Raw genomic sequence first — 565,288 nt, 5'->3', positions numbered from 1 at the left:
CTCCTCCTGTCCTGTGTATATATATATATATACACTGCACAGTACCACTTCTCCTGTCCTGTGTATATACACTGCACAGTACCACTCCTCCTGTCCTGTATATATACACGGCACAGTACCCCTTCTCCTGTCTTGTATATATACACTGCACAGTACCACTCCTCCTGTCCTGTATATATACACTGCACAGTACCACTCCTCCTGTCCTGTATATATACACTGCACAGTACCACTCCTCCTGTCCTGTATATATACACTGCACAGTACCACTCCTCCTGTCCTGTATATATACACTGCACAGTACCACTCCTCCTGTCCTGTATATATACACTGCACAGTACCACTCCTCCTGTCCTGTGTATATACACTGCACAGTACCACTCCTCCTGTCCTGTGTATATACACTGCACAGTACCACTCCTCCTGTCCTATATATACACTGCACAGTACCACTCCTCCTGTCCTGTGTATATACACTGCACAGTACCACTCCTCCTGTCCTGTGTATATACACTGCACAGTACCACTCCTCCTGTCCTGTGTATATACACTGCACAGTACCACTCCTCCTGTCCTGTATAAATACACTGCACAGTACCACTCCTCCTGTCCTGTATATATATATATATATATATACACTGCACAGTACCACTCCTCCTGTCCTGTATATATACACTGCACAGTACCACTCCTCCTGTCCTGTGTATATACACTGCACAGTACCACTCCTCCTGTCCTGTGTATATACACTGCACAGTACCACTCCTCCTGTCCTGTGTATATACACTGCACAGTACCACTCCTCCTGTCCTGTGTATATACACTGCACAGTACCACTCCTCCTGTCCTGTGTATATACACTGCACAGTACCACTCCTCCTGTCCTGTATAAATACACTGCACAGTACCACACCTCCTGTCCTGTATAAATACACTGCACAGTACCACTCCTCCTGTCCTGTATATATACACTGCACAGTACCAGTCCTCCTGTCCTGTGTATATACACTGCACAGTACCACTCCTCCTGTCCTGTATATACACTGCACAGTACCACTCCTCCTGTCCTGTATATATACACTGCACAGTACCACTCCTCCTGTCCTGTATATACACTGCACAGCACCACTCCTCCTGTCCTGTATATATACACTGCACAGTACCACTCCTCCTGTCCTGTATATATACACTGCACAGTACCACTCCTCCTGTCCTGTGTATATACACTGCACAGTACCACTCCTCCTGTCCTGTGTATATACACTGCACAGTACCACTCCTCCTGTCCTGTGTATATACACTGCACAGTACCACTCCTCCTGTCCTGTATATATACACTGCACAGTACCACTCCTCCTGTCCTGTATATATATATATATATATATATATATATATATATATATATATATATATATATATATATACTGCACAGTACCACTCCTCCTGTCCTGTATATATACACTGCACAGTACCGCTCCTCCTGTCCTGTATATATACACTGCACAGTACCACTCCTCCTGTCCTGTATATATACACTGCACAGTACCACTCCTCCTGTCCTGTATATATGCACTGCACAGTACCGCTCCTCCTGTCCTGTATATATGCACTGCACAGTACCACTCCTCCTGTCCTGTATATATACACTGCACAGTACCACTCCTCCTGTCCTGTATATATACACTGCACAGTACCACTCCTCCTGTCCTGTATATATGCACTGCACAGTACCACTCCTCCTGTCCTGTATATATGCACTGCACAGTACCACTCCTCCTGTCCTGTATATATACGCTGCACAGTACCACTCCTCCTGTCCTGTGTATATACACTGCACAGTACCACTCCTCCTGTCCTGTGTATATACACTGCACAGTACCACTCCTCCTGTCCTGTATATATACACTGCACAGTACCGCTCCTCCTGTCCTGTATATATACACTGCACAGTACCACTCCTCCTGTCCTGTGTATATATATATATATATATACACTGCACAGTACCACTTCTCCTGTCCTGTATATATACACTGCACAGTACCACTCCTCCTGTCCTGTATATATACACTGCACAGTACCGCTCCTCCTGTCCTGTATATATACACTGCACAGTACCACTCCTCCTGTCCTGTGTATATATATATATATACACTGCACAGTACCACTTCTCCTGTCCTGTATATATACACTGCACAGTACCACTCCTCCTGTCCTGTATATATACACTGCACAGTACCGCTCCTCCTGTCCTGTATATATACACTGCACAGTACCACTCCTCCTGTCCTGTATATATACACTGCACAGTACCACTCCTCCTGTCCTGTATATACACACTGCACAGTACCACTCCTCCTGTCCTGTGTATATACACTGCACAGTACCACTCCTCCTGTCCTGTGTATATACACTGCACAGTACCACTCCTCCTGTCCTGTATATATACACTGCACAGTACCACTCCTCCTGTCCTGTATATATACACTGCACAGTACCACTCCTCCTGTCCTGTATATATACACTGCACAGTACCACTCCTCCTGTCCTGTATATATGCACTGCACAGTACCACTCCTCCTGTCCTGTATATATGCACTGCACAGTACCACTCCTCCTGTCCTGTATATATACGCTGCACAGTACCACTCCTCCTGTCCTGTGTATATACACTGCACAGTACCACTCCTCCTGTCCTGTGTATATACACTGCACAGTACCACTCCTCCTGTCCTGTATATATACACTGCACAGTACCGCTCCTCCTGTCCTGTATATATACACTGCACAGTACCACTCCTCCTGTCCTGTGTATATATATATATATATATATACACTGCACAGTACCACTTCTCCTGTCCTGTATATATACACTGCACAGTACCACTCCTCCTGTCCTGTATATATACACTGCACAGTACCGCTCCTCCTGTCCTGTATATATACACTGCACAGTACCACTCCTCCTGTCCTGTGTATATATATATATATACACTGCACAGTACCACTTCTCCTGTCCTGTATATATACACTGCACAGTACCACTCCTCCTGTCCTGTATATATACACTGCACAGTACCGCTCCTCCTGTCCTGTATATATACACTGCACAGTACCACTCCTCCTGTCCTGTATATATACACTGCACAGTACCACTCCTCCTGTCCTGTATATACACACTGCACAGTACCACTCCTCCTGTCCTGTGTATATACACTGCACAGTACCACTCCTCCTGTCCTGTGTATATACACTGCACAGTACCACTCCTCCTGTCCTGTATATATACACTGCACAGTACCGCTCCTCCTGTCCTGTATATATACACTGCACAGTACCACTCCTCCTGTCCTGTGTATATACACTGCACAGTACCGCTCCTCCTGTCCTGTATATATACACTGCACAGTACCACTCCTCCTGTCCTGTGTATATACACTGCACAGTACCACTCCTCCTGTCCTGTATATATACACTGCACAGTACCACTCCTCCTGTCCTGTGTATATACACTGCACAGTACCACTCCTCCTGTCCTGTGTATATACACTGCACAGTACCGCTCCTCCTGTCCTGTGTATATACACTGCACAGTACCGCTCCTCCTGTCCTGTATATATACACTGCACAGTACCACTCCTCCTGTCCTGTGTATATACACTGCACAGTACCACTTTCCTGTGGCTGATGCTTGTGTACAATACGTTGTGACTGTTGCGTTATATATCAGTCCGGTTCTGCCTGTTACTACGTTGTACTGTGCTCGGCCTCCTCCGCCGCTGATTGTCTACTTCGTTGTTCACATGGAGAAGCCGCTGATCTCACCACAATGACCTAAAATAACAGAAAGGCGACATGTGACTCCAGCGCAGAATCGGGGCCGTCGCCTGCTGGACGGGACAGGATTTGTGGAATAAGAGGTTGTGATGCTTTGTCTGCAAGCGTTGACCTTTGGGCTATTGTCTTCAGTTATCAGCCATCAATAAATCTTATTTCAGGTTCCACTGATTGTGAGGCTTGTAACTATAATGAAGTATAACGTATTTCTCCCTGTATCATCCATTACTGGGGTAGGTGACTGTAGGACAGACTACAATCTATTATTCCCTGTTATCAGCCATTTCAGGCTCAGCCGCCGTCCCCACAGAGATGACTATTGGCGTGTTGTTTCTTGTCTCGTGGCCTCGTCCGCTTTCGCCTCCGGGCAGATGAGACTCTTCGTCGGGGCAGATGTTCTTTTCAGCTGCCGCTCCTGGATGTTTACTGTCGTTATGGTGATGTTGGTTGCCATGGAAGCTCTGACAGCTTTACTCTGCGCTTTTCCGGGGGCGTCAGCGCAGTATTGGGGGGGACAGAGTTGGGAAAGCCGTAATATTTTCTTCATGTCCCTACGAGCTGCCATCTGTCTGGTTACAGAGCGGGGATTGGTTCTGCAGGAGCGGATCGTTGTAGTCGAGCGTGTTCACAGTGCCGCCCGGCAGCGGTTGGTCATATCGCCATCAGTCGTGGCCGCCGTTGTTCTGGGGGCAAGTGTGAAATCTAGACTAGTTTGCGGGGAGCCCTGAAAGATAACCGCATCCTCCCCTGTGCATGGGAGTATTGGGGCGCGGCTCAGGCCACATCCGCGGCATCGCATGGATTATCCTGCGGTTATTACGGAGCCTAAACATAATATAGATTATTGTGCCGCCATTGCAAAAATCATATGTAGTATTCTGCACCCTGCAATGTAGAGAATGGAGGGTTGTTACATTCTGGTTGCCATGGTGATGTCCTGGGTTTACCTGTTGCTATTTTGTGATGATACAGATGAAAGGACACCTTCCTCACATACAGGACCTAGGACCTAGCTAGAGCACCCTCCATTCTTTACACTGCAGGCTTAATATTCTCTGCTGCTGCATCTTCTCGATTCGTGAGCTCCCGGCAGTGTCCATCCTCTGCTGTCTTTCCTCTGCTCTCAAATCATGTGAATGTCCTGGTGGTGGTCCGCGCCCTGGTGGTGGGCGACTTGTGCCCTCATCCCTATCATAGAGTTTATAAGTTCCGTGTTTCTCCCCAATACTTAGTAACGATTCTATTGGTTGATTTTCACAGATCCCGACGTCGCTGCGGCCAGTGCCATGATGCTATTGAATTCTCCACACGATTTACACGCAGGTTGTGAGTAGACGGAGACGCTCCATCCGACTGACCCGATACTGACTGACCCACAGCATACAGACATTCCCCTAGATCAGCTTCTAGCAGGGAACTACAAATCCCAGGATAAACCTGTGTATCCTGGTCCATGTGCCGCCATATCATGTACCCTACCCTGTGCGGTTATAAACTCACTGAATGGGACCTATAGATTACCAGAGTCAAGGCGGCTCCTGCCGGAAATAAAAAGCGGCCATGAGACTATCGCTAATCACCAAGTTACTCTTAAAGCCCCTCATATTAAAGGGACAAGACCCCACACATAGGGGATTACAGGAAGCTGACAGTGACGGTGGAGCGAAGCTACTGATATCTCCGCAATATGATCGCTGATCTTTAGTGATGTATAGGAGGCATTCTCAGTGATGTCACTGCTGATCTCTAGTGATGGATAGGAGGCATTCTCAGTGATGTCACCGCTGATCTCTAGTGATGGATAGGAGGCATTCTCAGTGATGTCACCGCTGATCTCTAGTGATGGATAGGAGTCATTCTCAGTGATGTCACCTGTGATCTCTGGTGATGGATAGGAGGCATTCTCAGTGATGTCACTGCTGATCTCTAGTGATGGATAGGAGGCATTCTCAGTGATGTCACTGCTGATCTCTAGTGATGGATAGGAGGCATTCTCAGTGATGTCACCGCTGATCTCTAGTGATGGATAGGAGGCATTCTCAGTGATGTCACTGCTGATCTCTGGTGATGAATAGGAGACATTCTCAGTGATGTCACCTCTGATCTCTAGTGATGGATAGGAGGCATTCTCAGTGATGTCACTGCTGATCTCTGGTGATGAATAGGAGACATTCTCAGTGATGTCACCTCTGATCTCTAGTGATGGATAGGAGGCATTCTCAGTGATGTCACCGCTGATCTCTAGTGATGGATAGGAGGCATTCTCAGTGATGTCACCGCTGATCTCTAGTGGATAGGAGGCATTCTCAGTGATGTCACCTCTGATCTCTAGTGGTGGATAGGAGGCATTCTCAGTGTTGTTACCATTGATCTCTAGTGATTATCATCACTGTTACATTAGTCTTCTCTCCTGGACATTGATCCTGTATTTTTTAGTCCTCTGACTAAACGAGCATTTAATGATTGTGGCCACCATTATTTTGTGCGGTGGGGCTCCCGGACGTACGACAGACTGGATGGAAACCCTCCACTTGTAGTATTGCACTTTTAGGAGACTGTTACCAGCCACTGACAGCAAGCATAGGTCTAGACAGGAGTGGGGAATCTTTTTTTTTTTTTTTTTTTTTTTTTTTTCTGCCAAGGGCCATTTGGATATTTATACCATCCTTCAGGGGCCTTCCAAACTCCGCCCACAAAGTACATCGTGACTCTGGTACTGGTGTTAGGACGTAATCTTTCATTGCATGCCCTTCAATGTTCAGTAGTGAACTCTGTGTGTGTGTGCTAACAGAGCAAGAAGAAATTAGTGAGCCGGTTGTAAGCAAAATACAGCTCCCTGCCCAAGAATGCGGTTCCTGAGAATCTGCTCTGGGGCCTGATAAAAGATCATCAAGGGCCGTAAGTGGCCCTGGGGGCCTGAGGTTCTCCACCCCTGATCTAGAATATGATGGAAAAATAAAATGGCATCCTTATATTATTTCTAAACACTCTTTTTCGGTGATGACTTTGTTTCTCTGTTCATACTGCACCCACACACACAAATGATACACCTATTTGAAAGGAAAACTTGCCCCCTTCAGCAAGAAAATAGCCAAACAAACCACACATCCATGATGTGATCACAACATACAGTTTAAACATTAATTTTCATAAACCTGCAGTAAGGAAAAATGACCTGCAGGTGGCACCACACAACCCCAAAGCACACTACCACAAAGCTGCTTACAGACATCAGAAACAAATCCTAACATTTGCCTTGGGGGCTTTCCAGTTTGCCGAACTCCTTGCCCAGAAGATTTCAGGCACATTGGAAGATTGCACACTTCACTGCAGGTGGGTCACATATGCAAACACATTTGTAAACAAACATGCACTGCCTATTCAATTGCACACTTGCTCTGTTTATAATCCACCGACACACACAAATGATACCCCATTTCAAAGGCTTGCCCTGCCTATTTCAGGCAAATTCGAGGATTGCATACTTAACTGCAGGTGAGTCACATATGCAAAACAGGTGTAAACATGCACTGCTTTTTCGGTGATTACTTCGCCCCACACACACAAATAATACACCATTTGAAAGGTAAACTTGTTCCCTTCAGCAAGAAAAAACACAAACAAACCACACATTCACGATTTGATCAATAAATACAGTTTAAACATTCATTTTCAGAAACCTGCAGAAAAAAACAATAACCTGCAGGTGGCACCACAATTTCAAGACTTTTCTTTAGCCTCTACTTATCAAACCAATTTATTGTATTACCAGTCTACATATATAAATACATCTGTGTTCATCATCTCATTAAATACATTAACATTTGACCAGCTTTATTTTCCTGAAATTGCCTGCGCCCCCTACAACCAATGTGCGAAAATTTTACACGGGCCAACTAGTTTGCAATTTATTTTCGGTGTTCCAATTCTGCATTTCTGGTGTCGGCCGTCAGGATTGTGTAATGATAGGATTTTGGGAGTCGTCGTGTCCCATTAGCCAGTCCTTGTGCCCGGTGCCATCTCCTCCTATCTTTCTGTAGTGGTTGTGGGGCGCTCCCCTTCCTGGTTAAGCCCCCTGCTGCCATGGATCACAGATCGTTATAATATTATGACTTCACCCAACGCCGCAAGGAATTCAAATTTACTGCCGGTAAATTATTCACCAACAGATGTCACTTCAGTGAAAATCTTCAGAAATGACTTCAATATTATGATCAGCGGCACATGCTTATCCGAGAGAGTGCAGACGGAGCCGTGATTGTGCTGCGCTCGTGCCAGGAGCGATCGCAGGGCAGAGATTACCCTCTAGTGGGAGGTAACTGTGGAGACCGGGACAGGTGGGATGACCCTCATCAGCACTGGTACCGTCACTGTGTCATCATTGAGATTAAGCCTAAAAGGACCAGCAGGTTCTGAATTAAAGGGCCAGTAATCCCCAATGTTTTCTGTTTCCCCGGTGGTGGCAAGTTCTGCTCTTCCTGACTTTAGGTAGAATTTTGCCTCTAGCTTCTCCACAATCTGAAGTGGCTGATAACTGGGAGCAAGCAACTGCACAGTTAATGGGGAACACAATTAAAGTGCAGAAGTGCCAGAAATAATCCCTTCATCCCAGTGAAATATCAGGGAGCCGATTGTGGAGAAATCTTGAAATTCTGGTTCCGGTTTGGACAGCTGATTTTATCCTTGCCAGGAGGAGTTAATAAGGACATTTCATATATTGTGGAGCTTGTCAATGATGCATTGTAACCATGTGCGTTATGTATTGTCTGTGTCCTCCCACAATCCCATGCAGCACTGCTCTCTGGGGGAAACGTGATGGTGGCTTTCATCCAGGGCCCCCTGGTTCATTCAAGACTAGCGCTACAATAGTCGAGGATGGTTGTGCATATGCATAATGTGCAGGGCATGTAGAAAGCTGGGTGAGCAGCTAATTACTTCACCATTTTGGTCGCATACAATGACCGTTTCTCTGGTGCACCAGGAGGAACTGCATGAACAGACCTTTTCTCTGCTGCCCTGTACAGGCTGGAGGCTGTGCAGTTTGTCTGATCTGTGTGGTTTGGGGCTGAGCTGATTTCTGCCCCCGTCCCCCAATGTCCTGGTGTATAATGTTGGTTTGTGGATTACTCCATGTTTGTTGCTGACGATCCATCTTCTGTCTCCACAGTTTCCCCTGGAGTCATCCAAAACGGTGCCCGCGTCCTCAGCAGAGGGATCTTCCCCGGTGTCAGACCTTTACCAATCAACCCTATTGGAAGCATGGCCGCTGCTGTCAGGTACGTGCCGGGCGATGGGCAGTAACTCCGTCCTCACCTGTGATGTCGGGGGGAGGGGGCGCACTCTAGAGCCAGGGCACATATTGACCCTAAGGGGAGTGATATTCGGGCGACTCCGCGTCGCCTTGGCTCAACACTTCCCTTTGCCTCCATCAGCTGGAAACCTTTTAGGCTTATTTTCTACAAAGCAATGAAGGAACAGATTCTGTCGCTCAGTGTGGAAACATTTCCGCAATTGCTGCCCCAGAAATTGTTTCCAGAGATCTTTTGCCGAGACCCAAGTATGAATTTAAAGGGCCGGTGTCCAGTCTGATTAAACGTTGCATATTTCTAGTTTGCTGTCAGTGAATTGAAATATTCTTATTTCGACAGCAAGAGGTTAGCTGTGAAAAGGTTTAGGTCAAGCCTTTTATTTCTGAAGGTTTGCTACAATGTTTTCTTGAGGCAAATCCATGTCCTAGACTGGAGGCTGACTGCTGATATTTAGACTGATGCATTGTAACAGGTCCTCAGCTGTGCGATCATGACCAGATTAAGGAGGATTTATAAGACCTTGTAGATTCTCGGGTTTCCAAAAAAGAGGAACGTTGTTCAGCCTGAGCAACTGGTAATTCATGTAGCTGTGTAGGGGTTAATGGGATGGAGGGGTTCTCTGATTTTAATGAAATAAAATGTGAAGCTGAGAATTCTCCCAGTGGTTACAAAATAGATGTTGCAGCACTGAATATTTATGACGCCGGCGGCTGCGGGTATTGGAGCGCCGTTCTGTATCGGACACCGCAGCATCAAATACGTTCTGTGCTGGGAAGATTCAAAGAAACTTAAGGACTGGGACGGCGCTGGTGACATGCTCATCTCACCTTTGTCCCGAGCAGGACATGTAGCCTTTGTGTCTTCCTGGCACAGAACCGATATGTTTACAGGTCATATACAGACCCATGTGTCTCCATGGTAACAGACTACAAAGAATCCCTGTGTAGTCTGACCCTGCAGCCAGGTGCTGTATGTTGTGAGTGGTTGTCATTGTGTCCTCCATCCCCAGGATGCAGCGGCATCCATGATTCTCTGTAGCATTGGTGTTCTTCTCACCTTTGTCCCTTTGTTCTCTCCAGGAACGGGATTGGAAACTGCCGCATGAGGGCGGTGAGCGAGCCATCGTGTGATTCTCCAGTCGTCAGCAGTGACCCCAAAGAGGACCACAACTACAGCAGCGCCAAATCTGCCCTCAAAAGAAGCTCTTCCCCTGCCAGTGACTCCGTCTCGTCCTCCTCCGCAGACGACCATTATGAGTTTGCCGCCAAAGTCTGCCGGGACGGCTGCGACATCAGCTTCCAGGGCCACGAGAGCTTCAGCGAAACAGAGGAAGACGACAAGAAACCGATCAAGAAAGAGCCGAAAGAGTCCTGCTGCGACAGCGGCTACTCCTCACAACACAAGAGGAAGCAACACCTGCTGAAAGTGCGACGGATCCCCAGCGACGCGCTGCCGCTGAAAAAGAGACGAACGGAAAAACCGCCCGAGAGCGACGACGAGGAGATGAAGGAGGCGGCCGGCTCGCTCTTACACTTGGCGGGAATCCGCTCTTGTTTGAATAACATCACCAATCGGACGGCCAAAGGGCAGAAAGAGCAGAAAGACAAAGAGATGGCGAAAAACTAGAGAAAATTCCTTTTCTTTGGACTTTCCTCACGCACGTCAGGTGAATTTTATCAATTTTGTGGCAATATCAACCATTTTTTCTTTCCCTTTTTTTTTTTTTTTTTTTTAATTTTATTTTTGGGGGTGGGGGGCCCTTATAGTGTTTTATTTTTTAAAGGATATTGAAGCCATAGAACTCAGCCAACAAATGCTTAGAATTTACTGAAAAAGGAAAAAAAAAAAAACATTCAAAAGCCAAAATTGTATGGTCAGCCACCAACTGAGCAGGCAGTGACCTTAACATGACCCTAAGATGGGCATGAGGGGTTCAGGGCGCTCCGACCTGCTGGGGGGGTTCAGGGAGCTCCAACCCGCTGGGGGGGTTCAGGGCACTTTGTGCCACTGGGGAGGGGGGGGGGGGTCTAGGAGCGCTCCGACCCGTTGGGGGGTTTCAGGGAGCTCCGACCCGCTGGGAATTCAGACCCGTTGGGGGGGTTCAGGGGGTTCAGAGCGCTCCGACCCGCTGGGGGGATTCAGGGCGCTCCGACCCGCTGGGGGGGGTTCAGGGACCTCCGACCCGCTGGGGGGGTTCAGGGTGCTCCGTCCCGCGGGGGGGGGGTTCAGGGACCGCCGACCCGCTTGGGGGGTTCAGGGTGCTCCGTCCCGCGGGGGGTTCACGGTGCTGTTCCGGATCCTGCAGCCTTCCTTCATCTTCCTCTGGCAGCGCACACGGCCAATTCGGTGACGACCTCTCAGCTCCTTGCAGACGCCAAGCCTGTTGTGCCATAAATCTCCCCCAATGATGGAATTATACAGTGTTGCCATTTGGTATTGTATACGATTCTTGCAATGTATCTTCTCCGGATTAACTCGTTCACTCCCGCCATTCAATGACAAACAACTGCCAGAACGAAGCGGATCACCCCGAAAATGAGACTGACAGCGCTACGGAACCTGCCGCCAGTATTCAGCTGCCGCCTAGAACCGGGTCGACCGCCGGAAACCACAACCGGATCACACACAGGTGCATGGATCTCATGACCAGAAACAAGTTCGGGGCTTTATTTTACATTTTGTTTTTTTTCTTCTCCCACAGACGAGCGCCGTTCTTGTAAGGTAACTCTGTATTTAGCATGACGCATGGATTATTTTCATATAAATAGAAAAAAATAGAGAAAAAAGGCAACGCCTCTAATGTTAGGCCCAGGGCCTGGACTTCAGTCACCCCCGGTATTTTTTATCTGATTTTTGGAAGCAGGTTTCTAAGGTCTAACCTTCTTCAGGGACACATCTGACTGTTGGGGAACGTCTTCTCTCTGCAATATAATAATAATTACTCATCCTCTCGTCGGGCTCGGATCTGCCTTGTCTTTACATTCAGCCCCACATACAACCCTACTGTGCTTCTGTGATATCGAAAAATGAAACGTTTCTGTCTTTTCTGTATTCAGATAACATGAGGCAATAATATGTTGGTAAAACGGGCAGCGGCTGCCAGCTTTACTGGCTCAGAGAGTTCTGCTCCGGAGGTCGTCCTCGGGCGCACCCCACATTACATGTTGCTTGTGGCCGCAGGTTAGTTTTTTTTTTTGTTTTTTTTCTTCCCATATTTTGCAGGACGAGGATAAGTAACGAGGCGATTGGTCGGCTGCACAACGCGAAACACGTTCGGCCAATAGAACGACTTAAAGGGGAAATTCCAATTACTGTTAATCGTTTCCACCATTCATCCGCTCTTTTTTTTTTTTTTTTTTCCTTTTATCATGAATAGAGGACACGATGCTTATAAATCACTGCCGTTATATCCTACTGCCAACCCAAGTAATGCCTCACACCAACACTAGGGGCGGTGATCGACACTCCCAACAAAAGCTGTAACCAATCAGAAAGCTTGCTGCTGGGAGTCACCATCCTCATTGGCTGGATTGTAGCAGCATTCTATGAAATGCTTTCTTGGTGGAATGGGTACAAGAGCAGGCGGCAGGCACTGCCGCGTACCCCCCCACACCATAAATACAAACACCATACTGCCACCTCCTCCCCCCATATATACACCATACACCCCACTGTTGCCACCATATACACCATATGTCCCAATATAAATCATACACCCCACTGATGCCCCCATATATACACCTCACTGCTGCCCTCATACACCCAATTGCCGCCCTCATATACACCATACACCCCATTGCCGCCCTCCTACACGCCACTGCCACCCCCATATACACCATACACCTCACTGCCGCCCCCATATATGCACCAAACACCTCACTGCCGCCCTCATATACACCATACACCCCACTGCCACCCTCATATACACCATACACCCCACTGATTCCCCCAAATATACACCCCATTGCTCCCCCTATATACACCATACACCCCACTGCCGAATCATATACCCCACTGCTGCCCTCATATACACCATACACCTCACTGCCGCCCCCATATATGCACCAAACACCTCACTGCCGCCCTCATATACACCATACATCCCACTGCCACCCTCATATACACCATACACCCCACTGATTCCCCCAAATATACACCCCATTGCTCCCCCTATATACACCATACACCCCACTGCCGAATCATATACCCCACTGCTGCCCTCATATACACCATACACCTCACTGCCGCCCCCATATATGCACCAAACACCTCACTGCCGCCCTCATATACACCATACATCCCACTGCCACCCCCATATACATCATACACCCCATTGCCGAATCATATACACCCTACACCCCACTGCCACCCCCATATATACACCCTACACCCCACTGCCACCCCCATATATACACCATACACCCCACTGCCGCCCTCATATACACCATACACCCCACTGCCGCCCTCATATACACCATACACCCCACTACCACCCCCTTATACACTATACACCCTACACCCCACTGCCACCCCCATATATACACCATACACCCCACTGCCGCCCCCGTATATACACCATACACCAGAGGTGTCAAACTGCATTCCTCGAGGGCTGCATACAGGTCATGTTTTCAGGATTTCCTTAGCATTGGACAAGGTGCTGGAATCATTCTGTGCAGGTGATTAAATTATCACATGTGCAATACAAGGAAATCCTGAAAACATGACCTGTATGCAGCCCTCGAGGAATGCAGTTTGACACCTCTGCCATACACCCCACTGCCGCCCCGGTATATACACCATACACCCCACTGCCAAATCATATAGCCCACTGCTGCCCCCATATATACATCATACACCCCACTGCCATCCTCATATGCACCATACACCCCACTGATGCCCCAAATATACACCCACTGCAATCTCCATATATACACCATACACCCCACTGCCACCCCCATATACACCATACAGGTCACTGTCTTTTGGGATAAAGTTATGCGACGGGTGAAGTGTAAATCATCTGTGATTCTATAGAGTTCGACACTTCATGAGATTTTTCCCACCAGATGGCGCTGCTACCGCAAAGTGCGATGCTGGAGCAGAATCGTATTGGATAAATGTGGCCTACGAGCTCGTCTTCGTTCATCACAGCAGTCACATCCATGGTGTCGTCCTCGCTGCCTCTGGGGGGGACGAGGGTGAATTCTAATGTAACCTGCTACTCGTTCCTGTATCTTAAGGATACCTCAGCCTATTAGACTAATGTTGGCTTAGCCCATTGGTATCATCAGGACCGGCTGACGGTTTAATGTTCATGGGGCGCAGCACAATTTATGGTCAGGGCTGAAATGGATGCAGGACGTCTGAGATTGGACTGTGAGTGGTAGGTGAGCCGCCTCCGGAGATGTGGACCCTCCTGTGTGTGGATGTGCCGGGCGACTGCTGTCTGTGTATGGCGGCCCTAACACTCAGAAGTCGGCTTCTGCTGCACGCTCCGTGCCGGCGGCTCACAAAATGAGACGGACTGCCAGCTCCGGTGCGCACTGTACACGCACTGCACACGCCTGCGTGCCAGACCCGACCACTCGTCCCTCCCCGTCATCTACTGCTGACATCGCCACTTCTTACGTGGATTTTTCGGGCTGCGTTTTCAGATCTCTCTGACAGTAAAGCCATAGAATAGGACAGAGGAGGTTTGGGGCGCCCCGGCCTCGCCGCTGCCTCCGATGTTTGTGCGATATATCGTGTGTACGTCTGTATGGAAAGCATTTTAAACCTGTAGAGGTTTTGTTTGTTTGTTTGTTTTTATTTTATGACTTCTGTAACATTTCTAAGAAAATTTTTTTTTTTTAATTTTAAGTGATAAAGCAATCAAGAAAAAATAAAGAGGGGAGAAAAAAAAGGAAGTCTGGATCTGGTTAACCCCTTCACTGCCAGAGAACCCTGCACTGCATGCCGAGTCACTCCTGCAGAGAAATACCTTGTTTATCTTTTTCTTTTTTGTTACGCCTTTCTGCGGCTGCGCATGCAACATTTTGCACTGCGGATTGGTTCAGGATGCCCCCGGCAGTGAAAGGGTTGAGGTATAATGCGGGGGGATGTTCCTGCACCTGGATTGGCCGAGACGCCAAGAAAAGTTCTGGGGAAAAATAAAATAAAATGCAATATTTTTTTCTGTACTTGTGTGTAGCTGCCAACGTCCTAAACTGGAGAACTGTGATGGAACCGGGAGCTGCGGAGAGCGGCGGCCGTGGACCGAGAACTATGTTGATTTCAAGCGTATATATATATCTATATATTTTTTTTTCTGCATTTCACTTTTTCTTGATGTGTAATCATATTGCCAAAGAAACAATTTCATGAATTCTTGTAAATAACACGTCCCCAAAATCTACCATAACGTTTCTGTGATGTATCGTCTTCCAGTTGCAATAAAAATTTACTGAGTTGCATCAATTTGAGTCGCTATCTGGTGTAAAATAGGACTGCAGGAAACTTCTACATTATCTTTTGATGTTACATAGGACTGTACTGTAGGTCTCTGCTACATCTTGTTACATAGGACTGCACAGAGTTGAGGCGTTATGTCCTATCACTACCCCTTCCTGTTGTGAACTGTATCTGCTTGCAGGTATGACTGGTATATGGAGGCCGCTCGCTGCCCGTGAGAGGAGACTTCAGGCCGCACTTCTGATAATGAACACGGTAAAATTCAACGTGTTACTGCACAAATACAAAATATTTATTTATTGCAAGTCTGTGCAGTAACCTCTCCATCTGTGCAGCCGTTCACCGCACACAACGGCACCAAATTAGAGAACAAAAAAACCTGTTAATCATCTGTCCCGCAAACACATGTGCTGGTAGAAAAGGGATGTCACCGCTGATCTCTAGTGATGGATAGGAGGCATTCTCAGTGATGTCACCTCTGATCTCTAGTGATGGATAGGAGGCATTCTCAGTGATGTCACCGCTGATCTCTAGTGATGGATACGAGGCATTCTCAGTGATGTCACCGCTGATCTCTAGTGATGGATAGGAGGCATTCTCAGTGATGTCACCACTGATCTCTAGTGATGGATAGGAGGCGTTCTCAGTGATGTCACCTCTGATCTCTAGTGATGGATAGGAGGCATTCTCAGTGATGTCACCGCTGATCTCTAGTGATGGATAGGAGGCATTCTCAGTGATGTCACCACTGATCTCTAGTGATGGATAGGAGGCATTCTCAGTGATGTCACCGCTGATCTCTAGTGATGGATACGAGGCATTCTCAGTGATGTCACCGCTGATCTCTAGTGATGGATAGGAGGCATTCTCAGTGATGTCACCACTGATCTCTAGTGATGGATAGGAGGCATTCTCAGTGATGTCACTGCTGATCTCTAGTGATGGATAGGAGGCATTCTCAGTGATGTCACTGCTGATCTCTAGTGATGGATAGGAGGCATTCTCAGTGATGTCACCACTAATCTCTAGTGATGGATAGGAGGCATTCTCAGTGATGTCACCTCTGATCTCTAGTGATGGATAGGAGGCATTCTCAGTGATGTCACCGCTGATCTCTAGTGATGGATAGGAGGCATTCTCAGTGATGTCACCGCTGATCTCTAGTGATGGATAGGAGGCATTCTCAGTGATGTCACTGCTGATCTCTAGTGATGGATAGGAGGCATTCTCAGTGATGTCACCACTAATCTCTAGTGATGGATAGGAGGCATTCTCAGTGATGTCACCTCTGATCTCTAGTGATGGATAGGAGGCATTCTCAGTGATGTCACCGCTGATCTCTAGTGATGGATAGGAGGCATTCTCAGTGATGTCACCGCTGATCTCTAGTGATGGATAGGAGGCATTCTCAGTGATGTCACCGCTGATCTCTAGTGATGGATAGGAGGCACTCTCAGTGATGTCACCGCTGATCTCTAGTGATGGATAGGAGGCATTCTCAGTGATGTCACCGCTGATCTCTAGTGATGGATAGGAGGCATTCTCAGTGATGTCACCGCTGATCTCTAGTGATGGATAGGAGGCATTCTCAGTGATGTCACCGCTGATCTCTGGTGATGGATAGGAGGCATTCTCAGTGATGTCAGCTTTTACATTGCTCATGAGATTAGTTGTTTCACTACTGATGTTCAGCGTCAATGAATTATTTCTATTCTGTGGACGCTTCATATCAGTAAGGTTTGTACAACCACTCAGCATTTATCAGCAAAATTGAATAATCTCGCAGAAGGAAAGGTGAAGCTGCAGGAGATCTGTTTCTTGTGTTTGTGGAGGATATTGTTATAATTAAAGGTCTATTTTCTGAAATGAATGGTTGACTAAAGGTTATCGCATTTGCAGGTATCTCCATCTGATTAAAGGCAGCGCCTAGCCCGTCCTGAGTATGTAGGAATACGCTGGAGCAGTAGAGATTCCAGATTATAAGGATCGGACATTAATAATCTCTTACTGAGTAAATTATACACTGCTGCCAAGCTAATTAAAGCTGAGCTGCAGTGTAAAGTATGGTAGGCAGAGACTGATAGGAGCTCAGGATTTCACGGCGACCGAGGATAGTTGGTGGAGTCACATTGTGACCAAAGCAAAACTCGGTCATTACCAGTTATGGCTATCTGGATAAATCGCGGTTGGGGGTCGTCATCAGTGGGACTGGGGAGTGGGCGGTGGGTTGGTGCCTGCATGGGATCGATAAAGCATCGGCTGCTGTTTGAGCACACGCTGCGGAATGGTGTGCAGATTTTTCTGCACTGTTTTTGGTAAATCCGCAGCTAAACCGTACTGTGGATTTCAAGTGGTTTTTGTGCAGATTCCACCTGTGGTTTTACACCTGCGGATAACTATTGAGGAACAGGTGTAAAACGCTGCGGAATCCGCACAAAGAATTGACATGCTGCGGAAAATAAACCCCTGCGTTTCCATGCTTTTTTTTTTTCTGCAGCATGTGCACTGCGGATTTTTTTTCCATAGGATTACATGGTACTGAACAACGCATGGAAAACTGCTGCGGATCAGCCTCAAAATCCGTAGCGTGTGCACATAGCCTAATAGTTTGCTCCTGCGCCTAATTCATATCGATGTGTGGACTACAGCCAGTGCATGTGTTCTGCCATCAGGTCTCGTCTTACCCAGCTTTCCTAGGCTCCTGCATTCCCTGCGCTCCATGACTGGGCAGGTCTGGGGCTTGATTACTCTTGTGGATGAGATGACGGTTTCAATAGTTGTTACGCGGCTTTCCGAGGTTCAGGATTTTGTACAACTCTATTGCGTAGATTGGTGTCTGTGCTGCTTTCTGTGGATTTAGCCATTTCCAGGTTATACCTCACTGGTGACGTTATGAATATTCATGGAGGATCCTGCAGATTGAGATGCTTCACTCGCAGGCACAAGGCATAACCATAAATTTGCGCTGCAGTAAAGAGGCTCATTCAGCGAGCGGAGACAGCGCTGGGCCTGGAGTCGCTCTCAGCAGAGGAAGTGCCCACTTCTCCCCACTCTATAGAAATGCAGCCAATAAATCCAGATAATGGCCGGCGGATGAACCACTGTGCCCAGAGCCAAAGTCCGATGTCACCCCCGGCCGTTCCCAGGAGCAGCGCGGAATCCACAGACACATTACCCCCAACTGCGTCCCCGATAATGGAGAAAGCCGAGATTTATTACATCCGATCAATGTGATGGCAGCCAGAGAAGCAAAGAGATGGAGTTGTGCAGAGCATCGCACCACAGACCTGTAAAGATCCGCAGCACACCGCACCCAAGCTTGGACTGGCCTCTAGGGTAACAGGGGAATCTCCCGGTGGGCCCCTGTGCAGATCTGGGCCCCCAACTGTACTGGATGGGCAGTACTTGGCATAATTCACTTGATTCACTCTACAGAAAAAAGCAGCATCTAATCATTCATTAATCAAACTATCCAGTTTATTTTATAGAGATATGGGTAAATTTGGGAACCAAGGTTGTGTAATATTTGTATGCAGCTGAAAAGTGGGCCCTCAAAGTCAATGTTACTGGTGGGCCCTTTCCACCCGAGTCTGACACTGATCGCACCTATGTAGTACTAAGAATCAATTACCTGCTGCTGAATACGTGCCCATCCCCCACCATGATGTCCCCAATCCTGCATAGGAGGGGTGACCTCCAGACTAATGCGACTGACTGTGGATTAGTTGTCGGGTGTCGCAGTATATTGGGCTTCCCACACATGGTAGCAGTGTATTTACAGCATAACTCGCCAGCGCTCGCTGCTGTCATCCACCTCGGAGATTTATGGGGACAGAGAAATCGAAGCTAGTTTTAAAAATCATTTCCACTGAGAGTTTGTCACAAACTGAAAATCGTTGAGAAAAATCAGCGGTGATACTACAACTCCTACCATTACATCTCCCACCAGTGCAGAACAACTTTCCACCATTACAAGTGATAGTTTATCTGTGCAAAGATTGTTATATCAGACTGATGAACAAATCTGACTGCCATCACACTCCCTGTACACAGAGATACATAAGATCTCGTCTGCAGCCACCACTAGGGGGAGCTCCCTGTATACAGAGATACATGATAAGATCCTGTCTGCAGCCACCACTAGGGGGAGCTCCCTGTATACAGAGATACATGATAAGATCTCGTCTGCAGCCACCACTAGGGGGAGCTCCCTGTATACAGAGATACATGATAAGATCCTGTCTGCAGCCACCACTAGGGGGAGCTCCCTGTATACAGAGATACATGATAAGATCCTGTCTGCAGCCACCACTAGGGGGAGCTCCCTGTATACAGAGATACATGATAAGATCCTGTCTGAAGTCACCACTAGAGGGAGCTCCCTGTATACAGAGATACATGATAAGATCCTGTCTGCAGTCACCACTAGGGGAGCTCCCTGTATACAGAGATACATGATAAGATCCTGTCTGCAGCCACCACTAGGGGGAGCTCCCTGTATACAGAGATACATGATAAGATCCAGTCTGCAGTCACCACTAGGGGGAGCTCCCTGTATAGATACATAAGATCATGTCTGCAGCCACCACTAGGGGGAGCTCCCTGAATACAGAAATACATGATAAGATCCAGTGTGCAGTCACCACTAGGGGGAGCTCCCTGTATACAGAGATACATAAGATCCTGTCTGCAGCCACCACTAGGGGGAGCTTCCTGCATATTCGTCTGGAGTGACTGCAGAGTCAATCCCATCACTGGTTCTGCAGGGACTTTGCTAGGGTAATGTATGTAGTGATAAACCAGAAGCACAACAGACCTCAGCATGATACAACCAAATGTATATTCAGCTATCACTAGAACCAGATGAGTAGATCATAGGCTGAACCCGAAAAAGGGGGACACTATAAAGGGACTGGTCGCTAATAACCATAAGATGAAGCATGGTCCACGAGGACCTGAAAAAATGACCTCAAAGTCCATATAAAGAAGTACATATCAAAATTTTTTTATTAATCATTAAAACAATGTTTTTAGACAATACAGAACAGGTAAGGTGGAATACCACATGGTGTACACAAACGCCTCACCGACGTGTGATCCACCACAGGAGCACGGAGCCAGGGAAAGAAAGCACCTGCATATACAGTGGGGCAAAAAAGTATTTAGTCAGTCAGCAATAGTGCAAGTTCCACCACTTAAAAAGATGAGAGGTGTCTGTAATTTACATCATAGGTAGACCTCAACTATGGGAGACAAACTGAGAAAAAAAAATCCAGAAAATCACATTGTCTGTTTTTTTAACATTTTTTTTGCATATTATGGTGGAAAATAAGTATTTGGTCAGAAACAAACAATCAAGATTTCTGGCTCTCACAGACCTGTAACTTCTTCTTTAAGAGTCTCCTCTTTCCTCCACTCATTACCTGTAGTAATGGCACCTGTTTAAACTTGTTATCAGTATAAAAAGACACCTGTGCACACCCTCAAACAGTCTGACTCCAAACTCCACTGTGGTGAAGACCAAAGAGCTGTCAAAGGACACCAGAAACAAAATTGTAGCCCTGCACCAGGCTGGGAAGACTGAATCTGCAATAGCCAACCAGCTTGAAGTGAAGAAATCAACAGTGGGAGCAATAATTAGGAAATGGAAGACATACAAGACCACTGATAATCTCCCTCGATCTGGGGCTCCACGCAAAATCCCACCCCATGGGGTCAGAATGATCACAAGAGCGGTGAGCAAAAATCCCAGAACCACGCGGGGGGACCTAGTGAATGAACTGCAGAGAGCTGGGACCAATGTAACAAGGCCTACCATAAGTAACACACTACGCCACCATGGACTCAGATCCTGCAGTGCCAGACGTGTCCCACTGCTTAAGCCAGTACATGTCCGGGCCTTTCTGAAGTTTGCTAGAGAGCATTTGGATGATCCAGAGGAGTTTTGGAAGAATGTCCTATGGTCTGATGAAACCAAACTGGAACTGTTTGGTAGAAACACAACTTGTCGTGTTTGGAGGAAAAAGAATACTGAGTTGCATCCATCAAACACCATACCTACTGTAAAGCATGGTGGTGGAAACATCATGCTTTGGGGCTGTTTCTCTGCAAAGGGGCCAGGACGACTGATCCGGGTACATGAAAGAATGAATGGGGCCATGTATCGGGAGATTTTGAGTGCAAACCTCCTTCCATCAGCAAGGGCATTGAAGATGAAACGTGGCTGGGTCTTTCAACATGACAATGATCCAAAGCACACCACCAGGGCAATGAAGGAGTGGCTTCGTAAGAAGCATTTCAAGGTCCTGGAGTGGCCTAGCCAGTCTCCAGATCTCAACCCTATAGAAAACCTTTGGAGGGAGTTGAAAGTCCGTGTTGCCAAGCGAAAAGCCAAAAACATCACTGCTCTAGAGGAGATCTGCATGGAGGAATGGGCCAACATACCAACAACAGTGTGTGGCAACCTTGTGAAGACTTACAGAAAACGTTTGACCTCTGTCATTGCCAACAAAGGATATATTACAAAGTATTGAGATGAAATTTTGTTTCTGACCAAATACTTATTTTCCACCATAATATGCAAATAAATTGTTAAAAAAACAGACAATGTGATTTTCTGGATTTTTTTTTCTCAGTTTGTCTCCCATAGTTGAGGTCTACCTATGATGTAAATTACAGACGCCTCTCATCTTTTTAAGTGGTGGAACTTGCACTATTGCTGACTGACTAAATACTTTTTTGCCCCACTGTATATAAAAACAGCTTACGGACCCGGGGGAAGTTGGCACATAGCTCTCTACTAAGAGGTAAGGTCCATTCCAAATATTCATCTGTGTACAAGTTATGTAGCTTGATTGCCATATTACATGCAGGGCTACGGTTAATTATACTTAGGCACTATGCACCTCTGCCTCTGTTAAAGATTGGCATCGCTACCTATACAGATTATATGATACTTTGATATTTGGTTGTGGCAAGTTTCAGCATTGTTATAGTAAGCTGTTTTTATATATATATGCAGGTGTTTTCTTTCCCTGGCTCCGTGTGCCTGTGGTGGATTACCCGTCGGTGAGGCGTTTGTGTACACCATGTGGTATTCCACCTTACCTGTTCTGTATTGTCTAAAAACATTGTTTAAATGATTAATTAAGATTTTTTTGATATGTACTTCTTTATATGGCTTTTTTCGGGTCCTTGTGGACCATGCTTCGTCAAAATGTATGTAGTGGCAGAAAGAAAAGGTTAAAGCTTTGCAATTTTTTTATTAGGCTTTTTGCTTTTCATTTTCATGTAGGAGATCGCTGTTGCTCTGCTCTGATCACAATATACAAGGAAACGAGAAAAGTGGGAGCGTTTTATAAGAATTGTACAAAAATATTTTATTGAAAACATATTTAAATACACCAATTACAGACACCTTAAGGTAACCTCAGAACCTAGAACCGTACTGGCAGAAAATCCCCTAGTACACAATAATATGATAATCCAATAAAGGATCTATAGCCTCCAAAGGTCCCCCACGAAAAAGAAGGGGTTGTAAAGCCTACCCATGTAGCCCATATATCACAATATTGCCTAATCCGGCTGTATCCATGAGGATCTGGCTAGCAAGACAACCCAGGAGGGGGTTAATGTGGGGAGTGTCCACAGAGAGGCGCAGGTAAACAAGCCTGGTGGCGTTAAAAGGCACCCCACCAGAACACCACTCACAAGGGGGAGTGCGGCGAGCGGACTAGCGGCGAAACGCGCGTCGGGGGCATTGCCCGATTCAGGGGTTCCTCAGCACTCTGGTAAGAACCTTTTGTGAGTGGTGTTCTGGTGGGCGTGCCATACTTAATTCATCTCAAAACCCCTAAGACCAGGATCTGTGCATCCAGATCTGCTCTTCTGTGCAGGGCTGCTCACAAAATTCACCATTTACAGATGTGATCTTCATACCTGTTTGCTAGATCTGGAGCTCATGCACCAAGCTGGCAGACAGCCGCGAGCCACAATTCATAGGACCGCGAGCCACAAGTGGCTCCCGAGCTACAGGTTGGGGACCCCTGCTCTAGAGGATTATGGATGACATTCTTATCACCAGATGCCAAACTCTGCCACTGAGGCCATTCAGTTTTCACCCAATGCTCTGCTGTAGCTCTACTGTCCCAGTAGCACAGAAAACAAGGGTGTTATCATAACAAATAGGAATTATGCATGAAAACAAAGATATTTTCACATTTATTGGGAGACTAAATGAAAACTAAATTTACCTTAGTGAACCGTATAAACCGGCACTTTTCATACACTATAAATATATATAATGGAATTCATGAAAATGGGCTATATACCTATAGCGCAAAAACGTGATGTGATAGAGAAATTATAAGATCAGATTTGAATTCAGCACCCTCAAATTAGTCTAAAACTGTTCTTAAAGTCCATGCCAGAAATAATTTTTTTTGAAGACCAGTGTAATCTGATGGAGTAGTGACACCTGGTGGTGGAGGAGCAGCACAGCCGTTGGGGAAGTTTTAGGGTTTGTGCACATGTTGCGGAGCCGCAGTGGATTGGCCGCTGCTGATTCGCAGCAGTTTTCCATGCGCTGTAAAGTACCATGTAAACCTCTGGAAAACAAAATCCGCTGTGACCATGGTGCGGAAAATACCGCGCAGAAACGCTGCGGTTTATTTTCCGCAGCATGTCAATTCTTTGTGCGAATTCCGCAGCAGTTTACACCTGCTCCATAATAGGAATCTGCAGGTGTAAAAACACAGGTGGAATCCGCACAAAATCCGCAGTAAATCCGCAGGTAAAGCACAGTGCAAAAATGGTGGGGAAAAATCCGCACACGAATCCGCTCCAGGTCTGTTACTTTGTATTATTGCAATCTTAAACATTGCACAAAAAAAGATTTCAATAATGTTTATACTTCATGACCGCAAGCAGTGAACTTAAAAATGGTAAAGGATAAAAATAATTTTGAAAGCTGCAGAAATTCTCATCAAATGTTCCAGTTTGTTCTAACCAGCGGAGAACAATGAACAGCTCCAGAACAGTAGACCTCAACTAAAAAGACCTCTCCCACCAGTAATGAAGGCACAAAGCTTTCAGAGAAGCGAAGGAGAAAGCGGAACTGCTGCATCATTCTCCCGTACCCAGAAGATCTCACAGATATTCACCACTGGTCATGTAAAGAGAGAGAACAGGATTAGTAACAGTGTCTCCACCAACAGAATTGTGAGTGCAGCTCTGGAGTGTAATACAGGATCAGTAATGTAATGTATGTACACAGTGACTGCACCAGCAGAGTAGTGAGTGCAGCTCTGGGGTATAATACAGGAGGTAACTCCGGATCAGTAGTGTAATGTATGTACACAGTGACTGCTCCAGCAGAATAGTGAGTGCAGCTCGGGGGTATAATACAGGATGTAAATCAGAATCAGTAATGTAATGTATGTCCACAGTGACTGCAGCAGCAGAATAGAGAGTGCAGCTCTGGAGTATAATACAGGATGTAACTCAGGATCAGTAATGTAGTGTATGTACATAGTGACTGCACCAGCAGAATAGTGAGCGCAGCTCTGGGTTATAATACAGGATGTAACTCAGGATCAGTAATGTATGTACACAGTGACTGCACCAGCAGAATAGTGAGTGTAGCTCTGGGGTATAATACAGGAGGTAACTCAGGATCAGTACAGAATCAGTAATGTATGTACACAGTGACTTCACCAGCAGAATAGTGAGTGTAGCTCTGGGGTATAATACAGGAGGTAACTCAGGATCAGTAATGTAATGTATGTACACAGTGACTGCACCAGCAGAATAGTGAGTGCAGCTCTGGGGTATAATACAGGATGTAACTCAGGATCAGTAATGTAATGTATGTACACAGTGACTGCACCAGCAGAATAGTGAGTGCAGCTCTGGAGTTTAATACAGGATGTAACTCAGGATCAGTAGTGTAATGTATATACACAGTGACTGCTCCAGCAGAATAGTGAGTGCAACACTGGGGTGTAATACAGGATGTAACTCAGGATCAGTAATGTAATGTATGTACACAGTGACTGCTCCAGCAGAATAGTGAGTGCAGCTTTGGAGTATAATACAGGATGTAACTCAGGATCAGTAATGTCATGTATGTACACAGTGACTGCTCCAGCAGAGTAGTGAGTGCAGCTCTGGAGTATAATACAGGATATAACTTAGGATCAGTAATGTAATGTATGTACACGGTGACTGCACCAGCAGAATAGTGAGTGCAGCTCTGTTCAACTGTTGCTCACTCTGGTAATTGTGGGTGCAGTCACTACTGATTCTGCTGTTGCTCCTGAGAACCAAAACCTCTCCACTTTGGGACCTGTTCTCTCTCCTACCCAGGGGAGAACTGGATTTCCTGGGATGAGAGATGGAGCCAAGTCCCAGGCTTCTGTTCCGCGGACCAGGCTAGCGAGGGGCAGAAGAAACCAGCAACCGTCCTGCACATCAGAGGACTCGGGGTGAGAGACTGAGTGCTCACAGAGGTGAGGCCGACCTCACTGAGGAAGGTTGGGGGCTGCAGAGACCGCAGGAGTCTGTGTCCACCTATGGCTCCCGAGTCATGAGCCATCTCTGTGAGTATGAAGATGTGAGTAAGACCATCAGGAGGTTTCGGGAAGAGCTGCTCTGCACAAACGCCAAAGCTGCGGGAGCCTCCAAACCGAGGAAGACGCAACTCCAGGCACAGGTAAGGAGGCTCAAAAATGAACTTATTGAGCTGGCAGTAAGAAAAGCCTTCATAAGAGAGAACAGTGGTCCTTTCAAGGATAAACTAATGAATACAGACTGATTCAGAGATATGGCTGATACCAGAGAGCAAAGGCAGATGGGGCTGCAGCCTGAGAGCTAGGTGAATGATGGGAGTGATGAATACCAGGAGAAAGCCCCACTTGGCAGCCTGTAACGTCACCCACAGGCCACGTGCAACGAGCTCCCTGCAGGACAGGTGACATTAACATCTGGGCGCAGTTCTGCTGGCTCTAGCGAGGACAGTGACAACAACGGACAGAGAGGGGCGCTAATGGCAGAGATTAAGCTCCTGGAGACCCAGTGTGCCTTCAGGACTTCCATCTTGGTGATGATTTACCACAGGAGGCACCTGGGGGCCAGAAGAAAAAGGCAAAGACCACCAAGCCAAAGCTGTAGGAAGCGGTAAGCTATGTGTATGCCCCCCTCCCTGTGCCCCCTGAGTCGGCTGCAGGGTCAGCTCGCTGTATAAATCCCGTTGCCCAGCCCAACCTGAGTTCTGCTGTGGATCCGGTGCAAAAGTGCGGGGAGATTACAAAGCATGGTAGTGAGGCACAGAGCTCCGTCTCCGCTTGCAGTAGCGGGTGGCCTGGTGGCGGGCAAATGGTCAGGCCATGATACTGTGGTGCGCTCCTCAGTGGGAGGGGGGAGCTGCCCAGTGTCGGGGGCAGCTCCTGTTGTCTCGGCACCCCTGAATTCTGTTTCCACTGATCACTTAGTTGAGAAGCGGCAGCAGTGTGAGGGGGTTGCCGTGGCTGGGAGTTCCAGTGCTCCCAAAGTCCTATTCTGTGTTGGCGCCACTGGTCAACAAGAAACTGATATAAAGGATCAATGGTGCCTCACAATGGCTAAGGATCAACCTCGCCTGGTAGCAAATGCGAAGCAACAGATATTATCAACTGATGATGCGGAGGGCACACGTAAGACCAGGGGTGAGGTCACCTCCAGTTGGTGGAGACTGAACCCCTTGTGCCTGGTGATACGGAGGTCAAAATATCACCCCTTGTTGTCACTAGTCCAGCAGGAGTGAATGTGGTGGGTATGAATAAGGAGAACTCTTCTTGGTGCGGTTGCTGGTTTGGTGGAGGGTGAAAGGGGTTATGGAGGTGGGTAATAGTGATACTGTTGGAGTTGATGTGGTCACTGGTCTGGTTGCCCCCTCCGGTGGTGGCAGTACCCTTCAAGAGTTATGCCGCTGTCACCTCTAGGGAAAATAAGGCGTCCTCCTCATCTCCGGGGACGGTATATTGCAGTGGCGTTTCCTGTGGGTTCTAAAGAAGGGAGAGAGATCACTTATGGTCAAGGGTCCAGAGGTAGATCTATCCTAGATAGAGAGGCATGGCCTCAGGGCCTTCCGAGAGCAAAGAAGGGGGATACAGTGTGGTTCCTCCCAACAGTGGGGCCGGGAACTGTGCGTATGAATGTGGTCCATCTTCAGTGGAGGGGTAGTGATGCGTGTCCTCCAAGATCTAAGGTTGTGGAGCTCCTGCTGAGGATGGGCTTCAGGGCAATTGACATCTACGTCTTGAAACATTCCTGTTCCACACCTGAGTTTAATGTCAGCTTCGTTCAGCCAGAAGGGCTTCAGCTCTTCTGGTTGAATTATGAGTTGGCAAAAAATTAGCCCGGCTTGCGAGACTTTGCCATTCAGGCGGTGTTTTGCCAAAAGCAAGTCAAGAAAGTGACCGTGATGACTTGTAATGAGTCGCTTTCTGGTTATGACATCATGATGTGGCTTGGTCGGTATAGAGAGGTGGTGGAGATGCTAAAGAAAAACTGCGACAAGTTTGGTATCTGGTCAGGGGCATGGACTATTATGGTAAAACTTGAGCATTCAGGTGGTACGGTTGCCCACATTCCATCATCTGCCTTCCTGGGTAGGGATCATATCCTGGTCTATCAGGGGCAATCGAAGCTCTGTCATGGGTGTGGCGACCCCACGCACTTCAGTGCAAACTGCACTGTGCAGAAATGTGCATTGTGTGGGGATATCGGCCATCTTGCAGCATATTGTGTGGAGATTAGGTGCCATCTGTGTGGTGAGTTAGGTCACCCATTCAGCCGTTGTCCTCGCTCCTTCGCTAATGCAGTCATGACCCCGGTGGGAAAAAGCCGTGAGGCCGATTCTGCTGGTGAAGGGACTAGAAGGGGTGAGGGAGCTGAGGGACCAAGGAGGAAAAGCAATAAAAAGGCGCCTGCCCAGCTGAGGCATCCAGCAAGGCAAGATTGCCTTGTGCAGGCATGTACTACGGAGGACAGAGAATGAACTTCAATCCAATATTGCAGCCAGCATGCAGCCAGCGGGTAAGGAAAGGGTGAATCAAACACCCAAAAACCCCGCCCCTATGGCTGAAGATTGTTCCCTCCAAATTCAGGTGACAGAGTCACGTTAAGGTTGAAGGAAGACTTTAAGTCCATCTAGTTCAACCCATAGCCTAACCTAACATGCCCTAACATGTTGATCCAGAGGAAGGCAAAAAAAAACCATGTGACAAATAGTAAGCTCCACTTTAAGGAAAAAAATTCCTTCCCCACTCCACATACGGCAATCAGACTAGTTCCCTGGATCAACGCCCTATCAAGGAATCTAGTGTATATACCCTGTAACACTATACTTTTCAAGAAAGGTATCCAATCCCCTCTTAAATTTAAGTAATGAATCACTCATTACAACATCATACGGCAGAGAGTTCCACAGTCTCACTGCTCTTACAGTAAAGAACCCGCGTCTGTTATTATGCTTAAACCTTCTTTCCTCCAGACGTAGAGGATGCCCCCTTGTCCCTGTTTCAGGTCTATGATTAAAAAGATCATCAGAAAGGTATTTGTACTGTCCCCTCATATATTTCTACATTAATATAAGATCACCGCTTAACCTTTTTTCCAAACTAAATAGCCCCAAGTGTAATAACTTATCTTGGTATTGCAGACCCCCCAGTCCTCTAATAACCTTGGTCGCTCTTCTCTGCACCCGCTCTAGTTCAGCTATGTCTTTCTTATACACCGGAGACCAGAACTGTGCACAGTATTCTAAGTGTGGTTGAACTAGTGACTTGTATAGAAGTAAAATTATGTTCTCATGTGCATCTATGCCTCTTTTAATGCATCCCATTATTTTATTTGCCTTTGTAGCAGCTGCCTGACACTGGCTACTGAACATGAGTTTGTCATCCACCCATACACCCAGGTCTTTTTCATTGACGGTTTTGCCCAGAGTTTTAGAATTAAGCGCATAGTTATACATCTTATTACTTCTACCCAAGTGGATGACCTTACATTTATCCCCATTAAAGCTCATTTGCCATTTATCAGCCCAAGCTTCTAGTTTACATAAATCATCCTGTAATATAAGATTGTCCTCCTCTGTATTGATTACCCTGCAGAGTTTAGTGTCATCTGCAAATATTGAAATTCTGCTCTGAATGCCCCCTACAAGGTCAGTAATAAATATGTTAAAAAGAGGGCCCAATACTGACCCCTGTGGTACCCCACTGCTAACCGCGACCCAGTCCGAGTGTGCTCCATTAATAACCACCGTTTGTTTCCTATCCCTGAGCCAGCTCTTAACCCACTTACACATATTTTCCCCTATCCTCATTATTCTTATTTTATGTATCAACCTTTTGTGTGGCACCGGATTAAAAGCTTTTGAAAAGTCCATATATACTACGTCCACTGCGTTCCCTTGGTCCAGTCAGGAACTTACCTCTTCATAGAAACTGATCAGATTAGTCTGACAGGAACGGTCCCTAGTAAACCCGTGCTGATACTGGGTCATGAGTAGTGTTGAGCAATACCGTCCGATACTTGAAAGTATCGGTATCTGATAGTATCGGCCGATACCCGAAAAGTATCGGATATCGCCGATACCGATACCCGATACCAATACAAGTCAATGGGACACCAAGTATCGGAAGGTATCCTGATGGTTCCCAGGGTCTGAAGGAGAGGAAACTCTCCTTCAGGCCCTGGGATCCATATTAATGTGTAAAATAAAGAATTAAAATAAAAAATATTGATATAATTACCTCTCCGGAGGCCCCTGGACATCACCGCTGGTAACTGGCAGCCTTCTTTGTTTAAAATGAGCGCGTTTAGGACCTGAGAATGACGTCGAGGCTTCTGATTGGTCGCGTGCCGCTCATGTGACCGCCACGCGACCAATCAGAAGCCGCGACGTCATTCCTCAGGTCCTAAATTCCTAGAATGAGGAGTTTAGGACCTGAGGAATGACGTCGCGGCTTCTGATTGGTCGCGTGCCGCTCATGTGACTGCCACGCGACCAATCAGAAGCCGCGACGTCATTCCTCAGGTCCTAAATTCCTAGAATGAGGAGTTTAGGGCCTGAGAATGACGTCACGGCTTCTGATTGGTCGCGTGGCGGTCACATGAGTGGCAAGCGACCAATCAGAAGCCGTGACGTCATGGGAGTCCCTAAACGCGCTCATTTTAAACAAAGAAGGCTGCCGGTTACCAGCGGTGATGTCCAGGGGCCTCCGGAGAGGTAATTATATCAATATTTTTTATTTTAATTCTTTATTTTACACATTACTATGGATCCGATACCGATACCCGATACCACAAAAGTATCGGAACTCGGTATCAGAATTCCGATACCGCAAGTATCGGCCGATACCCGATACTTGCGGTATCGGATTGCTCAACACTAGTCATGAGGTTATTCCTCTTCAGATACTCCAGTATAGCATCCCTTAGAATGCCCTCCAGGATTTTACCCACAGTAGAGGTTAAGCTTACTGGCCTATAATTTCTGAGTTCAGTTTTTGTCCCCTTTTTGAATATTGGCACCACATTTGCTATACGCCAGTCCTGTGGTACAGACCCTGTTATTATGGAGTCTTTAAAGATTAAAAATAATGGTCTATCAATGACTGTACTTAATTCCTGCAGTACTCGGAGGTGTATCCCATCCGGGCCCGGAGATTTGTCAATTTTAGTGATTTTTAGACGCCGCCGCACTTCCTGCTGGGTTAAGCAGGTGACACTTAATGTGGAATTTTTGTTATCACTGATCATTTTTTCTGCCATGGGATTTTCTTGTGTAAATACTGATGAAAAAAAGTCATTTCGCATATTGGCTTTTTCCTCATCCTCATCCAGCATTTCACACAGACTATTTTTAAGGGGGCCAACACTATCATTTTTTAGTTTCTTACTATTTACGTAGTTAAAGAATATTTTGGGATTATTTTTACTCTCCCTGGCAATGAGTCTCTCTGTCTCAATCTTTGCTGCCTTGATTTGCTTTTCACAGAATTTATTTAATTTTCTGTATTTATTTAATGCCTCATCACTACCTACTTCCTTTAATTCTCGAAATGCTTTCTTTTTGTCACTTATTGCGCCCCTTACAGCTCTATTTAGCCATATTGGGCCATATTGGTTTCCTCCTATTTCTAGTATGTTTATTCCCATACGGTATATACTGTGCACAGGTCCTATCCAGGATGCTAATAAATGTCTCCCATTTTCTTTGTGTATTTTTATGTCTCAGGATATCGTCCCAGTTAATTGCACCAAGATCCTCTCTCATCTGTTGGAAATTTGCCCTCCTGAAGTTTAGTGTCCTTGTAACCCCTCTACTACACATCTTATTAAAGGATACGCCCTTGGTCTTCTTAAAAATGGCCGCCGCAGTGCGCACGCTCATCTTGATTCCTGCACCATCTTGCTTTGTTGGCGGCTATCATGTTGTACACTGTGCGCATGTCCATTGACGTCACTGGGTGAAATTTCACCCACATGCGCGCAGTGTACTGACGGCCATGAAGGAAGGAGATACTTGCGATGCACGATCTTTGGGACGCGTGCGCCGCATGTACCGATGTCCAGGGTCACATCTCCTGTATAAACTGGGATATAGCACAAGGTAATTCCCTTTTTTAAAAAGCTGCCATGCGAAACGCGCATCAAGTGGACCATTAGGGAGACGTGTGGACACCACTAGTCATAATGGGTAAGCAGGATTAACCGTGTTGGGCATGAGTCTGGTGTTGCATGTGCCTACAATTTCTGACTATTCACCAGCCTCTTTTCAAGTGCTTGTTACTGCTACTTGTTTGCACTTATTTTGGTATATGGTTTATGATCTTGCCTACCTATGGTTATTTTGTTGTCCACCTTTTTCCTGCTGTATCAGCATGTCTTCTTACCTTTTTTCCCTCTCTGTGCTATTATGTATGGCTTACATTTTATGTATGTAATATTTTTGTTTAATAAAATTACTTGGATTGTAATACTTTTTGGTGGTTTTCTTGTACTCCATCCATTCTGGAGTTCATAAAGTCAAATATTGCCAGATTTGTGGCCTTTGATTTTCTCAGCTAGGTTGAAGCTGACATTTTCTTTTTGCAAGAGACCAGGCTGCCAAACATGGCAGATGTGTTTAAAGCTAAGAGGGAGTGGAGATCCGGGCCCTCCTATTGGTCTCTTTCGGCCGAGCCGTATAGCGGAGTGGCGGTCCTTTTTACCGCACCGGTGGAATGCTGACGGGTTATTGAGTTAGAAATGGGGAGGTGCCTGATTTTAGATGTCCTCATGAAGGTACAAGAGCTCCAGCTCATTAGCATGCTTTCCAATCTAAGTGGGTCCGAAAGTGTAACTTTATAAGGATCAAGCCTTATCTTTTTACAAGTCGGCAGGTTGTCTTTGGAGGGGACTTCAACACTGTCACGAGGTCCCAAGATAGGGGAGGTTACAGAGACAAGCTCCCATATGATAGCGTCACCCTTAAGGCTATGTGCACACGTTCAGGAATTCATGCAGAAAATTCCTGAGAATTCCGGACATTTTCTGCATGAAATCCGCAAGAAAAGGTCTTCTCCTTGCTTCTGGATCCTAGGGATGCTCCTGGAAACTGTAAGTCCCCTTCTCAGTATCTTCGTGGCTTCACAAACTAGCACAGAACAGCCACCCTTTGCTGTAAACGGGAAAGTCTATTTAACAAACGCAGTTCGTCTCAAGCTGTGTAATCTTTCTTGCAGCCAGAACAGCACAAAGTTCTCTCAGTTCTCTCTGAAACTTTCCCTCCACACGCTGCTTCAGCTCCACCCCTCCACACAGCACCAACCAGTTCATAACAAACATAAAACCATCACACCAGACAAGGGGATGCAGCCTCTTAAAGTGACAGCGTGTTTCTTTTTGTCCATAACAGCACTACCCTCTTACAATAAGACAGTCCTTTGAGGATTTTCTTCAGAGCCAGGTACCCTTACTGGATCTTTGTAGTAGCAAATAAGAGTGGTGGGAGATGTTTATGGAAAGGGTGGCGAGATTCTTTTGCTAGCTCTTGAGCCTGAGGAGTCTTAGCAGGTACCACCTGTGTCAGGGTCTGAGGAGGAAACTCAAGCATCTTGTCTCAACTGGAGATAGCTGCGAGACCTCCATAGTGAAATCTTTGTTTATGAGGTGTCAGTACGATAGACACGCATCTTTGGTTTTTGAGAGGGATTACGGGAAGTACCGCTCACCCGACCCTTACAGAACCTGCAAGATGTCAGTGAATAATAAAGTAGTTACAGGACTGGTCAACACTACGGGGTCCCTGAGGCGATCCAGATCAGGGATCCTGGAGGTTGTCAGATCCTTCTACTCGCACCTCTTGGGGAAGAGGGATCTTGATTAGGATGAGATGTCGGCTTTCCTGGCTGAAGCTGTCCCCAAACCAGGGGTAGACCCCTCTTGACGTTTTCACAGAGATGATCAGGGAAGAGGAAGTTAAGTTGGCAGTTGAAGGGCTTGCCCCTTCCCCCAAAAAAAAAAAATCGCCCGATCTAGATGGCTTAACATCTGAATTCTGTAAGACCTTTAAGGACGCTTTGGATCCCCTCTTGACTGAGGTATTCAATGAGTGTCTTTCCTCGGGCACTCTGCCGAAGTCAATGAGTCGGTCTGCCCTGATCATTGTGTCAAAGGGTAAGGACCCATCTTGCATTGAGAATTGGCGTCCTATAACGCTTCTGAATGCAGACAGGAAGGTTCTGGCAAAGGTGCTGCTTAATCGGCTGATAAAATTTGCACCCCGACTCCTTTCGGAGGCCCAGCTTTGATCTGTTCCACGCCGCAGCACATTTAGTGCTGCGCTCTGTGTCCGAGAGGCAGTGGAACAGGGTAGGGCTGCTCACTGGAAGGGGTACGTGCTGTCACTGGACCAGGCAAAAGCGTTTGATCGGGTTAATCATTAATATCTCTGGTCAGTCCTTCTGAGATATGGCCGAACAAAATTGGGACAGCAGACTAGAGATCGCCACTCAGAAGGTGAACCAATGGAAGGTTTGGTCTTTGACCCCATGGGAAAGGGTAAACCTGATCAAAACTTACCTGCTCCCTTTACTGATTTATCTGGGCAGTGTCTGCATCTTGCCGGAATCTCTCTGGACTCAGGTCTACAGTTTGTTCTTCCAACTGTTATGGGGGAATAGGCTGAACCTGGTAAAGAGGGAGGTTACTTACCGTACTAGGAGACTAGGAGGGTTGGGTATGGTCAACCCTCCTACAGACCCTACAGTAATAATGTCCTACATAGAGTTGAGCGACCTTGACCTTTTTAGAGTCGAGCCGGGTTTCGCGAAACCCGACTATCTCAAAAGTCGGGTCGAGTGAAATCGGCCGATTATGACGTAAAGTCGGGATCGACCGAAACACGAAACCCAATGCAAGTCAATGGGGCAGCATAGTCGGCAGTGAGTGGGGGCCAGGAAAACACCTAGAGTGCCCATTTTAATGTCAAAACCATCCATTCTTCTTAATGAAGCTTGTCAAGCGTAATTTACCTTATAATAATTGGAAGGCATTTGAAATTGGGGGTCATTTGGCTAAAGTTGTGTGGGGTAGGGCTGGTTCAAGTAATTAGTGGGCCCAGGAAATCTGGACCACGTCACGGCAGTGGAGCAGGGAGAGGTAAGTATTTCAACGTTGCAAGTGCTGTGATCCTGAGCAAGCAGGGGGGGCCCACTTGTTGGCATTGGCACTGGCACAGGGCCCCTCAAAGTACAGCGGTGTGTTTGCATGGCGGGGGCGCCTCCCACCGGCAGCAACACTTTTGCGTACTATGAGAGGCCCTGTGCCAGTGACGTCGCCAACTAGTATTCCTCCCCCCACCTGATGAAGGAACCTGCACTTTCATCTGCACCTTCCTCTTTGTCCCCGTGTAAGGTGGTATGGTATGCGGGAAGAGCAACCTGACTTTCAGCAGGGTCACAATGTTGTTGTGTAGCATGCACGGGGAATGTTGCGTTATGGGTCAATGTACCAGCAGACTCATCTATCACTGGCTGGGCAATGGGCACGATGAAGTGGAAACACAGATATAGGCCCAAATAATAAAGTGGGCTAAATGCAGTTCAAAATTGGTAACACAGGAATAACCAGGGGGCATTGCAGTGGAGGACAACTGGAATGAGAGGCTGACACAGAGAGTAGGGCCAAATCAGTAAGTAGTCGAAATGCAGTTCAAAATTGGCAACCGTAGTAAACAGGCGGCACAGCTTTGTTCAGTGGAGGAGAACAGCAAGGAGTGCCAGACACCGATAGTAGGCCCCAACCCAACTAGTAGGCCAAATGCAGTCTAACATTAACAACTACTTAACGAGAGCCTGAAAATGGAATTTCAGGACAGGAAACCAGGAGAACAGCAAGGAGTGGCAGACACCGATAGTAGGCCCCAAACCAACTAGTACGCCAAATGCAGTTGTTCCATTTAACCACAATTTAATGAGAGCCTGAAGATAGAAGCTCAGGAAAGGCAACCTGGGGAACACCTTGGAGTGTAACACACCATCTCTCTCCACCCCATACCCATTTTGTAGGCCTAATGCAGTGTACTTTTCTACAACTACTAAACGAGAGTCGGAAGACCGAAGCAATGGCAAGGAAACCTGGGGAACACCTTGGAGTGGAACACACCATCTCTCTCCACCCCATACCCAATTTGTAGGCCTAATGCAGTGTAGTTTCCAAGAACTACTAAACGAGAGCCGGAAGATCGAAGCTCAGGAAAGGCAACCTGGGGAACACCTTGGAGTGTAACACACCCTCTCTCTACACCCCATACCCAATTTGAAGGCCTAATGCAGTGTAGTTTCCAAGAACTACTAAACGAGAGCTGGAAGATCGAAGCTCAGGAAAGGCAACCTGGGGAACACCTTGGAGTGTAACACACCCTCTCGCTACACCCCATACCCAATTTGAAGGCCTAATGCAGCGTAGTTTCCAACAACTACTAAACGAGAGCCGGAAGATCGAAGCTCAGGAAAGGCAACCTGGGGAACACCTTGGAGTGTAACAAACCCTCTCTCTACACCCCATACCCAATTTGTAGGCCTAATGCAGCGTAGTTTCCGACAACTACTAAACGAGAGCATGAAGATCGAAGCTCAGGAAAGGCAACCTGGGGAACACCTTGGAGTGTAACACACCCTCTCTCTACACCCCATACCCAATTTGAAGGCCTAATGCAGTGTAGTTTCCAAGAACTACTAAACGAGAGCCGGAAGATCGAAGCTCAGGAAAGGCAACCTGGGGAACACCTTGGAGTGGAACACACCATCTCTCTACACCCCATACCCAATTTGAAGGCCTAATGCAGCGTAGTTTCCAACAACTACTAAACGAGAGCCGGAAGATCGAAGCTCAGGAAAGGCAACCTGGGGAACACCTTGGAGTGTAACACAACGTCTCTCTACACCACGGAAGGGCTGATTCTTAGGAAGGAAGGCTGTTGGAAATAAGCATTGCGCGTCCGAGGGTGATTATATTCTTATTAGGTATATACTCACCCTCGGACGCGCCCTGCTTCTTTATTTGGAATGAATGTTTATTTGCAATGTGGTGTTGACTTTCTCTATTATTTTGGTAATTAATGATTTTATTATTTTCATTGTTTTGCATCTTCTCGGCAATAATATAAAGAAGACGCGACAGGACAACACTCGGTGGATGCCATATGTGTGTTTTCAATTTAAAAAACCTTTCAGTTAACTACTTGCAGGAGAAAGTAATTGTAGCTGGTGGCCATTTTTAGTACTGTACCAGATTTTAGTTGTGTGTTTGTTTTTAATGTTAAAATGTCTGCATTTGATATCTCACCAGTATTTTCTTTTTTATAAGCAAAATACTTTTTTTTTTATTTTATGATGTTGGTTCAAGGGGTACACGGGCAGCAGTAGACAGGTCAGTGGAGGCCTAGTGGAAGGAGGGACCGCAGACAGGCTTCGAAGCCCTAACATAATAAATTGGGCTGCCTGTAGGCAATTTAAAATTGGTTCCAGGGGAACACGGGCAGCAGTAGACAGGTCAGTGGAGGCCTAGAGGAAGGAGGGACCGCAGATGCGCCAATGTTTCCCCCATACCAAATTTGTAGGCCTAATGCAGTGTAGTTTCCAACAACTACTAAACGAGAGCCGGAAGATCGAAGCTCAGGAAAGGCAACCTGGGGAACACCTTGGAGTGTAACACACCCTCTCTCTACACCCCATACCCAATTTGAAGGCCTAATGCAGTGTAGTTTCCAAGAACTACTAAACGAGAGCCGGAAGATCGAAGCTCAGGAAAGGCAACCTGGGGAACACCTTGGAGTGTAACACACCCTCTCTCTACACCCCATACCCAATTTGAAGGCCTAATGCAGCGTAGTTTCCAACAACTACTAAACGAGAGCCGGAAGATCGAAGCTCAGGAAAGGCAACCTGGGGAACACCTTGGAGTGTAACAAACCCTCTCTCTACACCCCATACCCAATTTGTAGGCCTAATGCAGCGTAGTTTCCGACAACTACTAAACGAGAGCATGAAGATCGAAGCTCAGGAAAGGCAACCTGGGGAACACCTTGGAGTGTAACACACCCTCTCTCTACACCCCATACCCAATTTGAAGGCCTAATGCAGTGTAGTTTCCAAGAACTACTAAACGAGAGCCGGAAGATCGAAGCTCAGGAAAGGCAACCTGGGGAACACCTTGGAGTGGAACACACCATCTCTCTACACCCCATACCCAATTTGAAGGCCTAATGCAGCGTAGTTTCCAACAACTACTAAACGAGAGCCGGAAGATCGAAGCTCAGGAAAGGCAACCTGGGGAACACCTTGGAGTGCAACACAACGTCTCTCTACCACGGAAGGGCTGATTCTTAGGAAGGAAGGCTGTTGGAAATAAGCATTGCGCGTCCGAGGGTGATTATATTCTTATTAGGTATATACTCACCCTCGGACGCGCCCTGCTTCTTTATTTGGAATGAATGTTTATTTGCAATGTGGTGTTGACTTTCTCTATTATTTTGGTAATTAATGATTTTATTATTTTCATTGTTTTGCATCTTCTCGGCAATAATATAAAGAAGACGCGACAGGACAACACTCGGTGGATGCCATATGTGTGTTTTCAATTTAAAAAACCTTTCAGTTAACTACTTGCAGGAGAAAGTAATTGTAGCTGGTGGCCATTTTTAGTACTGTACCAGATTTTAGTTGTGTGTTTGTTTTTAATGTTAAAATGTCTGCATTTGATATCTCTCCAGTATTTTCTTTTTTGTAAGCAAAATACTTATTTTTATATTTTCTGATGTTGGTTCCAGGGGTACACGGGCAGCAGTGCCCTGGTCAGTGTAGTAGTAGTTGAAAGAATGGACCGCAGACAGGCATCGAAGGCCTAAAATAAAAAAATTGGGCTGGCTGTAGGCAATTTTAAATTGGTTCCAGGGGTACACGGGCAGCAGTGGTGTGGTCAGTGGAGGCCTAGTGGAAGGAGTGACCGCAGACAGGCATCGAAGGCCTAAAATAATAACACATGGCTGTAGGCAATTTTAAATTGGTTCCAGGGGTACACGGGCAGCAGTGGTGTGGTCAGTGGAGGCCTAGTGGAAGAAGTGACCGCAGACAGGCATCGAAGGCCTAAAATAATAACACATGGCTGTAGGCAATTTTAAATTGGTTCCAGGGGTACACGGGCAGCAGTGACCTGGTCAGTGTAGTAGTAGTTGAAAGAATGGACCGCAGACAGGCATCGAAGGCCTAAAATAAAAAAATTGGGCTGGCTGTAGGCAATTTTAAATTGGTTCCAGGGGTACACGGGCAGCAGTGGTGTGGTCAGTGGAGGCCTAGTGGAAGGAGTGACCGCAGACAGGCATCGAAGGCCTAAAATAATAACACATGGCTGTAGGCAATTTTAAATTGGTTCCAGGGGTACACGGGCAGCAGTGGTGTGGTCAGTGGAGGCCTAGTGGAAGGAGTGACCGCAGACAGGCATCGAAGGCCTAAAATAATAACACATGGCTGTAGGCAATTTTAAATTGGTTCCAGGGGTACACGGGCAGCAGTGACCTGGTCAGTGTAGTAGTAGTTGAAAGAATGGACCGCAGACAGGCATCGAAGGCCTAAAATAAAAAAATTGGGCTGGCTGTAGGCAAATTTAAATTGGTTCCAGGGGTACACGGGCAGCAGTGGTGTGGTCAGTGGAGGCCTAGTGGAAGGAGTGACCACAGACAGGCATCGAAGGCCTAACATAACAAAAATGTCAATACAATGGTATTGTCAGTGGCAGGCATTGAAGGATGTCAGCGCATAGACTAAACATTGGTGGAGCTGTGAGATAATTTTGCAAGTGGTAGAGCACTGTTTGAGCTGGGGTGGGGGGAAACTGTCTTGTGGCCGGCGGTACAGGCCCAGGGCCCCTCATATTACAACGGTGTGTCTGACGTTGGGTGCGCACCACCACCGCCAGAGACACTTTATTGTACTAGGAGGGACCCAGTGGCAGTGCCGTCGACCAAAAGCGGGCTCACCCACCTCTTCAGACAAACTGCACTCTCACGGGTGCTGTCGCCAAGTGTCGATACCACGGCCCCGTGTGGGGAGTTTGGCCATTTAGTGAGGTGTAAACATGTCGTATGCTGGACAATCAGGTGCTGAAAATTACGAGATTGGAAAAGGCATTCAGAATAGTCCACAGGCAAGACCTTTTCATAGGAAAGCTAGGTGTCAGCCGGGCAAGGTGGGGCAAAAGATTTCGAAATCCAGTTGTGGTTCATTTGAATGAAGGTTAGATCATCTTCATTTTGGGTAGCCAGACGAGTCCTTTTTTCTGTTAGTATTGAACCTGCAGCACTGAATACTCTTTCTGATAGGACACTAGCTGCCGGGCAAGCAAGCTCCTGCAATGCATATTCTGCCAATTCTGGCCAGGTGTCTAATTTTGATGCCCAGTAATCAAATGGGAATGACGGTTGAGGGAGAACATCGATAAGGGATGAAAAATAGTTTGTAACCATACTGGACAAATGTTGTCTCCTGTCACTTTGAATTGATGCTGCAGTACCTGTCCTGTCTGCGGTCATAGCAAAATCACTCCACAACCTGGTCAGAAAACCCCTCTGGCCAACGCCACTTCTGATTTCTGCCCCTCTAACTCCTCTGGTCTGCTGGCCCCTGCAGCTCGTGTGAGAACGATCACGGGCGCTGTGTGCAGGGAATGCCAGAAGCAAACGGTCAACAAGAGTTGATTGTTTGGTTGCTAATATTAGTTCCAAGTTCTCATGTGGCATTATATTTTGCAATTTGCCTTTATAGCGAGGATCAAGGAGGCAGGCCAACCAGTAATCGTCATCATTCATCATTTTAGTTATGCGTGTGTCCCTTTTGAGGATACGTAAGGCATAATCCGCCATGTGGGCCAAAGTTCCAGTTCTCAAATCTGCGGTTGTGCTTGGTTGAGGGGCAGTTTCAGACAAATCCACGTCACTTGTGTCCCTCAAAAAACCAGAACCCGGCCTTGCCGCGCCACCAATTTCCAGTGGCCCCGGAAAAGCTTCCTCATTAAAAATATAATCATTCCCATCATCCTCCTCGTCCTCCTCCTCCTCTTCGCCCGCTACCTCGTCCTGTACACTGCCCTGGCCAGACAATGGCTGACTGTCATCAAGGCTTTCCTCTTCCTCAGCTGCAGACGCCTGATCCTTTATGTGCGTCAAACTTTGCATCAGCAGACGCATTAGGGGGATGCTCATGCTTATTATGGCGTTGTCTGCACTAACCAGCCGTGTGCATTCCTCAAAACACTGAAGGACTTGACACATGTCTTGAATCTTCGACCACTGCACACCTGACAACTCCATGTCTGCCATCCTACTGCCTGCCCGTGTATGTGTATCCTCCCACAAAAACATAACAGCCCGCCTCTGTTCACACAGTCTCTGAAGCATGTGCAGTGTTGAGTTCCACCTTGTTGCAACGTCTATGATTAGGCGATGCTGGGGAAGGTTCAAAGAACGCTGATAGGTCTGCATACGGCTGGAGTGTACGGGCGAACGGCGGATATGTGAGCAAAGTCCACGCACTTTGAGGAGCAGGTCGGATAACCCCGGATAACTTTTCAGGAAGCACTGAACCACCAGGTTTAAGGTGTGAGCCAGGCAAGGAATGTGTTTCAGTTGGGAAAGGGAGATGGCAGCCATGAAATTCCTTCCGTTATCACTCACTACCTTGCCTGCCTCAAGATCTACAGTGCCCAGCCACGACTGCGTTTCTTTCTGCAAGAACTCGGACAGAACTTCCGCGGTGTGTCTGTTGTCGCCCAAACACTTCATAGCCAATACAGCCTGCTGACGTTTGCCAGTAGCTGCCCCATAATGGGAGACCTGGTGTGCAACAGTGGCAGCTGCGGATGGAGTGGTTGTGCGACTGCGGTCTGTGGACGAGCTCTCGCTTCTGCAGGAGGACGAAGAGGAGGAGGAGGGGGTGCGAACGGCTACAGCCAATTGTTTCCTAGACCGTGGGCTAGGCAGAACTGTCCCAAACTTGCTGTCCCCTGTGGACCCTGCATCCACCACATTTAACCAGTGTGCCGTGATGGACACGTAACGTCCCTGGCCATGCCTACTGGTCCATGCATCTGTTGTCAGGTGCACCTTTGTGCTCACAGATTGCCTGAGTGCATGGACGATGCGCTCTTTAACATGCTGGTGGAGGGCTGGGATGGCTTTTCTGGAAAAAAAGTGTCGACTGGGTAGCTCGTAGCGTGGTACAGCGTAGTCCATCAGGGCTTTGAAAGCTTCGCTTTCAACTAACCGGTAGGGCATCATCTCTAACGAGATTAGTCTAGCTATGTGTGCGTTCAAACCCTGTGTACGCGGATGCGAGGCTAAGTACTTCCTTTTTCTAACCATAGTCTCATGTAGGGTGAGCTGGACTGGAGAGCTGGAGATCGTGGAACTAGCGGGGGTGCCGGTGGACATGGCAGACTGAGAGACGGTGGGAGATGGTATTGTTGCCACCGGTGCCCTAGATGCAGTGTTTCCTACTACGAAACTGGTGATTCCCTGACCCTGACGGCTTTGGCCTGGCAAAGAAACCTGCACAGATACTGCAGGTGGTGCGGAAAATGGTGGCCCTACACTGCCGGAAGGGATGTTGCGTTGCTGACTAGCTTCATTGGCCGAGGGTGCTACAACCTTAAGGGACGTTTGGTAGTTAGTCCAGGCTTGCAAATGCATGGTGGTTAAATGTCTATGCATGCAACTTGTATTGAGACTTTTCAGATTCTGTCCTCTGCTTAAGGTAGTTGAACATTTTTGACAGATGACTTTGCGCTGATCAATTGGATGTTGTTTAAAAAAATGCCAGACTGCACTCTTTCTAGCATCGGATACCTTTTCAGGCATTGCAGACTGAGCTTTAACCGGATGGCCACGCTGTCCTCCAACAGGTTTTAGCTTTGCCACGCGTTTTGGGCAAGATACGGGCCCGGCAGATGGAACCTGTTGCGATGTTGATGCCTGCTGCGGCCCCTCCTCCTCCGCTTCAGAACTGCTGCCGCCTGCACCCTGTTCCCCCAATGGCTGCCAATCGGGGTCAAGAACTGGGTCATCTATTACCTCTTCTTGTAGCTCGTGTGCAACTTCGTCTGTGTCACCGTGGCGGTCGGTGGTATAGCGTTCGTGATGGGGCAACATAGTCTCATCAGGGTCTGATTCTTGATCAGCACCCTGCGATGGCAATGTTGTGGTCTGAGTCAAAGGACCAGGATAGTAGTCTGGCTGTGGCTGTGCATCAGTGCACTCCATGTCAGATTGAACTTGTAATGGGCATGGACTGTTAACTGCTTCACTTTCTAAGCCAGGGACGGTATGTGTAAAGAGCTCCATGGAGTAACCCGTTGTGTCGCCTGCTGCATTCTTCTCTGTTGTTGTTTTTGCTGAAGAGGACAAGGAAGCGACTTGTCCCTGACCGTGAACATCCACTAACGACGCGCTGCTTTGACATTTACCAGTTTCACGAGAGGAGGCAAAAGAGCTAGAGGCTGAGTCAGCAAGATAAGCCAAAACTTGCTCTTGCTGCTCCGGCTTTAAAAGCGGTTTTCCTACTCCCAGAAAAGGGAGCGTTCGAGGCCTTGTGTAGCCAGACGACGAACCTGGCTCCACAGCTCCAGACTTAGGTGCAATATTTTTTTTCCCACGACCAGCTGATGCTCCACCACTACCACTACCACTCATTACCAGCTGACAATGAACGCCCCCGGCCACGACCTCTTCCACCAGACTTCCTCATTGTTTTAAAAACGTTAACAAACGAACGGTATTTGTTGCTGTCACACAACTTACACGGTGAGCTATAACTTCAGTATGATTTAGCTACCCCTTTACAGGTGGGTGAGACCACAACGAAAATCAGCCACAATGTTACACACTCTGTTGTTGTTGGCAACAAATGAGACGGCACACACGCAGGACTGTCACTGAAGCGCAAATGTAAATATTTATCTCCCACTGATTTGTGTTTGTTTTTTTTAAAAGGGAGACTTCAGAAAAAAAAAAATTAAAAAAAAATTATTTTTTACAGAAGAATTTATAAAACAAATAAAATGAAATGATTGTTTCAGGGAGAATTTAGGAAAAAAAAAAAAGGCTTTGTAGGGCCCACTGAGTGAGAGAGGACACACACAGGAGTCAGGAGTGGCACACAAGCCCAGAGGCCAATATTAATCTCCCACCGATTGATTTAGTTATTTTTTTTGGTAGATTTTGGAACCCAAATCAAGCAAAAAAATTAATAGGCTTTCTATGGCCCACAATTGGGGAGAGAGAGAGAGATGGCACACCCAGGAGTCAAGACTGGCACACAAGCAGAAGGGGCAATATGAATCTCCCACAGATTTTTTTTTTTTTTTTTTCAGGGAGACTTGAGAGAAAAAAAAAATACCAAAAAAATGATTTTTTTCAGGAATAATTTAGAAACCAAAGAAAATAAAATGATTGTTTCAGGGAGAATTTAGAAAACAAATAAAACAAAAAATAGGCTTTCTAGGGCCCACTGAGTGACAGATGACGCACACAGGAGTCAGGAGTGGCACACAAGCCCAGAGGCCAATATTAATCTCCCACTGATTGATTTAGTGATTTTTTTTGGTAGATTTTGGAACCCAAATCAAGCAAAAAAATTAATAGGCTTTCTATGGCCCACAATTGGGGAGAGAGAGAGAGATGGCACACCCAGGAGTCAAGACTGGCACACAAGCAGAAGGGGCAATATGAATCTCCCACAGATTTTTTTTTTTTTTTTTCAGGGAGACTTGAGAGAAAAAAAAATACCAAAGAAATGATTTTTTTCAGGAATAATTTAGAAACCAAAGAAAATAAAATGATTGTTTCAGGGAGAATTTAGAAAACAAATAAAACAAAAAATAGGCTTTCTAGGGCCCACTGAGTGACAGATGACGCACACAGGAGTCAGGAGTGGCACACAAGCCCAGAGGCCAATATTAATCTCCCACTGATTGATTTAGTGATTTTTTTTGGTAGATTTTGGAACCCAAATCAAGCAAAAAAATTAATAGGCTTTCTATGGCCCACAATTGGGGAGAGAGAGAGAGATGGCACACCCAGGAGTCAAGACTGGCACACAAGCAGAAGGGGCAATATGAATCTCCCACAGATTTTTTTTTTTTTTTTTTTCAGGGAGACTTGAGAGAAAAAAAAATACAAAAAAAATGATTTTTTTCAGGAATAATTTAGAAACCAAAGAAAATAAAATGATTGTTTCAGGGAGAATTTAGAAAACAAATAAAACAAAAAATAGGCTTTCTAGGGCCCACTGAGTGACAGATGACGCACACAGGAGTCAGGAGTGGCACACAAGCCCAGAGGCCAATATTAATCTCCCACTGATTGATTTAGTGATTTTTTTCAGGTAGATTTTGGAACCCAAATCAAGCAAAAAAATTAATAGGCTTTCTATGGCCCACTATTTGTGAGAGAGATGGCACGCTCAGGACTGGCACACAAGCCCAGAGGCCAATATTAATCTCCCATTTTTTTTTTTTTCCAGGGAAAATTTATAAACCCAATAAAAAAATAATAATAAATAGGCTTTCTATGGCCCACTATCTGAGAGAGAGAGATGGCACGCTTAGGACTGGCACACAAGCCCAAAGCCCAATATTAATCTCCCACTGATTGATTTAATGATTTTTTCAGGTAGAATTTAGAACCCAAATCAAGCAAAAAAATTAATAGGCTTTCTATGGCCCACTGAGTGAGAGATGGCACACACAGGAGTAAGGAGTGGCACACAAGCCCTGAGGCCAATATTTTTCTCCCACTGATTGATTGATTGATTTTTTCAGGTAGAATTAGGAACCCAAATCAACCCAAAAAATAAATAGGCTTTCTATGGCCCACTATTTGTGAGAGAGATGGCACGCTCAGGACTGGCACACAAGCCCAGAGGCCAATATTAATCTCCCACTTTTTTTTTTTTTCCAGGGAAAATTTATAAACCCAATAAAAAAAATAATAATAAATAGGCTTTCTATGGCCCACTATCTGAGAGAGAGAGATGGCACGCTTAGGACTGGCACACAAGTCCAAAGGCCAATATTAATCTCCCACTGATTGATTGATTGATTTTTTCAGGTAGAATTATGAACCCAAATCAACCAAAAAAATAAATAGGCTTTCTATGGCCCACTATTTGTGAGAGAGATGGCACGCTCAGGACTGGCACACAAGCCCAGAGGCCAATATTAATCTCCCACTTTTTTTTTTTTTCCAGGGAAAATTTATAAACCCAATAAAATAATAAAAAAATAGGCTTTCTATGGCCCACTATCTGAGAGAGAGAGAGATGGCACGCTTAGGACTGGCACACAAGCCCAAAGGCCAATATTAATCTCCCACTGATTGATTTATTGATTTTTTCAGGTAGAATTTAGAACCCAAATCAAGCAAAAAAATTAATAGGCTTTCTATGGCCCACTGAGTGAGAGATGGCACACACAGGAGTAAGGAGTGGCACACAAGCCCTGAGGCCAATATTTTTCTCCCACTGATTTTGGAACCCAAATCAAGCAAAAAAATAAATAGGCTTTCTATGGCCCACTGAGTGAGAGATGACACAGACAGGGATGGCACTCTAGCAGAAATGTCAATCTTAATCTCCCACAAAAAAAAAAAAAAAAAAAAGGAACTGTCCTTCAATTACTATCTCCCTGCAGTAATCTCAGCCAGGTATGGCAGGCAGCAATAAGGAGTGGACTGATGCACAAATTAAATAAAAAGTGTGGACAAACAAACAAGATAGCTGTGCAGAAAGGAAGGAACAAGAGGATTTGTGCTTTGAAAAAAGCAGTTGGTTTGCACAGCGGCGTACACACAGCAATGCAGCTATCAGGGAGCCTTCTAGGGCAGCCCAATGAGCTACAGCGCTGAGGAAAAAAAAAAAGGAGCTTCCACTGTCCCTGCACACCGAAGGTGGTGTTGGGCAGTGGAAATCGCTACAGCACAAGCGGTTTGGTGGTTAATGGACCCTGCCTAACGCTATCCCTGCTTCTGACGAAGCGGCAGCAACCTCTCCCTAAGCTCAGATCAGCAGCAGTAACATGGCGGTAACATGGCGGTCGGCGGGAACTCCCCTTTATAGCCCCTGTGACGCCGCAGACAGCAAGCCAATCACTGCAATGCCCTTCTCTAAGATGGTGGGGACCAGGACCTATGTCATCACGCTGCCCACACTCTGCGTTTACCTTCATTGGCTGAGAAATGGCGCTTTTCGCGTCATTGAAACACGACTTTGGCGCGAAAGTCGCGTACCGCATGGCCGACCACGCACAGGGGTCGGATCGGGTTTCATGAAACTCGACTTCGCCAAAAGTCGGCGACTTTTGAAAATGTTCGACCCGTTTCGCTCAACCCTAGTCCTACATCCTGCTCCCATATGTACTCCATCCTGGTCGGATGTCTCTCTACAGTGTCCGAGGACGCACGTTCAGTCACTGAACACACAGAAACCTACCGCTGGGGCCTGGTGAGCAGAAGAGCTGTAATGCCATTAAGAGCTGTAATGCCCTGATGGAGGCCCTGGGGACCACTGCACCTTGTTTCTCGTTAGCACAGTGGTTAGGTATCACACATGGAATGCACGGTGCTTAGTATCGATGCAATGAAAAATCCTCCCAGTGGACGATGTGTTTAGGACCATACTCTGTGACCTGGTGAAGGTGCGCTCTCTGGAGTATGGGAGACTGCGCTGCTCTCCTCTGGAGGGGCTTTTCTTTTAGTGTGCCCTAGTCTGATCATCTCCTTTCCTGGTGGTGGGCTGCTGCTGACACAGTAGATTTTTGTTTTGTTTGATCATTATACAGTGATGTAAGGCTGCAGGCCCCGAACTTGGAGTTTGTGATTTGTGGGGGGCAACTTGTGGGACTATGGGACACTGGGGTGTTTGGGTGAAACCTGGCACTGCCTGATCTGGCCTATGAATGTTGGACATGGACTGAGGCATGAGACGCAGGACCAGCTCTCAGGTCGGTGCGGGGGTTGGGAATGGTGGGCGTGGGCGTGTGTGTGTTGGGTGGGGGGGTTAGTTTAGTCTTGCGTATATCTATATAGTTTGTTTATTTATGAAAAAAAATAAAAGTTTATGTATATAGTTTTTGCTATTGTTTATAGTTATTTTCTTTGGTGACCGAACCAGAAGGTGCATATGTATGTACGTATATTGTGTGTGAGAAGAGAATGAGCATCTGGACCAAAATTGTAATATATATACATTATATATATATATATATATATATATATATATATATATATATATATATATATATACAGTGACTGCACCAGCAGAATAGTGAATAGTGAGTGCAGCTCTGGAGTATAATACAGGATGTAACTCAGGATCAGCAATGTAATGTATGTACACAGTGACTCCACCAGCAGTATAGTGAGTGCAGCTCTGGAGTATAATACAGGATGTAACTCAGGATCAGTAATGTATGTACACAGTAACTGCACCAGCAGAATAGTGAGTGCAGCTCTGGAGTATAATACAGGATGTAACTCAGGATCATTAATGTAATGTATGTACACAGTGACTCCACCAGCAGAATAGTGAGTGCAGCTCTGGAGTATAATACAGGATGTAACTCAGAATCAGTAATGAAATTTATGTAGATGGTGACTGCACCAGCAGAATAGTGATTGCAGCTCTGGGGTATAATACAGGATGTAACTCAGGATCAGTAATGTAATGTATGTACACAGTAACTGCACCAGCAGAATAGTGAGTGCAGCTCTGGGGTATAATACAGGATGCAACTCAGGATCAGTACTACTATAATGTATGTACACAGTGACTCCACCAGCAGTATAGTGAGTGCAGCTCTGGAGTATAATACAGGATGTAACTCAGGACCAGTAATGTATGTACACAGTAACTGCACCAGCAGAATATTGAGTGCAGCTCTGGGGTATAATACAGGATGTAACTCAGGGTCAGTAATGTAATGTATGTACACAGTGACTCCATCAGCAGAATAGTGAGTGCAGCTCTGGAGTATAATACAGGATGTAACTCAGAATCAGTAATGAAATGTATGTAGACGGTGACTGCACCAGCTCTGGGGTAAAATACAGGATGCAACTCAGGATCAGTACTACTATAATGTATGTACACAGTGACTTCACCGGCAGAATGGTGAGTGCAGCTCTGGAGTATAATACAGGATATAACTCAGGATCAGTAATGTAAATTAATGTATGTACACAGTGACTGCACCAGCAGAATAGTGAGTGCAGCTCTGGAGTATAATACAGAATCTATTATATATAATTAAACATCGATTTGTAGTACCATTTAAGGTGCTTAAACGTTATGAACGTTGAATACTCCAGTGGGTGTCCCTACAATGCAGAGATATATTCCTACTCCATAAACTTATTTTCAGCGGTAGTTTTGTAGGAGGAATCTATTGCCTGATGTAAATTGATGTAACCTTTATACATTGTCCGTCCACCCCATGCAGTAGATGCGGAAGGAGACCTTGTAATCAGCTGCTGTAGAACAATTATGTTAGGATTTTCAGGTTGGGTATTAATGTATTTTACCTTTCAGAATGAAATCTATAAGAGCTATGACAATGCCCTGAGGCGACCACTAGATGGCAGCAGCTACTACTGAAGGCAATTTCTGTGTTCCTGCAGCTTTCTAATAGGAGCAGGTCACTACTTTTCTGGTGTTTTGGACACTTTGTGGTCATACCTATTTGTGCAAGAAACGGACGAGTGCAATCCGATAAAAAAAATCAGATTGCACTCGGACCAATGCTATTCAATGAGTTACATCTCATCTGCGATTTTTTTCTCAGCTGAAATCGGACTGAGAAAAAAATCGCAGCATACTGCATATTGCTGTGATTCTTGAACGAGACTCGCAAATGGGTCAATGGGTGCAAGAAAAAAAAAATCACACAGCACTCGCACAATGCGAGTGCTGTCCGATTTTTAAGCATCGCTGTCCTTTGAAAAGCTGGCAATTCATGTCCAGCGTACAGTAAAATCACACTGACATGTTATAATAGAAAATATAGGATATATACACATAGAATACATATATAGATGTCAGTGACAGGCATTTATATATATCTTAATATTTCATAGAGATAGCAGAATAGCCGATAATTCATTTGTGTCTATTACTGTAATGTGTGTGTAAAATCTGGGACCTGTATGTATTTAATAAAAAAAAAAATTTTTACGGAAAAAAAGGAGGGCTCCCGGGCAATTTTCTGGGACGTAGAGGGAGTGTGCTTGCACACTCGTGGTTGCATGAGACGGACTCTACAACCCACACAAGTGGCTCAGGTAGTGCAGCTCATCCAGGATAGCACATCAAAGCGAGCTGTGGCCAAAAGGTTTGCTGTGTCTGTCAGAGTAGTTCATTTAAAAAACCTGACCTGCACATCCAAACATAGACTAAGTGTGAACAGGTGCTGAACCTAGAGTCACCAACTCGTATATAGTTAAGTAAATAAGGCAGCACACTGCAGCGCTAGAACATACAAACTTGAAAACACGAAATTTGAACTGCATTACTGCACTAGAAATATGAAAAATGAGAGCTTTTAGCGCATAAAAATGGCCAATTTTATGTGTACCTGGTAGCCCCTTTACGGCATCTCTCTTATACCAGGTCCTACGCTTGCCTTACCTCGCTGAGAATAAACGTCTCCATCTGAATGGGTACATGTGAAAACCTCTTACTAGACTAAAATTCTCTCTCTCTGTGGAGGGGTATTGGACCTGCTGTAATTAAAACACCTGAAGCTAGGAGGCGGAGTGCACGATCAGAAGGCTAGAGAATACATTTCAAAAACCTGACCTGCACATCCAAACATAGACTAAGTGTGAACAGGTGCTGAACCTAGAGTCGCCAACTCGTATATAGTTAAGTAAATAAGGCAGCACACTGCAGCGCTAGAACATACAAACTTGAAAACACAAAATTTGAACTGCATTACTGCACTAGAAATATGAAAAATGAGAGCTTTTAGCGCATAAAAATGGCCAATTTTATGTGTACCTTGTAGCCCCTTTACGGCATCTCTCTTATACCAGGTCCTACGCTTGCCTTACCTCGCTGAGAATAAAAGTCTCCATCTGAATGGGTACATGTGAAAACCTCTTACTAGACTAAAATTCTCTCTCTCTGTGGAGGGGTATTGGACCTGCTGTAATTAAAACACCTGAAGCTAGGAGGCGGAGTGCACGATCAGAAGGCTAGAGAATACATTTCAAAAACCTGACCTGCACATCCAAACATAGACTAAGTGTGAACAGGTGCTGAACAGGTGCTGAACCTAGAGTCACCAACTCATATATAGTTAAGTAAATAAGGCAGCACACTGCAGCGCTAGAACATACAAACTTGAAAACGCGAAATTTGAACTGCATTACTGCACTAGAAATATGAAAAATGAGAGCTTTTAGCGCATAAAAACGGCCAATTTTATGTGTACCTGGTAGCCCCTTTACGGCATCTCTCTTATACCAGGTCCTACGCTTGCCTTACCTCGCTGAGAATAAACGTCTCCATCTGAATGGGTACATGTGAAAACCTCTTACTAGACTAAAATTATCTCTCTCTGTGGAGGGGTATTGGACCTGCTGTAATTAAAACACGAAGCTAGGAGGCGGAGTGCACGATCAGAAGGCTAGAGAATACATTTCAAAAACCTGACCTGCACATCCAAACATAGACTAAGTGTGAACAGGTGCTGAACCTAGAGTCACCAACTCGTATATAGTTAAGTAAATAAGGCAGCACACTGCAGCGCTAGAACATACAAACTTGAAAACACGAAATTTGAACTGCATTACTGCACTAGAAATATGAAAAATGAGAGCTTTTAGCGCATAAAAATGGCCAATTTTATGTGTACCTGGTAGACCCTTTACGGCATCTCTCTTATACCAGGTCCTACGCTTGCCTTACCTCGCTGAGAATAAACGTCTCCATCTGAATGGGTACATGTGAAAACCTCTTACTAGACTAAAATTCTCTCTCTCTGTGGATGAGTATTGGACCTGCTGTAATTAAAACACCTGAAGCTAGGAGGCGGAGTGCACGATCAGAAGGCTAGAGAATACATTTCAAAAACCTGACCTGCACATCCAAACATAGACTAAGTGTGAACAGGTGCTGAACATAGAGTCGCCAACTCGTATATAGTTAAGTAAATAAGGCAGCACACTGCAGCGCTAGAACATACAAACTTGAAAACACAAAATTTGAACTGCATTACTGCACTAGAAATATGAAAGATGAGAGCTTTTAGCGCATAAAAATGGCCAATTTTATGTGTACCTGGTAGCCCCTTTACGGCATCTCTCTTATACCAGGTCCTACGCTTGCCTTACCTCGCTGAGAATAAACGTCTCCATCTGAATGGGTACATGTGAAAACCAAAAAATGTCAGAGTAGTGTCCAGAGGCTGGAGGCGCTACCAGGAGACAGGCCAGTATACCAGGAGACACGGAGGAGTTGTAGGAGGGCAACAACCCAGCAGCAGGACTGCTACCTCAGCCTTTGTGCAAGGAGGAACAGGAGGAGCACTGACAGAGCCCTGCAAAATGACCTCCAGCAGGTCACAAATGTGCATGTGTCTGCTCAAACGGTAAAAAAAAATGACTCCAAGAGGATGGTATGAGGGCCCGACGTCCACAGATGGGGGTTGTGCTCACAGCCCAACACCGTGCAGGAGCTTGTCATTTGCCACAGAACCAGGATTTGCAAATTCGCCACTGGCGCCCTGTGCTCTTCACAGATAAAAGCTTAGCACATGTGACAGACGTGACAGAGTCTGGAGACGCAGTGGATGCATGGACTCAGAACCAACTTTAACCAGTGGATCCAAGGACTGTCAGTGACCACCTTTGAGCAGCTGGGAGACCTGATGATCAAAGACCAGTTCTTACATCTTTGCCCAGCTGAGGTGCGACAGTTCCGTGATGGACAGAGAACCCAAAGACGTGACGAAAGCAGAGCAGATTGCCGATGCATATGAGGCCAACCGTAGATCGGAAGTGCGGAAGCCAGTCACCACCAGCTGGAGAGGGGGTAAGCCTGAAACCAACGCCAGTACCCCTGCCAGCCAACACACCAGAGGTCCTGTCCCCGTGGCCAACAGCACCAGACCTACCACCGAACCTCGCCAGTGTTTCTTCTGCAAGCGGACTGGCCATATCAGTTCCTACTGCCCAGACAAGCAGAAGAACCCCCCAGCCAAGGCCCCAGGGCCTAATGCAGTAGTTCTTTTGGTGGGTGGGGTGACTGGGAGGGTGTGTGACAATGTACAGCACATCACTGTGGGAGGCCATGTTGCTACAGGCCTCAAGGACACCGGGGCTGAACGAACCCTCATCCGACCCGAACTGGCGGCCCCTGAAGAAATGATTCCGGAGAAAACCCTATCTGTCACTGGGATTGGGGGCATCAGCTGTCCTTTACCAATGTCCCGGGTTTATATTGATTGGGGTGCCAGGAGCGGGGTGAAGGAAGTGGGGCTGTCTGATAATTTGCCCACTGATGTTTTGTTGGGGACTGATTTGGGGAGGATAGTTGCATACTACGTTCCTGACACCCCTCCCCAATCTGCTAATGAGGGTAACGTTAACCCTGATGATGATGGGAAATCACATGTGTTACCTGACCATGCTTTATCTTGTAATGATGCATCTGATAACCATTTTTTCCCTAGGATTGTTGGTGAAAATGTTGTACCTGTGCCAACTGAACCTGATAACCATTTTTCTGCAAAGGTTAATGTGTCCATAGGTACAGGCGTGCTCAGCCACGTCGCTCTGCGGAGTGAGACAGCTGAGGAACCCCTAGAAGGGGCAAGTGTCTGTGCTACAGGAAATGGGGAGATGCATGGGAACCGTGAGAAAGGTGATGCCATGAGATTGACCAGTGCCACCGAGGAAGGTAACTGGCCCATAAGTAGCACTACCCCTGAAGTGTTGGGGGTGGATGGGGAGGTAGAGCTCATAGCAGCGCAGGCTGATGGGTCTGTAAAAATCCCCGGGGAGACAGCCTACGTAGCTGCTGTCACCCGCAGTCAGAGTGCCCAGAACGCAGATAACTGCCTTCCGAACCCTCCTCAGTCATCATTGTGACTGAACCAGAGGTGGACCCAGAGCAGGTCCCAGAGGGTTCCTGTGGGGAAGGGACCCTGACATTGCTACTGGCTTCCCCTAGCCAGGAGTTTCAGGCAGCTGTGCACGCAGATGCGAGCCTAGAGAGTTTGAGACAACTCGCCGAGACTCCCACCTCTGGGACTGAGAAGGAGAGGGTATTCTGGGAACGAGGAAGGTTGTACCGGTAGACAGTACCCGGAGAATCACAAAAGGAGTGGTTGAGGGAAAGACAGCTGGTCGTCCCGCAGCAATTCCGGGGTGAGTTGTTGCGGATTGCCCATGAGATCCCGCTAGCTGGACACTTGGGGATCAGCAAAACTAAGGCCCGGCTGTCTCAACACTTCTATTGGCCTAAGATGGGGACAGATGTGTCAAACTACTGCCGCTCCTGTATCACCTGTCAAAGGGCGGGGCCTGCTCTTAAGGCTCCCCTGATCCCCTTGCCAGTGATAGAGCCTTTCCAGAGGATCGCGGTGGACATTGTGGGTCCGCTGGCCATCCCCAGCAGCTCTGGAAAGCAATACATCCTTACTGTGGTAGACTACGCTACCCAGTACCCAGAGGCAGTAGCTCTGTCGTCAACTAGAAGACAGATAAGGTGGCGGATGCTCTGTTGGCTATCTTTTCACGTGTAGGATTTCCCAGGGAGATGCTTACTGATCAAGGAACCCAATTCACATCTCACCTAATGGAGGCTCTCTGTAAGAGAATGCAGGTGAAGCACCTGGTATCGAGTGCGTATCACCCACAGACCAATGGCTTCTGTGAACGCTTCAATGGTACCATCAAACAGATGCTATGCATGCTGGTTGAGACCCAAGGGTGCGACTGGGAGCGGTATCTCCCACACCTGCTATTCGCTTACTGAGAGGTTCCACAGGCCTCGACGGGGTTCTCCCCCTTCGAGCTCCTGTACGGCAGGCGAGTCAGGGGACCCCTTGGGTTGGTAAGAGAATCCTGGGAAGAGGAGCTGAACCCTTCTGAAGTGTCCATAGTGGATTGTCATGCGCTTCTGTGACAAGATGCAGACCTTGACGCAGTTGGTGCATGACAACATGACGCAGGCTCAGGCTGACCAGAAGCACTGGTACGACCAGAACGCCCGGGAGCGAACCTACCACATGGGTCAAAAGGTGTGGGTTCTGGTCCCTGTGCCGAAGGATAAGCTTCAGGCAGCCTGGGAGGGCCCGTACGTCGTCCACCAACAGCTCAACCTGGTCACTTACCTGGTCACGCTTGACCACGCTCGGGGTAGGCGAAAGGTTTTTCACGTCAACATGATGAAGGCTCATCACGAATGAGAACCTTTCGTCCTACCGGTCTGCAGCTTGCCCGAAGATGGGGAGGAAGACACCCTCCTGGACATGCTGGCCCAAGCAAAGGCCGGTGGGTCCATTGAGGACGTGGAGGTAAGTGCCTCACTAACCGAACCTCAGCGGTCGCAGTTGCGGACCAAGCTGGAACCCTTCCGGGCCGTTTTCTCCAACCAACCTGGAAGGACTGAGTTAGCAGTCCACAAGGTGGACACCGGGAATCATGCCCCACTACGGCGAACACCTTATCGAATCTCCGACCAGGTGCAGCAGGTTATGCACCAGGAGATTGATGAGATGTTACAGCTGGGGGTGATTCGACGGTCAAAGAGTGCGTGGGTCTCACCTGTAGTTCTCGTGTCAAAGAAGGATCGGACCACTCGGTTCTGCGTGGACTACAGGGGGCTCAACACCATCACAGCCTCTGATGCGCACCCAATGCTGCGCATCGAGGAGCTGCTGGAGAGGTTAGCTGGCGCAGATTACCTAACAATAATGGATCTGAGTCGAGGATACTGGCAAATTCCTCTGAGCCCCGAGGCGCAGAAGTCCGCCTTTATCACGCCCTTTGAACTGTATGCGTCCACAGTCATGCCCTTCGGCATGAAGAATGCCCCAGCCACTTTCAAGCGGATAGTCAACCTCCTGTTTCAGGGACTGGAGAAGTACGCAGTGGCGTACTTGGATGACATTGCCATTTTCAGTTCCTCCTGGAAGGAACACCTGCAGCATCTCGAGGAGGTGCTCAGGCAAATTCACCGAGCAGGACTAACTATCAAGCCGGGAAAGTGCCAGATGGGCATGAGTGAGGTCCACTACCTGGGGCACCGGGTAGGCGGGGGCACCCTAAAGCCAGGGCCTGAGAAAGTGGGAGCAATCGTAAACTGGCCCACCCCCAGGACCAAGAAGCAGGTGATATCCTTCCTGGGCACTGCAGGGTACTATAGGCGCTTCGTACAGCACTATAGTAGCCTAGCAAAACCCTTGACGGACCTCACCAGGAAGAAGCTACCCCACATCATCAACAGGACCGATGGCTGTGTGGGGACCTTCCAGGCATTGAAAACAGCACTGTGCAACGCCCCTGTTTTGAAAGCAGTCGACCGTTCATGGTACAGACGGACGCCAGTGAGTTTGGCCTTGGTGCTGTGCTCAGCCAGGTTGACTCGGAGGATCAAGAGCACCCCGTGTTGTACCTGAGCCAGAAACTTTTGCCGAGGGAAGTGGCCTACTCTACCATTGAGAAGGAGTGCCTGGCCATAGTCTGGGCCCTGCAGCGCTTGGAGCCCTACTTGTACGGTCGCACCTTCACAATGGTGATCAACCATAACCCTCTGCGTTGGCTAAACGCCATGTGTGGAACCAACGGCAGGTTGCTACACTGGAGCCTTGCCCTTCAGCAGTTTGACTTTACCATTGAACACAAAACGGGCAGGGAGCATGGCAATGCAGATGGACTGCCCGCCAGGGTGAACCTACTGAGGTGCGCATGGAGGCATACCGTGGGGTTCTGCCTCCCTAGCGCAGACCAAAAGGGGAAGGTGTGAGGAAAATGTATGTCACGATAATGTAAAAACCATAGCTGAGGGATTTTTGCACTTCTGACCATGGTCCCAAAAGCATGGCAGCTGTAAAACCCCCCTCTTCCCCCCCCTGAATACAACAAACCAGCCCTATGGCAGACACTGGGTAATTTGAAGCTAGTGTGTCAGCAGGGTGTGGCTTTAAACTGCAGGTGACCAATCCTGCAACGCCATCTGTGGTCCCCTCCCTTCTCAGTCAGGAATTTCTTTGTCTCTAGGGTCTGAAAACGTAAAGATCTCTGACCTCAGTGAATATCATTAACCAGCCCCTTAGTGATGTCCCGAGACTGGAGTATATAAGCCCCCACACTTAACCCAGCCAGCAGTCTGAGTTTTTTTGCCTGAGGAGCTGTACTATGCATTGGGATATTTGGGAGCTCTGCCTGCAGCATGGTTTTGCCTGACATGAACTGAGAACATGTGAGTTTTACCTTTCTTCTTTATTCCATGTTATTTTATAATTGCTTGTACATATTTTCAATTGTCTCATATTGTAACATCTTTCTATGCCTTTTTACAAACACTGCCTTCTTTCGGAGTAAAATATATAAATTACTAGTGTTCGTTCTTCCTGCTCTAAAATGTACCACAAGTTTTCTGAAGGGAATTACGCTACTGTTTTGGGTTAGCTTCGGACCCGTTTAATCGAAGCTGGTGGCAGCATACCGTGTGCTGTGCCTTTGGAAGTCATTGTAGCGACTGCGGCATTGATAATTATTGTTCCTGCCTGCGTGGGAGTAGTTCTATCACCTCGCTGCAGCGTGTCCAATAGCCAGTACATAGCAGGCAGCCTTTCTGGCGACTATTTACCCTAGGTGCAGTACCTAATCTGACCTGAGGGTAAGGGGGGGGGGCGCCAGAGAGCTGCAAGCTCAAGCAGAACTGTAAAGCGGGATATACATAAATCCCTGCAGTTCGTGGTATATTGAAGAGCAGTGGGATAACTAGAATAAACCCCTGCTGTAAACTAAGACGTCCATAAACTTGTGTTTTTTCATCACATTGTAGCAGTGGAGGGATAACTAAGATAAGCCCCCTGCACATGTGATAGCCGTCTGTAGGCCTAAAGTCAACCCCGATCCGTGACGTGGGGGTGATGGTCACGGTGTGAATCGTGACAATATATATCAAAGAAATGCCACCCCACCCCATTACTGAGCCACTGCCAAACAGGTCATGTTGAAGGATGCAGGCAACAGATCGCTTTCCACGGCGTCTCCAGACTCTGTCACATGTGCTCAGTGTGAACCTGCTTTCATCTGCGAAGAGCCAGTTGCAAATTTGCCAATCTTGGTGTTCTGTGGCAAATGCCAAGCGTCCTGCACGGTGTTGGGCTGTGAGCACAACCCTCATCTGTGGACGTTGGGCACTCAGACCATCCTCATGGAGTCGGTTATTAACCTTTTGTGCAGACACATGCACATTTGTGAACTGCTGGAGGTCATTTTGCAGGGCTCTGGCAGTGCTTCTCCTGTTCCTCCTTGCACAAAGGCTGAGGTAGTGGTCCTGCTGCTGGGTTGTTGCCCTCCAACGGCCCCCTCCACGTCTCCTGGTGTACTCGCCTGTCTCCTGGTAGTGCCTCCAGCCTCTGGACACTACGCTGACAGACACAGCAAACCTTCTTGTCACAGCTCGCATTGATGTGCCATCCTGGATGAGCTGCACTACCTGAGCCACTTGTGTGAGTCCGTCTCATGCTACCACGAGTGTGAAAGCACAACCCACATTCAAAAGTGACCAAAACATCAGCCATAAAGCATTAGTACTAAGATGTGGTTTCCACCTGCAGAACCACTCCTTTATTGAGTGTGTCTTGATAATTGCCAATAATTTCCATCTGTTGTCTATTCCATTTGCACAACAGCATGTGAAATTGATTGTCAAAGTGTTGCTTCCTAAATGCAGTTTGATTTCACAGAAGTTTGATTTATTTGGAGTTATATTCTGTTAAGTGTTCCCTTTATTTTTTTGAGCAGCGTATGTGTATATATCTATTCTACTCTAAACTATTCTATACTGTATGCGGCATCTGCCAGCTTATATATATATATATATATATATATACATACACACACATACATATACAGTACAGACCAAAAGTTTGGACACACCTTCTCATTTAAAGATTTTTCTGTATTTTCATGACTATGAAAAATGTACATTCACACTGAAGGCATCAAAACTATGAATTAACACATGTGGAATTATATATTTAACAAAGAAGTGTGAAACAACTGAAATGATGTCTTATATGCTAGGTTCGTCAAAGTAGCCACCTTTTGCTTTGATGACTGTTTTGCACACTCTTGGCATTCTCTTGATGAGCTTCAAGAGGTAGTCACTGGGAATGGTTTTCAATTCACAGGTGTGCCCTGTCAGGTTTAATAAGTGGGATTTCTGTTGTGAATTCTGTGGCAGAGCTCCCTCCTGTGGTCACAAGTGGTACTTCGGCTGATTCTCTCTGTGAGCTTCTGTTGGTGGAGGGAAATGGTACTGCTGCTGAGTTTCCTCCCTCAGGTGATCTGGTGAGGTCGTTAGGTGCTTCTCTACTTAACTCCACCTAATGCTTTGATCCTGGCTTCCTGTCAATGTTCCAGTGTTGGACTTGCTTTTCCCTGGATCATTCCTGTGGCCTGCTGCTCTGCATAGCTAAGTTCTTCTTTGCTATTTGTTTGCTATTTTTTCTGTCCAGCTTGTCTAATTTGTTGCTGGAAGCTCTGGGATGCAAAGGGTGTACCTCCGTGCCGTTAGTTCGGTACGGAGGGTCTTTTTGCCCCCTTTGCGTGGTTTTCTTTAGGGTTTTGTGTAGACCGCAAAGTTATCTTTTCTATCCTCGATCTGTTAAGAAAGTCGGGCCTCACTTTGCTGAATCTATTTAATCTCTACGTTTGTATTTTCATCTTAACTCACAGTCATTATATGTGGGGGGCTGCCTTCTCCTTTGGGGTATTTCTCTGAGGCAAGGTAGGCTTATTTTCTATCTTCAGGCTAGTTAGTTTCTCAGGCTGTGCCGAGTTGCATAGGCAGAGTTAGGCGCAATCCACGGCTGCCTCTAGTGTTGTTTGGAGAGGATTAGGGATTGCGGTCTGCAGAGTTCCCACGTCTCAGAGCTCGTTCTATGATTTTGGGTTATTGTCAGATCACTGTATGTGCTCTGACCGCTATGTCCATTGTAGTACTGAATTGCCTTTCATAACAGTACAGGAAGCCAAAGTACTAATGATTCTCAATAGACGGAAAAAAGAAGTTCTGAGACCATTTTTTTTTTCTTTGCACTGTGTTTTGCCTTTTTTTTCCCCTAGACATTTGGGTGGTTCAGTACACAGGTGTAGCGATGGACATTAGAAGTCTGTCTTCATTTGTGTATCAGCTCTCAGCAAGAGTACAAAAGATTCAAGACACTATTGATCAGAATGCTATGTTGGAACCAAGAATTCCTATTCCTGATTTGTTTTTTTGGAGATAGAACTAAGTTTCTGAGTTTCAAAAATAATTTTAAATTATTTCTGGCCTTGAAACCTCGCTCCTCTGGTGATCCAGTTCAACAGGTTTTGATTGTTATTTCTTTTTTTGCGCGGCGACCCTCAGGACTGGGCATTTTCTCTTGCGCCAGGAGATCCTGCATTGAGTAATATCGATGCGTTTTTCCTGGCGCTCGGATTGCTGTACGATGAACCTAATTCAGTGGATCAGGCAGAGAAAAATTTGCTGGCTCTTTGTCAGGGTCAGGATGAGATAGAGGTATATTGTCAGAAATTTAGAAAGTGGTCCGTGCTCACTCAATGGAATGAATCTGCGCTGCGCTGTTCAGAAAGGGTCCCTCTGAAGCCCTTAAGGATGTCATGGTGGGATTTCCTATGCCTGCTGGTTTGAATGAGTCTATGGCTTTGGCCATTCAGATCGGTCGACGCTTGCGTGAGCGTAAATCTGTGCACCATTTGGCGGTATTACCTGAGCTTAAACCTGAGCCTATGCAGTGCGATAGGACTTTGACCAGAGTTAAACGGCAAGAACACAGACGTTTGAATGGGCTGTGTTTCTACTGTGGTGATTCCACTCATGCTATCTCTGATTGTCCTAAGCGCACTAAGCGGTTCGCTAGGTCTGCCACCATTGGTACGGTACAGTCAAAATTTCTTCTGTCCGTTACCTTGATCTGCTCTTTGTCATCGTATTCTGTCATGGCATTTGTGGATTCAGGCGCTGCCCTGAATTTGATGGACTTGGAGTATGCTAAGCGTTGTGGGTTTCTCTTAGAGCCCTTGCAGTGTCCTATTCCATTGAGAGGAATTGATGCCACTCCTTTGGCCAAGAATAAGCCTCAATACTGGACCCAGCTGACCATGTGCATGGCTCCTGCACATCAGGAGGTTATTCGCTTTCTGGTGTTGCATAATCTGCATGATGTGGTCGTGTTGGGGTTGCCATGGCTACAAGCCCATAATCCAGTATTAGATTGGAAATCCATGTCGGTGTCCAGCTGGGGTTGTCAGGGGGTACATGGTGATGTTCCATTTCTGTCAATTTCGTCATCCACCCCTTCTGAGGTTCCAGAGTTCTTGTCTGATTACCGGGATGTATTTGATGAGCCCAAGTCCGATGCCCTACCTCCGCATAGGGATTGTGATTGTGCTATCAATTTGATTCCTGGTAGTAAATTCCCAAAAGGTCGACTGTTTAATTTATCCGTGCCTGAGCACGCCACTATGCGCAGTTATGTGAAGGAATCCCTGGAGAAGGGGCATATTCGCCCGTCATCGTCACCATTAGGAGCAGGGTTCTTTTTTGTAGCCAAGAAGGATGGTTCGCTGAGACCTTGTATAGATTACCGCCTTCTAAATAAGATCACGGTTAAATTTCAGTACCCCTTGCCATTGTTATCTGATTTGTTTGCTCGGATTAAGGGGGCTAGTTGGTTCACCAAGATAGATCTTCGTGGTGCGTATAATCTGGTGCGAATCAGGCGAGGAGATGAATGGAAAACTGCATTTAATACGCCCGAGGGTCATTTTGAGTATCTAGTGATGCCATTCGGACTTGCCAATGCTCCATCAGTGTTTCAGTCCTTTATGCATGACATCTTCCGAGAGTACCTGGATAAATTCTGATTGTGTACTTGGATGACATTTTGATCTTCTCGGATGATTGGGAGTCTCATGTGAAGCAGGTCAGAACAGTTTTTCAGGTCCTGCGTGCTAATTCTTTGTTTGTGAAGGGATCAAAGTGTCTCTTTGGTGTGCAGAAGGTTTCATTTTTGGGGTTCATCTTTTCCCCTTCTACTATCGAGATGGATCCTGTTAAGGTCCAAGCCATCCATGATTGGACTCAGCCGACATCTCTGAAAAGTCTGCAAAAGTTCCTGGGCTTTGCTAATTTTTATCGTCGCTTCATCTGCAATTTTTCTAGTATTGCCAAACCATTGACCGATTTGACCAAGAAGGGTGCTGATTTGGTCAATTTGTCTTCTGCTGCTGTGGAAGCTTTTCAAGACTTGAAGCGTTGTTTTTCTTCTGCCCCTGTGTTGTGTCAACCAGATGTTTCTCTTCCGTTCCAGCTCGAGGTTGATGCTTCTGAGATTGGAGCAGGGGCTGTTTTGTCGCAGAGAGGTTCTGATTGCTCAGTGATGAAACCATGCGCTTTTTTTTCCAGGAAGTTTTCGCCTGCTGAGCGAAATTATGATGTGGGCAACCGAGAGTTGCTGGCCATGAAGTGGGCATTCGAGGAGTGGCGTCATTGGCTTGAAGGAGCTAAGCATCGCGTGGTGGTATTGACTGATCATAAGAACTTGACTTATCTTGAGTCTGCTAAGCGGTTGAATCCTAGACAGGCTCGTTGGTCGCTGTTTTTTGCCCGTTTTGACTTTGTGATTTCGTACCTTCCGGGCTCTAAAAATGTGAAGGCGGATGCTCTGTCTAGGAGTTTTGTGCCCGACTCTCCGGGTTTGTCTGAGCCGGCGGGTATCCTCAAGGAAGGAGTAATTGTGTCTGCCATCTCCCCTGATTTGCGGCGGGTGCTGCAAAAATTTCAGGCTAATAAACCTGATCGTTGTCCAGCGGAGAGACTGTTTGTCCCTGATAGGTGGACCAATAAAGTTATCTCTGAAGTTCATTGTTCGGTGTTGGCTGGTCATCCTGGAATCTTTGGTACCAAAGAGTTGGTGGCTAGATCCTTTTGGTGGCCGTCTCTGTCGCGGGATGTGCGTGTTTTTGTGCAGTCCTCTGGGATTTGTGCTCGGGCTAAGCCCTGCTGTTCTCGTGCCAGTGGGTTGCTTTTGCCCTTGCCGGTCCCGAAGAGGCCTTGGACACATATCTCTATGGATTTTATTTCTGATCTTCCCGTTTCTCAAAAGATGTCAGTCATTTGGGTGGTCTGTGATCGCTTTTCTAAGATGAACTGTATCAAAAAACTTGGCACTCAATAATGCTTGTAGAAAATAAAGTCATTTATTTTGCATCAGGACAAACAGATCAGCTGTAGCTCGTATCTTGCTAAACGTTTTCGGTCCTTTGTGGACCTTCCTCAGAGCAAGTTTATCTAATGTAATACAGAGATTATACAAAATAGAAAAAAAGAAAAATAAGGATCAAAATAACAATCTGTCAATGTCAAAACACATTACATAACTCAACATAAGACAAAAAACATAAATAACTGCAATATATGTCAAAATGCTGAAATAACAGTGACTGCAGCTGTTAGACTAGTTTCCAGAGAGACAAGCTCAGAGCGTTTCCAGAGTGACAAAACACAAAACGTGACGTCCATTAAATAGAGAGTCATCAGTACCAACTTGAGATCCTAATGGAAAGGATATTGTGGAACGGAGAGGCGAACATATGTGCTCCTTATGGATCTAAGTGGGTGACGTAGATAAGCCGAGGTATCGTGATGCGTACTAGAGACGTGCCTAACAGAACAATGCCATAATCGTGCTCTGGTGTATCGTGCCAACATCTCATGATCTGGAGAAGAGAACGTAGTGTCAAAAGCAGAGTAATAAAACACAGAGGCAATCTCAACAGTTCAAGAGAAGTAAGATTACAAGGAAATACGGTGACAATGGGATAGCTGCCCATGTTGTGTGTCCTGTGATGCTAAATAGGCTGATACAAGAGAATAATCACCTGGAGCGTAGGATCTGGACATATACCCAGATGCATGAGTATGCTGACACTATATGTAGAGGCAAATTTCAGAGGCTGCAATGTTCAAATAGAGATTCAATAAGAATAACCCAGGATATAAGGGAAATCTACCACATGGTAAGTGTAGGATAATGATGGACAAGCTTACCACTAATGGAGACCGTAACTGAGCAGATAAAGCTGCTTGGGCATACGATGTGCCCACACTGTGCACTAAAATGGTGAAACAGTGATGGGTCAGTGTAACGCACTCACATAATGGAGGGGCGTTTAGAGGGGGGAACTCCATGTGTGTGTGTGTGTGCTTACCGTTCTATTGCCTGGAGCGCTGGTGGCGTGCTGAGACGCTGAGGGAGTCACGCTGCAAGTGTGGCCAGAACTTCCGGGTATTTAGCTAGGAGGGGGCGTATCACATGCAGCTGCACGTCAGGGCAGTCATGTGACCACAGTGGGTGTGTGCAGGCACAGGGTATTGTGAGCCTGTGTAAAGATACAGACGCTGCTGGCTCCATGTAGCAGAGGGAAATGAGTGTGTAGACACAGGAACTGATGTATGTGAGGGAATGGTAGCTCCTGGATTAAAAAGGAAGAGGGATGTAATCAGGGCCGGCGTCAGCACCCGGCGCACCTGGGCAAATGCCGGGGCCCTGGGGAGAGAGGGGGGCCCACTCACGCTGTCATAGATACAGCTGGGAGAGCAGAGCAGAAGATAACATGCTCTCTCCACCCACAAAGTCACTGCTGGGCCTGGCTGCGTTCTCTTAACCCCTATGTGCCAGCTCTGACACAAGCATGTTCTCACTCAGTCAGTGCAGCCAGGCAGGCACACATAGGGGTTAAGAGAAGGCAGCCAGTGTGACATTGTTTGTGGGCAGAGAGAGCACGTTCTCTGCTCTGATCTCCGCCCCTGGCTGGCTGCCGTGCTGCTGAAGTTATGAGGCAGATTCAGGAGGAGCTCCTAGTCCTACCAGTGCCTGAGTGAGTGGCGCTGCTATATACTACGTGGGCTGCGCTGCTATATACTACGTGTGCTGCGCTGCTATATACTATGTGGGCTGCGCTGCTATATACTACGTGGGCTGCTATATACTACGTGGGCTGCGCTGCTATATACTACGTGGGCTGTGCTATATACTACATGGGCTGCTATATGCTACGTGGGCTGCTATATACTACATGGGCAGTGTTATATACTACATGGCTGTGTTTATATGCGATCATGAATCGGGGTATGTGTTAAAGGGGGGGCCCACTGAGACTCTTTCGCCCGGGGCCCTCAAAAACCTGGAGCCGGCCCTGGATGTAATACTAATGGTAACAAGGTTCCCAGGATGGGTGTAGTGTCATGTGCGGAAATAAACGTGGGCTATTGTGGCATGCACAGAAGCGGCTAGGAGAGAACATACTGAAGAAATAAAGCAATAGGTAATCTGCTATAGTATGATATACTATACCGTGGATAGCACGGGGTGCCCAAAAAGAGTGACTAAGTGCAGGACTAGCGGTTCTATGAGGAAAAAGAGAACATAGATTAATGAAAGCACATGGATAATACTATAGACTGCAACAAAGCATGAATTACAGTGCGAGGGTTCAATTACAATGAATTGAATGCAACATGATGGAATCACATATAAAATGATGATATCATATAGTTGTCCATAGATCACAGAAAACTGGAGGTGTCGTAATCTCTATTTAGTCCCCTAGGTTCCAGAGTCTGAAGGGTAAAAATCCAATACGCCTCACGTTTCTTTAACAGTTTAACCCTGTTCTGTCCCCTTCTGTTAATGTCCACTTGTTCTAGAACTTGGAACCTCAGTTGGGCCAGATTATGCCCTGCATTGTGAAAATGATACGGAAGGGGGAGATGGTTCTTCTTACACCTTATGTTAGATTTATGTTGTGATATCCTATCACGTATGGCTTGCGTGGTCTCTCCCACATATGCAAGGCCGCAAGGGCACTTGAGCATGTAGACCACATACATGGAATCACAGGTGAAGAAGCCTTTCGCCGGGTAACCCTGGCCTGTGTGGGGGTGAAAAAAATGATTACCCTTCTGGATATTGTTGCATTGGAGGCATTTGAGACAGGGAAAAGTACCCTGTCTCTGTGACTGTAAAAACAACTGTTTTGGAATCCTGATATTGGACCCAATATCAGCCCTTACCAGTTTGTCCCTAATGTTGGTGGGTCGGCGGTAGCAGGGGAGAAACGGTTGTTGGAACTCAGGGATGTTAGGATAACTCTTACTGAGAATGTTCCAATGTTTATGTAGTGAAGCCTGGACCCGCTTGGAGTAAGGGTGGAAGGTATTAACAAAGGGTATGCGCGAAGTGGAGACCCTGTTTCTGGGGGTAGCATGTCTTGCAGAGGTCAGGAGTTGTGATGGATAGCCCCTGGTGGAAAATTTCTCTTCCATTTCATCAAGTCTTAGTGTCTTCCTGGGTTACAATCCTTTTGACTCTCTGGAACTGTGAAATAGGAATGGACTTCTTAATGGCTGGGGGGTGGAAACTAGTATATTCTAGTAAGCTGTTCCTATCTGTGGCTTTGGTGAACAGATCTATAGAAAGGGTACCTTCTGCGTTCTTTTGTAACATGGTATCAAGGAAACTAATCATTTCCGTACTGTACTGCAGGGTAAATTTGAGTTCGGGCCAAATACTATTGATGTGAGAGTCAAAAAGTAAAAGTGTTTCTATTGGCCCGTCCCAGATACAAAAGATATCATCTATGAATCTCCGCCACAATCTGGAGTGTTGCATGAATAATGGATGATTATAAACAAAATCCTCCTCAAATGACGCCATGTAGGCCACCGCATACGGGGGCGCTACATTAGACCCCATCGCGGTCCCCTGTCGCTGAATGTAAAACGTGTCCTGGAACATAAAATAGTTTTCCCTGAGGACAAGGTCCAGCAGGTCGGAACAAAATCGTCTAATCCTAGGGTCAGTGTTGGCATCCGCCAACAGTCGATCAGTGGCCCTCATCCCTTTGGTATGTGTAATGGATGTGTACAAACTGCTCACATCCCAGGTGGTGAGAATAGCCGTTGGGGGAAGTGGGCCCTGTCTTTTAATAAGATTGATGAAGTCACTAGTGTCCAGGAGAAACGATTTTGTTTGCTTAGTTAGGGGTGTTAAGATTTTCTCAAGTGTCATAGCTAAAGGGGACAGGATGGAGTCGGTAGATGATACTATCGGTCGGCCTGGTGGTTTGTGTAATCTTTTATGTATTTTGGGTAATATATAAAAGATAGGAATGATAGGATCGGTCTTGATGAGGTAATTCCTAAGTTTCTTATCTATGGTGCCTTCTTGTAGGTGGCGGTCAACTACAGATAGAATTTTGTTGGCTATGGTGTTTGTAGGATTATATGAGATGGCCTCATATACCCTGGTGTCCCCGAGATGTCTTTGAACCTCCGCCATGTAATCAGCTTTGTCCATAACGACAATTGCCCCACCCTTATCAGCTGGTTTAATGATAAGGGATTTGTCAGTGGATAATTGTTCTAGTGCTATCTTTTCATCACGGGTTAAATTTGTGTGGTGATGGAATTTACCCTGATTGACCTCACGGTTAAGGGTGTCCATGTCCCTATCAACCAGAGAGATAAATGTCTCAATCGGAGGGTTGTCCTTGGGTGGCATATAGGAGCTAGGCTTGCGTAGACCCAACTCATTGAGCTGTAAGAGGGCCGCAGTATCATGGGCTGCTGTAATCATCGGGTTTTTAGAGAAGTGAGCTTTTAACCTAAGGTTACGGTAGAATCTTTGTAGGTCTAGATTAAGTTCAAAAAAATTAAATTTATACGATGGACAAAAGGAAAAGCCCTTTTGTAATAAAGAGAGTTGGTGTGTATCTAGACTTTTGGAAGAAATATTGATGACTAGAGGTGGTTGCCTACCTGGGATCTGGTTGTCACTTGGGTTCTTGTGTCCCCGGCGGCATTGCCCCCCCCCGCCTCGTCTTCCTTTTTGCCGGCCTCGGCTGTTCCCTAAAAAAGGGGTTGTAGTAGAGTTGTTTGTAAAACCGGTTCGGCTGTCTGTTGAGCCAGAAGAGCTTTGGGAGGTGCGTCGTTTGTAAGAATGTTGTTTGTCCCTCCATTGGTATACTCGATTCTGTAAGTAGTCCTCGGTGTCTCTCAGGAATTTTGCCCTCTTTTTCTTCTCCAGCTCTTGTCGGTGACTTTGAAGTGTAGCTTGGTTTTTGGATTTGACTTCTTGGTACTGCTCCTGTGACATAGTGCTTGATAGTTGATTCTCTAACGCGGAGATCTGAGTATTTACAGTATCCAAACTTTTTTGTAGGTAGGATAGAGTTAAGGTCATTAAGTCGAAGGAACATTTGTTCAATATTTGTTCAAATTTAGTGCAGTATTCTTTGTCCTCTTTAAAGAAAGTAGGTTGGAGGGGGACTCGCAGGCCCCTCGGGATGCGCTGAACCCGTAAGTATTCAGCTATGGTGATGGTGTGTAATTCAAGATTAATCGCCCTCTTAGTCTCTCTCTCCAGGTCCCTGTGCTTGAGCTCCTGAGTGGGAGTGTGAAGGAAATCGCTCGATGCTGTAACTTTGGAAACGATTTCAACTGCTTCAGAAGCGTTATAAAAGAAAGTCTCACTTGACATAATGAATAGGTGCCCGTGTGAAGGAAAACGTAACAAGAACAAGATACACGGCACTCTATAGATTACCCGGCGAAAGGCTTCTTCACCTGTGATTCCATGTATGTGGTCTACATGATCAAGTGCCCTTGCAGCCTTGCATATGTGGGAGAGACCACGCAAGCCATACGTGATAGGATATCACAACATAAATCTAACATAAGGTGTAAGAAGAACCATCTCCCCCTTCCGTATCATTTTCACAATGCAGGGCATAATCTGGCCCAACTGAGGTTCCAAGTTCTAGAACAAGTGGACATTAACAGAAGGGGACAGAACAGGGTTAAACTGTTAAAGAAACGTGAGGCGTATTGGATTTTTACCCTTCAGACTCTGGAACCTAGGGGACTAAATAGAGATTACGACACCTCCAGTTTTCTGTGATCTATGGACAACTATATGATATCATCATTTTATATGTGATTCCATCATGTTGCATTCAATTCATTGTAATTGAACCCTCGCACTGTAATTCATGCTTTGTTGCAGTCTATAGTATTATCCATGTGCTTTCATTAATCTATGTTCTCTTTTTCCTCATAGAACCGCTAGTCCTGCACTTAGTCACTCTTTTTGGGCACCCCGTGCTATCCACGGTATAGTATATCATACTATAGCAGATTACCTATTGCTTTATTTCTTCAGTATGTTCTCTCCTAGCCGCTTCTGTGCATGCCACAATAGCCCACGTTTATTTCCGCACATGACACTACACCCATCCTGGGAACCTTGTTACCATTAGTATTACATCCCTCTTCCTTTTTAATCCAGGAGCTACCATTCCCTCACATACATCAGTTCCTGTGTCTACACACTCATTTCCCTCTGCTACATGGAGCCAGCAGCGTCTGTATCTTTACACAGGCTCACAATACCCTGTGCCTGCACACACCCACTGTGGTCACATGACTGCCCTGACGTGCAGCTGCATGTGATACGCCCCCTCCTAGCTAACTACCCGGAAGTTCTGGCCACACTTGCAGCGTGACTCCCTCAGCGTCTCAGCACGCCACCAGCGCTCCAGGCAATAGAACGGTAAGCACACACACACACACATGGAGTTCCCCCCTCTAAACGCCCCTCCATTATGTGAGTGCGTTACACTGACCCATCACTGTTTCCCCATTTTAGTGCACAGTGTGGGCACATCGTATGCCCAAGCAGCTTTATCTGCTCAGTTACGGTCTCCATTAGTGGTAAGCTTGTCCATCATTATCCTACACTTACCATGTGGTAGATTTCCCTTATATCCTGGGTTATTCTTATTGAATCTCTTTTTGAACATTGCAGCCTCTGAAATTTGCCTCTACATATAGTGTCAGCATACTCATGCATCTGGGTATATGTCCAGATCCTACGCTCCAGGTGATTATTCTCTTGTATCAGCCTATTTAGCATCACAGGACACACAACATGGGCAGCTATCCCATTGTCACCGTATTTCCTTGTAATCTTACTTCTCTTGAACTGTTGAGATTGCCTCTGTGTTTTATTACTCTGCTTTTGACACTACGTTCTCTTCTCCAGATCATGAGATGTTGGCACGATACACCAGAGCACGATTATGGCATTGTTCTGTTAGGCACGTCTCTAGTACGCATCACGATACCTCGGCTTATCTACGTCACCCACTTAGATCCATAAGGAGCACATATGTTCGCCTCTCCGTTCCACAATATCCTTTCCATTAGGATCTCAAGTTGGTACTGATGACTATTTAATGGACGTCACGTTTTGTGTTTTGTCACTCTGGAAACGCTCTGAGCTTGTCTCTCTGGAAACTAGTCTAACAGCTGCAGTCACTGTTATTTCAGCATTTTGACATATATTGCAGTAATTTATGTTTTTTGTCTTATATTGAGTTATGTAATGTGTTTTGACATTGACAGATTGTTATTTTGATCCTTATTTTTCTTTTTTTCTATTTTGTATAATCTCTGTATTACATTAGATAAACTTGCTCTGAGGAAGGTCCACAAAGGACCGAAAACGTTTAGCAAGATACGAGCTACAGCTGATCTGTTTGTCCTGATGCAAAATAAATGACTTTATTTTCTACAAGCATTATTGAGTGCCAAGTTTTTTGATACAGTTGATTTAAGGGGCTGGAAACCCTACTTGAGCACCTCTACTCACTAATCTATAGAGTGCCGTGTATCTTGTTCTTGTTACGCTTTTCTAAGATGGTCCATCTGGTACCCTTGTCTAAATTGCCTTCCTCCTCTGATTTGGTGCCATTGTTCTTCCAGCATGTGGTTCGTTTACATGGCATTCCAGAGAATATCGTTTCTGACAGAGGTTCCCAGTTTGTTTCAAGGTTTTGGCGAGCCTTTTGTGGTAGGATGGGCATTGACTTGTCTTTTTCCTCGGCTTTCCATCCTCAGACTAATGGCCAGACCGAACGAACCAATCAGACCTTGGAAACATATCTGAGATGCTTTGTTTCTGCCGATCAGGATGACTGGGTGTCCTTTTTGCCTTTGGCTGAGTTCGCCCTTAATAATCGGGCCAGCTCGGCTACCTTGGTTTCGCCATTTTTCTGCAATTCTGGGTTCCATCCTCGTTTCTCTTCAGGACAGGTTGAGTCTTCGGACTGTCCTGGTGTGGATACTGTGGTGGACAGGTTGCAGCAGATTTGGACTCATGTAGTGGACAATTTAACCTTGTCCCAGGAGAAGGCTCAACGTTTTGCTAATCGCAGACGCTGTGTGGGTCCCCGACTTCGTGTTGGGGATCTGGTTTGGTTATCTTCTCGTCATATTCCTATGAAGGTTTCCTCTCCTAAGTTTAAACCTCGTTTCATTGGTCCGTATAGGATTTCTGAGGTTCTTAATCCTGTGTCTTTTCGTCTGACCCTTCCAGATTCTTTTTCCATACATAACGTATTCCATAGGTCATTGTTGCGGAGATACGTGGCACCTATGGTTCCTTCTGTTGATCCTCCTGCCCCGGTTTTGGTGGAGGGGGAATTGGAGTATATTGTGGAGAAGATTTTGGATTCTCGTGTTTCTAGACGGAAACTCCAGTATCTGGTTAAGTGGAAGGGTTATGCTCAGGAAGATAATTCCTGGGTTTTTGCCTCTGATGTCCATGCTCCCGATCTTGTTCGTGCCTTTCATGTGGCTCATCCTGGTCGGCCTGGGGGCTCTGGTGAGGGTTCGGTGACCCCTCCTCAAGGGGGGGGGGTACTGTTGTGAATTCTGTGGCAGAGCTCCCTCCTGTGGTCACAAGTGGTACTTCGGCTGATTCTCTCTGTGAGCTTCTGTTGGTGGAGGGAAATGGTACTGCGGCTTCTGAGTTTCCTCCCTCAGGTGATCTGGTGAGGTCGTTAGGTGCTTCTCTACTTAACTCCACCTAATGCTTTGATCCTGGCTTCCTGTCAATGTTCCAGTGTTGGACTTGCTTTTCCCTGGATCATTCCTGTGGCCTGCTGCTCTGCATAGCTAAGTTCTTCTTTGCTATTTGTTTGCTATTTTTTCTGTCCAGCTTGTCTAATTTGTTGCTGGAAGCTCTGGGATGCAAAGGGTGTACCTCCGTGCTGTTAGTTCGGTACGGAGGGTCTTTTTGCACCCTTTGCGTGGGTTTTCTTTAGGGTTTTGTGTAGACCGCAAAGTTATCTTTTCTATCCTCGATCTGTTAAGAAAGTCGGGCCTCACTTTGCTGAATCTATTTAATCTCTACGTTTGTATTTTCATCTTAACTCACAGTCATTATATGTGGGGGGCTGCCTTTTCCTTTGGGGTATTTCTCTGAGGCAAGGTAGGCTTATTTTCTATCTTTAGGCTAGTTAGTTTCTCAGGCTGTACCGAGTTGCATAGGCAGAATTAGGCGCAATCCACGGCTGCCTCTAGTGTTGTTTGGAGAGGATTAGGGATTGCGGTCTGCAGAGTTCCCACGTCTCAGAGCTCGTTCTATGATTTTGGGTTATTGTCAGATCACTGTATGTGCTCTGACCGCTATGTCCATTGTAGTACTGAATTGCCTTTCATAACAGATTTCTTGCCTTATAAATGGGGTTGGGACCATCAGTTGTGTTGTGCCGAAGTCTGGTGGATACATAGCCGATAGTCCTACTGAATAGACTGTTAGAATTTGTATTATGGCAAGAGAAAAGCAGTTAAGTAAAGAAAAACAAGTGGCCATCATAACTTTAAGAAATGAAGGTCAGTCAGTCCGAAAAATTGGGAAAACTTTGAGAGTGTCCCCAAGTGCAGTGGCAAAAACCATCAAGCGCTACAAAGAAACTGGCTCACATGAGGGCCGCCCCAGGAAAGGAAGACCAAGAGTCACCCCTGCTTCTGAGGATAAGTTTATCCGCGTCACCAGCCTCAGAAATCGCAGGTTAACAGCAACTCAGATTAGAGACCAGGTCAATGCCACAGAGTTCTAGCAGCAGACATATCTCTACAACTGTTAAAAGGAGACTTTGTGCAGCAGGCCTTCATGGTAAAATAGCTGCTAGGAAACCACTACTAAGGACAGGCAACAAGCAGAAGAGACTTGTTTGGGCTAAACAACACAAAGAATGACATTAGACCAGTGGAAATCTGTGCTTTGGTCTGATGAGTCCAAATTTGAGATCTTTGGTTCCAACCACCGTGTCTTTGTGCAACGCAGAAAAGGTGAACGGATGGATTCTACATGCCTGGTTCCCACCATGAAGCATGGAGGAGGAGTTGTGATGGTGTGGGGGTGCTTTGCTGGTGACACTGTTGGGGATTTATTCAAAACTGAAGGCATACTGAACCAGCATGGCTACCACAGCATCTTGCAGCGGCATGCTATTCCATCCGGTTTGCGTTTAGTTGGACCATCATTTATTTTTCAACAGGACAATGACCCCAAACACACATCCAGGCTGTATGAGGGCTACTTGACCAAGGAGAGTGATGGGGTGCTACGCCAGACCTGAACCCAATCGAGATGGTTTGGGGTGAGCTGGACCGCAGAGTGAAGGCAAAAGGGCCAACAAGTGCTAAGCATCTCTGGGAACTCCTTCAAGATTGTTGGAAAACCATTCCCGGTGACTACCTCTTGAAGCTCATCAAGAGAATGCCAAGAGTGTGCAAAGCAGTCAAAGCAAAAGGTGGCTACTTTGAAGAACCTAGAATATAAGACATAATTTCAGTTGTTTCACACTTTTTTGTTAAGTATATAATGCCATGTGTTCACAGTTTTGTTGCCTTCAGTGTGAATGTACAATTTTCATAGTCATGAAAATACAGAAAAATCTTTAAATGAGAAGGTGTGTCCAAACGTTTGGTCTGTACTGTATATATATATATATTTTTTTTTAATTTTTTGGTTTTGAAACGATGTGTAATTGTATTTATTTTACAATGCTATTTTAACATGAGCTTTTACATACAGAGAAATACTGTATGTAAAAGCTCATGTTAAAATTGCATTGCATACTGATTGCATACCCATGTCATACGGATGTTTCAAAAAAATTGCATTACACTCGCATGACACTCGTCGCAAATAGGTATGAGCCCTTTTTCTTTCATTCGCAGCACAAATTCACAGCAGGCGTGAACTCGGCCTAACTTCTAGTAATCACCAGTGGGAGGCTACATGTGGCCGGAGCCTACACTCTTGGTGCTCTCTATGGGGCAGCTAACACAATCACATATATATAATTCATTATTTTGAGTTTCTTTTCATTTTTGTCTTGTGTTTCTTTTGCATCAAATTCTTCAAAACTGGAAATATCGTTTGTGCATTTCATGCAAAATAAATAAAGAAATATGGTGTCCTGAGGAATCTGCGTCCGATGCCCCAATTGATACAATGTGGTCTACAGGGATGGCACGGCTCAGAAAACATGGCGGCTCTCTTCCTAAAACAGCCCATGCCTGTCCCTGGGTTTTGAGTGGATTTGCAGCTCAGCAATATTGACCTCCTCAGATCTTTGCACCAGACAAATCACGCGGACGAGACTCTTTTGGGAAGGAAATAATGTTTTTCTAACCCTGGAAATCCCTTTAATTAAAGCAGGATGGCTGACCATGTGACACTAGGCTGGTTGCACAGAGCAGTGCTATATGGTCTGTGCTCAGATGATGATACACAGCCGGCCCCCGCTGGTGGCTCACAGTAGTACGAGCACCACGCGGCCTGGCGCGGACGTGTTGTGCAACGGCTCCGGTGACACTTTCCTGTTTCCTCATGAAGCCTCTTTCTGCCAATTCCAATATCCTACTATTATTCCCTCTAGGACAAATGTGGGACTAAGGGTATGTTTCCACGTTCAGGAAACGCTGCGTTTTTGACGCTGCGTTGAGCCGCAGTGTCAAACACGCAGCATCCAGATGTTACAGCATAGTGGAGGGGATTTCAGGAAATCCCGTCTCCACTATGCATTAAAAGACGCATGCGGCAGACCTGCGGAAACAGACATGCGGCGCGTCTTTTTAGAACGCAGCATGTCCTTACATTGCAGAAACAACGCAAGGACAGCGCAGGTGACCTGCCAGTGACCTCAGGTGCAGATTTGGTCAGGATTTTACCTGCGTAAAATCCTGACCAAATCCTGATGCAATCCTGAACGTGGACACATACCCTAAGACAGTGGTCCCCAACTCCTGGCCTCGAAGGCAGTCAACAGTGCAGGTTTTCAGGATTTCCTTAGTATTGCACAGGGGTTGGAATCATCACCTGTGCAGATGATCACATTACCACTGATGCAATACTAAGGAAATCCTGAAAACCTGCACTGTTGGTGGCCCTCGAGGCCTGGAGTTGGGGACCCCTGCCCTAAGAGGACAGATGGTGATTACACAGGAGCTGCTGGCAGGGATCCAGATTATTTGCCCAAGTGCATTAGGCAACAGAACCTTTACAGAGACAACCATTAAACTCAGTCTGTCAGCGACTGTTCAGACCCAGCACAGGCGCCAAACATCTTAGTGCACCTTTCCTCCTGCTTGTTTTCCCCCTATCTCCACCCTTCTCTTTTTTGACTGACAACTGTGACACCTCCATAATCAGTATCTGGTGACCGCCCGTCGCCTCAATCATCAGTGTCTGGTGGCTGCCTGGTGTCTGGAGATTTCCCCCCCATCACTTCTGCTCGGTCATTTGTGTCTGATCGGCTCCAAATTTATTCTGCAGCTGGACAATCACCCCCAACATCCAGCCACTGTCATTAAATGGAGGAGTGCTGGAGGGGATGATCCAGTCCCGAAGCCCTAATCTCACATCATCCCGTCTGTCTGGGAAGTAATGGAGGTGACGGGCTGTCACCAGATACTGAGGACAGAGGCGACAGGCGGTCACCAGACACTAGCAACAGATGGTTTCCAGACACTGATTGAGGCGATGGGCTGTCACCAGATGGTAATGACTGAGGCGACGGGCGGTCACCAGATACTGATGATGGAGGAGATGGACAGTCACCAGGCACTGATGATGGAGATGGACAGTCACCAGGCACTGATGATGGAGATGGGCGGTCACCAGATACTGATGATGGAGGAGATGGGCGGTCACCAGATACTGATGATGGAGGAGATGGACAGTCACCAGATACTGATGATGGAGATGGGCAGTCACTAGCCATTGATGGGATTTCCATTTCTTCAGTGACTGTATATTTTCTTGATTGATATTAGATTATTCTTTAGGCCGAGGTCACAGCGTGCGGCTGCATGTATTTCTATGTAGCTGAATGCTCCGCTCCCAAGTATTGGCGACAGTGCCGGGTATTGATGCGCGAGTTTATCGCATCACACTCGCAAGTGTGACCCCGGCCTTAGCATTGTATTCACACCTGCCTAGAACTTTGGCACAGCTCTGTGTATTGTCTGGGTGGGCACCATGTATTCTCACATACCGTCTTTTTACAGGGGTAGTTTCCATTACAACCCCACAAGCCTCTTCCTGAGTGGGGGGGCTATGACACATTGCCCTCTCCGGCTGGTTATAATTTGCCTTCGTACATTGTAAATGCAATTACTCCCTGGCGGCGGCCGCTGCCTCCCGCTCCCGTCGCCAAATTTATCTTTGTGTTGCATCAAATCTGAGAACATCCTTATACATAACACTTCCATTTCTAAGTTTTTAATGCCACCTTTTTCTCTACTGGAGTGAGAACTTTTGAAAAAGTTGAAATTCATAAGAAGGTTTTTCTTTTTGTTATCTGACAAATCATCACTCCCATCAGCAGCGAGCGCGAAACAAGAGTTCAAAAAGTCAGATCTCTGTCTGCGAGAGCGATTTCCACCAATACTCCCCATAGTGTTTTTCCTCCAACCATCACTTGGTGGTTGCACTTTATATTCATGCTTGCTGTCAATGAACGAGAACATGGTTGAAATAGGAAGGAAAAATATTTGTTCTGATGAGAAGCTTGCAGAGGAAGGGCAATGGCTGCGCTCAACCAGAAGTTATTTGCTCGGTCAGAAGTTTTGGGTTCACAGATCATGAAATACTAAATACATAAACCTGTGATGTTACCGTAGCACAATAGGAAAGTCACAAACCTGAAGTGCAGCTCAGTGTTTTTGCAGCAAAAAAATAAAGCGAAATTTTTTGTTGCCCACGTCATGTAAAGAAATTGTTAAAGCTGAACCCTGATTGGTTGTTACTGATGTTATTTGCACCCCTGGGGAGACACGGTCGTCACAGACAAGCTCAGATATTAAAATAATTCAGCGAGGCGGACAGGGCTGCCAGCGAGGCGGACAGGGCAGCCAGCGAGGCAGACCTTAGGCGGACAGAGCTGCCAGTGAGGCAGACAGGGCTGCCAGGGAGGCAGACAGAGCTGCCAGCGAGGCGGACAGAGCTGCCAGCGAGGCGGACAGAGCTGCCAGCGATGCGGACAGAGCTGCCAGCGAGGCGGACAGAGCTGCCAGCGAGGCGGACAGGGTTGCCAGCGAGGCAGACCTTAGGCGAAAAGAGCTGCCAACGAGGCGGGCAGGGCTGCCAGCGAAGCGGACAGGCCTGCCAGTGAGGTGGACACAAGGCAGACAGGGATGCCAGCGAGGCGGACGTGAAGTGGACACAGATGCCAACGAGGCGGACAGGGCTGCAAAGCGAGGCGGACAGGGCTGCCAACGTGGCAGAAAGGGCTGCCAGAGAAGCAAACATTAGGCGGCAGGGCTGCCAGAGAGGCAGACATTAGGCGGACGGGGCTGCCAGAAAGGCGGACGCGGCTGCAACCTGGACAGAGCTGCCAGCGAGGAGGACCTTAGGCGGACAGAGCTGCCAGCGAGGCGGACAGGGCTGCTAGCGACGCAGACCTTAGGCGGACAGAGCTGCCAGCGAGGCGGGCAGGGCTGCCAACGAGGCGGACAGAGCTGCCAGCGAGGCGGACAGAGCTGCCAGCGAGGCGGACAGAGCTGCCAGCGAGGCGGACAGAGCTGCCAGCGAGGCGGACAGGGCTGTCAGCGAGGCGGACAGGGCTGTCAGCGAGGTGGACGTGAGGTGGACAGGGATGCCAGCGAGGCGGACGTGAAGTGGACAGAGATGCCAGCGAGGCGGACAGGGCTGCAAAGCGAGGCGGACAGGGCTGCTAACGAGGCAGAAAGGGCAGCCAGAGAGGCAAACATTAGGCGGCAGGGCTGCCAGCGAGGTGGACAGGGCTGCCAGAGAGGCAGACATTAGGCGGACAGGGCTGCCAGCAAGGCAGACGCGGCTGCCAGCGAGGCAGACGCCAGCTGGACAGGGCTGCCAGCGAGGCGGACAGGGCTGCCAGCGAGGCGGACAGGGCTGCCAGCGTGGTGGACGGGAGGAGAGCAGCTCCATCGATAAAGCATGAATGCTTATGAAAGCCAAGCATACATGTTATGTTAGATTTGTACAGATGGGAAAAATAAATTCTGCCAAAGATCCCAACATCCGTAGTCATACTGTGCACAGAGGAACGATCCGATCACATGGGTCAAGATTTTTGGCTGATAGCATTGAATTGATATATGTACGACTGACAATCGGACCAGAGGGGGCTTGTCGGAAGTTTCTGTGTTGGACTCAGAAATACAGAATCATGGCCATGTTCATGGTTAATTGTGTCCTGTGCACATTAGTGTGATCAACAGAACTTTTTGGCGCAAGGTTCACCAATGATTAATGTAAAGTCTGTTACTACATGACCTTGAATCTAGAGACCAATGAGCTTATATCATTGCAAAATGCTGCCTCAACTTGTCAAGGAGTTGCTGAGTTTCCACGTGGTCAGGAAATGCGGCTTCCGACTTCTGAGCGGCAACGTAGCTGCTCTGGAGGTCCCCGATCTGCAAGACAAAAGTGGTAAAGAATCAGTAAATCGTGTCAATCCAGCTGCTGCAAAACTACAATCTCCACCACTTTCTGATTGCAGACTGAGTCAGGAAATGCAGGGAGTTGTAGTTTCTGATTCCATGTTTATCTAATTCTGGATATGATGTCAGGATGATTTCATCGATCTGTTCCTTACTGTAGTCTCTTCTAGACTGTAACCAGATGTTGCTCACCTTGTCAGAGAGGCAAGCGAAGTTGAAATGAGGCTCGTACATGTGAGGTGCGAGGGCAGCGGACGTCTGGAGCAGAGCACGAGCCTGCAGAAATATAGGGGGGATATTCCAAAATTAAGGAACCCACATTGAAAGAGTTTAAAAGCAAAAGAAGAGCGCACATGAAGTGTCTTGTCAGCTAAATGTACGTAAGACTGACCTGCTCAATGTGGCTTTTACGCATTTCCAATATGGCCAGATTATTGTATGCCTCAGCATGGTCGTTGTTATTGGCCAAGGTCAGCTTGAAGCACTGATAAGCCAGAGTCAGGTCTCCAATGCCCTATAATATAAGGGGAAAGTGTCAGCACCAGGAATAATGTAAAAATCAATCCCTCCTGAAGCTCTGGGCTTCGCACAGGTTCCACAGGCTTACAGGATGGAGCAGTGTAGGTGATGGTCATACAGTATATTGCTAGAATATATCATCATTACGTGACCGCGGACCCCTGCGCTCGCTGAAAGAAACCGTAGAGGCTGGAAATTAGTCTCCTCATGGCTCGCAATTGTGGCCTGCTATAGTTCGTCCATGCAGCTGTCCTGGGGACGCTGAGATGAAGGGACGTGGCACTTTCCGAGCATCACAGCCACTTCATTCTTGGAATCAGACCTTGGTGGCCAACGTTACTTTGGCAACTCGCGGTCCTCCCTTTAGCAGACGACTCGGACATGAGTGTAGTCTTGGTCACCTCTACGAGAAGGCTTTATGGAAGCCAGCGCTTCCATTTGGGGTGACTCTTGTTCCGTTGCATTGCTGTGACTGCTGCAGGGACATGTAACAGATGCATCCAGTGATTCCCAGTCACATAGAGGGTTATAATGGCAATTGTAGAACAGCTCCCGTTTTCTGATTTACTTGTCACGTAGAGAAAGTCCCTAGGCATTACAAATCGCATCGTTGTAATACAGATGGCTGGTGCCGGTATAATGTCTGCAAATTACGGGAGAATTGATGGAGCGGTGCAAAAAATCTTAGACAAACGCGGCTGCAGCGTGAGCGGGATCTGAATAATTGAAGAAACGATTTAATCTGGCATCAGCAGATCATCGCTCAGGCGTCCGCTCCTCTGCACAGATGATAAAGGGTCATCCTCACGGGTAAGGGGCTATCACTGTGCATCAGGTACGGAGCGCTGGGAGGACTACAATGACCAGTAAACTTCTGCCGAGAGTTTTAAATCTTTTTGTAAACTTAGCTTCTCCTTCAAACAAAGATACTAGCAGAACAAATGTGAGGGATATTACCGATCTCAGTGCGGTTCATTACCAAAATGAGGAACTGGAGGGGAGCTACACAGACGTCGCCCTATGCCGCTGCTCCATCACACCCTGATTTATGGAAAGCAAAAAAAGAATAAAATCAAAAGATGAAAAAGCAGGATGGGACCTGGGCACATTCACTAACAAGCTGGCAAACTGAGGAACTAAAACAAAAGGGGAAATTTCTAAATAGATTTCCGCCAGAAAAATGACACAAAAACCTTGATATTTTAGTAAAAAAAAAAAAACTTTACGCAGCTGGAAGAAGCGTCACCCAATGCCCAACAACATGTACTGTAATTTACAGCAGAATTTGGCATAAATCTGCTCCAGCCTCAGGTGGCACAGGTCCGATATTCGGTTGCACGGCCAGACATGCGCTAAGTTTATTAAAAGGCACGAGTGTATTAATAAAAAGCTCACTGGTGGAAGATGCATCGAGCCGATCAAACGCTTGCTTAATTTCCCCATATTAAATAGTAGCCCTTATCTTTATTTGTTGAGCAGCTGGATCTGCAGACTCCCCCCCTCTAATGTCATGGCCTGTTTCTACACCATTATCTTTCTGTGATCTATGTACGCACCACGGCGACGTGTCCCAGGTTGTACCAGACCTCAGCGACCTCCTCGTCGTTCTCTGCCAGGGACAGCGCTCTCTCGAAAGACGTCAGGATCATGTCATACTGCTGGGCGTAGAAGCAGCACAGCCCCAGGTTGTTAAACAGCTCGCAATTATAGACCCCCATCTGTAGGAGGCGCCTGCGGAGTAAACTCAGAATTAGAGAGTCACTCTATTCTCATCATTCACTTACAATAAAGAGTCTTAAAGGGGAGGATCACTTTACGAACAGTGTTATAGATCAATAGACTTGATATAAAAGAGGCTTTCCACCTTCTAGATAATCATGGCCCAACCTTGGGTCACCAAAGTCAGATTATTAGGGTCCCGACCCCCTCCCGGATCAGCTGTGTGGAGCTTCCGCAGTAATAGAATACACAAACCAGCACAGCGCCGCACTGTGTGTATGGCCGTTTTCTGTACTGCAGCTCAGATCACAATCACTCTAATATGAGATGAGCAGTATGTGAGAATGGCCACTCAAAGTATGGGGCGATACTGGTCCAGTCCTGTACACGGCATCCATCAGTCACCAGAGCTGCCAACAGCTGATCGATTGTGGTGATGGGAGAAGGACCCACATCGATATTGATGACCCATCCTCAGCACATACCATCAATATCTAAAGGTCCCATACTAATTAGATAAATGTCGGACAATGTCGGGGGATCAGCTGACCATCTAATGTGTATGGGGCCTCCTGACACCATCTGCTGGGGGCCAGAACCAGTAGTACAGAGGAGCGCTCGCCCCTGTGTATGCGGAGTCGGCTCAAGTGACTATTTACTGAATTTCCATATATAACAACAGGAGAGGCTAAATATTGAGCCTCATCACCTGCCCCTCCATTTGCAGCCATCTTATGGATGGCAGTGCAGATGCGAAGGAAGAGTGCAAACAAGTTATACCAGTAAGGTAAATCTATAAGAAGCCTATCGCAGTCCAGCTCTTGGGACAACTCGCCTGTAAAACCGCAGCGCGATCTCCGGCTGGTCCGTATAAAAGTGATTACTTCCTATGCAGGCGATGGCTTCCACGTGCGTGTTGTCCTGTTTCAAGAGGTCTTTGTAATATTCTGTGGCGGATGTCAGGTTATTCATTTCCTGAATGATGGGACAGATGAAGTAGAGTGATGCAAAATATCTGCATAACGGCAAAGGTTGGAAAACAAAAACGAATGCGACAGAAAATCACTGCAAACAATGTCTCCACTGGTTCCTACAAATGTAACGCCGCCATTCTCATGGACAGCAGCGGCATCAGGGCAGACGCAAAATAGCCGTTACACAGCTCTATGTATCGTATAACGTTCATCTGCAAAAGGACGAGTGCCAACCTCGTGAATTCGTGCCACGGCGCACAGGAGGGTCACTTCTTTAGGAAACCGGTCCAGGCCTTGTTTATACACGGAGAGTGCAGTGAGCGGCTGGTCCATGCGGGCGCACACCTGGAAAACACAGAAGAGCCACAGTCCATCATCCAAAAGAGACAGCGAATGTTGCCATTCCAATGCTACAAATAGCAACAGAAATATAGATTTGGGTTTTTTTGCAAATTTTTTTTTTTTCATTTTTGCGTTGACATAGACGTATGAGGGACTATATTTGGCAAGAAAAGTTGTAGTTCTGAACGACACCATTCTCTTTACCATATAATGCTGTGAAAAGCAGGAAAAGATAATTGAGTTAAACAATGATAAAGACTGCAATTCCTCCATTTTTTCCTTTGTTTTTACAATGATCAACGTGCGATAAAAATTACCTTCGTTCCTTGATTCTCTTTCCATTCGGTTACAATGATGCCAAACGTATAATGGTTTTATTAATAATATTTTGGTAATTTAAAAAAAAAAATTAAAATGTTAAAAAATATATAGCTTGTGGTGGCATTTAGCAGATGGAGTGGTGTGACAGGATGGAGCAAGATGGCATCTTTTAGTGACATCATTTTGGGATATATTTGACATTTTGATGACTTTTTAGTACATTTCTTGAAAGGTGCCGTAACAAAAAAAATTGCATTTCAATTTTTTTTTCTCTTTATAGCGTTTCCTGTACAGGCTTATTACTTTTACACTTCGATAAATTGAACCATTAGAGACGCTGAGAAACCAGATAGTTTTTATTTTTTATCTTTATTTTTAAAATGGGAGAAGGCGATTGACGTTTTTAGATGGTTAAAAATGAATAGATCCTATGTGGTTGGATAACCCTGTGACACTATTACAAGGTCATGATGGGTACTTCATGGCAGCCAAGGGGGCTAGTCAAGAAAAAAAAGAATAATCACATTTATAATGTAATGGTATAAACTCTGAGAACTTACTTTTCCCAAATACAAGTATGTATCCACCATCTCCTGATGCACAAGTGCAGATTTAAACTGGTTTTCTGCTTCACGGAAGAGGCCCAATCTATAGAAACAACAAGAACTGGAACGTGGCGATACCAGTCGCTGATCCCAGAGGTCACAGCACTCGTTTATACAGTAATAAATACAAGATCCTAGTTTCCTCCACAATTAGGCATTTCCTAATTATCACCTTTCAATCTGCCTTTATGAAAGACACCTAATAAAAAAATATGAATGCATGCAATGAATATATCTGACTCTAGGTGGTGCTGTGGAAGCTGTACCAGCATCTACCTGTGGTGTGTGGCTTTCTCTATTATCACATTTACACAGCACACCACCTTGTGGTCAGGGAGGGAACTGCAATTAAAGCCAATCAGTGGAGTGTAATTTGTGAAGTGAGAGCATGGTACAAATGTTACGTGGTGTGTGGGCTGGAAAGATGGGACATCATATGTGTACTACGTGTTATCACATAGCTTACCTGTAGTAACACTTCCCCAGCTGAACCTTCCACCACCAGTCCTTGAACTGAGCATTTTCAGTGGCTAAAGCTGCCAGCTCCAAAGCCTGGAGAACAAGTGTGTACACATAAGTATTCTCCTACATCTGTGCTTCTTATGCTGCAACAGGTTATGTTTTGCGGGTGTCCTATATAAGAAATAGATGTGGCACAGTGTGAGCCGAAGGCCGCGGGAGAAGAGGGAGGCCCAGCGCAGGCCGCGGGAGAAGAGGGAGGCCTGACGCAGGCCGCGGGAGAAGAGGGAGGCCCAGCGCAGGCCGCCGGAGAAGAGGGAGGCCCAGCGCAGGCTGCGGGAGAAGAGGGAGGCCCGGTGAAGCCTGCCGGAGAAAATGGAGGCCCGGCACAGCCTGTCGGAGAAGAAGGAGGCCCGGCGCAGCCTGCCGGAGAAGAGGGAGGCCCGGCGCAGCCTGCCGGAGAAGAGGGAGGCCCGGCGCAGCCTGCCGAAGAGGGAGGCCCGGCGCAGCCTGCCGGAGAGGAAGGAGGCCCGGCGCAGCCTGCCGGAGAAGAGGAAGGCCCGTCGCAGCCTTCTGGAGAAAAGGGAGGCCAGGCGCAGCCTGCCGGAGAAGAGGAAGGCCCGGCGCAGCCTGCCGGAGAAGAGGGAGGCCCGGCGAAGCCTGCCGGAGGAGAGGGAGGCCCAGCGCAGCCTGCCGGAGAAGAGGAAGGCCCGGCGCAGCCTGCCGGAGAAGAGGGAGACCCGGCACAGCCTGCCGGAGAAGAGGGAGGCCCGACGCAGCCTGCCGGAGAAGAGGGAGGCCCGGCGCAGCCTGCCGGAGAAGAGGGAGGCCCAGCGCAGCCTGTCGGAGAAGAGGGAGGCCCGGCGCAGCCTGACGGAGAAGAGGGAGGCCCGGTGCAGCCTAGCCTGCCAGAGAAGAGGAAGGAACAGCGCCCTGTAGCAGAAGGAAAGTAGGGATGGCGCAGACAGTAATTTGCTCCTTTTCGCTGTGATTGCTCAGCACAGTTGGTTGGTTCATATCTAGGGGAGGTTGGGGGCGCGACATCCCCTTTTCTATGTTACCAGGGTCCGCAGAGCTCACAGTGATTAGCACACTGACAATGAAGGAGAGTAACTTTCATCAGCTTTGGAAAGTGAAAATTAATGTGAGGAATTCTTACATTCTTCACGTCGTTTTCATGATGGAAGATGTACTCAAACAACGTCTGCAAAAAATCAAAAGGCAAAACTAGAAATATACAGAGGAGAATGCGGTAATATTTCACTGCATATTTTTAATCTATGTAAATTAGCCCTCACAATTTGAATACTTTTCTCCAATGGAGCTTTCCTGTAAAACTCCACACTCGGCTGGTCTCTATTCCCGCACATTTCTATACTGATGTAAGGAATCAGCTCTCTGGCATTGGCAGGACCCCCAGGCTGATATTGGCAGGACCCCCAGCTGATATCGGCAGGAGCCCCGGCTGATATTGGGAGCCGCTGATTGAGCAGTGGACAGAGCCTCTACGATGCGGATGAGGCACTGGCTCCATTATAGCGGCTCTGGTAACATTATACAGACTTATTTCTTCTCTTGCACAATTGTGTATTTTTAGTGAATTACTCACTGACCTTTGCCAAGTTGGGACTCTGTGCGTATTTGGACAGATTTAACCTGGACAAGTTAATGAAAGGGCCGTCCGGATGGGTCAACATAGAGGCCTAGGGGAAAAATAAAACCAGCATCAGTCAGATTTATCACTTTCGGAGATCTGAGACCCTACCCGTGTTTTGTCTTTTTGCGGTTAGTCATTTTTTCATGATGATTTGTACTTTATGGACAGCTTTGGCAACTACTCTGCATGAATATAGCCTGCATTCATTGTGGTAATACGGAGCACAGACATGTGTTAGAGTATGTTTCCACATACAGGAAACGCTGCATGTTTGAGTAGAGCCACAGCGTCAAACACGCAGCGTCCAGATGTTACAGCATAGTGGAGGGGATTTCATGAAATCCCGTCTCCACTATGCGATAAAACATGCATGCGGCAGACCCGCGTAAACGGACATGCTGCGCGTCTTTTCAGAACGCAGCATGTCTGTTTACAGTGTGGCGACGCTCCGTCGCCGCGCCGTAAATTTCCTATAATCATTAGATGCGGTAATGATTAGTGAAATGCATAGAAACTGCGTTAATGCAGCTTATTACGCATGTCACATGCCGGCTTACCTGTCCCGCCGCCGGAAGCCCCGCGTCCACTGCAGTTCTCGTGGTAAGATAAGTTCTTGCGATAACTTAGCTTACCGCGAGAATTGCCGTGCACGTGACCGGTGGTTATCTCCGGTCACTAGTCTGGTTCTCATGGCCAGCTGACCGTGAGTGCTATAATGTATAATGTTATCTCCAGCGATCATCTACAAGCACTGCTATGTCTGGATGTCAGGCATCCAGATGTAGCAGAGCTGGACTCGTCGTGGGACACTCAATATCCATGGCCCCTCTCTAGGCTATGAATATCAGCCCGCAGCTGTCTGCGTAGCTTCTGGCTATAAATTATAAGGGGACCCCACATCATTTATTTGGGGGGGTCCCTCTATTTTTGTAGCCAGTAAAGGCTACGCAGACAGCTGCGGGCTGATATTCATAGCCTGGGAAGCTCCATGGGTATTAACCCCTTCCCAGGCAACAAATATCAGTCCCCCATTCGCTGGCTTTCCCTCTCTGGCGCCGAAAATTGCACGGGAGACCACGCCATTTTTAATTTTTTTTTTTTTAAACATATTGCATTTAAGGCCGGGGTAAATACCCGACACTGCCGTGGGCACTCAGACCGAGAGTGTTAAGCTACATAGATATACATGCAGCCGCACACTCCGGTCCGAGTGCCCGCGGCAGTACCAGGTATTGAAGCAAGAGACTTGTTTGAGTTTCTCGCGAGTGTGACCCCGGCCTAACACAGATTTCATGGGTGTGTGTGTCTTTATTTAAGGCCGGGATCACACATGCGAGAAACTCAGACGAGTCTCACATCTTATTACACGGAACTGCCGCCGGCACTCGGGACTGGAGTGTGCGGCTACATAGAAATACATACAACAGCACGCTCCGCTCCCGAGTGCCGGCGGCAGTGCCGGGTATTAAGATGCGAGACTCGTCCGAGTTTCTCGCATGTGTGATCCATCTATCGTATCCATCTATCTATCGTATCTATTAATCTATTATCTATCAATATATCTATCTATCGATATATCTATACATAGATAGCTATATCAGTAGATAATAGAGATATATCGATAGATAGATACCATAGATAAATACGATAGATAGATAGATACGATAGATGGATATGACAGATATGATAGATATGATACGATAGATGGATATAATAGATAAATACGATAGATAGATATCTCGTATCTATCTATCTATCTAGCTGTATGTGTGTACATTATTCTTCAATGGAGTATGTAAGTGAAGAGGTTGGACAAGAAATGACATCACAATTTTTTTGTTGTAAATCTTTATTTAACTTACAAAAACACACACAAATCCGCATAAAAAACGCAGGTGACCTGCCAGTGACCTCAGGTGCAGAGATGGTGCAGATTTTACCTGCGTCAAATCCTGAGCAAATCCTGAACGTGGACACATACCCTTATAGTTAGTGCAGTCTCTACTGCTTCCTGGTAAAGGCAGTGATGTGACTAGATCTCCTATTGTTATTATTATTATTTATATAGCGCCATTAATTCCATGGTGCTGTACATGAGAATGGGGTTACGTACAGAGTTATAGATATCATTTATAGTAAACAAATTTACAATGACAGACCGGTACAGAGGGGAGAGGACACTGTCCTTGCGGACTTACATTCTATGGGATAATAGGGAGGAGACAGAAGGTCGGGGGAACGGCAGCTCTGGCGGCTGATGATGTGGCAGCTCTGGCGGTTGGTGAGACAGCAGTTCGGGTGGTTGGTGAGGCGGAAGAATGGTTATTGTAGGCTTTCCTGAAGAGATGGGTTTTCAGGTTCCGTCTGAAGGAACTGAGGGTGGTGGATAATCGGACAAGTTGAGGCGTGGAGTTCCAGAGGATGGGGGATATTCGTGAGAAATCTTGGAGGAGGTTGTGTGAGGAATGAATAAGTGTGGAGGAGAGTAGGAGGTAGGTCTTGGGAGGATCAAAGATTACGTGAGGGAAGATAGTGGGAGATTAGTTCAGAGATATAGGAAGGGGACAGGTTGTGGATGGCTTTGTAGATCAGTGTTAGTAGTTTGAACTGGATTTGTTGGGGAATTGGGAGCCAGTGGAGGGATTTGCAGAGGGGAGAAGCAGTGGAGTAGTGAGGAGAGAGGTAGATTAGTCAGGCAGCAGAGTTGAGGACAGATTGGAGCGGTGCAAGAGAGTTAGCGGGGAGGCCACATAGGAGGGTGTTGCAGTAATCGAGGCGGGAGATGATGAGGGCATGCACAAGAGTTTTAGTAGATTATGGGGTGAGGAGGAGACGGATTCTGGCAATATTTTTGAGTTCGAGGCAACAGGAGGTGGCAAGAGTTTGGACGTGCGGCTTGAAGGACAGGGCAGAGTCGAGAGCTACCCCGAGGCAGCGGATTTCAGGTGCAGGAGAGAGCGTGATGCCGTTTACCGTAATAGATAGATCAGGTAGGGGGGATACGCGAGATGGAGGAAAGATGAGGAGTTCGGTTTTGTCTACATTGAGTTTTAGGAAGCGAGAGTTGAAGAAGGAGGATATGGCTGATAGACACTCTGGGATTCTGGACAGCAGAGAGGTGACATCTGGGCCAGAAAGGTACAGTACAGACCAAAAGTTTGGACACACCTTCTCATTTAAAGATTTTTCTGTATTTTCATGACTATGAAAATTGTACATTCACACTGAAGGCATCAAAACTGTGAATTAACACATGTGGAATTATATACTTAAGAAAAAAGTGCGAAACAACTGAAAATATGTCTCATATTCTAGGTTCTTCAAAGTAGCCACCTTTTGCTTTGATGACTGCTTTGCACACTCTTGGCATTCTCTTGATGAGCTTCAAGGGGTAGTCACCGGAAATGGTCTTCCAACAATCTTGAAGGAGTTCCCAGAGATGCATAACATTTGTTGGCCCTTTTGCCTTCACTCTGCGGTCCAGCTCACCCCAAACCATCTCGATTGGGTTCAGGTCTGGCGTAGCACCCCATCACTCTCCTTCTTGGTCAAATAGCCCTTACACAGCCTGGAGATGTGTTTGGGGTCATTGTCCTGTTGAAAAATAAATGATGGTCCAACTAAACGCAAACCGGATGGAATAGAATGCCGCTGCAAGATGCTGTGGTAGCCATGCTGGTTCAGTATGCCTTCAATTTTGAATAAATCCCCAACAGTGTCACCAGCACGCACCACCACACCATCACACCTCCTTCCCCATGCTTCATGGTGGGAACCAGGCATGTAGAGTCCATCCGTTTCCCTTTTTTGTGTCGCACAAAGACACGGTGGTTGGAACCAAAGATCTCAAATTTGGACTCATCAGACCAAATCACAGATTTCCACTGGTCTAATGTCCATTCCTTGTGTTGTTTAGCCCAAACAAGTCTCTTCTGCTTGTTCCCTGTCCTTAGCAGTGGTTTCCTAGCAGCTATTTTACGATGAAGGCCAGCTGCACAAAGTCTCCTCTTAACAGTTGTTGTAGAGATGTGTCTGCTGCTAGAACTCTGTGTGGCATTGACCTGGTCTCTAATCTGAGCTGCTGTTAACCTGCGATTTCTGAGCCTGGTGACTCTGATAAACTTATCCTCAGAAGCAGAGGTGACTCTTGTTCTTTCTTTCCTGGGGCGGTCCTCATGTGAGCCAGTTTCTTTGTAGCGCTTGATGGTTTTTGCTACTGCACTTGGGGACACTCTCAAAGTTTTACCAATTTTTCGGACTGACTGACCTTCATTTCTTAAAGTAATGAGGCCACTCGGTTTTCTTTACATAGTTGCTTTTTTCTTGCCATAATACAAATTGTAACAGTCTATTCAGTAGGACTATCAGCTGTGTATCCACCAGACTTCTGCACAACACAACTGATGGTCCCAACCCCATTTATAAGGCAAAAAATCCTACTTATTAAACCTGACAGGGCACACCTGTGAAGTGAAAACCATTTCCAGTGACGACCTCTTGAAGTTCATCAAGAGAATGCTAAGAGTGTGCAAAGCAGTCATCAAAGCAAAAGGTGGCTACTTTGAAGAACCTAGAATAAAAGACATATTTTCAGTTGTTTCACACCTTTTTGTTAAGTATATAATTCCACATGTGTTAATTCATAGTTTTGATGCCTTCAGTGTGAATGTACAATTTTCATAGTCATGAAAATACAGAAAAATCTTTAAATGAGAAGGTGTGTCCAAACCTTTGGTCTGTACTGTAAATCTGAGTGTTGTCCGCATACAGGTGGTACTGGAAGCCATGGGACTTTATGAGTTGTCCTAGGCCAAGGGTTATAGATGGAAAAAAGTAGGGGCCCTAGGACAGAGCCTTGAGGGACTCCAACAGAGAGAGGTTGGGATGAGGAGGTAGTGTGTGAGTGGGAAATGCTAAATGTGCGATTGGAAAGGTATGAAGCAATCCAGGACAGGGCAAGGCCTTTGATGCCAAGGGAAGAAAATCTGTAGCAGTAGGCAGTGGTCGACTGTGTCTCCTATGATTGGCGCCTTAGTGCTCACATGCTCCCTAGAATCTCAGCATGGCGATCTCCCAAAATTCGTCATTCATCTGGTTGCAAACATCTGGCCATTTTGTATTATTGCGAGTGATTGATAGAAGTGTGGGTAAATGGCAGACAAGGATACATGCATCACAGACCCTTAAAGGGCTAAATAGGATAGGGAAAGACAGGGCTTTCTTCAGCCAATACCACAACTTGCTCACCGTTCCAAGTCGTATGTATCGCCCCGAGGCGCTGGTAATCGGCCGGGCTGTGTGCGCGGTCCTTGGAGTGCGGATTGCCTGTTCCATAGTGCCCGGTCGCCCGGACTGTGTACTGGGCCTGACGAAGCCAGTGAGTGGCCGCCCGGACTGAGTGACGGGTCTGCAGAAAGCCATGTGTCAGGCTTATACATCTGATGCTTACATCACGTGCTGGCCCTATGAACTCACTCACCGCACCGCTGGGCTCGGGCCCTCGGGTCTCTTTGCGGTGGCTTGTCTGATAGAAGTCCCCGGACCTGTAAATAATTTACACATCTTATAAGTGTCGGTGAAAAGCACGGAATGAGAAAACGCTGGACTTCACGAGCAGTGAGTTACAGATCTACGGTGCACACTGCGTGCATATTTAATAAGGCGAGTGGAGTGGAACATCTGGCCCCCAATCACTTGTTGGCCGGCTCTAATCTGTAAAGCCGGGGGAGGATTAGTATCTCAGGTAGAATTTCGTTTAATGCCAAGTATGACAACTACAGGATGTGTCCAGTAGTAGGATGTGTCCTCGTAGAAAGCCGTGTCTGTGTGTAAGTCGCCATGTTCTTAGAATGTGGGTTTTGAGGATCAGAAGATGTTTATTTTTCTACAGTTTTTCATTTAATCTAACAATAGGCTTCTTCAAATGGCTTGGAAAAATCGAGGGCAAATGGATTTTACAATATAAAAGTAAATAAAATCCGCAATCAAAAGAAAAGAATTACTATGAAAAAAAACAAAAAAAAACACAGGACTCTCTACACGAGTATTGAACACACAGTGGGCGAGTTAGGCTCAAAGGGTAGAATTCTCTAGTAGCCACATTGTTAGCCTGTGACCACTGGACCCAGAGCCTGCAAAATCCTACTACCTAATGCACCCTTGGCGCCATTCCATCTCGGTGCGACGCAGGTAAGACGTTGTGTGAGATTACGAATCAGAAGAGGTGCTGGAGATTCCTCAGGTGGCCTCAGACTACAGATGTGGCCACTGAACAAGAACCTGCAGATGTTTTAGTGCTGAACTCTACAAAAAGATTTCCCATGATCCTATCACAGAACGCGAATGGGGAACAGAAACCCCCTTTTCTTCATAGACTTCATCAATGAAAAGTCCTGACACTACATAAAAGTCTACTGTGAAAAAACCCTTAAAGGGATGGTCCATAGCATGGATGAAATATGAAAACCCACGCACTCACTTAGCATGTACACCCAGCTACTCTCCAAGCATTGCCCAGGTTTCCTATCACCAGTGATGGGCTACAGCAATTAAATGTCAGTCCAGTCATAATAGGATTCTTTTCTGATAATTTTCCTGTGACCACTGCAGCCAATCACAGGCGAAAGTGGCAGGGACGCAGACAAAGCTAGGTTGTATGGATATGTGACCACTGCAGCAAATCACGGGCCACAGTGGTGAGGACGCAAGCACCGTTAGGTTGTGCAAACGTGATCATTGCAGCCAATCACAGACCACAGTGGCGGGAAACCAGGCAACACTAGGTTGTGCAAACATGAGGGCAACTGCAAGGGGGTCTCAGTTACTATTGGGTTTTATGGACATGTGACGTCTGCAGCCAATCAGAGATGACAATGAACTTAATCTTTCCCTCTCCACATCTGACTTACGTGCCACCTGGGCAATGGAGTTTTCATCCAATGTCACCTCAGCGATCCCCTCTTGATCGACGTCGATCTCATCCACATAAACCATCTCAGTCAGAGCTCGGGTCTTCAGGCTCCACGCTGTCTGCAGGAACACAAGAACACACAATGTCTGCACTGAGGGACCCTATCTAGATGCAGATCAGAATTCATTACTGTACAGCACAGCATTGTGGTCCTGAAAACAATGGTGCCTGGACAGGTCCTGAGAAGAAAAAAAAAAGTTTTACACTCTGAAATGCAGCACCAAATATCTGTGGAAAGAGGTGAATGTCAGAGCAGATGCCGGTCTGTGCGGACCTCCGATTGAGCCAACTCTCTCCACCAATCACAGTACAGCACCATGCTTTATGTACACCACAGCTACTGCGTGAGCCACTAGATCCACTTTAAACCTCCATTAGGAGGTCCTCACCCGGCCAGAGATGGAAATATAAAGTCAGAGATGCCCAGCGGAGGCCACGGCTGCCGTCTGGTAACGATGCACGGTGCTAATTATAATAATAATAATAATAATAATAATAATTTTTATTTATATAGCGCCAACATATTCCGCAGCGCTTTACAAATTATAGAGGGGACTTGTACATACAATAGACATTACAGCATAACAGAAATACAGTTCAAAACAGATACCAAGAGGAGTGAGGGCCCTGCTCGTAAGCTTACAAACTATGAGGAAAAGGGGAGACACGAGAGGTGGATGGTAACAATTGCTATAGTTATTCGGACCAGCCATAGTGTAAGGCTTGGGTGTTCATGTAAAGCTGCATGAACCAGTTAATTAATTTTTTTTTTTTTTTTAATATAGGCCACACAGGGATCGTTAGGTTAATGCATTGAGGCGGTAGGCCAGTCTGAACAAATGAGTTTTTAGGGCACGCTTAAAACTGTGGGGATTGGGGATTAATCGTATTATCCTAGGTAGTGCATTCCAAAGAATCGGCGCAGCACGTGTAAAGTCTTGGAGACGGGAGTGGGAGGTTCTGATTATTGAGGATGCTAACCTGAGGTCATCAGCGGAGCGGAGGGCACGGGTAGGGTGGTAGACTGAGACCAGAGAGGAGATGTAGGGTGGTGCTGAGCCATGGAGTGCTTTGTGGATGAGGGTAGTAGTTTTGTACTGGATTCTTGAGTGGATGGGTAACCAGTGTAATGACTGGCACAAGGTAGAGGCATCGGTGTAACGGTTGGTGAGGAATATGATCCTGGCAGCAGCATTCAGGACAGATTGGAGCGGGGAGAGTTTGGTAAGAGGGAGGCCGATTAGTAGAGAGTTACAATAGTCCAGACGAGAATGAATAAGTGAAACAGTAAGAGTTTTTGCAGAGTCGAAAGTAAGAAAAGGGCGAATTCTAGAAATGTTTTTGAGATGCAGGTAAGAAGAGCGAGCCAGTGATCGGATGTGGGGGGTGAATGAAAGGTCAGAATCAAGGATGACCCCAAGGCAGCGGGCATGTTGCTTTGGAGTAATGGTGGAACCGCAAACGGAGATGGCAATGTCAGGCAAAGGTAGGTTAGTAGAGGGAGAAAACACGAGGAGTTCAGTTTTTGACAGGTTTAGTTTCAGATAGAGGGAGGACATGATGCTAGAGACAGCGGTAAGACAATCACTGGTGTTTTCTAATAAGGCAGGCGTGAGATCAGGAGAAGAAGTGTATAGTTGGGTGTCGTCAGCATAGAGATGGTACTGGAAGCCAAATCTACTGATTGTTTGTCCAATAGGGGCAGTATACAAAGAGAAGAGGAGGGGGCCTAGGACTGATCCTTGAGGAACCCCAACAGTAAGGGGAAGGTGAGAGGAGGAGGAACCAGCGAAACATACAGTGAAGGATCGGTCAGAGAGATAGGAGGAGAACCAGGAGAGAACGGTGTCCTTGAGGCCGATGGAGCGGAGCATAGTGAGGAGGAGCTGATGATCCACAGTATCAAATGCTGCAGAGAGATCCAAGAGAATTAGCATGGAGTAGTGACCATTAGATTTAGCTGTTAGTAGGTCATTAGAGACTTTAGTGAGGGCAGTTTCAGTAGAGTGTAAAGAGCGGAAACCAGATTGAAGAGGGTCGAGAAGAGAGTTATCTGAGAGATAGCGGGTAAGACGGGAGTGGACCAGGCGTTCGAGGAGTTTAGAGATGAAGGGAAGATTAGAGACAGGTCTATAATTAGCGGCACAGTTTTGGTCGAGGGATGGTTTTTTAAGTAATGGATGTATGATGGCATGCTTAAATGAGGAGGGAAAAATACCGGAAGTGAGGGAAAGGTTGAATATTTTTGTTAGGTGAGAGGTGACAGCCGGGGAAAGGGACTGGAGGAAATGTGACGGAATGGGGTCACTGGTGCAAGTGGTCGGGCGAGAAGATGCAAGGAGCCTGCTTACTTCTTCTTCTGTAACTGGTTCAAAGTCAGAGAGTGAACTAGATGCAGTGGGGGAGGGAGGACAGTGCGTGGTATGAAGAGATTGGGAGATGATTTCCTGTCGAATATGGTCAATTTTTTCTTTGAAGTAATTGGCCAGATTGTCAGCACGGAGATCCGTGGTTGGGGCCTGCGCTCTTGGGTTGAGTAGGGACTGGAACGTGTCAAAGAGACGTTTAGGGTTATTGGACAGGGAGGTGATGAGGGTGTTGAAGTAGGTTTGTTTGGAGAGGTGAAGGGCAGAATTGTATGTCTTTAGCATGAACTTATAATGGATGAAATCTTCGGGTAGATTAGATTTTCTCCACAGACGTTCTGCGCACCTGGAGCACCGCTGCAGGAAACGTGTTTGCAGCATGTGCCACGGTTGTTGCCGTCTGTGCCGAGTTGTTTTATGTATAGGAGGAGCAGCTTCATCCAGGGCACTTTGCAGGGTTTCATTGTAATGCTTCAGAGCAGAATCAGGACATGAGATGGAGGAGATTGGGGCCAATGAAGACTGCAAGTTCTTCATAAGTTCCTGGGTGTTAATGGCCTGTATGTTTCTATAAGTGTGGAAAGTGGGGGTGACCTGAGCGGGATGGCAGTTCTTGATAGAGAATGAAAGAAGGTGGTGGTCAGAGAGTGGGAGAGGGGAGTTTGTGAAATCATCCACTGAGCAAAGCCGGGAGAAGACCAAGTCAAGGGAGTTTCCATCTTCATGTGTTGGCGAGTTAGTATGCTGCGAGAGGCCGAAAGAGGAGGTTAGAGCCAAAAGGTGAGAAGCAGATGGGGAGAGGGGAGAGGCAATAGGGATGTTGAAATCACCCATGATAAGGGTGGGGGTGTCACAGGAAAGAAAGTGTGGAAGCCAGGTGGCAAAGTGATCCAGGAACTGATGAGAGGGGCCGGGAGGACGATACACCACCACCACTCGCATGGAGAAGGGGACGTAGAGTCTGACCACATGGACCTCAAAGGAAGATTACAATATGCTAAGAAAATAATGAATTTCCTGAGGATTCACCTCTGAGACAAAAGCGAACAAATCCATGAACCACAGAAATGTGGAGAGAGGAAATAGGAGGAAGCATCACAGCAGCATTACAGAATCACTCCTAATGGACAGGAGCTGAGAGCACACTAGTGTACACAGCATATACCACACACAGCTCCAGAGTAATGTATGTAACCCAGGATCAGTAATATAATGTATGTACAGTGACTGCACCAGTAGAATAGTGAGCGCAGCTCTGGAGTATAATACAGGATGTAACTCAGGATCAGTAATGTAATGTATGTACACAGTGACTGCACCAGCAAAATAGTGAGTGCAGCTCTGGGGTATAATACAGGATGTAACTCAGGATCAGTAATGTAATGTATGTACACAGTGACTCCACCAGCAAAATAGTGAGTGCAGCTCTGGAGTATATTACAGGATGTAACCCAGGATCAGTAATGTAATGTATGTACACAGTAACTGCACCAGCAGAATAGAGAGTGCAGCTCTGGGGTATAATACAGGATGTAACTCAGGATTAGTAATGTAATGTATGTACACAGTGACTGCACCAGCAGAATAGTGAGTGCAGCTCTGGAGTATAATACAGGATGTAACTCGGGATCAGTAATGTAATGTATGTACACAGTGACTGCACCAGCAGAATAGTGAGTGCAGCTCTGGGGTATACTACAGGATGTAACTCGGGATCAGTAATGTAATGTATGTACACAGTGACTGCACCAGCAGAATAGTGAATGCAGCGCTGGAGTATAATGCAGGATGTAACTCGGGATCAGTAATGTAATGTATGTACACAGTGACTGCACCAGCAAAATAGTGAGTGCAGCTCTGGAGTATAATACAGGATGTAACCCAGGATCAGTAATGTAATGTATGTACACAGTAACTGCACCAGCAGAATAGAGAGTGCAGCTCTGGGGTATAATACAGGATGTAACTCAGGATTAGTAATGTAATGTATGTACACAGTGACTGCACCCGCAGAATAGTGACTGCAGCTCTGGAGTATAATACAGGATGTAACTCGGGATCAGTAATGTAATGTATGTACACAGTGACTGCACCAGCAGAATAGTGAGTGCAGCTCTGGGGTATACTACAGGATGTAACTCGGGATCAGTAATGTAATGTATGTACACAGTGACTGCACCAGCAGAATAGTGAATGCAGCTCTGGAGTATAATGCAGGATGTAACTCGGGATCAGTAATGTAATGTATGTACACAGTGACTGCACCAGCAAAATAGTGAGTGCAGCTCTGGAGTATAATACAGGATGTAACCCAGGATCAGTAATGTAATGTATGTACACAGTAACTGCACCAGCAGAATAGAGAGTGCAGCTCTGGGGTATAATACAGGATGTAACTCAGGATTAGTAATGTAATGTATGTACACAGTGACTGCACCCGCAGAATAGTGACTGCAGCTCTGGAGTATAATACAGGATGTAACTCGGGATCAGTAATGTAATGTATGTACACAGTGACTGCACCAGCAGAATAGTGAGTGCAGCTCTGGGGTATACTACAGGATGTAACTCGGGATCAGTAATGTAATGTATGTACACAGTGACTGCACCAGCAGAATAGTGACTGCAGCTCTGGAGTATAATACAGGATGTAACTCGGGATCAGTAATGTAATGTATGTACACAGTGACTGCACCAGCAGAATAGTGAGTGCAGCTCTGGAGTATAATACAGGATGTAACTCGGGATCAGTAATGTAATGTATGTACACAGTGACTGCACCAGCAGAATAGTGAATGCAGCTCTGGAGTATAATACAGGATGTAACTCGGGATCAGTAATGTAATGTATGTACACAGTGACTGCACCAGCAGAATAGCGAGTGCAGCTCTGGAGTATAATACAGGATGTAACTCAGGATCAGTACAGAATCAGTAATGTATGTACAAGTGACTGCACCAGCAGAATAGTGAGTGCAGCTCTGGAGTGTCATACAGGAAGAGGCGGAGCCTGCTTGCCGTGTGCTCTGTGTGTGCTACCTAGAGAGAGCTCCTGGGAAGGGAGGTAAAGTTTTTCATCCAGGACTTTTTGTCTGCCCCCTTCCCAGGAAAGAAGGCTCATTTTGGGACTGGCCTCCGGGGCTGGGCCCCCAGCTCCCGCTTCCCGGTCTAGGCCGGCGGGGGGTGGGAGGACTCCCAATTCGGCTAGGGTCACATGATCTGGCCAGAGATCAGGCAAGGGATCCAGCATGAAGACCCGTAGGACCCCTGAGGCCGTGGCGGCTCCTTCCCCCGGAGGTAGGCCTAGTACGAGCAGGGGTGCTGCAGTGGTGCCCATTGGTTGGGGCACCAAGGTGGCTAGAGAATCCGCCGTGGGCTATGGTTCCCGCATCCACGCGCACCTCTGCGAGTATGAGGACGCCTCAAGGAAGCTAAAATCCCTCTGGGGGGAGTTGAGGGTAGCTAAGGAGAGGTCTGACAGGGCCTCCGGCAATAAGAAGGCCGAGCTATCCGGTGCTGTCAAGAAGATCAAAAAATCCATACAAGACCTGGAAAGCCGGAGATGTGAGATCCTGGACGGCAGCGGGCCCTTCCGTTAAAAGCTGGAGAACAATGACCGGTTCAGAGCCATGACCGGTGGGGCTCTGGAGGGGTCACGAAGCTCCGGCCAGGTGGTGGAGGAGGATGATGAGGAAGAGGAATGCGAGGAGGAGGTCGTGCCCTACCCACCGCCTGGTGGCCTGGTAAGAGATCTCCAGGTGTCGCATAGCGGGATAGCCACCGAGCAGGTGGCTCTCCCGTCAGATTCCGGCCATTCAGGGGACAGCGGGAGCGAGGGAGAGGATGAGGATGGTGGTAGTAGCAGTGAGGGGGGCTGCCTCGTCATGCAGCAGATCTAGCAGATCGAGTCCCCGGTCCGTTTTAACTAGCTGAGGTTCAGGGATGAGATCTGCGAGGACGAGGCAACCAGGAAGGGGATGAAGAGAAAGGCTAAGAAAAGGAATAAGAAGATAATATCTACTGTGCAAAGATGTCCTTCTCCCTGAAGTCCATCTTCAAAATCTAATGCGCCCCCCCCCCCCACCCACCCCGGCCGCTAGGGTGCCTACAGAAGGGCTCAGGGGAAGCAGTAGGTCTAGGATAGATAGGGTTTTTTTAAAAGGAGGAAGCCGTCTCTTCTGCAGTGTCCACTGTTGAGGTGGAGTTCTCTGATCACTGTTTTATTTTCTTTACTTTGAATGTTACAGAGGCTCCCCGGATGGGGAGAGGTCAATGGAAGCTGAATTCGTCCCTTCTGGAAGAAGCAGAAATAAGACAGTCCTTTGAGGAATTTCTTCAGAGCCAGGTACCTCTTTTGGGTCTTTGTAGCAGTAAGTCTGAGTGGTGGGAGATCTTCAAAAGAAGGGTTGCGAGGTTCTTCCGTCAGCTTTCGAGCTTCAGGGGCCTGAACAGGTACCGCCTGTATCGGGAGCTGGGGAGGAAACTCGAGCAGCTCGTCTCGACTGGAGGGGACCGAGAGGAAATTTCCAGGGTGAAAACCTTGCCCCAGAGGAGTGTGGCGGCATGCTTGAAAGCATGGAGCACTTCCTGCTTTGGTGTCCCTTTAATACAGAGGTCTATAGCAGGGTGGGTGCTTCCATTGGCTGGCCCAGGCTGGCAGGCCTTTCCTATGCAGAGTGGGCCTATGGGCATTCAGGTCCCTTGGTTGCCGAGATCGGGGCACTGTTTTCTTAGTTAAGGTACCTCCACACTCAGCGACGCTGCAGCGATACCGACAACGATGTCGATCGCTGCAGCGTCGCTGTTTGGTCGCTGGAGAGCTGTCACACAGACAGCTCTCCAGCGACCAACGATGCCAGTAACCAGGGTAAACATCGGGTTACTAAGCGCAGGGCCGCGCTTAGTAACCCAATGTTTACCCTGGTTACGAGCGTAAAAGTTAAAAAAACAAACACTACATACTTACCTTCCGCTGTCTGTCCCCGGCGCTGTGCTTTCCTGCACTGACTGTGAGCACAGCGGCCGGAAAGCAGAGCGGTGACGTCACCGCTGTGCTTTCCGGCTGGCCGACACTCACAGCCAGTGCAGAGAAGCACAGCGCCGGGGAAAGACAGCGGAAGGTAAGTATGTAGTGTTTGTTTTTTTAACTTTTACGCTGGTAACCAGGGTAAACTTCGGGTTACTAAGCGCAGGGCCGCGCTTAGTAACCCGAAGTTTACCCTGGTTACCAGTGAAGACATCGCTGAATCGGCGTCACACACGCCGATTCAGCGATGTCTGCGGGAGTCCAGCGACGAAATAAAGTGCTGGACTTTCTGCAGCGACCAACGACATCACAGCAGGATCCTGATCGCTGCTGCGTGTCAAACTGAACGATATTGCTAGCCAGGACGCTGCAACGTCACGGATCGCTAGCGATATCGTTCAGTGTGACGGTACCTTTAGTTTAGTAACTAGGTTCCACACGTGGAATGCACGGTGTCTAGTGTCTACTCAGCGGAAAGTCCTCCCCAGGGAAGAGGTGATTAGGAACATCCTGGGTGACCTGGCAAAAGTGCGCTTGCTGGAGTTTGAGAGGCTGGGTGCAGGGAGGGCCTCTTTTCTATGGAGGGGTTTCTCCTTTAATGTGCCCTAGGGAGAGTTAGGTTCTGTGTGCCTGTTGAGTTAGTCTGTTTTATCCTTTTATCTTTATTTTCTAGGGTCAGATAGATGTGTAGGGACAGATAGGGACAAGTTGGTAGTGAGGGTCAGTGAGGGACAGGTATGGACAGGTAGGGAGAGATTGGTAGGGCTATAGGGACAGGATTTTCTCTTTTGTGTTGTTAGGGAGGGTGATGTGCGGTAGATTAGGGTGAGAGCCTCTATGGTCTCCAGTTCCTGGTGGTGGGCTGTAACCCTCACTTTACAGATTTTTGTTTTGTAATTGGTAACCCTGGTATAGGGCTTGCAAGCATTGAACTTGGGCCTGTTCTTTGGTCATGGTTAAGGTGTATAGTGGTTATTATTGATATGTTATTATTGATATATGTTATTATAAGGTTGTATATATATGTTGCATGAGTATTATGATGCGTGTAGGGGGGATTTAGTTTAGGTGGGGTGGGGGGTTTATTGGGGGGTAGGGATATGGGTTTTGGAGAATGGATGTCCGGCGGGATGCCAAGAAGAGGAAAAAATAGGCCATAAACCTTTTATGGACCTTGCTGTGTAGGAAAGGCCACAAACTCTCGTGGGACCTGGTGTTTTAGGCCACAAACTTTCGTGGGACCTTTGGGGGAATGGTGGTGGTTTAGTTTAGGAGGAAAAAATAATAAAAAAATAAAAAAAATAAATTAAAAAATATATATATAAAAATATATAATTAAGTTTCGACGAGGTGGCCTATTTACTTTCTTTAGAGCAGTTGGCCGAGTTTTGTTTTTTTTCTAGGGGTGAATGCGTGGGTATAAATGTATGAGGGGTAAAAGGGGAAAAAAGGGTACATAGGAAGGGAAAAAAGGATATAGGTTGAGGTCTCTTCCCTTGCTGGGGGGTATTAATGACATGGAGGAACATTTTGTTTGTATAAGGCTATGTGCACACGTTCAGGATTTCTTGCAGAAAATTCCTGAGAATTCCGGACATTTTCTGCAAGAAATCCGCAAGAAAACCGCATGCGTTTTTGCCGCGTTTTTGCCGCGGTTTTTTCCGGACACTTCCCAATGCATTTTGGAGTGGGAAATCCGCAAAAAAAAACCAGAAAATTAATGAACATGCTGCGTTTTTTGCCGCAACTCGTTTTTTTTCGCGGAAAAAAACGCATCATGTGCACAAAACATGCGGAATTCATTCTAAATGATGGGATGCTTATTTTATGCGTTTTTTTTGCGGTTTTATAGGGAAAAACCGCGAAAAAACCGCAACGTGTGAACACAGCCTAAATCTGCTGGACATTGGACTTCTGGGGATTGTGAACAATGGGTTTTGTTATTAAGTTTGTCTGTAAATTTTGCCTGTAAGTTTTGTTTTGTACTTTTATAATAATCGATGTGAATACTTTTTCTGGCTAACACGGTACTACAATACAATGTTATTGTACATCATCATACTTTTATAATAAGAGACACAGGATGTAACTCAGGATCAGTAATGTAATGTATGTACAAAGTGACTGTACCAGCAGAATAGTGAGATGCAGCTCTGGAGTATAATACAGGATGTAACTCAGGATCAGTAATGTAATGTATGTACACAGTGACTCCACCAGCAGAATAGTGAGTGCAGCTCTGGGGTATAATACAGGATGTAACTCAGGATCAGTAATGTAATGTATGTACACAGTGACTGCACCAGCAGAATAGTGAGTGCAGCTCTGGAGTATAATACAGGATGTAACTCAGGATCAGTAATGTAATGTATGTACACAGTGACTCCACCAGCAGAATAGTGAGTGCAGCTCTGGGGTATAATACAGGATGTAACTCAGGATCAGTAATGTAATGTATGTACACAGTGACTGCACCAGCAGAATAGTGAGTGCAGCTCTGGGGTATAATACAGGATGTAACTCAGGATCAGTAATGTATGTACACAGTGACTGCACCAGCAGAATAGTGAGTGCAGCTCTGGGGTATAATACAGGATGTAACTCAGGATCAGTAATGTAATGTATGTACACAGTGACTGCACCAGCAGAATAGTGAGTGCAGCTCTGGAGTATAATACAGGATGTAACTCAGGATCAGTAATGTAATGTATGTATACAGTGACTGCACCAGCAGAATAGTGAGTGCAGCTCTGGAGTATAATACAGGATGTAACTCAGGATCAGTAATGTAATGTATGTACACAGTGACTGCACCAGCAGAATAGTGAGTGCAGCTCTGGAGTATAATACAGGATGTAACTCAGGATCAGTAATGTAATGTATGTACACAGTGACTCCACCAGCAGAATAGTGAGTGCAGCTCTGGGGTATAATACAGGATGTAACTCAGGATCAGTAATGTATGTACACAGTGACTGCACCAGCAGAATAGTGAGTGCAGCTCTGGGGTATAATACAGGATGTAACTCAGGATCAGTAATGTAATGTATGTACACAGTGACTGCACCAGCAGAATAGTGAGTGCAGCTCTGGGGTATAATACAGGATGTAACTCAGGATCAGTAATGTAATGTATGTATACAGTGACTGCACCAGCAGAATAGTGAGTGCAGCTCTGGAGTATAATACAGGATGTAACTCAGGATCAGTAATGTAATGTATGTACACAGTGACTGCACCAGCAGAATAGTGAGTGCAGCTCTGGAATATAATACAGGATGTAACTCAGGATCAGTAATGTAATGTATGGACACAGGGACTGCACCAGCAGAATAGTGAGTGCAGCTCTGGGGTATAATACAGGATGTAACTCAGGATCAGTAATGTAATGCATGTACACAGTGACTGCACCAGCAGAATAGTGAGTGCAGCTCCGAGGATATAACTCAGAATCAGTAATATACACAGGGATTCTTATATGTTTATGTATTAAAAAAAACTTTATTTTTGCTCTTAAATTTTAAAATCGTATAGTTTGGGGAATAATAGCATGAACAGAACTACGACTCCAGCAATCTATAATAACACTGGACTACACTACAGTAACTTGTATGACATTGTGGTCATCGTTACCTGTGTTACTTGTTCAGAACTTTTCTCCTTAGGAAGCAATGAAAGAAAGATGAATGTATCAAAGTAACTGCAGAGAAGTTTAGCACGACCCATGAATCCCCGACTCCACATACTCTGAGTCTACAGGTTATTTCTGCTGTACACAAAAATAAAGAAGATTGGGGGCGGCAGAATGTGGGGTTCAGCAATGTTATTCACTGTCATTTTCTTAGGATCCGAACCTCCAATGATGTCAGAAAATCCCGATTCCTTGGTTGCTGACAACAGACATCGGCTCTGAGTTTTGCTGTGTGACATCAGTGCTGCAGATAATGAGTAGCACTGGCAGCAGCGGACCTGGGGAAGGTGAGGAAAGCGCTCTGATTGCTTTTGTTTTTTCTTAAACAAACTGCAACCGGGTCCGGTCTCAGCATGATCCCATCTCATGTGTTCATCAGACTATGTAATTCAAGTAACAATGGACGTAGCACATAAAGCAGCTCCCATACCGCTGTACCGACTGAATATACATATCAGAACAAATGGGCGCAGGGGGAGCGGTCTGGGGGGTCACTCCTTCCTGCGAACCACATGTGATCAGTCTTGCTCTATGTAGCACGGCAACAATCTACCGCGGTCTCTTCCCAAGGTCAGCCGCAGGATATTAACAATACGGAGGATGGAAACCAGCGCAGACCGCCAATCATTACCTGACACTGCACAGCATACACACACGTGCTGAATATTCTATATACATGCACATACAGAACAGACACAGATATATCCTTCCTTATCTACAGGACATGCGCTTCAGGCTCATCTCATTAGTACGTAATCTGATTATGGATCTTTTCCTGCCCCCATATTCCTCATTTATAACAATTCAGTGACAAAACACAGCGTTTGTTAACATTGTGGCCCCAATTCATCACAATCTTGTGAGTGATATCTGTAGGAAAAACGCAGCAATTCCTGCAGTGCAGTCTACACATGATGGTCTGGATTTTGATGATGTATTTGTTCCTTTCGGGTTAAATTGCATGAACATTAAGTGACCGTCCGTCATCGCAATGACATCTGCAGCTCGAGAACTCACCTTCTAATGGGATTGTCTTGTTCGGAAATGGTAAAGAAATTGCAAAATGTTTACAAAGACAATCAACTTTCCAATTGACCTTTTATTAAAAATCCTCTGTGTTCTCAACAATAGTTTACTGATCGCTGCAAGAAGACTGCGCATATATGTTGTCTGCTATAAAGCTGCAAGCGCTGCGCCTGGAGCGAGGGCGGGAGGGCTGCGCCTGGAGCGGGGGCGGGAGGGCTGCGCCTGGAGCGGGGGCGCTGCGCCTCGAGCGAGGGCTGCGCCTGGAGCGGGGGCGCTGCGCCTGGAGCGGGGGCGCTGCGCCTGGAGCGGGGGCGCTGCGCCTGGAGCGGGGGCGCTGCGCCTGGAGCGGGGGCGCTGCGCCTGGAGCGGGGGCGCTGCGCCTGGAGCGGGGGCGCTGCGCCTGGAGCGGGGGCGCTGCGTCTGGAGCGGGGGCGCTGCGTCTGGAGCGGGGGCGGGAGCTCTGCACCTGGAGCGGGGGCGCTGCGTCTGGAGCGGGGGCGCTGCGTCTGGAGCGGGGGCGCTGCGTCTGGAGCGGGGGCGCTGCGTCTGGAGCGGGGGCGCTGCGTCTGGAGCGGGGGCGGGAGCTCTGCACCTGGATGGCTTCAGTACATCCAATGCAGCAGAGGAAAAGCCGTCGCTGCGAGTAGCAGACAGTATGCAGTGCAGGACGGTATGATCAGTCAAACATCAGGAGCACACCGCTCCTCAGAAAGCAGACGATGGGTGCGCTCCCGAAGAAAGAAAATGATTACAACCCTTTAAACAAACACACTTGTTTTGCAATGACAAAAGTCAAACATCTCTCGTGGGGCCACGTGTGAGAAGAAAACAAAAAAAAACCCCGCAGTGTTGGGGCAGAAGTCTTCACTGGTGATGAATGCATAATAATAATGAGCGAACGTGCTCGGTGTCATCCGAGTATATTCGGCGTGCTCCAAGACAAGCTCGCCAAAGACTCTCGGTTAGCACCCGAGCATGCTCAGATAGCACCGTACCCGAGCGCGTTCACTCATCACTTGTCTTCATAGAAGTCAGTCGGTGAAATGCAAGAACCACAGAAAATAAATCGGCACCGCGATATACACAACTGCAAAGTCTGAACTTCCCGAGAGAATCTCAGCCATGCAGAATAGGATTAGATACATGAGTCAGCAGAAAATATCACACAAGATTAGATACACTGCTCAGCAGACAGTATCACACAGGATAGGATTAGATGCACAGCTCAGTAGACAGTATCATACAGGATAGGATTAGATACACAGCTCAGCAGGCAGTATCACACAGGATAGGATTAGATACACAGCTCAGCAGACAGTATCACACAGGATAGGATTAGATACACGGCTCAGCAGGCAGTATCACACAGGATAGGATTAGATACACGGCTCAGCAGACAGTATCACACAGGATAGGATTAGATACACGGCTCAGCAGACAGTATCACACAGGATAGGATTAGATACACAGCTCAGCAGACAGTATCACACAGGATAGGATTAGATACACAGCTCAGCAGACAGTATCACACAGGATAGGATTAGATGCACAGCTCAGTAGACAGTATCACACAGGATAGGATTAGATACACGGCTCAGCAGACAGTATCACACAGGATAGGATTAGATACACAGCTCAGCAGACAGAATCACACAGGATAGGATTAGATACACAGCTCAGCAGACAGTATCACACAGGATAGGATTAGATACACAGCTCAGCAGACAGTATCACACAGGATAGGATTAGATACACAGCTCAGCAGACAGTATCACACAGGATAGGATTAGATACAGGGCTCAGCAGACAGTATCATACAGGATAGGATTAGATACACAGCTCAGCAGGCAGTATCACACAGGATAGGATTAGATACACAGCTCAGCAGGCAGTATCACACAGGATAGGATTAGATACACGGCTCAGCAGGCAGTATCACACAGGATAGGATTAGATACACGGCTCAGCAGACAGTATCACACAGGATAGGATTAGATACACGGCTCAGCAGACAGTATCACACAGGATAGGATTAGATACACAGCTCAGCAGACAGTATCACACAGGATAGGATTAGATACAGGGCTCAGCAGACAGTATCATACAGGATAGGATTAGATACACAGCTCAGCAGGCAGTATCACACAGGATAGGATTAGATACACAGCTCAGCAGACAGTATCACACAGGATAGGATTAGATACACGGCTCAGCAGGCAGTATCACACAGGATAGGATTAGATACACAGCTCAGCAGACAGTATCACACAGGATAGGATTAGATACACGGCTCAGCAGACAGTATCACACAGGATAGGATTAGATACACAGCTCAGCAGACAGTATCACACAGGATAGGATTAGATACACGGCTCAGCAGGCAGTATCACACAGGATAGGATTAGATACACGGCTCAGCAGACAGTATCACACAGGATAGGATTAGATACACGGCTCAGCAGACAGTATCACACAGGATAGGATTAGATACACAGCTCAGCAGACAGAATCACACAGGATAGGATTAGATACACAGCTCAGCAGACAGAATCACACAGGATAGGATTAGATACACAGCTCAGCAGACAGTATCACACAGGATAGGATTAGATACACAGCTCAGCAGACAGAATCACACAGGATAGGATTAGATACACAGCTCAGCAGACAGTATCACACAGGATAGGATTAGATACACAGCTCAGCAGACAGTATCACACAGGATAGGATTAGATACACAGCTCAGCAGACAGTATCACACAGGATAGGATTAGATACAGGGCTCAGCAGACAGTATCATACAGGATAGGATTAGATACACAGCTCAGCAGACAGTATCACACAGGATAGGATTAGATACACAGCTCAGCAGACAGTATCACACAGGATAGGATTAGATACAGGGCTCAGCAGACAGTATCATACAGGATAGGATTAGATACACAGCTCAGCAGGCAGTATCACACAGGATAGGATTAGATACACAGCTCAGCAGGCAGTATCACACAGGATAGGATTAGATACACAGCTCAGCAGGCAGTATCACACAGGATAGGATTAGATACACGGCTCAGCAGGCAGTATCACACAGGATAGGATTAGATACACGGCTCAGCAGACAGTATCACACAGGATAGGATTAGATACACGGCTCAGCAGACAGTATCACACAGGATAGGATTAGATACACAGCTCAGCAGACAGTATCACACAGGATAGGATTAGATACAGGGCTCAGCAGACAGTATCATACAGGATAGGATTAGATACACAGCTCAGCAGGCAGTATCACACAGGATAGGATTAGATACACAGCTCAGCAGACAGTATCACACAGGATAGGATTAGATACACGGCTCAGCAGGCAGTATCACACAGGATAGGATTAGATACACAGCTCAGCCTATAATAACCCTCCCTCCGCAGTTCCTCCTGTCACTCACACTCCGCCTCCCCCATTCTCACCTGGTCGCACGGCTCCTTCTCCAGGATCCGGCCGCACACCTGGGAGCATTGCTCGAATTTCCGTCGGCGAAAATAGCTCCAAGCCTGGAGAAGCGGATCCATCTGTGGCCCCATCCTCCTGCTCCGACACCGGGTGAGGCTGGGAACAGTGCGGAGGAGCCGACCTCGTCACCCTGACAACGGACCCGGCGCACCGTCCGCGCGTAGTAACCGCAAGGCCCTGAGAGACGGATCCAGGGCTGTCCATGAGCCGCCTGTGCCGCTGTTAGGTCCTTGTGGAGCTGTTCTGTGACCGCCTGACGGTGATTCTCTGCTGCAGATATGATTCATTGTTTTTGTTTGTTTTGTTTGTTTTTTTTACAGTTTTTACAGTCAGTAATATAGAGACAAGATGTGTGCCATATCAGAGCCTCGGACATATGCACAGTCAGAGGGGAGACCAGTGTGTTACCCCTAGCAACCGGTCACATGACCTCTTCGCTTTCTATCCTAACAGAGCCCACCACAGTCCCCCCTGCAACAAAGCCCACCACAACCTCTCCTCCTCTTCTAATAAAGGTCGTCCTCTGTGATTGGTTTATGGTGTCACAGGTGCTGAGTGACGATCTCCGCACCCGCCACTGACAAACAGGACACGTGCCGCACCCGCCACTGACACACGGGACACGTGCCACACCCGCCACTGACAAACAGGACACGTGCCGCACCCGCCACTGACACACGGGACATGTGCCACACCCGCCACTGACAAACAGGACACGTGCCGCACCCACCACTGACACATGCTGCACCCCCCACTGACACACGGGACACGTGCCGCACCCACCACTGACACGTGCCGCACCCGCCACTGACACATGGGACATGTGCCGCACCCGCCACTGACACACAGGACACGTGCCGCACCACCACTGACTCGTGCCGCACCCGCCACTGACACGGGACACGTGCCGCACCCGCCACTGACACACGGGACACGTGTCGCACCCACCACTGACTTGTGCCGCACCCGCCACTGACGTGATGCACCCGCCACTGACACACGGGACACGTGCCGCCACCCCACTGACACATGGGACACGTGCCGCACCCGCCACTGACAGGTGACACACCCGCAACTGACACACGGGACACGTGCTGCACCCCCCACTGACACACGGGACATGTGCCGCACCCACCACTGACACGTGCCGCACCCCCCACTGACACACGGGACATGTGCCGCACCCACCACTGACACGTGCCGCACCCCCCACTGACACACGGGACACGTGCCGCACCCACCACTGACTCGTGCCGCACCCACCACTGACACGGGACACGTGCCGCACCCGCCACTGACACACGGTACACGTGTCGCACCCACCACTGACTTGTGCCGCACCCGCCACTGACATGTGATGCACCTACCACTGACACACAGGACACGTGCCGCCACCCCACTGACACACGGGACACGTGCCGCACCCACCACTGACAGGTGACGCACCCGCAACTGACACACGGGACACGTGCCGCACCCCCCACTGACACACGGGACACGTGCCACATCCCCCACTGACACACAGGACACGTGCCGCACCCCCCACTGACACACGGGACACGTGCCACACCCGCCACTGACACACGGGACACGTGCCGCACCCGTCACACGTGATGCACCTGCCACTGACACAAGGGACACGTGCCGCCACCCCACTGACACACGGGACACGTGCCGCACCCACCACTGACACGTGACGCACCCGCAACTGACACACGGGACACGTGCTGAACCCGCCACTGACACGCGTTAAATGTGCCACACTCGCCAATGACATATGGTAAGCGTGCCGAACTCGCCTCTGACACACGGGACACGTGCCACACCCGCCACTGACACGTGCTCATGACACTGGCACATGTGCCGCCACTGACACACGGGACAATAGCCACTAACGACACTGGCACATGTACAGCCACTGACATGTGGGACATGTGCTGCACATACCACTGACATGCGGGACACCTGCTCATGCCACTAACACGTGGGACACATGCCACACTCTCCACTAACACACTGGATTCGTGCCACACACACCGTTAACACATAGAGCGCACTTGTGGCCAATCCATCAGTACTTGTCAACTATGGGAATCATGAATGGAATCTCTGGGATGCGGAAATACTGTTTTATTTCCAAGGTATCATCGAAGCTCCTTTGGTACAGGGCCAGCGTGCTATTATACTGGGTGGACAGATGAATATTAATACTTGATTAGCATTAGTGAAGACACAGATCTGACACTTTAACCTGTGCGTTATCTGTCATTCACGTAACCTGATAAATAATCGCTCATATATTCCGGACCTATAGTAGCACATGGGCACCACAGGCATTGGCCCATATTGACCGGAAGCAGTAATCAGTATTTCTGCCCCGTGTCCTTCACTAGTCCTTTACTATTCCATTTGTTGTGCCAGCGGTCCCCGGTGCATCTAGCGTTATCATTCCTGCCTCGTTCCTGCACTTCCTACTGATCAGAGGATTTGTGCAACATGAGAACTGAAAACCCTGCTCCCTGCAGGCACAGAGTCGCCTCTATCAATCACACATGTGGTGAGATACCATGACGAAGATTGGCGCGATTATATCCAGTGCGTGCACACATCAGCATGTGCCCTAACCTCTGCTCCATCCAATCCTGAGAGCAGGTCTAGGCATGAAAAGAAACAAGTGTGTCCTCATATACTAACAGGATGTGGAGATCTTGTAAATGGCGAGGAACTTATAAGGAACCCATCATCTTCTTCCTGAACCACGGGCAGCATGAATAAGAGGCTGCCTGAGTTATTGCAGCCGTGCATGGTTTACCTTGAGGCGCTGCAGCACTTCACAAAAAAACAATTTGGAAAGTTGGCCATTGACTATTTGTCTTGGTTGACTAATTCGAGGCAGAACCCCACGGCTTGATCCCACCCTGATCCTTTTGTCACAGACCACTCCTGCCAGCGATTCTGCTGCTTCACATCAACAGAGCAGCTCTTCCTCTTCCGGGCTTCTCTATTGATGGTGCATGACTGCTGACGTCATACTGATTGACAGCCAGCTGCTCTGTTTATGTGACGTCACCAGAAGGTGGAGGAGCAGTCCATGACCACTCTGAGCTGGCAGAGATCGGCACATAAGAAAAAGCAAAGGCCCATAAGAAAAAGCAAAATAGTCCCAGTTAACCCTGTTAATGCTGCCCATAGTTCAAGCAGCAGGAATCAGATGAATGAAAGTTGAAGAAGTTAATAATATGGCTAAAGGGTTGTCCTCGTTATTCTGGATTGACAGTTGTGACCAGCAAAATGGCGGCTTGTCTGAACAGTGCGCTCTCAGGTGCTGCTAGCAAAGGCAACATTGCCTCTTCAGCATTGTAGGAGAGTAGGAATACTAAAGCTGCCCAGATCTATCCACCCAGCCACCTTCAGAGCAGGGCTTCCAAAGTACATGGCAAAAAGCTTGAAAGTGCACGCTTCCTTCCTGTGAGATCAGGACATTTCAAAGTTGCTCGTTTCTACATGCACTTAGCAGTTTTACACATTTCAGAAATTCAGACAACTCCATTAAAAGGGTTGCTCTAAATGAGCAACTTATCACTTAGCTAAGAGGCAACAAAATATAGTGTTTGAACTGAGCAATGACCTGGAGCATTGTTAGTATATGGGGGTCCCTATATACCAGGGGCTGACTGGCAAATTTTGGCCTGGGGGGCAAGCACACAGCAGTGGCCCATGAGTAGTGGCTCATCCTTAAAGGGGTTGTCGAATCTTATGCTACATGTCTACAGACACTATGTGTGAATCCTCATATCATGCAATATGAAGATTCTCTGGTGCCGGCAACAGGTGGTCTTGTGACTGCAAGCATGCGATATATATATTCCCAGCCACATTTCGACTAGACTGTTTTGGGCCTTGTTCAATACAGTTGCATTAGGCCATGCAAGTCTAGTCGGCATGTGACCGCATGTATGCAAATCACAAACTTACAGCCACACACCCGCCAAATGACCACAGCACTGCCAGCAATGTGAGAAGCACAAGTCTGCAGTCCAAAGAATGACAGAGTGAATGCACCAATGACACACACACACACACGCACAGCCCCACTGTATAATGACAGACACACGCACAGCCACACTGTATAATGACACACACACAGCCCCACTGTATGACACACACGCACGCACAGCCCCACTGTATGACACACACACGCACAGCTCCACTGTGTAATGACACACACAGCCCCACTGTATAATGACACCCACACAGCCCCACTGTATGACACACACTCAGCCCCACTGTATAATGACACACACACGCACAGCCACACTGTATAATGACACACACACAGCCCCACTGTATAATGACAGGCACATGCACAGCCCCACTGTATAATAACAGGCACACACAGCCACACTGTATAATGACAGGCACACGCACAGCCCCACTGTATAATGACACACACACACGCACAGCCCCACTGTATAATGACCCACACACACAGCCCCACTGTATGACACACACACATAGCCCCACTGTATAATGACACACACACGCACAGCCACACTGTATAATTACACACACACAGCCCCACTGTATGACACACACGCACGCACAGCCCCACTGTATGACACACACACGCACAGCTCCACTGTGTAATGACACACACAGCTCCACTGTATAATGACACACACAGCCCCACTGTATAATGACACCCACACAGCCCCACTGTATGACACACACTCAGCCCCACTGTATAATGACACACACACGCACAGCCACACTGTATAATGACACACACACAGCCCCACTGTATAATGACAGGCACATGCACAGCCCCACTGTATAATAACAGGCACACACAGCCCCACTGTATAATGACACACACACGCACAGCCCCACTGTATAATGACACACACACACACGCACAGCCCCACTGTATAATGACCCACACACACAGCCCCACTGTATGACACACACACATAGCCCCACTGTATAATGACACACACATGCACAGCCCCACTGTATAATGACACACACATGCACAGCCCCACTGTATAATGACACACACACAGCCCCACTGTATAATGACACACACGAACAGCCCCACTGTATAATGACACACACGCACAGCCCCACTGTATAATGACACACACGTACAGCCCCACTGTATAATGACACACACGCACAACCCCACTGTGTAATGACACACACGTACAGCCCCACTGTATAATGACACACACACGCACAGCCCCACTGTATAATGACAGGCACACGCACAGCCCCACTGTATAATGTCAGGCACACGCATGGCCCCACTGTATGACAGGCACACACACGGCCCCACTGTATAATGACACACGCACGCAGCTCACACACGCATGCAGCTCACACACGCATGCAGCTCACACACACACGCAGCTCACACACACACGCAGCTCACACACACACGCACAGCCCCACTGTATAATGACATACCCACACAGCCCCACTGTATGACGCACATGTACAGCCCCACTGTATAATGACACACACACGCACAGCCCCACTGTATAATGACACACATACACAGCCCCACTGTATAATGACACACACACGCACAGCCCCACTGTATAATGACACACACGCACAGCCCCACTGTATAATGACACACACACACAGCCCCACTGTATAATGACACACATAGCCCCACTGTATAATGACACCCACACAGCCCCACTGTATAATGACACGCACAGCCCTACTGTATAATGACAGGCACACGCACGGCCCCACTGTATAATGACAGGCACACGCACGGCCCCACTGTATAATGACACACGCACGCAGCTCACACACGCACGCAGCTCACACACGCACGCAGCTCACACACACACGCAGCTCACACACACACGCAGCTCACACACACACGCAGCTCACACACACACGCAGCTCACACACACACGCAGCTCACACACACGCACAGCCCCACTGTATGACATACCTATAAAGCCCCACTGTATGACGCACATGTACAGCCCCACTATATAATGACACACACACGCACAGCCCCACTGTATAATGACACACACAGCCCCACTGTATAATGACACCGACACAGCCCCACTGTATGACACACACACACAGCCCCACTGTATAATGACACGCACACACACAGCCCCACTGTATAATGACAGGCACACGCAAAGCCCCACTGTATAATGACAGGCAGACGCACGGCCCCACTGTATAATGACACACACACGCATGGCCCCACTGTATAATGACAGGCACACGCACGGCCCCACTGTATAATGACTCACAAACGCACGCAGCTCACACACGCACGCAGCTCACACACGCACGCAGCTCACACACGCACGCAGCTCACACACACACGCAGCTCACACACACACGCAGCTCACACACACACGCAGCTCACACACACACGCAGCTCACACACACAGCTCACACACACGCACAGCCCCACTGTATAATGACATACCAATAAAGCCCCACTGTATGACACACATGTACAGCCCCACTGTATAATGACACACACACGCACAGCCCCACGGTATAATGACACGCACACAGCCCCACTGTATAATGACACGCACACAGCCCCACTGTATAATGACAGGCACACGCACAGCCCCACTGTATAATGACAGGCACACGCACAACCCCACTGTATAATGACACGCACACGCACAACCCCACTGTATAATGACAGGCACACGCACAGCCCCACTGTATAATGACAGGCACACGCACAACCCCACTGTATAATGACACGCACACGCACAACCCCACTGTATAATGACACGCACACGCACGGCCCCACTGTATAATGATGGGCACATGCAGCTCACACGCACATGCAGCTCACACGCACACGCAGCTCACGCACACGCAGCTCACACGCACACACAGCTCACACACAGACGCAGCTCACACACAGACAGCTCACACACACGCAGCTCACACACACACAGCTCACACACACACGCAGCTCACACACACACGCACAGCCCCACTGTATAATGACACACCCACACAGCCCCACTGTATAATGACACGCACAGCCCCACTGTATAATGACACGCACACACACACAGCCCCACTGTATAATGACACGCACAACCCCACTGTATAATGACACGCACACGCACGGCCCCACTGTATAATGACAGGCACACGCAGCTCACGCGCACGCAGCTCACGCGCACGCAGCTCACACGCACGCAGTTCGCACGCACACAGCTCACACACATGCAGCTCACACACACACACGCACGCAGCTCACAAACACACGCATGCAGCTCACACACACACGCACGCAGCTCACACACACACTCTCCTCACACACACACACACTCTCCTCATACACACACACTCTCCTCATACACACACTCTCCTCATACACACATACACACTCTCCTCATACACACACACACACTCTCCTCATACACACATACACACTCTCCTCATACACACATACACACTCTCCTCATACACACACACACGCACTCTCCTCATACACACACTCTCTTCATACACACACACACACACACTCTCCTCATACACACATCACACACTCTCCTCTGTGGTGCAGGGGCGGCTGATGTCCATGTGCAGCTCTTCAGTTTCTCCTGCTCAGAGCTCTGCACTGTCCCGGCACTTCCCCCGTCTCTCCTTCTCTGCCGGGATGGCAGATGAGAGCAGGAGAAGCTGAAGCTCCGTGCACACACAGGCCGGTATGCTGACCTTTCATCTTGGCTGCTGGCTCTCTCCCTCAGAGACAGTGGCAGTGACGCTTAGGAGCTTGCTCATCGCATACCCCTGCAGCCTGCATGTCAGGGCTGCTAGCGGGATGACACCACCGCGCACTACAGGTGCGCTATGTATTAGTCACTGCCAGTCCTCCAGCAGCCCTGTGCAGCTGCTTAGACATCGGCCCGGGGGGCATATGCATTTCTGCCACCCGGCCCAGCCCGCGCCTGCTATATACAGTGGTTACGGAAAGTATTCATATCCCTTTAAATTTTTCACTCTTTGTTTCATTGTAGCCATTTGGTAAATTAAAAAAGGTAATTTTTTTCTCATTAGTCTGCACTCTGCACCCCATCTTGACTGAAAAAAAACATATGTAGTAATGCTTGCAATTTTGTTAAAAGAAAAACCTGAAATATCACATGGTCATAAGTATTCAGACCCTTTGCTCGGTATTGAGTAGAAGCACCTTTTGAGCTAGTACAGCCATGAGTCTTCTTGGGAATGATGCAACAAGTTTTTCACACCTGGATTTGGGGATCCTCTGCCATTCTTCCTTGCAGATCCTCTCCAGTTCCGTCAGGTTGGATGGTGAATGTTGGTGGACAGCCATTTTCAGGTCTCTCCAGAGATGGAGTTATTTTTGCTGTGTGCTTAGTTGTCTTGTTGGAAGGTGAATCTTCGGCCAAGTCTGAGGTTCAGAGCACTCTGGAAGAGGTTATAATCCAGGATATCTCTGTACTTGGCCGCATTCTTGTTTCCTTCAATGACAATGACAATCCTGTCCCTGCAGCTGAAAAACACCCCCATAGCATGATGCTGCCACCACCATGTTTCACTGTTGGGATTGTATTGGGCAGGTGATGAGCAATGCCTGGTTTTCTCCACACAAACCGCTTAGACTTTTTGGTGATAATTCTTATCTTCGTCTCATCAGACCAGAGAATCTTACTTCTCATAGTCTGGGAGTCCTTCATGTGTTTTTTAGTAAACTCTATACAGGCTCTCATATGTCTTGCACTGAGGAGAGGCTTCCGTCGGGCCACTCTGCCATAAGGGCCCGATTGGTGGAGGGCTGCAGTGATAGTTGAGTTTGTGGAACTTTCTCCCATCTCCCTACTGCATCTCTGGAGCTCAGCCACAGTGATCTTTGGGTTCTTCTTTACCTTTCCCACAAGGCTCTTCTCCCATGATTGCTCAGTTTGGCTGGATGGCCAGGTCTAGGAAGACTTCAGGTGGTCCCAAACTTCTTCCATTTATGGATTATGGAGGCCACTGTGCTCTTAGAAACCTTGAGTACTGCAGAAATTCTGTTGTAACCTTGGTCAGATCTGTGCCTTGCCACAATTCTGTCTCTGAGCTCCTTGGCTAGTTTCTTTGACCTCATGGTTCTCATTTGGTCTGACATGCACTGTGAGCTGTGAGGTCTTATATAGACAGGTGTGTGCCTTTTCAAATCAAGTCCTATCAGTTTAAACAAAGCTGGACCCCAATGAAGGAGTAGAACCATCTGAAGGAGGATCACAAGGAAATGACAAGTGTGTGACTTACATATGAGTGTCTGAGCAAAAGGTCTGAATACTTATGACCATGTTATATTTCAGTTTTTCTTTTTTAATACATTTGCAAAAATTACTACATTTCTGGGGGGTTTTCAGTCAAGATGGGGTGTAGAGTGAACATTAATGAGAAAAAAAATGAACCTTTTGAATTTACCAAATGGCTGCAATGAAACAAAGAGTGAAAAATTTAAAGGGGTCCGAATACTTTCTGTACCCACTGTATATGCATCGTGTGCAGAGTCCAGCTCTCTCAGGTTCTCCTTTCTCACGAATATATGATTTGGTGCCAATCCTGCCATCACTCCAGAATATACCAGCCATTTGTATTAAATCAGCAGCCGCCTGTCGCATGGATGTGCTCTCTGTCTGCTCCGCTGATCATTCACTGTAAAATGTCAATAGATCCTCCGCATGAATAGAGCTTTCCTGTACCACCATTGATTTCCAATCGGTCTCCTTCTCATTTACTTACATCTGTAGTCCCAGGAGCTGCAGGCAATTGGGCTAAGTGAATCAAGGGGGTGAGTGGTGAGATCTTTACATGACCTCCTTGTCTTCATCTGCTCTGCATGAGGAGCTCTGCTTACCATACAGGCAAATTAGGCAGCTGCAAGGGGCAGGAGACATAATTTCCCCAAAACTCTAATCATAGGGATTGTCCAGTCTCCTGTAATAAAGCTTAACTGTTTTAGAAAGTTTCAGAACTTTTCAATATATCATGTTTTATGTCTCGGTTTTGCATCATTTTTTAAATCTCTGCTTGTTTGCAGTGAATGAGAACCTTCCTTACTCTCAGAAGGTGGCCTGATCAGGTCACTGAAGGTTTGCACCAATGTATAAGTGCAGACAATCCATACATACCAGGGCCTGAGTGTGAGTGTGACCTCCCAATATAAAGGCCGCTGCCCTGCAGATATCTGTATGGATAAGTCGGTGATAATAGACAAATGGATCTCCCAGTGTAGGAATCTGGGGCAGCTCGGCTCTCAGCTCCTGCGCCTCTGAGCTGCTGATAGATTATACAAAGCTGGATGCCACCTCCTGTCACCCCGTCCATTCTGCAGGGAGCGGCATCGCCACTTCCACAAATTTCACAATTGTAGTCATCGGCGTGAAATGGCTGGCATGAGAAAAGGTGGCATCTTCCTTAATACCAGAGCCCAGGGACGCCCTGACGGCAGCACTTGTCACTGCGATGTCCTTGTGGACAACTCTAAGGGACGGGCTCGTATATAATGATTGCACGCACCTTCCTGTCTGCACCTCTTTAATAAAATGAGTTCTATCCAGCTGAGCAATGAAGGGTAGAAGGCTTGGGCTACAATGGGACCTTCTGGAATTCCACTGATTGAACTCAGCCTATGACTGCACAATAGCACCACTCCTGTCCTCAGGTTGTGTCCAGTATTGCAGATTATCCACATTTACTTCAATATAGCTGAGTTGCAATACCAGACACGATCCTTGGACAGGCTGCCATGTTTATATTCCCATAGTCCTTATCGAAATACAGGCTGAATGTCACTTCAAAAAATCAAATAAACCATATATTCCATTGTGTGCTACCACAACAGAAACAGAAGTGAAGACAGAGGGAGATAATAAAACGATAATAATTTTATTGAAACAACAATGTTTTTTTTAAAATACAGGGCATATGACAATGGGGAGGGGGAAGAAAAAATAAGGAAAGCAAAAAATGGGGGGAAAACCACCAAGCTTAAGAGAACGAAGCTGCACTGTCCCGCAAGGGGTTAAAATACTAAACCCAGTAATCATATGATGGTAGTACTAGTAGTAAAGCAAACCAGGTATCCTAATTCATGATAACTGACAATGTACACAGGGTATAACTGCCACAGGCATAAAAATATATCCTATTTCAAGGTAAAGTCAATCGGCATGACGTGAGTATATGCCTTACCCAAGAACAATGCAGAGAACGAACCTGCTAGTGTACTGGTGAAAACTCCAATAATTCAAATGTGACAGCTGAAAAAATGCCAGAAACAGTACCAAAATAGGGGTAAATAGCCAAGGAATAGTTTACCTGTGATGACAGATAAAGTGCAGCGGTATCTGGTGTCGCTAGGACAGTGCAGGAACGGTTCCCATGCGCCCGACAAGCGCTGTTTCGCCGTAGCTTCTTCAATAGGGGCGAGGACAAGGTTTAGAGAGGTGTGGGGGACTTATATAGAAGTAACAACGACACATACACAGATAATGGCCTAGGGTAAAGATATCTCAATTAATACATATATTAACAAGAAAGACCATTGGAAAATGCTAAAAACACTTAAAAGAATAAAAACATAGTCAAGAAACACCTAAAAACCGGTCCTATAAGTATAAAGGTATGCAGTTACAGAAAGGAATTGAAGCCAAAGCTTTCATTGAGGCCACGTGGGGTGATCGTGCCAAGCCTATAAATCCACTTGCTTTCCAATTGTGCCAAAGATTTGGCCGTATCACCACCACGTGTCCCCAAGTTGACCTGGTCAATAGCCTTAAAGAGTAATCCTTTGGGGTTGCAATTGTGTTTAATTTTAAAATGACGCGGTAGGGTCTTTAGAAGGGAGAGATCCTGAACACTTTTGGCCTTTTCTATGTCCCTAACATGTTCACGTACCCGGAGTTTGACTTCCCGGGTGGTCATACCAATGTATATTAAGCCACATGGGCATGTGGCATGGTATATGACATCATAGGAGGAGCATGTAAGATGTTTACGAATCTCCAAATTTCTAGATCCCTCTGCATTGGAAAAAAAGGACGCTTTTTTCATATTGAGGCAGGCTTTACAGATCCCACATGGAAAAAATCCATTTTGTAATGGCTTTTGTTTAGATTCAGAGATGGGGTCATAATGGCTGTGTACCAATAAATCCCGTAAATTCCTACTCCTTCTTGCCACCATAGATGGACCCGGAGGAAGAACCTTTTGAAGGACAGGGTCAGTAAGTAGAATGTTCCAGTGTTTTTTAAAAATTGTTTTGAGATCATTCCAGCGATTGTTATACGTTGTAATAAATCTTACCTGATTCCCTGTTTCTTTTAACGCTTTTTGCTTGGAGTATAATAAGTGGTCTCTAGGGGTATTTGCAGCCCTTCTATAGCCTTTCCGGATATTTCTTTTGCTATAACCCCGTTGAAGGAACCTGTCAGTAAGGTCTACTGCTTGTTTCTCAAAATCTGAGTTCTCGGAGCAAATGCGTTTAGCCCTCAAAAACTGTCCTATTGGGATTCCTTTGATAATGGTGGGTAGGTGAGAGGAACTGGCATGCAACAGGGAGTTCGTTGCCGTAGGTTTTCGATATAAATCAGTACATATAATGCCATTGGATACTTTGATTTTTATGTCCAAAAATTCTAGGTCGCGTCCAGATTTATAGGTCAGGAAGATGTTACGGTTGTTATCATTTAGTTTAGACATAAGTTTCTGGAGGTCCAGAGATGATCCCTCCCAAATAAACCACACGTCATCGATGTAACGCATCCACCCCTGGACCCATTGTATCTCCGGGATCCCGTCCCCTTGAAAAATCTCCCTCTCCCAGGCTCCCAAAAAAAGGTTCGCATAAGAGGGGGCACAAGAGGCCCCCATAGCGGTACCTTGAGTCTGCAAGTAGGTGTGTCTGTTGAAGGTAAAGATATTATGTGTTAAAATGAATTCCAACAGGGTGAGGATCAGGGGAATAATTGTTCTGTCCAAATCACTGGTTTGCAAATACCATTCAACAGCTTTAAGGCCATCAATGTGCCTAATGGAGGTGTAAAGGGCCTCCACGTCGGCAGTGACCATAATCATGTGGTCATCAAGAGACAAGTTGTTGAGTCTCTGGAGAGCCGACGTGGTGTCCTGAATATATGATGGTAAAGTGGATACCAGTGGTTTGAGAAAGAAGTCTATAAAGTCCGAGATGATCTCGCATAGGCCTCCGTTACCGGAGATGATAGGCCTTCCTGGGGGATCTATGGGGTCCTTGTGCAGTTTGGGCATTAGGTACAATGTAGGTAACCTGGGATGTAGTTTTTGAATGGTATCCAGCATTTTTTTAGTGATAATCCCTTGCTCAAAAGCCTTTTCGATTATTAGGAGAAGGTCCGCATGATATTTGGAAAGGGGATTATATGTTAATTTTTTGTAACAACCTGGGGCATGAAGGAGTTTATAGGCTTGTTTTTCATACATGCCTATCGGCCATATTACTAGGTTCCCACCTTTGTCTGCTGGTTTGAATACTACGTCATTTAATGACTGCAAATGGACCAAGGCTTTTTTCTCTTCTTTGTTAAGATAACAACGACACATACACAGATAATGGCCTAGGGTAAAGATATCTCAATTAATACATATATTAACAAGAAAGACCATTGGAAAATGCTAAAAACACTTAAAAGAATAAAAACATAGTCAAGAAACACCTAAAAACCGGTCCTATAAGTATAAAGGTATGCAGTTACAGAAAGGAATTGAAGCCAAAGCTTTCATTGAGGCCACGTGGGGTGATCGTGCCAAGCCTATAAATCCACTTGCTTTCCAATTGTGCCAAAGATTTGGCCGTATCACCACCACGTGTCCCCAAGTTGACCTGGTCAATAGCCTTAAAGAGTAATCCTTTGGGGTTGCAATTGTGTTTAATTTTAAAATGACGCGGTAGGGTCTTTAGAAGGGAGAGATCCTGAACACTTTTGGCCTTTTCTATGTCCCTAACATGTTCACGTACCCGGAGTTTGACTTCCCGGGTGGTCATACCAATGTATATTAAGCCACATGGGCATGTGGCATGGTATATGACATCATAGGAGGAGCATGTAAGATGTTTACGAATCTCCAAATTTCTAGATCCCTCTGCATTGGAAAAAAAGGACGCTTTTTTCATATTGAGGCAGGCTTTACAGATCCCACATGGAAAAAATCCATTTTGTAATGGCTTTTGTTTAGATTCAGAGATGGGGTCATAATGGCTGTGTACCAATAAATCCCGTAAATTCCTACTCCTTCTTGCCACCATAGATGGACCCGGAGGAAGAACCTTTTGAAGGACAGGGTCAGTAAGTAGAATGTTCCAGTGTTTTTTAAAAATTGTTTTGAGATCATTCCAGCGATTGTTATACGTTGTAATAAATCTTACCTGATTCCCTGTTTCTTTTAACGCTTTTTGCTTGGAGTATAATAAGTGGTCTCTAGGGGTATTTGCAGCCCTTCTATAGCCTTTCCGGATATTTCTTTTGCTATAACCTATATAGCTTCTATATAAGTCCCCCACACCTCTCTAAACCTTGTCCTCGCCCCTATTGAAGAAGCTACGGCGAAACAGCGCTTGTCGGGCGCATGGGAACCGTTCCTGCACTGTCCTAGCGACACCAGATACCGCTGCACTTTATCTGTCATCACAGGTAAACTATTCCTTGGCTATTTACCCCTATTTTGGTACTGTTTCTGGCATTTTTTCAGCTGTCACATTTGAATTATTGGAGTTTTCACCAGTACACTAGCAGGTTCGTTCTCTGCATTGTTCTTGGGTAAGGCATATACTCACGTCATGCCGATTGACTTTACCTTGAAATAGGATATATTTTTATGCCTGTGGCAGTTATACCCTGTGTACATTGTCAGTTATCATGAATTAGGATACCTGGTTTGCTTTACTACTAGTACTACCATCATATGATTACTGGGTTTAGTATTTTAACCCCTTGCGGGACAGTGCAGCTTCGTTCTCTTAAGCTTGGTGGTTTTCCCCCCATTTTTTGCTTTCCTTATTTTTTCTTCCCCCTCCCCATTGTCATATGCCCTGTATTTTAAAAAAAACATTGTTGTTTCAATAAAATTATTATCGTTTTATTATCTCCCTCTGTCTTCACTTCTGTTTCTGTTGTGGTAGCACACAATGGAATATATGGTTTATTAGGCTGCCATGTTTGCAAACCCCTTTATCCTTTCAAGATCTCTTCTTGCTGTAATGGGCTAGAAACCTTCTTGCTTACATCTAAAGGATGAAAATCCTCCTGTCATGGCTGAGTACGGACTGCAGCTTGGACTGTTTGCCTCACAGATTGTGGAGACTGAATACAATTGCGGAAAACCATCAGCTGTAAGAAGCTCTTGATCTGTTTTGGTTTTCAGTCTCTGGGTGCAAACAAGGAAGTTTCCATTCAGTGAAAGCAAGCAGAATGAATGAACAAGCCTGTTTTATGCATGGGGGACAGGACAAACCTTCTGGGAGGCATTTTTTTTTCTCCATCCGAGAGAATCAGGCCAATGATGCTAATCACTCTGATCCGATCTTCTTGGATGTGAAGATGGAAAAACAATTTCTCCAACTTCTCCATCCTGTCCATCCGTGAAAATCAGACTCATTAACTTGTAAGGCCAAGTATGATCCGATTTATGGATGCTGCAATTTTTTTTCCTTGTACCAACTCGTTCCAGGGAATGGATCAGACATGTGCACGGCCCCATAGAATGACATTGAGCTGAATGCGATCTGATGTTTTGTTGGATCACACTCAGATTAAAAACACAGTCGTCTGCATGAGCCCTTACATCGGATCATATATCAAAAAAATGACCGTCACATCCAAACATGAAAAAGGTCTAAACAGATGCTTACCTAGAGTAACCAACTCATATACAATCAAATAAGGCAGCACTCAGTAGCGCCATAGCTTGCAAACATGAAATATGAAAATTGAAATGCATTACTGCACCAGAAATATGAAAAATGGAGAAAGATTAGTGCATAAATTGGCCAATTCATGTGTACCTGGCAGCCACAGTAAGGCGCTTCTCATTGCCAGGACCTAATGCCAATCCTCTCTTAGACAGTCTGCATCTCTCTGGGAACCCTTGGCCTCAGCTGTTTTTAATTGCAGCAGGATCTTACCCCTCCATACAGATATAGATTTTCGTCTGAAGAGGATTCATATTATGTTCCCAGAGAGATGCAGACTAAGAGAGGATTGGCATTAAGTCCTGGCAACGAGAAGCACCTTACCGTGGCTACCAGGTACACATGAATTGGCCAATATATGCGCTAAGCTTTCTCAATTTTTCAAATTTCTAGCGCAGAAATGCAATTCAATTTTCATATTTCATGTTTGCATGTTATAGCGCTACAGAGTGCTGCCTTATTTGTTTGGTTACATCTGATCGTGACGCATGAGGGGTCCTGTATCTGTTAATGAGATCTTCTGGAGGTCTGGTCCAATGCTCACCCGTACAGTCTTCCAGGAAGCAGCAGTGCGTTTGCCCCCTTGTTATATAATGAGGAGGGTCTTGAACTGAAGACCCTTCCAACAAGCTCTAATAATGGAAGAAAACAGGCCGTGTGCAGCTTCTCCTTTCTTTTCTGGGGTCGGATTGTTATCTTACTTTTTTATGGGGTACAATATATATATATAATAATTTTTTTTTCCTGTAGCGAGCAATTGTCCCATGACATGTCACATGACCCCGCTGATCCGCCATACTAAAGGCCAAGAGACTAGAGAAACTGAAAGAAATAGGATGCAATCACTGCTAAGCCCCTAATGAAAAGCAATTCATTATTAAGGTCATCCCGTACCCGGGGGCCCTGACTGGAGCTGGATATTACGGAGCTGCCACTGTTCTGCCTCCACAGTCATCTCACTGCATATCACTTAGTATTCACAGACTATGGCGGAGTCACTTCTTCCAAGGCTGCAATCACCATTGGACCCTGCAGGAATTGTCAGTCCTTCCTTTATATTTTCCATTCCTCTTAAATGCACTGGTTCAAAAAACTGCACTCAGACCTCTGTATGGTACAAGTGCTGCTGGGGAGCAATGGTGGAGGCACAGCATGATGTCCTGGCCTCCAATAGACCTAGGGTTCAGAGTCAGCCCAACATAGCCACCATTTCTGCTCCTGTGGGGGCTCCTAACCAACCCCTTCCATTGTTTGTGGCTCCCTTGCACCTTTCTACTGAGATTCCCATATAAGCCAAGATAGATATAAAGCTTCATTCTTTTATAAAATGTTTTGCAACTTTCTAAAAGACTTGGTGGATCTTTTCCTAAGACCTCTGTTTGCTTTTAGAGAATGGATATGTCCTAGTGTGAATCCAGTGGCTGAATTCCCCGCCTGACCCTGCAACTAATACTTTACACAGCTGAGGGTTTGGTGCTGTAGTGTTAGACTAGAATATAATAATCAGCAGCACAATCTCTATTATTTGTTACATTTTATTTGCACTAATACAATGTATCAGTCTGAAAACAAAGAGGAGAAGTGACTGCTGGATACAATAGTAACAAACCTTCAGCTGTGGAAAGGCTCAGGCTAGTGCTGCTCTATAGTCTCTGGTCTGATAATGTAGGTCAAACAGGAATGTTTTCAGTCACTGAGAGCAAGCAGAGGGATGAGAAAGTACAACAGAAAGCAGAAGAGAAACTGGCAGAACTAGAATCAGGGAATGGAAGAGTGCAAGGAACAAAGAAGAGGAGTGAGGAAGCAAAGAAAGGAAGAGGAGGGACGGAGGAAGGGAAAAGGGGGAAGAGGAATGAAAGGGAATAAGCAGAGAAGGAAAGAAGATGAAGAAAAAAGAATGTAGGAGGAGGGAGGAAGAGAAGATGGAGAGGAGGGAGGAAGGAGAAAAATGAGGAAGGAAAGATGGAGATGAAGGATGGTGAATAAAGAAGAGAGGATGAAGAGGAGGAGGGAGAGAGGGAAAGGAAGAAGAGGAGGAGGAAGAGATTAGGGAGACGATGAAAGGGGTCAAAAAGGAGGAAGGGAAGAAGGAGAGGAGGAAGGAAGGTAAAGAAAGGAGGAGAAAGCAATAAAAGGAAAAGGAGGGAGCCGGGGAAGAGGAGGGAGGATGGAAAGTAAGAAGGAAGAAAAGAAGGTAGATAGCAGGGAATGGAGGAAGGAAAGAAGGATAGAATGTAGGAAGGAAAGAAATGAGGAAGGGAAGAAAGAGGGAACAGGGATATGAGAGAAGGGAACAGGGAAAGAAGGGAGGAAGAAAAGAAAGGAGGAAGTTGAAGACGAGGGAGGGAGCAGAGAAAGGAAGAAGGAGGAAAGAGGAGGAAGAGGAGAAGAGAATAAAGAGGAATAGGAGGAGGGGGGCAGGGAAACTAGGGAGGAACAGGGGAGAGAGAAGCTAAGGAAGGAGAGAAGAAGAGGGAGAAAGAGAGGAGAGGGACAGAAACAGAAAGAAAGGGGAATAAGATGAGAAAGGAAGCAAGGAAGAAAGTAGAGAAGATGGAGGGAAGGAGAAGGGAAAGAAGGTAGGAAGAAAATGAAGGAGGGAAGAGAAAGCAGAAGAGAGAGAAAGGAAGCAAGGAGGGAAAGAGAAAAGGGAAGAAGAGAGAAAATGAGCAAGGAAAGATGGATGAAATCAGGGATAGATGGAAGGAATCAGGCACAAAACCCATCTATCCCGCTGGAGGCAACTGAGTGCTGTGCTGGGACTTTTGGTTCCACAATGCCTGTGGCCATACTGTAGGCTGTGCGCATAGACCATGGATCTGGTAAATGTTTGCATTATTTGTACATTGCTCACTTGCTCAGCCACTCTTCCGATCTGTATTCCCAGAGGCTGGTGTGAATTGCTGGGACCTATGCTTCCACAACCAGTGCTACGGTAGTTACAAATATCAGCTGTAGTACCATGCTCGTCACCGGTTGGCGACACTAGTGCGGACCCCCTGCCCTCCCAGACCTCAGATCAGTCTGCTAGGCGCTATCACTTTAATTCTAAGGCCTGCCAATGAGACCTGATTGTGATTGGCCCGCACAGACGTCAATCCTGCAGGATATCCAATCCACCTTGGGCAGGAGGCGTTCCCGAGCAGCAGCCAACTCCGGCGCTCAGTGCAGGAGGCGGCGGTGGCTGCGGAGCTTCAGCACCAGGGACAGCGGCGGCGTCATGCCCGGAGCCCGCGGCGCGGAGCACAGCCGTCCCCTCAGCCCCCACTGATGCTGCCTCAGCCCCTCACACCTGCCCGCCGTGTATGAGGAGATCACCCCGGGGTCATGGCTGACAGAACGGCGCCCAACTGCCACCTCCGGCTGGAGTGGGTGTACGGCTACCGGGGCCACCAGTGCCGGAACAACCTGTATTACACGGCGGCCAAGGAGATCGTCTACTTCGTGGCGGGAGTCGGGGTGGTCTACAACACCCGGGAGCACAAGCAGAAATTCTACCTGGGCCACAACGATGATATAATCAGGTACCGGGGACGAAGGGGTTAACAGGCGGCAGAGCAGGAACAGACCAGACCCCTAATAGAGGCACCAGCCTAAAGAGACCCCTAACAGAGGCACCAGCGTAAAGAGACCCATAATAGAGGCACCAGCCTAAAGAGACCCCTAACAGAGGCACCAGCCTAAAGAGACCCCTAACAGAGGTACCAGCCTAAAGATACCCCTAACAGAAGCACCAGCCTAAAGAGACCCCTAACAGAGGCACCAGCCTAAAGATACCCCTAACAGAAGCACCAGCCTAAAGAGACCCCTAACAGAGGCACCAGCCTAAAGAGACCCATAATAGAGGCACCAGCCTAAAGAGACCCCTAACAGAGGCACCAGCCTAAAGAGACCCCTAACAGAGGCACCAGCCTAAAGAGACCCCTAACAGAGGTACCAGCCTAAAGATACCCCTAACAGAAGCACCAGCCTAAAGAGACCCCTAACAGAGGCACCAGCCTAAAGAGACCCATAACAGAGGCACCAGCCTAAAGAGACTCCTAACAGAGGCACCAGCCTAAAGAGACCCCTAACAGAGGCACCAGCCTAAAGAGACCCCTAACAGAGGCACCAGCCTAAAGAGACCCCTAACAGAGGCACCAGCCTAAAAAGACCCCTAACAGAGGCACCAGCCTAAAGAGACCCCTAACAGAAGCACCAGCCTAAAGAGACCCATAACATAGGCACCAGCCTAAAGAGAACCCTAATAGAGGCACCAGCCTAAAGAGACCCTTAACAGAGGCACCAGCCTAAAGAGACCCCTAACAGAAGCACCAGCCTAAAGAGACCTCTAACAGAGGACCCAGCCTAATGAGACTCCTAAGAGAGGCACCAGCCTAAAGAGACCCCTAACAGAGGCACCAGCCTAAAGAGACCCCTAACAGAGGCACCAGCCTAAAGAGACCCCTAACAGAGGCACCAGCCTAAAGAGACCCATAATAGAGGCACCAGCCTAAAGAGACCCCTAACAGAGGCACCAGCCTAAAGAGACCCCTAACAGAGGTACCAGCCTAAAGATACCCCTAACAGAAGCACCAGCCTAAAGAGACCCCTAACAGAGGCACCAGCCTAAAGAGACCCATAATAGAGGCACCAGCCTAAAGAGAACCCTAATAGAGGCACCAGCCTAAAGAGACCCTTAACAGAGGCACCAGCCTAAAGAGACCCCTAACAGAAGCACCAGCCTAAAGAGACCTCTAACAGAGGACCCAGCCTAATGAGACCCCTAAGAGAGGCACCAGCCTAAAGAGACCCCTAACAGAGGCACCAGCCTAAAGAGACCCCTAACAGAGGCACCAGCCTAAAGAGACCCCTAACAGAGGCACCAGACTAAAGAGACCCCTAACAGAGGAACCAGACTAAAGAGACCCCTAACAGGCACCAGCCTAAAGAGACCCCTAACAGAGGTACCAGCCTAAAGAGACCCCTAACAGAGGTACCAGCCTAAAGAGACCCCTAACAGAGGTACCAGCCTAAAGAGACCCCTAACAGAGGTACCAGCCTAAAGAGACCCCTAAGAGAGGCACCAGCTTAAAGAGACCCCTAAGAGAGGTACCAGCCTAAAGAGACCCCTAACAGAGGTACCAGCCTAAAGAGACCCCTAACAGAGGCACCAGCCTAAAGAGACCCATAACATAGGCACCAGCCTAAAGAGAACCCTAATAGAGGCACCAGCCTAAAGAGACCCTTAACAGAGGCACCAGCCTAAAGAGACCCCTAACAGAAGCACCAGCCTAAAGAGACCTCTAACAGAGGACCCAGCCTAATGAGACCCCTAAGAGAGGCACCAGCCTAAAGAGACCCCTAACAGAGGCACCAGCCTAAAGAGACCCCTAACAGAGGCACCAGCCTAAAGAGACCCCTAACAGAGGCACCAGCCTAAAGAGACCCATAATAGAGGCACCAGCCTAAAGAGACCCCTAACAGAGGCACCAGCCTAAAGAGACCCCTAACAGAGGTACCAGCCTAAAGATACCCCTAACAGAAGCACCAGCCTAAAGAGACCCCTAACAGAGGCACCAGCCTAAAGATACCCCTAACAGAAGCACCAGCCTAAAGAGACCCCTAACAGAGGCACCAGCCTAAAGAGACCCATAATAGAGGCACCAGCCTAAAGAGACCCCTAACAGAGGCACCAGCCTAAAGAGACCCCTAACAGAGGCACCAGCCTAAAGAGACCCCTAACAGAGGTACCAGCCTAAAGATACCCCTAACAGAAGCACCAGCCTAAAGAGACCCCTAACAGAGGCACCAGCCTAAAGAGACCCATAACAGAGGCACCAGCCTAAAGAGACTCCTAACAGAGGCACCAGCCTAAAGAGACCCCTAACAGAGGCACCAGCCTAAAGAGACCCCTAACAGAGGCACCAGCCTAAAGAGACCCCTAACAGAGGCACCAGCCTAAAAAGACCCCTAACAGAGGCACCAGCCTAAAGAGACCCCTAACAGAAGCACCAGCCTAAAGAGACCCATAACATAGGCACCAGCCTAAAGAGAACCCTAATAGAGGCACCAGCCTAAAGAGACCCTTAACAGAGGCACCAGCCTAAAGAGACCCCTAACAGAAGCACCAGCCTAAAGAGACCTCTAACAGAGGACCCAGCCTAATGAGACTCCTAAGAGAGGCACCAGCCTAAAGAGACCCCTAACAGAGGCACCAGCCTAAAGAGACCCCTAACAGAGGCACCAGCCTAAAGAGACCCCTAACAGAGGCACCAGCCTAAAGAGACCCATAATAGAGGCACCAGCCTAAAGAGACCCCTAACAGAGGCACCAGCCTAAAGAGACCCCTAACAGAGGTACCAGCCTAAAGATACCCCTAACAGAAGCACCAGCCTAAAGAGACCCCTAACAGAGGCACCAGCCTAAAGAGACCCATAATAGAGGCACCAGCCTAAAGAGAACCCTAATAGAGGCACCAGCCTAAAGAGACCCTTAACAGAGGCACCAGCCTAAAGAGACCCCTAACAGAAGCACCAGCCTAAAGAGACCTCTAACAGAGGACCCAGCCTAATGAGACCCCTAAGAGAGGCACCAGCCTAAAGAGACCCCTAACAGAGGCACCAGCCTAAAGAGACCCCTAACAGAGGCACCAGCCTAAAGAGACCCCTAACAGAGGCACCAGACTAAAGAGACCCCTAACAGAGGAACCAGACTAAAGAGACCCCTAACAGGCACCAGCCTAAAGAGACCCCTAACAGAGGTACCAGCCTAAAGAGACCCCTAACAGAGGTACCAGCCTAAAGAGACCCCTAACAGAGGTACCAGCCTAAAGAGACCCCTAACAGAGGTACCAGCCTAAAGAGACCCCTAAGAGAGGCACCAGCTTAAAGAGACCCCTAAGAGAGGTACCAGCCTAAAGAGACCCCTAACAGAGGTACCAGCCTAAAGAGACCCCTAACAGAGGCACCAGCCTAAAGAGACCCATAACATAGGCACCAGCCTAAAGAGAACCCTAATAGAGGCACCAGCCTAAAGAGACCCTTAACAGAGGCACCAGCCTAAAGAGACCCCTAACAGAAGCACCAGCCTAAAGAGACCTCTAACAGAGGACCCAGCCTAATGAGACCCCTAAGAGAGGCACCAGCCTAAAGAGACCCCTAACAGAGGCACCAGCCTAAAGAGACCCCTAACAGAGGCACCAGCCTAAAGAGACCCCTAACAGAGGCACCAGCCTAAAGAGACCCATAATAGAGGCACCAGCCTAAAGAGACCCCTAACAGAGGCACCAGCCTAAAGAGACCCCTAACAGAGGTACCAGCTTAAAGATACCCCTAACAGAAGCACCAGCCTAAAGAGACCCCTAACAGAGGCACCAGCCTAAAGAGACCCATAATAGAGGCACCAGCCTAAAGAGACCCCTAACAGAGGCACCAGCCTAAAGAGACCCCTAACAGAGGCACCAGACTAAAGAGACCCCTAACAGAGGTACCAGACTAAAGAGACCCCTAACAGGCACCAGCCTAAAGAGACCCCTAACAGGCACCAGCCTAAAGAGACCCCTAACAGAGGTACCAGCCTAAAGAGACCCCTAACAGAGGTACCAGCCTAAAGAGACCCCTAACAGAGGTACCAGCCTAAAGAGACCCCTAACAGAGGTACCAGCCTAAAGAGACCCCTAAGAGAGGCACCAGCTTAAAGAGACCCCTAAGAGAGGTACCAGCCTAAAGAGACCCCTAACAGAGGTACCAACCTAAAGAGACCCCTAACAGAGGCACCAGCCTAAAGAGACCCCTAACAGAGGCACCAGCCTAAAGAGACCCCTAACATAGGCACCAGCCTAAAGAGACCCTTAACAGAGGTACCAGCCTAAAGAGACCCCTAATAGAGGTACCAGCCTAAAGAGACCCCTAACATAGGCAGCAGCCTATAGAGACCCCTAACAGAGGCACCAGCCTAAAGAGACCCCTAACCGAGGCACCAGCCTAAAGAGACCTCCAACAGAGGCACCAGCCTAAAGAGACCCCTAACAGATGCACCAGCCTAAAGAGACCCCTAACAGAGGCACCAGTCTAAAGAAACCCCTAACAGGCACCAGCCTAAAGAGACCCTTGACAGAGGTACCAGCCTAAAGAGACCCCTATTGAATAGACCACCTAATTGCTGTATCAATCCTCAATAGTGCCATCTATGGCGGCAGAGACCCCTAATAGCAGTACCGACACTCAATAGCACTCTCAATGTTTCCAGAGACCACTTAATAGCTGTATCAATCCTCAGTAGTGCCATTGACACGCAGAGACCCCCTAATAGCAGAACCAACCCTCAATAGTACCATTTGTGGTGGTAACTTATACCCAATTCAAGAGAGTCCAAAGACCACATGCCAATTAATGTCCTTACTGGTTTCCCATCTGAGAGTGGCCAAAGACCAATAGGTGCATCCTGGCCCAACGATGCCTTCTGTGGTGATACTTAGGTACAGGCCAAATAGAATATTCCCCTTCAAGGGGTTCTTCATGGCAGCCGAACAGCTGAGACCCCCTAGTAGTGATTATGTCTCCAAAAGTGTCTCCAAGGCTAATAATAATTATATAATGTAATCTAAGGTTTATTAGAAGTTGTGGATAAGCTAATGCTGTATATTATAGGGGATATATTCTGTAGTCTGTACTATATTATAATCTGTGGATACAGCGCCTTGAAAAAGTCTTCATACCCCATGAACTTTTTCACAATTTATTACATTACACCCTGAGGCAGTGAGGGGGATCATATGCGAGGGTCGATATATATATCCCCCAGGATGCGGACGGAGTTCTATTAGACCCGCTGGAGTGCCGTGTATTCACAGCAGGACGCCTGTGAGTCACAAGGCAAAGTAAAAGTAAGCGTGGACCTAGTCAAGCTATTTGGCCAAGGCAATGTTCAGGAAAACCTGGTAAGGGCTTCTATTTTTGAAGTGGACTACAGGATGGTAGTGGTGCGGTCCGATTCCTCCAAGCTGGGTCTTACAGGTGGCCCATGGCCACAGATTCCAGTTAAAAACTCTGCAGTATAGGGTTTGAGTGTGTTAGTGTTTGTTTGCAAGTAGCAGAACAGGTGGCTCTGCAGCGTCCAGCCTGTGTGAGCAGTGAACGCCTGGCACCCCGCAGCATGATACGGTGGTGCAGCCACCTTCGACAACTGGTCTGGTGTACGGACTGTTGTGATGCCCCAGCTGCGATCTGGAGGACACCGTGTGCTGTGCACTGTGTGAGTTGTGTGGACATTAAACACGTTTGCTGTGAACTTTCCTTTGGTCCCTGCCTACCTGTCACACTGCACCAACCCCGTTGCACTACAGCCCACAAACTTATATATATTTTATTGGGATTTTCTGTGACACCAACGCAAAGTAACAATTATTTGCGTAAAGGATATTATATGAGGTTTTCTAAATTATTTAATAAATATAAATCAGAACAGTGTGAGGTGCATTTATATTCATCCCCCTGTAGTCTGATCCACCTAAATAAAATCCTGAGTGCCCAATCACCTTTAGAAGTCACGTAATTAACACATTGCATCCACCTGGATGTGATTTCTTCTCAGTATAACTACAGCTGTTCTGTGAAGGCCTCAGAGGTTTGTGTGAGAACATTTGGGATCAAACAGCATCATCAAAACCAAGGAGCTCACCAGACAGGTCAGGGATAAATCTGTGGAGAAGAGAAACGCAGGGTTAGGTTCTAAAAAAAAAAAAAATAGCCCAAGCTCTGAATATCTCACGGAGCATCAATCCATCATCCAAAAATGGAAGGAGTATGGCACAACTGCAAACCTACCAAGACATGGCCGTCCACCTAACCTGACATCCCAAGTAAGGAGAGCAATAATCAAGAGAAGAGGCCAAAGGTCACTAGTGGAGCTGCTGAGATCCTCAGCTCAGGGGCGATAATCTGTCCACAGGATGACTATTAGTCGTGTACTGCACAAATCTGGCCTCTATGGAAGAGTGGGAAGCAGAAAGACTTAAGAAGAAAGGGACACATCAAGAATGTGGAAAAATCAGAAGAGACCAAAGGCAGAAAACTAACACTGGATATAACCCTGAAAACACCATCCCCATCGTCACACATGGTGATGGCAGCATCCTGCTGTGTGGAGGATTTTCTTCAGCAGAGGCAGGGAGCTAGTCAGGGTTGATAGAAGAAAATCTGTTAGAGGCTGCAGAATTCTTGAGATTGGGGTGTAAGTTCAGCTTCCAGCAGGACAACAACCCTAAACATCCTGCCGGAGATTATTATAGGGAGTATATTCTGTAGTCTGTAATATATTATAAGCTATGTGTCACCCTCATATCGAGCATAGGAGCACGGCTTCGCTATGATTTGTGAGTCGGGGCCAAGGTAAGAAGAGCTGACGCTCCCTTCCTCCCATTTGCTCTACGACCCCTGCGCTGTGATGCAACCGCCTCCAGTGATGTGGTCAGTGCGAATATAAAATAACTACTTTGTGTGGTGACACTTTCCTGTCCCTTTGTAATTAGGCTCTTCCTGACTTCAAAGCAACATGGCCAAAGTCCTAGACTTTGTGGGACCGCGAACGAGATATGAATATTGGGTTTTTAGTAACGGATGTAGGTTTTGTAGATATTGGAATCATATTGTCTGCATTCTCGTGCAGCGCTGAACACAACACATTCACTTGCATCACAGGGTGGTTTGCGCATTAGCCCAGAATTAATATCGGCCAGGTGGATGGAGATGTATATGACATGTTTCATGTATAGAAAGCTAAACTTATGATAGGAATTATGACATTAATATCTCTCTCCTGGGAACTCCAGGGGCCAGAAATCCTTAAGATCAGTCATTGTGTAATTTTTAGTACCTGAGCCCCTATCTTAGGTCACCAGGGGATGTCGGTGGTGGTGGTGGGGGGGGGACTGGTACCTAATAAAATCATGTTCTGGCCTAGATCCCATGTACACTGCTGGGCGATACAGAACGCTGTAAGGACTGCTCCATTTTCTAAACGTAGAGCTCTCCTCCACAAGATCTGCGCTATTGCTATAACATCAGGTCTAGTAACTTTCTTTTGTTTATCCATTGTTTTTATATCACTGTACGTATATACAGTACTTTATTGTCCTGTCCCCTTTGTTACATCTCTAGTATATTTTTACAAGCGCAGCCTAATTGTTGGATTAAATATATAAAATGTAAAAGCGTTGTTCCTCTTGCTCTATAAACCGCACCCCTGAAGCCTCATGAGGCCCCAAGTTGCCAGTAAGGCTATGTTCACACGTTGCGTCCTGTCCCTGCGGGTTCTCCCGCAGCGGATTTGATAAATCTGCAGGGCAAACCCGCTGCGGTTATCCCTGCAGATTTATCGCGGTTTGTCCTGCAGGTTCCGCTGCGGGATTTTACCCCTACTATTGATGCTGCATATGCAGCAATATGCAGCATCAATAGTAATGTTAAAAATAATAAAATCATGATATACTCACCCTCTGACGTCCCGATCTCCTCGGCGCTGCAGGCGGCGGTCCGGTTCCAAAGATGCTGTGCGACCAGGACCTTCGTGACGTCACGGTCATGTGACCGCGACGTCACCGCAGGTCCTGGTCGCATAGCAAACCTGAGACCGGACGGCCGCGTGCAGCGCTGAGACTTCAGAGGTGAGTATATCATTATTTTTTATTTTAATTCTTTTTTCTTTTTACTCAAATATGGTTCCCGGGGCCTGGAGGAGAGTCTCCTCTCCTCCACCCCGGGTACCACCCGCACATGATCCGCTTACTACCCGCATGGTGTGCACAGCCCCATGCGGGAAGTAAGCGGATCAATGTATTCCTATGGGTGCAGAATCGCTGCGATTTTGCACAAAGAAGTGACATGCTGCGGGTTGTAAACCGCTGCGCTCCCGCGCGTTTTTTCCCGCAGCATGTGCACAGCGGTTTGCGGTTTCCATAGGGTTTACATGTTACTGTAAACGCTATGGAAACTGCTGCGGACCCGCAGCTGCAAAATCGCCGCAATGTGTGAACATAGCCTAACGGGCGTCCAACCAACCTGTATAAATGATTGGCAGTGGCATCTAGTTTTACTTTGGTTATTGCGGAGCTTGGCTGTGAAGTATATGTATATTTATACCCACGTGCTCTAGTCTGTGGTATACTATAAGCAGTGGATGTATCTCGATGTAAAATATATATATTCAGTGGGGGAAAAAGTATTTAGTCAGCCACAAATTGTGCAAGTTCTCCCACTGACAGAGGTCAAATGGTTTCTGTAAGTCTTCACAAGGTTGGCACACACTGTTGGTGGTATGTTGGCCCATTCCTCCATGCAGATCTCCTCTAGAGCAGTGATGTTTTGGGCCTGTCACAGGGCAACACGGACTTTCAACTCTCTTCAAAGGTTTTCTATGGGGTTGAGATCTGGAGACTACCTAGGCCACTCCAGGACCTTCATATGCTTCTTACGAAGCCACTTCTTCCTTGACATGGTGGTGTGCTTGGGATCATTATCATGCTGAAAGACCCATCCACGTTTCATCTTCAATGCTCTTGCTGATGGAAGGAGGTTTGCACTCAAAATCTCATGATACATGGCCCCATTCATTCTTTCATGTACATGGATCAGTTGTCCTGGTCCCTTTGCAGAGAAGCAGCCCCAAAGCATGATGTTGCCACCCCCATGCTTCACAGTAGGTATGGTGTTCTTTGGATGCAACTCAGCATTCTGTCTCCTCCAAACATGAGTTTTGTTTCTACCAAACAGTTCTACTTTGGTTTGATTAGACCATATGGCATTCTCTCAATACTCTTCGGGATAATCCAAATGCTTTCTAGCAAACTTCAGATGGGCCCGGACATGTACTGGCTTAAGCAGGGGGACACGTCTGGCACTGTAGGATCTCAGTCCCTGGCGGCGTAGTGTGTTACTGATAGTAGCCTTTGTTACGGTGGTCCCAGCTCTATGCAGGTCATTTACTAGGTCCCCCCGTGTGGTTCTGGGATTTTCGCTCACCGTTCCTGCGATCATTTTGACCCCACGGGGTGAGATCTTACGTGGAGCACCAGATCGAGGGAGACTATCAGTGGTCTTGTATGTCTTCCATTTTCTTATTATTGCTCCAACAGTTGATTTCATCACACCAAGCTGCTTGTCTATTGCAGATTCAGTCTTCCCAGACTGGTGCAGGGCTACAATTTTGTTTCTGGTGTTCTTTGACAGCTCTTTGGTCTTCACCATAGTGGAGGTTGGAGTGTGACTGTTTGAGGTTGTGGACAGGTGTCTTTTATACTGATAACAAATTCAAACAGGTGTTCTTACTACAGGTAATGAGTGGAGGACAGAGGAGCCTCTTAAAGGGAACCTGCAACACAACAGAGAAAGATGTATGCAGAAAAATTGGGATAAGCACAGTAATTATATGCATATAAAAGTCATCTTTATTTGGGAACAAAAACACAAAACATTAAAAACACTTAAAACCCATGTCAAAACTTGGGGTAATGGGTCCACATAAATGTCAGGTAAAATACCATAAAAAAAGCACAACACTAAACAGCCACTATATAGCAGAACATATATAATATATAAGCATAGGTAGATCCTTCATAGCAGTCAAAGATAAATACAAACAATCCTGATATGAGCAGATCCTAATAACAGAGATAAACACACTCTAACAGGTAAGAACACATTGGTACGTTCCACATAAGCAGCAACAAATGCTGACATAGAGGACATAGAGGGAGAAAGATAGTGTTTGTTCCTCCAGATACAGTCCCCCCGTAGCAAAAAAGGATCTCACCTAGCCTCTCAAAAAGGATTTGACCTATAGTTAGGGTATATCAAACACATGGAGTCTGCTGGGCTGTGTGAGTGCTGAGACCCACGCGTATCGACACTTAAAGGGAACCTGTCACCCCCAAAATCGATTCTGGAATGCTGTAGATAAGCCCCCGATGTAACCTGAAAGATTAGAAAAAGAGGTTAGATTATACTCACCCAGGGGCGGTCCCGCTGCGGTCCGGTCCGATGGGCGTCGCGGTTCGGTCTGGAGCCTCCCATTCTCTTACGATGACGTCCTCTTCTTGTCTTCACGCTGCGGATCCGGCGCAGGCGTACTTGTCTGCCCTATTGAGGGCAGAGAAAAGTACTGCAGTGCGCAGGTGCTGGGCCTCTCTGACTTTTCCCGACGCCTGCTCACTGCAGTACTTTGCTTTTCCCTCAACAGGGCAGACAAAGTACGCCTGCGCCGGAGCCGCAGCGTGACTACAAGAAGAGGACGTCATCGTAAGGAGATGGGAGGCCCCGGACCGTGACGCCCATCGGACCGGACTCGCCCCTGGGTGAGTATAATCTAACCTCTTTTTCTCATCTTTCAGGATACATCGGGGGCTTATCTACAGCATTCCAGAATGCTGTAGATAAGCCCCTGATGCCGATGGGACTAGCTCACCATCGATTTTGGGGGTGACAGGTTCCCTTTAAAGAAGAAGTTACAGGTCTGTGAGAGCCAGAAATCTTGCATGTTTTTAGATGACCGAATACTTATTTTCCACCATAATTTGCAAAATAAATCTTGCCAAATCAGACAAGTTGATTTTCTGGATTTGTTTTTATCATTGTGACTCTCATAGTTGTGGTCTACCTATGATATCAATTACAGGCCTCTGTCATCTTTTTAAAGGGAACCTGTCACCCCGTTTTTTGAGATTGAGATATAAATACTGTTAAATAGGGCCTGCGCTGTGTGTTACTATAGTGTATGTAGTGTACCCCGATTCCGGGGTTTGCATCTTGGCTTTGGGAAAATGGCCGCCGCGATCTCTAATGCGCACGCGCGGCATCCCGCGGCCATTTTCCTGAAGCCCCGTGCAGCAGAGCACTCGATCTGCGCACGCGCGGCCCCAGGAAGATGGCCGCCCCCACCGACGAAAGGGATGACAGCGCAGATCGCGCGCTGCTTGTTCACGTGCCCACAGTGGATTAGTCACCTCAACATGCGGACACCACTACGCCACCAACGTAAAGCTGAGGAAGAACCAGCGCTGTGAACACGCCCTCCCGGCCTGACCAGCCTGATTGACAGGCGAAAACGGCGACTTTGGTAAGTTATTTCTCAGCATAGGTGGGGAATCGGGGTACACTACATACACTATCGTAACACACAGCGCAGGCCCTATTTAACAGTATTTATATCTCAAAAAACGGGATGACAGGTTCCCTTTAAGGGAGAGAACTTGCACTTGGTGGCTGACTAAATACTTTTTTCCCCACTGTATCTGTACACTTTGCTTCTTTCTGTAACCTGTGGGTGTACAAATGTTGTGTGACTACAGGTCTCATCATTATAGCTAGGCTGCAGCTTTTGGGAAGATGCTGGGAGTGTTGGTTCCCCATAGCCGGAGCTCCGCAGGCTGCACAGCTGTGTATGTGGCTGCTGCGCTGTATGTGCAGGCGCTGCAGAACGTGTATACACGACATATAAGATGTCTGTATCTCCGTGCGCTCCTGCCCCTGTATGCACATAACGTGATGGAGGCACAGGGGGATTGTGTGGCCTCCTCGCAGCTGGTGTGCAGAGCCCAGACTGCTCCCATGTATAAGGTTACTGCCCCACACAGATCACTTTACTGCTGCCTAACCGCACACAGGTCTATCCGCCCATCTAGCTATCTACGGTAGCTATCTATCTGTGACCACACAGCATTTTATCTCAACCAGACATCTATTTTCAGTAAGCACGGAGTAATATGTTATCTATATGTTGACTTTTGAATTTATGCGTTTGTTCTTCTGTTGCTCAAGAGTCATACACTGTTGTCATATGAGTGTTAAAGGGAACCTGTCACCCCGAAAATCGCGGGTGAGGTAAGCCCACCGGCATCAGGGGCTTATATACAGCATTCTGTAATGCTGTAGATAAGCCCCCGATGTTACCTGAAAGAGGAGAAAAAGACGTTATATTATACTCACCCAGGGGCAGTCCCGCTGCTGGTCAGGTCAAACGGGCGTCTCCGGTCCGCTGCGGCGCCTCCCATCTTCATTACAAGACGTCCTCTTCTGATCTTCAGCCAAGGCTCCGGCGCAGGCGTACTTTGCTCTGCCTTGTTGAGGGCAGACAAAGTACTGCAGTGCGCAGGCGCCGGGCCTCTGACCTTTCCGGCGCCTGTGCACTGCAGTACTATCCTCTGCCCTCAACAGGGCAGAGCAAAGTACTGCGCCGGAGCCGTGGCTGAAGATCAGAAGAGGACGTCTTGTAATGAAGATGGGAGGTGCCGCAGCGGACCAGAGACGCCCATCTGACCGTCTTTTTCTCCTCATTCAGGTAACATCGGGGGCTTATCTACAGCATTACAGAATGCTGTAGATAAGCCCCTGATGCCGGTGGGCTTACCTCACCCGCGAATTTCGGGGTGACAGGTTCCCTTTAAATGTTGATTTTTCATATTTTTGAATGGCTAATGTTTGCCTCTTTTATTAGCTCCTACAATTTATTGTCTGCTATTTTTGCAAGACAGTGAAACAGGGTCATTGAACAATGGATGTTTGCTTAATATGTTGAATAACCATTGTGTGGGTCCTGTGGCTTGTTGTCTTGCAAGACAGAGGAGTAAGGCTATGTGCACACGTTCAGGTTTTTTCGCGATAAAAACGCGATAAAACCGCATTAGAAACTGCAGACATAGGCATCCTATCATTTAGAATGCATTCTGCAATTTTTGTGCACATGATGCGTTTTTTTCAGCGAAAAAAAACGCATCGCGGTAAAAAAGCAGCATGTTCATTAATTTTGCGGGGGTTTTGCGTTTTTCCCGCTATTCTATGCATTTGGAAAAAACGCAAGAAAAAACGCATCAAAAACACGCAAAAAACGCATCAAAACGTGAAAAAAACCGCATGCAGATTTCTGGCAGAAATGTCAGGTTTTTGTCAGGAAAATTTCTGCCAGAAATCCTGACTTGTGCACATAGCCTCAAACTATGCAAATTGATTAAATAGTCAAACAATACGAGTTAATCTTATCACATCTTCCTCTTGACCTCTGGATACTGGCTTGAAGGACAACAGTTGTGAGCTTCATAAATGCTATATGCCTCTAACAATATATATCCGGACAGCCAAGAGATCTAGAGATCCAAAGAACCAGAGACTCTTTACAAAACCACAGCCAGGAACACTCTACAGCAGTGTTCCCCAACTTCGGTCCTCAAGAGCCACCAACAGGTCATGTTTTGAGGATTTCCTTAGCATTGCACAGGTTATTGAATGCTTGCCTGTCCAGGTGATGCAAACATGACCTGTTGGTGGCTCTTGAGGACTGGAGTTGGGGAACACTGCTCTACAGGATAGCTGCCAGATCATGGCTCCATCACGATGGAGAAGGATGTGACATTGTACAAGATGCCATCGTAGAGGACTACGGCCCCTGCTGAAAGAATACAGATCTGCTTTATTGACCATCACTGAACCATGTATACGTTTGGGATAGTAAGGATATGGACCCACCGGTCACATGAGCCCCATGGAAATGTTCGGAGAAGCCAGATGTGACCCTCCGGTCTCTGGGCCTTGTATCTCACTGGACTGTCATCTGCCTAAGCTTGTCGGTACCTCCTCTCTGTGTCTGCCACAGGTGGGGTAGTCGGCCTTGGAAGCTCTGAAGTCACAGCTGCTCTTAAGGTACCGTCACATTAAGGGACGCTGCAGCGATCTAGACAACCATGCCGATCGCTGCAGGGATCCCGAAGTCCCCGGGTAACCAGGGTAAATATCGGGTTACTAAGCGCAGGGCCGCGCTTAGTAACCCGATGTTTACCCTGGTTACCATTGTAAAAGTAAAAAAAAAAACACTACATACTTACATTCCTGTCGCGTCCCCCAGCGTCAGATTCCCTGCACTGTGTAAGCGCGCTGGCCGGAAAGCAGAGCGGTGACGTCACCGCTGTGCTCTGCTTTACGGCGGGCCGGCACTGACACTGGGGGACGCAGGGAAGCTGACGCTGAGGAACTGATTACCAGTGAAGACATCGCTGAATTGGCGTCACACGCCGATTCAGCGATGTCAGCGGGTGATCCAGCGACGAAATAAAGTCCTGGACCTTCCCCAGCGACCAACGATCTCCCAGCAGGGGCCTGATCGTTGGTCACTGTCACGCATAACGATTTCGTTAACGATATCGTTGCTACGTCACAAAAAGCAACGATATCGTAAACGATATCGTTATGTGTGACGGTACCTTTATCCCGGCGAGTGAGTCAGTGGAAGGCTGAGACTCTGTAATTTGCACCATCTTGGGTGTCTTGCTGGGACTGTTTTATGGTTCAATAAATTATTGTCACACTGCTTTACCCTCAACCTGTGTTATCTGAGTAGTATTACGCCCATGGTAAAAGGAGAGCGGGCGTTCTGTAGGATGATCCCTGGTCCATGTGGTTTCGGCTAATGGACCAGGGCACCCACTGATCCCCCGTGTTTCCACACTATGTATCTGTATCTATGTCTGTCTTTCTTGATATGACTGCACTTCTTGTGTTAGGACAGACACAGGACTCAGTTGATTACTACCCTTCACCCTCGGGCCCTGGCTGTTAGGGTCCCATTGATCTGAGGTCTGTAGACTCCTCGGGCCAAGTCTTGGTGGCCGGGATCCTCCTTGTGGACGACTTTTCCGATAGAGAGTCCCTAGTAAATGTTTCTGTAATGATCTGAAGGGAACCCGACACGTATGTGCAGTGCATCCAGCAACCATGACAGTGCTATAATCCTTCATTCTTCCTCTGGGGGCGCTGCAAGGATTGAGCACATATTGCCACTGATTGCTGGGGGTCCCGGGAGCTGATTTCTTATTTTCCACTTGTGTGCAATGATTATAGATTCTCTTTGTCTGATTGATTTGACATCGTCAAGTGGTTGCTGTCTGTGAATGGTGTTATGGCTGCCAGCGAAGGTGCATTGGGCTCTGCCATCATTTCCTCAGCCCGGGCACAAAACTCAGACATCATCTCGTGCCCAATGTCTGTGCAGAGCTGACTTATGGCGAGGGTGGTGGACATCCATTGTAACTGTAAGAATGAATCCACAGTGTCAAATTTCACCCTGTGAAGAATGGCGTTGTAGTAATTGTAGTCGTCTGCCATCTGCACAAGCACACAGTCCGAGTACAGCATGTTATGAGCGCAATATATGTGAACAGAACAAGAATAGTACCTGGGTGAGCCACATGACTGCTCACACCATCACACAGCACTGTGCAAACAGGACGGAGACTGTTTACATGCAGGGTGTTGTGTGAGCCCAACGCCACAAAAGGTTCAAAACCAGAGAAAACACCTGAATTAGCAAACCACAAACCCTCAATTCATCACACCAGTAAATTGTCAAATCGAAGATGCTTAATTTATCAAGAGTATTACAATTTAGGGGTCAAATAAGTGAGGGGTATGGTCTGGGGTCTGATAATTTAGGGGTCTGGGTCTGATAAAGTATGGCTCTAATTAGTGAGGGGTTTGATAATTTTAGATCTGGTCTAGGGTCTGATAATTTGGAGGTCTAGGGTACGATAAATGAGGAGTTTGTTAATTTAGGGTTTGGTCTAGGGTGTGATAATTTAGAAGTCCAATAGTATACGAGCTGGGGGCTGATATTGTCGGGTCTGGGCCAGGTCTAGCAATATAGTGGTCTGTTCTAGGGTCTGATATTGTCTGGTCCGGGCCGGGTCTAATAATATAGTGGTCTGTTCTAGGGTCTGATATTGTCGGGTCCGGGCTGGGTCTGATAATATAGTGGTCTGTTCTAGGGTCTGATATTGTCGGGTCCGGGCCGGGTCTAATAATATAGTGGTCTGTTCTAGGGTCTGATATTGTCTGGTCCGGGCCGGGTCTAATAATATAGTGGTCTGTTCTAGGGTCTGATATTGTCGGGTCCGGTCTGGGTCTAATAATATAGTGGTCTGTTCTAGGGTCTGATATTGTCGGGTCCGGGCCGGGTCTAATAATATAGTGGTCTGTTCTAGGGTCTGATATTGTCGGGTCCGGGCTGGGTCTAATAATATAGTGGTCTGTTCTAGGGTCTGATATTGTCGGGTCTGGGCCGGGTCTAGCAATATAGTGGTCTGTTCTAGGGTCTGATAATGTCAGGTTTGGGCCGGGTCTAATAATATAGTGGTCTGTTCTAGGGTCTGACATTATTGGGTCCGAACCGGGTCGAATTGTCACGTGTGTGTCGTCGCACAGCATCTAGCTGCAGAAGGTCTCTGCGGTTGGCTTTGCAAACGCCTTCCTATTCCTTCAAACTCTTAGACCCAGCAGCAACCTCTGCCCGGGTCTAATTGCCACTCCTGGACTGAGTGTTTATAGACTCCCAGTGTGCTTCTGGGAATCGCCGATGATATTTCCATTTTCCCCTGTCGAGTCTTGGAGCTATAGCGGTCGGCTGTCTTCCTCTTTGGTGGTGCTGGAGGACATCTGTGTTACCTCACTGAGTGTACTCAAGCTATGTGTTTCTCTCTCTCTTGTCTAGCCAAGCTGTCTTTAGTTATAGTGGGGATTGACTAGTGCATACCCTGTCCTCCCCTAAGCAGGTCTTAATTGCCAGGGTCAGGCAGGGATTAGGTTCCTGCTCGGCGATAGGTGCAGAATCTATATAGCGACGTTTAGGGCAAACAGGGTGACTTTAGTTCTGCCTAGTGGTCCCCACTACCCACTTCCCTAGTGTTGAGCTCCCTTCCTCTCATCCCTTTGTGTTGCACTTAGTCTTTCCTACACTGTGCGTGACATTATCACCATCCATGCATATTTAAAGGGAACCTGTCACCCCAAAATTCAAGTATGAGCTGCGGCCACCGGCATCAGGGGCTTCTCTACAGCATTCTGTAATGCTGAAGATAAGCTCCCGATGTACCCTGAAAGATAAGAAAAACAGGTTATATTATACTCACCCAGGGGCGGTCCCAATTCGGGTCCGATGATGTCGCGGTCCGGGTCCGGCACCTCCCATCTTGATGTGATGACGTCCTCTTCTTTTCTTCCTGCTGCGGCTCCTGCGCAGGTGTACTTTCTCTGCCCTTTCCCGGCGCCTGGAAAGTTCAGAGAGGCCCGGCACCTGCGCACTGCAGTACTTTGCACTGCTCTCCGCAGTGCAGATAAAGTACGCCTGCGCAGCTGCCGCGCAGGAAGAAAAGAAGAGGACTTCATCGCATAAAGATGGGAGGCGCCGGACTCGGACCACGACTCCCATCGGACCCGAACCGAATCGGGACCGCCCCTGGGTGAGTATAATCTAACTCGTTTTTCTTATCTTTCTGGGTACATCAGGGGCTTATCTACAGCATTACAGAATGCTGTAGATAAGCCCCTGATGCCGGTGGCCTCAGCTCATTCTCGAATTTTGGGATGACCGGTTCCCTTTGAGGAAAAAAAAAATCTGCCATGTGGTTTTATTTGTGTCTGTTTTTCGGGTGTGTTTTTTATTCTTCTCCCTTAGTACGGATCCGGTCGCAGGGGTGACAGAGCAGCAACGCTGTCTGTTCCTTGAGGTGAATTACCTCCTTTATGAGGTTCAGCAACAGTGGCTGCAGGTTGCTGATGTTCGGATCTCTGCAGGTAGGCCGGTCCAACCTGGACCCAAGGTTGCTCTCCCAGACATGTTTTCTGGAGAAAGACAAGTTTTTTGTGTTTAAGGAAGCTTGCAAACTTTATTTTAAACTTCATCCTCACTCATTCGGGCTCTAGCCCTTATCCATGATGACCCTTACTGTTATGAACAGGTGATTCAGAACCACAATGGACCTAGTGGTTAAGAGCACACAAAGTGACCTGATAGTTGCTAACATAGGACGAGCTCTGAGACGTGGAAACTCTGCTGACCGCAATCCCTAATCCTATCATACCACACTAGAGGTAGCCGTGGATTGCGCCTAACGCTCCCTATGCAACTCGGCACAGCCTGAGAAACTAACTAGCCCTGAAGATAGAAAAATAAGCCTACCTTGCCTCAGAGAAATTCCCCAAAGGAAAAGGCAGCCCCCACATATAATGACTGTGAGTTAAGATGAAAATACAAACACAGAGATGAAATAGATTTAGCAAAGTGAGGCCCGACTTACTGAATAGACCGAGGATAGGAAAGATAGCTTTGCGGTCAACACAAAAACCTACAAACAACCACGCAGAGGGGCAAAAAGACCCTCCGCACCGACTAACGGTACGGAGGTGCTCCCTCTGCGTCTCAGAGCTTCCAGCAAGCAAGAAAAACCAATATAGCAAGCTGGACAGAAAATATAGCAAACAAAAGTAACACAAGCAGAACTTAGCTTATGCAGGGCAGACAGGCCACAAGACGATCCAGGAGAGAGCAAGACCAATACTGGAACATTGACTAGAGGCCAGGAACAAAGAACTAGGTGGAGTTAAATAGAGCAGCACCTGACGACTTAACCTCGTCACCTGAGGAAGGAAACTCAGAAGCCGCAGCCCCACTCACATATACCAGCGGAAGCTCATAGACAGAACCAGCCGAAGTACCACTCATGACCACAGGAGGGAGCTTGACCACAGAATTCACAACAGTACCCCCCGCCTTGAGGAGGGGTCACCGAACCCTCACCAGAGCCCCCAGGCCGACCAGGATGAGCCAAATGAAAGGCACGAACCAGATCGGCAGCATGAACATCAGAGGCAAAGACCCAGGAATTATCTTCCTGATCATAACCCTTCCACTTAACCAGGTACTGAAGTTTCCGTCTCGAAATACGAGAATCCAAAATCTTCTCCACTATATACTCCAACTCCCCCTCAACCAAAACCGGGGCAGGAGGATCAACGGATGGAACCACAGGTGCCACGTATCTCCGCAACAATGACCTATGGAATACGTTATGGATGGAAAAAGAAGCTCGAAGGGTCAAACGAAAAGACACAGGATTAAGAACCTCAGAAATCCTATACGGACCAATGAAACGAGGCTTAAACTTAGGAGAGGAAACTTTCATAGGAATATAACGAGATGACAACCAAACCAAATCCCCAACACGAAGTCGGGGACCCACACAGCGCCTGCGGTTAGCGAAACGTTGAGCCTTCTCCTGAGACAATGTCAAATTGTCCACCACATGAGTCCAAATCTGCTGCAACCTATCCACCACAGTATCCACACCAGGACAGTCAGAAGACTCAACCTGCCCTGAAGAGAAACGAGGATGGAAACCAGAATTGCAGAAAAACGGCGAAACCAAAGTAGCCGAGCTGGCCCGATTATTAAGGGCGAACTCAGCCAAAGGCAAAAAAGACACCCAATCATCCTAATCGGCAGAAACAAAACATCTCAGATATGTTTCCAAGGTCTGATTGGTTCGTTCAGTCTGGCCATTTGTCTGAGGATGGAAAGCCAAGGAAAAAGACAAATCAATGCCCATCCTAGCACAAAAGGCTCGCCAAAACCTCGAAACAAACTGGGAACCTCTGTCAGAAACGATGTTCTCCGGAATGCCATGTAAACGAACCACATGCTGGAAGAACAATGGTACCAAATCAGAGGAGGAAGGCAATTTAGACAAGGGTACCAAATGGACCATCTTCGAGAAGCGATCACAAACAACCCAAATGACCAACATTTTTTGAGAGACGGGGAGATCCGAAATAAAATCCATAGAGATATGTGTCCAGGGCCTCTTTGGGACTGGCAAGGGCAAAAGCAACCCACTGGCACGAGAACAGCAGGGCTTAGCCCGAGCACAAATCCTACAGGACTGCACAAATGAACGCACATCCCGCGACAGAGACGGCCACCAAAAGGATCTAGCCACCAAATCTCTGGTACCAAAGATTCCAGGATGACCAGCCAACACCGAACCATGAACCTCAGAGACAACTCTACTCGTCCATTTATCAGGGACAAACAGTTTCTCCACTGGGCAACGGTCAGGTCTATTAGCCTGAAATTTTTGCAGCACCCGCCGCAAATCAGGGGAGATGGCAGACAAAATTACCCCCTCCTTGAGAACACCCGCCGGCTCAGACAAACCCGGAGAGTCGGGCACAAAACTCCTAGACAGGGCATCCGCCTTCACATTTTTAGAGCCCGGAAGGTACGAAACCACAAAGTCAAAACGGGAGAAAAACAGCGACCAACGAGCCTGTCTAGGATTCAACCGTTTGGCAGACTCGAGATAAGTCAAGTTCTTATGATCAGTCAAGACCTCCACGCGATGCTTAGCTCCTTCAAGCCAATGACGCCACTCCTCGAATGCCCACTTCATGGCCAGCAACTCTCGATTGCCAACATCATAATTACGCTCAGCAGGCGAAAACTTCCTGGAAAAGAAGGCGCATGGTTTCATCACCGAGCCATCAGAACTTCTTTGCGACAAAACAGCCCCTGCTCCAATCTCAGAAGCATCAACCTCGACCTGGAACGGGAGCGAAACATCTGGTTGACACAACACAGGGGCAGAAGAAAAACGACGCTTCAACTCTTGAAAAGCTTCCACAGCAGCAGAAAACCAATTGACCACATCAGCACCCTTCTTGGTCAAATCGGTCAATGGTTTAGCAATACTAGAAAAATTATTGATGAAGCGACGATAAAAATTAGCAAAGCCCAGGAACTTTTGCAGACTCTTCAGAGATGTCGGCTGAGTCCAATCATAAATGGCCTGAACTTTAACAGGGTCCATCTCGATAGTAGAAGGGGAAAAAATGAAACCCAAAAATGAAACCTTCTGAACACCAAAGAGACACTTTGACCCCTTCACAAACAAAGAATTCGCACGCAGGACCTGGAACACCATTCTAACCTGCTTCACGTGAGACTCCCAATCATCCGAGAAGGCCAAAATATCATCCAAGTATACAATCAGGAATTTATCCAGGTACTCTCGGAAGATGTCATGCATAAAGGACTGAAACACTGATGGAGCATTAGAAAGCACGAATGGCATAACCAGGTACTCAAAATGGCCCTCGGGCGTATTAAATGCTGTTTTCCATTCATCGCCCTGTTTAATGCGCACAAGATTATACGCACCACGAAGATCTATCGTGGTGAACCAACTAGCCCCCCTAATCCGAGCAAACAAATCAGACAGCAGCGGCAAGGGGTACTAAAATTTGACCGTGATTTTATTTAGAAGGCGGTAATCAATACAAGGTCTCAGCGAACCATCCTTCTTGGCCACAAAAAAGAACCCTGCTCCCAATGGCGACAACGACAGGCGATTATGACCCTTCTCCAAGGATTCCTTTACGTAACTCCGCATAGCGGCGTGCTCAGGCACAGACAAATTAAACAGTCGCCCTTTAGGAAACTTACTACCAGGAATCAAATCGATAGCGCAATCACAATCCCTATGCGGAGGTAGGGCTCTGGACTTGGGCTCATCAAATACATCCCGGTAATCCGACAAGAACTCTGGGACCTCAGAAGGGGTGGATGATGAAATAGACAGAAATGGAACATCACCATGTACCCCCTGACAACCCCAGCTGGACACAGACATTGATTTCCAATCCAATACTGGGTTATTGACTTGTAGCCATGGCAACCCCAACACGACCACATCATGCAGATTATGCAACACCAAAAAGCGAATATCCTCCTGATGCGCAGGAGCCATGCACATGGTCAGTTGGGTCCAGTACTGAGGCTTATTCTTGGCCAAAGGCGTAGCATCAATTCCTCTCAATGGAATAGGATACTGCAAGGGCTCCAAGAAAAACCCACAGCGCCTAGCATACTCCAAGTCCATCAAATTCAGGGCAGCGCCTGAATCCACAAATGCCATGACAGAATAGGATGACAAAGAGCAGATCAAAGTAACGGACAAAAGAAATTTCGACTGTACCGTACCAATGGTGGCAGAGCTAGTGAACCGCTTAGTGCGCTTAGGACAATCGGAGATAGCATGAGTGGAATCACCACAGTAAAAACACAGCCCATTCCGTCGTCTGTGTTCTTGCTGTTCAGCTCTGGTCAAAGTCCTATTGCATTGCATAGGCTCAGGTTTATGCTCAGATAATACCGCCAAATGGTGCACAGTTTTACGCTCACGTAAGCGTCAATCGATCTGAATGGCCAAAGACATAGACTCATTCAGACCAGCAGGCATAGGAAATCCCACCATGACATCCTTAAGGGCTTCAGAGAGACCCTTTCTGAAAATTGCTGCCAGAGCACATTCATTCCATTGAGTGAGCACAGTCCACTTCCTAAATTTCTGACAATATATCTCTACCTCATCCTGACCCTGACACAGAGCCAGCAAGATTTTCTCTGCCTGATCCACTGAATTAGGTTCGTCATAAAGCAATCCAAGCGCCAGGAAAAACGCATCAACATCACGCAATGCCGGATTTCCTGGTGCAAGGGAAAATGCCCAGTCTTGAGGGTCGCCACGTAATAAAGAAATAATGATCTTTACTTGTTGAACTGGGTCACCAGAGGAGCGGGGTTTCAAAGCCAGAAATAGTTTACAATTATTTTTGAAATTCAGAAACTTAGCTCTATCTCCAGAAAATAACTCAGGAATAGGAATTTTAGGTTCTAACATAGGATTCTGAACCACTAAATCTTGAATGTTCTGAACACTTATAGCGAGATTATCCATCAAAGAGGACAGACCTTGAATGTCCATGTCTACACCTGTGTTCTGAACCACCCTGATGTAAAGGGGAAAAGAAAGACAAAACACAGGGCAAAGAAAAAAAAATGGTCTCAGAACTTCTCTTTTCCCTCTATTGAGAAGCATTAGTACTTTGGGCCTCCAGTACTGTTATGAACAGGTGATTTAGAACCACAATGGACCTAGTAGTTAAGAGCACACAAAGTAACCTGATAGTTACTAACATAGGACGAGCTCTGAGACGTGGAAACTCTGCTGACCGCAATCCCTAATCCTATCATACCACACTAGAGGTAGCCATGGATTGCGCCTAACGCTCCCTATGCAACTCGGCACAGCCTGAGAAACTAACTAGCCCTGAAGATAGAGAAATAAGCCTACCTTGCCTCAGAGAAATTCCCCAAAGGAAAAGGCAGCCCCCCACATATAATGACTGTGAGTTAAGATGAAAATACAAACACAGAGATGAAATAGATTTAGCAAAGTGAGGCCCGACTTACTGAATAGACCGAGGATAGGAAAGATAGCTTTGCGGTCAACACAAAAACCTACAAACAACCACGCAGAGGGGCAAAAAGACCCTCCGCACCGACTAACGGTACGGAGGTGCTCCCTCTGCGTCTCAGAGCTTCCAGCAAGCAAGAAAAACCAATATAGCAAGCTGGACAGAAAATATAGCAAACAAAAGTAACACAAGCAGAACTTAGCTTATGCAGGGCAGACAGGCCACAAGACGATCCAGGAGAGAGCAAGACCAATACTGGAACATTGACTAGAGGCCAGGAACAAAGAACTAGGTGGAGTTAAATAGAACAGCACCTGACGACTTAACCTCGTCACCTGAGGAAGGAAACTCAGAAGCCGCAGCCCCACTCACATATACCAGCGGAAGCTCATAGACAGAACCAGCCGAAGTACCACTCATGACCACAGGAGGGAGCTTGACCACAGAATTCACAACAGTACCCCCCGCCTTGAGGAGGGGTCACCGAACCCTCACCAGAGCCCCCAGGCCGACCAGGATGAGCCAAATGAAAGGCACGAACCAGATCGGCAGCATGAACATCAGAGGCAAAGACCCAGGAATTATCTTCCTGACCATAACCCTTCCACTTAACCAGGTACTGAAGTTTCCGTCTCGAAATACGAGAATCCAAAATCTTCTCCACTATATACTCCAACTCCCCCTCAACCAAAACCGGGGCAGGAGGATCAACGGATGGAACCACAGGTGCCACGTATCTCCGCAACAATGACCTATGGAATACGTTATGGATGGAGAAAGAAGCTGGAAGGGTCAAACGAAAAGACACAGGATTAAGAACCTCAGAAATCCTATACGGACCAATGAAACGAGGCTTAAACTTAGGAGAGGAAACTTTCATAGGAATATAACGTGATGACAACCAAACCAAATCCCCAACACGAAGTCGGGGACCCACACAGCGCCTGCGGTTAGCGAAACGTTGAGCCTTCTCCTGAGACAATGTCAAATTGTCCACCACATGAGTCCAAATCTGCTGCAACCTATCCACCACAGTATCCACACCAGGACAGTCAGAAGACTCAACCTGCCCTGAAGAGAAACGAGGATGGAAACCAGAATTGCAGAAAAACGGCGAAACCAAAGTAGCCGAGCTGGCCCGATTATTAAGGGCGAACTCAGCCAAAGGCAAAAAAGACACCCAATCATCCTGATCGGCAGAAACAAAACATCTCAGATATGTTTCCAAGGTCTGATTGGTTCGTTCAGTCTGGCCATTTGTCTGAGGATGGAAAGCCAAGGAAAAAGACAAATCAATGCCCATCCTAGCACAAAAGGCTCGCCAAAACCTCGAAACAAACTGGGAACCTCTGTCAGAAACGATGTTCTCCGGAATGCCATGTAAACGAACCACATGCTGGAAGAACAATGGTACCAAATCAGAGGAGGAAGGCAATTTAGACAAGGGTACCAAATGGACCATCTTCGAGAAGCGATCACAAACAACCCAAATGACCGACATTTTTTGAGAGACGGGGAGATCCGAAATAAAATCCATAGAGATATGTGTCCAGGGCCTCTTTGGGACTGGCAAGGGCAAAAGCAACCCACTGGCACGAGAACAGCAGGGCTTAGCCCGAGCACAAATCCTACAGGACTGCACAAATGAACGCACATCCCGCGACAGAGACGGCCACCAAAAGGATCTAGCCACCAAATCTCTGGTACCAAAGATTCTAGGATGACCAGCCAACACCGAACCATGAACCTCAGAGACAACTCTACTCGTCCATTTATCAGGGACAAACAGTTTCTCCACTGGGCAACGGTCAGGTCTATTAGCCTGAAATTTTTGCAGCACCCGCCGCAAATCAGGGGAGATGGCAGACAAAATTACCCCCTCCTTGAGAACACCTGCCGGCTCAGACAAACCCGGAGAGTCGGGCACAAAACTCCTAGACAGGGCATCCGCCTTCACATTTTTAGAGCCCGGAAGGTACGAAACCACAAAGTCAAAACAGGAGAAAAACAGCGACCAACGAGCCTGTCTAGGATTCAACCGTTTGGCAGACTCGAGATAAGTCAAGTTCTTATGATCAGTCAAGACCTCCACGCGATGCTTAGCTCCTTCAAGCCAATGACGCCACTCCTCGAATGCCCACTTCATGGCCAGCAACTCTCGATTGCCAACATCATAATTACGCTCAGCAGGCGAAAACTTCCTGGAAAAGAAGGCGCATGGTTTCATCACCGAGCCATCAGAACTTCTTTGCGACAAAACAGCCCCTGCTCCAATCTCAGAAGCATCAACCTCGACCTGGAACGGGAGCGAAACATCTGGTTGACACAACACAGGGGCAGAAGAAAAACGACGCTTCAACTCTTGAAAAGCTTCCACAGCAGCAGAAGACCAATTGACCACATCAGCACCCTTCTTGGTCAAATCGGTCAATGGTTTAGCAATACTAGAAAAATTATTGATGAAGCGACGATAAAAATTAGCAAAGCCCAGGAACTTTTGCAGACTCTTCAGAGATGTCGGCTGAGTCCAATCATAAATGGCCTGAACTTTAACAGGGTCCATCTCGATAGTAGAAGGGGAAAAAATGAAACCCAAAAATGAAACCTTCTGAACACCAAAGAGACACTTTGACCCCTTCACAAACAAAGAATTCGCACGCAGGACCTGGAACACCATTCTAACCTGCTTCACGTGAGACTCCCAATCATCCGAGAAGGCCAAAATATCATCCAAGTATACAATCAGGAATTTATCCCGGTACTCTCGGAAGATGTCATGCATAAAGGACTGAAACACTGATGGAGCATTAGAAAGCACAAATGGCATAACCAGGTACTCAAAATGGCCCTCGGGCGTATTAAATGCTGTTTTCCATTCATCGCCCTGTTTAATGCGCACAAGATTATACGCACCACGAAGATCTATCTTGGTGAACCAACTAGCCCCCCTAATCCGAGCAAACAAATCAGACAGCAGCGGCAAGGGGTACTAAAATTTGACCGTGATTTTATTTAGAAGGCGGTAATCAATACAAGGTCTCAGCGAACCATCCTTCTTGGCCACAAAAAAGAACCCTGCTCCCAATGGCGACAACGACAGGCGATTATGACCCTTCTCCAAGGATTCCTTTACGTAACTCCGCATAGCGGCGTGCTCAGGCACAGACAAATTAAACAGTCGCCCTTTAGGAAACTTACTACCAGGAATCAAATCGATAGCGCAATCACAATCCCTATTCGGAGGTAGGGCTCTGGACTTGGGCTCATCAAATACATCCCGGTAATCCGACAAGAACTCTGGGACCTCAGAAGGGGTGGATGATGAAATAGACAGAAATGGAACATCACCATGTACCCCCTGACAACCCCAGCTGGACACAGACATTGATTTCCAATCCAATACTGGGTTATGGACTTGTAGCCATGGCAACCCCAACACGACCACATCATGCAGATTATGCAACACCAAAAAGCGAATATCCTCCTGATGCGCAGGAGCCATGCACATGGTCAGTTGGGTCCAGTACTGAGGCTTATTCTTGGCCAAAGGCGTAGCATCAATTCCTCTCAATGGAATAGGATACTGCAAGGGCTCCAAGAAAAACCCACAGCGCCTAGCATACTCCAAGTCCATCAAATTCAGGGCAGCGCCTGAATCCACAAATGCCATGACAGAATAGGATGACAAAGAGCAGATCAAAGTAACGGACAAAAGAAATTTCGACTGTACCGTACCAATGGTGGCAGAGCTAGCGAACCGCTTAGTGCGCTTAGGACAATCGGAGTTAGCATGAGTGGAATCACCACAGTAAAAACACAGCCCATTCCGTCGTCTGTGTTCTTGCTGTTCAGCTCTGGTCAAAGTCCTATTGCATTGCATAGGCTCAGGTTTATGCTCAGATAATACCGCCAAATGATGCACAGTTTTACGCTCACGTAAGCGTCGATCGATCTGAATGGCCAAAGACATAGACTCATTCAGACCAGCAGGCATAGGAAATCCCACCATGACATCCTTAAGGGCTTCAGAGAGACCCTTTCTGAAAATTGCTGCCAGAGCACATTCATTCCATTGAGTGAGCACAGACCACTTCCTAAATTTCTGACAATATATCTCTACCTCATCCTGACCCTGACACAGAGCCAGCAAGATTTTCTCTGCCTGATCCACTGAATTAGGTTCGTCATAAAGCAATCCAAGCGCCAGGAAAAACGCATCAACATCACGCAATGCCGGATCTCCTGGCGCAAGGGAAAATGCCCAGTCTTGAGGGTCGCCACGTAATAAAGAAATAATGATCTTTACTTGTTGAACTGGGTCACCAGAGGAGCGGGGTTTCAAAGCCAGAAATAGTTTACAATTATTTTTGAAATTCAGAAACTTAGCTCTATCTCCAGAAAATAACTCAGGAATAGGAATTTTAGGTTCTAACATAGGATTCTGAACCACTAAATCTTGAATGTTCTGAACACTTATAGCAAGATTATCCATCAAAGAGGACAGACCTTGAATGTCCATGTCTACACCTGTGTTCTGAACCACCCTGATGTAAAGGGGAAAAGAAAGACAAAACACAGGGCAAAGAAAAAAAAATGGTCTCAGAACTTCTCTTTTCCCTCTATTGAGAAGCATTAGTACTTTGGGCCTCCAGTACTGTTATGAACACGTGATTCAGAACCACAATGGACCTAGTAGTTAAGAGCACACAAAGTAACCTGATAGTTACTAACATAGGACGAGCTCTGAGACGTGGAAACTCTGCTGACCGCAATCCCTAATCCTATCATACCACACTAGAGGTAGCCATGGATTGCGCCTAACGCTCCCTATGCAACTCGGCACAGCCTGAGAAACTAACTAGCCCTGAAGATAGAGAAATAAGCCTACCTTGCCTCAGAGAAATTCCCCAAAGGAAAAGGCAGCCCCCCACATATAATGACTGTGAGTTAAGATGAAAATACAAACACAGAGATGAAATAGATTTAGCAAAGTGAGGCCCGACTTACTGAATAGACCGAGGATAGGAAAGATAGCTTTGCGGTCAACACAAAAACCTACAAACAACCACGCAGAGGGGCAAAAAGACCCTCCGCACCGACTAACGGTACGGAGGTGCTCCCTCTGCGTCTCAGAGCTTCCAGCAAGCAAGAAAAACCAATATAGCAAGCTGGACAGAAAATATAGCAAACAAAAGTAACACAAGCAGAACTTAGCTTATGCAGGGCAGACAGGCCACAAGACGATCCAGGAGAGAGCAAGACCAATACTGGAACATTGACTAGAGGCCAGGAACAAAGAACTAGGTGGAGTTAAATAGAGCAGCACCTGACGACTTAACCTCGTCACCTGAGGAAGGAAACTCAGAAGCCGCAGCCCCACTCACATATACCAGCGGAAGCTCATAGACAGAACCAGCCGAAGTACCACTCATGACCACAGGAGGGAGCTTGACCACAGAATTCACAACACCTTACCGAGTTACCTTGGCTGAGTCCACGTTGCATCGCCTTCAACAGGGAAGTCGGTCAGTGGAGACGTATAGCTCAGAATTCCGCAGGTGGGCAACTGATACTAAGTGAAATGACCTGTCCCTCAGAAGCCAATTTCTTTAGGGTCTCACTGAAAGGTTGAAGGATGCATTAGCAGTGGATGAAACCCCAGAGTCCTTGGAGGCTGCTATGTTGTTGGCTACACGTGTTGACAGACACGTTCGGGATAGGTGGGTAAGACAACCTGTCCCGGTGCCTCTTTTTTGGAGTATTGCCCCTTTGCCAGGGGAACAGTCTAGCGGTAAATCCCTACGGGAGAGGGTGGAGGAACCCATACATTTAGGGGGTGCCTCTATATCGTAAATTTCCCGTGTTGTTCGCAAAAAAGGGTGTGTGGGGTTTTTTTTTGTGGAAAAAAAGGGACTTTTTATTGGGATCTGTCCTTTGATGCCTAAACAAAGGGAGACTCATTTAACCCTTGGTAGTCTAGAGTGGAATAAGCAAGGGGTGCATCTATTGTCAACCTGCAGTTCCCGGTTTGTCCTGGCAACAGAGGTGGTGCTGGAGAGCAAAACCAAGGAGATTTCTGTGTTTGTTGACAGTGGAGCTGTAGTGAGTATGGTTGATGCTGAGTTTGCCAGAACTCACGGGCTGGTTTTCTGTGCTTTAGCCATCGACTCAGCACCACTTGCACAGAAAGCTCTGACTCAGATTGTACATAATGTAAGACTGAGGGTGGGGTTGGTTTATTGTGAGATAATTTCTTACTATGTCCTGGATGGTCTTCCCACCCCAATTGTATTGGGTCTTCCCTGGTTAGTGAAACATATTGTAATCTGTTGTTCATTGGCACGCCAGGGAGGTAATTGAGTGGGGGGATTACTGTCATGAGAACTTTTTAAATATTTATCTTTCTTCAGTTTCTGCAGCAGGGGTGGGGAACCTCAGGCCCCAGGGCCATTTACAGCCCTCGATGACCTTTTATCAGGCCCCTGAGCAGATTCTCAGGGACCGCATTCTTGGGCAGGGAGCGGTATTTTGATTGCCACAAGCTCATTAATTTCTTCTTGCTCTGTTAGCACACGCAGTGTTCACTACTGAATATTGAAGGGCATGCAATGAAAGATTACGTCCTGACTCCAGTGCCAGGGTCAGGATGTACATACTTTGTGGGCGGAGTTTGTACGGCCCCCGAAGGATGGTATAAATATCCAAATTGCCCTTCACAAAAAAAAGATTCCTCACCCCTGCTCTACAGAAACCTTACCTGCTTTTTGTCTGGGTTTGAGTACATATTTTCTGAGAGGGTGTGTCACGATTTGCCTCCTATGAACTGTACTATTAACCTGACCCCCGGAGCTAAACTACCAAAGTCCAGACTGTATAATCTTTCTGGTCCTGAGAGATAAGCCATGAAGGATTTCATTGTGGAGAGTCTGAAGAAGGGACATATCAGACCCTCATCTTCGCCCATGGAGGCAGGGTTCTTCTTCGTGAAGAAAAAAGATGGCGGTCTACATCCCGGTTCTGTTTCCTGATATGTTCAGCCAGATTGTGGGAGCTAAGGTGTTCTCCAAGTTGGATTTAACTCAACTTGGATAGAATCAGAGAAGGGGATGAATGGAAGACGGGGTTGAATACCTCTGAGGGGCATTTCGAGAGTGTGGTCATGCCTTTCGGTCTGACCAATGCACCTGCGGTATTCCAGCATTTCATTAGCGATATTTTCCATCAATTGGTGGGCAGGTTTGTGGTGATCTATCTAGATCAGGGGTCCTCAAACTACGGCCCGCGGGACACATGTGGCCACCTGAGGACATTTATCCGGCCCCTGGGCCAGGCCGACATTGAACTTCACTACAGTTCAATGCCGTTGGGCCCTGTAATCGCGGACAGAACGACGAGGCCTTAAGGAAAGGCGATGCATAGCCCTCCATATGCAGCACAGACTATGTGATTGTCATCACGCCGCCTGCGCGGCCTGATGACATCATGCAGAAGAAGTCTGAGCCGAGCGGGCGCCTCTTCAGAGCAGCGGGGGACATAGGTGAGTACTGGTATTTTTTTTTTTTTTTACCGCCGGGTCCGGTCTATCATGCCAACTGGGGAACTATGCTGCATATTGCGTACATTTACCTGCCTATTGGGGACATTTACCTGCCTATTGGGGACTATGCTGCTTATTGGGGACATTTACCTGCCTATTGGGGACATTTACCTGCCTATTGGGGACCTATGCTGCCTATTGGGGACATTTACCTGCCTATTGGGGACTATGCTGCCTATTGGGGACATTTACCTGCCCATTGGGGACTATGCTGCCTATTGAGAACATTTATCTGCCTGTCGAGGACATTTACCTGCCTATTGGGGACTATACTGCTTATTTGGGACCTATGCTGCCTATTGAGGACATTTACCTGCCTATTGGGGACATTTACCAGCCTATTGGGAACTATACTACCTATTGGGGACATTTACTATTAGGGACTATGCTGCCTATTGGGGACATTTACCTGCCTATTGGGGACATTTACCTGCCTATTGAGGACTATACTGCCTATTGGGGACATTTACCTGCCTATTGGGGACATTTACCTGCCTATTGGGGACCTGCGCTGCCTATTGGGGACATTTACCTGCCTATTGGGGACTATGCTGCCTATTGAGGACATTTACCTGCCTATTGGGGTCTATGCTGCCTATTAGGGACTATGCTGCCTATTGGGGACCTATGCTTCCTATTGGGGACATTTACCTGCCTATTGGGGACTATGTTGCATATTGGGGACCTGTGCTGCCTTTTGGCGACTTGCACTGCCTATTGGGGGCATTTACCTGCCTATTGGGGACAATGCTTCCTATTGGGGACATTTCCCTGCCTATTGGGGTCTATGCTGCCTATTAGGGACTATGCTGCCTATTAGGGACTATGCTGCCTATTGGGGACATTTACCTGCCTATTGGGGACTATATTGCATATTGGGGACCTGTGCTGCTTATTGGGAACTTGCACTGCCTATTGGGGACATTTACCTGCCTATTGGGGACTTTTGCACCACACCAGTCTGAGCCTGAGGTTAAAGCAGAGTTCCACCAATATGGGCACTGGTGAGGCTGAAATGATATGGACTGGCAAGGCTGCATTGATTTGCACTGATCAGACTGCGTTGATGGGCAGTGCAGTCTGTATGTCTCTGTGTGGGCAATTTTATTGCTGGTATATTGTTTTTGTAGCGCTGTATATACAGCTGTGGCAAAAAATAAGAGAGCACTGCACAGTTTTATAAAAATCAGCTTCTCTACATATCTGACAGCCATTCCATTCCAGTGTCAGTTGAATTCCAACCAGAGTACACCTCATTCTACGTAATGTGCTTCTGATTAGGTGATCACCTGAACCAAATCTTATTTAACAAAGGAAGGTATAAAAAACCCTGCTGTGGTGTTCACAATCCTCTTGCAATAGAACAAGCTGGATGGCAAAACAAGTGCTAGTAAAATCCCAAAAGTAATAGGAATGAAAAAATAACTTTTAACCATGTGAAAGGAGTTAAAAAGAAAAGTCTTGAGTGAGGAAAAGAAGGGCTCAATTCTGGCTTTACTAGCAGAGGGACACAGTGAGCGTCATGTTGCCTCCATCCTTCAAATTTCTAAGACGGCAGTCTATTACAACAAGGTCAAGCAGCTGACATTGGTGACAACAAAGCTACAGACCGGCAGAGGGCGAAAACGACTCTACTGACCGGGATGACCGTCATCTTATTCGAATGTCTCTCAGCAACCGCAGGATGACATCAAGTGACCTACAAAAGGAATGGCAAATGGCAGCTGGGGTGAAGTGCCCGGCAAGAACAGTTCGTAACAGGCTCCTAGAGGCAGGACTCAAGTCATGTAAAGCTGGAAAAAAAGCTTTTCATCAATGAGAAGCAAAGGAGATCCAGGCTGAAGTTTGCCAAAGACCATAAGGATTGGACCATAGAGGACTGGAGTAAGGTAATCTTCTCTAATGAGTCTAATTTTCAGCTTTGTCCAACACCTGGTCATCTAATGGTTAGACGGAGACCTGCGTACATGCCACAGTGTCTTGCACCCACTGCGAAATTTGGTGGAGGATTGGTGATGGTCTGGGGATGCTTCTGCAAGGCTGGAATTGGGCAGATTAATCTTTGCGGAGGATGTATGAATCAAGCAGCATACAAGGTTATCCTGGAAAAACAGTTGATTCCTTCTGCTCAGGCAATGTTCCCCAACTCTGAGGACTGTTTTTTTCCATCAGGACAATGCGCCATGCCACATCTAGGTCAATCATGGTGTGGATAAAGGACCACCAAATCAAATCCCTGTCATGGCCAGCCCAATCTCCAGACCTGGACCCCATTGAAAACCTCTGGAATGTAATCAAGAGGAAGATGGATAGTCACAAGCCATCAAACAAGAAACATTTGTACCAGGTGTGGCATAAGGTCACCCAAGAGCAGTGTGAAAGATGTGGAAAGCATGCCAGGATGCATGAAAGCTGTGATTAAAACTCATGGTTATTCCACAAAATATTGATTTCTGAACTCTTCCTGAGTTAAAACATTAGTATTGTTGTTTCTGAATGATTACAAACTTGTTTCTTTGCATTATTTGAGGTCTGCAAGCAATGGATTTTTTTGTTATTTTGACCATTTCTCATTTTCAGAAAATAAATACAAAATTTATTGCTTGGAACTTCGGAGACATGTTGTCAGTAGAATAAAATAACAATTTACATTTTACTCAGAAATATTCATATGATGAGAAAAATCAGACAAACTGAAAATTTTGCAGTGTTCTCTTAATTTTTGCAAGAGCTGTATATTGGTATTTTACTAATAGCATTTTTGAACCCCTAGGAAACAATGACATCAAGAAAGAGAAAAATTGACTCGGAGTGTAAGATATTCAAAGAACAGTGGACTTGTGATTACTTTTTCTTGCAGTACAAGGAAAGAGCAGTGTGTTTGATATGCCAGAATGCAGTGACTGTGTTCAAAGAATACAATTTGCGTTGACCCTATCAAACTCAGCATAAAGATTAATATGATTTTTTGGTCGGAGAAGTTAGAAAAGATAAAATATTAAAACTGAAAAATACATTGACAACTCAGCAAAATATACCTTTGTGAAGCAAAAGCAGCTAAATATTTCATCACTGCGAGCAAGTTTTTTCAAGTTACCAATAGTGATGAGCGAGTATACTCTTTGCTCGGGTTTTCTCGAGCACCCTCGGGTGGTCTCCGAGTATTTGTAAGTGCTCGGAGATTTAGTTATCGTTGCCTTAGCTGCATGATTTACATCTGTTAGCCAGCTTGATTACATGTGGGGATTCCCTAGCAACCAGGCAACCCCCACATGTACGTATGCTGGGTAACAGATGTAAATCATTCAGCTGCGGCAAGAAAAACTGAATCTCCGAACAGTTACAGATACTCGGAGATCACCCGAGCGTGCTCGGGGAAACCCGAGCAACGAGTACACTCGCTCATCACTAGTTACCAAGCTAATAGTGTGCACTGGCAGACCATTCGTGGAGGGAGAATTTGTTAAAGAATGCCTTCTTTCTGTTGCCAAAGAGATGTGTCCAGAGAAGGACAATTTATTTAGTACAGTGAGTCTTTCAGGGCCTACAATTACCAGAAGGATTGAAGAAATGGGAGACAATTTGCATCAGCATTTGCAAAACTCCGCAAAAAAAAGTTCCTATTTTTCCTATCTGAGCTGAAGATGAGTGATGAAGATGAGTGGCATGGATCATGAGAAGTGCGGTGATGAAGATGAGTCATCTTCATCACCGCACTTCTCATGATGTTGCCTCATTCGCGCCACCAGGCCTTGCATCTCTTTGTTGCATCGTTTACATTTTGCACGCATGCCTGCCTTAGCGAAGGAGCTTCATTAAAATATTCCCAAACTGGGTCTCTTTTACGGCCTGCTGCAATTATAAGGAAAGAATGTAATAAACCTCAGATCGTACACACAAACAGATCCAGACTTGTCTGTCTGTGGCTATGCTGCAGTATTGTGCTCAAAGTTTCACTTTCATTTTCTTGTCTGCTTGCCCTTCCTCCTCCTCACACTTAGATTCACATTCTTCTTGTGTTGTGCAGATCTATTCCACTCCAAACAATCAGAAACATATTGTCTAACTTCTTGGACTTGGCACTGAAGGGGTTGATTCTGTATTCATAGGTTTGTAGAACAATAGGATTAAGGTCTTTTTCTCAACTCTGTTCATGTTGTAACATTTTTGCCGTGAAGAAGAGGCTGGGACCTCTGTGGAGTCCAATTCAGTTAGGTAGAAACTTTGATTTAAATCACTGATTTAAATCAAGCCTTACTGACTAGTGATTTAAATCGTGATTTAAATCAGTTAGATGTAAATCAAATCCACCCTGACTAGCAGTGTCAAATATGGAACCAGACATTTCCATTCTCATTAGCCAAAAGCAGGCCCATAGTTCCCATTGAAATACCAGTAAGTTTGTTGATTTAACTTTACTTGTTCTTCATTTTAAATATTGTATTTGTTCCTGTTTTGTTTTTTTACTTCAAAATAAGATATGTGCAGTGTGCATAGAAATTTGTTCATAGTTTTTTTTAAACTATATTCCGGCGTGCCAATATTCCCAGGGACAGTGAACTGGCCCCCTGTTTAAAAAGTTCGAGGACCCTTGATCTAGATCAGTGTTTCCCAAACTCCAGTCCTCACGGACCCCAACAGGTCATGTTTTCAGGCTTTCCTTAGTATTGCACAGGTGATGGAAGTATCAGGAGTTCTCTCACTCGTGCAGCACTATGGAAATCCTGAAAACATGACCTGTTGGGATCCGTGAGGACTGGAGTTTGGGAAATACTGCTCTAGATGATATTTTGGTTTACTCACCCGATTTTGAGACACATCAGGGCCATGTTAAACAGGTGCTGCAAATATTAAGCGATAACAAATTATATGCCAAACTAGAAAAATGTATTTTCACCGTCCAGGAGGTGCAGTTTTTGGATGGATCTGGAGAAGATCCGTTCTGTCGTTGATTGGGAACGTCCAGAGAACCTGAAGTCTTTACAACACTTTCTGGGCTTTACTAATTTTTACCAGAAATTCATACAGAATTGTTCAGTAATTGTGAAACCCCTTACTGACATGACAAGGAAGGGATCAGATTTCTCCAAATGTCCGGACTATGCCCTGCGGGCTTTTTCCTCCCTTAAGAGCTGTTTCGCCACGGCTCCTATACTTAGTCAACTTGATGTTTCCCAGCCCTTTGTTGTGGAGGTTGATGCGTCGAAGGTGGGGTTCGGGGCTGGGTTGTCTCAGGTTCCGTCCCCTGTAAATGGCGTCCATGCGCCTTCTTTTCTAAATAAAAAAAAATTTGGGGATGAGAGAAATTATGACGTGGCTAAGGCTGATTTCAGACTTGCGTACGGGAGTGCTGCGGATGACAGCGTATGTCTTTCCTTCCTCCCTGAAACCACGCCTACGCTCCGCCTATGACTCCTTGAGTCCTGCGGTGCTCTGCGTACCTATCTTTAACATTGGGTGCGCAGGGACGTTTTAGCACAGCGCCGACCGCAACAACATGCTTTTTGCAATTAAGTTGGCATTTGAAGAATGGCGACATTGGTTGGAGGGGGCTGTTTATTCTACTACTGTTATCACTGACCATAAGAACTTGTCATATCTTCAATCGGCTAAACGTCTCAACCCTAGGCAGGCTAGATGGTCCCTGTTTTTTACTAGGTTCACTTTTGTGATCACTTTCTGTCCAGGGGTCAAAAATGCCAAAGCTTATGCTTTGTCCCGGAGCTTTCCTGGTGGTGGTGACCATGAGGACCCTGCTCCAATTTTGCAGAAGGGAGTAGTCATTTCGGCATTGTACCCTGAGCTGGATGGTGAGGTGTTGGAGGCTCAGGGGGATGTTCCTGCCTCCTGCCTTTCAGGAAGGTTATTTGTGCCCCCAGATCTGTTCCGCAAAGTAAATGGGGAACATGACAAACTCTGCTTGCTGGTCATCCAGGTGGTAAGGCAACCGTGGACCTCCTTTCTCGGCGTTTTTGATGGCCGGGGTTGCATCAGAATGTGGTTGAACAAGTAGCTGCTTGTAGTATCTACGCACGTTCTAAAGTATCGCATACCCGTCTGTCTGGTACCCTTCTTCCACTACCTATTCCTAGCAGACCATAGACACTCTTGTCCATGGATTTTATTACTGATCTACCAGTGTCTGCAGGCAAGACTGTGGTTTTAGTGGTTGTAGATTGGTTCAGTAAGATGGTTAATTTCATCGCATTACCGACACTTCTGAATGCCAAGACTCTCGCTCAGGTGTCTATAAATGAGATCGTGAAACTTCATGGGGTTTTTTCCGATGTGGTTTCAGGGGGGGGACCCAGTTTGTTTCTAAGTTCTGGAGGGCGATCTGTTCTCGACCGGGGGTGCAGCTGTCATTTTCCTCTGCCTTCCATCCCCAGTCGAATGGACAGACCGAGCGCATTAACCAGAATTTGGAGACTTACCTTCGGTGTTTTGTCTCCGACAGTCAGGAGGATTGGGCATCCTACTTAACGATGGCAGAATTTACTATCAATAATCACCATCAAGAATCCACAGTCAGGTCAGGTTCTTAAGTGCATCCTCAGTTTGGTACTTTTAGCGGGGGAGGGGCTTCGGGAGTATCGGAACATTTTTCTGAGTCGCTCTCCTCAGTGTGCTGGGGGAAGTTCTGAGTCATTTAAAGATTATGGGAGACAGGTACAAATGTATGGCCAGGTCCTTACCTGAATGCGTATGACTTTGTGTGGTTGCCTACCAGTAATATGAGGTTGAAGGTTCCTTCCTGGAAGTTGGGACCTAGATTTATTGGTCCCTATAAAATAATCGCAGTCACTAATTCAGCAGTGTTTTTTCTTGAGCTTCCTCAGGCTCTTAAGATCCACAGTGTCTTCCATAGGTCTTTGCTCAAGAAATATATGGAACCTCTTGAGCCCTCACCCCTACCGCCGCCCCCAATAATGGTTGATGGAAACTTAGAGTTTCAGATTTTGAGGATTGTAGATTCTCGCCTCTAACATCATTCCCTACAATATTTGGTGCAATGGAAAGGTTATGGCCCAGAGGAAAGGATGTGGGTCTCTGCATCAGAGGTGAATCCCGCCAGGCTGGTTCATTCATTTCACACCTCTTGTCCCGAGAAGTCTGGTCCTTAGTGTCCGGAGGCCACTCTTAGAAGGGGGAGTACTGTCACAGGTGTGTCAGAGGCTGCAGACAGTAGCACAGCATCTGTCTGCAGAAGGTCTCTGAGGTTGACTTTGCAGACCCTTCCTAGTCCTTCTGACTCTTGGACCCAGTGGCAACCTCTCCCTGGCTCTAATTGACACATCTGGACTAAGTGCTTATAGACTTCCTGTCCGCTTCTGGGAATCAACGGTGATATTTCCCTTTCCTCCTGTTGTGGCTTGGAGCTATAGCATTCGGCTATCTTTGTCTTTGGTGCTGCTGGAGGACGTCTGTGTTACCTCTCTGAGTCTACTCAAGATACGTGTTTCCCTTGTTTATCTATCCCAGCTGTCTTTAGTTATAGTGGGGATTTACTAGTGCCTACCCCCGTCCTTCCCTAACCAGGGCTTATTGCCAGGATTAGGTAGAGATTAGGTTCCTGCTCAGCGATAGGTGCAGAATCTATATATGGACATTTAGGGCAGAATGGGTGACTTTAGATCTGCCTATGGGTCCCCACTACACACTTCCCTAGTGTTGGGCTCCCTTCCCCTCAACCTTTCATGTTGCACTTAGTTTTTCCTACACTGTGTGTGACACTAATGATATAGTAGTCTGTTCTAGGGTCTGATATTGTCGGGTCTGGGCTGGATCTAATAATATAGTGGTCTGTTCTGGGGTCTTATATTCTCGAGTCTGGGCCGGATGTAATAATATACAGTAGTGGTCTAGGCCGGGTCTAATAATACTGTATAATGGTCTGATATTGTCAGGTCTGGGCTGGATCTAACAATATAGTTTTCTGTTCTAGGGTCTGATATTATCAGGTCTGGGCCGGGTCTAATAATATAATGGTCTGATATTGTCAGGTCTGGGCCTGGTCTAACAATATAGTGGTATGTTCTAGGGTCTGATAGTGTTGGGTCTGGGCCGAGTCGAATAATATAGTGGTCTGTTCTAGGGTCTGATATTGTCAGGTCTGGGTCGGGTCTAATAATATAATGGTCTGATATTGTTAGGTCTGGCCGGGTCTAACAATATAGTGGTCTGTTCTAGGGTCTTATATTGTCGAGTCTGGGCCGGTTCTAATAATGTAGTGGTCTGTTCTTGGGTCTGATAACTTAGGGGGACCTGGGTGGTATAATTGAGGGTGTGTAGGTTTTCAGACCCCATGCAAAGCTCCTTGTAACACAAGGCAAAAAAATTAATTCCCCAGACCGTAAAGTGAACCTGTCACCAGGTTTGGCTGATAAGAGATGCGGCCATCACTTTTCAGGGCTGATATACAGCAGTCTATAATGCTGTAGATAAGCCCCCAACCCTACCTGCAAGAGAAGAAAAATACCTTTTATTATACTCACCTGCGGGGCGGTCCGGTTCGATGGGTGTTGCTCTTCTTGGTCCAGCGCCTCCCATCTTCTAACGATTTCCATCCTCCTGCTTGCTTCGTGTAAATGACGCGTCCCTTCATCATCCACACAGCCACCCCGGCACAGCGCCTCTGAGCAGGCATACTTCTCTGCCCTGTCAAAGGCAGAGCAAAGTACTGCAGTGTGTATGTGCCGGGGCTTTTTGCCCTTTTCCGGCACCTGCGCACTGCAGTACTTTGCTCTGCCCTCAACAGGGTAGAGAAGTACACCTTCGCGGTGTCGAGCAAGCAGGAGGGCGGCATCGCAAGAAGATGGGAGGCGACGGACCAAGAAGAGCGACACTCATTGGACCGCCCCGCAGGCGAGTATAATAAAAGTTATTTTTTTCTCTTACAGGTCGGGTTGGGGGCAGATATACAGTATTATAGAATGCTGTATATCAGCCCTGAAAGGTGATGGCTGTATCTCTTATCGGACAAACCTGGTGACAGGTTCCCTTTAATACTCTGCCTGGCCGCTCGGGTGTTCTCAGTTCTGTTGACCTGCAGCCTGTGCCTTGCTGAAGCCCCTAATGTCGGCAGCCTCGGGACGTCGTATGTGCCGCCCCCATGTAACCCCCTTTCTACCCCCATGTGCCCCCTGTGCTGCCACTAGTGCACAGTGTAATATATAGTCGGTGTGTAGTTGGCTCAATTCAGCAGGGTTACATTCTATTATAAGTTACCGCACAAGTATGTCACCCAGTGGCTTAACACGTGCCCATGGGACCCCATAGCAGCATAATCCCCTCTCCAGCGAGATCATCAGCTACAAGAAACTTGTTTCTTAGTGATAAGCGAATATACTCGTTACCCGAGATTTCCCGATCACACTCGGGTGTCCTCCGAGTATTTTTAGTGCTTGGAAATTTAGTTTTTATTGCCGCAGCTGAATGATTTACATCTGATAGCCAGCATAAGTACATGTGTAGGTTGCCTGGTTGCTAGGGAATCCCCACATGTACTTATGCTGGCTAACAGATGTAAATCATTCAGCTGCGGCGATAAAAACTAAATCTCCGAGCACTAAAAAATACTTGGAGGACACCCGAGTGTGCTCAGAAAATCTCGAGTAACGAGTATATTCGCTCATCACTATTGTTTCTCCATCCAATGGAAGCCATTGAGTCGCGCATGTAGCCTTGAAGCACACATGGGCCGGTGTACACCCTCTGTTGAGTATGTGCTTTTGGTAGGATGTACTTGACTGTGATGTTCCTGTTAAAGGGGAGACATTCCATCTTAGCTAAGAACAATTGATTTTTTTGCCATCCAATTATAGTGAGGGTATGTGCACACGATGCAGATTTTGCTGCGGATCCGCAGCGTTTCCGCAGCTGCGGATCTGCAGAGGTTTCCCATGAGTTTACAGTACCATGTAAACCTATGGGAAACGAAATCCGCAGTGCACATGCTGCGGAAAAAACCACGCGGAAACGCTGCGGTTTATTTTCCGCTGCAAGTCAATACTTTGTGCGGATTCCGCTGCGGTTTTACACCTGCTCCAATAGAAAACTGCAGGTGTAAAGCCGCAGCGGAATCCGCAGCAGAAACCGTGATAAATCCGCAGGAAAAAACGCAGCGGTTTTGCACTGCGGTTTTTCCAAATCCGCTGCGGAAAAATCCGAAGTCCTACAGAATACGTGTGCACATACCCTTACAGTTGGATCAGCGTTTTCTGCACCAGTCTGAGACAGGTGGAGAATGATGTGCCACATGAATCCTGCATCCAATCTTTTATTATAAGTAAGACGTTTGTTCACATATAGAACCGCAGAATGGTATTCACACAGTGTGTTTTCAAGGTCAGGAATAAGGTAAGACAGTCCATATCCCTACATTCCTCCCCTCTCTAAACATGGTCGTCCTCAACCATTCTGGCACCTGGAAGACAACAGTCAGCATGCAATAATCGCATAAAACATTTAAACCGTTAGTCACCTCTCTTCTGGGTTATAGAGTGTCCATTGCCAGTGAGTTCACTGACCCCAAAATCAAAGAGCACAAGTTTCTGGGCCCATAGGCCAATGTAACAACCGCCCAACAGTCCTTGGGAGCTTACCACGTCCTTCTCCTTCACAAAACTTGAAGTAGGCGGTTCTCTCTGTCAGAACCGCAGAACAATGTCCATCCAAGTCCATGTTTCAGAAAACAGTGTCCCTTAGGCCCTCACCTTAACAGATGCCCAACAGTCCTTGCGCATAGTCCAGTGTTTTCAGGGGCTCGCATGACCTTGGCATCACCAACTTGGTGGAGACCCTGACATCGCATGTCTTAAGTTCTTTGTACTCAGAGGCCCGTTGGCCAACACAGCAACAGCTCCAGTAGTTCTGGAGCACAGTCCATACAATTCCTCATATGCCTTTTAAGACAAGGGAGTAATTAAGACAGTCCTGACCCAGCTTGATCATCAGGTCATCCGTTTTCTCCCCTCCCCTTTTGTGAACAACCGTCATTTCCAGTTACATAGTCTCTTAGGCAGAAAGGGTTTGAGACCCGTTAGTGGTTCATAGGCCTGCAATCCAGTATTGAGGTATGCAATATTATGCATATTAAGAAAATATTAAGCAAACTTGGAGGGGGGACGAAAAACTAAAACCTCCTGCCTTTAGAAATGCGGAACAGTTCCTTTTTATGGCCCTTTCCTGCGCAACAAGCACAATTAAGCCTTACAGAGCGGAGTCCTCTTCAGGTGTTCAAATTTTCTTCTCCATCCTTTGAAGTCTGTGGGGACTGCCTACACCTGCTTCTTGTGGCCCTATTCCCAGGTGCCTGGGCCACAAATGACCCAGCTTTAGGTACTGTCTGAGCGCCTGACATGTAGATATGGGCTACAGACCCTTCCATCAACTGTACTGTTGCCTGCAATTGTGTGGCAGGTAAGGAACCCCAAGGACCGTCCAATCTCTTGAGGGTGGTACTTAGCCCTGACTTGAGCCGCCTCGAGGAGTCTCTTCCAGGTCCGTTAATTTAGCAGAAAGTCTTTATTCTGTTCCCTGCCTTCCCGGATCACACCCACCACACACCAATGATGTCACCTCTCAATTTTGAGGATCGTGACCCCAGTTCCAGCCATCATATTCTGCAGCCTTTGAGGCAAGTGTTCTGTCTTTACTGCCTGCTGGTTGAACAGGATGTGGTTATGGGTCCCAGACTCCTCTATGAACCACCATCTCCGCTGCTGGTCATACCTCCCCCTGGGATGCCAACTCTCGGTACCTTATGGCTAGGTGGCCTGCTAGCTTATCTCCAACCCTGGTCCTAGCTCGCCTCTTTCTCTCTTCCCACCAGCCTAGGCCCCTCAGCTCGCTTATCAGTTGCTGGATCAAGGCTCTCCGGTCCGCAGTTTGCAGGAACCCCAGTGGTGAAGGCTGCGGCCTGGGTTCGGGCCTTGTTGGCTCAGGAAAGTTGGCTGGCTCCACGCCGCAGTCTCCTTCTACCTATACGGCTGATTTAAATTGCTTCGATTCTCCTATTCTTCAGTCGCACCCTCAGAGGCGTTGCTTGACTCTGACATTGTCTGTCTCCTGCTCCTTCGCTGACTCAGTGCCCATGAATGGTTTTGTCTCTTCCGGCTCCCGGTACACGTCATGGTTCCGTCCCTTCATAGGTGGAGCTACTTCCGGCTGTTTTCTGGCAGTCTGTGCCCTTTCTCTTTTGACTGGCTGTGAAAGGTGTAGTTTCTTTTGTGACTTTTGTGCGGTTTCTCTTCTGGTATGCCCACGATGGGCCGGTCCATCTAGTTATTTCTCACCATCTTGTAATTAGCGTAAACCGTCATCTTCGTTTTAGCTGGATCTTTCCCCACATCTTTCAAGTTTTCTTGATGCATGGATTCATCCTGCCGGCTACTCCAAATGTAAAGTGCTGCAGTGTGGTGGTCGCGACCGAGCTGTTGTCCGGTTGCGCTCTGGCACTTTACAAACAATGGTTGTCCCAGTTCTAGTGTGCTGTAGGGTGTGGGGTGCATAACACTCACTTGTAGGCCGCAGGCCTCCACTGCCTCCAAGCCTCCGTCCTCAGGAGCTCCCGTACACAATGCATGGGACACAGGTTCTTTTAAACAGTCAAACTTTTATTAAACAGTCCCAAATTCATCAGGTGGATACAGGTGGGATAGGGCATAGTGATGCAGACACCCTTCGTACAACTTCTCTTCTGCCACCCGTTCATTCTTTACTACCCCCAAGCCCACTGACTCCATCAGCCCCAGGGATTTGTTGCCCACTACCTGGGTCCGGCCACCTGCCCCTCATGTATCTCCATGTCCACGGACCTCGTGATGTCGGAAGACCTTGCCCGCTCCATGATACCTGGCCCGAGCCTTAGGCTCCAGATGTTGTAGGAATGTCCATCAGGGATCTCCATTTGGCCGCCCACTGCCCTGAACGTTTGGCCCATGCTTCCCCTAGAAGCCCATTGCACCTGAACCCTCCACACTTCACTGGCTGACACTGAACTCCCTCTACTCAGGAAGTGCCCCCTTTTTATCAGCATTAGTGTCCCCTTCTGGGCTAATCCTAACCTTAATCATCTTCTATCTTCATGCTAACCTTTTCTATGTGCTATGCTGTCCTAAGCTTATCCATCTACTATATAATTGTCTAAGGGTAACTTCCGTCTGTCTGTCTGTCCTTCTGTCACGGTTATTCATTCGCTGATTGGTCTCGCCAGCTGCCTGTCATGGCTGCCGCGACCAATCAGCAACAGGCACAGTCCGGAAGAAAATGGCCGCTCCTTACTCTCCGCAGTCAGTGCCTGTCGCCCGCATACTCCCCTCCGGTCACCACTAACACAGGGTTAATGCCGGCGGTAACGGACCACGTTATGCTGCGGGTAACGCACTCCGTTACCGCTGCTATTAACCCTGTGTGTTCCCAACTTTTTACTATTGACGCTACCTATGCGGCATCAATCGTAAAAAATGTAATGTTAAAAATAATAATAAAAAAAATAAACCTGTTATACTCACCCTCTTTAGTCCGCTGAGCCGCTCCCGCCAGCCGCCATCTTCCACTGCAGTTTCTGGTGGCAAAGATGGTATGGCAGAAGGACCTGCCATGACGTTAACGGTCATGTGACCGCGACGTCATCACAGGCCCTGCGCGACAAGGACCTGCCATGACGTCACGGTCATGTGACCACGATGTCATCACAGGCCCTGTGCGCCTGCGCTAGAAAGACCTGCCATGACGTCACGGTCATGTGACCGCGACGTCATCACAGGTCCTGCGCTCTGATACCAACCCTGGGACCGCAAGCTGCCATGGACTACAAGGGGCCTTCGGAAAGGTAAGTATATGTTTATTTTTTCACCTGTGACAAACCTGGCTGGGCAATATACTACGTGACTGGCCAATATACTACGTGGCTCTGTGCTGTATACTACTTCGCTGTGCAATATACTACTTGGCCCTGTGCTGTATACTACGTCACTCGGCAATATACTACGTCACTGGCCAATATACTACGTGGCTATGTGCTGTATACTATGTCGCTGTGCGATATACTACGTCACTGGGCAATATACTACGTGGCTGGGCATTATACTACGTGACTGGGCAATATACTACGTGGCTGCGCAATATACTACGTCACTGAGCAATATACTACGTGGTTGGGCAATATACTACGTCACTAGACAATATACTACGTCACTGGCCAAAATACTACGTGGCTCTGCTGTATACTACGTCGCTGTGCGATATACTACGTCACTGGGCAATATACTACGTAACTGGGCAATATACTACGTGGCTGGGCAATATACTACGTGACTGGGCAATATACTACGTAACTGGGCAATATACTATGTAGCTGCGCAATATACTACGTCCCTGGGCAATATACTACGTCACTAGGCAATATACTACGTCACTAGGCAATATACTACGTAACTGGGCAATATACTACGTGGCTGGGCAATATACTACGTGACTGGGCAATATACTACGTGGCTGCGCAATATACTACGTCACTGGGCAATATACTACGTGGCTGGGCAATATACTATGTGGCTGGGCAATATACTGCGTGGCTGGGCAATATACTATGTTACTGGGCAATATACTACTTGGCTGTGCAATATACTACATGGCTGGGCAATATACTACGTGGGCTGTGCAATATACTACGTGGACATGCATATTCTAGAATACTCGATGCGTTAGAATCAGGCCACCATCTAGTATACTATATTCACATTATATTCACATTATGCTCTAACACCTTAATACTGTCCAGCACTACAGTTAGGTCCATATATATTTGGACAGAGACGACATGTTTCTAATTTTGGTTATAGACATTACCACAATGAATTTTAAACAAAACAATTCAAATGCAGTTGAAGTTCAGACTTTCAGCTTTCATATGAGGGTATCCACATTAAAATTGGATGAAGGGTTTAGGAGTTTCAGCTCCTAACATGTGCCACCCTGTTTTTAAAGGGACCAAAAGTAATTGGACAGATTCAATAATTTTAAATAAAATGTTCATTTTTAGCACTTGGTTGAAAACCCTTTGTTGGCAATGACTGCCTGAAGTCTTGAGCTCATGGACATCACCAGACGCTGTGTTTCCTCCTTTTTCATGCTCGGCCAGGCCTTCACTGCGGTGGTTTTCAGTTGCTGTTTGTTTGTGGGCCTTTCTGTCTGAAGTTTAGTCTTTAACAAGTGAAATGCATGCTCAATTGGGTTGAGATCAGGTGACTGACTTGGCCATTCAAGAATATTCCACTTCTTTGCTTTAATAAACTCCTGGGTTGCTTTGGCTTTATGTTTTGGGTGATTCTCCATCTGTAGTATGAAACGACGACCAATCAGTTTGGCTGCATTTGGCTGGATCTGAGCACACAGTATGGCTCTGAATACCTCAGAATTCTTTCGGCTGCTTCTGTCCTGTGTCACATCATCAATAAACACTAGTGACCCAGTGCCACTGGCAGCCATGCATGCCCAAGCCATCACACTGCCTCCGCCGTGTTTTACAGATGATGTGGTATGCTTTGGATCATGAGCTGTACCATGCCTTCGCCATACTTTTCTCTTTCCATCATTCTGGTAGAGGTTGATCTTGGTTTCATCTGTCCAAAGAATGTTCTTCCAGAACTGTGCTGGCTTTTTTAGATGTTTTTTAGCAAAGTCCAGTCTAACCTTTTTATTCTTGATGTTTATGAGTGGCTTGCACCGTGCAGTGAACCCTCTGTATTTACTTTCATGCAGTCTTCTCTTTATGGTAGATATGGATATTGATACGCCGACCTCCTGGAGAGTGTTGTTCACTTGGTTGGCTGTTGTGAAGGGGCTTCTCTTCACCATGGAGATTATTCTGCGATCATCCACCACTGTTGTCTTCTGTGGGCGCCCAAGTCTTTTTGCATTGATGAGTTCACCAGTGCTTTCTTTCTTTCTCAGAATGTACCAAACTGTAGATTTTGCCACTCCTAATATTGTAGCAAGTTCTCGGATGTTTTTTTTCTGTTTTCGCAGCTTAAGGATGGCTTGTTTCACCTGCATGGAGAGCTCCTTTGACCGCATGTTTATTTCACAGCAAAACCTTCCAAATACAAGCACCACACCTCAAATCAACTCCAGGCCTTTTATCTGCTTAATTGAGAATGACATAACTAAGGGATTGCCCACACCTGTCCATGAGATAGCCTTGGAGTCAATTGTCCAATTACTTTTGGTCCCTTTAAAAACAGGGTGGCACATATTAAGGAACTGAAACTCCTAAACCCTTCATCCAATTTTAATGTGGATACCCTCAAGTGAAAGCTGAAAGTCTGAACTTCAACTGCATCTGAATTGTTTTGTTTAAAATTCATTGTGGTAATGTCTATAACCAAAATTAGAAAAATGTTGTCTCTGTCCAAATATATATGGACCTAACTGTATAATACATCACATTAGATTAGACACACACGTCACTTCATATAAATGTCTGTTCTGTTCCTGATCTCAGGATCTCGGCTGTTAGTGTAGATGAATCTGTGCTTCACTTTACATCCATGTCAGTAGTGACCGGGGCTATGGAGTCGGAGTTGGTGATTTGGCTCACCGACTCCACAGCCCTGGTTTCCCATTGACTTCAATTATAGTCATTACTCGAGTCGAGCCCATCGAGCGTCTGAAACATGCTGCATGGCTCTACTGCGCCCAATTTATTATATATTTTAGGAGTCGGTCCTTTTTATATTGACTCCAATTCCACTAAAATATACACCAATTCCATGACTCTGACTCAGCACTGCTTTCAAGTGCACAGAAAATTGAGATGGCGGCTTCAGACCAGTTTCCAGATCTCTATCCCGTCAGTGATTTAAATATAACATTGTAGCTCATATCAAGAGTCTGAACCTCCAGAATTGTCTTTAGAGCATGTTCACACCTTGTTTGTGCTGCATTATTTTCTACATATTTTTCAAGGCTAAAAAATGCTTCGCTTTACAGTACCATGAAAGTGAAAGGATTCTGCGAGCTCCTGCACACGCTGATTATTTTTTCCTTGTAAATTGAACCATCAAAGCGTTTTGTTTTTTTTTCAATCTGCAGTATCTTTCAGCGTTTTTCACCCATTCAAATGAAAATGGCTCATAAAAATTAAAAGAAAACGTTTACATTTTAGGCATCATATTTTTTTCTGCCAATTTCTCGTTTTGGTGCAGAAAAATCTGCTGCAAATACTGAACGTGTGCACACAGCGGAGGGTGGGTACCGTCCTGTTACCCGCCGGGCAGCGCTCTCATATATCATATGTCAGGATATTGGGGGATTGCTATTTTTGCAGTGTTTTTATAATTAGGGGATTGCATTTGTGCAGTTGATGTGGGGTAATTGCTATGTATGTAATTCCCCCCTTTGCTGTGGATTTTCGCTTGTTTTCCGATCATTATGACAATTTCATCTCCAGACTCATTTCTTTCCTGATTGTTCTACTTGGCCGCGCTCCAGTCTGCGCTGAACATCTGCTATTTCAGAGCGGATTAGCACAGGTTCCAGCTGATGCTCTGCTGTTCTGGGTCACTGTGCAGATCTGGGGAGGCGACTGGCGGGATGTGTATGTGGAAGGCACCACGTGCACCACTGTGCTTCATATTGGGGTCCACACTGCCCCCCTCTACGCCTCAGAGTTTTGTTCCGTATGGGGGGCACAGCACAGAGTTCTGATTACAGAGATCATGTCCACTACAAGCATCACTACAGCGCCGCTGAACAGGAGCGCAGCGCTCCGCATACAACACATGAACATTTGTAGGAACGACTGTGTGTCCCAGATTCCCAGAAATCCCCGCACTGTGTGTGATACAACGGGTGTCCTGAGACTACTCCACCTATAAGGCCGGCGTCACACTCAGCATATGAAAATACGGTCCGTTTTTTACGGCCGTAATACGCAGAAATGTTCCCAAAATAGTGATCCGTATGTCATCCGTAGGCAGGGTGTGGCAGCGTATTTTGCGCATGTCATCCTCCGTATGGCATCCGTACTGCGAGATTTTCTCGCAGGCTTGCAAAACCAACATACAATGGATCCATGGGATCAAATGTTCGTTAAAACATATATACAGTATACAGTCATAGCCAAAAGTTTTGAGAATGAGACAAATATTAATTTTTCCAAAGTCTACTGCTTCATTTTTTCTAATGGCAATTTGCATATACTCCTGAATGTCAGAGTGATCAGCTTAACAGCAATTACTGTACTTGCAAAGTCAATATTTGCCCAGAAAATGAACTTTAACCCCCAAAACACATTTCAACATCATTGCAGTCCTGCCTTAAAAGGAGCAGCTAACATCGTTTTAGTGATTGATCCATTAACACAGGTGTGGGTGTTGATGAGGACAGTGCTGGCGATCAATCAGTCATGATTAAGTAAGAATGACATCACTGGACACTTTAAAAGGAGGCTGGTGCTTGGTATCATTGTTTCTCTTCAGTTAACCATGGTTATCTCTAAAGAAACACCTGCAGCCATCATTGCACTGCACAAAAATGGCCTAACAGGGAAGAGTATCGCAGCTGCAAAGATTGCACCTCAGTCAACAATCTATCGCATCATCAAGAACTTCAAAGAGAGAGCTTCCATTGTTGTCAAAAAGGCTTCGGGGCGCCCAAGAAAGACCAGCAAGCGCCAGGACCGTATCTTAAAACTGTTTCAGCTGCGAGATCGGACTACCAGCAGTGCTGAGCTTGCTCAGGAATGGCAGCAGGCTGGTGTGAGTGCTTCTGCACGCACTGTGAGGCGGAGACTCTTTGAGCAAGGCCTGGGTTCAAGGAGGGCAGCAAAGAAGCCACTTCTCTCCAGAAAAAACATCAGGGACCGACTGATATTCTGCAAAAGGTACAGGGAGTGGACTGCTGAGGACTGGGGCAAAGTCATTTTCTCTGATGAATCCCCTATTCGATTGTTTGGGACATCTGGAAAACAGCTTATTCAGAGAAGAAGAGGTGAGCGATACCACCAGTCTTGTCTCATGCCAACTGTAAAGCATCCTGAAACCATTCATGTGTGGGGTTGCTTCTCAGCCAAGGGAATCGGCTCACTCACAGTCTTGCCTAAAAACACAGCCATGAATAAAGAATGGTACCAGAATGTCCTCCAAGAGCAGCTTCTCCCAACCGTCCAAGGTCAGTTTGGCGCCCAACAATGCCTTTTCCAGCATGATGGAGCACCTTGCCACAAAGCAAAGGTGATAACTAAATGGCTCATGGAACAAAACATAGAGATTTTGGGTCCATGGCCTGGAAACTCCCCAGATCTTAATCCCATTGAGAACTTGTGGTCAATCATCAAGAGACGGGTGGACAAACAAAAACCAACAAATTCTGTCAAAATGCAAGCATTGATTATGCAAGAATAGACTGGTATCAGTCAGGATTTGGTCCAGAAGTTGATTGAGAGCATGCCAGGGAGAATTGCAGAGGTCTTGAAGAAGAAGGGTCAACACTGCAAATATTGACTTGCTGCATTAACTCATTCTAACTGTCAATATAACCTATTGGTACTCATAATATGATTGCAATTATATTTCTGTATGTGATATAAACATCAGACAAGCACTAATAAAAACCAGAGGGCAGCAGATCATGTGAAAATATAACTTTGGTGTCATTCTCAAAACTTTTGGCCATGACTGTGTATATATATATATATATATATATATATATATATATATATATACTAGCTGAAGAGCCCGACGTTGCCTGGGCATAGTAAATATCTGTGGTTAGTTATAGCACCTCACTTCTCTTATTTTCCCATCACGCCTCTCATTTTCCCCCTCACATCTCTCATTTTCTCCCTTATGCCTCTCATTTTCCCCCTCACTCCTCTTATTTCCCCCCACACTCCTCTTATTTTCCCCCTCACTCCTCTCATTCCCCCCTAACACTTGTCATTTCGACCTCACATCTGTCATTTTCCGATCACTCCACTATTTTCCCTCACTCCTCTCATTTTGCACTCACACCTTTTCATTTTCACCTCACACCCCTCATTTTCACCTCACACCTCTCATTTTCCCCTCAGTATATACATGTTTGTCATCTCCCTTATATATAGTATACACCTGTATGTCATTTCCTGTATATAGTATATACCTGTATGTCATCTCCCCTGTAAATAGTATATACCTGCTGTATGTCATCTCCTGTATATTGTATATACTGTACCTATGTGTCATCTCCTCCTGTATATAGTACTGTATATACCTGTGTGTCATCTCCCCTGTATATAGTATATACCTGTATGTCATCTCCTCCTGTATATAGTATATACCTGTGTGTCATCTCCCCTGTATATAGTATATATGTGTGTGTGTCATCTCCCCTGTATATAGTATATACCTGTGTCATCTCCTCCTGTATATAGTATATACCTGTGTGTCATCTCCCCTGTATATAGTATATACGTGTGTCATCTCCCCTGTATATAGTATATACCTGTGTCATCTCCCCTGTATATAGTATGTACCTGTGTCATCTCCCCTGTATATAGTATATACCTGTGTGTCATCTCCCCTGTATATAGTATATACCTGTGTCATCTCCCCTGTATATAGTATATACCTGTATGTCATCTCCCCTGTATATAGTATATACCTGTATGTCATCTCCCCTGTATATAGTATATACCTGTGTGTCATCTCCCCTGTATATAGTATATATGTGTGTCATCTCCTGTATATAGTATATACCTGTGTGTCATCTCCTCCTGTATATATGTACCTGTAAGTCATCTCCTCCTGTATATAGTATATACCTGTGTGTCATCTCCTCCTGTTTATAGTATATACCTGTGTGTCATCTCCTCCTGTATTAGACCTCGTTCACACGTTATTTGGTCAGTATTTTTACCTCAGTATTTGTAAGCTAAATTGGCAGCCTGATAAATCTCCAGCCAACAGGAAGCCCTCCCCCCTAGCCGTATATATTAGCTCACACATACACATAATAGACAGGTCATGTGACTGACAGCTGCCATATTTCCTATATGGTACATTTGTTGCTCTTGTAGTTTGTCTGCTTATTAATCAGATTTTTATTTTTGAAGGATAATACCAGACTTGTGTGTGTTTTAGGGCGAGTTTCATGTGTCAAGTTGTGTGTGTTGAGTTGCATGTGGCGACATGCGTGTAGCAACTTTTTGTGTGTCTAGTTGCATGTGACAGGTTAGTGTAGCAAGTTGTGTGCAGCAAGTTTTGCGCATGGCGAGTTTTGCGCATGGCGAGTTTTATGTGTGGTGTGTTTTGAGTATGTGCAAGTTTTGTGTGAGGCAACTTTTGCATGTGTTGCAACTTTTGTGCATGTTGCAATTTTTCCGCGTGTGCAAGTTTTGCATGTGGCGAGTTTTCCATGAGGTGAGTTTTGCACGTGTGGCGAGTTTTGCGCATGCCGAGTTTTGAGCTGCGACTTTTGTGTTTCGACTTTTATGTGGCGAGGTTGGTGAATGTGTGGTGAAATGTGTGCTGAGGGTGGTATATGTGTTCAAGCACGTGGTAGTGTGTGGCGCATTTTGTGTGTGTGCTCATATCCCTGTGTGTGGTGAGTATCCCATGTCGGGGCCCCACATTAGCAACTGTATGGTATATACTCTTTGGCGCCATCGCTCTCACTGTTTAAATCCCCCTTGTTCACATCTGGCAGCTGTCAATTTGCCTCCAACACTTTTCCATTCACTTTTTCCCCATTATGTAGATAGGGGCTAAATTGTTTGGTGAATTGGAAAGCGCGGGGTTAAAATTTCACCTCACAACATAGCCTATGACGCTCTCGGGGTCCAGACGTGTGACTGTGCAATATTTTGTGGCTGTAGCTGCGACGCCTCCAACTCTTTTCCTTTCACTTTTTCCCCATTATGTAGATAGGGGCAAAATTGTTTGGTGAATTGGAAAGCGCGGGGTTAAAATTTCAACTTTGCCTATGACGCTCTCGGGGTCCAGACGTGTGACTGTGCAAAATTTTGTGGCTGTAGCTGCGACGGTGCAGATGCCAATCCCGGACATACACACACACACACGCACACACACACACACACACATACACACAGCTTTATATATTAGATGTCATTGAGACACATCTATATATATAATTGTCTAAGGGTTTTTCCGTCTGTCTGTCTTTCTGTCTGTCTGTCTGTCTTTCTGTCTGTCCTGGAAATTCCGCCTCTCTGATTGGTCGAGGCCGCCAGGCGACGATGATGTCATAAAGGACGTAGATATCCCGCGTCTCTGATTGGTCGAGGCCGCCAGGCCTCGACCAATCAGCAACGGGCACAGCGACGATGATGTCATAAAGGACGTAGAAATCCCACGTTTCTGATTCAGCGACGGGCACAGTATCGACGTAGATGTCATAATGGTTGCCATGGCGACGATGATGTCATAAAGGTTGCCTCGACCAATCAGCGACAGGCACAGTCTTTTTCTGGAATCATCATTGTCCATATACTACGGGGACATGCATATTCTAGAATACCTGATGCGTTAGAATCAGGCCACAATCTAGCCCAATCAGCGACGGGCACAGCATGGCGATGATGATGTCATAAAGGTTGCCTCGACCAATCAGCGACAGGCACAGTCTGCCGCGAATTCGCCTCGACCAATCAGCGACTGGCACAGTATCGACGTAGATGTCATAATGGTTGCCATGGCGACAATGATGTTGCCTCAACCAATCAGCGACGGGCACAGTCTGCCGCGAATTCTGGAATCATCATTGTCCATATACTACGGGGACTTGCATATTCTAGAATACCCGATGCGTTAGAATCGGGCCACAATCTAGTCTACTATATAATTGTCTAAGGGTCACTTCCGTCTTTCTATCTTTCTGTCTGCCCTTCTTTCTGTCACGGATATTCATTGGTCGCGGCCTCTGTCTGTCAAGGAAATCCAAGTCGCTGATTGGTCGCGTCAAAACAGCCATGACCAATCAGCGACGTGCACAGTCCGGAAAAAAATGGCCGCTCCTTAGTCCCCGCAGTCATTGCCGGGCGCCCACCTACTCCCGTCCAGCTACCGCTAACATAGGGTTAATGCTGGCGGTAACGGACCGCGTTCTGCCGCGGGTAACACACTCTGTTACCATCGCTATTAACCCTGTGTGTCCCCAACTTTTTACTATTGATGCTGCCTATGCGGCATCAATAGTAAAAAAATGTAATGTTAACAATAATAAAAAAAATTAAAAAAACCTGCTATACTCACCCTCCGTAGTCTGCCGAGCCGCTCGCACCTGCCGCCATCTTCCGTTCCCAGCGATGCATCGCGAGACCGCTAAGTCTTCTGGGTAATTTCGCAATGCATCCTGGGAACGGAAGATGGCGGCAGCTGCGCGCCCATCGCCACAGCGCCGCTGGATCCCAGGGGTGAGTATGTACCGTAACTATTTTTTATTTTAATTCTTTTTTTTTCTTTAACAGGGATATGGTGCCCACACTGCTAAATACTGTGTGGGCTACATGGCTGCTATATACTACGTGGGCAGTACTATGTACTACATGGCTGCTATATACTACGTTGGCAGTACTATATACTACATGGTGTTGTGAATTCTGTGGCTGAGTTCACTTCTGTGGTCACAAGTGGTATTGCAGTCTCTGGGCTTCCTCCCTCAGGTGTTTTGGTGAGCTCGTTGGCTGCCTTGCTATTTAGCTCCACCTGAGTCTGTCTTCCTTGCTCCTTGTCAATGTTCCAGTGTTGGATCTGAGCTACTGCATCTTTCCTTGGGCCTGCTGCTCTGCTAGATAAGTGCTTCTAGTTTGTTTTCTGTTTTTTCTGTCCAGCTTGTTATTATCTTTTGCTGGAAGCTCTGAGAAGCAAAGGGGTGCACCGCCGTGCTGTTAGTTCGGCACGGTGGGTCTTTTTTGCCCCTTTGCGTGGTTTTCGTTTTAGGGTTTTTTGTAGACTGCATAGTTCTCTTTGCTATCCTCGCTCTGTCTAGAATATCGGGCCTCACTTTGCTGAATCTATTTCATTCCTACGTTTGTCTTTTCATCTTGCTAACAGTCATTATATGTGGGGGCTGCCTATTCCTTTGGGGTATTTCTCTGAGGTAAGTCAGGCTTGTATTTCTATCTTCAGGCTAGTCAGCTCCTCAGGCAGTGCCGAGTTGCATAGGTAGTTGTTAGGCGCAATCCACTGCTGCTTCCAGTTGTGTGAGGACAGTTCAGGTACTGCAGTCTACAGAGATTCCACGTCTCAGAGCTCGTCCTATTGTTTTGGGTTTTTGCCAGATCTCTGTATGTGCGCTGATTACTGCACGCTGTGTTGCCTGATTGCCAGCCATAACAGTACAAGGAGCCCGTTCAATGATTTCCAATAGAGGGAAAAAAGAAATCCTGACATCATTTTTTTTTCTTAGCTCTGTCTTCAGTCTTTTTTTTCCCCTAGACATTAGAGTGCTTCAGGACACAGCTGTGGACATGGATATTCAGGCTCTGTGCTCCTCAATGGATAATCTCGTTGTAAATGTACAAAAGATTCAAGATACTATTGATCAGAAATCGATGCTAGAACCAAGAATTCCGATTCCTGATTTGTTTTTTGGTGACAGAACTAAGTTCCTGAGCTTCAGAAATAATTGTAAGCTATTTTTGGCCTTGAAACCTCATTCTTCTGGTAATCCTATTCAACAGGTTTTGATTATTATTTCTTTTTTGCGCGGCGACCCACAGGACTGGGCGTTTTCTCTTGCACCAGGAGATTCTGCATTGAGTAATGTTGATGCATTTTTCCAGGCGCTGGGATTGCTTTACGATGAGCCTAATTCAGTGGATCAAGCTGAGAAAAATCTGCTGGCTTTATGCCAGGGTCAGGATGATGTAGAAGTATATTGTCAGAAATTTAGAAAATGGTCAGTACTCACTCTGTGGAATGAATCTGCACTAGCGGCTTTGTTCAGAAAGGGTCTCTCTGAAGCTCTTAAGGATGTAATGGTGGGATTTCCTATGCCTGCTGGTTTGAATGAGTCTATGTCCTTGGCCATTCAGATCGGTCGTCGCTTGCGCGAGCGTAAATCTGTGCACCATCTGGCGGTATTGTCTGAGAGTAAGCCTGAGCCTATGCAGTGCAACAGGACTATGACTAAAGTAGAACGGCACGAACACAGACGTCTGAACAGACTGTGTTTCTATTGTGGTGATTCTACTCATGCTATTTCTAATTGTCCTAAACGCACTAGGCGGTTCGATAGCTCTGCCGTTATTGGTACTGTACAGTCCAAATTCCTTTTGTCCATTACCTTAATGTGCTCTTTGTCATCATATTCTGTCATGGCGTTTGTGGATTCAGGCGCTGCCCTGAATCTGATGGATTTGGATTATGCTAAACGTTGTGGATTTTTCTTGGAGCCTTTGCAGTGTCCTATTCCGTTGAGAGGAATTGATGCTACACCTCTGGCCAAGAATAAGCCTCAGTACTGGGCCCAGCTGACCATGTGCATGGCTCCTGCACATCAGGAAGTTATTCGCTTTTTGGTACTGCATAATTTGCATGATGTGGTCGTGTTGGGGTTGCCATGGCTACAAACCCATAATCCAGTATTGGATTGGAACTCTATGTCGGTAACCAGCTGGGGTTGTCAGGGAGTACATGGTGATGTTCCATTTTTGTCTATTTCGTCATCCATTCCTTCTGACATCCCAGAGTTCTTGTCGGACTTTCAGGATGTATTTGAAGAGTCCAAGTCTGATGCCCTTCCTCCGCATAGGAATTGTGATTGTGCTATCGATTTGATTCCTGATAGTAAATTCCCTAAGGGTCGTTTATTTAATTTGTCCGTACCTGAACACACCGCTATGCGCAGTTATGTGAAGGAGTCCCTGGAGAAGGGACATATTCGCCCATCGTCGTCACCATTGGGAGCAGGGTTCTTTTTTGTAGCCAAGAAGGATGGTTCGCTAAGACCGTGTATTGATTACCGCCTTCTTAATAAGATCACTGTTAAGTTTCAGTATCCCTTGCCATTGATTTCTGACTTGTTTGCTCGGATTAAGGGGGCTAGTTGGTTTACTAAGATTGATCTTCGTGGTGCGTATAATCTGGTGAGAATCAGGCAGGGAGATGAATGGAAAACGGCATTTAATACGCCCGAGGGTCATTTTGAGTATCTGGTGATGCCGTTCGGACTTGCCAATGCTCCATCTGTTTTTCAGTCTTTTATGCATGACATTTTCCGTGAGTATCTGGATAAATTCTTGATTGTTTACTTGGATGACATTTTGATCTTCTCAGATGATTGGGAGTCTCATGTAAAGCAAGTCAGAATGGTTTTCCAGGTACTGCGTGCTAATTCCTTGTTCGTGAAGGGATCAAAGTGTCTCTTCGGTGTGCAGAAAGTTTCATTTTTGGGGTTCATCTTTTCCCCTTCTACTATCGAGATGGATCCGGTTAAGGTTCAGGCCATCCAGGATTGGACTCAGCCGACATCTCTAAAAAGTTTGCAGAAATTCCTGGGCTTTGCTAATTTTTATCGTCGCTTCATCTGTAATTTTTCTAGCATTGCCAGACCATTGACCGATTTGACCAAGAAGGGTGCTGATTTGGTTAATTGGTCTTCTGCTGCCGTGGAAGCTTTTCAGGAGTTGAAGCGTCGTTTTTGCTGTGCCCCTGTGTTGTGTCAACCTGATGTTTCTCTTCCGTTCCAGGTCGAGGTTGATGCTTCTGAGATTGGTGCAGGGGCGGTTTTGTCACAGAGAGGTTCTGGTTGCTCAGTGTTCAAACCATGTGCTTTCTTTTCCAGGAAATTTTCTGCTGCTGAGCGTAATTATGATGTGGGCAACCGAGAGTTGCTGGCCATGAAGTGGGCATTCGAGGAGTGGCGTCATTGGCTTGAGGGTGCTAAGCATCGCGTGGTGGTTTTGACTGATCATAAGAACCTTACTTATCTTGAGTCTGCCAAGCGCTTGAATCCTAGACAGGCCCGTTGGTCGTTATTTTTTGCTCGTTTTGATTTTGTGATTTCATACCTTCCGGGCTCTAAAAATGTGAAGGCGGATGCTCTGTCTAGGAGTTTTGTGCCCGACTCTCCGGGGTTATCTGAGCCGGCGAGTATCCTCAAGGAAGGAGTCATTGTGTCTGCCATCTCCCCTGATTTGCGGAGAGTGTTGCAGAAATTTCAGGCTAATAAACCTGATCGTTGTCCGGCCGAGAAACTGTTCGTCCCTGATAGGTGGACTAGTAAAGTTATCTCTGAACTTCATTGTTCGGTGCTGGCCGGTCATCCAGGAATCTTTGGTACCAGGGAGTTGGTTGCTAGATCCTTCTGGTGGCCATCTCTGTCGCGGGATGTGCGTGCTTTTGTGCAGTCCTGTGGAATTTGTGCTAGGGCTAAGCCCTGCTGTTCACGTGCCAGTGGGTTGCTTTTGCCCTTGCCGGTCCCGAAGAGGCCTTGGACACATATTTCGATGGATTTCATTTCTGACCTTCCCGTTTCTCAAAAGATGTCTGTCATTTGGGTGGTCTGTGATCGCTTTTCTAAAATGGTCCATCTGGTGCCCTTGGTTAAATTGCCTTCCTCCTCTGATTTGGTGCCTTTGTTCTTCCAGCATGTGGTTCGTTTACATGGCATTCCTGAGAATATTGTTTCTGACAGAGGTTCCCAGTTTGTCTCGAGGTTCTGGCGAGCCTTTTGTGGTAGGATGGGCATTGACCTATCTTTTTCCTCGGCCTTCCATCCTCAGACTAATGGCCAGACCGAACGAACCAATCAGACCTTGGAAACATATCTGAGATGTTTTGTTTCCGCTGACCAGGATGATTGGGTGTCATTTTTGCCGTTGGCTGAGTTCGCCCTTAATAATCGGGCCAGCTCGGCTACCTTGGTCTCTCCATTTTTCTGCAATTCTGGGTTCCATCCTCGTTTCTCTTCAGGACAGGTTGAGTCTTCGGACTGTCCTGGTGTGGATTATGTGGTGGACAGGTTGCAGCAGATCTGGACTCAGGTAGTGGACAATTTGACCTTGTCCCAGGAGAAGGCTCAGCTTTTCGCTAATCGCAGACGCCGTGTGGGACCCCGACTTCGTGTTGGGGATCTGGTTTGGTTATCTTCTCGTCATATACCTATGAAGGTTTCCTCTCCTAAATTTAAACCTCGTTTTATTGGTCCGTATAGGATTTCTGAGATTCTCAATCCGGTGTCTTTTCGTCTGACCCTCCCAGACTCCTTTTCCATACATAATGTATTCCATAGGTCGTTGTTGAGGAGATACGTGGCACCTATGGTTCCATCTGTGGAGCCTCCTGCCCCTGTTTTGGTGGAGGGGGAATTGGAGTATATTGTGGAGAAGATTTTGGATTCTCGTGTCTCTAGACGGAAACTCCAGTATCTGGTCAAATGGAAGGGTTATGCTTAGGAAGATAATTCCTGGGTTTTTGCCTCTGATGTCCATGCCCCAGATCTTGTTCGTGCCTTTCATGTGGCTCATCCTGGTCGGCCTGGGGGTTCTGGTGAGGGTTCGGTGACCCCTCCTCAAGGGGGGGGTACTGTTGTGAATTCTGTGGCTGAGTTCACTTCTGTGGTCACAAGTGGTATTGCAGTCTCTGGGCTTCCTCCCTCAGGTGTTTTGGTGAGCTCGTTGGCTGCCTTGCTATTTAGCTCCACCTGAGTCTGTCTTCCTTGCTCCTTGTCAATGTTCCAGTGTTGGATCTGAGCTACTGCATCTTTCCTTGGGCCTGCTGCTCTGCTAGATAAGTGCTTCTAGTTTGTTTTCTGTTTTTTCTGTCCAGCTTGTTATTATCTTTTGCTGGAAGCTCTGAGAAGCAAAGGGGTGCACCGCCGTGCTGTTAGTTCGGCACGGTGGGTCTTTTTTGCCCCTTTGCGTGGTTTTCGTTTTAGGGTTTTTTGTAGACTGCATAGTTCTCTTTGCTATCCTCGCTCTGTCTAGAATATCGGGCCTCACTTTGCTGAATCTATTTCATTCCTACGTTTGTCTTTTCATCTTGCTAACAGTCATTATATGTGGGGGCTGCCTATTCCTTTGGGGTATTTCTCTGAGGTAAGTCAGGCTTGTATTTCTATCTTCAGGCTAGTCAGCTCCTCAGGCAGTGCCGAGTTGCATAGGTAGTTGTTAGGCGCAATCCACTGCTGCTTCCAGTTGTGTGAGGACAGTTCAGGTACTGCAGTCTACAGAGATTCCACGTCTCAGAGCTCGTCCTATTGTTTTGGGTTTTTGCCAGATCTCTGTATGTGCGCTGATTACTGCACGCTGTGTTGCCTGATTGCCAGCCATAACAACATGGCTGCTATATACTATATGGGCAGTACTATATACTACATGGCTGCTATATGCTACGTGGACAGTACTATATACTACATGGCTACTATATACTACGTGGGCAGTACTATATACTACATGGCTGCTATATACTACGTGGGCAGTACTATATGCTACATGGCTGCTATATAGTACGTGGGTAGTAGTAGATACTACATGGCTGCTATATACTACGTGGACAGTACTGTATACTACATGGCTGCTATATACTACGTGGGCAGTACTATATACTACATGGCTGCTATATACTACGTGGACAGTACTATATACTACATGGCTGCTATATACTACGTGGGCAGTACTATATACTTCATGACTGCTATTTACTACATGGGACGGGCCAATATACTACGTGTCTGTGCTGTATACTATGCGGCTCTGTGCTGTATACTATGTCGCTGTGCAATATACTATGTGGCTGGGAAATATACTACGTGGCTGGGAAATATACTACGTGGCTGGGCAATATACTACGTGACTGGGCAATAAACTACGTGGCTGTGCAATATACTACGTGGCTGGGCAATATACTACGTGACTGGGCAATATATACGTGGCTGTACAATATACTACGTGGCTGGGCAATATACTACGTGGACATGCATATGAATACCCGATGCGTTAAGGTACCATCACATTAAGCGACGCTACAGCGATATAGGTAACGATGCCGATCGCTGCAGCGTCGCTGTTTCGTCGCTGTGTGGTCGCTGGAGAGCTGTCACACAGACAGCTCTCCAGCGACCAACGATGCCGAAGTCCCCTGGTAACCAGGGTAAACATCGGGTTACTAAGCGCAGGGCCGCGCTTAGTAACCCGATGTTTACCCTGGTTACCATTGTAAATGTAAAAAAAAACAAACAGTACATACTTACATTCCGGTGTCTGTCCCCCGGCGTCAGCTTTCCTGCATTGTGTCAGCGCAGGCCGGCCGTAAAGCAGAGCGGTGACGTCACCGCTGTGCTTTACGGCCGGCCGGCGCTCACAATCTGTGCGGGAAGCTGATGGCAAGGGGACAGACACCGGAATGTAAGTATTGTAGCGTGGCTAAAGGTCATGTGATTAATGGACGGTATGTATCGCAGAGGTGGGTGGCCCTGTGATGGAAGCCTGGGTATGTTTTGCTCAAGCAGATCTACTGCTGAGGGATTTGTTTACATTGGGAAGGCTTCCAGGTGATTGGAGAGATGGGTGGGTTGAGTCACCTACAAACCCACCCTAAGAGGCGTGTTTGAATACCTAAGATGGTTTTGTGTTGAAGGACCTGTGGTGATGTCACACTCACCTGACTGGCTATGTGACAGGTATCTGGGTATGGTTACACTTATGTAAAGAGGTGTGTGTAGCCCATGTAGAGAGAGTGTTTTGGAAGTCTGTCAGAGTGGACACACTTCCATGTGTCCTGGCTGGACACTGCAGAGTGGCCTGTGTGTTGGACGGTTCCACGTGGGGACAGACGTCCTGAACAGCACACAGAGACCATCTTTAGGCTGGAGAGCCTATGTGCTGGACATAGCACAGCCTGTGTGCCTACAGGTCTGAGAGAGAGCAGAGCTCTACTATGGACACTGAGGACTTTTCCGTCTGATGTAAGACTGTTTACCTGTTGTTCCTGTTGCAATGTGGTTTATGGAGTGAATAAACCTACATGAACGCTGAAGAGAATGTGCCTCCTGTTTCCTCCTGTGCATCCGAGCGAGTACAATCCCTACAGTATGTACTGTTTGTTTTTTTTACATTTACAATGGTAACCAGGGTAAACATCGGGTTACTAAGCGCGGCCCTGCGCTTAGTAACCCGATGTTTACCCTGGTTACCAGTGAAGACATCGCTGAATCGGCGTCACACACGCCGATTCAGCAATGTCTGTGGGAGATCCAGCGACGAAATAAAGTTCTGGCCTTTCTGCTCCGACCAACGATGTCACAGCAGGATCCAGATCGCTGCTGCCTGTCAAACACAACGATATCGCTATCCAGGACGCCGCAACGTCACGGATCGCTAGCGATATCGTTGTTCAGTGTGAAGGTACCTTTAGAATCGGGCCACCATCTAGTGTGTGTATGTATATGTGTGTATATATATATATATATATATATATATATATATATATATATATATATATATATATATATATATATATATATATATATATATATATATATATATATATATATATATATAATTCTGCGCGAGATAGCAGAAAAGCCGGTAATTCAATTGCCGGCTTTTGCTATCTCCTTCACAAGCCCGACAGGATATGAGGCATGGTTTACAAACAGTAAACCATCTCATATCCCTTCTTTTATTACATATTCCTCTTTACTAATGTAACAGGTGTCTCTGTGTAAAATTTGGTGTGTCTGGCTATTAAATTAAAGGGTTAAATCCCGGAAAAATTGGCAAGGGCTCCCGCGCAATTTTCTCCGCCAGAGTGGTAAAGCCAGTGACTGAGGGCAGATATAGTCTAGAGAGGGTCCATGGTTATTGGCTCTGCTAATGCAGCTATGCTCCTGGCTGTAAAACTTGGTGAATGAATGGAATGCAGGGGAATGAACTGTAGTAACCTCGAGTCACGGTGATGCGCCCTCTGCTGGATGAACTCATATGAACTCGAGCCTGGGAACTTTTCATAATATTTTCCCACGCTCGAGTTCATATGAGTTCATCCAGCAGAGGGCGCATCACCGCGACTTGAGTTTTTGACGCTGCATATTTAAAAAAACAAACAAAAAAAACGCAGCATCTTACAGTTCCAGCAAAGTGAATGGGATTTAATACATCAATTTCAATTTTTCAAAAAATGGTGACATAAGTTGCCAGCTGCACTGTCCTTCATCTCTCCTGGAAACGGGGCAGAGGAGGGGCGCTCTCACCTAATACCAGAGTCCCGGTCGTGGGCTGATAGTCATCGCCTCCTGTTCTTCATCAGATCTTTCCCTTTGATACAAGAACCTGACACCAGAGATCGATCTTTATCTTTGTTTGTGATAGTAATTTCTGTCCCTTATGGAGTAGAGCGGTCGTCACTGGTGCACGGGCGGCTTCATCTATGCCAGACTGTGAGTCTTTGTAAATGAGTTTGATAATGCCTTTCCCTCGGTTCCACCCTATATTAGGTGACCAGCGAAACCAGTATAAAACACAAGTGTCTGACTCAATATCGGGGTCATCATGGTTAGACATTTGCTTTGATAAGGTCCTATACACATCAGAAAAAACCATCGGGATTGTCCAACTTTTATGTAGAGGCCGCCCCACTCCCCTCCTTTCCCTCCCCCGATGTCGGGGGAAAACGAGGGCACAGTTGTGAATTAAATGTCTTAAATGTCTATTTTTGTCTGGAGTGTCTGGAGGAAAACCAAGAGTTCTGGAGGAAAAGGAGTAGGACAGAGGGGTTTGGAGGAAAAGGAGGAGGACAAAGGTGTTTGGAGGAAAAGGAGAAGGACAAAGGGATCTGAAGGAAAAGGAGGATAACAAAGGGATCTGAAGGAAAAGGAGGAGAAAGGGATCTGGAGGAAAAAGAGGAGGACAAAGGGATCTGGAGGAAAGAGAGGAGGACAAAGGGATCTGGAGGAAAAGGAGGACATAGGGGTCTGGAGGAAAAGGAGGAGAACAGAGGGATCTGAGGACAAGGAAGAGGACACATGGGTCTGGAGGAAAAGGAGGACAGAGGTTTCTGGAGGAAAAGGAGGAGGTCAAAGGGGTCTGGAGGAAAAGGAGGAGGACAGAGAGGTCTGGAGGACCTGGTGTCTGGTGTAAAACTAGGAGGTTGCAGAGGAGCCTGCAGGAGGAAGGTGAGAGAGTGATGTGGAGAAGAAATAGGATGACAAAGGGTTCTTATGGAAAAGGAAGAAGGGGACAGAGGAATCTGGAGGACTTGGACAGAGGGGTCTGGAGGAGAAGTGGAACAGTGGCGTCTGAAGAATGAGGGGAACAGAGGAGCCTGGAAGAAGAGGAGGACAGAAGGGATTGGAGGAGGAAGGGGACAGAGAGGTATGGAGGAAGAGAACAGAGGAGCCTGGAGGAGGGGAACGGAGTGGTCTAGAGGAAGAGAACAGAGGAGTCTGGAGGAGGAAGAGGAGGGGCACAAAGGGGTCTAGAGAAAAAGGAGAAGAGGGGACAGAGGAGCATTGAGGAGGAGGGAAACAGATGGGTCTAGAGGAGGAGGAAAGGAACAAAGGGGTCTGGAGAAGGGGAACAGATGGGTCCAGAGGACTTGGAAAGAGCTATCTGGAGGAGGGGGAAAAAGGGTTCTGGAGGATTAGGGGGAAAAAGGATTCTGGAGGAGGAGGGAGACATAGGTGTCTGAAAATAGGAGGAAGGGAACAGAGGGTGAGAGGGGAGGGCAGAGGGTGAGAGGGGAGGGCAGGAATTGAAAATACATGAACTTTTGGAGTCGTTGGATGTACATATATATGGAGGGAGGAGGAGTGCAGAGTGATGGCCAGTATGAGAATTGGTGTTCAGCTGGCTGCTGAGGTGCACAGGTGACAGGCAGGGGATTTGTTCGGTCCTCATTATCTTTAGGTATGACCCCTTCCCCCCACGATTACGTGGACCAGTGACTTCAGAGGGTGTAGTGTAAGTATCGTTTCCCCTGTGGTGACATCGATTTTCGGGGACCGTGGTGATGATCCAGATATCCCTGCCCCAGTTCTGTTTGGATGCCCCCTCCCTGTCTATTAATAACTCCACAGTAGATCTCCTGCTATTATTAGATCTGACACAGTTTTACTTTGGTTACCATTTACTGATTTATCAATTAAACCAATGTGGCCCCCAACCCTTCCCTGGACCCCTAGAGGGCTCAGACATGGCAGCTGGAGTATCGGCCAGCCAGGAATTGTCAGCTTTCTAATATTGCATGAATTCTTCTTCATATCTCTGCTTGCTGTCCGTGAATGAGAACATTTCTGAGTAGATTCAGGGTTTGCATTCAGTGAGTCCTTGGTCCATGCGGTTTTAGCTAGCGGACTACAGCACTTGCTGACCCGTGTCTTCACAGTGCCCATAACTGGTTGTGGCAGGGAGGAGGTGGGAGTCTTTAAGTTGCACCAGTATTGGTGTCCCATAATCAACATCACTTATCCACAGAATACATATCAAATTTACTGAAGGTCTGTCCGCTGGGACCTTCACCGATTCCAAGAATGAGGGGCTACAGTCCTGTGTGGGGCAGAAGTGAGCATGTGGGACCACCGCTCCATTTATTGTATACAGAAGGGGTGGTCGCACCTGCTTACACCACATATATGGGACATTGTGCGCCTCATACTCAGGATGTTTAGGGGTCCCGGTGGTCTGCCTCCAATAATCATACAGTTATTACCTATCCGCACAAAGATGCGGCCTTTGGAGGTGGAGGTTTTGGTGCTGCCCCTCACCATCTGTCCGCAGACAACAATTATGGCCGTGCCCCATTCCAAAGGATCTGTCCACATTAAAGCATTGGAGAGATTAAGTAATTTATCTGACGAAAGGGGAGACCTGGCACTCGCATTCTCTGCTGGAAATTTCAGGGTGCAAGTCAGTATGTTATAAGTCTGGGGTTGGAGAACTCTTTTAGAGTTGTCCTCCCTCCATAGATGTATGGCACGAATCTGTTCTTTTGCGTTGACAAAAATGATAATGGTGCGTGCCCCAATAGCAGGTGTAAGGTTACAGAAGGTTCTCTGTCTGATCTTTCTGTCCTGACGTTGCTCCGTTTTATGAAGATTACGTCTTGAGCCGCCAATCTACCACGGCAATGAGCGTCTTAGGATATTGGTTGAAGCAGATGGTTCCTGGCTTTTTCTGTGGTGTAATTTCAGACTTCTGTTCTGGTGCTTGGACCTGAGATCCTCCAATATCACCGGAGGTGGTGGGCAGTAGTGGCCAATCCTCTACCAGAGGGGTCGTTGTTATGAGGTTGAGCTGAAATACCAAACATTATCTGAAGATGAATGTGGCGCTGTTTATTTTTTAAGGTCACCATGTTTTTTTTATAGTTCTTTAAGAGAGCAGAACATGACATTGGGGATAAAAAAAAAGAAAAAAACAAGAGGTGAGTGGAGCTGCAACAGGCGACGTAATGATCGGGCCCCCTCGAGCCTGCCGAGTGATGCTGCTGAGAATGTCTGCAGGGTAACTTGATCGCAACAGCGGAGTAGAGACCCTCGCCGAGTGATGGCGGACCTTCAAGTTTCTGCAAAATCACCAACCGTGCTCCAAACTATCACAGGTCTTTAGTGTTATTGTTCTTATCATATGGGCCAGAGGGGCTACACAAGGCCCCAGGGTCCCTGGCAGCAAGTCCACTTATGCTGCAAACGTCACTGCAATGCAATGGCATACATGCCTATCAAAATGGGAACACAGCTGCCGATTTTGCCGCACTATTTCTGCGGTGGGAGATCCACTGTGTAATTGCCCAACTTTTTATGTCCACATGAAAAGTGAACTGCAGCAAAACAAAATAGTTGCAGATTCAGAATCAGCAGCTGCAGTTTTTTTTTTCAGCGGGTTTTTTTGCAGCATTTTTTTAGTGCAAATTTCCAGCTGCGTTTCACAGTACCAGCAAAGTCTATGGGATTTCAGAACTCTCATGCACACACAATGTTTTTTTTGTCCTCAGTATTTTGTCCTTTGCTTGGTTTTTGCAGAGTAGAGCATGTCACTTCTTAGGCCGGTTTCACATTTGCGGTTGTGTCTGCAGCGTTTCTTCCGCAATTATCCGCATGCGTTGTGTTTTCCTATATTTAACATTAACCCCTTTACCCCCAAGGGTGGTTTGCACGTCAATGACCAGGCCAATTTTTACAATTCTGACCACTGTCCCTTTATGAGGTTATAACTCCGAAACGCTTCAACGGATCCTGGTGATTCTGACATTGTTTTCTCGTGACATATTGTACTTCATGATAGTGGTAAAATTTCTTACCTGCGTTTATTTGTGAAAAAAAACGGAAATTTGGCGAAAATGTTGAAAATTTCGCAATTTTCAAACTTTGAATTTTTATGCAATTAAATCACAGAGATATGTCACACAAAATACTTAATAAGTAACATTTCCCACATGTCTCCTTTACATCAGCATAATTTTGGAACCAAATTTTTTTTTGTTAGGGAGTTATAAGGGTTAAAAGTTGACCAGCAATTTCTCATTTTTACAACACCATTTTTTTTTAGGGACCACGTCTCATTTGAAGTCATTTTGAGGGTTCTATATGATAGAAAATTCCCAAGTGTGACACCATTCTAAAAACTGCACCCCTCAAGGTGCTCAAAACCACATTCAAGAAGTTTATTAACCCTTCAGGTGTTTAATAGGAATTTTTGGAATGTTTAAATAAAAATGAACATTTAACTTTTTCACACAAAAAATTTACTTCAGCTCCAATTTGTTTTATTTTACCAAGGGTAACAGGAGAAAATGGACCCCAAAAGTTGTTGTCCAATTTGTCCTGAGTACGCTGATACCCCATATGTGGCAGTAAACCACTGTTTGGGCGCATGGGAGAGCTCGGAAGGGAAGGAGCGCCGTTTGACTTTTCAATGCAAAATTGACAGAAATTGAGATGGGACGCCATGTTGCGTTTGGAGAGCCCCTGATGTGCCTAAACATTGAAACCCCCCACAAGTGACACCATTTTGGAAAGTAGACCCCCTAAGGAACTTATCTGGATGTGTGGTGAGCACTTTGACCCACCAAGTGCTTCACAGAAGTTTATAATGCAGAACCGTAAAAATAAAAAATCATATTTTTTCACAAAAATTATATTTTTGCCCCCAATTTTTTATTTTTCCAAGGGTAAGAGAAGAAATTGGACCTCAAAAGTTGTTGTCCAATTTGTCCTGAGTACGCTGATACCCCATATGTGGCAGTAAACCACTGTTTGGGCGCATGGGAGAGCTCGGAAGGGAAGGAGCGCCGTTTGACTTTTCAATGTAAAATTGACAGAAATTGAGATGGGACGCCATGTTGCGTTTGGAGAGCCACTGATGTGCCTAAACATTGAAACCCCCCACAAGTGACACCATTTTGGAAAGTAGACCCCCTAAGGAACTTATCTAGAGGTGTGGTGAGCACTTTGACCCACCAAGTGCTTCACAGAAGTTTATAATGCAGAACCGTAAAAATAAAAAATCATATTTTTTCACAAAAATGATATTTTTGCCCCCAATTTTTTATTTTTCCAAGGGTAAGAGAAGAAATTGGACCTCAAAAGTTGTTGTCCAATTTGTACTGAGTACGCTGATACCCCATATGTGGCAGTAAACCACTGTTTGGGCGCATGGGAGAGCTCGGAAGGGAAGGAGCGCCGTTTGACTTTTCAATGCAAAATTGACAGGAATTGAGATGGGACGCCATGTTGCGTTTGGAGAGCCACTGATGTGCCTAAACATTGAAACCCCCCACAAGTGACACCATTTTGGAAAGTAGACCCCCTAAGGAACGTATCTGGATGTGTGGTGAGCACTTTGACCCACCAAGGGCTTCACAGAAGTTTATAATGCAGAGCCATAAAAATAAAACAAAATTTTTTTCCCACAAAAATTATTTTTTAGCCCCCAGTTTTGTATTTTCCCTAGGGTAACAGGAGAAATTGGACCCCAAAAGTTGTTGTCCAATTTGTCCTGAGTACGCTGATACCCCATATGTGGGGGGGAACCACCGTTTGGGCGCATGGGAGGGCTCAGAAGGGAAGGAGCGCCATTTGGAATGCAGACTTAGATGGAATGGTCTGCAGGCGTCACATTGCGTTTGCAGAGCCCCTAATGTACCTAAACAGTAGAAACCCCCCACAAGTGACACCATTTTGGAAAGTAGACCCCCTAAGGAACTCATCTTGATGTGTTGTGAGAGCTTTGAACCCCCAAGTATTTCACTACAGTTTATAACGCAGAGCCGTGCAAATAAAAAATATTTTTTTTTCCACAAAAATTATATTTTAGCCCCCAGTTTTGTATTTTTCCAAGGTTAGCAGGAGAAATTGGACCCTAAATGTTGTTGTCCAATTTGTCCTGAGTACGCTGATACCCGATATGTGGGGGGGAACCACCGTTTGGGCGCATGGGAGGGCTCGGAAGGGAAGGAGCATCATTTGGAATGCAGACTTAGATGGATTGGTCTGCAGGCGTCACATTGCGTTTGCAGAGCCCCTAATGTACCTAAACAGTAGAAACCCCCCACAAGTGACCCCATATTGGAAACTAGACCCCTCAATGAACTTATCTAGATGTGTTGTGAGAACTTTGAACCCCCAAGTGTTTCACTACAGTTTATAACGCAGAGCCGTGAAAATAAAAAATCTTTTTGTTTTCCCACAAAAATTATTTTTTAGCCCCCAGTTTTGTATTTTCCCAAGGGTAACAGGAGAAATTGGTCCACAAAAGTTGTTGTCCAATTTGTCCTGAGTACGCTGATACCCCATATGTGAGGGTAAACCCCTGTTTGGGCACACAGGAGAGCTCGGAAGGGAAGGAGCACTGTTTTACTTTTTCAACGCAGAATTGGCTGGAATTGAGATCGGACGCCATGTCGTGTTTGGAGAGACCCTGATGTGCCGAAACAGTGGAAACCCCCCAATTATAACTGAAACCCTAATCTAAACTCACCCCTAACCCTAATTCCAACGGTAACCCTAACCACACCTCTAACCCTGACACACCCCTAACCCTAATCCCAACCCTATTCCCAACTGTAAATGTAATCTAAACCCTAACCCTAACTTTAGCCCCAACCCTAACTGTAGCCCCAACCCTAGCCCTAGCCCTAGCCCTAACCCTAGCCCTAACCCTAGCCCTAACCCTAACCCTAGCCCTAACCCTAGCCCTAATGGGAAAATGGAAATAAATACATTTTTTTTATTTTTCCCTAACTAAGGGGGTGATGAAGGGGGGTTTGATTTACTTTTATAGCGAGTTTTTTAGCGGATTTTTATGATTGGCAGCCGTCACACACTGAAAGACCCTTTTTATTGCAAAAAATATTTTTTGCGTTACCACATTTTGAGAGCTATAATTTTTCCATATTTTGGTCCACAGAGTCATGTGAGGTCTTGTTTTTTGTGGGACGAGTTGACGTTTTTATTGAAAACATTTTCGGGCACGTGACATTTTTTGATCGCTTTTTAGTCCGATTTTTGTGAGGAAGAATGACCAAAAACCAGCTATTCATGAATTTCTATTGGGGGAGGCGTTTATACCGTTCCGCGTTTGGTAAAATTGATAAATCAGTTTTATTCTTCGGGTCAGTACGATTACAGCGATACCTCATTTATATCATTTTTTTATGGTTTGGCGCTTTTATACGATAAAAACTATTTTACAGAAAAAATAATTATTTTTGCATCGCTTTATTCTCAGGACTATAACTTTTTTATTTTTTTGCTGATGATGCTGTATGGCGGCTCGTTTTTTGCGGGACAATATGACGCTTTCAGCGGTACCATGGTTATTTATATCTGTCCTTTTGATCGCGTGTTATTCCACTTTTTGTTCGGCGGTATGATAATAAAGCGTTGTTTTTTGCCTCGTTTTTTTTTTTTTTTTCTTACGGTGTTTACTGAAGGGGTTAACTAGTGGGACAGTTTTATAGGTCGGGTCGTTACGGACGCGGCGATACTAAATATGTGTACTTTTATTGTTTTTTTTTTATTTAGATGAAGAAATGTATTTATGGGAATAAGTTTTTTGTTTTTTTTTTTCATTATTTTCGAATTTTTTTTTTTTTTTTTTTTTTTTTTTTTTACACATTTGGAAATTTTTTTTTAAACTTTTTTACTTTGTCCCAGGGGGGGACATCACAGATCAGTGATCTGACAGTTTGCACAGCACTCTGTCAGATCACTGATCTGACATGCAGCGCTGCAGCCTTCACAGTGCCTGCTCTGAGCAGGCTCTGTGAAGCCACCTCCCTCCCTGCAGGACCCGGATCCGCGGCCATCTTGGATCCGGGGCTGGAGGAAGCAGGGAGGGAGGTGAGACCCTCGCAGCAACGCGATCACATCGCGTTGCTCCGGGGGTCTCAGGGAAGCCCGCAGGGAGCCCCCTCCCTGCGCGTTGCTTCCCTGCACCGCCGGCACATCGCGATCATCTTTGATCGCGGTGTGCCAGGGGTTAATGTGCCGGGAGCGGTCCGTGACCGCTCCTGGCACATAGTGCCGGATGTCAGCTGCGATAAGCAGCTGACACCCGGCCGCGATCGGCCGCGCTCCCCCCGTGAGCGCGGCCGATCGGCTATGACGTACTATCCCGTCCAGGGTCAGATAAGCCCAGGGCACCTCGACGGGATAGTACGTCTAAGGTCACAGAGGGGTTAAGGACGCATGTGTCTGCGATCAGTTACGTTTTGCCGCGTTTGACGACGCATGCATCATTTCGTCGTCTGCGGTTTGGCGCGGTAAACGCAACATGTAGTAATTTTAGAGGCGCTTGATGCGCTTGCGTACTTCGGACTGTGCATGTCCAGGAACTGATTTAGACATGCCTATTAAAGACATGTCCTCCTGGAAATATCAAACACATGTGCATAAAAAGCGCAAACACATGTAAAAACGCATGCAAACGCTGCATTTTTTTTTACCATCATGTGTAAGCTGATGCGGACAAAAAACGCTGCGTTATCAGACGTTTGCATGCGTTTTTGCATGCGTTTGCGGTTGCGGACGATACGCTGTGGACTTAACCGCAAATGTGAAACTAGCCTTACAGTGTTTATTCAGCGTTTTTCACCCATTGAATGTAATGGGTGGTGAAACAAATTCTGAAAAAATGCAGGTATCAGGTTTTTGCTGTTTTTTTGGTGCCAAAACCTTATGAAGTAGAATATGATTTTTTTTGTCACTAAACTATCAGCATGCTCAAGAGCCAAATGAGAAAAGTGCAGCAAAAACTGCAAGAAAAACCTGCCACGTGTGAAAATTGCGTTTTTGCTGCAGATTTCATCCTGTGCAGCATAAAATAACCGGCCGCGTATATAAGATCTGCACCAACGGCCAGGTTCTGTGGGTTTCTCTTTTTTTACGCAGCTTAACTTTGCTGGTACTGCAGTCACCTGCTGATAAGCCGCCGCAGATCCAAGAACATACAGTCATGGCCAAAAGTATTGACACCCCTGCAATTCTGTCAGATAATACTCATTTTCTTCCTGAAAATGATTGCAAACACAAATTATTTGGTATTATTATCTTCATTTAATTTGTCTTAAATGAAAAAAAAACACAAAAAGTATTGTCCTAAAGCCAAATTGGATATAATTCCACACCAAACATAAAAAAAGGGGGTGGATAAAAGTATTGGCACTGTTCGAAAAATCATGTGATGCTTCTCTAATTTGTGTAATTAACAGCACCTGTAACTTACATGTGGCACCTAACAGGTGTTGGCAATAACTAAATCACACTTGCAGCCAGTTGACATGGATTAAAGTTGACTCAACCTCTGTCCTGTGTCCTTGTGCCATTGAGCATGGAGAAAAGAAGGAAGACCAAAGAACTGTCTGAGGACTTGAGAAACCAAATTGTGAGGAAGCATGAGCAATCTCAAGGCTACAAGTTCATCTCCAAAGACCTGAATGTTCCTGTGTTTACCGTGCGCAGTGTCATCAAGAAGTTTAAAGCCCATGGCACTGTGGCTAACCTCCCTAGATGTGGACGAAAAAGAAAAATTGACAAGAGATTTCAACGCAAGATTGTGCGGATGTTGTATAAAGAACCTCGATTAACATCCAAACAAGTTCAAGCTGCCCTGCAGTCCGAGGGTACAACAGTGTCAACCCGTACTATCCGTTGGCGTCTGAATGAAAAGGGACTGTATGTTAGGAGACCCAGGAAGACCCCACTTCTTACCCCGAGACATAAAAAAGCCAGGCTGGAGTTTGCCAAAACTTACCTGAAAAAGCCGTTTTGGAAGAATGTTCTCTGGTCAGATGAGACAAAAGTAGAGCTTTTTAGGCAAAGGCATCAACATAGAGGTTACAGGAGAAAAAAGAGGCATTCGAAGAAAAGAACACGGTCCCTACAGTCAAACATGGCGGAGGTTCCCTGATGCTTTGGGGTTGCTTTGCTGCCTCTGGCACTGGACTGCTTGACCGTGTGCATGGCATTATGAAGTCTGAAGACTACCAACAAACTTTGCAGCATAATGTAGTGCCCAGTGTGAGAAAGCTGGGTCTCCCTCAGAGGTCATGGGTCTTCCAGCAGGACAATGACCCAAAACACACTTCAAAAAGCACTAGAAAATGGTTTGAGAGAAAGCACTGGAGACTTTTAAGGTGGCCAGCAATGAGTCCAGACCTGAATCCCATAGAACACCTGTGGAGAGATCTAAAAATGACAGCTTGGAGAAGGCACCCTTCAAATATCAGGGACATGGAGCAGTTTGCCAAAGAAGAATGGTCTAACATTCCAGCAGAGCTTTGTAAGAAACTCATTGATGGTTACCAGAAGTGGTTGGTCGCAGTTATTTGGCTAAAGGTTGTGTAACCAAGTATTAGGCTGAGGGTGCCAATACTTTTGTCTGGAGTTTTGTGTGAAATGATCAATGTTTTGCTTTTTGCTTCATTCTCTTTTGTGTTTTTTCATTTAAGAAATTAAATGAAGATAATATACCAAATAATTTGTGTTTGCAGGGGTGTCAATACTTTTGGCCATGACTGTACCTAAGGCTAGTTTCACATTTGCGTTAGAATCTACAGCGTTTAATCTGCATCCGCAAGTACAGGAAAAAACGCATATAAACACGTACAAACGCGGCGGTTTTTAGACGCATGCGGTTAAAAAAACGCTGTGTTTGCATGCTTCTCAATGCGTTTTTTCCTGCGTTTGCGTTTTTGGTGCGCATGGTGACAAATTTTACAGGAGAAAAATCTAGATAACCAGACACCGCCAATGTGACTACAGGGAGCGTGTATTATGGGATATCTTTATATAGACCCTTGAACAGCTGAAATCTTCAGATTTTGCTCCTGTATCCTGTGTCATAATAGATCTTCGCATGGAGAGCTTTTATTTCAACCTGGATTTAAGCATCAAGCTGTTTCTTGCCTGTGCGTTTGCTTGGGAGCAACACAGAAATCGAGAAAGATGGAGAAGGAGATGTCGTAGGCGTTTTTGGAGACACCCCATTATTGAACTATGTGAGAGACGTGGAGCATATCACATGCTGTATTGCGAGCTTAATGCCAACCCGGACAAATTCCCGGAATATACCAGGATGTCGCAAGACTCATTCCAGGATTTGCTTGCTCGTGTCCAAGGAACCATACGGAGACAGGACACCCAGCTCCGTAGAGCGATTCCACCAGAGGAACATCTGCTGGTTACTTTAAGGTACGTAACAAATCTAAACCAATGGCAGTGCAAATTTTGGGTGTTCTGACATGTATTTTTTTGGTATTTTCCTTTATGTCTTTAGCATAACAACACCATAAATAGAATTGATTGTAATTTCTTTTTTTTTTATTTTCTTCCAGATTTTTGGCAACCGGAGAGAGTTTATTATCCCTCCACTTCCAATACTGGCTTGGAATATCCACCCTGTCCGGAATAGTTGCGGACACCTGCTGGGCTTTGTGGAATGTACTCCGGGATGAGTTTTTACCCCTACCCACCTTGGACATGTGCATTGGAATTGCGGGAAAAACTCTGGAGTGTGTGTGATTTCCCCAACTGTTATATAGCGGTGGATGGAAAGCACATCCGCATTATCAAACCAGCCAGAACAGGATCGGAGTACTTCAATTATAAAAAATATTTTTCTGTTGTGCTCATGGCAATAGCCGATGCGGACTGTCGCTTCATCGCCGTGGTCATTGGAGCTTTTGGCCGTGGCAACGATTCCCAGACTTTTAAAGGGACACTGTCACCTGAATTTGGAGGGAACAATCTTCAGCCATGGAGGCGGGGTTTTGGGGTTTTTGATTTACCCTTTCCTTACCCGCTGGCTGCATGCTGGCTGCAATATTGGATTGAAGTTCATTCTCTGTCCTCCGTAGTACATGCCTGCACAAGGTAATCTTGCCTTGCACAGGCGTGTACTATGGAGGACAGCGAATGAACTTCAATCCAATATTGCAGCCAGCATGCAGCCAGCGGGTAAGGAAAGGGTGAATCCAAAACCCCGCCTCCATGGCTGAAGATTGTTCCCTCCAAATTCAGGTGACAGTGTCCCTTTAAGAACTCTGATATGGGCCGCCGTGTGTATGGCAAAAATTTTAATTTTCCACGGCCACGACCTTTCCCCAACACTCAAGGTCCACCAATGCCATTTGTTATGGTTGGTGATGAGGCCTTTCAGATGTGTGAAAACCTACTGAGGCCATATTCCAGTCGGGACTTGAACCACACTAAAAGGATTTTTAACTACAGACTGACCAGTGCCCGAAGAACAGTAGAGTGTACCTTTGGGATTCTAGTCTCAAAATGGCACATTCTTGCATCAGCCAGTAATCTAAAAATGGAGACAGTCGACGAGGTGGTCAAAGCCTGTGTGGTTCTGCACAATTACATAATGGCTAAGGAGCGGCTCAACATTGAACTGGATGAACCAGTTGCACACCCACTGCCCGATTACCAGCATCACCCGCTGCGGTCAACAGCTGAAGTTGGCCACATGCGGGACCAATTTGCTGCCTTTTTTTATTCGGATATTGAGCGTGTGTCATGGCAGGACAATGTTGTGTAAATGTCCTGTTGGGATTTTATCTGTACCAGTTATTTTCTTAAATGTTACTAATATTTCTCGTTAATAAACTTTATTTTTTGGTGTCTTGACCGTGTCTCCTATGTATGTCCTCACACTAGCAGTATTTGGTCTGTATTTAATATCAGTATTTGTAATCTAAAACCAGGAGTGGGTGATAAAAGCTGAGGTTCTAGATATGTTATTATAATTTTGCTCTAATTGTTCCAATCCTTGTTTTGGCTTACAAATACTGATATAAAATACTGACCACATACTGTTATTGTGACGGCAGCCATGTTGTTTTAGTGGTAAGGTTGTTGACGTCATTGCCTCCTTATTCTGTTCTGCAGTATCCATTGGACACAGACTGAAGAGACAATGACGGTCATACAAAACAGATCTATACTCATCAAGTTAGGTGTCAGAAATAATGAATTCATGATGCACATATAACAGCCTCATGAATTCACTATTTCTGACACATGTCCAGGTGAGCATAGATATGCCGTGTATGACCACCATCGTCCCTTCACTTTGTGTGAAATAGATTACGTACACAGAAGAGAAAATGGAGGTTATGCAAGGCAGTTCTCACCAGGTCAAGTGTCCTAACTGATGAGTTTTTGGACACCTGACCTGTTGAGTATAGTTCTGCATTGTATTTCCGCCATTTTCTCTTCAGTCTGCAGCACTAGTCACAGACTAAGCAGAAGGAAGAGATTATGGAGATAATACAAGTATTTTTTGGCCCACCTCATATCTGTATACTAAAGACACACAAAGCTTCAGTCTTTTACTTGCTAACTACTGGAGCTATGATGTGGCCAAAATATTAAGTATTCGGGGCACGGTGTGTGTTGACGGCGGCGAAATACACAATTAAACCACACATAATTGGGGGCTAAAAAATATTATTTATTTTGTTATACACAAACTTTTTATTTAACTGCGCCTGCTTGGGGTAGAGTGATGGAAACGGGGGGTGTGAAGCAGTGAGGCCTGGCTAATAGTGGACGACGCAGGGGTTGCAGGAGAAGGGGCAATGAAACTTGTTGGGTCTGGTAGTTCGGGGATAGGGCTTGACACATGAGAGGCCTGAGACGCACTGGAAGGGTGAGACAAACCTGACACTACAGACACACTGGGAGGTGAGGGGGGAGGACTACTAAGAGTACGCTGTTTTTTATTTTTTCTCCCTTTCTGGGATCGCCGGGTTCTGGTAAACCTCGGTGGGCTCATATGTCGTGGCATGGTCGTGGTTGATGACCTGTCAGGGTCCGGCTGCACTGTGCCAGAGTCCATAGTGCTCGTAGAGCGTGCAGCCATGCCAGAGTCCATAGTGCTCGTAGAGCATGCAGCCATGCCAGAGTCCATAGTGCTCGTAGAGCGTGCAGCCATGCCAGAGTCCATAGTGCTCGTAGAGCATGCAGCCATGCCAGAGTCCATAGTGCTCGTAGCGCGTGCAGCCATGCCAGAGTCCATAGTGCTCGTAGAGCGTGCAGCCATGCCAGAGTCCATAGTGCTCATAGAGCGTGCAGCCATGCCAGAGTCCATAGTGCTTGTAGAGCATGCAGCCATGCCAGAATCCATAGTGCTCGTAGAGCGGAAGGCCATGCCAGAGTCCATAGTGCTCGTAGAGCGTGCAGCCATGCCAGAGTCCATAGTGCTCGTAGAGCGGAAGGCCATGCCAGAGTCCATAGCGCTTGTAGAGTGGAACGCCATGCCTGGGTCCTGCTGCATCGTGGTGGTGGCGATCGCATTTGGATTTTCTAACCCTGATGCGCAGGGCGTCGCTGCATATAACTATGTCCTCATTAATTAGGCCTCCTTCCGACGCGTTTTTTGACCGCGGTAGCAATTCGCTGATACGCAGTGCTCCGAAAAAGACGGTCGCAAAAGCTGCTGATATGAGGGCCGCCTCATATTGCGATAAGCAGACCGACGGGGATATCGCAATCAGGTCCTGCAATAGTCTCAGAGAAATGGGGCGGCGACATTCTTGGCTCGGCTGAAGCCTTTTCCAACCTTTTATGGCTTGTCTTATGCAGAAGGACTTAGTTACGTCTACCCAACCCAATAATTGAAAGAAAAATGCTAGCCCCGATAATTTCCGTTGTGCCGAGGTGCCTGACGCCCCACCTTCCCTCATCCGTAATAGGAAATCGGTTGTCACCGCGCTTCGTGTTCGGTCGCATTTATCGACTGGCCTACCCTGAATTAGTGAGCACCACTCCTCCCAAGCCTTACCATACACCTGCCAGGTAGCTGGCGAAACGGAGGCCCGGATTAAGGGCATCAATGATTGGCCACTGTGTCCCACAGGGACTGTGCACACAGAATACCCTGGGGTTGCGCGTTGGGCTGCTGGATTCTGAAAGTCTGCCAATTAGAAAATAACAATGGGTTAATGATATTCTCGTCGACCTCCGCCACCACGGTGGCTCTACACCAAATATTGTTTTCAAGGCATATCAGTGCGAGCCGTCGCAAGAGAGCGAGTATGGGCAAGGATGAAGAAGACATGTGATTTAGACTCCTCGCTGTTTTCACATTTTTAGTTTGGAAACGAATGTTCATGTTCCTCAACTGATCGGCCCATAACTCCATCGCTGCTATACTACCGCAAACAATTCCCATAGGGCTGGGTCTTGCCCCCACTTTGTTGACGTCCATTTCTCTGGCCAACCAGATTTGCACCATTGGTTGTTATAGATTGCTGCGAAACCCTCTTTTTTGTTCCACCCTACTGTCAGCCCTAATTCCTTGCTTGTGATCTCTCTAGCCATGACGCACGTGTGACCGTTATACGATTGTAGGAACGTCTGCCATACCAGCAGATCTGCTTTTAGCGAACGAGTGAGCCTAATTCTATGGCCGGGCTGAGAAGCGCCTTTTGTTGCCAGAGATAGTCTGCGCGAGAATGCTCTGCCGACCGGCATTACACGGCAGGCGAACGTCAGTAGACCCAATACCGCCTGCATTTGCTGTAGGGTTACCTTGTTAACTTCGCGGAAGCCTTTCAACATTTGCAGGGTTTTTTGTATTTTATCCTCTGGTAAGTGGAACATCATCATGTTGGTATCTATTTCAATGCCCAGAAAGGGCAATACATTTCATGGTCCCTCCGTTTTCTCCGGTGACAAGGGCACGCCGAATTTGAGTGAGATAGATTTGAATTTTTCTAGTAGATCGGAGCAGAGTTTAGAATTTCTGGGGCCGACGAACAGGAAATCGTCGAGGTAGTGAATTAGGGATTTACTGCCCGTTTCGTACCGAACTACCCAATCTAGGAAGGTGCTGAATAGCTCGAAGTAGTGACATGAGATGGAACATCCCATCGGGAGGCACATGTCGAAGTAATAGTATTGGTCCACTTTGCAGCCCAGAAGGTGGAAACATTCGGGGTGCACGGGTAGTAATCGGAATGCCGATTCTATGTCGGATTTGGCTAGTAGGGCGCCGGGTCCGGCTGCCCGTACTAATTCTACCGCTTTATCGAACGACGCGTATGATACGGAAGCTTCTTCTGGGGAAATTGCGTCGTTAACCGAATCGCCCTTTGGGTGAGATAAATGGTGGATTAGGCGGTATTTACCGGATTCCTTTTTTGGTATGATGCCTAATGGAGATATTTTAATGTTTTTGAAGGGGAGCGACTTAAAGGGGCCTGCTACCCTACCCAATTCTACCTCCTTTCCAATTTTTTGTCTAAGAATTTTGGGGAATTCGCGAGCCGATTTTAGGTTATCTGATAGGGTTGGCGTTCTTGTTAGCCTAAAGGGAATAAAGAACCCGTCGGAGAATCCTGCTTGCAGCTGCTGAGCCGCTTCCTTATTGGGGTAGAGCTTTAGCCAGGGGGCCATCGCGGTTACGCTCACTGGGGTTCTGCCTTGTAGGCCCTTTGTATGCCTGACGAGTGCACCTTGAAGCTGGGTGTCCCCCCCCGCAAGCGGAGCAGTCATGTCTGAATTTGCATAATGTGTGGAAACGGCAGTTTCCCTCGTTATATAGCCAGCAGGCCCCGGGTTTTCGCACGACCACTGAGTTCTGACCTGCAGCTGTGGAGTGATTAGTGGTCGCAGCTGAAAAGGGGGGCTGCTTTTGGGACAGCATCAGCCGCAACCACACATCTGTCGCTTTCACCCCCCAGCCTAGATCGGGCTGTAGGGCCAGACGCCTGCGGAACTCCTCGTCGTACCGACGCCAGGCTGAACCGCCGTGCGACTTGTACGAACTATATATCATGTCCTGATATATAAACAATTCGGAGCAGCGTTCCGGATGTTTCTGGCCCATAATACAGCCCAATACTGCGAAGGCCTGGAGCCAATTATTCATGGTTAATCCGATTTTTGATCTCCCCCTATCGAAACCCCTATCGTTAGCTTTATCCACCGTTTGTTGGTCCGCTGATAACAGCGACCATATATCGATATAATCGTTGTTCCAGATTTTTTGTCTTGTTTCCTGGTCTATATGAGCGCCTAGAGGGCTGATCCCGCAGAAGAAGGCGTCTTTGTGTAGATTAGCGGATTGTGGTGTTGTGTTGTTCACCACATTTCCCCTTGCATGAGATAATTGTAGGATTATCTCCTTTAATGCTGAAGTTAGCTCCATTTCCTTTACATTAACCCCGTTGCGTAACGTTTCCTCGCTATCCTTGGAACACTCACCGCTGTGTGACTCTGGACGAGTGTACACCGATCCTGGAGGAACCCCCGCAGATGTTGACGGGGTGATGTCGCAGGACGGGGAAACTCTGGCTCCCGCTACAGCGAGGGACTGGCCGATGTCCTGAGTATCGTGCGTTGGAGCCCGATTACTACCACGTAGTGGTGGATTGATGGCTCTGTCTTCCGCGACTGCGTGGTGGTTGTTGTGGTTGGAAAATAATAGCGATTATGGAGGTGCTCTACTGTTATGTAAATAGGTGCCAAGAGAAAAAATCAATATAATCAATACTAGAAAATCTCTGGCACTCAAGACAAGAAACAGTTTCTTTATACAAGTCAAAAATTTCTTTATTCAAGACAAAATGTTGGTGGGAATCCACTAATAATTTTTTTCCGTAGATAGGTGATAAACAATTTATATAATCTCCAATTCTCAACGTTTCGGCTATTAGAGCCTTTTTCAAGAGATATTGTCTGCAACATACAGAAAATATATATGTGAAAAATATATACAATTGCAATATATTAGTAAACATAAAAATAGAACATTTTGGTACACAGTTGTTCCCTAATATGGCATACAGGTTGGTGGATCCAACGAATGCTAGTAGTCCTGATAGGCTTAAAGTCTTGATATGAACCACGGTTTATAAATGTTTCATTTGGAGAGCAAATAGTATCTCGTGTACCAAAATGTTCTATTTTTATGTTTACTTATATATTGCAATTGTATATATTTTTCACATATATATTTTCTGTATGTTGCAGACAATATCTCTTGAAAAAGGCTCTAATAGCCGAAACGTTGAGAATTGGAGATTATATAAATTGTTTATCACCTATCTACGGAAAAAAATTATTAGTGGATTCCCACCAACATTTTGTCTTGAATAAAGAAATTTTTGACTTGTATAAAGAAACTGTTTCTTGTCTTGAGTGCCAGAGATTTTCTAGTATTGTTGTGGTTGGAAGCCGCGGGGGATTGTTCTCCCCGGCTGAAAGCCCTAGAGGGTGCCCGTGATTTAGAGGACTTGCCACGTGCATGATGACTCCTATCCGGACTTAGTGATACCTCGGACCCCTCGGATGTTGCTGATGACAGCCATCCTGTGGCCCGGGATCTGCGGCGGCTCCTATGGGAGCTGCGTCTGCGACGGTGACGGGAGGGGCGTTTAGAGGAGTAGCGGGAACGGCGACGGGAGTTATCGGAGGAAGATTGGGAGGACGTGCGGCGTCTACGCCTTCGTCCACCGTTATTATGCGGTGTAATGGGGGGGATTCTATCAGTAGACGGAGGGGGATAATTGGCCGTAGATGGTCCTGTAGTGCTAATCGGAAGGGGGGGCGTCAGGAGGTAACCGTATTCCTCCCTATTGCTGGGATTTGACGGGGCGGTGGTTAACGGAAAATTTTTATTAAGATTTTGGGCTGTGGGGGGAGGTGATAATGTATCTGTGCTTGGTGCGTTTACTGAGATGTCGCCGTGATTCCCGCTGTGCGGCTGTTGAGCGCTTTGCTCGGTCCCATGGGACCGAACAACACGCTCTTCAGCCGCCCTGTGACCTCTCCGGCCTGACCCCTGATACCCCCGTACAGGCATCAGTGCTGCGTCTGCCGGGGGTAGGCTGGAGGTCAGGCCAGGTGATAAATCAGCACGCTGATCGGTCGAGTTCGACCGAACAGCGCGCTCTGGGAAACGTGAAGGGTTAAAACCAGCCTCCAGGTTACCCCCTGCGGGCGGCGTATATGTGCCCGCAGGGAAGGTAATGGAGGACTGGTCAGCGCTGTGTTCAGCGCTGATATGCGGTGACCGGAAGTGGCTGGGCGGGGACCGGAAGTGGCTGGGCGGAGCCTCCCAGCGCTCCGAGCGGTGTCCGAGGTGTCATGATCCCAATGGCAGGGGATCACAAAAGGACAAGCACACAAAAAACAGAACAAGCTCTAGGGTGATGGAAACTGAGCTGACCGCGATCCTGAACCTAATTCACAACACTAGCAGTAGCCGGGGAACGTGCCTGCGATGATTCTAGACGTCTCGCGCCAGCCGAAGGACTAGCTTCCCCTATTAGAAGAAACAAAGACCTCTCTTGCCTCCAGAGAAACACCCCACAGAAATAGCAGCCCCCCACATGTAATGACGGTGAAATGAGAGGAAAGCACATACGTAGTAATGAAAACAGATTCAGCAAAATGAGGCCCGCTAAAACTAGATAGCAGAGGATACAAAAGTGAACTGCGCGGTCAGCGAAAAACCCTACAAAAAAATAATCCTGAAATTACCTGAACTCATGTGCCAACTCATGAAACATGAGGAGTAATATCAGCCCACTAGAGCAACCAGCAACAAGGAATCACATAACTGCAAGCTGGACTAAAACAAAAATAAAGCAAAACGTGGAACAGGAAAATCAAAAACTTAGCTTGTCCTGAAGATTACTGAAGCGGAAAGCAGAGGTAACAAGACACACTGATTACATTGATCGCCGGCGAGGAAATGACAAGAAAGCCAGGTTAAATAGGAAACTCCCATATCCTGATAGAACAGGTGGACACCAGAGACCGCAGAGAACACAAGTCACCCAGTACCATCTGTAACCACCAGAGGGAGCCCAAAAACAGAATCCACAACAGTACCCCCCCTTGAGGAGGGGTCACCGAACCCTCACGAGAACCACCAGGGCGACCAGGATGAGCCCTATGAAATGCACGGACCAAATCAGCAGCATGAACATCAGAGGCAACCACCCAAGAATTATCCTCCTGACCATAACCCTTCCACTTGACCAAATACTGAAGTTTCCGTCTGGAAACACGAGAATCCAAGATCTTCTCCACAACATACTCCAATTCTCCCTCCACCAGCACCGGAGCAGGAGGCTCAAGCGAAGGAACAACAGGTACCTCATACCTCCGCAACAACGACCGATGGAACACATTATGAATAGCAAACGATGCCGGGAGATCCAAACGAAACGACACAGGGTTAAGAATTTCCAAGATCCTATAGGGACCGATGAACCGAGGCTTGAACTTAGGAGAAGGGACCTTCATAGGAACAAAACGAGAAGACAACCACACCAAGTCCCCAACACGAAGTCGAGGACCCACGCGGCGACGGCGATTAGCAAACTGCTGAGCCCTCTCCTGGGACAACTTCAAATTGTCCACCACATGACTCCAAATCTGATGCAACCTATCCACCACCATGTCCACTCCAGGACAATCAGAAGGCTCCACCTGACCAGAGGAAAAACGAGGATGAAACCCCGAATTACAAAAGAAAGGAGAAACCAAGGTAGCAGAACTAGCCCGATTATTAAGGGCAAATTCGGCAAGCGGCAAAAAGGTAACCCAGTCATCTTGATCAGCAGAAACAAAACACCTTAAATAAGTTTCCAAGGTCTGATTAGTTCGTTCCGTCTGGCCATTCGTCTGAGGATGGAATGCAGACGAAAAGGACAAATCAATGCCCATCTTAGCACAGAACGTCCGCCAAAATCTAGACACAAACTGGGATCCCCTGTCAGAAACAATGTTCTCTGGAATCCCATGCAAACGAACCACTTTCTGAAAAAACAGAGGGACCAACTCAGAGGAGGAAGGTAACTTAGGCAAGGGTACCAGATGAACCATCTTAGAAAAGCGGTCACACACAACCCAGATGACGGACATTTTTTGAGAGACAGGGAGATCCGAAATAAAGTCCATGGAAATGTGCGTCCAAGGCCTCTTCGGGATAGGCAAAGGTGACAACAATCCACTGGCCCGAGAACAGCAAGGCTTAGCCCGAGCGCAAACTTCACAAGACTGCACAAAAGAATGCACATCCCTCGACAAGGAAGGCCACCAAAAAGACCTGGCCACCAAGTCTCTAGTACCAAATATTCCAGGATGACCTGCCAACGCAGAAGAATGGACCTCGGAGATGACTCTACTGGTCCAATTATCCGGAACAAACAGTCTTTCAGGCGGACAACGATCAGGTTTATCCGCCTGAAACTCCTGCAAAGCACGTCGCAAGTCTGGGAAGACAGCCGACAAAATCACCCCATCCCTAAGGATACCAGTGGGCTCAGAATTTCCAGGGGAATCAGGCACAAAACTCCTAGAAAGAGCATCCGCCTTCACATTCTTTGAACCTGGCAGGTATGAAACCACAAAATCGAAACGGGAGAAAAACAGTGACCAACGAGCCTGTCTAGGATTCAGACGCTTGGCAGACTCAAGGTAAATCAGATTTTTGTGATCAGTCAAGACCACCACACGATGTCTAGCACCCTCAAGCCAATGACGCCACTCCTCAAATGCCCACTTCATGGCCAAAAGCTCCCGATTACCAACATCATAATTCCGCTCAGTGGGCGAAAACTTTCTAGAAAAGAACGCACATGGCTTCATCACCGAGCAATCGGAGCTTCTCTGTGACAAAACCGCCCCCGCTCCAATCTCAGAAGCATCAACCTCAACCTGAAAAGGAAGCGAAACATCTGGCTGACGCAACACAGGAGCAGAAGAAAACCGGCGCTTAAGTTCCTGAAAGGCCTCCACAGCCGCAGGAGACCAATCAGCAACATCAGCACCCTTCTTAGTCAGATCCGTCAAAGGCTTAACAACACTAGAAAAATTAGTTATGAAACGACGATAAAAATTAGCAAAGCCCAAGAACTTCTGTAGACTCTTAAGAGATGTAGGCTGCATCCAGTCACAAATAGCTTGAACCTTGACGGGATCCATCTCAATAGTAGAAGGGGAAAAAATATACCCCAAAAAAGAAATCTTCTGGACTCCAAAGAGACACTTTGAACCTTTTACAAACAAAGAATTGGCCCGCAGGACCTGAAACACCTTCCTGACCTGCTGAACATGGGACTCCCAGTCATCAGAAAAAAACAAAACATCATCCAAATACACAATCATAAATTTATCCAGATATTCACGGAAAATATCGTGCATAAAGGACTGGAAGACAGAAGGAGCATTAGAAAGTCCAAAAGGCATCACCAAATACTCAAAATGGCCCTCAGGCGTATTAAATGCGGTTTTCCACTCATCACCCTGCTTAATCCGCACAAGATTATACGCACCCCGAAGATCAATCTTAGTGAACCATTTAGCCCCCTTAATGCGAGCGAACAAATCAGTCAACAATGGCAAAGGATACTGATATTTGACCGTAATCTTATTCAAAAGACGGTAATCTATACAAGGCCTCAAGGAACCATCTTTTTTGGCCACAAAAAAAAAAAACCTGCTCCCAAAGGAGACGAAGATGGACGGATATGTCCCTTTTCCAAGGACTCCTTAACATAATCCCGCATAGCAGTATGCTCTGGCACTGACAGATTGAACAAACGACCTTTAGGAAATTTACTGCCAGGAATCAAATCTATAGCACAATCGCAATCCCTGTGAGGAGGAAGCGAATTGAGCTTAGGCTCCTCAAAAACATCCCGATAATCAGACAAAAATATAGGAACCTCAGAAGGAGTAGATGAAGCGATAGAAATCGGAGGTGCATCATCATGAACCCCCTGACATCCCCAGCTTAACACAGACATCGTTTTCCAGTCCAAGACTGGGTTATGAGTTTGTAACCATGGCAGACCAAGCACTAAGACATCATGTAAATTATACAGTACCAGGAAGCGAATCACCTCCTGATGAACGGGAGTCATACGCATGGTCACGTGTGTCCAGTACTGAGGTTTATTCATAGCCAAAGGTGTAGAGTCAATTCCTTTCAAAGGAATAGGGACTTCCAGAGGCTCCAGACTAAACCCACAGCGGTTGGCAAATGACCAATCCATAAGACTCAGGACAGCGCCTGAATCCACATAGGCATCGACGGAAATGGCAGATAATGAACAAATCAGAGTCACAGACAGAATGAACTTAGACTGCAAAGTACTAATGGCAACAGACTTATCAACCTTTTTTGTGCGTTTAGAGCATGCTGATATAACATGAGCTGAATCACCACAATAAAAACACAACCCATTTTTCCGCCTATAGTTTTGCCGTTCACTTCTGGACTGAATTCTATCACATTGCATTGTCTCAGGTGCCTGTTCAAAAGACACCGCCAAATGGTGCACAGGTTTGCGCTCCCGTAAACGCCGATCAATCTGAATAGCCATAGTCATAGACTCATTCAGACCTGCAGGCGCAGGGAACCCCACCATAACATCTTTAATGGCCTCAGAAAGGCCATCTCTGAATCTTGCAGCCAGGGCGCACTCATTCCACTGAGTAAGCACCGACCATTTTCGAAATTTCTGACAATATAATTCTGCTTCATCTTGCCCCTGAGAGAGAGCCAATAAAGCTTTTTCAGCCTGAATCTCTAGGTTAGGTTCCTCATAGAGCAAACCCAATGCCAGAAAAAACGCATCCACATTGAGCAACGTAGGATCCCCTGGTGCCAATGCAAATGCCCAATTCTGAGGGTCACCCCGCAGGAAAGATATCACAATCTTGACTTGCTGAGCAGGGTCTCCAGAGGAGTGAGATTTCAAAGAAAGAAACAACTTGCAATTGTTCCTAAAATTCAGAAAACTAGATCTATCTCCAGAAAAAAACTCTGGGATAGGAATTCTAGGTTCAGACATAGGAGCATGTACAACAAAATCTTGTATATTTTGAACCTTAGCAGCAAGATTATTCAGGCTGGAAGCCAAACTCTGGACGTCCATGATAAACAGCTGAGGTCAGAGCCATTCAAGGATTAAGAGGAGGTAAGACGCAGCAAACTCTGAGGGAAGGAAAAAAAAAAAAAAAACTTCCTCAGACTACTTTTCCTCCTACTTCAGCCAATATGATTACCACTTTTCGGGCCGGCGATACTGTCATGATCCCAATGGCAGGGGATCACAAAAGGACAAGCACACAAAAAACAGAACAAGCTCTAGGGTGATGGAAACTGAGCTGACCGCGATCCTGAACCTAATTCACAACACTAGCAGTAGCCGGGGAACGTGCCTACGATGATTCTAGACGTCTCGCGCCAGCCGAAGGACTAGCTTCCCCTATTAGAAGAAACAAAGACCTCTCTTGCCTCCAGAGAAACACCCCACAGAAACAGCAGCCCCCCACATGTAATGACGGTGAAATGAGAGGAAAGCACATACGTAGTAATGAAAACAGATTCAGCAAAATGAGGCCCGCTAAAACTAGATAGCAGAGGATACAAAAGTGAACTGCGCGGTCAGCGAAAAACCCTACAAAAAACCATCCTGAAATTACCTGAACTCATGTGCCAACTCATGGAACATGAGGAGTAATATCAGCCCACTAGAGCAACCAGCAACAAGGAATCACATAACTGCAAGCTGGACTAAAACAAAAATAAAGCAAAACGTGGAACAGGAAAATCAAAAACTTAGCTTGTCCTGAAGATTACTGAAGCGGAAAGCAGAGGTAACAAGACACACTGATTACATTGATCGCCGGCGAGGAAATGACAAGAAAGCCAGGTTAAATAGGAAACTCCCATATCCTGATAGAACAGGTGGACACCAGAGACCGCAGAGAACACAAGTCACCCAGTACCATCTGTAACCACCAGAGGGAGCCCAAAAACAGAATCCACAACACCGAGGCCTCCGGAAGACGCCTGCAGCTGCGAGGCGGCGAGGCCCTCCCCTCCCCGACCTGGAGCCGCTCCGGGGCGCGGGGTAAGCGGGCGGATCGCCTGCCACCCGGCGCCACCACCGGCCTCTCCGGAGCGGCCGGGGAAGGGGGCGACACCGTCTGCCGCCAGGCGCCGCCGGATGTAGCCCCGCACAGCCGGGACGGAGCAGCCGGCGCCGGCTGCCCATCGCCGCCCTCCGCCCCCACCGGAGTCCGGACAAGAGCCGGCGAGGAGACGCCGGCCACCCTCCGACGGGTGCGACGCCCGGCTCTACCCCGCCGCCTTCGAGAGGCCCCCAGACCATCTACCGGCAGCGGCACAGAGAGGGGCCTCTGTCCAACGATCGGGGCCGGGCCAAACGACGGACCACAGGGTGCTGGTGCTCCCGAAGGTATTGGAGGTAAGCTAGGCCCGAGGGGGCCCGAGGGCGGAGGGGTAAGGGAGAACAGACCTGGGTGGCCCGGGGGAGAAGGTATACTGGGGGACGGACCTAGGGGACCAGGGGGCGAAGGGGTAAGGGTGGACAGACCTAGGGGACCAGAGGGCGACGGGGTAATGGAGGACGGACCTATGGGACCAGGGGACGAAGGGGTGAGGAAAGACAAAGCGGGGTCGGGAGAAGGCCCAGAGAGGTGAGCCCTGACGCCGGTAAGAATGGCCTGAAGCCAGTGCTCACCTCTCTGTTCCAATCCTTTCCGCAGGGCCTCGACCAGGGGGTCCGACATTACTACAGGGATGCAGGGACAAAAGCTTCCAGGTGTCCTGCCAAGAGTGAAAGAGAAAGTTCCTGGCCGGACACTTGGATTTAACCCCTGTAGGAGTGGCCGTAGGACCCCTCCCCTCTAGTGCCCATTGGCCGGCTGGGGGTCTTCCAATTAGTGAATCACTAAGGGGGGAGTGATGCTAGGGGGGAACTGGCATGGACATCCTTTGCATGCAGCTCTCTATAAGTGCTCCCCAGTCAGACGCGTACCTTAATCAGTACCGCGTCTGCCAGGAACACGGCTCTCTTGACGCAGGTCCTTGTAGAAGCGGTCCTTCATCAAACGCCAACGTGTTTTGACTTTGAGCACTGTTGAAAAAACAAAAAAATTTGGTTAGACAATGTACTTTTGGCCGTGCTCACACAACTGCGTGTGATGAGAGAAACTCCTGAGAGTTTGTGTCATCACACACAGTTGTGTGAGCACGGCCAAGGTCTCTGCTGCTTCACACTGCATTCTAATACTTACAAAATGCATTTCGGACCCGAGTAGGGGCGTTGTCCCAGCCATCCCACATCGCTTTGGCCACCTCATTCCATAGGCGCCAGATCGTCACATTGTCCGAGTGCTGTGGAACCTGGTTGTCCCACAACGGGACTCGCTCCTGGACCAGGGAGATGAGGAGGTCATTTTCTATGAGGTCTTCATCCCGTTCTGGAACCTTAAAATTAAATAAAGACATTAATCTTGGATACATTAACATAAGGAAAAGAAAGAAAACAGAGGCTGAGAAATGGCATAAATAAGGAAAGTCAAGATACAAATGAAATCCAGAAGAAAAATGTAAAGAAATAGGAATGTAAAGAAAGGAAGATTCAAGAATACTAAAGTGAGGATACAGTAAACAGTCAGCCTTGCATACGTACACGCTGCCGCCTTGCCACCCGATCGTGACCCTGCTGCTGCTGCCCAACCTCTGCCGCAGTAGAAGTGCTCTAAAAAAATGAAAAAAAAAAATTGTCATATGTGTAGATGTGACAGTGAATACTTACCAATCTGACGAGGTGAGTACTTACTTCACTGACCTGTTCGACTTCAGAAGGCCCAGGACGTTGCTCCTCATCAGAAGAAGAAGACATTCTGATGCATGCAGAAAGAAAGAAATGGCAGAAATTAGGACATGTAGAGACAGAAAATAGAAAATAAAGGCATTGGCTAGGAAATACTCACATTGTGAGTGTAGATTCCTTCCTGTGTCTGGTCTACTGCATCTGGAAAGCTTCTCTGTCTGCTGAGTAGTGCCCTGCAACTGTCCACTCCCTCCCTTTATCACCTTGTTTGTTGGCGGGTGGCTAATCAGTGTCTAGACATGTTTTTCTCTGGTGCAACGCATGCGTTCACGAACGCAAGCAAACGCATGTGCTTGTGAACGCATGCGTTCAAATTGACAGCAATGCGGTTTTTTGGCGCATTCCTTACGCAATCGACCGCATACGTTTCTAGGCGGCAAATTGAGGCCTCTAAAATTACTACATGTAGCGTTTACCGCGCCAAACCGCAGCCGACGAAACGACGCATGGGTAGTCAAACGCGGCCAAACGCAACCGATCGCAGACTCATGCGTCCCTAATGTTAAATATAGGAATACACAACGCTTGCGGATATTTGCGGAAGAAACGCTGCGGACACAACTGCAAATGTCAGACCAGCCTAATGCGCTCATTTGTTGAATGACAGCCATTATGGATGGCATCAAGACTCCAGAATGGCGAATGTGCCACATTTTATCCGCAGCTCCCATGCTGGTCTAGCACTGATTTCATGGAGCTGTCATGGCGGCTTGAATGATTTTCCACCAACTTTACTAGAAGCTGACATAACCCAGAAAAGGCAGAACAGCATTAGTCAGGACCACGGTGGGAGGACTGGTGTGTGCCGTGTTCTGCTTTGGATCCCATCCTCCCATGAACCCAGGTTAGTCAGCGCACGGCTCCGTCCTAATCTGCACATCCCACAAAACAGCAATTTCATCACCCGCTGATCCCAGCTCACGCCTCCATTAAATGCTGATTCAGGGATTATTGGGGAGAAATGTAACGTGTGTCACTCCGAGGATTAGGATGTTCAAACGGGATTTCCATGGTCTCATCCCCCCAAACTCTCTGCAGTATGGAGACCAGAGAGGAGCAGGAATGTCTGCTCAGTGACATGGCGGGAACACTGACCAGACCACTGACACAGTGTTACAGAAGACCAGCTGTGAGATCCCCAGGAGACATGCTCTGTTGTGTATCTAATCCTCTCCTGTGTGATACTGTCTGCTGAGCTGTGTATCTAATCCAATCCTGTGTGATACTAACTGCTGAGCTGTGTATCTAATCCTATCCTGTGTGATACTGTCTACTGAGCTGTGTATCTAATCCTATCCTGTGTGATACTGTCTGCTGAGCCTTGTATCTAATCCTATCCTGTATGATACTGTCTGCTGAGCCGTGTATCTAATCCTATCCTGTGTGATCCTGTCTGCTGAGCCTTGTATCTAATCCTATCCTATGTGATACTGTCTGCTGAGCCGTGTATCTAATCCTATCCTGTATGATACTGTCTGCTGAGCCGTGTATCTAATCCTATCCTGTGTGATACTGTCTGCTGAGCTGTGTATCTAATCCTATCCTGTATGATACTGTCTGCTGAGCCTTGTATCTAATCCTATCCTGTGTGATACTGTCTGCTGAGCTGTGTATCTAATCTAATTTGGTGTTATACTGTCTGCTGAGCTGTGTATCTAATCCTATCCTGATGATACTGTCTGCTGAGGTGCAGTATATAATCCTATCCTGTGTGATCTGCTCCGTCATGGCGCTGAAATAGTCTCTTTGGCGTCATCCTGGCAGGTTTGTAGCTGTAGATTGTCCTCTGTGGAGGTGGTGTCTCCACTGTGGATTGTCCTCTGTGACGGTGGTGTCTCCACTGTGGATTGTCCTCTGTGATGGTGATGCCTCCACTGTGGATTGTCCTCTGTGGAGGTGATATCTCCACTGTGGGTTGTCCTCTGTGGAGGTGATGTCTCCACTGTGGGTTGTCCTCTGTGGAGGTGATGTCTCCACTGTGGATTGTCCTCTGTGATGGTGATGTCTACACTTTGGATAGTCCTCTATGGAGGTGATGTCTCCTCTGTGGATCGTTCTCTGTGGAGGTGTTGTCTCCTCTGTGGATTGTCCTCTGTGGAGGTGATGTCTCCACTGTGGATTGTCCTCTGTGGAACTGATGCCTCCACTGTGGATTGTCCTCTGTCACAGTGATGCCTCCACTGTGGATTGTCCTCTGTCACAGTGATGCCTCCACTGTGGATTGTCCTCTGTCACAGTGATGCCTCCACTGTGGATTGTCCTCTGTCGAAGTGATACCTCCACTGTGGAGGTGATGCCTCCACTGTGGATTGTCCTCTGTGGAGGTGATGTCTCCACTGTGGATTGTCCTCTGTGGAGATGATGTCTCCACTGTGGATTGTCCTCTGTGGAGGTGATGTCTCCACTGTGGATTGTCCTCTGTGATGGTGATGTCTCCTCTGTGCATCGTCCTCTGTGGAGGTGATGCCTCCACTGTGGATTGTCCTCTGTGGAGGTGATGTCTCCACTGTGGATTGTCCTCTGTGATGGTGATGTCTCCTCTGTGCATCGTCCTCTGTGGAGGTGATGCCTCCACTGTGGATTGTCCTCTGTGGAGGTGATGTCTCCACTGTGGATTGTCCTCTGTGACGGTGATGTCTACTCTGTGGATCGTCCTCTGTGGAGGTGATGTCTCCTCTGTGGATCGTCCTCTGTTGAGGTGATGTCTCCTCTGTGGATCGTCCTCTGTGGAGGTGATGTCTCCTCTGTGGATCATCCTCTGTGGAGGTGATGTCTCCTCTGTGGATCGTCCTCTGTGGAGGTGATGTCTCCTCTGTGGATCGTCCTCTGTGGAGGTGAAGTCTCCTCTGTGGATCATCCTCTGTGGAGGTGATGTCTCCTCTGTGGATTGTCCTCTGTGGAGGTGATGTCTCCTCTGTGAATTGTCCTCTTTGGCTGTGATGTTTCCGCTGTGGATTTTTTAGCTGCAGCTCCACATAGGCGATTAATGGCCGAGACAATGGGGAATGCTTTTTCTCGTCTCGGAGGATGGATGATGTCTGGCAGGAACATTATAGACTTCACCATCGCTGATCACTCCTGTTATCTGCTGCATTATTCATCACAATGAGGGCAATCCCTGGAGACATTGCTATCAAACATCCCATAATACAGGGAGAAACACTACCGTAATGGCCCATAACCGCTCACTGCACTGACATCTATGGGATATAGACATGGAGTGAAAGAGACAGAAATCATACAGAGAAATCATTCATATACACTGCCCCCTCCCCCGGTGCAGGTGATGTCCCTGTATATGTACGCGGTGATTGCTCAAAACCCCATTCTGCCACTATGTGACCTGCAGAAAGGAGCAGCTGTCAATCACCACCTGTCCTGGTCCCACCCACATAGAGCAGTGCTGCAGTGTTAACAATGGGGGAAAATACAGAACATTGTCTCCCATCAATCCTCCGTGAGCAAAACACATCAGCAACACAAACCTCTCACTAGTCCAGATATTTGCTACAATTTATCAGTCTGTGATACTCCAGTATTCCCCAGAAAGAAGTCTACAGGTCTGTACATGCGTTCTGTTTCTGGAGGAAAACAAGCGTCTTCCCCTTTCCTAACAGCAAGCATAGATCTGGAGATTGGAGAGGATTTTCTTTTAATGGCCTCAGTTCATAAAACAAATCATACCAACTTAAGGTACCGTCACACTGAACGATATCGCTAGCGATCCGTGACGTTGCAGCGTCCTGGCTAGCGATATCGTTGAGTTTGACAGGCAGCAGCGATCAGGATCCTGCTGTGACATCGTTGGTCGGAGCAGAAAGTCCAGAACTTTATTTCGTCGCTGGACTCCCGCAGACATCGCTGAATCGGCGTGTGTGACGCCGATTCAGCGATGTTTTCACTGGTAACCAGGGTAAACATCGGGTTACTAAGCGCAGGGCCGCGCTTAGTAACCCGATGTTTACCCTGGTTACCAGCGTAAACGTGAAAAAAAAAACACTACATACTTACATTCCGGTGTCTGTCCCCCGGCACTCTGCTTCTCTGCACTGACTGTGAGCGCCAGCCGGAAAGCACAGCGGTGACGTCACTGTTGTAATCTGCTTTCCGGCCGGCACTTACACAGTGCAGAGAAGCACAGCGCCGGGGGACAGACACCGGAATGTAAGTATGTAGTGGTTTTTTTTTTAACGTTTACGCTGGTAACCAGGGTAAACATCGGGTTACTAAGCGCGGCCCTGCGCTTAGTAACCCGATGTTTACCCTGGTTACCAGGGGACTTCGCATAGTTGGTCGCTGGAGAGCTGTCTGTGTGACAGCTCTCCAGCGACCACACAGCGACGCTGCAGCGATCGGGATCGTTGTCTAGATCGCTGCAGCGTCGCTAAATGTGACGGTACCTTTAGCTAACTTATTGAAAAGTAAGCAGAGCCCCACTGGGAGGGGGCATGAGCAAACCCAGCATGCAAACATCACAAAACACCAAAATAGTGCCATAACGACCAAAATCCCCTGCACAGTACCACTGTCCTGTGTATATATGTACCACTCCTCCTGTCCTGTATATTTACACTGCACAGCACCACTCCTCCTGTCCTGTATATTTACACTGCACAGCACCACTCCTCCTGTCCTGTATATATACGCTGCACAGTACCACTCCTCCTGTCGTGTATATATACACTGCACAGTACCACTCCTCCTGTCCTATATATATACACTGCACAGTACCACTCCTCCTGTCCTATATATATATATACTGCACAGTACCACTCCTCCTGTCCTGTATATACACTGCACAGTACCACTCCTCCTGTCCTGTATATATACACTGCACAGTACCACTCCTCCTGTCCTCTATATATACACTGCACAGTACCACTCCTCCTGTCCTCTGTATATACACTGCACAGTACCACTCCTCCTGTCCTGTGTATATACACTGCACAGTACCACTCCTCCTGTGCTGTATATATACATTGCACAGTACCACTCCTCCTGTGCTGTATATATACATTGCACAGTACCACTCCTCCTGTATATATACACTGCACAGTACCACTCCTCCTGTCCTGTATATACACTGCACAGTACCACTCCTCCTGTCCTGTATATACACTGCACAGTACCACTCCTCCTGTCCTGTATTATACACTGCACAGTACCACTCCTCCTGTCCTATATACAGTGGGGCAAAAAAGTATTTAGTCAGTCAGCAATAGTGCAAGTTCCACCACTTAAAAAGATGAGAGGCGTCTGTAATTTACATCATAGGTAGACCTCAACTATGGGAGACAAACTGAGAAAAAAAAATCCAGAAAATCACATTGTCTGTTTTTTTAACATTTTATTTGCATATTATGGTGGAAAATAAGTATTTGGTCAGAAACAAAATTTCATCTCAATACTTTGTAATATATCCTTTGTTGGCAATGACAGCGGTCAAACGTTTTCTGTAAGTCTTCACAAGGTTGCCACACACTGTTGTTGGTATGTTGGCCCATTCCTCCATGCAGATCTCCTCTAGAGCAGTGATGTTTTTGGCTTTTCGCTTGGCAACACGGACTTTCAACTCCCTCCAAAGGTTTTCTATAGGGTTGAGATCTGGAGACTGGCTAGGCCACTCCAGGACCTTGAAATGCTTCTTACGAAGCCACTCCTTCATTGCCCTGGCGGTGTGCTTTGGATCATTGTCATGTTGAAAGACCCAGCCACGTTTCATCTTCAATGCCCTTGCTGATGGAAGGAGGTTTGCACTCAAAATCTCACGATACATGGCCCCATTCTTTTTTTCATGTACCCGGATCAGTCGTCCTGGCCCCTTTGCAGAGAAACAGCCCCAAAGCATGATGTTTCCACCACCATGCTTTACAGTAGGTATGGTGTTTGATGGATGCAACTCAGTATTCTTTTTCCTCCAAACACGACAAGTTGTGTTTCTAAAAAACAGTTCCAGTTTGGTTTCATCAGACCATAGGACATTCTCCCAAAACTCCTCTGGATCATCCAAATGCTCTCTAGCAAACTTCAGATGGGCCCGGACATGTACTGGCTTAAGCAATGGGACACGTCTAGCACTGCAGGATCTGAGTCCATGGTGGCGTAGTGTGTTACTTATGGTAGGCCTTGTTACATTGGTCCCAGCTCTCTGCATTTCATTCACTAGGTCCCCCCGCATGGTTCTGGGATTTTTGCTCACCGTTCTTGTGATCATTCTGACCCCACGGGGTGGGATTTTGCGTGGAGCCCCAGATCGAGGGAGATTATCAGTGGTCTTGTATGTCTTCCATTTTCTAATTATTGCTCCCACTGTTGATTTCTTCACTCCAAGCTGGTTGGCTATTGCAGATTCAGTCTTCCCAGCCTGGTGCAGGGCTACAATTTTGTTTCTGGTGTCCTTTGACAGCTCTTTGGTCTTCACCATAGTGGAGTTTGGAGTCAGACTGTTTGAGGGTGTGCACAGGTGTCTTTTTATACTGATAACAAGTTTAAACAGGTGCCATTACTACAGGTAATGAGTGGAGGAAAGAGGAGACTCTTAAAGAAGAAGTTACAGGTCTGTGAGAGCCAGAAATCTTGATTGTTTGTTTCTGACCAAATACTTATTTTCCACCATAATATGCAAATAAAATGTTAAAAAAACAGACAATGTGATTTTCTGGATTTTTTTTTCTCAGTTTGTCTCCCATAGTTGAGGTCTACCTATGATGTAAATTACAGACGCCTCTCATCTTTTTAAGTGGTGGAACTTGCACTATTGCTGACTGACTAAATACTTTTTTGCCCCACTGTATATACACTGCACAGTACCACTCCTCCTGTCCTGTATATATACACTGCACAGTACCGCTCCTCCTGTCCTATATATATACACTGCACAGTACCACTCCTCCTGTCCTGTATATATACACTGCACAGTACCGCTCCTCCTGTCCTGTATATATACACTGCACAGTACCATTCCTCCTGTCCTGTATATACACTGCACAGTACCACTCCTCCTGTCCTGTGTATATGTGTATATACACTGCACAGTACCATTCCTGTCCTGTGTACATACACTGCACAGTACCACTCCTCCTGTCCTGTATATATGCACTGTACAGTACCACTCCTCCTGTCCTGTATATATACACTGCACAGTACCACTCCTCCTGTCCTGTATATATACAATGCACAGTACCACTCCTCCAGTCCTGTATATATACTGCACAGCATCACTCCTCCTGTCCTGTGTATATACACTGCACAGTACCACTCCTCCTGTCCTGTATATATACGCTGCACAGTACCACTCCTCCTGTCGTGTATATATACACTGCACAGTACCACTCCTCCTGTCCTATATATATACACTGCACAGTACCACTCCTCCTGTCCTATATATATATATACTGCACAGTACCACTCCTCCTGTCCTGTATATACACTGCACAGTACCACTCCTCCTGTCCTGTATATATACACTGCACAGTACCACTCCTCCTGTCCTCTATATATACACTGCACAGTACCACTCCTCCTGTCCTCTATATATACACTGCACAGTACCACTCCTCCTGTCCTGTGTATATACACTGCACAGTACCACTCCTCCTGTGCTGTATATATACATTGCACAGTACCACTCCTCCTGTGCTGTATATATACATTGCACAGTACCACTCCTCCTGTATATATACACTGCACAGTACCACTCCTCCTGTCCTGTATATACACTGCACAGTACCACTCCTCCTGTCCTGTATATACACTGCACAGTACCACTCCTCCTGTCCTGTATACACTGCACAGTACCGCTCCTCCTGTCCTGTATATATACACTGCACAGTACCACTCCTCCTGTCCTGTATATACACTGCACAGTACCACTCCTCCTGTCCTGTATACACTGCACAGTACCACTCCTCCTGTCCTGTATTATACACTGCACAGTACCGCTCCTCCTGTCCTGTGTATATACACTGCACAGTACCGCTCCTCCTGTCCTATATATATACACTGCACAGTACCACTCCTCCTGTCCTGTATATATACACTGCACAGTACCACTCCTCCTGTCCTGTATATATACACTGCACAGTACCGCTCCTCCTGTCCTATATATATACACTGCACAGTACCACTCCTCCTGTCCTGTATATATACACTGCACAGTACCGCTCCTCCTGTCCTGTATATATACACTGCACAGTACCATTCCTCCTGTCCTGTATATACACTGCACAGTACCACTCCTCCTGTCCTGTGTATATGTGTATATACACTGCACAGTACCATTCCTGTCCTGTGTACATACACTGCACAGTACCACTCCTCCTGTCCTGTATATATGCACTGTACAGTACCACTCCTCCTGTCCTGTATATATACACTGCACAGTACCACTCCTCCTGTGCTGTATATATACATTGCACAGTACCACTCCTCCTGTCCTGTATATATACACTGCACAGTACCATTCCTCCTGTCCTGTATATACACTGCACAGTACCACTCCTCCTGTCCTGTGTATATGTGTATATACACTGCACAGTACCATTCCTGTCCTGTGTACATACACTGCACAGTACCACTCCTCCTGTCCTGTATATATGCACTGTACAGTACCACTCCTCCTGTCCTGTATATATACACTGCACAGTACCACTCCTCCTGTATATGTACTGCACAGTACCACTCCTCCTGTCCTGTATATATGCACTGTACAGTACCCCTCCTCCTGTCCTGTATATATACACTGCACAGTACCACTCCTCCTGTATATGTACTGCACAGTACCACTCTTCCTCTCCTGTATATATACACTGCACAGTACCACTCCTCCTGTCCTGTATATATACACTGCACAGTACCACTCCTCCTGTCCTGTGTATATACACTGCCCAGTACCCCTCCTCCTGTCCTGTGTATATACACTGCACAGTACCACTCCTCCTGTATATATACATTGCACAGTACCACTCCTCCTGTCCTGTATATATACACTGCACAGTACCACTCCTCCTGTCCTGTATATATACACTGCACAGTACCACTCCTCCTGTCCTGTATATATACACTGCACAGTACCACTTCTCCTGTCCTGTATATACATTGCACAGTACCACTCCTCCTGTATATATACATTGCACAGTACCACTCCTCCTGTCCTGTATATATACACTGCACAGTACCACTCCTCCTGTCCTGTATATATACACTGCACAGTACCACTTCTCCTGTCCTGTATATACATTGCACAGTACCACTCCTCCTGTATATATACACTGCACAGTACCACTCCTCCTGTCCTGTATATATACACTGCACAGTACCACTCCTCCTGTCCTGTATATACACTGCACAGTACCACTCCTCCTGTCCTGTATATATACACTGCACAGTACCACTCCTCCTGTCCTGTATATACATTGCACAGTACCACTCCTCCTGTATATATACTGCACAGTACCACTCTTCCTGTCCTGTATATATACACTGCACAGTACCACTCTTCCTGTCCTGTATATATACACTGCACAGTACCACTCCTCCTGTCCTGTATATATACACTGCACAGTACCACTCCTCCTGTCCTGTACACTGTGTATAGTGCTCAGTGTCTGCTCTCGTCCCTCTGCTGTTAGTATAATTGGTTCTGATACTTCTGGGTATCGGTGCAGACGTGCTGTTCTCCTGTTGAGATATTCATTAATTGTCTCTGAGTTGTATTGACTGGTTGTGGCCGCCCTTTCTTTCCTGCAGTTGCTTTGCCAGCGTGAGTGGATTAATGCTGCGCTACGCAGAGACTCGTAAACCTCCTCCTGACTCTTTTACCCGTATTAATCCATCTTCTCTAATCCCCGAGCAAGAGCAGCCAAGGTGACTCTTAGCCAGAGACTGGCAAATAGCACAAGGGTTAATGGGGGTTAGGGGCAGACGTGGCATTATGTATTAGGGTGCTCATATTGTTCACTGTGGGTCATGTCATTTTCCAAGATCATTATTTGTTCCACTGGATGGTGAGCTGCAATTAATTGTCTGTTATCTTCTCACTGCAATGTACAGAGGTTGTGGCTACACAGCACCAGGAATGTATCCTGAGGACCGCGCCTGTTATATTATTAGATAGAGGTGAAGCACTGTGCAGAGACACAATCCAAGCAGTGCCTCCTATCCATCACCAGATATCAGCGGTGACATCACTGAGAATGCCTCCTATCCATCACTAGAGATCAGCGGTGACATCACTGAGAATGCCTCCTATCCATCACTAGAGATCAGCGGTTACATCACTGAGAATGCCTCCTATCCATCACTAGAGATCAGCGGTAACATCACTGAGAATGCCTCCTATCCATCACTAGAGATCAGCGGTGACATCACTGAGAATGCCTCCTATCCATCACCAGATATCAGCGGTGACATCACTGAGAATGCCTCCCATTCATCACTAGAGATCAGCGGTGACATCACTGAGAATGCCTCCTATCCATCACTAGAGATCAGCGGTTACATCACTGAGAATGCCTCCTATCCATCACTAGAGATCAGCGGTAACATCACTGAGAATGCCTCCTATCCATCACTAGAGATCAGCGGTGACATCACTGAGAATGCCTCCTATCCATCACTAGAGATCAGCGGTGACATCACTGAGAATGCCTCCTATCCATCACTAGAGATCAGCGGTGACATCACTGAGAATGCCTCCTATCCATCACTAGAGATCAGAGGTGACATCACTGAGAATGCCTCCTATCCATCACTAGAGATCAGCAGTGACATCACTGAGAATGCCTCCTATCCATCACTAGAGATCAGAGGTGACATCACTGAGAATGCCTCCTATCCATCACTAGAGATCAGAGGTGACATCACTGAGAATGCCTCCTATCCATCACTAGAGATCAGCGGTGACATCACTGAGAATGCCTCCTATCCATCACTAGAGATCAGAGGTGACATCACTGAGAATGCCTCCTATCCATCACTAGAGATCAGCAGTGACATCACTGAGAATGCCTCCTATCCATCACTAGAGATCAGAGGTGACATCACTGAGAATGCCTCCTATCCATCACTAGAGATCAGCAGTGACATCACTGAGAATGCCTCCTATCCATCACTAGAGATCAGAGGTGACATCACTGAGAATGCCTCCTATCCATTACCAGAGATCAGAGGTGACATCACCAAGAATCCCACCTAATCATCACTAGAGATCAGCAGCGTTGAGTTATAGACTTGCACACATACAGGTCTTTATGGACCATATTTCCCAGTGTAATGAGTAATCCACACGATATTGTGTGGTGATGTGAGCATACGTGGATCAGTCAGCACTTTGGCCACAGCTCAGATACATCACTGATTCGTCAGTAATATTGTTGTGGTATGAAGTGATGTCCATGCCATTTTGACAACTGCACCGTAGTAGAAAGGCTGGGAGAACCTGGCAGGAGGGGGAGCACATTTTACTGGGAGCTATTCCTATTACAGCAACCACTGATTAGAGATGGCAAGTCGGGAAGGGTCTCTGCCAACAACTTTGGTTAGCGGCTCTTTATCTGATGTAATGCACTGTTAGGGAGCAATGCAGCGGTGGACAATTTTTTTTTCTGTCAAGTGCCATTTGGATATTTATACCATCCTTCGGGGGCCGTACAAACTCCGCCTACAAAGTACATCCTGACTCTGGCACTGGTGTCAGGACGTAATCTTTCATTGCATGCCCTTCAGTGTTCATTAGTGAGCACTGCATGTGTGTGCTAACAGAGAAAAATAAATTAAGGAGCTGATTTTAATCAAAATACACCTCCCTGCCCAAGAATGCGGTCCATGAGACATACCTCCCAACTTTTGAAGAAGGCAAAGAGGGGCAAAGGTTGCGGTGCGGCAAATTTTAGGTCATGCCTCTGTTCACACCCATTTCACAACTAGTCACACCCATATCCACGCCCCAACCACACCCATTTAGCACTGCTGATCACACTGTTTCATAAACAATAATTCTAAAAAAAAAATATGGCCACACGGTGCTCCATACTGTATAATGGCCACACAGTGCTCCATACTGTATAATGGCCCCACATGATGCTCCATACTGTATAATGGCAACACAGTGCTCCATACTATATAATGGCCACACATGATGCTCTCTACTGTATAATGGCAACACATGATGCACAATACTGTATAATGGCCACACAGTGCTCCATACTGTATAATGACCTCACTTAATGCTCAATACTGTACCACTGTACTGTGCCACACAGTGCTCCATACTGTATAATGGCCACACATGTTGCTACATACTGTATAATGGCCCCACATGATGCTCAATACTGTATAATGACCACACATGATGCTCAATACTGTAAAATGGCCACACAGTGCTCTATACTGTATAATGGCCCCATATGATGCTCCACACTGTATAATGGCCACACTGTGCTCCATACTGTGTAATGGCCACACAGTGCTCCATACTGTATAATGGCCACACAGTGCTTCATACTGTATAATGGCCACACAGTGCTCCATACTGTATAATGGCCCCACATGATGCTGCGTACAGTATAATGGCCCCACATGATGCTCCATACTGTATAATGACCACACATGATGCTCTATACTGTATAATGGCAACACATTATGCACAATACTGTATAATGGCCACACAGTGCTCCATACTGTATAATGACCACACTTAATGCTCAATACTGTACCACTGTAAAGTGCCACACAGTGCTCTATACTGTATAATGGCTCCACATGATGCTTCATACTGTATAATGGCCACACAGTGCTCCATACTGTATAATGGCCACACAGTGCTCCATACTGTATAATGGCCCCACATGATGCTGCGTACAGTATAATGGCCCCACATGATGCTCCATGCTGTGTAATGGCCACACATGATGCTCAATACTGTGTAATGGCCACACAGTGCTCCATACTGTATAATAGCCACACATGATGCTCCATACTGTATAATGGCCCCACATGATGCTCAATACTGTATAATGGTCACAGTGCTCCATACTGTATAATGACAACACATGATGCTCAATACTGTATAATGGCCACACAGTGCTCTTTACTGTATAATGGCCCCACATGATGCTCCATGCTGTATCATGGCCACACAGTGCTCCATACAGTATAATGGTCACACAGTGCTCTATACTGTAATGACCCCACATGATGCTCCATAATGTATGGACTGTACATTTAAGAGGCTGTAATGGCACAGTGAATATAAAAAACGTAAAGTGTGATTAATGTGGTCTTGCGTCCAACACATTAAGGAGGCCAAAATGGCACAGCGAATATAAAAATCGTAGAGTATGCCCCATTATGAGAATGCCTTGGCATGGTGGGGTGGCTCAAAGAATTGATCAGTTGTTTGCTAAATGTCTCATTATGATATACAGATAGAAATTAATATGTGCATGTGCACTTCTTGTATTGCGTTCTGACCATAGCAGTGCTGGCTTCTCCCCTTTTATTACAGTACTAGCTATTGAACCCGTTCTACGCCCGGGTGGCGAGCATTTATATTGGTATATGGTCTCCATCCTGGTATGTGCTGCTCCATCCTGCGTCCCCATCCTGTCATGTGCTGCTCCATCCTGTGTCCCCATCCTGTCATGTGCTGCTCCATCCTGCGTCCCCATCCTGTAATGAGCTGCTCCATCCTGCGCCCCCATCCTGTCATGTGCTGCTCCATCCTGCGCCCCCATCCTGTCATGTGCTGCACCCATCCTGTGCCCCCATCCTGTCATGTGCTGCTCCCATCCTGCGTCCCCATTCTGACATGTGCTGCTCCCTTCCTGCGCCCCCATTCTGACATGTGCTGCACCCATCCTGCGCCTCCATTCTGACATGTGCTGCACCCATCCTGCGCCTCCATTCTGACATGTGCTCACCCATCCTGCGTCTCCATTCTATCATGTGCTGCTCCCATCCTGTGCCCCCATCCTGTCATGTGCTTCTCCCATCCTGCACCCCCGTTCTGTCATGTGCTGCTTCCATCCTGCACCCCCGTTCTGTCATGTGCTGCTGCCATCCTGCACTCCCGTTCTGTCATGTGCTGCCCTATTCTGTCATGTGCTGCTCCCATCCTGCGCCCCCGTTCTGTCATGTGCTGCTCCCATCCTGCACCCCCGTTCTGTCATGTGCTGCTGCCATCCTGCACTCCCGTTCTGTCATGTGCTGCCCTATTCTGTCATGTGCTGCTCCCATCCTGCGCCCCCGTTCTGTCATGTGCTGCTCCCATCCTGCGCCACCGTTCTGTAATTTGCTGCTCCCATCCATATGCCCCATACGCTGCTCCATAATGGTTTATGGCCCCCATAATATGCTCCATAGTATATGCCCCGTACACTGCTCCATAAAGGTTTATGGCCCCCATAAGATGCTCCATAGTATATGCCCCGTACACTGCTCCATAAAGGTTTATGGCCCCCATAAGATGCTCCATAGTATATGCCCCGTACACTGCTCCATTAAGGTTTATGGCCCCCATAAGATGCTCCATAGTATATGCCCCGTACACTGCTCCATAAATGTTGATGGCCCCCATAAGATGCTCCATAGTATATGCCCTGTATGCTGCTGCGATATATAAAAAAAAATAACATACCTATCGTCGCTGGGCGCCGAATGCTGGTGGGCCTGAGCAGGCGGGGACACCGGCGCGCTGTGGGGGTCAGGTGCCGGAGTCGCCGCTAGCTCAGGCCCCCGACACTTGCTATACTCACCTGGCCCTGATCCAGCGCTGCGTGCCGCTCCGTGTTCCGGGTCCTCTGGCTGTGACTGTTCAGTCAGAGGGCGGCGCGCATTATGCGCGTCATCGCGCCTTCTGAACTGTGAGCGTCACAGGCAGAGGACCCGGAACACGGAGCGGCACACAGCGCTGTAACGGGAAAGGTGAATATAGCTTATACTTACCCTCCTGGCATGTCCCTGCTATCTGTTGGAGATCGCGGTGTGCGTCCAGTGCTTACGCATACCGCGATCTCCTGGGAGCGTCACTCTGTGGGGTCCAGACTGCGCCGATGCTTGCGCAGTCTATAAAGGCTTCGGACAGAGTGACGCTCCCAGCCTTATATATAATGGCCCAACATGATGCTGGATACAGTATAATGGCCCCACATGATGCTGGGTACAGTATAATGGCCCCACATGCCACATGATGCTCCATACAGTATAATGGCCCCACATGATGCTGGGTAAAGTATAATGGCCCCACATGATGCTGGGTACAGTAAAATGGCCCCACACGGCGCTGGGTACAGTATAATAGCCCCACATGATGCTGTGTACAGTATAATGGCCCCACATGATGCTGGCTACAGTATAATGGCCCCACTTGATGCTGGATACAGTATAATGGCCCCACATGATGCTGGATACAGTATAATGGCCCCACATGATGCTGGGTACAGTATAATGGCCCCACATGATGCTGGGTACAGTCTAATGGCCCCACATGATGCTGGGTACAGTCTAATGGCCCCACATGATTCTGAGTGCAGTCTAATGGCCCCACATGATGCTGGGTACAGTATAATGGCCACACATAGTTACACCACCCCCATCATTGCCTTCTCCCCAACCCCCATCATTGCCTTCTCCATCACCACACACAGACACCTACACACACACACCTCCCACGGCACTCCCTCGCAGCAGCTGGCAGCTTCCTCTCCTGCGACGCTGAATGATGTCTGTTGTGAATTCAGCTTTTGGGCTCCCTCCGGTGGTTGTAGAGGGTAATGCAGTTGTGCCTGGATTGCAGGAGTGGACATGTGTATCTACTAATTGCAGGACTGACTGGGGTATATAGCTTTGCAGGATCCTTTGGTCAGTGCCAGTTGTCCATTGTTCTTGAAGGATTCACTTCCCTGCTGGTCTCTCCAGTTTGCTGTGTTTTTCTACACAGATAAGTCCTGGCTTTGTTTTTGCTGTCCACCTGCAGTGGACCTTATAGTTCTGTGCATTTTCATGTTTTTGTCTTGTCCAGCTTGGCCTGTGAAGGATTTTTTGCAGCCTAGCTATTTCTCTGGAGATGCAGATATACCTCCCATGTCTTTAGTCAGATGTGGTGATTCGTATTTTCTGTGGTGGATATTTTCTAGTGTTTTTATACTGACCGCATAGTACTCTGTTCTATTCTTTCTTTTTAGCTAGTATGGCCTCCTATGCTAAAATCTGATTTTATATCTGCGTATGTTTTTTCCCTCTCCTCTCACAGTCAATATTTGTGGGGGGCTATCTATCCTTTGGGGATTTTCTCTGAGGCAAGATAGGTTTCCTGTTTCTGTCTTTAGGGGTAGTTGGATCTTAGGCTGTGCCGAGGGGTCTAGGGAGTGTTAGGTACCCCCCACGGCTACTTTTAGTTGCGCTGCTAGGTTCAGGGTTTGCGGTCAGTACAGGGACCACCTTCTCCAGAGTACGTCTCATGCTGCTCCAAGGCCACCAGATCATAACAGATGTCATCCAGCCACGCAGCGCCACTGACTGCTCACGTCGCTGCTTCTCCGGTACGCCACTGATAAAGACCTCTCCGTGTCTCCCGTGCCAGTCAGTGTCAGAACGAGGAGTAATATCTGCTCCGATCCAAAACAGCTAGCGATCGCGCTAGCAGTTTAAAGCGGCTGTACATTTGGTCTGAAGCCATGCGGGAAAAGGAGGATCCCTGCCGGACAGCGGGGCAGAGTTTCAAAATTGGGACTGTCCCGCTGGATCCGGGACGGTTGGGAGTTATGAGCACGCGACTCCGCTCCGTACCCCTCGTACACACGCGGCTCCTCTCTACACCCTTAGCTGCGCTCCGTACACCTCGTACATACGCGGCTGCGCTTTGTACACTTCATACACACGCGGCTCCTCTCTATACACCTCGTACACAAGCAGCTCTGATCCGTATACCTCGTACACACACGGCTCTGCTACATCCACACTGTAAACCCCTCCTGACCCCCACACATAAACTTACCCTCATCCAGCACCATGACAGCACAGCAGAGTCCTGTCCTACATACATCCTGTCCTGACTCCTCCCCTCCTGTGACCTCATCACAGGTCCTGTGCGCACAGGGCAGCTATATGTGGTGTGCGGCTCTGAGGGTGGAGGTATGTGGCTCTGCAGTGCGGGAAAAGTAAAATCCCGCCCATGACAGCGGGGCAGACTCTCAAAATCAGGATTGCCCCGCTGGATCGAGGACGGTTGGGAGTTCTGCCTGAGAATCTGCCCGGAGACCTGATAAAAGGTAATTGAGGGCCGTAAATGGCCCTGTGGCCTGAGGTTCCCCCAGCCCTGTTTTAGAGTATTGAATATTGCTTCTTCCCCCAGTCTTGTGCATGTTCTAGAGCAGAGGTCCCCAACTCCAGTCCTCAAGGCCCACCAACATGTCATGTTTTCAGGATTTCCTTAGTCTTGCCCAGGTAATAATTGCATCACCTGTGCAATGCAAAGGAAATCCTGAAAACATGACCTGTTGGTGGGCCTTGAGGACTGGAGTTGGGGACCTCTGTTCTAGAGTACTGGACATTGCATCTTCCTTCTGGGCTTGTGAATGTTCTAGAGTACTGAACATTGCTTCTTCCCCCAGTCTTGCTGTATATTCTAGCGCATGGATATTGCTTCTTCCCCAAGATCTTATGTACTGACATTGCTTATTTTCCCAATTGTGTATGTTCTACAGTGCTGGACATTGCATTATCCTCTTGGTATGTTCTAGAGTACTGGACATCACTTTCTCACCCGGTCTTCTGTATGCTCTGGAATACTGGACATAACTTTTTCCTCCCGACCTTGTGCATGTTCTAGAGTACTGGACTTTTCTTCTTTCACCAGGTCTTGTTTATGTTCTGGAGCCCTGGACATTGCTTCTTCCCCTGGATCTTGTATAAGTTCTAGAGTCCTGGACATTGCTTCTTCCTCCTGGTCTTGTGTATATTCTAGAGCACTGGACATTGCTTCTTCCCCTGGATCTTGTATATGTTCTAGAGTCCTGGACATTGTTTCTTCCTCCCGGCCTTGTGTATGTCCTAGAGTACTGGACATATCTTCTTCCTCCCGGCCTTGTGTATGTCCTAGAGTACTAGACATTGCTTCTTCCCCTGGCCTTATGTATGTCCTCGAGTACTTGTTATTACTTCTTCCCCTGGTCTTGTGCATGTTATACAGTGCTGGCTATTTCGTTATCCTCTTAGTGTTGGTATGTTCTAGAGTAGTGGTCATCACTTCTTCCCCTGGTCTTCTATATGTTTTCGAGTACTGGACATTGCTCCTTCCCGCAGTCTTGTGTATGTCCTAGAGTGCTGGACATTGCCTTATCTTCTTGGTGTTGGTATGTTGTAGTGTACTGGACATTGCTTCTTCCCCCGGTCTTGTGTATGTTTGCACGTGTTAGGTGTGACCGTTACCCTGGATCCAGCTGTAGAAGGTCTTTGCGTTTAGCTCAAGTACCTTCTTGATTTTTGCATCTCTGTTATGGAGCAATATCTTTCTCCCTCTAGGACCTAATAGTTACCGTATATTCTCGAGTATAAGCCGACCCGAGTAGAGGCCGAGACCCCTAATTTTGCCACAAAAAAAACTGGGAAAACCTAATGACTCGAGTATAAGCCTAGAGTGGGAAATGCAGCAGCTACTGGTAAATTTAAAAAATAAACATAGATACCAATAAAAGTAAAATTAATTGAGACATCAGTAGGTTGTGTTTTTGAATATCCATATTGAATCAGGAGCCACATATAATGCTCTATAAAGTTCATGATGGGCCCCATAAGATGCTCCATACATAATATGCCCCATATAATGCTCCATAAAGTTGACCTGAACGTCACAGCCAGAGGACACGGAAGATGGAGTGGCGTGTGGAGGTGGAGGGGTTACAGGTGAATATCGCAATGCCCACCCTCCCCCGTTATACTCACCCTCCCGGCGCGGTCCCTGCTCCTCCAATGCAATGGCGCCGGCAGCTTGTTCCTGTGTTCAGCGGTCACTGGTACCGCTCATATAAGTAATGAATATGCGCTCCACCCCTATGGGAGTGGAGTCGCGTCCATATTCATTACTTTAATGAGCCGTACCACGTGACCGCTTAACACAGGAAGAGCTGCTGGCGCCGGAGAAGCAAGGACATGCAGAGATGTGCTGGGAGGAGATGAGTATGATTTGACAGCTGCCGCTACCCTGCCGACCCCTGGGACAATGACTCGAGTATAAGCTGAGAGGGGCACTTTCAGCCTAAAAAAATGGGCTGAAAACTTGGCTTATACTCGACTATATACGGTACCTCCAATTTCTGCTGCTAACCACACACCTGTGCTGAAGGTTTAAATACATTTAATTGCTGCAGCATGGTGCTGGTGTTAGCTCATCCTTGCCTCAGTCTTGTTGGAACTTGTAGCAGTCGGTTAGTGTCTTTCCCAGAGGACCCTTGAATTGCTGGCAAGATATGTCGGTTGTCTTCTCAAGGTAAGTGCTTACCCCCATCTGTCTTCCCTCTCTGTCTTTAGTTTTAATGGGGACTGACTCACCCTGTCCCTCCCTATGTAGGGCCTATCACTAAGGTCAGACACGGATTAGGTTCCTGCTTGGCGATTGGTTCAGAACCTATATAGGGATGTTTAAGGCAGACAGGGTGTTTTTAGATCTGCCTAGGGGGTCTCTAGTCACCTCTTCCCTAGTGTTTGGGCTCCCCCTTCCCTCTACTCGTTGTTGTACTCTTACTTATCCTTCACCAAGCATGACATTAAGGCTATGTGCCCACGTTGCGTTTTTTATGCTTTTTCGCCGCGTTTTTGCTGCAGCGGAAATGCTTGAAAAAATGCATTCCCATGCAATCCTATGGGATTCTGCAGTTGCTGTGCCCATGCTGCGGCTTTTCCCGCTGCAGAATCACATAGCGGTAAAATCCGCATCATGTTAATTATTTCTGCGGAATCATGGCGATTCCGACACCATAGGATTGCATTGAAACGCTCACTTTATGCATGTGGCTAAGCCCACCATGTGTAAAGTGAGCGCTTCATGTGCGGAGGGTACCCAGGGTCTGGAGGAGAGGAGACTCTCCTCTAGGCCCTGGGTACAATATTCCTGTAAAAAAAAGATTTAAAATAAAAAATAGGGATATACTTACCTTCCGATGGCCCCTGGAGTCCTCCCGCCTCTCAGCGGTGCACACGGCGGCTTCCGTTCCCAGGGATGCATTGCGCGAATCACCTGAGACGATGTCGCGGTCACGCGACCGTGACGTCACAATGGTCCTTCGCGCAAAGCATCCCTGGGAACGGAACGTGCCGGGAGCGCCACTGAGGAGATCGGGGGCCGTCGGAAGGTGAGAATAAACATATTTTAAAAATTTTTTAAATTATTTTTAACATTCTATCTTTTACTATTGATGCTTCATAGGCAGCATCAATAGTAAAAAGTTGGTCACACTTGTCAATCACTTTTTCAAGCGATGCTTCAAATCGCTTGTAAAAGCGCAAGCATTCTGTAAGCTAATAAGGCTCGCGGGAAAACGCATGCAAATTTCGCATGCGTTTTCCTCTCGGCAAGGAGTTGCAGAAATGCTGTGGACATTTCCGCAGCATTTCTGCAACGTGGGCATATAGCCTTACACCCACCGTATACTTTTTTAAAAGAAAAAAAACCTGACGCGTTTTTGGGTGTGTCTTTCTGTGTTTTTTTTTTTCTTTCCCTGTTCATGGATCCCGTTTCTGTGCTGGCAGAGCATCCGAAGAGGTTGCACTGGAGGTGACGGACCTTCATTCTGAGGTTCAGCAGCAATGGCAGCACGTGAACAGAGAACACTGACATAGATTGTGCATAATATAAGATTGATGGTGGGGTCTTTCCATTATGAGGTAATTCCTTGTTGTGTCCTGCAGGGTCTCCCCACTCCAGTTGTTCTGGGTTTACCCTGGTTTGTGAGTCATAATCCAATAGTGGATTGTCAATCGAGAGACATTAGGAGTGAGGAGATTACTGTTATGGTAACTGCCTAAACGTTTCCCTTTCTGCAGTATCTACAGGGACCTTACTGGCATTTTTGTCTGGCTTTGAGGAGGTATTTTCTGAGAAGGGTGTAATTATTTGCCTCCTCATCATGTATATGGCTGTCCTATTTAGGGTACGTTCACACTAGCGTTGCGCCGCCCTGCGTCGGCGACGCAACGCGCGACGCATCGAAAAACGCGCGCGTTTTGCGACGCGTGCGTCGTTTTTGACCAAAATCGGACGCACAGAAAATGCAACTTGTAGCGTTTTCATGCGTCCGACGCCAGCGTCGGAAACGACGCACGTGGCGAAAAACGCAACCAAAAAGACGCACGCGTCCCCTATGTTAAACATAGGGGCGCGTCGCCGCTGCGTCGCCGACGCAACAGCGGCGCAACGCTAATGTGAACTTAGACTAACTTGACTTCCGGAGCTAAACTACATAAGTCCAGACTGTACAATCTGTCTGAAAGACAAGCTATGAAAGATTCTATTGCTGAGAGTCTGGAGAAGGGACATATCAGACCTTCATCTTTGCCCGTGGTGGCAGGGTTCTTGTTTTTTAGAAAGAAAGATGGTGGTCTACGTCCCTGTTGAGATTTCCAGGAATTAAATCGGATTACCATCCGGGATCCATACACTCTTCCAGGTTGTGGGAGCTTAGGTTTTCTCCAAGGTTAGAATCAGAGAAGGGGACCCCCTGAGGGTCATTTCAAAAGTCTGGTTATGCCGTTTGGTCTGACCAATGCACCTGCGGGGTTCCAGCATTACTTTAAAGATATTTTCCATCATTTGGTGGGAAGGTTTGTGGAAGTCTATCTGCATGATATTTTGATTTATTCACCTGATTTGGAGACACATCGGGGCATATAAGACAGGCGCTTCAGATATTAAAGGGAACCTGTCACCCCCAAAATCGAAGGTGAGCTAAGCCCACCAGCATCAGGGGCTTATCTACAGCATTCTGGAATGCTGTAGATAAGCCCCCGATGTATCCTAAAAGATGAGAAAAAGAGATTAGATTATACTCACCCAGGGGCGGTCCCGGTCCGATGGGCGTAGCGGGACGGGGCCTCCCATCTTCTTACGATGACGTCCTCTTCTTGTCTTCATGCTACGGCTCCGGAGTACTTTGCCTTGTTGAGGGCAGAGCAAAGTACTGCAGTGCGCAGGCGCCGGGAAAGGTCAGAGAGGCCCAGCACCTGCGCACTGCAGTACTTTGCTCTGCCCTCAACAGGGCAGACAAAGTACGCCTGCGCCGGAGCCACAGCGTGAAGACAAGAAGAAGACATCATCTGATGAAGATAGGAGGCGCCAGACCGGACCGCGACACCCATCGGACCGGCCCGGGACCGCCCCTGGGTGAGTATAATCTAACCTCTTTTTCTCATCTTTTAGGATACATCGGGGGCTTATCTTCAGCTTTCCAGAATGCTGTAGATAAGCCCCTGATGCTGGTGGGCTTAGCTCACCTTCGATTTTGGGGGTGACAGGTTCCCTTTAAGGGATAACAAGCTTTATGCCAAACCAGAGAAATGTGTTTTTGCCATCCAAGAGGTGCAGTTTTTGGGGTTCCTGTTCTCATCTTCGGGTTCTCGGAAGGACCCGGAAAAGGTTCAGGCTGTACTCGACTGGGATCGTCCCAAGAATCTGAAGGCATTACAGCGTTTTTGGGGTTTTACTCATTTTTACCAGAAGTTTATTCAAAATTATTCGGTAATGATGAAACCCCTTACCGACATGACAAGGAAGGGGTCTGATTTTTCTAAATGGTCGGATACTGCTCAGCGGGCTTTTTTCCTCCTTGAAGAGTTTTTTTGACCCTGCACCTATACTCATTCACCCGGATGTTTCTCAACCTCTTATCTTTTACCTTTTATTCTTTTCCAAAAAATTACCCTTGGCTGACAGAAATTATGACATGCGTAATAGGTATCATTTGGCGATTAAATTGGTGTTCGAGGAGTGGCGACATTGGTTGGAGGGGGCAGTACATCCTATTACTGTCATCACGGACCACAAGAACCTGTCATATCTTCAATCGGCTAAACGTCTCAACCCGAAACAAGCTAGTTGCTCCTTGTTCTTTACTAGGTTCAATTTTGTGGTCACTTTTCGTCTTGAAGTTATCCAAGAAGTATTGTTTCTCCTTGCGGAGAGTGACATATTAAGCATGTCGAGGTGAGGAGACTTAAAGCCGCAATGTTCCTCTGGGAAATATGCAAATTGTCTCTTCAGAGAGGAAGAGGATTAGAACTCTAGTGCCACCTATTGGAAGTAGCAATCCTAACAGACAATGTCGACCCTTTAACGAGCCTTGTCACATGACTTAGAATAAAAGCCAAACCAGAATCTCAATTTTCAGACACTGTGTTACGGGGTACTAGCCCTCCTCAGTACCCCAAAACACAATGTCTGCATACCCAGAAGGGGGTAGTCATCTTGGCCTTATACCCTGAGCTGAAGGGTTAGGTGTTGGAGGCTCAGGAGGACGCCCCTGCCTCCTGCTGTTCGGGGAGGTTATTTGTACAGTTTGATTGGCGTCGTAAAGTAATTAGGGAACATTATAACTAGCTGGCCATCTAGGGGGTAAGGCAACCACAGACATCCTTTGTTGGTGTTTTTGGTGGCCCAGGTTGCATGGGATGTGGTTGAACAGGTGTCTGCTTGCAGTCTTTGTGCACGTTCTAAAGTACTGCGTACCCGTCCATTCTGTACTCAACTTGGGGTGCAGATGTCCTTTTCCTCTGCTTTCCATCCTCAGTCGAATGGACAGACTGAGCACTTTAACCAGAATTTGGAGACTTACCTCAGGAGTTTTTTCTCTGAAAACCAGGAGGATTGTGCATCTTATTTATTGTTGGCTGAGTTTGCTATTAATAATCATCGCCAAGACTCTACGACAGGTCACCATTCTTTGGTGTGTACGGTTTCTATCCACAGTTTGGTACTTTTAATGGGGGAGAGGCTTCGGGAGTTCCTGAAGAGGAACGTTTTTCTTCGTTGCTTTCCTCAGTGTGACGGGGGAGGGTTGTTCAGAGTAATTTGAAGGTCATGGGAGACAGGTACAAAGGTATGGCTGACAGAAACGCTCGCCAGGTCCGGACCTAAGTATGAATGACTTTGTGTGATTGTCTACCAGGAATATCAAGTTGAAGATCACTTCCTGATAATTGGGTCCTAGGTTTATTGGCCCCTATGGGATAACCGCTGTCATTAACCCTGCTTCTTTTTGTCTTGAGTTACCTCAGGCTCTTAAAATTCACTATGTGTTCCACAGATCTCTACTCAAGAAGTATGTGGAACCTCTTGAGTCCTCTCCCCTGCCACTGCCCCCAATCATTGTTGATGGTAATTTGGAGTTCCAGATTTCGAGGACTGTTGATTCTCGTCTTCAGCTTAGTTTTGTCACGTTCCATGTTTGGATCTGTGGCAGATGTGGTTTCCTTCAGATTAAAACCTATTTTCCTTTCAGGTCATCGGGGGTTAATGCAGTTTTTCCCCGGTGGCCGCTGGTGTAATTGCATTGCAGCTTGTTCTACTGTTGTGGGTGGTGACCACTCCCACCTTCCTTTAAAAGGTCACCTGGTGTATCAGCTGACTGTTGGTTATACAGGTCCGTCCTTTGGATACCAACCTTGCTGGAATAGGAGCTTGCTGAGTACTGTGGTTCTACAGCTGAATACTTATTCCTGGTGCCTTACTCTGCTGTGCGGTGCATTGCAGCAGAGAAAGCTAAGTGTGGTGTTATTGTTTCTTTGTCCCTTTGTTGTTTGTAACTTTCCCAGTGTTGAATTAGTGCAACGGTGGGACCAGTGCTCTCACCTGCCAGTTCCCTACATAGGGATTAGAGCAGGGCAAGGGAGGGACTAGGTATCCTGGTCAGCGACGGGTTGAAAGAACCCGTATAGGGACGGTAGCCAGATCAGGGCACAGCCTCAGGGGAGTGCAGGAGGTGCCCATTCCCCGTTCCCTACCGACAGGGCCCACCGTTGTAAAGTGTCCCTGGTGTACCCTTGTGTGTTTCGCCGTTTTGTTACCAACCACCCGCCAGGTTGTGTCACACCAGGACAGTCACAGCGTGACATTATAACCAACCATCCCCTTTTTTTTCCTGGTGAGCTGTGGCTCAAATGCAGGCCTTTGCCCAACTGCTTCAGACTGTCACCGATGAGTTTAAGGTGCTTCGTGGTGAGGTGGTGCAGCAGTTGGTGGGGTTTTGGGCTTCGGCTCAGGTACATGCTCAACCAGAGCACAAGATATCTCTTCCGGACAGGTTCTCTGCAGGGAGAGATACATTTTTGGTTTTTCAGGAAGCCTGTAAGCTATACTTCAGGCTCCGCCCTCGTTCATCAGGGAGTGAGGAACAGCGTGTGGGGATTATAACCTCCCTTCTTAAGGGTGATCCTCAATCCTGGGCTTTCTCCCTGCCGTCCGGTTCTCCATCTTTAAGGTCCGTGGACGAGTTTTTTTGCGGCTTTGGCGCTTGTGTATGGGGATCCTGATGGCGTCTCCCTGGCAGAATCCTGACTGCGTAAAATCAAGCAGGGGGCTCGGCCGGCTGAGGATTACTGCTCGGAGTTTAGGAGATGGGCCACTGACACACAGTGGAATGACCCTGCCCTTAGGAGCCATTTTAGGCAGGGTCTGTCTACAAGGTTGCAGGATGCTCTTGTGCAGTATGCCACCCCCAGGTCATTGGAGGCCGCCATGTCCCTTGCCATTTGGGTAGATAGACGCTTGAGGGAGAGACATACACCTAATGTGTCTCCGGTAGTCCTTGCTAGGGAGGGGGACAAACCTGAGCAAGTGGATGAACCCATGCAGGTGGGAGTTGTTTCCCAAACGGGGTTGCCTGCGGTTCACCGTAGTGTGGGGCATGTTTTTACTGTGGGCATACGGGTCATTTTATCGGTGTCTGCCCGGCTCATGCCAAAATACCTGCACCATCTAAGCCGCGTCCCCCTGGTCGTGTGGAGGGAGAGGCGACCAGGGAGTGTATATTTCCTCCATATCTTCTCCTCAGTGTAACCTGTCAGCTGAAATAGTGGTTGGCGGGGTAACTGAGTGTATACCGGTGCTTGTGGACAGTGGAGCAGGTGTCAATCTGGTGGATGCTCATTTTGTCCAGACCCATGGCCTGAGGTGTAGAACACTAACTAAACCCCTAAGCGTCCAGGCCATTGACTCCGTACCATTCAGCCAGGGGTGGGTGACTCAAGTCGTGGATGATATACACCTGCTTATAGGGACTCATCATGAGGAGTACCTGTCGTGCTACGTCTTGGGGGGAATACCAACACCCATCGTTTTAGGACTCCCTTGGTTGAAAAAAACACAACCTGGTCATAGATTGGCGGTTAAGGGAAGTAGTCAGCTGGGATCAGTCGTGTGAGGGCTGCTGCCCAGGGGCAACTGTCTCTGCCGTCCTTCTACAACCTACCCCTTCCTCTCCAGTGGGGGCAGCAGAGATGCTGTCAGAGAGTAGGGGCAAGACTTTACCCTCACTACATGCTAACTCGGTGTGTCAGAGACCTCTTAGGAGGAGGGGTCAGAGGAGGGTGGTTCCCTCTGAGCATAATGGGGGTGTGAGTTTGGTGACACAGGGGGACGCCTCTGTTGTCAATTCCTCTAAGAATTCACCATGTTGTGGCAGACGCTTGCATGGAAATAAACGTTCAGGTCCGGACCTGGGTGTGAATGAGTATGTATGGGTTTCCACCAAAAACATCAGGTGGCAGTGTGCAACTGGGTCCTGGAGTTCCAGGGTGATTGGGCCATATCGGGTGTCGGACATTCTCAACCCGGGGACTTATCAGTTGGAGTTACCCCCAGTTATGCATGTACACAACTCATTCCTTAGGTCGGCCCTCTCGAGGTTTGTGGCGCCTCCGGAGCCTTTGTTGGTGGCATTTTCATCAGGCCACGGTTGCCGCAAACCTGAGAGTCAGGTGACTGCCGAGGTGAATGTTGGTGGATCGAGGCATCCTCACCATAGGTTGTTATGTGGTGAGGTCCGGTGTTGAGGGTCCAGAGGCCCCTCATTGAAAGGGGGGTACTGTCACGATCCATGTTTGGATCTGTGGCAGATCTGGTTTCCTTCAGATTAAAACCTTTTTTCCTTTCAGGTCATCGGGAGTTAGTGCAGTTTTTCCCTGGTGGCCGCTGGTGTAATTGCATTGAAGCTTGTTCTACTGTTGTGGGTGGTGACCACTCCCACCTTCCTTTTAAAAGGTCACCTGGTGCATCAGCTGACTGTTGGTTATACAGGTCCTTTGGATACCAACCTTGCTGGAATAGGAGCTTGCTGAGTGCTGTGGTTCTACAGCTGAATACTTTTTCCTGGTGCCTTATCCTGCTGTGCGGTGCATTGCAGCAGAGAAAGGGAAGTGTGGTGTTATTGTTTCTTTGTCCCTTTGTTGTTTGTAACTTTCCCAGTGTTGTATTAGTGCAGGGGTGGGATCAGTGCTCTCACCTGTCAGTTGCCTACATAGGGAATAGAGCAGGGCAAGGGAGGGACTAGGTATCCTGGTCGGCGACGGGTTGAAAGAACCCATATAAGGACGGTAGCCAGATCAGAGCACAGCCTCAGGGGAGTGCAGGAGGTGCCCATTCCCCGTTCCCTACCAACAGGGCCCACCGTTGTAAAGTGTCCCCGGTGTACCCTTGTGTGTTTTGCCGTTTTGTTACCGACCACCCGCCAGGTTGTGTCACACCAGGACAGTCACAGCGTGACAAGTTCCCTACAGAACTTTGTGCACTGGAGGGGTTATAATCCAGAAGAGAAGATGTAGGTTTCAGCATCAGAGGTGAATGCCCCTTGACTGGTTCGTTCGTTCCATACCTCTCATCCTGCGAAACCGGATCCTGAGTGTCTGAAGGCCACTCGTAGTAGGGGGGGTACTGTGATGGGTGTGTCAGGTGTGACAAACAGTCATTCTGGATCCTGCTGTAGAAGGTCTTTGCGCTTAGCTCAAGCACCTTCTTGATTTTTTCATCTCTGTTATGAAGCAATATCCTTCTCCCTCTATGACCCAATAGTTACCTCCTCCTTCTGCTGATAATCACACACCTGTGCTGAAGGTTTAAATACAGTTAATTTCTGCAGCATGGTGCAGGTGTTAGCTCCTATTTGCCTCAGTCTTGTTGGAAGTTCTAGGAGTGGGTTAGTGTCTTTCCCTGAGGACCCTTGGTGGATTGCTGACGTGACATCAGTTGTCTTCTCAAGCGTTTTACCCACCATCCGTCTTCCCTCCCTGTCTTTAGTTTTAGTGGGGACTGACTAGTGAACACCCCATCCCCTCCCTATGTAGGGCCTATTGCTAGGGTCAGGCAGAGATAGGCGATAGGTGCAGAACCTATATAGGGACGTTTAGGGTAGACATGGTGATTTTACATCTGCCTAGGGGAATACATTCCCCTCTTCCCTAGTATTTGGGCTCCCCTTAACTTTTACGGATCTGCATCTCAGGACTAGGGTAGAAGGGGGAACAGCTGACCCTGTACTAGGACTAGGCTGAAACCTTACGATGGAGTGGACGACCTACTCCTTGTGAATAGACCCACCTACGTTTCCTAAGCTAGACTCAAACGAAGACTTACAGGTAGGGGGTAAGGGGGTCCCTGAAAGATCTAGGGACTGGGAACAAAAACAGGTAACCTCCTAGTAGGAAAATAGAGGCAGCCGCAGAAAGAAAAGGAAAGCCAAAAACAAAACTGGCAGAACTAGAGATCCCAGAACTGCACAATATCAAACACAGAAAGCTAACAAGGCATCAAGCCAGAACACTAGTGGATTAACACCGTTGTCCAGCAAGGACTGGGAGGCAGGTGCTCGGTAATAAAGGGTGATGCAATCACCTGACCTAGGACAAACCCAGCACCAGAGGGAAAAGCCCAGCAGCCTGAAAACCACACCAAGATGGCGGATGGTCAAAACGAAATAGATGCTAACAGTACCTCCCCTTTTACGAGGATCCTCCGGATCCTCTTGGCCGAGCTCTATTCGGAAATCTGTGAAAAGCCTTAATCAGCCTTGAGGCTGAGATATCCTCAGCTTTCACCCAGGAGTTATCCTCGGGACCGAAACCCTTCCAGGACACGAGATACTGCAACCTTCCTCTGTGCCACCTGGAATCTAGAATGCATGAAATCTCAAACTCGCCGTCCTCATCAATTGGAGGAACAATCGGCATAGTCTCATTATCTGGCATGTCAACTCTCTTCAGTAAAGATACACGAAAAACTGAATTAATCACCGCTGCCGAGTTGACAACCTGAACCGCTTTGAAGTGTCCTACAAACTTGGGCCTCAGTTTTTTAGAAGGGATCTTCAAACGCAAATTCCTAGAGGACAACCAGACCATGTCCCCAACTGCAAGCAAGGCCTCCCTTCTTTTCTTGTCAAAATCTTTATGTGACCTCCTATCCGCCTCTTTCAAATTATGATGTACACTGGTCCAAACCCTTTCCAAATTTCCAGAAAAACTCCCCTCCTCAGGCACCGCTGCCCCAATCTTTGAAAACGGACCGAAAGATGGATGTCTCCCTGTACAGCAAAAAAAAGGAGAATACCCAGCCGAGGAAGACGTATGATTATTAAGAGCAAACTCAGCTAGTGGTGATATTCCGACCACATCTCCTGATTGTCTGCTACAAAACATCTCAAAAACTGTTCGACGTCCTGGTTCTTTCTTTCGGTCTGTCCATTGAACTCCGGATGATAACCTGACGAAAATGACAAATGAACCTTTAATCTGTCGCAAAAAGCATGCCAAAAACAAGCCACAAACTGTGGTCCCCTATCGAAAACAATGTCTGTGGGAACACCATGGAGCCTGACAATCTCTTTCACAAATGCCTTAGCTAGAATCTTGTTGCAGGGTAATTTATTGAACGGAACCAAATGACACATCTTACTAAACGATCCACAACAACCCAGATGACATAAAAACCCTCAGAGACTGGCAGATCGGTGATAAAATCCATAGCAAGATGCGTCCATGGTGAACTAGGAACCTCCAAAGGGCAAAGCAACCCTGCAGCCGGGGCATGTGAGGCTTTAGACCTAGCGCACACGGTACACTGATGCACCCACTTGATCATTTCTCTTTGCCACCCTGGCCACCAGAAACTTCGACCGATTGACTTTCTAGACTTTCTAAATCCCTGGATGACCTGCCAAACGAGACTCATGACATTCAGCAAACAAAGCTCTCCTCAAGGCTCTAGGCACAAATAATTTACCATACGGAGTGTTTCTTGGTGCAGCATTCTGGGCTTCAAAGATGCTATTCTCCAACTCAGAACCCAATGGTGCCACCACCACCCTTTTCTGCAAAATACATTCCTCCTTCTCAGTATTAACAGCTGGAGAGAAACTATGAGACAAAGCATTCTTTGTCCCAGGGATATAAGTTACAGAGAAATGGAAGCGGGCAAAAAACAGTGCCCACCTAGCTTGATGCGCATTCAAACGTTTAGCAGCATCCAGATATATCAGATTCTTATGATCAGTAAAAACCTGTATCAGATGTCTAGCCCCCTCCAAAAAATGTCGCCAATGCTCAAACACGAGTTTAATAGGCAGCAACTCTCGGTTCCCAACATCATAGTTGAGCTCAGTCTGTGAAAATTTTTTAGAAAATAAAGCACAGGGACGCACCCCATTCTATCCCTCCTTGGACAGAACTGCCCCCACCCCTACCGATGAGGCATCCACCGCTACCAGAAATGGCTTAGTCTCATTGGTCTGGATCAAAACAGGAGCAGAGCTAAACCTCACCTTGAGATGCTCAAAAGCCTTAACAGCCTCAGAGGACCATTGGACAGTATTAGAACCCTTCTTGGTGAGGTCAGTTATAGGTTTAGCGATAACAGAAAAATTCTCTATGAATTTTCTATAAAAGTTAGCAAACCCTAAAAATCTTTGAACCGATGTTAAACATTCAAGACTAGGCCACTCCAAAACTTACTGAACCTTCACCGGGTCCATCTCATACCCATCACTGGAGACAAAGTACCCCAAAAAACTAATTTTCTGTACTGCAAACTCGCACTTCTCCAATTTAGCAAAGAGTGTGTTTTCGCTCAAAATCTGTAGAACTTCGCAGAATCTCTGCCAATGCGACTCCAGATCGGGTGAGTAAATCAAAATATCATCCAAATAAACCATAACACTTCTACCGATCAACGGCCTCAGAATGTCATTAATGAAATTTTGAAAAAACGCAAGCGCATTCGTAAGGCCAAAAAGCATCACCAGACATTCAAAATGACCTACCGGGGTTTTAACCCCTTTAGCCCCAAGGGTGGTTTGCACGTTATTGACCGGCCCAATTTTTACAATTCTGACCACTGTCCCATTTCTGTGATATTACTTGCGTTTATTTGTGAAAAAAACGGAAATTTGGCAAAAATTTTGAAAATTTCGCAATTTTCCAAATTTGAATTTTCATGCCCTTAAATCACAGATATGTCATACAAAATACTTAATAAGTAACATTTCCCACATGTCTACTTTACATCAGCACAATTTTTGGAACCAAATTTTTTTTTGTTAGGGAGTTATAAGGGTTAAAAGTTGACCAGCAATTTCTCATTTTTACAACACTGGTTTTTTTTAGGGACCACATCACATTTGAAGTCACTTTGAGGGGTCTATATGATAGAAAATACCCAAGTGTGACACCATTCTTAAAACTGCATCCCTCAAGGTGCTCAAAACCACATTCAAGAAGTTTATTAACCCTTCAGGTGTTTCACAGGAATTTTTGGAATGTTTAACAAAAAATGAACATTTAACTTTTCTTCACAAAAAATTTAATTCAGCTCCAATTTGTTTTATTTTACCAAGGGTAACAGGAGAAATTGGACCCCAAAAGTTGTTGTGCAATTTGTCCTGAGTACGCTGATACCCAATATGTGGGGGTAAACCACTGTTTGGGCGCATGGCAGAGCTTGGAAGGGAAGGAGCGCCGTTTGACTTTTCAATGCAAAATTGACTGGAATTGAGATAGGACGCCATGTCGCGTTTGGAGAGCCCCTGATGTGCCTAAACAGTGGAAACCCCCCAATTCTAACTGAAACCCAAACACGCCCCTAATCCTAACCATAACCCGAACACGCCCCTAACCCTAATCCCAACCATACCCCTAACCCCAACACACCCCTAACCACTCCCCTAACTCCAAGACACCCCTAATCCCAACCATAACCCTAACCACACCCCTAACCCTGACACAGCCCCAACCGTAAATGTAATCCTAACCCTATCCCTAACTTTAGCCCCATCCCCAACTTTAGCCCTAACCCTAACTTTAGCCCCAACCCTAACCCTAATGGGAAAATGGAAATAAATACATTTTATTTTATTATTTTTCCCTAACTAAGAGGGTGATGAAGGGGGGTTTGATTTACTATTTATAGCGGGGGTTTTAGCGGATTTTTATGATTGGCAGCTGTCACACACTAATAGACGCTTTTTATTGCAAAAAATTGTTTTTGCGTCTCCACATTTTCAAAGCTATAATTTTTCCATATTTTGGTCCAGAGTCATGTGAGGTCTTGTTTTTTGTGGGACGAGTTGACGTTTTTATTGGTACCATTTTCGGGCACGTGACATTTTTTGATCGCTTTTTATTCTGATTTTTGTGAGGCAGAATGACCAAAAACCAGCAATTCATGAATTTCTTTTTGGGGGGGCGGGGGGTGTTTATACCATTTCCACGTTTGGTAAAATTGATAAAGCAGTTTTATTTTTCAGGTCAGTACGAGTACAGCGATGCCTCATTTATATAATTTTTTTTATGTTTTGGCGCTTTTATACGATAAAAACTATTTTATATAAAAAATTATTATTTTTGCATCGCCTTATTCTGAGGACTATAACTTTTTTATTTTTTTGCTGATAAATGCTGTATGGTGGCTCGTTTTTTGCGGGACAAGATGACGTTTTCAGCGGTACCATGTTTTTTATATCCCTCATTTTGATCGCGTGTTATTCCACATTTTGTTCGGCGGTATGATAATAAAGCGTTGTTTTTTTTTTTTTTTTAACGATGTTCACTGAAGGGGTTAACTAGTGGGACAGTTTTATAGGTCGGGTCGTTACGGACACGGTGATACTAAATATGTATACTTTATTGTTTTGGTTTTTTTTAGATAAAGAAATGTATTTGTTGGAACAGTATTTTTTTTTCTTTATTTAGGATTTTTTTTTTTACACTTGTAAATATTTTCTTTTTACTTGTTTACTTTGTCCCAGGGGGGACATGACTATATAGTGACAGATCGCTGATCTGACACTTTGCAGCGCACTGTGTCAGATCAGCAATCTGACAGGAACTACAGGAGGCTTGCTGGCGCCTGCTCTGAGCAGGTGCTTGCAAGCTGCCTCTCTGCAGGACCCGGAAGGAGCCCCACTGCCATTTTGGATCCGGGGCCTGCAGGGAGGAGGAGGTAGGAGATCCTCGGAGCAACGCGATCACATCATGTTGCTCCGAAGGTCTTAGTGAAGCACGCAGGGAGCCCCCTCCCTGCGCGACGCTTCCCTATGCTGCCGGAATGCTGCAATCATGTTTGATCGCAGTGTTTCGGGGGTCAATGTGCCATGAGCAGTCCGTGGCCGCTCCTGGCACATAGTGCCGGATGTCAGCTGTGATAGTCAGCTGACACCCGGCCCCTATCGGACGTGCTCCCCTCGTGAGTGCGGCTGATCGGTGATGACATACTATCCCGTCAGTGGTCATGTGGGCCCATACCACCTCGACGGGATAGTACGTCATATGTCAGAAAGGGGTTAAAAGCTGTCTTCCATTTATCGCCCTTCACCCGCAGCAAATTATATGCCCCACGAAGGTCGATTTTAGAGAACCACTTTGCTCTGGTTAGTTGGCTAAACAAATCCAGAATTAGCGGCAACGGGTAAGGATTGCGCACAGTGATCTTATTAATCTCCCTAAAATTCAGACACGGACTATGACCCCCCATCCTTTTTTTGACAAAAAAAAATCCTACGGCCACAGGGGACTTAGAGGGTCTTATATGACCTGCAGCTAAACTAGTCTGTAGGTATTCCTTTAAGGCCTCCCTCTCGGGAATGGTCAGATTAAATAAACGACTCTTAGGCTGGGGTCACACTAGACCGTAATACGGACGAGTGCAATGCGCTAAAAAATTGCATAGCACTCGGCTCAATGTTAATCTATGGGGCAGCTCCTATTATCCGTTGTTTTCTCGGCCGTATTCAGGATCCGAGTGAAATCGCAGCATGCTGCGATTGTCAGCGTATCTCGGCCGAGAATCGCCAATGCAAGTCTATGGGTGCGAGAAAAAAATCGGATTACACATGGACCATGCGTGTGCATTGCGAGAGATACGGAAGACTTCTCCAGGTGACAGGAAATTGAATCATCCATTATCAGGAAACTTTGGCATGCAAATTTCTTGGCCACGCTGGATTGAAAAGCAGGAAGCACACCTCCACGGAGTGTACTGTGCAGCAGCATGGCCAGGCATATAAACGTGGAGATGCTGATTGCTCTGGTCCATGATAGGCCAGAATTATGGGACCAACGCGACGCACATTATGCGGACCGTGCACGTAAAGACGCAGCATGGAGGGCAATCTGTCGCCACATGTTCCCTGATTTTAATGAGCGACCTCATGATGTTCAGCAAGAAATTTGTAAGTACCATCCTTTACCAAAATTGTGTATAAAATTGGGTTCCTGATAAAACTAACCATGAACACATCATATGTGGTGTGTTTATTAGTGAGGTTAATGTTAAAATCTCACAAATATTGTTTAAATGTACTAGCAATAGTCCTTTTATATAGGACAAAGGGACTTTTATGTCCCCCTAGGCTCCAGGGCCCGTGTGCGATTGCAATCCCTGTACCTGTTGGAGTTATGTGCTTGGTAGTTAAAACTATTCTTGTGTTTCTTTGCAGTGAATGATGTCAATAGATGCTGGCGGAGTTGCAGGGACCAATAGCGGCGTGAACGTCAACTTTTTGGGCGTAGTTGTGATGCAGCCCCCAAAAGAAGAAAATATTTTTATTTTGAGCGTCTTAATTTTCTTGCACCGGTGATGGAGCTCAGACCGTAAGTGCATGCATGTCACAAAATTTTGAACACATGTTATAACGTCAATATGTTTTTTAATTTTTTTTATAAACATTTTTTAAAATCCAGAACAGAGTCAAATCTGACAGAAAGGGAGACTGCATCTGACTCCGAGGTGGTGATTGACCCCGATGGTGAAGGTGCCGAAATGGCTGGACCATCTGGCCAAATAACAAGCAACAACCAACCACCACCAGCACAACCAGCAGCAGCGTCTTCTGCCACACAGGAGGCCAATCCAGAGGTGGAGGAAGGCACCCACAGCAGCAGCCCAACCTTGGCTCTGGATACATCACCACAGCTTACTTACAAGACCACACCGTGGTCGGCGCAGAAGGGTGGCTTCTACCACTGGCACCAGGAGGCAAGTGGATACAGGGGTGTTGGACTATTTGTCCAGGGCTGCCCATGACGATGGGGAGGAAGCGTACTTCCGCAGTCTTGCCCGCTACTTAGGTCCCATTCCGCACTCGCTCAGGCTGCGGACCAGAGGTTGTCTACAAATAGTCATAGTTGCGGCAACACCCCCAAGCAACCCTACTCCTGTGTTTAACTACCTAGAAACTTGGCAAATGTCATCTACAAACCTTCTGGCGGTGCAAGACCTTCCACAGGAACAAACACAACCAGTCGCAGCACCACCCCCGCCACGTATAGCACCACAACAGCCTGCCCAAAGCAACCAACAAACACTACTTAGGCCAATTTATGATTATCCAGCAACTGCCCAATCTGACCACTTGAACAGACACACGTTTGGAGGCTGGTCCCAACATGTGTCTGCTCGACATGACCATATTGGGGGGTATGACCAAATGGGACAATCCAATACACAGGAGTTAATGCACTTCTACCCTCAGCAACAAGTTTTACCTCAGACACAGGATAGATCTTTGCAACACCACCCTCCATATATATCTGGTATACCACAGGTTGACAGACAGGTTGGTCATCCACCTAGGCCAAGTTCCGCACATGCTGGACACCCGCCATCACCATCACCACCCCAACCTACCAGAATCTGTCATTTTTGGAAACAAGTTTTTTGCCTGTCATTTACGCTGTTTTTGGTGTAATGTTATTTGTGCCCTTGGCATGTTATGCTTTCTTGTTTGCTCTGGTTAATATGCCTACAATTACATATGATGTGAATCTGTTGTTGGCTACTAGATATATGCTTTGAGCAGTAAAAATAGTTTTACAAATATGAGTGTTATGTATTGTTATGACTACATACATAATGTGACTACTTAACAAAAAAAAAAGTATTTTGTAAGGACAAACATTCTACACAATTTAAACAGGAACATTATGATATTTATTAAGTTAGAATATAACTAAAGATTAAAGCAAAACAGCATTGTCTTGCCAGACCGTCGATCCCTCTGGTGACACAAAATAATTTGTTAACTCATCACGAACTTTAAGGCCTGAGGGCTGACGACGTGAAGGAAGAACACGTGTAGTAGACAAAACAGTATTTGCATAATCAACTTTATCATCAGCAGATGATGGGCAATCATGGTGTCGAGGGAGGATCTAAAGTGATCCTTCATGGTTAACTCAGTGATTTCCAAATTAATCTACAGGGCGTTGCCGGCAACTGAAAATGACCAGACGGAGACGTGTGCCTCTGTGTGGGGGATCGAGCAGATCTCTGGGCCCCCGTTTATTGTCTGACTTTTCATAGTCATAGAAATTATACTTCAACCAATCAGCATAAGAACACGTTCACAGTTCTTAACCTATAAGAATGCAGGAACAGTCTGTACGTCAAAGTCTCGTAGAACAATGCACCATCAGTCTCATGTCCTGGCAGATTGCAACAATCAAGATCTCATCAAGGTCTCATAACATCTGTAAACTTTAGTCTACTAACAAAATTTATATCAAAACAACAAAATGGAGTCAAAAAGCACAAAATGGAGAATCTTTCTTAATATGTTCCTTCACATTCCTCCCTAGATAAATTTTGTTAACTAATGTCCAGCATCAGAGGTACTATCCCAAGCTATAAGCTCGAGGGGTACTGGTCTTCACATGACTGGTGCCATGTTACCAGCCATGGCTGTTGCAGCGTACCCATCCCCCCTGTATACTAGAATTTACGAATAACACTTATTGATAACAGTGGTTGGGATCTTTTGAAGATAGCCATGCGCTTGGCTTCAACATCTTCATCAGGTAACTTTGTGAAATCGGTGTAGGGAAGAGCAGGGGTGGCAACGCTTTTGGTTTCATCATTAGTTGTCTTAGTGCAGAATTTCCTAATACATGCAGAAATACACCAAAAAACAAGTTTTAGTATTACATACATGACAAGGATAAAGGCAACGATGTGTAACAAACTTTGCAAGATTCCAGCTATCCAGCCCCCAAGTCCCTCAAACCAATTGGCTGGATTAAGAAAGGAGAAGGTGTCCGCCCACCAACTGTCCCTATTACGGTCATTGTCTTTATCATATTGATCTCTGAGTCTTTGAATATCTTCTAACTTTAGAGCACTATTGGGATCTATATAATAACAGCATGTGGGTCTAATAACCTGACACATACCACCCTGTGCTGCTGTTAAGTAGTTCAGTACTACAGTGTGTTGATTAGTGACTATGATAAGTTGGTTTTGGACAGCAACAGTAGTATTAAGTATATATCCAATATATCCCCAAATTTGATCATCTAGATAATCTGTGGTCCTAAGCAATTTATCCCATATTTGTGTAATCATAGGGTAAATGAAAATAGAACTGGCAATTTTATTGGCTATACCCATCTGTACTACTAATCTTTCATGATATTGTACAAACTTATTATTCAAGGATGTTGGGGAATTTAGGCTGTCCCATGCGGTTATCAATATTATTATATGGAAATACGAAAAACCAAAACATTGTGTTCCCTTATTTGCTACTAGTCTGTTTGACCAGCTTGCACTACGATACGTGGATCCATGTCGGCCTTCCTTCCAGCTTTACTGACATAGGAGTAATGAGGAGGACTTGGTAGGGACCGTCATACAAGGGTTCTAGTCTGTGTTTTCTGACATGCCTTTTTCAAGACCACAAAACCACCAGGCTTCAAATTGTGACAAGTGTCGGTTTCTGCTTAATCTGGAAGGGAAGAAAAAAACTAAAACATGGGTGTTAGCAACATTTTTACTAAGCTGAATAACATATTGAACAGCACGGTCAGTTTCTTCTGACAACTACTGAGACTGGAAATTTGCAACTGAGGACCTAGCACCAAACAATATCTCATATGGGGACAGGCCATGTTTTGCAATAGGGGCAGTACGAATGTGTAAGAGCCCTGGCCATGGAGCCGTAGTCTCCTGCATCATTTTGGTCAATTGTCCCTTCAGTGTGCCGTTCAGCCTCTTAACTTTCCCACTGGATTGTGGATGGTACGGAGTATGGAGGGCTACAGTGGATCCAAGCATTGTCAGAACCTCCTGATACACATGAGAAGAAAAGGCCGGGCCTTGGTCACTTTCAACGACTTCTGGAACACCATATCTGCATATAACTTCCATCACCAGTTTCTTTGCTGTGGTCTTTGCAGTCACGTTGGTAACGGAGAATGCTCCTGGCCAATTAGAGAACATATCGACAACCACCAGACAATATTCATACCTTCCAGACTTAGGCAATGTGATATGGTCCACCTGGAGCCTTTGGAAAGGATAGTCGGGCTTAGCAAGATGCTTCGGGGGTACACGTTGAAGTTGACCGGGATTGCAGGTCTGACCGATGTTACATGCACGGTTGAGTTCTGTCAGGACTGTAGAAACACCTGGAGTCCAGTAGAATTTTTGTACCAGGTCAAGGGCCTGTTTTTTTTTTTTCCTCGATGTGTGGGCCCATGTGCCCACGTGGCAATAGCAGGGTACATCCGCTTAGGGAGACACACAAGTTGGTCCTTTTTCCAGAAACCATGTCCATACGTGCTCCATCAGCCTTCCACCGCTTCACCTCTTCCTTTGGGGACATTCTCTGCATCGTCATTAAGCGGTCTCGCGGCGTCCGACAGAAAACCTCAGTCTGGCGTGGATCATCAGGTTCCTGTAGAGTCAGTGTTTCTTGTAACTGTTTACGCTGAGAGCGTGTGGTCACCATAGCTGCTATGGTCTGTTCAACGGGTAGGAGAGCAGCAGCTTTTGCTTGCATATCCGCAAAGGCGTTACCACCAGTCTGTGGACTGTTCCATAGTACCATGCTCCTTAACTTTGATAATGGCCACCTGAGTAGGTAATTTGATTGAGTCCATGAGGGTTTTAACAGCTTCAACATTCTTCACTGGAGTCCCGGCGGTAGTAATAAACCCTCGATTGGCCCATAGGGCTCCGAAATCATGAGCAATTCCAAATGCATACTGTGAGTCCGTGTATATATTAGCCCGCCTGTCTTTGGCCAGAACACATGCAGTAGACAGATCCTAAAGTTCTGCTTCTTGTCCTGACAGTGAGGGAGGGAGTGCAGCTGCGTGCACTACAGTATCTTCCGTAGTAACAGCGTATCCGGTGTGGAATCTGCCAAAATCATCGACATATCTTGAACCGTCTTTCAGGGCATTGTAGAGAGGCTGCATTATGCGGGATGCGTCCGGTATCCACTGACACAATAAGTACATAGTCCAAGAAAACGCTGGAGTTCAGTCTCATCTTTTGGGAAAGGAAGGGAGCTGACGGCTATTTTTCTTCTGTGAGGTGTCTGGCACCCTGAAGGAGACAGTGACCCAAAAATATCACTTGACCAAGGCAGAACCGAAGTTTCGAGGCCGAAACCCGACAGTTCAGATCTGCCAGATACTTGAGAAGGCTAACAGTGGCAACAATGGCTTCCTGCTCTGTCTGTGCACACAACAAAAGATTACCCACATACTGAAGCAGCGTGACATAAGGATATTCGAACTGCCAGGGTTAAAGACACTCGCCCATATTTTTGCAAACTGATTGGGACTGTTTTGGGCCCCTTGTGGCATAACTGTCCACATCAATTGTCATCCCTGATAAGTGAATGCAAACAGAAACTGGCAATCTGGGTGTAAAGGAATGCTGAAGAAGGCATTGTCAAGGTCAATGACTGTGAACCAAACAGCATCCTGAGGTATCTGGGACAAGAGAGTATGTGGATTAGGCACCAGAGTTTCCAGAACAGTAGCTGCATTAACTGCTCGCAGATCTTGTACCAGCCAGTACACAGGGGGTTGGCCGGGTGGGGTCTTTTTCTTAACGGGAAACAAAGGCGTGTGTTACATGGGGAAACACGGTACCATTATCGAGTAACGTTTGTATTTGACCCTTGAGGCCCTGCTCCTGATCATGTTTCAAAGGGTACTGATGGACTTTGGGCAAAGGGGCACCAGATTTGAGAAACACTTTTACTGGTTCTACAGGCATTATTGGGGTGGATCTGGGCCTATCAGGGCCATCATAACCGTGGAAAGGGCGTGTAAGATATACATCTCATTGTGTTCATCTGCATAGGGGTTATATAACGTAAATACCATTTGACCATCATCTTGGAATTATACTCTGGAGCGGAACTGTGATAATAAATCTGCCCTCAGTAAATTTACCGGACATGAAGGAGAGATTACGAACTGAGCAGTAACTTCAGGGAAAGGTCCCACAGGGATGGGTTTTGTGAGAGTATATTTATTGGGTCTGCCATCTACTCTAATTAAAACAAGCTCTTGATCTGAAAATTAACATAGCGAGGGAGATTCCCAGACATAGGGTTTAAAAGGGATATTGGAGTATGGGACTGGATTTGTGTAAGGTGGGAGGGCAGGACCTAAAGTCTGTTGCTTGGGCCACTGATAAGGAACGGAGCTGCGTCCTTGAAGCTGCGGTTCCTGCTCCTTGAAGCTGCGGTGCGGGCTAGGGAGTGAGCAAAGATCACTGCAGCTGCTGATTTAACCTCTAATTTCACTGCTGATACAGAATGGGTTAAGTTCTGAAAACTTTTTTTTTTTTTTTACTACTTTTAATGCATCATCCGGAGTGGAAGTCTCAATATCGGGTCTGACTGACATTATTGCCTTTTTCAATTCAGATTTAAGGCCGGACATCAAAGCTACTACAAAAAGGTGTGTATGGGCTTTATTTTAAATACTACCATAAGAAGCCCATAGAACTTCTCGGCAGTCCAGGATATATTGGTGCCTTGGGGTTAAGGGGCATAGGGCTTACAGTCGGGAGAAGAGGCTTGATTTCCTGGGGAGGGACCATATTACCTAAAGGGGAGACCCCCTGTTTCAGATTATTATTTTTAATTATTTGTCTTTCCAACACATTACCCTCAATCACTTTCTCAGTTCCTTCTTGCACCACAAACATCCAGTTTTTGTCATAGTAATAGACAACTTTCCTTTTTCAACGTAACAAAAACAAATCCAAATTCACGTCCTCTGTTAATCCTTAATTTGCTATATATCAACCACTCAACTTGAAGCAGGTGAATCTTTTACCAATCTTTCAATCACACTGATAACCAAACTATCACTTACAAGTTTCCTTCTAAAACAAGACACCATATTTTACTTTAAACTTCCAATAATTCTTTCTAATTCAATACAATTTTGTACTATTGCTTTAAACAAAACACAGATCTCCCAGCACATACTACACAAGGATAGAAAATTCCGAGAGAACGCAGCGACTCGCCCCCTCCATACCAGAAACACGGAACAGATAAGAACATCACAGCATTGCTCAACACAGAAAGAAGAAAAACAATAGCGCAGCTGTTTGACCTACCCCTCCCATCGGATATTTTGGAAATCTACACAGAAACAGAATACAGCAGTTCTCAGACTTAATTAATTTCTAGAACACAGCTAGAAGAGTATAGCCCAATGGAATAAAACATAACTTTTACTAATAATATTAAAAAGTGGACAAAACAATACAAAATACAAATAAAAGTGCTCACGCCGAAAACCGTGCTCTAATAAAAAACTGGTTTGATCTCACCAATTATGGACGAAGGGTACCCATGCCAGTGATGAAGGGTCCCAGGGAGGGTCCAATAGTTGTAGGGTAAAGCAGAGGGAACGGGGGACCTGTTTCCTAAACCCCTGTCGTGCCCCAGCAGTAACTCCTGTCCTTACAAGAACAGGCCCAAGTGAGCCCTACTATGGACACCCCTCGCCGTATGTAATATGGTAGACACCTCCCTACGCGTTTCTTCTCCAATCGCGGAGATTCATCAGGGGAGTTTCAATGGCCAAGAGGCCTAGAGGTAGCTTAAAAGTCCATAAATGCTCAAAAGTCCATAAGTAAGGTAAGGGATATACGCAGTGGCTGTATGTTATCCCCAGTATAGGCAGTCCTATGTGATGTCTGCCACAGAAGGTGTCAGCTCAGTATGGCGCCCGCTACCTCCTTATAAGCGAGGGACCACTCCCCCCAGACCAATAGGATCACCCGTATCTGCCCCCATCCCCCTATGATACCTGAGTGGGCTGAGTCATGTCCACGCTGTGCTCCAGGTACTGGAACGCACGCCAGGATCCCCCCATACCGCTGGGCTGCTGGCCGCTCGTCCCGGCGAAACCGGAAGTGCCGGCGCCATCTTGAAAATGTAACTTCCGGTGCGCCGCTCGCATAATGCGCTCCACCGCTCCAACAGTGGAACGCAACCCCTCCAGTACCTGGAGCGCAGCGTGGACATGACTCAGCCCACTCAGGTATCATAGGGGGATGGCGGCAGATACGGGTGATCCTATTGGTCTGGGGGGGAGTGGTCCCTCGCTTATAAGGAGGTAGCGGGCGCCATAGTGAGCTGACTCACCTTCTGTGGCAGACATCACATAGGACTGCCTATGCTGGGGATAACATACAGCCACTGCGAATATCCCTTACCTTACCTTACTTATGGACTTTTGAGCATTTATGGACTTTTAAGCTACCTCTAGGCCTCTTGGCCATTGAAACTCCCCTGATGAATCTCCGCGATTGGAGAAGAAACGCGTAGGGAGGTGTCTACCATATTACATACGGCGGGGGGTGTCCATAGTAGGGCTCACTTGGGCCTGTTCTTGTAAGGACAGGAGTTACTGCTGGGGCACGACAGGGGTTTAGGAAACAGGTCCCCCGTTCCCTCTGCTTTACCCTACAACTGTTGGACCCTCCCTGGGACCCTTCATCACTGGCATGGGTACCCTTCATCCATAATTGGTGAGATCAAACCAGTTTTTTATTAGAGCACGGTTTTCGGCGTGAGCACTTTTATTTGTATTTTGTATTGTTTTGTCCACTTTTTAATATTATTAGTAAAAGTTATGTTTTATTCCATTGGGCTATACTCTTCTAGCTGTGTTCTACTATCTACCCTAAGAGTTGTGCAATAGCTTGGTATTTTTAAGCTACAGCTGTCTCATTAATTCATTTCTACAAAACCTTCATCACACAATTCACATGCCAGAACACCTTAGAAAAACCAATGATTGAGAATATTTTCCTGCATTCCTGACAGAGTTCTTTCCCCGTCTTTGGGCTAAAAATATCAGATTCATCACACACACGGAAACTGATTCTACTTTAGAGCTAAATATCCTTACTTAGTCATGCACAATACCAGAGCGGCCGTTTTAGTTTGTTTCACTAGGTTTACCTGTCCCCCTCTGGGACAACCCAAAAACGCGGTACTCAGCGAAAGGAGGAGGGCCGTCTCAAACTAACCCTCCGGATACCTCTAGAAATACACATATATATCTATATATTCCTGAGTTACGCATCCTACCCATCTTCGATCACCTCACCGCGCCTGATTCTAACAGTGATCAGGAATTCAGGATATTTTGACTATAAAGAGAATTTAATCACTGGTCAATCCGGGGTGTCCGTCCCTTATGAGGTACGGTTCGAGAACTGGGCTCCCAACGGAACTACACCTCTATATGATTCCACCCAAGAATCACCCCACCATCGGGGACAAACCTCAGATCCTCTTTGCAGCAACAAACACTGGAAAACCACACCAAACGGTCAGTCTGAACAGTATAACTGCCAACATACCGTGGTTGTTGTGGGGGATGATCAGTCCCAATCCTTCACAATGGTATCTTGTAAAGTTGTGAAGAACAACACATGCTTTTATCACGCCATTGACATTGCCGTCACTCAGTTGAATTGCGGACTGAAGTACCTGCCATTTTTCATTGAGAATGCCGAATGAACACTCGACCAGACGGCGGGCTCCGGAAAGACGCAAATTAAAAATTTGCCGCCGGTAGTTTAGGCCTCTCCGTGGATAGGGCCTCATGACGTTCCATGATAATTGAAATGCCTCATCTGCTACCATCATGTAAGGCACCGCATCCAAATTAGCCCCTGGTATGTGACTTGGGGGTGGGAGATCCAAATCATTGTTGCGCAGCTGCCGACCCATAATGGAAGAACTGAAGACTCTAGAGTCTCCAGTTCTCCCATAGGCCCCAATATCTACAATTATAAACCTGTCGTTGCTGTCGACTAGGGCCAACAGCACTACAGAGAAAAACTGTTTATAATTATAGAAATGGGCCCCTGAATTCGCCGGCTTACGCACACGGATGTGCTTTCCATCCAGAGCCCCAATACAGTGTGGAAACTGGCACGTGTCCTGAAATCCTTGGGCAATACGTAACCAGTCTGCCATTTTAGGCTCAGGCATCACCTCTTGATGGAGTCTTCTCCAGATTTCCGAACATGTATCCCGCACAATTCCAGAAATTGTGGATTTTCCCAGTAAAAACTCTAAATGCAGTGCCGCATATGAAAGTCCAGTGGCAAGGAATTTAAAAGAAAACAGAGTATAATAATAATCTTTATATAGCGCTAACATATTCCGCAGCGCTTTACAGTTTTTGCACACATTTTCATCACTGTCCCAGATGGGGCTCACAATCTAGAATCCCTATCAGTATGTCTTTGGAATGTGGGAGGAAACCGGAGTGCCCGGAGGAAACCCACGCAAACACGGAGAGAACATACAAACTCTTTGCAGATGTTGTCCTGGGTGGGATTAGAACCCAGGACCCCAGCGCTGCAAGGCTGCAGTGCTAACCACTGTGCCACCGTGCCGCCCAAGAGTATGTTTTTTATAAAAAAAAAAAAAAGGAACACATTACAGTGTTATATGGGCAAAAACTACAATTAGATAACTAAGAAGCCATGTTTAATCAAACATTAAGGACATGCGATGGCTTTGATGTTCTATAAACTAAAATATTATAAAAGCACAAATGATGTTGAAGCTACGTAAAAATTTAATGATCTAATTATAAAAAGGGGTAAGACCATGAAAGTAAAAACATAATTTCTAAAAAGAGGCTTTCTACATACCGTAAGGTAAGGATAAGGCGCTCCTCTGCAGAAATAGATTTGCGCATCCTGGTGTCCATCTTGGTGATCCCTGATTGCAAAATCTCCAACAACATATCAAACGTTTGTATCCTCATCCGACAATAGTTGAAGAACTTGTCCGGATGTGTCCTCAGAGCAGCATACAGACGGTTGAAATGGCCTTTATTGATCCGTTGCTTCAAAAGTGGATGCACCCACATCCGTCTCCGCCTCCTCGGATCTACAATAACTGGGTATGGCTCCCCAAATTGTTGGGAAAGTACCCAGTTGTAAAGCACACGCTCTGTGGTGTTAAAAGTCAGTAGATCATACATGTTGCTCAGCAAGAAGAAATCCACCAACACAAGCAGGGACTGTACTGCATAGATTGGTGGCTGCCACCTGTTTTAGGGCCATTAAATAGTGTTCTTGATGATGATTTAAATTATTTTCAGGTAAGAAAACCGTTATATGTCCATTTTGCAAGCCTGCGAGAAAATTTCGCCATACGGATGCCATACAGATGTCACACGGATAATTTGATGCGAGGCAATGGCATCCTCGCACTGCACAGGGATCACTATTTTGGAAACATTTGTGCGATTCTCGTCCGTGTAAAACGGACCGTATTATTATACGTTGTGTGTCTCCCCGGCCTTAGGGAGAGTAGCACCTGGGACGAACTCAATAGCGCAGTCGTAATCTCTATGGGGTGGTAGAGCTAGCGACTCGACCTCCGAAAATACCCTCCAGAAATCCTGAATGGCTTCAGGTAGCTCCCTCTTCACAATAGCAGTGACGTGAACATTACAACATTTACATTAACACCCCTGACCCCAGGACCTTATAGTACTAGACGACCCGTCCAGCAAAGGATTGTGCATCTTTAAAGGGAACCTGTCACCCCCAAAATCGAGGGTGAGCTAAGCCCACCGGCATCAGGGGCATATCTACAGCATTCTGTATGATAAGCCCCCGATGTATCCTAAAAGATGAGAAAAAGAGGTTAGATTATACCCACCTGGGCGGGCGGTCCGATACGGTGGGCGTCGCGGTCCAGGCCTCCCATCTTCATAGGATGATGTCCTCTTCTTGTCTTCTCTCTGCGGCTCCGGCGTACTTTGTCCGCCCTGTTGAGGGCAAAGCAAAGTACTGCAGTGCGCAGGAACCGGGAAAGGTCAGAGAGGCCCGGCGCCTGCGCACTGCAGTACTTTGCTCTGCCCTCAACAGGGCAGACCAAATACGCCAGAGCCGCAGCGTGAAGACCAGAAGAGGACGTCATCTGATGAAGATAGGAGGCGCCGGACGGGACCGTGACACCCATTGGACAGGACCGGGACCGCCCCTGGGTGAGTATAATCTAACCTTTTTTTCTTTTAGGATACATCAGGGGCTTATCTACAGCATTCCAGAATGCTGTAGATAAGCCCCTGATGCTGGGGGGCTTAGCTCACCCTCGATTTTGGGGGTGACAGGTTCCCTTTAACGAGGGTAAGCCCAGGACGACTGGGAAAGGCAATAACAAAACTGGCAGAACTAGAGATCCCAGAACTGCACAATGTCAAACACAGAAAGCTAACAAGGCACCAAGCCAGCACTCTTAGCGGATAACACCGTTGTCCAGCATGGACTGGGAGGCAGGTGCTGGGTAATAAAGGGTGATGCAATCACCTGACCTAAGACAAACCCAGCACCAGAGGAAAAAGCCAGCAGCCTGAAAACCACAACAAGATGGCGGATGATCAAAACGAAATAGATTCTAACTCTTCCTGTTGTTGTGCACTTATCCAGTGTGACAGGGTTCTAAATTCTACTTCTTCCCCCGGTCTTGTGTATGTTCTAGAGCTCTGCATATTGCTTCTTGCCCCGGTTTTGTGTATGTTCTAGAGTACTGGATATTGCTTCTTCCCCCAATCTTGTGTATGTTCTAGAGTACTGGATATTGCTTCTTCCCCCGATCTTGTGTATGTTCTAGAGTACTGGATATTGCTTCTTCCCCCGATCTTGTGTATGTTCTAGAGTTCTGCACATTGCTTCTTCCCCTGGTTTTGTGTATGTTCTAGAGTACTGAACATGGCTTCTTCCCCCGGTCTTGTGTATGTTCTAGAGCAGAGGTCCCCAACTCAAGGCCCACCAACAGGTCATGTTTTCAGGATTTCCTTTGCATTGCACAGGTGATGCAATTATTACCTGGGCAAGACTAAGGAAATCCTGAAAACATGACATGTTGGTGGGCCTTGAGGACTGGAGTTGGGGACCTCTGTTCTAGAGTTCTGGACATTGCTTCTTCCCCCAATCTTGTCTATGTTCTAGAGTTCTGCACATTGCTTCTTCCCCCGGTCTTGTGTATGTTCTAGAGTTCTGCACATTGCTTCTTCCCCCGGTCTTGTGTATGTTCTAGAGTTCTGCACATTGCTTCTTGCCCCGGTTTTGTGTATGTTCTAGAGTACTGGATATTGCTTCTTCCCCCGATCTTGTGTATGTTCTAGAGTTCTGCACATTGCTTCTTCCCCTGGTTTTGTGTATGTTCTAGAGTATTGAACATTGCTTCTTCCCTCGGTCTTGTGTATGTTCTAGAGTTCTGGACATTGCTTATTCCCCCAATCTTGTCTATGTTCTAGAGTTCTGGACATTGCTTCTTCCTCCGGTCTTTTGTATGTTCTAGATTTTTTGACATTGTTTCTTGCCCTGGTTTTGTGTATGTTCTAGAGTACTGGATATTGCTTCTTCCCTCGATCTTGTGTATGTTGTAACGTTCTGGACATTGCTTCTTCCCCCGGTTTTATGTATGTTCTACTATGTTGGACTTGTGTCTTCCTCCCAACTTTGTGTATCTTCTGGACATTGCTTTTTCCCCCTGGTTCTGTGTAAGTCCTATAGTACTGGACTTGCCCCCAGTCTTGTGTGTACTCTTCAGTGCTGAACATTGCTTCTTCCCCCGTGTCTTGTGTATGTTCTAGAGCAGAGGTCCCCAACTCCAGTCCTCAAGGCCCACCAACATGTCATGTTTTCAGGATTTCCTTAGTCTTGCCCAGGTAATAATTGCATCACCTGTGCAATGCAAAGGAAATCCTGAAAACATGACCTGTTGGTGGGCCTTGAGGACTGGAGTTGGGGACCTCTGTTCTAGAGTACTGGACATTGTTTCTTTCCCCCATCTTGTGTATTTTCTAGTGTGCTAGACACTGCTTCTTCCCGCGGATCTTGTATGTGTTCTAGAGCAGAGGTCCCCAACTCCAGTCCTCAAGGCCCACCAACAGGTCATGTTTTCAGGATTTCCTTTGCATTGCACAGGTGATGCAATTATTACCTGGGCAAGACTAAGGAAATCCTGAAAACATGACATGTTGGTGGGCCTTGAGGACTGGAGTTGGGGACCCCTGTTCTAGAGTTCTGAACGTTGCATCCTCTTCTGGGTCTTGTGCATGTTCTGGACATTGCATCACCATCCACGTCTTGTGTGAGTGTTCACTGTCCGATGCTCGAGAATCCTGCTCGCTTTCCTTGTTTAGCTGTGGATCGTCATTTCTTGTCCGTGCCATTATTCAGTGCAGACTTTAGGAGCCTCCTGGGAGGAATAATCTGCAGTAATAGATGTTCTCTGTGCTCCTTGTTAATGTTTATCTGTCTTTTACTAATCTATTAACCATTTATTCTAATGAGTCTGTGGTGCTGGGAGGCGCTGGCCGCCATTCCTACAGGTGGTGGCTTTGTAAACCTAACACTGTAGGGAACCTGCTGTCTGTATTACATATTAACAGGCTATGCTTTTGCCAATACATTGAGTCAAAATATTCCTCTCGCATCTCCTGATCAAGAGCTAATCCTAGAAACCTCATACTCCGCTCCTGAGGCTGATAGTGCCGCATTGCCTCATGTGAGTCTGCTGTATTATTTACGGGGGCATGCATCTACCATCCTATGTCTTTTTACAAGTTGATGGCGACCCCCATACTAAACCATACGCAGCTCCCCTATACAGGCCTGGTTACAGTTGCTTTCTCTTGGTGTCATTCGTTACTACTGTATGTGAGATCAGTCGCTGAAGTTGTATCTTCCATTGTAGTTTGGCGCTGCACCCCGAGAGGCTGCTGGTGGCTACTGGGCAAGTTGGGAAGGAGCCATATATCTGCGTGTGGGATTCGTACTCCGTGCAAACAGTCTCCATCCTGAAAGATGTTCACACTCATGGGATCGCGTGCCTGGCATTTGATCTGGACGGTCAGGTGGGTGCACGTCTGAGATATACTGTAACCTGTATGTACAATGTATGGGGGCTTACCCAATTTAATATAGTTTAGGAGATTAGTCCTCGTAGTGCAGGGTGTTAGTCATCATGGTTCAGGGGGTGGCTGCTAGCCATTGGTGGGTGCACAGGGTTTTGCAGCTTTGCCATTGGTGGGTGCAGGGGTCGTCGACTGCTCTCCATTGGTGGGCGCTGGGGTTTTTGCTTCTCTGCCATTGGTGGGTGCATGGGCTGGCTGCTCTCCATTGGTGGATGCAGAGGAAGGCCAGCTTCTCTCTATTGGTGGATACAAAGTGGGCCCAGCTGCTCTCTATTGGTGGATGCAGAGGGGATCCAGCTGCTCTCTATTGGTGGATGCAGAGAGGGCCAGCTGTTCTCCATTGGTGTACATGGGGAGAGCGTCTGCTCTCCATTGGTTGATGCCTGGGCCAGCTGCTCTCTATTGGTGGATGCAGAGTGGAGCCAGCTGCTCTCCATTGGTGGATGCAGAGGGAGGCCAGCTTCTCTCTATCGATGGATACAGAGTGGGCCCAACTGCTCTCTATTGGTGGATGCAGAGGGGGGTCCAGCTGCTCTCTATTGGTGGATGCAGAGAGGGCCAGCTGCTCTCCATTGGTGTACACAGGGAGAGCGTCTGCTCTCCATTGGTTGATGCATGGACGAGCTGCTCTCTATTGGTGGATGCAGAGTGGAGCCAGCTGCTCTCCATTGGTGGATGCAGAGGGAGGCCAGCTTCTCTCTATTGGTGGATACAGAGTGGGCCCAACTGCTCTCTATTGGTGGATGCAGAGGGGGTCCAGCTGCTCTCTATTGGTGGATGCAGAGAGAGCCAGCTGCTCTCCATTGGTGGATGCAGAGAGGGCCAGCTGCTCTCCATTTCTGTACACGGGGAGAGCGTCTGCTCTCCATTGGTTGATGCATGGGCCAGCTTCTCTCTATTGGTGGATACAGAGTGGGGCCAGCTGCTCTCTATTGGTGGATGCAGAGGCAGGCCAGCTGCTCTCTATTGGTGGATGCAGAGAGGGCCAGCTGCTCTCTATTGGTAGATGCAGAGGTGGCCAGCTGCTCTCCATTGGTGGATGCAGAGAGGGCCAGCTGCTCTCCATTGGTGGATGCAGAGGGGGTCCAGTTGCTCTCCATTGGTGGATGTAGAGAGGGCCAGCTGCTCTCCTTTGGTGGATGTAGAGGGGACCAGCTGCTCTCCATTGGCGGATACAGAGGGAGGCCAGCTGCTCTCTATTGGTGGATGCAGAGGGGTTTCAGCTGCTCTCTATTGGAGGAGGCAGAGAGGTCCAGCTGCTCTTTATTGGTAGATGCAGAGAGGCCCAGCTGCTCTCTATTGGTGGATGCAGAGGGGGTCCAGCTGCTCTCTATTGGTGGATGCAGAGAGAGCCAGCTGCTCTCCATTGGTGGATGCAGAGAGGGCCAGCTGCTCTCCATTTCTGTACACGGGAGAGCGTCTGCTCTCCATTGGTTGATGCATGGGCCAGCTTCTCTCTATTGGTGGATACAGAGTGGGGCCAGCTGCTCTCTATTGGTGGATGCAGAGGCAGGCCAGCTGCTCTCTATTGGTGGATGCAGAGAGGGCCAGCTGCTCTCTATTGGTAGATGCAGAGGTGGCCAGCTGCTCTCCATTGGTGGATGCAGAGAGGGCCAGCTGCTCTCCATTGGTGGATGCAGAGGGGGTCCAGTTGCTCTCCATTGGTGGATGTAGAGAGGGCCAGCTGCTCTCCTTTGGTGGATGTAGAGGGGACCAGCTGCTCTCCATTGGCGGATACAGAGGGAGGCCAGCTGCTCTCTATTGGTGGATGCAGAGGGGTTTCAGCTGCTCTCTATTGGAGGAGGCAGAGAGGGCCAGCTGCTCTTTATTGGTAGATGCAGAGAGGCCCAGCTGCTCTCTATTGGTGGATGCAGAGGGGGCCCAGCTGCTCTCCATTGGTGGATGCAGAGGGGGCCAGCTGCTCTCCATTGGTGGATGCAGAGGAGGTCCATTTGTTCTCTGTTGGTGGATGCACAGGGGGGCCAGCTGCTCTCTATTGGTAAATGCACGGGGGAGGCCAGCTGCTCTCTATTGGTGGATGCACAGGGGGGGCCAGCTGCTCTCTATTGGTGGATGCACGGGGGGGCAGCTGCTCTCTATTGGTAAATGCACGGGGGAGGCCAGCTGCTCTCTATTGGTGGATGCACAGGGGGGGCCAGCTGCTCTCTATTGGTGGATGCACGGGGGGCAGCTGCTCTCTATTGGTGGGGGCATGGACCTGCTGATCTCCATTGATTGATGCAGGTGGCAGTCCCTAATAGCACTGGAGTTGGTTTGTCTTGGTGCAGGCACACTGCTCCTCACTGTGTAGGAAATGTAACCATGACCTCTTATCTCTTCTCATCTTGCCTCTTCTCCTCCATGCAGCGTCTGGTGTCCGTGGGCCTCGACTCCAAGAACACGATTTGTGTATGGGACTGGAGGAAAGGGAAGATGCTCTCTATGGCTCCGGGACACACTGACCGGGTATGGGGGTTTATCTAGGGGCGTATATAAGAAAGTGGGGGACACCCAACAGACCAAAATCACAGTCCCCATATATCTGATGGTGATATTTGTATAATTGCAAGCTAGTGTTCTAAGTAATCAGATGCAGGTCGCCATTTCCTATTCCAGTGCTCTCCAACCTGTGGCTCTTCAGTCCTTGTAAAACTATAACTCCCATCTTGTCCTGACAGGCTGAGCTGGACATTAACAGGTTGGAGATCACGTCTTCAGCCTATATGTTATCTTCTGTAGATGTGAGGGCCCCGCTTCATGCTGGCACTGTGGCCCCTGCTCATGGAGCCGTGTCTTGTGATGCTGTCTGCGTTATGTCTCACTACTATCCGTTTTTCTTCCAGATTTTTGACATCTCGTGGGATCTCTATCAGCCGAACAAGCTGGTCAGCTGCGGGGTGAAGCACATCAAGGTCTGCATCAACACTGACGTGGATTGCTTGGGTTCTAGTCATGAATCATTTGGGTCACCATCTGTAATATATTTATGGCACACTGGTTATTATTACCCTTCTTGCTCTGACAGTTTTATCTTTTTCTGCTATACAATATGCTGCCTTTCCAGAGTGCACAGACTTGTTTTATGCCCCATATAACTCCAGTGTTCTTGACTCAAGTGTCCCGATGTGGTTCTGTATATACCCCTGTGCCTCTCATCATGGGGGGTAACTGGCTCCTGTCCTGCCCTCGAAGTTCTGTCCTCACCTCCTGCTCTCCTCCACAACGTGCCGCCAGATAATCAGTGGGACACGTTCTCCACAGACAGCACCACTTGAGTAACATTTCTCTGCGCTGTTTACTCTGAATTATTTATCTGATAAGATGAATTATTTATAGAAAGATAAATAATTAACTTCACATCGAGGCTGCGCCACCGAACCGGGACACAAACTCCCCCCCCCCCCCTTATTCATTACCAAATAACGGGAGCAAAGTGCGGGGAAAGACGTGCTAAGGAGGCATCCACCGCTAGGAGACCCCCGTCGCTAGATATAAACCCGCATTGTAGCATCACCGGAAATAGAAAGATACTAAAGAATAAGACTGAAATCTGTGCTGGTTCTAAAGATCGCTACACAGTGACCCCACCAGCAGAATGGTGAGTGCAGCTCTGGAGTATAATACAGGATATAACTCAGGATCAGTAATGTAATGTATGTACACAGTGACTGCACCAGCAGAATGGTGAGTGCAGCTCTGGAGAATAATACAGGATAAGTATTGTGTGTACACAGTGAGTGCACAAGCTGACATGAGACCACACACCTTATATTATAGTACCAGCCGATCTTTTACTGCTGACAACCATGTCTGCACGCCATATATGAGAGGTTGTCAGCCCCGCCTCATGGTGATGACATAAGTGATATAATTACAGTGTGATCAGATGATAATACATGATGTGTGTATAACTGGACTGTTGGGAGCCGCACCTCTCTGTACACCCCAACATATACAGTGCCTTGCAAAAGTATTCGGCCCAGTGGACCTTTTCCCACATATTATGCTTCAAACATAAAGATACCAAATGTAAATTTTTGGTGAAGAATCAATAACAAGTGGAACACAATTGTGAAGTTGAACGAAATGTATTGGTTATTTTACATTTTTGTGGAAATTCAAAAACTAAAAAGTAATGATGATAAATATAATCCACCTGTGTGTAATAAAGTCTCCGTATAAATGCACCTGCTCTGTGATAGTCTCACGGTTCTATTTAAAGCACAGAGAAGACCAAAGAACACAACAGGCAGGTCCGTGATACTGTTGTGGAGAAGCTTAAAGCCGGATTTAGATACAAAATGATTTCCAAAACTTTAAACATCCCAAGCAGCACTGTGCAAGCGATCATATTGAAATGGAAGGAGTATCATACCACTGCAAATCTACCAAGACCCAGCCGTCCCTCTAAACTTTCATCTCAAACAAGGAGAAGACTGATCAGAGATGCATCCAAGAGGCCCATGATCAGTCTGGATGAACTGCAGAGATCTACAGCTGAGGTGGGACAGTCTGTCCATAGGACAACAATCAGTCGTACGCTGCACAAATCTGGCCTTTATCGAAGAGTGGCAAGAAGAAAGCCATTTCTCAAAGATATCCATAAAAAGTGTTGTTTAAAGTTTGCAACAAGCCACCTGGGAGACACACCAAACATGTGGAAGAAGGTCCTCTGGTCAGACGAAACCAAAAGCGAACTTTTTGGAAACAATGCCAAATGATATGTTTGGTGTAAAGGCAACACAGCTCATCACCCTGAACACACCATCCCCACTGTCAAACATGGTGGTGGCAGCATCATGGTTTGGGCCTGCTTTTCTTCAGCAGAGACGGGAAGATGGTTAAAATTGATGGGAAGATGGATGGAGCCAAATACAGGACCATTCTTGAAGAAAACCTGTTGGAGTCTGCAAAAGACCTGAGACTGGGGCGGAGATTTGTCTTCCAACAAGACAATGATCCCAAACAAAGCAAAATTTGCAATGGTTAGTTCACAAATAAATGTATCCAGGTGTTAGAATGGCCAAGTCAAAGTCCAGACCTCAATCCAATCGAGATTCTGTGGAAAGAGCTGAAAACTGCTGTTCACAACGATCTCCATCAAACCTCACTGAGCTCGAGCTGTTTGCCAAGGAAGAATGGGCAAGAATTTCAGTCTCTCGGTGTACAAAACTGATAGACATACCCCAAGCGACTTGCAGCTGTAATCGCAGCAAAAGGTAATGCAACAAAGTATTAAGTTAAAGGGGACGAATAATATTGCTGCCCCACTTTCCAGTTTTTGAATTTCCACAAAAATGTAAAATAACCAATAAATTTCGTTCAACTTCACAATTGTGTTTCACTTGTTGTTGATTCTTCATCAAAAATTTACATTTGGTATCTTTATGTTTGAAGCATGATATGTGGGAAAAGGTTGAAAAGTTCCAGGGGGCTGAATACTTTCGGAAAGCACTGTACTTATTGATCCGACATGTTCATTTTCTGAGCTGCGCTCATCCTTATTTCCCATGATGTATCCATTGTGGCGAGATTAAACCATCCGATGTTCCCTTCACCCAGCAGAGCGGAATCGATCCGTCATCCTCCGTAATTGGAGGTTTTGCTTTCCATAGTGCCGGCTCAGCTCGTGCGCAGCTTTGTGGGCTCTGATCCATTTAGCTCTTATTTGTGGAGGAAATCTCTCCTAAAGTAATTACCTCGGGGCCAGACGCTTTGTTATCAGGTTTAGATGAATTATATGGAAGGACTACTGCTGCTGCCACATGAAAGATGGTGAAGTGCGGGGGCCCCTAGTCAGGGGGTGATTGGGGGAAGAGTATATGCCGTTGTGTCTCTATTGGGGTTACGCTACCTGCTGTCCCTCTACAATTGTGGCTATTCGGTTCTGATGGATTATGCCCTTTTTCTCCTTCAGTTTTGGTCTCTGTGCGGGAATTCGCTGACCCCGAAGCGCGGCGTCTTTGGGAAGACGGGTGACCTGCAGACCATCCTGTGCCTGGCAGGTGCGAGGGACGAGGTGACCTACTCCGGAGCGCTGAATGGAGACATCTATGTGTGGAAGGGGATGAACCTTGCTAGGACCATCCAGGGAGCGCACACGGTGAGCAGCGCTGCCATCCGGTGCACACGGGGTGTGCTGAAACTTGTAGTCCTCCACGAGAGCCACCCCTCCAGTATCTAGAGTAGATCGCCATCTGAGGAATCATTAAAGGGCTGTCGTCCAGTTTCCTGTAGACAATAATATATTTGTCAGCTTGAAAAATTATGCAATTTGCAAATATATTTTCAAGATCTCTGCTTTCTGACAGTGAAAAGAAACACAAACAATTGGACTCTATATAGCTAGCACAAGTCTCTCGCCTGCCCTGTAATGTTCTTTCTTAGTTTTGCTCACTGAGGATTGCCTGCGTTGATGCATTAAGATACAGATTCAAAAAGCAGAAATAGCTAATCTTAGCCAGAAGCATTCTTGTACTTGCTTCTCTATCAATAGTAACCAACCTAGTAAAAATTAGTGGACAAATCCATATAGCTACCACAAAATGAGTACCAAGTACCCACAGACCACTATATCACAAATACCATAAAATCAATAAAGTTTATTGAAAACCAATTAAAACTTGTACATAATACCATGTGAGTTTTGTCAAAGAGAATTAATCAAGATTCCATGAGGCGCGGAAATATCACATCTCACCATGTCATATTGAGCATTGAAGTACCCTATAATAAATAAGTATAACTCCCATATAAGATTCCCAAAAACATCCTTAAAGGTAATTGCATATATATTGTTCCCGGATGATGAGAATGCAGTATATAGTATAGTAATCAGATACTGTGAGTGGATCAATGCTTACCCATGGTTGTGTGCCGCTGCCCAGGAACGCCCCGACGCGCGTTTCGCCCGTGCTTTCTCAAGGGGAGTGTGTTCCTACCCCCACCTTACCTCATTAAATACCCCCTGAAAAATCAGGCCAGTCAGTAAGATGTCCGCATGCCAAGACGCTACCGCCAAATTCCTAACTGTGTCGGCTCGGGTACTCATTTCCGGCGCGCGCTAGAGGAAATCCCTCTCAGACGTCATGACGCGCACCGGAAGTTATTTGAGACCTTCGGCGACGCAGAGGAAGAGAGGCGAGCGACTGCGCATGCGTGTACCGGCGCCATATTTAAGAAGCTCTAAGGAGGATGCCATGTTTGTGTGCCCCATGCCGAAGGAAGTGCGCCTGCGCATACGAAGCGCCATTTTTAAGAAGTCCATAAGCGGATGCCATGTCGCAAAGCCCCCGAATGTGAAGGAAGGAAAAAAAGTGTCCATTCACCAACACCGCACCGAGCAAAGCAACACGAGACATGGAGATCCCTTGTAAGTATCTACACAAAGAAAGCCATTTCCTCCCATTTCTACACCGAATTGAAGTCTATGTAAGGGAATAGGTTATCTATAATTTAAGAGGATCCCTGCATATCCTCATCATCCGCACAATAAAGAAGAAATAGAGTGAACTGTAATATAAAAAAGAACATTCACAAGGAATGTATATGTGCCATAAACATCATACGTAAAGACAGATCATACAAAGTACAAATATATTAACCAAAAACAAGTGAACCTAAAAAATAAATAAAATAAAATAAATAACGGCTCAATCCCCAGAGATTCCCGAGAAAGGAAACCACATATTTAACTATGGACATCTTTCTCCGAGAATCAACAGAGAAAGCCCGTATACACCATATATGAATAATTATTGTAATTAAACCCAATGTAAAATATTATATATATATAAATTATCCCACATATCATCTGCATAAAACATATACAGTTATTATTAGTATGCACAAAAATAATAAACATTATACAATTAAATTATCCCACATATACATACACAAACACCATTAAATATACATATCAACATTATTCTAATTATCAAATACTCTTTCTTCTTCTGTGCTTCTGTTCTTTACTGTATACGATCCTTCTTCCTATATATCCATCCGGACCATGCCCATCATCCATGTGCAAGACTTGTCAAATAGTCCAGATACATATACTTAATTAATAACCATTCCCGTACTTAATAGACTCTTCAAGGTGTAGAAGGAAAAACGAGGGGGGAGGGGGAAAGCCAAGAGTAATTCTTCTTTAGATGAAGATCAATCACCCAAACCTCACTTTAAGCAAGGGATGATCCTACTAATAAAAACAAATGAACAAAGAAGAAAATTAATTAAAAATACACACATAGAAAATGTTAAAAAACAGGGATTACAACAGGGATTGTAACAAACCCTCAGCTGTGTGAGAGGGGGGATGGGGAAGGTTAGTTTCTGCACGGAGTGACCATAATAATCTCTATATCTGAGCAGAAATCCCACGAGGAAACCAGTAACTTCCATCCGGATGAGATCCCCCCCCCCCACTAATCCGTTAACCCTTTCTCTTCCAGGCGGGGATCTTCAGCATGAATGCCTGCGAGGAGGGATTTGCCACTGGTGGACGGGACGGCTGCGTGCGTCTGTGGGATTTAAACTTTAAACCTATTACTGTTATTGATCTCAGGGAAACAGACCAAGGATATAAAGGTATAGCGGAGCCTCTGAAAGAGGCGGGGGGGGGGAACGAAAATGTCACGAACATCCAAAATAGTTGAATATGCAAAAGTCCAGCCAACTAAATAGATGCACATGGATGGACACAGCCGGATTGGTCATATGGTTCAGTGTGAGGGGGCGCACATAATACACCCTATTACTTGTTCTGTAGGGGCGATGCTCTCATCGTGGTCAGTTCACCTCAGTGGGATCTGAGATGTCTCCGCAGTTCCCATAAGTGAAGGAAAATTTCCCGTCTGTGGCTGAGAATGAAGTCATATCTCTCCACTGACCCAATTTTTTATGACGCTGCAGATGGCAGCCGCCCAGGGTCTGTGATTACACAGAGCGCCCCCTGGTGGAAAATGCGCTCCCTGCGGCTTCAGGAAATGGATTAAGTTCCTTCATGAGCGATTCATTATTTCATAATGGCGCCATATTTTAATATATTTTTGTAGAGATGTCTGAATCAAATCACAGGATACTTTAGCGGTCAGGAATCTGCGAGCCTCCTCCGAGCTGCTGGAGACCTCGGCTCCTCTTGTGATTTGATGATGGTGATGCATTGTGGATGTCCACACATAGGAGGAGGTCCGCTGGGCTCCCATCAGGCAGCTATTGACCACCGACGTGGCCCCTGGACCTGGGTATTTGCAAATTGATTCGCTTATCTCCAGGTTTGGCGATGGTGTGCTTTTAATAACTCAAAGCTGGGTGTTGGCCATATGCCGCCATTCATCTAGCCCATACTCCCTAATCATGTGTATGGTGGAGCTTTCCCAGACTCCTGCCTCGGTCTGTAAAGATAGTAAGTATGTTTGACATTCCAGATTCTGGGACAGCTGGGAGGAAATCATGATGTCCTCCATAATTATTTGCACCACACAAAATGTTTGCGGCAGAAAATAAATGCTGTAGGGTTTTTTTTTATTGATCTTTTGACCACCAGGTGGCACTATTATGAGAGGTTCTTAAAGTGTTATCCGGAACGGTAATATTAATGGCCTACCCTTGGGATAGGTCATCAATGTCTGATCGGTGGGTGTGCGACACCCGGCACCCCTGCCGATTAGCTGTTCCCGGTGTTAGTGGAGGCCGCAACTGCTTAGTTACAGATCTACATGCACAGCTCCATTAACTGCATAGTGGTCACGGCCAGGTACTGCACATTTGCCGTCTATTTAAATCAATGGAGCTGTGTTGTGCAGATCCATAACTAGGCCGTTGAGACCTCTGAAAACAATGGGAGCTGCTGATCGGCGGGTTCGCCGGGTGTTGCACTCCCATCAATCAGACATCGGATAGGACAGGGTGAGAACGGTGCCGTGCACAAGAGACAATTACCTGCCTGTTAGTGCCTAGATACATTTTTTGTTTTTTTTTGTAAAGTCCCAGATATCACCTTTAATTTTACAGCTGTTATACTTTGTGCCTAATATTACAAGTAACCCGTATTAGCACATGTTGCACCCCTTTAATGTCGCCCCTTGTGCTTCCAGGTTTATCCGTGCGCAGCGTGTGCTGGAGGGGAGACCATATACTGGTGGGGACTCAGGACAGCGAGATCTTTGAGGTTGTGGTGCACGAGCGGAATAAACCTTTCCTGATAATGCAGGGACACTGTGAGGGCGAGCTCTGGGCCCTGGCCGTCCACCCAACCAAACCGCTGGCGATTACCGGGAGCGACGACCGATCGGTCAGGTCTGCAGCGTCTGATTGTCGTGTGTGTGACTGTGCGGATATTTACTACTAATAACACTCTATTTATTAGTAATAATAGTATCAATGTATCTATTAGTAGTAACATTGGCTATAATAATAGTAATACTGTATCTAATAATAGAAATAATAATAATAGTAACAATGTATCTATTAGTAATGATAGTAATGGATATAATAATAATAGTAACAATGTATCTGATAATATATATAAATAGAGTACAATAAATATTTACATGTGGGTGAAGTTTGGGCGATTTCCTCTTTGAATGGTAGATAATCCTATAGACCAGTAGTCATTAATGTGTTTCCTCCTAAGTTTTGTATCTGAGGGTCTAGGAAAACCTGAGTAGTCACCAATAGGGTTGAGCGACCTTGACTTTTTTAGGGTCTCTTTCCCTCCCTCTCCCTCTCCCTCTCCCTCTCCCCCTCCGTCCGTCCCTGAACTGAAAAGCTGGTGTTACACAGTGCAAATCGCTACAGCGCACAAGCGACAACATGGCGATAGGCGTCCACGCCCCTAAAACCTATGTCATCACTCTGCCCACGCCCCTTCATTGGCTGAAAAAAATGGCGCCAAGCGCGTCATACGAAACGCGACTTTGGCGCGAAAGTCGCGTACCGCATGGCCAACCCCACACAGGGATCAGGTCGGGTTTCATGAAACCCGACTTTGCCAAAAGTCGGCGACTTTTGAAAATGAACGATCCGTTTCGCTCAACCCTAGTCACCAATATTACTATCATAGCTCTGACAGGGGTTGTCACTCAGCTTCTCCATAGTCCTGAATGGCAGGGATAGTTATATAGGAGTTATTCAGGGATGGATTTCTACTTTAGTTTTGTATCTGGGAAAGCTTGAAAATCACCAGTGTTCCTACCTCAGCTCGCATAGTAGTTGTCACCCAGCTTTTCCTTAGTCCTGAATAGCAGATATGCCTATATAATAATACAGGGATTGGTTTCTACCCTGATTTTGGATGTGTGAATCGGAGTTGCTATAAAACTACAATGTTGTGATTCCATGGGGATGGTCACTGAGTGTGCCCCTCTATCAGTGATATGAGGGGGCTTATCAATGTGCGACTAGTCAGGTGTTATATTCACAGATCTGGACAGCAGGGGAACCACCATTACGGCTATTATTGCCGCTGCAAATGTCATCACCCAGCTTTCCCGCATACAGCTGCCTGAATGTAATTATTAGGCCTCTGTTGTCCTCCATTTTTTGGGGGGGCTGCACCTCGATGCTGAGTCATGAGGACTGGAGTTCCCCCCTGATCCATCCTTAATTTGTAATGAATTCTGGTGCTGTCTCCAGATCATTAGTGAATTGGCTCCGATCCACCAGGAGATGATCCCGAGTAAAAGCCTCCTCCATTATCCTGTCACAATCTCTCATCAGAATGCATCGTATTAACATAAGCAATGGACGCATTGATCGTCCCCCCAAGAGCCACACTCCCTTCATTCTTCCAGTATGACATGGAATACAAGTCACCGCTTTGTTTAAAGTCACAGAAACTCCATATTTGTGAGTTTATATAAGTGATCCTCTCGTGATTACTGTGGGCCCCCAATTCTCAAAGCCAGGGCCAACCTCTGGGGTGTACGACCACAAAGACTTTACCCACTGCCCCTGAAGGAGGGTTACAGATGACCTGACACCCCAGGCGTGCGACTACAGCAACTACACCTATTAATTATATAGATGTATTATATATTGTATAGCTCTGTTATTAAAACACCTGGTGGTAATATGTGGGCACTATATGGTGTTAGTGGGCACTGTATGGAGGTGTAATGTGGGCACTGTATGGAAGTATAATGTGGGCACTGTTCGGTGTTAGTGAACACTGTATGGAGGTGTAATGTGGACACTGTATGGAGGTGTAATGTGGGCACTGTATGGAGGTGCTATGTGGACACTGGAGGTGTAATGTGGGCACTGTATGGTGTTAGTGGGCACTGTATGGAGGTGTAATGTGGGCACTGTATGGAAGTATAATGTGGGTACTGTTGGGTGTTGGTGAACACTGTATGGAGGTGTAATGTGGACACTGTATGGAGGTGTAATGTGAGCACTGTATGGAGGTGCTATGTGGACACTGTGGAGGTGTAATGTGTGTACCTTATGGTGTAATGTTGGCACTGTATGGAGGTGTAATGTGAGCACTGTATGGAGGTGTAATGTGGGCACTGTATGGAGGTGCTATGTAGACATTGGAGGGGTAATGTGGGTACTGAATGGAGGTGTAATGTGGACACTGTATGGAGTGTAATGTGAGCACTGTATGGAGGACTAATGTGGGCAGTGTATGGAGGTGTAATGTGGACACTGTATGGAGGTGTAATGTGGACACTGTATGGAAGTGTAATGTGGGCACTGTGGAAGTATAATGTGGGCACTGTTGGGTGTTAGTGGACACTGTATGGAGGTGTAATGTGGACACTGTATGGAAGTGTAATGTGGGCACTGTGGAAGTATAATGTGGGCACTGTTGGGTGTTAGTGGACACTGTATGGAGGTGTAATGTGGGCACTGTATGGAAGTGTTATGTGGAGGTGTAATGTGGGCACTGTAGGGACGTGTAATGTGGGTACTGTATGGAGGTGTAATGTGGGCACTGTGTGGAGATGTAATGTGGACACTGTATGGAGGTGTAATGTGGGCACTGTATGGAAGTATAATGTGGGCACTTTTGGGTGTTAGTGGACACTGTATGGAGGTGTAATGTGGGCACTGTATGGAGGTGTAATGTGGGCACTGTATGGAGGTGTTATGTGGGGCACTGTATGGAGGTGTTATGTGGACACTGTATGCAGTGGGGAAAATATGGTAAACATGTGATACATTGCCGATTTTGCTAGTTTTCCCACCTACCAAGTTTGGAGAGATCTCTCACCTGTGAGAATTTAATAATAAAATCCAGAAAATCACATCTTATGATTTTTACATCATTAATTTTCATTTTAGTGCATGCAATGCAATAAGCATTTGATGCAATAGAAAACCAGAACTTAATATTTGGTACAGAAACCTTTGTTTGCAGTTACAGAGGCCAGACGTTTCCTGTAGGTCTTGACCTAGTTTGCACACACTGCAGCAGGGATTTTAGCCCACTCCTCCATACAGATCTTCTCCAGATCTTTCAGGTTTTGGGGTTGTCGCTGGGCAACATTGAGTTTCAGCTCCCTCCAAACATTTTTTTATTGGGTTGAGGACTGGAGACTGGCTAGGCCACTCCAGGACCCTGAACTGCTTCTTATGCTGGGGTCACACTAGCAATGAATATGGACGAGTGCTATGTGATAAAACATCGCATAGCACTCAGACCAGTATTCATCTATGGAGCAGCTCCCATGTTGTTTTTTATCTTGGCCGTTTACAACGTGCGAGTGAAATTGCAGCATGCTGCGATTGTCACCGACACTCGGCTGAGACTCAGCTCACTTGCTCCCATATAAGCCTATGGGTGCAAGTGAGACAACGCACATCACTCAGATATAATCCGAGTGATGTGCGATATGCGCTGACCCCGGCAATGGAGGAGATGGAGAAATTCATTTCTCCCCCTCCTCCGCAGCTGTGCTCCGATCCGCTCTGTGCAAGAGACTCGGAGCACAGACGCATGACTCTCGGCTCCCGCTCACAGCAGAGCAGGAGTTCGAACGCCATACTCTTGTCTGGCCCCGGCCTTACAGAGCCACTTCCTAGATGCATTTGTCATGCTGGAGGACCCAGCCACAACCTATCTTCAATTCTCTTACTGAGGGAAGTAGGTTGTTGGCCAAAATCTCACTACACATGACCCCATCTATCCTCCCTTCAATATGGATCAGTCGTCTTGTCCCCTTTGCAGAAAAGCACCCCCAAAGTAGGATGTTTTCCCCACCATGCTTCACGGTTGGGGTGATGTTCTTGGGGTTGTACTCATCCTTCATCTTCCTCCAAATACGGCGAGGCTGAGTGGATACCAAAAAGTTCTGTTTTGGTCTCAACTGACCACATGACCTTCTCCCATGCCTCTTCTGGATCATCCAGATGGTTATTGACGGACATCAAACAGGCCAGGACAACTGCTGGTGTGAGCAGGGGGACCTTGCCTGGCCTGCATGATTTTAATCCATGACCGCATAGTGTGTTTCTAATGGTAATGTTTGAGACTGTGGTCCCAGCTATCTTCAGATCATTGACCATGTCCTCCCGTGTAGTTCTGGGCTGATTCCTGACCTTTCCCTGAATCATCCTTACCCCACGAGGCGAGATCTTTCATGGAGCCCCAGACCGAGGAAGATTGACAGTCATCTTGTGTTTCTGCCATTTTCTTATAATTGTGCCAACAGTAGTTGCCTTCTCACCAAGCTGCTTGCCTATTGCCCTGTAGCCCATCCCAACCTTGTGCAGGTCTACAATTTTGTCACTGGTGTCCTTAGACAGCTGTTTGGTCTTGGCCATGGTGGAGAGGTTGAAGTGTGATTCAGTGTGTGGACAGGTCTCTATTATACAGGTAACAAGTTCAAGCAGGTGCAATTAATACAGGTGCAGAGTAGGAAGCTTCTTACAGAAGAACTAAGAGGTCTGTGAGAGCCAGAATTCTTGCTGGTTGGTCGGCTATCAAATACTTATTTATTGCAATAAAATGCAAATTAATTATGTAACAATCATGCAATGTGATTTTCTGGATTTTATTTTTAGATTCTGTCTCTCACAGGTGAAGTGTACCTATGCTAAAAATTACAGACCTCTCCATTCTCTGTAGGTGGGAAAACTTGGAAAATCAGCAGTGTAACAAATACTTATTTTGACCACTGTACAGTGGCTTGTAAAAGTTTGGGCACCTCTGGTCAAAATGACAGCTACTGTGAACAGTTAAAGGGGTTGTCCAATACTAGTGCAACCCTTTCTTGAATTAAATGTTGTGCCCCGATTAAAAAAAAAAAAAACTATACTCGCCTCGGTACCCAATCAGCGCTGGCGTCACTGTCCCCGCCTTCGTATGGATTTAACATGAAGAGGAAGTCAGAGATCATCTGCAGCCCTGGCTTCCTCTTCATGTTCAATCTGTATGAAGGCGGGGACAGTGATGCCAGCGCTGATTGGGCACGCCGCGTCATTCCACTGCATCAGAGCTCTGGGACTGCGAATTCTGGAACGGCGCCAGTACAGGAGATGAGTATGCTTTTTTTTTATTTAATTGGGAGCAAACATTTAGTTGAAGAAGGGGTTGCTAGTAGTGGGCAACCTCTTTTAAGCAAGTTGAAAATGAAAAGGCATAGGCTATGTTCACACGTTCAGGAATTCATGCAGAAAATTCCTGTGGAAATCCAGACATTTCTACCAGATTTCCGCATGAAATCCGCATGCGTTTTTTGTGCGGTTTTGATGCGGTTTTTGCGTGTTTTTTGCGCGGTTTTTCCCAGACATTTCCCAACGTATTAGACAGCGGGAAATCCGCAAAAAAAACGCAAAATTAATGAACAGGTTCATTATTTTTCCGCAATGCGTTTTTCATGCGGAAAAACGCACATCATGTGCACAGAAATTGCGGATTCCATTATAAATGATGGGATGCTTAATGTATGCAGATTATTTGCGGTTTTATAGTGTTCTTATAGCGCAAAAACGCAAAAAAACCCGCAAATAATCTGCAACGTGTGCACATAGCCTTACAGTTAAAGATGACACATTTCCTTTGTATTTTAGCCCCCCCCCCCCCCCCCCAATTTTTTTTTCCATCTTTACATTTAAAAAATTACAAAAATGAAAATGGGCTGATTCAAAAGTTTGGGCACCCTGCTTTGTTAGTACCTAGTAGCATCCCCTTTTTTGCAGGTATCACATCTTACAAACGCTTTTTGTAGCCAGACAAGAGTCTTTCGATTCTTGTTTGAGGGATTTTCATCCATTCTTCCTTGGAGAATTCCCCCAGTTCTGTGAGATCCCTGGGTCATGTTGCTTCCTCTGCTATTTGAGGTCTAGCCACAGATTTTCAATGATGTTCTGATCAGGGGACTGTGAGGGCCATTGTAAAACCTTCAGGTTGCGCCCTTTGTGGCCGCCTATTGTTTTTTGACGTGTGTTTAGGATAGTTATCCATTTGTAGAAGCCATCCTCTTTTCACCTTCAGATTTTTTTTTTACAGATGTGTTATGTTTGTACCAAGAATTTGTTAAGATTTCATTTAATCCATTCTTCCCTGTACCAGTGAAATGATCCCGTGCTATTGGCTGCAGCACAACCCCAAAGCATGATTGATACATCCCAATGCTTAATACCGGTAGTTGGCGAGATGCTCTTTTCCTGAAGTTCTGTGCCCTTTTTTTCTCCACACATACCTTTGATCATTGTGGCCACAGAGTTCTATTCTACCCTCATTGGTCCACAGGACTTGTTTCCAAAATGCATCAAGCTTGTTTAGATGTTCTTTTGCATATGTCTGACCCTGAATTTTATGGTGAGGATGCAGGAGAGGATTTCGTCTAACTCTTCCATGAAGGCTATTTGTGCAGGTGTTTCTGAACAGTAGAACAATGTGCCACAACTCTAGAGACTGCGAAGGCTATGTGCACACGTTGCGGATTTTGATGCGTTTCCCCAGTGTTTTTGGCCGCACGGATTCGCATCAAATACGCAGTGTAGTTAAAGGGAACCTGTCACCCCGTTTTTTGAGATTGAGCTATAAATACTGTTAAATAGGGCCTGCGCTGTGTGTTCCTATAGTGTATGTAGTGTACCCCGATTCCCTATGTATGCTGAGAAATAACTTACCAAAGTCGCCGTTTTCGCCTGTTAATCAGGCTGGTCAGGTCGGGAGGGCGTGGTGACATCGCTGGTTCTTCCTCAGCTTTACGTTGGTGGCGTAGTGGCGTAGTGGTGAACAAGCAGCGCGCGATCTGCGCTGTAATCCCTTGCATCGGTGGGGGCGGCCATCTTCCTGGGGCCGCGCGTGCGCAGATCGAGTGCTCTGCTGCACGGGGCTTCAGGAAAATGGCCGCGGGATGCCGCGCGTGCGCATTAGAGATCGCGGCGGCCATTTTCCCAAAGCCGAGTTTGCATCTCGGCTTTGGGAAAATGGCCGCCGCGATCTCTAATGCGCACGCGCGGCATCCCGCGGCCATTTTCCTGAAGCCCCGTGCAGCAGAGCACTCGATCTGCGCACGCGCGGCCCCAGGAAGATGGCCGCCCCCACCGATGCAAGGGATTACAGCGCAGATCGCGCGCTGCTTGTTCACCACTACGCCACTACGCCACCAACGTAAAGCTGAGGAAGAACCACCGATGTCACCACGCCCTCCCGACCTGACCAGCCTGATTGACAGGCGAAAACGGCGACTTTGGTAAGTTATTTCTCAGCATACATGGGGAATTGGGGTACACTACATACACTATAGGAACACACAGCGCAGGCCCTATTTAACAGTATTTATAGCTCAATCTCAAAAAACGGGGTGACAGGTTCCCTTTAACAGCCAATGTTAGTCTATGTGAAATTGACATTTATTGTGCACATATTGTGGAGAAAAACGTTTAGGAATCGCGGCTTTTTTTCCCCCGCAGCAGGTCATTTCTTTTGGCGGATCTGCAGAATTTCTGCATCCATTGACTTCCATTGTGTCAGGCAAATCCACAGCAAAACCGCAGATGTAAAAAAGATCTGCGGTTTTGCTGCGGATGAAACGCTGCAGATCGGGAGGAGGGAGTGTGTGGGCGGAGCTATGTGCATGTTTGTGTGTCTGTCAGTCTGCGTGAATCTCTGTCTGTGTGTGGGTCTGTGTGTGTGTGTGCGTGTGACTCTGTGTGTGTGCGGGTCTGTGTAAACTGTCATTGTCTGATGGGATTACTGCTCCTATCCGGCAATGAATGCTCACAGTGACATCATTGCCGATGATGGGAAAGTAGTCTCATCAGACAATGGTTGTGTTCAGTAGTAAAAAAAAAGCATATATAACATACAGTACATACACAGAACATACAACATATAACATAGAGTACATACTTACCAAACACCTAGTCCCCGAAGCCCTTAATTCTCAATAAAAATAACATAATAAACCAACCTATACTTACCTTTCCGCCGTAGTCCAGTTAATAATGAGTGTCCCACGACGATCTCCCTTGTAGAACAGTGACATCGGGCTATGTCAGCGCTCTACAAGGGCTCCGCGATGAACTAACAGCGGAGGTAATCCTCCGCGATGTATATCCCTCCCCTGCTGCCGGGAGAGAGGTCACTTAAGTTCATTCTCTCACCGGCAACGCTGTGTGATAAAATTCCCACATAGTATTGCCGTAAAGTGAGGCAATGAACTCAAGTAACCTCTTCAGTGATGCACTGCAGGAGCCATTGTCACAGGAGGCCCTGTAGAGCAGTGACATCACCTGATGTCACTATTCTGTAGGGGAGATCGTCGTGGGACACTCGTTATTTATTGGACTGCGTTGGACATGGCGTATACGGTTGGTTTATTATTTTTTATTTTTTGCAGGTGATCGATGGCTTCAGGTAATTAGGCGTGGTTGTGAGTATGGTGAAATTAAGAATATTAAAATACATTTTTCTGGCTGTATCCTTTTTTTTTAACTCTTTCACTACTTTAGGATTAGTAATGGATAGGTGTCTTATTGACGCCTCTCCATTACTAACCGGGCTTGATGTCACCTTACAATACAAAGGTGACATTAACTCCTTTTTACCCCATATGCCACCGCTACAAGGCAGTGGTAAGAGAGAAGCTAAGCTCCAGAATTTCTAGGGCGGCTGGTATTTGTAGCTGGGGGGGCAATATACATGGCCCCTCTCTAGGCTATGAATATCAGCCCGCAGCTGTCTGCGTAGCCTTTATGGCTATAAATTGTAGGGGGACCCCACGTCAGTTTTTTAAGGGGTCCCCTATTTTAATAGCCAGTAAAGGCTACGCAGACAGCTGCGGGCTGATATTCATAGCCTGGGAAGATCCATGGGAATTACCACCTTCCCAGGCTATAAACATTGGCCCCCAGTCGCCGGCTTTCCTACACTGGACTTGAAAATTGCGCGAGAGCCCACGCAATTTTTTTTCCATTTTTTTTTTCTAATTAAACATACTGCGTTTAAGGCCGGGGTCACACTTATGAGAAACTTGCACGAGTCTCGCACCTCAATACCCATCAATGCTGCCGAAACTCGGGACCAGAGTGTGCAGCTGCATGTATTTCTATGTAGCTGAACGTTCCGGTCCCAATGCTGCTGGCGGCAGTGCCAGGTATTGAGGTGCGAGACTCGTGCGAGTTTCTCGTAAAGTGTGATCCCGACCTAGCACAGATTTTTTTTCTATCTATAGATAGATCTATCTATCTATCGATAGACAGATATATCTATCGATAGTAGTAAAAAATGCAAGGCAACACTCCAAAAAGTAGTTTCAAAATAAGGTGGACTTTATTAGGTCCACATGGCGTGGCGACGTTTTGGCTATAAGCATTTTTCTATCGGTAGATAGATCAATAGATAGATCTATCTATCTATAGATCTATCAATCTATATTGCTATCTGTCTATCTCATTCCTTCTATATCTATCTATCTATCTATCTATCTATCTATCTATCTATCTATCTGTAATGGAGTGTGGGTTGGACAAATGTTAAAGAGGAGGATGGACCAGAAATGGCATCACAATTCTTTTTTTTTTGTTCAATAATAGATCTTTATTTAGCTTTCAAAAACGCATACAAATCTGCATGAAAAACGCATCAAATCTGCACCTGCTTTTTCTGGCAAGGGAGGAAGATTCTGCACAGAAAATTCCACAGGCAAATCTGCAACGTGTGCATATACCCTGAAGGTATGTGCACACGTTCAGGTTTTATAGTGTTTTTTCACGGTAAAAACTCTATAAAAACTCATTTAAAATGCATACATTATGCATCCTATCATTTAGAATGCATTCTGCATGTTTTGTGCACATGATGCGTTTTTTTCCGCGAAAAAAACGCATCATGGTAAAAAAAAGCAGCATGTTCATTAATTTTCTGCGTTTTTCCCGCTATTCTATGCATTTGGGAAAAACGCACAAAAAACGCGTCAAAAACGCATGAAAAAAAACGCATGCGGATTTCTGGCAGAAATGTCCGGTTTTTGTCAGGAAAATTTCTGCAAGAAATCCTGACGTGTGCACATACCCTCAATCTTTCTGAAGATCTTCATGCAGTCAAGCCAGTGTTCTGATTGGCCTCTCTAGCAATCCTAAGAGCAGCTCTCTGAAATGTTGCTTGGTCATCCAGACCTTATCTTGACCTCCAGTGTTCCGGTAACTGCCATTTCTTAATTACATTTCAAACTGAGGAAAGGGCAACTTGAAAACGCTTTGCTATTTTCTTATAGCCTTGTCCTGCTTTGTGGCCTCCACCATTTTCATTCTCAGAGTGCTAGGCAGCTGCTTAGAAGAACCCATGGCTGCTGCTTTTTGGCACAAGGTCCGGATCCCAGAATTCCAAGCGGCAGAAGTTCACCGACCACCTTATTGGGACACCCAAGTGACGGGTGTCTCAATATGGAAACTTGTGCAGTACCACCAGCGGAACACCACACAAACACACACACACACACACACACACACACACACACACACACACACACACACACACACACACACACACACACACACACACACACACTGTATACAACGAACGCACCACACACACTCATTGTATGCGCCATATGCACCACACACACTGTATACGCCGTACACAGCCTCTTGCACGGTACCACCAGAGGAACATCGTTGCGAACACGCTGCCTCTGGGATCAGCTGAATGATTCACTGACCGCCGCCATCTTTGTACAGGAGGAGCGCATGCGCAGTTTTAATCTGACCACCGCTATCTATCTGCACAAAGATGGCGGCGGTCTGATTTACTGCAATTTTTTGCGCAGGCACAGTGAATCATTTGGTTGATCATGTGGGTAGGTTGTAGACTCGGCGGTGTGGTGTTCTGGTTCCAATGGGTCATCTTGTGAGCATGATATTGCTGTTAAGACTGCAGATTTCTGTTTGCGGCGCTGTTGTTGCCTAATGGCATCCTGTGATAATCTAATGACATGAGCTTGACGCCTACTCTTATATGCATTGTTTTTGTCCCAGCGATGCTGTTGCTCTTCAAGAGTCTCATTTCCTGTTGAGGTAAAATATTGTTTAAAAAGTCAGTGAAATATTTTACCTGACAAAATGAATCCTCTGTGATCCCCTGCTGTAATGTCAGTATTGTCTTTAGTTTGCTCCCCTGCCCAGGAGATGTGGTATGCTCCGTACAAGGTCAGACAATTTTTAAAATGAACTTTCGTTCGTGGGAAAACCTCTGTAATGTGACCTCGCTTCCTCTGCCTGTAGACATGTCGCGCATCTGCCGCCGGGATCAGCCGAATGACTCATTGCACCTTCACAGAATTCACCTCCTGTACAAAGATGGCGGCGGTCAGTGAATCATTCTACTGATCTCGGCGGTGGCGTGTTCGCGACGGTGTTCCACTGGTTGTACCGCGCAAGAGTCTGCAACGGCGTATACAGTGTGTGTGGTGTGTATGGCATATACAGTGTGTGTTTGTGTGTGTGTGGTACGTACGGTGTATACAGTGTGTGTGTGTGTGTAGTGCGACGGTGTTCCGCTGGTGGTACCGCGCAAGACACTGCATACGGCATATAAAGTGTGTGTGTGTGGTGCATATGGCGTTTACAGTGTGTGTGTGGTGCGTACGGCATATACAGTGTGTGTTTGTGTGTGTGTGTGGCCAACAGTGTTCCAGCTGGCGGTACCGCACAAGAGGCTGGTACCACCAGCAGTTTCCATATTGAGACACCCATCACTTGGGTGTCCCAATATGGAGGCCGGGGAACTTCCGCCTCTTGGAATTCTGGGATCTGGACGGAACAGGATGTGAAGACATTACAAGGTAAGTGTGTGTATACATATATATGCATCTAGTATAAATATTTATTTATTTATACTAGATGGTGGCCCGATTCTAGAATATGTATGTAGTTTACTTATTTTCAGAATAATGCAATTTATACACCGGATTTGGCCAGCTGGCCGCGACCAATTAGCGAAGCGTGGTTCAAATTCCGCGCCAATTCGCCGACAGACTGCACCTGTCGCTTATTGTTCGCGGCCGGGCGTGACCAATCAGTGAAGCCAGGGCCGGCTCCAGGTTTTTGAGGGCCCCAGGCGAAAGAGTCATAGTGGGCCCTCCTCTTTAACACATACCACGATTCATGATGTACAGATACAGCAGAGAAATATAGCACAGCCAAGTAGCGTATAACACAGTCCACGTAGTATATAACACAGCCCATATAGTATATAGCACAGCCACATAGTATGTAACACAGCCCACGTAGTATATAGCACAGCCCACGTAGTATATAGCACAGCCCACGTAGTATATAGCACAGCCACGTAGTGTATAGCACAGCCCACGTAGTAAATAGCACAGACACATAGTTTATTGCCCAGCCACGTAGTTTATTGCCCAGCCACGTAGTATATTGCCCAGCCACGTAATATATTGCACAGCCACGTAATATATAGCACAGCCACGTAGTATATAGCACAGCCACATAGTATATAGCACAGAGACGTAGTATATAACACAGGCCACGTAGTATAGAGCACAGCGATGTAGTATATTGCCCAGCCACGTAATATATACCACAGTCACGTAGTATATAGCACAGCCCACATAGTATATAGCACAGAGATGTAGTATATAACACAGCCCACGCAGTATCTAACACAGCCCACGTAGTAAGTAGCAATGTGGGCACCATATTCCTGTTAAAAAAAAAAAAAAGAATTAAAATAAAAAATAGTTACCATATTTTCTGGTGTATAAGATGACTGGGCGTATAAGAAGACCCCCAACTTTTCCATATAAAATATGGAATTTGGGATATGCCCGCCGTATAAGACGGGGGTCGTCTTATACGCCCAGTCATCTTATACGGCGTGTGGTTCCCAGGGTCTGGAGGAGAGGAGACTCTCCTTCAGGCCCTGGGATCCATATTCATGTAAAAAATAAAGAATAAAAATAAAAAACATGGATATACTCACTCTCGGACAGCCCCTGGGTCACAGCGCTGCTAGCGTCTGCCTCCGTTCCTAAGAATGCAGTGAGTGAAGGACCTTCGATGACGTCACGGTCAAGTGACCGGTCACCTGAGCGCTCATGTGACCGCGACGTGGTCACATGAGCGACGCGACGTGGTCTCGTGGTGGTCGTATCTGTTGTCACTATTTGGTGGTAATATTTTGTAGCTTAATGCTGATATTATGTGGTTACTAGATGGTGGTACCGATTGAGCGACGTACAGTGGTAGTATCTGGTCACTGTAAGACTGTATTTGAGCACAGTATAGGGGTATTATTTGGTCACTATATGGGATTTTTTCAGTTTTGTATGATGTTATGCATGGTAGTATTTGAGTACTGTTTGGTGGGTATTAAGTGATCACGGTATGGAGGCATTTTTGGTCCGCATATGTTCGTGGCTAGGCATTTAATGATAAGCAATTTGAGAGGTCAGAGGAGTGTGTCCTCTAATTTAAGCCCATTTTGCACATATCTAACATATCTAATGGGTTTATCCAGTCTGAGGGGGACATTACTGCACAAATCTCTCACCTGCCCTGCTTGTTACATGTTACCTGCAATGATATATTGTATCAGTCTGTAATCGAGAATAGAAATAATTGTATCAAACACTCAGCTTTGAAAAATATTTAGACTGAACAGATTTACAGCCTCCCAGTCACTGACAGCAAGCAGACATAGTACGTTTGTGATATCAGCGATCTCCCCGGGGCCAGTGTCTGATGGCTGCTTTATACCTGCAGGATCTGGAGTCTGGTGGATCATGCACTCATCGCTCGCTGCAATATGGAGGAGCCCATCCGCTGCGCAGCTGTCAGTACGGATGGCATCCACCTGGCACTGGGCATGAAGGATGGTTCTTTTACTGTGCTCAGAGTCAGGTGAGTCCATAACCTCAGTGTCTCCTAGCTGATATACTTCCCAGAAGTCCTCGATAATTTGGGGTTCACGACTCTCCTCCAGGGACATGACCGAGGTAGTTCACATCAAGGACAGGAAGGAAGCCATTCATGAGCTGAAGTACTCGCCCGACGGAAACTTCCTGGCCGTAGGCTCCAATGACAGCTGCGTGGACATATACGGGGTGGTACAGAGATACAAGAAAGTGGGCGAGTGCCTGGGCTCGCTGACCTTCATCACACACATGGACTGGTCCTCCGATAGTAAATATCTGCAGACCAACGATGGAAGCGGCAAAAGAATGTTCTACAGGATGCCAGGTGGAAACCCGATACTGATCACAATGAATGTTCCACGGAAAGTCATAAAGATCTTTGTATGTTCTACAGAATGTTACTATGAACTTTCAAAGGATGACAGCAAAAGAGCTGACTCATTTCATCAGCCTTAGAAAGGTCTTAGAATGATCTGTGGCATGTTAGGAAGGTTTTGGAATGTTTTCTCGAATGTTAGAAAGCTCTTAGAATGTCCTGTGGAATGTTAGAAAGGTCTTAGAATGTTCTGTGGAATGTTAGAAAGGTCTTAGAATGTTCTGTGGAATGTTAGAAAGCTCTTAGAATGTCCTGTGAAATGTTAGAAAGCTCTTAGAATGTCCTGTGAAATGTTAGAAAGGTCTTAGAATGTTCTGTGGAATGTTAGAAAGGTCTTAGAATGTCCTGTGAAATGTTAGAAAGCTCTTAGAATGTCCTGTGAAATGTTAGAAAGCTCTTAGAATGTCCTGTGAAATGTTAGAAAGGTCTTAGAATGTCCTGTGAAATGTTAGAAAGCTCTTAGAATGTCCTGTGAAATGTTAGAAAGCTCTTAGAATGTTCTGTGGAATGTTAGAAAGGTCTTAGAATGTCCTGTGAAATGTTAGAAAGCTCTTAGAATGTCCTGTGAAATGTTAGAAAGGTCTTAGAATGTTCTGTGAAATGTTAGAAAGCTCTTAGAATGTCCTGTGAAATGTTAGAAAGCTCTTAGAATGTCCTGTGAAATGTTAGAAAGGTCTTAGAATGTTCTGTGGAATGTTAGAAAGGTCTTAGAATGTCCTGTGAAATGTTAGAAAGCTCTTAGAATGTCCTGTGAAATGTTAGAAAACTCTTAGAATGTCCTGTGGAATGTTAGAAAGGTCTGAGAATGTTCTGTGGAATGTTAGAAAGGTCTTAGAATGTCCTGTGGAATGTTAGAAAGGTCTTAGAATGTCCTGTGAAATGTTAGAAAGCTCTTAGAATGTCCTGTGAAATGTTAGAAAGGTCTTAGAATGTTCTGTGGAATGTTAGAAAGGTCTTAGAATGTCCTGTGAAATGTTAGAAAGCTCTTAGAATGTCTTGTGAAATGTTAGAAAGCTCTTAGAATGTCCTGTGGAGTGTTAGAAAGGTCTGAGAATGTTCTGTGGAATGTTAGAAAGGTCTTAGAATGTCCTGTGAAATGTTAGAAAGCTCTTAGAATGTCCTGTGAAATGTTAGAAAGCTCTTAGAATGTCCTGTGAAATGTTAGAAAGGTCTTAGAATGTTCTGTGGAATGTTAGAAAGCTCTTAGAATGTCCTGTGAAATGTTAGAAAGCTCTTAGAATGTCCTGTGAAATGTTAGAAAGCTCTTAGAATGTCCTGTGGAATGTTAGAAAGGTCTTAGAATGTCCTGTGAAATGTTAGAAAGCTCTTAGAATGTCCTGTGAAATGTTAGAAAGGTCTTAGAATGTCCTGTGAAATGTTAGAAAGCTCTTAGAATGTCCTGTGAAATGTTAGAAAGCTCTTAGAATGTCCTGTGAAATGTTAGAAAGGTCTTAGAATGTTCTGTGGAATGTTAGAAAGCTCTTAGAATGTTCTGTGGAATGTTAGAAAGGTCTTAGAATGTCCTGTGAAATGTTAGAAAGCTCTTAGAATGTCCTGTGGAATGTTAGAAAGGTCTTAGAATGGTCTGTGACATGTTAGGAAGGTCTTAAAATGTTCTGTGGCATGTTAGAAATGTCTTAGGGTGGTTTCACACTTGCGTTTTTGTCTGCAGCGTTTGTTTTTTTTTTAAAACGCATGCGTTTTTTCCCCTATATTTAACATTGAAAACGCATGCGTTTTTGTTTGTACGCGTTTGGTCGCGTTTTGCAACGCATGCGTTTTTTTAATGCAAGCGTTCATTTTCAGAAATGCAACTTGTAGTATTTTTGAGAGGCGTTTTGTGGACCAAAAAAAACGCATGCGTTTTCATGCGGTTTTTTTTTGGGTCAAAAAATACATTGGAGTCAATGGGGACGCATGCATTTTTTTGTGCATGCGTTTTTTTGCGTTAAAAACGCATGCGTTTTTATATTAAAAAACCAGAAAACACACTGATATGCCACCCCCCAACATAAAGGTGATAAAGGGATCCTAACCCTAACCCTAAGGGATCCTAACCCTACCCCTAACCCTACCCCTAACCCTAAGGGATCCTAACCATAACCCTAACCCTACCCCTAACCCTAAGGGATCCTAACCCTAACCCTAATCCCTTTAGGGGTAGGGATAGGGGTAGGATCCCTTAGGGTTAGAGGTAGGGTTAGGGGTAGGGTTAGGGTTAGGATCCCTTTAGGGTTAGCGGTAGGGTTAGGATCCCTTTAGGGTTAGGGTTATGATCCCTACCCCTACCCCTAACCCTAACTATTTCTGTTTATAGTGGGTTTTTTACTTTATTTTGATGATTGGCAGCTGTCACACATTTCTCAGCATGCGTTTAAAAAACGCAAACGCATGAAAAAACGCATGTAAACGCGTCAAAACGGCGCGTTTTTTTCACCACATGCAAAAAACGCATGCGTCAAAAAAACGCAGCGTTTGCACGCGTTTACATGCGTTTTTTCACCGTGCGTTTTTTTTCTCGTTTTTTACCGCAAAAACGCACCCAAAAAAACGCAAATGTGAAACCAGCCTTAGAATATTTTGTGGCATGTTGGAAAGCTCTTAGAATGTTCTGTGACATGTTAGGAAGGTCTTAAAATGTTCTGTGGCATGTTAGAAATGTCTTAAAATGTTCTGTGGCATGTTAGAAAGGTCTTAGAATATTTTGTGGCATGTTAGAAAGCTCTTAGAATGTTCTGTGGAATGTTAGAAAGGTCTTAGAATGTTCTGTGACATGTTAGGAAGGTCTTAGAATGTTTTGTGGCATGTTCGAAATGTCTTAGAATGTTCTGTAGAATGTTAGGAATGTCTTAGAATGCTCTGTGGAATGTTAGAAAGGTCTTAGAATGTTCTGTGACATGTTAGGAAGGTCTTAAAATGTTCTGTGGCATGCTAGAAAGGTCTTAGAATGTTTTGTGGCATGTTAGAAAGGTCGTAGAATGTTCTGTAGAATGTTAGGAATGCCTTAGAATGCTCTGTGGAATGTTAAAAAGGTCTTAGAATGTTCTGTGGAATGTTAGAAATGTCTTAGTATATTCTGTGGGATGTTAGACAGGTCTTAGAATGTTCTGTGGTGTGTTAGGAATGCCTTAGAATGTTCTGTGGAATGTTTGGAAGGTCTTAGAATGTTCTGTGGAATGTTAGGAAGGTCTTAGTATATTCTGTGGGATGTTAGGAAGGTCTTTGTTCTGTGGAATGTTAGAAAGATCTTAGTATGTTCTGAGGAATGTTAGAAATGTATTAGAATGTTTTTTGGCATGTCAGAAAGCTCTTAGAATGTTCTGTGGAATGTCAGAAAGGTTGTATTCTTTATAATGTGATCTTAAGAAATTATGTTAAAATGCTCCTAGCAGACTCACCAGATCCCTTAAATTGACTGGGATCTCTCTTGGTTACAACCTGTCGATAAGTGTACTGCTGTTTTATAATTGTGTCTCCTATTGCAGCTACGCCACACTTTATTAGAGGCAAGCTGCAATAACATACACAACCTGTGAGCAGCAGTGGCACTGTTGGAGGTTTATTTTTCTTTTTAATGAGTAATCCATGTTCTTCTGATCCTGGCCACACGTTTAATGATTTCTCTGTTCTTAGGGGGCAAGGAGATCACCATCAAAGAGGAGCTGAAGGGTGTGCAGTGGGCGCGATGGACGTGTGTCACTGGTAACGAAGTGAACGGCATCGGACCCAAATATGCGGATGTGATTGAGATCAACTCGGTAGATGCCAATTACCTAGGGCAAGTGCTTGTGACGGCTGACGACTACGGGATAGTGAAGCTTTTCCGGTATCCGTGTCCAAGAAAAGGTGAAGACTCCAGTATAAACACAAAATTATATGTCCCTAATCTGCTATAACCTGGGCATCTCCTGTATATAATTATATATGTACAGCTGGTGTAACCTGGACATCTCCTGTATATAATTATATATGTACATCTGGTATAACCTGGACATCTCCTGTATATAATTATATATGTACAGCTGGTATAACCTGGGCATCTCCTGTATATAATTATATATGTACAGCTGGTATAACCTGGACATCTCCTGTATATAATAATATATGTACATCTGGTATAACCTGGGCATCTCCTGTATATAATTATATATGTACAGCCGGTATAACCTGGACATCTCCTGTATATAATTATATATGTACAGCTGGTATAACCTGGACATCTCCTGTATATAATAATATATGTACATCTGGTATAACCTGGGCATCTCCTGTATATAATTATATATGTACAGCCGGTATAACCTGGACATCTCCTGTATATAATTATATATGTACATCTGGTATAACCTGGACATCTCCTGTATATAATTATATATGTACAGCTGGTGTAACATGGACATCTCCTGTATATAATTATATACAGTATGTACAGTTGGTATAACCTGGGCATCTCCTGTATATAATTATATATGTACAGCTGGTATAACCTGGACATCTCCTTTGTATAATTACATATGATCAGCTGGTATAACCTGGATATCTCATGTATATAATTAGATATGTACAGCTGGTATAACCTGGGCATCTCCTGTATATAATTAGATATGTACAGCTGGTATAACCTGGGCATCTCCTGTATATAATTATATACAGTACAGACCAAAGGTTTGGACACATCTTCTCATTTAAAGAATTTTCTGTATTTTCATGACTATAAAAATTGTACATTCACACTGAAGGCATCAAAACTATGAATTAACCCATGTGGAATTATATACTTAACAAAAAAGTGTGAAACAACTGAAATTATCTTATATTCTAGGTTCTGCAAAGTAGCCACCTTTTGCTTTGATGATTGCTTTGCACACTCTTGGCATTCTTTTATATATCTATAATATAACGCTGGGAGCGTCACTCTGTCCGAAGCCTTTATAGACTGCGCAAGCGCCGGCGCAGTCTGGCCCCCACAGAGTGACGCTCCCAGGAGATCGCGGTATGCGTAAACACTGAACGCACTGTTGTGAATTCTGTTGTCGGGCTCCCTCCTGTGGTCATGAATGGTACTTCGGCTGGTTCTGTCCATGGACTTCCTCTGGTGGGTGTTTCTGAGTTTCCTTCCACAGGTGACGAGGTTAATTCGTTAGCTGCTGCTCTATTTAACTCCACTTAGATCTTTGCTCCATGCCACCTGTCAATGTTCCAGTATTGGTCTTGTTCTCTCCTGGATCGTTCTTGTGACCTGTCTTCCCAGCAGAAGCTAAGTTCCAGCTTGTATTTCTTTGGTTTGCTATTTTTCTGTCCAGCTTGCTATTTTTATTGTTGTCTTGCTTGCTGGAAGCTCTGGGACGCAGAGGGAGCGCCTCCGCACCGTGAGTCGGTGCGGAGGGTCTTTTTGCGCCCTCTGCGTGGTCTTTTTGTAGGTTTTTGTGCTGACCGCAAAGTAACCTTTCCTATCCTCGGTCTGTTCAGTAAGTCGGGCCTCACTTTGCTAAATCTATTTCATCTCTATGTTTGTATTTTCATCTTTACTCACAGTCATTATATGTGGGGGGCTGCCTTTTCCTTTGGGAAATTTCTCTGAGGCAAGGTAGGCTTTATTTTTCTATCTTCAGGGCTAGCTAGTTCCTTAGGCTGTGCCGAGTTGCATAGGGAGCATTAGGCGCAATCCACGGCTATTTCTAGTGTGGTTTGATAGGATTAGGGATTGCGGTCAGCAGAGTTCCCACGTCCCAGAGCTCGTCCTTTATTATCAGAAACTATCAGGTCATTCCGTGTGCTCTTAACCACTAGGTCCATTGTTGTCCTGACCACCAGGTCATAACAACGCACACCGCGATCGCCACCGGAGAGTCAGGGACCGCCAGGAGGGTAAGTATATTCACCTGTCCCCCGTTCCAGCGCTGCGTGCGGCTCCGTCTCCCGGGTCCTCTGCTGTGACGTTCACAGTTCAGAGGGCGCGATGACGCGCTTAATGCGCGCCGGCGCCGCCCTCTGACTGACCAGTCACAGGCAGAGGAGCCGGAGTGTGTCTTCAAGAAAATGGCGCCGGAAAGCGCGGACTGCGCAGGCGCCGATCCCGGCAGCAGGAATCGGCGCCTGCGCAATCCGCACTTTCCGGCGCCATTTTCTTGAAGACACACTGCAGTGCGCAGGTGCCGATTCCGGCAGCAGGACAAAGATAATGACGGCACCTGCGCACTGCAGTGTGTCTTCAAGAAAATGGGGCCGGAAAGCGCGGACTGCGCAGGCGCCGATTCCTGCTGCCGGAATCGGCGCCTGCGCAGTCCGCGCTTTCCGGCGCCATTTTCTTGAAGACACAGGACAAAGAAAATGGCGGCACCTGCGCACTGCAGGTGTGTCTTCCGGCAGCAGGAGGACGAAGAAAATGGTAAGTAACAAGTAAGTAACAAATTGCTGTGGCATGAAGCTGTGGCACTTCATGCCACAGCAATTTGTTATTTACGCCACCTGATTCCTTTCCGCCGCCATTTTCTTGGTCCTGCTGCCAGAATCGGTGCCTGCGCAGTCCGCGCTTTCCGGCGCCATTTTCTTGAAGACACACTGTAGTGTGTCTTCAAGAAAATGGCGCCGGAAAGCGCGGACTGCGCAGGCGCCGATTCCGCCAGCAGGAGGGCCAAGAAAATGGCGGCGGAAAGGAATCAGGTGGCGCAAGTAACAAATTGCTGTGGCATGAGGCTGTGGCACTTCATGCCACAGCTATTTGTTACTTACGCCACCTGATGCGGGGCATATACTATGAAGCATCTTATGGAGCAGCGTATGGGGCATATGAATGGGAGCAGCAAATTAAAGAAAGGTGCCGCAGGATGGAAGCAGCACGTGACAGAACGGGGGCGCAGGATGGGAGCAGCACATGACAGAACGTGGTGCAGGATGGAAGCAGCACATGACAGAACGGGGGCGCAGGATGGGAGCAGCACATGACAGAACGGGGGCGCAGGATGGGAGCAGCACATGACAGAACGGGGGCGCAGGATGGGAGCAGCACATGACAGAACGGGGGCGCAGGATGGGAGCAGCACATGACAGAACGGGGGCGCAGGATGGGAGCAGCACATGACAGAACGGGGGCGCAGGATGGGAGCAGCACATGACAGAACGGGGGCGCAGGATGGGAGCAGCACATGACAGGATGGGAGCAGCAAATGACAGAATGGAAGCGCAGGATGGGAGCTACACATGACAGAACGGGGGCGCAGGATGGGAGCAGCACATGACAGGATGGGGACGCAGGATGGAGCAGCACATGACAGGATGGGGACGCAGGATGGAGCAGCACATGACAGGATGGAGACCATATACCAATATAAATGCTCGCCACCCGGGCGTAGAACGGGTTCAATAGCTAGTAATATATAATTATATATGTACAGCTGGTATAACCTGGGTTTCTCCAGTATATAATTATATATGTACAGCTGGTATAACCTGGGCATCTTCTTTGTATAATTACATATGTACAGCTGGTATAACCTGGACATCTCCTTTATATAAATTATATATGTACAGCTGGTATAACCTGGGCATCTTCTGTATATAATAATATATGTTCAGCTAGTATAACCTGGGCATCTCTATATATTTATGTATGTACAGCTGGTATAACCTGGGCATCTCCTGTATATAATTATATCTGTACATTCAGCGTCTCCCATTCACACACCACCTCCTCACCTCGCCCCCTATCTGTCGGAGTCCCACAAGGTTCAGTCCTTGGGCCCCTGCTCTCCTCCATTTACACCTTTGGCCTGGGAAAGCTCATAGAATCTCATGGCTTTCAGTATCATCTCTATGCTGATGACACACAGATCTACATCTCTGGACCAGATATCACCTCCCTACTAACCAGAATCCCTCAATGTCTGTCCACTATTTCATCCTTCTTCTCCGCTAGTTTTCTGAAACTTAACATGGACAAAACAGAATTCATCATCTTTCCCCTATCTCACGCGACCCCCCCATTATCCATTACAGTAAACTGCTGCCCACTCTCCCCAGTCCCACAAGCTCGCTGCCTCGGGGTAATCCTTGATGCTGATCTCTCCTTCAAACCACATATCCAAGCCCTTTCCACTTCCTGCCGACTTCAACTCACAAATTTTTCACGGATCCGTACATTCCTAAACAAAGAATCTGCAAAAACCCTAGTCCGTGCCGTCATCATCTCCCGCCTTGACTACTGCAACCTCCTGCTCTGTGGCCTCCCCTCGAACACTCTTGCACCCCTCCAATCTATTCTAAACTCTGCTGCACGACTAATCCACATGTCCCCCCGCCCTCTCCCCTCTCAATCCCTTCACTGGTTCCCCATTGCCCAGAGACTCCAGTACAAAAGCCTAACCATGACATACAAAGCCATCCACAACCTGTCTCCTCCATACATCTGTGACCTCGTCTCCCAGTACTTTCCTGCACGCAACCTCTGATCCTCACACGATCTCCCTCTCTACTCCCCTCTTATCTCCTCTTCCCACAACCGCATGCAAGATTTCTCTCGCGCATCACCCCTTCTCTGGAAGCCTCTACCACAACATATCAGACTCTCGCCTACCATCGAAACCTGGCATCTCCTGTATATAATTATATATGTACAGCTGGTATAACCTGGGCATCTCCTGTATATAATTATATATGTACAGCTGGTATAACCTGGGCATCTCCTGTGTATAATTATATATGTACAGCTGGTATAACCTGGGCATCTCCTTTATATAATTATATATGTACAGCTGGTATAACCTGGGCATCTCCTGTATAAAATTATGTATGTACAGCTGGTATAAACTGGGGATATCATGTATATAATTATATATGTACAGCTGGTGTAACCTGTGTTTTTCTTGTATATAATTATATATGTACAGCTGGTATAACCTGGGCATCTCCTGTATTTAATTAAAGTACAGCTGGTATAACCTGGACATCTCCTGTATATAATTATATATGTACTAGATGGTGGCCCGATTCTAACGCATCGGGTATTCTAGAATATGCATGTCCACGTAGTATATTGCCCAGTCACGTAGTATATTGCCCAGCCACGTAGTATATTACCCAGTCACGCAGTATATTGGCCAGTCACGTAGTATATTGCCCAGCCACGAAGTATATTGCCCAGCCACGTATGTAACAGGTTAAAAAAGACTTAAAATAAACATATACTCACCTTCTGAAGGCCCCTTGTAGTCCCGTCGCCTGTGTGCCGTGCACGCGGCAGCTTCCAGTCCCAGGGTTGTTATGAGCGCAGGACCTGTGATGACGTCGCGGTCACATGACCGTGACGTCATGGCAGGTCCTTCTCGCATAGCATCTTTGGCACCGGAACCTGCCACTTGCACTGCCGAGGACAGGGCGCGACGTCGGAGGGTGAGAATAATGTTTTGTTTTTTATTATTATTATCTGTAACATTAGATCTTTTTACTATTGATGCTGCATACGCATCATCAATAGTAAAAAGTTGGTCACACAGGGTTAATAGCTGCGTTAATGGAGAGCATTACACCGCGGTCCATTAACGCTGGCATTTACCCTGTGTGAGGGCTGACTGGAGGGGAGTATGGAGAGGGCACTGACTGCAGGGAGGAAGGAGCGGCCATTTTGCCGGCGGACTTTGGCCGTCGCTGATTGGTCGTGGGTGTTTTGCCACGACCAATCAGCGACTTGGATTTCCATGACAGACAGAGGCCGCGACCAATGAATATCCGTGACAGACAGATAGTGTTACATACTGCGTGGGCAATGTTATATACTGTGTGGGCTGCGTTATATACTACATGGCTGCTATATATTATGTGGGCAGTGTTATATCTATGTGGGCAATGTTATATACTGCGTGGGCTGCGTTATATACTACATGACTGCTATGTACTACGTGGGCAGTGTTATATACTATGTGGGCAATGTTATATACTGCGTGGCCTGTGTTATATACTGTTTGGCCTGTGTTATATACTGCGTGGCCACTGTTATATACTGCGTGGCCTGTATTAACACATCGGGTATTCTAGAATATGTATGTATGTATATAGCAGCCACATAGTATATAGCACAGGCCACGTAGTATATAGGAGCCATGTAGTATATAGCAGACAAATACTACGTGGCCTGTGCTATATACTATGTGGCTGCTATATAAATACATATTCTAGAATACCCGATGCGTTAGAATCGGGCCACCATCTAGTTATATATATATATATATATATATATATATATATATATATATATATATATATATATATATATATATATATATATATATATATATATATATATAGCTGGTATAACCTGGACATCTCCTGTATACAGTATAGTTATATATATGTACAGCTGCTATAACCTGGGTATCTCCTGTATATAATTATATATGTATAGCTGGTATAACCTGGACATCTCCTGTATATAATTATATACGGTATGTACAGGTGGTATAACCTGGGCATTTCCTCTCTATATATAAAAACGAGTGTGTGTATCAGCGATAATGTCATAATGGTTGCCATGGCGACTATGTCATAATAGGTTGCAATGGTGATGTCATAATGGTTGCCATGGTGACGATGATATCATAAGTTGCCATGGCGACGATGATGTCAGAATGGTTGCCATGGCGAAAATTATGTCATAATGGGTATATGGGCACGGAACTATGGGATGGAGGATGTGTGATGGGTATAAGGGTACGGGACTATGAGACGGAGGATGTGTTATGGATATATGGGCACGGGACTATGGGATGGAGGATATGTATGATGGGTATATGGGTACAGGACTACGGGATGGTGGATGTGTATGATGGATATATGGGCACGGGACTATGGGATGGAGGATGTGTATGATGGATATGTGGGCACGGTACTATGGGATGGAGGTTATGTATAATGGGTATATGGGCACGGGACTATGGGATGGAGGATGTGTATGATGGATATATGGGCACGGGACTATGGGATGGAGGATGTGTATGATGGGTATGTGGGCACGGGACTATGGGATGGAGGATGTGTATGGTGGGTATATGGGCATGGGACTATGGGATGGAGGTTATGTATAATGGGTATATGGGCACGGGACTATGGGATGGAGGATAATCATTATATTTTGTTACAACTAACCACAGTTAGTTACTATGCCCGGGCAACGTCGGGCTCTTCAGCTAGCATAATTATATATTCACAGCTGGTATGACCTGGACATCTCCTCTATATAATTATGTATGCATTGCACAGCTGATATAACCTGGGCATCTCCTCTATATAATTATGTATGCATTGCACAGCTGATATATCCTGGGCATCTCCTTTAGGCTACGTTCACACTAGCGTGAACGAAAAAACGCGCACAAACGCACGCAAAAACGCGCGCGTTTTGCGACGCGTGCGTCGTTTTTTGACGAGAATCGGACGCACAGAAAATGCAACGTGTTGCATTTTCTTGCGTCCGACGCTAGCGTTGTAAACGACGCAAGTGTCAAAAAACGCCACCCAAAAAACGCACGCGTCCCCTATGTTAAACATAGGGGCGCGTCGCCGCTGCGTCGCCGGCGCAACAACGACGCACATTGGCGGAACGCCAATGTGAACGTAGCCTTACATAATTATATGCATGGCTGGTATAACCTGGTCTTGATTGTTAGTTATGTGTTGCACTTCCTGGTTGTCTCTCTTTTTCTCCACTATTATTATACGTCCAATCAGAAATTAACGACGCGCCATTAATATTTGAACACGTTAATTACTTGGTGTGTCGCGATTGGATTCAGGCCGTGAATCTTTTTTATCTCGGTCTTTACGCTCAGGAGCTGTGACATAAGGATTTATTATAATTGTGTAATAGCAATTTGTCCTCCCTGTCCAAATCCGGGGTCTTCCGGGTGGCCTATACAGATCAGCGTCCATGGGGGTCACAAAATGGGAATTGTGTAGTGGCATGAGCTGGGTTACCAGCAGCACAGAGTATTTTAGGAGTGAACTGATCCTTGTGATAGGACACGAACCCACAGAGATAAATTAGCAAGGCTTAAGCTTTGTGAACACATTGCGGATTGGTGTTTTCCGCACTGTTTTTGCAAAATCCGCAGGTAAACCGCACTTTTTTTCCGTGGTTTTTGTGCGGATTCCACCTGCGGTTTTACACCTTTGGATTCCTATTGAGGAGCAGGTGTAAACTGCTGCAGAATCCACACAAAGAATTGACATGCTGTGGAAAAAACACCGCTGCGTTTCCGCGCGTTGTTTTCCGCAGCATGTGCACAATGGATTTTGTTTTCCATAGGTTTACATGGTACTGTACAATGCATGGAAAAATGCTGCAGATCCGCAGCGTCAAATCTGCTGCGGATCCGCAGCAAAATCCACAACGTGTGCACATACCCTTACAGCATCGCAGAGTATTTCAGGAGAAGCCTGTGCTGATCAGGAGAGACGTGAGCTGGCTTTGTAGTGGATCGCAGATTGTGGGTACTTAGTGGCAGGGCAGCATTCCCAGCAGCACAGAGTATGTCAGGAAAGACATGAGCTAGCTTTGTAGAGGGTCGCAGTTTGTGGGTACTTAGTGGCAGGGGCAGGATTCCCAGCAGCACAGAGTATGTCAGGAGAGGCATGAGCTGGCTTTGTAGGGGGTTTGCAGATTGTGGTTACTTAGTGGCAGGGGCAGGATTCCCAGCAGCACAGAGTATTTCAGACTGGCGAAGTGATAATTTATAAACAAAGTTCATTGTATTTTGTGTTTCCAGGAGCGAAATTTAGGAAGTACCTAGGTCACTCGGCTCACGTGACGAGCGTGCGGTGGTCACATGACTATCAGTGGATCGTTTCCGTCGGTGGCGCTGATCATTCCGTGTTTCAGTGGAAATTTATTCCGGACAGGAAACTGAAGGACGCGCTGCACATCGCTCCGCAAGGTGAGTACAGGGTGGATTATGCACTATACATGTGTGCTGGGGGCTCCGGTGTGACTTGTTCGACATGGAGCCCACAAGTCCCAGCATGCGGCTGTCACATTGTCATTTATTTCGTTCTCAGAGAGTCTGATGGATTCTAACAGCGATGAATCGGATTCAGAGCAGTCCGACGTTCCAGAGCTGGACTCTGAGATCGAGCAGGAGACGCAGATGACCTACCGCCGGCAGGTGAATCATTGATCACCCCCAGCACGCTGCAGATTATGTGCTGCAGATTATGTGCTGCAGATTGTGTGCTGCAGATTGTGTGCTGGAGAGCGTGTGCTGGAGAGCGTGTGCTGGAGAGCGTGTGCTGCAGATCGTGTGCTGCAGATCGTGTGCTGCAGTGTGTGTGCTGCAGATTGTGTGCTGGAGAGCGTGTGCTGCAGAGCGTGTGCTGGAGAGCGTGTGCTGCAGAGTGTGTGCTGCAGAGCGTGCACTGTGTTATATCAGGACTCCTAGGAGTCGGGTGTTTGGGAGTCTGATGTGACACCCAGAACCAGGATCAGCGCTGACAACTGGGTCACAGGTTACATTTACCTGCAAGCTGCTGCCATGACCGTCTCTGCAATAAGGCTACTTTCACACTAGCGTCGGAATCTCCCCGTCGCAATGCGTTGGGGAGAGATTCCGACGCTAGCGTTTAACGTACTGCACAATGGAGGCAGCGGATGCATTTCTCCGGCGCATCCGCTGCCCCATTGTAAGGTGCGGGGAGGTGGGGGCGGAGTTCTGGCCGCGCATGCGCAGTCGGAAAAAGCGGTCCGTCAGGAGCAAAAAACGTTACATGTAGCGTTTTTTGCTCCCGACGGTCCGCAAAAGCACGACGCATCCGTCGCTCGACGGATGCGACGTGTGGCAATCCGTCACAAATGCGTCGTCAATACAAGTCTATGGGGAAAAAACGCATCCTGCAAGCACTTTTGCAGGATGCGTTTTTTCTGCAAAACGACGCATTGTGACGGATTGCAGAAAACGCTAGTGTGAAAGTAGCCTAAGTAGTTATCTACTGCCACAAGATATTACCGATGTCACCACAAGTGGGCAGTGCTGACAACCTCTCACTCATGATGCACAGGCTGGTTGTCAGCAGTAATAGATGAGCTGGTCTGACAACCTCTGGTCTCTCTTATAAATCTTCCTTTTTTTCCAGGTTTATAAAGAAGATCTACCTCAGCTTAAAGAGCAATGCAAAGACAAACACAGAAGTGCTTCTTCTAAGAGGAGGGAGCGCGCTCCCGTCAACAGCATCCGCCTGCATTTTGTGCACGGGTGAGTGGTGGTCCGTGAGTCATTGGTCATGTGCATGTATGGCGATGCATTATAGGAGCGCCGCTATCAGTGCAGACACGTGAGCGCAGCTCTGAGTGTGACTTCTGCATTTCCTGCAGGTACCGGGGCTACGATTGCCGGAGCAACCTGTTTTACACCCAGACGGGGGAGATCGTTTACCATGTGGCGGCCATTGGAGTGGTGTATAACCGGCAGCAGAACACGCAGAAGTTCTATTTGGGCCACACCGATGACATCCTCTGCCTGGCCATTCACCCCATGAAGGATTACGTGGCCACTGGTCAGGTATGTTCTAGTCGCGGCACAAGCGTCTGAAGCGTTGAAAAAACACGTGATCAGTGGGTGATTTAGGAGCAGTAGAGAGACTGCTGATAAATCTCAAGCAGAAAGGACACTTTTGTGATGGCTTTAGTAGCAGCAGACTGACATTGAGTGTATGGTGCTTTCTGTGATGCAAGGAGCAGGGGAGGGGATGTAGCACCTCACGCGTTTCATGTCTTGCAGGTTGGCAGAGACAGCACCGTGCACATCTGGGACTGCGAGACAATCAAACCTCTGTCCGTGTTAAAGGGACATCACCAGTTCGGGGTGTGCGCTGTGGACTTCTCAGGTAACCCTTTTTTTCTTTTTCTTTTTTTTTTGTGAGTACTCAATTTATGTACATTATAATGTATATCTATTTACAGGATATATTGGTGTCACGATTCACACCGTGACCGTCACCCCTACGTCACAGATCGGGGTGACTTTAGGCCTACAGACGGCTATCACATGTGCAGGGGGGCTTATCTTAGTTATCCCTCCACTGCTACAATGTGATGAAAAAACACACAAGTTTATGGACCTCTTAGTTTACAGCAGGGCTTATTCTAGTTATCCCACTGCTCTTCAATATACCACAAACTGCAGGGATTTATGTATATCCCGCTTTACAGTTCTGCTTGAACTTGCAGCTCTCTGGCGCCCCCCCCCCCCCCTTACCCTCAGGTCAGAATAGGTACTGCACCTAGGGTAATTAGTCACCTGAAATGCTGCCTGCTATGTACTGGTTATTGGGCACGCTGCAGCGAGGCGATAACTACTCCCACTCAGGCAGGAACAACAATTATCAACGCCGCTGTCGCTACAACGACTCCCAAATACCCAGAACACGGTATGCTGCCACCAGCTTCGTTTAAACGGGTCCGAAGCTAACCCAAAACAGTAGCGTAATTCCCTTCCGAAGACTTAGGGTACGTTTTAGTGCAGAAGAACGAATCTAGTATATTAAATATTATACTCCATAAAAGATTTAAGGCAGTGTTTATAAAAAGTTATATAAAGATGTTACAATATGAGACAATTGAAAATATGTACAAGGTAATCATAAAAGTAACGGGTTAAATGAGAAATTAACACTTACATGTGTTCAGGTCATTTCAGGCAAAACCAGGCTAATGGGCGGAGCTCCCAAATGTCCCAATGCATCAGGACTGGCAGTGAGGGCTCCTCAAGTCAGACTCAGACAGACTCTGAAGGCTGGGTAAAGTGGAGTCACTTAAATAACCACAGCCTCGTGACATCACTAACAGGGCTGGTTTCCTCAGACCCTCCTGTCTCTTCAGTCTTACTAAATTTAACACAAGTTTGTCTAATGCCTGTATCTCCGCTACAGAACATGTCAGAATCATAACACACCCAGAATTCATCTTGTATTAACATTGGCGTTCTAATGAGACCAAATTTGGGCTTGATGGGATGCATAGTTCCAGAGAAATCCGTACTTTTTTACCTGTTGGAATTAGAGGCTAGCGCTTACAGAGGTGGATAGAAGCGCCGATGGACTTTAGCAATATGTACTTTTTATTTTCCTAGCCCAAATCGTTGGCCCAGAATCTTACAAGATTAAGACAAAGAGCCTCATGTTTTAAAAGGGAGATCAGACCAGTTTCATCTGGTACAACTGTCTATGCATCTATACTGATCGTAAAAATTCCTTTGGGAGGGGCATGAGGGGTTTGGGAGCTGAAAGTCAGGAATTTGCAGCAAGAAGCAATAAAAGCTCTTCTACACCCATTGAAAAGAAAAGCTAAACCCTGAAGTAAAGGGGGGTCAGTGCCCACAGTATGGTGCTAACAGGCAAGAGAAACTAAACTTATTATATACATTTTCCTCACAATTGAAAGTTGTAAACTTTAAAATCTTGCACCAGGGTTTTGCCACATCCAGCAACGTGACACTTACCAGGGTGCTTGTTGTAGTTTTGATAATCTCCTGCTGATAAAACAGTATTTTTTTAAACTCTGTTTTTTACAAGGCTTAGTAGTACATACAGGCAGTGATATCTAACAAATATCCGGCAACTCTTTTGACCCCTAAGGAGGCGGCTGGGAATCTCCAATACAGGTTAAAGGGAGGGTGTCTGGTCTACTGTAATCTTTATATAATTAACAACAAAGCAACTTTGTAACTAACTTTGTGCTTTTCATTTCTCTGCTTGCTGTCAGTGACTGGAAACATTCTGATATCTACAGTAAAGGATCTGGATTAATTCTTGACAGTCTTACCTGGGTCTGCAAAATTTAGTTCTGTTCTAGATGGTTGGAGAACTAGACCAGACCCCTAAACTCGTTCCCACACCAAACCAGCCTCCAAAGTTCATTAGACCATAGACTAGATGCTGAGTTAATTCATACCGGAAACCAGACCCTTAGACTCATGCCTACTGTAAAGCAAACCCCCAACTTAATCATACCCCCGAACGTCCCCTAAACTCGTTGATACTCTAAATCAGATCCCATAGTTAATCAGACTCATGAGCCCATTCATACCAGACCCCAGATCTATAAAATGAATAAGACCGTAGACCAGGCCCATAAATTATTTCAGACTTCAAACCAAATCCCCAAAGTTAATCAGTCCCCAGAAATCACAGACCCTGGACCAGGCATTGTAACAAACCCTCCTCTGTGAGATGTATTACTTCAGGATGGGTTTTCAAACACTGAAAGTTAACCTATAAGTGGTCCAACTCACGGACAGCAATCGGGAATCTTAAAAATAGCGAATAATCCAATCACAAAGTGAGCAAGAAAGATGCAAAACTATTTATTATACGATAATGCAGCCTTATTTTCTGGAGACAGTGTAGGCCCTTTAATGAGCACTGATTTATTTGCCACCTGTTGTTTTCTTCGGATTTGTCGCTTGCCTGTCATTAGTATTAAACACCAGTGCTGCGAGCAAGGACTACACAGGTGTGAGCAAGGACTACACAGGTGTGAGCAAGGACTACACTGGTGTGAGCTAGCACTACACAGGTGTGAGCAAGGACTACACTGCTGTGAGCAAGGACTACATTGGTGTGAGCAAGGACTACATTGGTGTGAGCAAGGACTACACAGGTGTGAGCAAGGACTGCACCTGTGTGAGTAAGGACTACACTGGTGTGAACAAGGACTACACTGGTGTGAGCAAGGACTGCACAGGTGTGAGCAAGGACTGCACAGCTGTGAGCAAGGACTGCACTGGTGTGACCAAGGACTGCACCTGTGTGAGCAAGAACTACATAGGTGTGAGTAAGGACTACACGGGTTTGAGCAAGGACTACAGTGGTGTGAGCAAGGACTACACTGGTGTGAGCAAGGACTGCACCTGTGTGAGCAAGGACTACACAGGGGTAAGGACTACACAAGTGTGAGCAAGGACTTCACTGGTGTGAGCAAGGACTACACTGGTGTGAGCAAGGACTACACTGGTGTGAGTAAGGACTACACAGGTGTGAGCAAAGACTGCACTGGTGTGATCAAGGAATGCACAGGTGTGAGCAAGGACTGCACCTGTGTGAGCAAGGACTGCACAGGTGTGAGCAAGGACTGCACCTGTGTGAGCAAGGACTACACAGGTTTGAGCAAGGACTACACCGGTGTGAGCAAGGACTGCACCGGTGTGAGCAAGGACTGCACCGGTGTGAGCAAGGACTGCACCGGTGTGAGCAAGGACTGCACCGGTGTGAGCAAGGACTACATTGGTGTGAGCAAGGACTACACAGGTGTGAGCAAGGACTGCACCTGTGTGACAAGGACTGTACCTGTGTGAGCAAGGATTACACTGGTGTGAGCAAGGACTGCACCTGTGTGAGCAAGGACTGCACCTGTGTGAGCAAGGACTGCACCTGTGTGAGCAAGGACTGCACCTGTGTGAGCAAGGACTGCACCTGTGTGAGCAAGGACTGCACCTGTGTGAGCAAAGACTACACAGGTGTGAGCAAGGATTACACAGATGTGAGCAAGGACTACACAGATGTGAGCAAGGACTACACTGGTGTGAGCAAGGACTACACTGGTGTGAGCAAGGACTGCACCTGTGTGAGCAAGGACTACACAGGTGTGAGTAAGGACTACACTGGTGTGAACAAGGACTACACTGGTGTGAGCAAGGACTGCACAGGTGTGAGCAAGGACTGCACAGGTGTGAGCAAGGACTGCACAGCTGTGAGCAAGGACTACACATGTGTGAGCAAGGACTACACAGGTGTGAGTAAGGACTACACAGGTGTGAGCAAGGACTGCACTGGTGTGACCAAGGACTGCACCTGTGTGAGCAAGAACTACATAGGTGTGAGTAAGGACTACACGGGTTTGAGCAAGGACTACAGTGGTGTGAGCAAGGACTACACTGGTGTGAGCAAGGACTGCACCTGTGTGAGCAAGGACTACACAGGGGTAAGGACTACACAAGTGTGAGCAAGGACTTCACTGGTGTGAGCAAGGACTACACTGGTGTGAGCAAGGACTACACAGGTGTGAGCAAGGACTGCACTGGTGTGATCAAGGAATGCACAGGTGTGAGCAAGGACTGCACCTGTGTGAGAAAGGTCTACACAGGTGTGAGCAAGGACTGCACCTGTGTGAGTAAGGACTACACCGCTGTGAGTAAGGACTGCACCGGTGTGAGCAATGACTACACCAGTGTGAGCGAGCGAGAACCGATACAATGCATCAGGAATCTTATACTAATACATCATGTTCTCAGGGTACCCCTACATTGCATCCGCTATGCCAGGGTCCACATGTGGCCAAATCCTCTGCACTCCATAGACTCCTCTTCCCCCTAGTTATAACCCTGCTGCCTAACATGAGTGTCGCCATCTAATGGCCACCTGGGGTGATGACAGTATCTCGCCGTAATGGTCGGCACAGTCAGAAGACTTTGTATCTATGATTTCTCCATGAGTCAACCATCCGACGCTGACTGCTGCAGTCATTCGGACATTGCGTTATATTAGATCGCCAGCTCTGTGGGTTCGTTTCTTGCACTGTTACTGTAGTTCTCACCTTTATCTCTGTCTGAGATTATATTGTAAGCTCTCTGGGCAAAATTTCTGCTCCACCTTCTGTTACCATGATGATGTCACTAGTCACCAGTTATATAGATGGTGTGTGTGTATACTGTATATATATATATGTATATATTATATATGTAACATATAAATTTATACTGTAACCGTACTATTTGTTCTCCATGCAGCGGACGGGAAACGTTTGGCCTCTGTCGGCATCGACGACCATCACTCTGTGGTCTTGTGGGACTGGAAAAAAGGGGAGAAGCTGTCATCAGTCAGGTACACTGACTACTTAAAGGGGTTGTCCACTTTCAGGAATGTAGTCCCGAAGCTGTGTAAAATACCTAAAATGGCAAAGTCAGCAGCTACTCTCCTCCCCTGGTCCAGCATATTCCCCCCACTGCTGCTCTGGTCTCATCATTTATCTGCAGGGTTGATGTCACATCACCGCTGCTGCCAGTCATTGAGCTCAACAGTTAATTCTGTCTACCTCTGCTGATTTGCTGATCTCATTGATTGGCTGAAGCAGTGATGTATTTAATCCTATAATGGAAAGTTCTGCCGCTATCTAATAGACTGAGATCTTCACCATTTTCAATGACTCTTCTCAGTGTCAGTGAATGGAAACCTTCCCATTAAAATTCCAGATGCTAATGGACCTGATCTGGCCCAGCTCTGCTTTTCGCAACTGATGGTTTGTTTCAATGTAGCAGTTCAGACAATCCTCTGTGAGTTAAACACAGCGGCACAGATCTGTCTGCTGACCGTTTCTTACAATTTATCAGTCCAGTTGCAATGCCTGTGGATTGTCTAAAGCTTGATAAATTGTAACAAACCTCAAAGTCTTAAAGGGAAGGTGCCGCGTTTGTAGATCATTAGTAAATCACTGTAATGTAGCATAACATGCTGTTATAACCAAGTTTTGAATGCATGTGAAACAGATTTCGTGTGTTATATGAGTTTAAAGAAGGCACTGGGGGCTGACATCTTGTGTTCACAGCAGTAGCACAACACTTTCAGTGTCATCATACGGCACCCCATGGACATAGGGTCAGCGGCGGTCTATTATCTCCTATCTCGGAGTTTCCTTACTTAGTCTATCAGTGGTGGCTGGTCTCCTGCCAGGCTGCTGCAGAACATCTTGTCACCTGTGTTTAACCGCTTACCGACATATGCCGGGTTCCTGCCCTTGATTAAAGCTCGCATGCTGAACCCCCTTCTTTCCCGGCAGATGATAGCTGTGTCATTCAGCCATCACCTGCCTCTATTTACCTTATAATGAACATAGTAACTAACCTCCCTTCCCCTTCAAAAGTTGTGGAACTTCAGTTTTTTTTTTCAATGTCAGTACACTTGGAAAATCAGAAAGGGGTTATTGACTGATTTTCTATTAGGGGTGTGACCCCCTCTTTCATTAATCTGTATCTGGTTTTTATTTTGCAGAGGGAGTAAGGATAAAATCTTTGCGGTGAAGATTAACCCCTACATGCCTGATAAGCTGATCACTGCGGGAGTGAAGCACATGAGGTTCTGGAGGCGAGCAGGTGCAGTGCAGGACTTGGTAGACAGCAGATACTGTGCCTTTAAGACTTGTCTTACATTGTTTCCTGATTGTTGTAGGTCTTTCCTTGGGGTTTTTGCAACATGTTAGACCCATATAGATCCCACCTTTCATGCCCCAGCGGCTAAAATCGGGGCAGTGTAAGGGGAGGCAACAAAGAAAAAAAATTGTAAAAAGTGACAAAATGTCTTAAAAATTACAAACTAGGATGATGGTCCTGCTCGCCACGATTGCTCAATCCCTGGGCGGAAGCAACACCAAGTGGACACAGTGATCACTGCAGTACTGGAGCCCCTCTAGTCCTGCGTCTGTACCCTCTGCCTATGTAACGCTGCCGTCCTGTTCTGGCAGGTGGGGGTCTGATCGGACGCAAGGCTTGTATCGGCAGCGGCTCCAAGATTGACACCATGATGTGCGTGGTGTTCGGGTGGACAGAGGAGATGTCCTTCTCAGGAACCTCCACCGGAGACGTCTGTATCTGGAGAGACATGTTCCTGATGAAAACTGTGAAGGCGCATGACGGGCCAGTGTTCAGCATGCACGCCTTGGACAAGGTGAGAAGACCCCCAACCAACAACTTCCATCCATTCATTGCAGTCAGTCATATTCGATCCTAAAAGTCTGAGGTTATATCTCTGCTTCTACTCTAGTCACATCCAAAGCTGCATCTCGATTCTGCTGGCCTTCACTTGGCAGCATAGGAGCTCAGACAGTAGGGGGGTCCTTCGGCTGGCTGTGAGTGGAAATCATTATCAGCCCGACACCAGGGGAATAAATTGGTGTCTGATTGTTTTTCTCTAGTTGTGATTGGAGCACAGAGTAGTTTCCTTTATGCTTCAATTTCTCTGAGTAAGGATCTCTACTTGCTGTCGGTTAATGGGAACAGTATTTGTTACAGTGCATCATTCTAGATCAGGGACCACCAACCTTTGGCTCCTGCTGCCAGGAACCACAACTCCCAACATTGCTTGTGGCTACTGGGAAATGTTCTACCACAGTATCTGATGTGGCAAAGGTTGCTGTACCTGATCAATCTGTAGTGGAAAAGCCTCTGCAGCACAGTCCTCCCCTGTCGTGCTGACGAGCTGCAGAATGCTCGCCCCAGGTGCGTACTATGGCTGAGTACAGTCTTTCCCGTCACAGGGCTTTGTGACTGGCGGGAAGGATGGAGTGGTGGCGCTCTGGGATGATTCCTTTGAACGATGCCTCAAAACCTACGCAATCAAGAGGGCTGCACTGGCGCCAGGCTCTAAAGGTGACGAGATCACCGTCAACAGACACACACTGACTGCAACTTGCATGCACTCTGACTGCAAGTGTACACTGCTTACACATCGCATGCACTCAACACACATTGACCGCTCCGCGCACTCTGACTCCATACACATATGCCGCAGCATACAGTCTGACTGATTCGCAAACACTGGCCGCAACATACACTTTGACTGCTCCATACACACGGCCTGCAGCATGCACTCTGACTACTCCGCATACACTGGCCATAACATGTACTCTGACTGCTCCATAAACACGGCCTGCAGCATGCACTCTGACTACTCCGCACACATTGGCCGTAACATGTACTCTGACTGCTCCATACACCCTGCCTGCAGCATGCACTCTGACTACTCTGCACACACTGGCCGTAACATGTACTCTGCTCCATACACACGGCCTGCAGCATGCACTCTGACTACTCTGCATACACTGGCTGTAACATGTACTCTGACTGCTCCATGCACGCTGTATGCAGCATGCACTCTGACTACTCTGCATACACTAGCTGTAACATGTACTCTGACTGCTCCATGCACGCTGTATGCAGCATGCACTCTGACTACTCTGCACACACTGGCTGTAACCTGTACTCTGACTGCTCCATACACCCTGCCTGCAGCATGCACTCTGACTACTCTGCACACACTGGCCGTAACATGTACTCTGCTCCATACACGCTGTATGCAGCATGCACTCTGACTACTCCGCATACACTAGCTGTAACATGTACTCTGACTGCTCCATACACCCTGCCTGCAGCATGCACTCTGACTACTCTGCACACACTGGCTGTAACCTGTACTCTGACTGCTCCATACACCCTGCCTGCAGCATGCACTCTGACTACTCTGCATACACTAGCTGTAACATGTACTCTGACTGCTCCATACACACGGCCTGCAGCATGCACTCTGACTACTCTGCATACACTAGCTGTAACATGTACTCTGACTGCTCCATACACGCTGTATGCAGCATGCACTCTGACTACTCTGCACACACTGGCTGTAACATGTACTCTGACTGCTTCATACACACGGCCTGCAGCATGCACTCTGACTACTCGGCACACACTGGCCATAACATGTACTCTGACTGCTCCATACACACTGTCTGCAGCATGCACTCTGACTACTCTGCATACACTGGCTGTAACATGTACTCTGACTGCTTCATACACACGGCCTGCAACATGCACTCTGACTACTCGGCACACACTGGCCATAACATGTACTCTGACTGCTCCATACACACTGTCTGCAGCATGCACTCTGACTACTCTGCACACACTGGCCGTAATATGTACTCTGCTCCATACACACGGCCTGCAGCATGCACTCTGACTACTCTGCATACACTGGCTGTAACATGTACTCTGACTGCTCCATGCACGCTGTATGCAGCATGCACTCTGACTACTCTGCATACACTAGCTGTAACATGTACTCTGACTGCTCCATGCACGCTGTATGCAGCATGCACTCTGACTACTCTGCACACACTGGCTGTAACCTGTACTCTGACTGCTCCATACACCCTGCCTGCAGCATGCACTCTGACTACTCTGCACACACTGGCCGTAACATGTACTCTGCTCCATACACGCTGTATGCAGCATGCACTCTGACTACTCCGCATACACTAGCTGTAACATGTACTCTGACTGCTCCATACACCCTGCCTGCAGCATGCACTCTGACTACTCTGCACACACTGGCTGTAACCTGTACTCTGACTGCTCCATACACCCTGCCTGCAGCATGCACTCTGACTACTCTGCATACACTAGCTGTAACATGTACTCTGACTGCTCCATACACACGGCCTGCAGCATGCACTCTGACTACTCTGCATACACTAGCTGTAACATGTACTCTGACTGCTCCATACACGCTGTATGCAGCATGCACTCTGACTACTCTGCACACACTGGCTGTAACATGTACTCTGACTGCTCCATACACACTGTCTGCAGCATGCACTCTGACTACTCTGCACACACTGGCTGTAACATGTACTCTGACTGCTTCATACACACGGCCTGCAGCATGCACTCTGACTACTCGGCACACACTGGCCATAACATGTACTCTGACTGCTCCATACACACTGTCTGCAGCATGCACTCTGACTACTCTGCACACACTGGCCGTAATATGTACTCTGACTGCTCCATACACACTGTCTGCAGCATGCACTCTGACTACTCTGCACACACTGGCTGTAACATGTACTCTGACTGCTCCATACACACTGTCTGCAGCATGCACTCTGACTACTCTGCATACACTAGCTGTAACATGTACTGTGACTGCTTCATACACACTGTGTGCAGCATGCACTCTGACTACTCCGCATACTCTGGCCGTAACATGTACTCTGACTGCTCCATACACACGGCCTGCAGCATGCACTCTGACTACTCCGCACACACTGGCCGTAACATGTACTCTGACTGCTCCATACACACTGGCCAAACCACACACTGTAGTTATAATAAAACTTGGCGCTCAACTTAATAGATCTTTGATCAGAAAATTTTATTTTGCAGTCTGTATAGATGTATTATACAGACTGCAAAATAAAATAGTAATAGGTTACTATTTGTGGTTTGGGTAACCTATTTGAGCACCTTCACAGTAGTGAAGGTGCTTCACACTCCTTGACTGCTCCACACACACTGGCCGCAGCAGGCACACTGGCCACACCATGCACAATGACTGCTCTGTGCACACTGGTTGCATTACGCACTATGACTGCTTTGCACACGCTGGCCGCACCATGCACTCTGACCACTCTCCACACAATGGCCTCACCATGCACTATTACTGCTCTGACTGCTCAGCACTCACTGGACGCACCCCGCAGTATGATTGCTCTGCAAACTGGCCACACCACATACTCTGACTGCTCCGCACACACTGGCTTTTCCATGCTCTATGACTGCTCCACACACACTGGTCGCACCATGCACTTTGACCACTTCGCACAAACTCGCCGCACCACACACTATGACTGCTCTGCACACACTGGCCGTACCACACAGTATTACTTCTCCTCACGCACTGGCCACATCATGCATTCTGATCGCTCCGCACACACTGGCCGCACCACAAACTATAACTGCTCCGCACACACTGGCCGCACCACAAACTATAACTGCTCCACACACACTGGCGTCACAATATACTCTGATAGCTTCACACTCCACACACACTGACCGTACTATGCACACTGATCACATCGGTTACCACTCTGACTGTACACTGACCGCACTGCACTGTAAATGCATGTGCTAACCGTATTATGCGCACTGACAAAGAACCTGTTCCGACCTCCTTCTTCTCCATTCCAGGGCTGCTCCTAGAAGACAACCCGTCCATACGTGCCATATCTCTCGGACACGGCCATATTCTAGTAGGAACGAAGAATGGGGAGATCCTGGAGGTGGACAAGAGCGGACCGGTCACCCTGCTTGTCCAGGTGACTGTCTGCAGTTCCTCTCTTTCAGTTTTCACCTTTTCTGTAATACTCTGTGCTGCTGTAGCATTAGATTGCTTAGTGTTCGATCTCTGCTCGGCACAGTACAGTTATAGTAAATGATTGGTATCCAATCTTATGAATCTCAGAGCAGAACCCTATTCCCCCCTTTTGGGATCCCCCCGCCTCTGTCTGGCTGCTCCCTCCTAATAAACCCCATCCCCTCTTTTAGGATCCCCCTGCCTGTCTGGCTGCTCCCTCCTAATAAACCCCATCCCCTCTTTTAGGATTCCCCCCACCTGTCTGGCTGCTCCCTCCTAATAAACCCCATCCCCTCTTTTAGGATCCCCCCGCCTGTCTGGCTGCTCCCTCCTAATACACCCCATCCCCTCTTTTAGGATCCCCCCCGCCTGTCTGGCTGCTCCCTCCTAATAAACCCCATCCCCTCTTTTAGGATCCCCCCGCCTGTCTGGCTGCTCCCTCCTAATAAACCCCATCCCTTCTTTTAGGATCCCCCTGCATGTCTAGCTGCTCCATCCTAATACACCCCATCCCCTCTTTTAGGATCCCCCCCGCCTGTCTGGCTGCTCCCTCCTAATAAACCCCATCCCCTCTTTTAGGATCCCCCTGCCTGTCTGGCTGCTCCCTCCTAATAAACCCCATCCCCTCTTTTAGGATCCCCCTGCCTGTCTGGCTGCTCCCTCCTAATAAACCCCATCCCTTCTTTTAGGATCCCCTCGCCTGTCTGGCTTCTCCCTCCTAATAAACCCCATCCCCTCTTTTAGGATCCCCCTGCCTGTCTGGCTGCTCCCTCCTAATAAACCCCATCCCCTCTTTTAGGATCCCCCTGCATGTCTGGCTGCTTCCTCCTACTAAACCCCATCCCCTCTTTTAGGATCCCCCTGCCTGTCTGGCTGCTCCCTCCTAATAAACCCCATCCCCTCTTTTAGGATCCCCCTGCCTGTCTGGCTGCTCCCTCCTAATAAACCCCATCCCCTCTTTTAGGATCCCCCTGCATGTCTAGCTGCTCCCTCCTAATAAACCCCATCCCCTCTTTTAGGATCCCCCCGCCTGTCTGGCTGCTCCCTCCAAATAAACCCCATCCCCTCTTTTAGGATCCCCCCGCCTGTCTGGCTGCTCCCTCCTAATAAACCCCATCCCCTCTTTTAGGATCCCCCTGCATGTCTAGCTGCTCCCTCCTAATAAACCCCATCCCCTCTTTTAGGATCCCCCCGCCTGTCTGGCTGCTCCCTCCTAATAAACCCCATCCCCTCTTTTAGGATCCCCCTGCCTGTCTGGCTGCTCCCTCCTAATAAACCCCATCCCCTCTTTTAGGATCCCCTGCCTGTCTGGCTGCTCCCTCCTAATAAACCCCATCCCCTCTTTTAGGATCCCCCCGCCTGTCTGGCTGCTCCCTCCTAATAAACCCCATCCCCTCTTTTAGGATCCCCCTGCATGTCTAGCTGCTCCCTCCTAATAAACCCCATCCCCTCTTTTAGGATCCCCCCGCCTGTCTGGCTGCTCCCTCCTAATAAACCCCATCCCCTCTTTTAGGATCCCCCTGCCTGTCTGGCTGCTCCCTCCTAATAAACCCCATCCCCTCTTTTAGGATCCCCCTGCCTGTCTGGCTGCTCCCTCCTAATAAACCCCATCCCCTCTTTTAGGATCCCCCTGCATGTCTAGCTGCTCCCTCCTAATAAACCCCATCCCCTCTTTTAGGATCCCCCCGCCTGTCTGGCTGCTCCCTCCAAATAAACCCCATCCCCTCTTTTAGGATCCCCCCGCCTGTCTGGCTGCTCCCTCCTAATAAACCCCATCCCCTCTTTTAGGATCCCCCTGCATGTCTAGCTGCTCCCACCTAATAAACCCCATCCCCTCTTTTAGGATCCCCCCGCCTGTCTGGCTGCTCCCTCCTAATAAACCCCATCCCCTTTTTTAGGATCCCCCTGCCTGTCTGGCTGCTCCCTCCTAATAAACCCCATCCCCTCTTTTAGGATCCCCTGCCTGTCTGGCTGCTCCCTCCTAATAAACCCCATCCCCTCTTTTAGGATCCCCCTGCCTGTCTGGCTGCTCCCTCCTAATAAACCCCATCCCCTCTTTTAGGATCCCCTGCCTGTCTGGCTGCTCCCTCCTAATAAACCCCATCCCCTCTTTTAGGATCCCCCTGCATGTCTAGCTGCTCCCTCCTAATAAACCCCATCCCCTCTTTTAGGATCCCCTGCCTGTCTGGCTGCTCCCTCCTAATAAACCCCATCCCCTCTTTTAGGATCCCCCCGCCTGTCTGGCTGCTCCCTCCTAATAAACCCCATCCCTTCTTTTAGGATCCCCCTGCCTGTCTGGCTGCTCCCTCCTAATAAACTCCATCCCCTCTTTTAGGATCCCCCTGCCTGTCTGGCTGCTCCCTCCTAATAAACCCCATCCCCTCTTTTAGGATCCCCCCGCCTGTCTGGCTGCTCCCTCCTACTAAACCCCATCCCTTCTTTTAGGATCCCCTCGCCTGTCTGGCTGCTCCCTCCTACTAAACCCCATCCCCTCTTTTAGGATCCCCTCGCCTGTCTGGCTGCTTCCTCTTAATAAACTCGAGCCGCTCTTTTTAGGTTCCTCTTCTCCATCTGGATTCAGCAGTTTCTTAAAGATCTTCTTTTAACAAGTAATTTTTTTCATAAACTTAATAATATTTTGTTCTGTTATTATACACAATAGACAGTGTAAAGTCGGCTGCAGTGTAAAGCATGGGGGATAGACAGCAGCAGGTTGTTCTTGGTGAACTCCGGGCTCCAGTAGGGGGCATACTTTGCCACTGTCTAATGCTCCCGGGTGTTGTCTGACCCTCTCTCTTGCTCCTTCTTGTATTGTGCAGGGACACATGGAGGGAGAGGTCTGGGGTCTGGCTGCCCACCCTCATCTACCAATCTGTGCCACTGTGAGCGATGACAAGACTCTCCGCATCTGGGACCTGTCCCCCAGTCACTGCATGCTGGCTGTGCGCAAGCTCAAAAAGGGTAAGAAGGTTGGGAATTGCACTGTGAGCGATTCTCCAAGATACAACCTCTACCAGCTGTCAGAACGAGGGTTGTCAGAAAGGAGAGGTAATCGGATCGATGGTCATCAGCGGTGGTTGTCGGTGAAGGGTTGTCTGAGCGAGGGCTGTAACAGCAAGGGTTGACAGAGCAAGGGTCTTCGAGTGGGAGTTGTCAGGGTCTTCTATATGAGTGACGGGCTCTGTGCTACCCCCAGGTGGCCGGTGCTGTTCCTTCTCCCCAGATGGTAAGGCTTTGGCCGTGGGCCTTAATGACGGAAGCTTCCTGATCGTGAACGCTGACACGCTTGAAGACTTGGTGTCCTTTCACCACCGGAAGGACGTGATCTCGGACATCCGCTTCTCCCCCGGTGAGTTGATGATCTGTTGGTCGGTGCCATCTCGTGCTCCTCTGCGCCGTTCTGATCAAGTTTTATTTCAGTAACCGGGAAATACTTGGCCGTCGCCTCCTACGACAACTTTGTGGACATCTACAATGTGATGAGCAGCAAACGGGTCGGCGTGTGCAAGGGTTCCTCCAGCTACATCACCCACCTGGACTGGGACACGAGGGGTGAGCGCTGGGCCTGGGGTCACTTCTGAACCTGGTCTAATAACTTCTCTGCTGAACAGCAAGGCTAATCCTCCAGTCACAGCCAAAGCTGCAACTCATAAGACTTTGCTGTTTCCTGAGTGCAATGCATTGTGGGCCTTGTTAAAGCTGCTTTCTTCAAGACACAGCACCACACGTGTGCTCAGGCTGTGTCTGGCATTGCAGTTTTGCTCCATTGAAGTGTTTGACTTATCAGCAATCTATATAATTGTCTAAGGGGTACTTCCGTCTTTCTGTCTACAACTTCCGTAACAGAAATCCCGCGTCGCTGATTGGTCTTGCCAGCTGCCTGTCATGGCCTGTCAGGCACGACCAATCAGCGACGGGCACAGTCCGATTAGTCCCTCCCTAATCCCCTGCAATCAGTGCCCGGCGCCCGCATGCTCCCCTCCGGTCACCGCAGTCAGTGCCCAGCGCCCACATCCTCCCCTCCAGTCACCGCAGTCAGTGCCCGGCACCCGCATGCTCCCCTCCAGTCACCGCAGTCAGTGCCCGGCACCCGCATGCTCCCCTCCAGTCACCGCCATCTTCCGTTCCCAGCGATGCATTGTGAAATTACCCAGAAGACTTAGCGGTCTCGCGAGACCGCCAAGTCTTCTGGGTAATTTTGCAATGCATCCTGGGAACGGAAGATGGCGGCAGCTGCGCGCTCATCTCCTGTGCCAGAGCTTCGCTGGATTGGATCCCGGCAGGTGAGTATATAACTATTTTTTATTTTTATTATTTTTTTTTAACAGGGATATGGTGCCCACACTGCTGTATACTACGTGGGCTGTGTTAGATACCGCGTGGCTGCTATATATTACCTGGCCAGTGTTATATACTATGTGGGCTGTGTGATATACTGGGTGTGCTGTGCTATATATTACGTGGCCAGTGTTATATACTGCATGGGCAGTGTAATATACAGCGTGGCTGCTATATACTCCCTGGCCAGTGTTATATATTGCGTGGGCTGTGTTATATATTACGTGGCCAGTGTTATATACTGCGTGGGCTGTGGTATATATTTCGTGGCCAGTGTTATATACTGTGTGGGCTGTGTAATATACCGCGTGGCTGCTATATACTACCTGGCCAGTGTTATTTACTGCGTGTGCTGTGCTATATATTACATGGCCAGTGTTATATACTGCGTGGCCTGTGTTATATATTATGTGGCCAGTGTTATATACTGCGTGGCCTGTGTTATATACTACGTTGCCTGTGTTTTATATACTGCGTGGCTGCTATATACTGCGTGGGCTGTGTTATATAGTACGTGGGCTTTGTTATATACTGTTTGGGCTGTGTTATATACTGTGTGGCCACTGTTATATATTGCGTGGCCTGTATTAACGCATCGGGTATTCTACAATATGTATGTACAGTGCCGGCAAAAAAAAATCTTTACAAGTTCAATGAAACCACAAAATCTTAATATTCAAGTGGATTCAAGTGTTTTATTGTGGATATTTTATTATAATTAGTATTTTGTCATGTCACCCTTACATTTTAACACCATCTGCAGTCGTTTAGGCATGGATTCAGCAAGGCTGGCTAAGTATGTGGAGTCCATGTTTACCCACAGTGTCTTCAGCACCTCCTTTAGATTGTTGATGTTGCTGGGTCATGTCTCGTGTCCTTTGAGCCTCCCCTGACCAGCCTGAGAGTGCTCTCATCACTAAACATCGCTTTCTTCCACACTTCAGATGTCCAATCTTGATATTTCTTACAAGCCTTTTCTTCTTCATTGCTGCTGTGAGCAGGGGCCTCTTTGCGGCACGGCAACTTGGTAGACCCAGGTCCTTCTGCAGGCGGTGACGAATTGTCCTAGTTGCGATGTTCTGGAGGAGCATGGGGTACTTGTTTTTTAGTTCAACAGCAGTTATAGAAGGATGTGACATCACTTCATGCTTCAGAAGCTTATCAGTCCTCGGTGAAGTCTTCTTAGGTGCGCCAGAGCCTGACTTCCTCTGCGGTACCATCCCTGGAGGCAATGATGCCGCCGACCGCTTCAGTTGATAAATTGCTTCTCTTGACACTCCCAGATCTCTAACTACAGCAATCACCAAATCCCCCTTCTCGAGCAGAGTCAAGGCACGGGATTTCTCTTCCATTTTAAGCTTCTTTCAACCCATTGTGGGAGATAATAAAAGACTGCCTAATAGCAAAACTGGCTGAGCTGCACATAACAACCAATCAGAGTGCAGCTTTCGCTTAACCAGAGAAGTGAAAACTGAGCGTTGATTGGTTGATATTTGCGACAAAGCCAGCTTTAATATTAGACCGTTATTTATTATCTCCCCCATTGTGTACACTTTTAAAAAGTGAAATTATGATGTGGATTTTATATGTAAAGTTTTTTTTTGCCGACACTGTATATAGCAGCCATAGTATATAGCACAGGCCACATCGTATTTGTCTGCTATATACTACATGGCTCCTATATACTACGTGGCCTGTGCTATATACAGTTGTGGTCAAAAGTATTGACACCCCCTGCAATTCTGTCAGATAATACTCATTTTCTTCCTGAAAATGATTGCAAACACAAATTCTTTGTTATTATTATTTTCATTTAATTTGTATTAAATGAAAAAACACAAAAAGAATTGTCCTTAAGCCAAATTGGATATAATTCCACACCAAACATAAAAAAGGGGGTGGACAAAAGTATTGGCACTGTTCGAAAAATCATGTGATGCTTCTCTAATTTGTGTAATTAGCAGCACCTGTAACTTACCTGTGGCACCTAACAGGTGTTGGCACTAACTAAATCACACTTGCAGCCAGTTGACGTGGATTAAAGTTGACTCAACCTCTGCCCTGTGTCCTTGTGTGTACCACATTGAGCATGGAGAAAAGAAAGAAGACCGAAGAACTGTCTGAGGACTTGAGAAACCAAATTGTGAGGAAGCATGAGCAATCTCAAAGCTACAAGTCCATCTCTAAAGACCTGAATGTTCCTGTGTCTACCGTGCGCAGTGTCATCAAGAAGTTTAAAGCCCATGGCACTGTGGGTAACCTCCCTAGATGTGGACGGAAAAGAAAAATTGACAAGAGATTTCAACACAAGATTGTGCGGATGTTGGATAAAGAACCTCGACTAACATCCAAACAAGTTCAAGCTGCCCTGCAGTCCGATGGTACAACAGTGTCAACCCGTACTATCCGTCGGTGTCTGAATGAAAAGGGACTGTAGGGTAGGAGACCCAGGAAGACCCCACTTCTTACCCTGAGACATAAAAAAGCCAGGCTGGAGTTTGCCAAAACTTACCTGAAAAAGCCTAAAACATTTTGGAAGAATGTCCTCTAGTCAGATGAGACAAAAGTAGAGCTTTTTGGGCAAAGGCATCAACAAAGAGTTTACAGGAGAAAAAAAAGAGGCATTCAAAGAAAAGAACACGGTCCCTACAGTCAAACATGGTGGAGGTTCCCTGATGTTTTGGGGTTGCTTTGCTGCCTCTGGCACTGGACTGCTTGACCGTGTGCATGGCATTATGAAGTCTGAAGACTACCAATAAATTTTGCAGCATAATGTAGGGCCCAGTGTGAGAAAGCTGGGTCTCCCTCAGAGGTCATGGGTCTTCCAGCAGGACAATGACCCAAAACACACTTCAAAAAGCACTAGAAAGTGGTTTGAGAGAAAGCACTGGAGACTTCTAAGGGTATGTGTCCACGTTCAGGATGGCCGGCGGCATCGTCGGAGCGGCTTAGCCGCTCTGCTGTAAGCCCCGCCCCCTTTCTGGGACGCGATGATGCTGGATGTGTTCACAGCACACATCCGGCATCATCGCTCCCCACCATAGGGCCCTGTGCTATATCTTGCGGCGACGCAGCGTCGCCGCAAGATATACGGACATGCTGCGATCTAAAAAGACGCGCAGCATGTCCGGAGTCGCAGGGCCGCCGCGTGCGTGTTACCATGCATAGTGGAGACGGGATTTCATTAAATCCCCTCCACTATGCTGTAACATCTGGACGCTGCGTGTTTGACGCTGCGTCCCTATGCAGCGTCAAACACGCAGCGTTTACTGCACGTGGACACATACCCTAAGGTGGCCAGCAATGAGTCCAGACCTGAATCCCATAGAACACCTGTGGAGAGATCTAAAAATGGCAGTTTGGAGAAGGCAGCCTTCAAATATCAGGGACCTGGAGCAGTTTGCCAAAGAAGAATGGTCTAAAATTCCAGCAGAGCATTGTAAGAAACTCATTGATGGTTACCGGACGCGGGTGGTCGCAGTTATTTTGGCTAAAGGTTGTGCAACCAAGTATTAGGCTGAGGGTGCCAATACTTTTGTCTGGCCCATTTTTGGAGTTTTGTGTGAAATGATCAATGTTTTGCTTTTTGCTTCATTCTCTTTTATGTTTTTTCATTTAAGACAAATTAAATGAAGATCATAACAAAGAATTTGTGTTTACAATCATTTTCAGGAAGAAACTGAGTATTACCTGACAGAATTGCAGGGGTGTCAATACTTTTGGCCACAACTGTACTATGTGGCTGCTATATACATACATACATACTTATTCTAGAATACCGATGCGTTAGAATTGGGCCACCATCTAGTACTGCATATTAGCTGTGTTCAAGGTGGTGCTGTTTTTGGAATAAGCCACATGTAGACTAATCGCAGACAGCAGAATTTTGATTGCAGCTCTGGCTGTGAGTGATGCAACTGGAATAAAGCAAATACTCTGCGTATTTCGAAGGCTGTAGGAGCACTCATCTCTCTGCCTCCCCCTGCTGGCTGAGTCTGCGCTTTGCTGCAGTGCATCCTGGTAGATGTAGCGTTTCTCTGCACAGTACAGGAAGTGATGGGGTCTCAGCGGCTCCCCCTGGAGCTCAGTCACTTCTGTGTTCTTCCCAGGTAAACTCCTCCAAGTGAACACTGGTGCTAAGGAGCAATTGTTTTTTGAGGCCCCACGGGGGAAGCGACAAATGATTCCAGCTCTTGAGGTAAGATGGGGGATCACAAGTGTCCGTTGTATTAGGGAGCGTCCCCCAAGGTCACACGGGCGCTGAACTGTCTATTTCTCAGGTAGAAAAAATGTCCTGGTCGTCTTGGACAAGTGTCCTGGGTCCGAGCTGCGAGGGGATCTGGCCGGTGATTGGGGAGGTCAGCGACGTGACGACCGCCGCACTCAGCAACGACAGCAAAATCCTCGCCACCGGGGATGACTTTGGATTCGTAAAGCTTTTCCGGTATCCGGTTAAAGTAAGAATCAATGAAAACTACAAATGGAGCAGAGCCGGACGTGTACAGATAATGTAGTAGATGTCACATGCAGTCCTATGTAACACCACAGATGGATAACTCACTGATTACAGATAATGTAGTAGATGTCAGCTGCAGTCCTATGTAACATGCTAGATAACACAGTGATAGTTCTCTGACTACAGATAATGTAGATGTCAGCTGCAGTCCTATGTACCATGCTAGATAACACAGTGATAGCTCTCTGATTACAGATTATGTAGATGTCAGCTGCAGTCTTATGTACCATGCTAGATAACACAGTGATAGCTCTCTGATTACAGATAATGTAGTAGTTGTCAGCTGCAGTCCTATGTAACATGCTAGATAACACAGTGATGGCTCTCTGAGTACAGATAATGTAGTAGATGTCACCTGCGGTCCTATGCAACAGCACCGATGATATAGTAGATGGTACCTGCAGTCCTATGTAATACTGGTCCATTTGTTATATTTCTCAGGGGAAGTTTGGGAAGTTTAAGCGGTATGTGGCTCACTCCTCGCACGTCACTAACCTGCGCTGGATCCATGATGACGGGCTCCTGGTCAGTGTTGGGGGTCCCGACACCTCGTTAATGCTCTGGACTCATGAAGTGGAAGGACACCGAGAGATGAGACAGTGCGACAGCGAGGAGTCTGACATAGACTCGGAGGAGGATGGAGGTACAGGAGAGGATAGGAGAATGATGGGATTAGTGGTAGCAAAAGCCCCTGTCCTCTTGGTGACAACCTTTCTGGCTGTTGTTATGGCTCGGCAGTAGTTGTCACCCAGCTTTTCTAATGTTCTGATACTTTCTGTGTGTTTTTTTTGCCACCTAGTGGAGCCTCCTGTGGTTGGGTGCGGAGCTGCAGACTCAGTGACCATTGTCATCACTTTTTCCCCAGGTTATGACAGTGACGTGACGCGGGAGAATGAGATGGCGTACACCATCAAAGCCTTATCCTCCAGCATCCGGCCAACGGTGGGAACCAAACCTCACCTGCAGCAGAAGGAGCTATCCTTGGACGAGAGGTAACATGCGACATCTGCAGGAGCAGCGCTCAGTACACATCTTGGATGACAGTCAGTGTCCGGAGAATCCCAGTGGTCTGCAGAGACCACCAGAACTCAGTGCTGTTGACCTAAAACGGTTGTCCAGATGAAGCTTCTCCTCCACCTTGTGATGATGCCGCTCCCCCATTAACCTTTCCCAGTGTGATGATGCCCATCCCCAACTTACTTAACCTCCCGCCCTACCCCTAGTGTGACCTTTCTAATCCTCCCTCATGTGATGATGCCCCTCCCTCATTTGACAGTGCTCCTCCTCTTCATGTGATGATGCCCCTCCCTCATGTGACAGTGCTTCTCCTCTTCATGTGATGATGCCCCTCCATCATGTGACAGTGCTCCTCCTCTTCATGTGATGATGCTCAACCCTTATGTGACAGTGCTTCTCCTCATGTGATGATGCCCCTCCCTCATGTGACAGTGCTCCTCCTCTTCATATGATGATGCCCCTCCCTCATGTGACAGTGCTCCTCCTCTTCATGTGATGATGCTCAACCCTTATGTGACAGTGCTTCTCCTCTTCATGTGATGATGCCCCTCCCTTATGTGACAATGCTCTTCCTCTTCATGTGATGATGCTCTTTCCTCATGTGATGATGCTCTTTCCTCATGTGATGATGCTCCTCTTCCTCATGTGATGATGCTCCTCTTCATGTGATGATGCCCCTCCCTCATGTGATGATGCCCTTCCCTAATGTTTTGATGCTCCTCCTCTGTGATGTCCCTCCCCCTTGTGATGATGCTCCTCCTCTCCTTGTAATGATGCCCCTCCCCATCTGTGGATACAATGTATCAGGAGCTGGTCTTCTCCTTTCTGTGTTTCGCTTCGGTCACTGATGTTTCCCCTTTTTCTCTTTTTTGCTTCCTTGCAGGCAGGGAGTCGTTCGGTGAGTGGTCTCCGCTGCTCCTTCTTTGGTGGTCTTACGGGATGATTTGTCTCAACTGTATGGAATATGTGAGATTCCTTCTCCCTATTCTCACTTGTCTCTCTGAAATTTCTTAAAGGGGGGTCTGCACCCGAAAACTTATAAACAGCTACGCATTTGTCACTATTGATAATGTAGCAGCTGCTGTCACTCTTCTCTCTATTTTCCGCCACTTTAGAAGTCTTTTTTTCAGCAGGCAATAGATAACCTGTCACATCATTGCATTCGACCAAGGACAGTTTAGACAATATGTGGCCCAGGGCAAAGTTTAGTGTGGCCCCAAATGCTAACATATTGCAGCATCAGACACAGGCATTTGAGGGGGCACTTACATGAGCCAATAAATGAGCACCAGTCAAATATATTCAAGTTGTTTGGCACGGGGTTACCAGCCTCTTACACAGAAGACGAAGAATGATGGGGATAGAGCGATCGCTAATAGAGCAGGATGACGTTCTCGGCAGCACATTTCCTGATTACAATGAGTGATGTGTTACATACAGACACGCATACTCTATGCTACACACACACACACTCTCCATGCTACATAACACACGCCCCACGATGCACACTGCATGCTGTATGCCGTCTGTTACACACACAATTCTGTCTTCTCCTTTTCAGTTCCTCCAAAGTTCCGTAGGTTGAAGGACCTTCGGTCAGGTTTCCGTGTTGTATCAAACTTCGTAATAGACTTCTGGTCTTGGAAATTGCGCTGATGATATGCAACTGGCATTATCTCTGTACATTCTGGTCTGTAAAGGCCGGCAGCCTCAAGCTGACCTGCCAGCCAAACATACCAATGTAGGGTCATGTTGGAGATCCATCAGGAAATTGTGTGCGTCCCCTAACGCCGAGTTTGCCTCAATGTAGTAAAAATGATTGTAAAAATCTACACACTCTTTAAACAAGTGATGAGTCCCTGCAGCTCTGGACTGCTGGGGTCTAAATCCTCTGGACGAGGAACTGTCCTGGTCATATTTGATACAGGAAAGATATATATCTTGGTACCATGTTAGCCAGTGGATAGAAAAATATTTAGAATTTAGTGTCCTCAGTGGTTGATACCTTTTAATGGTATACCTTGTAACTGAAAAGATGGTAACAAATTGCAAGCTTTCGAGACTACGCATGTCCCTTCATCAGGCATAGACTAATACAAATTCTGAAAAAACACATATTTATGCACAATACAGCCCAGAAAAATGCCATAGCTAAGACAGGTGACGTGAAGCAGGTCCACCATTATGTGAGTGCTAAAATGTTTATGTCCATAACTGTTGGAACAGTTCATAGATAAGGAGTGAATGTTTTATTGTCCTCTGATTGGGATCTGGTTCTATGTTGTGATGACCCCAACGGTCTGAGGAGCAAATTCCTTAATTGATGTAAAAAAACATAAATCCATTCAAAACATTCATTCCTGCACTGAGTGTGTCAAAGGTCATCATCAGCTTATACTCCCAGACTCTTGTGTCTCTCTAAGATTTGAAGTTACCCTTTAATACAGGTAATTTCATGTCCATAATGCTGTGATCCGGGAGACAAAAAGGTATTGCCACAGGTAGATCCATTCTTTTTTCTCTTATTGTATGGGGCGATGGGAGTTCATCCTTGTTCTCAGTTTCTGCCCTGTCTCCCCTACATACTAGAGGCACCTGGTTTCTTCTTTAGCTTTGTAATGTAGCAGGTGATTCCTTGATATACATTATAAAGCTATAGAAGAAAATAACCGGGTGCCTCTAGTAGTCACTTACAATCCAAACCTGGAGGTGCTAAGGGGAGCTGCACGGAAATTACAAGCTTTACTACAAAAAGATGCCCGCTTACAATCCATTTTTCCAGACCGCCCACTACTGTGTTTTAGGCAGCCCCCAAATCTAAGAAGTATCATTGTCGGAAGCTCGCTGTCCTCTCCAACAGCTGCAGGAACCTTTCCTTGAAACCAGAAAAAATGAAAAACCTGTTCATTTATAATGACTACAGACAAAATAAAGATCCCCAACTCACATCAGGACTACAAGATCCCAGGTACTTTCAGCTGCATCACATCTAATGTGGTGTATCTAATTATTTGTACTAAATGTCCAACTTGGAGTCTGTATGTAGGAGAGATGGCAGAAACTGAGAACAAGGATGAACTCTCATCACCATACAATAAGAGAAAAAAGAATGGATCTACCTGTGGCAATACATTTTTGTCTCCCGGATCACAGCATTATAGACATGAAATTACTTGTATTAAAAGGTAACTTCAAATCTCAGAGAGACAGAAGAGTGTGGGAAAATAAGCTGATGATGACCTTTGACACACTCAGTGCAGGAATGAATGTGTTGCATGGATTTATGTCTTTTTATATCAATTAAGAAATTTGCTCTTCAGACTGTTTGGGGTCATCACAACATAGAACCAGACCCCAATCAGAGGACAATAAAACATTCCCACTCCTTATCTATGAACTGTTCCAATATTTATTGACATAAACATTTTAGCACTCTCACATAATGGGGGTTCTGCTTCACATCACCTATCTTATCTATGACATTTTTCTGGGCTATATTGTGCATAAATGTGTTTTTTTTTTTCAGAATTTGTATTAGTCTTTGCCTGATGAAGAGACCTGAGTAGTCTCGAAAGCTTGCAATTTGTTAACATCTTTTCAGTTAGCCATTAAAAGGTATCAACCACTGAGGACTCTCAATTCTAAATATTTTTCTGATCGTATTTGGCAATTTTTGGAAATTGTCTTCAGCGAAATTTGGGAGTTCTTCGCATAAGGATAAGTCACCGCTATTTACAGACTTCATCCCTTCACCCCAATATAGCAAAGGTACTACATAGGGTACATGGTACCAGGAAACCTACACACCTTTATCAGGATCATCAGTGGTGGTGAGACACCTGTGGGGAGCACTGGAGAGGGGCAAACGGACAGAGCGGAAAACTGTGCGGAGCAGACCTATATATGATAGGGGGGGACTGTGTGACCCAGTATCGGGCAGACCACTGCTGCCTCCAGGGTAAATTATAGCACAGGGGGCAGGGACGGTGACACACATTGAGCGGTCGGGTAGTGCAGCATTCCGGTGGTCCTGTGTGGCTTCTGTGGTAATGGTAGACCTGTTAAATTCTCCAGGAGGACATAGCTGGTTTCCTCTTTTTCCAGGACCCTCCGGAACATTCCAGCAGAGTTGACACTTATACCTGAGCGATCAGTAGATGGCTCCTGTAAGCGATGACTCTGGGTTTGTGCAGCTTTGGTCCGGATCTTGTTGTATCGGTCCCGGATGCAGCAGATCTAAGCTGTCTTCATGTTTCTAGTCTCCAACATTCGCTATTCCTGTGTAATTCTTATCTTTTTCTTACCCGCTGCTGTGTAGAGGTTCCAGGTAAATCTCTCGCTCTTAGTGCCCCCCATCACCGCTCCTGAATGCCATTGACACACCTCACCCATCATCACTGCCCAGGCAATAATCATGACCCGTGCTGCTTCCTAGAGGACACTGAAGGGATTTACAGAGTGTCGCAGTCCATGCAGCTTGCAGCCTGCTCCTGTATCATGTCTCATGGTCCGTGCCATGCCCTTTGCTCACCTGCGACCTCTGCAGATCGTTCTCTCGCATGAGATGAGTAATGCCCCGGCCGCCTCTTATTCTCAGTTCTCGATTTCAGACCTCCCGTTAGTAGAGCGTTACCGCAGCCTGAGAAACTCCAGACTAACAACGTTGGGAAGAAGAAGAGGCCCATTGAGGTGAGGAAGGGGCCAATTATTGGTTCATATTGATGTCTGGATTCATGACTCCAGTCATGCATTACTATGACATTGATGGATCCCATTGTCCTACAGGATCTGGTGCTGGAGCTGGTGTTCGGGTACAGGGGTAAAGACTGTCGGAATAACGTGCACTATATGAATGACGGTGCTGATATCTTGTACCACGCTGCCTCTGTCGGGATCTTGTACAATGTTGCCACAGGTAATGTACTGACACCACGCTCTTCACTCTCCCGCGACATCTCGCTCACTTCTTCTCTCATTTTATAGGATCTCAGAGTTTTTACCAGGAACACACAGATGACATTTTGTGCCTCACTATAAACCAACATCCAAAGTTCACCAACATAGTGGCAACTGGCCAAGTAGGTATGTTTGTACGTAAAGCGAGACTAAGCACCACACCCCAAAGTGTGACAATGTGGGGAGCACATGGCAAATTTAACTTTAAGGGGCTTTCCCAAAAACAAGCGTTCATTTTAATCAACAGATCTTGGAACAATAATAATTTCCACGTTTGGATGTTTAAGTAAAATGTTCCTCTGCTGAGCTGTGGTATCATCAGACCATGTCCCTGCACGGTCAGACACGGCCATTACACAGTACAGCAGGGGACATTTATAAGATTATCTTAGCGCAGGGACATTTTATTTAGCATATCCAATTGTGGAAATTATTACTATTCCAAGATCCGACATGTGGCGTAATAATACGCACATGTCGGACTCCCCCTGCTCAGCGCCGGAGCCAGCACCTTTCCGGGATCTATTGAGCTGACATATGTCCGCAGGTAGAATCGCGATCCACCCACGGCTGTTAACTAGTTAAAGGCCGCTGTCAATCTCTGAGAGCGGCATTTAACTCTTTTACTGGAAGCACCTTTTTTTTGTTTCTTTTTTTTTTTGTTTAACAACTTTTGGATTTTTTTTTCACCACTTAAATAAAAAAAGAACATATACATGTTTAGTGTCTGTGAACTCGTAATGACCTGAAGAATCATAATGGCCGGTCAGTTTTAGCATTTAGCGAACATGATTAAAAAAAACAAAAAATAACTGGTGAAATGACAAAAAAAAAGTGCAATTCTACACACTTGCAATTTTGCAATTTCTTTCCTATTTTCAAGTACACAACATGTTAAAACCAATTGTATCGTTCATAAGTACAACTTGTCCAGCAAAAAACAAGCGCTCACATAAGGCCTTATTGACCAAAAAGTAAAGAAATGATGTCTCTAACAAGAAGGGGAGCAAGAAACAAAAACAGAAAATGGCCTCGGGAGTTAAGAGGTTTAATAATCCTTTTGCAGATTATTGTTATGGATCGATCTACAGTCACAACTAGGGGGAGCTCCCTGTATACAGAGATACATGATAAGATCCTGTCTGCAGCCACCACTAGGGGGAGCTCCCTGTATACAGAGATGTATGATAAGATCCTGTCTGCAGTCACCACTAGGGGGAGCTTCCTGTATACAGAGATACATGATAAGATCCTGTCTGCAGCCACCATTAGGGGAAGCTCCCTGTATACAGAGATACATGATAAGATTCTGGCTGTAGCCACCACTAGGGGAGCTCCCTATATGCAGAGATACATGATAAGATCCTGTCTGCAGCTACCACTAGGAGGAGCTCTCTGTATACAGAGATACATGATAAGATTCTGTCTGCAGCCATCAATAGGGGGTGCGCCCTGTATACAGAGATAAATGATAAGATCCTGTCTGCAGTCACCACTAGGGGGAGCTCCCTGTATACAGAGATACATAAGATCCTGTCTGCAGCCACCACTAGAGGGAGCTCCCTGTATACCTTTTTATAAAATCAATAATGTTTTGACACTGGTATGTGGACATAAGACTTAACCTCTAATCTATGTGTGATGATTCTTATGTAGACATTTCTTTTCGGTGATTTCAGGTGATGCAGCGGACATGTCTGGTAAGTCATACTCTGTGTATGACATGATGAACCCATTCCTGTGTAGATCTATAAGGGTCTGTGCACACGATCGGTATTTGAAGATGAAAAATCTTCTGCAAATACTAATGTGTTGGTAGTAAAAAAGGCTACTTCAAGTATGTGCTTTTTGACACATTGCGGGTTTTTGCCATGCCTTGGAATAGTTGAAAAATGCTGCAAAATTGCTGAAAGATTTGACATGCTGTAGATACAAAACTGCTTAAAATCTGCAAGGAAAAAATAAGCAGCGTTTGCATGAGACATCTGGAATCTCAATCACTTTGTTGGTGCTTCATAAACAAAACTGAGGGGGAAAACACGTAAAAAATGCAGCACCCATGTAACTTGTGCACATACCCTTATTGTTCCACATGCTATTTCCGTATTTTTAAAAATAAGACAAACTTTTCCCAGAAAAAATTTGGGAGGAAAATGAGAATGGGTCTTATAGTCCGAATGTAGCTTACCGGGGGTGAGGGAGAGCAGCGGTGATCGTGGAGCAGGGCCATCGGAGGCAGGTGCCCTGCTACAGGAAGTCTGCGGCGGCGGAAGGAGTGAGGCGATGCTGAGGGCTTCAAGACAATGTTGGCAGCTAGGCATTGAACGGAGTCTCTTCTCTGCTCATTAATTTCTCGGCAGTGGATTCGAGGAATATGGCCGCCTGAGGCAACGCATGTGCAGATTTAAATTTCGTCTAATGTCGGCGGCCTTTTTCCTGACGCCCACCAGCAGGAAACAAATGGGTAGATCGGGGACTCCTCTCCTGCCTCTCCACTGGCATTTTCGTGACGCCCAGGTCACGCAGCCTCACACCGCCGAGTCACCCCTTCCTCCCAGCCCGAGACCCGCAGCATTGCCCCCCTCCTGACGCTGGCCTCCTGTAGCAGTGACTCTGCCTCCTGTGACGCAATCTCCCAATAAGATAAATTTGACCAAAAAATGGATCCCTTATTAAAAACAATTATTTTCCTCCCCAAAATTTGGGGTGCATCTTATGGTCCAGTGCATCTTATATTCCACAAAATATGGTGCATTTCTGTGTGTATGGGGGGGGGGAGCTCTTACTTTTTGTCTTGTCAGTTTCTTATTACTTGTGTCGATTTTCCCTTCAGCCTCGTCCCCCTCTATACATGTGTGGGATGCAATGAGTAAGCAGACCCTCTCTGTGCTGCGCTGCTATCACTCCAAGGGCGTCTGTTCCGTCAGTTTCAGTGCCACTGGAAAACTGCTCCTGTCTGTGGGGCTGGACCCAGAACATACGGTCACAATCTGGAAATGGCAGGAAGGTAAGTACTGAATATACAGGACAGGATATAAGTGATATGGAGGAACCGATGGTATGTAGGAGGAGACCTGGGATAATGGATGGTGTATAGGAGGAGCACTGGGGAGGAATGGATGTTGTATATAGGAGGATCAGTGTGGAGGAATGGATGGTGTATAAGAGGAGCACTGTGGAGGAATGGCTGGTGTATATAGGAGGAGCACTGTGAGGAATGGATGGTGTATATAGGAGGAGCACTGTGAGGAATGGATGGTGTATATAGGAAGAGAACTGTGGAAGAATGGATGGTGTATAGGAGGAGCACTGAGGAGGAATGGATGGTGTATAGGAGGAGCACTGAGGAGGAATGGATGATATATAGGAAGAACACTTGGGAGGAATCTATGGTATATATCAGGAGCACTGGGGAGGAATGGATGGTGTATATAGGAGGAGCACTCTGGAGGAATTGATGGTGTGTGTATATAGGAAGAGCACTGGAGGAATTGATGGTGTATATAGGAAGAACACTGGAGGAATGGATTGTGTATATAGGAGGAGCACTGTGGAGGAATGGATGGTGTATAGGAGGAGCACTGTGGAGGAATGGATGGTATATAGGATGAGCACTATGGAGGAATGGATGGTGTATAGGAGGAGCACTGTGGAGGAATGGTTGGTATATAGGTGAAGCACTGAGGAATGGATGGTGTATATAGGAAGAGAACTGTGGAAGAATGGATGGTGTATAGGAGGAGCACTGTAGAGGAATGGATGGTGTATATAGGAGGAGCACTGTGGAGGAATGAATAGTGTATATAGGAGCACTGTGGAGGAATGGATGGTGTATAGGAGGAGCACTGTGGAGGAATGGATGGTGTATAGGATGAACACTTTGGAGGAATGGATGGTGTATAGGTGAAGAACTAAGGAAGAATAGATGGTTTATAGGAGGAGCACTGTTAGGAATGGATGGTGTATATAGGAAGAGAACTGTGGAAGAATGGATGGTGTATAGGAGGAGCACTGTGGAGGAATGGATGGTGTATAGGATGAACACTTTGGAGGAATGGATGGTGTATAGGTGAAGTACTGTGAGGAAAGGATGGTGTATAGGTGAGGTACTGTGAGGAATGGATCGTGTATATAGGAAGAGAACTGTGGAAGAATGGATGGTGTATAGGAGGAGCACTGTGGAAGAATGGATGGCATATAGGAGGAGCACTGAGGAGGAATGGGTGGTGTATAGGAGGAGCACTGGTGAGGAATGGATGGTGTATATAGGAGGAGCACTGAGGAGGAATGGATGCTGTAGAGGAGGAGCACTAAGGAGGAATGGATGATATATAGGAGGAGCACTGGGGAGGAATCTATGGTATATATCAGGAGCACTGGGGAGGAATGGATGATGTATATAGGAGCACTCTGGAGGAATTGATGGTGTGTATATAGGAAGAACACTGGAGGAATGGATGGTGTATATAGTAGGAGCACTGTGGAGGAATAGATAGTGTATATAGGATGAGCACTGTGGAGGAATGGATGGTGTATAGGAGGAGCACTGTGGAGGAATGGACGGTATATAGGATGAGCACTGTGGAGGAATGGATGGTGTATAGGAGGAGCACTGTGGAGGAATGGTTGGTATATAGGTGAAGTACTGTGAGGAATGGATGGTGTATATAGGAAGAGAACTGTGGAAGAATGGATGGTGTATAGGAGGAGCACTGTAGAGGAATGGATGGTGTATATAGGAGGAGCACTGTGGAGGAATGAATAGTGTATATAGGAGCACTGTGGAGGAATGGATGGTGTATAGGAGGAGCACTGTGGAGGAATGGATGGTGTATAGGTGAAGAACTAAGGAAGAATAGATGGTGTATAGGAGGAGCACTGTTAGGAATGGATGGTGTATATAGGAAGAGAACTGTGGAAGAATGGATGGTGTATAGGAGGAGCACTGAGGAGGAATGGATGGTGTATAGGAGGAGCACTGAGGAGGAATGGATGGTGTATATGAGGAGCACTGAGGAGGAATGGATGGTGTATAGGAGGAGCACTGTAGAGGAATTGATGGTGTATATAGGAGGAGCAGTGTGGAGGAATGGATGGTGTATATAGGAGGAGCACTGTAGAGGAATTGATGGTGTATATATGAGGAGCACTGTGGAGGAATGGATGGTGTATATAGGAGGAGCACTATGGAGGAATGTATGGTGTATAGGTGAAGCACTGTGGAAGAATGGATGGTATATAGGATGAGCACTGTGGAAGAATGGATGGTGTATAGGAGGAGCACTGTGGAGGAATTGATGGTGTGTATATAGGAAGAGCACTGGAGGAATGGATGATGTATATAGGAGGAGCAGTGTGGAGGAATGGATGGTTTATAGGAGGAGCACTGTGGAGGAATGGATGGTACAGTTGTGCTCAAAAGTTTACATACCCCAGTAGAATATTTGCTTTCTTGGCATTTTTTTCAGAGAATATGAATGATAACACCAAAACTTTTTCTCCACTCATGGTTAGTGGTTGTTTGAAGCCATTCATTGTCAAACTACTGTGTTTTCTCTTTTTAAATCATAATGACAGCCCAAAACATCCAAATGACACTGATGAAGAGTTCACATACCTCATTTCTCAATACCGTGTATTGCCCCTCTATCATCAATGACAGCTTAAAGTCTTTTGTGGTAATTGTGGATGAAGTTCTTTATTTTTTCAGATGGTAAAGCTGCCCACTTTTCTCAGCAAAAAGCCTCCAGTTCCTGTAAATTCCTTGGCTGTCTAGCATGAACTGCGCGCTTGAGATCTCCACAGAGTGGCTCAATGATATTGAGGTCAGGAGGCTGAGATGGCCATTCCAGAACATTCACTTTGTTCTGTTGTAGCCAATGACAGGTCAACTTGGCCTTGTGTTTTGGATCGTTGTCATGTTGGAACGTCCAAGTACGTTCCATGCGCAGCTTCTGGGCTGATTTGGCTCCAGTATTTGCTGATAACGTGATGCATTCATCTTTCCTTCAACTTTGACCAAGTTTCCTGTGCCTCTGTACCTCACACATCCCCAAAACATCAGCGATCCACATCCGTGCTTTACAGTAGGAATCGTGTTCCTTTCATGATACACCTTGTTGACCTCTCTCCAAGTGTAACGTTTATGGTCATAGCCAAAAAGTTCAATTTTGGTCTCATCACTCCAAATTGCCTTGTTCCAGAAGTTCTGAGGCTTGTCTCTGGCTGTTTTGCGTATTGTAGGCGAGGGAATGGATGGTGTGTGTATATAGGAGGAGCACTGTGGAGGAATGGATGGTATATAGGAGGAGCACTGTGGAGGAATGGATGGTGTATAGGAGGAGCACTAGTGAGGAATGGATGGTGTATATAGGAGTGATGTTCCTGGGTATATGGTATGAATGATATATGGGGTGAGTGCTCCTGACAGGGCACAGTAGTAATTAACCAGCTCTTTCCTGAGTTGCCGGTTCATTACATCTGAAACATTTTCTTGATTTGCTTCAGGTGCCAAAATTGCCAGTAAGGTCGGTCACAACCAGCGGATTTTTGTGGCTGAATTCCGCCCAGATTCTGACACCCAGTTTGTGTCTGTGGGGGTGAAACACGTGCGGTTCTGGACTCTGGCTGGGAGGGCTCTGCTGAGTAAGAAGGGGATGCTGAGTTCAATAGAAGACGCCAGGATGCAGACCATGTTGGCAGTGGCTTTTGGAGCTGTGGGTATCATTTTTATGCCATCTTTTGGAGTAGCTGTAATGTCTCCCTCCCCCCCGATCTCTGGATGAGAAATCTAGCAATTCTCTATTGAAGCGGAGGTTCCTTTTTGCAGGGTAACCTAACCTTCACTGGTACCATCAGCGGGGATGTCTGTGTCTGGAAAGATCACATATTGTCACGTATTGTAGCCAAAGCTCACAACGGGCCGGTGTTTACCATGTACACAACCCTGCGGGACGGGCTGATCGTCACTGGTGGCAAGGAAAGACCGTAAGTGCTGAACCTGGAGGTATACTGAGTAGTGCTTAGATCTGCTGATGGATACACTTGGTACTCCATCTCCTCAATTGTTGCCTATATCACAATGATGGATTACTGCCTCCCCCCATACAGGTCCAAAGAGGGCGGTGCAGTGAAGCTTTGGGACCAAGAACTGAAAAGATGTCGTGCCTTCAGGTTGGAAACCGGCCAGACGACAGACTGTGTGCGATCCGTGTGCAGGGGGAAGGTAAGGGGCTCCTTGTGGTGGGTGGTTTCACCTTCAGCTGTGGGGGCCACAGAACCTGCAGATAGCATAAAAACTGTACGTTTGGAGGCACTGAGCTTGAGAACCTGCCTTTTCTTTCATTTTCAGGGTAAAATCCTGGTGGGAACCCGGAATGCAGAAATCATCGAGGTTGGGGAGAAGAATGCGGCATGTAACATTCTCATCAGTGGGCACATGGATGGACCCATCTGGGGGCTGGCGACTCATCCCACCCGAGACTACTTCTTGTCAGCAGCAGAGGACGGGACAGTCCGGTTATGGGACATTGGGGATAAGGTAGAAATCCCGGACACTCTCTGGGGTCCGTGCACAATGGCGTGATTTGTCTTTAGTTTTCTGGGATTTCTTGTCTTTCTCTCACAGAAGATGCTGAATAAGGTGAACCTGGGCCACGCGGCTCGTACCGTCTCCTACAGTCCGGAGGGAGACATGGTGGCCATAGGCATGAAGAACGGAGAGTTCATCATCCTGCTCGTCGCTTCCTTAAAGATCTGGGGCAAGAAGAGAGACCGGAGGTCGGCAATCCAGGACATCAGGTGCAAATCGGTGAACTTCTCGGCTGGTGTCGCAATGGCAGCAGATTATATGTTCATATCAGTGCAGACACCAGAGCTTACACTTATTGTCCCCAGGTTCAGCCCGGACTCTCATTACCTGGCGGTGGGATCCAGTGAAAACGCAGTGGATTTCTACGATCTCACCATCGGCCCCTCGCTGAATCGCATTAGTTACTGTAAAGACATCCCCAGCTTCGTGCTGCAGATCGACTTCTCCGCCGACAGCCACTATGTACAGGTATGACCGACGGGGGTCAAGATCCGCACCGAGTAGCCAAACTGTTGTCAGACACTTTACCCCCTGGCATTTTCTGCTCCATGCACTGGAATATATATTACTTTTCCTCTTGGAGCTTATATCGACTGTACACAACCTGAACCTCTCCCATCGTGATGTAAAATCCTCAGTATGCTGGTCAGCAGCAATGCTGGGAGTTGTGGTCCCATACTGGCACACCACCACTTTATCTTGTACTCGCAGGTCTCCACGGGCTGTTATAAGAGGCTGGTTTATGAAGTGCCTTCAGGAAAACTACTCATGGAACAAGCTGTGATCGACCGGATAACATGGGCAACCTGGACCAGGCAAGTGACTACTACCCCCTTCATAATGAGAGCAGCAGTCCGAGACTCCATAGTTGTGCTGGTCCCTAATCACACACCCATCTCTGCTTTAGTCATTGAATTGAAGATATTGTTATTTTCCGCCAGATACCTTATCCTTCTCACAGCTGAGGGTTTGGTACACTGGGATTTATCTCAGACAATCCTCTGTGAGGTGAACTAGCGACTCCAGACTAACCCTCTGATACAAAGGCTTACAGCAATTCTCTGTATACTCCTCCTGCTCCCCCAGAAGTAATGCATCATCTGCATAGTTTCCATATTTTGGGACAGCAGGATGCAGGGTGCTCAAAGCCTTTATAGGAACCAACCCAGTTACACGCTGTAAAGCAGATGCTGCAGGAGCTTGTGTGCTGCCCTCGATGATCGGCTCCTCCATGCGTTGACCTGCCCTTGTCTTGTCCATCCTCCCCTGCAGCGTCTTGGGGGACGAGGTAGTGGGAATCTGGTCCAGACACAACGAGAAGTCAGATGTGACGTGCGCCTGTGTCTCTCACTCAGGGATCAGTCTAGTTACGGGCGATGACTTTGGAATGGTCAAACTGTTCGACTTTCCTTGTCCTGAGAAGTTTGTAAGTACAACGTTAAATAACAAAAAAGCAAAAACATGTAGAAATGTCTCCACTGAAGAAAAGTGTGAAGGTTGTAACCAATTGTGTGTCCATTAATCCAGGCAAAGCATAAGCGGTTTCTGGGGCATTCAGCCCATGTGACGAACATCCGCTTCACCAGCGCAGATCACTATGTGGTCAGTGCAGGAGGAGATGACAGCAGGTGAGGCACCGTGTAACAACACTGATCCTGCATTATACTCCAGAGCTGCACTCACTATTCTGCTGGTGCAGTCACTGTACATACATTACATTACTGATCCTGAGTTACATCCTGTATTATACTCCAGAGCTGCACTCACTATTCTGCTGGTGCAGTCACTGTGTACATACATTACTGATCCGGAGTTACATCCTGTATTATACTCCAGAGCTGCACTCACTATTCTGCTGGTGCAGTCACTGTACATACATTACATTACTGATCCTGAGTTACATCCTGTATTATACTCCAGAGCTGCACTCCCTATTCTGCTGGTGCAGTCACTGTGTACATACATTACATTACTGATCCTGAGTTACATCCTGTATTATACTCCAGAGCTACACTCACTATTCTGCTGGTGCAGTCACTGTGTACATACATTACTGATCTGATCCTGAGTTATATCCTGTATTATACTCCAGAGCTACACTCACAATTCTGCTGGTGGAGTCACTGTATACATGCATTACTGATCCGGAGTTACATCCTGTATTATACCCCAGAGCTGCACTCACTATTCCGCTGGTGCAGTCACTGTGTACATACATTACTGATCCTGAGTTATATCCTGTATTATACGCCAGAGCTGTACTCACTATTCTGCAGGTGCAGTCACTGTGTACATACATTACTGATCTGATCCCGAGTTATATCCTGTATTATACTCCAGAGCTGCACTCACTATTCTGCAGGTGCAGTCACTGTGTACATACATTACTGATCCTGAGTTACATCCTGTATTATACCCCAGAGCTGCACTCACTATTCTGCTGGTGCAGTCACTGTGTACATACATTACTGATCCGGAGTTACATCCTGTATTATACGCCAGAGCTGTACTCACTATTCTGCAGGTGCAGTCACTGTGTACATACATTACTGATCCAATACTGATCCTGAGTTACATCCTGTATTATACCCAAGAGCTGTACTCACTATTCTGCTGGTGCAGTCACTGTGTACATACATTACTGATCCGGAGTTACATCCTGTATTATACGCCAGAGCTGTACTCACTATTCTGCTGGTGCAGTCACTGTGTACATACATTACATTACTGATCCTGAGTTAAATCCTGTAGATCTTTTATTATAAAAATGAAAAACATAACAATAATAATAGCAGAAAACATAACAAAAATATTAGCCAGAAAATAATCAGTATACTGAACACTGGTCCAGCCGCTCATTCTCTCCTCTCACACATATTATACAGTATATACAGAATAATAACTACTTTGACTCTGGTCCGGTCACCAAACAAAATAATAATAACAAATAAAATAAACAATGGCAAACAAACTATATACATGAACTTTTTTTTTTTTTTAAATAAAATAACTACAAATATATACAATACTAAGCTATCCTTCATTCCCAACCCCCCGCACTGACCTGAGAGCTGGTCCTGCGTCTCATGCCTCAGTCCATGTCCAACGTCCATAGGCCAGATCAGGCAGTGCTAGTTTTCCCTCCAAATAAACCAGTGTCCCATAGTCCCACAAGATAATCCCACCTCCCCCCCTTTTCCCACCACCCAACCTAACACCTACACCCAATTCTATATCCCTATATACAATATATACATTATATACAGCAGCACATACCACAATAATTACACATCACGAAGCCCAAGTTCGGCGCCTGCAGCCCTACATCACTGTATAATGATCAACAAAACAAAAATCTACAGTGTCAGCAGCAGCCCACCAAAAGGAAAGGAGATGACCAGACTAGGGCACACTAAAAGAAAAGCCCCTCGAGAGGAGAGCGGCCCTCCGTGCGCCCAGTCTCCCATACTCCAGGGAGCGCACCTTCACCAGGTCACAGAGTATGATCCTAAACACATCTTCCACTGGGAGGATTTTTCGTTGCGTCGATACTAAGCACCGTGCGTTCCACGTGTGATACTTAACCACTGCGCTAACTAGAAATAAGGTGCAGCGGTCCCGACCACCAAGGTCTCCGAATGCTCCATAGGCCCATTCCGCATAGGAGAGACCGGCCAGCCGAGACCAGCCAATGAAGGCGCCCACCCTGTTGTACACCTCTGTGTTGAAGGGACAATGAAGCAGGAAGTGGTCCATGCTTTCCAGCAAGGTACCACAATGCTCCCGAGGACAATTCCTGTCCTCAGAGCTCCTACACTTCAGATTGTCCCTCACACACAGTTTCCCATGGAAGCAGCGCCAAGCCAAGTCCCAAAACTTCGAGGGGATCCTGATAGAATTCAAAAGATGCAAACCCACCCCAAGATCCCGACTTGAGCAGTCCCTGAGCGCCAGAGGCCTCTGGAAATGAGTCAACAGAACCCTATTGTCAAGGAGTTTCCTTGGCAGAGTCCTGATCTCCCACACTCCCAGACCCCACCGACGAATTACCTTCAGAACCAAGGTAGCGTAAGCCGGAAGATGTCCATGCGGTGTGCGAAGATCCTTCACTTGCCCTCCTGTCTCCCATTCCTGGAAGAAAGGCTGAAACCATCCCCTACAGGAGAATACCCACGGAGGAGCCCTCTCTTTCCAGAGGTTTGCGATATTGATCTTAATGAAGGTATCCACAAGGAATACCACAGGGTTGACCATACCCAACCCTCCTAGTCTCCTCGTACGGTAAGTAACCTCCCTCTTGACCAGGTTCAGTCTATTCCCCCATAACAGTTGGAAGAACAAACTGTAAACCCGAGTCCAGAGAGATTCCGGCAAGATGCATACACTGCCCAGATAAATCAGTAAAGGGAGCAGGTAAGTTTTGATCAGGTTTACCCTTTCCCTTAGGGTCAAAGACCAACCCTTCCATTGGTTCACCTTCTGAGTGGCGATCTCTAGCCTGCTGTCCCAATTTTGTTTGCGGTAATCCCCCTGGCCAAATTCGATGCCAAGGACTTTTGCAGATACTTTGGGTCCTGGAAGGGTGTCCGGGAGATCAAAACCGGGATCTCCTCCTCCCAGCCAGAGACTCTCACACTTATGCCGGTTGATCTTGGACCTGGATGCCTCCGAGTAGCGATCTACCTCTGACATCAGCCACTCTGCCTCCTCATGAGAGGAAACAAACACAGTGACATCATCGGCATACGCCACCACCCTCAGAGTGGCCTCCGGTGCTGCCCGGTCCATCCCGATCCCGGCCAACGGTCCACGCTCCACCCTCCTAAGAAGAGGGTCAATCGCAAACACGTACAGCCGCGGGCTCAAGTGACAACCCTGGCGAACACCGGACCCAACCTCAAAAGAGCTGCCAATCCAACCATTCACAAGTGGGAAATTCTCTGCCCCACTGTACAAGGTCTTAAGCCAATCAACAAACCCCCCGGGCAGGCCATATCTCAGAAGGACGGACCAGAGGTACTCATGATTAACCCGATCAAACGCTTTTGCCTGGTCCAGCATGTACCCCTTCCAGTGACCAGCCCTACCCTGCTCCACTGCCTCTCGGACACTGAGCACAGCACTAAATGTGCTGCGGCCTGGAACAGAGCAATGCTGGGCCCCCGAAAGGAGTCGGGGTGCAAATTTCACCAGCTGATTAAACAGCACCTTTGCCAGAACCTTCCTGTCTGCATTGAGAAGCGCTATGGGACGCCAGTTCTCCATGCAAGACAGGTCCTTACCCTTTGACAAGATGATCAGAGCAGACCTCCTCATTGACTTCGGCAGAGTGCCCGAGGAAAGACACTCATTGAATACCTCAGTCAAGAGGGGAACCAAAACGTCCTTAAAGGTCTTATAGAATTCAGATGTTAAGCCATCTGGACCAGGCGATTTTTTGGGGGCAAGCCCTTCAATTGCCAACTGAACTTCCTCTTCCCTGATCATTTCTGTCAAAACGTCAAGAGAGGGGTCTACCCCTGGTTCGGGGACAGCTTCAGCCAGGAAAGCCGACATCTCATCCCAATCAAGATCCCTCTTCCCCAAGAGGTGTGATTAGAAGGATCTGACAACCTCCAGGATCCCTGATCTGGATCGCCTCAGGGACCCCGTAGTGTCGACCAGTCCTGTAACCACTTTACTATTCACTGACATCCTGCAGTTTCTGTAAGGGTCGGGCGAGCGGTACTTCCCGTAATCCCTCTCAAAAACCAAAGATGCGTGTCTATCGTACTGACACCTCATAAGCAAAGATTTCACTCTGGAAATCTCCTCGCGGCTACCTCCAGTTGAGACAAGATGCTCGAGTTTCCTCCTCAGACTCTGATACAGACGGTACCTGCTCAGACTCCTGAGGCTCGAGAGCTGGCGGAAGAATCTCGCCACCCTTTCCTTAAACATCTCCCACCACTCTGACTTACTACTACAAAGATCCAGTAATGGTACCTGGCCCTGAAGAAATTCCTCAAAGGACTGTCTTATCTCCGCTTCTTCCAAGAGAGACGAATTGAGCCCCCAAAAGCCTCTTCCCATCCGGAGGGTCTCTGTAACATTCAGAGAAAACAAAATTAAACAGTGGTCGGAGAACTCCACCTCAACAACAGACACTGCTGAAGAGACAGCTTCCTCCTTTAAATAAAAACCTATCTATTCTGGACCTAAAGTTACCTCTATGATATGTGAACCCCTCGTGGCCTGGGGTGTGCCGAATGTGGACATCCACCAGGCGAGCCTCACTAGCTATACTATTAAGGGCGACGCTATCATAAGTCAGCTTGTCTCTGGAACCTCCTCTATCTCGGGGCCTCGTGACAGCATTGAAGTCCCCTCCAAAGACAACCTGCCGACTTGTAAAAAGGTAGGGCTTGATCCTCATAAAGAGACACTTCCAGTCCCACTTAGATTGGGGACCATAAATGTTGATGAGCCGGAGCTCTTGTCCCTTCATGAGGACATCTAAGATCAGGCACCTCCCCATTTGTAACTCAATAACCCGTCGACATTCCACCGATGCGGTAAAAAGGACCGCCACTCCGCTATACGGCTCGGCCGCAAGAGACCAATAGGAGGGCCGAGTCTCCACTCCCTCTTAGCTTTAAACACATCTGCCATGTTTGGCAGCCTGGTCTCTTGCAAAAAGAAAATGTCAGCTTCAACCCGGCTGAGAAAATCAAAGGCCGCAAATCTAGCTGTATTTGACTTTATGCTGGCGACATTAATGGACACCAGTGTCAACGGAGTGGGTACCGCCATCATTGGTGATTGAGTTAGATGGCTTTCTTTTTCCCACTCCCCTTATCCTCTGCCTCAGAGGAGGAATCCTTCCCCCTCTTTAATGACAATGAAGTATCCATTCCCACGTGTTTTTTATTTTTTTCGTCCTCGTCTCCGGACTCTGGGCCAGTCACTCCCTCCAAGGATCTTACATTCCTAGAAGGAGGAGACTCTGCGTCCCGTGAGCCCCGCCAAAGCCAGAACCTCACCCTCAGCTTCCTCCTCAGAGGAAGAGATGTTTTCAAGGGCTTGGAACCAGTTAGAAAGACCAACCAGAGGGGAGTCGGTTTTTCCTTCCTTAGGTACCTTGGTCAGAGCGGGAGAAGATTTTTTATCTCCCTTCTTTCTCTTCTTTTTGGTGCCGAGCTTACGCTTGTCCTCTAGCCACTGCCTATTATCCTCATCCATACTTTCATAATGGGAGGACTCTGAGGCAGTGGCACTTTCCTCCTTGTGGATCCTCCTGACCTCCTCATCATCCCTTGGGGCCTCAGCAGCAAGACTGGCGTCCAGGACAGGGGCCGCCCCAGTAACACGAGGCTCGCCCAGCTCCCTATCCTGTCTGCGCTTGTCTAGACGCCTTAGCTGTGCAGGCGTCTTTTTATTGCTTTTCTTCCTTGGCCCCTCAGCTCCCTCACCCCTGCTAGTCCCTTCCCCAGCAGAATCAGCCTCACGGTTTTCTCCCACCGGGGTCATGACTGCGTTAGCGAAGGAGCGAGGACAACGGCTGAATGGGTGACCTAACTCACCACACAGGTGACACCTAATCTCCACACAAGATGCAGCAAGATGGCCGATATCCCCACACAATGCACACTTCTGCACAGTGCAGTTTGCGCTGAAGTGTGTGGGGTTGCCGCACTTGTGACAGAGCTTCGGTTGCCCCTGGTAGAAGACCAGGATGCGATCCCTACCCAGGAAGGCAGATGATGGTATGTGGGCAACCGTACCACCTGAACGCTTAAGTTTTACCATAAACGTCCAGGCCCCTGACCAGATACCAAACTCGTCACGGTTTTTCTTTGGCATTTCTACCACCTCTCCATACCGGCCAAGCCACGTCATGATGTCATAACAAGAAAGTGACTCGTTACAAGTCATCACGGTCACCTTCTTGACTTGGTTTTGGCGAGACACCACCTGAACGGCAAATTCTCGCCAGCCGGGCTCATTTTTTGTCAACTCATAGTTCGACCAGAAGAGCTCAAGCCCCTCCGGCCGAACAAAGCTGACATCAAAATTAGGTGTGGAATAGGGATGTATCAAGGCGTAGATGTCAATCGCACTGAAGCCCATCCTCAGCAGGAGCTCCACAACTTTAGACCTTGGAGGACATGCATCACTGCCCCTCCACTGAAGACGGACCACATTCCTATGCACACTACCCGGCCCGGCTGTTGGGAGGGACCACACTGTATCCCCCCCTCTTTGCTCTCGGAAGGCCCCGAGGCCATGCCTCTCTATCCAGAAGGATAGATCAACCTCTCGACCCTCTACTATTAGTGATCTCTCTCCCCTCTTTAGAGCCTCCAGGAGACGCCGTTGCAACATGCCGTCCCCAGAGCCCGGAGACGAGGAGGATGCCCTATTTCCCCCGGAGGTGACAGCGGCATAACTCCTGACAGGCGCTGCCACCACCGGGGGGGGCAACCGGACCAGTGACCACATCCACACCAACAGCATCACCATTACCAACCTCCATAACCCCCTCACCCTCTACCAAACCAGCAACCACACCACTAGACAAAGTTTTCTGCATCCATGCCCACCACCACATTCACTCCTGCTGGACCAGTGACAACAGGGGGTGACACTTTGGCCTCTGCATCATCAGGCACAAGGGGCTGAGTCTCCTCCACAGAACTGGAGGTGACCTCACCCCTGGTTTTTTGTGTGCCCTCCGCATCATCAGTTGATATTTTCCGCTGCTTCATGGTTGCTACCAGGCGTCGTTGATCTTTAGCTGCTGTGGGGTACCGCTGATCCTTAGCATCAGGATCTTGTTGACCAGCGGCACCAACACAAAATAGGACTTTGGGAAGACCGGAACTCCCAGCCCCGGTAACCCCCTCACACAGCCGCCGCCCCTCAACTAAGTGATCAGCGGCAACAGTATTCAGGGGCACTGAGGCCACCGGAGCTGCCCCCGACACCGGGCCGCTCCCCCCTCCCACTGAGGAGCGGACCACAGTATCGTGGCCTGATCGTATGCCCGCCGCCGGGCCGCCCTCACTGTCCAGCCTTTCGGCTGATGCATCTGCTGCTACGTCCCCGCTACTACAAGCAGAGACGGAGCTCTGCGCCTCATTACCGTGCTCTGTAATCTCCCCGCGCCTTTGCACCAGATCTACAGCAGAACCCGGGCTGGGCAACGGGGCTTATACAGCGAGCTGACCCTGCAGCCGACTCAGGGGGTACAGGGAGGGGGGCATATACATAGCTTACCGCTTCCTGCAGCTTTGGCTTGGTGGTTTTCTTTGCCTTTTTCTTCTGGCCCCCAGGTGCCTCCTCTGGTAAATCATCACCAAGATGGAAGTTCTGAAGGCACACTGGGGACTCCAGCAGCTTGATCTCTGCCATTAGCGCCCCTCCCTGGCCGATGTCACTGTCCTCCCCAGAGCCAGCAGAACTGCGACGAGATGTCATTGTTGCCTGTCCAGCAGGGAGCTCGCTGCACGTGGCCTCTGAGTGACTAAAAGGGCTGCCAGGTGGAGCTTTCCGCTGGTCATCCTCCTCATCATCATCATCATCATCCACCTGGCTCTCAGGCTGCAGCCCCATCTGCCTTTGCTCTCTGTTATCAGCCATTTCTCTGAATCGGTCTTCATTTATAAGCTTTTCTTTAAATGGTCCACTTTTTTCTCGAATAAATGCTTTTCTTACCTCCAGGTCATTAATTTCAAGCTTCAGAATCTTTACCTCCGCCTGGAATTGCATCTTCCTGGGTCTGGAGGCGCCTGCAGCTTTAGCGCTTGTGCAGCGCAGCTCCTCCCGGAGCCTTCTCAAGGTCTTGCTAGCATCTTCATACTCACGAAGGTGGCTCATGACCCGGGAGGCATAGATGGACACAGACTCCCGGGGTCTCTGCAGCGCCCAACCCTCCTCAGTGAGGTCGGCCTCACCTCCGTGAGCACTCAGCTTTCCTCCGGAAGGGCCGCCATCTTGCACGCTAGCAGGCTTCTCCTCCATGGAAGCCTTGCGGCTTCTCTGGGTCTCTGCAGACCTGGGGGGAGTAGGAGCCACATTGCTGCGACTCCTGGTGGAGCGTCTCACCCCCGAATCCTCTGATGTGCAGGCTGGTTGCTTCTGCCCCCCGCCAGCCTGGTCCGGGAAGCAGAAGCCTGGGACTTGGCTCCTTCACTCATCCCAGGAAACCCACTCCCTCCCTGGGTAAGAGAGAGAGCAGGTCCCCGGGTGGAGAGGTGGTTCCCAGGAGCTCAGGAGCACACAGCAGGTTCAGCAGCGACCGCACCCACAATCAGCACAATGAGCAGCAGCTGAGCAGAGCTGCACTCACTATTCTGCTGGTGCAGTCACTGTGTACATACATTACTGATCCGGAGTTACATCCTGTATTATACTCCAGAGCTGCACTCACTATTCTGCTGGTGCAGTCACTGTGTACATACATTACATTACTGATCCTGAGTTACATCCTGTATTATACTCCAGAGCTACACTCACTATTCTGCTGGTGCAGTCACTGTACATACATTACTGATCCTGAGTTACATCCTGTATTATACTCCAGAGCTACACTCACTATTCTGCTGGTGCAGTCACTGTACATACATTACTGATCCTGAGTTACATCCTGTATTATACTCCAGAGCTGCACTCACTATTCTGCTGGTGCAGTCACTGTGTACATACATTACTGATCCTGAGTTACATCCTGTATTATACTCCAGAGCTGCACTCACTATTCTGCTGGTTGGTAGATGCTCACTGTGACTTCTTACTTGAGCTCCTATACTGCAGGTAGTTTTTGGCATTAGATCACATATAGGTAGCAGTTCTGAGAATACATTGATATTTGCGGCACAGACACTGCAGGCTATGCTATGATACATTTCTAGCTTCTTTCTGTACTTTCCCTGATGGTGTTTGACGCTGTCTACCTCCTGGTGACATGTTCGTGTGTTTTGCAGCTTGTTTGTATGGAAATGTGTTCACATGCCGCACTGATGGTGACTGCACGACTCTTCTCCTGTGACAGCGGCGGATCCTGCAGAATCGCAGACGAGTTGCATTGGAATCCAGAGCCAGACGTGTCCTGCTGAGAAGGCGGGGGTCCGGCCGATCAGCTTTACCAGGAAGCATGCGCTACCCCCACATGGGGTTGCTCTATTAAGAGCAGGAGTCGGTGTTACTATCTCACTTGTGCAGTTGTGGGACCGGTCCGACTACTCGGCCGCAGGACGCAGCGGTTACATTGTGACCCTTCTACCAGCATGGAGACTCCCCTATGAAGATGGCGCACAGCACCCAGGACATACCGCGGGCACCAGGGCCTCGCTCGCTACAATCGCTGTGCCAGCCGGGATGCGAGTGCCTTCCCTTTTCTCCCAAAGTTTCCCGTCTATGCCTTGTCCGTCCCACGCTGACGTTGCCATATCTATGTGCTGCTCGTTTCTTCGACCATTTCCTGCTGTGTTATGAGACGTTCTGCGTCTGCGGAGCTGTGTTCTCAAAGGGGGGGTCCGGGATTCGATAAACATGACGTCTCCCAGAAACAGCACCCCCCACTGTGTACAGGTTATGTCTGGTATTACAGCTCACTTCAATACCAGACAAGCTGCCGATGGAGGCGGACATGTTTTTCTAATCCTGGAATCCCCTTTAAACCTCTTCGGTGCTAGAAGGGGCCGTATCTCATATTGGGGGTCACTGGGAGCATTTACTCTACAAAACAAAACAAATATAATTTCTTATACGTTCTTTTCACGTTTTCTTGTTTTATTCGGTGTCAGGAAGGGGAGAGTTGCTGTTACCTCTGGGGGTGCTTGGCATCTGTGCAGTTGGTGGTCTCAGACAGGTAGTAAGTCGCTTATTGCTGCAGAATCGGAATCCAGTGTGAACGGTACTACTGCAAAATCATGTCTGCATGGCTGGGTCTGGTACTGCGGCTCACTCACACAATACCAGCCATCATGGTATCAGTCTGCACTGACATATAGTATATCTTTACTTCTCTGATGCATAGCTGTAAAGTCTTATGTCCTCGACTCCTCCCCCTAAATATCGATTTATGTACTATTCCCTTCCTGACGCGGACAATCTTTTTTTTTTCCAGGTCAGTATGAGGACTGCAATACCAAACTTCTCTAGCATTTCATAAATATTTATATTTTAAGGGTTTTAAAAAATTGTGGATTTCATAAAACAAAAACTTCATTTGTGATGCTATATTCTTAAATCTCCAGGGGTAGTTGCAGAAATTTTTTCACAAACAGTGCTGCGTAAAATGGGCACTTTTTTTTTTTTTTTTGTTATTGGTGCAGATTGTTTCCCCACTCATCAGGGCCTATTCGCACGTTGCAGGTTTGTCGCACTTTCCTTTGCGCAGCTGTCGCAAAACCTGAATGTTTTCCTGATGCAGCAAACTGAATGAGAATCCTGAAGTCTCACGCACACGCTGCTTATGTGAAGAAAAAAAACATGACTAATCTGCAATATGTGCACAAGCCCCAACTTCATTTTTCTAGCAACAAAGCGGTGGACGACCTTTTTGCGTGGCGATCGGTCGCTTTTATCTGCACAGTATCATGTTCTGATACATGACGTTTTTTTGGAAGGTGGTGAATGGCCGAAATGTGGTAATTCTTAACAACAGTGCTAAATTTTTACATTTTCATGTTAGAAAAAGGCACCTGGTCCGATCCCCTGGTAGAGTCCTTTATCCTGGAAGCGTGTTTTATGTGCCGTCTTCTGATCTTGCAGATTGGATTATTGTAATGAGACAGGGCTAGTTCGGCGAGGCAGCTTGCGCCGTTGGAGGACCAGGACTAGTCTGGGGGAAGAGCCGCCTAACCGGACTAGTCCTGCCTCATTATGTACCAAACTGCAAAGCAAACCCACAATACTTCTCACCCAACATATATTTATGTCCTAGAAGGGGATTAGCTCCGTCTAGTTAAGTTGCATGACAGGTCTATGCTGGGGATGTGGTGCAACGTGTCAGACACAGCTGGGATTGCTGTAAGGTTATAAGAAAAGCTGAGCAAAATCTATGAAGCTGTGGTCACCGTCTTGGCTGGCATAGGACGGGGCATGCTGAGGGTTGTAGTTTTGATACAGTCAAGAGACCCACAGGTCTACGGTCACTGCTATGGAGGAAGGAGAAACCACAAGACGTAGCTAGAGATCAGCGAATACTTCTATATTCAGTTTGGATTACGATTGCCATATTCGCCGAACACCATTGGAGTCAATGGGAGTACAGATGAGTGAATATGTTCAGAAACGATCCTCAAGCGTAAAATTGGCACAATCAGATTTGGCTATCGTTTTCCGAATATATTCGCTCATCTCTAGTTGTAGCAATCGATCTACAACCTTCAGCGGATCCAGCAGCGACACCTGAACACTGGATTTAGTCACGGACACAAACTAGGTTTATGTTTTTAATAAAAATCAGGTTTTACTTTTCTCAGTAACAGGAATATAAAACGTGGAACACAAGAAAAAGGTCTAAAAACCCATTAAGTCTGGCGTGGTGTTTGTTGGTGAGATGATCTTGTGTCTTCTGAAAGCCGAGGTCGCAGCGTCAGTCGCTAAGAAGTGAAAAACGGGAGGTTAGTGCGACGCTAAGAAGCCGATCAGATATACAGATTAGTACTAGTCAAAAGAATGGCTGCAGGTCTCCTGGTGATCTGCGGCCGGACCATACTGATTGCTAAAAGCAAGGCTGTGGATTCGGAATAAAATGGAGCGACTCCTATATTATATATGCACATTGGGCATAGTAGCACAATACAGGATGTGCTGAAGAATGTGGGAAAGTTATGAAATGTCCTTTAAATGTCTGTTCTGTTCCTGATCTCGGCCTTTAGTGGAGGTGAATCTGTGCTGCGCTTCCATGTCAGTATTGAGCAGGGTCATGGGGTCAGAGTCGGAGGTTTGGCTCACCGGCTCCACACCCCTGGCTAAAAGTTAATTTGTAGTGACAAATTACTTTAACCCCTTAAGGGCCAGATCTGCTGACATTCCCATTTGAAGCCTCTATGATGTAGTTAGGTCATGGTGATCGCAGCTAATACCATCAGCCCAGCTTGCACTGTAAGGGCCAGGAATGGAGACGACTGATACTGCAGCGCAGATCCTAATGACCTGAACACGATTCACGATGCAGTTCAGGGAACAGAACAGTGCTTGGAGCTGAAACATCTACATCCGGCTGCTGCCAGAGCCGATTGGTGGGGGTATCACAAGTGTTAGAACCCCACCAATGTATTTACCCATCCTAATGATAATCCTTTCTAGGATAGGCTCATGACCTTTTTTATGGGCTGCAGACATTTTTTTGGGTTTTGCGCCACTATATGAAGAGACCAGGACCTTTCATAGTTTTACTTTTTTTGTTACACAGCAATTCCACCATTTGTGTCATTAATAACGTGATACCTTCAGTCCATACATAACAGATCTGATGTTTTCATGGAGTATTTTACACCTTTCACAATCGTGGAACATTTTGTGGGGGAAAATTACAAAAAACAGGATTTTTGGTTGCTTACCGTAAAATCTGTTTCTCAGAGCCTTCATTGGGGGACACAGGAAACCATGGGTGTATGCTGCTGCTGCTACTAGGAGGCTGACACTATGCAAATAAAAAAAGTTAGCTCCTCCTCTGCAGTGTACACCCCACAGACAGGAAGTAGGATATTCAGTTCGTGATAAAGCAGTAGGAGAAGCAATAAATATTAGAAACTCAAACAGTATAATACAACAGAGCTGTTCAACTTGGGAGGGTGCTGTGTCCCCCAAAGAAGGCTCCGAGAAACAGATTTTACGGTAAGCAACCAAAAATCCTGTTTTCTCTATCGCCTCATTGGGGGACACAGGAAACCATGGGACGTCCCAAAGCAGTCCCCAAGGGGAGGGAACAGCCAATAACTCCAATCAAGTTGGAGGACTCGCCTCCGTCACCTGCAAGGTCTTTCTAGCTAAGCCGGCATCCGCCAAAGAAAGACATGGACTCTGAAGGATTTTTCAAATCGGTCTGTCAAGGTGCAGGGCGGAATCCCTATGTGCACCCTGCCCAGGTAGAGTGTGCTCTAACCCAGAAGAAGACGCTCTGATCTGACCTGGTAAACCTACCAATGTCGACCGGATTCAGCGAGCATTCACTGACCTGCAGGCCAGAGGGCCTCTATACGCCGAGCCAGTGTTCTGAAAAAGGGAGAGGAACGGCCTTTGCCAGACAGACGCACGTTGCTCTGGCCAGGTTGCCTGATGAAAGTGCTATGAAGGAAGAGTCCGAGCCAGGCGAAGGAAAGAATGAAAAATGATTGACAGGGCCATGGAGAACACCGGCGGGATACGTGATGAGCACTGAAGCTGTGATCCACAGAATGTGCAAACTGCTGCCACACAATCTGCGAGACTCAGAGTGGTTGGGAGTCCTAAGGAGAAAGCTACAGGAGGAAACAAAGGGTGCGCACCTCGCAAAACGCAGAAAAATCCGATGCCCTGAGAGATCAAGACCTGGATAAGGGCTTCCATGGGACAAAGGAAAACTCATGCGGTTCCCAGGAAGTAATTACTGAACGATGAGATTTCATGCTGAAAAGACAAGGATGGACCCTTCCATTCAGCAATCTAGGATCCCGACAAAAAAACGCTGAGGAAACAAAGCCCCCAGGAGAACAACGAGGTTTAGCCAGACGAAGGAGAGAGCTTGACCCTCCGGTGATCACCTTAATAATGTGGATCAATATGGAGCCAACCTGATGGAAACCCTGGACAGGCAAGTCGGAAAGGGACTCTTTGAGGATAAGTTCGCCTGCCACGCTGTAAGCCAAATGGGCCTTCGGAAGGTCACGATATTGCTGGATGCCCGAGCAGCACCTGCAGCGGCATCTGGGGAAGGTGGATACTTGTCTGCCAGGGTAATTTGGTCCGCAACGGCGGCCTCTGCGACTATAAACTTGCTACCCAGGTGGAAGCAAAGGCAGGGCACAATGCAACGACAGATGCTTTAAAGGGTTGCTCTTGTCAATGACAGAGTCCGTCGTTGGTATCCTCAAGGAATGCACCCTCTGGGAGAAGGAGGACCGTATGGTGGAAAGTCTGGGAACCAGAGGGACCATAGTCGGAGAATTGGTCCAATTCGCAGTGAGCTAAAAAGAGGAGATATAGGATATCGAGGTGCTACCCCCTTTGGAAGCGGCTGGACTAGGACTCTGAGAGAAGGATGAGGAAAGACCATTAAATTGAATTGACAAGGAAAGACTTGAGAGTAGGCTATTGTGAACCTGCTAGATGGCAAGACACTGAAAGGTGGTCCCTGGATCTCATCACAACGGTGAAGGCTCTATTTCAACCAACAACAAAAAAAGGTTCAGAACAGGAGAACCGTCGGAAAAGACAACCGTTAGCCCATCTAATCAGGTAGAACATAAACTACTTGATGACTTGGCAGCTAAACTCCAAGAGTATAGGGATGAGGATCTAGACGGGCGTTGGGAGACACAGTAAAAAATGAGCGGGAAAAGGAGGAAAATCCATGAAAAAAACATGGAGTGTGCCAAAGCCATGGAAACTTGGCTCTAGGAAGGAACACATAGACCCCAGATGAAATTGACGAAAGGAAGATCCATCCTGATGACATTGGAGACCCTATGTGTCCTGGACTCTCTGGAACAGGGAGAGGATTGTAATGTGTGGACCCACTTACCTAAGTGCAAGACCACATGACCAAAGAAACTAGTGGAAAGGATACAAATCTTGCTGAAGAAAGAAACTTATTTTCACAAAACTCCTCATTGGATTCAGGACTGGAGCAGCCTTCCGCACTGGTTGATACGTGCGCCGAGTAAGGTCCAATTCTTGTTCAAGGTGGGAGAACCTGTTCACGCCACCCTCTGAAATCAAATCCCGGAGCTGCTCGAGGCTTTATCCAGTGTCTGTAAGAAAGAAGAGTTCAGCACTAAGAAATAGATAGGGAGCTCTGGTATTGAGGTAGCTCAAAGGCCCCTAGGATAAAACAGAGAACAGTCATGAGAGTCATGGTATACATATGGGTGCTGACTCAGTAAAAGACAGCCAGAACATATAAACAGTGATTGGTAAATCGTCTATGATAGAAGTAACACACTGGATAATGAAGATAGCCTGAAGACAGTACTGCAAACTGACCTACGGACAGTTAGTAGTAGGCCCAAATAATCCGAAGATTTGGACAGGTCCCTGGAGAGCAACCTGCAAAGCGGGCCCGGAGCGTGGCCGAAGAAAAAACTGCGACCATCCGGTAACTGACACCAGCATGTTTGACCTAACTGAAAGTGGACTGGCCACTCATGCTGCCGCTGAGATCCAACCTGTGGTATGTGGTAGATTTTCTGTAAAAACTGTTAATAGACCACAGATGTTATGGATTGTGAAACACGCAGCAGAATGCACCTCTGACTAACCTGAAAGCGGACTGTAACCGCTGCTGCAGCCAACCAGAAATAATTAATACTGGGCACCTCTCTGTGAGTGGTTAACCGAAAAGAGTCTAGACAGATGTTTTGCAAAAAGACCCTGAGGTAGGTGAAAGAGGGCATTTCTGACTCACCTGAGTCTAGGACAGAAGAACGGGACTGATGCAGCACTCAACCTCGGCATTTCTGAACCACTGGAAAGACGGCGGATATCGACCACAAGTGTCTGGGAGATGACGCATGTAAACCCTGGGTAGCGGATAGAGTACTGCTGCAATCGAACGCGGGGAACATGAAGGAAAAGGCTTCTGACTCACCTGATACTGTACAGAATACCAATACCACTGCAGCAGACCAGACTAATGCACTGAAAATACGACAGTTTCAAAGTACCCTACTGTACCTGGTAGGTGGTGCGTCAAAAACCTTGATAACGGAAAGAGTACTGCTGCGGTTGTCTCTCAGTATCCTGCGACTGCTTTAGCATGGAAGGAACCCTGGAGAAGGGTATCAGAGAGAGTCAATTCTGTGTTGCGGTCTAGGTCTGGATACCTGACGGTGTTAGGCAGAACAACAGTTTCATGTGTAAAAGGCCACACCACAAAGTCTGTCCTGAAGTATATCCTGAACAGTCAGTTCTCCAGAAGGCCGAGTTGTAGGCTTGGAATCAGAGGGAGACTAAACTCTCTCTGTTGTGCACTTGTGTTCAGACCCTTGGGCCTGCGATTTGTGGTCAGCTTCTTTGTTCACTGAGCCACGGCAGACATGCTGGAGAATACAGACCTTTACACAGCTGGAAGTTGGTCTCCCAACACTGCAATCGTGAAGGGGTAGAAGCAGTTCATCTCTCTGCTTGCAGAGTAACGCTAGCATCTGAGAGGGCTGCGCTGATATGCAGCGAGGGGGCCTGTTGCCATGCTCCACTGAACTCATGTAATAGCAGATTTCACAACAGAAAAGTCTGAGAGGAGGCTGCAAGCGAAAATTCTACAGAGCAAACGGCATACGGCAGGACTTATAGAAGCCACTCTCACTGTGGAGGGTGCAGAGCGTGGGGAGTACTGCAATACGCATTGCTGTTCACTGCCCAGCTCTAGAGCACTCAATATATGAGCGACTGCGCTGCTTCAGGGTATTTAATACACCAGTCACTGCACGGCTCCATAGCACCTATTACCCCAGTGGCAGCCTAGCTCTACAGCACTCAATATATGAGCGACTGCAGTGTTTCTGAGCATGTAATATACCAGTTACTGTATGGCTCCATAGCACCTATTACCCCAGTGACTGCCCAGATCTAGAGCACTCATATGAGCGACTACACTACTCCAGAGTATTTAATACATTACACTAGTGACTGTACGGCTCCATAGCGCTCATTACACCAGCCCCAATAGGAATGATGGTGACTCCCAGTAATAACTGAGCCTGAAGATAGTGTTTCCCGTCCAAACTGTATTTTGCTGTGCCTGGCTTATACTTCGTACCCTGTTACCTGGATCAAGTGCTGCCTTCTGGGTCCAGGTGCCGGGAAATGTTCTGCAGGGAGAAGGTCACCGTCCGGATCCACAAGCCGGAAAAAGGGACAACCGCAAGAAGACTGACAGGGACCAAGAGGGCAAAAACGTGCACTGCAGAGAAGCACGCTGAAAGAGCCCGCTCTGAGGTCGGAGGGGGGTGGAGCCAAGCACCGGGTCTTGGCAGGAGAAACATGGCGCCGGCTCCAAGCGGAGAAATGGAGCAGAGGAGCGACAGGCGGGAGAGAAGCCCGCCCGAAATGCAGCGAAGAAGGGGGTGGAGCCAAGCACCGGGTCTGGGTAGGAGAAACATGGCACCGGCTCCAAGCAGAGAAATGGAGCAGAGGAGCGACAGGCGGGAGAGAAGCCCGCCTGAAATGCAGGGAAGAAGGGGGGGGGGGGGGAGGAGCCAAGCGCCGGGTCTGGGTAGGAGAAACATGGTGCCGGCTCCAATGAGCTGAGGGAGGGGGGTTTCCGGAAGGAATCAACAAGCGACGGGCGGGAGAAAAGTCTGCCCAAAGTGCAGGGAAGAGGGGGGGGGGGGGGCGGAGCCAACACCGCAACTAGGCCCGAGTGAAGGCGGGACCTAGATTACAGCTGATAACCTCCGGAGCATGGGAGAGTGGCGCGGAGGGCCATAAAAAACGCCAGAAAGAAGTTTAGTGCCCCAAATACCCCCGGATTTGAGGAAAAAACCCCTGTAATGCCCCACGCTGCTGCTAGGCCCGTGAAAAACTGGGACCTAGAGTCGGAGTGGAGGGCCCTGAAAAAGCCGCAAAGGTACACGTGAATTAGAGGGGATAGGCCCCTAATGCCCTCTAATAAAAGTTCTTTACGATGATCTTATTTTCTTGGTTCCTCTTCTTTCTGTACTGGGGAGGAGAGAGAGAAAATACCTCCTTATCCGGGATAGATCGAACGTCCGAAAAGTCTGTGGGACATCCGCATCTCCTCCAACCGACAGGCTCTGGTGGGCGAGTGGGTGGGAGACAGAGGCAGGACCGACGATCGGATCACCTCAACATGCTTCTGTGTTAGGGGCTGGGGTCCTGCCTATTAGACGTATGAGGATACGGGGTGGCAGTACACGCCGTACTCATAGTCTCTGTGGGAGTACAGTTGTGACTGTTCACACTGTATCCCTCCGTGGTACCTGAAAAGGAACGACGCACACTAAGGTAGAAATGGGTCTAATGAAAGACCCGTGTCCACCTCCTACTGACACTAAGCTAAACTGAAGTTCTTAATGCCAGTCGGTGGGGTGTACACTGCAGAGGAGGAGCTGCCTCCTAGTGGCAGCAGCATACAACCATGGTTCCTGTGTCTCCCAATGAGGCGATAGAGAAATGTATGTTACCGCGTTCAAGAAACACAAGATTACATTGACAGAAAGTTAAAGTTATGTAGATTTTCGTGGAGTTACTATAGGCGGCGGTCTAACCACAGAGAAGCTGCGATGGCAATATACCATGGCATCCATGGCTGGGATCGGAGTGGTCTCTGACCACAGCTGTAGTAAAAGGGATGAATATTACCAGACAGCACATTTCTTGTGACCATTTTCCACCCACGGGACATTACTTTCTGTACCCACTGTAGATATAGTGTTCAGACCCCTTTAAGTTTTTCACTCTGTTTCATTGCAGCCATTTGGTAAATTCAAAAAAGTTCATTTTTTTCTCATTAATGTACACTCTGCACCCCATCTTGACTGAAAAAAAAAAAATGTAGTAAGTTTTGCAAATTTATTAAAAAATAAAAACCGAAATATCACATGGTCATAAGTATTCAGACCCTTTGCTCAGACAATCATATTTACGTCACATGCTGTCCATTTCCTTCATTGGAGTCCAGCTGTGTTTAATTAAACTGATAGGACTTGATTTGGAAAGGCACACACCTGTCTATATAAGACCTCACAGCTCGCAGTGCATGGCAGACCAAATGAGAATCATGAGGTCAAAGGAACTGGCCAAGGAGTTCAGAGACAGAATTGTGGCAAGGCACAGATCTGACCAAGGTTGCAACAGAATTTCTGCAGTACTCAAGGTTCTTAAGAGCACAGTGGCCTCCATAATCCTTAAATGGAAGAAGTTTGGGACCACCTGACGTCTTCCTAGACCTGGCTGTCCAGCCAAACTGAGCAATTGTGGGAGAAGAGTCCTAAGATCACTGTGGCTGAGCTCCAGATATGCTGTAGGGAGATGGAAGAAAGTTCCACAAAGTCAACTATCACTGCAACCCTCCACCAGTCAGGCCTTCATGGCAGAGTGGCCCGACAGAAGCCTCTCCTCAGTGCAAGACATATGAAAGCCCATATAGAGTTTGCTAAAAAACACATGAAGGACTCCCAGACTATGAGAAATAAGATTCTCTGGTCCGATGAGACGACGATAGACCTTTTTGGTGATAATTCTAAGTGGTATGTGTGGAGAAAACCAGGCACTGCTCATCACCTGCCCAATTCAATCCCAACAGTGAAATATGATGGTGGCAGCATCATGATATGGGGGTGTTTTTCAGCTGCAGTGACAGGATTACTGGCTGTCATTGAAGGAAACATGAATGCGGCCAAGTACAGAGATATCCTGGATGAAAACCTCTTCCAGACTGCTCTGGACCTCAGACTTGGCCGAAGGTTCAACTTCCAACAAGACAATGACCCTAAGCACACAGCTAAAATAACAAAGGAGTGGCTTCAGAACAGCTCTGTGACCATTCTTGACTGGCCCAGCCAGAGCCCTGACCTAAACCCAATTGAGCATCTCTAGAGAGACCTGAAAATGGCTGTCCTCCAACGTTCACCATCCAACCTGATGGAACTGGAGGGGATCTGCAAGGAAGCATAGCAGAGGATCCCCAAATCCAGGTGTGAAAAACTTGTTGCATCATTCCCAAGAAGACTCATGGCTGTACTGGCTCGAAAGGGTGCTTCTACTCAATACTGAGCAAAGGGTCTGAATACTTATGACCATGTGATATTAGGTTGTTTTTTTTTAATACACTTGCAAAAATTACTACATTTCTGGGGGGTTTTCAGTCAAGATGGGGTGCAGAGTACATTGAGAAAAAAAATGAACTTTTTGAATTTACCAAATGGCTGCAATGAAACAGTGAAAAATTTAAAGGAGTCTAAATACTTTCCGTACCCACTGTATTTGCGTTAAACCTACAGGACCAGGTCATGTTTGCAAAAGGGAAAGGGTTATCTTTATGCAGCATGTTTTCAATGAAGCGTTCTGAGTTTATAGGCGAGCACATGGAAGGCCCCCGATGTTACCTGGCTTGTGTCCTGGTCCATGTCAGAGCATGGCGGGGCGGGACAGGAGCTGTGGGGTGATAGAACTCGCAGTCTGGGCGAGTGCAGTTACTGCTGAACCTGCAATGCTGAGAGTGGGAAGAAAAAGGAATGACATAAGTAATGGTGCCAAGCCTGATAGACAGGTTGGCGTTGGTCTGCTTTGGGATCCAGCACCGTGCTCTATGGCAGTTAGCAACAGAGGTGAGGAGTGCCAGAGGCTAACACCATATTCCCAGCAATCCTGGACACCTCTGCTGCTTAGTAGGCTTTGTAAGGTTAAGACGTATGTCGTGCCACAATGCACCAGAGATGCCCAGTATACCAGGCACAGGGGAGCAGCGGCAGAGAAGATGGCCCTTGCCCAGTGGCCACTGAGCACAGAACCAGTAAAGTGCAAATTCTTTTGCTCACATCTGAAGTTTGGCATAGAAATAGACCACGATCACTCTTACCTTGGGGTGATAGAATGGACACTCCGTCTTCTTACAAGCAGGGAAATAGCGGCATTGCTGCACCACGGGCGGGATATGCGCTACTGGAGACAAGAGAAACATTTACAAAGAGAATATGATGTGAAAACCTTGATATCCTGCACAAAGAAGTAAATCGTGTTTAATAAGCCGGTGACTGCTGCAGTCACTGGGCAGCCATGCCTCCCATTCCTACAGCTTTATTTCAAGTTGAGGATCCTCTCCACTGCTCTATCCTCCCACCCATGTAACGTCGCATATTTTATACTCCAATCTCAACCAAAGCAGCAATCGGTCTGCAGCTTGTGGAGATTAGGCTCAATCCCAGGACTGGAGAGGTGCCCAGGGTGATCACATCTCCTTTATCTATACAAGTCGTGTCAAGGTAAAAATATATGTCTTTATACTCTTTTGTACTTTTATATATTCTTATGCTGTGAAACAATAAGTTTTTCCCCTTTGCTTGCTAATGCAAATTTAACTGTATTTAAGATGGCTGCCAGTATTCACCTTTGCCCTACTTTTTGTTCTTGCCAAGAATCTACTTTCGTTTCTGAAGCTAAAGTATCGTTTCTGGAGAAATGGAAACTTAAAGTGACGTGGAGGAAGGAGGATCTATCATGACGTCAGGCCAACCAGAAGGACTGAATACTAGATACATTGCTTAAACCCCGCCTAACCCTGCCCTCTGCACACCTTCCCCCAATAGGTCATATAATGTTGTGTATATGAAATAAAGAGTTCAGTTGCTGTGAGGTTACCACTACGTGTGGAAGTATAAGCAGACACTGAGTTTGAACGAGCTTTTGTCTGACTCATTCTTCACTCTGGTACCACTGCTTCTAATCTGATTTGGAATGACTGGTGGATGAAGGGTATTGTCGTGACGACCCCGACAATTTGGCGCAACCAACGTGGGGCGTGGCCCGCGATCCGAGACCCCCTGGACCCATGCCTGGACGTCCGTGGACGACACCCGTAGTGGCTGACCTCGAGGACTGATCACCCTCTAAACACGGTAAGTGGAGAACACATACTATGTATGTGTCACACTTGCTAGTGTTTCAGCCGTTATTGGTTAGTCTGTGGTCTCCTTGGGTCTGGGGAGTGACCGGTCGAGTGGTGAGACCGAGCGTGATCCCGTGCCACGCTTCGAACCAGCAACTGAGAGACGTCGCACTCTGCGCGTCCTCGTGTACACCACACCTCCTCCACCGGTCATTGTACTCCATTCAACCACCCTACCCGTGACTATTGTGTAGTAGTGATAGAGTGAAAGATTGAGAAGTTTGTGGATTGGGGGCGGCTTAGAGGAAGGGATAGGAGACGCAGCCTCTGTGATATTGTACACGTTGGTAATTAAGACGTCCCAAGTGGGGGGACCACCAGAATCACATTGGTAATTAAGACGTCCCAAGTGGGGGGACCACCAGAATCACATTGGTAATTAAGACGTCCCAAGTGGGGGGACCACCAGAATCACATTGGTAATTAAGACGTCCCAAGTGGGGGGACCACCAGAATCTGAGTGGAGGGGTCTCACTAGGAGACAGCCTCCCAACGTTTAGAATATCGTGACAGGACAGACTGTAATCACTGGTGTTCAGGTTAGGGAAAAATATTGAGCGCGAGGCTCTTTATTCATAGCACGTCGAGCGCGAGGCTCCGTGTTAGGACACACGTGTTGCTGTCGCTGTCAGCGGCCTACTGCAGAAGGGCGTAGTATTCTGTGAGTCATGTTGCGTCTCTTGAAGCAGAAGTCCGTGCCCCACGAGTTAAGTGAGGATGCTGTGGAAGTCAAGACAATAGTAGAGTCACGGGAGGGCAAGAAGGCAGTCAAGAATGTTGAAAGAGAAAGGATTGTTAGAACAAGTGCAAGCTCATCTGCGAGTTGCGCGAGGTTTAAAGAAAGAGGTTGATGGAGAGGGAGGATGAAAGGATGCAGAGCCCGTGTTTGGTTATAAAATACCTCAATCATTGGTTTTTCTGAGGTGTTCTGGCATAGGAATTGTGTGAAGGTTTTGTAGAAATTAATTGAGTCTGAGAATTGCTGTATTCCGTTACTGTGGTTTTCCAAAACACCCCATGGGAGGGGGGGAGTCAAATAGCTGCGTTATTTTCTTTTGTGTTGAGGAATGCTGTAAATTCTTATTTCTGTGTTCGTAGCTGATGGGAGGGGTGAACCCCTGCGCAAATTGTTTGTGATTTTTTCCTCTTTGTGCTGCGGGCCAGAGAAAGGGGGGCCAAAGTTTTCAGAAGAACTTAACCTATTCTGTATCAGCAGCTGCAGCGATCTTTACTCGCTCTCTAGTCCCCCTCCCCCCGCAGTTTCAAGGACACAGCTCGCAGCTCGCTTCCTTATCAGTGGCCCGGGCTTCAGCTCCAGCCCCCCTCCCTTACACAAATCTAGTCTCATATTCCAATATTCATTTTAACCCTGTGTCTGGAAATCTCTCTCGCCATGTTAATTCTCAGACCAAGACAAGATAGATGGATTTGTAAATATTGCGGTCAGACAAACCCAGACTGGAGAAATACTTGTATAATCTGTGTTGCAACCCAACCTAAGTGAATTACACTGATTCCTGTCCAGATAAGATCACATGTAGTGATATAAGAAGCTGACACAGGATTGTGGTTAGTAGGTAGTGGGGACATTAATTTTGGGAGTAAGCTGACAGTAATCCTTTTGGGAAGGAGCTGTAGACCAGCATGTCATGTCACCCCCACCACCAGAGAACCAACCACATCAGGTAGTGTAAGACAGATACAGGAGTATTATCCCTGGAAGCCCTCTGACTAGCTAGCTACGCTAAAATAATTGGCTGACCCTGGGAACAAACCTTTCCCATTTTACAGACAATGATAATATGATGGACGTATAAGTGCACCTGAGCAGACCTAGAGAGTTGGTGAGCCAAGATGATTGTCAGATGGTCCTTACGTTATATAACCCCTATGTAGATGAGTATAATGAGATGTGTATCTTACATGTCCTTTCCCAATCAGTTTAAAAAATAAAAAAAAATTAGGGGGGATAGTGTGTTTAACTCTGTCAGTTAGAATATCCCTATGTCACGCTGCTTCAGTATGTGGGTAATTTTTTTGTGTTTTTTTTGTTGTGTGCACAGACAGAGCAGGAAGCCATTGTTGCCACTGTTAGTTTTCACAAGTATCTGGCAGATCTGAACTGTCAGGTTTCGGCCTCGAGACTTCGGTTCTGCCTTGGTCAAGTGATATTTTTGGGTCACTGTCTCCTTCAGGGTGCCAGACACCTCACAGAAGAAAGAAAAATAGCCGTCAGCTCCCTTCCATTCCCAAAAGATGAGACTGAACTCCAGCGTTTCCTTGGACTATGTACTTATTGTTGTCAGTGGATACCGGACGCATCCCGCATAATGCAATTTCTCTACAAAGCCCTGAAAGACTGTTCAAGATATGCTGATGATTTTGGCAGATTTCACACCGGATACGCTGTTACTACGGAAGACACTGTAGTGCACGGAGCTGCACTCACTCCCTCCCACCCTGTCAGGACAAGAAGCAGAATTTCAGGATCTGTCTACTGCATGTGTTCTGGCCAAAGACAGGCGGGCTAATATATACACGGACTCACAGTATGCATTTGGTATTGCTCATGATTTCGGAGCCCTATGAGCCAATCGAGGATTTGTTACTACTGCTGGGACTCCAGTGAAGAATGCTGAAGCTGTTAAAACCCTCATGAACTCAATCGAATTACCTACTCAGGTAGCCATTATCAAAGTTAAGGAGCACGGTACTATGGAACAGGCCACAGACTGGTGGTAACGCCTTTGCGGATATGCAAGCAAAAGCCGCTGCTCTTCTGCCTGTTGAACAGCCCATATCAGCTGTGGTGACCACACGCTCTCAGCGTAAACAGTTACAAGAAACACTGACTCTACAGGAACCTGATGAGCTATGCCAGACTGAGGTTTTCTGTCGGACCCCGCAAGACCGCTTAATGACGATGCAGAGAATGTCTCCAAAGGAAGAAGTGAAGCAGTGGAAAGCTGATGGAGCACGTATGGACAATGGTCGCTGGAAAAAGGACCAACTTGTGTGTCTCCCTAAGCAGATGTACCCTGCTATTGCCACGTGGGCGCATGGGCCCACACATCGAGGTATCTGTCAGACCTGCAATCCCGGTCAACCTCAACGTGTAACCCCGAAGCACCTTGCTAAGCGTGACTATCCTTTCCAAAAGCTCCAGGTGGACGACAGGACCACATCACGTTGCCTAAGTCTGGAAGGTATGAATATTGTCTGGTGGTTGTCGATATGTTCTCCATAAGCATTCCCCGTTACCAACATGACTGCAAAGATCACAGCAAAGAAACTGGTGATGGAAGTTATATGCAGATATGGTGTTCCAGAAGTTGCTGAAAGTTACCAAGGCCCGGACTTTCCTTCTCATGTGTATCAGGAGGTTCTGACAATGCTTGGATCCAATGTAGCCCTCCATACTCCGTACCATTCACAATCTAGTAGGAAAGTTAAGAGGCTGAACGGCACACTGAAGGGACAATTGACCAAAATGATGCAGGAGACTACGGCTCCATGGCCAGGGCTCTTACACATTCGTACTACCCCTATTGCAAAACATGGCCTGCCCCCATATGAGATATTGTTTGGTGCTAGGTTCTCAGTTGTAAATTTCCAGTCTTAGTAGTTGTCAGAAGAAACTGACCGTGCTGTTCAATATGTTATTCAGCTTAGTAAAAAAAAATGTTGCTAACACCCATGTTTTAGTTTCTTTTTCCCTTCCAGATTCAGCAGAAACCGATATTTGTCATAATTTGAAGTCTGGTGGTCTTATGGTCGTGAAAAGCTATGTCAGTAAAACTTGAAGGAAAGAGCACCTGGATCCACGCTTCACACTGCAAAAGAGACCGAACCAGCGCTTAGTCACAGTGGTGATCGAAGGAAAATGTTGCTGTTGTTTTTGGTCCTGAGGCTGGGGGCCATCCTCGACCCTACCTCCCCGGCCCCTATTGTAAATAAGAATTCCGGTGCCACTATACTCTGGGTAAATCTAACGGCCCCGGTAAATATCTGGAGATTTGATTTCTGCGATGTAGTCAAGTGCCCCGAGACTCAATGGGTCGTAGAGGGAATTATCCAGTATTATATATGTGTTACCAGAGATAACAATTGTACTGGGAAGATATTTTCATAATGTGTTTAATGGTGGATACTATGGGAATTTAGGCCATATACAGCTCCAGGATATTAGCTTCAGACCAACCAAGGCCCCCGTTACCAGTACACCTAAAACAGGCCTAGGTGAACGTTTGCAAAATGCAGTTAACGAACTAATCCCCATTCCAGGTCTTAGTTGGCAAGAAGTCTTCTCCATAGAAACACAAACAGCCCCAAGGAAAAAATTTATGGTTAGAATGGGTAAGATACAATGTAAGAGTCCAGAGTATCTCTGTAGGATGTATGGCTTGTGCTGCAGCGAATACACATCTATACACGTATGCATTGTTTTTTTCCTGATGACAATACCACTGCCTGTGTTATGAATCTGTTGAAGGGTCTAAAGTCCACTGATTGCTCAGATTATGTCCCACCAATTCATGAAGCACCTAAACTAATCCAGGAGGGATAACCATATTAGCTGATAATTATACCTGCTATAATTCCCACGACACTACAGGTACACCAGTAGGGGTCTTCGAGACAGGTTTCTGCAAAGGGAACAGTTCCCTAGATACTGACTTGCTAGCTAATCATACACAGTATATGTACGACATTTATTGGTTATGTGGAGATGGTAAGCTCCGTCCTAGGTTGCCTAATGCCTGGATAGGTCAATGCACCCTTGTTAAACTAGCTATGCAGTTCAAGATTTTACCTTGGGATCCGGAGACACCTGATGAATATACCAGAAAGAGGAGAAGTCTCGATCAGCTCCACATGAGTTATGAAGAAGATCCATTGGTATATGTCGATGGCATTGGAGTGCCAAGGGGGGTGCCTGACCAATTTAAGGCCCAGAACCAGATCTATGCTAGCTTTGCTTCCATAATCCCGCAGGTGCAGATTAATAAAAATGTTGATTGGATCAATTATATATATTACAGTGAACAAAGGTTTGTCAATTTCACCTGTGATGCTTTCCAAGGTATAGTTGAGGAATTGAGCCCTAACACTAGAATGACCCTCCAAAACTGACTAGCCCTTGATATGATCTTAGCTGAGAAAGGAGGAGTCTGTGGGATGGTGGGAGAGGAATGTTGTACCTAAATCCCTCAGAATTCTGGGGTAAATGGAAAGACCATGATAGCTCTTAAAAAGATAAATGGGTTAGCAGCAGAATTAAAAACTAATGTTGGAGTAGACACATCTTTCTTTTCCGGTTGGTTGGGTGGGCTCAAAGGATTCCTTCAACAAGCTTGTCTAGTACTGATTGCCCTTCTTGTAGTTGGATCAATAATCCTCTGTTGTGTTATTCCCCTGTATAAAAAGGTTATCACTGAGGCAACTCCGACTGGCACCTTCCTCAACCAAGAAGTAGACCCACTAGAGTGCGATGGCACTGATCCAGGGGAGATCCCCAAGTATGTTCCCCTCAAGAAGATAGACAAAACCCCTTACTCTCAGATGATGCAAAGAGATTTAGTTTAGGGACAGCGGGAGAACTCCATGTGAAGCTAGTGAAGGGTTCAGCTGCCTGGAGGCCTCTCACAAGGGGAGAGCTTCTGAGGTGTCTGGATGAAGAAATCCACCTCCCCTTTCCCCATCACATGGACAGTCTCGAAAGATCTTTCTTTTTAGGGAAAAACTTAGTGTTTAGGGGGGATTGTCAAGGTAAAAATATATGCCTTTATACTCTTTTGTACTTTTATATATTCTTATGCTGTGAAACAATAAGTTTTTCCCCTTTGCTTGCTAATGCAAATTTAACTGTATTTAAGATGGCTGCCAGTATTCACCTTTGCCCTACTTTTTGTTCTTGCCAAGAATCTACTTTCGTTTCTGAAGCTAAAGTATCGTTTCTGGAGAAATGGAAACTTAAAGTGACGTGGAGGAAGGAGGATCTATCATATGACGTCAGGCCAACCAGAAGGACTGAATACTAGATACATTGCTTAAACCCCGCCTAACCCTGCCCTCTGCACACCTTCCCCCAATAGGTCATATAATGTTGTGTATATGAAATAAAGAGTTCAGTTGCTGTGAGGTTACCACTACGTGTGGAAGTATAAGCAGACACTGAGTTTGAACCAGCTTTTGTCTGACTCATTCTTCACTCCGGTACCACTGCTTCTAATCTGATTTGGAATGACTGGTGGATGAAGGGTATTGTCGTGACGACCCCGACAGTCGTACCTGGTTTTATCGGAGGCGCTGGCATCCGTCTGCTGGCGTGTGTATACGGGCAGTCAGGCTTGCTGCACCTTGCATCAAATTTACAATTTGGATGTATGAAGAAGCATTTCTCTGCAAAGCGGCACTTGGGAAAAGCTCTGGAGGGAAAGGAGGACCATCAGCAGCCAGAGGGCGAGGGGGACACAGCTCGACTGTGCAGGCGGTCACTTACTTGCAGGATGTAGTGGGGTGGTGGTAGGTGCAGCGCTCCGCGTTCTTACATGCCGGCCAGTACTTGCAGCGCTCTGCAATTTTCGCTTTGGGTGGAACGTCACTGGACTCTGGTGAAGAAAGAGAACTTAGATAAGAGAAAACCTTTCCTGCAGAACGGCTCCACCATGTGCACTATGAATCTTCAAAATACACGGAATGCGTCTCTTCACACACGTCTTAGGCAATGTTCATATCAATGGCGACTGGTCACATCTGCAAATACCAGGTGCAATCAGGCATCATGGACGAGTGGGGGAGTTCCCAGATATTATGTGCGCCACAGCAAAAGGACCGAATACATGGCCCGAACTAACAGCTGCACACATTTTGTAAGTAAAAGCTTTACACAATATTATCGCTATGTTCCTGCTGCCTGGACATCATTGCTTCCGTTCCAGTATATACCCACTTTTATACTGCTGTCGGGGGAGAGAGCTGATGGCCACATCAGACCCTAAGTCTGCGGGTCGGCACTATCAGTGCTGGGACGTACCGTTTGTGCTAGATAGATCCTGGAGGATAGGGAAGCTCGGTTCAGTCCTATTCAGGGCATTATACTCCTCAGGATAATCGGCCTCTTCTTGTTCTGTGCAATTCATCGGCTCTTCCTCCACTTCTTGATCAGATAAGTACCCTGGAGGGCTGGGAACTCCTTCCAGGGTTACTATAAATTTTGGACTAGGAGGTTTTTCAGGCACCACAGATTCTCTGATGAGAATGAAAAGATAAAAACATAGTGGATTCACACCTGCGGTGTAAAGTAATGGTGCACTACATGGCGCTGAGTGCTACGCAAGAATCTGGACGGGAGATTTATACATACCTGGGCTGGATTAGTCGTCCCGACTGCGGCTGGCCCTCCAGGGCTGTGGGAATTCCTTGGACTGTGGTAATTCCTTGGACTGTAGGATCTTTGGCGACTTTGGGCCTTTTGAGGATGAAGGAGCGGCTGTCCGCGGGTCTGAGATTCTCCGCCTCCTCCTCTGATACAGAAACACACCAAGTATTAATAACAGCATCAGAATAATTTATACCGGGATCATGAATAATAATCTCACAAATGTACAGTATTGTGCATAGGAAGTCTTAGAAATACAGAGGTCTAATACTGCTCCAGAGCTGAATACACAAGTCGGCCTGATGGTGCATTTGCGTTGTTTTGACTCTTACATGGTGGTTGCCCCTATAAGACCATGCAATGGGATGATAAAGATAATCTGTTAAGCCACTGTATCATTTATTTTTAGTGGGATGTCTCCATAAAGAAATGCACAGTAAAACACTCAAACAAGACATAGACCTAACGCCTTGTCTTGACGTCTAATGTTGGAAGCTTTCCTGGTTCTCCCACTGCAAAAGCAACTTCAACTCAGTCTTCCTGAAAAAAATCAACAAGTATATAGAAACCGAAGGAGGGAATGCTCAGATATTACAGCTCTGAAGCTTGAAGAATAGTAAATGTTGCTCTGGAGCATTATGTGGTGTGTTATTCCACTACATAGAAAGATGTGGACAGGGCAGTCACCTTGTCTCCAGAGCTGCACTTCGACGGAGGGATCGGGCTGAAGTCGGGACAGGACGTCCATTCTGCGCTGATCTGCCGAAATCAAAGCACAGATATGTAATAGCAAGAATCACAACAGTAGTGTGACGTAACGGAAATCTCAGAGGAAAAATGCAAGTGAAAAACTCTACAGAGCAAACGGCGTACGTCAGGTTTTATAATGGCCCATCTCCTGGTGGAGGGTGCAGAATGGGCAATGGTACAGATGACGGCAGCGTGGGGCGTACCTGGCGTAGTATCCATCACAGGTGCCTCCTCCGGCTCATCATGGTAGCGCAGCACAGATTCTCTGCTCTTCATTAGGATCAATTCCTCTTCGGGCATGAGTCTGGTTCGTGGGGCGACAGGCACCATTTGCTTTGGCGCAGCTTTAGGGTTTGAGACACAAAAAACTTTCATGGGACATGGGAAGAGGTTGCCGCTTCTCTCATTTCTCATCACCAACTGTGGCACAGGAAACATTGTCTCCAGTCATGAGATCATATATGATGGATATCATAGTAACATAGTTATTAAGGTTGAAGGAAGACTAAGTCCATCTAGTTCAACCCATAGCCTAACCTAACATACCCCAACATGTTGATCCAGAGGAAGGCAAAAAAAAACCATGTGGTAAATAGTAAGCTCCACATTGGGGGAAAAAAATTCCTTCCCGATTCCACATACGGCAATCAGACTAGTTCCCTGGATCAACGCCCTATCAAGGAATCTAGTGTATATATCCTGCAACATTATACTTTTCAAGAAAGGTATCCAGTCCCCTGTTAAATTTAACCCCTTTACCCCCAAGGGTGGTTTGCACGTTATGGACCGGGCCAATTTTTACAATTCTGACCACTGTCCCTTTATGAGGTTATAACTCCGAAACGCTTCAACGGATCCTGGTAATTCTGACATTGTTTTCTCGTGACATATTGTACTTCAAGATAGTGGTAAAATTTATTTGATAGTACCTGCGTTTATTTGTGAAAAAAACGGAAATTTGGCGAAAAGTTTGAAAATTTCGCAATTTTCAAACTTTGAATTTTTATGCAATTAAATCACAGAGATATGTCACACAAAATACTTAATAAGTAACATTTCCCACATGTCTCCTTTACATCAGCATAATTTTGGAACCAAATTTTTTTTTTGTTAGGGAGTTATAAGGGTTAAAAGTTGACCAGCAATTTCTCATTTTTACAACACCATTTTATTTTAGGGACCACGTCTCATTTGAAGTCATTTTGAGGGGTCTATATTATAGAAAATGCCCAAGTGTGACACCATTCTAAAAACTGCACCCCTCAAGGTGCTCAGAACCACATTCAAGAAGTTTATTAACCCTTCAGGTGTTTAATAGGAATTTTTGGAATGTTTAAATAAAAATGAACATTTAACTTTTTTACACAAAAAATTTACTTCAGCTCCAATTTGTTTTATTTTTCCAAGGGTAAGAGAAGAAATTGGACCCCAAAAGTTGTTGTCCAATTTGTCCTGAGTATGCTGATACCCCATATGTGGCAGTAAACCACTGTTTGGGCGCATGGGAGAGCTCGGAAGGGAAGGAGCGCCGTTTGACTTTTCAATGCAAAATTGACAGGAATTGAGATGGGACGCCATGTTGCGTTTGGAGAGCCACTGATGTGCCTAAACATTGAAACCCCCCACAAGTGACACCATTTTGGAAAGTAGACCCCCTAAGGAACTTATCTGGATGTGTGGTGAGCACTTTGACCCACCAAGGGCTTCACAGAAGTTTATAATGCAGAGCCATAAAAATAAAACAAAATTTTTTTCCCACAAAAATTATTTTTTAGCCCCCAGTTTTGTATTTTCCCTAGGGTAACAGGAGAAATTGGACCCCAAAAGTTGTTGTCCAATTTGTCCTGAGTACGCTGATACCCCATATGTGGGGGGGGAACCACCGTTTGGGCGCATGGGAGGGCTCGGAAGGGAAGGAGCATCATTTGGAATGCAGACTTAGATGGATTGGTCTGCAGGCGTCACATTGCGTTTGCAGAGCCCCTAATGTACCTAAACAGTAGAAACCCCCCACAAGTGACCCCATATTGGAAACTAGACCCCTCAATGAACTTATCTAGATGTGTTGTGAGAACTTTGAACCCCCAAGTGTTTCACTACAGTTTATAACGCAGAGCCGTGAAAATAAAAAATCTTTTTGTTTTCCCACAAAAATTATTTTTTTGCCCCCAGTTTTGTATTTTCCCAAGGGTAACAGGAGAAATTGGTCCACAAAAGTTGTTGTCCTATTTGTCCTGAGTATGCTGATACCCCATATGTTGGGGTAAACCCCTGTTTGGGCACACAGGAGAGCTCGGAAGGGAAGGAGCACTGTTTTACTTTTTCAACGCAGAATTGGCTGGAATTGAGATCGGACGCCATGTCGTGTTTGGAGAGCCCCTGATGTGCCGAAACAATGGAAACCCCCCAATTATAACTGAAACCCTAATCTAAACACACCCCTAACCCCAATTCCAACGGTAACCCTAACCACACCTCTAACCCTGACACACCCCTAACCCTAATCCCAACCCTATTCCCAACTGTAAATGTAATCTAAACCCTAACTGTAACTTTAGCCCCAACCCAAACTGTAGCCCCAACCCTAACCCTAGCCCTAACCCTAGCCCTAACCCTAGCCCTAATCCTAGCCCTAATCCTAGCCATAACCCTAGCCATAACCCTAGCCCTAACCCTAGCCCTAACCATAGCCCTAACCATAGCCCTAACCCTAGCCCTAACCCTAATCCTAGCCCTAACCCTAGCCCTAACCCTAGCCCTAACCCTAACCATAGCCCTAATCCTAGCCCTAACCCTAGCCCTAACCCTAGCCCTAACCCTAACCATAGCCCTAACCCTAGCCCTAACCCTAACCCTAGCCATAACCCTAGCCCTAACCCTAGCCCTAATGGGAAAATGGAAATAAATACATTTTTTTTTATTTTTCCCTAACTAAGGGGGTGATGAAGGGGGGTTTGATTTACTTTTATAGCGAGTTTTTTAGCGGATTTTTATGATTGGCAGCCGTCACACACTGAAAGACCCTTTTTATTGCAAAAAATATTTTTTGCAATACCACATTTTGAGAGCTATAATTTTTCCATATTTTGGTCCACAGAGTCATGTGAGGTCTTGTTTTTTGCGGGACGAGTTGACGTTTTTATTGAAAACATTTTCGGGCACGTGACATTTTTTGATCGCTTTTTATTCCGATTTTTGTGAGGAAGAATGACCAAAAACCAGCTATTCATGAATTTCTATTGGGGGAGGCGTTTATACCGTTCCGTGTTTGGTAAAATTGATAAAGCAGTTTTATTCTTCGGGTCAGTACGATTACAGCGATACCTCATTTATATCATTTTTTTTATGGTTTGGCGCCTTTATACGATAAAAACTATTTTACAGAAAAAATAATTATTTTTGCATCGCTTTATTCTCAAGACTATAACTTTTTTATTTTTCTGATGATGATGATGTATGGCGGCTCGTTTTTTGCGGGACAATATGACGCTTTCAGCGGTATCATGGTTATTTATATCTGTCCTTTTGATCGCGTGTTATTCCACTTTTTGTTCGGCGGTATGATAATAAAGCGTTGTTTTTTGCCTCGTTTTTTTTTTTTTTTTTCTTACGGTGTTTACTGAAGGGGTTAACTAGTGGGACAGTTTTATAGGTCGGGTCGTTACGGACGCGGCGATACTAAATATGTGTACTTTTATTGGTTTTTTTTTTATTATTTAGATAAAGCAATGTATTTATGGGAATAATATATATTTTTTTTTCATTATTTTGGAATATTTTTTTTTATTTTTTTTTTTTACACATTTTGAAAAAAATTTTTTAACTTTTTTACATTGTCCCAGGGGGGGACATCACAGATCAGTGATCTGACAGTGTGCACAGCACTCTGTCAGATCACTGATCTGACATGCAGCGCTGCAGCCTTCACAGTGCCTGCTCTGAGCAGGCTCTGTGAAGCCACCTCCCTCCCTGCAGGACCCGGATCCGCGGCCATCTTGGATCCGGGGCTGGAGGGAGCAGGGAGGGAGGTGAGACCCTCGCAGCAACGCGATCACATCGCGTTGCTGCGGGGGGCTCAGGGAAGCCCGCAGGGAGCCCCCTCCCTGCGGGAAGCTTCCCTATACCGCCGGCACGTCGCGATCATGTTTGATCGCGGTGTGCCAGGGGTTAATGTGCCGGGGGCGGTCCGTGACCGCTCCTGGCACATAGTGCCGGATGTCAGCTGCGATAAGCAGCTGACACCCGGCCGCGCTCCCCCCGTGAGCGCGGCCGATCGGCTATGACGTACTATCCCGTCCAGGGTCAGATAAGCCCAGGGCACCTCGACGGGATAGTACGTCTAAGGTCACAGAGGGGTTAAGTAATGAATCACTCATTACAACATCATACGGCAGAGAGTTCCATAGTCTCACTGCTCTTACAGTAAAGAACCCGCATCTGTTATTATGCCTAAACCTTCTTTCCTCCAGACGTAGAGGATGCCCCCTTGTCCCCGTCTTAGGTCTCTGATTAAAAAGATCATCAGAAAGGTCTTTAAACTGTCCCCTCGTACATTTATACATTAAAATAAGATCACCCCTTAGTCTTCGTTTTTCCAAACTAAATAGCCCCAAGTGTAATAACCTATCTTGGTATTGCAGACCCCCCGGTCCTCTAATAACCTTGGTCGCGCTTCTCTGCACCCGCTCTAGTTCAGCTATGTCTTTCTTATACACCGGAGACCAGAACTGTGCACAGTATTCTAAGTGTGGTCGAACTAGTGACTTGTATAGAGGTAAAATTATGTTCTCCTCATGTGCATCTATGCCTCTTTTAATGCATCCCATTATTTTATTTGCCTTTGTAGCAGCTGCCTGACACTGGCCACTGAATATGAGTTTGTCATCCACCCATACTCCCAGGTCTTTTTCATTGACTGTTTTGCCCAGAGATTTAGAATTAAGTGCATAGTTATACATCTTATTACTTCTACCCAAGTGCATGACCTTACATTTATCCGCATTAAAGCTCATTTGCCATTTATCAGCCCAAGCTTCTAGTTTACATAAATCATCCTGTAATATAAAATTGTCCTCCTCTGTATTGATTACCCTGCAGAGTTTAGTGTCATCTGCAAATATTGAAATTCTACTCTGTATGCCCTTACAAGGTCAGTAATAAATATGTTAAAAAGAAGAGGGCCCAATACGGACCCCTGTGGTACCCCACTGCTAACCGCTACCCAGTCCGAGTGTGCTCCATTAATAACCACCCTTTGTTTCCTATCCCTGAGCCAGCTCTCAACCCACTTACACATATTTTCCCCTACCCCCATTATTCTCATTTTATGTATCAACCATTTGTGTGGCACCGTATCAAAAGCCTTTGAAAAGTCCATATACACTACATCCACTGGGTTCCCTTGGTCCACTCCGGAACTCACCTCTTCATAGAAGCTGATCAGATTAGTCTGACATGAACGGTCCCTAGTAAACCCCTGCTGATACTGGGTCATGAGGTTATTCCTCTTCAGATACTCCAGTATAGCATCCCTTAGAATGCCCTCCAGGATTTTACCCACAGTAGAGGTTAAGCTTACTGGCCTATAATTTCCGAGTTCAGTTTTTGTCCCCTTTTTGAATATTGGCACCACATTTGCTATACGCCAGTCCTGTGGTACAGACCCTGTTATTATGGAGTCTTTAAAGATTAAAAATAATGGTCTATCAATGACTTAATTCCTGCAGTACTCGGGGGTGTATCCCATCCGGGTCCAGAGATTTGTCAATATTAGTGATTTTTAGACGCCGACGTACTTCCTGCTGGGTTAAGTAGGTGACACTTAATGTGGAATTTTTGTTATCACTGATCATTTTTTCTGCCATGGGATTTTCTTGTGTAAATACTGATGAAAAAAAGTCATTTAGCATATTGGCTTTTTCTTCATCCTCATCCACCATTTCACCCATACTATTTTTAAGGGGGCCAACACTATCATGTTTTAGTTTCTTACTATTTACGTAGTTAAAGAATATTTTGGGATTATTTTTACTCTCTCTGGCAATGAGTCTGTCTCAATCTTTGCTGCCTTGATTTGCTTTTTACAGAATTTATTTAATTTTTTTGTATTTATTTAATGCCTCCTCACTACCTACTTCCTTTAATTCTCTAAATGCTTTCTTTTTGTCACTTATTGCGCCCCTTACAGCTCTATTTAGCCATATTGGTTTCCTCCTATTTCTAGTATGTTTATTCCCATACGGTATATACTGTGCACAGGTCCTATCCAGGATGCTAATAAAGGTCTCCCATTTTCTTTGTGTATTTTTAGGTCTCAGGATATCGTCCCAGTTAATTGCATCAAGATCCTCTCTCATCCGTTGGAAATTTGCCCTCCTGAAGTTTAGTGTCCTTGTAACCCCTCTACTACACATCTTATCAAAGGATACATGAAAACTTATTATTTTGTGATCACTATTCCCCAAGTGACCCCCAACCCATATATTTGATATGCGGTCTGGCCTGTTGGTTAATATTAGGTCTAGCAGTGCCCCCCTTCTTGTTGGGTCCTGAACCAGTTGTGAAAGGTAATTGTCTCTCATAGTTGTCAAAAACCGATTACCTTTGCTGGAACTGCAGATTTCCGTTCCCCAATCTATTTCAGGGTAGTTGAAGTCCCCCATAATAATGACTTCTCCTTGAGTCGCAGCTTCATCTATTTGTTTTACGAGGATATTCTCCATTGCTTCCATTATTTTTGGAGATTTATAACAAACCCCTATCAGTTATTTATTATTTTTTCCCCCTCCCCTTATCTCCACCCACAGGGACTCTACATTTTCATTAGATTCACCTATAATATCATGCCGGATGGGTTTTAAGGACGATTTTACATACAGACACACACCTCCCCCTCGCCTATCCATTCGGTCATTTCTGAACAGACTATAACCCTGCAAGTTAACAGCCCAGTCATGGCTCTCATCCAGCCATGTTTCAGATATCCCCACCATGTCATAATTATGCTCCAATGCTTCTGGCATTAGTATACATGCACTTGATGTTCCTCTCTGTACCTCTATTCTTTCTTAAATTATTAACTGTTCTAACCCCACCCCCCATGCCACCGCCACCCCATCTTCCTTATTTGTGCCCAGGTCTCTATCTGCACTATCTTCCCCTCCTATAAAATGAATACCCTCCCCCCCAATTCCTAGTTTAAACATTCCTCCAACCTTATAGTCATTTTCTCCCCCAGCACAGCTGCACCTTCCCCATTGAGATGCAGCCCGTCCCTAGCGTAGAGCCTGTAGCCAACTGAGAAGTTCGCCCAGTTCTGCAGGAACCCAAACCCCTCCTTCCTACATAAATTCTTGAGCCACTTATTAGCCTCCCTAATCTCCCTTTGCCTCTCTGGCGTGGCACGTGGTACAGGCAGTATTTCGTAAAATACCACGTTGGAGGTCCTTGCTTTCAGCTTGCAGCCTAATTCCCTGAAATCATCTTCAAGGACCTTCCACCTACCTCTAACTTTGTCATTTGTGCCAATGTGCACCATGACTGCTGGGTCCTCACCAGGCCCTCACAGTAATCTGTCAACCCGATCAGTGATGTGTCGGACTCGAGCGCCAGGTAGGCAACACACCGTTCGACGATCCCTAATAATTGAGTCCCCCACTATCAGCACCTGTCTGGCCTGCCCTGCTCTCCTATTTCCCTCCTTACTGTAGCAGTCACTCCTCCGGCTTTCAGAGGACATGCCTGGCTGCAGCAGTGCTACTCCTGTACCTGCACCCCCCTCATCTGTCAACTTAGCAAACTTATTGGGGTGTGCCAGATCAGGACTAGCCTCCCTGGCACTCTTCCCTCTACCCGGCTTTCTAACTGTCACCCAGCTTGCTACTTCACCGTCCTGCAGCTCCATCCTACCATCCCCACCTCATCTATCCCATTGAGCGTCTGCTCAGTGAGCAGAAGACTCCTTTCCATGTTGTCAATGGATCTCAGTGTTGCCAGCTGCACATTTAGATCCAGAATCTGGGCTTCCAAATGCACAACATGCTCACATCTCGCACAGCAGTATGCACCCTCGACCGGCTGCTCAAGGACTGCATACATGTGGCAAGATGTGCACTGGATGGCATTAACAATAGTGGAGCACATTTCGTAATGGGATTGCACCAGACAGAAAAGTTAAACAAAATAAATAAATGCAAAGTATCAATAAAAAACAGACAGCAATTCAGTAATTCCTCCCTTGGAAACTCCCTGACTCCAAAGTCACTGAATCACAAGTCACACACTTACCGCCGTTCATATCGGCCCCCCTACACACCGCATATTCATTTCCACATACTCAGGTCAACTGCATTGGACGTACTATCCCCGTTACCTGCAGAGTAACTTGTCGTCTTAGTGATGGACTCCTGGGCTTCGGATATGGCTTTCAGGATGAGGTTCTTATTCGCCTGTTTTGAGGGTGGGAGGGTCGGTCTAAAAAAATAAGAGAAAAAGACAATCACTGTCTGCAGACAATTTACAATTGGTAAATACAGGGAAAGGTGAGACCACCAGTTACCTTCTTTCTGGCCGGGACGGCACAGAGACGCTGCTGGATAAGCCGGCGACACGGGACAGGTGATCTTCCTCATCATCTTCCTCCTCCTCCTCTTGCTCATCATCATCCAGTCTCCTCACTTTCACCACAGAACTGGCCACTGGGATCTTCCTCTTGCGGGAACTGTCTGCCTAAACCAAAGAGGGTGAAAGACAGGCAGGCGAGAGTGGAAGACAGGCAGGCGAGAGTGGAAGACAGGCAGGCGAGAGTGGAAGACAGGCAGGCGAGAGTGGAAGACAGGCAGGCGAGAGTGGAAGACAGGCAGGCGAGAGTGGAAGACATTTCAAAAACCTGACCTGCACATCCAAACATAGACTGAGTGTGAACAGGTGCTGAACCCAGAGTCGCCAACTCGTATATAGTTAAATAAATCTCATTTTTCATATTTCTAGTGCAGTAATGCAGTTCAAATTTCGTTTTTCAAGTTTGCATGTTTTGGCGCTGCAGTGTGCTGCCCTATTTATTTAACTATATACGAGTTGGCGACTCTGGGTTCAGCACCTGTTCACACTCAGTCTATGTTTGGATGTGCAGGTCAGGTTTTTGAAATGTATTCTCTAGCCTTCTGATCGTGCACTCCCCGCCTCCTAGCTTCAGGTGTTTTAATTATAGTAGGTCCAATACCCCTCCACATAGAGAGAGAATTTGAGTCCAAGAAGAGGTTTTTACATGTACCCATTCAGATGGAGACGTTTATTCTCAGTGAGGTAGGTCAAACGTAGGACCTCGTATAAGAGAGATGCCTTAACGTGGCTACGAGGTACACATAAAATTGGCCATTTTTGTGCACTAAAAGCTCTCATTTTTCATATTTCTAGTGCAGTAATGCAGTTCAAATTTCGTTTTTTCAAGTTTGCATGTTTTGGCGCTGCAGTGTGCTGCCCTATTTATTTAACTATATACGAGAGTGGAAGACAGGCAGGCGAGAGTGGAAGACAGGCAGGCGAGAGTGGAAGACAGGCAGGCGAGAGTGGAAGACAGGCAGGCGAGAGTGGAAGACAGGCAGGCGAGAGTGGAAGACAGGCAGGCGAGAGTGGAAGACAGGCAGGCGAGAGTGGAAGACAGGCAGGCGAGAGTGGAAGACAGGCAGGCGAGAGTGGAAGACAGGCAGGCGAGAGTGGAAGACAGGCAGGCGAGAGTGGAAGACAGACTCAGAGGTGACACAGCCCCTACCTCCCGTGCTGACACCATGGCGGACTGGTACACCTCCTCCATGGGGCTCAGGTCCTGAGGATCATACATCTTTGTGGCACTCAGCGCCCTGCTGACCGGAGGACCCTTTGGTCTCACAAGTTGGGGTCTATATGAGTGGCCCTCTGTAACCTGGTAAGTGCTCTGGCCACTCCCGGGGGGTCTGTACAGCGGAGCCGCGGGCCGCTGGGTTCTGGTACTGGCAGCTGCAGCCAACCTCGTCTTGGCATACAGCAAGTTGTCCGGTCCGTAGCTCAAGTCATCAATGAACGGATCATCGGAGTCCAGTTTAATGTCAATAACTGCCTCGGATGGGGAGAACTCATACATGGGCTTTACTGCAGAGGTAAGACGGGCAGCTGTGATAACATCGGGGGAGACCCTGGAATATAAAGGATGCAGCGAATGAGACTAGCAGGGATAGGACAACCTTGCACCCAGGTCCATGAGCTGTACCTGATGTTCGGAGGTCGCTGTGCCTGCGAGTCGCTGTGCAGTCGCTCCTGGCGAGCTGGAGGGGCTTCCCTCACAGGAACCTCTCTGCTTTGTGGCATACTTTTCAGGGGTGGCATGCTGCTGTTGAAGATGATGGCCTCCGAGGCTTTCACACTATTAGTTTCTGGACACACAAAAAAAAAAAATTACGCTGAGAGAAATATCGGCACAAGTCTGGTCCCATGTGGCAGCAAAAGGATGGAGTGTAAATCAGAGGGGCTGTGGCTCACTACAGACAAGAGAACCCCAAAACAACATTGAAACCCCCCAGCCCATGAATGGAAAATGAAACACGCTGCCCACTCCCAGATCTGAACAATGTCAACTACATCATGGATGTTCCACCTTCACAGGAGAGGTTTCCGTCTGCAGAACATCTGCCGAAAAATCCACAAGAAATAATGCTAACCCGTGTGGACTCTCTGCCGCCCACCAAAATATACAAAGACACCAAATCCCACATTCATGCTAACCATAAGAAAAGTTCTGAAGCACAGACCTGGAGTGACGGAGCGCAGCTTATCCAGGACACCCTGCAGCCTACAAAAAAGAGAAAGTGTTAAAAACAACTAACCAGCAGAATTATTATTTTATTATTATAGCAGAATGCAACATAGACCTTCCCAGACGGAGCAAATACTCAGGAGGAATCTCTAGACCAGATACAATTGTAACAAACCGTCAGCTGTGAGAACTATAAGGTCTGCACACCACTTATTGACTTTGGGGATACCAGTCACATTATCGGGGCTGGCTGGGGAGTCTGTGAGGAGGGATGGAGCATTGCGGCCACTGCCATCTCAGGATCAGCAACGTCACACACACTCGGGATGTGATGGAGAATCCTAGCAATGCCATCATGTACGAAGAGTGGGGTACCCCTTTATTGCTCAGGTTACATCCTCTGTCACAATGCTGAGAGCAGTTTCTCCTTCCCTCCACATCTGAGGCCGACCAGCAGTGTCAACCAATTGTGGGCACACGGCATGATGGTAAAGTTGTAGCCAGAAAGTATTGACACCCCTGCAATTCTGTCAGATAATACTCAGTTTCTTCCTGAAAATGATGGCAATCACAAATTCTTTGGTATTATTATCTTCATTTAATTTGTCTTAAATGAAAAAACACAAAAGAGAATGAAGCAAAACATTGATCATTTCACACAAAACTCCAAAAATGGGCCAGACAAAAGTATTGGCACCCTCAGCCTAATACTTGGTTGCACAACCTTTAGCCACAATAACTGCGACCAACCACTTCCGGTAACCATCAATGAGTTTCTTACATAGTTACATAGTTATTAAGGTCGAAGAAAGACTATAAGTCCATCTAGTTCAACCCATAGCCTAACCTAACATGCTCTGCTGGAATTTTAGACCATTCTTCTTTGGCAAACTGCTCCAGGTCCCTGATATTTGAAGGGTGCCTTCTCCAAACTGCCATTTTTAGATCTCTCCACGGGTGTTCTATGGGATTCTGGTCTGGACTCATTGCTGGCCACCTTAGAAGTCTCCAGTGCTTTCTCTCAAACCATTGTCTAGTGCTTTTTGAAGTGTGTTTTGGGTCATTGTCCTGCTGGAAGACCCATGACCTCTGAGGGAGACCCAGCTTTCTCACACTGGGCCCTACATTATGCTGCAAAATTTGTTGGTAGTCTTCAGACTTCATAATGCCATGCACATGGTCAAGCAGTCCAGTGCCAGAGGCAGCAAAGCAACCCCAAAACATCAGGGAACCTCCGCCATGTTTGACTATAGGGACCGTGTTCTTTTCTTTGAATGCCTCTTTTTTTCTCCTGTAACCTCTATGTTGATGCCTTTGCCCAAAAAGCTCTACTTTTGTCTCATCTGACCAGAGAACATTCTTCCAAAACGTTTTAGCTTTTTCAGGTAAGTTTTGGTAAATCCAGCCTGGCGTTTTGATGTCTCGGGGTAAGAAGTGGGGTCTTCCTGAGTCTCCTACCATACAGTCCCTTTTCATTCAGACGCCGACGGATAGTACGGGTTGACACTGTTGTAGCCTCGGACTGCAGGGCAGCTTGAACATGTTTGGATGTTAGTCGAGGTTCTTTATCCAACATCCGCACAATCTTGTGTTGAAATCTCTTGTCAATTTCTCTTTTCCGTCCACATCTAGGGAGGTTAGCCACAGTGCCATGGGCTTTAAACTTCTTGATGAAACGGTAGACACAGGAACATTCAGGTCTTTGGAGATGGACTTGTAGCCTTGACATTGCTCATGCTTCCTCACAATTTGGTTTCTCAAGTCCTCAGACAATTCTTTGGTCTTCTTTCTTTTCTCCATGCTCAATGTGGTACACACAAGGACACAGGACAGAGGTTGAGTCAACTTTAATCCATGTCAACTGGCTGCAAGTGTGATTTAGTTATTGCCAACACCTGTTAGGTGCCACAGGTAAGTTACAGGTGCTGTTAATTACACAAATTAGAGAAGCATCACATGATTTTTCACCCAGTGCCAATACTTTTGTTCACCCCCTTTTTTATTGTTGGTGTGGAATTATATCCAATTTGGCTTTAGGACAATTCTTTTTGTGTTTTTTCATTTAAGACAAATTAAATGAAGATAATACCAAATAATTTGCGTTTTCAATCATTTTCAGGAAGAAACTGAGTATTATCTGACAGAATTGCAGGGGTGTCAATACTTTTGGCCATGACTGTACTACGTGGCTGTGCAATATACTACGTGGATATGCATACTCTAGAATACCCGATGCGTTAGAATCGGGCCACCATCTAGTCTAACATATAAAGCTGTGTGTGAGTGTGAGTGTGTGAGTGTGTGAGTGAGTGAGTGAGTGAGTGAGTGAGTGAGTGTCCGGGATTGGCATCTGCACCGTCGCAGCTACAGCCACAAAAGTTTGCCCAGTCATGAGTCTTGACCCCGAGAGCGTCAAAGGCTATGTTGTGAGGCGAAATTTTAACCCTGCACGTTTCAAATCACCAAACAATTTTGCCCCCATCTACATAATGGGGAAAAAGTGAAAGGAAAAGTGTTGGAGGCAAATTGACAGTTGCCAGATGTGAACAAGGGGGACTTAAAGAATGAGAGCGATGGCGCCAAAGAGTATATACCGTACAGTTGCTAAGGTGGGGCCCCGACATGGGATACTCACCACACACAAAAGGCGCCACACACTACCACGTGCTTGAACACATATACCACCCTCAGCACACATTTCACCACACATACACCAACCTCGCCACATAAAAGTCAAAACACAAAAGTCGCCACTCAAAACTCGCCACGTGCAAAATTCGCCACATGCAAAACTAGGTTCACGCAATACTCGCCACACGTGCAAAACTCACCTCATGGAAAACTCGCCACACGCAAAACTTGCACATGCGGAAAAATTGCCACATGCACAAAAGTTGCCTCACACAAAACTTGCACATACTCAAAACGCACCACACAAAACTCGCCATGCTTTCAGGAAGGAACTGAGTATTATCTGACAGAATTGCAGGGGTGTCAATACTTTTGGCCACATCTGTATCTGTGGTGCAATGGATTGATTGCTGCACTTTGCATTATAAGGTCCTTATATGACAACCATGCCCCTATTGATGTGTGCCGCTGACTAACGGTAAGGAAGCGCTGGACTCCTAGAGACGGAGCTTCGAGAAAAAGCCGCACAGTTACCAAGTGGTGAATCTGGAAGTGTTGTTCCCTAGAAAGAGCGACAGGTCGTCCGTCATCTGATCCTGACTCTTCTTGTTCGCCACCATCACCATAATGTAATCGGGGAGCTCCTCGTCTGGAAGAGATAACGGGGGAGGGGAGAGTGGAGGTCAATAACGTCCAGGGGTGCAAGAGGGATTGAAAATTAAATTACATTCAAGGATCTTACCGACATAGGCGCCAAGCTCCTGCAGCTTCCCCTTAATGGCCGTCTGCGGAGAAAGACAAGATGAGAAACAAAAAGGAAAAACAAAACATCTCCTCCAGCCAGCGTACACCCCCCAGTACACACACATCCCCCGCCGTTAGCGTACACCCCCCAGTACACACATCCCCCACTGTGAGCATACACCCCCCAGTACACACATCCCCCACTGTCAGCATACACCCCCCAGTACACACATCCCCCACTGTGAGCATACACCCCCCAGTACACACATCCCCCACTATCAGCGTACACCCCCCAGTACACACATCCCCCACTGTCAGCATACACCCCCCAGTACACACATCCCCCACTGTGAGCATACACCCCCCAGTACACACATCCCCCACTATCAGCGTACACCCCCCAGTACACACATCCCCCACTGTCAGCATACACCCCCCAGTACACACATCCCCCACTGTCAGCATACACCCCCCAGTACACACATCCCCCACTGTCAGCATACACCCCCCAGTACACACATCCCCCACTGTGAGCATACACCCCCCAGTACACACATCCCCCACTATCAGCGTACACCCCCCAGTACACACATCCCCCACTATCAGCGTACACCCCCCAGTACACACATCCCCCACTGTCAGCATACACCCCCCAGTACACACATCCCCCACTGTCAGCATACACCCCCCAGTACACACATCCCCCACTGTGAGCATACACCCCCCAGTACACACATCCCCCACTATCAGCGTACACCCCCCAGTACACACATCCCCCACTGTCAGCATACACCCCCCAGTACACACATCCCCCACTGTGAGCATACACCCCCCAGTACACACATCCCCCACTATCAGCGTACACCCCCCAGTACACACATCCCCCACTGTCAGCATACACCCCCCAGTACACACATCCCCCACTGTCAGCATACACCCCCCAGTACACACATCCCCCACTGTCAGCATACACCCCCCAGTACACACATCCCCCACTGTCAGCGTACACCCCCCAGTACACACATCCCCCACTGTCAGCATACCCCCCCAATACATATACACGTCCCCCTGTACACACACATCTCCAGCCGCTCCCCGGACACACACACATCCCCCTATACACACACACTTGCGGTTACAGACCCGGATTTTGCGGCTGATCTCGGTTCCGATCTCCATGATGGCGCCGGAGGACAGGAGGCTCCGTACAGCGGGCACTGACAGTTACCAGCTACCAGCGCCACGCAGAGCGACACCCGGCGGAGCGGAGGACGAATTGCTGCCAGGAAGGCACAGTTCAGCCCCGCCCACCAGCTGCCAATCATTCATAGACCCGCCCCTCACAGGATAATGGCTCCTGCTCTGCACAGACGTCATTGTGTCCGTGAAGAGAATCTGCCACTGACATAATCTGATCCTGCTGACACAAAGCCAAGGCCATGATGCACAGAGTGACAAACAGACCACATGTCAGACCACATGTGCTGTGTGTAGCCTCAGCCCCAGCAGAGTGGGTGACGTGATCAAGTTTATTTTTTGATTAGCGCTTTTTCTTAAATTTGGAGCATCTCGCCCTGTAGTCTCTGTCCCTCGTCCCACAGCATTACAAGTGATAGAGGCAAGGTGCTTCGGAGAGCAGAGCGCAGCCATTGGCATTTCAGTTGCTGCCTATGTTAGCGCTATATAAAAATAAAGATTATTATTATTGTGCAGAGTGAAACATCTGTTTTTGGCTTCTGCTATCTTCGCAATCAGTGACCGAGATGACAAAGCTCTCAGCATTACTATGTGAGCATTGTCTCAGTTGCTGCCTATGCAGAGCTGAGAAGTGCAGATCAATGTGTCATCTGCTGCTATGTCTGCTATCTTTTCCCAGTGGCCTGTCCTATCCCGGTGGCCTGTCCTATCCCGGTGGCCTGTCCTATCCCGGTGGCCTGTCCTATCCCGGTGGCCTGTCCTATCCCGGTGGCCTATCTTATCCCGGTTGCCTGTCTTATCCCGGTGGTCTATCTTATCCCGGTGGCCTGTCCTATCCCGGTGGCCTGTCCTATCCCGGTGGCCTGTCTTATCCAGGTGGTCTGTCTTATCCAGGTGGTCTGTCTTATCCAGGTGGTCTGTCTTATCCCGGTGGCCTATCTTATCACAGTGGTCTGTCCTATCCCGGTGGTCTGTCCTAACTCGGTGGCCTGTCTTATCCCGGTGGCCTGTCTTATCCCGGTTGCCTGTCTTATCCCGGTGGTCTATCTTATCCCGGTGGCCTGTCCTATCCCGGTGGCCTGTCCTATCCCGGTGGCCTGTCTTATCCAGGTGGTCTGTCTTATCCAGGTGGTCTGTCTTATCCAGGTGGTCTGTCTTATCCCGGTGGCCTATCTTATCACAGTGGTCTGTCCTATCCCGGTGGTCTGTCCTAACTCGGTGGCCTGTCTTATCCCGGTGGCCTGTCTTATCCCGGTGGCCTGTCTTATCCAGGTGGTCTGTCCTATCCCGGTGGTCTGTCCTATCCCGGTTGCCTTTCTTATCCCGGTGGTCTGTCTAATCCCGGTGGTCTGTCCTATCCCGGTGGTCTGTCTTATCCCGGTGGCCTGTCCTATCCCGGTGGCCTATCTTATCCCGGTTGCCTGTCTTATCACAGTGGTCTGTCCTATCCCGGTGGCCTGTCCTAACCCGGTGGCCTGTCTTATCCCGGTGGTCTGTCTTATCCAGGTGGTCTGTCCTATCCCGGTGGTCTTTCCTATCTCGGTGGCCTGTCCTATCCCGGTGGCCTATCTTATCCCGGTGGCCTGTCCTGTCCTGGTGGTCTGTCCTATCCCTGTGGCCAGTCTTATCCTGGTGGTCTGTCTTAGGCTACGTTCACATTTGCGGTGCGTCGGGCGCAACCGCGGCGACGCATGCGCCATGCGCTCCTATATTTAACATGGGGGGCGCATGGACATGCGTTTTGTTGCGTTTTGTGATGTATGCGTTTTTTTGGCGCAAGCGTCAGGGCGCAGAGGACGCAGCTTGTTGCATTTTTTTGCGCTATAAAAATGAACGCATGCGTCACAAAACGCAGCGTTTTGCTGCGTTTTGCATGCATTTTTGCGTGCATTGTGTGTTGCGTCGCCGACGCAGCACACAACAACGCAAATGTGAACGTAGCCTTATCTCGGTGGTCTGTCTTATCCCAGTGGCCTGTCTTATCCCAGTGGCCTGTCCTATCCTGGTGGCCTGTCTTATCCAGGTGGTCTGTCTTATCTCAGTGGCCTGCCTTATCCCAGTGGCCTGTCTTATCCCGGTGGCCTGTCTTATCCCTGTGGCCTGTCTTATCCCGGTGGCCTGTCTTATCCCGGTGGCCAGTCCTATCCCGATGGTCTGTCCTAACCCAGTGGCCTGTCTTATCCCGGTGGTCTGTCCTAACCCGGTGGCCTGTATTATCCAGGTGGTCTGACCTATCCCGGTGGTCTTTCCTATCCCGGTGGTCTGTCTTATCCCGATGGTCTGTCCTATCCCGGTGGCCTATCTTATCCCGGTACCTGTCTTATCCCAGTGGCCTGTCTTATCCCGGTGGTCTGTCTTATCCCGGTGGCCTGTCCTGTCCTGGTGGTCTGTCCTGTCCCTGTGGCCAGCCTTATCCCGGTGGCCTGTCTTATCCCGGTGGTCTGTCTTATCCTGGTGGTCTGTCCTAACCCGGTGGCCTGTCTTATCCAGGTGGTCTGTCTTATCTCAGTGGCCTGTCCTATCCCGGTGGTCTGTCCTAACCCGGTGGCCTGTCTTATCCCGGTGGTCTGTCCTAACCCGGTGGCCTGTCTTATCCTGTGTCACGCCGCCGCTGCCACCCGCTTCATCCAGCTATACTTACGTGTCCTCGGCATCCCAGCGCGGCTCTGCTGCTGCGGCTTCCTCCCTTAAGCGCTCGCTCCCGGCCTCAGCTGATCGTCGGGTGCGCTCGCACGTTGGGTTTCGTTCTGCGCGCGCGCACCTCTAGGTCCTTCTAGCGCTTCCTGCCCTGTCCTCTCTATGGTCTTGGAGGACTCTCTCCACCCAGAAGTAAGTCGGAGCACTGCTATATCTTCCTGTCAGTTTCCTCTTTCTGTGCCTGATTATCACTTGTATATTGCAAGTTTTCTGGTCTCCTGTATACTCTGTATATCTCGTTGTTACCTGATCTGGTTCTTTGTTCTTTTTCAGTGGCAGCGTCAGTTCCGGTGTCTATCTCTGCAGTCCCTGTTCCACAGCTGTCCCTGTGTTCCTGCTGTCTCGCTACTGGTACCGTGTCCCTGCCGTCCCTGTTCCACAGCTGTCCCTGTGTTCCTGCTGTCTCGCTACTGGTACCCTGTCCCTGCCGTTCCTGTTTCCCCCTGCGTCTCTATAGTTCTCTCTGTTCTATTTACTAGCGACATTCTGTCTTTCCTTGTCCTGGCCTCTTCCGCCTGGTTCTGGCCTTCCTCCGCTTCTCCGGTCCCTAGTCCTCTTTTCTCTTTCGCTCTTTGGTCCTCCAGCTTCCGTGGCGATAGTCCCTCATGTTCCTGCCCCTAACGCTCCCTGATTAGGGGGCGGACTACCTGGTCAGCTCGTCCGTGAGGGGATCGTCGTCACGGTCCAGAGGGTCCACCTATCTCATCTGAGATTCCTCACAGTATAATCAGGCCATGGACCCCGCTGGTGTTTCGGCCACCCAGAAAGAATTACTTTTTTTGCGAGAAAATCAGACCAGGATCATGTCTTTTCTAAAGAACATGGAGTCTCGTTTAGCGGCCTTACAATCCTCTGATCCTGGTAGTGCCGCTCAGCTGGCTGCTCTTCAACAGGAGTTAGGCCAACAACAGGACACTCAGTCCCATATTTTGAATTTTATGGCCTCTGTGGATGATCGGCTTCGCTCTCTCCAAAATGTCGCCTCTGTTTCTGTCCAGGCTCCCGCTCCCAAACCTTCGCCCCGTTTAGCCAGGCCTCCTCGGTATGGTGGGGATCCTAAACTATGCCGCGGTTTTCTTAATCAGTGTCTACTGCATTTTGAACTATCTCAGCTTCTCTACCCCACCGACCGAGCTAAAGTAGCTTTTGTTGTTTCTCATTTGGAGGGTGAGGCGCTGGCATGGGTTAATCCCCTCTGGGAGCGTGATGATCCGTTGGTCACACAACTCAACCCGTTTCTTGATACCTTTCGTAAGGTTTTTGATGAACCTGGTCACCTGGTCTCCACAACTGAGTCTCTTTTCAACCTTCTCCAGGGTACTCTTTCCGTAGCTCAGTATGCCATCCGTTTTCGAACTCTATCCTCTTACTTAGGCTGGAACAACGAGGCATTGGTTGGTGCATTCTGGCGTGGGCTGTCCTCTCGGATTAAGGATGAGTTGGCGGGACGAGATACTCCCACCTCCCTGGATGATCTATTTTCTTTGGCTATACGCATAGATCTGCGATTCCAGGAGCGCTCTTGCAAGCTTGTCAGAGAGAAGAGACCCCTCCGCCTGTCTACCCCTACTCGAGGGTCTTCTCTTCCTCAAGTCACTTCGGCTGCTTCCACATCCTCTCCTGAATCCATGCAGGTAGATCGCCTCAAGTCTGCCGAGCTACGCCGCAAGGAGAGGCTCGCACAGGGTCTGTGTTTCTATTGTGGCAGTGCCACTCATCTTCTGCGTTCCTGTCCTCTGAAGCCGGGAAACGCCTCCGCCTAGGACAGGTAAGAGAGGCCTCCTTAGGCAGTTGTGATTCCTCTCCCCCCGACTTTGTCCGTTATTTTACATTTGGGTTCCCGTCGTTTTTCTCTAAACGCTTATGTAGATTCAGGTGCTGCTGGTAACTTTGTTCAACTTGAGGTTGTAAATAGACTTGGGATACCTGTAAGACCTCTGGAGACTCCTAGACATTTAGCTTCTGTCGGTGGTCACCTATTGCGGGAGACCATTAACTTGGTTACGGAGGAGGTTGAACTTCAGATTGGAGCCCTACATCGTGAGAAATTGTTTTTTTTTTTGTCTTACCTTCTCTGTCTCATTCTTTCCTTTTGGGGCTTCCCTGGTTGAGAACTCAGGAGCCAACTCTGGACTGGCATTCTGGTGACATTCTACGTTGGGGACAGTCTTGTCAAAATAAATGCCTGCTCTCGGTCATGCCACCCGTCTCCCATCGAGTCTCTCCGGAATCGGTGAATCTTCCTTCCGCCTATCTCTCTTTTTCGGATGTGTTCAATAAAAAGGAGGCAGGGAGTCTACCACCGCATCGCTCTTATGACTGTCCAATTGATCTGGTTCCAGGTTCTATTTCTCCTAGAGGTCGTATTTATCCTCTGTCGCCCACCGAAACCCAAGCCATGACCGAATACGTCCAAGAAAATCTGGCTAGAGGCTTCATTCGGAAATCTTCTTCACCTGCAGGAGCTGGATTTTTCTTCGTAAAAAAAGAAAGATGGTTCCCTTCGTCCTTGCATAGACTACCGGGGTCTCAATGCCATCACGATCAAGAAGAAGTACCCACTTCCTCTTATTCCCGAACTTTTTGATCGTCTGGGAGGAGCTCGAATCTTTACCAAGTTGGACCTTCGAGGGGCCTATAATTTGGTCCGTATTCGTTCAGGTGACGAGTGGAAGACGGCGTTTAACACCAGGGATGGTCATTACGAATATCTAGTCATGCCCTTCGGGTTATGTAACGCACCCGCAGTCTTCCAGGAGCTAGTGAATTATATTTTTCGGGATCTTCCAAGTACACCACCACACCTGTGTGGTGGTGTACTTGGACGATATTCTTGTGCTTTCTCCAGATCTTTCTTCCCATAGGAGAGATGTTCGGCAAGTACTTCTGCGATTGAGAGAGAATCGGCTTTACGCAAAACTGGAGAAGTGTGTCTTTGAACAGTCATCTCTACCTTTTTTGGGTTTCATTATTTCCGATGCAGGTCTGCGCATGGATCCAGGAAAGGTTTCTGCTTTACTCAACTGGCCACGTCCGCTTGGAGTTAAAGCAATTCAGTGATTTCTTGGATTCGCCAACTATTATCGGCAGTTTATCCCTCACTTTTCCTCTCTTTCGGCTCCCATCTCCTCCATGATTCGTAAAGGTGCCAACCCTCACCTTTGGTCCTCTGAGGCCGAAGAGGCGTTCCGATCTCTCAAGCAAGCCTTTGCCTCTGCGCCAATTCTTCAACGTCCAGTAGCCAGTAAACCCTTCGTCCTTGAGGTTGATGCTTCTGCCGTCGGAGCCAGAGCTGTGCTCTCTCAAAGGTCTTCGTTTGGTCGTCTTATGCCCTGTGGTTTTTTTCCAAGACTTTTTCTTCTTCCGAGAAGAATTATTCCATCGGAGATAAGGAACTATTGGCTATCAGATTAGCACTGGAGGAATGGCAGTATCTGTAAGAGGGAGCCTTGCATCGGTTCGTGATCTACACGGATCACAAGAATTTGGCTTACATTCGTTCTGCACATAGACTGAATCCGCGACAGGCTAGGTGGGCCTTGTTCTTTCTCAGGTTTTACTTTGAACTTTGTTTCCTGCCTGGTAATAAAAACGCCAAAGCTGACGCTCTGTCTAGGTCGTTTCAGTCGGTAGATATTGAGGAGAGTCCAACACACATCATTGATCCTGCCAGAGTAATCTCTGTTGCTCTGGTCTCTTTCTCATCTTTGCCTCCAGGAAAAACCTTCGTCGCGGTGGGGAACAGGAGACGTGTCTTACTTTGGGGCCATGCCTCCAAACTGGCTGGACATGTCGGTTTCAAGAAGACCTTTCGTTTGATCTCCCGCTACTATTGGTGGTCTACTCTGTCTAAAGATGTCCGAAGCTTTGTCGCCTCCTGCCCTTCCTGTGCCAGGAATAAGATTTCCAGGCAATTACCCTCTCGTCTTCTGCATCCTCTACCAGTGCCTTCTTCTCCGTGGCAACATTTATCTATGGATTTCATTACAGACTTGCCTCGCTCCTCTGGTTGCTCCGTTATTTTTGTGGTCATGGACCGTTTTTCTAAAATGGCTCACTTCATCGCCCTTCCTGGTTTACCTTCTGCACCTGAATTGGCGAAGATTTTTGTTCACCATGTTTTTCGTGTTCATGGACTTCCCCAACATATTGTTTCTGATTGTGGAGCCCAGTTTATCGCTCGATTCTGGAGATCCCTCTGTAAATCTATGAACATCTCGCTTGACTTCTCTTCAGCTTACCATCCACAGTCCAACGGCCAAGTGGAACGCACTAATCAGATGTTAGTGACCTATCTTCGTCATTTCACTAATGCCCATCAGAACGACTGGTTTGATTTACTACCATGGGCCAAATTTTCCTACAATAATCATCCCGGTGAGGCTTCCAGCAAATCTCCATTCTTCATTATCTATGGTCATCACCCTGGCCTTCCCCTACCGGTTCGTCCTGTCTCTTCTGTACCAGCGGCAGATCTTCTGTCTAGAGAGTTCAGCAAGGTTTGGCAGGAGACCAGTGGCCTGTCCTATCCCGGTGGTCTGTCTTATCCCGGTGGTCGGTCTTATCCCTGTGGTCTGTCCTATCCCGGTGGTCTATCTTATCCTGGTGGCCTGTCCTATCCCGGTGGCCTATCTTATCCCGGTGGTCTGTCTTATCCCGGTGGTCTGTCTTATCACGGTGGCCTGTCCTATCCCGGTGGCCTGTCTTATCCCGGCGGCCTGTCCTATTCCGGTGGCCTGTCTTATCCAGGTGGTCTGTCTTATCCCGGTTGCCTGTCTTATCCCGGTGGTCTGTCTTATCCCAGTGGCCTGTCCTATCCCGGTGGTCTGTCTTATCCCTGTGGTCTGTCCTATCCCGGTGGTCTATCTTATCCCGGTGGCCTGTCCTATCCCGGTGGCCTATCTTATCCCGGTGGCCTGTCTTATCCCGGTGGTCTGTCCTATCCCGGTGGTCTGTCCTATCCCGGTGGTCTGTCTTATCCCGGTGGTCTGTGTTATCCCGGTGGCCTGTCCTATCTCGGTGGCCTGTTTTATCCAGGTAGTCTGTCTTATCCCGGTGGCCTGTCCTATCCCGGTGGCCTGTCTTATCCAGGTAGTCTGTCTTATCCCGGTGGTCTGTCCTATCCCGGTGGCCTGTCTAATCCAGGTGGTCTGTCTTATCCCGGTGGCCTGTCCCATCCGAGTGGCCTGTCTAAACCAGGTGGTCTGTCTTATCCCAGTGGCCTGTCTTATCCCGGTTCCCTGTCTTATCCAGGTGGTCTGTCTTATCCCGGTGGCCTGTCCTATCTTGGTGGCCTGTCTTATCCCGGTGGTCTATCTTATCCCGGTGGTCAGTCCTATCCCGGTGATCGGTCCTATCCCGGTGGCCTGTCCTATCCCGGTGATCTGTCTTATGCTGGTGGCCTGTCCAATCCCGGTGGTCTGTCCTTTCCTGGTGGCCTGTCTTATCCAGGTGGTCTGTCCTATCCCGGTGGCCTGTCCTATCCCGGTGGCCTGTGTAATCCAGGTGGTCTGTCTTATCTCTGTGGCCTGTCTTATCCCAGTGGCCTGTCTTAGCCAGGTGGTCTGTCCTATCCCGGTGGTCTGTCCTATCCCGGTGGCCTGTCTTATCCAGGTAGTCTGTCTTATCCCGGTGGCCTGTCCTATCCCGGTGGCCTGTCTAATCCAGGTGGTCTGTCTTATCTCTGTGGCCTGTCTTATCCCAGTGGCCTGTCTTATCCCAGTGGCCTGTCCTGTCCCGGTGGTCTGTCCTATCCCGGTGGCCTGTCTTATCCAGGTAGTCTGTCTTATCCCGGTGGCCTGTCTAATCCAGGTGGTCTGTCTTATCTCTGTGGCCTGTCCTATCCCGGTGGCCTGTCTTATCCAGGTAGTCTGTCTTATCCCAGTGGCCTGTCTAATCCAGGTAGTCTGTCTTATCTCTGTGGCCTGTCCTATCTCGGTGGCCTGTCTTATCCAGGTGGTCTGTCTTATCTCTGTGGCCTGTCTTATCCAGGTGATCTGTCCTATCCCGGTGCTCTGCCATATCCCGGTGGTCTGATATCCTGGTGGCCTTTCCTATCCCGGTGGCCTGTATTATCCCATTGGTCTGTCTTATCCCGGTGGCCTGTCCTATCCCGGTGGCCTGTCCTATCCCGGTGGTCTGTCCTATCCCGGTTGTCTGTCTTATCCCGGTAGTCTGTCCTATCCTGTTGACCTGTCTTATCCTGGTGGTCTGTGTTATCCTGGTGGCCTATCTTATCCTGGTGGTCTGTCCTATCCCGGTGGCCTATCATATCCTGGTGGTCTGTCTTATCCTGGTGATCTGTCCTACCTTGGTGGTCTGTCTTATCCCGGTGGCCTGTCTTATCCTGGTGATCTGTACAATCCCGGTGATCTGTCCAATCCCGGTGATCTGTCTACATTGGTGGTCGGTGTCCTAAAAAATCCAATCTATCAAAAGAAAGTTATTTTATTTGACGCTCGTTGTAAAGATGAACTACAGGTTCCAGCATCTGCACCTGCAGATTGTGTCAGAGCTGCGGCCTGCGATGTTGGGGGTCTGCGCTCCGCTATTTCTGTGCAGCCCGGGAGCAGCTGTCCCAGCACTGACAGCCTCACTGCCAGGCATTCCAACCCCCTGACATCATGGGCAGCAGCTCCTGCACATCCACGTGTCCCTCCGCGGGGACTACTCCTCTCCTCCCTCCACCCCCTGTACGATCAGCGCCAGCCTCCTCGCCCCCCAGCGGGCACTCCGCAGCCACAGGGGCACGGACTACTTTACAGAGGGTTCTTACACCAAGGCAGGATCTCATCACAGCGCGCACTGATCCGCTGCCAGCGCTTCAGACAGGAAGTGAGGCGCTGAGGACGGAGCCCGGGAGCGAGTACTGTGGGGGGTTACACTGTGTATAGAGGGGGCTGCACCGTGTGTAGAGGAAGCTGCACTGTGTATAGAGGAGGCAGCACCGTGTATAGAGGGAGCTACACTGTGTATAGCGGAGGATAAGACTTTAGATCACTGAGAGGCTGAGAGCAAAGAAGTGAAGCAGCAGCTGTGCCCTGGATCTGTACAATAGGTGAGAACTCACAGACTGATACATTGTATCCCATTGTACCGCTGTGTGTACTCCAGGACTGATACATTGTATCCCACTGTACCGCTGTGTGTACTCCAGGACTGATACATTGTACCCCACTGTACCGCTGTGTGTACTCCAGGACTGATACATTGTACCCCACTGTACCGCTGTGTGTTCTCCAGGACTGATACATTGTATCCCACAGTACTGCTGTGTGTACTCCAGGACTGATACATTGTACCCCACTGTACCGCTGTGTGTTCTCCAGGACTGATACATTGTATCCCACAGTACTGCTGTGTATACTCCAAGACTGATACATTGTACCCCACTGTACCGCTGTGTGTACTCCAGGACTGATACATTGTACCCCACTGTACCGCTGTGTGTACTCCAGGACTGATACATTGTATCCCACAGTACTGCTGTGTGTACTCCAGGACTGATACATTGTACCCCACTGTACCGCTGTGTGTACTCCAGGACTGATACATTGTACCCCACTGTACCGCTGTGTGTACTCCAGGACTGATACATTGTATCCCACAGTACTGCTGTGTGTACTCCAGGACTGATACATTGTACCCCACTGTACCGCTGTGTGTTCTCCAGGACTGATACATTGTATCCCACAGTACTGCTGTGTATACTCCAAGACTGATACATTGTACCCCACTGTACCGCTGTGTGTACTCCAGGACTGATACATTGTACCCCACTGTACCGCTGTGTGTACTCCAGGACTGATACATTGTACCCCACTGTACCGCTGTGTGTACTCCAGGACTGATACATTGTACCCCACTGTACCGCTGTGTGTACTCCAGGACTGATACATTGTACCCCACTGTACCGCTGTGTGTTCTCCAGGACTGATACATTGTACCCCACTGTACCGCTGTGTGTTCTCCAGGACTGATACATTGTACCCCACTGTACCGCTGTGTGTACTCCAGGACTGATACATTGTACCCCACTGTACCGCTGTGTGTACTCCAGGACTGATACATTGTACCCCACTGTACCGCTGTGTGTACTCCAGGACTGATACATTGTACCCCACTGTACCGCTGTGTGTACTCCAGGACTGATACATTGTACCCCACTGTACCGCTGTGTGTTCTCCAGGACTGATACATTGTACCCCACTGTACCGCTGTGTGTACTCCAGGACTGATACATTGGACCCCACTGTACCGCTGTGTGTTCTCCAGGACTGATACATTGTACCCCACTGTACCGCTGTGTGTACTCCAGGACTGATACATTGTACCCCACTGTACCGCTGTGTGTACTCCAGGACTGATACATTGTACCCCACTGTACCGCTGTGTGTTCTCCAGGACTGATACATTGTACCCCACTGTACCGCTGTGTGTTCTCCAGGACTGATACATTGTACCCCACTGTACCGCTGTGTGTACTCCAGGACTGATACATTTGACCCCACTGTACCGCTGTGTGTACTCCAGGACTGATACATTGTACCCCACTGTACCGCTGTGTGTTCTCCAGGACTGATACATTGTACCCCACTGTACCGCTGTGTGTTCTCCAGGACTGATACATTGTACCCCACTGTACCGCTGTGTGTACTCCAGGACTGATACATTGGACCCCACTGTACCGCTATGTGTACTCCAGGACTGATACATTGTACCCCACTGTACCGCTGTGTGTACTCCAGGACTGATACATTGTACCCCACTGTACCGCTGTGTGTTCTCCAGGACTGATACATTGTACCCCACTGTACCGCTGTGTGTACTCCAGGACTGATACATTGTACCGCACTGTACCGCTGTGTGTTCTCCAGGACTGATACATTGTACCCCACTGTACCGCTGTGTGTACTCCAGGACTGATACATTGGACCCCACTGTACCGCTGTGTGTACTCCAGGACTCATGCATTGTACTGCACTGTACTGCTGTGTGTACTCTAGGACTGATACTTTGTGCCTCACTGTATTGCTGTGTTCTCCAGGATTGCTACATTGTACTGCTGTGTAGAATCCTAAAATATTAGAGTTGGAAGGGACCTCCCTGAGTCATCTGGTCCAACCCCCTGTTCAATGCAGGATTCACTAAACCATCTTAGACAGATGTCTGTCCAGCCTCTGGTTGAAGACTTCCATTGAAGGAGAACTCACCACCTCTCATGGCAGCCTGCTCCAGTCATTGATCATTGTCACTGTCAAAAAGTTTTTTTCTAATATCTAATCTGTATCTTCTCTCTTCATTTTTGTTCTATTGCTTCTCCAGTTTCCATGTTCAAATTAGAATAAGGATGATCCATCAACACTGTGACAGCCCTTCAGATATTTGTAGACAGCTATTAAGTTTCCTCTTAGCCTTCTTTTTTGCAAGCTAAACATTCTCAGATCCTTCCTCGTAGGACATACTTTGCAGTCCGCTCACCATCCTGGTCGCTCTTCTCTGAACTTCCTCCAGTTTTTCAATGTCTTTTTTTTTTTTAAATGTGGTTCCCAGAACTGGACACTATTCCAGATGAGACCTGACCAAGGAGGAGTAGAGGGGGATAGTTACTTTACGTAATCTAGAGTCTATGCTTCTCTTAATACTTCCTAGAACTGTGTTTGCCTCTTTTTTGCTGCTGCATCGCACTGTTGACTCGTGTGCAGTCTGTGATCTATTAGTATAAGTCTTTTTCACACATTCTGTTACTTAGTTCTAGTCCTCCCATTCTGTAGATGTAATTTTTGTTTTTCTTGCCCAGATGTAGAATCTTGCATTTCTCCCTGTTAAATACCTTTCTATTACTCTCTGCCCATTGTTCAAGCTTCTCTAAATCCTTCTGAATCTTTCTGTGTCCTCCAGAAGATATACATTGTACCGCACTGTACTGCTGTGACTAGAGTCAGGATGTGTCCCTTGTGTTCTGCACTGATACATTTTATCTTGTGTGTTTTGTAGAGATACTCTTAAGGTACCTTCACACTCAGCGACGCTGCAGTGATACCGACAACTATGCCAATCTCTGCAGCGTCGCTGTTTGGTCGCTGGAGAGCTTTCACACAGACAGCTCTCCAGCGACCAACGATGCCGGTAACCAGGGTAAACATCGGGTTACTAAGCGCAGGGCCGCGCTTAGTAACCCGATGTTTACCCTGGTTACCATCGTAAAAGTAAAAAAAACAAACAGTACATACTTGCCTTCCGCTGTCTGTTCCCGGCGCTGTGCTTTCCTGCACTGACTGTGAGCACAGCAGCCGGAAAGCAGAGCGGTGACGTCACCGCTCTGCTTTCCGGCTGGCCGGCACTCACAACCAGTGCAGAGAAGCACACCGGAGGACAGACAGCGGAAGGTAAGTATGTAGTGTTTGTTTTTTTTAACTTTTACGCTGGTAACCAGAGTAAACATCGGGTTACTAAGCGCGGCCCTGCGCTTAGTAACCCGATGTTTACCCTGGTTACCAGTGAAGACATCGCTGGATCAGCGTCACACACGCCGATTCAGCGATGTCTGCAGGGAGTCCAGCGACGAAATAAAGTTCTGGACTTTCTGCAGCGACCAACGACATCACAGCAGGGGCCTGATCGCTGCTACGTGTCAAACTGAACGATATCGCTAGCCAGGACGCTGCAACGTCACGGATCGCTAGCGATATCATTCAGTGTGAAGGTACCTTTATGTTGTTATGTTGTCTTCCTCGTCTGTCAGGGCAGTGCGTGGCGTGATAAACTCCGGGGATCGATGTCTTGTGCCTTTTCTGCTTCAGGGTCATGCTGATAAAATATTGTCATACATATGGGGGTACGAGGGTCCAAGTTTGGGAGCTTTCTTGGAAGTCTGGATGGTATTTTCATTGATCTATATTAAGCAGTGACTGTGGCGGGGGATCCGGGCCCTGGCAGGGCAGACTGTCCCCTCTTTGCTCCAGCAAATCTGGAATAGCTGAGAGCGGGGGCTTCCTAAGACTTGGGACCCTGCACTGTTATCAGGTCTTTTCATATATTTTGTATTCTTTTTCTTATATACTTATTGAATAGAATGTGCAGGGAAATCCTGCAGTTTTTTCCTATGTAAAGATTTGGAGCCCGGGTCATAATTGGATTTGTGCCTTTTTTGTGTGTGTGTATTTCTCCTGTGTTTGATTTGTATTAATGATCGGTAATTTTTTGTGGATTTATTTCTATTTGGGGATGATCTCTGATAGATTGTATTTGATACTTTTAGTATAGTCACATATTAGGCTTTATATTATCTGATCATGATCCTTAAATCTAAGTTATTATGCTCTTGAATCAAAAGACATGGTGCATAATATACATCTGGTGGCTGCAACCTTCAGCTATCTGCAAACTCTAGATTGTCCACAATTGCTGGAGTGCCACAGATTGCAGACCCCTACACTGCAGCCTGAATATATTGTATGTATCCGCAGTGTATTCAGGACTGAGCCTTAGCTTCACAGCGTCATGTTCCTTTTCTTGCTCCATATGTTTGCTTTGCACTTGTGCACCACTGGCAACAGCTGTGTTTGAAATACTCTAGGAAAGTCCAGAATGTTGCATCTGCTTTTATGAACATCTAGAATTATACATTTTATCAGTGTGGATATTTAGTAACAAACAGGGTAAGAGAGTTGAGCTGCAGATGTCCTGAGCTCACAGAGGATTGTCTGGACTGGAAACCTTGTAATGTATGACCATGAATCTTTGTCCATCGGTCGGCATCATTGGGGTTAATCTCATACCAGTATCTGTATCCCCTGTCCTGCTGATGTTCTGGAACATTCCATGAATTATCAGGACTTTGGCTTTCTGTAGGTCCAGTCAGTGAGGTCACGACCTCGCTGTGTCAGGTGTGGTCCAGAGTTGCCAGGCTGTTCAGCCAGCGGGCACTGAGTCACGGGTCTTGCTGGTCTTTTTTTTCCCCTCTCTGTAGCAGCTCAGCTTGGCAAAAATTGATCCTTTAGTTGGCAGCTAAATAAACCCACAAGAATTCAGTGAGTGTGATGGAGAGATATGAGGCTCTCCTCTAAGACAGGGCTATTTGCTCGCTGCTTAGATACATCCAGCAACAAAGTCCATTAGTATATCCTTACTGCCCACGCCATGCCAATATTGTAACGTAAGAGCACTTACAGAGAATCTCTAGTCATTTTTGGCGTAACAATTTCCAGCAGATTTTTTTCTTAATATATCTACATAGTGTTCAGGGCTCAGTTTTTCTGATACAAAGCTCCAAAACCCCTGCATAGATGTAAGTGATAAAATTCTGCTGCCAAAATCCACCACTAGGGGCAGCTCACAGCTGTGCTTAGAGCTTCTTCACACCTCCTAGTGGTGACTCTAATCAGTGCATTGAACCTTTTGCAGATTGTTTTTATTTATCCCATCTATTACTTATGTTCACATGTTGCATTTTTGTTTTTTGTTTTTTTTTTGCTGCATTTTTTGAATACAAATTTTAAACTGTGGTTTACTGTACCAGCAAAAGCTATGAGATTTCTGAGTAATCTTATGCACACACCTAATATTTTTTTCTAAATGATATGGAAACCTGCTGCGCTTTTGCAAACTGCAGCATGTCACTTCAACATTGTTGCAGCATTTTTTTCATCCATAGAAAGTAATGGGCAAGTGCAAAAATGCAGGTATCAGGTTTTGCTGCATTTTTGGTGTAAAAGCTTTAAGTTCCATCGTGATTTTTTTTGTAGGGCACTAAACTTTATCAGTACGCACAAGAGACAACAAATAGGAATCAAAAAAAAAAAACCGCTGCAAAACCTGCTTTTTAGAAGCAGCTTCTTTACTGTCAAGAGAGCAGGTTTTGCCCGTGGAAAAAAATGCAGCAAAAACGCAATGTGTGAACATAGCCTTGAGTGCAGCTTCAATTTGTTACATATGGAAGTGGTTCTCTTAGCTTGCACTCTGTGCTTCTCTTAAAACATCATAGAACTGTATTTGCCTTTTTTGCTGCTGCATCACACTGTTGACTCATGTGCAGTCTGTGATCTATTAGTATAGTCTTTTTCAGATGTGCTGTTGCTTAGTTCTATTCCTCCTATTCTGTAGATGTAATTTTCTTGCCCAGATGTAGAGTCTTGGATTTCTCCCTGTTAAATACCATTCTATTAGTCGCTGCTCATTGTTCAAGCTTCTCTAGATCCTTCTGAATCCTTTCTCTGTGTTCTCTATTCCTCCTAGGTTTGCATTGTCTGCAAATCTGATCAGGTTGCCTTCAGTTCACTTATCTAGATAATTTATAAAAATGTTGAACAACCCTGTGGCCAGGACAGAGTGTTGTGGTACGCCACTTGAGACACTCTTCCAATTGGGTGTGCAACCATTTATTACCAATCTTTGAGTGCAATCACTGAGCCAGTTATGAATCCACCTAACTGTAGCCTTGTCAATCTCATACCTAGTCATTTTCACATAGTATGAGATACTTTATCAAATACTTTGCTTTAGTTGAGATATACTATATCTACCGCATTTCCCTAATCCACCCAGTCAGTGATTCCATTATAGAAGGAAATTACTGGCTCTGGTTTATTACTGTATTCTTATCCCAGTACTTATATACATGTTTAATGATTTTTTTCAAAAATTGTTCTGAAATAGAAGTAAGGATCACAATTTTCTGGCTCTAACCAGGAGCTAAACCCCCTACCCCCTACCGAAGTGTGAGGGTGGAGTGACTGGGCCCCCCCTCCTCCCCAAGAGGAGCCATGTGCCACCCAAGTGTCGGGAAGGGGTGGCTGCCCCCTCCCCCCCCCCCCAAGGAGCCTTACCCTTTTCCACGCGCGAAGGATTGGCGGCCTGGAGCCTCTCCCAATGTACGAAGGATTGGTGGCTCTGGGCCTCAACCACCCACGTGCAAAGGATTGGCGGCCGGGAGTCTCCCCCAATGCGCAAAGGATTGGTGGCCGGGAGTCTCCCCCAATGCGCGAATGATTGGCGGCCGGGGACTCCCCCAACCACCCACGCGCAAAGGATTGGTGGCCGGGAGCCTCCTCAACCACCCACGTGGGAAGGATTGGCGTCTGGGAGCCTCCCCCAATGCGCAAAGGATTGGCGGCCGGGAGTCTCCCCCAATGCGCAAAGGATTGGTGGCCGGGAGCCTCCCCAATGCGCGAATGATTGGCGGCCGGGGCCTCCCCCAACCACCCACCCACGCGCAAAGGATTGGTGGCCGGGGGCCTCCCCAACCACCCACGTGGGAAGGATTGGCGTCCGGGAGCGTCCCCCAATGCACAAAGGATTGGCAGCCTCCACCACCCATGCATGAAGGATTGGCGGCCAGGGGCCTCCCCCTACCACCCACCCACGCACGAAGGATTGGCGGCTGGGGGCCCTAAACGTGCAAAGGATTGGTGGCTGGGAGCCTCCCTCAATGCGTGAAGGATTGGCGGCCAGGGGCCTCCCCCTACCAACCAACCACCCACCCATGCGTGAAGGATTGGCGGGCAGGGGGCCCTCTCCAACCACCCACCCATGCGCGAAGGATTGGCAGCTGGGGGCCTCCCCCAACCACCTGAGTGTGCAAAGGATTGGCGGCCGGGGGCCTCAACCACCCACGCACAAAGGATTGGCGGCTGGTAGCCTCCCCCAATATGTGAAGGATTGGCGGGCATGGGGCCCTCCCCAACCACCCATGCACAAAGGATTGGCGGCTGGGGGCCCTCCCCCAACCACCCATGCGCGAAGGATTGCGCGAGGGATTGGCGGCCGGGGCCCTCCCCCAACCAGCCACGCGCGAGGGATTGGCGGCCGGGGCCCTCCCCCAACCAGCCACGCGCGAGGGATTGGCGGCCGGGGCCCTCCCCCAACCAGCCACGCGCGAGGGATTGGCGGCCGGGGCCCTCCCCCAACCAGCCACGCGCGAGGGATTGGCGGCCGGGGCCCTCCCCCAACCAGCCACGCGCGAGGGATTGGCGGCCGGGGCCCTCCCCCAACCAGCCACGCGCGAGGGATTGGCGGCCGGGGCCCTCCCCCAACCAGCCACGCGCGAGGGATTGGCGGCCGGGGCCCTCCCCCAACCAGCCACGCGCGAGGGATTGGCGGCCGGGGCCCTCCCCCAACCAGCCACGCGCGAGGGATTGGCGGCCGGGGCCCTCCCCCAACCAGCCACGCGCGAGGGATTGGCGGCCGGGGCCCTCCCCCAACCAGCCACGCGCGAGGGATTGGCGGCCGGGGCCCTCCCCCAACCAGCCACGCGCGAGGGATTGGCGGCCGGGGCCCTCCCCCAACCAGCCACGCGCGAGGGATTGGCGGCCGGGGCCCTCCCCCAACCAGCCACGCGCGAGGGATTGGCGGCCGGGGCCCTCCCCCAACCAGCCACGCGCGAGGGATTGGCGGCCGGGGCCCTCCCCCAACCAGCCACGCGCGAGGGATTGGCGGCCGGGGCCCTCCCCCAACCAGCCACGCGCGAGGGATTGGCGGCCGGGGCCCTCCCCCAACCAGCCACGCGCGAGGGATTGGCGGCCGGGGCCCTCCCCCAACCAGCCACGCGCGAGGGATTGGCGGCCGGGGCCCTCCCCCAACCAGCCACGCGCGAGGGATTGGCGGCCGGGGCCCTCCCCCAACCAGCCACGCGCGAGGGATTGGCGGCCGGGGCCCTCCCCCAACCAGCCACGCGCGAGGGATTGGCGGCCGGGGCCCTCCCCCAACCAGCCACGCGCGAGGGATTGGCGGCCGGGGCCCTCCCCCAACCAGCCACGCGCGAGGGATTGGCGGCCGGGGCCCTCCCCCAACCAGCCACGCGCGAGGGATTGGCGGCCGGGGCCCTCCCCCAACCAGCCACGCGCGAGGGATTGGCGGCCGGGGCCCTCCCCCAACCAGCCACGCGCGAGGGATTGGCGGCCGGGGCCCTCCCCCAACCAGCCACGCGCGAGGGATTGGCGGCCGGGGCCCTCCCCCAACCAGCCACGCGCGAGGGATTGGCGGCCGGGGCCCTCCCCCAACCAGCCACGCGCGAGGGATTGGCGGCCGGGGCCCTCCCCCAACCAGCCACGCGCGAGGGATTGGCGGCCGGGGCCCTCCCCCAACCAGCCACGCGCGAGGGATTGGCGGCCGGGGCCCTCCCCCAACCAGCCACGCGCGAGGGATTGGCGGCCGGGGCCCTCCCCCAACCAGCCACGCGCGAGGGATTGGCGGCCGGGGCCCTCCCCCAACCAGCCACGCGCGAGGGATTGGCGGCCGGGGCCCTCCCCCAACCAGCCACGCGCGAGGGATTGGCGGCCGGGGCCCTCCCCCAACCAGCCACGCGCGAGGGATTGGCGGCCGGGGCCCTCCCCCAACCAGCCACGCGCGAGGGATTGGCGGCCGGGGCCCTCCCCCAACCAGCCACGCGCGAGGGATTGGCGGCCGGGGCCCTCCCCCAACCAGCCACGCGCGAGGGATTGGCGGCCGGGGCCCTCCCCCAACCAGCCACGCGCGAGGGATTGGCGGCCGGGGCCCTCCCCCAACCAGCCACGCGCGAGGGATTGGCGGCCGGGGCCCTCCCCCAACCAGCCACGCGCGAGGGATTGGCGGCCGGGGCCCTCCCCCAACCAGCCACGCGCGAGGGATTGGCGGCCGGGGCCCTCCCCCAACCAGCCACGCGCGAGGGATTGGCGGCCGGGGCCCTCCCCCAACCAGCCACGCGCGAGGGATTGGCGGCCGGGGCCCTCCCCCAACCAGCCACGCGCGAGGGATTGGCGGCCGGGGCCCTCCCCCAACCAGCCACGCGCGAGGGATTGGCGGCCGGGGCCCTCCCCCAACCAGCCACGCGCGAGGGATTGGCGGCCGGGGCCCTCCCCCAACCAGCCACGCGCGAGGGATTGGCGGCCGGGGCCCTCCCCCAACCAGCCACGCGCGAGGGATTGGCGGCCGGGGCCCTCCCCCAACCAGCCACGCGCGAGGGATTGGCGGCCGGGGCCCTCCCCCAACCAGCCACGCGCGAGGGATTGGCGGCCGGGGCCCTCCCCCAACCAGCCACGCGCGAGGGATTGGCGGCCGGGGCCCTCCCCCAACCAGCCACGCGCGAGGGATTGGCGGCCGGGGCCCTCCCCCAACCAGCCACGCGCGAGGGATTGGCGGCCGGGGCCCTCCCCCAACCAGCCACGCGCGAGGGATTGGCGGCCGGGGCCCTCCCCCAACCAGCCACGCGCGAGGGATTGGCGGCCGGGGCCCTCCCCCAACCAGCCACGCGCGAGGGATTGGCGGCCGGGGCCCTCCCCCAACCAGCCACGCGCGAGGGATTGGCGGCCGGGGCCCTCCCCCAACCAGCCACGCGCGAGGGATTGGCGGCCGGGGCCCTCCCCCAACCAGCCACGCGCGAGGGATTGGCGGCCGGGGCCCTCCCCCAACCAGCCACGCGCGAGGGATTGGCGGCCGGGGCCCTCCCCCAACCAGCCACGCGCGAGGGATTGGCGGCCGGGGCCCTCCCCCAACCAGCCACGCGCGAGGGATTGGCGGCCGGGGCCCTCCCCCAACCAGCCACGCGCGAGGGATTGGCGGCCGGGGCCCTCCCCCAACCAGCCACGCGCGAGGGATTGGCGGCCGGGGCCCTCCCCCAACCAGCCACGCGCGAGGGATTGGCGGCCGGGGCCCTCCCCCAACCAGCCACGCGCGAGGGATTGGCGGCCGGGGCCCTCCCCCAACCAGCCACGCGCGAGGGATTGGCGGCCGGGGCCCTCCCCCAACCAGCCACGCGCGAGGGATTGGCGGCCGGGGCCCTCCCCCAACCAGCCACGCGCGAGGGATTGGCGGCCGGGGCCCTCCCCCAACCAGCCACGCGCGAGGGATTGGCGGCCGGGGCCCTCCCCCAACCAGCCACGCGCGAGGGATTGGCGGCCGGGGCCCTCCCCCAACCAGCCACGCGCGAGGGATTGGCGGCCGGGGCCCTCCCCCAACCAGCCACGCGCGAGGGATTGGCGGCCGGGGCCCTCCCCCAACCAGCCACGCGCGAGGGATTGGCGGCCGGGGCCCTCCCCCAACCAGCCACGCGCGAGGGATTGGCGGCCGGGGCCCTCCCCCAACCAGCCACGCGCGAGGGATTGGCGGCCGGGGCCCTCCCCCAACCAGCCACGCGCGAGGGATTGGCGGCCGGGGCCCTCCCCCAACCAGCCACGCGCGAGGGATTGGCGGCCGGGGCCCTCCCCCAACCAGCCACGCGCGAGGGATTGGCGGCCGGGGCCCTCCCCCAACCAGCCACGCGCGAGGGATTGGCGGCCGGGGCCCTCCCCCAACCAGCCACGCGCGAGGGATTGGCGGCCGGGGCCCTCCCCCAACCAGCCACGCGCGAGGGATTGGCGGCCGGGGCCCTCCCCCAACCAGCCACGCGCGAGGGATTGGCGGCCGGGGCCCTCCCCCAACCAGCCACGCGCGAGGGATTGGCGGCCGGGGCCCTCCCCCAACCAGCCACGCGCGAGGGATTGGCGGCCGGGGCCCTCCCCCAACCAGCCACGCGCGAGGGATTGGCGGCCGGGGCCCTCCCCCAACCAGCCACGCGCGAGGGATTGGCGGCCGGGGCCCTCCCCCAACCAGCCACGCGCGAGGGATTGGCGGCCGGGGCCCTCCCCCAACCAGCCACGCGCGAGGGATTGGCGGCCGGGGCCCTCCCCCAACCAGCCACGCGCGAGGGATTGGCGGCCGGGGCCCTCCCCCAACCAGCCACGCGCGAGGGATTGGCGGCCGGGGCCCTCCCCCAACCAGCCACGCGCGAGGGATTGGCGGCCGGGGCCCTCCCCCAACCAGCCACGCGCGAGGGATTGGCGGCCGGGGCCCTCCCCCAACCAGCCACGCGCGAGGGATTGGCGGCCGGGGCCCTCCCCCAACCAGCCACGCGCGAGGGATTGGCGGCCGGGGCCCTCCCCCAACCAGCCACGCGCGAGGGATTGGCGGCCGGGGCCCTCCCCCAACCAGCCACGCGCGAGGGATTGGCGGCCGGGGCCCTCCCCCAACCAGCCACGCGCGAGGGATTGGCGGCCGGGGCCCTCCCCCAACCAGCCACGCGCGAGGGATTGGCGGCCGGGGCCCTCCCCCAACCAGCCACGCGCGAGGGATTGGCGGCCGGGGCCCTCCCCCAACCAGCCACGCGAGAGGGATTGGCGGCCGGGGCCCTCCCCCAACCAGCCACGCGAGAGGGATTGGCGGCCGGGGCCCTCCCCCAACCAGCCACGCGCGAGAGGGATTGGCGGCCGGGGCCCTCCCCCAACCAGCCACGCGCGAGAGGGATTGGCGGCCGGGGCCCTCCCCCAACCAGCCACGCGCGAGAGGGATTGGCGGCCGGGGCCCTCCCCCAACCAGCCACGCGCGAGAGGGATTGGCGGCCGGGGCCCTCCCCCAACCAGCCACGCGCGAGAGGGATTGGCGGCCGGGGCCCTCCCCCAACCAGCCACGCGCGAGAGGGATTGGCGGCCGGGGCCCTCCCCCAACCAGCCACGCGCGAGAGGGATTGGCGGCCGGGGCCCTCCCCCAACCAGCCACGCGCGAGAGGGATTGGCGGCCGGGGCCCTCCCCCAACCAGCCACGCGCGAGAGGGATTGGCGGCCGGGGCCCTCCCCCAACCAGCCACGCGCGAGAGGGATTGGCGGCCGGGGCCCTCCCCCAACCAGCCACGCGCGAGAGGGATTGGCGGCCGGGGCCCTCCCCCAACCAGCCACGCGCGAGAGGGATTGGCGGCCGGGGCCCTCCCCCAACCAGCCACGCGCGAGAGGGATTGGCGGCCGGGGCCCTCCCCCAACCAGCCACGCGCGAGAGGGATTGGCGGCCGGGGCCCTCCCCCAACCAGCCACGCGCGAGAGGGATTGGCGGCCGGGGCCCTCCCCCAACCAGCCACGCGCGAGAGGGATTGGCGGCCGGGGCCCTCCCCCAACCAGCCACGCGCGAGAGGGATTGGCGGCCGGGGCCCTCCCCCAACCAGCCACGCGCGAGAGGGATTGGCGGCCGGGGCCCTCCCCCAACCAGCCACGCGCGAGAGGGATTGGCGGCCGGGGCCCTCCCCCAACCAGCCACGCGCGAGAGGGATTGGCGGCCGGGGCCCTCCCCCAACCAGCCACGCGCGAGAGGGATTGGCGGCCGGGGCCCTCCCCCAACCAGCCACGCGCGAGAGGGATTGGCGGCCGGGGCCCTCCCCCAACCAGCCACGCGCGAGAGGGATTGGCGGCCGGGGCCCTCCCCCAACCAGCCACGCGCGAGAGGGATTGGCGGCCGGGGCCCTCCCCCAACCAGCCACGCGCGAGAGGGATTGGCGGCCGGGGCCCTCCCCCAACCAGCCACGCGCGAGAGGGATTGGCGGCCGGGGCCCTCCCCCAACCAGCCACGCGCGAGAGGGATTGGCGGCCGGGGCCCTCCCCCAACCAGCCACGCGCGAGAGGGATTGGCGGCCGGGGCCCTCCCCCAACCAGCCACGCGCGAGAGGGATTGGCGGCCGGGGCCCTCCCCCAACCAGCCACGCGCGAGAGGGATTGGCGGCCGGGGCCCTCCCCCAACCAGCCACGCGCGAGAGGGATTGGCGGCCGGGGCCCTCCCCCAACCAGCCACGCGCGAGAGGGATTGGCGGCCGGGGCCCTCCCCCAACCAGCCACGCGCGAGAGGGATTGGCGGCCGGGGCCCTCCCCCAACCAGCCACGCGCGAGAGGGATTGGCGGCCGGGGCCCTCCCCCAACCAGCCACGCGCGAGAGGGATTGGCGGCCGGGGCCCTCCCCCAACCAGCCACGCGCGAGAGGGATTGGCGGCCGGGGCCCTCCCCCAACCAGCCACGCGCGAGAGGGATTGGCGGCCGGGGCCCTCCCCCAACCAGCCACGCGCGAGAGGGATTGGCGGCCGGGGCCCTCCCCCAACCAGCCACGCGCGAGAGGGATTGGCGGCCGGGGCCCTCCCCCAACCAGCCACGCGCGAGAGGGATTGGCGGCCGGGGCCCTCCCCCAACCAGCCACGCGCGAGAGGGATTGGCGGCCGGGGCCCTCCCCCAACCAGCCACGCGCGAGAGGGATTGGCGGCCGGGGCCCTCCCCCAACCAGCCACGCGCGAGAGGGATTGGCGGCCGGGGCCCTCCCCCAACCAGCCACGCGCGAGAGGGATTGGCGGCCGGGGCCCTCCCCCAACCAGCCACGCGCGAGAGGGATTGGCGGCCGGGGCCCTCCCCCAACCAGCCACGCGCGAGAGGGATTGGCGGCCGGGGCCCTCCCCCAACCAGCCACGCGCGAGAGGGATTGGCGGCCGGGGCCCTCCCCCAACCAGCCACGCGCGAGAGGGATTGGCGGCCGGGGCCCTCCCCCAACCAGCCACGCGCGAGAGGGATTGGCGGCCGGGGCCCTCCCCCAACCAGCCACGCACGCGCGAAGGATTGGCGGCCGGGGGCCCTCCCTTAATTAACCACTTACGCGCGAAGGATTGGCGGCCCTCCCTTAATTAACCACTTACGCGCGAAGGATTGGCGGCCGGGGGCCCTCCCTTAATTAACCACTTACGCGCGAAGGATTGGCGGTCGGGGGCCCTCCCCCAACAACCCACCCACACATGAGGGGGTGTCCCCGAGGAGCCATGCCTCACCTTTGGTGGTTCTAAAGCGCTGCATTCTAATCACACAAGTAAAACCGCATGTATTCACTGAACAATGCAGATTTATCGCATCAATACATTTATATTGTCTAGTGTCATCAGAACAGAAATTGATATGCTGTGGCTCATAAACCGCACCACTGGTGAGTTTACACTGTGTCAAATAGAAGCACAGTGCGCATGGAATTTCTATAAATTCCATCCACTGTGGTTGTACTCAACCAAGCTTTTTGAAATAAGCACAAGTGTGCTGCTTCCAAAACTCTGCTATTCCTTGTTGTGGGCACGTACACTAAATCAAGGTGTAATTCAGGATCCCTACATGATCAGTAATAGATGTGAACATAACGATGAGTGCAGCTCTGTAGTGTCATACAGGAGGTAACTCGGGATCAGTACAGAATCATTAATGTAATAAATGTACACAGTGACTGCACCAGCGGAATGGCAGGCATGGTACTAACTAAGGAACATGCCTCTGACTGTGGAGCTCATAGGGGAAAGTTAGAAGGAAAACTCTGTTCAGTGCCCAAATCCCCCCTCTCACTGCTCCCCAGGTGATGCAGTAATTGGGACACCCGGCTGACCAACAGGAGGAAAGAGGAAGGGGCATCTGGCCACACCCACAAGGGTCAAATTCAGGTGCCCGTGTTGAGCGAGGATCTAAAGTGACCTTTCACGGTTGACTCAGTGATTTTCAAATTGATCCACAGGGCGTTGAAGGCAACTGAAAATGACCAGACGGAGACGTGTGTCTCTGTTTGGGGGGATCGAACAGATCTCTAAGCCCCGTTTATTGTGTCATCTCTTTTCAGAATCTTAGCATATTATACTTCAACCAATCAACATAAGAACACGCTCACAGTTCTTAACCTATAAGAATGCAGGAAACCTGTATGTCAAGGTCCCCGTAGAGCAACACACCCCCAATGTAATTTCTTGTTTGAGCTGGAATGATCAAGGTCTCATAACAACTGTGAACTTTTACTTAGTAACAAAAATTTATCTTAAAACAGCAAGATGGAGTCGAAAAGCACAAAAATGAAGCCTGTTTTAATTTTTCTTAGTTTAACCCTTCACATTCCCCCCTAGATAAATTTTGTTAACTAATATGCCGCATCAGAGGTACTATCCCAAGCTATAAGCTCGAGGGGTACGGTCTTCACATGACTGGTGCCATGTTACCAACCATGGCTGTTACGGCGCACCCGTCCCCCCCTGTATGCTACAATTTATGGATAACAATTTTTGATGACGGTGGAGGAGGTCTTTTGAAGGTAGCGATGCGCTTGGCTTCAGCATCTTCATCAGGTAACTTTGTGAAATTGGTGTAGAGAACAGCAGGGGTGGCAACGCTTTTGGTATCATCATTAGTTGTCCTAGTGCGGAATTTCCTAATACATATAGAAATACACCAAAGAACAAGTTTTAGTATTACATACATGACAAGGATAAAGGCAGCAATGTGTAACAAACTTTGCAAGATTCCAGCTATCCAGCCCCCAAGTCCCTTAAACCAATTGGCTGGATTAAGAAAGGAGAAGGTGTCTGCCCACCAACTGTCCTTATTACGGTCATTGATCTCTGAGTCTTTGAATGTCTTCTAACTTTAACTTTAACTTCATAGTGCTATTGGTATCTATATAATGACAGCAAGCGGGTCCAATAACCTGACACATACCATCCTGTGCTGCAAAGTAGTCCAGTACTACAGTATGTTGATTAGTGACTATGATAAGTTGGTTTTGGACAGCAACAGTAGTATTAAGTATATCCAATATATCCCAAATTTGATCATCTAGATAGTCTGTGGCCCTAAGCAATTTATCCCACATCTGTGTAATCATAGGGTAAATGAAAATAGAACTGACAATTTTATTGGCTATACCCATCTGTACTACTTGTGGTCTCCCCGAAGGGAATAACCAAAACATGCCCTTTTATCTGCCCCTAGTCTGTTTGACCAGCTTGCAGTGCAATGCGTGGATCCACGTCGGCCTTCCTTCCAGCTTTACTGACGTAGGAGTGATAAGGAGGACCTGATAGGGACCGTCATACAAGGGTTCTAGTCCGTGTTTTCTGACATGCCTTTTCATGACCACAAAATCACCAGGCTTCAAGTTGTGACAAGTGTCTGTTTCTGCTGAATCTGGAAGGGAAAAAGAAACTAGAGCATGGGTGTTAGCAAGATTTTTACTAAGTTGAATAACATATTGAACAGTACGGTCAGTTTCCTCTGACAACTGCTGAGGCTGGAAATTTGCAACTGGGGGCCTGGTACCAAACAGTACATGGGGACAGGCCATGTTTTGCAATAGGGGTAGTACGAATGTGGTACAGTACAATGGATAGGAGTTCTAGCCATGGAGCCGTAGTCTCTTGCATCATTTTGGTCAATTGTCCCTTCAGTGTGCCGTTCAGCCTCTCAACTTTCCCACTAGATTGTGGATGGTACAGAGTATGGAGGGCTACCGTGGATCCAAGCAGTATCAGAACCTCCTGATACACATGAGAAGATAAGGCCGGGCCTTGGTCACTTTCAACAACTTCTGGGACACCATATCTGCATATGACTTCCATCACCAGTTTCTTCGCTGTAGTTTTTGCAGTCATGTTGGTAACGGGGAATGCTTCCGGCCAACTGGAGAACATGTTGACAACCACCAGACAATATTCATACCTTCTAAACTTAGGCAACGTGATGTGGTCCACCTGGAGCCTTTGGAAAGGATAGTCGGGCTTAGCAAGGCGCTTCGGGGTACACGTTGAAGCTGACAGGATTGCAGGTTTGACAGATGCACGGTTGAGTGCTGTCAGGACTGTAGAAATACCTGGAGCCCAGTTGAATTTTTGTACCAGGGCTAGGGCCTGTTTTTTTCCTCGATGTGTGGGCCCATGTGCCCACGTGGCAATAGCAGGGTACATCCGCTTAGTGAGACACACAAGTTGGTCCTTTTTCCAGAGACCATTGTCCATACGTGCTCCATCAGCCTTCCACTGCTTCACTTCTTCCTTTGGGGACATTCTCTGCATCATCATTAAGCGGTCTCACGGGGTCCGACAGAAAACCTCAGTCTGGCGCAGATCATCAGGTTCCGGTAGAGTCAGTGTTTCTTGTAACTGTTTACGCTGAGAGCGTGTGGTCACTATAGTTGGTATGGTCGGTTCAACAGGTAGGAGAGCAGCAGCTTTTGCTTGCATATCTGCAAAGGCGTTACCAACAGTCTGTGGACTGTTCCTAGGACCGTGCGCCTTGACCTTGATAATGGCCACCTGGGTGGGTAATTTGATTGAGTCCATGAGGGTTTTAACAGCTTCAGCATCCTTCACTGGAGTCCCGGCGGTAGTAATAAACCCTCGATTAGCCCATAGGGCTCCAAAATCATGAGCAATACCAAATGCATACTGTGAGTCCGTGTATATATTAGCCCGCCTGTGTTTGGCCAGAACACATGCAGTAGACAGAGCCTGAAGTTCTGCTTCTTGTGCTGACTGTGAGGGAGGGAGTGCAGCTGTGTGCACTACAGTGTCTTCCGTAGTAACAGCGTATCCGGTGTGGAATCTGCCAAACTCATCAGCATATCTTGAACCATCCGTGTATAACACCAGATCAGGATTTGGAAGTGGATTTTCGCTGACATTTGATGGAGTAGCTGTCTCTTCAGTCAGGAGTTGGGAATGTTGGAGGAAATCCTCATCACTGCCATCTTTCTTGGGGACCAGCAGTAAAGTAGCTGGGTTGATTGTAGTACAGCGATGCAACTTGACGTAGTTAGGCAAGAGGGGTGAACACTGCAGCCGCAAGTGTCGTTGTACAGTCAGATGTCTTGGCTGTTGGAGTGTTAGTATTGCCCCAATATCATGCAGGGCAAAAATGTGCGTCTCATGTCCAAGAATTATGTCTGCAGTCTTGTCAAGCAACGAGTGAGTGGCGTGAACTGCCCTTATGCAACTTGGTGATGCTCAGGCCACGGAGTCGAGGCGGGCCGAATAATAGCCCACTGGTTGTTGTCTATTGCCATGCAACTGTGTGAGTACCCCTGCTGCGTGTCGTTCATTCTCAGACACATTCAAATGGAACGGTTGAGTATAGTCCGGGATGCCCAAGGCAGGGGCGGAAGCAATAAGCCGCCTTAGTTCAGATAAGGCACGATAAAGGCTTTCCATAAAAACCGGGGATCTTTCCTTATAGTTCATTATACCGTCTTTCAGGGCATTGTAGAGAGGTTGCATTATGCGGCATGCGTCCGGTATCCACTGACAACAATAGGTACATAGTCCAAGAAAACGCTGGAGTTCAGTCTCATCTTTCGGAAAAGGAAGGGAACTGACGGCTATTTTTCTTTCTTCTGTGAGGTGTCTGACACCCTGAAGGAGACAGTGACCCAAAAATATCACTTGACCAAGACAGAACTGAAGTTTCGAGGCCGAAACCCGACAGTTCAGATCTGCCAGATACTTGAGGAGGCTAACAGTGGCCGCAATGGCTTCCCGCTCTGTTCATGCACACAACAAAAGATCATTCACATACTGAAGCAGCGTGCCATAGGGGTGATCTAACTGCCAGGGTAAAAGACACTCGCCCATATTTTTTGCAAACTGATTGGGACTGTTTTGGGCCCCTTGTGGCATAACTGTCCACGTCAATTGTCGTCCCTGATAAGTGAATGCAAACAGAAACTGGCAATCTGGGTGTAATGGAATGCTGAAGAAGGCATTGGCAAGGGCGGTGACTGTGAACCAAGCAGCATCCTGAGGTATCTGGGACAAAAGAGTATGTGGATTAGGCACCACCGGAGTTTCCAGAACAGTAGCTGCATTAACTGCCCGTAGATCTAGTACCAGCCGCTACACAGGGGGTTGGCCGGATGGGGTCTTTTTCTTAACGGGAAACAAGGGCGTGTTACATGGGGAAACACAGGGTACCAGGGCACCATTATCGAGTAACGTTTGTATTTGCCTCTTGAGGCCCCGCTCCTGATCATGTTTCATAGGGTATTGATGGACTTTGGGAAAAGGGGCACCAGGTTTGAGAAACACTTTTACTGGTTCTACAGGCATTTTCCCTATATCATCTGGCCTTTTTGACCAGAGTTTGGGTGGTATCTCTGAGAGATATGGGGCGAGTCGCTGGTCCTCAGGCATTATTGGGGTGGACCTGGGCCTATCGGGGCCATCATAACTGTGGGAAGGGCGTGTAGGATACAGATCTCCTCATTGTGTTCATCTGCATAGGGGTTATATAACGTAAGAACCATCTGACCATCATTTTGGAATTGTATTCTGGAGCGGAACTGTGATAATAAATCTGCCCCCAGTAAATTTACCGGACATGCGGGAGAGATTACGAACTGAGCAGTAACCTCAGGGAAAGGTCCCACAGGGATGGGTTTTGTAAGAGTATGTTTATTGGGTCTGCCATCTACTCCAATTCAAACAAGCTCTTGGTCTGAGAATTGACAATGTGGGGCTGGGGAGGGGGGTTCCCAGACATAGGGTTAAAAGATTGGAGTAGGGAACTGAATTTGTGATGGTGGGAGGGCTGGAACTGGAGTCTGTTGCGTAGGCCACTGATAAGGAATGGGCTGTGTGCTTACAGCTGGGGTTGGGGCTACACCTCCGGGTCTTTTTTCTCCACTATTGTAACAGACCTCTCTCCACTGAGAATTAGTAACTCCACATACATCACAAATCCACCCGGCAGGATCATAGGGTGGGGGGCGCACTAAGTTTTGGCAACCCAGGATATATTTGTGCTTTGGGATTGAGGGTCACGGAGCTTACAGTCGGCAGGAGAGGCTTGATTTCCTGGGGAGGGACCATATCATCTAACAGGGAGCCCCCCTGTCCCAATTTTTTAATTATCTCACTGGCACATTACCCTCAAGCACTTTTTCAATTCCTTCTTGCACCACAAAACCTCCTTTGTCATAGTAGTAGACAGCTTTCCTTTTTCAACGTAACAATAACAGAAACAATTAGAACTCACTTCATCTGTTGATTCTCAATTTGCTATATATATCAATCAATCATCTTGAAGCAGGTGAATTTTTTACCAATCTTTCAATCACACTGATAACCAAACAATCACTTACAAGTTTCCTTCTAAAACTAGGCACCATATTTTACTTTCAACTTCCAACTTCAACTTACGATATTTCTTACTACTTCAATACAGTACTGTTGCTTTAAACAAAACACAGATCTCCCAGCGCTTACTACACCAAGGACAGAATATACAGAGAATCTTGAGCGCAACTACATGCCCCCTCCCATCCGAGGCTCAACAGAGATAAGAACAGAGAGGAGAAAATCACAAGCAAATCGCGCAGAGGTTTGATTCACCCCTCCCATCAGGTATTTAGAAATTTCACACAGAAACAGAATGCAGCAGTTCTCAGACTTAATTAATTTCTACAATACCTTTATCACACAAATTCTTCTTTTTCTTCCACGGAAACTGATTCTCTTTTAGAGCTAAATATCCTTACTTCAGTTGTGCACAGTACTAGAGCAGCCGTATAGTCTGTTCCACCGGGTCTACCTGTCCCCCACTGGGACAACCCAAAAAACACGGTACTCAGTGAAAGGTTGGAGGGCGTCTCAGACTAATCCTCCGGACACCTCTGGACATATATATATATATATATATATATATATATTCCTGAGTTACGCATCCTACCCAATCTTCGATCACCTCACCACGCCTGATTCTAACAGTGATCAGGATTTCAGGATATTTTGACTATAAAGAGAATTACAATCACTGGTCAATCCGGGGTGTCCGTCCTTTATGAGGTACGGTTCGAGCACTGGTCCCCCACCGGAACTACACCTCTATATGATTCCACCCAAGAATCACCCCACCATCGGGGACAAATCTCAGATCCTTTTTGCAGCAACAGACACAGGAAAACCACACCAACGGTCAGTCTGAACAGTATAACTTTTCCAGTGCCTGTGTCTGGTCCGAGGGTCCTTTGTCTTGTTTTCCTCTGGGGGGCAGAAGTGATCCTGTTTGGCGCCCCACGTTCAGGCGCCAAGCTGTTGAGTGAGGATCTAAAGTGACCCTTCACGGTTGACTCAGTGATTTTCAAATTGATCCACAGGGCATTGCCGGCAACTGAAAATGACAAGACGGAGACGTGTGTCTCTGTTTGGGGGGATCGAGCAGATCTCTTAGCCCTGTTTATTGTGTCATCTCTTTTCATAATCTTAGCAAATTATACTTCAACCAATCAACATAAGAACACGCTCAAAGTTCTTAACCTATAAGAATGCAGGAACAGCCTGTACGATAAGGTCCCGTAGAACAATACACCCTCAGTGTCATATCTTGTTCGAGCTGGAATAATCAATGACTCATAACAACTATGAGCTTTTACTTAATAAGCTTTTACTTATAATTTTACAAAAATGTATCTTAAAACAGCAAGATGGAGTCGAAAAGCACAAAATGAAGCCTGCTTTAATTTTTCTTAGTTTAACCCTTCTCACCCGGGGTTAGTGCCTTCCTCTTTCTCCGCGGCTGACCCCTGGAAGCGTAAATACCTGGGAACTGCAAAGAGCTTAAACAACATGTCTTCTGCATCCCCGCCTTTACTCGCTCTTTTGCGCAATACTATGCCTAAAACACAACATCTGGTGTCGTGCCAGATTAAGGTCGGTTGTGGATGATAAGCTTGTTCACTCCCTGTTATCTTCCAATTGGCAGGCCTTCAAAGTCCTTCTCCCCAATGCGCAACCATCAGGCATACAGTCCTGCATCCCTTTGGGATACTGTGGCCAATCACTGATGCCATTAATCTGTTCTTCAGTTACATCGGCTACCTGGCAAGTTTATGGTAAAACGTGAGAAGAGTGGTGCTCATTAATTCAAGGTAGACTAGTCGATAAGTGTGATCGGGCGAGATACGAGGTGTCAGTAGAACTCTTGAATCTGCTCAAGCGTAGAGGTGCGTCGGGTACATCGGCGCAGCATCATCTATCGGGAATAGCCTTTTTCTTCCAGCTAATGGGTTGGGTGGACATAACTAAATATTTTTTCACCAAACAAGCCGTTAAAGGCTGGAAAAGGCTTCAACCTAGTCAGGAATGTTGTCGCCCCATTTCTTTAAGTCTATTGCACGATATTATCGCAATTTCTCTATCAGTGTGCAAGTCCCAATACGAGTCAATCCTAGTATCTGCAGCGTTCGCTATCGCCTTTTTCGGGGCACTTCGCATTAGCAAACTGGTGCCTTGGTAAAAACAGCATCAGAAGGCGGTTTAATCAGCGAAGACCTCGTCATATGCAGCGACGCTCTGCGCATTAGAGTGCGGAAATCCAAATGCGACCCCACTGGTAGAGGGACGTGGGTCCTCGTGAATTCATCAGATGGCCCTGTATGCCCACTAAAAATAGTCAGACGCTATACGGTAATAAGACACGCAAGCAAATTCTTTCTCTCACATACGGACGTGTCCCCTGTAACTAAATATCAGAATCACGCAATTTTTAAACAGTGCTTAGAAGCGGTCGGCGTCAATCCAAAGGAATACGGGACACATTTCTTCCGAACAGGGACCGCCACCGAAGCAGCTAGAGCTGGTGTATTGGAGGTCGAAGTGAATGGGTCGCTGGAAATCCGCATGCTTCGCCAGGTATATAAGACCTGATTTGTTCAATTAACACACCTTGTCTCTTTCAGGCATCTGTAAGCCTGCAGTTTGGGTAGTTGGACACTCATATGTCTACTGGGCGAGAAAAAGGGACGAACTTCGGGCGGGTGGATTAAATTTAGGCATCCCGAGCCTGGAGTTCAACTGGAGAGGTATCATAGGGCTCCAGTGGCAAAAGATCTTCCCGGAAATAGTCAACAACGCTAAGAGGGCCAAAGGGTCGGTGATATTAGTGTTGCACGCCGGCGGCAACGATCTGGGTAAACAAAAATGTGTTGAGCTTGGTACAGTGATGATAACAGACATTGAGCGTTTTTCCTGTCTTTTACCGGATATGGTATTGGTGAGGTCGGAGATAGTGCCACGAGCTGTCTGGTACGGAGCAAAGGATGTAAAAGCCATAGCGAGATCAAGAAGAAAGGTCAACACGAGAATGGCGAAGTTTGTAAAGAAAAAATATGGCATCGTGGTTCGCCACCACCAGCTGGAAGGAGATAACTCGGCACTATTGAGACCCGACGGTATTCATCTCACGGACATTGGGCTGGACATATTTTTGTCAGGCTTGTAGGATGGAGTTGAACAGGCTGGGTGGGAGGTCGGAGTCCTGTGTAGGTCATACACATTATCCTCCGTGAATAAAGTGTAGAGAGGGGCAAAGATTCGTGTTGCTTGCCTGTCTGTCGCAGACAGAGCCTTCAGCGATGAGCCCGTTGCGAAATGTAATTGTCTCTCTCAGCTTGCCAAATTAATAAACTGTGACCGACCTGTTCAACCCATCCTACCTGTCTGTGTTTTCATTATTGGACTGGTGGGAGAGGGGAAGGCACTGTTTACGACACACGGGTCTCCGCAGTCTGAGTGCAGCTCTGGAGTATAATGCAGGGGGTAACTCAGAATCAGTGCAGGATCAGTCATGTATGTACACAGTGACTGCACCAGTAGAATAGTGAGTGCAGCTCTGGAGTATAATACAGGATGTAACTCAGGATCAGTAATGTAATGTATGCACACAGTGACTGCACCAGCAGAATAGTGAGTGCAGCTCTGGAGTATAATACAGGATGTAGCTCAGGACCAGTAATGTATGAATGCAGTTCCTCATGGGGTGGCTCTATGTTGTACTATATTAAGGAATTGCTATTTTTGCACTATGTCTTCCGTCATCCTCTTGCACGTTAGTTATGCAGATCATAAGATCATACACTTTTTCTCCACCTTTGCTTTTGCTCTCAGTCACAGCCCTGATACCAGTGGTGACTCATGTCTGACTATTAATATTACTCTCATCTGTTATCTGCCCATTATGTAAGTACAGAATGTAAATCTATAGGGTGTGAGAACAGCGGTAATGATATTACTGGGACGTCGCTGATAATTCACCTCCTGGAATGTGGATATTAATCAAGATAATATTGTAGCCGTTTCTCTGGACTGGATGTCTACAAAAATGTAAAAGACTAAAACTCAACATTTTACCTGGAGCCGCACAGACGCTGCAACCTCTGCCATCACCGGATGCTTCCACCAAGCGACTACAGATGTGTTACATATTTGTTTTTTTAATAGACTTGATAAAAAAATATCTTCTACTGTTTTGTGTATTCAGCTCCTTTGCAGACTTGGTAAGAAGGGATTAGATGCAATCATTGACCATATCACATATAATAGTTTTAGATACACAGGCAGTGATACGGATGACCTTTTCAAAAGTTTTGTAGAATTCTGTTGACATTCAGAGGTGAAATGCAGTCACATTAGAGGCTTTTATTTTCATGCATAAAACATCAGACTTTATATACATATATATATTTATATATATGTATAAATGGCCGCTGTATATGTGCAAATGACCTGATTTTCTTGTTGCGCCTACTTATCTTCCCTCTGTGCTGCTCATGTCTCTGCCCCTTCTCGCCATTGCTGCTCCTGCCTCTCTGCTCCTTTTCTCCCATTCTGCTCATGTTTCTGCCCTTTTTCGCCATTGCTGCTCAAGTTGCTGCTCTTTTTTTCCAGTGCTCGTGTCTCTGCCCCTACTTTCCATTGCTGCTCCTGTCCCTTCTCACCAGTTCTGCTCCTGTCTCTGCCCCTTTTCGCCGGTGCTGCATCGGTCTCTGTCCTTTTTTCCTTGTGCTGCTCCGGATTCTCTCCCTTTTCTCCTGTGCATCTCCGGTCTCTGTCCCTTCTCCCCTGTGCTGCTCTGGTCTCTGTCCGTTTTCCCCTGTGCTACTTCTGTCTCTCACCCTTTTTTCCCTGTGCTCCTGCGGTCTCTCACCCTTTTCCCCTGTGCTTTTCCGGTCTCTCACCCTTTTCCCCTGTGCCGCTCCGGTCTCTGTCCCTTTTCCGCTGTGCTTCTCTGGTCTCTGTCCCTTTTCCCCTGTGCTTCTCTGGTCTCTGTCCCTTTTCCCCTGTGCGTCTCTGGTCTCTCTCCATTTTCCCCTGTGCTTCTCTAGTCTGTCTCCATTTTCCCCTGTGCTGCTCCGTTCTCTCTCCCTTTTCCCTTGTGCTTCTCCAGTCTCTCTCCCTTTTCTCCTGTGCTGCTTCTGTCTCTGTCCTTTTTCCCCCTTTGCTGCTCCTGTCTCTGTCCCTTTTCCCCTTTGCTGCTGCGGTCTTTATCCATTTTCCCCTGTGCTGCTTCTGTCTCTGTCCATTTTCCCCTGTGCTGCTTCTGTCTCTGTCCATTTTCCCCTGTGCTGCTTCTGTCTCTGTCCATTTTCCCCTGTGCTGCTTCTGTCTCTGTCCATTTTCCCCTATGCTGCTCCTGTCTCTCACCCTTTTCCCCTGTGCTGCTCCAGTCTCTCTCCCTTTTCCCCCGTGCTTCTCTGGTCTCTGTCCCTTTTCCCCTGTGCTGCTCCTGTGTCTGTACTTTTTCCCCTGTGCTGCTACGGTCTTCCGTTCTCTGTCCCCTTTCCCCTGTGCTGCTTCTGTCTCTGTCCCTTTTTCTCCTGGGCTACTACGGTCTTCCGTTCTCTGTCCCTTTCTTCTGTGCTGCTTGGGTCTCTGTTCCTTTTCCCCTGTTCTGCTTCTGTCTCTGTCCCTTTTTCTCCTGTGCTGCTCTGGTCTTCCATTCTCTGTCTTTTTTCTGCTTCAGTCTCTGTCCCTTTTCCCCTGTGCTGCTCCGGTCTCTGTCCATTTTCCCCTGTGCTGCTCTGGTGTCTGTCCCTGTTCCCCTGTGCTGCTCTGGTGTCTGTCCCTGTTCCCCTGTGCTGCTCCGGTCTCTGTCCCTGTTCCCCCGTGCTGCTCCGGTCTCTGTCCCTGTTCCCCTGTGCTTCTCCGGTCTCTGTCCCTATTCTCCTGTGCTGCTCCAGTCTCTCTCCCTTTTCTCCTGTGCTACTTCGGTCTCTGCCCCTTTTCCCCTGTGCTGCTGCTGTCTCTGTCCATCTTCCCCTGTGCTGCTTTGGTCTCTGTCCCTTTTCCCCTGTGCTGCTCCTGTCTCTGTCCATTTTCCCCTGTGCTGCTCTGGTGTCTGTCCCTGTTCCCCTGTGCTGCTCCGGTCTCTGTCCCTGTTCCCCCGTGCTGCTCCGGTCTCTGTCCCTGTTCCCCTGTGCTTCTCCGGTCTCTGTCCCTATTCTCCTGTGCTGCTCCAGTCTCTCTCCCTTTTCTCCTGTTCTACTTCGGTCTCTGCCCCTTTTCCCCTGTGCTGCTCCTGTCTTCCGTTCTCTGTCCCTTTTTCCCCTGTGCTGCTCCGGTCTCTCTCCCTTTTCCCCTGTGCTTCTTCTGTCTGTTTCCTTTTTCCCCCTTTGCTGCTCCAGTCTTTGTCCATTTTCTCATGTGCTGCTTCTGTCTCTGTCCATTTTCCCCTGTGCTGCTCTCGTCTCTCTCCCTTTTCCCTTGTGCTTTTCTGTCCCTTTTACCCTGTGCTGCTCCTGTCTCTGTCCTTTTTCCCCTGTGCTGCTATGGTCTTCCGATCTCTGTTCCTTTTCCCCTGTGCTGCTTCTGTCTCTGTCGCTTTTTCTCCTGTGGTGCTCTGGTCTTCCGTTCTCTGTCCCTTTTCTGCTTCGGTCTCTGTTCCTTTTCCCCTGTGCTGCTTTTGTCTCTGTCCCTTTTTCTCCTGTGCTGCTATGGTCTTCTGTTCTCTGTCCCTTTTCCCCTGTGCTGCTTGGGTCTCTGTTCCTTTTCCCCTGTGCTGCTTCTGTTTCTGTCCCTTTTTCTCCTGTGTTGCTTTGGTCTTCCGTTCTCTGTCCCTTTTCTGCTTCGGTCTCTGACCCTTTTCCGCTTCAGTCTCTGTCACTTTTCCCCTGTGCTGCTTCAGTCTCTGTCCCTTTTCCCCTGTGCTGCTTCAGTCTCTGTCCCTTTTCCCCTGTGCTGCTCTGGTGTCTGTCCCTGTTCCCCTTTGCTGCTGCGGTCTCTGTCCCTTTTCTCCTGTGCTGCTCCAGTCTTTGCCCCTTTTCCCCTGTGCTGCTCCAGTCTTTGCCCCTTTTCCCCTGTGCTGCTCTGGTCTTTGCCCCTTTTCCCCTGTGCTGCTCCTGTCTCTGTTCTTTTTCTCCTGTGCTGCTCCGGTTTTCCATTCTCTGTCCCTTTTTCCCTATGCTTCTTCGGTTTCTGTCCCTTTTCCCCTGTGCTGCTCCTGTCTCTGTCCTTTTTCCCCTGTGCTGTTCCGGTTTTCCGTTCTCTGTCCCTTTCCCCTGTGCTGCTCCGGTCTTTGCCCCTTTTCCCCTGTGCTGCTCCTGTCTCTGTCCTTTTTCCCCTGTTCTGCTTTGGTCTTCCATTCTCTGTCCCTTTTCTGCTTCGGTCTCTGTCCCTTTTCCACTTCGTTCTCTGTCCCTTTTCCCCTGTGCTGCTTCAGTCTCTGTCCCTTTTCCCCTGTGCTGCTCTGGTGTCTGTCCCTGTTCCCATGTGCTGCTGCGGTCTCTGTCCCTGTTCCCCTGTGCTGCTCTGGTGTCTGTCCCTTTTCTCATGTGCTGCTCCAGTCTTTGCCCCTTTTCCCCTGTGCTGCTCTGGTCTTTGCCCCTTTTCCCCTGTGCTGCTCCTGTCTCTGTTCTTTTTCTCCTGTGCTGCTCCGGTTTTCCGTTCTCTGTCCCTTTTTCCCTATGCTTCTTCGGTTTCTGTCCCTTTTCCCACGTGCTGCTCCGGTCTCTGTCCTTTTTCCCCTGTGCTGTTCCGGTTTTCCGTTCTCTGTCCCTTTTCCCCTGTGCTGCTCCTGTCTCTGTCCTTTTTCCCCTGTTCTGCCTTGGTCTTCCATTCTCTGTCCCTTTTCCCCTGTGCTGCTGCGGTCTCTGTCCCTTTTCTCCTGTGCTGCTCTGGTGTCTGTCCCTGTTCCCCTGTGCTGCTCTGGTCTCTCTCCCTTTCCTCTTGTGCTGCTCTGGTCTCTCTCCCTTTCCTCTTGTGCTGCTCTGGTCTCTGCCCCTTTTCCCCTGTGCTGCTCTGGTCTCTGCTCCTGTCTCTGTCCTTTTTCCCCTGTGCTGCTCCGGTCTTCCGTTCTCTGTCCTTTTTCCCCTGTGCTCCTCCGGTCTATGTCTCTTTGCCCTGTGCTGCTCTGGTCTCTGCCCCTTTTCCCCTGTGCTGCTCTGGTCTCTGCTCCTGTCTCTGTTCTTTTTCCCCTGTGCTGCTCCGGTCTTCCGTTATCTGTCCTTTTTCCCCTGTGCTGCTCTGGTCTCTGTCTCTTTGCCCTGTGCTGCTCTGGTCTCTGTCTCTTTTACCTGGTGCTGCTCCGGTTTCTGTCCTTGTTCCCTGTGCTTCTCCGGTCTCTGTCCCTTTTCCCTGTGCTGCTTCTGTCTCTGTCCGTTTACCCCTGTGTTGCTATATCTTTTTTTCCCTATGATGCTCCAGTCTCTGTCCCTTTTTCCCAGTGCTGCGCTGGTTTCTGTCTCTTTCCCCCTGTGCTTCTCCGGTCTCTGTCCTTTTCCCCGTGTTTCTCCTGTCTCTATCTTTTCTTGCCTGTGAGCTCATGTCTCTGCTCCTTCTATCCAGGGCTTATGTCTCTGCTTTTTCTTTCCACAGGGTCCTGAATGTGTCGCAAGTGCAGATTCTTCTCTCTGTATTTAATGGCTGCTGGATGATCTGGGCCAGACCCCCGGGACTCTGCAGCTGATCGCCCTCGCTGGGAAAATGCCGCTTCCTTTTGGGCTGAAGTTGAAGCGGACCAGGAGGTACACGGTGTCCAGTAAGAGCTGCCTGGTCGCCCGCATCCAGCTGCTCAACAACGAGTTTGTGGAGTTCACCCTGTCCGTGGAAAGTTCAGGACAGGAGTGTCTGGAGGCCGTGGCCCAGAGGCTGGAGCTCCGAGAGGTAATGACGGCTGTGCTAGGACTTGTAGTTCTGTGCAGACTGTAGTCTGGATATTCCTATTATAGACCTTTATTGCCACTTTATCAGCTGAGGTGGGAATCCTGGAGGAAGATTGGGGGTCCCAGACACTCATGATTTATCCATAAATATCTGGACCTTAGCGAGGTGAATCCCATTTAGGGGCAGTAATTTCTGAGTAATGAAATGGGTTTTCCTTTATATCAATTTCAATATCCCTGTTTTCTGTCTTTGAAAATACCTTATAAATATTTCTGTTTCCTATCTGAACACCTCCACTTTGTCCTTCTGTCACAGCTGAGCGTTTGGTGCAGTGTATCAGTGTCCGAGAGCCCTATCATCCTGGGATTGAGCCTCTAGAGGAGAGGCACTAGTGCTGCCGATATGTCCAGTTTGGAGGATTCCTACACTGCTACATTGTAGCAAGCTCCAGCTGTGAGAAGTTTTGAGTCAGAATGTTTTGGGGGTTTTTTAAGTTGAATTTCTATTTACTGACAGCAAGCAGGAGTCCTAAACTTCATCAGGGAATAGAGCAGAAAATTGGAAAAAGGTTTCACTGGCATGGTTGTGAGGAATGTGAAGCGTGTGGCATCCCGGTGACAGTGACGTTACCTGCCCGCTGACAGCTGAGGATGGCTGGGGCTGCGGCAGAGCAATGCGCGGAATGCAGCCGGTGCTGTTGTGCAACACATTCCAGCTGGCTCCCTGGACGACCGCCATGGTGACAGTCTACTTCACATTCATTGTCTCACAATGTGATAACGTCCCGAGGGGCTCGGGAGACCCCAGGACCCCAGCGACTCTGGGCGCTGACTGTGGGCTCATGGCTCCAGGACCCAGAAGGTCGATGACTGACAGCTCCTAGCAGCAGATTCAGATGTCACCGGCCTGTCCTGTTCTGTTGCGCGATGGCTAAATATGTCCCCACATCATTCCTGCCGGACCGCATCATCATCTGCAGCGACTGTGAGGGGTCACCGAGGGGACACATGCATCAGTGGTGTTAAGACCAGCCTGTCCTGTGTGATACTGACTGCTGAGCCGTGTATCTAATCCTATCCTGTGTGATACTGTCTCCTGAACTGTGTATCTAATCCTATCCTGTGTGATCCTGTCTGCTGAGTAGTGTATCTAATCCTATCCTGTGTGATAATGTCTGCTGAGTAGTGTATCTAATCCTATCCTGTGTGATACTGTCTGCTGAGCCGTGTATCTAATCCTATCCTGTGTGATACTGTCTGCTGAGCCGTGTATCTAATCCTATCCTGTATGATACTGTCTGCTGAGCCGTGTATCTAATCCTTTCCTGTGTGATACTGTCTGCTGAGCCATGTATCTAATCCTATCCTGTGTGATACTGTCTGCTGAGCCGTGTATCTAATCCTATCCTGTGTGATACTGTCTGCTGAGCTGTGTATCTAATCCTATCCTGTGTGATACTGTCTGCTGAGCCGTGTATCTAATCCTATCCTGTGTGATCCTGTCTGCTGAGTAGTGTATCTAATCCTATCCTGTGTGATAATGTCTGCTGAGCTGTGTATCTAATCCTATCCTGTGTGATACTGTCTGCTGAGCCGTGTATCTAATCCTATCCTGTGTGATACTGTCTTCTGAGCCGTGTATCTAATCCTATCCTGTGTGATACTGTCTGCTGAGCCGTGTATCTAATCCTTTCCTGTGTGATACTGTCTGCTGAGCCATGTATCTAATCCTATCCTGTGTGATACTGTCTGCTGAGCCGTGTATCTAATCCTATCCTGTGTGATACTGTCTGCTGAGCCGTGTATCTAATCCTTTCCTGTGTGATACTGTCTGCTGAGCCATGTATCTAATCCTATCCTGTGTGATACTGTCTGCTGAGCCATGTATCTAATCCTATCCTGTGTGATACTGTCTGCTGAGCCATTTATCTAATCCTATCCTGTATGATCCTGAATGCTGATCCATGTATCTAATCCTATCCTGTGTGATACGGAGCACTGTGTGTATGGTATATACTGTCTGTACAGTGTATGTTTCTAAGCTGGGGTTGTATCTGAACTCCTGGAGCGGTACAGTGTGTAGTATGCGGTCAGTGATATTGGATGAGGTAATAACTTTAGTTCTTCTCTCAGATTGGTGAATATTGAATAATCCAGTCCCCCCCGCACTGATCTCTGCGCTCCCCGGACGAGCAGCGTATAGTGGGGGACATGCAGATTACCAGAATTCATACACTGAGCAACTCTATGTCTATGTCCTTGGGTCTGGTACTTAGTCCGCTGGTCTTATGTTCGGTCCGTGGGTCTGGCTCTCAGTCTGCAGATCTGGCACTCGGTTCGCGGGTCTGGTGCTTGGTCCCTCGGTATGGCCTTCGGTCCGTGGGTCTGGCGCTCGGTCCGTGAGTCTAGCGCTCGGACCGTGCGTTTGGCGCTCGGTCTGTGGGTCTGGTGCTCGGTCTGTTGGTCTGGTTCTCGGTCCTTGGGTCTTGCGTTCTGTCCGTGAATCTGGCACTCGGTCCGCGGATGTAGCACGTTGGTTTGTGGGTGGGTCCGTGGGTCTGGCACCGGGTCCGTGGGTCTGGCGCCCGGTCCGTGGGTCTGGTGCCCAGTTTGTGGGTCTGGTGCCCGGTCCGTGGGTCTGGTGCTTGATCCATGGGTGGTCCATGGATCTGGTACTTAGTACTTGGATCTGACTCTTGGTCCGCAGGTCTGGAGCTCGGTCCGCTGATCTTGCGCTCGGTCTGTGGGTTTGGTGCTTGGTCCATGGGTCTCGTACTTAGTCCGCAGGTCTTGCGCTCGGGCCATAGGTCTGGCACTCGGTCCGCAGGTCTGGTGCTCGGTCTGCAGGTCTGGTGCTTGGTCTGCAGGTCTGGCGCTCGGTCCACGGGTCTGGCGCTCGGTCCGCGGGTCTGGCGCTCGGTTTCTTGGTCTGGTGCTCGGTTCGCAGGTCTGGCGCTTGGTCCACGGGTCTGGCACTCGGTTCCTTGGTCTGGTGCTCAGTCCGCAGGTCTGGGGCTTGGTCTGTGGGTCTGACACTCGGTTTGTGGGTCTGGCACTCGGTTTGTGGGTCTGGCGCTCGGTCCGTGGGTCTGGCGGTCGGTCCGTGGGTCTGGCGCTCAGTCCATGGGTCTGGCGCACGGTCCGTGGGTCTGGTGGTCGGTCTGTGGATCTGGTGCAAGCTCCGTAGGTTTGGCGCTCATGCAGATGCCAGTATCACACTCTCGGGATATCAGTTAGTGATGGCTCACCGCTCTGTAATCAGATTATTACTGTCGTCCTCCTTTCAGGTGACCTACTTCAGCCTGTGGTATTATAACAAGCAGAACCAGCAGCGATGGGTGGATCTGGAGAAACCGCTGAAGAAGCAGCTGGACAAGTATGCCCTGGAGTCCACCGTGTATTTTGGGGTGGTTTACTACGTGCCCTCCGTGTCCCAGCTGCAGCAGGAGATCACCAGGTGAGCGGATGGACATAGAGGATGCATTCGGTGATGGATGTTGTGGCAACATAAGAAAAGTTCTGCATCAATTCTTCACCATTTTCCAGATTTCCGCTTGCTGTCGGTAAATAGAACATTCTGATTTTCGCCATGTGTCCATCTCCAGCCAGGACTCCAGACGGATCTGAGCAATTGTGTTTAACTCGTTTTTCACTGATGGCAAGCAGAGATCTTGATGTGAATCCTCCAGTCCGTTGTCCCAGCTCTTACGCCTCGTGCACTTTGTCTCTGCAGATACCAGTATTACCTGCAGCTGAAGAAGGACATTTTGGAGGGGAAGATCCCCTGTAGTTTGGAGCAGGCGATCCAGTTGGCGGGCCTGGCTGTGCAGGGTGAGTACACTGACACCCAAGGTTAATGGGACCCTGCCCCATTCAAAGCAACAGTTGTGGGGTCATTACATGTCCTGGCACAGGGAGGGTTAAAGACTCGAACCTTCTGCTCTCTGGATGTTTTTGTCACTGTGTGTGGACCCCCATGTGAGCCGACCACTCAGAGAACTTTCCATCTTCTGTCCTGGTTTACAGGAACCATCTGATTTTTTTTTCTCCCTTTCCAGCTGATTTTGGCGACTACGATCAGTACGAATCTCAGGATTTCCTGCAACGTTACGCGCTGTTTCCTGTGGTGAGACCCTCGCTGTTAACCCCTCAGAGTCACCATGGCTGAAGCCAGAAACTGCCCGTTTGTTATAAACAATGAAAGAATTGACAACTTTTGAACCACTGTTCGTTACTTTTTCAGCATTTTTTTAGATCTGTGCTTGCTGTTACTGAATGGAAATATTCTTGTCCATCCATGCACTAAGAACAGATCTTGTCCTATTAACACTGAGGACTGCCATTAATGGACACATTGTAACAAACTGTCAGTGCAGGAGGGAGAGCAGGGGCTCACAGCTGAAGGTGTTACAATGTATCAGTCTGCAGTGCAGGAAACAGAAAAGATATAAATATTTACAATTGTCCTTTTCATGTTTAATATGAATGTTCTTCTGTTGCTTTAAGGGATGGATCCAGGATGAAAAGACTCTGGAGGAGGCGACACAGAGCGTAGCGGTGCTGCACCAAAAGCTACGGTATGTTTCACACCGGCTTTGTTCACTTTCTTGTCCTGTTTGTCACCTTATATCTAAATATTTGTTGTTTGCTGAGTCTCTTGCTTTTCACTGCAGCACTGTTCCACAGCTGTTTTGCGTTGTCCATTGCAGAGCGAGATCATCTGAATTTTACCGTTTATCTTACCACTAACTTTAGCTGATGCTCCTTCCTCCTCCATGCTTTGCACTACAGCTCTGCTTGTTCGGAATCCCTGCTGCAATAAGCTCTCCATGCACTGACTAATAACATCAAGCTGTTTTATTACTTGTGCAAAAGAATTAAAACCTTACTGATCCGTGCCTATAATCCCGGGTCTCTTTTTAGGGGCCTCTCCCCTCCAGATGCCGAGCTCTTGTACATGCAGGAAATTGAGAGGCTGGACAACTATGGAGAGGAAACGTACCCTGCCAAGGTAATTCATGATTGAGAAGACAGTGGGTGGAGGGGTATTTCCTGCGGGGGGGTGTCGCATATTTGGCTCTACTGCTTCTGATAATGGTAAACACCAAACTTTCCAAATATCTATAGTGTTAAAGGGATGGGCCTTTTCCAGAAAGGCAATTTACATGCAGATAAAGTGGTGATGATATAGGGGTACTCTGCAGGTAAACTACATTCAGGCTTTGGAGCAGCGGCTACAGGGAGAAAATGAAGTTCTATCCCCCCTGCAGCCGTTCGCTTCCACTTTCTCCCATGGCCGCAACAGTATCGTCATTAGAGGATTTACACGCTGTTTACCTGCACATTCCCCCTATATCATCACCTGACATCTGCAGGTGAAAAGTGTTTGTGGAGGTGACGGTTCCCTTTAACCCCTTCCCGACCTTTGACGCATACGCTGCGTCATGAAAGTCGGTGCCATTCCGACCCATGACGCAGCATATGCGTCATGGAAAGATCACGTCCCTGCAGGCCGGGTGAAAGGGTTAACTCCCATTTCACCCGATCTGCAGGGACAGGGGGAGTGGTAGTTTAGCCCAGGGGGGGTGGCTTCACCCCCTCGTGGCTACGATCGCTCTGATTGGCTGTTGAAAGTGAAACTGCCAATCAGAGCGATTTGTAATATTTCACCTAAAAAACTGGTGAAATATTACAATCCAGCCATGGCCGATGCTGCAATATCATCGGCCATGGCTGGAAACACTTATGTGCACCCACCCCACTCCTCCGATCGCCCTCCAGCCCCCCGATCTGTGGTCCGCTCCCCTCCGTCCTGTGCTCCGCTTGCCCGTGCACCAATCACACCCCCCGCGCTCCAATCAAACCCCCCCGCACTCCGATCCCCCCCCCCCGCACACAGCGACCCCCCCGTGCTCCGATCCACCCCCCCCCCCGCACAGCGATCCCTCACCCCGTGCTCCAATCCTTCCCCGTGCTCCAATCCTCCCTCCCGTGTTCCGATCCACCTCCCCCATGATCCGATCCACCCCCCCCGTGCTCCGACGCCCCCCCGTGCCCTGATCTCCCCCCCTTTATACTTACCTGGCCGCCCGAGGTCCGTCCGTCTTCTTTCCTGGGCGCCGCCATCTTCCAAAATGGCGGGCGCATGTGCAGTGCGCCCGCCGAATCTGCCGGCCGGCAGATTCGTTCCAGAGTGAATTTTGATCACTGAGATATAACCTATCTCAGTGATCAAAATAAAAAAAATAGTAAATGACCCCCCCCCTTGTCACCCCCATAGATAGGGACAATAAAAAAAATAAAGAATTTTTTTTTTTTTCACTAAGGTTGGGGTAAGAACTAGGGTTAGGGTTAGGGGTAGGGTTAGGGGTAGGGTTAGGGTTAGGGCTAGGGTTAGGGCTAGGGTTAGGGTTAGGGGTAGGGTTAGGGTTAGGGGTAGGGTTAGGGTTTCGGTATGTGCACACGTATTCTGGTCCTATGCGGATTTTTCCGCAGCGGATTTGAAAAATCCACAGTGCTAAACCGCTGCCGATTTATCGTGGATTTACCGCGGTTTTTCTGCGCATTTCACTGCGGTTTTACAACTGCGATTTTCTATTGGAGCAGTTGTAAAACCGCTGCGGAATCCGCAGAAAGAAGTGACATGCTGCGGAATGTAAACCGCTGCGTTTCCGTGCAGTTTTTCCGCAGCATGTGTACAGCGATTTTTGGTTCCCATAGGTTTACATTGAACTGTAAACTCATGGGAAACTGCTGCAGATCCACAGCGTTTTCCGCAGCGTGTGCACATACCCTTAGAATTAGGCTATGTGCACACGGTGCGGATTGGCCGCTGCGGATCCGCAGCAGTGTTCCATCAGGTTTACAGTACCATGTAAACATATGGAAAACCAAATCCGCTGTGCCCATGGTGCAGAAAATACCGCGCGGGAACGCTGCGTTGTATTTTCCGCAGCATGCCAATTCTTTGTGCGGATTCCGCAGCGTTTTACACCTGTTCCTCAATAGGAATCCACAGGTGAAATCCGCACAAAAAACACTGGAAATCCACGGTAAATCCACAGGTAAAACGCAGTGCCTTTTACCCGCGGATTTTTCAAAAATGATGCTGAAAAATCTCATACGAATCCGCAACGTTGGCACATAGCCTTAGAGTTGGGTTGGAATTAGGGTTGTGGTTAGGGTTAGGGGTATGTTGGGGTTAGGGTTGTGGTTAGGGGTGTGTTGGGGTTAGGGTTGTGATTAGGGTTACGGCTACAGTTGGGATAAGGGTTAGGGGTGTGTTGGAGGTAGAATTGAGGGGTTTCCACTGTTTAGGCACTTCAGGGGGTCTCCAAACGCAACATGGCGCCACCATTGATTCCAGCCAATCTTGTATTCAAAAATTCAAATGGTGCTCCCTCACTTCCGAACCCCGACGTGTGCCCAAACAGTGGTTTACCCCCACATATGGGGTACCAGCATACTCAGGACAAACTGCGCAACAATTACTGGGGTCCAATTTCTCCTGTTACCCTTGAGAAAATAAAAAATTGCTTGCTAAAACATCATTTTTGAGGAAAGAAAAATGATTTTTTATTTTCACGGCTCTGCGTTGTAAACGTCTGTGAAGCACTTGGGGGTTCAAAGTGCTCACCACATATCTAGATAAGTTCCTTGGGGGGTCTAGTTTCCAAAATGGGGTCACTTGTGGGGGGTTTCTACTGTTTAGGCACACCAGGGGCTCTGCAAACGCAACGTGACGCCCGCAGACCATTCCATCAAAGTCTGCATTTCAAAAGTCACTACTTCCCTTCTGAGCCCCCACGTGTGCCCAAACAGTGGTTTACCCCCACACATGGGGTATCAGCGTACTCAGGAGAAACTGGACAACAACTTTTGTGGTCCAATTTCTCCTGTAACCCTTGGGAAAATAAAAAATTCTGGGCTAAAAAATTATTTTTGAGGAAAGAAAACGTATTTATTATTTTCACTGCTCTGTGTTATGAACTTCTGTGAAGCACTTGGGGGTTCAAAGTGCTCACCTCACATCTAGATAAGTTCCTTTCGGGGTCTAGTTTCCAAAATGGGGTCACTTGTGGGGGGTTTCTACTGTTTAGCCACATCAGGGGCTCTGCAAACGCAACGTGACGCCCACAGAGCATTCCATCAAAGTCTGCATTTCAAAACGTCACTACTTCACTTCCGAGCCCCAGCATGTGCCTAAACAGTGGTTTACCCCCACATATGGGGTATCAGCGTACTCAGGAGAAACTGGACAACAACTTTTGGGGTCAAATTTCTCCTGTTACCCTTGGGAAAATAAAAAATTGCGGGCTAAAATTCATTTTTGAGAAAATAATTTTTTTTTTTTATTTTCATGGCTCTGCGTTATAAACTTCTGTGAAGCACTTGAGGGTTCAAAGTGCTCACTACACATCTAGATTAGTTCCTTTGGGGGTCTAGTTTCCAAAATGGGGTAATTTGTGGGGGATCTCCAATGTTTAGGCACACAGGGGCTCTCCAAACGCGACATGGTGTCCGCTAATGATTGGAGATAATTTTCCATTTAAAAAGCCAAATGGCGTGCCTTCCCTTCTGAGCCCTGCCGTGCGCCCAAACAGTGGTTTACCCCCACATATGGGGTATCTGCATACTCAGGACAAACTGGACAACAACATTTGTTGTCCAATTTCTCCTATTACCATTGGCAAAATAGGAAATTCCAGGCTAAAAAATCATTTTTGAGAAAAGAAAAATTATTTTTTATTTTCATGGCTCTGCATTATAAACTTCTGTGAAGCACCTGGGGGTTTAAAGTGTTCAGTATGCATCTAGATAAGTTCCTTGGGGGGTCTAGTTTCCAAAATGGGGTCACTTGTGGGGGAGCTCCATTGCATAGGCACACAGGGGCTCTCCAAATGCGACATGGTGTCCGCTAACAATTGGAGCTAATTTTCCATTCAAAAAGTTAAAAGGCGCGCCTTCCCTTCCGAGCCCTGCCGTGTGCCCAAACAATGGTTTACCCCCACATATGAGGTATCGGCGTACTCGGGAGAAATTGCTCAACAAATTTTAGGATCCATTTTATCCTATTGCCCATGTGAAAATGAAAAAATTGAGGCGAAAATAAATTTTTTGTGAAAAAAAAAGTACTTTTTCATTTTTACGGATCAATTTGTGAAGCACCTGAGGGTTTAAAGTGCTCACTAGGCATCTAGATAAGTTCCTTGGGGGGTCCAGTTTCCAAAATGGGGTCACTTGTGGGGGAGCTCCAATGTTTAAGCACACAGGGTCTCTCCAAACGCGACATGGTGTCCGCTAACGATGGAGATAATTTTTCATTCAAAAAGTCAAATGGCGCTCCTTCCCTTCCGAGCCTTACCATGTGCCCAAACAGTGGTTTACCCCCACATGTGAAGTATCGGTGTACTCAGGAGAAATTGCCAAACAAATTTTAGGATCCATTTTATCCTGTTGTCCATGTGAAAATGAAAAAATTGAGGCTAAAAGAATTTTTTTGTGAAAAAAAAGTACTTTTTCATTTTTACGGATCAATTTGTGAAGCACCTGGGGGTTTAAAGGGCTCACTATGCATCTAGATAAGTTCCTTGGGGCGTCTAGTTTCCAAAATGGGGTCACTTGTGGGGGAGCTCCAATTTTTAGGCACACGGGGGCTCTCCAAATGTGACATGGTGTCCGCTAAAGAGTGCAGCCAATTTTTCATTCAAAAAGTCAAATGGCGCTCCTTCCCTTCCAAGCCCTGCCGTGCGCCCAAACAGTGGTTTACCCCCACATATGAGGTATCAGCGTACTCAGGACAAATTGGACAACAACTTACGTGGTTCAGTTTCTCCTTTTACCATTGGGAAAATAAAAAAATTGTTGCTGAAAAATCATTTTTGTGACTAAAAAGTTAAATGTTCATTTTTTCCTTCCATGTTGCTTCTGCTGCTGTGAAGCACCTGAAGGGTTAATAAACTTCTTCAATGTGGTTTTGTGCACCTTGAGGGGTGCAGTTTTTAGAATGGTGTCACTTTTGGGTATTTTCAGCCATATAGACCCCTCAAACTGACTTCAAATGTGAGGTGGTCCCTAAAAAAAATGGTTTTGTAAATTTCGTTGTAAAAATGAGAAATCGCTGGTCAAATTTTAACCCTTATAACTTCCTAGCAAAAAAAAATTTTGTTTCCAAAATTGTGCTGATGTAAAGTAGACGTGTGGGAAATGTTATTTATTAACTATTTTGTGTCACATAACTCTCTGGTTTAACAGAATAAAAATTCAAAATGTGAAAATTGCGAAATTTTCAAAATTTTCGCCAAATTTCCGTTTTTATCACAAATAAACTCAGAATTTATTGACCTAAATTTACCCCTAACATGAAGCCCAATATGTCACGAAAAAACAATCTCAGAACCGCTAGGATCCATTGAAGCGTTCCTGAGTTATTACCTCATGAAGGGACACTGGTCAGAATTGCAAAAAACGGCAAGGTCTTTAAGGTCAAAATAGGCTGGGTCATGAAGGGGTTAAAATAAAGCTGCGCCACCTGCTGGATGATTCCAGATCTCACCCAATCTGTAGTGGGATCAATAATTGTCCAAATTGCCCTTTTATATTTTTGCTTTGGATAATTCGCGGGTCCGTACAGGTTTTTGGGATGCACTTCAACACTATATGCTGGCTGATAACAGCAAATAATAGCTGATATGTGTTAGAAACTCCTGAAGATCATCTTTTTATTCCCAGGACAGCCAAGGTGCCGATCTCTCTATAGGGGCATGCCTGAATGGAATCTTTGTTAGGCACAAAAATGGCCGATCACCCGTTATTTTCCGGTAAGGATGTACTTATTTTTAAAGTATTAGTACTTAAAGGGCAGGTGTCCAGTCTTCTGTAATGCAAGCTTTAATGGTTAGAAGTTCTAAAGCTGTGCAATAGGTTTTGTGTGCTCATTCAACGCTTCCAAATCTCTGAACTAGTCCTGCTCTCACTGCTGAGGGTTTGTTATAATGTATCAGTAGAGCAATGATGTTTGCACTGATGCATTGTTACTAGTCTGCAAATGTTTACATGAACCCAAATAACCTTTACATGACATCGCATACAGCTCTGCTGTTGACATTCTGCCATAAACGTGGTGACTGCACATCTGGGGGTCTTTTGCCCTTTGTACCCAGATGCTAACCCCATACAGACCATGAACAGGGGTAGGAGAGATGTATAGAGAATAAAGTCAGCTGGAATTGTGGATGCAGCTGTTGATGTGACTGTAGCACAAAAGACAATGTATCTCAGAATGTGTACAGTGAGCTCTACAAAAAAACAGAATATGATATAGATTGTATCCATACAGCGGCGTTACATTGTATCCTCCTCCCCAGTTCAGGAGCTGCATTCAAATCACTGATGTTGGATTCTTCTTTCCTGTAGGTGGTTGGACATCACTAACATGTCCCACAACAAATCCTTCTTCACTCTGGAACTGGCCAGTAAAGAGGAGACAATCCAGTTCCAGACTGTGAGTATATAAAGAGGGGCGGTGATAGAGGAGAAAAGGGGGCTTTGTACCAGCAGAATAGTGAGTGCAGCTCTGGGGTATAATACAGGATGTAACCCAGGATCAGTAATGTAATGTATGTACACAGTGACTGCACCAGCAGAATAGTGAGTGCAGCTCTGGAGTATAATACAGGATGTAACTCAGGATCAGTAATGTAATGTATGTACACAGTGACTGCACCAGCAGAATAGTGAGTGCAGCTCTGGGGTATAATACAGGATGTAACCCAGGATCAGTAATGTAATGTATGTACACAGTGACTGCACCAGCAGAATATTGAGTGCAGCTCTGGAGTATAATACAGGATGTAACTCCGGGTCAGTAATGTATGTACACAGTGACTGCACCAGCAGAATAGTGAGTGCAGCTCTGGGGTATAATACAGGATGTAACTCCGGGTCAGTAATGTATGTACACAGTGACTGCACCAGCAGAATAGTGTGTGCAGCTCTGGAGTATAATACAGGATGTAACTCAGGATTATAGATTATTCGGCAAGCTATAGCGCTTGCAGAATAAGCTGCAGTGGAAACCCAGCATCCTGGATCGCACTGGCCAATCAGCTGATCGACGCCACAGATGCTTGTGTCATGGCTGTGTGACAGTCACAACACATGCATGGAGAGCCCAACAAACAGGCTATCCATGCATGTGTCATGACTGTGGCACGGCCGCGACACATGCAGCTGGAGCACCGATCAAGCTGATCGGCCGGCGCAAAGTCACTCAACTCTACTCAGGATCAGTACAGGATGAGTAATGTAATGTATGTACACAGTGACTGCACCAGCAGAATAGTGAGTGCAGCTATGGGGTATAATACAGGATGTAACTCAGGATCAGTAATGTATGTACACAGTGTATGCACCAGCAGAATAGTGAGTGCAGCTCTGGAGTATAATACAGGATGTAACTCAGGATCAGTAATGTAATGTATGTACACAGTGACTGCACCAGCAGAATAGTGAGTGCAGCTATGGGGTATAATACAGGATGTAACTCAGGATCAGTAATGTAATGTATGTACACAGTGAATGCACCAGCAGAATAGTGTGTGCAGCTCTGGAGTATAATACAGGATGTAACTCAGGATTATAGATTATTCGGCAAGCTATAGCGCTTGCAGAATAAGCTGCAGTGGAAACCCAGCATCCTGGATCGCACTGGCCAATCAGCTGATCGACGCCACAGATGCTTGTGTCATGGCTGTGTGACAGTCACAACACATGCATGGAGAGCCCAACAAACAGGCTATCCATGCATGTGTCATGACTGTGACACGGCCGCGACACATGCAGCTGGAGCACCGATCAAGCTGATCGGCCGGCGCAAAGTCACTCAACTCTACTCAGGATCAGTACAGGATGAGTAATGTAATGTATGTACACAGTGACTGCACCAGCAGAATAGTGAGTGCAGCTATGGGGTATAATACAGGATGTAACTCAGGATGAGTAATGTAATGTATGTACACAGTGACTGCACCAGCAGAATAGTGAGTGCAGCTATGGGGTATAATACAGGATGTAACTCAGGATGAGTAATGTAATGTATGTACACAGTGACTGCACCAGCAGAATAGTGAGTGCAGCTATGGGGTATAATACAGGATGTAACTCAGCATCAGTAATGTATGTACACAGTGTATGCACCAGCAGAATAGTGAGTGCAGCTCTGGAGTATAATACAGGATGTAACTCAGGATCAGTAATATAATGTATGTACACAGTGAATGCACCAGCAGAATAGCGAGTGTTGCTCTGGAGTATAATACAGGATGTAACTCAGGATCAGTAATGTATGTACACAGTGACTGCACCAGCAGAATATCGAGTGTTGCTCTGGAGTATAATACAGGATGTAACTCAGGATCAGTAATGTATGTACACAGTGAATGCACCAGCAGAATAGCGAGTGTTGCTCTGGAGTATAATACAGGATGTAACTCAGGATCAGTAATGTATGTACACAGTGACTGCACCAGCAGAATATCGAGTGTTGCTCTGGAGTATAATACAGGATGTAACTCAGGATCAGTAATGTATGTACACAGTGAATGCACCAGCAGAATGCTGAGTGCAGCTCTGGAGTATAATGCAGGATGTTACACAGGATCAGTAATTTATCTATGTACACACTCACTGCACCAGCAGAATAGTGAGTTCAGCTCTGGAGTATAATACAGGATGTAATGTATGTACACAGTGACTGCACCAATAGAATGGTGAGTACAGTTCTGTGGTACAATACAGGACATAATGTGGGGGTCTTTGGCTGCAACTCGGGGTTGAGTCATCTGTGTTTCGCTTTCCAATAACCTTTCCTGTTTTGTTCTGTTAGGATGACATGGAAACTGCTAAGTACGTGTGGAGGATGTGCGTGGCCAGGCACAAATTCTACAGAATGAACTGCAACCTGTAAGTTGATAAATGACCCAGTTATACAGTGGGTACGGAAAGTATTCAGACCCCTTTAAATTTTTAACTCTTTGTTTCATTGCAGCCATTTGGTAAATTCAAAAAAGTTTTTTTTTCTCATTAATGTACACTCTGCACCCCATCTTCACTGAAAAAAGAACAGAAATGTAGAAATTTTTGCAAATTTAATAAAAAAGAAAAACTGAAATATCACATGGTCATAAGTATTCAGACTCTTTGATCAGACACTCATATGTAAGTCACATGCTGTCCTTTTCCTTGTGATCCTCCAGCTGTGCTTAATTAAACTGATAGGACTTGATTTGGACCTCACAGCTCACAGTGCACGTCAGACCAAATGAGAATCATGAGGTCAAAGGAACAGGCCAAGGAGCTCAGACACAGAATTGTGGCAAGGCACAGATCTGGACAAGGTTACAACAGAATTTCTGCAGTACTCAAGGCTCCTAAGAGCACAATGGCCTCCATAATCCTTAAATGGAAGAAGTTTGGGACCACCAGAAGTCTTCCTAGGCCTGGCCGTCCAGCCAAACAGAGCAATCGTGGGAAAAGAGCCTTGGTGAGAGAGGTGAAGAAGAATACCAAGATCAGGGGTGTCAAACTGCATTCCTCGAGGGCTGCAAACAGGTCATGTTTTCAGGATTTCCTTGTACTGCACAGGTGATAATTTAATAACCTACACAAATAATGAGTTGGTGATTAAATTATCACCTGTGCAGTACAAGGAAATCCTGAAAACATGACCTGTTTGCAGCCCTCGAGGAATGCAGTTTGACACCCCTGCCCAAGATCACTGTGGCTGAGCTCCAGAGATGCAGTGGGGAGATGGGAACAAGTTCCACAAAGTCACCTATCACTGCAGCCGTCCACCAGTCGGGCCTTTATGGCAGAGTGGCCTGACGGAAGCCTCTCCTCAGTGCAAGACATATGAAGTCCTGCATAGAGTTTGCTAAAAAACGCTTGAAGGACTCCCAGACTATGATAAATAAGATTCTCTGGTCCGATGAGACGAAGATAGACCTTTTTGGTGATAATTCTAAGCGGTATGTGTGGAGAAAACCAGGCACTGCTCATCACCTGCCCAATACAATCCCAACAGTGAAACGTGGTGGCAGCATTATGCTATGAGGGTGTTTTTCAGCTGCAGGGACAGGATGACTGGTTGTCATTGAAGGAAACATGAATGCGGCCAAGTACAGAGAAATCCTGGATGAAAACCTCTTCCAGAGTGCTCTGGACCTCAGACTTGGCCGAAGGTACACCTTCCAACAAGACAATGACCCTAAGCACACAGCTAAAATAGTAAAGGAGTGGCTTCAGAACAGCTCTGTGACCATTCTTGACTGGCCCAGCCAGAGTCCTGACCTAAACCCAATTTAGCATCTCTGGAGAGACCTGAAAATAGCTGTCCTCCAACGTTCACCATCCAATCTGACGGAACTGTCACGGATCGCTCTCCGTGCTGCTACCATTTTGTCACATGACCGCTCTCAGCACGTGACTTGGGGTTTTGCCTGCAATGGTTAATCTATCTCCCCACTCTCCATCCAGCATTCAACCTCTGTCCTATGCTGTAATGGGAGAATAAATCACACACCGACCCAGGCCACACACCCGCTCATACACGCTGCCACCACTCACCGAATACACGGGCGATGAGTCCCGGAAATATTACTAATACTGTCTACCATTCATAAAGCTCACAAACCTTAGGCTATGGATTCTTTAGAACATACAAGGTTCAACTGTTAACCCCTTCCCGACCTTTGACGCAGCGTATGCATCATGAAAACCTGTGCCAGTCTGACCCGTGGCTACGATCGCTCTGATTGGCTGTTGAAAGTGACGTTTCACTTTCAATCAGAGCAATAGTAATATTTCAGCAATGAAAATTGGTGAAATATAACAATCCAGCCATGGCCGACCGATGCTGCAATAGCATCAGCCATGGCTGGAGACCGCGATCTGCCCCCGCCACCGATCCGATCTCCTCCCCTCCGTCCTCCTGTCTGCTCCCCCGTACTCCTGTCCGCTCCCCCCGTGCTACGATCCACCCCCGCCGTGCTCCAATCCAAACCCCCCCCCCCCCCCCGTGCGCCGATCCCGCCCCCTCATACTTACCGAGCCTCCCGGTGTCTGTCCGTCTTCTCCATGGGTGCCGCCATCTTCCAGGTAGATTCGTTCTAGGTACATTTTGATCACTGTGATAAAACCTATCACCGTGATCAAAATAAAAAAAATAGTAAATGAACCCCCCCCCTTTATCACCCCCATAGGTAGGGACAATAATAAAATAAAGAAAATATTTCTTTCTTTATTTATTTTTTCGGCTAGGGTTAGGGCTAGAATTAGGGTTAGAACTAGGGTTAGAATTAGGCTATGTGCACACAGTGCAGATTTGGCTGCGGATCCGCAGCGGATTGGCCGCTGCGGATTCGTAGCAGTTTTCCATCAGGTTTACAGTACCATGTAAACCTATGGAAAACCAAATCCGCTGTGCCCATGGTGCGGAAAATACCGCATGGAAACGCTGTGTTGTATTTTCGCAGCATGTCAATTCTTTGTGCGGATTCCTCAGTGTTTTACACCTGTTCCTCAATAGGAATCCGCAGGTGAAATCCGCACAAAAAACACTGGAAATCTGCGGTAAATCCGCAGGTAAAACGCAGTGCCTTTCACTTGCGGGTTTTTCAAAAATGCTGCGGAAAAATCTCACGCGAATCCGCAACGTGGGCACATAGGGTTAGGGTTGGAATTAGGGCTAGGTTTGGAAATAGGGTTAAGATTAGGCTTGTGGTTAGGGTTATGGTTAGGGGTGTGTTGGGGTTAGGGTTGTGGTTAGGGTTGGGATTAGGGTTAGGGGTGTGGGGGTTGTGGTTAGGGGTGTGTTGGGGTTAGGGTTGTGATTAGGGTTATGGCTAGAGTTGGGATTAGGGTTAGGGGTGTGTTGGGGTTAGTGTTGGAGTTGGAATTGAGGGGTTTCCAGTGTTTAGGCACATCAGGGGTCTCCAAACGCAACACGGCGCCACCATTGATTCCAGCCAATCTTGCGTTCAAAAAGTCAAATGGTGCTCCCTCCCTTCCGAGCCCTAACAGTGGTTTACCCCCACATAAGGGGTACCAGCACCAGCATACTCAGGACAAACTGGGCAACAATTATTGGGGTCCAATTTCTCCTGTTACCTTTGCGAAAATAGAAAAATGGCTTGCTAAAACATCATTTTTGAGGAAAGAAAAATGATTTTTTATTTTCACGGCTCTGCGTTGTAAACTTCTGTGAAGCACTTGGGGGTTCAAAGTGCTCACCAAATTTCTAGTTAAGTTCCTTGGGGGGTCTAGTTTCCAAAATGGTGTCACTTGATGGGGATTTCTACTGTTTAGGCACATCAGGGGCTCTGCAAACGCAACGTGACGCCCGCAGACCATTCCATCAGAGTCTGCATTTCAAAAGTCACTACTTCCCTTCTGAGACCCGACGTGTGCCCAAACAGTGGTTTACCCCCACATATGGGGTATCAGCGTACTCTTGTGAAAATAAAAACTTGTGGGCTAAAAAATAATTTTTGAGGAAAGAAAAATGATTTTTTATTTTCACAGCTCTGCGTTACAAATTTCTGTGAAGCACTTGGGGGTTTAAAGTGGTCACCACACATCTAGATTAGTTCCATGGGAGGTCTAGTTTCCAAAATAGGGTCACATGTGGGGGAGCTCCAATGTTTAGGCACACAGGGGCTCTCCAAACGCGACATGGTGTCCGCTAATCATTGGAGCTAATTTTTCATTGAAAAAGTCAAATGGCGCTCCTTCCCTTCCGAGCCCTGCCATGTGCCCAAACAGTGGTTTACCCCCACAAGTGAGGTATCAGTGTACTCAGGAGAAATTGCCCAATAGATTTTAGGATCCATTTTATCCTGTTGCCCATGTGGAAATGAACAAATTGAGCCTAAAATAAATTTTTTGTGAAAAAGTACTTTTTCATTTTTACGGATCAATTTGTGAAGCACCTGGGGGTTCAAAGTGTTCACTATGCATCTAGATAAGCTCCTTGGGGGGGTCTAGTTTCCAAAATGGGGTCACTTGTGGGGGAGCTCCAATGTTTAGGCACATAGGGGCTCTCCAAGCGCGATATGGTGTCCGCTAACGATTGGAGCTAATTTTTCATTCAAAAGTCAAATGGCGCTCCTTCCCTTCCGAGCCCTGCCATGTGCCCAAACAGTGGTTTACCCCCACATGTGAGGTATCACTGTACTCAGGAGAAATTGCCCAATAAATTTTAGGATCTATCCTGTTGCCCATGTGGAAATGAACAAATTGAGGCTGAAAGAATTTTTTTGTGAAAAAAAAGTACTTTTTCATTTTTACGGATCAATTTGTGAAGCACTTGGGGGTTCAAAGTGCATACTATGCATCTAGATAAGCTCCTTGGGGTGTCTAGTTTCCAAAATGGGGTCACTTGTGGGGGAGCTCCAATGTTTAGGCACACAGGGGCTCTCCAAACGCGACATGGTGTCCGCTAAAGATTGGAGCCAATTTTTCATTGAAAAAGTCAAATGGCGCTCCTTCCCTTCCGAGCCCTGTCGTGCGCCCAAACAGTGGTTCCCCCCCACATATGGGGTATCGGCGTACTCAGGACAAATTGTACAATAACTTTTGAGGTCCAGTTTCTCTTTTTATTTTTTGGGAAAATAAAAAAATTGTTGCTAAAAGATCATTTTTGTGACTAAAAAGTTAAATGTTCATTTTTTCCTTCCATGTTGCTTCTGCTGCTGTGAAGCACCTGAAGGGTTAATAAACTTCTTGAATGTGGTTTTGAGTACCTTGAGGGGTGCAGTTTTTAGACTGGTGTCACTTTTGGGTATTTTCAGCCATATAGACCCCTCAAACTGACTTCAAATGTGAGGTGGTCCTTAAAAGAAATGGTTTTGTAAATTTCGTTGTAAAAATGAGAAATCGCTGGTCAAATTTTAACCCTTATAACTTCCTAGCAAAAGAAAATTTTGTTTCCAAAATTGTGCTGATGTAAAGTAGACATGTGGGTAATGTTATTTATTAACTATTTTGTGTCACATAACTCTCTTGTTTAACAGAAAAATTAAAAATTTGAAAATTGCGAAAATTTTAAAATTTTAGCCAAATTTCCATTTTTTTCACAAATAAACGCAAAAATTATCAACCTAAATTTACCACTAACATGAAGCCCAATAGGTCATGAAAAAACATTATCAGAACCGCTAGGATCCGTTGAAGTGTTTGAGTTATTACCTCATAAGGGTGCACTGGTCAGAATTGCAAAAAACGGCCAGGTCATTAAGGTCAAAATAGGCTGGGTCATGGAGGGGTTAAAGTTTTATGCTTTAATACAAAAAGGTTCAGTGATTACAGTAAAGAAAAAGGTATAAAAATATGGTAATAAAAAGACATACAACTATGCAAAACAGTATAAAATAAACAGGAGAAAACTTACAGAAATAGCTAACTTGTAGTCTGCTCCTGCTCCCTGAGTGGGGGGGTGAATATGGACTGGATCACATGAGCTTTTCAAGCTGCCCTCACATGTGAACAGGGTTAGCAAAACAGCCTTGCAGCGCTGGAGTCCTGGGTTCAAATTCCATTAAGGACAACATCTGCAAGGAGTTTGTATGTTCTCCCCGTGTTTGCGTGGGTTTCCTCCGGGTACTCCGGTTTCCTCCCACATTCCAAAAGACATACTGATAGGGAATTTAGATTGTGAGCCCCATTGGGGGCAGCGCTGATAATGTGTGCAAACTGTAAAGCGCTGCGAAATATGTTAGCGCTATATAAAAATGAAGATTATTATAAGACTAACAGGAGAGGATCTGCAAGGAAGAACGGCAGATGATCCCGAAATCCAGGTGTGGAAAACTTGTTGCATCATTCCCAAGAAGACTCATGGCTATACTAGCTCAAAAGGTGCTTCTACTCTATACTGAGCAAAGGGTCTGAATACTTATGACCATGTGATATTTCAGTTTTTCTTTTTTAATAGATTTTAAAAAATGACTACATTTTTGGGTTATTTTCAGTCAAGATGGGGTGCAGAGTGTACATTAATGAGAAAAAAATGAACTTTTTTGAATATACCAAATAGCTGCAATGAAACAAAGAGTGAAAAATGTAAAGGGGTCTGAATACTTTCCGTACCCACTGTAGAGAAGAGCTGAAGCTCAGAGAAATGCTACAAACAGATGTTCTCATTCACTGTCAACAAGTGGAGATCTTGATAGCAAATGAGATACCAAAATCAGACATCTGCGGCTTTCTTTGTGATAATTTTAAGGACTGTCCCTTTAAGATTTTTTTTTTTTAAAACCAAGACACTAAGTGTAACGTTGGGAAAACTTGGCGACAACCCTTATGACCATCATTATTAGGGGATAGTGAAGCCGTTGGGTCATGCTTTAGGCTGCAGCAGCACAGAATATTTCAACATTGTCCCTGTGCTTCCTCCTGACCTGTCCGTCTGTTTGTCCTCAGTGATTCCTCTGATCCTCCTACTGTGGACTCTGCTCCGAAATCTTCCGCTCTTCTTTCCTTCCAACGTTTTCCTATTCTGTTGCGCCCGTCACTTCCTAAAGGGTGAGATGTGAACGGCGGGGGCTGCATGCTCTGTACCCAGCGCTTACACACCGCATGTGAGAGCATGGCTGCCTTGTTGGGTGCAGCCGGCATAGGGTTTTCCATCTGGCCAGAGTCGCGCTCCATCGCAGTATGCTGGCACTTATAGTTCTACCACGCAGCAGGTAGAAGCTTAATCCAGCGTGTGTGTACTGTGCTGCCTCATGGTGTCCTGTTCTGAGGATGCACTGTTACTAGTATATTTGTTTTGCTGGCCTCCACTTTGCTGCTTGCTGTCAGTGAATATTTACATTTTTCATATACAACATGATTAATAATTAATATTTATTTTATTCCAGGCAAACTCAGGCGGTGAATCCGGTGCGGCGGCGATCATCAAGCCGAATGTCCCTGGTGAGAGCAGACGTGTATGAAAGACAGCAGAGTTACTGCCACTTATAGTTGTGCTCAAAAGTTTACATACCCCGGCAGAATATTTGCTTTCTTGGCTTTTTTTCAGAGAATATGAATTATAATTATATAATTATTATTACTTTTTCTTTACTCATGGTTAGTGGTTGGGTGAAGCCATTTATTGTCAAGCTACTGTGTTTTCTCTTTTTAAATCATAATGACAGCCCAAAACATCCAAATGACCTTGATCAAAAGTTCACATACCCCATTTCTTAATACCGTGTAACATCAATGACCACTTGAAGTCTTTTGTGGTAGTTGTGGATGAGTTTCTTTATTTTCGGGCAGCATGGTGGCTTAGTGGTTAGCACAGCAGCCTTGCAGCGCTGGAGTCCTGGGTTCAAACCCCACCAAGGACATCTGCAAAGAGTTTGTATGTTCTCTCCGTGTTTGCGTGGGTTTCCTCCGGGTACTTCGGTTTCCTCCCACATTCCAAAGACGTACTGATAGGGAATTTAGATTGCGAGCCCCATTGGGGACAGCGTTGTTAATGTGTGCAAACTGTAAAGCGCTGCGGAATATGTTAGCGCTATATAAAAATAAAGATTTTTTTTTTTTTTTCTCAGATGGTAAAGTTGCCCACTCTGCTTTGCAAGAAGCCTCCAGTTCTGTAAAATCCTGGGCTGTCTCGCATTAACTGCGCGCTTGAGATCTCCCCAGAGTGGCTCAATGATATTGAGATCAGGAGACTGAGATGGCCACTCCAGAACCTTCACTTTGTTCTGCTGTAGCAAATGACAGGTCGACTTGGCCTTGTGTTTTGGATCATTTTGATGTTGGAACATCCAAGTAAATCCCATACGCAGCTTCTGGGCTAATGAGAGCAAATTTGCCTCCAGTATTTGCTGATAACGTGCTGCATTCACCTTTCCCTCAACTTAGACCAAATTTCCTGTGTCTTTGTAGCCCACACATCCCCAAAACATCAGCGATCCACCTCCATGCTTTACAGTAGGAATGGTATTCTTTTCATCATAGGCCTTGTTGACCTTTCTCCAAAGGTTTATGGTTGTGCCCAAAAAGTTCAATTTTGGTCTCATCACTCCCAAATTACCTTGTTCCAGAAGTTTTGAGGCTTGTCTCTGTGCTGTTTTGCATATTGTAGGCGAGATACTTTGTGGCATTTGCGCAGTAATGTCTTTCTTCTGGCGACTCAACCATGCACCCCATTTTTCTTCCAGTGCCTCCTTATTGTGCACCTTGAAACAGCCACACCGCTAGTTTTCAGAGAGTCTTGTATTTCAGCTGATGTTATTTGTGGGTTTTTCTTTGCATCCTGAACAATTTTCCTGGCAGTTGAGTCAACATTTTTGTTGGTCTACCTGACCATAGTTTTGTTTTTACAGAGCCCCTGATTTTCCATTTGTTAATCACAGTTTGAACGTTGCTGACTGGCATTATCAATTCCTTGGATATCTTTTTGTATCCCTTTCCTGTTTTATACAGTTCAACTACCTTTTCCCATAGATCCGTTGACAATTCTTTTGCTTTCCCCATGACTCACAATCCAAAAACGTCAGTGGCTGGATGAAAGATGCAAGAGTCTGTCTGGATCCCAGAAACTCACTCAGCTTTTATGCACACACACTGATTAGATGAAAACAAGTCACAGGTGAGGATGTTGCCTTTAGTAGCCAGTCATACCTATTTGTGTCAACTTCTGTGCATGGTATCAGACCAAAATCACCATGGTATGTGAACTTTTGATCAGGGTCATTTGGATGTTTTGGGTTGTCATTATGATTTAAAAAGAGAAAACACAGTAGTTTGGCAATAAATGGCTTCACCCAACCACTAACCATGAGTGGAGAAAAAGGTTTGGTGTTATCATTCATATTCTCTGAAAAAAGGCCAAGAAAGCAAAAATTCTGTGGGTGTATGTAAACTTTTGAGCACAACTGTACGTTGTATCCTGGTATCTCACTATATAGTCACCACCAGGGGGCGGAGCTGACAACCTATCAGTGATGTCGCCACCAGGGGTTCGGGGCTGACAACCTCTCAGTGATGTCACCACCAGGGGGCAGGGCTGACAACCTCTCAGTGATGTCACCACCAGGGGGCAGGGCTGACAACCCCTCAGTGATGTCACCACCAGGGGTCCGGGGCTGACAACCTCTCAGTGACGTCACCACCAGGGGGCAGGGCTGACAACCTCTCAGTGATGTCACCACCAGGGGGCAGGGCTGACAACCTCTCAGTGATGTCGCCATCAGGGGGCAGGGCTGACAACCTCTCACATGTCCGGGCTGGTTGTCAACAGTGATAGGTGATGAGCTGATGTTGGGGTATTCGGCACATGATATTTGGTAACAGTTGGTATTATTTGTATCTTGCAGCCCAAGCACCAGCCATATATGATCCCCCCTCCTCAGCTGCATTACAATGGACACTACAGCGAGCCCTACACCTCCTCACAGGGTAACCGCCACTATTTGCTTTGACTGCGCTATTGTTTTTGTCATGAGAGCCTTTTCTAATCTTGTGGTGGCTGATAACAGATAGCAATAGCATGCAAGTAGGGTTGTAATCCATTACTGCACAGACATACATTGCTCGATTATATATAATTAGTAAGATACAATCAGGTGTCCATGTTTAGTCGCCCTCCTGATAACCTTTGCTGACCAATCCCCTGATACCATGGAGCAATAACTCGCCGTACAATCCATCCTCTCCATTTTATTAATTGGAGCTCATTTTCTGCAGATTTGTGAGTAGCTCATGGATGCATCGCCAGCCAGCTCCCACTAAAGCCTCCAGAAATATGTTGTGCTCAGTTTTAATCTTTTTTTTCCTTTGTTGGTTGCAGACAATCTTCCAGTCTTCGTCAGCAATCAGAACGGTTTTTACTATCACTCCCAGACGAGCCTTGATCGCAGCCCGCATGACTACAGTGGCAGAATCCGGAACGGCAGTGTGTACAGCGCCCACAGCACCAACTCTCTGAACACCCAGCAGCACTACATGCAGCCATCGCCCATGTCCTCCAATCCCAGCATCACAGGCAGCGACATCATGAGGCAGGAGTACATCCCGTCCCACCGGCACAGCGCCCTCATCCCACCCTCCTATCGCCCTACGCCGGATTACGAGACGGTCATGAGGCAGCTGAACCGCGGGATAATGCACACGGAGCGGCAGAGCCACTCAATGCGGAACCTCAACATCGGCAACTCTTACGCCTACAGCCGAGCGGACGCCCTGGTGTACAGCCAGCCGGAGATCCGTGAGCATGCACAGTTCGCTTCACCTCAGTCTCATCATTACCCGTTCAACCTAAACTATAGTTTCCACAGCCAGTCGCCCTACCCGTACCAGGCAGAACGCCGCCCAGTGGTGGGTGCAGTCAGCGTCCCAGAGCTGACTAACGTCCAGCTTCAGTCTCAGGACTACACACCCTCCAACATCATGAAGACCCAGGTGTATCGCCCTCCACCCCCCTATCCTTACCCGCGGCCAGCCAACAGCACCCCGGATCTGACCCGCCACCATACGAGCAGTAGTAACCCAGATCTGATCACCAGGCGCGTCCACCACTCTGTCCAGATGTTCCAGGAGGACAGTTTGCCCGTGGCTCATTCCCTTCAGGAAGTCAGCGAGCCACTGACCGCTGCCCGTCACGCGCAGCTACAGAAGAGGAACAGCATCGAAATAGCAGGGATTACCCACAGCTTTGAGGGGATGCGGGTGAAGGAGCGCGCCATGTCTTCCTCCGCGGCCAACGTGGCATCTCAACGGGTCATGCCAACCGACTCGCAGAGCAATGTTTACATTGAGCGCGCGAAGGAGGAGCAGGGCGGCGAGCACGAGAGGGGGCGATATGGCCACAAGAAGTCTCTGTCCGACGCCACCATGCTCATCCACAGCAGCGAGGATGATGAGGACAATGATGAAGATGGCAGCACCAACGTATCCCAGACGCCGATATACGACCGATCCCAACTGAGGCCAGTGATGGAGACCTGCACGGATGAGTCCGAGTCCAGCTACCCCTACAGCACCATGCCTGTCAATCATCTCCACATCTACGAGCACAGGATTCCCGAGGCGGAGAAGGAGCGCCGGGTGACCGCCATCAGCCCCATACAGTTTGGGGGAGAACATCTGACCGGCAGGAGGAACAACGGATCTATCCCACCCTCAGTATCGGAGTCGGACCTCACAGCTGTTACTGTCCGGTACCGAACCAAGAAGGAGCCTGTGAAGAAAAGACCCGTGTCCGACGTCCTGTCTGGAAAGAAGGATATTGTAGAGGGACTACCACCCTCAGGAGTGAGTACGAGCCACCTTCACCCCCCCCCCCCCCCCCCGCCATCATTTAGATACATAATCATATGGCGAGGTGCAAACCATCAGTGCAAACGTCTACTCCTGTCACATCCAAAGCTGCATGCTGGAGTTGCCTTGGATGCTTCAGCAATGTATGGTGAGAGATACATTGAGCATATTGTGAAAACTGCGTCCCCCACATTGCATCACAGTAGAGATGACAGTAGGTGAGATGTGAGAGCCGGACCCTGAGAATAAAGGACATTCCCAGAAAATCTCCCAGTAAACGTTGGTCATTTGTGCAACATTCTGGCAATAGCAAAGTAACAGGACTGAGGGTGCAGCTTTGGATGTGACTAGAGTGTGGCTACATGTATGACGTGGTGGGAGATCCATGGCTTACCTGTGCATAGCATCACCTGAGGTGGTTCGTTAAAGGGTGGGGGGTGTAATCTGAGCCTTCAATTTAATTTATGTTAATTTTTCTTACTTGCAGGGAATAAAGAAGGGAAATCGCACAGAAGCTAAAAAAATGGGGCCCCTGAAACTGGCAGCTTGGAATGGGTTAACCGCGCCCCGGATGCCCCTGCTGGACGACGAGCGGGAGGAGCCGGCCCGGGCGTCAAACGATGAGAGGGTAATTACCGTCAGTACGGGGCCAAAATGTGGAATTTGGGACGAGTGCCAGATTTCTGTATGCCGGATATCAGTGTCACTGTCTGAGTGCAGACCCCAATGCATGGACCAGCAGGCGGCTCCTGACAGCCTCCTATTTGAGGGTGAGGAGTGCGGGCCGGAAACAGGTGGCACACGTGGATGTCGCCTACATAGGATGTCGATCACCTTCTGCTCCTTTCTGGTAGACGTCATGTTTCATTCCTCACCATTTACAAGATCCTGATTTACTTTTGCAGATGTAAACTAATAAATGTCACATCAGAGGGTTTATTAGTTTTATTCACTGATCTAAAAGCCTTGAATCCTGAATGGTACAATGTATGAGTGCAGGCAAAATGTATCAAACTATCAGGATAGGAGACGTTTGTGTTGATCTGTTCTGCTCCCAGAAGATTGGCTGCAGGGATTAGACTGTAGCAAACCCTCAGCAGTAGTATATTTTTGGTTTGTACCAGGAGTTTGTGTTTACTGACAGCAAGCAGAGATAGTGTAAATGGCAAGTGATAGAATAGTGATTGATTCTCTCCTTCTCTCAGTGTAAACTCCTGGAGGAGCGGCTGGAGCAGGGGATGGTCTTCACCGAGTATGAGCAGACCCCAAAGAAGCGGCTGCCGGACACGGAGTGCACCATAGCACGACTCCCCGAAAATGCAGAGCGCAACCGCTTCCAGGACGTTCTGCCATATGACGACACCCGGGTGGAGCTGGTGCCAACGAAGGAGAACAACACGGGTTATATCAACGCCTCACACATAAAGGTATCGCCCGATTACCTGCTTCATTTATGGGAATCTCCACAATATCGACTGCTTGTCTGTCTGATCCGCCAGCTCTGGTGAACATTTCCACAGGTGGCGGTCGGCGGCGTGGAGTGGGATTATATCGCCACACAGGGTCCTCTGCAGAACACGTGCCAAGACTTCTGGCAGATGGTGTGGGAGCAGGGGGTCGCCATTATCGCAATGGTAACATTGGAGGAGGTGAGTCCTGGGAGGTCATGTGCCCCCCGCATTATAGCAGCGTAGATTAGATTTTAGGGGGTATCTATCCTCAAGCTTGCTGACTGTTTTTTATATATCAACTAACTGAATAGTGAGTGCAGCTCTGGAGTATACTACAGGATGTAACTCAGGATCAGTAATGTATTGTATGTACAAGTGACTGCACTAGAAGAATAGTGAGTGGAGCTCTGGAGTATAATACAGGATATAACTCAGGATCAGTAATGTAATGTATGTACACAGTGACTGCACCAGCAGAATAGTGAGTGCAGCTCTGGAGTATAATACAGGATGTAACTCAGGATCAGTAATGTAATGTATGTACACAGTGACTGCACCAGCAGAATAGTGAGTGCTGCCCTGGAGTATAATACAGGATGTAACTCAGGATCAGTAATGTAATGTATGTACACAGTGACTGCACCAGCAGAATAGTGAGTGCAGCTCTGGAGTATAATACAGGATGTAACTCAGGATCAGTAATGTAATGTATGTACACAGTGACTGCACCAGCAGAATAGTGAGTGCAGCCCTGGAGTATAATACAGGATGTAACTCAGGATCAGTACAGGATCAGTAATGTATGTACACAGTGACTGCACCAGCAGAATAGTGAGTGCAGCCATGGAGTATAATACAGGATGTAACTCAGGATCAGTACAGGATCAGTAATGTATGTACACAGTGACTGCACCAGCAGAATAGTGAGTGCAGCTCTGGATTATAATACAGGATGTAACTCAGGATCAGTAATGTAATGTATGTACACAGTGACTGTACCAGCAGAATAGTGAGTGCAGCTCTGGAGTATAATACAGGATGTAACTCAGGATCAGTAATGCAATGTATGTACACAGTGACTGCACCAGCAGAATAGTGAGTGCAGCCCTGGAGTATAATACAGGATGTAACTCAGGATCAGTACAGGATCAGTAATGTATGTACACAGTGACTGCACCAGCAGAATAGTGAGTGCAGCCCTGGAGTATAATACAGGATGCAACTCAGGATCAGTAATGTAATGTATGTACACAGTGACTGCACCAGCAGAATAGTGAATGCAGCTCTGGAGTATAAAACAGGATGTAACTCAGGATCAGTAATGTATGTACACAGTGACTGCACCAGCAGAATAGTGAGTGCAGCTCTGGAGTATAATACAGGATGTAACTCAGGATCAGTAATGTAATGTATGTACATAGTGATTGCACCAGCAGAATAGTGAGTGCAGCTCTGGGGTATAATACAGGATGTAACTCAGGATCAGTAATGTATGTACACAGTGACTCCACCAGCAGAATGGTGAGTGCAGCTCTAAAGTATAATACAGGATGTAACTCAGGATCAGTAATATAATGTATGTATACAGTGACTGCACCAGCAGAATAGCGAGCGCAGCTCTGGAGTATAATACAGGATGTAACTCGCGATCAGTAATATAATGTACGTACACAGTGACTGCACCAGCAGAATAGTGAGCGCAGCTCTGGAGTATAATACAGGATGTAACTCAGGATCTGTAATGTAATGTATGTACACAGTGACTGCACCAGCAGAATAGTGAGTACAGCTCTGGAGTATAAAACAGGATGTAACTCAGGATCTGTAATGTAATATTTGTACACATTGACTGCACCAGCAGAATAGTGAGCGGCAGCTCTGGAGTATAAGAGTAGTGAGGGTGTCCTTTCTTTAGTATTTCTTCTGTATCTGATGATGAATACTTGCTTTTGTTCGGTGTGTGTACTGCTTTGGAGGAGCAGCTTCTTTGTGGGTAGTTTTTGGGTCCCCATCAGTAGATATGTACTAACAGTGATACTTTCCCTTGGAGGAGGGCGGCAGAGAAAAGAGTTACCGCTATTGGCCACGACTGGGGTCTCGGCACAATACCGTCACCTATGGCAGGTTTAAGATCACCACGCGGTTCCGCACAGACTCCGGATGTTACGCCACCACAGGTCTCAAGATAAAACATCTTCTGACTGGTCAGGAGAGGACGGTGTGGCACCTGCAGTACACGGACTGGCCCGAACATGGACACCCTGAGGACTTGAAGGGATTTCTATGTAAGTTTAAAATCCCCATATAACACACGTATAATTACAGGGAATGTGTCATCTCTTCAATTTTATTTCAAACAATTGAAAAAATATTAATATTTTAATACTTTTGTCTCCTCTGCCCGGGGGCTGCCATATTAGTGGTATGTAAGAGTCATGCTCAGACATTTACCTATGAGCAAATAAAAATGGTTGCCCCCAGTGGCTGATGAAAAAATGAATACATTACTGCTTTAAACATGACAATTTTTATTGTTTTCAAAATAAATAATTTATTAATGCAAAACTCACAATTGTGACACATTCCCTTTAAATCGGGTCCTATACTCCATTCACACCCAAAGCTGCATTGACAGTTCTGCTTTGGCTGTGACTAGAGCATTACCTTCCCCCTTTACATGCTTTGTGTTATTACATGGCATTGCTGTTTTTCAGCCTATCTAGAAGAGATCCAGTCGGTCCGCCGACACACAAACAGCACAAGTGACCCCAATGGTCCGAACCCCCCTGTGCTCGTTCACTGCAGCGCGGGTGTTGGCCGGACGGGGGTGGTCATACTGTCTGAGATCATGATCGCCTGCCTGGAACACAATGAGGTGAGATTTGGTCACAATGACGATTCTATACAGGGCGTCTGTTTGTCCCTAGTTTTCGCTGTCAGTGAGTAGTAACATTGTTTCCAGTCAATATCTATTACAAACCTAACGTTCTCTTCATTTGCTCGGATTGTACAGTCCGGATAAGAGACGTTTTCCTTTTAGTGATACATTGTAGCAGTAGGAGGGAGATGTTATTTGTGGAGGATACATACTGTTTATGTAAAGCAAGACTATTCATGACAGCAAGCGGAGATCTGCAAAGAGTGAGAGAATGAAACAGAGGAGACATTTATTGGGATCTCACTATTTTATGCCGGTCTGAGTGCACGGATTTATTATTAGGCGCGCCTCCCTTACATTTGGCTCAGTGCTTGCTGAGATGCGGAGATTTGCATAATATCTTATTATATAGCTTTCTGGCAGAAATCTGTCCTTCTCTGTCTGGAGAAACGTGACTCCTCTCCACCCTGCACACTTGTAAACTAAAGTGCCGCAAGTTCTGGGAAAAGTGTAATAAGTTGCAAATTCTGCAGTTTTCTTTAATTTTAGCATTTTTTTACATCCTTTTTTGGCCTAAATTCTGAAACAATCTGCGACAATAACCCTTTCATGTCTGCTCCTCTCCTGCCAGATGCTGGACATCCCTCTGGTTTTGGACATGCTGCGGCACCAGCGGATGATGACGGTGCAGACTATCTCTCAGTACACATTTGTCTACAAGGTCCTGATCCAGTTCCTGAAGAACTCTCGCCTTATCTGACCGTAGCTAAGTTGCTGGACGATTTACTACGGGCCTGACGTGCGGTGAACCACTGAGACTGAGGAGTTCTGGGTGGTCCTGGGCTGCTATAACATGACCAACATCATCCAGTGCCAGAAAAAGCTTTTACCACTGGGGGACACCGCAGCTGGCAGTCACATGGCTGGTGTCAGAGGGTGGACTCCGCTCACGCAGCAGTATTATTACTCTACAGCTCTGATTTTACTGGCTGAAATCATATCTGATGTTTAATGCACTTTTTTATGGTATTTATGATTTTGCATCAATTTCCCCCCCCCCCCTCATTTTACTAACCCAGTCCCGAGAGTGAGGTTTGATCTCTCTGGGCAGATGGCGGCAGCCTGTGGGGCAGATGATGGCAGGCGTGGGTGCATTTCTGCTATAGGCCGCTGTTGCTCTGTGCCCCCTGGGCTTGTGCAGTGGACGCCAGCGCTTTACTTGCTTGGTGTTTTATGCTGTGACCTCGGCTTTCCCTGCAGGATTCGGTGCGGTGTTGACCTTCCCTTAATGGTGAAACGCACGAGCCTTTGCTTTTCTACATCCTGGTGACTTTGAAGTGATTTGTATATTTTTCAGCTCCTTTTTTCTGGAGTTTTCAGACAATTGTTTTATATTGTGATACAAATGTATATATTTTTTGTAATGGCGGCTTGTGCGAATGTTGTCTGATGTGGGCGCTGCTGGGTTTGTGAGGTGGTAGCCAAATTAAGATTTGAAATCGCCGTCATTTGTCTTCTTGAAGGTAACGGACGTAAAAAAAAAATGGATCAGCTTTGGATGTGAGTAGAGCAAAGTCCTGGAAACATTTTACTGGTTACATCTAATGTTAAGATGGTATTTTGTTGTCTTATTCCCCAGTCACAGCACAAGCTTCCTGTGCATCTCATAATCACTGCACAATAGTAATGGGTAAGCTGAACCGTGCTGCAGCTCTGGTTGTGACTAGAGTATAAGATGTGATATCACTTCAGAATCTACCGACCTCTGCACATCAGTGCATTGGATGTTGTATACAGTGATAATTGGATCTGGATATGTGTAGAAATGGCCGCCAGTTGTGGGTTCGGGTATGTGACACGGATGGGTTTCTAAGAAGTGTACGTTATTATAGGGGTGCATGGTGCAGAGCGAGCGGCCGCTTTATACAAAGTGGTTACAGTCAGCAAATAGATCAGTATTCTTACTAATTGTATGAAGCGTATGAAGGTGGAAGATATAAGTTGCTGGAAACTGTCAATAAGCAGGCTCTGTATCATCAGCTCAATAACAATCCACACTCGCTTACTGAAGATAAATGACATTAAATGAAAAAGAGCTTCTACAAGGAGATCATCAGTATGTTCAGTATGTAACAGTTGGTTATGCTTCATATTTTTCTACAATGGGCAGAAACAAAATGGGCAGAAACTGCCCAGAAACAAAGAACCAGCAGAATAATTGCTCCTGGTAACAGAACTTATGCCTATACTTAGTAACCTTAGTGCCAGAGGGTGTTTTGTGAATTACCATAGTTGATGATCTGATTAATTAATTGTCCTGACTTGTTATCACACTTCTACCCAGTCATGGAGTAATCAGCGGCAAGTGAGGCATCTATGGACATCACTTCTCAGAGTTAAACCAAGTGCAGGATGCAGATGTTCACCCTTGAGCACTCATAATACTAAGTGTAGACATATATAGGACAATAGATCCATAAATAGTGGCTGTCTCAACCAGACTAGTTCTGGGTGTCACATTTACTGACTGTTGAGAGGATAACAAAGCAACTGTCTGCAGATATTGCTCTGAGCGATGGTAAGGGGCTGCATGCCTGATGGTGTGGATTAAACTAAAATGTGTTTCATGGGTCAGAACCTGCTGGGAGTTCTAGTTCTGAGGGGCCTGAGACTTGTATATTAGTTGTCAGTATGTGGTAGGTTTCCTGTACACAGCGACAATGTAGAACAATGAACTGTCGCATCCAATCTAAGGTGCCTTAGATACAATGTATAAACCAGTTGTATCACCAGTCACAATATTTCTGCCAAATGTAACAAGATGTATCCGGATGACTTGTTTTTGGGGATCATTTTTTCCCCCCCCTATATTCTTGTATAACACTAAAGACAGAATAACTTTTATATTACAGCGCAGGTTCCTCCCCGCAGCCCCCTGGGGGTTGTGTAGGGGTGTCTTGTACAGTTCTGGGGGTTCATGTATGATCCTGTACAATCAGTGCGGCTCCATGTACAGACTGTATGAAAATTTTTGTTAAACCAAAAAATGTAATATATGTCAGACTTTATTTCGATGGCAAAAATATTTTATGCACAAATGAATATAGTTTATGTGAAGTGTTTATCTGAGGTATGGATTGTGTGCAGCTCAGTATGGAGATGTTACTCAGAGCAGAAAGGGGCGCGAATGGCTGCAATTTAGCTGGGGTTACTGATCCTTTTCATCTCAACGCTTTGACCCCTACTTTACACTGCAGCTTTGCTCCTTAAAGGGCAAGTGGCAATGTTGCAAGTTATCACCTAAAGGATAAGGATAACTGATAACCTTCTGACTACAACCACCCCAAGGACAGGGCTCTAAAATGTTTCTACAGAGGAGCATGCTGTTGCTTTGTCTCTTCCATGCTTTACACTGCAGCTTTACGTCATTAGAGTGGCTGCTGTATGTAAGCACAAGCTGCTATCTGTAGTTCCCTTTTTTCTGTAATGTAATGTCAAGTTGACAAGGATGTGGGGTGCACATCATTTTAAGGGTGCACGAGACACAAAGACGAAACCTAAAGGATTTAATTGGTAATTTTCTATCATTTGTTGCATCAGAGTGATCCACTCCCCACAATCAGAGATCTGGCAGAAAACAGTCCAATATCACCTAATGGGAGTTGTAATTCTAAAGATAAAATTACAGACAAAACTTTAGAAATAAAACAAAAAGCCTGAGATCCGCAGTCAGGAAACCTGTGGGCAGCCAATAATGTCAATCTAATACTTGGCCATTCACTTACAGTAAGCAGAGATTTTATGTATTAGTGAGGAATGGAAATATTCCCTTGGTAGCCCAGAGCTGAGGTTTGTAACATTGTATTCAGGTTGTATCCAGTCTCCTCCATTCCTGTGTGCAGGTTCTGCCCCGATTCATGTCCTTTGTTGTTTCTTCACTTTAATCAAGTCATTTGCTCCTTTTTTTGGAGCTTTTTAGTATTTGTGGCTTCATCTCTAATTGATTGATGCCACTTGTCATTTTTTATTTTGTAATTGTTGATGTAACCTCAACAACTTTGCTTAGCCTGATGTTTTCGACAGATTCCTGAATTTTGACACTTTTCAAATATCACCCTTTATTTATTTTTTTTGCTTCCAACTCCATTCTTTGCTGGGAGTAAAGTTTCTGCAGTTTCGGGGTTTTTTTCAGTTTGCAAAGATTTTTTTTTTGTCTTTAACCAGTTCTTGGGACTTTGTGACTTTTTTGCTCCAACAGAGGATTTTTGCAGTACATGAGCCATTTTGAAGATTTTCAATAAGTCAAAAGAAGAAAAGTGATTTCATGAAATTGAAAATGTGTTTTTTAAAGGGCCACTGTCACCCCCCTCCAGCCGTTATAAACTAAAAGAGCCACCTTGTGCAGCAGTAATGCTGCATTCTAACAAGGTGGCTCTTTTAGTTTTAGGTTCAAGTATACCCCAAATAAAGCGTTTTTATACTTAGCCACAATTCCTGTCTCTAGCCAGGAAGGCGGGTCCTCGCTCCCCAGCTCTAACCGCTCCTCTGCCGTCACTCAACTCTTCCTGCGCTTTCGGCGCCGCCCCCTCAGCGCTGTGTACGTTTCAAAACCAGCGCCTGCGCAGTGTACTGCTGTGCTGCGCAGACGCAGTAAGCTCTGGCCGTCTGACGTCCCAGCCAGGCTTGCAGACTGCGCCTGCGCAGGCATTGCGGCCAGCCACCTTTGGAATCCCCGCCCCGCACTGTGCATAATGCACAACACAGTGCGGGGATTCCAAAGGTGGTTGGTCGCAATGCCCGCGCAGGCGCAGACTGCAAGCCTGGCTGGGATGTCAGACGGCCAGAGCTTACTGCGTCTGCGCAGCACAGCAGTACACTGCGCAGGCTCCGGTTTTGAAACGTACACAGCGCTGAGGGGGCGGTGCCGAAAGCGCAGGAAGAGTTGAGTGGCGGCTAGAGCTGGGGAGTGAGGACCCGCCTCCCTGGCTAGAGACAGGAATTGTGGCTAAGTATAAAAACGCTTTATTTGGGGTATACTTGAACCTAAAACTAAAAGAGCCACCTTGTTAGAATGCAGCATTACTGCTGCACAAGGTGGCTCTTTTAGTTTATAACGGCTGGAGGGGGGTGACAGTGGCCCTTTAAGTTTAAGGTGTTCACAAGACTGGAAAACCTTATTCAATATCTTATGGTGGTCATACTTGTGTAAGATATTAATGGCATGTCCATAGCATCTCTGGGATCTATATCTGTCCAGAAGGGGGTCCTGGCTGCCATCCTAGATGCGGTTTCCCGAGAACCTGTGGATATGTTGTTAATCACAAAGTTACAGAACTTGTAATGGATTATGGTTCTACTTTCTGCTTTCTCTGCTTGCTGTGATTAAGTGAGTTTGTGCCTTGACCTAGAGCTGAGGATTTGTTACAGTGCATCAGCTTCATTCCGAGGATTGACAATGTAACAAACCCGTCTCAATCATGCCGATGTTTCCTGCCTAGTTGCCTTAGTCTATGTTTTGACTCATACATATAGTGGAAGCAGCAGGACGCTCTGTGCTTGCATCATTTACATCTCTAGAATTCAGTACAATCGTTCATCTCATCCGCATCTCCCGGATCAGAGACATCACAGTCATTTCCACGGGAGACCTGGATGACATCGGCAAAGGTTTGCTGCAGCTCTTCCAGGGTCTCCACGTCATCCCCGCTGTTAGAAATGGGTGTGGATGGAGAGGTGAATGTGTCGTTTGAGGGCTGATCTGTACGATCGTCTGCAGCGGTTTCCTGCACATCACAACCATCATGGTCAGGTGAGAGCCGGTCACCTCCATCGTTCTCCTGGTGATGGTGGTCACTTCCATCGTCCTCCTGGTGGTGGTGGTCATCACCTCCATCGTCGTCCTGGTGGTGGTGGTCATCTCCATCGTTCTCCTGGTGGTGGTGGTCATCTCCATCGTCCTCCTGGTGGTGGTGGTCACCTCCATCATCCTCCTGGTGGTGGTGGTGGTCACCTCCATCGTCCTCCTGGTGGTGGTCACCATCTGTTTCATCTGCACCTAATGTTGCACAGTCTCCATGTTCTGCGTCTCTTGCACCCACATCACTGTGGACATCATCTTCCTCCTGGTAAGGTGCAGAGTCCACAAGTAGATGGTTGTCGCTGACTAAACCATGGAGATCATCAGAGGCAGCCTCCTCCTGGGAGCTCTTACTCATGACCTCATCCCAAGAAGAATTGGTCAAACTTCTCTTGGAGTGTGGATTCCTCACCACTGACTGTAGGTTGGTTTCTTCTCTGCAGTCCAGGTCGGATCTAAGTACGTCCAGTAGGTGGCGCATCTTACCCTGTGTGAGAGAAGCTAAGTAACAGGCAGCCTACGAAGCAGTGCAAGGAGCAATGTTAAACAGCAGCACAGAGAGCAGTTCAGCGGCTCTTACCTCATCCAAGCGATGTCGATTTTCTTCTAGGTGTCGTTGAAACAAGCGCTCTACAACCCTACAAACAGATAGCAGCACTTAGATACAGGGGGTAACTAGGGACCACCCATGAAAGTTATTGTTCTATTCCCCTTGTATTATGTGATAACATCTCACCGGTCTGAGAAGAGGCCGAGGGTCAGGATTTCATTGGTCACATCAGCCACAAACTTCAGGTATGACAATTCCTCCTCTCTGTAAACAGAAAAATGAGGTGAAGGGTTAACGGCTGCTTCAGGGTCTGCACTGCACACGCAGAGTTAACGGCTGCTTCGGGATTTGCACTGCAGGTGTAAAAAAAAAAATGGCACAGGAGACTGACCAGAGGACAAGATGTACTGGTAAGTATTCCATTATAAGAGCAGGGCTGTGGTATGAGAGTGTGAGAGAGTAAGAGAGAACTTTTTTTTAGGGGGAGAGGGTCAGAATAATGAATTGGAGCACTGTTTTATCATACTATATTGAAAGCATTTGTGTGTCGCATAGGTATAAACTCTCTGGCGAACTCAGTCGAGGGATTCAAGAGAGGCCTGGATGTCTTCCTGGAGTGTAACAATATTGTATCATACAATTATTAGGTTCTGTAGAAGGACGTAGATCTGGGGATTTATTCTGACGGAATATAGGCTGAACTGGATGGACAAATGTCTTTTTTCGGCTTTGCTAACTATGTTACTCTTAAGTTCCTGATATGTTGTAATAACTGTTCAAGATGGGGGGATGTCACAAAAGCATATTTAATGAGTGATTGAATAGTGGAAAGCCCACAAGCACATTACACTACACTTCCTCTTGTAAATATAATATGCTCGTTTCCCATGTATTGCTGGAGTGGTGGCAGGTTTTCCCGGGCCCATCACGTCATTATGCTATTTAAGTCAAGCAGCCTATTAGGGCCACTAATGGACTGCAGGATTAACAATGACCTCGCTGAGACAGCAGGGGGGGGAAGGATACAATGTGTGTACAATTATTAGGCAATTTACTCATCCAAACTAAAATATTTCACAATTACATTTCCAGGTTGACAGTACTGTAATCTTTTGGGTTTAGTCTCCCGTTACTTTTGTTACTAATTAAACACAAAGCCTGTGTGCAGAATTGTTAAGCAACTAAAAATACACAATAATAATAATAATAATAATAATAATTTTATTTATATAGCGCCAACATATTCCGCAGCGCTTTACAAATTATAGAGGGGACTTGTACAGACAATAAACATTACAGCATAACAGAAATACAGTTCAAAACAGATACCAGGAGGAGTGAGGGCCCTGCTCGCAAGCTCACAAACTATGGGGAAAAGGGGAGACACGAGAGGTGGATGGTAACAATTGCTTTAGTTATTCGGGCCAGCACAAAACAATAATTGAGATAGAAAAGTACAAAAATACTTTCCACACATTTCAAACATACATTTCTAGACATGTGTTGGGAAACATCAGTGACTGAAAGATTTTTATTGAAAAGAAGCGTGGCTTTCTCCTTCGCCTCATTGGGGGACACAGGACTGTGAGTGTATGCTACTGCCGCCAGGAGGCTGACACTAAGTAAACATTAAAAAAAAGTTTTGCTCCTCCGCAGTATACACCTTGACACTGACCGCAGGCTAATCCAGTTCATGCTTAGTGTCTGAAGGAGGCACATGTCTGGTTACAAGACCTTTCTGGACCCTTTTTTGGAAGTGAGACATACCCTATTGAAGGGGTCCGATCTCCCCAAACCATCAACGGTCGAGCACGTGGAGTGTCGCCTCCACGTATCCTCTCCCGCGACGTGGGACTTGCCGGACTAAGCCCTGATCACCCTAAGGTAATGAAACCCTAGGCTGTACAGGTAAACATGCATTGTCCGTGCGGCCCCCCACTGCATCACCAATGCTAGACAGCAGTGATAAAGGGGGGCGGACGGTCCCTCTCCTCTTCCTATAGAAAGGAAGACGGAGTTAGGGTGTCTGCACCGTCTATTTTGTTACACAGCCCCCCTCACGCGGGCGCCGGCATTCAAGAAGGGCTGCCTGTGGGGGGGGGCTATGAGGGCTCCTGAGGTGTGCATTGTACCGGGGGTTTGGAGAGCAGGTCTGCATTTCTTTCCTGGCGTCCCTGCGGTAAGGCGGCTGGAGTCTTTTTCTGCCGGTAGGCGCCGTGGTCTCATTTCCGGCGGTGCCACGGCCTGTGTGTTATGGGCGGCGCCGCACTGCGGACTGCCAGTGTCACTTCCGGGGTGGCCGATAATTTAGTCCTCGGCTTCTAGCAGGAAGTAGGTCGCGGATGGAAGCCCTGCCCCTTCCGGCCACGTCATTTTTGGCCTGCCCCTCTCCTCGCCGAAACACTGGCAACTTCTAGGCCGCAGATGCTGCTGTTTCCAGGTCCGCCCACTAGTGGGGGGCGCTCTTTTTCCAAAAAAGCAGCTTGGATTTTTCACTCTGGGACACGTTCCACAGAACAAACGGGGACACAGGACTGGGGTAAGTGCTACTCTCCCCAGCCTGACAGCATTAAGCGCTGCATTTTCTGCACCAGTCCTGGCTCACTGTGGTTCACGACAGATGGGTAAGAGAACTGGTATCTTCAGGATACAAGATAGTTTGTCAACCTTCCTCCTTGCCAGTTCTTTCCTTCCTGCCTTCCCAGCTCAAAATCCCAGTTACAGGCCCTGTTCAATTCTTTAGAGTCTCTTCGGCTCCGTGGGGTCATCATTCCAGTTCCAAAGGAAGATTTCAGGGTTTCTATTCCAACCTGTTCTTAGTTCCCAAAAAGGACGGATCGGTAAGGTCCATTCTGGACCTGAAACGTTTAAACAGATTTGTCAACAATCGTCGCTTTCGAATGGAGTCTCTTCGATAGGTCATTGCGTCAATGGAAAAAGGAGAGTTCTTAGCTTCAATAGATATTCAAGATGCATATCTACACATTCCCATATTTCCTGCGCATCAAAGATTCCTACGTTTCGCCATAGGCAATCTGCATTTTCAGTTCACAGCCTTACCTTTCGGGCTAGCCACCGCCCCCAGAATGTTCTCAAAAAGGTCATGGCGGCTGTTGTGTCCATCCTGCATACTCATTTTACCTTACTTAGACGATCTCCTCATCAAGGGGCCGTCTTTTCGGGCCTGCGAGGAAAACGTCAGCATTACTCTAGACACTCTTTCTCGTCTAGGGTGGCTGGTAAACCGAGAAAAATCGTCCCTCGTACCATCCCGGAGAATTTCTTTTCTAGGGATGTTTTTCAACATCTTACAAGGTTTGACAATCCTACCTCGGGACAAGGTCCTGAAACTTCGGCAAGAGGTGAAGACCCTTCGCTGACCAGTCTATCACACAATTCGGTTTTGCATGAGGGTCTTGGGGAGAATGGTGGCGACAATAGCAGCAGTGTCTTTTGCGCAGCTCCATCTTCGCCCTCTCCAGCATGCTCTGTTATCAGCGTGGGAAAGGAATCCATTCTCTCTCAACCTCAGGTGCCGTCTATCTGTCCAGGTCAGACAGGATCTCTCATGGTGGTCAACGAGTCCATCTCTTCAACAGGGGAAACCTTTTCCACCAGTCCATTGACTGTCGGTCACGACAGACGCCAGCCTTCTAGGTTGGGGAGCGGTATTTTACCGCCACACAGCCCAGGGACGCTGGTCCTCACAGGAGTCAACCCTCCCGATCAATCTGTTGGAGATTCGGGCAATTCGGATGGCGTTGCAGCATTTCCATCATCTCCTGGCAGGCCGCCCTGTCCGGATTCAATCGGACAATGCTACAGCGGTGGTATTCATAAATCATCAAGGGGGTGCCCGCAGCAGGGCGGCCCTGCACGAGGTAAAACAGGTCCTCTGCTGGGCCAAGAGGAATCACTCGGTGATTTCGGCAGTCCACATCCCAGGCGAGAAAAACTGGGCTGCGGATTTTCTCAGTCTCTTGCGTCCGGGGAATGGTCTCTACATCCTGAAGTATTTCTGCAGATATGTCAACTCTGGGGGACCCCGGACGTAGACCTGATGGCTTCTGGGAAGAATGCCAAAGTACCCAGGTTTGTCGCCCAATATCGAGATCCACAGGCGATTGCTGTGGATGCGTTAGTTTTGCCTTGGGGCCAGTTTCATCTCCCATATCTGTTTCCCCCTCTAGCACTGCTCCCGAAGGTAATCAGAAAGGTCAAGGCAGAAGGAGTTCCAGCTATCCTGGTCACTCCAGATTGGCCTAGTCGATCATTGTACGCAGACCTAGTGCAGCTGCTCGCTGAAGCTCCGTGGCGTCTTCCGGACCGCCCGGATCTACTTTCGCAGGGCCCGATCTACCACCAGAACTTAGGGGCCCTGTGTTTAACGGCCTGGCCATTGAATCTTGGATCCTAACACAGGCCGGGTTTTCCCAAGAGGTAGCCGCTACCATGATTAGCGCCCGGAAATCCGTCTCTGCATGTAGTTATCATCACACCTGGATGGTTTTCCTTTCATGGTGCAGAGGGCGTGGGCTCCCTCCACTACATTTCTCCATCCCAAACATTCTTGCGTTTCTCCAGACCGGCCTGGATTCAGGCCTTGCACCGAGTACACTTAGAAGACAGATAGCCTTGTCGGTACTTTTTCAGCGCAGGATCGCTATTAATCTACAGGTAAAAACTTTCCTACAGGGAGTAGCTCATAAGGTTCCTCCTTACAGAACCTCCCTGGATGCTTGGGACCTTAATCTGGTCTTAAGTGCCTTGCAGGAAGTTCCTGTCGAGCCCCTTCAGGACGTCTCTTTAACTTACCTTTCCTGGAAGGTTGTATTCTTGGTGGCCGTTATTTCAATTAGACGGGTATCGGAGCTGGCTGCTCTATCCTGTCGGGCTCCTTTTCTACGGTTCCATCAGGATAAAGTGGTGCTCAGACCAGCACCTTCCTTTTTACTAAAGGTGGTTTCTTCGTTCCACATTAACGAGGACATCGTCTTGCGTTCTTTCTGTCCGGCACCAACGCACCGTGTGGAAAAAGCTCTCCATACCTTAGACCTAGTGAGAGCGTTGAGAAGGTACGTGTCTCGGACAGCACCTTTTCGGCAGACGGATGCGCGGTTTGTCCTCCCTGAGGGTCGCAGGAAGGGTCTTGCGGCCTCGAGATCAACCTTGGCCAGGTGGATACGATCGGCTATTCAGGAGGCCTACCGCGTCAAGGGAGTAGCCGTTCCGGCCGGAATCAAAGCGCATTCCACTCGGGCAGTGGGGGCTTCCTGGTCGCTTCGGCACCAGGCTTCAGCAGAACAGGTTTGTAAGGCCGCAACCTGGTCTTGTTTGCATACCTTTTCTAAACACTATAATGTCCATACTCAGACTTCTGCAGATGCAAGTCTGAGTAGAAAGATTCTTCAGGCAGCAGTAGCGCACTTATAGTCGGCAGATGCCTGGATGTTATACCAGTAAGTTAATTCCCCACCCAGGGACTGCTTTAGGACATCCCACAGTCCCCCAATGAGGCGAAGGAGAAAATCCTTTTCTCCGAGACGCTCATTGGGGCACACAGCTCCCTCCCTGTTAGCCAGATGGCTCTTTTCTTTGTTTCATTTTCTTCTGACTTGTTCAGTCAGTAGGGTTATTTCTAGACATGTTTTCTGTATTTATGCTGATATGTTTCCTTTTCTCTCCTACTGCTTTTGCACCAAACTGGATTTGCCTGCGGCCGGTGTCAAGGTGTATACTGCAGAGGAGGAGCTAAACTTTTTTTATGTTTACTTAGTGTCAGCCTCCTGGTGGCAGTAGCATACACCCACAGTCCTGTGTCCCCCAATGAGCGTCTCGGAGAAAAGGATTTTACGGTGAGTAACACAAAAATCCCTATTTTTGTTTGTTAGTTTTAAGTCTTCCACCCATTTAGTCTACTATCAAGTACTGCCTCCCAAACACCAAGTACCTGTCATATTTGGTCACTGTAAAAGTTCTCTCTACAGTTCTAGTCTGGTGAGGACGGTGTCAGGTCCTTATTCATCTCTCCTGGCCCCTAGCAGTGGAGATTTCAATGCTGTGATGGAGTCTTGTCCTACAGAACAATCCTGGTTTGCTACAGAGACACAGACTTATACCTGCTCCACTGCTGGAAAAATAATCACAATGGAATTGGAGTTCTGTGTCCAGAACTGATCAGCCACAGCCCACCTATCTTCTCCGTCCAGACTGATGGTCAGATATTTCTTGGCCCAAAAGTTTTTATGGACAAGACACAGATTGAAATGTCAAAACTGATTGGCAGGTGCGGTACCGCATAAGGAACGTGCCTCGGACTGCGGAGCCCCTTATGGAAAAAAAAGTTAATAGGAAACACCGTGCAGTGCCTATTCCCCCCTCACACTACTCCCCCAGGTGATGCACTAATTGGGACGCCCAGCTGACCAACGGGAAGAGAGAGGAAGGGGCATCCAGCCACACCCACAAGGGTTAAATCCAGGTGCCGGGCTCAGTTCCTCTTTCTCCCCAGCTGACCCTCTGGAAGCAATTGTCCCACCCTCCCTCCCCTACATATTTACTGATGTTTTTGTGCCGTTTGAAAAAAATGTTTTTAATACTTGAACTTTAAAGCTGACGATAATAATACTGTTATTTTTAAGTCACAGCGGAAGTGGAGAGAGGGGCGAAGCTTCGTAGCCGCTCATCGGCTGGCCGTCCGTCGGTCGCAGACTGGGCCCACAGCTGTGAGCCCGTTGCGAAATGTAATTTGCCCCTCCCTGCTTATCAAATTAATAAACTGACCGACTAGTTCAACCCATCTAGGCCTGTTCGTGTTGTCTTTTTGGGATTGGTGGTGGGGGGAAGGCACTATTTACGACACATGGGTCTCCGCAGTCTTAAGACACGGCCCAGGAAAAGGAATCCAACCACCACTGAGAAAGATACAGAAGTACAAGGTGTTCAGTTTCAGCCTACCTTTTCCTGGGCCGTGTATCTTATTAAACACCTTGTACGTCTGTATCTTTCTTATTGGTGGTCCGGTTTCAGCCTCCTCCCCTCAGCTGTGTCTCTGAGCACTAAACACATTGTACTTCTGGCCTCCAGGGAGGCCGCAGGTCATGAAGCTATTATTCTTCTCCCCCCGGTGACCATTTGCAGTAAAATCTTTTTATAGTGCAGTGTTCACCCCAATATCTGAGCAATTGCAGGAGCTGCGTTCTCTGAAAAGTCCAAAACAGTCTTACAGAGTTGGGTAAATATCTTTTTTGACCCATTTGGATATAATAAAACAAGCTGCCCAATAATTCTTCACACTCTGATAAAGAGCAAGGCATCTGGAGGGCACACCCCCTCATTACAGAAATACTGCTCACCAGATCTCCGCTATCCAATAAGCATTCAGGTTTTTGCCACTCAGAGGTGGGAAATCTGCATAAAAATGATGACGGGATCAAAATACTCTATTGTTTAATAATTGTACACACGGTGCAGTGTAAAATAAGTCGCCGATCATTGGAGACCATTAAAGGGGATGTCCAGTATTCAGAGTCAATTTTAATCTTCTCCACATAGGATGATGGCCATGGAAGGGGTTTTATAGTGATGGCAGAGGCTGTGCCATACTTCAATAGCGCTTCCACGCTCCACCCCCATACACAGTATTACCGCGCCACCCCCAGACCCATCACGCAGTGTGCCTGCACCCCCCATAGACCCAGCAAACAAAGTATGATGCCCCTGAGACCCAACCCACACAATATGACTGACTGCAGACCACAAACCCCATAGCACAGTATGACTGTCCCCCAGGCCTCTCCCACACAGTATGACCACACACACTGTATAAAGGCATACCTCAGAATCCTCCACACAGTATGGCTGCAGCCCACAGATCCCACCACACAGTACAGATTATGAGGCCCAACAGTCTCCTACAGGTACTGATTAATAAAATGAAACAATTCAGAACGGCACACAGGAGGCGAGGTGGCCTGCTCAGCACACAGGAGGCGAGGTGGCCTGCTCAGCACACAGGAGGCGAGGTGGCCTGCTCAGCACACAGGAGGCGAGGTGGCCTGCTCAGCACACAGGAGGCGAGGTGGCCTGCTCAGCACACAGGAGGCGAGGTGGCCTGCACAGCACACAGGAGGCGAGGTGGCCTGCTCAGCACACAGGAGGCGAGGTGGCCTGCTCAGCACACAGGAGGCGAGGTGGCCTGCTCAGCACACAGGAGGCGAGGTGGCCTGCTCAGCACACAGGAGGCGAGGTGGCCTGCTCAGCACACAGGAGGCGAGGTGGCCTGCTCAGCACACAGGAGGCGAGGTGGCCTGCTCAGCACACAGGAGGCGAGGTGGCCTGCACAGCACACAGGAGGCGAGGTGCCCTGCTCAGCACACAGGAGGCGAGGTGCCCTGCTCAGCACACAGGAGGCGAGGTGGCCTGCTCAGCACACAGGAGGCGAGGTGGCCTGCTCAGCACACAGGAGGCGAGGTGGCCTGCTCAGCACACAGGAGGCGAGGTGGCCTGCTCAGCACACAGGAGGCGAGGTGGCCTGCACAGCACGTGGACTGAGGTTCAGCGCAGCAGACACAAACTCGGGACATTATTGTGCCTGCTGCACAGAGACTCAGACACACAGGCTTAATGGTGGAACATGGAGAGGACTGCTCATCCTCCATTATGCTCCTGGATCTGCTTCCTGAAGAGACAGAATTTCAATGCTAAGGCACTGCCTCGGGCGCACTCACAGGCGCCATGGCGGCCGCTTGGTTTTCCACTTTTGGCGGTTCACCATTGAAGATTTCTAATGATCATTCTCTGCCCAAAACTTACTCCGAGTGAATCTTCCGGATCGCCGACGACTTTAATTCACTGGAAAAAACACAATGGAGTAATCAATTAGAAAAAGGCCACCGGGAGTCGCTGTGCTCATAGTAAATAGATCATAATACATCACCCCAATCACTTCCCTAAGGGGTCTTCATACCTCGAGAGAGATCGTTGCAGTCGCTCTTCTAGCAAATCTTCATCACTCAGCAGAAGATTCTCATCATGACTTTCCTGGTGTAAGAATCACAGATAGTAAAAACCTTTTAATTATGCGCTGATTATTTTACAGATTCGATTACTTAATCTTCAATCTCTAACTGCAATCATTGGCAGCAAGCAGAGATCTTACATCCTTGTGAACATTCAGACACTGCCCCCCTGTCCTGGTCATACAGGTCTAGAGCAGAGGTCGCTTCATTCCGTGCCACGTGTGGATTTGCAGTGATTTGCTCCTTAAACCGGAAATTCATTATATATTCTGCAGCATAAGACGTAATGGGTGGCGGATTTACTGCCTGAAAATCTGGAGAGAAATCCACAGCATATCTGGGACATGTGAAAGCATCTTATCATCAGCGCTGCCTTAGATGTGGCTCGAGATTTGAAGAGAAGGAACTTTTATTGAAATCCTTTTATTGTGAGCAACACTCACAGCAATACTCGTTACTCGAGATTTCCCGAGCACGCTCGGGGGTCCTCAGAGTATTTTTTAGTGTTCGGAGATTTAGTTTTTCTAGCCGCAGCTGAATGATTTACATCTGTTAGCCAGCTTGATTACATGTGGGGATTCCCTAGCAACCAGGCAACCCCCACATGTACTTATGCTGGCTAACAGATGTAAATCATTCAGCTGCGGCAAGAAAAACAATCTCCGAGCACTAAAAAATACTCGGAGGACCCCCGAGCGTGCTCGAGAAATCTTGAGTAACGAGTATATTCGCTCATCACTAGTGCTCAAATGTAGGGTCCAGAGATTACAGGCTCAATTTCCCCTATAAGGGCCAGATAATCAGCAGAGCCAATAAAACCAAGTGTTGTAAAAACGGTCACAGGAATTGTGGATCAAAGAGGCGAGTTTCTCCATTAACATCACTTCAACCCTTTCCCTCTGGTTTTGGAAAATTATTGGAGAGGAGTATTTTTTCCAAAGCAGAGGGAGGCATGAGGTCTTATTATTAATAATCTTTATTTTTATATAGCGCTAACATTTTGCAGCACTTTACATTTTGCACACATTATCATCACTGTCCCCGATGATCTCACAATTTAAATTCCCTATCAGTATGTCTTTGGAATGTGGGAGGAAACCGGAGTGCCTGGAGGAAACCCACGCGAACACGGAGAGAACATACAAACTCTTTGCAGATGTTGTCCTTGGGGTTTGAACCCAGGACTCCAGCGCTGCAGTGCTAACCACTGCGCCACCATGCCGCCCCGGCCCAAGCTATACATCATCTTCCAAAACACACCATTCACTTTACTATATACATGTACTGAAAAGTGGATACAAAATATATATTTCTTTTGTTTTGCCATTTTAGAAGACCCTTAAATTGTGAGGAAAATATCAAAGCACTTTATTATTTTGTGAAAGGAAGCGATCTGGACTCCTTGCTATACTTCCGGGGTACACATGACTACATGATCGCCATCTATTCTGTTTTCTTTGGAGAAACAAGATAATCAAATAAAAAAGTAATTCTGCCTTTTTTTACCCCCTTTACAACATTTACAGTTCGTGGTTATTAAGTTTCACAGATAATACAAATCCTTTCGATATTGCTGTAAGGGATTGGTAACAGGCTGATTTGTGCTTTGATAAACCATTTTTCTTTTCCAGACTTTAAGGGTATGTTCCCACGGTCAGGAACCGGCAGCACATGTCCGCTCCGTCCAAAGCGCTGCCGGCTTTTGAACGCAGGTGATTCCGCATGTGTTCATTGAACCGTGCGGAATCACCGTGCCCAATACATTAGATGGGAAATTTATCTTGCGGAGAATGAGCGTCTCCGCAAGATAAACAGACATGCTGCGGTCTGGGAAGACGTGCTGCATGTCCGTCTCCACAGGGAAGCCAGAGGTGTCTGTGCATGCATAGTGGAGATGGGATTACTTAAAATCCCATCCACCATGCTGTAACATCTGGCTGCTGTGGGTTGAATGCTGCGGAGGTACGCAGCAGCCAACCCGCAGCATTTACTGACCGTGGGAACATACCCTTAGATGCGGTCGGCTCGGCTCCTGATGCCGCTGTATCCACCTGCACAATACTCAGCCATACATGTATGTAGATTACCCAACAGTAAGATCAGTCGTCCTCCACTTACCAGATCTCGGATTGGTGAGGAATCGCTCTCCGGCGTTCGCAATACGTGTCGAAAACTGGGAGGGGAAAAAAAGTTTCATCATAACAAAGCACATGGGGGTCTCTGGATGGCCTTGAGTATCAGGTCTGCCCACTACATCCCACCTTTCGGCACCTTATTGCTGTACAGTTGTAATACGCAGCCTTTATTCTGAACATCTAACTGCACTATAGACTTTTCGAGCAGTCTGTAGACAAGCCTATTAGGGAGGGTGCACTTATTTTACTCCACCAGCATGTAAAAATGTCCAAATTGTGATTGCTTCCAATCCAGGTTAAACTCTACCTGCTGATATCCGTCTGGGTCTCAGATGCTGTTCTCCTCGTCTTCCGCCTGGGTGGGGTGTAATAACGAGATTGCGCCAATGCAGACTTGGCCTGGGTCTTTAGGGTGCGAGGAGTGAATGGGCGCTCCTTGGTGGTGAAATGATGGGAGTGTTTCTCGAGCAGATCCCCGCTATAAGTCTTGGACTGATTGTCCTGGAACTTGCAGGGACTGGTCCAGGCAGTGGCGTGACTGAGGCCGCTGTGGAGTCTGTAGCACTCGGGGTGCCAGTCATGCAGCTTGCCTGTGTGGCCTGGAGACTGGAGGGGTAGTGGGGTGTAAATGGGGCCAGGGTCTGAATACGGGGAATGTCTCCGGGGATGAGAGTGGGGGTCATTGTAGTCCTGGAGAGAAGCAGAAAACATTATTATGTGAGGTTTGTAAACGGTTCATCTTCATTACAAAGAACTGAGCTTTAATTCATCTCCACTTCATGATCTTTGTATTGATCCCATTCACTGACAGCTAGCAAACACGTACATACATGTTACTGCCCTCAGCCAAACAAGCGGCCACAATGTCTACACAATGCTCTGCAAGCTAAACAGATTGAGATATACCTGGAACACATCCGGGGTGACCGTGCTTTACTAGCCACTGCCTGGCATTGTGACACTATGGGTGCAGCAAGTGGAGCTCAGGGGCAACAATAAAGGGGTATTAAAGGTGGAACGGCAGGAGTGACAGTTTTTCTGAAGTCCAAGAGACCCCAGGCTGTGCCAGCACTGAAACACTCTTCTGAAAGCCTGTGATTTGCAAAAATTATTCACCCCTTTTTATTACACAGAAAGGTTGCCCGTTACGATGACGCAATTCTAGACAAAGGAAACCAACATAAAAAGTAAAAGACTTCAAAGCAATCCTGCAACCCCAAACACCTCCGCTACGCCTCCCACACCCCAACACCATGCCGCAGCCACCAAGGGGGAACACATTCTTAAAGAGACGGCAGGACATTTCTGAGTAACCCCGAGTGTACAAATACACACAGAAGCACAGACACTGCCGCAAATGGGCAATCCAGCAAATGTCTAATAACGCAGGAGGAGTGGGATATATTGTAGTACACAAATGTAAAATTGCAGCAATTTGGCAGCGTCGTCACAGCAGAGGAACGCTCTTGTCCGCCCGCCGCTGGCTGCCGCTTTTGTAAAGAAATTTTCTGGTCAGAGTTATTTTCCCATTTTATTTCTAACTTTTTCAGAAAGAATATTACTTTAATTGTGTTTTTCATGGCGACGAGAATCGGAGCAAAGAAAGGACGGAACTGCGGCAAACGCCCGACAAAAGTCACGAAGAGCTTTCTGATGAAACGGCTTTTAGCGATGACCATAAAAGTCCTCAGTGCAAAGGCGGCAGACATTGTATAGAGCGCGGCTGGAGAAAGTGACGACATCACGGCCGCCATTGCTTACTGATGCCATAAATGCTGTAATTACACATGAATCAGGACTGAAAAAACACTTATAAAATCAAGAATGAGCCGTGAGAAGTCAGGACCTTGTATACAGGCCTGCAGGTTTATCCATCATCTGTAAGATCTCTGCTTGCTGGTCATCAACACATCAAATACGTGGAGGAAATCAGCCCCTAGTCTAAAAAGAACCCGGCCTGCTGGAAATGTCCCTTGAAATTACATTACAGCACAGGTGGGAATACTTATGTAAAGTCTTGCAGCCAATAGAAACCTCCCCAGATTTAGGACACGACAGATTGTGAAAAAGAAAAACCTGATGGCTCAAAATTTGTTTTGTTTTTATTTTTATAAGACAAAGTCGCATTATAAATGTTATCAGCCACATCAATATTACGATCATCTTCCCTTAATATCATATAATCGTCGCCGGATCCGCCCAGGTCCATCATGTAACAATTCAGCGGAGAGAGTTTAAAAAATAGACGTTGCCAGGGAAACAAATGTCTAAGAATAAATATTGAGCCCCCCCGCAGCAGAGGCTGCACAGGCTGCTGTGTGCCCACCCGGGACCGCGCTTCTCCCAGGACTCGGTGGGGTTCCCTTCAACACGGGTGAAGACATAAATAACATAACTGCCAATGTCGGTAAATGACATCGACTGCTCCTCCATCGCCATCTGCAGCTTTATGTTTTCTGCTCCTTCATGTAATTACCAGCGATAATTTATATTTAGCCTCGACGAGCAGCTTACAATCATGTGGAGGATGGGGGGGGCTCGGCTTACGAATTACATCCCTTCAAAATGGGGCAACACCATACGTTTCAGATGGTAAAACTGCTTTATGAGATTCTCCAGGACAACCATACGCAAATGGACCGTTAGGTCTTCAGATATCAAGTTTACTATTAGGGTGTCAATACTTTACATTCCCGCATTAACCTGACTCTAAAAGGACAGACCCAGACTCTGAAGACAAAATGAAACAAATCTCACTGCCAGGGCGCCTGGTCCCACAACAGCGATGAATATTCTGTGACAGCAGCGCTCCCCGGGGGTTACTGGAGGACGTTCTTGTGTCTGCACCGCGTGGGCAGAAAATGGAATCACGATTTGTAGGACGGAGATTTAATGGTATCATGTGGAATCTCATATACAACACCGAGGTTTATAGCATGGACTCCTAATTCAACGCACCTCGGCCCGATCTGTGCAAGTAGGGTGCGTCCTAGGACCCTTTATTATACACTATGAAGCCTCCACCTGCACAGCCCACTGCTGCCTCCGCCTGCACCACCACTTGCAAAGCCCACTGCTGCCTACGCCTCCACCACCACCTGCACAGCCCACTGCTGCCTCCACCTGCACAGCCCACTGCTGCCTCCACCACCCCCTGCACAGCCCACTGCTGCCTCCGCCTCCACCACCCCCTGCACAGCCCACAGCTGCCTCCGTCATCACCTGAACAGCCCACTGCTGCCTCCGACTCCAGCACCTGCACCGTCCACTGCTGCCTCCGTCTCCACCAGCACAGCCCACTGCTGCCTCCGCCTTCACCACCACCTGCACTGCCCACTTCTGCCTCCAACACCACCTGCACAGCCCACTACTCCCTTCACCACCACCTGCACAGCCCACTGCTGCCTCCGCCTGCACCACCACTTGCAAAGCCCACTGCTGCCTACGCCTCCACCACCACCTACACAGCCCAGTGCTGCCTCCACCTGCACAGCCCACTGCTGCCTCCGCCTCCACCTGCACAGCCCACTGCTGCCTCCACCACCCCCTGCACAGCCCACTGCTGCCTCCACCACCCCCTGCACAGCCCACTGCTGCCTCCGCCTCCACCACCCCCTGCACAGCCCACAGCTGCCTCCGCCATCACCTGTACAGCCCACTGCTGCTTCCGACTCCAGCACCTGCACCGTCCACTGCTGCCTCCGTCTCCACCAGCACAGCCCACTGCTGCCTCCACCTTCACCGCCACCTGCACAGCCCACTTCTGCCTCCAACACCACCTGCACAGCCCACTACTCCCTTCACCACCACCTGCACAGTCCACTGCTGCCTCCACCTCCACTACCTGCACAACCCACTGCTGCCTCCACCATCACCTGCACAACCCACAGCTGCTCAAGCCTCCATTTGCACAGCCCACTGCTGCCTCCGCCTTCACCACCATCTGCACAGCCCACTTCTGCCTCCAACACCACCTGCACAGCCCACTACTCCCTCCACTACCACCTGCACAGTCCACTGCTGCCTCCACCTCCACTACCTGCACAACCCACTGCTGCCTCCACCATCACCTGCACAGCCCACTCTGCCTCCACCTCCAACACAACCTTCACAGCCCACTACTCCCTCTGCCTCCACCACCACCTGCACAGCCGAGTGTTGCCTCCGCCTCCACAGCCCACTGCTGCCTCCGCCTTCACCACCTACACAGCCCACTGCTTACCCCTGCGCTGCACAACGTACATCCATAATAATAATAATAATAAAAGTAATACGGTAATTATAAAAGTACGGTAACCGTTCCCTGCCTTGTGGGACCTCTGTGCAACCACCTTAATGGCCACAGACAACTTCCTCACCTTCCTGAGTATTATGGAATCTGTGCTATCTCTAGAGCAAGGGCGAGAAGAAGCAGCTGAGTGTGAGGACGTCCTCTCCAGCTGCGCCACCTCCTTCTTCATCCTTTCTCGTCTCCGCTGGTCACTGTCTGCAAGACAAACACAGGGACGGAAGTTATAAGTGTAGATATCCAAGAGTGACGCTGCGCAATGAGATACGACTGACAGTTTGTTACAATGTATCAGGGCAGGTTACAGACTGTACAGTGAATACCTCTAACTGCAGACTGAGGGAATTGTCTAGACTGGATACAACTGCAACAAACCTGCAGCTCTACCATAAACTATCCACAGGATAGGTGATAAATGTGCGATTGCTGGGGGGTCTGAGCGCTGGGACCAGTAATAATCCAGAGAACGAGGCTCCGGTGTCTGCTGACCCTAACATTCTGAAAGAAGTGAAAGCAGCCATGATCACACACACGTGTGAACCCAACTCCCATGATCAGCGAGCAGCTGGACCCCTATTTATCCTATGGGTACATTAAAAAAGGAGTTCTTTCATCAGCAACCTCAAAGAAAAGTATTGTTTGTAACAATCCAGAGATGTGCGGACCGACAGCTCATGAACTACAGAACGGTCTCATGTAGCCCCAGCGAATGAATGAATGACCACATCTGAAAATTCGGGGATGTAAACACGAACGCAGCTCTAACCTGAAAAGCCACCGATCCAACAAGTCTACACCGAAGGAGCAGAAAAGCCTCAACCACATGCCAATATTGACCTAGGAAACCGCCACACGGAAACTGAATGTCCCCGACCGTGAGGGATTAACCAAGCATTGTATCAGGATCACAGCCACAAACAGGAGATTAGATACATGGCTTAGCAGACAGTATCACACAGGATAGGATTAGATACACAGCTCAGCAGACAGTATCACACAGGATAGGATTAAATACACAGCTCAGCAGACAGTATCATACAGGATAGGATTAGATACACAGCTCAGCAGACAGTATCAGACAGGATAGGATTAGATACACAGCTCAGCAGACAGTATCACACAGGATAGGATTAGATACACAGCTCAGCACACAGTATCACACAGGATAGGATTAGATACATGGCTCAGAAGACAATATCACACAGGATAGGATTAGATACACGGCTCAGCAGACAGTATCACACGATAGCATTAGAAAAACAGCTCAGCAGACAGTATCACACAGGATAGGATTAGATACATGGCTCAGCAGACAATATCACACAGGATAGGATTAGATACACGGCTCAGCAGACAGTATCACACGATAGCATTAGACAAACAGCTCAGCAGACAGTATCACACAGGATAGGATTAGATACATGGCTCAGCAGACAGTATCACACAGGATAGGATTAGATACACAGCTCAGCAGACAGTATCACACAGGATAGGATTAGATACACAGCTCAGCAGACAGTATCACACAGGATAGGATTAGATACACGGCTCAGCAGACAGTATCACACAGGATAGGATTAGATACACAGCTCAGCAGTCAGTATCACACAGGATAGGATTAGATACACAGCTCAGCAGTCAGTATCACACAGGATAGGATTAGATACACGGCTCAGCAGACAGTATCACACAGGATAGGATTAGATACACAGCTCAGCAGACAGTATCACACAGGATAGGATTAGATACACGGCTCAGCAGACAGTATCACACAGGATAGGATTAGATACACGGCTCAGCAGACAGTATCACACAGGATAGGATTAGATACACGGCTCAGCAGACAGTATCACACGATAGCATTAGACAAACAGCTCAGCAGACAGTATCACACAGGAGAGGATTAGATACACAGCTCAGCAGACAGACCCATAATATAAATTTGGGCTGGGAACAAGAGGTATAAAGGGCCTGTATATATCAGTAACTGATGTAGTGCTTACCCATTAATAATGGAAGATTGGATTGAAGGCCTGCGCAGCTGTGGTGGGTCCAGCCAATCCCCCCTTACTCATGGGTAAGCCCTTCATCAGATACTGAATAGCACAAGTCACTGTAGACATTTTGCACTTATCTATCTGTATTATTTTCCATTGTCTCGTTCATCCTTATTGCTTTATTACTTGGATTTACTGTACTTATAGTGCTTGTTGCTATTAATCCCATGTTTTGCCCTGGATTGTGATATTCCCTTACCTATTTCCTCCTCATTACACCAGTCTATATATCTGTATTGGTGATGAATTTTTAAAATTCAATTACCGTATATACTCGAGTATAAGCCGAGATTTTCAGCCCAAATTTTTGGGCTGAAAGTGCCCCCCTCGGCTTATACTCGAGTCACGGTAGCGGTGGGGTCGGCGGGTGAGGGGCTGAGGGCGCTGGGGTATACTTACCTAGTCCCAGCGATCCTCGCGCTCCCCCTGCCTCCCACGGGCTTCGGCGCTGCAGCTTCTTCCCCTCTTCAGCGGTCACGTGGGACCGCTCATTACAGAAATGAATAAGCGGCTCCACCTCCCATAGGGGTGGAGCCGCTTATTCATTTCTCTAATCAGCGGTGCCGGTGACCGCTGATAGAGAAAGAAGCTGCGGCACCGAAGACAGGAGGGGACAGCGCGAGGATCGCCAGGACTAGGTGAGTATGTTATATTCACCTGTCCTCGTTCCAGCCGCCGGGCGCCGATCCATCTTCCCGGCCGGCGCCTCCATCTTCCCGGCGTCTCTGCTCTCTGACTGTTCAGGCAGAGGGCGCGATGACGCATATAGTGTGCGCGGCGCCCTCTGCCTGATCAGTCAGAGCAGAGACGCCGGGAAGATGGAGGCGCCGGAACGAGACGCTGGGAGCTGCAATCAAGGGAGGTGAGTATGTGTTTTTTTTTCTTTATTGCGGCAGCGGCGGCACAAATTTATGTGGAACATCTATGGGGCACAGTGAACGGTGCAGAGCACCGTATATGGCACAGCACAGCTATGGGGCACAGTGAACGGTGCAGAGCACCGTATATGGCACAGCACAGCTATGGGGCACAGTGAACGGTGCAGAGCACCGTATATGGCACAGCACAGCTATGGGGCACAGTGAACGGTGCAGAGCACCGTATATGGCACAGCACAGCTATGGGGCACAGTGAACGGTGCAGAGCACCGTATATGGCACAGCACAGCTATGTATGGGGCACAGTGAACGGTGCAGAGCACCGTAGATGGCACAGCACAGCTATGGGGCACAGTGAACGGTGCGGAGCACCGTAGATGGCACAGCACAGCTATGGGGCACAGTGAACGGTGCGGAGCACCGTAGATGGCACAGCACAGCTATGGGGCACAGTGAACGGTGCGGAGCACCGTAGATGGCACAGCACAGCTATGGGGCACAGTGAACGGTGCAGAGCACCGTAGATGGCACAGCACAGCTATGTATGGGGGGCACAGTGAACGGTGCAGAGCACCGTAGATGGCACAGCACAGCTATGGGGCACAGTGAACGGTGCGGAGCACCGTAGATGGCACAGCACAGCTATGGGGCACAGTGAACGGTGCGGAGCACCGTAGATGGCACAGCACAGCTATGGGGCACAGTGAACGGTGCGGAGCACCGTAGATGGCACAGCACAGCTATGGGGCACAGTGAACGGTGCAGAGCACCGTAGATGGCACAGCACAGCTATGGGGCACAGTGAACGGTGCAGAGCACCGTAGATGGCACAGCACAGCTATGGGGCACAGTGAACGGTGCAGAGCACCGTAGATGGCACAGCACAGCTATGGGGCACAGTGAACGGTGCAGAGCACCGTAGATGGCACAGCACAGCTATGGGGCACAGTGAACGTGGCAGAGCACCGTAGATGGCACAGCACAGCTATGGGGCACAGTGAACGGTGCAGAGCACCGTATATGGCACAGCACAGCTATGGGGCACAGTGAACGGTGCAGAGCACCGTATATGGCACAGCACAGCTATGGGGCACAGTGAACGGTGCAGAGCACCGTATATGGCACAGCACAGCTATGGGGCACAGTGAACGGTGCAGAGCACCGTATATGGCACAGCACAGCTATGGGGCACAGTGAACGGTGCAGAGCACCGTATATGGCACAGCTATGGGGCACAGTGAACGGTGCAGAGCACCGTATATGGCACATCTATGGGGCACAATGAACGGTGCAGAGCACCGTATATGGCACAGCTAGGGGGCACAATGAACGGTGCAGAGCACTATATGGTTCACACCTATGGGGAAATATGAACGGTGCAGAGCACTATATGGCACAGCTATGGGGAAATAATGATCTATTTTTATTTTTGAAATTCACCAGTAAATGCTGCATTTCCACCCTAGGCTTATACTCGAGTCAATAAGTTTTCCCAGTTTTTTGTGGCAAAATTAGGGGGGTCGGCTTATACTCGGGTCGGCTTATACTCGAGTATATACGGTAATATAAAATATTTTTTAAGCAACGTCTTGGCTTGGTGGTCCGTGTTTACTCCACTTAGTATTGTATATCTTGTGATTTTAGGGTAAGCAGAGATTTTTCACTTACGTTTTACACTTTTTATCAGGCTCTTAGGAACAGAACAGTCAACAGCAGCTAAAAGGGAAAGAGGAACCAGAATTAAATATTTGCAATTACGTGTGCAGTAAACCAAGAGGTGATCATCATTAATGCCCTAGTGAGCATTTTATTGCTCCCTGTTATCAGCATTAGGCCACGTTCACACTAGCAGTATTTGGTCAGTATTTTACATCAGTATTTGTAGCCAAAACCAGGAGTGGGTGATATATACAGAAGTAAAATACTGACCAAATACTGAACGTGGGAACGAGGCCTAAAGCCCAGGCCGATTGTTAGGACCTCCCATAGGATGTACCACAGAGATGTGTCGCCATAATGTAATTGGCAGGGAATTAATGGAAATTCTGACGGTGAACGCAGAAAGTAATGTAACCGAGCGATCAGCAGCTGTGTCGTCTATTGGCCTCTTATCCTATGGGGGCAACAAAACTGAACAGAATTCTTGAAATCCTCCCAAGAGCCACAAACGCAAAGGAAAACTGACTGCAGGAGAGACGAGACGTCCCGGGGGGAGGGGGCGCAAGAGAGGAATTCCCCCCCCCCCCCGGACGTAGGCCAATCCGGGCTACAAGTTAAAGATACGAGATCCTACCCCCATCAAGGACACGCCGGCTCCTCGCCACAATTACGGCTGACCTCGCACCTTTAGCAGAGAGGATTTTATTGTAGTGGATCACCATGTGGTCCCGGATCTGGTACTGGTCGCTCAGACGGCTGCTTTGGCCGATGCAAAAAGCTGGAACCAGAGGAAAAAAAGAAAAGTGGGACAAAAACAGGAACAGGAGACTTTGTATCAAAAGTCAGAACAAATACATGAAAATTCAAAGTAAACATCAAACCACGACCTCCATGTATAAACCCTGCACTGGACATCTAAGTGATTGGCTGCAGGGTATGGCGCAGGGAGGCCGGGTCTGTATTGTACTAGGACACCCCATCCCCCGCTGTTGGGCCACAGGCGACACTAGGAGTTCTTACCGTTGCTCTTCGTGCTCAGGTGTCCTCTGAATGGGCTCGACACTCCACACCTAGGAATCGATGGCACCCGAGACCCTGCAATTAAACGAGACACCGGCACATAATGATTGCTGATGTGATGATTCTGAGACTGAGGCTTCTAAGCACTGGAATAAGGCAGCAACCACCAAGGACGTCCCCACCACCAAGAAGCATCGTTTGTCATTCAGCGGATGAAAATCCAGTCTGACCCAGTCCTGTTCACAGTTTTGTTACAATGTGTCAGTACATGCAATCCTCCATGATTTAAACCAATCTTTCCTGGACACATTGGAACAAACAGAAAATTGGTGACGTCTTCAATAATGATTTCCCCACTATATATGCTCTAAGTAAACCTATTTCTAATGGTGTTATTGACATAAAATTCTCACCAGATGTCGGAAACAACCCATCCAATCCACACAGGTAAAGAAATTACCATAGCTGTCCATAAATTATGTGTAATAACGAGAAATTACACTGGGAAACATACTGAACACATGAAGAAATAGAGGAGCAAAAAATCTATGGAAAGTCCTGACACCGGCTCACATGTTCAATAAATTTGTTGTGTAATTTCTCATTATTACATATAATTTACATCTATGGTAAATTTATTTGCCTGTGTGGATTGGGTGGGTTGTTCCCTACACAGAGAAAAATTATTGAACACATGAAGAAAGAAAAGCAAAAATCCTTGAAAAGTACTGACACCGCTGAAATCTAATTAGAAAGCAATCCTGCCACTTCGTAACAAATAATATCAGCTGGTTCAACTAATGGTCCGTAAAAAGGTGTCTCATTACCAAGGTGCCACAAACATTTCATGATGTATGAAGCCAATGAGCTGTCTCAAGGCCTTCACAACCTTATTGTTGCAAAACATCCTGATGGTATTGGTGACAGAAAAATTTCTAAACTACTGAAGCTTACAGTGATCACTGCTGAGGCCATAATCCAGAAGTGGAAAGAAAATCATTTCACCATAAACCCGACACGACCAGGTGCTCCCGGCCAGTGTCAGTATTTTCCATAAGATTTTTTTGCTCCTCTCTTTCTTCATGTGTTCAGCATGTTTCCCAGTGTCATTTCTCATTATTACACATAATGTATGGACATCTATAGTGATTTCTGTGCCGGTGTGGATTGGATGGGTTGTTACCGATATCTCGGGAGAATTTCATGTCAATAGCAGCTTTAGGGCTTTTTCACACGTCAATGTCTCCGAGACATGTGGTTATAGTTTTCACTCGCACAGGAGACACTGACACACAAAGACCCATTCAAGTGAATGGGTCTGTGCACATGTCAGTGTGTTTCGTCGGACAATTTGTCCGTGGGCAAAACACGCCGACATGTCCATTTTTTACCATCGGCACGGGCCGCAAAACGTCCTGCACACATGAATGTCATCCATGTGACATGCACAGGCGCCAGGGAAGAGGCGCTACAGTAAGCGCTTTCACCCAGTGCCGGGTGCTGAAGATGCTCTGATCATTTTCCCCTGCTCTGCCAGCGATCAGCATGAGCAGGGGAGAACGAGGAGAGTTATATTCAAGTGATAACAATGACAGCGGGTGGCAGCTGATGGGACTATTACTCCCATCAGCCTACACCTGCTGCCACTAATAACAATGACAGAAGGAGCAGATGGAGTTTTCATCAATTGACTCCTGCGCTATAAATAAATAATTTAAAAAAAATTCTGGAGTGGGTTCCCCTCTATTTTCTATAGCCAGCCAGGCAAAAACACAACTAGGGGCTGCAACCCTCAGCTGTCAGCTTCAGCAAGGCTGGTTATCAAGAATAGAGGGGTCCCCACGCTGTTTCTTGTTAAAATTATTTTAATTTAAAAAACGGTGTGGGGTCTCCTTTATCTTTGACAACCAGCCTTGTTAAAGCAGACAGCTGGGAGTTGGTAAGGGGCCATGGATATTGCACCGTCCAGTATAAAAATAGCATCCCGCAGCCACCCCAGAAAAGGCACATCTATTAGATGTGCCAATTCTGGCACTGTGGCCGCCTCTTCCCACTTGCCCTGTGGCGGTGGCAAGTGGGGTTCATATTTGTGGGGTTGATGTCATCTTTGTATTGTCAGGCGACATCAACCCAATGGCTTAGTAATGGAGAGGCGTTTATAAGACACCTATCAATTACTAATCCTATAGTTATATGGTAAATAAACACAGCCAGAATAAAGTCCTTTATTAGAAACTAGATGGTGTCCTGATTCTAACGCATCGGGTATTCTAGAATATGCATGTCCACGTAGTATATTGCACAGCCCACGTAGTATATTGGCCAGCCACGTAGTATATTGCCCAGCTACAAAGTATATTGCCCAGCTATGTAGTATATTGCCCAGTGACGTAGTATATTGCCCAGTGACATAGTATATTGTCAAGCCACGTAGTATATTGCCCAGCCACGTAGTATATTGCCCAGTCACGTAGTATATTGCCCAGTCACGTAGTATATTGCCCAGTCACGTAGTATATTGCCCAGTCACGTAGTATTGTCACGGGGCTACCGCGACAGAGAGGTTCCAGAGAACCACAGTGCTCTGGGCCTCGTTCCCACACGATAAACAGAAGCTCTTCTCCTGAATTCTGACATTGCTGTCTTGTGCCAGCAGAGCTTGGTCTCTCAGCTGATTTGGTTTTTGTAATCTCCGCTCCTATATAGACTCAGCTTTGACTACAACTGTTGTCAGTGATCAGTTCTGCTGCCTGGCTTGAAGTGGGAAGGAGCGTGGTGTTAGGAGCTTGGAGGTTTATTTACAGAGATTGGTGTCTGCTGTTTTGGTTGCATGTTAACCCCTTAGGCCGGCGTCACACTTGCGAGTTTTACGGACATAAGAGCGCAGAAACTACGTCCGTAAAACTCGCAAAAAATATGGCACAATTATTCTCTATGCCCCTGCTCCTATCTGCCGTATTTTACTGATCAGTATTATACGGCTTTCTACGGCCGTAGAAAATCGCAGCATGCTGCGTTGGTCACCGTATTGCGCAAATAAAACGCCAATGAAAGTCTATGGAAGCCCCAAAAATACGGATTCCACACGGACCAGCAGTGTGACTTGCGAGAAATACGCAGCGCTGTTACAGTGAAAAGCCGGTAATTCAGCACGGTGTACAGTAAAATCACACTGACAGCTTACAGTAGAATAGGTAGAATAAATGTGTACACATAGAATAGGTATATATATATATATATATATCAGTGAGACACATATATGTATATATATTCTTACTTCATACAGCCGCGATATAGCAAAAAGCCGGTAATTCAATTACCGGCTTTTGCTATCTCCTTCCTAAACCCGACATGATATGAGACATGGTTTACATACAGTAAACCATCTCATATCACCATTTTTTTTGCATAATCCACACTACTAATGTTAGTAGTGTGTATATGCAAAATTTGGCCGTTCTAGCTCTTAAAATAAAGGGTTAAATGGCGGAAAAAATTGGCGCGGGGCAGGTGTTTTTAGCCGGGGGGGCCAATAACCGTGGACTCTCTCCAGGCTATTAATATCTGCCCTCAGTCACTGGCTTTACTACTCTGGCGGAGAAAATTGTGCGGGAGCCCACGCCAATTTTTTCCGCCATTTAATTTTTTCAAACTGAGTGGTTTTGGTTTTGCTATTCTCTTTTGTGTCTTCAGGTTTCTTGGTGGTGTGTGAACATGTTCTTACAGACTTGTTCACTGTGCAAGTAGCCCATGTGTTCCTGTTTCCATATATATATATATGTGTCTACTGACATATATATATATATATATATATATATATATATATACATATATATGTATATATATATATATATATATATATATATATATATATATATATATACATACACACACACAGTATATATGGTTTTTTTTTTTTTTTACACATGGATCCCTTGTATAGCCGTATGTCGGTTTGGCAAGCCTGCAATAAAAACACACAGTACGGCTGCCATACGGATTACATACGGAGGATGCCATGCGCAAAAAACGGTGACACACCCTGCCTACGGAGGAGCTACGGACCACTATTTTCGGGACTTTTCAGCGTATTACGGCCGTAATATACGGACCATATTTGCATACGCTGAGTGTGACGCCGGCCTTAGCGACCGCCGATACGCCTTTTAACGGTGGCCGCTAAGGGTACTTAAAAAGGGAAAAAGTAAATAGCGCCCCCCAGAGTCGGATTTTCTCTGGGGTCTCGGCTGCCGGGGGTAGCCGAGACCCCAGAGAACATGATTCGGGGGGTTTTTACCGACCCCGCATTTGCGATCGCCGGTAATTAACCGTTTACCGGCGATCGCAAAAAAAAAAAAAGCATTAAGCTACTTACTGGTAGCGGCATTTTTCGGAGGCCCATGACAGCACACGAGAGAGGGGATCCGCCCTTAAGGAACAGGAAACCTACAGATACAAAAGGGCGGCACCTCTCCCCATGCATCAGTTGTATTTCAGAGCCTGAGAGGACTGCCGCGGTTAGTGGTACACAAATATACAATATATACATTATATACATTTGAAACAAAATAACCCATTATTGTAATAAGACACCATACGTGAGATTTACATATTACGCTATATACATATCAGGAAGTGCTACCCCCACGTGAATAGGGAGGGAACTAAGGGTGCTGTCATGGGCCTCCGAAAAATGCCGCTACCAGTAAGTAGCTTAATGCTTTATTCGGACTCCCATGACAGCACACGAGAGATTTACAGAGATGTAAGCTACCTTAGGGAGGGACTATAGATTGTAGCACCCTTAACCCAAAGGAAAGATCAGAGGAGGACCCCAAATCCAACCGATAGTGTTTAAAGAAAGTGGAAGGGGATGACCATGTGGCCGCCTTACATATCTGCTCCACTGACACTCCAGATCTTTCTGCCCAGGATGACGCCATGGCCCGGGTGGAATGTGCCTTTAGGTTCTGCGGAGCTGGCCCCCCACCTGCTGTATAAGCTAGAGAGATAGTTTCCCTAATCCATTTAGCCAGTAAATATTTCGATACTCTAAATCCTTTCTTTGGACCTTGGAAGGAAAGAAGCAGTGCCCCATCCTTCTTCCAATTATCAGTAGCTGAAATATACTGAAGAAGAGATCTCCTGACGTCTAACGTATGAAGCTCCTGCTCTTTAGGATTAGAGGGATTAGGAATAAAGGACGGCAAAACTATCTCCTGTGATCTATGGAACCGTGTCGCCACCTTTGGTAGATATGCTGGGTCTGGTCTAAGGACTACTCTGTCTGACAAGATTTCAGTGTATGGAGGAGCTCTGGAAAGCGCCTGTATATCTCCTATCCTGCGAGCTGAGGTTATGGCAATCAGGAAGGCTGTCTTAAGTGTCAACATTTTGATCGAGGCCTCCTGCAGAGGTTCAAAGGGGGGTTTAGTTAGAGAGGACAGAACTAAATTTAAATCCCATGGAACTGTTCTGTCTTTATGCAGTGGTGTAGATCTACTAACTGCCTTCATAAACCTCGCTATCCAGTAGTTATTCGCTATATTACAGGAAAACAGGGCACCTAAAGCTGAGACCTGTACCCTAAGGGTACTAGGAGAGAGTTTCAACTCGAACCCCTTCTGTAGGAACTCTAGGATTTGTTGTACTGGCACCCCGTCTTGGATATTAAACTTTGAACAAGACAAGAACTTTCTCCAAGTCCTAGAGTAGATTTTCGTAGTTACTTGCTTTCTACTCTTTAGGAGCGTCTCCACCAAGTTTGGAGAGAAGCCTTTTCCCACTAATAGTGACCGTTCAAACACCATGCCGTCAAATGGAGCCCCGTCACTTGTGGATGGGAGATCGGTCCCTGCGAAAGCAAGTTCGGGATCTCTGGCAGTACCCAGGGGACCGCTACAGACATTGTCTTGAGCCAGGCAAACCAGGTTCTTCTGGGCCAAAAGGGGGCGATAAGGATGACTTTCGCTCGATCCTCCCTGATTTTCCTCACCACTAGAGGTATCAGGTTCAGTGGTGGGAAAGCATAGGCTAGTGGAAAATCCCATTTCATGAGAAACGCGTCTACCGCCAGGGGATTCTCCCTGGGATTTAGGGAGCAAAAAAGTTTTACTTTTCTGTTGTTTCTGGTGGCGAATAGATCCACCACTGGTTGACCCCATCTGCGGACGACAAGATTGAAAATGTCCTCGTTGAGAGACCACTCTCCCTGTTTTAACACATTTCGGCTGAGGAAATCTGCTGCCACATTTTCTTTTCCTTTGATGTGAAGAGCTGTCAAAGATAGAAAATTGAGCTCTGCCACCTGGAACAACCGATCCGTGATCTGCATTAAAGTTTCGGAACGAGTTCCCCCTTGCCGGTTTATGTAAGCGACCGCCACTCTGTTGTCCGACAGAATTCTGACGTGCTGGCCCTGCAGATATACGAGGAATTTTTTAACAGCCAGTTCAACCGCCAACAACTCTCTTTGATTTGATGAAAATGTTGTGAAGGGTTCCCACTGTCCCTGGACCACCATGTCCCCCATATAGGCTCCCCACCCTGAAGAGCTGGCATCCGTGGTTATCACGTGGGTGACATCTATCATCCAGGGAACCCCTGCTGATAAATTTTGTTTATCTAGCCACCATCTAAGGGAATTCAATGTTATCGGCCTCAATGTCAATTTTCCATTCAATGCGCCTCCTAAGGCTCTGTCATGGAACAGGACTTCATTTTGTAGGGACCTGGTGTGGAACTGAGCCCACTTAACTGCTGGGATGCAAGATGTGAGTGACCCAAGTAGAGACATTGCTTGCCTAAGTGTCATGGAAGGTGTATTGATTGCTCTTAATACAAAACTCTGAATTTGGTCCATCTTCTCTATAGGGAGGAGACACTGCTGTGTCACTGAATTCAACATTAACCCCAGGAATTTTTGAACATTTAGGGGCTGTAATTTAGATTTTTCAAAGTTTATGATCCAACCCAACCGTTCTAGTTTGGTTTTAGCAATCTCCCATTGTGACAGACAATGATCTACCGAGTTACCTACAATGAGGAAATCGTCTAAGTAGGGGACTATAAGGATATTTGACTCTCTTAAATGCGCCATAACTTCCGCAATTATTTTAGTAAACACCCTAGGTGCCGAGGTGATCCCAAAGGGGAGCGCTCTGAATTGAAAATGTCGAATCCTACCCCCCATTAGTATCGCTACCCTCAGGTATCGTTGGAAATCAGCATGAATGGGTACATGATAGTAGGCATCTTTCAAATCCACTACTACCATGAAACAGTTGTTGAAAAGCATTTTTATTGCCGAATTGATGGACTCCATTTTGAAAGTATGTTTCACCAAAAACTTATTGAGACCCTTAAGATTTATAATGGTCCTGTAAGATTTATCAGGCTTCTGGATTAGGAACAGGGGAGAGTAAAACCCTTCCCCTGCCTGAGAATACGGTACTTCTACCAAAACATTTTTGGAACAGAGAGTCCTCACTTCCTCTTCTAGGGCGAATTGTTCAGTGGGAGATGAGCGCCAGGGTGTTAACCTAAATTTGTCCTGTGGAATATGAACAAATTCCAGCTTGAGACCATGGGAAACAGTGTCTTTTATCCAAACGCTGTTTGTGATTTTCGACCACTCTGCCGAGAAATGCAATAGTCTCCCTCCCACTGGAATTGCCAGTCATTGGTCTTGTTTTTTATTTTCCGTCTGGTTACGGCGAAACATGAGACCTGTACCTCGCTTTCGCCTATCCTCCCATCTGGGACGATCTCTCCCTGGTGAAAAGGCTCGCTTTCCTCCCCGGTTGAACCTTCTTTTGTTGAAGGGACGACGGTATGGATTGAACAGGTTGGGAAACTTTTTCTTATCATCTCCTGCTTTCTCCAGGAGTTCATCCAGGGTAGGCCCAAATAAATATTCGCCTTTACAAGGGATAGCGCAGAGCTTCGCTTTTGCCTGCATATCCCCCGGCCAGCATTTCAGCCATAGGGCTCTCCTTGCAGCATTAGAAAGTCCTGCTGCTCTAGCTGCCAACTTTACGGAGTCAATTGAGGCGTCTGATAAAAAAGCCGCCCCCTCCTGGATTACAGGTAATGCTGAGAGAATGGACTCTCTAGAGGCCCCTTGTTTTAATTGGGTCTCCAACTGGTCCAGCCAGACCATCATTGACCTTGCCGTGCAGGTTGAAGCTACCGCAGGTCTTAAGGAGCCAGCTGCCATCTCCCAGGTTCCCTTCAGGAAGGTATCCACTTTCCTATCCAGGGGGTCTTTAAGTGTTCCCATATCTTCAAATGGGAGAGAAGATCGTTTAGCTACCTTGGCAATTGCTGCATCCAGCTTGGGTGCTTTCTCCCAGTTACCTACTGCTGGGTCATCAAAAGGGTATCGGCGTTTTTGCGCAGGTGGTAAGGAGCCTTTTCTCTCAGGTTTCCTCCATTCCCTATTAATAAGATCTTGTATTTTCTCATTTAAAGGAAACACTCTGCGCTTCTTTTGCTCCAATCCACTGAACATCATTTGTTCTTTGGATAGTTGAGGCTTGGGTTCCGATATACCCATTGTGCCTCTGACCGCCTTTACCAATTTGTCTATCCTTTCTAGGGGTAGGCAAAACCGAGCAGCGTCTTCTTCCGAAGAGGAGGATGATGCTGCTGAATTGTCTGATTCTTCGGACTTGTCCTTTTCCACAGACGAATCAGATGCCCACTCAGTTCTCTGCCTAGAACCTCCTGACTGTGAAAGGTTTTTAAAAGACTCTTTAACCTCCATTCTAATCATCTCCTTGAGACTGGCCGTAATAGAGGAGGATTCTTCGGCTACCTACGGGGATAAGTAAGGTAGACTAGAGTGTAAAATCTACATGCTATACCCCCTCCCCTGCTTCCAGAACCTCACCGTCTGCTGGATACAGGGGTCACATAGTTTTTTAGGGTGTGAGTCAGGCAAGGGAACCCCGCAGATGGCACATTCCCTATGCTTCGCCTTACTGACGTTTTTCCTTCCCTGCATAAAACACATGAGGGGAGACTAGTCACTAAGTGAACTTTCTCGAAGATCACTTACCAGTGGCTGCTCACACCCAGAAATACCGAAGCACGAGGGGGATCCTTTTTGACTGACCCTCCAGACCCCTGTCTGGAGGAGCTTCTGCGGCCCGAACCATCGCTCCTTTTTTCATGTTCCTTCTCCTTGGGTTTCTGGGATGCTTGTTCCAGCAGCACAACCTGCTGATCCTGATCTGAATCCATTTTCAGTAAATTGGAGCCAGAACCCGGGAACATGCTGCTGGAGCCGCCTTATAAGGCCCCTCCTTCGGTCAGCGCACCTTGCCCAGCTTGTTTGTTTAATTTTCCCGCCCCCCCGCAGCTGTGGGGAATCAATCGTCGCTCCGGAGGGATTGCGGCATGATCTCCGGTGGGCGCCGCCATCTTGGAGCCCCCGCGCATGCGCAGGAGCTCGCCGATCCGGAAGACGTCGCCGGCTCCGCCCCCCGACGTCACCACAGCTTACAGCGCTTCCTGTCAGCGCTGCAGCTCTCGTGGAACGCCGAGGCCGGCCAGCTACGATCCGATCGGCGCCCCCAGATGCCGCCGCGCTCCCCCCTGCTCCAGAGAGACCCACAGCCCCCGGGAAGGGCGACTTACCAGACGCTGGCCCCGGAGACCGGACACCCCCTGGCGACCGCTCCTCGCTGCCTAGTCACCGCCGTGCCGCCCTGCCAGGGCCACCGTGACTACTTCAGGTACCCGCACCGGCCGAAGTGGGAGACCCTCTCGCCACCAGAATCGGTCCGGCCGGCCTGGACTCCTGTAGTTTCTATAGGCATCCAGTCCCTTCAGGAACAGGAAACCAACTGATGCATGGGGAGAGGTGCCGCCCTTTTGTATCTGTAGGTTTCCTGTTCCTTAAGGGCGGATCCCCTCTCTCGTGTGCTGTCATGGGAGTCCGAATAAAAACGCGATTTCTATTTAATTTCTCTGTCCTCCGATGTGATCGCACATCAGAGGACAGAGAAAAGGGGTCCCAGATAGCCCCCGGATACTCACCTATCTCCCCCGGTGCTCCTCGTGGCTCCCGGTGGGCGCCGCCATCTTCAAAATGGCGGGCGCATGCGCAGTGCGCCCGCCGGCCGGCACCGGGAGAATCTTTGGGGTCTCGGCTGCCGGGGGTAGCCGAGACCCCAAAGAGCACGATCGGGGTCGGTATTACCGACCCCTGTTTTGCGATCGCCAGTAATTAACTGTTTACCGGCGACCGCAAAAAAAAAAAATCAAAGTGTAATTCTCTGTCCTCTGATTTAATCGCACATCAGAGGACAGAGAAATAGGGGGATTCGGGGACCCCATCATACTCACCTGTGTACCTGGGTCCTCCTGCTGCTCCTCCTGGCCGCCGGCAAAAGAAAATGGCGGGCGCATGCGCAGTGCGCCCGCCATCTGTCTCCATCTGCCGGCCGGCAGGAGAACAGCAGTTGGGGCTAAAATTAGGGTTAGGGCTAGGGTTAGGGCTAGGGTTAGGGCTAGGGTTAGGGTTAGGATTAGAGCTAGGGTTAGGGTTAAGGTTAGGGTTGGGGCTAAATTTAGGGTTAGGGTTGGGGCTAAATTCAGGGTTAGGGTTCTTTCACACTTACGTCGGTACGGGGCCGTCGCAATGCGTCAGCCCGACATACCGACGCACGTTGTGAAAATTGTGCACAACGTGGGCAGCGGATGTAGTTTTTCAACGCATCCGCTGCCCAATCTATGTCGTGGGGAGGAGGGGGCCGAGTTATGGCCACGCATGTGCGGTCAGAAATGGCGGACGCGACGTACAAAAAAAGTCACATTGAACGTTTTTTGTGCCGACGATCCGCCAAAACACAACTGATCCAGTGCACAACGGACGCGACGTGTGGCCATCCGTCACGATCCGTCGGCAATACAAGTCTATGGGCAAAAAAACGCATTTGGAGGATCCGTTTTTTGTCCAAAACGATGGATTGCGACGGATGCCAAACGACGCAAGTGTGAAAGTAGCCTTAGGGTTAGGGTTGGGGCTAAAGTTAGGGCTAGGGTTGGGGCTAAAGTTAGGGTTAGAGTTGGGATTAGGGTTAGGGTTTGGATTAGGGTTGGGATTAGGGTTAGGGTTGGTATTAGGGTTACGCTTGGGATTAGGGTTAGGTTTGGGATTAGGGTTAAGGTTAGGGTTGTGATTAGGGGTGTATTGGGATTAGGGTTAGGTTTGAGGTTAGGGTTGAGATTAGGATTAGGGGTGTGTTGGATTTAGGGTTTTGATTAGGGTTATGGTTAGGGTTGACATTAGGGTTGTTTTGGGGTAAGGGTTGTGATTATCGTTAGGGTTAGTGATTAGGATTATGGATCGGGTTGGGATTAGGGTTAGGGGTGTGTTGGGGTTAGAGTTGGAGCTAGAATTGGGGGGTTTCCACTGTTTAGTTACATCAGGGGCTCTCCAAACACGACAGCCAATTTTGCGCTCAAAAAGTCAAATGGTGCTCCCTCCCTTCTGAGCTCTGCCGTGCGCCCAAACAGTGGGTTACCCCCACATATGGGGCATCAGCATACTCGGGATAAATTGGACAACAACTTTTGGGGTCCAATTTCTCCTGTTACCCTTGTGAAAATAAAAACTTGGGGGCTAAAAAACCTTTTTTGTGGAAAAAAAATATTTTTTTATTTTCACGACTTTGCATTCTAAACTTCTGTGAAGCACTTGGGCATTCAAAGTTCTCACCACATATCTAGATAGGTTCCATGGGGGGTCTAGTTTCCAAAATGGGGTCACATGTGGAGGGTTTCTACTGTTTAGGTACATCAGGGGCCAGTGGCGTAACTACAAAGTTAGGGGCCCCGGTGCGAACTTCCAAATGGGGCCCCCCCCCTGCAGCCCTGCCATACAACTCAATGTAACCCCCATAGAATAATGGCCACACATGATGCTCAATACTGTATAACGGCCACCACACATGATGCTGCATACTGTATAATGGCCACACATGATGCTGCATACTGTATAATGGCCACACATGATGCTCCATAGTGTATAATGGCCACACATGATGCTCCATACTGTATAATGGCCAGACAGTGCTCCATACTGTATAATGACCACCCACACATAGTGCTCCATAGTGTATAACGGCCACACAGTTCTCCATACTGTATAATGATCCCACATAATGCTGAATACTGTATAATGACCACAAATGATGCTCCATACTGTATAACGGCCACACATGATGCTCAATACTGTATAATGACCCCCCTCCTGTATGCATGGCTCATCTCCCTCCTATCCCATATACATAGCTCATATTACCCCTCCTGCATGCATGACTCATATCTCCCCATGTATGCATGGCTCATATTCCCCCCTGTATGCATGGCTCATATTCCCCCCCCCCCTGTATGCATGGCTCATATTCCCCCCCCTGTATGCATGGCTTATATTCCCCCCTGCATGGCTTATATTCCCCCCTGCATGGCTCATATTCCCCCCTGCATGGCTCATATTCCCCCCTGCATGGCTCATATTCCCCCCTGCATGGCTCATATTCCCCCCTGCATGGCTCATATTCCCCCCTGCATGGCTCATATTCCCCCCCCTGTATGCATGGCTCATATTCCCCCCTGCATGGCTTATATTCCCCCCTGCATGGCTCATATCCCCCCCTGCATGGCTTATATTCCCCCCTGCATGGCTTATATTCCCCCCTGTATGCAGGCTTATCTCTCCGCTCCTGCTCGGCGCGCCGGCTTATGTCCTCCTTCATCCCCCGTCCCCCCGGCCCTCATACTCACCTGTCTTCCCACTGCACGGCCGTGCCGACATCCCTAGCGCTCTGTCCCGACTCCAGGCGGCGGCGCCGGCGCAGCACCTTCTTTCTGCTTGAGCGGTCATGTGACACCGTTCATTAAGATCATGAATATGCGCATATTCATGATCTTAATGAGCAGTGTCACGTGACCGCTCAAGCAGGAACGAGCTGCAGTGCAGACGCCGAGACCATCGCTGGAGCAGGGTGAGTATTCAAGGCAGCGGCGGCGGGGGGGGGGGGGCCTGGAGCGGGGGGGAGGCACTGCCAGTCCGCTGCGACCGCGGTAGTTACGCCACTGTCAGGGGCTCTGCAAATGCAACATAACGCCTGCAGACCATTCTATCAAAGTCTGCATTCCAAAACGGCGCTCCTTCCTTCCGAGCTCTGCCGTGCGCCCAAACAGTGGTTTACCCCCACATATGGGGTACCAGCATACTCAGGACAAATTGGACAACAACTTTTGGGGTCCGATTTCTCTTGTTACCCTTGTGAAAATAAAAACTTGGGGGCTGAAAAAATCTTTTTTGTGGAAAAAAAAAATTTTTTTTATTTTCACGACTCTGCATTCTAAACTTCTGTGAAGCACTTGGGCATTCAAAGTTCTCACCACACATCTAGATAAGTTCCATGGGGGGTCTAGTTTCCAAAATGGGGTCACTTGTGGGGGGTTTCCACTGTTTAGGCACATCAGGGGCTCTCCAAACGCGACATGGCGTCCAATCTCAATTCCAGACAATTCTACATTGAAAAAGTAAAATGGCACTCCTTCTCTTCCAAGCTCTGCGGTGCGCCCAAACAGTGGTTTACCCCCACATATGGGGTATTGACGTACTCAGGAGAAATCGCACTACAACTTTTGTGGTCTAATTTCTCCTGTTACCCTTGTGAAAATAAAAATTTGGGGGCAAAAAGATCATTTTTGTAGAAAAAATGCGATTTTTTTATTTTCACGGCTCAACGTTATAAACTTCTGTGAAGCACATGGGGGTTCAAAGTGCTCACCACACATCTAGATAAGTTCCTTAAGGGGTCTAGTTTACAAAATGGTGTCACTTGTGGGGGGTTTCCACTGTTTAGGCACATCAGGGGCTCTCTAAACGCGACATGGCGTCCGATCTCAATTCCAGATAATTCTACATTGAAAAAGTAAAACGGTACTCCTTCTCTTCCAAGCTCTGCGGTGCGCCCAAACAGTGGTTTACCCCCACATACTGGGTATCGACGTACTCAGGAGAAATCGCACTACAACTTTTGTGGTCTAATTTCTCCTGTTACCCTTGTGAAAATAAAAATTTGGGGGCAAAAAGATCATTTTTGTGTAAACAAATGCGATTTTTTATTTTCACGGCTCTACGTTATAAACTTCTGTGAAGCTCTTGGGGGTTCAAAGTGCTCACCACACATCTAGATAAGCTCCTTAAGTGGTCTAGTTTACAAAATGGTGTCACTTGTGGGGGGGTTTCCACTGTTTAGGCACATCAGGGGCTCTCTAAACGTGACATGGCGTCCGATCTCAATTCCAGCCAATTCTGAATTGAAAAAGTCAAACGGCGCTCCTTCACTTCCAAGTTCTGCGGTGCGCCCAATCAGTGGTTTACCCCCACATATGGGGTATTGGCGTATTCAGGAGAAATTGCATAACAAAATTTATGGTTACATTTCTGTTTTTATACTTGTGAAAATAAAAAAATGGTTCTGAATTAAAATGTTTGCAAAAAAAGTTAAATGTTCATTTTTTCCTTCCACATTGTTTCAGTTCCTGCAAAGCACGTAAAGGGTTAATAAACTTCTTGAATGTGGTTTTGAGAACCTTGAGGGATGTAGTTTTTAGAATGGTGTCACACTTCGTTATTTTCTATCATATAGACCCCTCAAAATGACTTCAAATGTGATGTGGTCCCTAAAAAAAAAAGGTGTAAAAATGAGAAATTGCTGGTCAACTTTTAACCCTTATAACTCCCTAACAAAAAAAAAATGTTGTTTCCAAAATTGTGCTGATGTAAAGTAGACATGTGGGAAATGTTATCTATTAACTATTTTTCGTGACATATCTCTCTGATTTAAGGGCATAAAAATACAAAGTTTGAAAATTGCAAAATTTTAAAAATTTTCGCCATATTTCCGTTTTTTCCATAAATAATCGCAAGTAATATCGAAGAAATGTTACCACTTACATGAAGTACAATATGTCACGAAAAAACAATCTCAGAATCAGTGGAATCCGTTGAAGCGTTCCAGAGTTATAACCTCATAAAGTGACAGTGGTCAGAATTGCAAAAATTGGCCTGGTCATTAAGTACCAAATTGGCTCTGTCACTAAGGGGTTAAACCTGTTTTCCATCTCTTCCCTTCTCTGTGTTTCCTTTGTGGTTGTGTGAGTATTTGGTGAGTTTGAGATTTTAGTTACCTTGTCTGCATACCCTGTTTAATTGTCGTATTTATACAGGTCCTTCTCAAAAAATTAGCATATAGTGCCTTGATACAGCACTCTGGGAACAGCCTATTTGTTGAGAAATTTCTTTCTGGGTCTTACCCTCTTGCTTGAGGGTGTCAATGATGGCCTTCTTGACATCTGTCAGGTCGCTAGTCTTACCCATGATGGGGGTTTTGAGTAATGAACCAGGCAGGGAGTTTATAAAAGCCTCAGGTATCTTTTGCATGTGTTTAGAGTTAGTTGATTCAGAAGATTAGGGTAATAGGTCGTTTAGAGAACCTTTTCTTGATATGCTAATTTATTGAGACAGGTTTTTTGGGTTATCAGGAGTTGTATGCCAAAATCATCAGTATTAAAACAATAAAACACCTGACAAATTTCAGTTGGTTGATAATGAATCTATAATATATGAAAGTTTAATTGTAATCATTACATTATGGTAAATAATGAAATTTAACACTATATGCTAATTTTTTGAGAAGGACCTGTACACTGCTGCAGTCCACCTCCCTTGGGGGGGAAAGGGGGCCACCGATAGGGCCTGCACAGGAGACAGGGATACGCTGGCGGCTCAGGCCTCCTAACCATTATAGGTACCCCTGAGTTAAGGGAAAGTCAGGGCCCCATTATAGTGGCAGGGACAGGTGCGGGTCCCAGTACGCCGTCCTGCCCCTTTATCGCCGTTAACGGCGTGACAAGTATATTGCCCAGCTACGTAGTATATTGCCCAGCCACATAGTATATTGCCCAGTCACGTAGTATATTGCCCAGCTACGTAGTATATTGCCCAGTCACGTAGTATATTGCCCAGCCACGTAGTATATTGCCCAGCCACGTAGTATACAGCACACAGCCAAGTAGTATACAGCACAGACACGTAGTATAGTGCCCAGTCACGTAGTATATTGGCCAGTCACGTAGTATATTGCCCAGCCACATATGTAACAGGTTAAAAAATACAAAATAAACATATACTCACCTTCCGAGGGCCCCTTGTAGTCCTGTCGTAGTCCTGTCGCCTGTGCGCGGTGCACGCGGCAGCTTCCGGTCCCAGGGTTGGTATGAGTGCAGGACCTGTGATGACAGGGTTAATAGCTGCGTAACCGGAGTGCGTTACACCGTGCTCCGGTAACGCTGGCATTAACCCTGTGTGAGGGCTGACTGAATGACTGGAGGGGAGTATGGAGCGGGCACTGACTGCGGGGAGGAAAGAGCGGCCATATTGCCGCCGGACTGTGGCCGTCGCTGACTGGTCGTGGCAATGGTCGTGGGCGTTTTGCCACGACCAATCAGCGACTTGGATTCCATGACAGACAGAGGCCGCGACCAATGAATATCCGCGACAGACAGACAGAAAGACAGACAGACAGACAGACAGAAGGACAGACGGAAGTGACCCTTAGACAATTATATAGTAGATAAAACAAAACACAGTTTTCCATTTTTATTTTAAAATAACAGTTATACTCACCTAACGGAAACCCTTGTTCTCACGTAATAAAACAAAAATAAAAAACAACAATATCCCTCACCTCTCCGTCGTTCTGTTCCACGCCATAATCCATGTCTGAGGTATATACTGTTTATCCAGACACAAGTTGGAGAGGATGTGGATTTAAAGGCAATATAATGCATATTTTTTGGTTGTGTCCAAAAATAAAATCCTTTTGGAAGGAGGTTATGAGCTAATTTTTAAAATAGGGAAATACAAATTAATGATGTCTCCTCAATTCTCTCTTTTGTCCCGGGACTCTCTTTTCCTCAAAATATTAAATTAATCTCCTTTCATATTTTCTCAGTTGTCAAAATGCTTATAGGTGCCAGGTGGAAATCTGAGATCATTACTAGCATCAATATGCTAATGGAGATTGGCTTCCCATAACACTTTCGAATTAGTTTTTTCTTTGAACAACTCCCTTAAAAAGTATAAATCTAAATGGGCATTATGGAATTCAGTTTTTTCTCCACATGCAGAGTCCTTTACAACTGATTGATATGGATCTATAGCCAGTGGATTTGTCAAGTAGAAATCTTTTAAGATTGTTGCTCTTTTCCGTGTCAACACTCTCAATGGACTATTGTTTGGTTCTGTTCCCTTGTTTTATCTCTAATTTCCCCTTTGTCCTACCATATCCAAGTTCACCTCCTCCTCTCCCCTCTTGTATCTTCCCTTTTTTCCCCTTTATTCTTTTCCCCACTATCGTGTCTAATGTTGTATTACTATCCTTCATATATTTTCATATAGTTTATATGGTATTTTTCGTCATACTCCAATATTATATATGTTGAATTTCAACTCATGTTATATTGTTGCATATAACCTGTTCCCCTACCCTGATATTGTAAAATTTCCCCAAATAAAAATTATTGAAATAAACTGTTCTCAACCTGTACGGTGCCAAGATGTGACCGTGCAGGCAGTGAACCACTGGTAAATGAGCTGCTGCGAGTGCAGCATCAATGACCAGCGGTGACATCATCATGGTTACTGACGGTCACTGAGGATGTGTTCCCAACAGGGCTGAACTGCGGTGACCTCAGCACCGTGGGAAAAAGCCAATGATGAGGTCACCACAGTTCAAGCTCTGTATCTTCACAGCAATCACCGTGATAAATGGAAAACGGTGTTTTGTTTTATTTCTAATAAAGGACTTTATTCTTGCTGTGTGTTTATCTACCATGTAACTATAGGATTAGTAATGGATAGGTGTCCTATAGACGTCTTTCCATTACTAATCCGTGGGCTTCATGTCACCGGACAATACAACGGTGACATCAACCCCACAAATATGAACCCCAAATGCCCCCACTACAGGGCAATTGGGAAGAGCCGGGCAAAGCACCAGAATTGGTGCATCTAATAGATGCAACTTTTCTGGGCGGATGCGGGCTGCTATTTTTAGGTTTGGGGCCTATATCAATGGCCTCAGTCTGAGAATACCAGCCCCCAATTGTCAGCTTTAGCAAGGCAGTTGGGTGTCAAAAATGGGGGGTACCCCACGCCATTTTTTTTTTTTTTTATTATCTATTCTTGATAACCAGCCTTGCTGACAGCTGAGGGTTGCAGCCCCCAGCTGTGAGTTTTGCCTGACTGGTTATAGAAAATAGAGGGGAACCCATGCCAGGTTTTTTCATTTATTTATTTACAGTGCAGGAGGCGGGTGAGGAATACTCCCATCAGCCACTCCTGCTGTCACGTTTATTAGCGGCAGCAGGTGTAGGCTGATGGGAGTAATAGTCCCATAAGCTGCCGCCTGCTGTCACCGTTATCACTTGAATATATCTCCCCTCATTCTCCCCTGCTCACGCTGATCGCCGGCAGAGCAGGGGAGAATGATGAAAACGTCTTCAGCACCTGGCGCCGAGGGAACAGCGATTACTGTAACGCTTCTTCCCTGGTGCCCGTCGGTGTGGTACCGATGCGCAACACGAGTGCCGCAAGTATTACACACACAGACACTGATATCCCCAGTACAGTCTTTTTCTGGTACCGAAAATATTAGGACATGTGAAACCGGCCTTACAAATAATTCTACTTAGAAAATCGGTGACATCTGAAATACTTGTTTCACCCGCTGTAACAAGATGATACATACAGTGGGTACGGAAAGTATTCAGACCCCTTTAAATTTTTCACTCTTTGTTTCATTGCAGATATTTGGTAAATTCAAAAAAGTTCTTTTTTTCTCAGTAACGTACAATCGCCACCCCATCTTGACTGACAGAAATGTAGAAATGTTTGCAAATTTATTAAAAAAGAAAAACTGAAATATCACATGGTCATAAGTATTCAGACCCTTTGCTCAGACACTCATATTTAGGGTATGTGCACACGTCAGGATTTTTAGCGTTTTTTTTTTGCGGAATTTCGCTATAAAAACGCTATAAATCCGGTCAAAAAACACTAACATTATGCATCCTATGTTTTAGAATGCATTCCGCATTTTTTGTGCAGATGTTAGCGTTTTTTTCCGCAAAAAAAACGCATACCGCAAAAAATCCGGACATGCTCTATCTTTTTCCGGATTTTTTGCGGATTTCCTATCAAAAAGGTCATTCTGGAGAAGAAAAAAAAAAAACGCTAAAAATCCGCAAAAAATCCGCGCAAAAAACGCAAAAATTCCGCGAGAAATCCGCACGAAAAAAGCACGCGGATTTCTGGCAGAATACTAAGGAGTTTGTCAGGAAAAAATCCTGACGTGTGCACATACCCTTAAGTCACATGCTGTCCATTTCCCTGTGGTCCTCCTTGAGATGGTTCTACTCCTTCATTGGAGTCCAGCTGTGTTTAATTAAACTGATAGGACTTGATTTGGAAAGACACACACCTGTCTATATAAGAGACCTCACAGCTCACAGTGCATGTCAGACCAAATGAGAATCACGAGGTCAAAGGAACTGGCCAAGGAGTTCAGAGACAGAATTGTGGCAACTTGCACAGATCTGGCCAAGGTTACAACAGAGTTTCCGCAGTACTCAAGGTTCCTAAGAGCACAATGGCCTCCATAATCCTTAAATGGAAGACGTTTGGGACCACCAGAAGTCTTCCTAGACCTGGCCGTCCAGCCAAACTGAGCAATCGTGGGAGAAGTAAAGAAGAACCCAAAGATCATTGTGGCTAAGCTCCAGAGATGCAGTAGGGAGATGGAAGAAAGTTCCACAAAATCAACTATGACTGCAGCCCTCCACCAGTCAGGCCTTTATGGCAGAGTGGCCCGACGGAAGCCTCTCCTCAGTGCAAGACATATGAAAGCCCGCATAGAGTTTGCTAAAAAACAGTTGAAGGACTCCCAGACTATGAGAAATAAGATTCTCTGGTCTGATGAGAAGAAGATAGACCTTTTTGGTGATAATTCTAAGCGGTATGTGTGGAAAAACTGGGCACTGCTCATCACCTGCCCAATACCAGCCCAACAGTGAAACGTGGTGGCAGCATCATGCTATGGGGGTGTTTTTCAGCTGCAGGGACAGGATGACTGGTTGTCATTGAAGAAAACATGAATGCGGCCAAGTACAGAGATATCCTGGATGAAAACCTCTTCCAGACTGCTCTGGACCTCAGACTTGGCCGAAGGTTCAACTTCCAACAAGACAATTACCCTAAGCACATAGCTAAAATAGCAAAGGAGTGGCTTCAGAACAACTCTGACCATTCTTGACTGGCCCAGCCAGAGCTCTGACCTAAACCCAATTGAGCATCTCTGGCGAGACCTGAAAATGGCTGTCCACCAACGTTCACCATCCAACCTGATGGAACTGAAGAGGATCTGCAAGGAAGAACGGCCGAGGATCCCCAAATCCAGGTGTGAAAAACTTGTTGCATCATTCCCAAGAAGACTCATGGCTGTACTAGCTCAAAAGGTGCTTCTACTCAATACTGAGCAAAGGGTCTGAATACTTATGACCATGTGATATTTCAGGTTTTATTTTTTAATAAATTTGCAGACATTTCTGGGGGGGTTTTTCAGTCAAGATGGGGTGCAGAGTGTGCATTAATAACAAAAAAGGAACTTTTTTGAATTTGCCAAATGGCTGCAACGAAACAAAGAGTGAAAAATGTAAAGGGGTCTGAATACTTTCCGTACCCACTGTAACTGACAACTGCTAAACCTCCCTCCTACATAAGCAGAAAGATCATCAAACACAAAAACTCAGTGCAACGAAGAATCCAAAGTGAATCACAGGTTGCGGCGCTGCTCACCTACCCGATGTTCCCCCTAAGCTGCAGCTCCTCAGACCAGAACAGGACTTAGAATCCAGGGCAGTGTGACACCACAGGGTCGTGCATTCCATAAGGCCAATGAGAGGCATCATGTCTTATATTCCAGTTACATCCAGAGCTGCACTCACAATTCTGCCTTCCTATGTGTGCAGTTCTTTACTGGATTACAGTATAAGGCCACGTTCACACATTTAATGTTTGGTCAGCAGTTACTCCAGAGCTGCATGCATAAAATCATGAGTGGGTGATAGAGAAGTGGTGACGAGTTTCTATTATACGTTTCCTCTCCTGGTTACAAATACTGATGGTGTGAACATGGCCTTACACTGCAGGAGGCTATACACTATACTGCACTCGCTTTATTGGTGCAGTTCAATACCCACAATGCTTTGCAGCAAAGTACATAATTTATGGGGGCTCCGCTAAGCTGTTTGGTTCTGACTGAACTCGGCCCAATCAACAGTTTGACAGTAACGTACAATTCGGATTTTGGCTCTGAAGTATAAAACAAGATGCTACAGATGTTATGCATGCAGCTCTGGAGTAACTGGAGGATATGTTGTCACAAGACATAAGTACAGTCATAATGGGATCGTTTATACACACTTTCTGCCATGGTAGCTTTGGGGTGAAAATGGTGAAATGTGTTGAAGTGGAAGGGAAGGTGGCAGCAGTGGGGGTGATGTGATCCGGCTGTCACTTGTTCTTCTGCGATGACTAAGCAGCTAATCAGACACGTCCTGGATTTACCAATCCCCATCTGTCTCCAGGAGCCTCTGGTGTCATCACAGCGCCGCTATATGCACCACACGGACAACGCAGAGGTCATATACGCTGCACGGACAACGCTGGGGCCATAAACACCACACTGACAACGCTGGGGCCATATACACCGCACTGACAACGCGGGGGCCATATACACCGCACTGACAACGCTGGGGCCATATACACCACACTGACAACGCGGGGGCCATATACACCACACTGACAACGCGGGGGCCATATACACCACACTGACAACGCGGGGGCCATATACACCACACTGACAACGCGGGGGCCATATACACCGCACTGACAACGCTGGTGCCATATACACCGCACTGACAACGCTGGTGCCATATACACCACACTGACAACGCTGGGGCCATATACACCACACTGACAACGCGGGGGCCATATACACCACACTGACAACGCGGGGGCCATATACACCGCACTGACAACGCTGGTGCCATATACACCGCACTGACAACGCTGGTGCCATATACACCACACTGACAACGCTGGTGCCATATACACCACACTGACAACGCTGGTGCCATATACACCACACTGACAACGCTGGTGCCATATACACCACACTGACAACGCTGGTGCCATATACACCACACTGACAACGCTGGGGCCATATACACCACACTGACAACGCTGGGGCCATATACACCGCACTGACAACGCTGGTGCCATATACACCGCACTGACAACGCTGGTGCCATATACACCACACTGACAACGCTGGGGCCATATACACCACACTGACAACGCTGGGGCCATATACACCGCACTGACAACGCTGGTGCCATATACACCGCACTGACAACGCTGGTGCCATATACACCACACTGACAACGCTGGGGCCATATACACCACACTGACAACGCTGGTGCCATATACACCGCACTGACAACGCTGGTGCCATATACACCACACTGACAACGCTGGTGCCATATACACCACACTGACAACGCTGGTGCCATATACACCGCACTGACAACGCTGGTGCCATATACACCACACTGACAACGCTGGGGCCATATACACCACACTGACAACGCTGGTGCCATATACACCACACTGACAACGCTGGTGCCTTATACACCACACTGACAACGCTGGTGCCATATACACCACACTGACAACGCTGGTGCCATATACACCGCACTGACAACGCTGGGGCCATATACACCACACTGACAACGCTGGTGCCTTATACACCACACTGACAACGCTGGTGCCTTATACACCACACTGACAACGCTGGGGCCATATACACCACACTGACAACGCTGGTGCCATATACACCGCACTGACAACGCTGGTGCCATATACACCACACTGACAACGCTGGGGCCATATACACCACACTGACAACGCTGGTGCCTTATACACCACACTGACAACGCTGGGGCCATATACACCACACTGACAACGCTGGTGCCATATACACCACACTGACAACGCTGGGGCCATATACACCACACTGACAACGCTGGTGCCTTATACACCACACTGACAACGCTGGTGCCTTATACACCACACTGACAACGCTGGGGCCATATACACCACACTGACAACGCTGGTGCCTTATACACCACACTGACAACGCTGGTGCCATATACACCACACTGACAACGCTGGGGCCATATACACCACACTGACAACGCTGGTGCCTTATACACCACACTGACAACGCTGGGGCCATATACACCACACTGACAACGCTGGTGCCTTATACACCACACTGACAACGCTGGGGCCATATACACCACACTGACAACGCTGGTGCCTTATACACCACACTGACAACGCTGGGGCCATATACACCACACTGACAACGCTGGTGCCATATACACCACACTGACAACGCTGGGGCCATATACACCACACTGACAACGCTGGTGCCATATACACCACACTGACAACGCTGGTGCCTTATACACCACACTGACAACGCTGGGGCCATATACACCACACTGACAACGCTGGTGCCTTATACACCACACTGACAACGCTGGGGCCATATACACCACACTGACAACGCTGGTGCCATATACACCACACTGACAACGCTGGTGCCTTATACACCACACTGACAACGCTGGGGCCATATACACCACACTGACAACGCTGGGGCCATATACACCACACTGACAACGCTGGTGCCATATACACCGCACTGACAACGCTGGTGCCTTATACACCACACTGACAACGCTGGGGCCATATACACCGCACTGACAACGCTGGGGCCATATACACCGCACTGACAACGCTGGTGCCATTTGCGCAGCACGGAAAACGCGGGGATAAGTAATAAATCATAGGATCATATAGGAGGAGAGGAGACATCTGGGGCTGCAGGCAGAGCTATGGGTATTATTCATACATAGTCACATAGTATATAGGATACACGCGGATATATAACGTGTACAGGGCACGGACTCCACGGTCATTGCTGCACACAGACGGACGGTGCCTCCTGCAGACATAGAGGTCTCTCACCCGCTCGGGCTCCGGGATTTGTCGCACGTCCGGCATCTTCTGGAGCAGCGCGGTATCCCGGCGACATTTGGACTGAGGCGGCGACCTTTCCCGGCGTCTCCTGGATACGGGGCTGTAATCCCCGGGCTGGGCGGCACTTCCTGTCACCGGAGACCTCACAGGAAGCCGTGGAGCTGCGACTATTCCTGCGCCATTACCGTCTCTGCCGCTAATCCTGGCGCACCGGGGCCGGCTCCCGCTCACACTGTGCGGTCTGTGCTGCTACCGTCATCCATAACCCGGGAATAACACTGGAAAATCGGAGAAGTGGCCTCATCTACAGCGACGGTCCCCTAAAGAGACGGTAGAGACAGCCCCGGGAAAAGTGCAGCAAAGCTTCCGAATCAATGCCCTCACTACACCTCGGCCCTGTCCATACATTCTACATATACACAGATCAGATCGAACGGTGGAGGACCCATTGTTCTCTCGGTGCTAGCGGTCACTGGATGATACATTGTTGCAATTTCAATGTTGATAAATAGCTGTAACGCTGGAAATGGAGCAGTCCTGGAATTCAGGAAACCACAGGATCTGAAAATGGTGGCAAATAAATTGATACAACATTTCTGGATATCTGGATTATTCAGTCTCAACCTTGTGCAGAAATCCCGACACCTCCAGCCTTGTGCAGAAATCCCGGCACCCCCAGCCTTGTGCAGAAATCCCGACACCCCCAGCCTTGTGCAGAAATCCCGACACCCCCAGCCTTGTGCAGAAATCCCGGCACCCCCAGCCTTGTGCAGAAATCCCGACACCCCCAGCCTTGTGCAGAAATCCCGACACCCCCAGCCTTGTGCAGAAATCCCGACACCCCCAGCCTTGTGCAGAAATCCCGACACCCCCAGCCTTGTGCAGAAATCCCGGCACCCCCAGCCTTGTGCAGAAATCCCGACACCCCCAGCCTTGTGCAGAAATCCCGACACCCCCAGCCTTGTGCAGAAATCCTGACACCCCCAGCCTTGTGCAGAAATCCCGACACCCCCAGCCTTGTGCAGAAATCCCGGCACCCCCAGCCTTGTGCAGAAATCCCGGCACCCCCAGCCTTGTGCAGAAATCCCGACACCCCCAGCCTTGTGCAGAAATCCCGACACCCCCAGCCTTGTGCAGAAATCCCGACACCTCCAGCCTTGTGCAGAAATCCCGGCACCCCCAGCCTTGTGCAGAAATCCCAGCACCCCCAGCCTTGTGCAGAAATCCCGACACCCCCAGCCTTGTGCAGAAATCCCGGCACCCCCAGCCTTGTGCAGAAATCCCGACACCCCCAGCCTTGTGCAGAAATCCCGACACCCCCAGCCTTGTGCAGAAATCCCGACACCCCCAGCCTTGTGCAGAAATCCCGACACCCCCAGCCTTGTGCAGAAATCCCGGCACCCCCAGCCTTGTGCAGAAATCCCGACACCCCCAGCCTTGTGCAGAAATCCCGACACCCCCAGCCTTGTGCAGAAATCCTGACACCCCCAGCCTTGTGCAGAAATCCCGACACCCCCAGCCTTGTGCAGAAATCCCGGCACCCCCAGCCTTGTGCAGAAATCCCGGCACCCCCAGCCTTGTGCAGAAATCCCGACACCCCCAGCCTTGTGCAGAAATCCCGACACCCCCAGCCTTGTGCAGAAATCCCGACACCTCCAGCCTTGTGCAGAAATCCCGGCACCCCCAGCCTTGTGCAGAAATCCCAGCACCCCCAGCCTTGTGCAGAAATCCCGACACCCCCAGCCTTGTGCAGAAATCCCGGCACCCCCAGCCTTGTGCAGAAATCCCGACACCCCCAGCCTTGTGCAGAAATCCCGACACCCCCAGCCTTGTGCAGAAATCCCGACACCTCCAGCCTTGTGCAGAAATCCCGGCACCCCCAGCCTTGTGCAGAAATCCCGACACCCCCAGCCTTGTGCAGAAATCCCGACACCCCCAGCCTTGTGCAGAAATCCTGGCACCCCCAGCCTTGTGCAGAAATCCCGGCACCCCCAGCCTTGTGCAGAAATCCCGACACCCCCAGCCTTGTGCAGAAATCCCGGCACCCCCAGCCTTGTGCAGAAATCCCGGCACCCCCAGCCTTGTGCAGAAATCCCGGCACCCCCAGCCTTGTGCAGAAATCCTGGCACCCCCAGCCTTGTGCAGAAATCCCGGCACCCCCAGCCTTGTGCAGAAATCCCGACACCCCCAGCCTTGTGCAGAAATCCCGGCACCCCCAGCCTTGTGCAGAAATCCTGGCACCCCCAGCCTTGTGCAGAAATCCCGGCACCCCCAGCCTTGTGCAGAAATCCCGGCACCCCCAGCCTTGTGCAGAAATCCCGACACCCCCAGCCTTGTGCAGAAATCCCGGCACCCCCAGCCTTGTGCAGAAATCCCGGCACCCCCAGCCTTGTGCAGAAATCCCGGCACCCCCAGCCTTGTGCAGAAATCCCGACACCCCCAGCCTTGTGCAGAAATCCCGACACCCCCAGCCTTGTGCAGAAATCCCGACACCCCCAGCCTTGTGCAGAAATCCCGACACCCCCAGCCTTGTGCAGAAATCCCGGCACCCCCAGCCTTGTGCAGAAATCCCGGCACCCCCAGCCTTGTGCAGAAATCCCGACACCCCCAGCCTTGTGCAGAAATCCCGACACCCCCAGCCTTGTGCAGAAATCCCGACACCCCCAGCCTTGTGCAGAAATCCCGGCACCCCCAGCCTTGTGCAGAAATCCCGACACCCCCAGCCTTGTGCAGAAATCCCGACACCCCCAGCCTTGTGCAGAAATCCCGACACCCCCAGCCTTGTGCAGAAATCCCGGCACCCCCAGCCTTGTGCAGAAATCCCGGCACCCCCAGCCTTGTGCAGAAATCCCGACACCCCCAGCCTTGTGCAGAAATCCTGACACCCCCAGCCTTGTGCAGAAATCCCGACACCTCCAGCCTTGTGCAGAAATCCCGGCACCCCCAGCCTTGTGCAGAAATCCCAGCACCCCCAGCCTTGTGCAGAAATCCCAGCACCCCCAGCCTTGTGCAGAAATCCCAGCACCCCCAGCCTTGTGCAGAAATCCCAGCACCCCCAGCCTTGTGCAGAAATCCAGGCACCTCCAGCCTTGTGCAGAAATCCCGGCACCCCCAGCCTTGTACAGAAATCCCGGCACCCCCAGCCTTGTATAGAAATCCCGGCACCCCCAGCCTTGTACAGAAATCCCGGCACCCCCAGCCTTGTACAGAAATCCCGGCACCCCCAGCCTTCTGCAGAAATCCCGGCACCCCCAGCCTTCTGCAGAAATCCCGGCACCCCCAGCCTTGTGCAGAAATCCCGGCACCCCCAGCCTTCTGCAGAAATCCTGGCACCTCCAGCCTTGTGCAGAAATCCTGGCACCTCCAGCCTTGTGCAGAAATCCCGGCACCCCCAGCCTTGTGCAGAAATCCTGGCACCTCCAGCCTTGTGCAGAAATCCCGGCACCCCCAGCCTTGTGCAGAAATCCCGGCACCCCCAGCCTTGTACAGAAATCCCGGCACCCCCAGCCTTGTACAGAAATCCTGGCACCTCCAGCCTTGTGCAGAAATCCCGGCACCTCCAGCCTTGTGCAGAAATCCTGGCACCTCCAGCCTTGTCTGCCATCACTGAGGTTATTAATGGTTGTCTGTGAAAGGTTCTGCCGCTGATTGTGCAAATCATCAAGATCCGCTGCTGGCAGCTCCTGTGTAATCACCGACCAATGACGTCCGCGATGGAGTCAAGTCCGTAGACGCTGCAGCCATGGGAGCAGGTTTAGGCAACGCTGGCCGCTCACAGTGGGAGGAACGTGCGGCCTTGGGTTGTGTGGAAAACGGCTCCTGGCCACTCATGATCCCTTGTGAAGCCTCTTCATGGTGTTGCCATTCTCCAGCTATTGTGTCCAAAACAAAAAAGGGGCACTTCTCTCTGTAGAGGACAGACACCATGGCACCATGATGGACTGTGGTATTGGTGGAGTGAGATGAGTGGACACCTGCAGCCGGACACGCAGCTCATGCAAACACCTTCTTCAGATCAGACGACCATTAATGACCTCAGTGACAGCAGCCGCAGCTGGAGGTGCCGGGATTTCTGCACGTGGCTCAGACTGAATAATCCAGAAGTCAGGAAAATATCTCCATTATTTCATTATTATATCAGTAACGCCTCCATCCTGCGGTTTCATCATTCTACATTACCACAGCCAATTATACATGTGTCATAAAGATACAAACATGCTGAAGTTTTGGTCGTAGTTTACATTTCGTCATCATCGACCACAATGTGACTGCGATCGTATTCTTAAATCATAACAACACAACCCAAGTCAGACAAGATAATAAAAAAAAATAATAATTGTACATTTACAGAGTGCTCATAAATGAAGCCTAAGAGGTAACAAAAAATTAAAAACGAGAGCATGCCGTGAGGAGCGGCCGCACAGTTTTTAACAGACTAAGTTTCAATTTCTCACCAATTTGAACATCTCGGAACAGAAACGTTCTCTACTCACTGACAGCAGAGCAGCAATCCTGTACAAGCTCATCCTGCCCTCAGAGAATGGATACAATTGTGTCCAGTGTGGACAATGCTCTGTGAGCGAAACCGAGCACACAAGCACTAATCTCTGCTGCTTACAATACATCAGCCTGGTGCTCAGTCCCTTCCCTGCTTCAGTTACGCCAGGTGCCCTATTGTCAGGTATTCCTTTAGGCTTGGGTTTGGCAGCGCTACCCATTTTGGACTCAATAATGGAAATTCCTGTGCTGGCCGGTGACCAGCTCTGTGATCGAACAATCTACACTATGCGGTTGTTTAAGTAATTATTATTATTATACATTTTTATAGCGCGATTTATTCCATGTGAAAAGGGGGCAAATATAGACAAATACAATTAAACATGAGCAAAAAGCAAGGTACACAGGTACATAAGGAGAGAGGAGTCTGCCCGCACAGTCTGCAGGGGATGGGTGAGGATACACTAGAAGAGGGTAGATCTGGTTGTGCGGTGGTTCAGTAGGTCGAGGATCACTGTAGGCTTGTCAGAAGAGGTAAGTCTTCAGGTTCTTTTTGAAGATTTCCGTGGTAGGCGACAGTCTGATGTGCTGGGGTAGAGAGTTCCAGAGTATGGGGGAAGCACGGGAGAAGTCTTGGATGTGGTTGTGGGAAGAAGAGATGAGAGGGGAGTAGAGAAGGAGATCTTGAGAGGATCGGAGGTTGCGTGCAGATAAGTACCGGGAGACCATGTCACAGATGTATGGGGAGACAGGTTGTGGATGGCTTTGTATGTCATTGTAAGGGTTTTGAACTGGAGTCTCTGGGCAATAGGAAGCCAGTGAAGGGCCTGGCAGAGAGGAGAGGCTGGGGAGTAGCGGGGAGACAGGTAGATTAGTCGGGCAGCAGAGTGTAGGATGGATTGGGTGGTGCCAGAGTGCTAAACGGGAGGCCAGAGAGTAGGTGGTTGCAGTAGTCAGGGCGGGAGATGATAAGGGCATGCGCTAGTGTATTTGTGGTGTTGCGGTCAAGGAATGCACGGATCCGGGAGATATTTTGATTTTGAGATGGCAGGAGGAGGCAAGGGCTTGGATATGTGGCGTGAAAGAGAGGGCAGAGTCGAGGATCACCCAGAGGCATCGGGCGTGTGAGACTGGGGAACGTGAGCAGCCATTGACATTGATAGATAGGTCTGGTGGAGGGGTAGAGTGAGATGGGGGAAAGATGATGAATTCTGTTTTGTCAATGTTCAGTTTTAGAAAGCGAGCAGAAAAGAAGGCCGAAATAGCAGACAGACAGTGTGGGATTTTGGTAAGTAAGGAGGTGAGGTCAGGTCCAGATAGGTAGATCTGCGTGTCATCGGCGTAGAGATGATACTGCAAACCGTGGGATTCTATGAGCTGTCCCAGACCGAAGGTATAGATGGAGAAGAGTAGGGTCCTAGAACAGAGCCTTGAGGAACACTGAGGGGGAGGGAGACACTGAATGTTCTGTCTTTTAGATATGAGGAGATCCAGGATAGGGCCAAATCTGTGATGCCAAGAGATGAGAGGATCTGTAACAGGAGGGAGTAGCCCACAGTATCAAAGGCAGAAGACAGGTCCAGGAGAAGGAGGACAGAGTAGTGTCGCTTGCTCTTGGCAGATAGTAGGTCATTGTTGACTTTAGTTAGGGCAGTTTCAGTTGAGTGATGGGGTCGGAAGCCAGATTATAACCGGTCAAAGAGGGAGCAGGAGGAGAGGTGGGAGGACAGTTCAAGATGGACGTGCTGTTCCAGTAATTTTGAGGCATAAGGGAGAAGAGATACCGGGCGATAGCTAGACACAGAGGATGAATCGAGGGAGTGTTTTTGAGGATGGGTGTGATCTTGGCATGTTTGAAAGATGAGGGGAAGACACCAGTTGTGGGTGACAGGTTGAAGAGGTGTGTTAGGGTTGGGATAAAGACCATGGCAAGGTTAGGGATGAGATAGGACGGGAGCGGGTCAAGCTTGCAAGTGGTGAGGTGTGATGTTTACAGGAGGGTGGAGAGCTAGTCTGTCATGGTGGAGAAGCTGGTTTTGGAGAAACAGGGTTGAGCAGCTAAGAGGGGCATTGGGGGCTGCGGGCCAAAGCTTTCTCTGATCGTATTGACCTTCTGTTTCAAGAAAGAGGCTGTTAGGAGTCGGGTATCCTCTGCTGCACAGGGGGAATCTCGATCCGTCTCCGCTGCGGTCTCCCATTCTCCAGCCGCAGTGGAGTCTGCTCAGCAGGGACGTCGCTCCCAGTGTCTTGCTCGCTCTCACTCTGTACAGAGAGTTACTGCTGCTTCTTCAGCTCCTGCCATTAAAGTCAGTGTTGGTCAGCGGCGAGCGGACTTCCCTGGGACTAAGTCCTTGTTTGCGCACACTGAGCATGCCCAGAGCAAGATCTCCCGTTGGAGATCGAGGGTCATGTGCTCTGGCTCTGCAGCGCATTCCATTGGTCCTCTTGGCAGGTCTTGGAAGGGCAAAGTTTCTGTGGCCACTTCCTGTCCTGCAATTATATAAACTGCGCATGACCGCACGGCCATGCGCTAGTGTACAATTGAATACGTGTGTTTGTTGTGAGTGCAAGTCGTTCATTAAATACCCCTACCCTATTGTATGACTGTTCGCGTATGGAGTATGGCTGCTATCTAGCGCCCGACAAATCACTCAACGTGTCACACACGTATCAGCGTCTATTGCTGTGACCGCCAGTGCGGCGCCACGCGCCAGTAGTGCGCTTCCTGACCCACGTCTGGGTGCTTAGTGGTGCCTGCCAGCACGGCACAGTTCGCACTTCGGTGCTCTAATTCTAAGAGTTGCCTAACACACCCTGTTGCGGTGTTGTGCCAGCAAGAGTCTAATCGGACTTCAATCCTAGTTGGGGTTAAGTTCGCTGACTGCTTGCTCGCCTTCTATGTGCGGTACCGCGATCCTGTGACGCAACAGGATCGCTTCCTTCACGTTGGGTGAAGTTTAACCCACGTGAGTATACTTATGAGTACCGCCATATAGTCTGTCATTACTCAGCAGCAGGTTCCATCTCTGCACGGTGGACCCCGGGCTACGAACGCACCATACACTATCAGTCTTATTATTTGGTGCGTTCCGCTAGCCCTAACATTACACTAGCGCCAGGGTCTGGCTAGTGATGACGGACAAACAGCAATCCCTGCGGTATATACAGCAGCTGGAGGGTAGGTTGGCGGCTCTCGAGAGCGCAACCTCAGCTGTGGATGTTACCGCAGTTGCTGTACAGGCTGCCAGCGTGGCTGCAGCAACTTTGTCCATTGCCACCCCTGTTCCGACATTTTCTCGCCTCCCGCTGCCAGAAAAATTTTCTGGTAATAGCAAATTTTGTAGGGGATTCGTGAGTCAGTGCTCTATTCATCTCGAGCTTCTGGCTGCACGTTTCCCCACAGAGCGGGCTAAGGTGGGATTTATTGTGTCTCTATTGTCGGACAGGGCGTTGGAATGGGCTACGCCGCTGTGGGAGCGTGGCGATCATGTGGTGCAGAGTGCTCCTCTGTTTTTGAGCACTTTAAAACAGGTCTTTTTAGGACCTCAAGTCACCCATGACACTGCGCTCCAACTGCTGGCATTAACTCAGGGTGAGTCCTTGGTCAGTCATTTTGCCGTCCAATTCCGCACTTTAGCATCTGAGCTGGAATGGTCGGATAAAGCTCTTATCCCCATATTTTGGAGGGGCTTGGCTGACCATGTAAAGGACGCTCTGGCCACTAGGGAGATTCCTGCCACACTGGAGGAGTTAATAACAGTCTCCACTCGAATTGACCTCCGTTTTAACGAGCGGAGGTTAGAGCGAGCCCAGTGTAGGCAGAGGTTTCGGCTGGCTCCTACTTTCGCCAAACCTCTGGAATCTCCGGTCCTGGTTCCTGAGCCACATGAGGCCAGGGAAGTGTCACAAGCGGGACCTAAGTCCCGGACCGCTTGTGCACTCAGGGTCTGTCATGTTTGCCAGCAGTCTGGACATTTAGCCACCAGATGTCCTCAGCGGTCGAGGAAACGTCAGCGTCTAGTGGTTGTAGGTGGAGGTACACTAGACACGGCGACGTTTGCCTCTAAATTGTCCTTTAAGGGGACAATTACTATAGGCTCATTCTCCCACTCGGTAGAGCTCTGCGTGGATTCTGGAGCGGAGGGCAATTTTATGTCTTCTGCCTTCGCCCAACGCCACGCAATACCTCTGGTTATGCTAGCTCAACCTGTAACGGTACGAGTGGTGAATGGGTCGACTCTGCCCTCACAGATAACTCACCAGACCATCCCTTTTACTCTGTCCATGTCGCCATCTCATCAGGAGATTATTTCTCTGCTCGTCATTCCAGAGGGAATTGATGAGGTCCTGTTGGGAATACCTTGGCTACGGTACCACTCTCCTCATATCGAGTGGTCCTCAGGCAGAATTCTGGGATGGGGTGAATCTTGTGGGGGTAGGTGTCAGAGGGAGTGCGTTCAGGTAGCTACAACTGAGGTACCCGCAGATCTTTCCTCTCTCCCCAAGCAGTATTGGTCGTATGCAGACGTATTCTCCAAAAAGGCAACGGAGATCCTTCCGCCCCATCGCCCCTATGACTGTCCTATTGACCTCTTGCCTGGTGCTGAGCCTCCCCGGGGTCGAGTCTATCCGCTATCTCTCCCGGAGACGGAGGCAATGTCACAGTACATCCAGGAAAATCTGGCAAGAGGGTTCATCAGGAAGTCAGTGTCACCTGCTGGGGCAGGGTTCTTCTTCGTGCAGAAGAAGAGTGGTGAATTGCGTCCATGCATAGACTACAGGGGTCTTAACGCCATCACCGTTAAGAATAAATACCCTTTGCCTTTGATATCTGAACTGTTCGATAGGCTTCGGGGAGCAAGGGTATTTACTAAATTAGATCTGCGGGGTGCTTACAACCTGATTCGCATCCGTGAGGGGGACGAATGGAAGACGGCTTTTAACACCAGGGATGGGCACTATGAATATCTGGTGATGCCCTTTGGGCTCTGTAATGCCCCAGCCGTTTTCCAAGACTTTGTGAACGATATCTTCCGGGATATGCTTTCCACCTCGGTCGTAGTGTGAAGGAACAAATTAAGAAGGATTCTCCATTTTGTGCTTTTTGACTCCATTTTGTTGTTTTGAATATAAATTTTGTTAGTAGACTAAAGTTTACAGATGTTATGAGACCTTGATGAGACCTTGATTGTTGCAATCTGCCAGGACATGAGACTGAGGGTGTATTGTTCTACGAGACTTTGACGTACAGACTGTTCCTGCATTCTTATAGGTTAAGAACTGTGAACGTGTTCTTATGCTGATTGGTTGAAGTATAATTTCTATGACTATGAAAAGTCAGGGAATAAACGGGGGCCCAGAGATCTGCTCGATCCCCCACACAGAGGCATGAGTCTCCGTCTGGTCATTTTCAGTTGCCGGCAACGCCCTTTAGATTAATTTGGAAATCACTGAGTCAACCGTGAAGGATCACTTTAGATCCTCCCTCAACAGCTTGGCGCCCAAAAACGTGGGGCCCCAAACAGGAACGCCTCTGCCCCCCGGAGGACAACAAGACAAAGGACCCTCGGAGCGGACACAGGCACTGGAAAATTGGGACTGATCATCCCCCACAACAACCACGGTAAGTTGGCAGTTATACTGTCCAGACTGACCGTTTGGTGTGGTTTTCCTGTGTTTGTTGCTGCAAAGAGGATCTGAGGTTTGTCCCCGATGGTGGGGTGATCCTTGGGTGGAATCATATAGAGGTGTAGTTCCGTTGGGAGCCCAGTGCTCGAACCGTACCTCATAAGGGACGGACACCCCGGATTGACCAGTGATGTAATTCTCTTTATAGTCAAAATATCCTGAATTCCTGATCACTGTTAGAATCAGGCGCGGTGAGGTGATCGAAGATGGGTAGGATGCGTAACTCAGGAATATATAGATATATATATGTATTTCTAGAGGTATCCGGAGGGTTAGTTTGAAACGCCCTCTTCCTTTCGCTGAGTACCGCGTTTTTGGGTTGTCCCAGAGGGGGACAGGTAAACCTAGTGGAACAAAACTAATACAGCTGCTCTGGTATTGTGCACGACTAAGTAAGGATATTTAGCTCTAAAGTAGAATCAGTTTCCGTGTGTGTGATGAATCTGATATTTTTAGCCCAAAGACGGGGAAAGAACTCTGTCAGGAATGCAGGAAAATATTCTGAATCATTGGTTTTTCTAAGGTGTTCTGGCATGTGAATTGTGTGATGAAGGTTTTGTAGAAATTAATTAAGTCTGAGAACTGCTGTATTCTGCTTCTGTGTAGATTTCCAAAATATCCGATGGGAGGGGTAGGTCAAACCGCTGCGCTATTGCTTTCTTTTGTGTTGAGGAATGCTGTGAATTCTTATCTCCGTGTTTCTGGTATGGAGGGGGCGAGTCGCTGCCTCCTCTCCTTGTGTAGTTAGAATTATTGTAAATTTAAAGTAAAAAATGGTGTCTTGTTTTAGAAGGAAACCTGTAAATGATAGTTTGGTTTTGTTTTTGTTACGTTGAAAAAGGGAAGCTGTCTACTACTATGACAAAGACTGAGAAAGTGGCTGAATGTTTTGTGGTGCAGGAAGGAATTGAGAAAGTGATTGAGGGTAATGTGTTAGAAAGACAAATACTTAAAAAATAATAATCTGAAACAGGGCGGCTCCCTGTTAGATAATATGGTCCCTCCCGAGGAAATATTCTTCCGACTGTAAGCTCCGTGCCCCTCAATCCCAAAGCACCAATATATTCTGGGTTGCCAAAACTCAGTGCGCACCCACCCTATGATCCTGCCGGGTGGATTTGTGATGTATGCGGAGTTATTAATTCTCAGTGGAGACAGGTCTGTTACAATTGTGGAGCGAGGAGACTCGGGGTCGTAGCCCCCACCTTTCCCTTGCTAAACGCTGACGGCACCTATTATCGGCCGCCGCCAGCACCAGCTCCTGTTATGCCTAGTATTGCTAGTGGTTATGAGTATCCGCCCCCACCTACCTTAGTCACTCGGTCAGAGACAGGATACACAGAGGAGATAGAAGATTTCCAGGAAATGTATTCTAATGTTATTCCTGGACCCCACAGCCATGATGTGCTCTTTAGGATAGGGACAGGGGATCTCACAAGACAACATGTTGGGGCCATAGTAAATGCCGCAAACAATCAACTCCACCATGCTGGAGGACTGGCTGCAATGATTTCACAGAAAGGCGGACCCATGATACAGGAAGAATCTAATTCGTATATACAAACTTATGGCCAGGTAGAAACAGGACAGGTCGCAGCAACCAGAGCAGGACAGCTGCCGTGCCAATATGTGATACATGCAGTGGGACCACGATATAATCCTACCAACATTCCCAGGTCCCAACAATTACTTACTGAGGCTGTCCAGAACGCAATCCTGTATGCCTCCTCTGTTCCCCCCGGTACGATGCCTCAGCGTACAATGGCCATACCATTAATCTCTGCCGGTATCTTTCAATATCCCAGGAAGGATGCCGCTATGGTCATAGTATCAGCAATAGAGCGCTGTATACAGGAAAACCCCATAAAATTGGAGGAGGTCCGATTTGTTCTCGATAGCCACCTAACGGCCTATCAGGCAATACAATTTGTAACTGTAACAGAGCCTCCTGCCCCGCTTCTGCAGCAGATGCCTCTTACCGCCACCTCCTCCCACCCCTGAGTCAGTAATATCAGAGCTTGAAGAAGATGATATGAAACCTACTCCTGACAGGCCAAAGTATACCCCCTTTTCTCCATCCCAGATAGACCTTCCCCATGGCCTTCTATAGACAAATGGCAGCGAATCGAGAGATTTATTCCACTCCCCGGAGAGATCTGTTACACTTACTCCAGGTGAAGGCTGGGGAGGGATATTTTCCAATTATTGAGGGTGGCATAACCTATAATGTGAATTTGGACGAGGGAACCTATGAGAGTGGTGTTGATTTCTGTAATGCTTTAAAAGTTTGGGCACAAGATAGATTAGCGGACCAAGCTACCTCCCTCACAGATGTCACACAGGACAAGGGGGAGACTGCCGAGAAGTTTTATGGGCGTCTTATGGTAGTGTTTAAAGATTTGGGATTCTCATTGTATAATAAAGCCCATTCACACCTTTTTGCAGTAGTTTTGACGTCCGAGCCTTAAATCTGAATTGAAAGAGGCAATAATGTCAGTTAGACCTGACATTGAGACTTCCACTCCAGATGATGCATTAAAAATAGTAAAGAGTTTTCAAAAGAACTTAGCCCGTTCTGCATCAGCAGGAAAGGCAAAGGTTAAACCAGTAGCCACAGCGATCTCCACTCCAACTCTAGCCCCCACCCCAGGAACAAGGTCGCAGCTGGTTCCTTATCAGTGGCACACACAACAGACTTCAGCTCCAGTCCTCCCACCATACACGAATTCAGCTCTCTACTCCAGTATTCCTTTTAACCCTATGTCCGGGAATCTCACTCTCCAGCCCCGCCCTGCCAATTCTCGCTTGCAGTGTTGGCGCTGTGGCCGGCCCGGTCACTTTCAGAGAGATTGTCATACCCCTGCTGACAGATGTTACCTTCCAGTTCCCCCTTCTACCCGTAATCTGAATACTGGGAACTCTGGGGGATACTCTGGTTACAGACAGTCTCAAAATCCTGATAATCGCCCATACTGACGGGGTGGCAAACCAGGGTCTGCCATCACAATGTCCTCCACCAAGCCTGGGGCATGCTCATCCGTCACGCTTCCTGTCGGGGACACCCTTGTCAAGTTTATGGTAGACACTGGGGCGGCCAATTCCATAATCAAGTCATCAGATGTACCTACGGATATCCCTATTCAATTCTCAGACCAAGAGCTTGTTTTAATTGGAGTAGATGGCAGACCCAATAAACATACTCTCACAAAACCCATCCCTGTGGGACCTTTCCCTGAAGTTACTGCTCAGTTCGTAATCTCTCCCTTATGTCCGGTAAATTTACTGGGGGCAGATGTATCATCACAGTTCCGCTCCAGAATATAATTCCAAGATGATGGTCAAATGATATTTATGTTATATAACCCCTATGCAGATGAACATAATGAGATGTATATCTTACACGTCCTTTCCACGGTTATGATGGCCCTGATAGGCCCAGATCCACCCCCAATAATGCCTGTTGAACCAGTAAAAGTGTTTCTCAAACCTGGTGCCCCTTTTCCCAAAGTCCATCAGTACCCTTTGAAACATGATCAGGAGCGGGGCCTCAAGGGTCAAATACAAACGTTACTCGATAATGGTACTGTGTTTCCCCATGTAACACGCCTTTGTTTCCCGTTAAGAAAAAGACCCCACCCGGCCAACCCCCTGTGTACCGGCTGGTACAAGACCTATGGGCAGTTAATGCAGCTACAGTTCTAGAAACTCCAGTGGTGCCTAATCCACATACTTTTGTCCCAGATATCTCAGGATGCTGCTTGGTTCACAGTTATCGACCTTGACAATGCCTTCTTCAGCATTGCATTACACCCAGATTGCCAGTTTCTGTTTGTATTCACTTATCAGGGACGACAATTGATGTGGACAGTTATGTCACAAGGGGCCCAAAACAGTCCCAATCAGTTTGCAAAAAAATATGGGCGAGTGTCTTTACCCTGGCAGTTAGAATATCCTTATGTCATGCTGCTTCAGCATGTGGGTAATCTTTTGTTGTGCGCACAGAGAGCAGGAAGCCATTGTTGCCACTGTTAGCTTTCACAAGTATCTGGCAGATCTGAACTGTCGGGTTTCGACCTCGAAACTTCGGTTCTGCCTTGGTCAAGTGATCATTTTGGGTCACTGTCTCCTTCAGGGTGCCAGACACCTCACAGAAGAAAGAAAAATAGCAGTCAGCTACAAAAGATGAGACTGAACTCCAGCGTTTTCTTGGACTATGTACTTATTGTTGTCAGTGGATACCGGACGCATCCCGCATGATGCAATTTCTCTACAAGGCTCTGAAAGACGGTTCAAGATATGCTGATGATTTTGGCAGATTTCACACTGGATACGCTGTTACTACGGAAGATACTGTAGTGCACGCAGCTGCACTCCCTCCCTCACTGTCAGCACAAGAAGCAGAATTTCGGGATCTGTCTACTGCATGTGTTCTGGCCAAAGACAGACGGGCTAATACAGTGGGGCAAAAAAGTATTTAGTCAGTCAGCAATAGTGCAAGTTCCATCACTTAAAAAGATGAGAGGCGTCTGTAATTTACATCATAGGTAGACCTCAACTATGGGAGACAAACTGAGAAAAAAAATCCAGAAAATCACATTGTCTGTTTTTTTAACAATTTATTTGCATATTATGGTGGAAAATAAGTATTTGGTCAGAAACAAACAATCAAGATTTCTGGCTCTCACAGACCTGTAACTTCTTCTTTAAGAGTCTCCTCTTTCCTCCTCTCATTACCTGTAGTAATGGCACCTGTTTAAACTTGTTATCAGTATAAAAAGACACCTGTGCACACCCTCAAACAGTCTGACTCCAAACTCCACTATGGTGAAGACCAAAGAGCTGTCAAAGGACACCAGAAACAAAATTGTAACCCTGTACCAGGCTGGGAAGACTGAATCTGCAATAGCCAACCAGCTTGGAGTGAAGAAATCAACAGTGGGAGCAATAATTAGAAACTGAAAGACATACAAGACCACTGATAATCTCCCTCGATCTGGGGCTCCACGCAAAATCCCACCCCGTGGGGTCAGAATGATCACAAGAACGGTGAGCAAAAATCCCAGAACCACGCGGGGGGACCTAGTGAATGAACTGCAGAGAGCTGGGACCAATGTAACAAGGCCTACCATAAGTAACACACTACGCCACCATGGACTCAGATCCTGCAGTGCCAGACGTGTCCCACTGCTTAAGCCAGTACATGTCCGGGCCCGTCTGAAGCTTGCTAGAGAGCATTTGGATGATCCAGAGGAGTTTTGGGAGAATGTCCTATGGTCTGATGAAACCAAACTGGAACTGTTTGGTAGAAACACAACTTGTTGTGTTTGGAGGAAAAAGAATACTGAGTTGCATCCATCAAACACCATACCTACTGTAAAGCATGGTGGTGGAAACATCATGCTTTGGGGCTGTTTCTCTGCAAAGGGGCCAGGACGACTGATCCGGGTACATGAAAGAATGAATGGGGCCATGTATCGTGAGATTTTGAGTGCAAACCTCCTTCCATCAGCAAGGGCATTGAAGATGAAACGTGGCTGGGTCTTTCAACATGACAATGATCCAAAGCACACCGCCAGGGCAACGAAGGAGTGGCTTCGTAAGAAGCATTTCAAGGTCCTGGAGTGGCCTAGCCAGTCTCCAGATCTCAACCCTATAGAAAACCTTTGGAGGGAGTTGAAAGTCCGTGTTGCCAAGCGAAAAGCCAAAAACATCACTGCTCTAGAGGAGATCTGCATGGAAGAATGGGCCAACATACCAACAACAGTGTGTGGCAACCTTGTGAAGACTTACAGAAAACGTTTGACCTCTGTCATTGCCAACAAAGGATATATTACAAAGTATTGAGATGAAATTTTGTTTCTGACCAAATACTTATTTTCCACCATAATATGCAAATAAATTGTTAAAAAAAACAGACAATGTGATTTTCTGGATTTTTTTTTCTCAGTTTGTCTCCTATAGTTGAGGTCTACCTATGATGTAAATTACAGACGCCTCTCATCTTTTTAAGTGGTGGAACTTGCACTATTGCTGACTGACTAAATACTTTTTTGCCCCACTGTATATACACGGACTCACAGTATGCATTTGGTATTGCTCATGATTTCGGAGCCCTATGAGCCAATCGAGGATTTGTTACTACTGCCGGGACTCAGTAAAGAATGTTGAAGCTGTTAAAACCCTCATGGACTCAATCAAATTACCTACTCAGGTGGCTATGATCAAAGTTAAGGAACACGGTCCTAGGAACAGTCCACAGACTGTCGGTAACGCCTGTGCGGATATGCAAGCAAAAGCTGCTGCTCTCCTACCCGTTGAACAGCCCATACCAGCTATGGTGACCACACGCTCTCAGCGTAAACAGTTACAAGAAACACTGACTCTACAGGAACCTGATGATCTATGCCAGACTGAGGTTTTCTGCCGGACCCTGCGAGACCGCTTAATGACGATGCAGAGAATGTCTCCAAAGGAAGAAATGAAGCAGTGGAAAACTGATGGAGCACGTATGGACAACGGTCTCTGGAAAAAGGACCAACTTGTGTGTCTCCCTAAGCAGATGTACCCTGCTATTGCCACGTGGGCGCATGGGCCCACACACCGAGGAAAGAACAGGCCCTTGCCCTGGTACAAAAATTCTACTGGACTCCAGGTATTTCTACAGTCCTGACAGCACTCAACCGTGCATGTAATATCTGTCAGACCTGCAATTCCGGTCAACTTCAACGTGTAACCCCGAAGCACCTTGCTAAGCCCGATTATCTTTTCCAAAGGCTCCAGGTGGACCATATCACGTTGCCTAAGTCTGGAAGGTATGAATATTGTCTGGTGGTTGTCGACATGTTCTCCAGTTGGCCAGAAGCATTCCCCGTTACCAACGTGACTGCAAAGACCACAGCAAAGAAACTGGTGATGGAAGTTATATGCAGATATGGTGTTCCAGAAGTTGCTGAAAGTGACCAAGGCCCGGCCTTTTTTTCTCATGTGTATCAGGAGGTTCTGACAATGCTTGGATCCACTGTAGCCCTCCATACTCTCCACAATCCAGTGGGAAAGTTAAGAGGCTGAATGGTACACTGAAGGGACAATTGACCAAATTGATGCAGGAGACTACGGCTCCATGGCCAGGGCTCTTATATATTCGTACTACCCCTATTGCAAAATATGGCCTGTCCCCATAGGAGATATTGTTTGGTGCTAGGTTCTCAGTTGCAAATTTCCAGTCTCAGTAGTTGTCAGAAGAAACTGACCGTGCTGTTCAATATGTTATTCAGCTTAGTAAAAATGTTGCTAACACCCATGTTTTAGTTTTTTCTTCCCTTCCAGATTCAGCAGAAACCGACACTTGTCACAATTTGAAGCCTGGTGGTTTATGGTCGTGAAAAGCTATGTCAGAAGACACGGACTAGAACCCTTGTATGACGGTCCCTACCAAGTTCTCCTCATTACTCCTATATCAGTAAAGCTGGAAGGAAGGCCGACATGGATCCACGTATCGCAGTGCAAGCTGGTCAAACAGACTAGTAGAAAATAAGGGGGACAATGTTTTGGTTTTCGTATTTCCATGTAATAATATTGGTAACCGCATGGGACAGCCTAAATTCCCCAACATCCTTGAATAATAAGTTTGTATAATATCATGAAAGATTAGTAGTACAGATGGGTATAGCTAATAAAATTGTCAGTTCTATTTCCATTTACCCTATGATTACACAAATGTGGGATAAATTGCTTAGGGTCACAGATTATCTAGATGATCAAATTTGGGGATATATTGGATATATTTAATACTACTGTTGCTGTCCAAAACCAACTTATTATAGTCACTAATCAACATACTGTAGTACTGGACTACTTAACAGGAGCACAGGGTGGTATGTGTCAGATTATTGGACCCGCTTTCTGTTATTATACAGATCCCAATAGTACTCTAAAGTTAAAGTTAGAAGATATTCAAAGACTCAGAGATCAATATGATAAAGACAATGACTGTAATAGGGACAGTTGGTGGGCAGACACCTTCTCCTTTTTAATCCAGCCAATTGGTTTGAGGGATTTGGGGGCTGGATAGCTGGAATCTTGCAAAGTTTGTTACATATCGCTGCCTTTATCCTTGTCATGTATGTAATACTAAAACTTGTTCTTTGGTGTATTTCTGTATGTATTAGGAAATTCTGCACTAAGACAACTAATGATGAAACCAAAAGCGTTGCCACCCCTGCTCTTCTCTACACCGATTTCACAAAGTTATCAGATGAAGATGTTGAAGCCAAGCGTATGGCTATCTTCAAAAGATCCCCACCACCGTTATCAACAATTGTTATTCGTAAATTCTAGTATACAGGGGGGACGGGTACGCCGCAACAGCCATGGCTGGTAACATGGCACCAGTCATGTGAAGACCTGTACCCCTCGAGCTTATAGCTTGGGATAGTACCTCTGATGCTGGACATTAATTAACAAAATTTATCTAGGGGGGAATGTGAAGGAACAAATTAAGAAGGATTCTCCATTTTGTGCTTTTCGACTCCATTTTGTTGTTTTGAATATAAATTTTGTTAGTAGACTAAAGTTTACAGATGTTATGAGACCTTGATGAGACCTTGATTGTTGCAATCTGCCAGGACATGAGACTGAGGGTGTATTGTTCTACGAGACTTTGACGTACAGACTGTTCCTGCATTCTTATAGGTTAAGAACTGTGAACGTGTTCTTATGCTGATTGGTTGAAGTATAATTTCTATGACTATGAAAAGTCAGGGAATAAACGGGGGCCCAGAGATCTGCTCGATCCCCCACACAGAGGCATGAGTCTCCGTCTGGTCATTTTCAGTTGCCGGCAACGCCCTTTAGATTAATTTGGAAATCACTGAGTCAACCGTGAAGGATCACTTTAGATCCTCCCTCAACAGTAGTCTATCTGGATGATATTCTCATCTACTCTCCAGATATTGACTCCCACCGGAGAGATGTTTGCAAAGTCTTCGACCTCCTACGGGCAAACTCCCTCTATGCCAAGTTGGAGAAGTGTATGTTTGAGCAGGAGTCCTTACCTTTCCTAGGCTACATCATCTCAGCCCAGGGATTGGCTATGGATCCTGCCAAACTACAGGCTGTGATGGACTGGCAGGAACCCCATTCTCTTAAAGCGGTGCAGCGCTTTATGGGGTTCATCAATTATCGCCAGTTCATCCCGCATTTCTCAACTTTGGTAGCTCCCTTGGTTGCCCTCACCAAGAAGGAGGCGAATCCCAAATTGTGGTCTGAGGAGGTCTCCAAGGCCTTTATCTCTATAAAGTCACACTTCGCTAGCGCTCCCATTCTTCATCGCCCCGATGTTGATAAGCCATTTATCATGGAGGTGGATGCCTCTTCTGTTGGTGCTGGAGCAGTCCTCTTCCAAAAGGATGCTCAAGGTCGGAAGCATCCTTGCTTCTTTTTCTCCAAGACCTTCGCACCAGCAGAGAGGAATTATTCCATCGGGGACAGGGAGTTGCTAGCCATGAAGTTGGCTTTCTCGGAGTGGAGACATCTCTTGGAGGGAGCACGTTTTCCCTTCCAAGTCTTCACAGATCACAAAAATTTGGTGTATCTGCAGACAGCTCAGCGGTTGAATTCTCGCCAGGCCAGATGGTCCTTGTTCTTCTCCCGGTTTCATTTCACCCTCCATTTCCTTTCTGGGGAGAAGAACATTCGGGCCGACGCTCTCTCTCGCTCCGTTGTGTCATCTGCTGAGGAGGAGGAGGAGCCTCGGCTTATTGTCCCCACCGAGAGTTTGAGAACCGTGGCCCCGGTTTCGCTGGAGTCTGTGCCCCCGGGCAAGACTTTTGTTCCATCTAGTTTGCGACCGGAGGTTCTCTCTTGGGCGCACTCGTCCAGGGTGGGTGGACATTTTGGTACTAAAAGGACATCAGAGTTACTGGCGAGGACATACTGGTGGCCGCATATGGCTCGTGATGTCGCGGAGTACGTTCGGGCGTGTGTCTCTTGCGCCAGGAACAAGACTCCTCGGCAACGGCCAGCTGGTTTGCTTTATCCTCTGCCCGTGGCTGACAGGCCCTGGGAGATGGTCGGGATGGACTTTGTGGTTGGCTTACCCAAGTCTCGTAATTGCACCATTATCTGGGTGATCACCGATCATTTTTCCAAAATGGTGCATTTGGTGCCTCTTCCACGGCTACCATCTGCACGGGCGTTGGCTGTCTTGTTTATCAAGCATATCTTTCGCTTACACGGTATGCCAGACAAAATTGTTAGTGACCGGGGTCCCCAGTTTGCGTCTCGATTCTGGAGGGAGCTATGTCGTCTACTCAGTATTGAGTTAAATCTCTCTTCGGCATATCATCCCGAGACGAATGGGTTGGTAGAAAGGGCCAACCAGACCTTGGTCACATATCTGTGACATTTTGTTTCTGCCAGACAGGATGACTGGGCATCCTTGCTACCGTGGGCAGAGTTTGCACTTAACAATGCCGTAACCGACTCCACCGGTCAGACTCCATTCCTCTTAAATTACGGCCAGCATCCGCGTGTTCCTGTGCCCATGCCTGTGTCTTCCGCTGATCCCAGGGTGGCAGACTGGGCTGTGGAGGCACGGGACATTTGGGATCGCACGCAGGATGCCATTCGGGCCTCCAAGGAGAGAATGAGGTCCTCCGCCGATGTTCATCGGCGCCCCGCTCCGACTTTTGCCCCTGGCGACTTGGTGTGGCTCTCCGCCCGTAACATCAGGCTGCGAGTTGAGTCCACTAAGTTTGCTCCTCGCTACTTGGGTCCCTTCAAGGTTCTCGAACAGGTTAATCCTGTGGTCTACCGTCTGGCTCTTCCTCCACGCTTGGGTATCACCGACACCTTTCATGTGTCCCTCTTGAAACCCGTATACATGTCCCGGTTTTCCGAGTCATCTGCCGGGACATCGGGTTCGTCTACGGACGATTACGAGGTGAACCCTATTTTGGGGTGCAAGGTGGTACGCGGCAAAAAGTTTTATTTGGTGGATTGGAAGGGTTATGGTCCAGAGGACAGGTCTTGGGAGCCTGCTGAAAACATTCAGGCCCCACAACTCATTGCTGCCTTCGAGCGTAGCGAGGCCCAAGGAGGGGCGGGCCCTAGGAGGGGGGGGGTAATGTTAGGAGTCGAGTTTCCTCTGCTGCACAGGGGGAATCTCGATCCGTCTCCGCTGCGGTCTCCCATTCTCCTCCAGCCGCAGTGGAGTCTGCTCAGCAGGGACGTCGCTCCCAGTGTCTTGCTCGCTCTCACTCTGTACAGAGAGTTACTGCTGCTTCTTCAGCTCCTGCCATTAAAGTCAGTGCTGGTCAGCGGCGAGCGGACTTCCCTGGGACTAAGTCCTTGTTTGCGCACACTGAGCATGCCCAGAGCAAGATCTCCCGTTGGAGATCGAGGGTCATGTGCTCTGGCTCTGCAGCGCATTCCATTGGTCCTCTTGGCAGGTCTTGTAAGGGCAAAGTTTCTGTGGCCACTTCCTGTCCTGCAATTATATAAACTGCGCATGACCGCACGGCCATGCGCTAGTGTACAATTGAATACGTGTGTTTGTTGTGAGTGCAAGTCGTTCACTAAATACCCCTACAGTTTTGTATGACTGTTGGAGTATGGCTGCTATCTAGCGCCCGACAAATCACTCAACGTGTCACACACGTATCAGCGTCTATTGCTGTGACCGCCAGTGCGGCGCCACGCGCCAGTAGTGCGCTTCCTGACCCACGTCTGGGTGCTTTGTGGTGCCTGCCAGCACGGCACAGTTCGCACTTCGGTGCTCTAATTATAAGAGTTGCCTAACACACCCTGTTGCGGTGTTGTGCCAGCAAGGGTCTAATCGGACTTCAATCCTAGTTGGGGTTAAGTTCGCTGACTGCTTGCTCGCCTTCTATGTGCGGTACCGCGATCCTGTGACGCAACAGGAACGCTTCCTTCACGTTGGGTGAAGTTTAACCCACGTGAGTATACTTATGAGTACCGCCTGTAAGGATTTCACTCACTCAGCTGCGACGGCTGACACTCAGGAGACGTGTTCTTTTAAAGTTCACTGGGTTTATTGCTTCATAAACCATGTGGCAAATAACAGAAAGCAAAATGGGCCTTTGGTTCAGGCAAAGAAAAGCAAGTGTCCAGTTCATCCGGCTCAGTCCTGAAGCCGTAACACACTCAGGAGGGTTTCACCTCCACACATATCTGCTGTGTAAAGGATTAGCCAGTCTTATAAAGAGCTAACCACACCCAGTAACCCATCACATGATTAGCCATGTGGTCTGACATTACCACAGGTCCTGAAACACATATACAAGATTATGTGCAAGAAAGGAATACTCAGGGCTACATTACAGCAACCAGGCACTTATGTGGCACATACCTCCCATCGACTACAAACCCTTTAGCCATGCTACACGCCATATAGTCCGTCATTACTCAGCAGCAGGTTCCATCTCTGCACGGTGAACCCCGGGCTACAAACGCACCATACACTATCAGACTTATTATTTGGTGCGTTCCGCTAGCCCTAACAGAGGCAAAGTCTTCAGCAGAAATGAGAGGGGAGGGAGGGGGTGCTGGGGGACGGAGTACAGAATTGAAAGTGTTGAAAAGCTGTTCAGGGTTGTGAGACAGGGAGGATCTGAGAGATGAGAAGATTGTTTTGGGGCAGTGAGCGTGGACTTGAAGTTGGTGAGGGACTGCTTGTATGCAATGAAGTGCTCCATCTCCGCTCAGCGACCCTGGAAGCGCGTCTCAGTTCTTTGGTTAGGCTGGTCAGCTAGGGCTGCCTGTTGTGTGTACGAGTTTTGCTATGCATGAGCAGGGCGGCCGAATCGAGTGTTACTGTTATTGTGGTGTTATAAAAAGTAGCACCAGCATGTGTGTCATGAAGGGAAGCTATGTCTGTAAGAGGGAGAAGGGACTCAGAGAGTGATTGTAAATTGAGGTGTTTTAGATTTCTGCCAGGGTGAGAGTTTGTGGAGTGGGGATTGCATACTAGGAGAGGAGAGGGAAGAGAATATCAGTAGGTTGTGGTCAGACAGGGGGAGGAGTGAGTTAGTGAGATTAGTAAGGGAGAAACGATAAGAGGCGAGAGTCAAAAACTGCAGAAAATGGACAACTAAAACCACCTGTAATTACAAGACGATGGAGCTAGGAGGTTGGAGCCAAATCAATCAATGAAAAGACAAAAAGGAACAAAATCATGGCAAGTTAAGTTATGTATGGATAGAGGAGAGCAATTAGTGCAGGACAGAATGATGTGAGGAAAATGACAGCGACATGTACACTGTAACCAGAACTGCACACAACAGCCACAAAATCTGTGAGGGCAGCGGTTCATAAGCCATTCTATATAGACAGCATGACTGAGCAGGAAGGGATATTCACAGCAATACTTGAATAATCCAGTGGATACATGCATAGATGGGAAAAAGGTAATTTAGAGAAACTGTCGAAGTATAAAAAAACTTGAATTAAAAAAATAACATGAATGGAAATGTACAATTCTTAGAGCAGCTATCGATGTAAGGAAAGAAAAAAAGTCAGACTTTCCTTAATCCATTGAAGACGTTTGTCAGCCTTTTTCCCCTTTTGGTACATAAATCTGGGTAGGTCTCATTAAAGTAAGTGTTAGGCCGGCGTCACACTAGCGAGTTTTACGGACGTATGAGAGGCGCAGAAAATACACATTGCACACGGACCAATGATTCTCTATGGCCCAGCTCCTATCTGACGTATTTTACGCATCCATATTATAAGGTATTGTACGGCCGTAGAAAATTGCAGCATGCTGCGTTTGTCAGCGTGTTGCGCAAAAAATACGCCAATGAAAGTCAATGGGGGGGGCAAGAAAAATACGGATTACACACGGACCAACAGTGTGACTTGCGAGAAATACGCAGCGGTGTTCTAGAGAAAAGCCGGCAATTCAGTGCGGTGTACAGTAAAATCACACTGACAGGTTAGAATAGAATAGCTAAGATAAACATATACACATAGTATAGGTATATATATACAGTGGGGCAAAAAAGTATTTAGTCAGTCAGCAATAGTGCAAGTTCCACCACTTAAAAAGATGAGAGGCGTCTGTAATTTACATCATAGGTAGACCTCAACTATGGGAGACAAACTGAGAAAAAAAATCCAGAAAATCACATTGTCTGTTTTTTTAACAATTTATTTGCATATTATGGTGGAAAATAAGTATTTGGTCAGAAACAAACAATCAAGATTTCTGGCTCTCACAGACCTGTAACTTCTTCTTTAAGAGTCTCCTCTTTCCTCCACTCATTACCTGTAGTAATGGCACCTGTTTAAACTTGTTATCAGTATAAAAAGACACCTGTGCACACCCTCAAACAGTCTGACTCCAAATTCCACTATGGTGAAGACCAAAGAGCTGTCAAAGGACACCAGAAACAAAATTGTAGCCCTGCACCAGGCTGGGAAGACTGAATCTGCAATAGCCAACCAGCTTGGAGTGAAGAAATCAACAGTGGGAGCAATAATTAGAAAATGGAAGACATACAAGACCACTGATAATCTCCCTCGATCTGGGGCTCCACGCAAAATCCCACCCCGTGGGGTCAGAATGATCACAAGAACGGTGAGCAAAAATCCCAGAACCACGCGGGGGGACCTAGTTAATGAACTGCAGAGAGCTGGGACCAATGTAACAAGGCCTACCATAAGTAACACACTACGCCACCATGGACTCAGATCCTGCAATGCCAGACGTGTCCCACTGCTTAAGCCAGTACATGTCCGGGCCCGTCTGAAGTTTGCTAGAGAGCATTTGGATGATCCAGAGGAGTTTTGGGAGAATGTCCTATGGTCTGATGAAACCAAACTGGAACTGTTTGGTAGAAACACAACTTGTCGTGTTTGGAGGAAAAAGAATACTGAGTTGCATCCATCAAACACCATACCTACTGTAAAGCATGGTGGTGGAAACATCATGCTTTGGGGCTGTTTCTCTGCAAAGGGGCCAGGACGACTGATCCGGGTACATGAAAGAATGAATGGGGCCATGTATCGTGAGATTTTGAGTGCAAACCTCCTTCCATCAGCAAGGGCATTGAAGATGAAACGTGGCTGGGTCTTTCAACATGACAATGATCCAAAGCACACCGCCAGGGCAACGAAGGAGTGGCTTCGTAAGAAGCATTTCAAGGTCCTGGAGTGGCCTAGCCAGTCTCCAGATCTCAACCCTATAGAAAACCTTTGGAGGGAGTTGAAAGTCCGTGTTGCCAAGCGAAAAGCCAAAAACATCACTGCTCTAGAGGAGATCTGCATGGAGGAATGGGCCAACATACCAACAACAGTGTGTGGCAACCTTGTGAAGACTTACAGAAAACGTTTGACCTCTGTCATTGCCAACAAAGGATATATTACAAAGTATTGAGATGGAATTTTGTTTCTGACCAAATACTTATTTTCCACCATAATATGCAAATAAAATGTTAAAAAAACAGTCAATGTGATTTTCTGGATTTTTTTTTCTCAGTTTGTCTCCCATAGTTGAGGTCTACCCATGATGTAAATTACAGACGCCTCTCATCTTTTGAAGTGGTGGAACCTGCACTATTGCTGACTGACTAAATACTTTTTTGCCCCACTGTATGTCAGTGAGACACACACACATTATATATATGCATAGATATATATATGTCAGTGAGACACACACACATTATATATACGAGGGGCGATCCAAAAGTAATGATAATCAATACTAAACACAATGAATATAGTCAAAAAATAAATTTATTTTTCTACATAATCTCCTAACAAGTCTATACATTTAGTCCATCTCTTTTCTAAACTTAGAATTCCCTTTGAAAAAAATTCTTGATCTTGACCCTCAAAAAAATCCCCAACAGCGGTTATCACGTCGCTATTGTCGTGAAATTTCTTGCCCCGGAGGTGTTCCTTGAGCCGAGGAAAGAGAAAGAAGTCACTGGGGGCTAGATCTGGTGAATAGGGGGGGTGTTCCACCAGTTCAAAGCCCGCTTCTTGAATGGTAGCCATGGCAACAGCAGCTTTGTGAGCCGGCGCGTTATCTTGGTGAAACAACACTCCAGCCCGCAGTTTGCCGCGCCTTTTCTCCTTGATAGCCTCCCGCAATCTTCTTATTTGTTCTGCGTAGTAGGAGCCCATAATAGTGGCTCCCTTCTCCAAATAGTCCACCATAATAATTCCTTCAGCGTCCCAAAAAACGGACGCCATAACCTTCCATGCTGAGCTTGACACTTTGAATTTCTTCGGCGTCGGCTCGTTTCCATGTCATCGATTGTTGTTTAGTTTCGGGATCAAAGTGGTGGATCCAGGTCTCGTCCATGGTCAAAAAACGTGACAAAAAATTTTCCTTGTCTGCTTGGAACTTTTCGAGATTTGCTATTGAAATGTCAACTCGTTTCTTCTTTTGTTCGTCGGTTAACATTTTTGGCACCCAACGCGCGGAGACCTTTCTCATATGCAATTCTTTTGCAAGGATTCTTTGAATACTGCCATATGAGATCCCTGTGACCTCAGCTACATGCCTGATAGTCACTCTTCGATCTGCCAATACAACTTCTTCAACTTTTTTCACGTTTTCTTCATTGAGGGACGTGGATGGGCGTCCTTCACGATGTTCATTTTCCGTCGATGTTCTTCCCAGCTTAAATTCCTTGGCCCAGCGTGCAACTGTGGAATATGGAGGAGAAGAGTCCCTCAATGTTTCCACCAAGTCGCTGTGTATGTCTTTGGTAGTCATTTTTTTCAAGCAGAGGTATTTGATGACAGCTCTGAGCTCGTTTTTCCATTTTGATGTTCACTCCTCGGCAGTTCATATTCAAATGAATGTAGCTCCCGGGAATCGTGGTCTATTTAAGTAATTTTTTTTTCCTGGACTAGTGGGTACCTAAGAGAGAAGAAAACATTTTATTTTAATTTCTGTGTGCAATAGAAATAACCGATTATCATTACTTTTGGATCGCCCCTCGTATACATATATTTCATACAGCGCTAGATAGCAGAAAAGCCGGTAATTCAATTGCCGGCGTTTGCTATCTCCTTCCCAAACCCGAAAGGATATGAGACAAGGTTTACATACAGTAAACCATTTCATATCCCGTATTTTTTTTTACATATTCCTCACTACTGTTAGAAGTGTATGTGTGCAAAATTTGGCGACTCTAGCTGTTAAAATAAAGGGTTAAATCGCGGAAAAAACTGGTGTGGGCTCCGGCGCAATTTTCTCCGCCAGAATGGTAAAGCCAGTGACTGAGGGCAGATATTAATAGCCCGGAGAGGGACCATGGTTATTGCCCTGCTCCCCCCCCCCCGCTAAAAACATCTTCCCCCAGCCACCCCAGAAGAGGCACATCTGTAAGATGTGCCTATACTGGCACTTGGCCACTCTCTTCCCGCGTCCGTGTAGCGGTGGGATATGGGGTGATAAAGAGTTACTGTCACCGTGCTATTGTAAGGTGACATTAAGCCAGGTTAATAATGGAGAGGCGTCAATAAGACACCTATCCATTATTAATCCAATAGTAGTAAATGGTTAATAAAACACACACATTAGGAAAAAAGTATTTTATTGAAATAAAGACAGGGTGTTGTAATAGTTTATTATACTCTCAATCTAATTGAAGACCCTTGTCACCTGAAACAAAGTTAAAATAAAAAATCAACAATATCCCATACCTTCCGTCGTTCAGTCTTGTCCCACGCTGTAAATCCATCGGCTAATGCAGCCACCCCTGCCTGTAAAAATTGGGGAATGAATGGAAAGCAGGGGAACGTAGCTACCTAGACTTGCGGTGCTGCGCCCCCTGCTGGCATAACCTCAGATAAACTGGAGCGTGGGAACTTTTCTGAATATATTCTCACGCTCAAGTTCATCTGAGGTTGTGCCAGCAGGGGGCGTCAAGGAGTTCGTCGGATTCACTCTAGACCATGGGTAAGCCTTGATTATCTCACTGCATTCTGAGACAGGCGGTGTCCTTATTTATGCATTTGTGCAACAGACTTTTGATGGGCTGTGTTTCGATTACTTTGTACAGTGGCATGTAAGCTAGGCTATTACCATGAGGAATTTAACCTCTTTCCCCACCTACTCCCCGGTACACAGGGCCGTATTTGCCACTAGGCACTTGAGGGCACGTGCCTAGGGCGGGGACAGGCGAAGGGGCGGCACCTCAGCAAGGTTTTTTATTTTTTTTCCTTTTTTTTTTTAAACCCCTTCCCGACCTGTGACACAGCGTATGCGTCATGAAAATCGGTGCCAATCCGACCTGTGATGCATATGCTGTGTCACAGAATGATCGCGTCCCTGCAGATCGGCTGAAAGGGTTAACTCCAATTACACCCGATCTGCAGGGACAGGGGGTAGGGGTAGTACAGCCCAGGGGGGGTGGCTTACCCCCCCCCCCCCCCGTGGCTACGATCGCTCTGATTGGCTGTTGAAAGTGAAACTGCCAATCAGAGCGATTTGTAATATTTCACCTATTAAAACTCGTGAAATATTACAATCCAGCCATGGCCGATGCTGCAATATCATCGGCCATGGCTGGAAACACTGGTCCACCACCGATCCCCCCCCCCCCAGTCCTCCGATCAGTCCTGCACACTGCTCCGCTCCCCTCCGTCCTCCTGTCCGCTTCCCCCGTGCTCTTGTCCGCTCCCCCCCGTGCTCCAATCCCACCCCCGTGCTCCAATCCAACCCCCTGCACTCCGATCCACCCCCTCCATGCTCCGATCCACCCCCGTGCTCCGATCCACCCCCCCGCGCTCCAATACACCCCCCCCGCGCTCCGATCCACCCCCCCATGCTCCGATCCACCCCCTCATGCTCCAATCCACCCCCCATGATCCCCCCCACCCCATCATACTTACTGAGCCGCCCGCGGTCCGTCCGTCTTCTCCATGGGCGCCGCCATCTTCCAAAATGGCGGGTGCATGCGCAGTGCGCCCGCCGAATCTGCCGGCCGGCAGATTCGTTCCAATGTGCATTTTGATCACTGTGATAAAACCTATCACAGTGATCAAAATAAAAAAAAATAGTAAATGACTTCCCCCCCCGTTTGTCACCCCCATAGGTAGGGACAATAATAAAATAAAGATTTTTTTTTCCACTAAGGTTGGGGTTAGGGTTAGGGTTTCGGTATGTGCACACGTATTCTGGTCCTCTGCGGATTTTTCCGCAGCGGATTTGATAAATCCGCAGTGCTAAACCGCTGCGGATTTATCGCGGATTTACCGCGGTTTTTCTGCGCATTTCACTGCGATTTTACAACTGCGATTTTCTATTGGAGCAGTTGTAAAACCGCTGCAGAATCCGCAGAAAGAAGTGACATGCTGCGGAATGTAAACTGCTGAGTTTTTCTGCAGCATGTGTACAGTGATTTTTGTTTCCCATAGGTTTACATTGAAATGTAAACTCATGGGAAACTGCTGCGGATCTGCAGCGTTTTCCGCAGCGTGTGCACATACCTTTAGAATTAGGCTATGTGCACACGGTGCGGATTTGGCTGCGGATCCGCAGTGGATTGGCCGCTGCGGATTCGCAGCAGCGTTCCATCAGGTTTACAGTACCATGTAAACCTATGGAAAACCAAATCCGCTGTGCCCATGGTGCGGAAAATACCGCGCGGAACTGCTGCGTTGTATTTTCCCGCGCGGTATTTTCCGCAGCATGTCAATTCTTTGTGCGGATTCCTGTTCCTCAATAGGAATCCGCAGGTGAAATCCGCACAAAAAACACTGGAAATCCGCAGTGAATCTGCAGGTAAAACGCAGTGCCTTTTACCCGCGGATTTGTCAAAAATGGTGCTGAAAAATCTCACACGAATCCGCAACGTGGGCACATAGCCTTAGGGTTAGGGTTGGAATTAGGGTTGTGGTTAGGGGTGTGATTAGGGTTACGGGTGTGTTGGGGTTAGGGCTGTGATTAGGGTTATGGCTACAGTTGGGATTAGGGTTAGGGGTGTGTTGGGGTTAGTGTTGGAGGTAGAATTGAGGGGTTTCCACTGTTTAGGCACATCAGGGGGTCTCCACACGCAACATGGCGCCACCATTGATTCCAGCCAATCTTGTATTCAAAAAGTCAAATGGTGCTCCCTCACTTCCGAGCCCCGACGTGTTCCCAAACAGTGGTTTACCCCCACATATGGGGTACCAGCATACTCAGGACAAACTGCGCAACAATAACTGGGGTCCAATTTCTCCTGTTACCCTTGTGAAAATAAAAAATTGCTTGCTAAAACATCATTTTTGAGGAAAGAAAAATGATTTTTTATTTTCACGGTTCTGCGTTGTAAACGTCTGTGAAGCACTTGGGGGTTCAAAGTGCTCACCACATATCTAGATAAGTTCCTTGGGGGGTCTAGTTTCCAAAATGGAGTCACTTGTGGGGGGTTTCTACTGTTTAGGCACACCAGGGGCTCTGCAAACGCAACACGACGCCCGCAGACCAATTCATCTAAGTCTGCATTTCAAAAGTCACTACTTCTGAGCCCCGACGTGCGCCCAAACAGTGGTTTACCCCCACACATGGGGTATCAGCGTACTCAGGAGAAACTGGACAACAATTTTTGGGGTCCTATTTCTCCTGTTACCCTTGGGAAAATAAAAAATTCTGGGCTAAAAAAATATTTTTGAGGAAAGAAAACGTATTTATTATTTTCACGGCTCTGCGTAATAAACTACTGTGAAGCACTTAGGGGTTCAAAGTGCTCACCACACATCTAGATAAGTTCCTTTCGGGGTCTAGTTTCCAAAATGGGGTCACTTGTGGGGGGTTTCTACTGTTTAGCCACATCAGGGGCTCTGCAAATGCAATGTGATGCCCGCAGAGCATTCCATCAAAGTCTGCATTTCAAAACGTCACTACTTCACTTTCGAGCCCCGGCATGTGCCCAAACAGTAGTTTACCCCCACATATGGGGTATCACCGTACTCACGAGAAACTGGACAACAAATGTTGGGGTCAAATTTCTCCTGGTACCCTTGGGAAAATTAAAAAATTCTGGGCTAAATAATTATTTTTGAGGAAAGAAAACGTATTTGTTATTTTCACGGCTCTGCGTTATAAACTTCTGTGAAGCACTTAGGGGTTCAAAGTGCTCACCACACATCTAGATAAGTTCCTTTCGGGGTCTAGTTTCCAAAATGGGGTCACTTGTGGGGGGTTCCTACTGTTTAGCCACATCAGGGGCTCTGCAAACGCAACGTGACGCCCGCAGAGCATTCCATCAAAGTCTGCATTTCAAAACATCACTACTTCACTTCCGAGCCCCGGCATGTGCCCAAACAGTAGTTTACCCCCACATATGGGGTATCACCGTACTCAGGAGAAACTGGACAACAAATGTTGGGGTCAAATTTCTCCTGGTACCCTTGGGAAAATTAAAAAATTCTGGGCTAAATAATTATTTTTGAGGAAAGAAAACGTATTTGTTATTTTCACGGCTCTGCGTTATAAACTTCTGTGAAGCACTTAGGGGTTCAAAGTGCTCACCACACATCTAGATAAGTTCCTTTCGGGGTCTAGTTTCCAAAATGGGGTCACTTGTGGGGGGTTTCTACTGTTTAGCCACATCAGGGGCTCTGCAAATGCAATGTGATGCCCGCAGAGCATTCCATCAAAGTCTGCATTTCAAAACGTCACTACTTCACTTTCGAGCCCCGGCATGTGCCCAAACAGTAGTTTACCCCCACATATGGGGTATCACCGTACTCAGGAGAAACTGGACAACAAATGTTGGGGTCAAATTTTTCCTGGTACCCTTGGGAAAATTAAAAAATTCTGGGCTAAATAATTATTTTTGAGGAAAGAAAACGTATTTGTTATTTTCACGGCTCTGCGTTATAAACTTCTGTGAAGCACTTAGGGGTTCAAAGTGCTCACCACACATCTAGATAAGTTCCTTTTGGGGTCTAGTTTCCAAAATGGGGTCACTTGTGGGGGGTTTCTACTGTTTAGCCACATCAGGGGCTCTGCAAACGCAACGTGACGCCCGCAGAGCATTCCATTAAAGTCTGCATTTCAAAACATCACTACTTCACTTCCGAGCCCCGGCATGTGCCCAAACAGTAGTTTACCCCCACATATGGGGTATCACCGTACTCAGGAGAAACTGGACAACAAATATTGGGGTTAAATTTCTCCTGTTACCCTTGGGAAAATTAAAAAATTCTGGGCTAAAAAATTATTTTTGAGGAAAGAAAACGTATTTATTATTTTTACGGCTCTGCGTTATAAACTTCTGTGAAGCACTTGGGGGTACAAAGTGCTCACCACACATCTAGATCAGTTCCTTTCAGGGTCTAGTTTCCGAAATGGGGTCACTTGTGGGGGGTTTCTACTGTTTAGCCACATCAGGGGCTCTGCAAACGCAACGTGACGCCCGCAGAGCATTCCATCAAAGTCTGCATTTCAAAACGTCACTACTTCACTTTCGAGCCCCGGCATGTGCCCAAACAGTAGTTTACCCCCACATATGGGGTATCACCGTACACAGGAGAAACTGGACAACAAATGTTGGGGTCAAATTTCTCCTGGTACCCTTGGGAAAATTAAAAAATTCTGGGCTAAATAATTATTTTTGAGGAAAGAAAACGTATTTGTTATTTTCACGGCTCTGCGTTATAAACTTCTGTGAAGCACTTAGGGGTTCAAAGTGCTCACCACACATCTAGATAAGTTCCTTTCGGGGTCTAGTTTCCAAAATGGGGTCACTTGTGGGGGGTTTCTACTGTTTAGCCACATCAGGGGCTCTGCAAACGCAACGTGACGCCCGCAGAGCATTCCATCAAAGTCTGCATTTCAAAACATCACTACTTCACTTCCGAGCCCCGGCATGTGCCCAAACAGTAGTTTACCCCCACATATGGGGTATCACCGTACTCAGGAGAAACTGGACAACAAATATTGGGGTTAAATTTCTCCTGTTACCCTTGGGAAAATTAAAAAATTCTGGGCTAAAAAATTATTTTTGAGGAAAGAAAACGTATTTATTATTTTTACGGCTCTGCGTTATAAACCTCTGTGAAGCACTTGGGGGTACAAAGTGCTCACCACACATCTAGATAAGTTCCTTTCAGGGTCTAGTTTCAGAAATGGGGTCACTTGTGGGGGGTTTCTACTGTTTAGCCACATCAGGGGCTCTGCAAATGCAACGTGATGCCCGCAGAGCATTCCATCAAAGTCTGCATTTCAAAACGTCACTACTTCACTTCCGAGCCCCGGCATGTGCCCAAACAGTAGTTTACCCCCACATTTGGGGTATCACCGTACTCAGGAGAAACTGGAAAACAAATATTGGGGTCAAATTTTTCCTGTTACCCTTGGGAAAATTAAAAAATTCTGGGCTAAAAAATTATTTTTGAGGAAAGAAAACGTATTTATTATTTTCACGGCTCTGCGTTATAAACTTCTGTGAAGCACCTGGGGGTTCAAAGTGCTCACCACACATCTAGATAAGTTCCTTTCAGGGTCTAGTTTCCGAAATGGGGTCACTTGTGGGGGGTTTCTACTGTTTAGCCACATCAGGGGCTCTGCAAACGCAACGTGACGCCCGCAGAGCATTCCATCAAAGTCTGCATTTCAAAACGTCACTACTTCACTTCCGAGCCCCGGCATGTGCCCAAACAGTGGTATAGCCCCACATATGGGGTATCAGCGTACTCAGGAGAAACTGGACAACAATTTTTGGGGTCAAATTTCTCCTGTTACCCTTGGGAAAATAAAAAATTGCGGGCTAAAAAATCATTTTTGAGAAAACAAAAAAATGTTTTTATTTTCATGGCTCTGCGTTATAAACTTCTGTGAAACACTTGGGGGTTCAAAGTGCTCACCACACATCTAGATTAGTTCCTTTGGGGGTCTAGTTTCCAAAATGGGGTCATTTGTGGGGTATCTCCAGTGTTTAGGCACACAGAGGCTCTCCAAACGCGACATGGTGTCCGCTAACAATTGGAGCTAATTTTCCACTCAAAACGTCAAATGGCGCGCCTTCCCTTCCGAGCCCTGCCGTGTGCCCAAACAGTGGTTTACCCCAACATATGAGGTATCGGCGTACTCAGGAGAAATTGCCCAACAAATTTTAGGATCCATTTTATCCTATTGCCCATGTGAAAATAAAAAAATTGAGGCGAAAATAATTTTTTTGTGAAAAAAAAATTACTTTTTCATTTTTACGGATCAATTTGTGAAGCACCTGAGGGTTTAAAGTGCAGACTAGGCAGCTAAATAAGTTTCTTGGGGGGTCCAGTTTCCAAAATGGGGTCACTTGTGGGGGAGCTCCAATGTTTAGGCACACAGGGTCTCTCCAAACGCGACATGGTGTCCGCTAACGATGGAGATAATTTTTCATTCAAAAAGTCAAATGGCGCTCCTTCCCTTCCGAGCCTTACCATGTGCCCAAACAGTAGTTTACCCCCACATGTGAGGTATCGGTGTACTCAGAAGAAATTGCCCAACAAATTTTAGGATCCAGTTTATCCTGTTGCCCATGTGAAAATGAAAAAATTGAGGCTAAAATATTTTTTTTGTGAAAAAAAAGTACTTTTTCATTTTTACGGATCAATTTCTGAAGCACCTGGGGGTTTAAAGTGCTCACTATGCATCTAGATAAGTTCCTTGGGGTGTCTAGTTTCCAAAATGGGGTCAATTGTGGGGGAGCTCCAATTTTTAGGCACACGGGTGCTCTCCAAACGTGACATGGTGTCCACTAAAGAGTGGACCTAATTTTTCACTCAAAAAGTTAAATGGCGCTCCTTCCCTTCCAAGCCCTGCCGTGCACCCAAACAGTGGTTTACCCCCACATATGAGGTATCAGCTTACTCAGGACAAATTGGACAACAACTTTTGTGGTTCATTTTCTCCTTTTACCATTGGGAAAATAAAAAAATTGTTGCTAAAAGATCATTTTTGAGACTTAAAAGTTAAATGTTCATTTTTTCCTTCCATGTTGCTTCTGCTGCTGTGAAGCACCTGAAGGGTTAATAAACTTCTTGAATGTGGTTTTGTGCACCTTGAGGGGTGCAGTTTTTAGAATGGTGTCACTTTTGGGTATTTTCAGCCATATAGACCCCTCAAACTGACTTCAAATGTGAGGTGGTCCCTAAAAAAAATGGTTTTGTAAATTTCGTTGTAAAAATGAGAAATCGCTGGTCAAATTTTAACCCTTATAACTTCCTAGCAAAAAAAAAATTTTCTTCAAAAATTGAGCTGATGTAAAGTAGACATGTGGGAAATGTTATTTATTAACTATATTGTGTCAAATAACTCTCTGGTTTAACAGAATAAAAATTCAAAATGTGAAAATTGCGAAATTTTCAATATTTTCGCCAAATTTCCGTTTTTATCACAAATAAACGCAGAATTTATTGACCTAAATTTGCCACTAACATGAAGCCCAATGTGTCACGAAAAAACAATCTCAGAACCGCTAGGATCCGTTGAAGCGTTCCTGAGTTATTACCTCATAAAGGGACACTGGTCAGAATTGCAAAAAGCGGCCAGGTCATTAAAGTCAAAATAGGCTGGGTCATGAAGGGGTTAAATACTAGTCCTGTGCGTCCCTTCCTGAAAAGTAGACAGGGGGCGGCAAAGCGGCAGCCAGAACACGTGGTGCTGGTGACGACTCTCCCTACTTTCCCTGCTGAGACACAGTGACCCCCTGCTCACAGTCTCACTGGTGCCCGGCAGAATGTGACTGCTGAGGTGGAGCAGCGGTGCCCTGGGTCCCGACCCTGGGTCCTGTCCTGGACTCACATTGCTGGCCTGGAGAACTCGCAGTAGAGCAGTACATACACAGTAAGTAGTGTACTGTCTCTGAAATGGCTCTGTCTGTGACTCACCTCACGGTCCTCACCCCTTCCCTTACATTCCGACAGCCTCATTTCTGACTGTACTAGTGCCTGAGGCTGGAGGAGCCGTGCAAACATAGCAGCCCTTGAATGTTTGATCTTTGCTCCCGGCAGACGGATCCAGAGAGTGAGTGGTGTGGGTGGGGTATAATACACCCCCACTCACTCTATCTGGGTCCTAGGAGCAAACATTGCCAGTGCTGGTGTGTGTGTGTCTGTATGTATGTGTGTGTCTGTGCGGTGCTGTATGTGTGTGTGTGCGAGCAGCAGAGCTGTATGTGTGTGCGGGCAGCAGAGCTGTATGTGTGTGCGGGCATGCCACGATTCCTGATGCACAGATAAAAAATACAGGTATAGTACAATATATGGGCACCACATAGTCCTCCATACAGTATTATGGGCACCACATAGTCCGCCATACAGTATTATGGCCACCTCATAGTCTGCCATACAGTATTATGGGAAACCATATAGTCCTCCATACAGTATTATGGGCAACTACATAGTCCTCCATACAGTATGATGGACCCCATGCTCCTCCATACAGTATTATGGGCCCCATGCTCCTCCAGTTTTATGGACCCATGTAATGCTCCTCCACATAGTATTATGTGCCCCATGCTCCACCATACAGTATTATGCGCCCCATGTAGTGATCCTCCATACAGTATTCTGGGCACCATGCTCTTCCATACAGTATTTTAGGCTTGCCAGTATTTATATTGCACAACCTGCAGCGTTAATAACCGCCGATGGGCTTCATGTCTGCTGAACGACAGTCGCTCAACAGCTTGTTTCGACAGACGGCGTAACCTACATGCACAGAAGATCAGTATGAGTTTTGCTCGCTTGTCAGGTGATTGGTAGCCTCTTCACACTCCATGATTATCAGGAAACGATAATCCTAGAATTGCTCTTTTCTGATAATGACACAGTGTAAAGGTACCTTCACACTAAACGATATCGCTAGCGATCTGTGACGTTGCAGCGTCCTCGCTAGCGATATTGTTCAGTTTGACACGCAGCAGCGATCAGAATCCTGCTGTGATGTCGTTGGTCGGGGCTAGAAGGCCAGAACTTTATTTGGTCGCTGGCTCTCCCGCTGACATCGCTGAATCGGCGTGTGTGACACCGATTCAGCGATGTCTTCACTGGTAACCAGGGTAAACATCGGGTTACTAAGCGCAGGGCCGCGCTTAGTAACCCGATGTTTACCCTGGTTACCATCCTAAAAGTAAAAAAAACAAACGCTTCAGGCCGGCGTCACACACAGCGTATGAAAATACGGTCCGTATATTACGGCCGTAATACGCTGAAAAGTCCCGAAAATAGTGGTCCGTAGCTCCTCCATAGGCAGGGTGTGTCACCGTTTTTTGCGCATGGCATCCTCCATATGTAATCCGTATGGCAGCCGTAATGCGTGTTTTTATCGCAGGCTTGCAAAACCGACATACGGCTATACAAGGGATCCATGTGTTAAAAAAAAAAATATATATACTGTCTCTCTCTCTCTCTCTCTCTCTCTCTATATATATGTCAGGGAGACACATATATGTATATATATTATTACTTCATACAGCGCTAGATAGCTTTAAAGCCGGTAATTCAATTACCGGCTTTTGCTTTCTCCTTCCTAAACCCGACATGATATGAGACCTGGTTTACATACAGTAAACCATCTCATATCACCATTTTTTTTTTGCATATTCCACACTACTAATGTTAGTAGTGTGTATATGCAAAATGTGGCCGTTCTAGCTAGTAAATTAAGGGGTTAAATGGCGGAAAAAATTGGCGTAGGCTCTCGCACAATTTTCACCGCCAGAGTAGTAAAGCCAGTGACTGAGGGCAGATATTAATAGCCTGGAGAGGGTCCATGGTTATTGCCCCCCCCCCCTGGCTAAAAACACCTGCCCCCAGCCACCCCAGAAAAGGCACATCTGGGAGATGCGCCTATTCTGGCACTTGGCCACTCTCTTCCCATTCCCGTGTAGCGGTGGGATATGGGGTAATGAAGGGTTAATGCCACCTTGCTATTGTAAGGTGACATTAAGCCTAATTAATAATGGAGAGGCGTCAATTATGACACCTATCCATTATTAATCCAATACTAGTAAAGGGTTAAAACAAAAAACACACACACATTATTAAAAATTAATTTATTGAAAAAATCACAAAGGCTGTTGTATTAATTTATTCTACTCTCAATCCACTCACTGAAGACCCTCAATCTGTAAATTAAAAAAAAATAATAAACCAACAATATACATACCTTCCGAAGATCTGTAAGGTCCAACGATGTAGATCCATCTGAAGGGGTTAAAATATTTTGCAGACACGAGCTCCGCTAATGTAGCGCTGCTCATTTCTGCAAAACCCCGGCGAATGAAGCTAAATATAGGTCAATGAGCTATATTTAGCTTCATTTGCGGTGAGGCGCCCTCTGCTGGTTGTTCCTAGATCGTGTGAACTTTCCTAGAAAGCTCCCTTGCTCGAGTTCATATGAGGACAACCAGCAGAGGGCGCCCTCTTATGATCTCGAGCAAGGGAGCTTTCTAGGAAAGTTCCCACGATCTAGGAACAGCCAGCAGAGGGCGCCTCACTGCAAATGAAGCTAAATATAGATCATTGACCTATATTTAGCTTCATTCGCCGGGGTTTTGCAGAAATGAGCATCCTGCATTAGCGGAGCTCGTGTCTGCAAAATATTTTAACCCCTTCAGATGGATTTACATCGTTGGACGTGCCAGATCCTCGGAAGGTATGTATATTGTTGGTTTATTATTTTTTTTTAATTTACAGATCGAGGGTCTTCAGTGAGTGGATTGAGAGTAGAATAAATTAATACAACAGCCTTTGTGATTTTTTCAATAAATTAATTTTTAATAATGTGTGTGTGTTTTTTGTTTTAACCCTTTACTAGTATTGGATTAATAATGGATAGGTGTCATAATTGACGCCTCTCCATTATTAATTAGGCTTAATGTCACCTTACAATAGCAAGGTGGCATTAACCCTTCATTACCCCATATCCCACCGCTACACGGGAATGGGAAGAGAGTGGCCAAGTGCCAGAATAGGCGCATCTTCCAGATGTGCCCTTTCTGGGGTGGCTGGGGGCAGGTGTTTTTAGCCAGGGGGGGGGGGGGCAATAACCATGGACCCTCTCCAGGCTATTAATATCTGCCCTCAGTCACTGGCTTTACTACTCTGGCGGAGAAAATTGTGCGGGAGCCCACGCCAATTTTTTCCGCCATTTAACCCCTTATTTTACTAGCTAGAACGGCCAAATTTTGCATATACACACTACTAACATTAGTAGTGTGGAATATGCAAAAAAAAATGGTGATATGAGATGGTTTACTGTATGTAAACCATGTCTCATATCATGTCGGGTTTAGGAAGGAGAAAGCAAAAGCCGGTAATTGAATTACCGGCTTTTCTCTCTAACAGCGCTGCGTATTCCTCGCAAGTGACACTGCTGGTCCTTGTGTAATCCGTATTTTTGGGGCTGCCATAGACTTTCATTGACGTTTTATTTGCGCAATACTGTGACAAACGCAGCATGCTGCGATTTTCTACGGCCGTAGAAAGCTGTATAATACTGATCAGTTTAATACGGCAGATAGGAGCAGGGGCATATAGAATAATTGTGCCGTATTTTTTGCGAGTTTTACGGACGTAGTTTCTGCGCTCTTACGTCCGTAAAACTCGCAAGTGTGACGCCGGCCTCATACTTACCTTCCGCTGTCTGTCCTCCGGCGCTGTGCTTTCCTGCACTCACTGTGAGCACAGCGGCCGGAAAGCAGAGCGGTGACGTCACCGCTCTGCTTTCCGGCCGCTGTGCTCACAGCCAGTACAGAGAAGCACAGCGCCGGGGACAGACAGCGGAAGGTAAGTATGAAGCGTTTGTTTTTTTTACTTTTACGATGGTAACCAGGGTAAACATCGGGTTACTAAGCGCGGCCCTGTGCTTAGTAACCCGATGTTTACCCTGGTTACCGGCATCGTTGGTCGCTGGAGAGCGGTCTGTGTGACAGCTCTCCAGCGACCAAACAGCGACGCTGCAGCGATCCGGATCGTTGTCTGGATCGCTGCAGCGTCGTTTAGTGTGAAGGTACCTTTAATGCGCCGTATGCTCTTCTATATAATCATGGCACTGGTGTTTAAAGGGAACTGGTCGCCTCCAAAAATGCCAGTAACCTGCTGACATAGTGGCAATGATATATTGGGAATCCCAAGGTAAATCGTGTTTGAATCATGCTAGGCACTTTACTGGAGCAGCGGCTCCAGGGGAAAAAAAACTAAACTTATTTCCCCTGCAGCCACTGGCTTCATATCATTAGGGCAGTGGATGGAGCTGTTAGTTATGTCAGAGCTCACTACACAGTGACTGTGCTCTAGTCACTCCCTTGCACTGATAACAGAGCCTGCTCTGCAGCGTGTGTGTGCAGAGCAAGCTGTAAGAGTGCCGGTGAGGGATTTCAGCGCAGTCGCTATCTAGTGAGAGGGGACATGACTAACAGCCCACTGCACTGTCCCGATAACTGTAAGCCAAATAGACAAAATATAAATGCATTTAACGACAGATTACCGCCACATTATCAACCCTATATGTGCTGTCAAATAGCATTTCGGGAGTTGACAGATTCCCTTTAAAGGGAACCTGTAACCCCCAAAATCGATGGTGAGGTAAGCTCACCGTCATATTTACAGCATTCTGTAATGCTGTAGATAAGCCCCCGATGTATCCTGAAAAAGGAGAAAAAGATGTTAGATTATACTCACCCAGAGGCGGTCCGATCCGATGGGCGTCGCAGGTCCGGTCCGGGGCCTCCTATCTTCATTCCATGACGTCCTCTTCTGGTCTTCTCACCGCGGCTCCAGCGCAGGCATACTTTGTCTGCCCTGTTGAGGGCAGAGCAAAGTACTGCAGTGCGCAGGCGCCGGGCCTCTCTGACCTTTCCTGCATTTATATAGCACCATTAATTCCATGGTGCTGTACATGAGAAAGGGATTACATACAGGGTTATAGATATCATTTACAGTACACAAATTTATGATGACAGACTGGTACAGAGGGGAGAGGACCCTGTCCTTGCGGACTTACATTCTACGGGATACTGGGGAAGAGACAGAAGGTCGGGGTGCGGCAGCTCTGGTAGTGGTGAGGTGGCAGCTCTGGTGGTTGGTGAGGAGGCAGCACATGTGGTTGGTGAGGCGGCAGCACAAGTGGTTGGTGAGGCAGCAGAATGGTTATTGCATGCTGTAGGCTTTCCTGAAGAGATGTGTTTTCAGGTTCCGTCTGAAGGATCCGAGGGTGGTGGATAATCGGATGTGTTGAGGCGTGGAATTCCAAAGGATGGGGGATATTCGGGAGAAATCTTGGAGGCGGTTGTGTGAGGAACGAATAAGTGTGGAGGAGAGTAGGAGGTCTTGGGAGGATCAAAGATTACGTTAGGGAAGATAGTGGGAGACTAGTTCAGAGATATAGGGAGGGGACAGGTTGTGGATGGCTTTGTAGATCAGTGTTAGTAATTTGAACTGGAATCGTTGGGGAATTGGGAGCCAGTGGAGGGATTTGCAAAGGGGAGAAGCAGGGGAGTAGTGAGGAGAGAGGTGGATTAGCCGGGCAACAGAGTTGAGGACAGACTCTGCACCCCAGAAAAGGCACATATATTAGATGCACCAATTCTGGCACTTTGCCTGGCTCTTCCCACTTGCCCTGTAGCGGTGGCAAGTGGGGTGATAATTGATAGTTAATGTCACCTTTGTATTGTCAGGTGTATTGTCAGGTGACATCAAACCCAGAGGTTAGTAATGAAGAGGCATCTAGAAGACACCCCCATTACTAACCCCATTGTGACTCGCCGCACTATAATAATAATAAGTTCCAAAAATGGACGAAAGGCTACAATAACAGAAATATAATATTACTTACTGGATTAGTAAGGGGAGGTCAAACGGTCCAAGGTCAGGTCCAGGAAATGGCACAGTACAACAGGAGGTAGTCAGAGACTAAATCCAATTCACTAGCCGGGGTCAGGAAAACCAGAAAGGCAAATATAGTTTACAGGGAGCAGGCAAAAGAGAAGTCAGGTCAAAAGCAAAAAAAGAGTCAAGTCCAGGAAGGTAATAAAGTCAGGCTGGGTCAGGCACAGAGCACAGAGGCATCAGACTTACACAGGCAGCAGCAAGTGTACGATTGACACAGAGTGAAGGAGCCAGCAAGCTTAAGTAGAAGACTAATCAAGGAAAGTGAACACAAATGATGCAGAACAAACCCAGCACAACCCCTACACAAAGTAATATATCAGACAGGAACAGAATGGAGATGGTGACACCCATAGTCACATTGTACGAAATCACAGACACCCAGAAAAAAATCCTTTAATGAAAGAATGACACAGACTCCTTTAATATTCTTAATTAAACCATACTTACAACCTCGCTTAATTCCACCGAAGCCCTCGTTCTCCTGTAATAAAACTAAAATAAAAAAAACAACAATATACCATACCTTTCCGTCATTCTGTCCCATGCCGTAATCCATGTCTGGGGTAGGACTAGTTTTCAACCTGGATGGTGCCAAGATGCGAACATCCAGGCTGAGAACCACTGGTGAATGAACTACTGCGAGCGCAGCCTCAGTGACTAGCGTTGACATCAATGAGGCTGCGATCCCAGCCGGGCTGAACTGCGGTGACCTCGGTGAGATCCCCGCTAGCACCATGAGAAAGTCACATGGTGCAGAAGTGAGTTCACCGCAGTGAAATTTTCCCGATGAACTTGCCTCTGCACCGTGCGAGTTCACTAATTTTTTTTTAACAACTTTAAAAACAAGTTTGTTACTTAGCTTTTCTTGATTCATAAATTGCAAATTCACCAAGACCTGCAGAGTCCATGGTTCTGTTGGCGGCCACACGGGCAGTCTCCCTATGGTCGTCTGTCTAGCTGGGCAGCTGTATTGTGGCATATCAGGTGTGGCAGGGTAGTCACACTAGTGGAGGATGTGCTGGTGGCCACACGTGCAGTCTCCCTATAGCCGTTTGTCTATCTAGGCAGCTGTATGGTGGCATGTCAGGGGTGGGCCGGATAGTCACACTAGTGGAGGATGTGTTCGTGGCCACAAGTCATCACTCACATACAGATCCCACAGCTAAACAGAATTTCTCTCTTCTTGGAACCCCTTATGATAGAATTGCAGGTGGCTCCAATGTGGGGTCGGGAACATCTCAGTTATTAGATTTCAGGATGTGTCACATGCTGGAATCAATAACCATTTATGATGGACAACCATGGAGTGTATGAACAGGGATATAGCCCATGTATACAGAGCAGGGTCAGCCATAGATGGGGACATGTGAAGAGAATGTATCCTAATGTGGCTGATAATAAATCAATGTATCAGAAAGAAAACAAAGGACTACGGGGTGAGGACATGTCATAGAGAATCCAGGGTGAAGAGCAACATAGGAGGTAAAGGCATAGTCTAAAGGGAAAGTCTTTCTTGTAAAGTTGTACATAGGGGGCGGTATTATAGCAGTTATATTCTTGTACATAGCAGCAGTATTATAATAGTTATATTCTTGTACATAGGGGCAGTATTATAGTAGTTATATTCTTGTACATAGGGGCAGTATTATAATAGAAAAGAAAAAGCAACAAAGATCAGCTCACCTCCTCTCAGTTCGACCGCGCGGATCATGCAGTGCTGCAAGTAGTATGAAGGTGAAGCAGGAGTCCAGCGTGGGTGATATCCATAAAAGATACCTTTTATTCCATTTGAATTAAAAGCACATAAGTCCAAAATCATACGCGTTTCAACGGTCGTGCCGCCTTAGTCATTGTGACTATGACAATGACTAAGGTGGCACGACCGTTGAAACGCGTATGATTTTATATGCACTTTAAACCTGTGACTGTCACTGGTAGGAATCACCCATTTTTGTGTCTCTGCATATAAAGATGGATTTTGGACTTATGTGCTTTTAATGAAAATGGAATAAAAAGTATTTTTTATGGATATCACCCACGCTGGACTTCTGCTTCACCAGTATTATAATAGTTAAATTATTGAACATAGGGGCAGTATTATAGCAGTTATATTCTTGTACATAGGAGAAGTATTATACAGTAGTAGTTATATGCTTGTACATAGGGGAGTATTATAGTAGTTATATTATTGTACATAGGAGCAGTATTATAGTAGCTATATTCTTGTGCATAGGGGCAGTATTATAGTAGTTATATTCTTGTATACAGGAGCAGTATTATAGTAGTTATATTCCTGTACATAGGGGCAGTATTATAGTAGTTATATTCTTGTACATAGGAGTACAAACACGCCTGACATGCGTGCCTTCAGGACTCTTTAACCCCTTTCTGCCATCTGACGTACTATCCTGTCGAGGTGACCTGGGACTTATTTCCCAGGGACGGGATAGTACGTCAGCCACAACTTTTGGGGTCCAATTTCTCCTGTTACCTTGGGAAAATACAAAACTGGGGGCTAAAAAATAATTTGTGAAAAAAAAAGATTTCTTACAACACATCTAGATAAGATCCTTGGGGGGTCTAGTTTCCAATATGGGGTCACTTGTGGGGGGTTTCTACTGTTTAGGTACATCAGGGGCTCTGCAAACGCAATGTGACACCTGCATTATAAGCTTCTGTGAAACCCTAGGTGGGTCAAAGTGCTCACCACACATCTAGATAAGTTCCTTAAGGGGTCTACTTTCCAAAATGGTGTCACTTGTGGAGGGTTTCAATGTTTAGGCACATCAGGGCTCTCCAAACACAACATGGCGTCCCATCTCAATTCCAGTCAATTTTGCAAAAGTCAAACGGCACTCCTTCCCTTCCGAGCTCTGCCATGCGCCCAAACAGTGGTTTACCCCCACATATGGGGTATCAGCGTACTCAGGACAAATTGTACAACAACATTTGGGGTCCAATTTCTCCTGTTACCCTTGGTAAAATAAAACGAATTGGAGCTCAAGTAAATTTTTTGTGAAAAAAAGTTAAATGTTCACTTTTTTTAAACATTCCAAAAATTCCTGTGAAACACCTGAAGGGTTAATAAACTTCTTGAATGTGGTTTTGAGCACCTTGAGGGGTGCAGTTTTTAGAATGGTGTCACACTTCGGTATTTTCTGTCCAATAGACCCCTCAAAGTGACTTCAAATGTGATGTGGTCCCTAAAAAAAATGGTGTTGTAAAAATGAGAAATTGCTGGTCAACTTTTAACCCTTAATAACTCCCTAAAAAAAAAATTGGGGTTCCAAAATTGTGCTGAATGTGAATGTGGGAAATGTTACTTATTAAGTATTTTGTGTGACATATCTCTGTGATTTAAGGGCTTAAAAATGCAAAGTTGGAAAACTGCAAAATGTTCAAAATTTTCGCCAATCTTCAGGTTTTTTTCCCAAATAAATGCAGGTAATATCAAAGAAATGTTACCACTATCATGAAGTACAATATGTCATGAGAAAACAATGTCAGAATCATCAGGATCCGTTGAAGTGTTCCAGAGTTATAACCTCATAAAGGGACAGTGGTCAGAATTGTAAACATTGTCCCGGTCATTAACGTGCAAACCACCCTTGAGGCTTAAGGGGTTAAAGGGGTTAAACTGCTATCAGCAGAGCCACCCCAGGCTGTACATCATTTCCTCCATTGCGATTTTCCCAGACACATACAGGACATGGGGATGTAAAGAAAAGTGAATCATAAGCGCCTGTGTCTCCGCTGACACACCGGGACAAGACGTAAAAAAGGAGTAGTTTTGCCTGAACAGAACAGCGTAATTTCCTAGTTGAGGCGAGTAGCTAGCATTACCTTGGTAACAAGGAGCCGTAGTGTGGCTGCCATCTTGCTACTTTTGTTAGGCCATTAGCCTGGGTGCGGGCAACACGGACAACACGTTTAAAGAGATATTGCAATGTAAGTGGAAGCCTCAGTAACCGATCCATGCAATTGTGATCTGTTTGATGAATCCTGTCATAAATCACACTCTGTGAGTATCTCCAGGCTCTTTATTCACATCATGTCTCAACCTCCATTACATGAATTCCGAGTACAACAACATCCAACAAGTTCCAAAACAAAGAATATAGAACACACATAAAAGTAGTGAGACCCCTAGAGGCCACATGAACATATAACATATTGCTACATCCTTTCTCTTTTAACTAAAGGAACAATAAAAGATACTAAACTAATGTATACTATGACAAAGTTAGAAATTAACCTAGTACGTCCAGTTAGATATAATCTTTGAGGTGCGCCGGCTTTTTGCTAATTCTGCCAGCTCTGGTAATATAAGATGTGTCACTTTCTACATCTGGTACATCTGGTAGTTCTTCTGATATTGTCTGTCTCTGGCCAGAGTCCTCACCCTGATGGTCAGCTGTCACTGTTGGTGCCTGACTTGTACTTGCTGCCTCGTTGTCTTGGGTGTCTGGATACTGTTCAAAAGGCCATGAATCATCTCTTTCTTGCGTTTTCCTCAAATATCTTCGATTCCTCCTTAGTCTTCTTCCGTCGTCTGTTAGAATTTCGTAAGACCGAGGTCCCAGATTCTGGACAACCTTTGCCTTTTGCCAGTGTTTGTCAAATGTGGTGCTTGGCTGCAGCCGAATGTTGTCATTTCTCTGGAGCTCAGGCAGATCCTTTGCAGATTTATTGTAATAGAAAGCTTGCCTAGCTTGATTCTTCTGTAATTTAGCTTCGATGTTTCCCAGCAGCTTTGGCTCTAACAGATGACACGCAGTTGGTACTAGTGTCTTTGTACGCCTACTCATGAGCCTCTGTGCCGGACTGCTGTCTAGGCCTTGGGTGGGTGTGTTTCTATGATCCAGTATAGACAGATATACATCAGCACCCGCCTGGTTTGCTTTCTGCATGAGTCTTTTGGCCGTTTTTACTGCTGACTCTGCTTTCCCATTACTCTGAGGATATCTTGGAGAAGACGTCTGGTGTTCAAATTCCCATTTCTTACTGAAAGTTTTGAATTCTTCTGACGTAAACTGTGCCGCATTGTCAGAGAAAACGATATCTGGAATGCCATACCTGGCAAAATGGGCCTTGAGTTTTTTAATCACTGTTCTCGCCCTTGTGTCCTGCACCAAATCAACCTCCCAGAAGTTAGAGAAATAGTCCACTGTAATCAGGTATTCTTTGTCATTCCATGTGAACAAGTCTGTTCCTATTTTTGACCAAGGCCTATGTGGAATTTCATGAGGTTTTAATGTCTCCTTTGGTTGCTTATCATTGCAGGATGCACATATTTCACATTGTGCTATGTAATTTTTTATGTGGTCATTCATTCCTGGCCAATAAACTGATTCTCGTGCACGACGTAGGCATCCTTCCATGCCTAAGTGAGAAGAGTGCAATGTCTTCAATATGCCTCTTCTGAGAACTTCAGGTATAACAGCCCTGTCTCCTTTAAAGATGATTCCTTGCTGCACTGACAATTCATCTCTTATGTGGAAGAATGGTGAGACTTCCCTCGGAGCATGCTGCTTGTATTTTTGCCAGCCCTGCAGGATGACAGTCTTTAAACTCTGGAGACTTTTATCCTTCTCTGTAAAAGTCTGGATTTGCTTGACCTTTTCTTTTGACACTGCAAGGTAGTTACACATATTGATGGTTTCAATGTCTTCCTCATCATTTGTGATAGGAAGGTAAGCTCTGCTTAGCGTATCTGCAATCAGTAAGTCTCTTCCTGGACAGTACCCGATGTCAACATCATATTTCTGAAGTCGCAACAGCATGCGCTGTAGTCTCTTTGGGGCATTTAGTAATGGTTTCTTTGTAATGCTCTCCAATGGTTTGTGATCCGACTGCACTGTTACCCGACGACCATAGGTGTACTGGTGAAACTTCTCCATCCCAAATACCACAGCCAGTAGTTCCTTCTCAATCTGCGCATATCCCTGCTCAGTTGTTGTAAGGGCTCTGCTTGCAAATGTAATTGGCTGTTTGTTCTGCATTAATGTGGCTCCAAGGCCTTTTTCCGAAGCATCACATTGTACCACCACTTCTCGATCTGGATCGAAATACTTTAGGGTTGCTGTATCTGCAATGGCATTCTTTACTGCTCGGAAAGCAGTCTCCTGGCTTTCTGTCCATTCCCAGCGCACATCTTTGTGGGTTAGCTGTCTCAGTGGCTCACACATGTCTGACAGATGGCTGCAAAATTTTGAGAGATAATTGACCATGCCCAAAAATCGTTGTACTCCAGAAACATCAGTAGGGGTAGGCAAATCTTGTATTGCTCTCACCTTTTCAGGATCCACTTTGACCCCAGTTGAAGTCAGTCGATGACCAATATAGGCCACTTCTGTCATTTTCAATTTGAATTTGTCCAAATTCAGCTTTATGTTTTTTTCTCTGCATCTGTCCAAAAATTGTATCATCTTCTGATCGTGATCCTTGATTGCAGATTCCATATTTTCACGTTCTCCCACTACTAGGATATCATCCGCTATTGTCTTCACTCCAGTAAGTCCTTCCAAAGCCTGCATCAATTTCTGCTGGAATATCTCTGGAGCAGGTTTTAGTCCCATGGGCATTTTCAGCCATTTAAAGCGTCCAAATGGTGAAGAAAATGTTGTCAATAAACTTGAATCTTCAGTCAGGGCCACATGCCAGAATCCATTTTTTACATCACATACAGAAAATATTTTAGCCTTTGATAAATCTGGTAGAACATCATCTAATGTTGGCATTGGGTAATGATTTCGTTTCAGCGCCTTGTTGAGTGGCTTAGGATCAATACATATTCTTAACTTGCCCGATGGTTTCTGCACTATGACCAAACTGTTGATCCAATCTGTGCTCTTATGGACTAGTGCTATCATGCCTCTTCTCTGTAGATCTTGCAGTTCTACTTTCAGCGGTTGCATTAAAGCTACAGGCACTCTTCTTGTAGGTAATCTGGTGGGCTGCACTGTGTTGTCAATTTCTAGCCTATATTTACCTTCAAAGCATCCATCACCTTCAAATACATCAGCATACTCTGCTTTTATTTTCTGCATGTCCAAGTTGTGCTCTGCATTTAGTTTTGGATTTTGTATATCCTGGGCAACTTCAACAGACATAATGTTCTGAGACTGTACTTTTATTAAGTCCATTGCCTGAACTGCTTTTACTCCCAGTAATGGTACATGGTTACCACCCCGTAACACGGTAAATTCAACTCTATAACTCTTTCTGTTACATGGGTTTCGTATTTTTAGCTTACATGTCCCCATTGGTTTCAGAACACTTTTGTTGTACATCACCAGTACCTTGTCAGTTGGCTCAATAGAAACCTGTTTGTTTAGCAGATCAAATGAAATTACATTGCAGCTTGCTCCACAATCCAGCTGAAATCTAATGGGCTTCTCATCCAACAAGAATGTTGCATAAAGCTGCTTGGCATCCTTCACTACTGACTGCCCGACTACATTGACTTTCTCTGTTGTAGACTGCATTTGTAGCCATGTAATGTCCTCTGCACTGACAGTGTCTGGTGTCACAGTGTGGAGCTGTCTGTACTGTTTGCCTCTTCCTTGCCTGCAGACAGCAGAGGAATGATTCTTCTTGCCACATGACCTGCAGGTTTCCCCATATGCTGGACACTTGGTTTTGTCTCTCTCATGTCTTTTCCCACAATACTTGAATTGGACAGTGTTTATAGGGTAGTCTGGTCCTGTCTTTCCTTTCATAGATACTGCATGTACCTTGTCATCATCATTCTCACTGGTGCCTGCCATCATCTTCAGGTTGTGCTTTGTGAGCTCAGCAGCCCTGCAGATTTGCATACATTTCTCTATAGTCATGCCTTCCTCTCTCAGCAATCTTTCTTTGAGATGACTGTCCTTTATGCCACACACCATTCTGTCCTTGATTAGACTGTCCCTGATCTCTCCAAAGCCACATGTTTCTGCAAGTCTCCTCAGCTCTGTCAGATATCTGTCCACATTTTCACCATCCTCCTGATGTCTTGTGAAAAACTTATATCTTTCCACTGTCTCATTCTTCTTTGGGTCACAGTGTTTATCAAATGCCTGCACAATGTCTGCTAGGAGGAGGTTGTCTGTGTCTGGGAGCAAGGTGTGGGCTAATTCTCTGCCATTTTCCCCAATTAGGTAATAAAACAGCTTTACTTTCCGTTTGTCATCAGTGGGGCCCACAGTCAGATCCACATACAGTGTACACTCTTCCTTCCAATGTCTCCAAGTCTGGGACAGATTACATGAAGTGACATCCAGTCTCTGAGGGGGCTTCAGACCAGTCTCCATTTTTCTGTACTGTCAGGGAATCTGTACTTACAGTTGCAGTGATCTGTGCAGTTCCAGCCTCATATAAGCTCTAAGAATTTGCAGGTTCTGTGCCCGGCTGCCACCATGTTCTGTTTGATGAATCCTGTCATAAATCACACTCTGTGAGTATCTCCAGGCTCTTTATTCACATCATGTCTCAACCTCCATTACATGAATTCCGAGTACAACAACATCCAACAAGTTCCAAAACAAAGAATATAGAACACACATAAAAGTAGTGAGACCCCTAGAGGCCACATGAACATATAACATATTGCTACAAATTGTGTAATGACGCCATGTTATTCATGACCGATGTGATTCTGGGGGTGACATAGGGAGCAATGTAGGGGGATGATGTCCAGGGTGATCTAGGATGGAGGGAGTGATGTTCTCTTAGTGATGCAGGGAAGACTAGTGCTAAGTGCGGCCCGCTGGCCACATCTGGCCCCATTGCTGTTTCCATCTGGTCAAAGGACTGTGACAAATGGCTGGAAACCATTATGTGCCGCACCACTCGCCCCCATCATGCATGGTTATTTCTCCAGTATCTGCACCCTTCAGATACAATGGTGGAAGAGGCGGCTGTGTGCTCCCTGCCCCACTATTCGGTCTGTGCAGCTGAGCAGAGTCTGACGAAATGACGTTGCGGGATCGCGCCTGCTGTGCAGAGCCTCCATACACACCATGCACAGACCATCTCCAGAAGGAATAGGGTTAGGTGAGTAACTATTTTTTTTATTTTCTTTAGTCAGTTGTTGGAGGAATCAATGGGGACCACCATAGTGTGTGGTAGTGAGGGAAGTGGGGCCGTCCTACTGTGTGTGGGAAGATGTTGATCATGCTACAAGGGCTGAATATCAGGAGCAGTATGAGTTATAAACTTCGTAAAACTAAGAAAAAAGTCCATCAAATTGTAAATTATATGGTTCTCATTAGCTGCAACTGATAACTCAGGATGTATGATGTATTGTTATCAGCAGCCAGTCCGCAGACACAATACTGCTCAATAGTAACACAAATTGTTACTAGCAGAACTGTTGGGATTAGTTCTGCCCTCCACAACAGACATGAGTCCTCTTGGGAAAGTTAGGTGACCACCCCCTGATGAGTGGGACGATGTGCAGGGTGACGTGGGGGCCCATGTGCAGGACGATGTAGAGAAGGGGGGGAATTGTTTTCCTGAGGGGCCACATGAGACTGACTGTTGTGGAGGGCCGCATGCAGATGATTATGGAGCAGAATTATTATTATTTATCATTGAGCAGAATCAACTCTGGCGACTCACTGCCAATACCGGTCACAATAGGGATTAACACATCTCTTATCTGCAGCAACTAAACAAAACCACACCATTCACTGCTTTCTACGAGATGTAAATCATCCTGCTGCTATTGTGAGAGCAGGATTTATTTTTTTATCTATATAAGAAGAAAATGTCCAACTTCACCAAATCCGTGAAAAACAAGTTTTCTTTATTCACAAACTTAAATATGGAGGATACAAACGTCAGCACAAACCATATGGGTACGAATCTCAACGCGTTTCTGGAGACTAAGCTCCCTTAATCATGACATTCCAAATGACCCACGTATCCCACTTAAAGGGAACCTGTCACCCCCGAAAATCGCGGGTGAGGTAAGCCCACCGGCATCAGGGGCTTATATACAGCATTCTGTAATGCTGTAGATAAGCCCCCGATGTTACCTGAAAGAGGAGAAAGACGTTAGATTATACTCACCCAGGGGCGGTCCCGCTGCTGGTTCGGTCGGATGGGTGTCTCTGGTCCGCTGCGGCGCCTCCCATCTTCATTCCAAGACGTCCTCTTCTGATCTTTAGCCACGGCTCCGGCGCAGGCGTACTTTGTCTGCCCTGTTGAGGGCAGAGGATAGTACTGCAGTGCGCAGGCACCGGAAAGGTCAGAGAGGCGCGGCACCTGCGCACTGCAGTACTTTGGTCTGCCCTCAACAGGGCAGACAAAGTACGCCTGCGCCGGAGCCGTGGGTGAAGATCAGAAGAGGACGTCATGGAATGAAGATGGGAGGCGCCGCAGCGGACCGGAGACACCCATCCGACCGGACCAGCAGAGGGACCGCCCCTGGGTGAGTATAATCTAACGTCTTTTTCTCCTCTTTCAGTTAACATCGGGGGCTTATCTACAGCATTACAGAATGCTGTAGATAAGCCCCTGATGCCGGTGGTCTTACGTCACCCGTGATTTTCGGGGTGACAGGTTCCCGTTTAAATAACCCGAGACCGGTGAACACACCGGTAAGATAAATGATTGATGTAACTAATTTGGGAAGTGGGCGTGAAATGAACAAATGTGAAAGGTTACATAACATGATAATCTATTTGAACAACATAAACTTGTAAGACATTGGACAACAACAAAACAAAAATATTACAAATAATTATTATACAAATTAAAAAGATTTACACAGTGAAATCTATAAAGAATAAAATATTCGTGGATTAAAAATTCTGACTGGAAAAAAATTCCAAAGAAATGAACAATTATGCCTACAGTTGTTAATGACTAATTATATTAGACATTTTAGTAGCAAATATTGACTAAATATCACAAATGGACTAATCCAGATATCTCTGAGATTAGCAAAAGGATAATAAAATTCAACAGCTGATTAATGGGAGTGAAAGTGAAAATACAAAATGAAAAATAAAAAAAAACGTAGCCTATCATTGAATGTGTAATTCCAATTAGTGGGACAAAGCTAATCAAGTGAGAGCAAGGATTTACAACTAAGGCTACTTTCACACTAGTGTCGGAATTCGGCTCGTCGCATTGCGTCGGGCCGAGATTCCGACGCTAGCGTTGTTAGCGCCGCACAACGGGTGCAGCGGATGCATTCTTCGGCGCATCCGCTACCCCATTGTGAGGTGCGGGGAGGTGGGGGCGGAGTTCCGGCCGCGCATGCGCGGTCGGAAAATGCGGTCTGTCTGGAGCAAAAAACGTTACATTTAACATTTTTTGCTCCCGGCGGTCCGCCACAACACGGCGCAACCGTCACACGACGGTTGCGATGTGTGTTAATACGTCGCAATGCGTCGGTAATGTTACTCTATGGGGCAAAAACGCATCCTGCAAACAACTTTGCAGGATGCGTTTTTTCCCCTAAACGACGCATTGCGACGTATTAAAAGAAACGCTAGTGAGAAAGTACCGCCGGTGTGCATGCCTATAATAATGAGTGAAGGCAAAATGTCCATGGATAATTAAGGGTATGTGCACACGTAGATGGAACCTCTGCGGATTTTTCCACACCTGCTTTGAGAAATCCGCAGGTAAAAAGCACTGCGCTTTACCTGCAGATTTACCGCAGATTTTTTGCAGTTTTTGTGCGGATTCCACATGCGGATTCCTATAATGGAGCAGGTGTAAACCGCACAAAGAATTGACATGTGCACTGCGGATTTTGTTTTCCATAGGTTTACCTGGTACTGTTAACTCATGGAAAACAGCTGCGAATCCGCAGCATCAAAACCGCTGCAGAGCAAAATCCGCAATGTGTGCACATACCCTAAAGCCGCAAAAAGAAGATGCAGCATGTGTGTTATTAGTGCTACAATGCCTGATGGCTCCTTTTTTGACATGTGCTTGCCTTAATTATTTAACAGGACCAATAAAGAAATTATTTTATGCCAAAAGAAAAGAAACCACAGACAAGTGTAAGGCTGCCGTCACACTATCAGTATTTGGTCAGTATTTTATATCAGTATTTAACTTTAACTTTAACTACCCGGATATTAACTGGGAAACAGAAACCTGTGAAACCCATAAAGGCAACAGGTTTCTGCTAATAACCAAGAAAAATTATCTTTCACAATTGGTGCAGAATCCAACCAGAGGAGCAGCACTTTTAGACCTAATACTATCTAATAGACCTGACAGAATAACAAATCTGCAGGTGGTTGGGCATTTAGGAAATAGCGACCACAATATTGTGCAGTTTCACCTGTCTTTCACTAGGGGGACTTGTCAGGGAGTCACAAAAACATTGAACTTTAGGAAGGCAAAGTTTGAACAGCTTAGAGATGCCCTTAATCTGGTAGACTGGGACAATATCCTCAGAAATGAGAATACAGATAATAAATGGGAAATGTTTAAGAACATCCTAAATAGGCAGTGTAAGCGGTTTATACCTTGTGGGAATAAAAGGACTAGAAATAGGAAAAACCCAATGTGGCTAAACAAAGAAGTAAGACAGGCAATTAACAGTAAAAAGAAAGCATTTGCACTACTAAAGCAGGATGGCACCATTGAAGCTCTAAAAAACTATAGGGAGAAAAATACTTTATCTAAAAAACTAATTAAAGCTGCCAAAAAGGAAACAGAGAAGCACATTGCTAAGGAGAGTAAAACTAATCCCAAACTGTTCTTCAACTATATCAATAGTAAAAGAATAAAAACTGAAAATGTAGGCCCCTTAAAAAATAGTGAGGAAAGAATGGTTGTAGATGACGAGGAAAAAGCTAACATATTAAACACCTTCTTCTCCACGGTATTCACGGTGGAAAATGAAATGCTAGGTGAAATCCCAAGAAACAATGAAAACCCTATATTAAGGGTCACCAATCTAACCCAAGAAGAGGTGCGAAACCGGCTAAATAAGATTAAAATAGATAAATCTCCGGGTCCGGATGGCATACACCCACGAGTACTAAGAGAACTAAGTAATGTAATAGATAAACCATTATTTCTTATTTTTAGTGACTCTATAGCGACAGGGTCTGTTCCGCAGGACTGGCGCATAGCAAATGTGGTGCCAATATTCAAAAAGGGCTCTAAAAGTGAACCTGGAAATTTTAGGCCAGTAAGTCTAACCTCTATTGTTGGTAAAATATTTGAAGGGTTTCTGAGGGATGTTATTCTGGATTATCTCAATGAGAATAACTGTTTAACTCCATATCAGCATGGGTTTATGAGAAATCGCTCCTGTCAAACCAATCTAATCAGTTTTTATGAAGAGGTAAGCTATAGGCTGGACCACGGTGAGTCATTGGACGTGGTATATCTCGATTTTTCCAAAGCGTTTGATACCGTGCCGCACAAGAGGTTGGTACACAAAATGAGAATGCTTGGTCTGGGGGAAAATGTGTGTAAATGGGTTAGTAACTGGCTTAGTGATAGAAAGCAGAGGGTGGTTATAAATGGTATAGTCTCTAACTGGGTCGCTGTGACCAGTGGGGTACCGCAGGGGTCAGTATTGGGACCTGTTCTCTTCAACATATTCATTAATGATCTGGTAGAAGGTTTACACAGTAAAATATCGATATTTGCAGATGATACAAAACTATGTAAAGCAGTTAATACAAGAGAAGATAGTATTCTGCTACAGATGGATCTGGATAAGTTGGAAACTTGGGCTGAAAGGTGGCAGATGAGGTTTAACAATGATAAATGTAAGGTTATACACATGGGAAGAGGGAATCAATATCACCATTACACACTGAACGGGAAACCACTGGGTAAATCTGACAGGGAGAAGGACTTGGGGATCCTAGTTAATGATAAACTTACCTGGAGCAGCCAGTGCCAGGCAGCAGCTGCCAAGGCAAACAGGATCATGGGGTGCATTAAAAGAGGTCTGGATACACATGATGAGAGCATTATACTGCCTCTGTACAAATCCCTAGTTAGACCGCACATGGAGTACTGTGTCCAGTTTTGGGCACCGGTGCTCAGGAAGGATATAATGGAACTAGAGAGAGTACAAAGGAGGGCAACAAAATTAATAAAGGGGATGGGAGAACTACAATACCCAGATAGATTAGCGAAATTAGGATTATTTAGTCTAGAAAAAAGACGACTGAGGGGCGATCTAATAACCATGTATAAGTATATAAGGGGACAATACAAATATCTCGCTGAGGATCTGTTTATACCAAGGAAGGTGACGGGCACAAGAGGGCA

The 565,288-nt window shown here is 47.4% G+C and overlaps 8 protein-coding genes and 1 long non-coding RNA gene across 23 annotated transcripts in view; 4 read left to right on the top strand and 5 right to left on the bottom strand.

Annotated features, from left to right (window-relative positions):
* The window catches only part of FOXN3 (forkhead box N3), a 163,087-nt gene extending 151,967 nt beyond the window's left edge, over positions 1-11,120 (top strand). For 5 of the 9 annotated variants that reach the window (XM_069736536.1, XM_069736552.1, XM_069736570.1 and 2 more), the window contains 3 exons: positions 5,095-5,160; positions 9,002-9,110; positions 10,223-11,120. In XM_069736536.1, coding sequence (XP_069592637.1) covers positions 5,095-5,160; positions 9,002-9,110; positions 10,223-10,769 — 722 coding nt within the window. In that variant the 3' untranslated portion in view covers positions 10,770-11,120. The remainder of the gene's footprint in view (positions 1-5,094; positions 5,161-9,001; positions 9,111-10,222) is intronic. The other 4 variants (XM_069736584.1, XM_069736599.1, XM_069736592.1 and 1 more) reach the window with 2 other exon arrangements.
* A 52,539-nt stretch (positions 11,121-63,659) lies between these two features.
* On the bottom strand, positions 63,660-69,041 carry LOC138647488 (uncharacterized). Of its 4 annotated transcripts, XR_011314985.1 has the most exons (4): positions 64,696-64,843; positions 64,535-64,599; positions 64,366-64,440; positions 63,660-64,203 (listed from the first exon to the last, which is right to left on the bottom strand). XR_011314985.1 is itself a non-coding variant. In XM_069736511.1 (3 exons), exons 1-3 carry the CDS (start codon positions 69,024-69,026, stop codon positions 64,087-64,089), a joined length of 891 nt encoding a protein of 296 aa, XP_069592612.1. In that variant the 5' UTR covers positions 69,027-69,041; the 3' UTR covers positions 63,660-64,086. The 4 variants fall into 4 exon arrangements, 1 of the variants encoding a protein (XP_069592612.1); XR_011314986.1 differs by lacking the exon at positions 64,366-64,440 and having other exon boundaries at positions 64,696-64,845; XM_069736511.1 differs by lacking the exons at positions 64,366-64,440; positions 64,535-64,599; positions 64,696-64,843 and adding exons at positions 65,841-65,893; positions 68,306-69,041.
* Positions 69,042-70,019: 978 nt separating this feature from the next.
* Positions 70,020-71,129, top strand: LOC138647480 (uncharacterized). Its single transcript, XR_011314984.1, has 4 exons — positions 70,020-70,097; positions 70,194-70,258; positions 70,353-70,427; positions 70,590-71,129. It is a non-coding gene; the product is annotated as an uncharacterized lncRNA (long non-coding RNA).
* Positions 71,130-78,948: 7,819 nt separating this feature from the next.
* TTC8 (tetratricopeptide repeat domain 8) lies at positions 78,949-108,710 on the bottom strand. The gene is made up of 14 exons (XM_069736490.1): positions 108,467-108,710; positions 92,832-92,952; positions 91,403-91,466; positions 91,171-91,330; positions 85,880-85,969; positions 85,426-85,470; positions 84,274-84,359; positions 83,763-83,850; positions 82,774-82,884; positions 82,401-82,540; positions 81,403-81,577; positions 79,719-79,841; positions 79,520-79,603; positions 78,949-79,300 (listed from the first exon to the last, which is right to left on the bottom strand). Exons 1-14 carry the CDS (start codon positions 108,578-108,580, stop codon positions 79,184-79,186), a joined length of 1,518 nt encoding a protein of 505 aa, XP_069592591.1. The 5' UTR covers positions 108,581-108,710; the 3' UTR covers positions 78,949-79,183.
* A 19,001-nt stretch (positions 108,711-127,711) lies between these two features.
* Positions 127,712-352,918, top strand: EML5 (EMAP like 5). Of its 2 annotated transcripts, XM_069736471.1 has the most exons (43): positions 127,714-128,015; positions 267,863-268,022; positions 270,450-270,548; positions 270,926-270,994; positions 274,000-274,185; positions 276,539-276,674; positions 278,183-278,384; positions 292,275-292,412; positions 292,495-292,751; positions 296,436-296,648; positions 305,558-305,725; positions 305,847-305,953; positions 306,918-307,036; positions 307,156-307,342; positions 307,562-307,667; positions 312,566-312,659; positions 313,824-313,924; positions 314,293-314,495; positions 315,085-315,196; positions 318,575-318,702; positions 321,560-321,701; positions 321,937-322,089; positions 322,161-322,292; positions 327,188-327,276; positions 327,359-327,535; positions 328,036-328,237; positions 328,460-328,586; positions 329,495-329,509; positions 333,222-333,300; positions 333,397-333,526; positions 333,595-333,693; positions 335,247-335,267; positions 336,401-336,574; positions 340,075-340,283; positions 340,397-340,554; positions 340,678-340,792; positions 340,919-341,107; positions 341,195-341,367; positions 341,464-341,626; positions 341,870-341,973; positions 342,431-342,584; positions 342,686-342,786; positions 352,123-352,918. In XM_069736471.1, the coding sequence occupies exons 1-43, from the start codon at positions 127,819-127,821 to the stop codon at positions 352,157-352,159; spliced, it is 5,925 nt and encodes a 1,974-aa protein (XP_069592572.1). In that variant the 5' UTR covers positions 127,714-127,818; the 3' UTR covers positions 352,160-352,918. The 2 variants fall into 2 exon arrangements, with proteins under 2 accessions (XP_069592580.1, XP_069592572.1); XM_069736479.1 differs by lacking the exons at positions 340,075-340,283; positions 340,397-340,554; positions 340,678-340,792; ... (5 more) ...; positions 342,686-342,786; positions 352,123-352,918 and having other exon boundaries at positions 127,712-128,015; positions 333,595-333,689; positions 336,401-336,561.
* A 1,666-nt stretch (positions 352,919-354,584) lies between these two features.
* On the bottom strand, positions 354,585-388,560 carry ZC3H14 (zinc finger CCCH-type containing 14). 2 transcript variants are annotated; one of them, XM_069736463.1, is made up of 17 exons: positions 388,412-388,560; positions 387,267-387,309; positions 387,059-387,173; positions 383,889-383,929; positions 383,351-383,513; positions 382,877-383,276; positions 381,665-381,834; positions 381,479-381,579; positions 373,311-373,451; positions 373,045-373,116; positions 372,343-372,502; positions 372,013-372,227; positions 371,479-371,587; positions 371,268-371,404; positions 363,891-363,970; positions 363,418-363,524; positions 354,585-354,747 (listed from the first exon to the last, which is right to left on the bottom strand). In XM_069736463.1, the coding sequence occupies exons 1-17, from the start codon at positions 388,445-388,447 to the stop codon at positions 354,741-354,743; spliced, it is 2,097 nt and encodes a 698-aa protein (XP_069592564.1). In that variant the 5' UTR covers positions 388,448-388,560; the 3' UTR covers positions 354,585-354,740. The 2 variants fall into 2 exon arrangements, with proteins under 2 accessions (XP_069592564.1, XP_069592556.1); XM_069736455.1 differs by having other exon boundaries at positions 363,891-363,973; positions 388,412-388,559.
* A 9,408-nt stretch (positions 388,561-397,968) lies between these two features.
* On the top strand, positions 397,969-460,400 carry PTPN21 (protein tyrosine phosphatase non-receptor type 21). Its single transcript, XM_069736442.1, has 19 exons — positions 397,969-398,219; positions 427,347-427,634; positions 430,921-431,090; positions 431,367-431,464; positions 431,692-431,759; positions 432,140-432,210; positions 432,557-432,644; positions 438,365-438,453; positions 439,049-439,136; positions 441,519-441,595; positions 448,552-448,606; positions 451,006-451,087; positions 451,479-452,941; positions 453,435-453,575; positions 454,153-454,374; positions 454,468-454,596; positions 456,449-456,683; positions 457,113-457,273; positions 457,908-460,400. Exons 2-19 carry the CDS (start codon positions 427,455-427,457, stop codon positions 458,034-458,036), a joined length of 3,546 nt encoding a protein of 1,181 aa, XP_069592543.1. The 5' UTR covers positions 397,969-398,219; positions 427,347-427,454; the 3' UTR covers positions 458,037-460,400.
* LOC138645560 (octapeptide-repeat protein T2-like) lies at positions 424,289-424,849 on the bottom strand. Its single transcript, XM_069735002.1, has one exon. The coding sequence runs from the start codon at positions 424,847-424,849 to the stop codon at positions 424,289-424,291; it is 561 nt and encodes a 186-aa protein (XP_069591103.1).
* A 1,996-nt stretch (positions 460,401-462,396) lies between the features above and the next one.
* On the bottom strand, positions 462,397-509,424 carry SPATA7 (spermatogenesis associated 7). Of its 2 annotated transcripts, none has more exons than XM_069736426.1 (12): positions 508,991-509,424; positions 484,741-484,815; positions 484,355-484,498; positions 483,730-483,777; positions 479,197-479,324; positions 475,146-475,528; positions 474,822-474,876; positions 472,652-472,725; positions 472,498-472,536; positions 463,870-463,947; positions 463,714-463,771; positions 462,397-463,620 (listed from the first exon to the last, which is right to left on the bottom strand). In XM_069736426.1, the coding sequence occupies exons 1-12, from the start codon at positions 509,055-509,057 to the stop codon at positions 462,850-462,852; spliced, it is 1,920 nt and encodes a 639-aa protein (XP_069592527.1). In that variant the 5' UTR covers positions 509,058-509,424; the 3' UTR covers positions 462,397-462,849. The 2 variants fall into 2 exon arrangements, with proteins under 2 accessions (XP_069592527.1, XP_069592535.1); XM_069736434.1 differs by having other exon boundaries at positions 484,406-484,498.
* Positions 509,425-565,288: the final 55,864 nt, after the last annotated feature.

This window comes from Ranitomeya imitator, chromosome 1 (genome assembly GCF_032444005.1).
Source record: "Ranitomeya imitator isolate aRanImi1 chromosome 1, aRanImi1.pri, whole genome shotgun sequence".
NCBI lineage: Eukaryota > Metazoa > Chordata > Amphibia > Anura > Dendrobatidae > Ranitomeya > Ranitomeya imitator.
Note: the sequence above shows the minus strand (reverse complement) of the source record. Positions and strands in the feature narration are given on the sequence as shown.

Coding starts and splice junctions, on each gene's coding strand:
- LOC138647488 (XM_069736511.1), bottom strand. CDS start 69,026: ATGTCAAGTGAGACTTTCTTTTATAACGCTTCTGAAGCAGTTGAAATC. Junction 65,894..68,305: donor AAGTGACAACCAGATCCCAG/GTAGGCAACCAC, acceptor TTTTCCTCATAG/AACCGCTAGTCCTGCACTTA. Junction 64,204..65,840: donor GGCACCCCGTGCTATCCACG/GTATAGTATATC, acceptor TCTCTTCTCCAG/ATCATGAGATGTTGGCACGA.
- PTPN21 (XM_069736442.1), top strand. CDS start 427,455: ATGCCGCTTCCTTTTGGGCTGAAGTTGAAGCGGACCAGGAGGTACACG. Junction 432,645..438,364: donor AGGAAACGTACCCTGCCAAG/GTAATTCATGAT, acceptor TTTTATTCCCAG/GACAGCCAAGGTGCCGATCT. Junction 453,576..454,152: donor GGGCGTCAAACGATGAGAGG/GTAATTACCGTC, acceptor TCCTTCTCTCAG/TGTAAACTCCTGGAGGAGCG.
- LOC138645560 (XM_069735002.1), bottom strand. CDS start 424,849: ATGGACAGAGACAGGAGCAGCACAGGGGAAAAGGGACAGAGACCAAAG.
- EML5 (XM_069736471.1), top strand. CDS start 127,819: ATGGCTGACAGAACGGCGCCCAACTGCCACCTCCGGCTGGAGTGGGTG. Junction 335,268..336,400: donor TGATGCAGCGGACATGTCTG/GTAAGTCATACT, acceptor TTTTCCCTTCAG/CCTCGTCCCCCTCTATACAT. Junction 340,555..340,677: donor ACTGGTGGCAAGGAAAGACC/GTAAGTGCTGAA, acceptor CCCCCCATACAG/GTCCAAAGAGGGCGGTGCAG.
- ZC3H14 (XM_069736455.1), bottom strand. CDS start 388,447: ATGGAGATCGGAACCGAGATCAGCCGCAAAATCCGG. Junction 387,310..388,411: donor AGATCAGCCGCAAAATCCGG/GTCTGTAACCGC, acceptor CTTTCTCCGCAG/ACGGCCATTAAGGGGAAGCT. Junction 372,228..372,342: donor GGACGACTAATCCAGCCCAG/GTATGTATAAAT, acceptor CATTCTCATCAG/AGAATCTGTGGTGCCTGAAA.
- TTC8 (XM_069736490.1), bottom strand. CDS start 108,580: ATGGGGCCACAGATGGATCCGCTTCTCCAGGCTTGGAGCTATTTTCGC. Junction 82,885..83,762: donor CATACTTGTATTTGGGAAAA/GTAAGTTCTCAG, acceptor TGTGTTTTCCAG/GTGTGCGCCCGCATGGACCA. Junction 79,842..81,402: donor ACCTGGGACACGTCGCCGTG/GTGCGTACATAG, acceptor CTTATATTATAG/GGCATTGGAGACCTGACTCT.
- SPATA7 (XM_069736426.1), bottom strand. CDS start 509,057: ATGTCGCCGGGATACCGCGCTGCTCCAGAAGATGCCGGACGTGCGACA. Junction 484,499..484,740: donor CCTGAGCACGAAGAGCAACG/GTAAGAACTCCT, acceptor CTCTGGTTCCAG/CTTTTTGCATCGGCCAAAGC. Junction 472,726..474,821: donor CCTCACCAATCCGAGATCTG/GTAAGTGGAGGA, acceptor TTCTTACACCAG/GAAAGTCATGATGAGAATCT.